General features: G+C 34.4%; 18 protein-coding genes and 1 long non-coding RNA gene across 56 annotated transcripts; 10 read left to right on the top strand and 9 right to left on the bottom strand.

Annotated features, from left to right (window-relative positions):
• Positions 1-54,748: 54,748 nt before the first annotated feature.
• On the top strand, positions 54,749-58,383 carry LOC117607334 (uncharacterized). The gene is made up of 2 exons (XM_034330911.2): positions 54,749-56,002; positions 57,680-58,383. Exon 1 carries the CDS (start codon positions 55,052-55,054, stop codon positions 55,949-55,951), a length of 900 nt encoding a protein of 299 aa, XP_034186802.1. The 5' UTR covers positions 54,749-55,051; the 3' UTR covers positions 55,952-56,002; positions 57,680-58,383.
• Positions 58,384-98,454: 40,071 nt separating this feature from the next.
• LOC117607522 (uncharacterized) lies at positions 98,455-111,743 on the top strand. Its single transcript, XM_034331309.2, has 3 exons — positions 98,455-100,790; positions 100,885-101,284; positions 108,971-111,743. The coding sequence occupies exons 1-2, from the start codon at positions 100,162-100,164 to the stop codon at positions 101,276-101,278; spliced, it is 1,023 nt and encodes a 340-aa protein (XP_034187200.1). The 5' UTR covers positions 98,455-100,161; the 3' UTR covers positions 101,279-101,284; positions 108,971-111,743.
• Positions 111,744-113,518: 1,775 nt separating this feature from the next.
• LOC117607521 (cytochrome P450 4g15-like) lies at positions 113,519-118,352 on the top strand. The gene is made up of 8 exons (XM_034331308.2): positions 113,519-113,814; positions 114,097-114,307; positions 114,399-114,695; positions 114,827-115,262; positions 116,085-116,153; positions 117,307-117,475; positions 117,719-117,893; positions 118,070-118,352. The coding sequence occupies exons 1-8, from the start codon at positions 113,676-113,678 to the stop codon at positions 118,263-118,265; spliced, it is 1,692 nt and encodes a 563-aa protein (XP_034187199.1). The 5' UTR covers positions 113,519-113,675; the 3' UTR covers positions 118,266-118,352.
• On the bottom strand, positions 115,580-116,140 carry LOC117607526 (uncharacterized). The gene is made up of 3 exons (XR_004582182.1): positions 116,049-116,140; positions 115,779-115,972; positions 115,580-115,691 (listed from the first exon to the last, which is right to left on the bottom strand). It is a non-coding gene; the product is annotated as an uncharacterized LOC117607526 (long non-coding RNA).
• LOC117607523 (cytochrome c, testis-specific) lies at positions 116,160-117,117 on the bottom strand. The gene is made up of 2 exons (XM_034331310.1): positions 116,915-117,117; positions 116,160-116,473 (listed from the first exon to the last, which is right to left on the bottom strand). The coding sequence occupies exons 1-2, from the start codon at positions 117,039-117,041 to the stop codon at positions 116,289-116,291; spliced, it is 312 nt and encodes a 103-aa protein (XP_034187201.1). The 5' UTR covers positions 117,042-117,117; the 3' UTR covers positions 116,160-116,288.
• Positions 118,353-118,462: 110 nt separating the features above from the next.
• On the bottom strand, positions 118,463-129,093 carry LOC117607520 (uncharacterized). Of its 7 annotated transcripts, none has more exons than XM_076692329.1 (12): positions 128,678-129,093; positions 125,430-125,473; positions 124,954-125,168; positions 123,388-123,681; positions 122,532-122,658; positions 121,359-121,573; positions 121,187-121,277; positions 120,834-121,102; positions 120,217-120,473; positions 119,850-120,142; positions 119,403-119,597; positions 118,463-119,169 (listed from the first exon to the last, which is right to left on the bottom strand). In XM_076692329.1, the coding sequence occupies exons 4-12, from the start codon at positions 123,616-123,618 to the stop codon at positions 118,991-118,993; spliced, it is 1,857 nt and encodes a 618-aa protein (XP_076548444.1). In that variant the 5' UTR covers positions 123,619-123,681; positions 124,954-125,168; positions 125,430-125,473; positions 128,678-129,093; the 3' UTR covers positions 118,463-118,990. The 7 variants fall into 7 exon arrangements, with proteins under 7 accessions (XP_076548444.1, XP_034187194.1, XP_034187191.1 ...); XM_034331303.2 differs by lacking the exon at positions 125,430-125,473 and having other exon boundaries at positions 128,678-128,765; positions 128,829-129,093; XM_034331300.2 differs by lacking the exon at positions 125,430-125,473 and having other exon boundaries at positions 124,954-125,186.
• Positions 123,147-145,821, top strand: LOC117607524 (monocarboxylate transporter 12). 12 transcript variants are annotated; one of them, XM_076692337.1, is made up of 12 exons: positions 129,230-129,359; positions 129,431-129,579; positions 133,058-133,184; positions 133,265-133,408; positions 133,516-133,643; positions 133,783-133,917; positions 134,217-134,499; positions 135,696-135,851; positions 136,019-136,210; positions 136,556-137,968; positions 138,749-138,870; positions 140,883-141,087. In XM_076692337.1, exons 2-10 carry the CDS (start codon positions 129,499-129,501, stop codon positions 136,723-136,725), a joined length of 1,416 nt encoding a protein of 471 aa, XP_076548452.1. In that variant the 5' UTR covers positions 129,230-129,359; positions 129,431-129,498; the 3' UTR covers positions 136,726-137,968; positions 138,749-138,870; positions 140,883-141,087. The 12 variants fall into 12 exon arrangements, with proteins under 12 accessions (XP_076548455.1, XP_076548452.1, XP_076548453.1 ...); XM_076692338.1 differs by lacking the exon at positions 129,230-129,359 and adding an exon at positions 132,022-132,135 and having other exon boundaries at positions 129,445-129,579; XM_076692332.1 differs by lacking the exon at positions 129,230-129,359 and adding an exon at positions 132,022-132,396 and having other exon boundaries at positions 129,445-129,579.
• Positions 145,822-149,948: 4,127 nt separating this feature from the next.
• On the top strand, positions 149,949-154,902 carry spz4 (Spaetzle domain-containing protein 4). Its single transcript, XM_034331319.2, has 6 exons — positions 149,949-150,185; positions 150,781-150,959; positions 151,749-151,904; positions 152,010-152,747; positions 153,312-153,434; positions 153,605-154,902. Exons 1-6 carry the CDS (start codon positions 150,156-150,158, stop codon positions 153,849-153,851), a joined length of 1,473 nt encoding a protein of 490 aa, XP_034187210.1. The 5' UTR covers positions 149,949-150,155; the 3' UTR covers positions 153,852-154,902.
• A 7,318-nt stretch (positions 154,903-162,220) lies between these two features.
• Positions 162,221-173,090, bottom strand: Dlg5 (MAGUK family member discs large 5). Of its 6 annotated transcripts, none has more exons than XM_034331313.2 (13): positions 172,945-173,090; positions 172,189-172,294; positions 171,567-171,584; positions 171,042-171,189; positions 170,555-170,903; positions 170,052-170,471; positions 168,579-169,667; positions 166,562-168,500; positions 165,380-166,406; positions 165,066-165,307; positions 164,742-164,971; positions 164,346-164,565; positions 162,221-164,258 (listed from the first exon to the last, which is right to left on the bottom strand). In XM_034331313.2, exons 2-13 carry the CDS (start codon positions 172,229-172,231, stop codon positions 164,152-164,154), a joined length of 5,832 nt encoding a protein of 1,943 aa, XP_034187204.1. In that variant the 5' UTR covers positions 172,232-172,294; positions 172,945-173,090; the 3' UTR covers positions 162,221-164,151. The 6 variants fall into 6 exon arrangements, with proteins under 6 accessions (XP_034187204.1, XP_034187203.1, XP_034187208.1 ...); XM_034331312.2 differs by having other exon boundaries at positions 172,189-172,429; positions 172,945-173,072; XM_034331317.2 differs by having other exon boundaries at positions 166,562-167,668; positions 167,936-168,500; positions 172,189-173,056.
• Positions 173,091-182,604: 9,514 nt separating this feature from the next.
• LOC117607475 (uncharacterized) lies at positions 182,605-332,578 on the bottom strand. 14 transcript variants are annotated; one of them, XM_034331207.2, is made up of 13 exons: positions 305,770-306,010; positions 305,492-305,600; positions 303,903-304,189; positions 301,816-302,511; positions 238,498-238,603; positions 237,608-237,700; positions 195,981-196,289; positions 188,102-188,284; positions 186,312-186,550; positions 185,294-185,572; positions 184,556-184,721; positions 183,365-184,219; positions 182,605-183,077 (listed from the first exon to the last, which is right to left on the bottom strand). In XM_034331207.2, exons 4-13 carry the CDS (start codon positions 301,854-301,856, stop codon positions 182,916-182,918), a joined length of 2,433 nt encoding a protein of 810 aa, XP_034187098.1. In that variant the 5' UTR covers positions 301,857-302,511; positions 303,903-304,189; positions 305,492-305,600; positions 305,770-306,010; the 3' UTR covers positions 182,605-182,915. The 14 variants fall into 14 exon arrangements, with proteins under 14 accessions (XP_034187098.1, XP_034187097.1, XP_034187099.1 ...); XM_034331206.2 differs by having other exon boundaries at positions 303,903-304,185; XM_034331208.2 differs by having other exon boundaries at positions 303,903-304,092.
• A 224-nt stretch (positions 332,579-332,802) lies between these two features.
• Positions 332,803-335,480, bottom strand: CytC (mitochondrial cytochrome C). The gene is made up of 4 exons (XM_034331210.2): positions 335,332-335,480; positions 334,005-334,054; positions 333,549-333,690; positions 332,803-333,469 (listed from the first exon to the last, which is right to left on the bottom strand). Exons 2-4 carry the CDS (start codon positions 334,041-334,043, stop codon positions 333,324-333,326), a joined length of 327 nt encoding a protein of 108 aa, XP_034187101.1. The 5' UTR covers positions 334,044-334,054; positions 335,332-335,480; the 3' UTR covers positions 332,803-333,323.
• A 3,137-nt stretch (positions 335,481-338,617) lies between these two features.
• On the top strand, positions 338,618-340,005 carry Tfb5 (transcription factor B5). Its single transcript, XM_034330839.2, has 2 exons — positions 338,618-338,757; positions 339,672-340,005. The coding sequence occupies exons 1-2, from the start codon at positions 338,723-338,725 to the stop codon at positions 339,856-339,858; spliced, it is 222 nt and encodes a 73-aa protein (XP_034186730.1). The 5' UTR covers positions 338,618-338,722; the 3' UTR covers positions 339,859-340,005.
• On the bottom strand, positions 338,783-339,640 carry LOC117607293 (meiotic nuclear division protein 1 homolog). The gene is made up of 4 exons (XM_034330837.2): positions 339,401-339,640; positions 339,222-339,327; positions 338,999-339,145; positions 338,783-338,938 (listed from the first exon to the last, which is right to left on the bottom strand). The coding sequence occupies exons 1-4, from the start codon at positions 339,625-339,627 to the stop codon at positions 338,801-338,803; spliced, it is 618 nt and encodes a 205-aa protein (XP_034186728.2). The 5' UTR covers positions 339,628-339,640; the 3' UTR covers positions 338,783-338,800.
• LOC117607294 (zinc finger HIT domain-containing protein 1) lies at positions 339,935-340,592 on the top strand. Its single transcript, XM_034330838.2, has 2 exons — positions 339,935-340,082; positions 340,147-340,592. The coding sequence occupies exons 1-2, from the start codon at positions 339,941-339,943 to the stop codon at positions 340,467-340,469; spliced, it is 465 nt and encodes a 154-aa protein (XP_034186729.1). The 5' UTR covers positions 339,935-339,940; the 3' UTR covers positions 340,470-340,592.
• A 602-nt stretch (positions 340,593-341,194) lies between these two features.
• Ipk2 (Inositol phosphate kinase 2) lies at positions 341,195-346,349 on the top strand. 3 transcript variants are annotated; one of them, XM_076691986.1, is made up of 6 exons: positions 341,195-341,482; positions 341,679-341,948; positions 342,847-343,166; positions 344,161-344,337; positions 344,543-344,803; positions 345,068-346,349. In XM_076691986.1, exons 3-6 carry the CDS (start codon positions 343,001-343,003, stop codon positions 345,754-345,756), a joined length of 1,293 nt encoding a protein of 430 aa, XP_076548101.1. In that variant the 5' UTR covers positions 341,195-341,482; positions 341,679-341,948; positions 342,847-343,000; the 3' UTR covers positions 345,757-346,349. The 3 variants fall into 3 exon arrangements, with proteins under 3 accessions (XP_076548101.1, XP_034186726.2, XP_034186725.2); XM_034330835.2 differs by lacking the exon at positions 341,679-341,948; XM_034330834.2 differs by lacking the exon at positions 341,195-341,482 and having other exon boundaries at positions 341,583-341,948.
• Positions 346,350-359,054: 12,705 nt separating this feature from the next.
• dally (division abnormally delayed protein) lies at positions 359,055-465,138 on the bottom strand. The gene is made up of 8 exons (XM_034331177.2): positions 464,326-465,138; positions 458,532-458,672; positions 432,426-432,996; positions 430,171-430,372; positions 387,653-387,933; positions 363,568-363,712; positions 360,361-360,571; positions 359,055-359,538 (listed from the first exon to the last, which is right to left on the bottom strand). Exons 1-8 carry the CDS (start codon positions 464,555-464,557, stop codon positions 359,429-359,431), a joined length of 1,893 nt encoding a protein of 630 aa, XP_034187068.1. The 5' UTR covers positions 464,558-465,138; the 3' UTR covers positions 359,055-359,428.
• Positions 465,139-486,258: 21,120 nt separating this feature from the next.
• On the bottom strand, positions 486,259-489,470 carry Mcm7 (minichromosome maintenance 7). Its single transcript, XM_034331176.2, has 10 exons — positions 489,262-489,470; positions 488,952-489,160; positions 488,684-488,847; positions 488,414-488,594; positions 488,213-488,350; positions 487,966-488,151; positions 487,665-487,878; positions 487,118-487,595; positions 486,895-487,046; positions 486,259-486,806 (listed from the first exon to the last, which is right to left on the bottom strand). Exons 1-10 carry the CDS (start codon positions 489,299-489,301, stop codon positions 486,391-486,393), a joined length of 2,178 nt encoding a protein of 725 aa, XP_034187067.1. The 5' UTR covers positions 489,302-489,470; the 3' UTR covers positions 486,259-486,390.
• Positions 489,471-489,714: 244 nt separating this feature from the next.
• bys (Bystin) lies at positions 489,715-491,408 on the top strand. Its single transcript, XM_034331185.2, has 3 exons — positions 489,715-489,957; positions 490,047-490,972; positions 491,049-491,408. Exons 1-3 carry the CDS (start codon positions 489,814-489,816, stop codon positions 491,275-491,277), a joined length of 1,299 nt encoding a protein of 432 aa, XP_034187076.2. The 5' UTR covers positions 489,715-489,813; the 3' UTR covers positions 491,278-491,408.
• Positions 491,409-492,613: 1,205 nt separating this feature from the next.
• On the top strand, positions 492,614-495,298 carry LOC117607417 (uncharacterized). Its single transcript, XM_034331087.2, has 8 exons — positions 492,614-492,757; positions 493,232-493,357; positions 493,426-493,546; positions 494,029-494,290; positions 494,481-494,603; positions 494,680-494,770; positions 494,847-494,983; positions 495,115-495,298. Exons 1-8 carry the CDS (start codon positions 492,614-492,616, stop codon positions 495,296-495,298), a joined length of 1,188 nt encoding a protein of 395 aa, XP_034186978.1.
• Positions 495,299-497,449: the final 2,151 nt, after the last annotated feature.

The raw sequence follows: 497,449 nt of genomic DNA, 5'->3' as shown, positions 1-497,449 counted from the left end.
TTGTAGACTACTACTACTACTTTACTCGTTGCTCGGCCTCGGGGTTGAATTTAGAGATCACGATACCTTGGAAAGCCGCTATTACCGGTGGATCCTCAAAATTCAAGCATTGCCGGCTCCTACGGGGAGATTTTAGAAGATTCCATACTTCAGATATACATACTTAGCCCCCCCCCATCCGGCGAACGACAATCGGTAATTGCGATCTGGAATCTACTACTTTGGATAATGACTTCACTGGGCTCTCTAGTACGGCATCACTTTTGAAAGATATATATGCTGATTTATAATGAGGCTCTTAGTCTGAAAAAATATTTTTTGAAATTGAAGGAACAATTTAATTTGACTATGAACATCTATTAGGTATACAAATTAATTCTATGCCTACTATTTTTTTTTTTTAAATTAAAGATTTATCTTTAAAAGTCATGGTAACTTCAATTATTGAAGTATTTCTATTGTTATCATATTCTCATACTACTTTTCAAATACACAGAAGCCCAGGAAAATTACACAAAAGTGTTAAATTTTTAAACAAAAATTTAAAACAATTGAAACTTTGATACTCGTTTCTTGTAAATTAAAATTATTTCTCACACTCGCTGTTAATTCGCGTAACGAAATTTATAAACGTCAAAAATTGTCGACCAGTTGAAGAAAACTGGTCGAACCTCTGGCGTACAACTTTTTTAACACTTTTCGTCGGAGAAAAAGTGTCCCTTCGGCTGACAAAGCACCCTCTAGGCTGCGTCCCAAATTTAGGGCTCGATCATTTAAGCCTGGATGATAGACGATAGGACTGGAGACTTACGCCCCGAGAAGTGTCCCATAAACCATCAAACGAATCAGTGACGGTGAGTTGGTTGGCACGACGGTAACGGTTTTACCTGCGCACCAGTTTCCAGGGGCCTGACCTAGCCCGCTCGTCGATCACGGATATTTGGGCCAGGACTCCTTTTCGACGCGATATCATTCAACGACTTTCCTACCTGCATCCCTGCTACTCCTGTTTTCTTTTTCCTTAAGTGGGGATGAGAAAAACTCGATCTAGATATAACGGGTGCCGCAGAATTTTGTGCTATCAATCTGAGTATTTCAAAATGATTCTTGAACCACATTTATGAAATCCATAAAAATTGAATCAAATTGAATTTTTTTAAAAATTCTCTCAAAATAGACTGCAAATGACATATATTTATACAAATAATATATGTCAAAATATGCAAAAAGTGTACAGGAAATAATTGTAATAAATTGTTGTATTTAGTTGGAAAGTTATCAACTATAAATTGATAATAAAAAAATTTCAGCAATGTTTGATATAATATTAAAATTTGGATTTCTGTATAAAACTGTTTGAAACTCTGTTGAAGTCTTTCTTACATAATTATTAATTTTATTGATTGGATCTACTGCATCAATTATTATAGTAGTAACCATACTGGTTCCGTAAGTAACATTATCACTATACTTATGAATGTTACTTTTTGTTGAAGAGTTTTTTTAGAAAATAGATTATATTCAGTACAAAATGAAAAACCTGAAATATTTTGTACAATGCTCCACTGGTTTTTAGATAATTAATTTTTATTGATGAAATATTTATTAATTATATAGGACGTTAGAGAAAATCACCCCTTATATGAAGCTCTAGATGGGCGCGTCTAACCCACGTTTCAAAGATCTTTTTAAGTTGGTCTTCCACTGGTTTTCCTATGCTAACAGCGAAACGAAACGTGGAGAAGGAAAAAAAAGAGGTCGGTCTCTCTTGTCGTCCCAAAATTATTTCGAAGTTAGAATCAAGGCTTAATGCCATTTCGGCTGAGGCTACCGCGTACCGCGAACAATACATCACACAATGATCCCCCTTTTTCGACCTGAATTTCATCCCTTGACGAGTTTCCGCCACCAAGTGTCTACCTGTGAACTTGAAATTCGGAGTTCTGCCTCGTTGAAACGAAAAGGATAGCAAGAAGGTAGAAAAGAAAAAATCATGACCCTGTTTTCGATCACGGAATACGTAATTAGAGCGCCCGATAAGATATTTATTTATTTAAATTAACGGGAGGTTGTTTGATGCATACAAGGAACGCGTTGGTAAACCGACGTAAAAGGAGAAGAAATTTTCGTTTCATGATGTTTAATAGTGTGAAAATTTGGTTTACGTTTATAACACAATTTATATGTAAATTGGTCTTGGCAGAAATTATGAATATTTAAAAAGAATTAAGCAATAATATTTTAAAAGAATTAATTTTGTACATAATTTTAGAACAGTATTTTTATGGTAATTAAATTTGAATGGGATACATTTTACACGTGTATTTTTAAACAAAAGGGTATTAACTTTCGCACGTATACTACAGTACAAAAAGGAGATTTTTTTTCAAAAGCATCTCGATAAATCGCTGTCTGCTTATTTCGCGTTTCATTCCACAACTCGTTCCCGATATAATACATACACGCAATGGTCCACAAAAAACCCGTGCGAGATGGAATAAGCAACTCTGTTTGAATCGAAAAATCTCACAGTGCTATTATTCAACGAGGCCGCGAAGAGTGTTCGGTGAAATTAATGATGAACAAATTACACGGCGAATTTCGAAGCATCGAAACTCGGCTCGAAGACACGCTTCTTCTTCAGGATCCTCTTTGGGAACCCTCCAGTATGCAAATGCCTGCAACGTAGTTCCGCTTGGCTTTCGTGGAAATAAATGATGAATAAAAAAACTGATTACCGTATAATTATGCGTCGTGCCGTCGGAACCATCCCTCTAAGAATTTTTTCTTTCGTCGTTGACGTCCTTTTTAAAAGAGGGGTGAACAAATAATCGTTGAAGGGGAAATTCGGATCAAACTGGAGAACCGTTATGGAAAACATTACGGCGTTATCTCTATGGTTTCTCATTTAAAAATAAATAATACTAAAATTAAGGATTCAGTACGTGTTTCATTTGTAGTATCTTTAAAGATACTTAAATGTCAAAAGCAGGAAACCAGAAATCACCAAACTTATCTATCATCATTCCAAGAAAAACGCCTTTCCGGCGATTAGGGGATCAAAAAGTGTCAGGAAGAAAGTCGAGGAAAGTTTCATTTTCCCGTCAAGATTTTCAACGTAATTACCACCGAGTTATACGAGATGCGCTCGTATTTTAGGCTGCGTAAAAATTCGAGAAAAAGAAAAAACGGAGCTTCAAAGTGGTCGGTAGGCTTTGAGGTTTCCTCCAGAGACTCGAAATTCTTCACTTGTCCTACATCCGGAATTTTAAGATTACCAAAGATTTATTTAAGTGCATCGATACGATTTCGCCGTTCAATTATGGGAACAGCATGACCGATGCTCTAAAGAATTGTTGATAAAATTTTTAAGAGTTTTAATGTTTTCCATTCTGTCGATGTTTCTACCGTCTGAAAGACGCCATTCGATCGCGTTTTGGGAACGAAAGTCGACCTCGATTTTGTGCGATCCTCGAAGAAACCACTGTGCAAACCGAAGTGGACGTCGAGGACCGGGCACGCCTTCCAGAAACTTGCAAAAAGAAAAATAAAAGAAGAAACGGACGCGACAGATCGAAAAAGAAAGGTAGTACGGTTTGGTCAATTGATAATTAGCCAGTATAAGGGGAATTCGGTAATTAATCTTTCGTGATTTTGTATTCGAGGCGCGTGGCTCGACGCTAACGGCCACCTTCTTGATTTATCGTTCTTTCTTTCCTCTCTGCCGAATATTAACGTATGCTAGATGGTTCCATTACCAATGCAGGCGTTTTGTTACTTCATTTTGGGCATGAACTCGTTTAGTGACACGTAATTACAGGATTTATTCAATGATATGCTCGGTAACACTGATACCTATAAATTCCCATGCTTCTGAATTATAATAAGAGAGAGTTGCCTATATTTTACCGGTCTCCTAAATCATCCTTAAAACTTTCTTAGCCATTAATGAATATAACCGATAGGTGTAAAAAATTTTTACAGATAAATCTTGATATTTTTTAATCATTTCATTTTTGATCATTATTCATTCATTAAACCTAGTTCTAAAGGGTCACTGTTTAGTTGAATAGTACAAATAGCTGAAAAATTTGTTATCTGAATTATCTTTTTTATGATTAAAAACATGAGTTATCTGATAGATGGCCAGGGAATTTTGATTATGTAACACTAAATATATTTCTGTGAAAAGAACCATAAAATCTTTCCCTAATAAAACAGGACATAATGTAACTGTTGTAAGTTTTATTACCTTACGATACGGTCTTTATTACAATTGTGTGCTAATTTCGTACTCCTTCCTAATTAGTTATCGGGACTGTCTCATTATAAAATATTATGTAACAAGAAGTATAAAAGTGGAATTATTTGAGTACAGTTACTGTCGAGTTATCGTCTTATTTATTATACTGTCAAAAAGTAAATTATTGAGAAAGTTATGATTCGAAGCTTTTATAATATTTACCATGAAATTAACAGTTTTCAAATTGAAATGGAAATAAATTAAAGGATTCTAATGAAAAATTTATATAATAAAGTTACAAATATGTACAGTACCAAGTATGGTAGGCTTTTCAACTTCTTTTTCCCTTGTCTATACTATTATTCATATTTCTTAATGATATAAATTTTGATATTTAATAATTAAAAATTATATTCCATTTTTCTAAATCGATTTTATTATTAATATCATCGAAATTCAGATTTTAAGAATTCATGCTTCTCCTATAGGTAATCCAAGAAAGCCTACTGTGCTCGATACTGTACATGACACCTGCCATCATTTTCTTTTAATTACTCGATTATATTAAATTTGTTATGTCGGTCACTGATGACCTTCGGGACATTTAATGTCTAAAGGGTGAATCCAAGTAGTCTCAATCAAGAGACGTGAAAAAGAATACAGTTAACTTTATATTCTGTGTGTAATCAAGTTTAATGAAACCGTATCAAAGAAAGAGAAGGAGCAGTAATTCGTATAATTTCTTCTCGCGTGTCTATCAGGTTAATAAGAACGTTACGTGGGCTCATGGTTATTGGTGGTGTTACGTGTGTATACACTTATATTATACATCGTTCTCCTCCAATTTTGGTGCTCGACGGGTACTCTGTTCCTTTCGAAGGATACAAAATTTTGGAAGGGGGAAAACCAGAAGAACGACACCTTTCATTATCTCATGCAAGGCACGTGGCTGGGTGCACGACAACTTTCTCGTAGCTGCGTTTTTCATCTTGATAATTATCTCGGTCCCCCGAGGGTGCCCCATGTAGATTAAGTTCGGCAAAAACCTGCAGGCAAGAACCGACGCGATTACGGTTTTCGATATATTTATTGGGAATGGGAGAAATTTAACTCTGCCCGACGCGACGTGTTAATTAACTACAGAGAATCGAACAGGATATTTTTCAAGAAAAGTTGATCTATTTTCTGAATCGAAGGTTTTCTTGAAATTTTTGAAGCTTTCTCAATAATACGTCTCGGGCTCAATATGAAAATTATAAAAATAATTTAAATCTAAAGAAGGAAGGAATTTTTCCTTAAGCCTATGGTTTTAAGAAATCTTAACAATTCGCATAGAGGTTCATTAAACTTTTAAGATTTTTAATTTAAAGTTTTAATCACCGTTTCATGATTGATTGAAATAAAGAAATTATTTATTTATTTCTTCTGCGGATTTATTTTCAATTTAAAGCTAACAATTCCAAGAATGTCTTCAACTTCAAAAAAGTAAAAGAAGACGATGATTGGTTGAAAGTTAACTATGCAGTTACAAATACCTTAAGTATAATAAGAGAAAGTTTGTTTAATTGAATTTTAATTCAGAATCGGGATGTAAAAGTGAAAGCAGTTTTAAACCTTTTCATCTGCTTTTTCCGAACTTCCTGTGTTCTTTTAATTATTGAATTAATTAATCAGCCCGTCGTCGAATAAAGGAACGAAAGTTATTTGATTGCTGGGTATGTACAGTATTTTATAAAATGATCAAATAATACTACACTGACATTTTAAATGCTTATTTAATCATGAAATATTTATCGTGTACACGAATTACTTCCAAATTTATGTCCAAATTGATTTTATAATTCTTGTAAGTAAAAAAATCACGTAGAAAACATTTACTGGGCAATTATCAATATTTTCTACAATTTAATAGAAATATCAACTTCTAATTAACAACTCTAATTATATTAGAAAATGACAATTAAAATCTATTTAAAGTTTTACTAAATTCAGTGTTTGTAATGTTCTTCTTCTTAAAATTTCTTATTTACTTCCTTCTGAAAGAAAGTTCTGAAAACGGAAATTTTATGAGGTGTTAATTAAAATAATAACAGAATTTTGGTCGTAACAATATGAAATAAAAAGAACTTCCTTCAGAATTATTGCAAGTATTTCTTACATGTAACAATGTACACGTATAATGATTCGAAAATGGTGCACCCATACAAAGTAGCCTGGCAAATGTAAATATAACGCACGTTTGCCACCATTTCGTGATTAAAGTGTCATTTTCGAGTATTTTGGCATGATTACAGCTCTCGTGTGAAGGATCGCAGCCGAAATACGTTGAAGAAAGAAAGAATGAGAGGAAAAAGCAAACCTTCATGCAACAATGTTCTTTGTGGTACGCCGCAAAATCGTGTGTGAAAATAATGACCGTGCTGTAACTGCTGGAAAAGAAATATCTTAAACGTTTCAAATAATAAAAAAATGTTCCATCGAACCTGGGAGTATAACATGAGATGACATGTTTTCTTCCTAACAGCTAATTTTTTCTCGAGAAAGGTAAATCATTTATTTCTTTTCCTTTTGTCAAGTCATGGGATGAAAATGATGTAGCGATATTACGTTTAACCCTTCCTTAAATTTTACACAAAGGTTTCGGCACGAGAAACAGACAGAAAGGACTATCAATAAAATTCCTTTTAGAAAGAATTGTTAACCTTAAAGAATCAGAGCTTCTTGTCATTTCTTTCTGTAAATTACTTCAATTAGAAAAAAAAACCAACTGAACTTTCATTAAAATTATAATAATATTTCTGGAAATTTGTAGCTTTTAATAAAATACTTGATAAACAATTTTCCAAATAATTTAAAAATATTTTTAGAAATTGAAACAATAGAAGTTTAACAAACCCAACAATTTAATACCCTACAAAAGAAAATTTGAAGGGGCGAAAGATTTCAAAGAGGGAAAGTTTCCAACACTATTATCGTGTTATTTTTACGAATCATAATTTTTACGATGCAGATTTCATGGTTCAAAATATCGCCAGAAATTGAGATCGATCGTTATTTTGATACCCTGGTCATTTCATGAAGATCAAAGTGTTCTCGATAAATACATGTAGTAAACTTACACGATCGTCGTGAATTCGACAAATTAATGGGCGCATTTATTGGTTGACATAAAAATACCTTAACGACATTACAATTTATTGAACAACCATAGATGGCCCGGAAACAGGAATGAGCGGAGAAATAAGGACTCTTTTACATGAGAATATATAAATAATATTTAACACGTTGATGGCTATAAGAATTATTAACAATTGGCATCACACATTTTATATACTCAAATGATAAAGCTAAAAGTAATTTTAAATTTCATTAATATTATTCTGGCAATGTGAGAGATTGAATAAAAAATTTAAATTAAAGATAATAATGTGCAGTATCATAATTTCCCTGGCACAATTAATGAAAAATATGTTTTAAATAGGTACGTATAAAGACGTTAAATGGAACACCCCGTATATAGGCTGCCAACAGCAATTGTAAGAGCCCTTAAAAGGTTTCTGGACGCATTTTGCACATGCATAAGCATGTTCCAATATAAACGCTGTTGTTCGCTTCAGTAACCTTAACTTTACTTAGAACATAAGCATAGACCCACTTACAGTCTTAACATTTTGATCAAGCTGCCGGAAAAGGAAAAGGATGGAGGGGTGTAGGAATGAAAGGAAAAGAACAAAGTGCGAAAGAAGTGTACTTGGCAAAGTGTCTTTAACGCTTGGCCACGATTTCGTCGGGAAAATAATTAAAGGTGGCCGTATTCTTGTCGTGTCGTTTTTCGTTCGATTGCTCTCTTTTCCAGAGGGTTCAGGCGCTGCGTGCACGCGTTGCGCGCAAGCGAATGTCCACGCGCTAGTGCGCATGCGCACGCGCGCCAGCGTATTTAGCTGCGCGCGAAGAAGGCGCGGTGGCACTCGTGGCAAGTCGCCCGGATAATTTGAAAGCGATCCGATCTTCCCGGGCAGCTGCCTGCCTTACGCGTAAAATATTCAAGAACTGGTCCCCCTACTTGCTTACATTAGTCGGTTTGTTAAGCAAGACGTTGATGAACGCCTGTGTTACTTTCCTTAACCATAATGCTCGTATATCTGATCATATTCTTTGTTTAGAATTCTTAAGGGAAGCGGAAGGTAAAAGGCATAATTGAAAGTGCTAAGTTAAATGAATGGTACAATATACTGAAATGCAAATACATTTTCTTTTTTGATTCGTCCTGTATAATAGGAGATGAGAAATTATCTAGTGTTTGTAATAATGCACATATTTTTTCAAATATTCAAAAATAAATATTATAGGCATTTGAAACATTTATATACCTATTCTTTTTTCATAATCCCTTAGAGTAAATTACATCGGAGAAGGTAAAAGTGTACACGCGATGAGGTAAAGCAACCATTGATAAATTCTACTTTATGACATCCCATTTCCTTAAGCAGACTGTTCCATAAAATTTTTTTTCTGTATTCCTTAGTTATTCTCTTTCTTTTTTTTTCGTTCAAGAAGCAATAAAGACTCTTTACGTATCCTTTGTACGCTCTGCTTTCACCAAATCTACGGTTTGTCGAAACACCGCCAAAAAATTTGCAGGCTTTTTTTTGTTTCACAGGGTATCGAATTACTTAAAAGTTGCAGATGGCGAGGTATCCAGGATATTCTTGGTCCTGGGCACCTCAGGACCGTTAAAACAAAAAGTAGAGTGACGAAACTGAATAATATGACGTAAGTGAAGGAATAATAACAATTATGAAAATTTTTAATGAACACAGAGTACTCTATCTTGATTCACAAAAGATTAACAGCTTAATTTCTTCCGTAAATACGTGTTTTCAAATAGTTTCGTGGTTCGTGCTCGAATACAAAGAGGTATCGCATTACTGAAACCGAAACTAGCCGCTGCTCAATCTATGCCGCATTTGACGGATTAAGGAAATTCGGCAGCCTAAACGAAAGATTTTCCGATCTGTGGACTTTAAAAGACCAAACAAGCAACTTCTGTGGATGCGAAAAATAACTGAGCGTAAAACCACCAGGATAAATAACGTTGTAGTCTATTGTAGTTTTGGAAATCGATACCCGGAAAAGGTGCAATGTCGGTTCCTTTTGAAAATTAGAAACCTATTTTACAGGCCTGGACACGTGCAAGCTTTTTACATGATTTACGTATCGAAGAGGGTCTTTTTGAAAATCTTAAACTATAACGCAAACTGAAGATTGTTCGAAAGGGATTTCTTTATTAATATTATATTTCTTTTTTAATTCTCTTTATGAAGAATACTTTTCTCACATTCCTGAACTTTTATTAATGAACACCATTTACAAAAAAAAAAATCAAAGATCTTCCATTTTTCGTATTCAAACAGCGGAAATCCTATACACATCTCTGCAAATTTGCATGCATCAGAATCTCCAGCGATTCACCCCTTTGGCTTCTAAGAAACGTACCATTTTTCCGATACAAAGCGACGACAATTTCCAAACGTGACCACGGTACTTTCTCGTCACTGGAAATTGAAAAAGTAACTCATGAAGCGTGGAATCGAAATTCATCAGTATTCGATGGGTTTCACGCGGTTTTCCTTCGTTCTCTCGATTTCTTGCGGCCATCCCATTGATCCGTTCTCGAGTCTCCAACCCTTACAATTTCATCTTGAGTCCAGAAGAAAGGGTTGGTCCAGGTGCACACCCACGTCGTTGCCACAAATGGACTCGTTCGACGAATTGACGTTTCTCGAGTTCCCAACCTTTCGTCGGTCCCTGTCTACTTCGATCAAAAATGACGGAGCCATTTTCTTGGCCCAGGATGCAGTCCATGAAACAGCACAATTCATTCCTGCTCTGAGATTTTACATTTATGTAAGGTCCTTACGCAACGCTGCACGAGAGGAAAAGAACACTTGCTATCTTGTACTGAACGATGTATTATCATACTTGAAGCAATATGCACTCTGCAGAGAGCAATTAAATTTCTCACATAGTTTCGTGTGTTTCTTTAAACGATAATCATCAGATTTTTTTAATAATTCAGAAGTTTTTTTCTTGATATATGTGGCAATTAGTCAAAGAACAGCAGTAAAACTGACGAACATTTGAATAACATTTTTCTTCACTGTATTTTTGTACCTTGAGCAATTTTACGATTTGCATAAAAATGTAGCTTAATTTGAAATCCTATTTCTTCTGAATAACAATTCAAGTGGAATGTGTATTTCAGATTAACTCATGTTCACTTTCCTTGCAAATATTATATTTTCTTATATTGTATATATAGAAATTTAATAATTATATTTTGATAACAAGCAATTCCGTGCTCTACTGATGTAAGTAAATCCATCTTTAAAAAAGAAATTGCTGTTCCAAGTTTCCAAATATGCAACGCGGTTAATAGAATTCTAAAGTGTTATTTGAAGTTTTCTAGTATTTAAAAAATGCATAAAATAGAAAAAATATTTTTAAGATCTTCTAATGAAGAAATAAATTTCTGTCATAGTTTTACTTATTTAATCCCTCCTCATAAAAAATATGCGTATCCATAAACTTTCGAGGTCTAATAATGACCGAAGTCGAAGAAACAGGAATTAAAACATCTGTCCCTGGAATAATTTTAATCCATACTTTATTCATTTTCCTCGAGGTGTGTATAGAGACGTACCGCCTTCCAATTACCACACAATTAACGATGAAAGCATGCACGCTTCGAGCATAAATAAAGGCGACCTTGATCCCCAGTTGAGATAATTATTAAGGGATAAAAATCAATTGATCCGTCGACGGAGCTCGTTCACCTGCATTCGAATCGTAAAGATTCATTCAACGGCAATTATTAGAAGTCTGGCGCCTGCGGTGAACGAAGCTAATTATTCATCGTTCGCTCCTTTCCCGCTGGAAAGTGGATTACGAGGTCCTCCCCGGTGAGACAAGGTGAGGAACGAAGAGAAAAAGAACGAAGCCACGTTCCAAGGTATCCGTTACACGCATCCTGTCCACTTTGTATACATATTGCCGTGACCGTAGGCTAACGAGCTGTATTAATTATTTTCACTCGCCGACCACCGACCTCCTGCTGAGACTTTTCTTCCTTTGCGGTCTCTTTGGATCCTGCAGCTCGCTTCTTCACCATTTTCGTCCTGTCGAAAGGCGCACACGCGAACGCGTTGCCTACGATCTTCGCTTAAGCCGAAAAATTTTGTGACAGAAGTGCTATAAATACTGACAAAGTCGCTAATAATCCGCGAGGTGCATGCAACGCTTGTTAAATAAATTTCAGAAACGCTTATTAACTCTTCAACACGTGGCACACGTGTACGTCGGTATAAAATTATTAACGAGAAACTTTTTGAAAAATATAAAGGTGGAGTAGTTGGAACGATGAGATTAATTTTCACAGCTTGGGAACAAAATAACTAGTGTTTTAATTTTTATAATGACAATGATATAAATTTCTTTACCTCCTGTTGTATCTAGCGAAAAGGATCTACAAATCGGATTTTATCAAGTTACAAAAAGCTTCTGTAAAAAGCTATCCTACGAATGAAAAAAAAAAAGAAAACGAGTAACGGAAAAAGGGGGAGACAGGGAGGGAACAATATAAGATTTCAGAAAGGGATGAACCGCGATTAAAAAACGCCAGCAGCGTTTTACGTTTTCCCTTTTTTTTTTCTACATACATCCTGATCGAAATCTCTTGAGATCAGGTAAGAAAGATCGAGTTTTGACAGGGCTGTGACGTAACAATTTACCGGTGAAATAGAGCGAGCGAGAGGAAAAGAGCACTTGAGTCGAGGGGTAAGGGAAGAAGAAAAGAAGGGGCGTAAAAGAAAATTTGATACGTTTCCGTTAGAGGCAGATGAATCTGCCCGACGAACAGACAGATCGAGCCTTGTTTTTCCGTAAATCCGTCGAATCCGTTAGAAAGTTTCGAGCTTTCGACTGCTCCTTCTGCGGCCATTGTTTGCATTAGGGTAAGAATAATATTTTCCTTGTAATTCGATTGTTCGCTGTGTTATTTCTGTATCGTGTATACTTTCTTCTAATAGAATAATTGAATGTAAAAGAATATTAAGCAATTTGACAGCTATACATTTTGAGGAATCTATGACGTTTTTCATTATTTAATTAAGACAATTAATTTTATCTGTAACAGTAATTTAATTCAAAACGGTCATTATTTTATTGAAAGAAAGTTGCAAAATGTTTTCACTCATGGCAATTGATTTATAACGTCTATTTTTAATAAAATAGGAAATTATTTAATTAAAGCAATTAACGTAAAATTTAATGTGTATTAATGTATATTCAATAATAATTTATTTTAATTCACATCACAAACTAAAGTCATCGTTAGTAAAAAATAAAGCAAAAAAATTACATATTTTTTTACAATAGTTTTCAAATCAGCATTGCAATTGAAGTTACAGGGAATGAAAACACATTCAATTAACAATTCTATTTTAAATATGAAAACCTTCATGATTCTTTAAGAATGCATCCATCATACTAAATTTCAATATTCCTCATCTTTGGACAGACTCTTCCCGTCTTGATCGTGGGAAAACGTAGAAATTCACCGCAAAGCATACAGAAAGGCCAGAATTTTGGAGTGTATGCGTGTTCACCTATATACTTCAGGCTCAAGTACTAAGAGTGCCGCAGAATTTTCATATTTTCCCACGCGATGGGAAGCTTTTGCTTCGCTGAAGGTGAAATGTACCTGCTAAGTATCACTGACTCAGATCTGCATATAGGATGAGTAAAAATACTGCTGCCCTGAATTATTCTATTATTTGCACAGATCAAAAAAGACTTCGGAAGGAAATTTAGTCTACGGGGGTGAAAATTACCTCTTTCTACGTGGAAGATGAGGACTAAGTTTTCCCAGGAAATTCGACAATACTCTCCCATTAAATTTGATCTCAATAAAAATAGAATATTTTAGTCGACACAGAAGATGAAATTAAGCAACATTAGACACTTGAGATTTTTAATGAACCTAAGGTACCTGACCCCCTCCCCGAGACCAAAATAATAATTACACCACTGGGGACTTGATTTTAAAATATTCTGTACAATTCCACCTAATTCGTGGTAAACAACGCACAGCAGGTTCCTTTGTCCAACTAAATATTCCGTTTCCCTTAACTTCCCCATCTGCTTTACCAGAAACCCTCAGACCAGCATGTTAATTCGCACGGTGCCATTCGCACGTAACCAGAATCTCCCCCAAATGAATCAGTGGTCGTCGAATTATCGCGCAGAAATCTGCAGCTCGGGTAGGAAAGAAAAGAGAATCTCTTGGTGAAATTTCCATAATTCTCACGAAAGGAAAGGGGAGCCTTTCCTCGGCGAAGTAGAAAAAAAAGAAGTATCTACATATAATGAGCGGCGATGGAATGGGAAAGAAAAAAAAAAAAAAAGGTATTTTAGTATTCCCGTCGCGATAGCTTCAAGGGAAGCCGTATTCTTCTTCACATCGAAGGAACTTTGCATATCTCGTCGGCTGTCGACAGGGGCTGGACGTTAATCGTCTAATCTCGCTCCTTCGCTCGCTCGAGAGAGGGAGGCACGCGCAAGAAATTATTTATTTGCGTCTGGCTTTACGAGGGCCCCGAAGGCGACCAACCATTGAGCAACTACCTCGACAACTTACGTCGAATAACGAAGCGACTTCATTTTAGCTGCTGCACGGTGGTCGATTCGCGCGATTTAGCTGACCAAAATTATTTTCATTATTTAATAGATACAAAATAGATTTGAATTCTACTAAAAAGAATTTAAAGGATTTCCATTCCATGCTTAGATTTTCCTTGGAAATAAATTTTTTTTTCACGATTAATGTGATGAAATTAACGCACTGTCATTAGCGCTGTAGTTAATGAGCTGATAATGATGTTTTTGTGAGTCTTTATCGAGGGACCGAAATTATAATTAATAAATAAAAAATTGATATATCAACAAAAATTAGTTTCTAATAAAATTTTCTTTTAATAGTAAAAAATAGTGTATTATGTTGCTTAACACTTTGCAAATGTATAATTTCTGCAATCACTCGTGACACTGAAATAATTAATACAAAATTATTGGTTATCAGTAACATATTTAATGTGAAGTTTTTGTCTCATTTCCGCTGGAATTTCAATCAGAAATTTCGTGAAGATGACTGCCAATAATTTAACTTTTTCATTGCTAATGACGACTGTACTCCTTATCTACCATATGCATATGTAAATGACTTGTTAATATTAATATCGATCACAACCTCCTTTTAATTATAAACTTTACGTTTTTGTAAGTAATATCATTTACTGTACATTTTAAATAATCATTACCAAGGTTTGTCTTCATTTGGCGGCTTCTGCCATTCTTGTTTCCAAATAATCCAACTCCATTATTAAATAATATTTTAATGAGTGTAATTTATTTTTATTAAAAAATGTTATTCACTCTACATACAAATACACCATTAATTCTCGTGTGTATTGGAAAGTGGATTTCAATATATACCATAAATATGTTTGTATACGTGCGTGAAGAGTACGCGGTTTCGTGATCAGCGATCGAAATCGCCGATAAATTGATAAATATCGATGCACTGTTCGCGAAAGCTCCTTTCAAAAGTACCGGCGAAATCGACTGCTAACAGGATCCAGTTTTTTCATCCTTTCGCCTCTCATTTCTGGCCCAATAAAAAAATTGTGTTTAAAGAAAGTCCTACGAACTTCGTATAATCTTTGATGATAATAAAAAATTGTACTTGTTTAAATAAAAATTATATTGCGAAATTATATTTTCGCAAAAGAGACCACTCAATCACCATTCAACTTATTGCTCCAAATTTTATGAAATTACTAAAAATCCACCAGCTCTTTATAATTCCTGGGACACAAGAATGTTTATTGAACATATTCTGCTCGTTTTTAGAAAATTTGGATAAAAATACAAATTATGATAAATAAAATGCATAGGTAATAAAATTACTGAAATATGCATATAGAAATAATGTTTAATTCAAATCATCGTGAGTTTGGAATTTGCTTGAAATTCGCAAAGAAACATTGGGTCAAATCTATCACTAGGTACTAGTCACCGCCCTTCTCTTCTCTTATCTTCGTTTCTCCCCTTCCTGATGCCAAGGTGGTGACACCTTGCCACGCGCCATCTAAACGAACGGCGGACTTTTTCCTCTTATCATTCTGCGCAAACGTTTCTCTTTCACGCTTCTTACACTGACTATCCTTATCTCCGCTGTAAATTTTCCCGCTTCTTCCCCGTTTGTCCTGCATACACACATTTTTGCTGAAATTTAACACAAGTTTTCTGACTTCGAGGATCTGAAAATAACACTTAAAAACATCCGACTATAAAATTTAGTAGGTAATATTATTTGTTTGTTAATTTATTTTTATCTAATCCATGTATTTTAAAAATATCCTAATATTGTTACATTTGACATCAATTTTATTAGAAAAACCTCAACAACTTGGTCAAAATATTTTCATAGCTACAAGTAAAATTTATTAATTTAGTTCTTTTATTTCAATAACTCATTGATACTTGAAACATCATCAATTTGGACACTCTTCGTGGAAGCGGTTCCAATTGGTAAGGATGATTCCGCGAATAATATCCAGATTGAAAATATGAAGACCTCCTATACACAGATATTTATTTATTATTAAAAGGAAGAAAAATCTTCTATATATTCACTTTGTAACAATCTTCTTTCATAAATAACGAATTCCCTTCTCAAAAAATCATGTATTCTCCAAAAGCATCAAAACATATTGACACGATAATAATGCAGGTAAAAAGGTGAAAGCAAGATTTTCAACATTGTCGACTCCGACAAATAACGTAATTTAATATATGAACGTGCAGATATCTATTCGTGTCTGTTCGAAGCTATATTTAAATATAATCCAACGATCTCCAATGAGCCACGACAAATACCTTGAAGCTGTATCGGCGGTGAACGTTAACAGGTTAGTATTTACAGATAATATTTGCAAAGAATCGATAGTTTCTCTCGAGATACGGATAAATGCGCGCGTGGACGTACTACGAAACACGTGTTTCTTATTCCCGATGCATCCCTCAGGAAGGACAGCTCGACGGAGAAGCGCCAGTTGCGCAGGCTGGCCGCCACTGCGTGTGGGATTTACTAATTTCTGGAAAGGACTGGAATGGCACGAGACCTCTATCGGGGATCCTGTCACGAATGTCCGATGGCATCTCTCGTGTACGGTAGCTGTTGTTTGTGCACGCGACACGGGTAATGTTGTACCCATGAACAGGACTCGGGACTGAAATTTCAATTTCAGCCTCGCCTGCGTTCCAGCCCTAGAATAATGCAGATTTTTCAAACGCGACCGACCACGCGTTCGGATCTCGGAATATCGAGAAGGCTCGTGCTTTCGAAAGCTGCTGTCGTCGCGGTGATTTGTTTAAAATTTTATAAAAGTATCCCCTCGAGGCTCCTCCTGTCGGCTGTTTCAGAATATTCCAAGGATTCGAGAGACTTTATTCTATTGTCTCTCTGCGCAGGAAGAAAGGAAGTGACGAAATCGTTTAGCGGCTTCCAGCTAGCTTTTCCACTGAAAAGTCTCTTCCGATTCGACGACGACGACCGTGTGTGTACTCTACTTTACGAGATAGCTCCGACAGATATAGCAGGATCTCCTATGACCGCGAGAAATAGAAAGAGACACCCTTACGGCTGTTCAAACGACGGGAAAGAGAGGTCCGAGGTAAACTCTGGAAACAGGGAAAGAAGAGAGGAGGAGCAGATAAAAGGAGGAAAGGACAAGAGGTGGGAAGGTAACAACGAGCCGATTCAACGATGAAGCCCTAGCTCTTACACCTTCTTCCCTGTCCCTTCCCAGGTTCTCGCACTTTTTTTTCTTTTCCTTCCTTCCTTTCGTGAACAAACATCGCTCGGTATCTACACCCGCGCCACTAGAGCGGCAAGTTGCGTGGAACGAATGTGATAGCACGTGCCTCTGCGCTTATGTTACGCACCGGTGTTACACCGCTCGGGATGCGACTTTTATTAGGTGCTAAAGAGAAAGTTTGTGTAACTTTAACGTTAGACGATATTCACTTCTCTTCTAATCCAATCAATGACCATTCTTTGAATTTTAGGGGAAAAATAAAATGGAGGCAAGTTTGTTCTTAGAAAAATACACCTGAACGTTAGAAAATCAGATATTTTTCTTCTAATCCAATCAATGATCATTCTTTGAATTTTAGAGAAAGAATGAAATTTAGAGAAAAATACAATTAAACGTTAGAAAATCAGATATTTTAAAATAGCACTTTTATTATAGTAATTTTCAAATTTAAAATCTGTAAAAGATGTATCTTCTTTTCAAGATATTAAAAGCATGTTATTTTCTGTTAAACCGTTAAACGTGTCAAAGCACGGTGTTGAATCGTTAGGCACGCGTTTAAGTCTCGGCTTACGGCGTGTTCCATCTTTCACGTTACAACTTGTAATAACGTTTCACTTATTCGCAATAAACCGCCCGGCAAGATAATAAAGTGAATACAAAGAGGGCAGGAAGGTAACGGGACTGTTTTACGCTATGTGCAATTACTCATTCAAAGGATGGTTGAAAACAGGCTACTCAAATGTGCAAACGAGCTAATGTGTCAAGGTCGTTGAAAAGGAAGTCCAATTTCTGAGGCTGCAGAAACGGGGAACGATCCTTAACGTTTGGTCGAGAAATCGTTAACAGGTCTGACCCGTGCAAAAGTCTGCCTCACGACACCCTTCAATTACTTCTCACGTACCAAAGCGAAACCACGCTGGACAGATTATGGTTCGAGCTCACGCACTCAACACCGTAATGTACAAGCGCCGACACCACGAGGGCTCCATAAATATCAGTTTGCACGTGAAACCGATCGAAGATTAACCTGGTCTCATTCGGTGAATCTACCGTTTGAACTCATCCTATATGGACTCCGTAAATCTGCTGGGTGACAGTAAAATAGATGATCTTAATTTGGTAGCACATTCTACTTCTCTTAATCTCTTTCCTGAAATCTTCGAGTTTTCTAATTTTCAGTTCCTCTTTATTAACATGTAGAATTAATTGAAAGATTTCATTTTAAGCGCGTTGTAAAATTACTAACTGAGGATTAATTAATAATAATTCTTAGAAATTTTGTAACAATTATAAACACGTTCTTCCTTTTCAAATATTATCTACACCATAAAGTAGAAAAAAATAAAATCCTAGTAATTCAAATTAAATTGTACGTGAAAGAGTTGAGACTCGAAATAAGAGTGATTTCAATGCAAGGTGAAGACAGCAGTTTAGAGCTTTCAATTCATGTGTAATTTTGTGTCAATCATATTTGAGGAAAGATAGCATTATATTTGATTTTGAACAAAGGTTTCTGCGTTTCAGATCAATAATTTTCGTTTATAGGTATACCTTTTTCTTTGACGCACTTTTTGCTGTAGAACAACGTTCGCCACGTTTGAATAATTTTAACAGCGATGCCAGATTCCAAATATACGGGGGATGGATCCAGAACCCCTGCAGACGATGATTTCATGGTCTAATGATTGTAGGATACCAGCTACGGTGCTGATTCGACCTTTACCGAAACCAGAATAAATCAAATTGCTTCAGGAAGTTGTCTTCGCTACTACCGTTTTTTATTTATTTTTTCTTGTGAAAAATAAGTAATTCTAAATTTCAAAAATTAAAATTGAATTATATTTAATAATTTTTAATTACTAGGTATTTTTTTTTATATTTTACAAAATAATTCTGTATCTACCGGAATGACTATGTTAATTTTGCATGCACTTTAATTTTGAATGTGTCTGTTCTCATCATTAATCACTATTTTAAATATTGAAAAAAAAAAAGTGATTAAGAATTAGATAATCAAGATAGTTTTCTATAAAGTGAACCACCAATTACCGTGCAAACTCAGTAGCAAACTGTTAAAGCAAAATTCTATAGAATTTAATTTTAATTTGCTGTAATTTTCAAGATTAACATTATTCCCTCGTTATTCATCCAACTGTAATTTTCTTGCAGGAGAAAGTTCAGATCGCAGCAGAAAACGACGCGTCGTATGTTTCCTACGTGTCCATAATCGCGACGTATGGATTTTCGTCGATCGAAATTGCTGAAGAGTGTCAGTAATTTTAATCGATACGTTATTAACTACCGTCCCGCTTCTCGTGGGTCCCCATCTCATTTCCATAATACACATTCAGGGCACAGTCCGATCGATGCGTCGGACGGATACCGAAATTATTATTATTATTATTATTAACGGTGGCACGCGTTTCCTGGTGAAGCTGTGCCCGTGTTCGTGACTCGTGCAACCGCTTAAGTAGCGTTCGACCGGCACGGTCACCTGCCTTCACGCTGGAGTGACTTGTAAATCACTCCAGCAAAACTGGGGTACGTGCCGCCACGGCAGACAAAGAAGAAGCACGAAGAAAGAAGGGAAAAACTGATGCTTAATCGGGACAAAACAATGCTATACCCCTTGTCACTGATTTATCACCCCTTTCGAACGACTTAGAATTGATATCCAGTTTGCAGGCGAATTTATACTGACCGTGATTGTTTTGGGTAAATAACACTATAGTTGAAAACAAAACTTGCATTTTATGGAATTCGAATAATACTCGTAAAAATAATTATACAGAATAGTTTAGCACTCTAGGATGAATGCTTGCAGGATTTGTAAGTCTGAAGAATCGAATCTTGTAAAATTGATAGTAGAATGCAATTTCACTCGAAATGCATTTTGAGTTAAAAGAAACAAAAGGGTAGAGTTTTTTAATCTGAAACTGAAAATAGTGAAAAGAGAATTTCAATATTTGCTTTCGATTTTGAGTGTCTTTTAAGAATTTCAAATTTGTGTTTTCTGTTTTGCATAATTTGCATAATTCACACCATAAATAATTTCATTGTAGGTGCGTAAAAGATTAATGACCGTTTTGATTACTGCTTGTAAATGTCTTTTGCAAAAGAATCAATAACAATTGTAAGCTTGAAACAACCATAAATTTATCCCACAGGTGATACTCACAAAAGTATAGGTGTATGATATTCAGAAAAAGGTTTGTTAAGCAAAATTAGTTTCACACCTCATTCATCCTGTGCAACCCTTCCTTCCCTACCATCTTCATCCTTTATTCAGCAAGACAGATAATTACGTGTCCTGGACCCGCATCGTTCACACATCCACGACTAACATCTTTAATTAATTAAAATAGTCGTATATGTTTGCGAAGACGTATCGTTCAAAGGAGAAAAACAATCATTCACCGATCGTTCTTGACACTCCAAGGCAGATTTATACAGGGTTATTCAAAATGAATATAAGTATTTTAAAATCCATACGTCTTGACTAGGTAATTGGTCAATGATTTTTGAATAGAGGTCTTTTAATATTAATTTTAATTTAGAAAATACTAATTCTAATTTTCACTATATTAATATTAGAAATGATTTAGAAATAAAATAATATAATTTTTAGCTATTAAATATTATAAGATTTAGCACATAAATGAAAAGCACGAATAACAAAATTAATATTATAAATAAATATTATTGCATTTGTACGCAAGTGGAAGGGGGACCGCTCCTTTCTCTACATTCGAGAACCACCGTAATGATAATGCTAATCAATTTTTAAAATCTTTTTCTCTAATCACTCGACCACCTTACATTTGAGGCATCGTGGCGCAACCATCATCGATGGCCAGCGTACCAGTGTTAAGAAAGTGATATTCCTTTTGAATAATCCTGTAGTTTCATAGGTGTACCAGGTTTATTGCAGAGGTTGGTTACGCGTATACACATGATTCTTTTGTCGGTGCACGAAGTCGAAGCACGCGTGCTGCACGTGCCCTCTCGCAAACGTGACTCGTTCAGCTTTTCGTCTTATATTTAGTGAACCGTCTTATTTTGCCCCGTTGCACCCTGAAAAACAAAGCCGCCGTGCTCTTTTGCTACCTCACGGCTGTCCAGGCTTGAAATTGCACCGCGCGAGTGTGACCTAAATATCTCGTTTAATATTCCTCGTGATCGTTCCTCGCGTTTTTCGTTACTGCTTATGCCTTGTTTCCCTCTGACAATTGAGCTCGGAACCTTTTAAATACATCTTTAAAAGCCGTAATAATTTTACGGGTAGAAAAAGGGATACCGCGGTGGTTTTCTTCATTAACACCTTCGCATTAAATGGAACGACTTGCCATAGCTTCAATAAGATTGGAAAAGCTACTTGACGAGTTTTAACTTGCACAAATTTGTTCTGTTTATCGCGATAAGGAACAGGATTACCTGTAATTATAACGCATAAATGGGGTGGATGTGATATTTGTAGACCCTTTAACGATATATTTGATTTTTAATTAGTTTATTTTTAAATTACGCTTAAAGTAAGAAAATTATATAGTATTCCTAATATTAACCCTCAGACTGCGGACGATGGAGAGAACCCTAATTTTAATTTAATTTTGTATTTCATATTTTTATTTTCTACAATTTTCACTCATCTTTTAAAAATTACTCTTCCAATATATGAAACTTTTTCGTTTAAAAAATTTAATTTTCTATTAAATAAAAATGTTATTAATCCTTTTGGATTTTAAAATCGAAATTAAATATAAGAAAATATCACATTAGAAATTATATTTGTTGGCGTTTATATATTATTTTATATAATAGAAGCAGCAAAAGACAATAAATACTTTTCATTTCTGATTTATATTAGCCAATACAAGTTTTACTTGGTTCAATACAAAGTAACATACATAATTCACACACTTTTCATTCCTTTACTCTCATAAACAATTACTTTCGTATGCAATAAACGTTTACCAACGTGTTATTAGTTAGCTACAAAGACAGAATCAGATGAAGATAATAATCAGATAAAGATAAGGCCGGCGAATATGGAGAACAAATTAAAATTTTCCAGCAGATTTCATTAACTTTTTGCAGATTTTATTTTGCAGTGTGTAGCCTTCAAGGTCTGTTGCGTTGAAAGGACAAAAGACCTGTACGATTTATTACATCTGGTTATTCTGTTAAAAACTTTTCAAGTACTCTTTGAATTATATCGAGTTTCTAATAATAATTCTTAATTTCTAATAATAATACCATTCGCATAATCGTCTTTTCCTGTAGATTATCTTAAGAAAATTTAACAGTAATTAAAAACTTTTGAAATTGTTTTTGCATGGTTCATACTTTCTTCCACGTTACATTTACTCGATTAACGTTCACCAAATGCTTCGAATGCCAGATTGCGAGGAAGAATAAAATAACTGAAGTTCATTCCCACATTGGAATTTCCGCCATTGGTCAATGATCAATCAACCGAACCGAATTCTCGTTGCCGTTCACCCCAAGAAAAGAAAGAGAAGATTCATTCGACGAGTGTATTTCCTCTTCGGTCAACATAATCGTAGGTTAGATAAAAGAAGACGGGACTCGTTTCGTACTTGCAGAATTTATTTCGCTACCAATTCGATGCCTGAAGAAACAATGCGAAAGTTCGGCATCAGATGGCAGAGCCACTGAACCAGACGATTCGTGGACCATCTGGTGGTCCACCATAGCATACGGCAAGCATCCGATGTATAAGCGCAGGAAAAAAGTCCAAAACCCGATACTCTGGATATAAGCCTATAGCAGTTTTAAGATAACTAACAGCCCGCGAAGGAGGAAGACAGCTGTACAGGATAATCCGGGTTAAAACGAAGGAAAGCAGTGTAGACAGGTTGATAAACAATACTAAAACACTTGTATAATTTGGAGTCAGAATTCATTAGAAGCTTCTTTTCCTCGCTTTAAATCGATTTATGCAAATTAATCTGAGATTACTTAATTAGCTCTGGAAAGGGACCAACTGTGAGCCAAATATTTTTTATACACTGAAAAATAATATTTAAAAGAATATTGAAAAATTTGAGATACGATAATAATATGGAATACAAATTTAATTTTTAATTATCTTCATCTCAGTGGTTCATCACTGAAGGGTTAATCAGGGTACACCGAAAGTCGAGTACTCAGATTTTAATTACTTCCAACTGAAAAATGAAGCTGCAGATTGCAAAGTGATACAGGACGTTTCGATTTACATTTGCATAGAGAATCGTATGATTTTCTTTGAACACCCTGTACTAGAAGAATAGAACAGCAAGAAAGAGAAGACTGTAAACAGCCCGACCGCCAGCCACATGTCATCGAGCAGCCTACACGCAATGAAGAAACGCGAAATGCTTTGGCTATTGGTCCTTAGAAGCAGAGAATAATGGGTGGCGTTGTTTTCAGCAGCGAAGGTGATGTTCGTGAAAGGTGGTTCGAGGCGAGGACTGGCAAAAATAAAAATAAAAAGAAGTCCAGCGAAGTAAGTACCTATTGGGTAATATTTATGCCGTTTACGAGCTTTCTGGACGCGAAGACGAGACGAAGAGAAAAGAACGGCGACGAAAAAGGTTGCCTGTGCCGGAGAGTAAAATCGTTGCGGTTCACGGCGAATTTTACGGTGTAACCCCGTAGTCTACGCGCTATTATTATCTATCCTGATGGATTGAAATTGGCTGCCTTTTAATAAATAGCCGACGCTCATTCTTCACGGCTTTTAATGATAGACAATTGATGATTGTGGTAATAGAACCGAAGAAATAGGTCAAAAAAGATATCATGCTATTTTTAGTTACGAAAGGTAAAGAAATTCTTATGATTGTTAAAGAAAAACTAGGGGGGAAGGCGACCTTGAATTTCAAATAACGATTTCAAATAAACTTTCAACAACAATAAAAGATTCTAAAACTAATAATTTTGTAAGAAATTCTGGTTTAAAGTTTTTGCAGAAACTTTGAAATTTCTAAATAGATATTACAATTGTAAAATGAATATTAATATTGTACAATATGATGTAAATTTTTTTATTATTTGTAGCAAAAATAGCATAATTTATAGTGATATTTTCATATCATATTTCAAAGTATGAAAGTATAATTACGTTGATGAATTCTTACAATTTCTGGTTAGTTCGTGGGAGCCAATTGTGTCACGTGGTGCAACCGTTGAGTTCCTTTACGAGAAAGCACCATATGGTGTAGGTGATGTTGTTATTGCCAGGTTCTTTTCGAGTCGGTAATTACGCGACAGGGTCTCATGCAAACGCGAATTAAGGGAGCTTTCTTTCTCATTGAAAGGGTGCGCTGGCCGACGACCGAGGGTGGGCTTTCATTGCGTGCCAGGCTGTGCCACGCAAACCTAAAATGCGTGGGAATAAAATGCCTCATTACAATATCATTACATCAGTTTCTCTGATAGGTTGTGAAAAAAAAATAATAATAATATAAACAGGGGGCGAATTCCATACGTGAATCACCAAATGCGCGATGGCTAACGGTAGGGAAACATGACAACACTTTGTTAATATACAGTGGGTTGAAATAGTATCGACACGTCTTGTTTTTTTACCATCATTTCACTTAAATTTTAATTTTTAAAAATATTTAATTTACAAATTTCAAATTTCAAGCTTCGAATTTATTACTTTATATTATTATAACAATTAATGTAATTCAAAGTAATACTTTTCTATTACTGTTTCTAATTATTCAGGTACATACATATAATTTGTATTGCCTCCACAAAAAATAAAAAATTACTTTTATTAAAATGCAAGGTACAGAAAATAAAAATGTGAAGCATGTATCATATTCGACCCAACCTGTTTTTAAACATTCTGCATTTGAAAGAATTTTCTTTCAAGTATAGCAATGCAGAGCAAACATTATTTAATTTCGCATTTGAACTGCGAAGGTATCGAATTCGTGACGAAAAAATCCATCGACAAAGGAGGATTATCCTGTTTTGACACGTACACAGTTGGTGGCAGCGCGTTTTCCCTGCACAATCAGGGAAATCCAGCATCTGTTACCTCGCATCTCCTTTTTCCTTCAACCAGAGACCCTTCTCTTCCGGACATTCGAGATCCTCATAACTCACGGTGGACAGTTTTCGAAAGGGTTTTTCTGCGGGTACGTAGGAAGAAGGGAAAGGGTGGTCGCGTGCCCGCATCACCTGCACCATGCAAAAATCTCTGGAAAAGCCCGGAAAAAAAGAGCTTCGAACGCTCGCAGCTGTCCGATCGTCTAGATGTCTTATTCAAATAACCACCGAGGAAGAGATTCATGAAAGAGGAAAGGGATGATTCCGCGTTTCCAGAAGGCTGTTTTCCCAATGTTCGAACGCATCGGGAAAGGGTTGAAGGCTCGAATAGAAGCATCATTCACGATTATGCGTTATCCGTGTTCGAGAAAAGGTTCGTAGGTGTAGAAAGCAAAGTTCACGTATGGGTGCTCGCATCTGCCACCATCGTTACTTCGAATTTTTCGCTTTGGAAGTAGCGATTGTGGTGGCTTATGTTTCTTCTCTTTCGTATACCAGCCTGCGTGCACGCAGACGCGTATCGAGGCGCCGCGATGCCCCGCGGTTGGTTTGCGGCTTAACTATAATGCCGCTTTCGTTGTTATTCTTGAACTCCTTTCAAAAAGTCAGAAACAAATTGTTTTTCAATGTATAACGTTGCGTTTTTAAAAACTGTAAAAAATTATTGCCATTAAGGGTGGATGGAAATAAAGCTGGGCCAATAAGGAAATATTCATCAATTACGTAAAACGGTGGAATAAATAAATTAATTAGAATCAGCAGTTTAACCAAAGAAAAATTACTTCTCTTCTTAAGATGAACCTTGATTTTTCTCCTTTCCATTAAACCAGAACGAATTGAATGCAGGTATCGTTTAAGTAGTCAGCACTGCACGATTGTAACATTGAAGTGGAGAGCATTGTGTTACTCAGATTCGTTACCTTCGTTTATGTATTCCTTCGAAGTAAAATAATTGCATTTGACGCGTTGATACATCCCTTCGAACTTCTGATGCCTTAGTAAAGTCCTTTCATAAGACTGGCTACTGAATTGTATGGATAAAGGAATGAAATCGAAGGGTATCGTAATTCGTTTTAATCCTATTCTTCAGATTGATTTTCAATTCACTTATTATTTATTTTATTATTCAATTGATAGTTGCAGTATTTACTACAGAATAATGAATATTCATTTATATTTCTGATAGATATATAAAAGTGAAAATATATATCAGGATAGTAACGTAAAGTTAAATCGATAAATTTTAAACGAAAGGGTTAAAATTAAAATTGGAGCTCTCTCCGTGATTCGCTGTCCGAGGGTTATCGAAGACAAAAGATGAAAGTACGTTACTGGATTACTTGATAGACAAATTTTTGAAAAAGTGGAGGATATCGTAAAAATAAAGTTGAAATTGGTTACGATACTGAGCACGTGTACAAGTATGCATAGAGCCAGGTAAGGTGGTCAAAGGTATGAGAGCGCGTGCGGGGGTGGCCAGGTGTGAACTCCCGCATAAGTGATTGTCGGGAAAACGAGGGTGCGTGGAAAAAAAAATATGTTCCGGCATACGGTTGGACGTTGGCATAACAGTGGTCAGTGATAAAAGCAGATCAAACAAGCTGAAATGATACTAGCCTTCCGATAATCGAGAATTTACTGAACGCATATTTGGACCGACGTCTTAACTGTTTCAGCCCTAAACGTTTCTACCTATACTTCAAGCTATAAATGAACAAAGAATACGTTTGAAGAGAATTTCCATAAATTTGCATAAAGTATAATGGAACTAATTCCTACATTGCCCTAGTGTGAAGGTGGTATTATTTCAAGTCTGTTAGTCAGAATTAGGGTAAACAGTATCTCATAAGAAGCTTAGGATGTGATTTAAATCAGTATTTAAATATTAGAAAGCTTAAATACTAAAATGTTGTCAACTATAAATTACAGAAACTAATGAATAATTAGGGGATGAAATGTATCAGTACTTATATATTAAAAAATTTATTTCAAATGTAACTAATAAATAAAACTTAGAAAAATGAATACAGTATAATGATTTTTAAGAGTTTCTTAAAGAAAAGTACCCTTTTTTTAAGGGTAAGCCATCTTTAAACTAATAGGTAACTTTAAGGGTGACGAATTCTGTCATTTTATCTCTTGCATTGCCAATTTGTTCACATGCTAATATTTGAAATTATTGTGAAAATTTCACTTCATAAATACTTGTAAAAAGAGTTAACAATGTCTGGTAGTTCCGTTTCGAGGGCGGAAACCAGAGGTATCGTCTATGAAATCGTATTAGGAACGATTACGGGGGTGTACATACGTATTGACGTTATCTTGGACAGGGTTGTTGAGCGGCTGCTCGGTGGTTGGTTATCGATCGAGCACAAGGATAAATACTCGCATATCGTGGGACAGGGAACCACCTGCAGGGGGGCAGGTGATAGACGCAATCAGTGTTGGGCGCCAATCCGCGTCACCCTCTTTTCGTCCTCGACATTTGTTTCCCCGCTGTGTGTCGCAATGTGTTTCTCCTCTGACTCATTGAATTTGAAAACACGTGTACGAGATTCCGTCCACGATAACGAAGGAAAAACGAGTTATTTTGCGAGGGAAAAATTTGCACGCATTCCGGTATACCACGCCCCTAAAACTTCGGGATCTTGCAACTCAAGGTCCAAGCATGCTTGACATCATTTCTAGCGGACTCGATTTTACGCGAATGCAATCGACGTAAATAAAAGATTTTTATTGATCACCGTTCCTGTAATTGGAAACATTCTAGGGGATGCGTACGTATCGATGGAAATAAACCCCTGTCGAAGAATTGTAGCTACTTAAACTGAAAATTGCCTTCAACACTTTGTTCTGGTCGTGATACTTTATATATGATACCTTTGTTAAATGTATTTCAAGTTTTAGAACCTTCATTTCAAAAGCTTTCTCTGCCCTTGTTATACAGGGTTTTTCAATAAAATAAAAATCTTACTAAAAAATTTCTTTTCTTTTAATTAGACCCATCATTTCTATTATAAAATGAGATTACATTATTCTACATAGAGAAATTATTTTTCCGAAATCGATAAATTAAAATAATTGTAGAAATCGAGGCCAAAAATTTGATAATTTAGTAACTCACGAGTCGTATGTTTATTCAGATGCTTTTAGGTCCTCAGAACAGGGAGTTTGTGATAACTTCCTGTTATCACAAACAGGATAGTCTGTGATCATTAAACTGACGTGTTTTGTTGCGTCACTAAAATGATCATCAAAGTCCCAAGTATTTAATTATTGCATAATAAATGATGAATTTCGAATGTCTGGTATAATTATGTAAAATCATAAATAAACATTGTTAGTGTCAAGCAAGATTAAACACATGATATTTCTAATAAAAGGAGGTGTACTAGGTTCACCCCAAAACAAAAATCCTAATTACCCCAATATTTCTAACCAGTTTGAATGTTCCTGAAATTCGGAATCAACACTTCTGAACACCCTGTATAAAGATTTTACCTTGAAGTTATCATTAAATTCTGCTACAACTGTTCGAACGATCCAGTACTACAAGAAAGGTGGGGAATCCACGAGGACAGTAGACTAACGCTAGACGCCGCTAGACCGGTCCCCGATAAAAAGGCAACCGTTCACTTGTACAGCACTGACTGGTGTACGCTTCAGCAGTTGTTGGTTGTATCGTTCACGAGGTTAGTACTGTCGATCGATGTAGCCAAGTCTCTTTAGCATTGTTCCCTTTTCCTTCTTCCTCTCATGCTATTTCTTCATTTTGATCATGCGGGTCTGGTGTCTACGTGCCGCAGCGTGCCGGAGCCAACCTATACCCACTGGCCTATAGCAGCATGCTAGCCTGGCAACCTGCTTCAACGGTTCTCTCCTCTTTTCCTTCCTTTCTTCTTCTTTCTCTTCTTGGCCGGCTATAAACGTTGCTTTACGTGTATCCGCAGTGACGGGGTATCTTTCGATCCACCCAGGATCATTGTCCTTTAATCCTTTGATCCTTCGATCTCCCGGCTCCGAGCGGGTCACTCGAGGACGCGTTTGATGTGACGCGGGACACCATCGACGTAAGAACGTTCTGGCACGTGCCTCGCCGTTTACCTATTTCGGACGGAACGTTTCTTTTAAGGGAAGAGACAATGGAGGGATCGACGTCTAGTCAACTTTGATTTAACTTGGAAATGAGAGTTCAGGGAGAGTACGAAGCTTTGTGTAGATTTCGTTTTCTTGAACAGAAGCAGTTAATATTCCTTTGAGAAAGGACGTTAATACTTTTCTTCTATTTCAAAAGTTTATTTCTGAGATTCTTTAGCTTTGATATCTTTCTTCAGTTTTATGAAATATTAGATTGATCCATAGGTATAGTATCAAGCATGGATTTTCCTAGATAAAATGGCTGTGTAGAGATAGAAGACCCCTGTTAGGACCTCGTGTATTATACTTCATTGTAATTCTTTATAAAAATTACAATTCATCTCATTTTCAAATTTAAATGTTTCACTTGGTACCTTAAGAAATTATTATAATATTAATACTACTTAACGGTCGATGGTCATCGGTGCTCCCCGAGGCACTTGATTTGTGAACAATCTCGAATATCGTTTGCAGATAATGTATAAATTTATCATTAAATCGTACGCTCTACCTAATAATCAGGGGAAATCGAGACACGATATCTGTTAATATTCCAACTGGAATGATAATTTACTCAAATTCTCGCGACGCAGCAAAATGGAATGGTAGGAAGAAAACGATCGCTTACACCTGTTATCTCTGAACGGATCTCTTTCGTCTCCGCGAATCCTGGTTTCGACCGTTATCGCGGTATAAGAGAAGTCAAGTCGGCAGGACGAGACAGAGGGAGAGACTAGTTAATGATGCGGCTATGTTATGCGACGGGTACTGGTGAATTCTGTTTCTTGGTCCGATGATTTTTCGTGGTAGGTAGATGTGGGCATAGGGGCAGTCAAGCTATCGAAAGAAGCCAAGCCAGCCAGTCAAGTTAGGTGCTACGGACTATCGTGTTCGAGGAGCCGAGTGACCCGACACCGTGCGCCTACGGCAGGTGTTTGCCTCTTACCAGCCTTTCTCGCTGGTGTCGGCTCCTCTCGTACCTTTAATGCCGTCTCAGACCCGAAAGAAGTACCCCTGGCATCTGCCTCTCTCTCTAGAGACGGGCGCGTGAGTTCGAGATCGTTCGGACGAGTGGGGAAAAAGAGGATCGCAGCCACGCGCCAACCATCCCCACTACTCCTACCTCTTCCTCTTTCCACGATCTTTCTTCGACATTCTCTATGTATGCTCTCTGTGTACTAGATGGGTAAGGTATACACACCGCTACGATCTCTCAAGGTACTTCCGATTAACTGAACCTTGAGCCATTCATGCTGATAAGGACGCTGAACTAGGTTCTAACAATGTGGAATCGTTCAGAATTGATAGCTTTATTTAAGGGACACGGTGTAATATATGGAAATTAAATGTTTATTAATTACTGTTTTCGTGAAATTATAGGATTTGAATTTCCAGCTTTGAATTACTTGTATACCTCATGGATTGTAGTTACGAAAGACAATTTGATAGATTTATATTCTTAACAGGCCTTCTTAAGCAAAATTACGATTTTGCATAATATTCCATATTTACAAATTATATATTTTTCTATAATGAGCAAACTATGTATAATGCCCGAGCACTTTGGTTGCACGTAATGATATAGCAAAACGCTGCATTATACTTCTTTAATGGACTGATATATCGCTGTAGTACAAAGCTTGGCAAACTCACGCTCAAGGATTAATACGTATAAAAGAGGCTGTACCATTTCCGTTTCCACAAATGAAATCATTTCTGACGGCATGTATTTCGGTTCCCCCCCCCCCCCCCCAACCTCCTTTTCCAGCGTTTCCTTCATCCGGTTTCAGGGCTAGGTTTCGCGACGAAAAGGACGTGCGGTGGCTGGCCACATCAAAATCGAGAAACGGTACCGACAAAAAGCTCGAGCACCGAGGCACAATGCACGCCCACTCCGGCATTATTTTCAATTCCATGCATTCAACCATTGAGCCGCCTCCGGAATCGCTATTCCTCCGCTCGGAATCGGCTTTCATTATTAAAACCACAAGCCATCCTGCAAATACTCGTACGCTGTTGATCACTCGTGCGAGTACTCGCATAAAGTCTTATATTATTCACATTGATAAATGATCGCCGCCGCGTCACGGCGAACAATGCTGCAGAAAATGCTCGCCGCCGACGCTACAATCAGCCGGATACGAGCGACGCCACTCGCCCGTCCACTTCTGCAGGCCCTTTTGACCCGGGAGCTGTCGTGCAGGGTTCTTCGCTCACCCCGGGCGAACTCAATAGCGAAAATGAATAATTTCATATTCTTATTTAAGCTCCTTTCTATTTATTTTGTGAATTACGAATGGATAAACTCGGAACTTAGTGTCAATGTAGGGGATGTTTAAATCTTACAGGGGAGGATTATGAATGGTTCAGCTTCGACTTCGATGCGAACGAAGTTTGTAAATAAACTTTGAATAAAACAACAATTTTACAGAATAATAAATAATTTTCTTGTCGAAATTCGAATTAAGCTCTTTGGGTTATATCATTATTGCCGAGACAGATACGTGACTCGTAATTATTCTGTAAAATATTTTCAAATAAAGATGCCACAAATATCTTATGAATATAATATAAATATCAATTCAGAAAAATGAGGTTTCATTAATTCATAAATTTTTGATAAAATATTAACAAGCTCTACTGCACTAAATTATATCAGAAAGCGTGGCACACTTGTCTATAATTCACATAAACTGCCATAAAGGCGACTTTTGCCCCTTGTTCACGTTCTTGCACGATTTTACGAACATCTTGCTCTCGAAACATCTGGCAACACGAACATGCACGTAAACGTGTAAATCAAGGATTAAACTGTTCCCAACGATGATTGCAAATAAATGTTAAAGTTTGCTCTTAATCCTCTTGTTATTAGATCGTGCTAAGAAATCATGAGATGCATGCTTTATCGTGGAAATAAGAGACAGAAGAACAGAGAACATTGGTTGATAATAAAGTAATAATATGCACTTGCACGAGACATCACAGCTGCGATATGACGCTGGATGTCCTTGAAAATCAAGGTGCTGTTGAACCAACAACAAATTCTTGGTCTTGGTACTTTCAAGATCCCTACATGGATTCTTCCTACTAACCTATTAATTCTTTCACATTGAATTAAAATAGACACAGTTGTTAATAAAGTCTATTAGGTCTTTGCACTTTGATGTTTAACTTCTTGCACTATTATTCTTCGCTTTACCTTTATCTATTCTATTAAATGCTAATTACAATTTGAAAATTAATAATATTACAGCAATTCTAATAATTCTCTATAAAATATGAAAAGGAGTGTAAATTGCAAGAGTTATAAATTCTATGAAATATAGGTCGTCAAAATGTTAAGTGTAAGATCTACTTTATAATAGAGGTTTCCTTTCTATTTTGGGTCTTCATCAAATCTTACTATTCTATATTTGATTTAGGTAATTATCTTAATGTGAATAATATTTTCTATAATATTACCTGGATATTAATAATTATTAATAATATTGATATCATCTCCAGATCAAAAATCTCTCCTAATTAACTATGAAAGGACAGTGCAATGTATGCACTGTTCACACGATAATTTTAGTCATAATTATACGTTTTAATTAAGAGAAAATGAATTATGTTCCTGCTGAAGGGTGAACAGGTAAGTTGAAGTTACTGTTGTATAGTGTCATCTGTTCTTTCCAACGAACCAGTTTATAGAATAATTTGTTCGAGGGAAGATTGATCATCCTGCATACAAAAACAGATTATACACTTATTTCTTGTAAATTAACCATTAGTTAGCACTAATTGACGAAGCTTGTGAATAATGATACAACTTTAGATAGATATAATATTTCGAATTATGCATCAATTTGTCAAACTTGAAATCTTCGATACTTTCAATAATATAAATTACAATTATTAAAAGATAAGAAAATTATCAAGTATTAATTTAGATGCAGTCAAAATATCTTATTCTCGTTACAAAATTTTAATTTTAGGATATTTTAGTTTTGTTTATTATCTTTTTTATATTAATATATAGAAAATTCTATAATTCATAAATAATGTTAATAATTATTTGAAAAAAATCAAAACAAAATCTCAGAAAACCATATTTCATCATTTTGAATAGAAAAATTTAAAAATATAAAAGTTACAATCATTTTAATTCTTTTCATGACTTTTGAACCACCCTGTACGTAAGTAGAATGTAAAACAATAACAAAAGACGTTAGATAATCAAATTGAATAATAAAATTCCTGAAAATATTATTGTCTCAACGATGTAGTTTCATCAGCGAGTGTTAATTAAGAACGAAGTAATGCCGATAACGAATGTCTTAATATTTGTATTTAAAAATTACGTTCATGATGTGTTTACGTCCAACGAAACAGACTTTAAATATTTTCTTAAGATTATTTATTGCAATCGTGAAGACTGTGTTCACTCATAATCGTGTAATGAAACGGTCCCCTGCTGCTTTACGTAGATTTTCAAGAAGTTATTAAGGAGTTTTTAATTTCATAAATGAATTGCTACTTGTATTCCTTCATTTATGTACTGTTTATACTTATCAGGCAATTTCTATGATATTATGTTTCAATAAATGATAATTAAAAATTTTAAAAAGCCTTCTGTCTGATTTGACAGTAAAACAATAAATAAATGAATTTACTTGAAATGCAAATTTTTCTGTGCAATAAAATATTTTTTTCCTTTGAAATAATGGTATTTAAAATATTTTATTACAATCTTCCTGACGAATGTAATAAAACAATGCTATAATTCACAGAAAATCAGGTAGATATAAAAACAAGTAATATCAAAACATTTAATTCCAATAAAATATAAAGTAAAAAAATTTCATTAAAAAATTTCATTCATGCACAATAAAAGGGTCGTAAATGTAGCACATTAAGAAAATTCTAACTATAATCAGCTTGAAAATCACGAATAAAGGTATTCCCATTTCCATTTTACAACTCATCTGAAACCTAATATTACTGGAATTTCTGACGAAAACTATCCCGTTTTATTCAATTTCGTCAATCACTGTAAATATCAATTTTAGCGTAGCTGATGATAAACTCTTTTCTTTACACTTACCTTCCCGCTTCAATGTTGTCAAGAAAACAAGGAATTCTCGTGACGTCCAGCTGCGTTCAGACACCATTCAATTTGGAGATTATGGGTGGGTTAGGAGTTTTAGCTAATTGAATTAATGAGAGTTTACGACATGCTGAGCTTCGTGTAATTATCGTTTTCACGTTTGCCTTTGAAATGTCGTCGAAATTTCAAGAGATCAGCCACTTTCTATTAAGAATATGTAGTGATACCTTATAAATATCATTTTAAGATACTTTCAAGTCATTAAATCGTGTCAGACTTTGTATTATTTTCCGGGGTCATTTTTACCCATTTTCCTTTCATTGTTAATATTTACGAATATTATAATATTAACAATGGTCACTCATTAAGAATAAGTATTTTCATGTTATTTTATATTTCAATCGTTTATTTCCTGCACAGCAGTTTAATAAATACTTCATAATTTTAATGAAAGCTGCACGAGTGATGCACTTCCGCATAACCGGATGACTCTCAAATTTTTCTTCACTCCCATATTTCATAATTTATAGTCATTTCAAGTTTCTTATATCCTGATTGTTTTACTGCCCTTTTGCCGCTAAATAACGAAACGCAATTGGTTTTTTGATACCTTAGAATCTTTGGCATTAGCAAGATGTCCAGAAGAAGGTAAACTGTCGGTGACTTCAAAATGAAATAACAAAACACGAGAAGCTTCACCTGGTATCGTTATTACCAAATTTTTACAGGATATTACAAAACACATCAGGTTGTACGTCAGATGGCCCGTGTTAATTAAGCCACCGTTGTGAAAAACGGTCTCGGGGAATGGCGGTTCGTCGCTCCCGGCGAAACATCGCCTCGAAACATGGGGTGGAACGATAAAATACCATGATTTAGTTCGCCGCTATACACCATGGAACGTAATTTTCTACCTGCATGGAAGTGCATGTTTAATCTCCGTTAACGAGAAATGTTTTGCTCGATCTTCAAACTATTTTGTCTCTTATGTGATACAATATTATGTCGTGCAAAAAAAAATTAACCCTCTATGTAACTTTGAGGTAACATTTCCACACTTCCATAGTAAATTTAAACCTTTCTCCTTTACCTTCTTCACTATGTACCATTATAACTTATATACACCTATCCTACCGCGTATTGTAATAAATAAATTATAGCTCATTATTATTTAAAAATATAAGTAACTATAAAGTTAATTTATTATTTATTTCGACAGGTGTAGGAAATTCGGGTTGCGAAGGATCAACCCCCACAACCACCCACCACCCCTAGTGATTTCTAGTCTCACAGATGAAGTATATTAAAAATATATATAATTGCTAATATTTCTGAAATTATTTACTTTAGTGATTCCTAACGATACCCTAGAATTCCCTTGGTTCAGAAGACCGAAGTCACCACCGAAGGGGTGAACGTCAGTTATCGACAGAAAAGGAGAAATTTTTCAATCGACCGAATATTTCGAGTCCCCTTTTTCCAGCGATTTATCGAAATTCCAACAGATCGGTGAAGATATCGTCGGAGGTGAAACGGCCGCGGCGCCTCGAAACGCGGGAAAGTACGATGACGGAGTTTCGCGTTAATGAGTGTTGGCGCGCGCCACTGTATCAGAGGGGGACGTTAGCGGGCCCGGTAAGCAAGCGCACACGCGTCAAAAGAGGACAAGAGGGACGAAGAGGTTAACGTAGCGAGAAGAAAGAATCGGACTCTCTCGTACGCGCATATACGAAACGGCAGCTGCAGCTGCGAGCTGCCACGCGCCCTCCGCTCGCTTCTTCTTCTCTTCGGGATACCATTTTACAGGTCCGCTCCGCGGACGTTGCTTCTCTCCTCTTCGCCTCTCTTCACCGGTCCCTCTTTTTTCCCCTACTTTGTCCACCCTGTGGCTTTCCTCCTCGTCTCGCGAGCGCCACCCGTCTTTCGGCATCCTTGTTCACCCAGCCGCGGTGACACGCACGCACGCATACTTTCGCAGGGTCGTGCGTCCAAGAGGACCACCGGACTCGTCACCTGCACCTCGGCAGACTCCCAACGGTCCTACGGCCACCGTCGACACCTTGCCTAACTTCTTTCGGCCCCGAGGTGGGGGCCTGCCAGCGAAATTCGGAGATTGAAATCGATTCGACGATAGCAGACGGCTGATAATGATTCGAGAACAGGGCCTGGCCTCTTCTCGTACCCGCATATACATCCTTCATAGATGATACACCGTATCAGTAACCACTGATACTGTTAGCTGATTTCGAACCTGAAACGCGAACAAGACTGACCAAACTGGAGCTTTAAACGGGAATCATGAACATCGACAGAGTGCACAGAAGGCAAACGTGTAAATGCTAATCAAGCTACCGGAGATATTTACAAAGTGTACGGTCCAGATGTAGAGAAAGTGAGAAACTCTTAGTATCGGTTCTCCAAATTTCGTAATGGGAATTTTTATCTTGAAGATGGAGAACGTTCAGGGTGTCCATCGATCGTTGGAAGGGATAATTAAGAGCTGTGCTGAGTCTGACCTGAACCAAACGTGCGAACTGATAAATTCAGTTTATCAGCTGCTATTACACGTGGCCTGTTTCAACTGTAATGGAGTTATACCACTTCTTGAAGTAAAGGGTTCATTTGGTGGATAACTTTTACAGAATATAATTCCCTGTTAAGAAGTAGCGATTAAACCTTGAAGACACAAAGCCTAGGGAAGATTATGTTCTACATATTATGAAATGAAAGAGGGATGACCTTTCGTGCGAACAATTTTAGCAGCACAGTAGTAATATAAACAGCACTTATCGTGTCCCTAAATTCAAAGTAAACTGTATTTCTGAATCGGACACCGTATAATTAAGTATCAGATGCTCGAAATTTTTCAACATTCATTCATATCTGCCCTTATATCTCTCATAAAAGCATCTTAAACCTATCAAGAGAGCTGGCATACGTGTACGCCTTCGTACAGGTGCTGGTCAGGGCCAAGTGGTGTACTCATAGCGGCCTGTTGACGGGCACATACATCAACCATATATCGCCTATTTTTAGTACCACTGTTTGTTCAATCTCGTTTTTTTCGTTTATATTTTTAACGCTTGTACGGACAAGACGCTAGTGTCTGACGTATTCTCGGTATCAACGTGTTTATAATCATTCCTCTGTATTTACTGGATTCAAACTCATTTTGTTTCTCGATTAAATAATAATAATACGTTAGTCGTAAATGCTTAATTTGTTCACCGCGTTCAGACAGCTTTCGTACATTTTTCGAGTCAAAAGAAGAACTCTGACGTAACATGCGACAGTAAACGAGCTCCCGAGCCAAAGACAGGTGCAGGTGCATCGGTCAAAGATATGAATTCTGACGCACGATATTTCTTTCGCGCGTGCGTGCCCGATCATCCTCGAGCACGCCCCCCTGTGCCTTCTTCTCGATGAAAATTCTAGCCTTCCGGGAAACATTTCTGAATCATAAACGTCACAAGGGTCGGAGTTTCTTGACAACTACCCTTCCGGCTGTGTTGCTCGAAATTTGCCGAAGAATTGCTCGATTTCTTGGAACACGAGGCTACATCACGAATCCAATATCCATATTGATATTTTTGATAAATTGTTTGATAAGAAGCCTGTCAATAATTTCTTCGATACCATCAATTGTAGACTGAAAATTAGTTAACAAGCGTTTGGTTGCTTGCTATATGATTTTTGTATTTGCATTGTACGATTACCATCTGAAATTGTTTATTAGAAAACAATAATTCAGCAATAAACGCCAAGTCGCAGAGATACCAAACGGATATTTTAACAATAAAAACCGAGTCATTTTGTGGGGAGGAAGCAACGAAATTGCCAGATTGATGGGAGAAGATTGCTGGTAATAATACTCATCGTTCGATAATAAATAATAGGAGTATCGTTTGAAAAAATTCACTCGTTTCCCTTCGAAAGTCAAATATTTTCAGTACATTCAAATCGAAGTTTATTCGAGAATATAACGTTTCAACGTGGCAGCTGCCCATCGTAATTGGTACCCTCTGAAGCCCGCATCTACGAAGTGTCGACATGCATTCTGCATCGAATATAAGAAAGCAATCAAAGGAAGAGAAAAAAGAAAATGGGCACGCGCATTGCGTTGTCCCATCCAATTAATGCTAATAAAAAATCCTCGGATATGAGACGTTGCTTTTCTCTCTTAAGAGGGTATGAACATCCATTTCTAGCACGATTTGTGCGAATTTATTTAGCAAGAACTGTAAGTTCTTGTATTTATATTCATGTATATTTCTTGTACCGATTGCAACTACCGATTGCAAGGGGTTATAGCCACTTACCAATGTAAAATGATAATTTTATATTTTTTAGTCTTTTATATATGGGTAATAAGTAATTCTGTTATTTGCCATAATTGTTAATATTCTGTCATTCGCCTCCATTCAAGCTATTGTGGGAAACACTTCAGGGCCTCGCGCAATGTTTACTCAGTGATGATTTAATTCGATGACTTATTATTTAAAAAAGGAAATATGAAAAATGCTAAAAATATACTAATGATTCTAACTCGATGGCTAGGAGGCTGTAATTAACAGATTTCCTTTGTTTTTCACACGAATGAAAAAGTGATTCGTCTTTTCTCCTAGATCCCATTATGAAGTAACCAGTGCTTTGAAGGTTTATTTGGATCATAAATGTTAAAAGAATAATTGGAGCGACTGAATACACTTAAGAACCGTTTTATTGCATTAAATTGCGCCAGCGGTTAATTTTTTTCCTCGTTTGAAAGGATTTTGCGATTACAAGACTGGAACACCGAGTTACTGGTCTCATTGAAAGGGAATGAAAAGAGAAAGCAATGTAACTGGTGTTCTTGAATTTTACCTGTCGTTCAATCTGTACGACAGCTCTTTAAATACACAGGATGATTCGCAACACGTATCAACAAAAAAAGGAAAAACATGCACCATATTTAATTTTATCAATTTCTAATTTTGCCTTTATTTAATTTTTCCATTAAAAAAAGAAAGGGGTGGATTTGCATTTTTGCTTAATATAGCTTGTCCCTGTCGTGTGAAACACCCTGTACATTGTTTTGTATCATTTTCAAACAGAAAGAGAACAACAGAAATTCTTGAAATAGCTTTCTCAACCCAGTCCGCATCATACATTACACATGGTCGCAACTATGTATCTGCTACACGTGGATTTCACATTCACACTTGAAGGATAAACGAGCTGTAGCAGATGTTATTTCCTATTTTAAATAATTAACGGTTTCCATCCCAATAGTTGTGAATTTATTTCACCTTTACATGATTTTCTGTAAAGTTAAACGATCCTATTTATTTTGTCCATACACCTGCACCTCTAAATATGGTCAGCTTCTAAACTGTCCATACTCTTTGTTACCAAATTTATATTTCTTCCCACTTCGTCGAACTGTTTTATATTGATATTGAATGGCAGATTTTTTTCTTTGGAAACAAAATAATGGTCCGCCGTTCGAGGGTTGAACGCAATGGAACATTCGTAACTCGAAATTGGTAAGTGGTGGAAGATTTATGCCCTTACACCATCGTCCAGATTAAGTAACTGGCAAGGGGGGGATAGTCTGCTAATTGATTTTAAATAAATTCAATTAGCATTTCTGAAGGGCATCGTTTCTTTTTTCTTGATAGTTTTCAGGAATTATGTAAAATACAGGAAGCATTTTAAGTCTGAATAAAGTAATTTGATAAGAACGTGAAATAAAATGATAAAAACTTTGAAATATCTGGTAATAAGTTTAACTTGAATGTATCTATCATTCACGTATTACTTGACATCACTTTCACAACCTTGAAAACCCTTTTTCTGCTTCGTGAGTAAATTTCGAGCGAAGTCCACCTGTCGTTTTGTATCCAACCGGGTTTCTTGTGTCCCCGTACTTACTGGCCCGTCTCTTTCTTATCCGAATCACGAATTACTCCCTTACTTGTTACATTTTCAATCGTTGTGTTCAAAGTTTTTTATGTTTATAATGAGTACACGTACGAGGTACAATACAATTTATATTCTTTTTCGTTGTATAGAGTAAACTATAGTAATTTTGGCAGTGCCCAAATGCACATTTCCAACTTTAACAAAAATTCGTGAAAAAAATCAATAGTTATAGTTAATAGCAGTTATTTGTATATTATAAATTTTAATTTTACAAAATTAAAATTTCTAAATTATAATTAATTAAAATCTGAAAAAGATAATCACCTATAAGATCATACGTAAGTATATCTGTAATTAGGCGATCTTCTGTAAGAAACGACATATTGTGATTATATTGTAATTAAAAAAGGACAATATTTTATGGAGGAGGCGAAATTCATTCTCCTTCATTTCATCAAAGTACAACGTCTTAAATATTCGTATAAAAATAACAAATTACAACGTCGGAAAGGTATCACTTTGTAAGATTACTACCCTACAGAAATTCGCCTTCAAAGTACCCGAAAAAACATCTCTCATCACTTCTGTAATAGATTCGCAGGTACTGCTATCGCTAAAGAAATTACATTTTTATTTGTATCCTCGTTAAATGAAACATTCTACATGTCCATATTCATAACAGAGGGCAATTACAGGTAATTTCGAGGCAATTTATAAATCCTGATTAAAAAGCAGCTATTACGATCCAGCCAACTTCGTCATCCTCCTTTTCGTATTTTAATAAAGAGAGATAAGAAGGTTGTGGTGTTGAGAGTACGAGAGAACGGGAAAAAATATGGAGGTGCTAAAAACATCGATAATCTTGGTAAGTAATAACGAAGAACAAACCCCAAAAAGGAACCCTCGAAAAAAGGTGGTCGTGCCAAAAAAGGGACCAAGGGAGGAGGCTAAGGGGGAGAGAGAGACAAGTGCGAATCGAGTTAAGTGAAAGGGAGCAAGGAAAGTAGGAAAGGAACGAGAAGAGGAAGACGAGATTTCCAAGATAACGCCGGTATAGTGCATCTCAGCCGTGGTTCTTAGCGCCGGTACCTTGTTAATTACACCTCGACCGATCGTAATTATCCCTTGGTGGATAATGAGTCGATTACCAAAGATGGGGTCGCACGGAAAGAGAAAAGGTAAAAAGGACGGTTTAAGCATCGCCGCTACTACTTCGTCATCCTTGGTCAACCTAAAAAGGTATAGCTACTTTTGTTTTAGATTTTAGACCATCATTTTAATAATATTGTATTTACACACAACGCTTATATGGGAATATCGTTTAACACCTTTGCTATCAGCACTCATTGCCAATTTGAAATTTATCCATTATAGGCCACATTTTTCTTTTATAAAATAAGAAAATAAGGTAAAGCCTTATTTACATTGTAAGTGAATGGTACTTTTTTAAAATTGTATGTCACAATTTATTAAAATTTATTTCAAAATACCCTCTTTCTAATGTTAGGGTCCTATAGGGGAAATTGAAGAAAAGCGAATACGTAAAGGGTTGATACGAAGTTCTTTAACTTTACTCTTCTCTTAGGGTATAAGGTGCATATGACACGAAACGAAAACTATGTATGCATTCATCAGTATTGTATTCTAAACATTTCTCCTATTTAAATTTTGAGTATTCCTTTAGTAAACATTTCACATTTTTATGGGATAAGACCACTTTGACTAATTTAAAAAATACCGAATGATTGAAATTTATTTCTAAGTGACAGAAGTTCTGTTTCTTTGTAATTGTATATAATTTTTGTTTAGTATCAGAATTTATCTTAGTCCTACAGATGATTATTTTTAAATACAAGTTATCAGTATAACTTCATCTACAAAAGGATGTAATTTATTTCAAAATTATTTTCTTCAGAAATGAAACCCTGAATTATTCTGAAGTACAATTTTATCGTAATTTTGCAGAAAGTTCATAAGTTCATTCCACAAATTTTGCCACACCCAGTATTTTTCATTAATGCCAACCACACATGATGATCAAGTCACGGGAGAGACGTCAAGGAGGAGAAGAATTATTTAAACATTTTATTACCCTTGACCAAAGGGTTCAAGGGTCAGTATGAGACTGGCGAGGTGAAGTCATAGGGCATCGGTAAAGCAAAACGACCTTGTTCAGGAGACCTTGACATTCGGTAACCTTTTAAGGTAGACCATCCTTTCATGAAGTCAAGATAATCTTATGTGTTCGAATTTATTCAAAGACGAGTTAATTAACAATAATTTGTATTTGATTACTTTGAAAATAATTCTATTTTTCTGCATAAGAGAAATTATGCAGAATTTTAAACTACAAAATTAATTAAGCTCGAAATGCCGTTTATGTTTCACTATTTATTTATTTTTCTACTTTATTTCCCATTTAAACGTATGCGTGAATCGTACACCAATGATACGAGTGTTAAGACATTACAGATGCAATTAAATGCAGGTTATAATTCACAAAATTCTTCCAATATCATCATTTGACTCAGCAGCATGTCTTCAAGTTTGTTTTCCTGTTCTCGAAAGTGGTCGTTAAAGAAGAAACACTGGTGAGCCACCAAAGTAGCCAGAGTCTTGCTGTAATCTCCGTACTTGTAATTAAAGTTATCTAAAAGCTATCCGGAATATCTGACATTTTTCGGTGAGTCTGTCAAAGGCCCCACAGCCGTTGACAATTTAGATAACACCATCAAAAAAAAAAAAAAAAAAAAAAAAAAAATAAAGAAAGAAAGAAAACGTAAAAAGACCATATACATTCTCTTGCTCGATGGACACAAGCGAGATTTTTCTTAGAGGATCTCTCTTCGGGCTGTGGACGCCCGAAATCCGGGAAGTCGTAAAGCAACCAAATAGCCTTCGCACCGAAACCCAACAAATCTTACCGCGGTAAAATTCAGCGCGATTGATTGAGGGAAAAGGGAAACAAGGAAAAGGGAATTCACGTGGAGAGCTTATCTGATTGTGAACTTTACGTTGACCATTCGTTCATGTGACAGATTAAATATTTATTATTTACTATTGTTGTTTATGGTGCAATTTTGGCAATGCTACAACATAATTAATGGAACATAATTTTGCAGTAAATGTAATTGCCAATTAGCTGAAATAAAGGAAGATTGATTTGAATGATTCAGTTCGATATTGAATGTTCAAATGATTGGGTAATAAATATACAAGAAATCTCATATCTTATTAACGCCTTGTGCTTGAAATTGATTGACAAATGGGCATGATCAATGTATCATTATGAAGATTTATGAAGAATTTATACTTGACATTTATGATTGAAAAATTTCTGACTGAACCAAAAAAGAGTACGATTTTATAGCAATTCGACATATGTCAATAACAAACATATATGATACCAAATTTGAAAAAACACCCATCTATAAAAAAAAGATTTCCATCAAATTATGTGATAATGGATGCTATCAGTTTACACAAATTTCGAAGCAAATAAAGAGAGACTATATTAAAAAATTAAATTAATTTCTACCGCCAAAAATATTTTCGGTTACATTGAAAATCCTTCGAACGACCCTTATGGAAAATGCAAAGAACACCCCACAGTTTCTCAAACCTACCCAACTGTTCAATTTAATAAGCAGTCTTCCGAAAATGTAAACCTGTTCACGTATCTGCTAATCACACCATTGTTAAAAACAAAGGTCAGCTAATAATAGTAACAATCGTGGCTTGTTACCAGCGGAATCGTTGAAAAGAGTCACAGCTGCCCAGCGGCGGATCGAAGAGGTCGTAACGAAATTGTCTTAATTCAATTTCGCGTCGTTACATTGCTACAGAGGGGTGTAAAAAGCATTCTTATCTTTCGGTCTGACGTGTAAAAACACCCATAGCTTCTTGTCACGAAGAAACGATCGATCGACGGTTGGCTTGCACACACGCTTACCGGGCACCAAGATTTATCGTACAACTCGTCGACTCTTCTCTGTCCTTCACGTAATTCTGAGACTCTTTTTCTCCCCCTGGTGGCAGATCATTCGGCCAGTCATTTTTCACGTGAACGAACAAAGGCACTGCCACGAAGGACGGCACACGCTCTTCCAGGACTATCCGGCAGGATCTGTCCAATGCGCTTTGGTATTCGTCGAGGAATGCCTCCATGCAATTTCGCCCCGAAACTTCGAATTGTGATCCTCGATTCTTCTCGTTGAATCGTTTGTTCGACGTTATTGAACCTATTTTACGACGTTACGGGGATTCGAAACGATCGCCATTGACGATGGGATCGATAACACGTGAGGCTTGCCAATGGGATTCATTGTACGTGACAACAATCGAAACGGGAAGAATTTAATATTAGGTTGTTCAATAACAAACGGCAAATTTTCAAACGGAACAAATTGCACAGAAGAAACTTGAGAAAATGGATTATACCTTTTGGAACAATCTAAGGATTCGAGTATTTCGAAAGAAGAAATATAAATTAGGTGCACTACTCCAAAGGGTTGTGTAATTTTACCGAATATTCAGTTAGTGAGATTTTCCAATTTCTTTGGAATAAATTAATACCTAAAAGAATAATTTTTAAATAGTTCAGAAGAAAAATAACGAAAACATACAACTTGCTGTACACAGTCTGAGCAATTTCCCCATAGTGTACCTAGTGAACTTGAAAAAATTTAACTTAATGTAAATTTTAATAGTTAGGAAAGGAAATTTTTTAAAAAGGATTAATTTATGGAAATTCAACCTACTCTACGCTATCTTTCATATTTCACCTAAAGCACTTTCATTTATTTGGATTTGAGTTGCTATTAAATTTCTATAGCTCTTGTAAATTGATCATCGCCATTAATAAATTGTTACAAAATCCCTACAGCTTTCAAATCATTTACAAGATGAATTAACGAGAACGTGTTTCTTCTAAGTTACCCGTCGATTTTTCTCTTCATTCGGCATCATGACAGGCATTATTGTTGAAATGATGCTCCGCTTACCAACAAGGGAAATCCGAGTGAGTCATCCGATAAATCGTTCACTGGGATCTCGGTCAACCGCCATTGATCATAAGTACCTTTGAAGATGGTCAAAGATTGAAGATAAATCGTTACTACTCGCTACTATTACACAGGTATCTGATAATGATAATCGAACAGTTTAACGGATAAACGAAGAGAAAATCTTTTATGTAACAAGTGTTGTGAAAAAAGAATTAAATATTGATGATAATCATCCTTTCACAGATTATTTCTGTTAATTCGTTCGTTTCATTATTTAACGCGTTGAATACGATATGAGTCACTGATCATTCTTATTAATTTTGAAGCGCTAAATAATTGTTAGCTCCTTGTACAGCATCGAGCAAAGTAACCTTCCCTACGGGAAAATGGCGATAGAGGGGAAGCAGAAATTCCAAAAATCTTAATTGCAACGAAATTAATATTAGAACTGATTTTCAATTAATAAGTATTATAGAATGCAGTATATAATTGAGAAATATGAATAATAAAATAAATATCAAATTTTCGAGAGGTGGGAGGTCACTGACCTATATAAATAGGGCCCCCTCCCCTAGATCGTTATTTTTCTCGTGGGGGGGGGGCTTGGAGAAGGGAAAAGCCAAAAACTCGGGACATCTCCATTTTCTCTAGGGAAGCCTACCATGCTCGGTACTGTACATTAATTTTCATAAATAATTATGTACACATATTAATGGGTTACATAACGATATCATTAGCGCAGGAGCATAATACTCTGATTAATAACTGTCATTAAAATTACGCAAAGCAATTTTAAATAAGACATTAATTAACCAGATAAAGTAATCTGGATACCGTAGACAGGATTTAATGAAGTATTCTTGATTGAAAGACAGAAGCGTACTAATTTATTATACGTTCAGGAAAATTGTATCATAATAACGCCATATATGTCGATATGGACGTGTGGGTTCGAAATTACGCGGTTACGTAAGGAAATTACATACTATATTTAAAATCTTTATGTTCCAAGAAAAATATTGCGGTACACTTCTTCTTGATTGCATCATGTTCGTATAATTGTTACTTATATGGCTAAGTAAACTCAGCTTCCAATGAAAATATAGCAAGTGTGCATCAATCTCTTAACATATCTCACATTTGCGAAAATTATTATTTAATCTCAAATTGCAGTATTGTCAAAGAGTTAAAAAAATGTAGAAAATTTAAAACGTTAAAAATTATGCGATAAATTCCTTTGTCAACAAAGAAAATGTAAACACATAGCCACGAAATTCTGGTCTCGCGTGATTCCTGGAAAAGTCAGTGTCAATGATAATGTCGGCAAGGACCCTCAAGAGGTGAAAGTGACAATCCCGTGACTACGCGACGTGTCCAGGATCATTAATCAATACTGTACTCAGCTGGTAGCCGATGAATCTGGAAAATTGGAGGTAATTATCTTGTACTTTACCCTTAAGTCTTGAACTGTGTCAGATTAACATCATTCTATTTTCCTTAATATCTTAGGAAATTAATATATTATGCTACTTAGAGTTTTCCTTATATCTTTTTTTAAATTAATTTTTATCAATTATTGGATTACACAGTTCGATAGGTTTGAGAAATTGTGGGGTGTTGTTTATGTCTTCCATAAGGGTCATTTTACCCATAAGGGTAGAAATTAATTTCATTTTTTAATATAGTCTTTTTCAGGTCAGTACACCTGCTCCAATGTTTCTCCAGATCTTTATGTCTTTGGTGGAATGAAATGTAAATCGTAAAAATAGTCACTTACAGGATCCATTACCACAAAATTTGATAGAAATCTACCTTTTTTATAGATGAGCATTTCTTTAAATTTGGTACCAGGAGAATATTTGATGGACCAAATTTAAAGAGCACGATGAAATGTCGAATCGAACACGTTTTTGACTCGCGATCATCAAATACAATAGATATCCATCGCATGCTCAACTTTCTCATTCCGAAATGTTTACGTAAAATGATGTGAAATATTTGGAAAATTTAGTAATAGACGTTTGTTATTGATACACGGTTAATTTCATGGTTCCGATCGTCAGTGATCCTCGCGTCAATTGCAATTATTCATCCACGACTCGAATAAATAAATAAAAATAATACGTATAAATCAGACTGTCGTATTTACATCGACGCGTTTAATTAGTGTAGCGGTACAAGTGGTCGCGGCCGCGTTTACTCAGCGGGCGTAATTGCGGCATAAACGTTCAGAAGGAATTCCTAGTTACGCGTCAATATAACGCGTGACGCGACAAGTGGCCACCTACTGTATATTTATTCCTCAATATGCATAATTTCACCTTTCAAGTGGCAGGCTTCTATGTAATATGATCCGACCGTAATATCGGTGTGACTAATACTAATTGAACGATAAAACTTTTTTATTTTCAACTTTTTCTTAATGAAACTTTTACTAACGCATTTGTGAGATTTCTCTGATTAAAATGACACCAAACACGATATAGTTTGAATTATATTTATAAACAATAGTAATAGAATAAACAACATAGAATTGACACCACGACTGAATATAAATGATGTCGGCTGAATACAAAAGATGTGTACGGACTCAGAATCGGCATGTCGGCTGAATAGAAAACATGTGTACGGATTCAGAATCGACACCTCGCTTGGATAAATGAAACATTAAATGCCCAGAATCGACACCTCGCTTGGATAAATGAAACATTAAATGCCCAGAATCGACACCTCGCTTGAATAAATGAAACATTAAATGCCCAGAATCGACACCTCGCTTAGGTAAAGGCAACCACTGGGTCCCAATCTTGGTTGAATTTATCCAGGTTTTACTGTAATCTGTGGAAGCGACTACGGTGCATAATAACACGGTTGCACGCGCGTCGCGAGATTACAAACGACTTACCCCGTCTGACACGCAAATAAATTATCAAACTGTTGCCACCATAATAGCCCGTCGTATGCGTGAATCGCTGTGTCAAATGATAAATGATATTCCATGGAAGGACACGCACGCAAACCAGATTCACACCTTGTCCATTATTCAGCGAAAGAAAAATCCCGTAGAATCTATTAAACGGCGGAACACAGGCATGCTTTACGGGCTAATTAAAGTCTTCTTGACGATTCGATGCGTGCGTATTTACAGCTGGCGATGCGCGATTCTTTTTTTCTTTGCTTTATTTTCATGTAAAATCCGAAGAAAAATCCCTCGGATCGTGGCACGCGAATACCAAGAATTTTATCTCCCCCGATTTATTCACGACGAAGGTAAACCTGTTTCGGAACAATATGATGTCACGTACGAGCGCTAATTCTGAACCGACCTGTATTCTCGTGCGTTTTAAGAGCCGATAAATTTCACCCGTGGGACAAGGTGTTTCTATTTAATCGAATGAATTCATCGTCGGCGAAATTACGAATCCTTTTCGCGATACACCTGTGAACAAAAGGTAACCAACGGGTTGTATCGAACATCTGAAAAATATTTTACACGATATCACGATGTCGAACTTGCTGCTCGTCGAATTTGTAACTTTATACCGTTTGCAGTTACATGAAATACTGAAAATACGTGAGTTAATTTAATCAATAAAGTCGCGGTTCTCAGGTAGCGATACCTGGTAATGCATGGATACTTTGTATATTTACCGTTCAAAGGTGACAGGTACACTCGGGATCAAATCAGGCTTTTCAAGGAAAACGGTGATATCGCGAGTTTCCACGGGTAATTTTTACGGATAAATTATTTTATTCCCTTAGGTTTGATATAAATAATCTGAAGCATCGCTAAAGCGTTGTATAATAGCAATGTAAGGTTTTAGTTTTTCTAGGGAAACCTGATTTCGACACTTGATACGAACAACATTGTAACTAGTTTATGCTAGATTTGCAAGAAAACGATTTAGAATTTTCTGACTCTATTTTTTACATCTACCGTTTGTCTCCATTGATGTAACAAGGACTTAAGTATAGCTTCTTGTTTTATCTATTTGAGTAGCTTTGAATAGTTCAAATTTCATTTCTGATCAATAAAAATAGTTCTAATTGTAATAATTAATTATTTTATAATAAATTAATAAAACAAAAGTAATAAACTTTTGTAACGTAATGCAAATATCTATATTGTGTAATTTTTTTACTAGTTGTACACCTTGCTTCAAAAATTGCATTAAATTAACTATTTTTATTTATTTTTCATCAAACTTTAATTAACCATCAATTGTATAATTTATTCTTTTCGTCCTGTCTTTTTTGGACTTGCTTAATTTAAATCGATTTTCTTTTAAAAATAATACCATTTCCATCCACATTGAACGAAACATAAAATTTTCTGTTAACCACCATATTCACCAGCGAAACAATCTGTAACGTAAACATTTCGTTTCGTTGGTTAATTAATTCACCAGCTGTGCACTTAAATTCCTCGAACGGTTTCGATACGAATCGGCTGAATTTAACAGAAATCAGTTGCTGGTTCCCCTAACGAGACTAAACGGGAAAGAAAAGTTAAAACGGTGTCAGGAATTCGCTGGTATCGAATGGAATTCAGTGAACCTGCAACAACATATGCGAGGTACGTTGGTACCATACCGATACCCTTGTACCTGCTAACGTTCAGTGAACGCATTCACGAAAGCGCCATATGTGTCGTCGATTATGTTATGGATAGCAACCCCACATGGTCCTCCACGAAGAAGGTGTATACACGCATAAATTCTCTCCCTCGACCCCCCAGTCGAGTGGTACCTGTGCATTATATTGTACGACATATGCCAGCCGATAGTGGAATGCCGACACGTGGAAATCGATATTTTCAAGATAAATCAACAGCAAAATACAAACGACCAAATAAAATTTTGTAAATTTCCTTAAAAACCAAGCTTTCCATAAAAAAAAATTTAATTCCACATTTTTATCCTATTTTTCCATATAAAATCGACCTCTTCCTAATTATACCAATAATTACCTGGTACCTTGTACAAATATGGAAAGGTGTTCATCGTGTTCTATATCGAGCAGTCCATATCAAGAAATTTCACTTCCACGGAACTTATACTCTATTTTCATTAAACAGACTCGTTTACTCTTTCAATTAATCCATGACATTCTCATTACAGGGTACACTGGAAAGGTGATTCTTATCCATCTCGAAAAACCTTGTTCAGTGACGAAGAAAGAGCAGAGTCATAATAACGTCTTCGATAATAACGATATTCAATATTGATATTCAGTTATTAAAATTCAATTTTATTGTTATTGAGATACAGTTATTGTTATTGTTATTGTGATATCATGAATAATTCATCTCGTATTAAGTTCTGAAATGAAACTTCACTTCAAAAATTTATGAAATCACTTTTTGAACTAACTTTATTGCAAATGTGTTGTAATTCGTTTACATAGCGCATTATTTAAACGATGTTTAATTTTTAATTCTGTATAATTTGCACTCGTTGAGTTAATTCTATTTTAAATTTATATTTATGCAATTTACAAATAAATAAGGGTCGAAAAATGAAAGACACAAGCCAGAGTACTTGTATCGTGAAGCTCATACTTCATCTAAGAAACTAGAAAGATTCTAATATCTATGATCAACGGTAACAATAATCCTAGGTTCTAGGGTAGTAACCCGAGGCAAAAAATCAAAATCATATCCGATACGAAGACGGAGAAGTAACGTAATGCAAGGTTTAAAGTAGAAAATTCAAGTCGGCTGGCCCGTGGCATCGCTCATCCCGCCACTCAGAGCGGTAATTAATTTCACGATAATTAGCGGCGATGTGGCCAGCTAGCCTGGCCATCCTGATCCAAGAATATAATTATGGAATAAATTCTTCGAGTCAAAGGTTCAAGGTAATAAGGCTATTACCGACGTTCTGGAAAATATACTTTTTCCTTTCCCTCATTCATTACCGATCCTTTCTTCTTTTACATTTCTATTTCTTCCCTTTACATCATCATTTAAGACATCAAGAATTTTAAGAACGTGTACCGTTGAGATTTTTTTCAGAAAAATTAAATCACTTTTTCAATAATTCTTTCCGTTCATTATATTTCAAAAAGTACATCTTCCAATACTCTTAATAATTTCTTAATGTAAAACTTGTGAAAAATATGGAAGACATTGGTGCTTGAATATCCACAAGAATCCATCACCAATGCTACTAAGAAATCTTTTAATTACCTAATTAGAAATTAGAAAACTTCTTCAAAATAAAATTTTCAATACCTTCAACGTGTTAAATATTTGAAAAATTCCAATCGTTCATTTCGTCTTATTGTAAAATTTGTACAAAGCATCCCGTAACTTTTGACGGGGGTTGTACTTACTATGTTATGCGAACAGTTTAAAACCGCAAGTATAATGTCATTCGAATATTTTCGTCATCGTGTGTATAAACGAATAAGCAAACGATATTGCAGGAATGAACGTTTCAAAGGAACAAGTTTTAACATCTTCATACAAGAAGCAATGCGTGAGCGAGATAACAACGTCGGCTATCATTTTCGTGGAAATGAAATCACCTTGCGAGAAATGGGGTACAGTAATGACGGCTCCTTAAAATTCAACGCAACAAAGTGGCAGCCGTACGCCGCGTGTTGATGCCTTTGTACCGTCACCAGCGAAAATTAGTAGCTGGTGTAACGGGACCGCGAGTGGTTAACGCTCACAGGGGCGTTACGTACCCTGGAAACAGGTTGCCGTGCCGAGAGAAGCTCTACGAACGATATAATAATGGCGGTACCTGTAACTTTGTGGTCGAAAATTTGTCGCGCAGCGAGAATTCGCATCGTCGAAGAATGCTCGACGGACTCGTAAATCTTCATCCTACGTTCTTCCGTTACGGTCCTTCAGCAACGAGCCGAACTTCCAAGGAGAAAGGACTCCTCGTCAGAGTACAGGGTAAACTACCTGCGGGGTAATTGACCCCGACTGAGATCTATACTATGAAACAGGGCTGTTCTACTTTTCATATTTTCGGGAGATTTGGTTGGGGATAGTTGAAGAAAATGATAAGACATAATATCTTGTAGTCATTGGAAAACTATTTAAAGGGTTGCCAAAGAAAGTGTATCTACGTGGTCATTTTATGTTGAATAATAATTCACTTTACCACCCTTCTACTATATTTCACAAAGTTTTAGGAGATACCTAAAATGTTGCTCTGATTAAAAAAATACAAAGGGGTGACTAATTTCTATTTGATCTTAGGTTTTCTTCAACCACCCTTAGGACTGGAATGTGAAATAAAATTCTTTCCAATGAACCAATTTCACTATCTACCTATAAAGTGCTGAACCTTGCTTTCCACACCCTGTATATATTTAATATTGTAATGAAATTAGTATTTTACTGTAGTGTAAATTTGTGAAACATTTCCTTTTTCACAGAATTTTCTCATATTTCTCAAAGAATTTCTATAAATGTTCTCTTCATCGAAGGTAGAACAGTATACTTTACTTTCACCTACCATTAATTTTAAAAGATGCGTTATACAATCAGCAAAATTAAATATTTTAATGAATTTTATTCAAGACGACCTGAATTATAATAAAGTATTTCACAACCCATGTCAACTTGAATGCATCCTGAAACTCGTGCGACATATCTCCCTTATCACATATTATCACTTATATATGCATAACTCGGTACAACTTAGTTCGGAGTGTCAAAGCGTTTTTTATCTGTCGAAATCCAACATCAGACGACATTCGGGCGTCGGATATTTATCACAAAGTCCATCCGCGCGAGCGCGAGCGCACGTATGCACGCACTCACATAGAAGGAACGTCCAGTGGCCCTCGAGTGCCCCTTACGCGCCACTTTTTCAACAGAGAAAAAGATAGGCACGCATAGACGGAAAGAGAAAGATAAGGTGAAAGAGATAGAAAAAAAAAAGGAGAAGGAGACAGAGCGCCGGTAAAAGAAAAAAAGGGAACGGAACAGGGCATATACCTGTTCCACGCGTGAGCACACGCACGCACGTACACAGATATTCGAGTCCACGCGCGGCTGTGCGCGCGCACATCCTCCCCATACATACTCCCCTTAAGCGCACGAGGCCTGGCAAGCACGCGTGCGCCCTGGTACACGCATGCACGCATGCACGCACGCACGCACGCACGCGCACGCTTCATACAGACCGAATAAAACCAGTCGATTGGTGGGGAGAGAGTGGATGGATGGGGGTCGGCGCGCGCCACGACGCGAGGGTGGGGAGAACGGCTCACGTCTTGCACCCCCTGCCCTCTTCGCCGCTATCGATGTGCCCGTAACGCTGCTGCCCCCAACTTCCCTACCACCACTTGGGCCCACATATCCTCCTGTATACCCCCTTTACTCCACTGACACGGCCCCTGCCGTCATTCCTGCGTAGCTTCTTTTCAGCCGCCACCCCCTCCTACTCGCGTTTCTTCTTCTTCGTCTTCTTCTTCATCGGCACGCATCTCCATCTTTCTTCCTTCTTTCTCTTTGTCTTCTCTCCGTTCAACGTGATCGCGGTACGTGCGCGTGTCTTTCTCGGCCAGCTCGTTCGCTCTCTGGACCAGCTTTTCTTTCTCCCGGTAACTGTTCAAATTTCAATCCCTGAGACACCGGCCACTCGGTGGGGATGTGGACCCTTCTTACGTGCACGCCAGTGTCTCTCACGCGTATACACGAATTTTCGGGGATCTTTGCAAGGTGATTTCCGATCTGGTGACACGTGCAATATACACGGACCGTGTTTTGGTACAGGTGATACGGAATTTCGGGATTCGAGGAATCATTTAAATGACTACCCCTTCGAACCTGTAATTTGCATTACCTACTCAAGTTGTTGTAGTACTTCAGCCAATGAATGAATTCACCGTTGTGAACATTGCTGACTAAATCCTTCCTCTTAAATTATACCCAGAACATTTTTGTTTCGCTCAAATTAGCTTACCAAAATTATTATAAACATTATTTTTCAATATAACACTCGTCAACGTAAGATTAGTATAGGTTGCGTATAATATGCTACAACTTCCAAGAAACGAAAACCACAAGTTTTGTTATCGGACCGATAACGTCGAAGGGTATCATCTTTAAATATCCAAATCAGCAAATAGATTGAAAGGAGCATGCAAAAACGTGAGGGCGATTCACGAAGAGATGAGAAACTCGGGCGTTGTAGGGCCTTTGGATCGGTAGTAGTGGGGACGTACAGGGGTATGAGGCACAGCAAGCCGATAGGGTGGGAGGGAGGGGGAGAAGATGGGGGTTTAGGGCCCGAGATCGAGTATGAGGCCCAGTGGTGGGGATAGGCGCGTGCCCGCCCTGGCTATATAAGGCCTCGAACCCTTCTTGCCAAGGCATTTCGGGAGCCAGGTCCGTGCCGTCAGCATCGAGGGTGCGGTTCAGTTTTCAACTGTCTTAGCTCGCGTAACAACTCGTCCCGTCTTATTTCGAAGGTTTCTATATTGCTTTTTTTTCACATCGGTTCGACGTATAACGCGTACTTAACCAAGGTGTCGCTGAAGGAAGGGGGTTAGTTAGAGAGGGTTCAGCTGTCGTAGTAAACGGTCGGCAGCCTCGTACTTCGAGTACATCGAGGATCCTATTTCTCAAGGTCATCTGGCACGCGCTGCCGCGCACTCCTGCTCTTGTAGTGGGGGGGGAAATCGGATCAGTGATATGACCTTAGTGGGTACGACGGAGGGGAACGTATTACCCATCATGTTGAGCGTACAGCAACAGCATCATCACCATAATCTTCATGGTTCTACGACCAGTGCTCAAACTCATCGCGGCAATGTGATTGTTTCAACGAGCAGTATGCCGACAAATGACATCAAGATCCAGCAGCACGGTTGCAAACGATCGAAGATCTACAGCCAAGCGACCGGACCTTACGGCACGGTTCCTCATCAACCAGCCTCGGTGGCCAGGCGAAACGCGAGGGAACGGAATCGTGTGAAGCAGGTGAACAACGGATTCGCCACGTTGAGGCAACACATACCCCAGAGTGTGGCGCAAGCCCTCGGAGGAAGTACAGCTGGTACACACGGTGGATCTAGGGCTGGCAGTAAAAAGCTGTCGAAGGTTGAGACGCTCAGGATGGCAGTCGAGTACATCAGGAGTCTACAGCGACTTCTCGAGGAACACGACAGTGGTTCGGATTTGGCCAGCGTATCCTCGCCGACCTCGTCACCACCATCTTCCACGTCCTCGGCTTCGTCCACGTGTAGTTCCAACACCGGCCTCGGAGTCGACGCCAATCACCATTCGGCCGAGTTAAGACTCCGTGGCAATGTCAACAATGATATTCGACATCACAACAACTCCGACTTGCATCGGCATCAACATATCAGACAAAACCCTAGCCCAACGTTCGTACCAGCACCCTGTTCCGAGGCGTCTAGTTCCCCAACGCCGAGCTTTGTCTCTGAAGCATCATCGGCTGGCAGTCAAGGATACGGAACATCGGGAACCCTTTATACCACGCATTCCGATGGTTACGATAATTACGAGCCAATGAGCCCAGAAGACGAAGAACTGTTGGACGTCATCTCTTGGTGGCAACAAAGTCAATGAGAGGACCGGTGTCTACGTCGCCTCCTCGTTGGTCCTTTCTTGTCTTCAAAGGTTAGCATCGTGATTATCATGATTTCTAACATTTCTAACATTTCTAACATACCTCGTACTCGAATCTTTTAAATTAATTAAATTTCTTAGATTCTTCTATGAGGCGACTTTCAGAATTTGTTAATTTTCTTTTTAAATACAGTTTTTATTCATTTTCCTTGAAGCTAATCGTGAAACCGGTTCGAAGGAAACGTTGCATCACATTGAGGAGTGGTTTTTTTTTTTCTCTCAAAAACTTTCTCACCTCCCTCGCTTTAGAAGGACCGTAAATTTTGCCTATGAGGTAACATCCGCGTTACCGAGGAAGTTCAAAGAAATTTCCGACCAGATTTGTGACCTTGCCCCGTGACAATGGCGCGCGCGACCCCTCGCTGAAACTCCAGCCATTCAAATCGCAGACTCCATTCAAAGGGGCAGCGAGTCTACATTCGAGAAGCGACGCTTTTGTGCTGGATTTCTTTCACTGTGAACCAACACATCATCTCGTTCCATGTGTGTGTACCGGTCCTTCTACCGTTTTTTTCATCCCTCCTCACCCTTCAACCTTCCGAGTCGTCTAATTCGTCTCCTCTGGAAATTTTGCCACCTTCTGCGAGCGCTTTACAATGTGCTCCTCTCAAAAGTTCAACATTCCATCTCATTTCCCTTCAGCATTTCATCATTATTACTTTTTTTTTCGAGGAAGTCACCGATGCTTGATTAATTTCTACAAAATATTTTTTTTTACATTTTCACGTTTCCATCAATTTTAAAGACACTTTATGCAACAATGAATCCGATCGAATGGAAAAGCATCGATAAATTTATATTTGAATTCGGCTACTAATCTTGATGGACGTAACTTTCCTCGACCTCCCTTTGAAACTTCTAACGTTCCCGCGGATTTTTCTCCGTCTTACTTTATTTTTCGATTCGTTCATCCCTCTCCGTCTCTCTTTTCCTCTTTGACAAGAGACGATTTCGTCTGCTGCGTTTAACCTGAATGCATCTTTCAGGATATTTCAGTCCCCCTTTTGTGGGTTTTTGAACCGGTACGCTATTCTTCTGTCTCTCTCTCTGAAACCTTCCCCCGTTCCCCGTTCCGTCACCGACGATTTCTTCTTTTTCGTTTTACCCGTGAACGGCGCGTCCCTTCCAGTAAAACTGCCCTTACCTGAAATCATCCCCTGCTTCATGCACTTATATACCTGTAGCGTCTCCTTACCGACCTTCGACAGTCCTGATTTTCAGACGGGAATAAAATTATAAACTGGTATCGTGTCTAAAAATATTCAACGACAAAGGTGTCCGAGATAATGTTTAAGCGGAATCAAATTTAAAACATGTTTCAGATTATTGTAAAAATAGATCTGGCTAATAGTGAAAGATTCATTCATCTTCAGCTAAATTTGGATAAAAATAATTTTGTTTACTGTTTATGAAAAAGAAATTGAAAGTTTTCCAGAAATTATGCAATTTTTAATCCATAAATTAAATTATTGCCAGATTGTAATTTAATAAATAATTCCTCTATCATTTACGAAAAAATTAAAAATTGAATATGACAATGCTACATAAACTTCCCATTATTATAATTAATTTTCATCGTCTCAAAGAGTTAATAAAATTAAAGTAACTTAAATTGTATTATAAAATAATATTTAGTGTTAACGTAATTTCTTCTTTTTTCTGTTTTAGAAGTGGCTGGCAAAAACCCACGAAATGTATTAGAATAAAGGACCGAAGGGAGACGGCAAACAGCGGCTGTTCCACTAACTGTGATCTAGTCATATCAACATTGTACACATGTAACTTTACGAATCGACAAAGTCGCGTTTTGTTTTTGTCGGTAGCCTCGATGATAGTTGTGCTGGAGACACTTTGATATGTTACTTGTCCAAGAAATTGTTCTATTATTGTTCTGAATGGATGTCGTATCGACATTCGGGCATCCTCGAAGGATGCAGCATTCCAGAGTGCCTTACAAGGATTGTTGGTGTATTATTGAGATAAATATACAATTTTCATCGACATAAAAATCCTTGATTAATCTTAAAGGAACATTACGTTCTGGTATCGTACGAAGATTATTTGAAAGAACTGATTTGTTGTAAATTTTATAAATGTTATTATCATTGAAAATATTAAGAATTCGCTTGATACTCCCAATAGGAAGGTTTCAAATATTTATACCGATCCGCGCAATTAATTGAACGAATTTTTACAGACCGTTAGCTTTGGGTCTTGTTGTAATATAATGATTTGTAATGTTATTGTAAATGATTATATATGTATATTGAATACGAAATCAAAGCAGATCAATTTCTCATTCGTTGATGCTCGAAATTGAAATGAAACTGAACGAAATTTTATCGTGTCGATGCTTTTTGTAAATAAATATTAAAAGTAATAGTTCCTTAAATATATTGGAAAACGTTATAAACAATATTGTGAAAATCTTATTATTTTCTCCTGTTCTTTATTGTCCTAGAAATTGCATTTCTATTTTCTTAAATTTTTATTTGTAATAAATGTTAGTATCCCATTATTTAATTTTAATACAACTTAAAATTTTACCTCTGCAATATCATATTCCTGATTTACAAATTTTTATCTATATTAAATCTTAGCCATTTAAGATTATTTCTACTGTCTCTATTTTAGAATTTTTTTTTTATTTCCTTGGAATTGCAATATTTCATTACCATTATAAAACAAAGGTTGACTTTTATAGGGATGTTAGAGAGTGATTTATATCAGTGGCAAAATTTTCAGTAAAGTTTTGTTACACCTGACATCACAGTAGAGTCAGGTATAACCATGATTACTCGAAGAAACCTAGGAAAGATCCTCGAGAAGGAATATTCATTGTTGGAGGGTAACGGTACGTTTCACCGGCAATACGTCTCGATCGTGGAATCGATCCTCTTCCTGTTCAATAAACGAATCGCAACGACTGGTGTCATTTCGGGTTCAGGTAGACTCGATTTACTAACCTTCTCCTAACGGACCCGATAGTCTTAGGGTAGAAATACCTTCGGCAGGTATCGATTCCTTCGATCGTAAAATTTTATTTTGCTATAGGCAATGCATAGAAGAATATTAAAAACCTTAGAGTTATTAAGTAGGCATTTTAACATTTTACCCTTGTTCTATAAAATGTATTCACTTCAAAGTCTAATATTTTTGTGCTTTTGGGTGGATTTAAAATATAGTTCCCATATATTATTTTTTCTGTGAAGAGAAGGTGTGAAGGGGTTGTACACTATGCATAATAGTTATTTAATTAAGATTATTCATCTGCAACTTTGTGTAATAAATATTCTATGTATGAAATTATAGAAGTTACATCTAAAAGGGAAAAGAGCAGTAGATTATTAATATGTATTATCACCGATCGTTTTTAAGAACAGGATACGATATCATTGTGAGTTCTTCACATTTTTATCAGTTTGTTCACTGACATATTGTTACTTTTGATAAGCAAAGTAAATCCATAGTATAAAACGAGCATTGTGATTCAACATAAAGAAGTCTCTTTAGAAATGATTTATTTTAATACATGAATTTATGATTAAAATATCGAATCATCTCTAAAGATATAATATTATTTAAATAAATCTTCTTGAATTAAAAATAAATTTACTTTATCAAATATTATTGTTCCTTGCATTGTAATATCTACCATCACTTTTCTCTATTTATTTTCATTATAAGAAAATTTAAATACTTTGAATTATTATAAAATAAAAGTACTATTTAAAATATTATTTTATCTCAGCCGTACAACATTTATTATTTTAAATACTTTATCCCCAAATTTCACGCAACCGAGTTTAACACTAATAAATCACAATTTGCTAACGATTTCATCGAACACAAATCATTCTTTCAGCTAGTGCACCATAATCGGCCATTGATGACTCGTAATCATAGTTAGTTAACAGATCAGTCCCAAAAAACGAAATCCCCTGAACGATTTTCCAAGATGCAGGTCACCAATCATAGACCCAAAAATATATAATGCATCCCTGAAACGTTTCCTTTCGCGAGAGTACGTCTTAAAAGTGCAGCAAAGAAGGCGGAGCTCTCCCCCATTATCCCTGTCGATGTCTTTGCGGTTTTTGAGTAAATAGCCAACCGGAATCACAGTAATCTTTCTGTCAAAAGTTTCGTTCCCTAGTTTTCGAAACCGCAAAACATGCAAATTGAGAACTCCACGTAATCTATGGACGAGAGTAACCTATAAATCGGTTCGAAGATTTTCGTTTGTACCAAACGAATGATTTAAGGAATACTTTTTAAATCGTTTGAAGAAATAGAATCCGCGTATTTTTGTAATACATCATTCAGAACATGTGACATATCCATAACCTCACAATAGTATTATTACGTATTTCGTTTGTACATTTACATATAATTATATCCTGAATTATTAAAAAAATAATAAGTTACAATATTAAATGACTCACCATCAGAAGATTGTGAAATATTTAAGTAGAGGACCAAGTTCATCAGTGTTTATAACTCACAATAAACGACACAAGACACGATAGGACGCGCACTAATACATACTGTGAACATTACCGTGCCTGCCTCTCCACCCCCCGCGAGCAAGTTGTTTCGTTGGGCGGATCAGACGGGCAGTGGCTTTAACTAGTAAGTATAAATATATAAAATTGATTATAAGAAAATTTTCTCCGATCCCTTTCAGAAGATGGTGGTCCCAGAAATCCTTCAAAAGATCAACGACTCTGGCGTGTTCGGACAAAATGACAAAAATTCATTAGGTTCGTGATCGTCATTATCGCATCAGGAGATTAGCCGCGGGCGTAATGTTGTAGGCACGCGTTACTTGGAAATCACTCGAGGTGGAGCGTTCCGGCCAAGTAAATCCTCTTATCCGCATCGATGACGCCGAACCAGACGAGGAACACGAAGAGGAAGGCGAGTCAAGAAGAAGAAGAGTCCACGAAGACGTACGCAGAACGATCGAATCGCGGGACTCGCCTTACCGGTGCAACGAGTTAAAAGGACGAGGTTCTTCCTTGAGGGTACATTAACCATACGAATACAGATCCGTCTAGCCAGTAAGGATCCCTCGTGAAAGAACAACCGACGACACACGTTGTGCCTTGTTACTACCTCGTCGTCCCCTCTTAAGGCCACGTTAAATTGGATTTAAATTTCGAGATTTATAACACGGCCGTGAATCCTCTTCGAGGAACTCTGCCAGTGATTCTTTTAATCCTTTCGACGCGGTCAAGCAGTTTCTCCACCGTTCAATCCGAAAAGGAAATGTCATTTTTCACGCTTCTGATGATACAGTCTAAGAATTTGATTGTTTAATTTGGTGATTAAAATGGATGGAAGAAATACTTCAAATTTAATGAGGTACGAAACGACAAAATCAACAGGAACAATTAAATTTTTTATTATCCAAAACCTGTAATATAAAAATTCTAGCGATTTTGAAATTTCATAAAATATATATGTTTAAATAATCTTTTACTTTTTTAAGTTAAAATGAAATGAAAAGTATATTTTAAAAAATCAAAAAAAAAATGTTTGAAATTTTTATTCAAAGTATCTGATTTCTGGATTTAAAATCTTTTATAACATTATTAGGACTTTCTGAATTCTTTTTCCAGTATTATTACATGGGTCATAAGTGCCTTGGCTACAAGGATACAGAGATTAAACCAAATCACTTTGAAATGTGTAGACATTTGGTCCATTCGTGCTTCAAAGCCACTGCTGCACACCTGATGCATCGTCAGGGTTAATAAAATCGTCATCTCGACGACCGGAAGCGACGATGAAAAGCATCCCCTGGTGGTGCACAAAGCGAATCGTAACACTGGACCGCTGTATAAGCGATCATCGCGGGCGGTCGTCGTTCCATTCCACTTCGATTCCATTTACCAGCCGCAACAACGAGTTTTCCAAAGAATCGAAAGGCCATGGGTGGAAAAAAAAAAGAAGAGAGACGGAACGAGTGGGAAAGGGGAAGAGATACAGCTCGTGCCCCTACGTTTTACAAATTCGCCACGAGTATCGTGGGTGGTCGTGGAAGGGCAGTTTCCTCGGGGAACGCGACGGGATTCCTATCCTTTCGGGAGAAATTTGACGTGCGACCGCGAAATATGCCGGCACGAGATACAATCGAGATGCTGACGATCACAGAGATCGCCGTTGGCGAACTTCACCGGTCGTTTCGTTGCCGCGAAGACATTTACGATCTCGCGTCGACGTGCTCTACCGTCTATGGAGATACAAGGTGTCTACCAGCATTCAGACAAAATTTATACAATGTATAAATATAATAAGTTATAACTTTTAAAATATTCATTTTCATTAAATATAACTTCTACTTCCCGGGATATAGGAGCTACCCATTTTGCCAAATCGATTAACTTCAAAAAAAAGTAAGGAAATTGATAAAATATAAAAAGTTAAGCATCAACTGAATGTTGTGACTCTAAAATTTTAACAGATTCAAAAACTGGAGTTAATCACTTTGGCCTGTGTATGATTCATATTTTACTATTTTGCTCATATTTGCTAATATTAACATGTCACTTTTCAGCAATATTTCAAATAATCGAGAAATACAAAACTTAAACTTATCAAAACTGTCATCAATATTTTGTAAGCAATAAACGTTTAAAATAGTAGCTGTCCATAATAAGGTGGCAGGGTACCATTTATCCCACATCAGTTACAACGAGTACAAGTAAGACATCACACCATGACACCTTTCCACCGAAGATAAACCTCCATGAAGCGGTTACGATACAGGGCGATAGATAACAAGATCCGATACGCGTATACTCTAGTTTCTATCGTAGATACAGCTAGAGCCTAGTTAGACGAGAAATCTCCCGCAGTGAGCAGTATTCTCATAAAAGCCACACGGATGAGTTCCAGAGGATCCGAGCATTCTCTCCCAAACAGAAGACAAAGGTGAGTCTTTTGTAAACAACGACCGACTGCGGACGATCGAATTTCAGGAGATGACCGATGACCCTCCCGCTTGACATTAGGCCACGATGGCTTCAGAGATTCCCAAGAATCATGGCAGCATCCGGATAAAATCTTCGAAACGACGTCCCTCTAAGCTTGCCTCGTTACCAACGAAGCTTCTGCTGTTTAGATCGGAGCGCCGGTGATTTAAGTGACGAAGATGAAGATTATGGCGAGCACATTTGTCCTGGACGACAATAAATGTCGTGTTCGCGAGGTTATAGTCTCTTACCAGTGTTTAGGGATGCATCTGATAAGCTACGTTTGATGTTTCACTCTGAATAGAACGTTTTCTAATAAGACCTTCACGGTATTTCTTTTCTAATTAAATTCATTTTAATTTCAGAGTTTTATATATTGACCGAATAATTTTTAAGAAACGGTGTCAATTTTAGAAGATGAAGATAATATAAAATACGAAATTAAATTAAAATTACAGCCTCCCTCCATGGTCCGCCATTCGAGTAGTGCAACGCAGTGAATATTGCTACAAGGTTTTACTATAAATATTCATTAGAATTAAAAAACATAATTTCCAACAGCTGGAAATGATTTATTGTTATACCTAAACAAAAATTTGTTAGTTAACCGTTAATCAAATTAATTGCATTTCTGGTGTAAAATTAAATGGTCGATCCTACGGTATTCTTAAACTGGTTTTGAATACAACTTTGAGTTTACGTAAAAGTTAGGAGGAATTCATTTCTTCACCCAACGCAAACAGATGTAACAAGAGGGGAAGACCCAGTGTGTAGGAAGGAAGTGAAAGAGAATGAGTGGATGAACGGCGAACGATTTTGTGAACGGGAGGAAGTTCGTGCAGAGTTTGTGTCTTCCTAGTACAGAAAACTACCAAGATGACCACGGCGTTACAGCATAACTCCTCGACACGGTATAAACTCCAGCAGAGCCATTGTCTGTCGCCCGAGGCGACCGTTCAACGAAGAGCGAGCTTCATTGTCAGGATCCCGTAACCCATGAATGGCTGGCTATCTCGTTTAACTTCAATTACCGTGCCTTCCCTTTCATTTCGTTCCTAGCACCGTCAAAAAGTGGGGATACGACGCGAATATTCCGTCTTTCTTCTCTTTTCCCTCCTTTTTTTTCCACCCCTCGTGTACAACCTAGCCCTTTGTTGTGGAAAAGCCATCTTACGCTTTGGATTACCTGGTCTCGTTAAACTCTCCTTTAGGCGAGAGATCCACTGGTTTACTTCAACAGCATCCCTTTACCATGCAACGTTGTTGATACTTTGACGACTGCTGTCATGTAATCACAAATTGAAAGAAAATCCTCGATAGCAGTAATATTATATTAATGGGGCTCTCTCCCTGGTCCGCTGTCCAAGGATTAATTTTTTAAGATAGAAAGCTTAAATTCAAAAACTGAGTAGAGGTTACAAAGAAAATTCTACATGGGGTCAATAATATAATAATTTTCCAAGGTAATTTTACTACAAGTAAAAAACAAAAAAATTAAATCTCTATATTCTAAAAAACAAACGAAACATCCCTTCTATGAACTGTGTCGAATTTTCAAAAGATTTCTTTAAACAGCTTCTCTAATCGACTCTGCATGTACCCGCCATCCAAACATGTCAGAATTATTAACGATGAGAAAGCGTTTGAAGGAAAACAATAGATCCACTGTTGGATCATTGAGTATCCGGTGGAAGATGAGTAGCAACCGCGGGGGGTGAAATTTAACGATGTTCAAACTATCGAGGCGTTAATTACTTTCTAATCGCTGTTTCAGAACCGTGGCTTAAAAAACGAGCAGAAGAAGGATACTAACTTCGTTTTTCATCGTACCTTTTCATCTTCTATCGATCGCTCGATCTTGATTATCATTTTTGCTGATACGAAATCGGCGTATCACTGTACCGGATGGAACAGAGTCAACCTTGACACACGGACCACCTGGTTCTCTTCCTGGGAGGTCGCAAAAACTGGATACATCAAACAACCGTAAAGAAAAGGTATACTCACAACAGTTAATTATATCACAATATCCTCTTTTAAAGAATTCTAAACCGTTCATAATCACAAAATGGTTGCAATTGGAATCAATCCAGCGACGTCTAATAAATTTTTCCCAATCAATGATTAATTAGGTATTGACTCCACATGGTATTGAAGATTTAATTTTTATAAATGGCATTTCTGACAGATAATATTGAAATATTTTAATCATTTTTCAGCAAATTTTAGTAATGATTATCATTTTTAATAGAACAATGATCCAAAGTGAAAATCTATAAATCTTTAAACAATTTCATTTTTTGTTTCACAAGAATATTTTGTTTAACGAAGTTCGATAGAATAATGTCGATCAGATTACAGTTTTTTTTTCGTGGATCTCCTAGGGCAAAAACGAATCACTGTGAACTGATCTTCCTAGATCATTTTCCTACGTCCGCAAGCGGCTGTGAGAAAGTTCTATGGCAGGAAGTGACTACAAATATTTGCCTAGCTAGCCGTCTTTTACGATTACACCGGGATTCACCTTGACTGGAGCTCGATTGTGCTCGTGTGACGCAATAGTTCGTTTTATTCTGAATGAATACGTTTACGATTCGAATGAGGGCGATTTTGAGTTCTTGGAATAGGAAAGAACAAGTTTTATGGTCAATGATCAATATTTCCCTAGTTGTCGCAGGTAGATATACCTTGTACATGAACGTTAAGTTTATTTACAAATTACAATATTATTATATACAATATTATAATTAATATTTAAGTCAAGCTTTATTATTCTTTTATTTTTTTTTAACGTTAAAAATTTTAACTACAGATGGTATAAAAGAATTTTATACCATTTTTTATTTTAAATTAATTAATAGTTTATTCATTTTTACTTGATTGTCCATTTAACATGCAATGATCTAACACATCTAATTTATTAAGTATTAAATTGGAGCTTTATAATTAAATGTTATTGTGTTATTTATGGAATGTGAATTTAATTTTTGATACGATGTGATTTCGTGGTTCATTAAAAAGTCCATGAAAAGTAATCAATATTAACATGTTGAGATATAATTACTTCATCAATGGAGTATGATACGAAGAAATAAGTTGTGCTTCCGAAATCATTAAGGGCAACAGGTAAAAAAGAAGATGAAGAAGCATGGTAAACGCAGAGGCTCGTGTTGTTGCAAAGGTTGCATTACGAAGGCAATATGCCAGAACAGAGCTAATAAGTAACCGCATAGAAGTTGGCAGGGCCTAATACCAGCCAGAGGTTGCCTTAAAAAGTCCACGTGGATTAAAAAAAAGCATCGAAGCCCAGTGATCTGCCTACGAGAATTAAGAAGATACTCGTATCGCAACAAAGCCAAGACCGCCCATCCTTTTTATCGTTTTCCACTTTTTCCCTTCGTTTTGCGGCCAACTTTCGTTCATCGTTCGTAAACACGCGTTGGAACACCAGCAAACTTTTACGTGATCGAAGGATCAAAAGAATAATCAAAATTTTTATTCTTTAGATTCGTATGTTTCATTTTCTATATTTTCCCCTCTAACAGTACAATCTTTAAAAGTGGCATACGTAGATATATTGGGACGAGTTATTTCCAGATTTAAACAGATATATCTAAAATTTTCATTTCATTCAAATTTCAAAAATTTCTCATAGAGTCTCAGGGTAGTTTCAGTACGATTTTAAAAAATTAAGAATAAACATTTCAGAGCTTATACAAAAATCACAAGAAGATGATAAAATTATTAATGAAGAATAATTTTCTCAAACTATATTTCCAAAATACTATCGAAAATTGTTGGTTTCTACCCCCTCTTGATTTCATCCCCTCACATCTTCAACCATCAAAGGAACCTCAAGTGATGCTTCGCTTCAACAGCACTAACGGAATTAGCTCCTGAAAATATTTATCTTAGCAGAATTACCCCGAAGGAAACTTTCGGTATTCGATTCGTCGTCGAAAGGAAGAGTAAAGAGAATAGGATCGAAGCTCGCCAGGGTTGAACGAGCAGCAGTTAATCCATCAATGAAAGAATCCGAAAGTGAAAAACGAGATCGCAGGATCGAATCCTAAGGATCCAAACGACCGTATCGAGTTTTCGTAGGCTCTTAGGAAAATATTATCGCAGTTGAAGCTAGAAGAACGAAGCTCGATGCGATTTCCAGGGGTTAGAAAAGTTTTTACGACGACCTCATACCCCTCGTTCCCTCGTACAGGTAGCCATAGGTCGACTAACTTTGCCTCGTTTGGAGACCATTCTTCCCCATTCAGCTCTTCTGTCGTTTTCTCTCGAGGACAATCCACGGTGTCCCGGGGTCTCACGCCTCGGCATTGACCGCTACCATTCACTGCTTCATTCTCTTCCTTCGACAGCGACTCTTTGTCACCCCCCTCAGAGATACGGAGCGCGATGTTCGTGTAATAGTAGGGGAGAAACCGTGAAAAATAAAGAAAACCAAAGTTTTGCGGTGGAAAAATGAGAGAGAGAGAAATGGCTCGAGCCGCGGAATTATGGACCGTGGAGCTCGGCTTCTGCGGTGTCCCATTGAATTCCCGTAGAATGAGATTCGAGGTATTCTTGGTGTCGATGCTACAGCCACTTTGCTAAAATCACGCCCTCTTTCCAACAATGACATCAAGATTTATTGAAAAGTTCCATGTGGTTTCTGCGCTCGTGTTTCCCTCCATAATTCTTCGACCATTCGAATATGAAACGTTTGCTATATTTTATAGAATACAGCCTTTTTATGTTTTTTTTTTCTAAATGTGCTTACTGAAGGGTCGCAGTCTTATACAGTGAAAGTCACTTCATATGTAAAGAAGTTGGGGTTGTTAATTAATAATTATAGCCTTCAACCCTTTCATTACTAGGGGAGACTATAATTATCCAATGCAAAGCATTCATATTTTAAAATTGTGAGTATGTAATAAAAATTTTTATATGGCAATTAGAATTATAGGGTGCTAAAATTACTATTATAGGGAGCCTTTATGTTATCAAATTCTATCAATATTTTTCTATTATAAAACTAACTGTTTGATAATACTGCAAGGTATATCATTACGCTAGAAAATGATGAAAATTTTATACGGCATGCAACGTTATGCAAACACATTATCACAGTGTGAAAGACAGGAATGAAACGTCGGTTCAGTATTTACGATCAGTATGATAGGATTAATCGAGAATCGATATCTGTATTGTTGAAAATATACCAGTCATGCTATCAGTAATATAGAACTCATCAGAGATGCAATTAAATCTGAATGCAGATTGTTGATTTCAGATACTGTTCGAACCAATTGCGAAAATACATACGAGATAAGTACCGACTGATTAAACTATCAAATAAATTAGTATACCGTAGGAAGTTTATAAGAAAGTAGTAAATATTCGTGGCTATAATTTCAAACGATAAATTAAAGTATAAAACACTTTGATGGTTATCATAAATCACTCAGAACATAGTTCATCTTACAAAGAGCTTTCAGTGAATGTCTAACAGATGTTTCAAACTAGTTAATGCCTTTCAGATTTGTCTTATTGTCGTATTAAAGGACTATAAATCGAATTTATGCTCGTCTCGACGCATATATTTAAATAAGTGCCATTAGTTTTTAGAAAACAGCTCAAATCTTGTGTGAAACATTTCAGTCCTACGCTGCTGAGAGCGTAGAAACCACGTGCTCGATTTTCGGTTGAAACGAGCGAGAGAAGCAAATTCCCGTGGGCAGAGGCACGATGTATTTGTGTGGTATTCAGCGAGTGGATCGAAAGAAGAGGCTCCGACAATTACGAGTACCTGGGCGAGCAGCAATGAGCAGCCTGCTCCATGCTCCTCCCGGCGTACTCTGCGCGAGTATAAACCGGACAGGTTTCGGCGGCGCAATTATTAATATAAGAGAGAGAGAGGATGCTCAAGGTGGTCCCGCTGCTGGAAGGGCACAGGGCAGTTTTTCTTTTTCTTTAATCGAGTTCTCGCGTGTTTGAATCGTCTGCGCCTATGTACACACGTACACCAGCGCGCGAATGTATCATAATTATGGGAGAACCGATTAATGGGTGACTCGGTACTTTCAACAGGAAACGATTTGTCAATTACTTATCTAATCCCTCTGTTTTTCGACTCCTCGCTTCTGCTACTTTGCCCTGTTAGTTAATTGTGATTTAATAGGTACAGTTCGTGTGCGATGCTAATTGGCTTGAAAATTGATGGAGTTTTAGATATTTAGTGACAAGTTACTGATACTTCTGCAAAGTAAAACATAAATTATATATAGAGTTATTAAAACAGAATCGAGCAAAGTGGGAAAATGAGAGTTCTTAAAATTTTAATTTTCATGACATTAGCATTAAAAGTGATTTAGAAAAAAAATAATATAGTTTTTAGTTATTACATATTATAAAATTTAGTATATAATTAAAAGATATGAATAATAGAATAAACATCAATTCAAATTCTCCCGCGTAAATGTTTATGCGTAAGTGGTAGGGGGTCACAAACCTATATTATAAAAGCCTCCTCCCTCCACATCGTCACTTTCTTCGACGACGCTTAAAGGGAAGGACGGGAGTCCGGTGCTTCGTCATTTTCCCTGAGGAAGCATTTTTTGCTCGATACTGTACATCAGCTGATAAACTAAAGTCTCGTATATTTAAACAAAATATAAATTTCCCTGAAATTGATTGTATTTAAATGAAATTGAATTATAAAAAATGTTTTAAAATCGGTGCTTATATCCCATAGCATTTTAAAATATAGCAATTTTATTAAAATTGTATATTTTATTAAAATAATCAAGAAAACTCTGATATAAAATTACTTTTTGCAAACTTTAACTTCAAATTAATATACATTATTTTTCACTGCCTTTACGCTACCAATTTACGTCAGACTTTTGGTATTTCAAAATTGCCCAATTAGGATGCAACAACTTAGTAATAGTGACAATTACTCCCAATCACAGCTACGAAAATAATATCGAGAACGAGGTTTCAAGTATCCATTATCGAGGAAAAAGTTCCAACTCAAATTACCAGCTAACTGGTGTGAGCAATTTATAACCCATGAAAGGATGAATAGAAAGAGGAGAACGATTTGGTCGGTAGCATTCTTGGGAAGGACAAGGTGGATCTGCCAAATACGGATCAGATGAAATTACAAACGAAACGGCATGGCTGGATGGTCGTGTAAGTGGACATGAGTGGCCGCGGGTATGCGTGAGCGCACACTTTCCACGTAAGAGAACCTACTGGCCCCGTGGCACACGAACCTACAAACCGAAGCCACCACTCTCGATCGTTTTGGGGCCTGACCAGAACAAACCATCGAAAACCTGTACTTCCCTTTTTCGTCGTTCTTTGTAAGCGCGTGCACGCGCACCCGTGTACCATTCGCGAGAATAAACAATACCTCTGCTTCTGCTACCCGGTGATTCCGTAACGAGGCTGCCAAAACTGTTCCAATCCATCCCGAGGTATCGGATGAAAATTAAAAGTCGGTTTCATCCCGATCGTGCGCGAACTTACGAAAGCAACGTGGTTCATGCTCAAACGATCCTTTATCTTCTCTCATTCCTTTTTCCTTTTTGCTAATTGTTAAGAGACGACCGGATACCATTATACCCGTTTCGAAGTAATTTCCGTACTTTGGCCGGTTTTCGTGAAAGTCGGTAATCTTTCACGGCAAGAAGGGAATTCTTGTGAAATTGTGTCCGTTCTTCGGACACTTCTTCTGATTAATTTCTCGAGGTGAATCGGAGACACGCGTTCGTAATGGACAAAAAAATATATACTTTGAAGATAGTTAATTATATGAGTTTTTTGGTAAAGAAATTAATTATGTGTAGTTTAATGAGAACTGATTGTAAGTAGTAGTATGTTTAAAATTATTAAAATTTTTAAAATTATTAAAATTATTAAAATGTCGTAAGACTTTTGAAGAATTATGTACATGTGCATATTAAGTTGATCGCGTTTTTCATTCGATTGTTCGAGTTTCATGAGTTGACACAAATGCGCATGCACTTTCGAACGCACATAGGCATGCACGCGTGACGAGTTGTTGATGCAGCGTGGTAACAGTTACCGAACATGGTATACACCGGTTCTTCTTCGTTTTCACCGCGTTCCTGTGGCTTCAATGTAGCCACCGGACGATGTACAGGAGTTGTAGTACTCTTGGTACCGTTGTAATCGTTGCAAGTACGAGCAAACGAGTCGTTTCGGTCATGCCGCCAAGTACGGTAGCGTTTCCTCGATGATACTTTTTTGCCATCCCCGCTAAGAGAATGCCGCGACGCGCGTGCCATCCTCCCTCTTCAACGTCTACACTTTTGGGTCGACCGGGCCCTTTCGTTTCACTCGTCCTTTCTTGCGAATAGCCTCCCGACCAGACGTTTCTTCGATAGACCTTATTATTCGGGGACGTTTACCCTACTCGCGGCACTTTTTTCCTCCGTGGAAAAGATCCATAAAGGTGGACCAGTTTTTTGCACAAGTGTTACGAAAGTGTTTCCTACATCGTTACCTCCTGCTCCAGTTTTTAAATAATTAAAAGTATCACGAATCAATTACTATAAATAATTTGGTAATAACAGAGGAAAGACGTCAAGTGGAAGGGAACCCCCAATTTCTTTCTTTCTGCTATACAAGGTTCTTAACGTTGAAATTGAAAATTAATTTCTCAGTGCCAATCAACTCTTTTATTAATTATCTAAAAGCTAGTTTTATCAGAATTCATTCTAATTTAGTAAAAAGTGTTAGATATAGCTATTCTGAAAAATTTCTTCAAAGAAGGCATCTTGTACGTTTCTGAATTATTATTATTATTTTCTATAATTTTTCTCCTTGTTTTAGCTTGAAAATATGGATCCAGTAGATCTAGTCACGGCCCTGTAAGGATTAATAAAGAAATGTAATTTTGATTAAGCCGAATGGCGGGAAGAATTTGAAATCTTGCACGAGATCAAAAGACGCGCATGCGCATTTGCTTGTTCGCCACGCGACCGCCACGCTTGCTATCTTGAAATTTTATCTCCCTTCCTCCTACGTTCTCACCAATTTTCTCCCTCTCCTTTCTCCTCGCTATCATGAAATACCGATTAGTATCTCGCTTCATCTGCATCCTCTCTTGAAAAGAGCATCTCCTCTTCCTTTCGTTCGCTTCCCTTTTCCACTTTCTCGATCCCTCCTTCTTCCTTTTTTCTTCTCCTCTTCCTCCTTCCTCTTCTCTTTCTGTTCTCCGGGGCGCCGTCAGATTTACTCGCCTTCTCGAGCTGTTTCTTTCAGTCTCGGACGCTTGTAGTACTTACTCCGGGCAACGTACATACTCACGCTGCGTGGCTCCATTCTATTCACCTTCTTCCTCGCGTTGTTCTCCGCCAATGACGGGATACGTATGTTCTAGAAGGATTTACATAGTTTAAATTGTACCCACTGGCGAACGGGAAAAATTTACATATACGTTCCACCGCGAATCGATGTTATCAGGTTGCCTTTAAATTTCGCGGTTTTAAGGCTGCAATTTTTCGCGGGTTATTCGAATAGCATTCGAACAGAAAGAAAAATATTCAGTTAAACATTTTAACACTATACTGAAACATTAAAAATATTTCAGAGAATAATTTATAATTAAATAAGATTGTTTCCAAATTATTTAAATAGAATCACTTCGACTTGTACAGAAAATTTTCAGTCGTTTATATTCCAAAAACGGAATTAAAGGAAAATTAAATGTACTACTATCAAGAGGTCGATGATTGGAGGAAGAAACAACAGTGAAGCGTGCTCGAAAGGTTTTGAAATGTTTCGAAGGCGATCAGTGGCCATCGCTAGAATGACGACGGCAACGGGAGCGGCAGCAACTTCTCGGGTTCCCACCGAACCCGGGTTCTTCGTCTCTGTCTGACCCGGTCCGCGTGGCCGATCCTTTTCTCCGAGCGATGAGCCGGTGTATCGTGAAACGCGCTCCCGAGGCGGCTGCCTTTTATTTTCTCGACGTGCGTGCACCCTCCGTTCAGCGACTGAAACACTGTTGCCTCGTGAAAATAAACGAGCCGGAGGTGGAATCGGCAGGAAGAGAAGCTACCACGGAAAGAAAATAGACGAAGACAGACGCGTAACTCATTTCACGCAACGCCTACCTCGCGGATACTACGCAAAACCTAGCTGCAAACAGAAATGATTTAGTGACAATTTAATCAGCTACACGGATGATGATAGATCGTACAATTCATCGCTCTTCATAGAATTATATTAAACCTGCTTTTATAATCGTAGCTTTGAAGTTGTGTAAATATAAGGAGGAGTTAGGAATGGGATCAAACTCAATATGTACTCACGAGTTTGAGTTAATTCTGAAATAAAAGTTTCATTTCATCGAATATTTTTCTGAAACGGTCATTTTCCATTTTATATATTTGCAAATTGTATGTTAGAATTTTACAAGTTTTCTTCAAATTCTAGGAGTAGGCATCTTTAGAGTTCAAGAATATACTTAGATTTTGTGTTTCATTAACCCTCAGATGGCGGACCATGGAGAGAACCCCGAAACATTGCAAAAATAAATTATTTTTCTAATATTAATGTTATTGATATAAAATAATTTTTTTCAAATTGCACGTGATGTAACTGAACGAAAAGCAAATATCTCCTTCATCATCATAAATAATATTTACAGTTTTCAACGAGATCTGATATTTCATCTTAAGTAAATATGCACGTTTCGATCGGACGGCTATCATTTTAAAACAAATTTTGGTGTACCAAAGTATGCTCTGTATTATATAATTTGGTAAAACGATTTTACCGGAGCTGGCGAATGATTCCGAGAAGAGAATTCAATGCTTTTTGAAGGCTCCTCAACCTGTCTTCGAAAAGAGCTGCTGCACCAACCTTTTATTTTCAGAGTGTCCACGCATACCTCACGGTGTACGATTCAATTATTATAGCGTGATGAAAATAAGTTACTGCTAAAGTAAAGTGGAAAGTATGGAGGTACTGCTTATGCTGGAGGAAAGTGAAGTTAACTTCGTCTTTCGTGAAGCTCGTCGCAACGAAATATTTGCATACGCTGTGTAATTGAGAAATGTCATACGCACAGTGGCTGCAATCAACTGTTGCTCTGCTTTTTCGTAATAGCTTCATACCAAACAAAGAGACATTATTGGTTGAAAAATAGCTGAACTTATGCGTTCACTCAATTTGTACAAATTGACTTTTGCAATCAAGTTTGTAGAAGTAGAACGTTAAGATTAAATAGAAATTTTGTTGCAAGAAAGAATTACTTGATACGTTAACTGCTATACTGGAACTGTTGAAATTTTCATTACATGGGTAGAATTATTTATATTTAACAAATCTTATCTTTTATTTTTAATCAGACAGATCAAAGAGTTTTTAATAATATAACTGGATTCCAACAAAATTGTGTTTCTACATATGGGGTGGCTAAAAGTATTGTGATCTAATAAATGATTAATTAATTAAATAGTAATGAGTGAAAATAGAAGTGTTCAAAATATGCTGTGGCAAATATTTACAAACTAACATTATTAATAGTTTTAAGTTTTAATATTGGTAAGAAGAGTGATCGAGCGCAGCACCTCCAGTGAAGAGAAACTCTTAATTAGGACAGAACAAGTAGTATTGGCCACTCCGATATGACACACTTACACTTGTTGACAAGCTGTACCAACCAATTTATGATGAGTATAATACCCGTCACGATCGATCATCTCCCTTTAATTAATTGCCAAAAGTACAAAGTAGTATTTCGTGAGCATCTCGATTCAAATCCCACATCGAAGAGCAGCCTCGATCCTCATAAGATTCATCAATTACATAAACGTAAGGAACGGAGATATTTAAATGGTCCACCCTGTATATCGATCACCTGAAAATCTCCTGGAGGTTTTGGCCAACAGATTGCTTCGTTCATAACTTTTAATAAAATGAAATGATCAGAAATAATATTAAAAATATTTGCCTGAAAAAATCCACTTTATAAAATAATTATCTTTCAACTGATATATCCCCGAAAGGGCTGTAACCAGGAATGAATTAAGATTTCTGCGGCCCTGGGGCTACCGAACCTTCGAGGGCCCCATGCTTAATAAACTTAGCTAAAAAATATTAAATACTTTTGAATCAACGGTAAAAATATTTCGTTTAATATTTGTTAACATAGTAAATGGGAGGTTTATAATGGAGCTGTAGCCAGCTTTAGACCTCCCCTTATTCCGCCGCTGACTGTAACTTAAATATTACAAAACTATCTAAAAATGATGCACAAATAACTGATAAAAAAATGAATTAAAAAAATCTTTTGTTTTGTCTACGATTTGGAGAAAATGCGTCCGGTGGTAAGTAGTACAGTGGAAAAAGTTTTCGTCGGCAAAGGGTTAATAATCTGGCTGGGAGTCGAGGTCGGTGCAATTCCACGCGAGAATGTCCACTCACTTTTACCATCGGGACCAGGCCCTCAATATCTGGCCCTGTTCGTTCGACGGTGTATCATTATGAATTCGCGTGCGCTGCCCCCGGTCATTCTCGTCTCATCTCGAGCAGGTTCTCATCTTCTTCTATCTCATCCTCTACCTCCCCGTCACTTTGCTGCGCGCGCGTGTTGGTGCGCACGCGCACGCGTACACAACCGGGCCATATCTTGTCTTTTTTTCGCCACTCGCGGAGAATTGACCCGACGCGACGTCCAGAAAGAATCCGGACAGGTATCAAACGCCTTCGGTCCGATCGCGCGGCAGCTTCACCAGCCGTTCAACAATTATCGAGCACGCTTCAATACGGGGTTAATAAGCGAGTAACAGGCAATTATCGAAAGTACGTATACTGTTTCTTTCATGCAATTGTAAGCGAGAAAAGCGTGATACCTGCTTGTCTCTGAAATGATCAGTTATAAAATGAAACTGCTGAATTTGCCAAAATTGATGGAATCTGAAATGTTTCTCTTGAAAATGTGTAATTACTCGAACAATGTTATAAATGAAATTTGGTATTCGTTTATAATACGGTACAGTTCGCTGTAAAAGTATCTGGTGATCATTTTTTATTTCCCGATAATCAATCTGCTTGGAATTCAATCTAATTTAAAAATATTCAAAATATTTCACTGTGAATATCATAAAATAATTCATTTTTATCCTGTACAGGATACGTTATTGAATTATTCAATGTGGTAGTTCTTTCTAAATTCAAAGGGCATTTCGCCAAATAGAATAAACGCTTGCTTAGAAATTGCAATTCAAGAAGGAACAGAAATCCGCAACTCGATTTATTATGAAAAAAAAAAAGAGGCGATTTTATCTGAATCCGCGAATAATAGGTTCCTTCCGACAGGAGTGTATCGAGGATACAGCGGACATGGGATAGCAGATTCAAAAGAGCCGTTTGGATAGAAAATAATGGGAGCCTGTTCCATTCTTTTGTATACCTTATTTGTTAAATTCACCGTTCTGTTCTTCTCTGGTTAGTCGAGAACCACGACGATAGGTTGATCTTTTTCTAACCGGAGATCCTCAGCTGGAGATAAATCCTGGATGATCTAAGGAGTCGTCGATCTTCCTTTAAGGGCTAGTTTCTGTTTCTGTCATTGAATTCAAGGCTTAATCTTCCTGATAGTTCTCGGATTGATCGTACAAATGATCGATAACTCAATTGTGATTGTTGAGTGTTCTTACTTTTAAATTAAATAATTTATTTTGGTTCAAAAAATTGGATACTTTATATTAATTATTAATACACATAGATTATGATCCATTGGTTACTACAACTAAATACCTTTTATTTACTATTAAGAATATTGATTGAAGTATACTATATAATTTTTATACAAATTTAATGTTATTTTCTACGATTTAATGATTTTGAAACTGGCGAGGAATCTGGAAGAACCTAGAACGTTAATTAATTGATACATCGTTGAAAACAAGTATAAAGTGTTCGTAGGAGTGTCTCGTTTCAGGTTAAACGGTGTAAATTAATCATAGCGAACAATAGAAGAACAACGTGGAAGAGAAATTTTCCTTTTCATTCGTTGGCAACCCTCAAATAGCCCCTCGCTCGGGTAGGAAGCGTATGAACATAGCGAAGATCCTTTCCAGCGATAAATCGAACACACTTTTAGTATGTACGCCGAGGAAAGATGAGTGTAGACCCAGCCAATAAGGTTCTACCAACACCATCTTGATAATAATACCCCGCTGTTAGACAATTTGACAACGAATTCGTCTTCGGGAGTCAGCCAACCACTACTTTTCAGTTGTTGGCTGAACTCACTGTTTTAACAGCAGCACATGTTCTCCTAGTTAGTCTTAGATAATACTTAACGTAATTAATGATTAATGATTAAAACTGGAATATTTTAATATTAATTCATTAGTCATTCGAAATTTTATTTTTATGAAATTATTTTATAGATGATTTTATTTAACATTCAATTTATATTTAAATTTAAATTTATATTCATTTTAATATTAATGATGAAATGTATAATTATTCTAAATCCTCATCTGCCACAGAACTTTCAAAACTGCATTCTGAAGAAACATAAAACATAAATGCAATATAAAATTATTTAGAGATTGTTGATTAAAACAACGAAGCTACCCTTGTCAGAATTAATATTTAACAATTATTAATGCCCTATAATTGCAGGGGTGCAGTTTGCTGAGAAAAAGGTTACTCGTACCGCCTGTAAGATAGGAATATCAGCTTCTCAGATGCACTTCCGTGCTGTCTTCATTCAGGCGCTGTAACTTTCTACAAGTTCACCATAAATGTTGCCCGAACCAGTTTTTACATGACACAAAATTTATTATGATCGCGTGAAATTACTGCGAAGTATATTATCATTCGTTCAATTATTGTGCGACGGTTTCATGATCTATGATCGTATGAATTACCAGTGACACCTGAATGCATTGAGAATTGATTGCTATCATAAAATCGTATAATAGCATGTGAAATTTCAATCTTTTGTAACTATATTTGTAATCGAAGGATTATTGGACTTGCGATATTCGATTATTGTAACGCATCCATATCTATTAAACATGTTTTACTACACTGTACTGAATTCTCGTATTAGCGAGCAAAGCAATCTTTAAAAGAAAATCATATTTCAGAGGCAATACTTCAGAGTATTTATACTTAATTATTTGTAATTAATTCTTACGGTTGCCGCTGTTAATCTATACTGTCGATGCAATTATTAAACTCTTACATAAAATCAAAGAATTATTAAAGATAATGAACTAGTATTACTCTGAAATTTCTTATTCAATGCCGTGTTATCACTCATGTAACTATAATAATTATAATGCAAAGATAATTATATAGTTCTTTGATACAATGACACCAATACAGCCATAATAAAATATTTTTAATGCTATAAAAGTAAACTAAAAGACTTTTTGACCAGTAAATTTGAAATTTTTTATGTATATTAATTTATTATTTTCCTTTTTCTATTTCATAGAGATATACTTTTCCTCGATTTTATTGAATTCAATGACGATTCTTACTTTTAATTGTTTACCACGATGACAATGCTACTCATCACAGAATGACAGGTGAAAAATTACACGATATAAGTAAAATCGATCAAACAAAATGTAATTCTCTCGATTCACGCGTTCACCATTATTTTACTTTCAGTTAACGGGTAGAATGACGCGTTAACAATAACACGGTAGAAGGGAAATTGAGTGAGCAAGGTAATTTCAACGATTTCTCGGGATCGCCGTAGTTCCCCGAGGCATCTGCATATCGTGCAGGTCGCAAAAGCAATTCAAACGATTATTTCGGTGCCACGTGCCTCGGACCTCTCCCTCGTTCGTGCGTCCCTCTTGGTCCCCCCCCCTTCTCGTTTTCCTTATCGGCCGAATGGACAAGGATGCTTGGCATCCACGCGTGACACGCGAGACAAGGACAAAATTACAAGACGCACCTGTCTATCGGCGAAGGCAAGGTGCCAGGCCGAAGGCAACACTCGCTCGCGCCAACCGCGATACCGAGCTAATGAGCCACGGCGAAACCGCTATACGTTTTCTCTGCCAGCGTTCACTTGTGTACGCGCGTGCGTGTATGTACGCGGCGTACTTTAGGCTACGCGATGGATTGGCACACCATCGAGATAAAGACGGAAACCGCGAAAGTAATCCTCCAATTTTATCTTTTTTAATTACTTTGGACCAGCCAGCCTGCGTTGCGTTCCTTTTTCTCCTCGCTTTTACCCGTAATGTTCAGAGAGGCGGTCGATTAACCGAGTTCACATTGCACGATATTGCACCTCAATTGTCTTTCTGAATGTTACATTTAATATGCGCGCGATGGAATTCCAGTTGTTGAGCTTTTTTGTTGATTTTTGTAATATTTTTATATTTTATCCGATTGTGGATTCGACCTTCAATAATTCCAATCGTCAATAATTGCCTCGATCTTCCATAACTTTTAGAGTAGTGAGTTTCAACTCATGAAATATTTTTATATCCTGCAAGGAAAAGGATCGATTTTTTCACTTAAGAAACAGGAATACCTTCGTCAAATCTTTATAGTCCAAAATTCTTACGAAAGATACCGATACTTCATTTTATCGATCTAAGATCGAAAGATTCTCATAAAGGCTCTCATTCCTGCCATGAAAATTCGTCACGCGTTTGATCTCTCATTATTTCAAAAATATAACAGCATTACGATATTATACGGTGCGAAACGATGGAATTAAGTCATCGATATTAAGATCTCGACGAAATCCCAGGCATTCGTGCACGCCACGAAAACATGAACTTACCTCTGCCTTAATAACAATCATTGAACCTTAAGGAGCCGGTAAGTACAAAATATAGCCTGATATTCCTGTAATTCACAGACACGTTGAACAACGACCCATTATTTAACGACTCGACGCCCACTTAAATACCATGGGTATTTAAAAAACCGTAGGATTTCGTGAATTTGGCGTGAAACGCTCAAACGATTCAGTAAAAATATTATGGAGCCATAGCAGCAACTTTTACTTTCTTGGAAACGATGCAGGAAATACTGTAAGGTGTTCAATTGATGAAAGATTTGACCATTGAACATTATAAATAAAGATAATATTAATAATATTCAATTTTATGCAACAACTGTAAAATTTTTAGAGGGAAATGGTATGGTGTGAGAATGCATTAACAATCGAAAAAGAAATTTTTTATTTTCTATTACTTTGAAAGTCTGCAGAGCAAAAATTTCTTGAACAAGACGAAGATCCATTAAGGTTCTCGACTGGCAAAGCAATCTTAAGTATGATAATTTTTATCAAAATGTTATGAAAGATTTCGTACGACACAATTTTTAGTGAAGTTTATAAAAGTCTTAAATTGAGACACCCTGTATAAGGAAATTCGCAATTTCGTGGAAATCTAAGAACATAAAAGATTTCATAAAAATTGAATTTCACCAGTTAACAAGTCCTTCTTGTTAGATCATGTTCACCTATTCTTGAAACACCGTGTATACACCTCATTAACACCTAAATAGTTAACATCAGGGTTAAATTAAGAGGCTGTCCTTTGGAAGCCCGAGAAACGATATAAACAAGTAACGACGAACTAATGATTCGAGGAGTCAATTAAGGTGAATTAAACATCACCGAAAGAAGTGGAAGTTGAAGCCGAGTATACGACATGAAAGCGTTTCTATGCCGCGTGTCGTTCCACCAGTTTATTGTCCTAAACGACGCGACATCGTAGATTAATCGGGATCCCCGGCTCGTCCATCGGTTTTTCTCGTGCACAGGTAAGAAAAGGATGGAGGAAAGTGGCCACGGTAGCACGTGCACTGGGCCAAGAGCGGTGGAAGATGAAGGGTAAGACAAGGGAGAAGGAGGGATGAAGAACGACGGACATGGTGGCGTGCGAACAGCAGGTGCACGACCTCTTCATGAAAACCGTCGGGCTCCTCAAACCTTCTCTCTCCTCTTTCCCTCTCGTTCCACTGTCCATTTCTTTCTTCGTCGATGATCGTTCTCGTTGGTCCATCGTCCCCGTGCCAACCACTTCCGAATCTTCTCGTAATTAATGGCACCCGAAAGAAGCAATCTCCGATGACACTGCCACGAATGATTACAACAAGCCTCAGCTGAAAATTGTCCTCTGTACATGGACCGATGATTGGAATTTAATAAACGAGTTATTCATTATTTATTCATGAAATTGGCTCTAATTGTAAGTATCCGGATGTTGTTCGATAAGTTCGATAATGGGAATTTTGAAAAAGCGAAGTAATTCTTTTTTAGTGACATTCATCTTAATGAGATAGGTTTGATACATTTCTCGAGGGACAGGTGATGAAAGGGGTGAAGCTATGCTTGCATATAGGGAGGTTCAGTGAACTACCAGCACTATAAAATAAATTTATCATTCTATTCAAAATTTAATCAAATTAGAATCAGGATATCTATACAATCATTAAATAGTACTTCGCATGGGTTTCACATGGGTTTTAGCTAGACACCCTGGTAATAGTATTAAAATTTCAAAATCTCGAGAAAAAATAGGGCCGAAGTTTAAAAAGTAGAAATTTCATTATTCTGAAACGTTAATTAGAGCTAACTCTCCTTGGTAATTGCACCAATCTATGGAGCTAGAAATGAAAAATCTAAAGTGGAAAATATTATTCCTTGAAAAAACAGAAAACATTAAAGTGGATTAATTGCAGAAGGTATAGCCGTGTCAGAGGAAGAAGCAAGCGAGAAAGAAAGTGGAATATCCGAAAGTGGGGAGTGGAACGGTTAAGAGAAGGGAAAGAGAAGCAGGGCGCGTGCCATTGCTTATTAACTTTTTTTTCTTTCTGACGTATATATTGGATCTTTTTACTCGTTCGTCTTCTTTTTATCAACGCTTTCGCAACGCTTTTTCGAACGGCGAACAGGGGACGGAGAGTAACCTGGGTAAATTCGATTTCTTGCCGGTCTTCGGCTGCTCAAATTCACGTTACAAGGACACCGTTTTAATGAAAATTTATATCATCAGACGAGAGGCACGCTTAACGGTCGAAACGATTACGGGTTTTGCTAGCGGCGCAAGTGAATTTGCCAAAGTATGTACATTAATAATTTCCTTCATTTATTCTTGCTACGTTTCTCTTTATGGCTCGTCGGCACGATCATGCTACAAGTGCTCGACGTTCTTATGCAAACTTTCTACTTTGTGCTGTTTCACGGGGAGAAATTTACTTATATCCGATACAAAAATTTCACCTCCTTGTATTTCGTCACTATTACCTCCCCTTCATTTTAATTTCACGCTTTATATCTCACACTTTATATTCTGTACTTCATACTTTCTGCTACTTGCTTCATCTGCTAACCAAACAACTGAATCATTTCGTTGATCAAACTTAATGCGCCTCCGTACTTTTTTGTTAAATCTCTGCTCGTGTATCGAGATGTACAGGGTGATTCAAAATTGATAATACAAACATAAAGGGGGTAATTCTTTTTGAAAATCATTTTATAGAAAAGCTGATAACTACCAAGAAATATTAATAACCTTCTAATTCAATTCTAATTTAATTTTGTATTTCATATCATCTTCATTTTCTAAATTTTATACTGTTCCCTTAAAAATTATTCTTCCAATATGTGAAACTCCTACGTGTGTTGTATGTTTGGGTCATGGTTGACCCAGACTCCGCCTTTCAAGGGTTAATAGAGTTAAAAATAAATGCACTCCCTAAATTTTTGTTATTTCATAAAAACAGTAGAAAAATAATATTTCTATATGGAATTAATAAAAAAAAATATTTGTATGCAAATATGAATTCTATATGATTTTAAATGAAGTGGACCTAAATTAGTTCATTCGTTCCATGTTAGTCTCAATCTATAGTTTTAAGCGTTTTATTGTATTTCTGAGACTAAAAATTGGGGAGTATATTTATCGCACAAAAACCGAATCAAGCGTACTTATTTTTCTTCATTTAATTCACTTCTTTCGGCGTCTTTCGTTTTCCCACTCTCGCTCGCTCGTGCGCGCGCGCGAACTTTTTTTCATGTTTTTATGCACTGCTCGTTTTTCCCTTCCGAAATATAATTGGCGGTGCGATGCACCTGTCTTCCCCTCTCTCACAACCCCACCGCCCTCTTCCCTCTGCCTTCTGACCGCTTCTTGTACTGCAACTTCTCTCCAGCTTATCCCACGATACCACGACTTCCACGTATTCCGGCGCGTGCCACGTTTACTCGAAATACGCTTAAACCAGCCGTGGAGGTAGGCTAACAGAAAATTAGCACGATAGAAAAACTCTGAAACAGTTATCAAACTTCGATGCTCGGCTACCAGAAGTACCAGTGGTACAAGAATCTCTAACCTGCTTCGATTTCATAGATGAAAAGCTTAATTGGCTAATCAGAGGGTAAAAAATAATTTGTTGGTATAAAGATAGTAATGCTACTGGTTCAATTCGAAAAATAAACAAAGTTGTCAAAAAAGCCTACATATATAGATTGACAGAAGGTATTGGATAACAAATCTTAAAATTATTTATTTTTTACTCCAATTTTATATGAATAACATTGATATTCATAAATATAACGTTACACTTTTTAAGTCAGGTTTCAGCCAACATAATAATCCCCTTAGGCTTCATTGATATTACATACTTTCACACGAATTAACCATGGGTTATAATTATAAACATATAAACTATAAACGTCACACGTTTTATTATACAAAGATTTTATCTAAATATTATCATTAAATTTTGGTGCAAACTTTTTGAACAACCCTATACTTTATCCGATATTTATTAAGGAAACGTATTATAATTATAAAAGTAGGTTTTTGTTCATAAATTGTTACAATGAAAATGTGTATTATTTTTAACGTATGTAATGATATTTCGCATAAATGATTTAAGGTGTTGAATATTAATATCAGCCATGAATGTGATACAATGTACCTATAGTCGAAGACGCCGCAGTCTAGATGTATGTGATTATGATTGAATTAATGTTAATATTAAATAATTATATGCAAGCGGCCGTTTGTGCGTGCGTACGCATACATAATTCACGGTCTGGTTCGTGGATATGGGGAAAAGGGTCGGTGGTCCGCTGGAATCGAACACCGTGTCGATGGTATCACCGAAATACTAATAACGACAACGCGACTTATTTATTACGTCTATCCTTCATTCAATATTTTACTTCTTTTGTACGTTTCGAGGTACATACAACCTACATTCGGGAGAAAGAAGAATTAATTACAGAGGAACGTTATTCTTCTTGGAACTCTTGAGAATTTTGCAAATTCTTAAGCAACGATGAAAAGTAGGTACGTTAAAATAAATTATAACTTTAACAAAGAAAATTTTTAATGAAATATAACGTCTAATGATAAAAAATTTAATGTGTATTACAAAAAAAGAAAATTAAATTTTAACCCTCTGATGGCGGACCAGGGAGAGAGCTACAATTGACCTAGTCTCCACTGTTCAAGGATTATTAATGAATTACACGAAGTTTTATATTTTACTGAAACTAAAATTAATTTATAGTGTCTTAATAAATAATTCCGCAGGGAAAAATATGAACGCCACGAATATTATGTTCTTCTTTTTTTTTTAAATGAATTTTTTCCATAAATATACATAATAGCTTTTGAAATATATCAGTCTGTATTTATTTTAATTTTCACGACGATTGATTTTAATGCATTTTTACCCTAAATTTTGAAGTAGCTATGCATTACAATCTGAAACCAATGCAAATGCCAATATCAAAGACAAGTAATCTTCGACTGGTTTCTTTATCGAAAGTGATCAAAGAAAGATTCGAACCGTTCAGCGCGAAAGAAAAAGGAAAGTTCGCTGTCAAAATTCGACGAAAGGTGGTAGATCCTCCGTAAGAAATGGGTATCGCCATGACACGATCGAATCTGGACAATAAAAGATCGAAGGTTCGCAGAGGCCAATCGTGGAAATAAATCTCCATATCTGACACGAGGCGGAATAGATCGACGCTTTTCTATGAAAACTCCATGGAAGAATACTCCTTGGCGGGGTACGGAGAGGGTGGGGTGACAGGAGAACGATAGAAAACGAAGAGGGAGGGGTAAGCAGAGTTTGGAGGAGAATGGAACCTGATGATTTCTACTTCGCTATGAAAGAAACCCTGCACGAGCCGTTGAGGGTAGAGAATGAAACGCCGTGAGTTGAAGAGAAATGACAGGGTGGCAGAAAAGGAGGAGAAAGCTACTGGAAGAAGCGGTTCATCGTTCGTAGCACGGGGACCGTCTCGAATCCATCTCTTCAAAGAGATTCCTTCGATGGAAAAGAAGAGGAACCCTCGTCGAGGCTGTTGCCCGTTTCTAACTCCCTTTCCCGCTCTTTTCGCTGTTTCCGAAGAAAAGTATCGTTCGATTCGTTCAATTGATACCTTAAGAACGTAGAATGAATCCCATTTCTGATTTCAAAGATGTTTTTTCTAGTATACAAAATGGACCAGTAAGTATGTACTATTATCTCAATTGTTTTCTGAACTATTCATTGCTAGTTAATTAACCCTCGTCCAGAGGATACTCAATCACTTTGAACCAGTTGGGGATCGTGGCTTGAAATCGTGGGAAGCTGCAATTTTTGTACTACAATTTTGTAAAATTATGGTAAAAATTGAAAAAAAATTAAATCTGAAAAAATATCGTTTATCATCGATAAAATTAAGAAATATATTTATATATCGAGAAAAATTAGGGGTGCTGCGGTTCTAGAGATCCTATGTAAAATATATAGAACGAGTCACCTCACTTAATTATCTCCATTACTAATTAAACTATGAGCAGTAGTAATGATTTAAAAATATTTTTTAAATGAAGAAATTTTGAAAATGCTTCAACAATTTGATTGAAATTTTGAAATCATTTTATTATGTTTTAATTTTTTGGAAATTATCAGAATACATCACGTTGCAAATGAACAAACTAATGCAAACAGAATGCATATGTTACAGGTAATGATTAATTATAATTCGTTATTTACCAAATATGCTTCGAAACACGTGTTTGATCTTAAGATTAAACGGAACGAGGGGATCAGAGGAATTCAGTCAGGTCGAGATACCTCCGTTTCGTTGTGATTTAATCCGCAAGGACGATGCTTGCGTAGCTGAATCAACTTCCGCCGTTGCCTTCGCGATATTCTTCGAGCGCGATTTGTCAAGTTCGACCGGGCTACCGAGCTTACGAGAAACGAATGTTGGAAAACGAGATTACAGGTATCAATTTTGCTTTCCTTATTTGAGTCTGGCCCACAGTCTTCAACGGCCAGCTGCCCGTTCCCCGTAAAAAAAAGTTCAATCATCTCAGCTCGATAAATGCAAAATCGCTTGCAACAGAGATGTTACTGTAACATAAAATAATAATTTACAATCGTACACCCGATGTTTCTCCTGATTCTCATTTGAAAGTAAGACATTCAACAGTATTATTACATAAAATATATGTTTATTAAGAAAGTTATATAAATGTTACAGAAACGTGTTATCTTCTTGCTGGGATGAATACATTAAACCAAAATATTCGTTATTCGGATCCAGAAGCTTTCTTAATTTTTCTTCCTTTAGAAATTTTAGTATCATAAATATTACAGATTTTTATAAAGTCACTTTTATACTTACCTTTTGTATAAGAGGGAATTGTTCCTTCCTTAAATTCAAGAATCATCATGGAAATTAAAAAAAAAAGATATTTGATGCATTCTTGCTGTAATTAAATTTTAAAGCAAAAATATATAATTAATCTTAGTTTTTAAATATTTATCGAATTCAAGAATTATTTATCGATTGACTGAAAAATTATTTATCCACTAAAATCTAATAACATAATTAATATTTAATTAATTTTTTTTATTTTCTATTTCTTTTCTTTTATTAAGCTATTGCATTGAAATGGTTATTTAACTTACCAAATTTCTATTGGTTACCAATTTTGTTAAAGATAATATTAATATAACTAGAATAAAAATAATAACTTGAATAGGTTTTCACAAAAAACGACAGACAACGAAATGTACGTTACTCTTTAAAATAAGAATGCCTTATCTTAACAAAAGTATATCAGCTACGTCATTTTGTATGTACCTTATTTATACCAGTATGCATTTTATAATACGGTATGTACTTACATATATGCATATACATATGTACAGTTGGTCTATTGAACAAAACGATCGAGTCCGGACGAAAATAAGAGGAGAAACGAGAAACCCTTTTGAGTTGTATCGGCGCATAAAATGATAAATTAGGTATGCATACGCGACTAATGCATACGCACGCAGTACGGAGGCATATCAGGGCGAACCGGCAAGGGCTAATCCCAATTTGCATCCCCGAATTTCGACTTGATCCAGAAACCTGACTGCTCCCCTGATTTTCGGCATTCAGGTGGCATATGTCGCCCCTACCGAAACTTACGCTCGAAACGTATGCCGATACGAAAACCGTGATCCGGCATAACTGCACTGATCTCGCGCGGTGACACAGTGATCCTCAATCTAGCCAAATTCATTTTGATTTTAAATCATGCATTAAGAAACGAAATTTTGACAACCCTTAAGCAACCTCTACGTATACTACGAGATGATATCTGATAATTGCAGAAAAAGTTTTGGTAAATATGGACTGAAATATTATAATAATATTTTCTATATTATAAACAATTTGTCGATAAACATTTGTAACACTGTTAGAAACTTCCGACATAGTAAAATTTTTTTTAAAATAAATTTCTGAATTGAAAATATTATTCTTGAAAGTTAAAAAAAGAATTATGCAAAGAAGGGTTAATACTGGTATAACTTGCTGAAACACGTACTGGACAGATAACTCAACACCGGTGAACAAATCACCCTATTTCAAGGTACCTTGTACCTGATATTTCCACACTTAACAACCCTTACATATTGTCCGTCGTATTTCAGAAAATTTCGATTCGCTCATCCTTAATTTTATCGTCCGTTTTGTATACGTATCGTAATCGTGAAAGGGATGTTCCACGTTAGCTAGGTAACTTTCTGCAGCTCGCGTCCGAAACGATGGAAGAGTAACGTGGACTCAATCAAAAAGTTCCCCGCTGCATAAAGGAACTGTTACATTCGATTTACATAAAGAGGCGGTTCTCAGCTGGATCCATCATATGACGGGGTGCATTTCAGAAACCATGATGAATCAATGGTGAATAGAATCTGCATTATTAACCAAAGGGTAACCGTAGTAACGATATAAATTTCTTCGCACGGTATCATCGTTAAATAATCGCGTATTGGCGGAATCGTAAAAATCACAGTGGCGGTTAATTGCTTGATAACCACTGGCCTCGTGCGAACACGCATGTGCAGGCACTCGCCCAGATAAATGGAGGGTTGCGTGGCACCCCTCGCGCACGAGCGTGTTGAACAGAAGAGGACGGACGCGGGGAAAGAAAGAAATATGAAGTGGAACGGGGAAGGTGAGAGAAGGATGGAATAATAGGAGAGAGAGAGGAGAGGAGCGCTGGTGCGAACGCACGGGGTCGAAGACACAAAAGAATAACGTCGCATGCCACGGGGCTGAATCCACCCCTAAAATTCACCCTCCTGCGCTTCTCTCACGTGTGCAAGGTTGCCTTAACATTGCAATGCACGATTTCAACGACAGACTGCAAGTATACGTGCACCGTAAAGGAAAGAATGGAACTCGTTTACCGACAGTTTATCGATTTTCGACATTCGACGAATTTGTTGGTCCGCTAGGAAAATGAAATTTTTGCGAGATGTTAACTATTTTTGAATTTCGGGGAATTTTTGCGAGGTGTATCAGTTAATATTGGTTTTGGTACCCTATTCCTTTTAAGAAATTCTAATTTTATCTTAAAGGAAGCAGCTATCCATTATGTAATTTTAACATGATCTAGCAAATTTTATTTCCGAAAAAGGAAATGCTACGAAATTATATTGCAACTCAATAAATTATTTTTAAACAATTAAAATTAAGTGCATCTTCGCGAATCCAAACACGAACAGAGGTTCATCGGTATCCAATGGTATCTATTGAAAATAAGATTCCACAAGTGGTTGTCAGCGAATGAGAGAACCACTGTGCACGTGGCTGATGGGTGCACAGGGTGGTTGGATGAGTCTGAGGATATTTTTGGGGTGGGCAACAGGCGAGAGCACTCTACGTAGAGGGTGCCTCGGGCTTTTTTGGATCGGGTCGCTGAGCGTACGATTGAAAGAGGAGAAGCAAAAGCGAGCGAGAGAGGTAGAGAAGGAAGGAAGGAAGGACTAAAATCGAACGTGGCCAAGTCTGCTGGATGGAGGGGAGTTGGAAGGGAACAGAAACCATCTGCCCGCATATGTTATGCTCCATGGATATTGGACGCAAGCCATAAGAGAGAACCGCTCACTGGAAACCAGGAACTGACTATCTGTCCGGCTAGCGAAAGGAAGTCGGAAGCCACGAACCCCCTGGGACACTAGGAAACGAGTATTTTCGTAATTAAGAAACGTGGTTCGAAGAAAAATTAGGGAATTTTACAGCCGTCCAGGGGTGATTCGGTTCCGTTCCCTGTTCGTGATTTCTGTTTCACGTAACCTGAGAACAGGATTATGTTATTAAGTTAACGAGATTATTATAATTATGTAAAGTAAGAGATAGAAGAATGGTAGGGGTCATCAAAGATAATTTTTTTTTTTATTTATGTAAAAATGTAATTGCAATAATTGCTTTGCAAATGACACTTAGAAATTAAAAGTTATCAATATATTAGCAATATTGACTAACAATCACCACAATTATTTAATTAGTTATTTAATGAAAGCAATTGTATTTTCGATGAAGCGTCGATTCGATTGTCGTTGGAGTACCGGTTAATTTCAGCGAATCCAGGTGCAAGCCACTCTCACCTGCGTTACGTCGAGGTACCTGCAAGTCACCACGTACGAAAGTGCATTTCACTATCGACGTCGTTGATGAGTAAACAGCCTTCAAATCAGTGCAAACGGCAGGAACCCGTTAATGACTGTTACATAAAACGCGATCTTTTTATTATTTTCCTTGATATTTTGTTTACATGTTCTCTGAACTTACGTAGAGTTACAATTCTAGAGAACGATTTCTAATTAATATGCATACAATAATTGAATTCGTTAATTTGCAGTATTACTGCGTTTTATAATAATAATGTCGTGTCCAACAGAAGGGTTGTTATTTTGCATCGTCGTACCTGCCCTTGTGTGCCCTTCGTATTTCCATATTTATGATATATATTTAGAATAGAAGGGTGAAAGTCAAAGTAGAACGCAATTTCTTCGCCCTTTGTTGAACGATTGAATCTTAATGAAGTGTAGAAAAACAAGCAAGCAACAATTACATGAGCAGCTTGCAATAATATAGTATAAATTCACTTTGAATTTATTAATACCATATGTTGTGGTTTTATGCATAATATCTTAAGATATTGACAACTTCCCCTAATCTATTTCTTTTTATTTTTTTAAATAAAATATAACTTAAGACGCTTTCAATTCTTACGCGCTCGATATCACCAGCAGCAAAATGTCGAATCACGCAATATCGCGTGCTCGATCGTCAACGCTGTAAGATATTGACAACTTCCCCTAATCTATTTCTTTTTATTTTTTTAAATAAAATAATATAACTTAAGACGCTTTCGTCCTTTCAATTCTTACGCGCTCGATATCACCAGCAGCAAAATGTCGAATCACGCAATATCGCGTGCTCGATCGTCAACGCTGTAACTTTCGCTGACACTTGAAAAACTATTATTCATGAAGAAATCTATTTTAATTTCTATTTCGATAGCCTTTGCGTATGCTAGGAATTCCAGCTATTCGGTTCACCATCTGATCCTAGAAACCTAAATTCTAAAACAAAGTCATACCTATTACCAATAATACCTTCGGTTACAGATCAGTTAGGGCATCTCTTTAACAGGAGCACGCGTACCTCTGTTAACCCGTAACCGCAGGTTTAATTGAAGTAACCGGAGCGTACGCTACCCAAGTATGTTCTCGAACATTCCAAAATTTAAATATCTGAAAGGATCCAGCATGCATCGTCGATCATATGTTTCACGAATGACCAACAGGAGCAACCCTTATCCCAGCGTCTGGGTTCCCTTTAAACTCTCCGAAAGGAAGGACGATCATCGCATTGTCGTGAACGAAACGAGATTCTGTTTGGTGGAAACGGCACGCCAAAGGGCAGCTGGTCTCGCGTCAGACATTTCAGGCACACGAACGAAGCGTGTCTGAAAGGTTCGTCTCTCCCTTTCTCTCATTCACCCCTCAGTCTTTTTCCAACGACGTCTGATACGACATCTTTCTTCAGCACATGTGACAACGATACTCGTTCCTCGTCCTGCTTTCTTATTCCAACCGCAGGAAAGTGGGCTCGGTTGAAAGAAGACGGACGATACGGCGGCCACGCTTCGGCCACGCGACTCCAATCGATACGGGAGTCTCTCTTTCTTGTACCGTGCGGTTGTAACTCGTAAGTGGACCCTGCGGCACTAGGTGATCCTCGATAACAGTTGACTCGGGACTTCTTCTTGGTAAACCGGATGAAATACCGTTTCTTTAATATACGTTAAAGTAGGAACGCGCGTGAGCCGCGGACATTTCGGTCCCGCGGTACTAGCAGCTGACCCGGCCATGTCTACTGTCCAGAATGGTGACAAATTTCTCGCGAACACCCTTTTCAAGAGTGTTACCTGAAGAGTAGGCTACCTTTTTAAATTTATGCCATGGATTGCTATTAATTCGGTGAATATAATTAGGAGACATAATCCCAGTGATGGATTTAGCACGCATAATCTGAAGGGTGTGATATTTCTGATATCGGTAGATCTATCCAAATGGGTTTGGAAGTTTTAAAAGCAATATGAAGCCTCCACTTCCGCAATGTCTTTGCAAATTTAATGTTGTAACACCTTTAATGTTGTTGTCGCGTAATTAACACCACCAAGTGTAAAGTTAGTAATAAGCTTGTTTAATTATTGCCTAATTTATACTCAATATTTATTCTTCGTCAGATTTGAAGATTTACAGAGGTATAGTAATGAAAATGATCCGAGTTAAAAGTATCTGGACTGACTTTCAGCAGCAGAACCACGAGGTCTGGGTTCTCTTGATTATTATCATTAGTCACGTACCCTTGCAGAATTTTGTCGCACATGCGTCATGCTTCTTCGTAGAAGGCTGGCTTTTGCTTCGCGGTGGTATTTTCGCTGGAGGTGTAAAAAACTCGCGTTAGATCCGTTGGTGCGGATTAAACCGTATAGTTCCGACTGCACCGAGCAAAAAATCATGCCTCTTCTGTTCCTTTTGCGGTCGGACAAATCCTGGGAGAGGAAACACTTCAGATTTTTAGCTTCTTCGTGTTCCAGTTGTTCCGACCAATTATTTCGACGAAATAAAATATCACGTGCCTCCGCCAAACTCGTAAATAGTTCATCAATTTTTCTGACCTTATTTGAAGACATTAGAGATATTTTAATATAATGAAATACAAAAAAATGTGACGCATATAATTATTAATTATTATAACATTTGGTAAGTTGATAGAATAGTTCTTTTCATACAGCACATAATACGTTGTTTGAAAAATAAATGGTTCACTTTTCCAAAAGTTCAATCCGGTTTCCATCAATTCACCCTTGATTCGCAACGCACTTACACACAATCCCCTGCACTTCGCCCTACATACCTACGTAGGTGCGTTCTATTCAACTAGGAAAATGTGATTCTATTCCTCCCCTTTTCCCTTTCGTACTATGAACTCTGAATGCCATTTACATTGTGCAAAATTATACGATCACCCTGTTCAATTTACCTCCCCATGTGTATGGAACTAAACCATACCGTTTGGTTCACAGATTTTTCATTGTAAACGATATCCTTCTATATTTCTTCTACAGAAATGTGACGGAAAGATTGCTGTAATATTGTAATAAACAAATGTGGCATATTCATTTATGTAATTAATTTTTTAAATTTTAGTACAATTGTTTTATTTAGTGTAAAACATATGTAGAATAATAAGTTCATTTATTTGGTAAGATATTTAATTTGTTAATTATGAACAGCCACTGTATGGGTATTCAGGAACCATGGGTCCTAAACAATATAGTTAATTTCGAATATTGACAAAAGGGTTAAGGAAATTCCCATCGCTTTCAGCAGTTTATTCTTCAATCTTTTCTTTTTTTTTCTTTTAAATTGGTTGTAATTATTAAGGATGAACTCACCGGTTAGCATAATCTGTTGCATCTTTACCGTGAAAATGGTCGCGATGGAAAGCACTGCGGGAGCTTGAACGGTGAAAAAGCGCTAATGGCATGACGAGTTGTTTCGACTAGGCCGTGTCAAGGGACTATGAGAGTAGTCGACGGGGTCCTAGGCATATACAGTATAAGAGGGAAAAGGGACGGATAAAGCGAGGCGGAAAGGGGGTGGGCCGGTGCGGGCCCTTTGTTAGGGCGCGTGCCCTTGCACGTGTGCAGGACCAATGCCTACGCACTTCTGTTACGCACTATGCGACCGAGCAGGGGCGGATTTCGAAGCTATAAATTTTTTTTTCTAAATCGCTGCTGCCACCTCTGCCAAACGTTGCTTCTGTAGGTACCTTGTTAGAGCAACAAGTAAAATCTGTGCCTGAAATTTTCTATATTCTGAAACTTATAATATTTTAAAAGAATTTCAGGTAATAATTATTGATATTTATAGTTGGCAACTTGAAGAAGCGCAAAAATTATTAGTATAAAAATATACCTTTATTATTAGATAAATCGTAAATTATCTTGCAGAAAATTAAGAGTTTCTTCAATTATTATTTCTCGGTAAAGAAGAGGTTTAATATTTCCGAGAGATATTATTTCCGTGGGTGCGAAATGGTTTACACGTGGCATTAGTTAACCGAATGCTTTGGTCGTACAAATAGTGATTTATGAATGAACAGTGTGGACAGTAATCTTCCTACTTCCGCGTAACTTTCCTATGCGTGGGAAAGAGATTTGGTTAAAGCGGAAGGTTTTAGAATTCTCAAATTTGGTTCAATCCTGTAAACCATTATTTAAAAAATTGTTTAATATTGTAAAATAAAATTCCTCTTGTAATAAAATTTCTCACCAATAACCCCCCAAAAAATTAAATAAATCCAAATACACGCGTCGAAGCTCGAATAATAATGTCAATAAAACTGCATAATATGTTGATCTTGCGTTGCCGATCCGCCAGCAAATAAAGAAAATTCAACAATTTCTAAAGAAGAGACCGACTAATTCCTGCCATCGTGAACGTCGAACGTCTTGAAGCTGAAAAAGGGAAAAGAAAACGGAATGGAAAAGAATTTTCAAAGGTAACAAGCAGTCGAGTAAAGAAGGGTCTTTCAATAAATTATTATCATCCGGATTTACGTATCCAGACAAACGAACTCGAGAATTCGATCGGCGTTTCGCAGCCTAAGGCCTCGTTCACACCACGTGTATATTACGGAATCTCGGTATTAAACGGAAAGTATCGGTACGATTATTTAACTGTTCGGTGCTTCTGATAACTTTATACGTTTCTGCCGTTTCAGTTTATCCAGCACGAACGAGAACGCGTTCGATTCCTTTCCCCGATACTGTTGCAGTACGGTTGACAATACCAGCGAAGGATTTCAAAAGTTCGTCGGTGTGCATAATCCTCAGAAAGTGCAGCATCGTTCCTCGTGCGCTCGTTTTTTCCCCCATTGCATTCGCTACGAAGCAGAGAGATTAAAGATTCTTCCGCGAGGAGGGTCCATTGGATCCGACTCTCTATATATATTTTGTATTATATATTCGTCGGGGACCCCACTTTCGTCCTAGGGTCTACTTAGCCTCCCTGCTTTTCGCTCCGTACAGGACGTGAACTAGATCTAGATCGAATCTGTGTCTTCGTCTCGGGGCATGACAAAAAATAACTGGCTGGCTATTGCACGAAATTTACGGTACACAGGGTGAGACAGTAACTTTGTTCACGAGAAATACTTTTGCTATTTTTAGAGGCATCAAAATGGAGGGATGATCTCTTCTAGGTTTGATCCACTAATGAAACCATATTCGTTTCTTTTACACAGGTTGATCCTTTAGAACACTTTATTTAAAGAAGTGTTGAAATATAATGCAAAAGGAAATTATTAGTTTTAATAATTTTAAAGTAAAATCATACAAGGGCAGGGTTTCTATAAATTTTAAATTTTTTATGTTTCGGTAAATTTTTGCAATTTAATGACCCTCTTTATTAGGGATTTTACCTTTTGAGCACCAACCTAAATGCAATCAAACAAAAGGGTTAAAAAGTAGAAGATTTAAGCTTTAATTTATTTTTAGTTTGAATGAATTTTAATAAATACTAACAAAGTTATTAAAGTTTTAATTTCACCAGTGCACAAGTGTTGCATAAAACCGTTGTTTTTTTAAGAAAAATTTATTTTCAAATACACGAACCGAATTCGCATAAATTGTACTGTTGGACCCAATCGCAAATTATTATTATAATGAGGGAACCGTAAGGGATTGCAAGTTGTCCGTATATTTCACACTATAAATTGAATCGTGCCCCGTCCCCCCACCTCATTATACAGGGTTGGGTTGTGCTTTCAGGCTTAGGTATACAGAATATAAACTGGATCTAGGCCAAATCCCAATGAACCTTTCGTTCCTGTTATACAATCGCGAACCCTTCGATGAATTGTGAGAAAATTTATTTGATGCTCTTCTCTTTTTTTTTCTTCTTCTTTTAAATCGCAATTTACCAGTAGAAGCTACCGTTACGCTGTAATTTACAGTTTTTGGGTTCTATAATTTCCGTTTGGAACACCCGGTATATGCAGGAAAAGTATGATTTATTATACCTTGTAAATCGGTTGATATATTAGTTCTTCCAGGAAAGAACCAGTAATTTTATGTCGAGAATATTGATGAAGCGTTCATGTAGTTAATTTCTTTAAATTTTAAGCTTTAAATTTATATGCCATAAGTGACATTTTAAGGTACTTTTATGTCATCAAATCATGTTAGACTTTCCATGTTTCATAATGTGAGAAATTTCATTTGTTCATATCGATTGTTAGATTATTAGTATACTACTTAATACAAACAAAGGTTCGGTGTGTTTCTCTTAAAAATGTGTGAAAATTTCCGAATACGGTTAAACATTTATACATCGTAGTAGAAATTCTATTTTAAGCGTGGAACAGTACCGGCCTTCGCGAGTGCACCGCCCCGAAACACGAAACTTCCGTGGCGAACCGAATGTCACACTTCCTGTTCTACTCTATGAAACATTGAACGCAGAAAAAAAGATTTAATGAATTCGCTGCACCTTAGATTTCATTAACACATGGCATGTTTAATTCATTTCAAACTCACGTTTCATTAGATAATCAAACATTCAATCTACAAACTCGAATATACAGGATCTTCCAAAAGTGGTGGTTCGGATCTAATGAGGGTGAGTTTGGTTAAAGAAATAGATAAAAATTATAGTATACATTTTTTTGCAAATAGCTTTATGTTTGAAAGAAATCATTTTTAAAACTAATTAACCACATGCTTAAACTTATAAGCATTACTATGTAAGAAAAATGTATTTAAAAAAACATGTAATTTTTATAAACTGTTGTTGATTTTGTGAATATCAATAACTGCATAGTTTATAAAAATTAATGTTGTTCACCCTAAATGTTTAAAAGAACCTGATAGGTGCTCATCTTCGATTCGATCTGATTTTCGAGCACTGACAGATGCTTTAGAAAACTATTTCCGTTCCGTTCTACGCAACCACCATTGTTGCACAAAGGGATGCACGAAATCGGATCAGCGAAATAATCCTTTCTGTCTGAAATCTTTTTGGCGAGGGAATCGTGAAATGTAAACTCGGGTAAGTGTGCAACCGGCTCTGGAACTCGAAAATGGAGATCACAAAACGCATTTCTTCAGCTTAAATATCTACACGCAGGATTTACATAATCCGCGATTGACAGAAAAACCAGATTATGCATGCTGGAAGAGATTTTTCAATACGATCGATCCAACTACCTTTATGACTGTTATTTACTCAATGAATAATATCCTCCTTAATCTGATTTTACTGACAATTATGCGTGCAAGAGGCAAAATAGGAGAAGAAAATCCCGAGGAATTTCCTTCTATATAAGAATATTACATAACAATAATGCTATAGTGCCATTCATACATTTTTTATTTGTTTACTCTAACTCTTTTGATAATATTTCATTATACATGTTTGTCATCATAATTTTAAGAATCTGATATTTGTGATTGGGTAAATTGAAAAATTCCTAATAACATAGTTGATGAATTTCTATGGAAATCTACGCGTCGCCCACATATGGCTGACGTGGCGCTTAATCTATTAACAGAGGAAAGGCTGGTGCATTCTAATTTATTGTACTATCTGTTATAGGCACTGGTTTGGAATATATTAAACGTAAGGTCAGCTTTATCTGCAAGGATGTACCACCAACAGTCATTTATACTTCCGTTTATTTAAAATGCCTCGACAAAGGCAAAAAGTTGAAGTGAAACAATTTCAACTTGTTTGATTCTTTCAAGAAGTTTATGGAAAAACTCTTTTTATAACTTAGCCTTTAAAAAAACCTCAAGTCATTTAGTTTAATTTAAAAAAATTTACAAGGGATGCTTTTTAGATCTGCTACTCTACTTCTACTTGAAGATTACTATCGTTCCAGTTGCTTTACGACATGCTCTCGAGTTTGGTTCTTCCATTATCTGAAAAACCATTTAGGAAAAGGGGTACGTTTCCCTATTAATTTGTATAATCGACGTTTCACGGTCTCGTCGATCGAGGACGCGTGCATAAACGAGGTACTCATCCATCAGGCCACCCTCGCAAATTTCCGGAACATTTCTATTACGCTACGTGCCCTGGGATTCACTTTCGCGGAGCTGTTGAAATAACAGGGCCCGGGTAGTCAAGGATCAACGAGCACGAATGTAGAACTCGGTGGCTGGCGCGCGCGTTCTCATCGTTCGTCCAATAGGTTCACCGAGATGGCTGGTTCGCGTACGCGCAGCCGCATAAAAGCATAGACGTATACGTGTTGAGGGAACACGCAACTGGCACACGCGCTCCCCCGGCATATGGCGCGCACGGTCCCCCTTTTCAATTCAGGGGGAGCAGAAACGAGGGGGCTGCGGCGCGTGCTCAAAATCCCCACCACATCTTCCCTCTTCGCACAACACGCGTTTCCCCCCCGCTCTGCTCTTTCGTCTCTCTCTCTCTCTCGCCCTTATGCTTCATCGGCGTACGAAGCAGCCCTTCGGTCTCGCTCTACGGTGCGGCAAAATGTTGAAACCTAACCCATCTATCGGATGTCCGCGCTCATTCTGAACGCGGACGCCATGCGGTGCGTAGCACGGAGGTCTGATCAGGAACGGGAGCTGCGTTAAAAAGTGAGACCGATGTCGGGTGCCGAGAAACTATCGGCTACGGTGTCGAAGAAACCCCGGTAGCTCGAAGGAATTCGGCTAGTTCGACCAGTTCATTAGCGGTGTGAGTTCAAATGTGAGAATTTCGCGTCCCGTGGGAGTACATTCCGGTGAAGCTGATCGTTTCATCGTCACGGTTGATACTGTGACCTGTAGATCCTGGAAAATCGTGATGTAATCGAAGTCTCAGACTGGTTCGGTTGCTTTCTTTGTCTGCTGGGACGAGCACTGTGAACGGCGCGTGCTTAAAATCCCCACCGTCTGTGCTCTCTACCCCTTTTTCACTGTGGTCGCTGCTAGCGTTTGTCCGTGTCACTTCGTGGCGTGGTAAAATAACGAACGGAAGGGTTTCGCTGCAAGTTCTGGAAACTGACCGCCATGCGGAAGGTGACACGGTGGCTTCAGCCGGAACGATGCCACTCCGATCGGTAGCGAATGTCGGGTGTCCAGAGTTTTAATGGAGCTACGTAGGTGATACTCGTGACACTCGCTTCGAACGTACTCCAAACGTTGAAGTTTTAAGAAATATCGAACTGTACACACGATCAGTGCCTTGTAATATTGAGGAATCTGTGACCTTAGTCGAACGACGAAAGTTGCTTACCAGTGCCTTACACAATATCGAATACAGATGAATCGATATGTAACAAGTGTTAAAACGTGAACGATGGTTATTCGTATCGTTATAGTTCGTTAAGGTCGTTTAGACTTCGCTGTTCGAAGTCGTTCAAGTGCTTTCCTTGTAAATAGAAGCATTCAACTGGTGCTATACGATTCCTTATGAAATATTGTGATAACACGACTCAGAGATCTCGATTCGGAACGTTGAAGAGGTGGATGAAGAATAGTCGATTCGATTTTTCTTGCTTCAATTCTGTCCGAAATCGACGACAGTCCGGAGATATCCCGACGAATAATTTCCAAGGAGTCGACGACCGTCGCGGAGAAGAATAGACGGTGACCTCATGCTTTACTTAAGCCGTTGTGACCGACAACGAGACAATTGGATCTTGGTTCGGGTCATCAGCTTCGTCGTTTGGTAGAGAAAGAGCCCATGGTCTATCGAAACCTTCCGAGAGATCGTAACAATCAAAAACTTATCATTAATAAAAAAGAAAAACAATTCATCAGTCATTGAACACACGCTGTTGTACCTGCTAAACTGTAAGAATCCCTAAAGTATTTAAGCGACCCCAGTGAAGGTACAAAACTTCGTTACAAATCTGTGCATAAACCGTTCCATTTAAGTTTACCATCCAAGTGATATTACAAAAGAATACAAGTATCATTGACAATCAACTTTGATGATCACCAGCAAGATATTCCGACCCAGATCTAAACGTCAAATCGAACAGCCTGACCATCTGTGTCGATGATCATCCTTGTCATCGAGGGGAGACCGCGTTTTATTTATAAGTCCACCAATTAGATTTGTCCTCGAAAGGCATTAGAGTCGATAAACAACTGGTCGACTTTGCTATTCTCACGACACAAATTAACTTTGGCGATCGCTACGATAGATCGCTCGTTTCATATCGCGAGTTAAATATTTCATCTCGACGTATATCGGTAGTTTGTTATTTTATTGAATGACAGAATCTAGCCCGGCGCGATCAACATGACTACCATGGGTGTCACTGTGTTCTGCAACAGGGTGCAGATCAACAGCAACGATCAGGAGCAACTGATGTTGCTTAGGACGTTGCAGGACAACGAGAGCAACATAATCGGCAATCAGCCTCACCTGATAGTAGCAAAGAATAATAACAACAGTAACCCCAGCCCGTCGATCGTTCTACCACCTTACGACCCATCCAGACTGAAGAAACACGGGAAGAACGGTCAACCGCCGCCGGTCGCCGTTGCCCGTAGGAACGCCCGCGAGAGGAATCGCGTTAAACAGGTGAACAATGGTTTCGCAACTTTGAGACAGCATATTCCCAGTCACATCGCTGCCGGTTACGGGGACCGTGGCAAGAAACTGTCGAAAGTGGAAACCCTGAGAATGGCCGTGGAGTACATTAGGGGACTTCAAAGGTTGCTCGCCGAAGCTGACGGGGTTGAATACGATTCGAATGCCGGTGCCGCACAGTGTATCCCTTCTCCCACCAGCAGCGTAGTTTCGTCGAGTCACAACGGATCCGGCGAGCGACTTATCCTTGAGGACGATGTTCTTGCCGTCGAGGAGGAGGACGGCGAGCAATTGGAGGAGGAGGATGATAATGGGAAGCAGAAAGCTACGTCTAGGTAAGTTTTTCTTTCGCTTTTCTTGCGACTTTCGTTGAATTAACGCGAGACACTCTTCGGATGGTTTAAGATGACGCTTTTAACGATGTTGCAGATTGTCACCTAATCGAACAGCTGTTACGTCCCCGCGTGATTATTACGCATCCTCGGTGGGCGACGAAGAGAACCTCGAACCGAGGACCGTACCGAACCCACAGAATTTCTCGAGGCTATCCCCGAACTCGGCGGCATCGCCACCCTCGGAGTATTACGGGCAAAACGAGGAGAACCTGGAACCTCAGATCCTGTCCCCGTACAGTGGCGCCGGGGACAGTGAAGAGGGTGCAGCCACTGTTTACGCGGCGAGTCCGGAAACCTTTTCCGGGGCTCTTTATTATAAGCAGGAGATCACCGAATCCGGTGAATTCATGGACGTCGTCAGCTGGTGGGAACAGGAGCAGGGCAGGCTGGTTCATCAGCAACACGCCCAACGCCTCACGCACGTCTAACAAAAGGTTGGTGTCTTATGCTTTACTACTGTCCTTCTGTGGTTTCCTTCTTTTTTATGGGCAACGGTTGGTAATATGGAATTGAACAACATGATTAATTTCACCCATTTGTTGGTTATATTATTGAAAGAAATTGTTGAATCATTTAAATTAAAGCTAAATTTTACCATTTTAGCAGATTTGAACCCTTAAACAACGAAGTTTGGGTCAATCCAGCCCTAAACTTACAAATTATATGTAAGGATATGAAAAAGTTTCATGTATTAGAAATTTAGAAAATGATACGAAACACAAAATTAAATTAAAATTGGGGCGCTCTTCATGGTCCGTCGTTGCACTTGGAGTATTTTTTTACATAATGGAATCTGGCTTTCTTTCATAGAGGTCTATTTATACAAAAATTATCAGAAATATTTTTTAGACCTTAAAATCACCTCAAAATGGTATATTTTTTAAATAAATTGCAAAATGTATTTTTCTGCTTTACATTTGTGTATAGTACAGTTTTAATGTTGCATTTCGACCCAAATATTTATTTCTATTGAAACAAGATTTTGTTAGAGGACCAAACAGTATTTTGGGAAGGGTCCACCCTGGCCCCTACTCTGTTACGTCAACGAGTTAAGCACGCATTACGATCGAGTAAACCGGATGAACAACAATAGAGTTCTCTCGTAACGTTGTTTCGCGTTCGTAAAACTCGCACGGTCCTCGTGGAAGAGTTCTCGTTCGAGTACTTAAAGTGGCTTGAAAGCGACGATGCTGTCGATTGGAGCGACGCACGTGACAGCTACTCCGGGGAAGCGTCGCCAAGTGGAAACCCGTGTTCGCTGTTTCCTCTCGAACACGTGCTCCCGAAAATAAACTTTACGCGCTGTAACCACTTTGCAAAGTGCGTGCCGACGTGACACTTGGACGCATCCTACGCTTGCCAGTTGAACACCCCAGGAAACATGTATCCAGCGATCACCCTGATCAATAGAAATTGAAAATGGTATACCAGCCCTTACAAAAAATTTTTTCAATTTTATATTATTCCATCGAAGTGTTGTTTTCTCGATATGTGAAAGCTTTTCATTTGATCGAGGCACCGTAGTGTACTTAATAATTTTGTAAATGTAGGTCGCGATTAACCCATCTCCACCGTTCAGGGGTTGGAAAAATGGGAAACGTTCCGGTTTCCTCCGATCTTTACTTTATTCGATCGGTCGTCGCGTGTTAAAGAGAGCAGTCTAGTGCAGACTGGCATTTATCTAGTGATAAGATTACACGAAAGTGTACTTACGCCAAAGAAGAAGCTGTTTTCTTGAAACGAACACGTGTCAGGGAAATTTCAAGTTCACGCTACCTTCGTGCCGTTTCGAAACGCTGCCACTGGAGGCAGAAACATCAAAAGCGGGCACCCACAAACGGAAGTGGTTCACGGTTTTGCCATATGTTAGGTATCCTCTTCGAAATATCTCTCGTCCAGACCTTTCCCAATCTTCGTCGCTTCCAATTGCTCGTTATTGATCCGTTTCCTTTTGACTGGATCAGGCATATGCTCTTATTTTTTGGATAAACTATCCTCTATTTTCCCAAGGTTTCCCCTTATGAACGTTATTATCTCCGACAGAATATAATTTTGTAATAAATCGTTTGTATTAAATTCAGTGCGTCTTTCAAACGTTTATATCTTCCATAATTCGATTTTTTTATATTTTTGAAAAACAATATATTTTTTTTCATATGATTAGATAATAAAATTATAAACTAAATTAATTCCAATTAATTAATGATCAATCGATATAAAATTAACAAATTAACATGATTCTTACATTCAACATTTTGTTCTTTTTTCGATAAATTTCAGAAGAATTGTTACATGTAATAAATTAAATTTGAGAAACGTCAAATAATTGTCACAGAATTTCAATTCTTCTGCTAAAATCGTTTAAATTGGTTGTAGTTAGCGACACAGACGCTGACGGAGTTACAGGGCAGAAATCGAAAAAAGTATCGGCAGAGCGTGCAGTCGTGGAGCCACAAATAGAAATCATGATTTCCTTAGAAACGTGCGTAACCCACGTGCCATGCAACCAGTCAGATATAATATTTGATGCATGTGCACATATCGGCACTCGAAACGACCATAAGGCGACAGAAGCTTTCGTATTCTTAACATATGGGTGGCGAAGCAAGCGGCCTCGCGTCGTTAAAAAAACCAACACGAAAACAGTTCAAAAACTGCTGTTCCTTTAAGTCCAGCTTATTTCGATTTCATTATAACATCATATAATATCAACGTGTTAAATTGTTGCAAAATAAAAATTATGGTAATTTCTAAATTACCCACGCCAAATTAAAAAAAAACAAAAAAAAACGTGAATAACAAATGTAAGAAATTTTAATCTTATACTAACTTTTTTCTAGTTTCTGATTTGTATTATTTCTTTTGGAACACTGTGTATAGCTACGGTTTTCAAAGACATTCAAAGCCTTCAGTTTTGTTGCCATATGGACAGTAGCACTGTGATTAAGAAACTTTAGCATAACGGCTACCATATGTCAAACATTTCGTTTTCGAGACACTAACGAAATGCGCTCGAACATTTATAATTATTATACTGCTCGACACTTTGTCCGTCAGATCACCCGTGTCTAGATGACGCATGAATTTCAGAGAACGATCTTAACCAATTATAGACAATTCTTCTAATACCAGGTCATTTTAAAACACTTGGCATATTTTTCTATAATTTTCACTTAAGTAAACAGATTAAATCATTAATGTAATTTTCTTCTATCTGAATATATTCTTTTAATTGTTTTATTAAATTTTCTGTGTATCATTTGAAAAATTTAATTGGAGCATATCTTTTATAATTTTTCGAAGTAAATAATAGTTTGATAAATATACAACGTGCGGGAGAATTTTTAATAATAAATATTTCAATTTGTCAAAGTTCTATTGGTATTGTTATACTTCAAAATGATGCCTTTGCTATTTATTATTTAACATCTCCGATTCCATTAGTAAAATTTTATCAATATTCTCCTGCTAGATATAAAAATAAACGGAAAATTGCAAGAGTCATAGATTCTACCGAATGTGTGGTCATCAAAGTATTAATAAAATCACGTTAAACACCATGCAGGTTGAACGCGCGTTAAATTCTTCCATCAACGTAAACTTTCACATTACTTGTAATTTAATTTCCATTCAGGTCGAAGTTTTATGAAACCGTTAACATGATTTCGTTCCTCTTGCGCTAACCCTTTAAACGAACCTCCCTGAACGGCACAAATTAAAATGACGTACCGGCTTTGCTCGATTCAACGACGCTCGATGGTTTCTTTAACAGTCTTTTTATATTTCGTGAGAAAATTTCGAAATACACCGAAGCCGTAGGTTCTCGATGAAAGTAGTAATAAGATGTGTTTATCTTAGGAAATAAGAAGGCTGGTACGACGGTCCGACCGGGTAATTCTCGACAATTATAAAGTGAGGTCATCTACAAAATTTACGAGACGCGTCGCCGCGGCAAATTAATTTAATAAATTCCTTCCTTGGCTCCCGGTCACGTTGATATCGTCCCGTTGCTCGCGAGCCCATCGGCCTTCTTTTGACTTTTCTCTTTCCATCTTCGTTTCTTCTCTCTTCCTCTGTTCTTAAGCGACCGTGTAACGAGCGCAGAGAAACTTTAACCCTTGCTTTAATCGCGATTATTCCTCTCGAATGACCGCGCCAGAAGCCGGAAGCTGGTTCGATGAAATTTCTTCTTGAAATGATGATTACGTGTGGATCTTAAAGGTATTTCTTACGCCAGATAAAAGCGGTTTAACGCGTTAAATGCCGCGCGAATCGATGGCATTACAAATGAATGAGAATTAATTTTTTTTTAATTCTAGGTGGCATTAATATCATACATTTTATAAGGTAGTCGTCGGAGAGATTAAATTTGAAAAGGAAATGATTGCATTCTGAATAATTATAATTACGTGCGGCGTGGAGTGTTATATAAAACAAAATATTTAATTTTCATGGCTATATAAATATTTTATTTGTAGCATTAAAATATTATTATTGGTATTATTATTATTATTGTATTTTCATTGTCAAGAAGTACTTGAAATAGATGCCATAAAATTAAGATAAAATATTATTTTAAATAGTAAATGAAATTTCGAAAAATGAAATTATTTTATTTATATGGAAATCACTTTAAAAACAATTGTAATTTTTTCATATCTCATTTTTAGTATTTTGAAAAATATGTTCGATCCAATTTTCGAAATGAGTACAAATAGTGAGTGACTTTCAATTTGTATTTAAAACACGAAATTGCACGTCTCTATAATACTGGTACTTTTTTCTGAGAAATGCTGTATTATTACTTCGAACCTTACCAGTTAATCGACCAAATTTTTCTTAGAGGACACATGATATACAGTTTTATGATCACGTCTGCTTGTAAACGTTAGTTACAAATGCTGCCTTTTATCAAGGGTAAATGATACTATTAGCTGGAATTGTAATGAAATGGTGACAGATTGTTAATCTTTCGCATCGGAAGAAACAAGGCCCATTAAATTTTACCGTTCAACAATAATCGTGCTAATTTGTTTAACGAGGCCTTTTTTGTGTTATTCGATGTTGAAACCCTCTTAAAAATTCTTAATTAAGGGATGACGTAATTAATGAGCAAGGTATTGGGGAAGGGGATTAACTCTGTTGTTAAATTGACACTTTCAACTGTTCATTAATTAATGTATCAACTAATTATTAATTATGAGGTAAATTAGATAGTCTGGATATACACATCATGATTTTAAGGAACTGGGAATTCGAAATTAGACAAGAAAGGAAATTTGAATAACACGTACGGTAACTTTCGAATATCAATATTTATTTCATTATTATTCTAAGACATTAGACTATGTAGTGACTGTACACTGTACGTTGTTCCTTTCCTTCGACTTGTTCACGAGAAACAAAAGAATTTAAAGGTTTGTCATGCTGGTAACCCGCATGTCGGCTATCTTATCAATAAACATTACCAGCATGGCAATGTACGCTCACATTGGCGCCGAGGATTAAACCTTTTTCGCGAACAATATCTAATAATAAATTGTTTACGAATTCCCATCATTCATTTTGTTTTTAAAATATCATTAGAAAAATTTTCACTTATTCTTTGCAAATATCATTTTATTTATGGTGCATTGAAAAGAAAAATTTTTCCAGTTACAATTCGTTAATATAAATAAGAATCAGAATTTATTCTAATTTAATTTTAATTTATAGGTGTAGTAATTCAAATCAGAATTAAACAAAATTCAATTCTTCATAAAAATCTTTAAATCGTCTTCAGATTTGAAGTTGAAAAGGCTTAAGTAAATTATAATGAATTCTAATGCTTCTTCTTGTTCTTTGAAAGCACCGTTTCTCAAAAATATCGGTATCGTTGATTAGTGACTTTCTGGTACGATAAAATACAGCGAGTGTGAAGTAAAATAAAATTCCAAACGCTTTCCCGCCAAAGACTGCTCTTCGTTGGCGGTTCTTCTGCGTTCCAAAGTGTCCCTCTTCAAAATAATTTCCAGTCACGCCCCACCGCTGATAAACCAACGTCCTTACAGAGTGCTTTTCTCATTTCTTCTCGTTTTATCTAGAAACGATACGCCTCAAGGACTACTTCTTAATGCATAATTAAAATACGTTCTGACTGGCTGTAACAAATTAGCAATTGAGAGGATTAGCAATTGTTTATGAATCAGACTGTTTGCTTTTGTGCACCTGTTAATTGCCGTGTATTTAATTATGTGGGCTCGCTAATGGTTTAAAATAAAAGCACAATACATAAATTTTACGTAGACTATATATTTCATTTGTTGTAAAACAAAAGATATTGAAACAAAGAAAATCTAATATGATTTGACGACATAAAATTATTATAGAATGGCACTTATGGTACTTGTAAACTTCATAAACATCAACTAATTAGTAAGGTATCATATTTCAACTTAATTAATAATTGTGAAAGTTTAAAAATATTAGAAATAATTATTAATTGAATAATTGTTTAAAAAATAATTTCATTAATGCAATCTACTGATAGAATCTTTATAATAGTAAAGATAGAGATTTTTACCAACACTTTTGTCACCATACGATGGGAAATTCTATGAATTTTTCTATGCGCGTCTGCAAGATTCGCTTGTCCGTTTCCGCACTTAATTCTTGCTGAACCAGGTAAATAAGAATGTTCACAATAGCCAGGTGGGACAATGTCCTAAGATCATTCAAAATCTATCTTCCCTTCCACTCAGAAGAATCTCGAAATCATTTGGATAGAACATGAAAACATATTTTTTCCGATAAATCATGAAGGGGAAGTTTTAGGGGTTCGGTTAAAATAACAATTCTTTGCTAAGAAACAGAATACTTACTGCTTGCAAGTTATAACTAATTAACCTCTTGTTACTTACTTTAAAAAATAATAGAATAAGGAAATATAATGAAAAAAAATACTGTGTTCCATAATTAATGCCATGAAATAGACTTACAATTAATATTAAAATAAGGAAACCTAATGAATACAAAATAGTTTATGTATTTTTCCCACGATTTTCGGGGTCATGACAGCGCGTCTGCAAGATTCGCTTGTCCGTTTCCGCACTTAATTCTTGCTGAACCAGGTAAATAAGAATGTTCATAATAGCCAGGTGGGACAATGTCCTAAGATCATTCAAAATCTATCTTCCCTTCCACTCAGAAGCATCTCGAAATCATTTGCATAGAACATGAAAACATATTTTTTCCGATAAATCATGAAGGGGAAGTTTTAGGGGTTCGGTTAAAATAATAATTCTTTGCTAAGAAACAGAATACTTACTGCTTACAAGTTACTACTAATTAACCTCTTGTTACTTACTTTAAAAAATAATAGAATAAGGAAATATAATGAAAAAAAATACTGTGTTCCATAATTAATGCCATGAAATAGACTTACAATTAATATTAAAATAAGGAAACCTAATGAATACAAAATAGTTTATGTATTTTTCCCACGATTTTCGGGGTCATGACAGCGCGTCTGCAAGATTCGCTTGTCCGTTTCCGCACTTAATTCTTGCTGAACCAGGTAAATAAGAATGTTCATAATAGCCAGGTGGGACAATGTCCTAAGATCATTCAAAATCTATCTTCCCTTCCACTCAGAAGCATCTCGAAATCATTTGCATAGAACATGAAAACATATTTTTTCCGATAAATCATGAAGGGGAAGTTTTAGGGGTTCGGTTAAAATAATAATTCTTTGCTAAGAAACAGAATACTTACTGCTTACAAGTTACTACTAATTAACCTCTTGTTACTTATTTAAAAAAATAATAGAATAAGTAAATATAATGAAAAAATTGACTGTGAAATGAAAAAAAAAAATACTGTGTTCCATAATTAATGCCATGAAATAGACTTAATATTAAAATAAGGAAACCTAATGAATACAAAATAGTTTATGTATTATTTTAATTCAAAGATGTGACACCGAATTTGAATAATCTTATACCTTTGAAATATTGTAACATAACATTACAATTTATATTTTATAATTTACCCTAATTAGAATGGGTGTCATTTTCGCCATTAAGGAAAGCAATATTGATTATTGGGCACTAATTTATTAATTTATATGTTTACTGTTACAGAGTCCACACAGAACCTTGAACGCAAAACTCACCGGAGTGATCTCACAAAACAGGAACGAATAGTTGCTTCCAAATAAAATTTCCATCGATTTCAAGTAACGATATCGTTCGTTAAAGCAGCAGGATATCGAAACCTGTACTTACGCACAAAGTACTTCGTTATATGTAGACAGCACTGCCTACAACGTCTTTCTTCTTCAACTTCGTCTACCAACTGATGTACACATGTCGATCCAAGAAATTATTGACAAAATATTTTTATTTCAAAATTATTTCTAAAGTAACTGCACTAAGCCCTTTTGCTGCGAATTACATACCTACCTTACGAATCTTGAGAATTGTACTTATAACTGATACTATTAAACGTAACCTGTTATTCAGGAAAATTGTATTTATAGATCTGTCTATTAAAAAGCAGAATTAACGTCGAATTATAATAGAATAAGATAAATAATTTACTGATCAAATTCTGAAGACTACTTTATAATTAACAATAAGAAACAGCTAATGTCGCAGCTAAAGGGTTAAATTATCTTGCACCAACTTCTCTTGTCAGTAAATGCATTAGGTTCCTCGTGTCTTTCACTTGAATAACGAGTTAATTCGTTTTCTCCAATTAACATACTAAGATACTCGTTATATGATACCTGTAATTGAATCGCGAGAAAATTATAAGTGTTAAATGGATTAAATTAAATCTAGAGTAACTAGATTTGTAAAAATATTATTGGAAGATATAAAGGAACTGGAACTTCAAAACTGTTAAAAATATATCAACAGAAAAATGCATAAGTTTGCTTATCTTTTAAAATAATTATTATAACAAATCGTAACAATTCTTCCTTGTGATTCAATGTCAGTAAACATTTAATACTTGTTAAGATTTTGATACCAAAAGTAACGCACAGCTTAATAATTATAAAAAGTAAAAGTAACAAAAAGAAAAAATAGTATTTCTTTTAATAAAATTTTAAGGTATCTACGAACAAGAGATTTTGTAAATATCTTAAAATCAAAAAGATAATTAGTTTCGAAAATAAACATTACACATTTGAAACATAGTTTAAAGACAAGAGGCAGTGTCTTCTCGTTGACGTTTAACAAATTTTTAAAAATAAGCAATAAATTTATACGTGGAAGTGATACAATCTCACTTATCCAAAATTATAAATTCTTTATCTTCCTTGTATTAACGTTATTCGAATAAATATCAAAAGGCAATATAAGATATTAAAATGTAAAATGAACAAAATCAAAGTGTTTGTACATAAGTACATACGTAAGTGCCTTAAGTAACGTTAAGATCAATCTAATTAAACTGATATAAACCTATTTTTTCTACTTGATAACTTTTTTGTAATGAATATTTAAGGAACATTTTTCGCTATTTATACGTACAATGTCGTCCATTAAACAATTAGGAAATAATGCAAAAGCAATACGCTTCGAGGAATGTAATTTCGCGTGCCAACGAGAAAGAAAATGTTATCCGTATTAATTGTATTATTATTTAATCAATTAACGACTAAGATGTCGGTCAGTACATGTTAAGTTAAGGGATACGCAAATCTAGACGAAAAATTGTACAGCATCGAGCATAGTAGACTTCCCCTTCCCGCAACTCACACTTCTTCCCATAGGTGGCTAAGGGGAAACTGACGAAACTAAGGGTGGGCATCCTTTGAGAGGGTGGTAGCAGGGTTAATTTTGAACAACTTTTTCCTTTACCAAAATGCTTGTTAAGGCTTAGTTTTTGAATTAGTGATGAAAAATACTAGAACGCTCATGATGCGCAGGCGCAGCTGCGGGAGTGTCGGCTACAAACCGACGCGGTGTCGAGTAGTTGGTTCGCAGCTACGCTCGAGCGCGGTTCTCTCCAACACTCCCGCCGCTCTAGTTGGTTAGTGCTTTTCATTAATAATTCAAAAACTAAGCATTAACCAGCATTTTGGTAAAGGAAAAAGTTGTTCAGAATTACCCCAGCTACCACCCTCCTAATGGGGGTGGCCATCCACCACTTGCGTACAAACGTTTATGCTGATGAACTTGATTTGATATTTATTTTATTAATCATATTTTTTAATTATATATTAAATTTTATATTTAATAATTAAAAATTATATTATTGTGTTTCTAAATCACTTTTAATATCAATATCGTCAAAATTAGGATTTTGAGGATTCTTGCTTCCCCTATATCGTCATTTTCCCTATAGAAATCTACTTTGCTCGGTACTGTACAAATCTATGGTTCTCAATCGTTCAGTATTAGGAGTACGTAATCAGAAACGAATTACTTAAATCAAAACTGTATGATCTTGTTAAAAATTCTACATCGACTTTTTCAATTAACTGTGTCTTAATTATAGAGATGGTGGTAGTAATATGGAATACTCATTTTGGTTCATGTTCTACAAAATCTCAGAATAATTGAAAATATTTCAGTAAAGTTTCCATAGCTGTAATTATTGTATATAGCTGAAAATTGTGACGACCCATATTACTACCACCCCTCTTTCATTAGCCTAATGTACTTGATTATTTCTATTAATTTAATCAAACGCGAATTTAGTAAGTTAACGATGTAATTATGTTCTCTCGGAATTTAATTGTTTAAAAAATTTTAATATAGAAACGTTTATGCGATCATGAAGGGGAGAAAATTACATACGAGTCGTAAATTATTCGCCAACTCGTTCGAAATATTGAATAAAACTTTGTAAATACAAGTGCCTTGATTATATCTATAATGAACGTTTTTTTATTACTTGTATCTTCTGTAACAATTTTTACGAAATATTTAAAATACATTTTATTATTTATACGATTCCATTCCTATTGTTTCATCACGTTCCTAGCAATTATAAACGAAGAATTATAAATTTTAATGAACAAAGTTTTAAAGATTTTAGGAACACTGCATATAAAAAGCATTGGAAATATGAAAAACAAATTTTACTAATTAGTTTTTGTTAAATTGTTCTCAATATAAAGATTTGTATTTGGATTTTCTTTAATGCATTCATCTCGTCCGTTGAACTTAAAATCTTGTTGACGTAGGGAGTAAATATAGAATACTTGGATGCCCATTGTTATTTCAGCAAGACATAAATGCATTTCTAATTAGCATTTTGCACCGTACAAAATATTTAACATTCATTTCCGTGACAAACAATAATCAGGAATTTAAAATACATGAAACATAAACATACGTTGCTCTTCAGCGAAACGTATAATATAATTTGCATAAATATTACAAATAAACAGATATTATCCCTCTATTAGAATTCCTTCATGTAAAATTTTATTTTTTCACTCCATTCTGATCCATAATACATATAATTTATGTTATGATGGCTAATGATAAATACGATCACGTTTAGTCTATACTTTTACGTAAAAAACCATCGTACCATGTTTAGTATACTATTAAATTGCATTTTTACAATGCGTGCCTGTTGCTAGTGAACAATCGAGTTTGCCGGAAGTCTACGTAGCGCCGGTAGCGGTAATAAAGGTAAAATAAGGTGGTTGATTTGGCGTCCATCGATAACTTCGTAATTTCGTGAAATTGGTCCCGCTCAGCCAACCTCGACAAGGGGAAGTTCGTTCTCTTCATCTCTCTTTAACCATCGAACCCTCCTTGTATTTCTTTTTTTTTTTTATCATTATCCTCGAGGGTCAATTTCCGGACACGTTCCACGCAGGGGGTGAAGCAGGTTGCTACGTCATTTCCGGAAGTACTCCTTTCCACCTCGCTGACCGAACGGCGATCGTTATAACCGTCCTTTTGCCCGTTTACCTTTTATAGTATATTTTAGTAGCGTTTATTAACGATCGTAACATTCAGGTGTTATTGTAACTGACTTTTCACCAAATAAAAATAATAATAGTATAATTTTGTATAATTTTCATACATTACTTTATATTACTACTTTACTGTAGATGATAAAAGTATTGAAATACTCTGTTTATGTAAAAATAGAATTTACCGTACCTCATTAAGATTTGAGGTTTTTAAATTTTAAGATTTTAAGTTTAGTGTCAAACACATATTGAAATTTTAATTATTAAATACAAAGTAGTTCATTTTCAAATTTCAAATTTCAAGCTCCTAATTTACTGTGTTATGTTATTAACACAGGTATCTTATAATGCTATGCGAAGTAATCTTTTTTTAATTATTTTCTTCTAGCCATTGAAGCATATCTAATTTGCGGTAATGATCCCTCAGTGAACATTCAGTGCATTAATTTTATGTTTCAAATTTTAATTTCCTTTTAGGTTTTATTATACATATAATTAATGAATAACGTAAAATTATTCGAATGCAATATTAATTGGACCAGCCGCATACCATCAACCGGTAATGCAACTTTTATTTCCATATCATAAATGCATATTTCATATGATTATGATCAACTTACATTTGACCATACTGAAGATTTGTGAAGCAAATATTGCACGAGGTCGTCGTATAATTAATTTAAACCCGCGGAATGTTTTTCATACGTGCGAATTGGCCATATATAATCGAGAACATAAAAGGAGATCTTGCTTTAGTTCGTGAATTTTCACGACCGTAGTTTGACGTGTACAGATTTTCTTCAGAAGAATTTAACATCTGTTGTGATTAAAATGGAATAAATACTGATTGCTTCGATACATGAAAATTACTGGAATTTGAAAATCTGTACACGATAAAAATGGAGGCAGTGACAATGGCCACGGCGTATTGGCAAACAGCTGTGTTTTATTCGCTAATTGCCATAATTACAACCTTGTTGGTAGTGTATTTATATATAGAAAATCTCCGAGTAGTTAGACTTGGAAATAAAATTCCAGGTACGTGCACCATAAAACAATATGGTTTTTAAGATTTTCATATGTTAATCAGTGTAGATGCAATATAATACATTTAATTTTTTATATGGAATATAATTATTTTATGGAAAAATGTCATTTATCAATTGCCCACGCTTATTTTATAAATAAATTACTAGTATATTATAGTTTCCAACAAATGCAATTAAAAAAATTGTAGAATATTTATATACAGATGAAAAATGATTTTTCACTCAATTAATATACATATAAAGGTTAATATTTAATATTTTAACATTTCAGGACCAAAAACAGTGCCAATTTTAGGAAATGCTTTATTAACAGTAGGTTTGCACCCAAATCAGATGTTAGACTTTTTGATTCAACATGATATATATGGACCTGTAGTACGTGCTTTCCTTGGAACGAAATTAATTGTCTTCATGTATCATCCTCGTGATTGTGAAATTATTCTTAACAGTTCTGTTCATATAGATAAAGCTCCAGAATACAGGTAATATATATTTTTATATTTAACCCTTTCGACCCTGGTGAGACAAATACGATTCAATAAATGTAAATAACCTTTTTATTTCTTTTTATAGATATTTCAAACAATGGCTGGGAGACGGTCTGCTCATTAGCACAGGTGAAAAATGGAGAACACACAGAAAAATCATAGCACCGACGTTTCATTTAAATGTTTTAAAGACATTCGTTCCATTGTTTTATCAGAATAGCAGAGATCTAGTTATACGTCTACGAGATCAAGTGGGAAAAGAGTTTGATTGCCACGATTATTTATCTGCAGTCACTGTTGATATTTTATTAGATACTGCCATGGGTTTAAGGGATACTGAAAAGCATAAAACTGGCTACGATTATGCGATGGCTGTAATGAAGTAAGTGTTACTTTTAATACTAACAATAAGAGCCTTCTGACTTTCTTTTTTTTTTATTCTAATCTTGTGCAAACGGTGTAAGTGACATTTATAAATTTATATTCTAATTTTAATTCCTTTTTATCTGACAGAATGTGCGACATAATTCATCGTCGACAATTCAATATACCTTTCCGATTCGATTTCCTTTTTAACGTTTCAAATATGTCGAAAGAGCAAGAGAAGTTGCTTGGTACCATTCATGGTCTAACCTCCAAAGTTATTCAAAGAAAGAAAGAAGAAGCTTACAAAAGTATTTGCTCAAATATCGGGCAAAGTCAAAATAAACCTAACGAAACCGAATCGGGTCAAGAAAATAAAGAAAAAAGTGAATCAAATACAAACAGAAAGAATGAAGATCCTACAAGAATGCACTATGTCAGAGATGATCTTGATTACAACGATGACAATGATGTGGGCGAGAAAAAAAGACTTGCTTTCTTGGATCTTATGCTTGAATTATCGAAAAATGGCGCAGGACTGACCGACGAAGAAATCAAAGAGGAAGTTGATACCATAATGTTTGAGGTAATGAAATCATTAATATTTCATTCAAAATTAATATGTCGTTTTACAAAGTCTACCTGTACGTTCGCGATCAAATCAAGTTTCCCTAAAAAAAGAAACAGAGGTACAAGGAAAGCAGAAATTTTTTAAATCATAATTTTAACGATATTAATATTAAAAATGATTTAGAAAAAGGAATAAAAATAAAATTTAGTATATTATTGAGAAATATTTATAATAAATAAATATCAATTCACATTTTCCCTCGTAAACGTTTATACGCAAAGGGTCAGGGGGGTAGGGGGGGACTACAGACCTATATATATGAAGCTCCTTTCGGTACATCGTCATTTTCTCCGGGGATGCCTATGGGAAAAGTTCAAGAATCCAGGGCATCGCCATCTTTCCTGGGGAAGCTTGATTTAATCGCAAGTGTACTTATTTTCTTTTCTGTCATTTTCAAACAGTTTCAAATTAAATATACCTTTCAACATATTTTACATTATTAATATAATATATTACAAAATTTTTGGATACCTCATTTAAATACTATATGTTTTAAAATTTAATTTCCTGTGCTCAAAAGGATCATATATTTTTATTTAAAACTGAATACTCTTCAATTTTACACTATTTTCAATGCAATAATTTATAAACGTTCGTCACAAATATACAGATTTGAACATTTGCTGCTCATGTTAGTGTACAATTTTTAGTAAAAATAGTACCACCTTAAACGTAACAAAAATATGTATTTAACTTTAAACAAAAGCAAATTTTTTTCGGAGTAAAATGTAAGGTACTTACGAAAATATTTGTAATAATACTGTATGTATTCTCCAGGGGCACGACACTACGGCTGCAGGTTCCAGCTTCGTTCTCTGTCTACTTGGAATTCATCAAGACATTCAAGTGAGTATGAAAAGAGGAAACACTTTTACAATTTCTTCTATTTTTTAACTATACAGATTTATTAATTTAAATCTACTGATAATGCATACTTTGAATACTGTACGAGATGACCGTGCGAGAAATATACATAATTAATTATTTCAACGTTGCTAAGTAAGCTATTAAATCACTGCGGTCCTTCGCTTTCTTAATTCCATTGAATACCATTCTTGTGCCTGGAATGAATTGCCTAGGGAACTCTAAATATTCATTTAAATTCTTCTCGTCCCATACAATGCCTTTGGTTCTCATCGACTCGGTGTAGTTGAATCCAGTAGCAGCTAAATTTATAATCTTTCATAAATAAATCATTCATTGAATGTAAGAGAAAGTACAGAGTAGAACATTAATTCTATCGATTTATGGAAGGAATAGAAAAAAAAATAGAAAAAATATTAGTTCGGCAAACTAGACGATATCAAGATGAATGTTTGATTAATTTCAAATATTATCTAAGATAATAAAAAGTACGTTTAAATTAACAAGGATAATTAAGAAAAATGGATAAGGAAGGTATCTTTTTGAAAAATAAACTGTATAAGTGCCATTTAAACAATTGTAAAAATATTGCTATAATAAAAATTCCTTTGAAAAACATTTGCATAACCTGTATAGCTCTACATAAAATGAAGATTAAAAGAAAAACTTGCATAAATGATGTATACCATTTTTTGTAATGGAACTATTTAAAAATTAATGTTTGAAGAATATAGTGTACATACTGCCAGAGGTTCTGCCCATTATTCCCTGAAGATTCGGACCTACTTTGTGCTTTCCATCTTTACTAATAGGATGACAGACAGCACACATTTTCACAAATAACTGCCTTCCATTCTCTGCATCTCCCATTCTAATAAAAAGTGCCTATAGTGTGTTAAACTTATACAAATTTGTATACAAATTACTCGTTTAATAATCGAATGTTAATAATCTATTCCTCCTGAAATTAGATATTAATCAATTGCTTGAAGTTTCTTTAATAAGGAGTTCTCGTTCGATCCGATTTCTCGCCAGACATTACTATTTTCTATTTTCATTTGTTTCATTTCGAATTATTACGTGTCAACACTTTGGAATACTTATTTTAATACAAAATTTAATATTTGTGTTTCAGGATCGTGTTTACGAAGAATTAGAAGAAATTTTCAAGGGTTCAGATAGACCCTGCACATTTCAGGATACTATAGAGATGAAATATTTAGAAAGAGTTATTTTAGAAACTTTGAGACTCTTCCCACCGGTACCAGCAATTGCGAGGTTGCTCAATGAAGATGTTAAAATAGGTACATTTTGTATAATAAATAATGTAATGATTAGATTGCAAATGTTGCAACATTCTTTCTTCTAACAATAAAAATGATTAAAATATTTTTTATTTTGTTAGGTATATTTTAGACATTTTTCATTTTTTAAACATTTTATTTTACATCAAATGTCAATTTTCAAAATAATATCTTTTTTAATTAATAGCTTATATTCTTTGGTAAAGAGTAATTAACCAAATGAAATTGTGCATTTTCTTTCAGTTACTGGAAATTACGTGTTACCAAAGGGTTGTACGGTTTTAATTGCACCATACAGGGTTCATCGATTAAAGGAATTTTATCCTAACCCCAACGAATTTAACCCTGACAATTTCTTACCAGAACGAATGCAAACTAGGCATTATTATGCATTCATTCCTTTCAGTGCGGGGCCTAGGTGAGTAACGAAGATGAGAAAAGTTTTCATTAAAAAAAGTAATTTTTCTCACTTAAAAATAAATTTCTGAAGATGTGGTATGTTTATAACAAGTCAAGTTGGTCCAACTTCATAAACGATAGTGGATTAATTAAAAAAATGGATGGAAAAAATCATTTGAATTACGTTTTCTACAGGTCATGCGTGGGAAGGAAGTATGCAATGTTGAAGTTGAAGGTTTTATTGTCGACGATCCTGCGGAACTACAAGATCCTGTCGGATCTTCCAGAAAAGGACTTCCGGTTGAAGGTTGATATTATTCTTAAAAGAACGGATGGCTTTCGGGTAAAAATCGAGCCACGAAACAAAAGCAGTCTAGAGGTCCACGTTTAAAATCAAGTTCTCATTTATTATTTAAGTTGTATATCCTGATTGTAATAAACAATGAAATAGTTCATAGTTATAAACAGAAATACCAAACAGTGAAACAGATGTCTGTTATTCCGAAAGGAGATTATGCTATTTAATTACAATAATAAATTTTTAGAAGGTAATAATGATAACAATTCGAGTACAAAACGTTTATTTAAAATTTCGAACACGTTATTAAATTATTCGTCTATATACATTCAATACAATATATCACCTACAGTGCATAAGTTTCTCCAATCAATACTATTAAATTATTTTACAGTAAATCCGTAAAAAACAAATTATGCGTGTATAAATTTCAATTGGTTATGTGCTAAAATTTGTACGTTTCTGTTCTTGTATTAACCCTCGAATATCGAAGCCGGGTTTAAAAATTTGAATTTGATTTTACATATATTTTCATTATTATTTTCTAATTTCATACTATTTTTTAGAAATATGGAAAAAAATTTGGTTTAAACACTTGAGTCACAATTGATCCAACTCCCACTATTCGAAGGGTTAATTAACATTACATCAGCAATTGCCAATTAACAGTAGCTTTCATTCGAAGAACATTCACACTTTGGTAAAAGCATCGTCAAACAATTATTTTGATCAGCCATTCGTACAAAAGGATTCCTACTGTTAAATAATTGAAAGGTGCTGAAAGCACAAGGTCTTTTCTCCTTCTCTCTCCGTTAGCGTCAATCTGCAGAAAGGGAACCGGAAGTTTGGGCGGCAATTTTATCCGCTCGTTCCTTCCTCCTCTTTGGTAAATCTACTGAAAGGAACTGTATTGCCCATGGAATAACGAACAGGACGTTCATTAATATAAGAGCGAGCTGACAGACCACAAAGCTGTTGGTCCAGTCCTTCAACAGCCCTGAAAACGATCGCTTACATTTTAAACTCCGATTCAGGGAGTATTCATTACTTGTACAAAGAAGAAAATGAATTTTAGTTTTAGTACATAATGATTATATTTTTTACAGATTTTTTTTTTCTAAAGGGATGATGTCTCTTTTATATATTTTGAACTTTCTCAGATATATTTTGTATATTTTTTAAATTCATCATTATTGCACTTGAAACAATATTATAATGCATTTTACTCACCAACGATTGGACCGCAGAGGATAGAAGTCACACCGCTAATACCACCATAAATTCCATATGCTGAAGCAAATTTATCAATACTGATGTCTTCTATGATGACCAATGGTTGAGGAACTAGTAACCACGATCTAACCATTCCTATAACGGCTATCATCACTAAGGTACCTAATAAAGTTTCACTGTACAACAAGTAGCCTGTGAAAATGAAACACAATTAAAATGTCTTAATTAAAAATATCCGTTTCTTCATTTTTGAAAGTGTCTTGAAATATTTGGAATTCAATATATTTTCTAAATTTTTCGAAAAGCTACAAGTTAATTAAAGGTATTACTAATAAGTTGACAGTGTAATTATAGAATTAATTTATTTTAAAAATTGAAATTTTTCAATTATTGAAAGATAAACTATTCTACTTTATTAATTATCTTTATATTTAAATTACTAACCAGCTTTTGCAAACGCCATGCAGATCATAGCGACGAAGAATAAGTATTTCGCTTTAACCTTGATCACCAAAGTGAAGATCGCAAGTAAAACTTTGGATACCAACTCCGCAGCTGCACAGATAGTAATCGCTAAGGCTGCCTGACTTTTCGTATAACCGCTGTTAATTATCATCAGTGGTAAGAGACACGAAAATGTAAAGTCACTGGTCAAGACGAAACTGATGCCCAGGCAAATATTCATGAAGCCGCAATTCTTCAGTAATGATATTTCCAAAAGATCGCCAAAGATTTCTCTGTTAATTAACACGTTTAATTAATACGTTTAATATCGTAGTAAAAATTGACATAATGTGGTATATTTACATACTGTAGCTGACTTTTTTCCGTTTCCTCTTCCTTCATAGATACTTGAACTCCTTTCTCTATTCGCTTTTCTTTGCTTTTCTCTGAATGATGTTGCCTTATATCTCCCACAGCTCCAATACCTGTCACCACATTCACCAAGCTCGATGACGAAAGTGTTGACAACCGTCTGGTTAACAATTCACGCATCGATCCAGACTTCCTTCGGTTGCAAATTCTGCCCTCTAATTCAGAAATCGATGCTACTCTTTTTGCAGGTGACTGTGGCAAACAATGGAGATGTACAATTTTAATAAAATACAGTGATATGAATTAATGCTTAATTGGTATCTTCGGGTCTCTGATGACCTGTAACTGCTTAGTTGTTGGTTCTGTGATTGCTAAAATTTCTATTTTCATCATTTTCATCATTATTCATATTATGTTATACCTATAATTAAAGAATATAATAGATTTTTTGCAAAAATTCATTATCATTCCATGTGCTTCTTCTTTTACCAAAATGTCACCATAACAACTAAGGGTTAATATTATAGTACAACGATGTTCAACTAAATTTTTCGATCGCACCGTTTACTTCTTGTCTAAAAATGTTGAATTTTATATCGTGTGAAAACTTACTTTTAACGTTTCGATTAAGAGCGGTAGATGTTTGCCACCTTCATCCTTGAGACTAGTTAAGCTGCTCCACCTAGTTTTGGCAGGGACATGAAGAAAGTCACTGAAACGGCGATCTAACACCACCATTCCTTGCAATTTCCGTTCTTCCCTTTGATGCGCTCTCTCTGCACGTACTTCTTCCGGTTTCTTTGCATGCCACTCGACAGGATGCATCATTGTCATACCAGCGATGCAGTTTAGGCTCATAGCTCCTGTCATTAATGCGGTCCCTGTAAAATCGGAAAAAATTGTGTAATTAATTTAATAAAAAATAAGATTCTTCAGGGGTTGAAGTAAAATCAGCAGAAACTCACCCCTGAAACCATACGTTTTCATCATCTTTTCTATGCATATGGGATATGCGATTCCACCTAAGCCCACCATGACTTGTGCCACGCTCATTACCTGAAAAGTAAAAATTTTCCTAAAAAATTAAGAATACAACAATGTCGGTAATTGTCGGCCATCGGCCTCGCATTTACGTACTGGTGCTCTTTTCTTCACGAAGTAAGCGTTGAAATTCGTGTTGCAGATTGTAACGATCAGACCGAGACCCATGCCTTGGAGAAAATTTATGAAAGCCATTTCGTAGACGTTTGTGACGAAGGCTAGACCTACGTTTGGTACCGCGAAAAGCACCGCACCAACAACACCCACTGGTCTCATCGAATATCTCTTCAGTAACGTGTTGGTCATTAAGCCTGGTAAGAAACGTAAAATTATTTTTTATACTTCTCTGTATAATATTTCTTTTCTTTCATATATAAATTTTTCACTAAATTTTTTCATTTTGCTAAATTAATAATTTTAAAAATTTCCACAAGAATTGTTTCTTTTACACCAATTTTACACCATTTCTTAAAATATTATTTCTTCAATACGTGAAATTCGAGTTGTTGGGTACCATTGTACACGTTTCGTATGCTTGGGTCATGATTAAGCCTAGCCACCGTCATTCAGGGGTTAACAACATAAGTATTATTTTTCCAGTAGCTCCGTCAACCGTTTTATTTACAATTATTATCACAGAAGAATGTTATCAGCAGTTATGTACTGGTAAAATTTTGCGATAATGGAACGCAGCTTCCACTGGTGCAATTTGAAATTATTCAATGACGCTTTATCATTATTATGCTCCTGGATGTAGATATGCATCGAGAAACAAATATAGTCATATTTGCTAAGTAGGATATAAATACATCGAGGATACATTACTATTTTTAAACTGCACAATCAATTCCTGCATTTAGAGTGCTTTAAATGGAACAGCATCAAGAGAGTAATTTAATTACTTAACAATTTCTAAACATAATAAAAGTATAATTTTTCGCACAATTACAGTATTTCCTAGCTAATAATAATTTTGCACGTGGCGTCATTAATCGAAAACTAAATTTAACGAGACAATTAATATCGTAGAAAATCCGTGACTAACGTGATAATGAACTTGTTAATTTCAAGACTAGAGATTACAGCATGTCACGATATTTGCATTTGCACACGCAAATTTTCGCTTCCTGGGGCTTAGATATTTTCATAGCAAATTAACGTAAAGTATATTTGTTCAATGTTAACTCATGAAAGCGTTGCAAATATTGGAGCATTTATAATCATCTGATTTTGATTTATAATTTGTATTTATATCATTATTTAACTTACCAGCAATGGAAAATGTTACCATGAAAATGGAATTAAAAAGTGTCATCGCTGTTCCAGCCTGACCAGTTGCTTCAAGAAAATCGCCGAATATTATAGCAAACGATGTTGTTGGTCCAAATGTTGTAATCTGTCGGAAAAATAAATAAAAATCGAAAGCTTATAAAATATTAAATTAAAAAACAAGTTCAATGATTATTTATAATTGTTTTTGACTTTTCTTTCGAATAATATATTTTATTATTTATCTTCTATTTTATCATTAATGTTTATAATTGTAGTTTTAAACATAGTTTTTGTTTCTCGACGTAGACAACATATTTAACTTAAAATTATAATTTCTGGTGAAAATATTTTCAGGTACAATGCGAGTTTTTCTTAGTTAAGGGGAAGTATAGGGAAAGGTCTCCCAAGTCATGCCCTAGGCTCCTTCTATAATCTGTCCAACAAGACGAATCAGGATATGTTTACAATTTCACGCGTTCATGGCAGGGCCGCAGCTCAGTTGTTTCCAGTTCTTCAAACGTTTCGGTCGAGGTTTGTATACTGTGAGTCTGCCCTGCTTCGAGCACGTGAATTTCTACGCATTTACTGTCTCGTCTCGTTGGATGGAGAATAGATTTCCCTAAAACCAAAGGTAAGTGATGAGAGACTTCTTCCCCTAAATTTACCCTTAACTCAAAAAACCCTTCGTTGCGCCCTTAGCAACTGCTTCAAATTCTTACGTATTTCAAAGAAAATATAATCATGGGAATTTCAAGTATATGTACTATTTCTTGTTATATTGAAGAATAGTAATAATAAAGTGCTGTAATAGAGTACTGTAAAGTAATATAAGTGTTACAAAATGAATACTAACAAATACTACTATCATGGCAAAAGCAACGACCCATCCCCAACCGCCATCAGGAGCTAGATCCTCTAACGTTATCTCATTGTCGTCGTCATCCTCTTCTTCTTCCTTGTACGGTAACAATGCGTTGTTTTGAAACTTCTTTTCATCCTCGACAAATATATTCGTCGTCGTTCCCATTGTTGTTGTTCCATTAGGTTTAGCTACCGTCATATTTTTTGTTGTGTCTGCATACATTGCAGAAAATATCTCAAAATTATCTTAACTCATTCAATGAATCATTTAACATCTTATCTACCCCTAGAACGACCAAACTTATTAAAAATGATGAATTTTCAGTTTCTTATTTTAAAACTTTGATAGCTACTGATTTAGACATTTAACTTATCTACCTTGTTATTATTTATTTTATAGAATACCATTCACAATTAAAGAATTAATAATTTTGCTCGTAAATAGAAACTTTCAAACATTAGATTGGTAAATAAATTCGTGACTTTTATTTTATTCATTGACATTTTAGTTGATTGAGTTATAAACAGATCATTAACGACCAAAAATTTATTTATGAAACTATAATTAATAATTTACTAATAGGCTAACGATTGGTAATTTATTAGTTTATGGTAGCAATGAATTTTAATTCTCACTGTTTAACTTACTTACAATACAAAAGTGCAAATTCACTGAACAAGTGTATCAAGAATGTTTTATTACAATCTTTCACGTGCAAACATAATAAACATAATCACTTTAGTGTTTAAAAATGACTGAAATACAATGTTTGTTATTTTTATAGGAATGTAATAATTTCCTATTACGATGTATTAATTATTTTAATGTTTAAAGTAAAATCGGTTTCTTATCAATTCACATTAAAATTATTCATTTTCATGTATGAATTTATCCATATTCGAAAAATATGGTCTTGATGGATCTTATTTAATGTCCTACGAAAAAAAAAATTCATTTCTGTCAACCATTTTTGTAAATAAAAACAATGACTCGCAACATTTTCAAACTTAGTTGGTAAACTTGGAGCTCAAATCCGATCATAAATCTGTAGTAATTATTTATGTGATTAGAAATAGTAAAAGTAATAAAGATAAATTATCTTTGCCAAAATGAAAGTAATAAAAGACATTAAACTGTTATCAAACTTTAACCATAATCGTAATAATTTTTCAAGAAGTTTCTTTATATAATACGTAAATTGACAAATTAGAAAGATTAACTATTTATATTCCATTAATTTATCAAAAATGAAAATAAATTACCAAGGTATCGTCACAAAGCAATTTGCAATATTTTCCAAATTGCAAAAAATTATTTTATTAATTACCTTATAGAACTCTTAAATTTTAAATAATGTTCTTACGTTTTAATAACTGCAGTAAAAATCCAAATCTGCCAAAGTGGTTCAAAAGTAGTTCATAATAAACAGTTGACACTCAATCACACGTTCCATGTAAAAATTTATACATTAAAAGTGAATTTGCACTTCCGTATTAATGAAAAAAATTTACGATTGTTCACTCTCGTGTAAATTTAATGTGTAAATAAGAATCTTACCACAAGAAAGTTTATACAGTTTCTTCTTGGGCGATGAAGAGAAGTCACAATTGCAATTAATTTAACTTTACACTGTACGTGACAGACGACTGGATGGTTTTTGACTGAACGAAACGGAGTACAAATGATTTCGAAGGTTCTCTTATCTGTGTACACAATGTCAGTGTACTAAGTACCTATCCTTAATGGAGAATGAAATATTGCTACCGCAGCATCTGGAATTAGGAAATCAGCTGGGAAAAAAACTCTTCAGATTGTAAACGATATTTTGCAACACTATGTATAGAACTGATTAAATCACGAGTTAGTGGCAAAGGAATAACAATGTGGTAACTCGTAATACACGTTCATCGAGTTACGTCTTTGTTACATTTTATTTAATGTTTATCACTCTTACTAACAGGAAGAATTTCTTTTCAATAGATGGAAATTAATGTGTTATGATAATATTCCTTTTAAAAAATTGGCACACTCACGATCAAATCAGGCTTCCTTAGGGAAAATGATTCTATTGGAGAAACTGAAATTAATGTTAAAATTAATTTAGAAAAAAAGAATAATGTGATGTTTAATAATTAAATATTGTAAAATTTAGTATTTAACCGAAGAGTACGATAACAAAGTAAATATTAATTCAAATTTTCCCGCGTAGACAATTACGCGCAAGTGGTGGGGGGTCACAGATCTATATATATGAGACGATATGTTGATATTGCAACAAATATCAACTGATAACTCAAAATTTATTGATTACAAAACTGTATTAATTGTTTAGGTATGAAATCATTATAAACTCAAGATTCTGCGTAGATAGAATACTTAATACATTGAATTAAATGATAATTCTACTTTTATAAACATGTATCTTAAATTTACATTGATAATTTATGGTTTATGCTTATTCTGGGAACAGCTTTCTGTGAGGCTACTGAGAATTATACATAATACTCTTACTCTGCATTGTACTTACAATCCTTACAATCTCAAACTTTCGTTCTCAAATTTTACTTCATATGCAAGCAGAGACATTTTTTACATGTGGTAAAAATTAATTTAGAAATCTGGTGTGGAATTATTAGAAATAGATACAGCTGTATTGATGAAAAGTGGGTTATCTGCGTTCAGGCGTACTTCCTCCACATTTATTTTTACACCTATTTTCATATATCTTTTAGCAATATTTCATACAAAGTTTACTTATAATAGACGTATATAAAAATTAATCAAAACTTTCATTTATTGCTTTAATACCACGAATTACACTTTTTCATCTGCTTGTAGTAAATTAACAATTTCATTTTTATTCGAAGATTCAATTATAAAATATTCGCAGAACAATAGTGTTCAATTACCAAGTCAAATATAATTGACACTAATTTTTGTATACTGACCCTGAGGAATAACTACAATTTTCACTGAATATATGTTGGTTGCAGCTTGTAAGGCGTCATAAAAAATAGCAAACTTCTCATACTTAATAAGATTTATATAGTTTCAAGAAAAGTGAACGATCTTCACTAAAAATCCTCTTCAGCTTTTAATATTTAAAATGCAATAAAGATATATAAATTTTTATATATACTATTTTAATGATTCCCTAAGAAAGCCTACCATGCTCGATACTGTACGTAATAGTTAAATGATGGAAATGGAAAATGAAGTTTCAAGTCAATAATCTGGTGTACTTCATACACCACTAATAAAACTGCACTTGCCGACGCTTTGAGCAATGTAATTAACGCGTTCCGAATAAGATTATCACGTTTCAACGTGATAAAATACAATACACATAGACTCTCGAACACGTGATAAATCTCCTTCACGGGAAACATTAATTGCTCATTGACATCGTTTAACAACGTATACATTTACACATTTTTCTCTCTTAGCTTCAATAAAAAATATGACAATTTTTATTTCTCAGAAATATTTCGGTAAAATTTAAAAGAATTTATTCGACATGTTTTCTAAGTCTTCTGATGATTTAAGGACGAATTAATTAATTTAAAAAATTTGCAATTAAATGTTTGAAATTATTGTATTTTATATTATTTCAAAATGTTGATATTTTTATGAAGTGAATTTCCTTCAACAATAATATAATCATTAATGAATTACCATTTAATCACGTCGCAATTATGAATAATTAATTAACTGAACTTCAAGATAAAAGTTTGTAAAAGTATTCGAATGCTGATGGCGATCCGAGTATATTTACGAGGCAAAAATAAATTTGCTTCGAAACCACAACCAGTTGATACCACAAGTAATTTAAACCATTGGTAAAAAATATTCTTAGCGGTCGTGTTAATTAATCCATGTGATATTCGTTTACTATCGGTGATACATAGTAATAAACACTTTAGCTGCTTTAAATAAAACTTTTAAGACGCTGTTACTCAGGTGACGATAGATAGTTTTCAGATCACAATATTTGCCATTGAAATCTTTTTTGTTCAGACTAATTTTAATCAGCTTTCAGTGTACAAGATGTCTCGAACTGAAATGGTCCAATTTTCAAAATTTATATACACCTTAGCCAAATATTCCTTTGTTAAACGTATAAACATAGACATGTATATTTTGAAGAGAAAAGATACTGTTCGATTCAGTTTGAATAAAAAAATGATCCATGTATAATATCAAGCTTAAAAGTGTTTCGTCATCAAAGTGTTAATAATATACGAATTTAAGTCGAGTTAAGAAAAATTAAATGAATTTGATCTTTTTAGCCCTCTGACGTCAAGCCTCAGATGGCGAACAATCGCTAATTGAATTGTTAAAATAACAAATATATCATAACGAAAATAAGATAATTATAAAATTATTTCTCTCGAAATAAGAATATCATTTTTATTTGATTATAAATAGGACATTGTCTACCTATGTTATCGACGTCAAAGTATATGGTGTTTCGCGAGACATAGTACGATAAGAATAATAAATAATAAAAAGATAATGGAGAAATATTTGAAATAAGGTTAACGACAGTTAATTTTCTCAATACCATACAATAATACATGCTTTTATATTGTTTGTACTAATATTGTGAATTCGGACAATTTTAGTGCACATAATTTATTCAGCTCTTATCAAAGACAGATTTAATTATTATTTAAATTCATTGAAATCAAAATTTGAACACATTTATTTGTATTTATTCAAATGAAATTGCAATATTATGTACTTTTGAATTTTATAAGAAAATTAAAATTAATGTGATAATAGCATAGAGAAACTAGAGTAATATTAGTGATAACAATAATAAGGACAGAGTCAATAGCGTAGGTGATAAAAAATGATCATTTTAAACAATTTTAGTCTTCATTAAATACACTAATCATTATTACTTGTAAAACAAAGTTACATTGAAACAAAAGGTTCAATTCATATATCGAAATTCATGTATCATATATTATTTTGAAATAATATAAACGTGATGAAATTAGTGTGTATCAATGATGATATCATGAGTGATAATTCAGTTTACTTTTAAACTGAAGAAATACTAATGATCTTTATGAATGCGAATTGTAATGACAAAAAGCTTAACATTTTATATTATTTTAGCTTAAAAAACAATTTTGAATCACTAATCTCTAATTAAAAATACACTCTTCAAACTCCTAAAAAAATGTCCTCAACATTTTTAAATTAAATTTCAAATCTCATGCAAAAATATCAAATTGCCTAAGATGTATAGCACTTGTCAATCTGAACCCACCTTCGATGAAAATGAACGATACAAACTATTTTCTCCTCATCAGCCCTTGAAGCCAGCAAAGAAAACAAGGTAGACCGTTCAAAATCCCCTGGAAACGATGGACAGGAATTCGTTATCAAGCAACATGCCAGTATCGATCTTTTCCTTCAACCTTAATCGATTCAGTTCTTGATCTAAATTCCCGAACTCGCAGCACACCCGTCAGAAATTGTCTTCCCATCAATTCTACACCGTAGTAACGCTCTGACATTGGCACGATCCTTGTCAACCTTTGTCAACCTTGTTGACGAACGGATGCATATCCTCAGGATCGTTCATTCACTGTCGCGCACCAGGTGACGATACTTTTCACTGATCGATCGAAATAAATTCGGCGAAACGAACAGGAAATCACGATCGGAATTGAACGTCGATGTCCACTTGCGGCGCGGGTAGCCGACGGAAATCAGCTTTGAATTGTGGTTGAACGAGAGTGTTGAGATATCGGTAATCTCTGCTGTCTTTGGTTCGAGCTTTCTTTACTCCTCGATCCTCCTCCAGTTTCTTGCCGATAAATCGTGCCGAGGAAAAGAACTCGTGCAATGATACCGCGTCATTTTCACCCGTGACGTTCGCCGATCCTCATCTTGGATCACTTTCCTGTCCGAATGATTTTGAGAAGAAGAAGGAGGAAAAAGGGAAGGTAACGGAGACGCAGATTCGATGGACGTCGACCTGCGATTTCATGAATTGTTTGTTACGGTTTCTGGGTAGGATTTTGAAACATCGAGGCCGATAACCGTCATATTGATAGTGAAACATCGACAGCTGTGGATGCGCGTATGCATCTTCAAAGTCGAGTGCAACTTATCGGCTCACGGTGTACGCGTACATACGCTCGCTGGCTAGCCATTGTTCGCACTGTAAGTAATACCTTTTTTTATTGCAACAATTGGGTCTGCTGCTCTAGATTTATTATTATACACTAATCTGTAGCAACTCACCCTCGAGAGCTTCGAAGACTACAAGAATTTGGTCGTGGAACTTTGGATTGGAAAAATTCTACTCCTTCACATATTTTAAATCCTAATAAAGTAGATACTTGCTTTTTGAAATTACCTGAAAAGGATAAAATTGTAATTGAAAAGTTGCAGGAGTGCAGAAAGGGTTGAAAATAAAGTAAGGTATCTTAAAGTAGAAAATTAACCCTTTCGAGCCGAGTATCTTTTATCGGAATTTTATTCTTCTTTCTTTAAGTGCCTAAGTAAAAATTATCTTGCACATTGCTATGTTGTTTATTGTCGATAGTTTCCAATCAAAAATAGTAACATATAACTTGTGGCCTGTCAGGATCGAAAGAGTTAAATGATCTTCTGGATTATTGAATATACTTGCAAAGTAGAATTATTTAATTTTGGAACACCTTGTATATTATTAATTGTTTTTCAAACTCTGCAAACTTTATCCAATGATTAGCTTTTCGATAATTATAACTTGTTCAAAGCTTAACTAAGTACATTATGTGCTTTGAAAATTCTTTTTCTACGAATTGAACAATAGTTCTCCGCTTGAAATTTTCCCCTGGATAGCCGTTTTATCTTTCGAGATCGGTTTCATGCGGTTAGGTGTCATTGGAGAAATATTCTTTCCCTCTCAAAACACCTCATGGTTGTTTTTAGATAAAAGAATTCAATTCTACTTATTTTACGTTTATCGGATCTCAAATCAGCAAACTTATGTTCCGTTTTTTCCACACTAAATGCTCAAACAGTACTTATTATTAATTTGCACCATTATAATTGTGCTCTTTACTGGAAATACTTACAAAATAAAAAAAAAGTTAGTATCATTACTTTTGTGACAGACCGCAAGTTCCTTGAATCATAGAATTCCATTTAACACAATAACTGTCATAATAGAAATATCCAATGATCCACACTGTAATATTAATTATTAGGAATTCTAAGAATTTATTATTATTATTTTTTATTAATCGATAATCCGAGATTATTATTTTTCAATAATGGACCTACTATTACAATTTTTACAATATTTAAAATATTATCCTTTTCCTATCGTTTAAATTTGGTTTTCAAGTTCACATGCACCAGTATTGATTATTATTGGCGTCACTGCATTATCAGTGTGTAATTATCGTATGATACAACACGATAAGTTATTTTGATTGGACGACACTGCATGGAACATGTTAGCACAAAATGATATGTTATATTAAATTATATAGTCTAATATCTTTCAGAAAGGACAGCATTTTTTTACACAATTTTTCTAAAAAACTTGTCTTTTTTCTACAATTTGGAATTATTTAATTGAAAGTCAATTGAAATCACCTGACAGGCACATTAAGATCAATCTAGTACGTGGAAAATTGTACTGAGTTGTTCCTTCTCACGTGGTGATTTTCCATGAAAGGAAAAGATTACACATATACAATTATGCTTACACGTGACTCGGAATTGCTGCGATTACAGTTGGCAATCAAATACGAGTTTGTTCGTTTCATTTTATTTTCGAATTTTATATTGATTCATTAGGTAACGAAACAACGAACAGTTTACATGCATTTACATAAATTAAAATAAAGAATGGACAAAAGTAACAATGAAAGCAAGAACGAAAAGCACTTTTTTTATTAACACGTTGACAGTTGTATATTTTATAAAATTAGCAATTCTTGTAATATTATCATAATATTTAAATCATCAAATACTTAAATGTCATGCAGACTCCAATGCAGCAGAATCCTCAGATACGAAAAAAATTGTTTTCTACATAGCTACATTTATATTCCTCCTTAAAATTTCATCTATTTTTGTAGCTTCCATCAGTTACCTGACATTTTGGAGACTAATTAGAAACAAGAAACAAGAAACAAGAAAGGCTATTAAACGAACAAATTGTTGGCTGTGTACGAATATACACATTTATTAACCGACTTCGAAAAAGGAGGAAGTTATTCAATTCGATCAGTATATATATATTTTTTTTTTTTTTTAATTAATCATCGTGTAATTTTCGTTGACAGAAATAACAAGTTTTTAATTGAAACAACAATTTTCTGACAAGTATGAAAAATATTTATTTTAAATAATATTGCAATTCATTAATCACTCATTTCGTTTTTCCATACCTAACGCATTCATATCTTTTCATATATTTACATGTTACACACGTATACTGTTTTTACTAGTGCAAAAAATTACTTCATAGTATACAGTGATCTATTGGAAAATCGAACGTTAAGGTCTATTCTATTCTAATTAATGTAATAGCAATTTTAATATTGTCCCAATATTGAATATCCCGGAAGAGGTAGAACGTAACACGTATTTTTCCATGGACAGGCAGAACAAAGCGAAGCTAACGAGGACCGAATCGGTCGGACGTAGAATGACAGTAGTTCGCCAGTCATAATCGAACCGAGAAGTGAGGGAAATCGCGGAGCCGGTCTACCGCGAGTACGTATCGAATGATTAAGCAGTGAATGAAGAGGCGGTGATCAATCTATACCGCGCGATATGTGATAATCAGCCACGATCGCGAGATTCTGGCCTTTCAACCGCGACACTTAACGAATTCTTAAACAGAGCATTCGTTGAACTCGTTCATATGCAGGTGAACAGTGTGAATAAAAGATAATGAATTCAGGTGAAATTAAAAAAAAAGCACCCGATGGTGGATGGGGATGGTTCGTTTGCCTTGGTAGCAGCTTGATCACGGCAAGTTTCTTTCTTTCATGGATTTTTCTTTTTATACGATTGTAATATCTTGCACTTTCCGGTTTTCGATAACTCCTTTCACGATTCCGGTTAGCTGTTTTGCGTCCTAATATTTGGACGCAATATTGCTGTCATATAAATATTTGCTGTGCTCGTATTTATAAAAAAATGTATTGACATTATAGGGTAGTACTTGAAGGTTTATTTTATTTTATAGATACATATGAGTATATTGAAAATGTACTTGTTTAAAAATAAATATTTTAAATAATATTTTCAACTTTTGAATTTCCACTGAATTTCAAATATTATTTTCTATGTCTATAAATTAATTTGTACAATTTTTTAAATATAAAATACAAGATCACTAAATACATCTAACCCTTTGCTCTAATTTAATAATTTAAAAATTCCTTAAATATTTTATTGCAAATTTTCAGTATTGATTTATAATTGCCCAATATGAAATCCTCGCATTTTTATTATGCATTACACTATAATCAATCTTTTATAAATAATCTTTCAAGATTGTCTTAACATGATCAGTTAGCACTCTGTTTTATACTTTTCTTAGAAGATTGTTAAAATTACAAAATTTGTAGAACTGAATCATTTGTTAATTTTATAATACATTTTTCTTTCCGTGAATTCTTTTTTTCAGCTCTCTTTAAGATCGCTGGATCCTTCTTTCGGTCTTCTTTTCCACGATCCTTTGGAAGAACTTGAAATAGACTCGACAGGAACATCATTAATAATGAGCATTCTCGATGCTATCGTTAATTTCTCAGGTATTGTAGTTTGATGCTTGAAATTGTTTTATTGAAACAAAATCACTAATATATGTGTTTCATATTCCTTTTTAATTTAGGCCTTTTGATAGGACCATTGTTGAAGAAATATTCTTACAGAAAGGTGGCCTTTTTTGGATCTCTGTTAAGTTCCACTGGACTGATACTTACGTCAAATGCTAACAGTATGATTCATATCATATGCACTTACAGTGTTATAGGAGGTATGTATTTCAAAGAAATTCTTATAATTTTACGTTTCAGTTGAAACAGTTTGTTACCAACTAATACCTTTAATTATAACAAAAATATGATTTTATATATATAATAGGTTTAGGAACTGGATTAGCAATCGCGTCAGCTTTCGTTGCATTAAATACATTTTTTGATAAAAAGAGGGGACAAGCCGTTGGTTTTTCTATGGCAGGTACAACTCTGGCCATGATGTTAATACCACAGGTATGTAGCACATAACTTTCCATTACTTTATAGCTTTGCATTACTTTATGAAGCTAAAATACGTATGCAGAAAATAAATATATTAATTGAATCAATAAATTAAGAACATCTACTAAATCAATTTTTTTCTGTTATATAGATGATACACGTCCTTTTGGCTTCTTATGGATTTCGTGGAGCAATGTTGATCGTTGGAGGATGGACATTACATGCCGCTGTTGGTGCTTGTTTGCTTCGTCCCCTTGAAATCAGAGATACCAAAGAGATTAAAAAGGTGATAAACGAGCTAATTCCAAATTAAACATACAGATTCTAAAAAAGTCGTTATACAATTGGCTACAATTTATTTAGCACTATATAATTTAGAGGAAAGGATTTATTTTTATCGCATTTTATGATCTATTAGCGTAGTTGGTATTACTGATTCTTTACTATCTTAATTATACTTAAAATTTTCCTTCGTTATTTAATATTCTTAAAAAATGATTGCTGAAATACTAAATTTCAGATGTTACTCCTCTAAAATATAAAAAAAAAACACTAAAATTAATAAATTTCAATTTACTTGTCCAGGAAATAGATCCCCCGGAAAGTGAAACATTATTAAAGAACAATGGAGACGTTACAGCGAAAAAAGTCAAAAATGGTGCAGAAGTTCCAAGATACGACGTTGTAAAGAATGAAACAAACAAGGAGAGGGATGATAAAGGGAATTATTTTAAAAAGATAAAGGAGAACTTTGACCTGGATTTACTTAAAGACGGTGTTTATCTCAATGTTGTTATTGGTTTGAGTTTGTATTATGTAGCTGAATCAAATTTCAAATTGATGACTCCATTTTTTCTAGCCAGCATAGGTAAGTAGCATTTAAAAAGATAAAAGTTAAAAATTGTACCGTAGCAAGGGATGTTATTAAAAAATACAAAAATTCTTGTGATAACATATCGAATAACTTTCAGTTCTTTGTCAAAGTCTTTTTCTTATTTTTTAAACAATTGATTAGACAACTCTTCTGTTACAATAAATCATCTAAAAGTACTATACTTATATGAAGTAGAACAACTTTTGTTTATAAAGTTTTTCAATACCTCTAATCGTTTCGAAGGTAAAAGAGAAATGAGAAGAGTTGAAAATTTTAAGGGCAGTTTTTCATTTCCTTAGATTCTAAATAGACAGTTAAAAAATTACCTTATAATCAGAAGGATGTTTATTTACTTGCAAATTTCATAATTTCATTTAATTTCTGAGTTCGAGTTCATCCCTTATAAGAATTTGTATTTAATTGTTTAGCATCCTAGCTACGGCACACAGTGGAACGAAACCCGGGAAAACGCGATAAATGATCAAAGAATCGATCAGAAAGTTTCCATTGCAGGAACTATACAGGTTTCTTCAAAACTGATTTGCATCGTCAGAGCTGCAAATGCTTAATAACAAGAGAAATCTAAAAGTACTAAGAAAACTGAAAATTAATATTCTTTATTAAAAATGCTAAGAATACTATGACTATTAAAAATATTAAAAATACTGAAAACGTTAAAAGGCATCATCAGCAAATGGTGACAACCAGTAAGAGGTCACTCACACTTGATCCTACTTCGCCACAAGAAAAGCTAGTGTAAATAATTTTTTATTATTATAATCTGTACAAACGTGTTTATTATAAGCACTTTCACGTATCTACACGTGCTCTTTTGCGTGAGTGATATTATCTCGAGAACACGTGAACAGGATTCGCAATGCGGCTTAAACTTCGAGATCGAACACGCAATCTATAATCACTTAGAGATCAAAGAACAATACTTTAGATTGCAAACTGGCATAAGACTTTTAAATTTCTTTTTTATCTAGAATATGTAATTTTTATGGTACTTTTTTTTTATATACTTTGTATAATTCACAATACTCTTAATCAGATGTTAATTAAAATTACTGTAATCAATGGTGAGATCGATTTTTCGATTGTTCATCGCGTTTTTTCGGGTTTCGTTCCACTGTGAGACATTTTTTAGGATTTCAGTAGACACCTCGAAGGAACATGATGGTCGACAGGAATGACCAATGGAGAAATAGCTTCCTGCTTATCGATAACTGCATTCACTGATATTCTTGCCAGACTTCTGCTACCGACAATTTTCGAGAAATTAGGTTTCAAGAACAGGACAGTGTTCTGGGTGTTTTGTGTTCTCGTTGGAATCGGACGATCTAGTACGTACATACTCCTTCATTTTAAAATTCCACTATTAATATTAAAAACAAATGTTATGCAAAGAAAAGTGATTCGAGGCTTCGTTACAAAATTTCTCCAATTTCTTTAATGCAAAACATTTTGAAACTATTTAAGTAATTTTTTGCCATTTTAATTTATGTTTCAGTTATGGCAGAGCAATCCAAAGGAATAACCTTGATAATAATGTTTGTGGTAATAGGATTCTTACGAGGAGCCACTTTGGTAAATTTAAATCTCAGCGTCTCCGAATGTTGTTCCTTGAAGAAGTTACCTAGTGCTTTTGGAATGTTTATGGTGTTAAAAGGTTTATTCGTCGTAATAATGAGTCCTATAATTGGTACGTCTAATAGCTAAATATAACAAAAGTTCAAGGATAAGAATGTTAACACTTGAACAGCGGAATCCAGATCGATATAGATCCAAACTTACACAAATTAAATCTATAATTTTTTAATGAAAATTTCATATACTGAACGAATAGTTTTTAAAGGAATAGTGTAAAATTTAGAAAATGAAAATAATATGAAATACAAAAATTAAATTATTGTAAAATCCGAGCTGTCTCCATGATTCGCGGTTCGAGGGTTACATAATGTAACTAAATCTATATTTGCCAAAATGATAGATAAAATAGACTATGTATTTTGAGATTTTCTAATATATGTTTGCTTTTATTTCGCAGGTTACATTAGAGACGTAAGCGATAGTTATACAGTTTGTATACACGTTATGACGTTAATAATAATGATTACATTTGTCACGTGGAGTTTCGAATTTACGTATAGAGCTCTGAAAACCAGAAGATCGAATTTACGCGAAAGAGCACAAGGCGAGGCGATAGAAGCTCATTAATCTTCATCAAATTCTGTACAAAAAATAGACAGAAAATGTTTTTTAAAATTGAGTGAGTAAATAAACAATCATCAATTCATAATTGATGATGTACTGATGTAAACTACTTACATTAACATTTTTATTAAAATGTAAGTTTCTTTCGTGTAATTTTTTATGCATAAGAGCAACAAATATTTTGAGTGCTAAGCTTCATATTGATGTGCCATAAGTGGATTTTGCGATACTTTTATGTCATCATATCATATCAGATAATCATATACCATGGAAGATAAAATTGGTTTTGTTAAGTGATTTAACATAAGGAAAAAATAAAAATTATGAATACCATTAATACTATTAACATGTATCCATTATTTTACAGCAAGTACTTTCGTTATTTTATTTAACATAATTGATTAATTATCGATATATTTCGTTTAGTCTCATTACTACAGGTATAGTACTCATTACTACTATATTTACCGGTATTATACAGTAAACTGGCCCGAAATAAGTGCATTAAAATTAATGTGGCTTTGGCCTCGATACGAGACAGTTGCATCTTGAGGTCAATAAAAATTGCGCAAACTTTTAAACCTGTGAGTCGATATTTTCTCTTTTGTCAAGACTGACAAATTTCGAGTTTTGTGAAAATAGGTGAATTTATTTTAAAGCCTTCTTTTTCACCCTTTTCCTCTGTACACCATTTCGATTTACATGTATTGCAATAATTGCACTTCAAAATAATAAAATAAAACATTCTATTCTAATCGCTTCTGATTGAAAAAATGGAAATAATGTTTCTAAGATTGAAAATCTTGATAAGGAGGCTATAGCATTTTGACTTTCTGTCACTTTTGTACAGGCCAAACGATAAGAATTATCTTCCGGTCTGACCGGAAATGGCCGAAAAAGGGTTGGCTCTAGAGCAAATCTCGCTCTAATACACTTTAGCTTGTTAGTTTTGAAGATAAGCGTAGAAAATTCAAGTTTCTAGAAGGCTAAACGCGAGTGTTTGAACGCTTCTGCGAGCCGCTATAAGTGAAACAGCCACGAGCCGAAGACCAGACATACTTGGACTGGAGCCACGAAGCCGGTTTTTATCGGTCGACTTCCCTTCAATCCAGCCAGTCACGAATAATCCACAGCTCCGATCGGAGCACACATGTTGCTCGTTTTTAAAGCGTAAAAAACACACGTGAAACGTACGAAAATGTGTTCGATAAGAAAACACAGTGTTTTCAAGTGACTGGAACCAAAAGTGTGTCGCACGTGATATCTTTTAAATCGTCTAATTAACGAAATTTATTAATAAAAATTAGGTGAAATATAATAATGATGACTTGAAACGATGAAACGTTTGTTCAAAGGAAAATTCGATAAATTTTCATAAAAATTTTTAATTTTTATTATTAGTCTCGTTTCGACGATGATAATATTTAACAAGTTTCGTTTAGAAAGATAAACAGCGAGTAAATTTTATCTTGTCGCGTAAATTGGGTTTATTAATAGCGATATTTTATTCGCACGTGAGAGTAAAACGTTTTATATTTCAACGACTGAAATGAATCGTGGTGACACTTTTCTTTTAATCAATTTTAATCGGGCTCGCATTCCTTCATGACTCTGTTTATTTCACTCACTGCGTCATTCACTGTGTTCAATTATTATTTTTCATCAGACCCTGATAATACAATTTTGATAAGAATAATGTATTTATAAATTTAGAATTCTTTTTTATGTTTACTCAACGTTGTATGTAGTAACTTATCAGTTTAAAATAAATGTTGTCAATCACAGGAATATTATCGATACCTTTGATTGAACTATGTCATTCTTGTTTATTTCATTACTGCATTTATATAAAATTAAATTCTACAATAAATTTAGAAGTAACTTAGTATTTGATTATATTTTAATCTTTACAATATTTATAATACTAAATTTATTATTCTTACATTTTATTATTACGTTCTACATTCCTTTAATTTTCTTTTTTTATACTTAAACTACATTATTTTATTTTATTTTCGTGTTTAAGAAAATTAAGAAAAATTAATGGATAGTTGAAGACCGAACTAATTGAAAATGACAAGAAGAAAACATAGAGAAGATAAACCAGAATGAGTTATGGGAAAATATACCTAATTTTCTTAACAACTGGTAAGTGAAAGAATTTTTTTGTTTTGCGAAGAATTTCATTGTTCACCGATAAGTTTATCGTTTCGATTGGTTACAAGGTTATCAATATTGGAATATGTAAATTTATGCATAGGTAGTCATCGTAATGCTAAAGTAACTTTGACTTATATAAGACTACTGACGTTTGTCGCATAAATATTCAATTATTAAATTAAAATTATAATATTTTATATAGTATGTAATTAGAATTGATATTATTTGCGATAGCTATTAAATTTAGAGCATAATAATTAAAGTTATACTTTTGTTATTATTGAAGTAAATAAATTATTATCAGACAAATTAAAATACTTGCATTTTATATCTAACATATAGAATATTTAAAATAAATTGATTATACAACATTGTTTATGTGTTATTCAAATGGCTGAATAAATTTTCATGACAGCAGACTTCATCTTTCTAACGATAAGTCTATTAAAAAATTATTAATGACATTTAAAATGGCAGTAAAAATAATCAAATTTATAAGTGTAATGGAAACATTTACTTTACAAACCTATAATCTGTTTTACGTATTTGATGTCTCTTCATGAATTATAAGGTCGTGAAAGAATAATGATTACATCAAGAATAGCCAATTGAATACTAACAATAAGTGATCATTTACACTGTGTCGGACGCTTACTTACTTGAATAGACCTTCTCTGGGGTCATTAAACCATTATTAAACGATCGGCTAAAATAGAGTACATACACAGAAGTGAATCTTATTCGTAGCAATTTGGAGCACGTGCAGCATGGTTAATTTAATACGTTGTCTGACCTGATAATCATTTGATAATCGACACCATGAACCAAATTCAATCAAGCAATTACAAAAAAAAAAGGATTTCGGATATCAGTAATATTATATTCATAACAGGAAGTAATACATTGAATAATTAAACTGAAATACGTACAAATGTAATTGATGTAAATGATGTACATTTACTAATATCAATACTATGTTCGTTTTAGTGTAAAATTGTACTTTTCTATTTGTAAAACATGGTTTATTTAATATTATTTCATAATAATTAAAATTGTTACAAATATTAAGATAATATTATTTACTTATTGGAAGAACGTTATTTTATAAAGAGTGAGGTGTGCTTTGTAAATGAACATTGTTACTTTTATCTTATCAGGTAGTTCCTTACATCTATCTAATTTTAAAAAATAAACCTATTTATCATTGTATTGATAATTTGATTCAAAAATTTTCTTCAGTTTTCATTGATGGAAGCCAATAATGTAATATCAGAAAACACATGTTTTGCAACTTTATTATTGTTTAGTTACAAATTTCGCGTAGATTAGATCATTGAAATCTTTTCCATTACAATACCAAAATTAAAAACAAGAAATTAGATTTCTACTTTATCCACCGAATATAGCAAATAATTTCAAAAGAAGCGGGTACAACAGTTTTAAGCATCTGGATCAAATGGTGTGTACTTCAAAAACTTTTATCAGTAGCAAGTTATCTATCATTTGCACGTGATTGAAACCAGTGAAGTCAAATTATTCCATTTGTACTTAAAAGAACGATACTATCTATTTACACTTCCCGCAGAGTGACAATTTAAAATTTAAAAGTAAATGTGCAAATAAGAGATAAGCAAAGAGGGTTTGTAAAATAAACGTTCATTGTTTAAACACAGTCTTAAAAAAAAAACAATAGGTAACTAATATTAATAGGAAAATAATCAATCATTTTAGTGAAGGTAAGATTTTCCTATCCTTTTTGCAGCTTGATATTTCATTATTAATTATTAAAAATAATTTAAAAAATTAGGAATAATCTTTCTTCCTGAAGATTATTCTTCCAATACATGAAACTCTCTCATTTAAAAATATCCTTGTATATGTTTTGTATATTCGGGTCTCGATTGACCCAGGCTCCGCTTTTCAAGGGTTAATAATGTATCCACTGCTTAGAAAAGGTGAAATGATTCGGTAGCTACAGTACTGTAAACAATTCGTTGCAGATATCTGCGTGGGTGTACGTGTCTAACACTAATATATATCCACGCTGTCTCGTATCTTATCATTTGCCCAATCCCGGCTTCTGCTTAGTCGACACATTAAGTTTGCAGTCTGCTATCGGCTCCAAGACGAGTCGAAGGAGAAAAAGAAGTAGCACGGTGCCCTTTTGTCGGTCGCCAAGTGAATCCTGAGGATCAATATAATGTTACCTAGTAAAGCGGACAGAGGTTGGGCATGGATGATCGTCGTTGCTGTGACAATCATTAACGTGAGTTTCATACACCATCATAGATAATAATGTTTCGTAACTGAGTGCCATTTGCGGGCTATCCATTTATCTGCTCAGATGTGATAGTTCGAGACACATGTGTCCTTCTCTTTATTTTCAGAAAGAAAGTACATCTATCATTCATAAATAATAAATAATGTTTTAGATTCGAATAATTATTAAATAAGAAGAAATTATGTGAGAATAATAAATAAATTTTTATTCAGAGATTGTTTGAATCGAATATTATTTATTGTTTGAAAATAACTTCGTTTTACATGCAATTTTTATTCAAAGTTTAATCTAACAATTTCCAACTCTGTGAGACTATAATCTCCAACTTCTATAAGACTATAGAATTTGTTATTTCGTTTCGCTTCGTTATAACATCTTCTGTAAATTTACTTTAACTTGAATTATTTGTCAGGTGAACACTCTTCTATTTTAATTTTCTAAATTTTAAACTACCTCTTTAAGTATTTTTTGTCCATTTAATTATGTTTTGAAGGTCTGAATGACGATTACCCCTGCTCCAGGTGAATCACGACCTACACATACTCATTGAAAAAAAAATCTGTTCCAGTTGGCGATACTTCCGATCCAGCAATGCTTCGGTCTCATCTTCAGTGAACGCTTCTATTCCCTCGGTATCACCGCCACACAAACATCCGTAATCTTTCATTTAAATGGAACGATTACATGTAGCCTGGGCCTGATAAGTGGTCCTATGATGAAGAAATTTTCGTTTCGGAAAGTAGCATTATTCGGGGGCTTAACTGTTGCCGTTGGTATCGGTATAACTGCGTTTGCTGTCTCTGTTCCTGCCATTATCATCTCTTATTGTATTATCGTCGGTGAGTAATTCGTATTTTGTCTCTCTGTCTTTTCTTCTTTTCTCTTTATGAAAGAAGAAAAATTTTATTATCATGACGTAATTGGATTTATATGTTACTTGATGTTATTTAGAGTCAAACTTCCATGAAGTAAAATAGTTGAATAGCTTGACCCAGGAATTTATATTAAATTTTCTTTGATAGTTTGATCATCTTAATAGTAACGAGCAGACAAAAATGATTGTTGATCTTAATAGACAAAACGTTAATACGTTTTAAAAAGTCATCGTAATGAATTTATGGTATAATTAATGATAACAGAGTAAACAAAAGATAAGGAGAATAGTAGAGCAATAAAACTTCAGAAAAGCTTCTAATCATAAGCTTTGAAATAATCGAATAAAAATTAATTAGTGTTCTCACTGAGTTTCAATCCTTTACGATTATAAAATTAAATTATCGAATTTTGTTATTATATTCAATAAGTAAAAATGGTAATAAACCAAAAATCATCTTAATATTTAAAAACTTATGGTAAAAATATTTTCTATATTTTTAAGTTTATTGATATATTATTTGAATTTAAATTATGTCTGTTAACAGTGTTTTAAATGAAAAATTGATCTAATTTAGATAAGACTATTTTTTTAATTTTTATTCATAGTATACTTACGTAGCTTGTTTTATTTTTTAATTTTGAAATACTATATTATTAATGATAACAAATTATGATTTACAGGTGTGGGTCATGGAATCATGTTTCCAGCTACCAGTTTAGCTATGAACACGTATTTTCGAAAGAAACGTAACATGGCTATGGGATTTTCAGTAACGTTAACTGGTCTGGGGCCTATTCTAATGCCTCTTCTAATAGCAAAATTATTAGAACATTACGCAACTTCTGGAACTCTGTTGATCCTTGCTGGAATAGCGACACACTCGTTCATTGGAGCATCGTTATTGAAGCCATTCCATGAGAAAGAAGTGAGTTAAAACTGTATTAAAAGGTAATTATTTTTAAGAGGACACTGAACAATTAACACCACATTTTAGATCAATACTAATCATTAATTACTGTTCAATTAGTTCGTCGAATAATCGTATTTTAGACAAAAGTGAAGGCAAAAGAAATGTTGACTTCCTGAATAATTTCTCAAAACTGTCAAACATAAATTCTGTGTTTGTTGGTGTAATTAATCTATTATTTCAACTAATTAAGAGATAAAAGGATTTTTGGGTATTAATATCAGAGATAAGAAACCAAGCTAATATTAAAGTCATTAACAAGTGACTTTAGTAGGTATTGAAATGTGCGTGGTCAATGTTTTTGAACAGATTATATCTTCTTTGGTTATTGAAACAAAAAATAATCAATTAAATTCGATAGTTAGACTTAAACTTATAATCACGATCACAGAGCCAAATAATTTCGATAAACAACCTTAACCTGTCTTAATATTAAAAGATATATAACTTTAGCTTATTAATTATAATCACTTTTATTGTTGAAGTAGAAAAATGTGTTTGTTGTAGTTCGGTGTCTTCTGAACTCTTTAGCTGCGGAAATCAATTTTTCGCCAAAAGCACCTTAACACTTTTTTATAAGAAATAAAAATACGCTTCGATTAACATGTAGAAAAGTATATAGCTCCATTTAAAAAAGATAGGATGACCTTGAAATCGTTGAAATATCTCCACTTATTTCACCTGGTCCCATTCGAAACCATTTAATTTTCCCTAATGAAGTTTTTCTCTATGCACTAGCATTTTAGAGATATAAGTTGACCCAGTTGTATGCCACACTCTGTGTAGTCTATAACAATGAAACACTCCAAGAATACGATCGCTTCTTCCTCAATAAAATTCATATCTACAGATATTGCACGTGCCACTTGCGTAGCGTGACAGACATGATAAGTACTCCTTAATACATTGTATACGAGGGCTATCACATTAAGAAAACAGACTATGTAACGTATTTTTTATATCACCTGAGAGTGGTTTAAAACATGATTAGGTATCAGTAAATTAAAATTAGAAAACGTCCTCTAAGTTTCATTCATGAATTTTATTATAATTTTTTAATATTTGACAATTAATTTATAAAAAAAACAGAAGTTTATCCGCATTTCGTAGTCGATTTGAATAATTCTCATCCGCAGCTAAGGGGTTGACATTGTAGGCAGAAGGGAATTGTTAACGTTCACCGTCAGATGTGATTTCTAATAGATTAGAAGTATAACAAAGGGCAATGACATCACGGCATCTTCCGCAGAATGCAACGGCAGCAGTGCGGCTAAAGGATCCGAAGATTTGAAACCTGAAACTGAAACAGACAGCAAAAATGGAAATGTTAATTGTCGTTTGTTGAACGAAGATCCAGAAGAGGAAACGCAAAAGTGTAAAGAACGTTCGTTGAAAACTTTAAACAACGATAGTGGGAAAAAAGAAAGGAGGTCGATTCTGTCTAAAATTTCTGAACATTTGGATCTCGATCTTCTGAAAGATAGCCGTTATGTCGCTGTGATATTAGGTAATTTTAAATAAAAAATTGTTTATTTATAATGTAAATTTAATATATTTAGAGCTATTAATTATTTAAGACGCAGAAGTTATTTGGATTTGTTTCGTTTGAAATAGGTATGGGAATATCTTTAGTTGCGGAAACCAACTTCAACGCCATGATTCCATTTGTCCTTATGGAACTTTCCGGGCTGGATAGGACCTCTGTCGCGACCGTGATGTCAATTCAAGCGATTTCCGATATTACCGGACGACTTTGCGTTCCGCTTTTGGCACAGAAAATCGGCTGGACGTCCAGGAACCTTTACGTAGTATCATTGATAGGATCTACCCTTGGAAGGACCAGTACGTACAGCAACGTAAAATATTCGAAATGAGAAATCGACCCCTTCACGGCAACGAATTTATGATCTGCTGGGTGGGTTGATTTCAGCTTTATGGTAACTTATGTAAATCCAATGATAATGACGATCATTGGATCTACTGAATCGTTTATTGGATAACCTAGTCCACTAGTATCATTTAATCATAATTGCCTTAAACCTTTAATAGTTTGCAATAATTTATAATAATCTATTACAATATTTATACTTTTCTAACAAAGTATTATTTGTTTATTTTAGTACTATCAACCTGGGGCGATAACTACATCGTGGTAGTAGGAGTTGCTCTAATTATTGGAGTTGCAAAAGGAACGAAAGCTGTCTTCCAAGCTTTGATCATTCCTGATTACGTGCCGCTAGAAAGATTGCCATCTGCATCTGGAATGCAAATGGTTTGCAACGGTATCCTATCTATCGCCGTAGGTCCAATCATAGGTAAGTAAATCTATTTATTTATACACAAGTTGTTATCTGTACTATAAATTCTTATTTACATTTTAGGATTGGTACATGACTCAATGATGAGTTACGTAGGTGCTCTCCACTTCACTTCGGTTTTAAGTCTTTCCTGCGTTATCTTGTGGTACATAGGAGGACTTTGGAGGTTTAATAAGAGCTCAAGGAATCTTAATGGAAAAAATGAAACGGTGCAGGTGCAAGAAGAAGATGAGATTAATGTATAAATAATTAATTATAAGATTTGACTGAATGTAAGTAGAATTTTCGTTTAAAATAAGAATGTTGAACTTTCAAAAGAGTATCGATTATATACAACATAAAACCAAATAAGGAATGTTTCTTAAGAATTTTGTAATTCTTTTTATTATTCGCAAAGTATTGCATTGTAATATAACATTGCATTAACTATTAGCTATCAATAAGATATTACATATAGGAATTTGTAATATCTTGAAATTTAAAATAAAACAAACAAATCATGAAGGTTAAAAGTTTATATATCTAAAAATTGTTATTTTTTATTATTTAATAACATAATAACATACTACTTTTCGATGTTTAACCAAGATTCTATTTTCTTTTTTGTTATGAATTATCCTACTTACTATGTATTATAGTATATTCTATTGCAACTATACTTTGATATTGTAAGAATAATTAATAAAATTGTTTATTTAAAATATCTTAGATCGTATTATTCCTTCCACTGACAACTTCCCAAGTATTACGCCCACTTATTAATGAAGATTTGCCACCTTATAATGCTCGTCCAAAGGTTCGAATTCCAGTGTTTATTTCTTTTTTTAGCCCTCCGGCGGCAAAAATGTGAACTAAATCTTCGACGTCGAATCAGCGCCCTCTGGCGGCAAAAAACGGAACTAAATCGTGCAGAAATTTTGGCCCTCTAACGGCAAAAATGTAAACTAAAATTTCGATCTCGGATCAGCGCCCTCTGGTTTTGAAAAAAAGAACTAAAGCATGCAGGAATTTTGGCCCTCTGGCGGCAAAAATGTGAACTAAATTTTTGATGTCGAATCAGCGCCCTCTGGTTTTGAAACAAGGAACTAAATCATGCAGAAATTTTGGCCCTCTGGCGGCAAAAATGTGAACTAAATTTTCGATGTCGAATCAGCGCCATCTGGTTTTGAAAAAAGGAACTAAATCATGCAGAAATTTTGGCCCTCTAGCGGGAAAAATGTGAACTAAAATTTCGATCTCGAATCAGTGCCCTCTGGTGGCGAAAAAAGGAACTAAATCATGCGGAAATTTTGGCCCTCTATCGGCAAAAATGTGAACTAAATTTTCAACGTCGAATCAGCGCCCTCTGCGGTTAATAATGAAAACTAAATTCGGCACGATATTCTGCTCTCTGGTGCAGAGATATCAAGGATGCAAGAATTTAAAGGAAACAGAGATGTAAAGGATGCAAGAATGTAAGGGAGACAGAGATGTAAAGGATGCAAGGATGTTAGGGATACAGTGATATAACGGATGCAGGAATACAAAGAATTCAGGGATGTAACGGGATACAGAGATGTAAGGGATGCAGAGATGTAAGGAATGCATAGATTTAAGGGATGCAGAAATGTAAGGAATGGTGAGGTATAAGGGTTGCAGGGGTATAAGAGATGCGGGGATATAAGAGATACGACGGTGCAGTGATTTAGGGGTAATTTCTAAGTAAAGAAATTAAGTGCATTTAATAAATAACTTCGAACGGAAATTGTGTAAATTAAATAAATAACTCAGAAAGGAAATTGGGTAAATTAAATAATAGCTCTATGCTTTTCTAAAATGATTTATTTACCAAGGTGCATGAAGTGAATACAAGTTTGTCTTACAATTATTTTAACAATGTTTCGCTCTTATACTAGGTTTAATTAATTTATAAAAAATAGACTCAGAGATCTCAAATTCCCAAAATTTAACATAAAATTACAAATCAAATTTGTTGGTTTTCAACGTATTAAATGATTAGCTATAAAAATTCTAATTCATACGTTCCAGAAACATAAAAAATTCTTAGACGTTCTCCAACAAGACAATGATTTAAACATGTTTTCTTACGGAATTCGTGTTTATCAGAAATCGGAAATGATGCACGCATCGCGTTCGTGTGCGTGCTTGATGAACAGCTTTCTTTTCTACTTCTAGGCGAAGATGCAAGAACCAGTATTTGTTCTGTTCACCAGCTACGATGGCAAACTGGTATTTCGCTAACTAGTCATCAGGCAAAACGATGCTCCAATAATTTAATGCTATTCACCTAACGGAATGGAGAGACTATAATACTACTACTTGTACGCTGCCTACACTATTAATGGTGCATTTTTGATAAAGAGAAAGCAACGTAGAACGTGGAATCGTGTAAACGCTATTACTCTTCAATCGCACGGTACTCTCCTGGAACTTGTTCAGAGAACCAGATGTTATATAAACAAGTTGCTGTAAAAATTGTTAGAAATTATTTAGGTGCTTAGCATTAATTGTAATCTTAATTATTTTGTTGTTGCCATTTTTGCCAGGAACTAATGGAAAAATAGTTTTCTTTTTTCTTTTTTGTTCAACATTTTTCCTCAATATCAGTGGATCAATCCTGATTAATTTTGGTGATTAGGGGAAGGATTAAATCGTCTCTTTTTTAAAAAATAAAATTATGAATTCTATTAATAAACTAAGAAATGAAATTTAAATAGAATTATACATTTTCAATTTGCTAATAATAATTCCCAAAGATGAGCGTCCCTTTGGCATCCCTGAGTAGACATACCTCCTTAACGAAAGCGTTGCATCTTTTATATAATAGCATCTAGTTTTTGTGTAGAACGTTTGTGTCACAAAACCAAGAAAATTCAGTGAAAGAGACTCCAGTGACAGTAGTTTCGAGGTTAGTGGAACACGCGGAAAGTTTCGTTGGAAACATTAAACAGCATTTATGGTCATGCTCTTACGGCTTTTTTCTTTGGTAAACAAACAGCGAAAAGACAGCGCAAAAAGGTCTTTATATCTTAACAAGGAATTTAATATATAATTTGCGCGTTGACTTACTTTCGATTAATTCATGTTTTTATTTTATTTAAAACACTTTCTGTGGAATAATTAATTTTTTTTACTATGCAAATTATTTTACAGTTTAATAAAATTTCTCAAAATGGAATTTTGTACCATATTACACATCGCTTGATACGTTGTTTAATTTTCTAAAAAAAATAATAAGGCATTTTAGTCTAAAATTGAATAATTCCAAAGACATCTTAGGAAGAGACAGTGAGAACCCAGTGGTCTCTCCTTAGGATATCTTTTGAACCAATCAATTTTCGACTATATACCTCAATAGATTTTTGTATAAAATTAAGGAAAGTTCCTATTAATGTATCGCAAAATACAAAATTCCATCCTGACAAACAATTTTATAAATTACACAACTTTTGGATCACACTGTATATTCGACGTAATTTTCCACAAGGAATTATCCATTTCACAGGTTGTACTACAATCGTAGCCAGACCTCGTATTTCAGATCACGTAAACAGAACCGTACTGCAAAAACGAGTTGCGAGTAACGTCACACAAGAAACGATATCGGAACAGCAAGTCCAGAATTAGAAACTCGATCAAAAGGACAAACGACGTGCGAACTGTGCTTTCCTTAACATCTAAACTACTACTCATGAATCGAGTTCGATATACACGTATATAAACAATGCAACTGTTTAGAGTACTTAGCTAATAAATTTTAATTTGGGTACTCTATCTTTGAAACTGAGGCAAAGCTTTCCATTCACACCCCGACGATAACAATCAACACGTCGAAGGTCCACACGCAATGTGTTTAACGATTTCATTGATGGCACAATCTCCTGAATAAAAGAGAGATACTATTCAACGACCTATAGAACATACCTCTTACACTTTCATAGGAATACCACATCCACGTGAACATCTCCAGTTAGGATGGTTGAAAGGTCACGACTAGAAACTCAAGGTGCAATCATCTTTATCTTCAGGCCCATCTATGGTTAGGATCAGGCTATCCCAACCTAGAGTTAGGCTCAGGCTAACCCAACCTACACATAGACTTTATAACTTTCAAAACTCGCTACTTACGGAGAGTCTTCAAGAAATTGCAGATTAGGTTTTGAAGAAAATTGAATTTGAAAGTTCTTTGGGTAGATACATATGGTTTTGTAAAGCATGAAAAGGAAATAACTGATCCATTCATATGAAAGGTGGCTGGTATTATGAATTCTGTTCGGTCACGATTCAGTTGGATTGGTAAAAATTGATTCCTCTATCATGAAAGGTGACCGAGCCGCCTTTCTCCTAATTGATCAGCGAAGAGAAGAGCTCGGTTGCGCCAGCAGCACCGAGAGCCCTCGCTACGTCACCGTGGGGCCCCGTGACACACATCAATGGGCCCAAATGTAACGGTACCCTTCGCGATGACCTACTCTCAGCTCTATGAGCTCTCTCTTCACCGTTTCTTCCTCGTTTCTTCTCTTGCTCTCTCTTACTTCTCGGTCAAGCGAACGTCGAACGCGAGCTGACCAAGGGGACTGGCTGTACTTTTACCAGGCGAATCCCTGGCGTCGCGTGCGACGCCGGCTGATTACACCCAGTAATGAAAGCGTCCTCCTCGCGCGCGGAGGTGCTGTCATGTAGCCGCGAACGTACACACCTGTCCTCATCCTTTCTTACCCTGGCAATACGGCCGTCAGTGAAAACGATACGCGTGTACCGTATAGCAGGCTGATCGACGTACTGTTGGACCTTAGGTCCAAAACTACCAACTAACGTCAAACGCGAGTTATGAATGTAATCGTGCATCTCGTCCTCCAGGTGAGTGATGCTCTGAATCGTGGACAGCTTCCATCTGAGTATCTGTAGAGGTTCGATATGAAAAGCTGGTTGAGGATTAGGAAAGCTTGTGGGTTTTAGTTTTTTTTTTTTTGTGAGCGCTCATATTAGGAAATATATGTGGGCGAATCTAGGATCTCTCTGGATTCTTCTAACAATAAGAAGATAAATGAAAACAGGCTTTACTCTTGCAAGAGGAACGCACAAGCGTCGATTTGCCGATTTTGGTTCAACTTTGTACAGGGCACTTCAAAATTGATAATTTTGCAAAATCATAACGTATTCATTATTTTTAGTAGGTGCATATTATAACTTACAATTTTCGTAGATACACAAAATTATTCGTGAGTTTATGTGATGACATGTTGACATAATCGAATGTAACGTAATCGAATAATTGAAAAGTAAAAGAAAATGATAAAATTTAGTACAACAGCATTACTGCTATACTAATGATATAAAGTAGAAAGCTGAAAACGTGAATTTAAAAATTAACTATTTTTATCGTTCTTAATTTGAGCTGATGTTTCAGTGATACCTCGTGCACTTGGGTAATTAATTTTTTTTCATTTTGTAGGTGATCACATATCAGCTTGTACAATGTCAAGGAAGTGGTGGACCCAGTACATTCGGATACGACGCATCTTCTGCGTGCAGTAAACCGTATTCGCGTTCAGGTCGCGCGCGACTCGCAAATCTACCTTGTGATTTTCGACGTCAAAACTGGTGCACGGTAGCTGGCACCTCTTATCCTTGGTGAGTGAAGAAAAATCTTTGACTAGGTACAGCCCTTAATGGCAACCAACCTTTAAAATATTCTGATATTTATGGAGTAAAATATTAAAACTTCATTTCCTCGATAAAGCTGCTTTGTGACATCCCTCGCATTCTGGATCACTTAATTTTATTAATTAAAAGGGTTGTTGCTAGCTTAGTGCCAATAGATACAATTTATTTTCGAGCACTATGCAGTTAAAGGGTTGAGAAAGTATGTCATAGTCGCCGACAGCACAAAACTAATTGACAAAACGTTCGAGGAAACGGTCTGGAAGTTTCACTGTTCAATCAGTGATGACATGAATTTTAAATAAGGAGCCGAATGTCTTCATTTATTAAAATCGCGCGTGATCGAACTGCAAAAGTATCAGGGAAACGACGTACTTTTACTCTCGGTAATACCTATGAAGTTCAATTGCTTTTTCACTTGCACTTAAATTTATTTATTTGCCATTTAGAGAGAAAGGTTATTATTTATAACTTTCGCTATAATTAACAATATTGTCAGCTGACTGAAATATAATATTTTCTTTTTTATGTTGATCAAAAGTACCAATTTAATTTCAATATTTCAAATATATTATAGTGATTTTTTATATGTAATCTCCCCTTCTCTTCTTAAATGAGAGCTTAAAATCTTGGAAAATATTCTACATCTATAACCCCCCCCCATGACAATATAACTAGAGTCTACTGTCACAAAAGCATAAATAACTGCATTTTAATTAATATTTGATTGCTATAAAACTGGTGATTAATTAATTTCAGGCATGCAGTTCGTCGTTTCGTACACGAAAACCAAGGTTTAATGAGACGCATGTACGGAGACGAAAGGCACATCAATGTATTAAAAGCAGAACTTGAGAAAAACGATATCGAACTAAGATACGATGAATATTATCACAATTTCGCGGATGAACATAGGTAAACTTATTAATTACATTTCAGATTAAACAATTAACTTTGATCACCACCGACGATACGTCGTCTTGAATTATTTTCAAATGCAATATTTTTTTAATCGTTCAGAAAATACCAGTACTCTCACGATTACGAGTACTTCGAGGGAGACAGCGAATACGAAGGTCGAGGTTTCACGAGCAGAGCGTTCAACGACAATTCCGCGAAACGACTGAACAAGTTCCCAAAATTAAGCGAATACACCAGGCCCCATTTCCGACCCACCGAGAAGTCTACCACGTCGACCGCAGCGACGCCCGCGCCTTCCACATCCACCACTTCCTCCACAACGGAAACAACAACCCCGGCTACTTCGATCACTCGTGAATCAACAACGAAACCAACATCTTCAACAACGATTACAACGAACAGTACAAACGATGACACAAGGGAGAACACGACGGAAGAAGCGATAGCCTTAACAGTGACCACGTCTCACATGATGAAGGAACAGAACTTCAGCATTAACGAGATACCGGAACAGATAGACAGGATCGACGAGGAACTGGATGAAGATGACGAAGTTGCAGAAGTGTCGGAGATCAGTTTAGACGAAACATCGACTGCAAGTTCGCCAGGCATCACTGAACTACCGTCTGACCCCGACGTCAGTGAGGATCTACTCGTCACACCGAAAGAAACAACCGTTCAGGAAGAGATTTCCGGTTCGAATGAACAAGAGTTCAGGCCACGGCCGGAATACCGACCCGCTGGTAAACCGGAAACTTCGAATATGGAGGGACAACTGTATCAAGACGTCGCTGCGAAGGATCAACAGGAACAACCGGTTCTAAAGCTTCGAGGAGTGTAAGTGACATTTTATTTGCGTTAATTATGAATATTTTGAGGGCGTTTCACTCTTGTCTGATTACACGTGTTCATTTTCACTTTATATATAGTCAGATGTAAGTATTAACCTTTGAAGCGGAACCTGGGTCCATTATAACCCAAACTTATAAAATGTATGCAAGAGTATTAATCTAAAATTAAATGTTTATAATTTTTAAAGGAACAGTGTGCAAAAAAAATGAAAGTAATATGAAATATGATATTAAATTAAAATTGGGGCTCTCTCCATGGTCCGCCGTTCGAGAGTTAAAATATAAATCATTAGGCACACGATGGTTTAATTTTCAAAAGTAAAATTTCAATTTCGTATTTTATATTATTAGTTTCATAATAATGATATTCAAGCTTTGGTATTTTATCTACTTTTGTAGTAATTGATTGCATTAAAATTTGGGATACCAGTCACTATAGCAGTGAACTAGAAAGGAATACACAACGCTATTTTCAAAGCACTGTAAATTATTATAAAAATAATCTAATTTATAGAAATTATAAAAATAATTTTTTGTTTTATTTCTTTAGGAATGCTTGCCCTGTGAAAGAAGAAGTAGTAGCGCCATTTTGGGCAAATAACACAAGAGGTGAAGTATTGGCACTTTTGAACCTCTACCCTTTTGAACAGTACGTCCATTGGGAAAAATGCACGTGAGTATTACAAGCGGATATAATTAATTAAAATAAAATATCTTAACAATATAATCTTGTTCACTTATATAAATATAATATTAAAATTTTCTTAAACTCCTTCATTTTCATGCCTACCATATAAAAATTTTGTTATTGCCTATCTTGACTGTCATTTTGTTTGCCAAAAGACATGAAAACAAGCAGATGTACTGTCGTGATGGATGCAGATGCGAGCAACAGTACAGACTTCACAGATTATTGGCCTATGACCCAAACAACGAATGTCGTGGCATCTTCAGCGATTGGTTCAAGTTTCCAAGTTGCTGCGTTTGTCGTTGCTACGATTTACCCCTGGAATTTCGTGTAACATCGCGCTCTCCTCGCAGTCAGAAGCAACGAATCAAAGTAAGATCGCCTCGAAGTCGATATACGTAAATAACTTATCAAACATGAATACTTTTTGAATCAATGCAATGATTTTGCATCACATTTTATATGTATACAAAGTGCAAATACGTCTGTCCGGCAGAAAGCGCCACCGATGCATCGGGGTCCCTGACACCCCGGATGCCATAATGTCGATATGTAGAACATTGCCGGTGCTTCGGGGTCCCTAGTACCCCAAAGCCATCAGCCATTGTGCCATCTATACAAAATTGACGCAAACTAATCGTTAACTTACCGACTGCCGAAGGATCGATTACCGACTGTCGAAAGTTCAGTCGATAAGTCGGTAATTTATTGAGCAGTTTCCGCCACTTTTGTATAGATGGCGTAGTGGTCAAATTTAAAAAATTCTAGGCGGTCTACTCAAAATACAAGTTTGTCAAATAATTATTCTAATAATTTTTCGGTCTTGTGATTTTATAATTGACTAAATAACGAATTTGAGATTTTATATGCAGGAGGTGATCATAATATTAGAGCCAACTAAGTACATGATTGACTTTATTGCTACTTTTCATAATTACGTATGCTAAATTTAATTTTTTCATGCATTTTTAGAGGAAAATTGTTAATTAGAAATTATTCAGTATAAAAACCTTCATATTATAATTGTTATTTCTCCACAGAAATAATAATCTAATCACCCATTGTAATATATGTCAATTCGTCTGATTTGAACCTTGACATTTTTGCAAATAATTTTGTTAATACAAAATACTTACATAAACGTAAGATTTCTGAAACAGAAGTTTTCTAAGTTCTCAAAAATCGAACCTTTTTCATTTCAACATGTAAAATACAATGTAATGTTATAAAATAAAGTTATAGTGAAGATCTAATGGCTCCAGCCTAGTCAACAATTTTAGTCCTTATTGTTATTCATAAAAAGAAAGACATTCTTTCGTATGAAATCCATTTGCCATAGCTGTTTCAAATATAATCTGTAAATATGTACGGTCATTATCAAACATACTTTGCTAAAATTATTACAAAAGAAAATATATTGTAACGCTATAATCAACTTATAGCTGACATTAAGTCGAAAAATAAATATATGTAATAATTAGAATATACTTATTAGAAACAATTTTACATTTGTATTTCATATTTGTTAAGATTGAAATATTAAATCTTAATATAATTTTGTATGAAAATAATTGTTATATTTATTTAAGACATTTGTTAATCATACATGAATAAGGCTCGTGAATAAAATTGTATAAGCCATGTTTTTGTTATATTTATCACTAATTAATTACTTTTTAATGAGACCTATATAATCTTAGATTATTTATACTCACAACATGTAATAAACATCGGTAAAGGAACAACTTTTGTTATTTTTATACTAACTTATTTTATACTATTGCTTGCAATTTTAACGTTTGTAAAAATACAATTATTTATTTATAAAAAAATATTTCTGTAACATCGACATTCATGCATTTCATACTAAAAATCTCATTTCAAAATGTATTCCATTCCTCGGTTTTATTATTAATTTAGTATGAAAAAAAAAATGTACTTATACGACCACATATGTATTGACATTGACATATAATATACCTTTGTGTTATAAATGTATAAGTTTCATTAATTTAAAATTTGCAAAATTACAATTTTCCACCATATCCTTTTATTGCATTATGTTCCAAATCAACTACATGAAATATTAATTCCTATTGAAAAAAATTTTTTCCTTACAGTGTTTAATTTTGCAATTAATTATTAACTGAATTATTATTGTATCTACTATGAAACATTAATTTCACGTTTACTTTGTTTAAAATAAATATAAATACAAAATTCTTATTAAAAACTGGTTACCTGAAATCTTTCTTAGAAGACGAAAGAGGTGTCTTTATTAGCACTTTTGTTTTCGTTATTTACAACTAAACATTGTCTTTAAAAAATCTTGGGTAGAAGAAAATATCAAGCGTAATTGGGATGAGGTAGTTTTTATGGATAACATTTTCTTTCTCGTACAAATCCTAGAATTTTTAGACTCTAGGATTCTAGAAGACAAGAAAACAACGTATTTTGCGAATAAACAGTAGAGTTTATTGCTGATTATGTATGATTTAAACTATAAATAATAAATAATCTAAGGAATAATAACTTAATTTTTTTACTTTCACGATTCCTCCATGTTCATCTCTGGAAGCATATGGAGAAACCGTGTCACCGATTCGAAATGAAAAATAATCTTTTAAGATTCACTTAAAATAATACGAAACCTTCTCTTTTTTATACAATACAATAATACATTACGCGCAATTATCATATATATATGTACAATTACATTTATAAAACGCAATATTATATTATTACAACATTATGAAACGATATTGTGCTCGATATCGTTGAAATAACATTATATTAATACAAAAATTATTTAACAAAAAAATCACTTATAATCGAGTTTCGTCTCTCAACTAAAAGGATCCTTTAACGAATGACAAATTTTTACAAAATCATTTTTACCACCACAATGCAGTTTAACATTTATGATTCTCTTGCGATACCAAAATCAAAAATATCATCATACCTGCCATTTTTTTTATGTATGCTAATTTATTTATCTTTCCAATTTATTTTTGGAATCTTTTCAACGTCGGTTATTCTAGTGTTAATACATCCTCATTATTTAATTTTGACTTTTTAAAATTATCCAAACCATCAGGAGATTCTATCAAAGTGCCATTCACAAACTTGTATCACGTTGAGAAAGGATTATTGAACGTGAGTGTACATAAAGGTGCAAAGTAGTATATAAAATATGTTTAAACTTCTTGGGATACCTGATAAGTGTTTCTCAAAATGTAATATGTCGTCATTTTCTGTTGGATTTATGTGACATTCAACAAATAACCTATTGCTTTTCAACGGTAGGGTACATTACGGATATTTAACACCCTGATGACTGACAATCTTTTATAAAAAGAAAAAAACAAAATTTATTTTTAGAATTATATGTGGAAGCCTTTGCAATGTTCGTTGCAAGATACTGGACAAAAGATAATGACATAAAAATTAATTCATCAAATTCATAAGTCTATCTACCATCAAAGTGTTAATTTTTCTCAATTAAATCAATTGTTTTTAATAAAAAAATTAAATAAATGCCTGGCAGTGAAGGTGTTTACAAATGAATCGTACGTAGCAAGGTTCAAGTTTCCAACTTAACCTAACCTGACCTAACCTTTACTAATAGAGTTAATTCAAAGCTTTTGTTATATGAAATTCAATTACTTTGACGTAACAAATAACTATTTTGACTATCATAAAAAAGCATAGTACCAAATTGCAAGTATTTTAGAAAACAAAGTAATTTTGTCACGGTAGAAACTTATACCTTGCTACTTACAATAGTATCTTCCAAATTAAACATTATCCATCGCGTTTCTTTGCTAGTTAACAAAAGTCCCTCAACAACCTATGGAGTACAACGATACCCTTTCAGTATTAAACATTTCGAAATTCTATTGCTGATGAAGTAAACGAACGATTGATCATCGATCATCCCATAAATCAGTCTAGCTTTATACGTTCTTAGCAGAGTTGGGCATGATTTCAATAATTCTCTAATAAAACGAAGTTATTAAAATAACTTGGTTTTATTTCACATTTTTATTCGAGAATCATTTCAATAAAAAAAATGATGCGAAAATTATTCAAGTAATACCCAACCCTGGTTCTTAGCAACTATGTATGCAATACTATTTCAACAATACAGTCTGTAATGCGTAAAAATGTAGAAATTTGATTGTCAACAGGTTTAGAAATTGTCCTTTTGTAATCTATCTGTTACAGAACCGGAGTTTCTTTTTTGTTATTTCATTATTGATCTATCATTTTAAAGAAAAGCAACCAAAAATAGCACTTCTTTGAAATGGACATTTTCCATGTAACGCCGAAGAAGCCTCCCCACTCTCACTGACTCTTGCCCAGGGCAAGAATACATAGAGCTCAAACGAATACAGCCAAACTTCCCTTGATTAGTGGTCGATTCCACGCAGTTTGGACAATGTGTTTGCCATTCGTTTGAGTCCTAAATTATAGTTCACGAAATTATAGAAATATTCGCGAAAAAAATTGGAAACCCTGTAAAGTTGACCACTAATCAAAGGGAGCTATAGTCGTTTGAGTCCGGTATACTTCGAGCCCGTAACAGTGCCCGCGAGCACGCCCAGCTTACTACTCGAGCGTCCCTGGTCTAAGTAATTATCTAAGTCATTTCAAAACTCATTTACTGAAGATTTTTAAACGAACGCATTAATTCTAATTATAATGAGGAGAGACGAATAAGACACCCTGCATGCCCAATCGATTAAATTCCATGGTGTTCGGCGACGAAAAGTTAAATAAGGAATCGCAGTGTTTCTTGTTAACAATTTAAATACAAATGTAAAATTATCGAGCTAACCGATATCAAAGTTCCATGATATCATCGCGACAACGTATTGGCTGATAAGAGAGTATTCTTAATACTTATGGATTAATATATCGATAAATATTGCATTATTAGATAAAATAAGATTCTTGTACTTTTTAAGATTCTCATTCGTTTCGATGAGTGAAATATTATCCAAATTGTAAATAGATGGAAGACGATTGGGACGTTTAGAAATACTTTATGGACGTATAAAACTTGCAGGAATAAACGTGAATAGAAATTCACGAATTGTGAATAACGTAAGTAGTTTATCCTTTATTTTTATGAAATATACAGTTACTCGTATCATTATTTATTGCTTGATATTGATTGTCATGATTGAAATACGAAAGTCAGAAGAATTATTAATCGAGGATAAACATTACTTGCGTTATTTAAAACACGAAAATTACAAATATGAAATCTAAAAAATTCTGAATTGAAATTCTGGAATTCAGTACTCTTTTTCAATTATATTCTCAATACAATTGAAAATATCATAATTATATTAATTATGTGATGCTAGTAACATAATCTAATAAGACAAAGTTTCACTAAAAATACAATTTCGTTCTGTACATACCAATAATAGTTATTCATATAAAAATTTGAACACGTTAAATTACATTTTTCTATGATACAATAATAGTAACTTATCAAAGTACCGAGTTAGGAAGAATTTGTTCACAATACGTTTCATGTTCCATGAGACACGAAACCTGTTGAATATAGAATTAAATGTAGATACAAGTAACATTTGAAAAATTAGAATAAACTCTTTTCAGCCAATAGGAACGCGCAGTTATGTACGTAAGTTGTACACGAAGAATGAGATACAAATACAATAGGATACGCATGGAAAGATAGCGGATATAATGGCATTCTTAAAATGATTGAATTTCGATGGTAGCCACACAATGGGAATATTGCGAGGAGAAATTCGTTATAGAAAATATAGAGAATACTATTGAAGACTAGTCGCGAATATTGTTTGAACAAATTGTCATCAGAATCATTAACCTGAATTATATAGAAAAGGGGGTAGTAATATCGACCACCATAATTCTGAGATTTACAACAGGGTGTTTTTAGTAATTGGGACGAATTATATGTTTAAAAAAGAAATAGAAAAAAAAATTAAATAGTATAAGCAACTATACTCCATCCAACGAGACGAGACAGTAAATGAGTTCAAACATATCCTGACTCGTCTCGGACGGATTAATACTTTTCTACAATTGCAACTTTTCTTTACAAGTGCAATAATGCATGTATAAAAATGCAGTTTCATTAAAAGAAAAATTCTATATACTCTTAATTAGTGTGATGTAATGCAATACGATATCTATTTTTTTTAAATATAGGCATATCAATACCTTTTAAGCCCATTGTATATATGATTATTATGAAAATAACTAAATAAATTAACTTTCACAACTTACTTTGTTCTAAAATAATACTGGCCCATATTACTCTCCGATTTCAAGATTGTTAATCCTTGACTTTTCTAAAATAAAAGAAAAAATAGAAAATTCGTCATTTCTATGAAATTGATATACGTCAAAAAATGAAACTAATATACCGTATTACTACCACCTTCTCTATTGTTCAAACTTGATCACCGATCTCTGCTACTACGTAATATATCACCATAAACGCTTCAATGATCATTAATAATTAATGCTTGATCTGTTATCGTGCACCACTAGGCGTGCTAGTTTAAAAATATTTCTGCGGCTGTTTCGAGTGAACAGAATTTGCGAACTTTCATAGCTAAAAATAATTTTTCCAAACTAAAATTGCAAGTTTGAAAATAACATTCGTGAATTTAAATAATCATAATTAACTTTTATTTTTATCTTCAATTCCTTTTGTAAAGAATTTTTTATTCTTAACGATTGCATTTAAAATCAAGAAATTATTCTAAACTTGGAAAATAATGGAGAGAAAGAAAGTAGTAAAATTATTTTCTTTAAAAATGGAATCAAATTAGTTTAAATTATCAAATTTTTTTTCATTCGAATTCCATTCACTCGAAGTAAAGGACGAATATTGCACACCTTTTGCTTTTTTGTGTATTTGCACGCACCAGTGTTATGTATATACAATCCATCAGAAAAGTCTCTGCATTTGGTTAAAAAATATTTAACATTATATCATTTCTGCACAAATTAATATTTACATAATACTTAAATTAAAAGGGAGGAAAAGTCACTTATTACAGTCATATAATAATCTTATCAAAAAATCTATCTCCTGTTTTAAATATCATCATGATAAAAAATTTTGATGATAATTCTAAATCGATAACACTAATGTAAAATACCGAGCATGGTAGGTTTCTCTAGGGAAAATGACAATTACCCCTCTCCTCGTACGTCTCTCCAGGTTTACGGGTTCCGGGGTTTCCGATCCACCTCAAAGGCTACACTCTCCCCGGACACCCATCTTTCCCCGGAGGCGATCCCGAGGAGACTGACGATGTATGGAAGGAGGCCTCGTATATATAGGTCTGTAGAGGCCCACCAGTTGCGTACGAACGTTGACGCGGTAAAATTTGAATTAATATTTTCTTTGTAATTCGTACTTATCAGTTGTATATGTTTAATAAATAAAAATTACACTTTTAATATTGTCAAAATTAAGATTTTGAAAAATTCTACTTCCCCTCTAACGACATTTTTCGTTAAAATTTTGTCAAACCATACAGAGACTTTTTCGATGGATTGTAATTATTGAATGGTTTGGAACCACGTGCTTATGAAAAATATTTAAAAAGTGCGTGGTTAATTATATATATATATATAACATTTATGTATGTATATAAGTATTGCCGAAAATATGAGTTTCATACTATATATGTATATGTATAATTAATAATGTAGAAGGATTGTGAAATTGATATGTTATCGAAGCAGTAATATTATACGTATCACAGTGCTGTGATTGAGAATAATTATAATAAATATTATTCTGTTCTCTCTCCATCTCTGATACTGTTTTTTTTTTACAGTTTCGCTTCGCCCTCGACCTATCTTAATTTCTGTTGAATTTTGATATCAGCTATTCATTTCTTATTTACCTGACAAAAGTTTTCACAAACGCGTTGAAACTGAGAGAGAAGACGTAAAGAATTCGCTTTTCAACTCTTCATGTATGAATCTTACGCGTTATACATCGTTTTTTTTTTAAATGTAAGGTGAATTATAAAGTAGTGATCAAATGAAACTTTTATTCATTTCGTCAAACGTAGATTCCTAATCATTTATGTACATTAATTTTCAATTAAAAAAAAATAATACATGTCACTCTTATGACACTGCACTTTGTGCAATGATACTTTTAAATTACCCTAATCTTTCGCTATTTTTTATGTACAGTAGTTGACACTAAAGAAGAAGATCAAGAAAATTGTTGTTTCACTGAAATAATTTCATTTTTTAACAAATTAATACATCGCTTTTTGTTTTAAATTTTTGTAATAGTACGAAATGTACAGGAAATGCTTCTTATAAAATTTTTAACGCGTATCAAAATATATTTAAAGCTATAAATAACAATTTTACACACTTCACCCTACACGTGTATAACGTCCAAGATTCACATATGTATGTTATACATATGTATATAGATATAATATATAATATATTATCCGTATCTTTCCTATTTCTTAAAAGAATAAGAATTAAATATCCATTCCCGAAAAATATTTCGTTCTATTAATTCATTAGTAAATTCCTAATTATAATTTCTAGATTGTCCACAGTTGCTTTTTAAAATCTATCTATATACCCTGGGTACGAAACACAATAAATTCCTTGTTGATCAGCTGCCAAGAGTGCTTGGCACATTTTGACTCGTCTACGTTTCTTTTCTCTTTTTTCATTATTTTTTGCGAAATTCGTACCGATGATTTCGCAGCGTATCAAAAAATGTATACATCTACACATACCCTCCCGTACGAATAAATTTAATCGTAATCCTTATGAATTAGCATAGTATCCCTTTAATTTTTGGTCTCACTTTGAATAACTTACGCCTAAATATTGTCTCGTTAGAAAACTAAATTTTCTGTTTCACAAAAGAAGTAACATTTCACTTTCCTTTCCTTTGTCCTTCGCTCTCTCATCTCACGCTTTAAAATACGGACAAGTATATTTTTTAACCCGCGACGTTTATAGGAGTTTTGCGTAAGCAACGACAATTCCTTGAAATACATTAGAAGAAATGATACGTTTTAAGTATCTTAAGATTTCTCACGAAATTTGTATCTACATTCAAACACTGTGAACGATAGGAAAATAAAATTTAACTTTTTAGACTACACGAGCAAGAGACATGAAAAATAAATGTTCTGAATGTAGATACACAGCGGTACGGTATTCGCGTTTTAAATACATTTCCTCGAGAACTGCACTTGCAAAGCGCCATTGAAAAACACGATCATAAAAATAATTCAAACCTTAAGAAGTAAAAAAAGCAGTAACGCGCATCGTTACATGTTATTCTGTTACAAGCGTTTAATATCAGGTTAGTCTGTGTCGCTGTTATCTACTCCTATCATCGTTCTTAAATATTTACAAAATTCTGCGATGGCGACAACACGAGCCATCCGTTTATCAATTCCGTATTTCACAATTTGTTTCAATCTAAAGATAATTAAGAGGAAAAAAAAAAACGTTAACCCTTCAAACCGACTATCGTGCAACATTAACGAACGGATTATAAACAATTTTACAAATCAATGTGACTAAAATATTCCTTAAATCTAAAGGATCCGTCTAAGAAAGCTAGAAATTAATAATCAACTAATTCGTAAGTTCCTTCCGTTCCTTTTAAGTAAATTATATACAAATAAGTAACCTTCTTTTTTCATTTATAATATTACATTCTCTGTACACTAATCCTAATCACGCAAAAATTATTCTGTACAACGAAATGATCTGAGGGATTAATAATAGCAGCCAGTTAATACTTGGCTGAAACTTATTCGCTAATTAACTAATCAACTTTACAAATTCATCCACCAATATGTTTTGCGGGCCACGGTACGACGAATATTTTTCTTTGCTACACCAATTCATTTATGGTCTCGCACCAATTACTATTCATTTTCGTAACGTTTCATTGATTTATTGAAAAATTACGATTGATCGAGGTTCGAAGCAAAATAACAAGTTGACAAAGCTATTTCGTTCGCTGGTAGTACGAGTGACGATTTGCGCAGGAAGTTCATCGATTAAAAGGAAAAGACGTGTGCGAAATGTACAAACCATCATATGGCTTCTTTTTTTGAAAAATAAAATTAAAATCTCTAATCTCTGTAAAGAAAGCAAATGCAAAATTTGAAATGTAACATGAAATTGATGCGAAATCGACTAGATTTCATATTGTAATGATACTTATTAATTATTATAAAACTGTGATATTTAAATAGTAAGGTATTTCAACATGGAAGTCTTGTATGTTTTGCAATATTTTGTAAAAAATGAGATATAGCAGTTGAACGTAACATAGTCAAATATTTAAAGCGTTTATAAAATAATATACCAAAATAAAACGTAAAATTTGTATCAAGTTGAAAGTGGTAAAATCCATTGTAAAAAAACAAAGGAAAGAAAGACTGCAATATTTGTATAATTGCATCACAACCGAAATGAGCGAAAACGATTGAAACAACCATTGTAATAAAGCATAAAAAGAAGAATCGAAATCTTTGTCTAATTTCGAGACAACTAAGAGACCATAAATAAACAAATTTGTAACAATTTTGTACAATCGTACAGCGTAAGGGCCCCCTGGTGGAATTTAGATTGATTTCCACTGCGGTTTGTGGGGACCCCCCCTTAAACGTCAGGGAAGTCCTCTAGGAACCCACAGGGCTTTGCTTTGCTCTTCGTCTACTGCTGCTTTAACTTGCGTGCATATGTAAGCAACATTTACTCCCGCCGGTATTACAGCTAAAATAAATAACAACAAAAACTATACACATGCAACATACCATATTTACACTAAATATAAAATTTCTATATAAAATATATTCTCACCAGAAATATAATGCCTATACTCGGCTTCCAATTTCAATGCCTGTTCATACATTTCCTTGGCAGCCTTGGCACTTACTTTATCACTTGGATATCTCGAATCTTTCACTTCTTTTATTTGCTTCGTACTCTTAAATTTAATCAACAAAACAATAGGATAGATCTGGTGTCGATGAAGCCGCTCGATCGACGCGATGGATACATCCAAGATACAATGAGTATTCTATAAATAAACATATTTATATAAAATTTTTGCTAATCGAAGGTAATAAAAATAATTCAAAGAATTATATATGTTTTATACGATCTACTTTTAGATAGTTAACCTTGCGGGTCTAGGTGTTTATTATAAATAACTGTATCAATATTGTGCACGCATTGAATAAAAAAATATCCTACCTTCTCGCAAATGTCCTTGACAGCTTGTACCGTAGTGCACTCGAAATAGCTTCCTTTTTTTCTGTAGTCTACATAAAGAGAGTCACGTAAACCTTGCTCGAGGGTCGCCTGGGAACAATGCATAGCTTCTGCAAGACACCTAGTAAACTGTCCAGGGAATTCTTGCAATAATTTTGTTACTACACATTCGCTCAGTGGTCCAATAATTAGTACTGGTCTTAAAGCTGGATCTGTATAAAAATACAAGCACACGATGAGATCAAAAATTGAAATATGTTAAATGTCAATCAATAAATATATTTCTTTATGGTTATAAATACTTACAATCTAATCTTTCAACACGTTGATAACTTGCTGGTAAAGTTTCCTCGTTCAATGTCCCGCTATCACTGTACCAACCTAAATTCACCCCAGTGAGATGTGACAATTCTTTACTGTCCCTACTAGAAGAACGCTGATGTTTCTTTCGACGGAAGAAACTCCTTCTTGCACTGGTACTACCTCTTCTAGTTGTATCCGTTTCCAAATCACCCAGTGACCGTCGTAAAAGCAATTCTTCTTCAACCCTGACAATATAACCTTCATTAAATACACAAAAATATTATGAGATCTTTGTACCATTGTTTCTTTTAGCTTACTTGAATTTACTTGGAATTATACCACACGTCTGTCGCCTCCCGGTCTGATCAACCAACCAGGCTCTCCAATGACCCGGAGTACCATTGAACATTGTATTATCGACATACAAAATATCGTCTTTATTAAACCTAAGCTGTAGGCTGTCCCCAACTTCACCTACCCGATCGAACATAGCTTTCACATAGAAACTATCTCCAGGCTTATCTTTTACTTCGTTATACCTTTCAGGTACATATTGAGCGATCAGCGTTACTTTGTCCGCCGGCCTAGCCAGTTCCAGGGCCGCTTGCTCGGCGGTTGCTTGCCTGAGATCCACCCCATTGTATTCCAGAATTCTATCGCCGGTACGTAGACCGGCTTCTTCGGCGAGGCAACCCGGTTGCACGGAGTGTACGAATATTCCAACACCGTTTCCACCCACCAACGAAATGCCCAGATTAGAACATTTTCTGGTTTCAATAAACAGGTATCTCGGTTCGCTCGGCGGTGGACTTTTACGACTCTGATCTTCCTGAGTTGGACTTCTCACGGTGGCGTTTTGTCTTTGCAACGTGGTCGCTGCTTGATTCAGTTGCGCGCGCGTTAGTGTGTTCCCGGTACCACGTAACGAGTCAAGAGTCACGGAATTACGCATATTTTCCAAGGTGGCCGAATTACGGAGCTCTGGTTTCCTGATATTGATGTCCAACGACGCTGACGCTCTAATCTCTCGTTCCCTTTCTTGCGTGCCTCTAACTTCCAAGGAGGCTGAATTTCTGATGTCTCTTTCTCGGATGGTGCGAGGTGGTTCCAAGGTATTCGACGTTTCACGCATGATAGTCAGGGTGTTGGTAGTGTCGCGCGTTGTACTTAAACTACTAGAGGCGTCACGCTCGGGTTCCGAGCTTTCCAATGGCTCTATAGTTGTTTTTCTGGGAGCCTCGGGACTATTGCACGGTGTAGGCGACCCGCTACGGCTACCTCCTTCGGCACCACCGGCTTCCGATGAACTGGAGGAAGCGGAGCCTTCCTCTAATTCGTTGTATTCTGGTAAAGGAAAAATGAAACGTAAGCCATTGGGTTCGGTCGAAATACGAACCATGCAATGATCACATTTAACAAGACTAGTGCGAGAAGATTTATATAAAGTGCAGCTTGCGACAGGGACACTCTACGTATTCTAATAAAAACACTGTACTTACTGTCCGGACTATACTGCACCAGCATCGTTATGGAATTACCGCACTGACGCAACACGTTGGCAGCAAGCTGATAAGTAGCACTCCTCATATTGATGCCACAGACCTCGAGCAACTGATCGCCGATCTGTAGACCGACCTGGGAAGCTAGACTGTGCTCGCTAACAGTGGAGACGAATACACCACCGCTCTCTAAGCAAGAAATTTGAATACCTAACGGCTCGACCGATTTGTCTATGTGAACTCTACGAAGTTCCCCAGGTGCCGGCCTTGGCTGAGAGTAACAATAGTCAGGCATGCTGGACCGTTTGTTGCTGCTACTTCCACGGACCGTTCCTCCGGTACCGCCACCGCCACCGGTACCCGGGCTAAGTACTTCCACGTGGAATGTTGGCATCGGGCTTCCTCTTTCCGAGGTTCTCTCTATACTGCCGGTCGACAATTTACCCACGCTGCTTTTCGACGTAACACTAGGATTTGACGGTATTCGAAATCGTTGATTCTCTTTTTTTCTCGGAAATGTTCCACCTTCGTAGCCATGCGTGTACGGTGGCACATCGTACGTAGTGCCGATCGGTGGACCGCGAGATTTGTGATAATGCAAATCTACTGAGGGTGTGTGCAAATGGCCGAATCCTGTTTGCGGGCCAGGGCTATACGATGGTTCGAAGTATGATCGTGCATCGGGAAGTCCTATCGACTCCCCGGACTGTGCGGACGGTAAAGACGGCGGGGAAGGGTATCTCGATGGTAAAGAATTCTGTTGATGGGGGTGTGGATGCGAATGCGTATACGGGGGAAATGAAAAGTTACCGGTCAATTGCTGTCTTGGCCCGCTGGTCGACGACGTCGAGGAACCGGCCCCTGAATAGAGCTGCGACTGGGCCCTGTTATGCTGCAACGTGTCTATTTGGCTGTCGTTGCTAGGGGTATACTTTTGGGCTCTCTTCTTCGAGAAATATTCTACATCCTTTCCCGTGTTACCGGACTTCACGGAAAAGTCGATACTCGTTTCGGACGGTGTCAGGGTTGAACTGAGTCTATTTTCCGTGTTCTCGAATTCGCTCGCCGCCGGTTTCTTATCTATCGGTATATCTTTGAACTGCACCACTGGAGTAAAGGATTTTTGACTAAATAACGGCCCAGCCTTAATGAAATTTGGTATTGGTTTTTCAACAGACTTATACACAGTATGCCGATTGTTAACATTCGGGAAATTGGTCAAGGGAATCGGGTTGGATATAAGGTTATAACTTTCATACTTTGGAGGATTAAGGAGTACACTTAAAGGTAGCCTTTCTTTCGTTTTACGTGGATGCAAAATCGTACCAGTACCATTTTGTATCAGAGGCCCACCTCTAGCTTTCGGCCACGTACCTCCATTTTTCTCAACTTTCTCTGTTCCGCGTCGCTTACTTCGTTTCAATACACCGTTGTTCGCTTTCTTGTGATAGCTCTCTATTACAGAATCCAGTTCCGCGATCGCATCCTGTTCCTGCTCGAAGGTGTTTGTACTGGAGTTACGATGTCGCTTCTTCTTCTCCTCACGGTCCTTACTATGCTTACGTCCTCGTACGATATCAATTTTCTCTCGTATGTTGTCCCAAGCATTGCTAATCCCGCTTGGCTTTTCACTGCTAACCGACTTTGAAACTTTATACACACTTCTATCACCGAAATTCGTTGCAAGGTATCGCCTGTCGTAATCGTCCGACGCGGTTTTTAACATCATTCTTTCTTGTTCCGTTTGCGAACAACTGTTTACCATTTTCTGTTTCTCCGTTCCGAAACTACCGTCTATGGTCATAGTTTCAGAACTGGTCGCCGAAGGCAATGGTATTCCTTTCAAGGTTGTAATAGTTAGTACATCTGTACTAGTATCGTTTAAAATTGTCATTGCTTCGTGACTGGAATTAATACCTTCCATTGCTTTACTATTAATCTGAAAAGAAAAGAAACGCGTTAAATTATTATTAAAAAGGAAAAAAAGGAATCGGATCGATAAAAATAATTTACGTACATTTAAAACTCTATCCCCTACAGCAAGATTGCCGTCTTTAGCAGCTAGACTACCAGGAGAAATTTTCGAAATATACACTCCGAGTTCCAAAGAAATCCCATGAGGAACAGAACCAACAGGTAATTGCGTTGTCCTTAACGATCGTCTGGTTAAACGCCGTCTTCTTACCGTTAATGTAGCTGATCCCACCGAACAGGTACGTAAAGTTTCCATTATTACACGCGTGGACACCGATGTGCAATCCACGTTGTTCACTCGCATAATACAATCATTCACTCTAAGTTTGCCATCGACGGCACTTCCTGACGTTATTTGAGCAACATAAATTCCAGTATCGTTCGGATAATACGGATTGTCGCGTCCTCCAACCAACGTTAACCCTAAATCGCGATCCGAATCCAAGCAAAGTCTACTAAGATCCAAGTGAATAGTAAGAATTTCCCAATCGCTAACATCGGTGTCGATCGTCGAATCGTGAGCATGCGTTAAACCTTGGGAAAATTGACTCGCCCTTAGCGCATGATCACCGGATTCTATTTTCTCCTTGAGATCCTTCAATTCCTTTGAAGCTTCGTTTCGTTGCTTTTTAATATCATCAGAATCGCGTAAAGCACCGGCTAATTCCGATACCGCACGATCACGTTCCTTCCTTAATCTATCGCACAGAGTTCTAATACTTTCTCTCTCTAAAACTATTTTATCTCTTTCACTGAAAGCCCAATCTCTTCTTCGTTTCGATACCTCTGCTTCTTGGAGGGCTTCCTCGAGTTCCGCTTGCAATTTATCTACCGACTTTCTCAGTTTGTCCAATTCCAAGTTTGCCTGATCCAAGTTATCCATACGTTCTTTGTCACGTTTAGTGTAATCAACCGTGTTATTCTCCCTTTCGGCTTCTTTGTTCGAGTTATCTCGCTCGCGGTTATACGAGTGTAATTCCATGTGATTTTTATAATCTCTTTTCGAACCTTCAGAATAATCACCGAACTTCTGACGTAACTCGTTACATTGTTTTAACGCTTCATCGCGATCTTGCAGAGCGGATGAAATTTCTCTTCGCAGCGTTTCAATTTGATAAGATAAAGCTTTTTTCTGAAAACAAAAACGATAATCGCATGTTAATACAATATGTAAATACTTGAAAATCAATAGAAAAATTGTAGGAAAAAACTGATTACGAATTATTTAATTCAATTATTTAAAAAAATATTGTGATCGAACTTTTATAATACATATATTAACATTTTACCGGCAGGTGACGTCACAATGGCGTCATTTGTGTGTCACTGACGTCACATTTATCGGGAAAACTCGGTATTTTTATTTATTTATCAGTTGGTTCTACCTTCTTAAGTTTCAAGTATTCAGTAATTATTCGACCAGTACGGTATTAAATTGAAAATAAAGGAAACAAACGAAATTTTGTAGTTTAAAATTAAATAAAACTATTAATAAAATTAATCAGTTTAACTTTACCTCTTCTATAAGTTGTTTATTCTGATTTTCTAAATGTGTGATTTTTGTGTATGCTTGCGTGAGATCGTCACCAAGTTTTTCCATTTCCTTATGTACTGTATCACGTTCACCCATAATTAAACTGTACTCTTGTAACGCAGCATTTCTTTCCTCTGTCAATCGTTTCATATCTTTACTAGCTTTCATGCGTAGCACCATCGCATGGTTAATTTCTTTAACAGCTTCTTCATGCTGTTGTTGTACTTTAGCTAAGGCTTCACGATATTCATTCCTTTCCCTCAATGCTATATCCCATTGCCTAATTGCAGCAGTACATTGTTGTTTCAAGCCATTTCGCTCACGTACTGCGCTGTTACGTTCCTGAACAATCTCTTCATACTGTTTCTTTAATCTGACAGCTTCTTCTTGTGATAGTTCCAACTATATTTAATTATATATACAAGGTTTTATCAATTGCGTGTTAAATAATATATATCAAAATATAACCATTATTTTACACTTGCCTTATTAACGGCCGACGAATGCGACGATATTAAATCATCGTACCGTTTCCTAAGAGCATCATATTCGTCTTTAACGGCTTCATATTTTCGAAGCGCAGATAAGTAGTGCTGATTCATTGTGTCACTATTACTAGCATCAGAAACAAGAACTTCTTGATTCTGACATCTTAAATCTGACACTTCCTTTTGCAACGCCTGGACCTCCCGGTCAAGACGTTGCTTATCATTCACTAGATCTCCATATTTGCCCCGCAACGCGGAACTTTCCTGTGACGTTGCCTCCAACTGATTCATGACTGCTATATGTTGTCCTCGATAGTATTCCAATTCCTTCATAGTATGTTCACACCTACACGATAAATTATTTTATATATAGATATACAACTGTCACACTTGTGTTTGCATTAAACAAAAAAAAAAAAAAGAAATTTGTAATAGTAGCACAATCAAGAAAGCAATACAACTTTAAACAAAAACCAGGACAAACCGTCTTATAGTATCAGAGTGTTTATGTCTAAGCAGTTGAAGCTGATGCATGGCTTGATCACACTGAGCTTGCAAACCGTCATAATCACTACAACATTCAGGACCACCGACAGGACTTCCAACACTGCCATAGCTTCCACTATCTCTTTCTGCATGCCGCACACATAAGTTTTATCCAACAACGCAAATTGCAAAATAATGAACATAATGCAAATATTGCGAATATAAATAATGTGCTTTCACAACTTTCATATAGAAAAAAAAACATATTAGTGCAATACAGTTGTGCATTAAAATGAAAATAATAACACTTAATATCTATGTATCGAAAATAGATTGCACCTTTTATTAAAAATAGAAATACAAATTTTATTGGCAAAGATAAAAAAATATTAACAAAATTTGATATCAATGAATTGCTATAAATAACTAAACTCTTTAATTTTAAATACAACAAGAAAATATATAATTACACAATGTTCTTTAACTGACATAAATATCCGTATACTTTATGTATTATTCTTACCCATGTTGAGTGCTCCATCTGCAAAAAGACAATGGACAAAAATGTAATCAATTATAACTACAGTAAGCGTTTCATTGCAAATGTAAAAGTGAAATGGTTATATTTATACAGTATACACTGTGTTGTTACAATTGGTAGAACAATATAATCAGAAGTTTTGCTAGCTTTCACCAGGAAAGAAACTCTATGTCACGCATGTAAGCATCATGATTCATTGTTGTTTCCAAAGTGAAATTATAAACACTACTTGTATACGACCTATAATAATCTAAAACATAAATGTACAACAATATTTATTTATCAGATTATAATTATTTATAGAATAAATCAATTACTTTGGAATTTTTATGGACACAAATAATGTATTACGTAATAGTCTTTGTTAGGCATAATACTAATGTTTATATAAATGTATCTCTCTTTTTAAGTTTAATAATAAGCAAAATATTATTCTTTGTACTGTCAAGCTTCTGCTTTCAAGGATTAAAACAAAAATAAACCTTTTTTAATAACAGTTAGTTTATTGGGTCAAACTTTCTCATTTACTTTATACCTACAATAGAAAACAACTGATACAAACACATCTCAACGCGTAACATAGAAAACTTAAGATTACACTCACCACTACTTCCAGCACTATCCAAGGAAGACGCGCCAGAAGCCATGCTCTTGATTCACCGAGGATCTACCACAAATATTTCTCTAGCAAGGTACGTGCTAGGTATTGCCTGGAAAGTATCCATGCGCTGTACTTTACGGAAGAGTGAACCCTTTGTGAATTACTAAGAAGTAGCCTTCGGGATGACATTACGGCTATGGTTTAAACGGTGCATGGCGCTCATCAGAGGGATGCAACAGTGCACCTGGCACACATACACACAAAGTAGCTCTTACTCCAATACAAACACGTGCCTTGTAATATCGAGACTTTTCATGCATCACTTTTTTCCGCGCGGTTACTGATACGGGAGAAACAACGGGTGGACGTATGTTTTCTGAATGGACGTAATAAATTAATCTAGGTTTTGCTGATGTGTCTCAATCTCGAAAACCGCGTCGCATCCGTTCCTTTTATCCCTGTCAATCGCGATGTTATTGATCCTCCTTTAAGAACAACCAGAAACGAGTAAAGATCGCCGTCGGGCTCGTTTCTAACAAACTGAAAACTTCTTATCACTGTAGAAAAAAAAAAAGAGCCAACAAGCCTTTCAGCGGTGATCTCGATCGCGCACCTCTTTAAATAATCCATTAAACTTGCTAGACAACACTAAAATCGCCACAATTTTCACTGATTTCGCTCGTACGAATCGTCGCGAACTGCGCACCGTTCATCCCGAAGCGGCTAATGTCCCGATATTAACGATAATTGATCGCTCACCTGCTGCACCAACGAACCTGACAATTAGCCATTTTCATTCCGCCACTACAGTCTGTTTCGTATTGTCGATAATAAACATACTTTGTGGAGGAGCTTGTTACCGAGGCTCGTGGCGCTAGTATCACAGATGAGATCGTCTCTGATCATCACCAAGGGGGAGAGGATTCGCTTTATAACTCATTAATTTGTATATCAATTATCAATGTTATCATACTGCTAAGGTCGAATGAATCTAATAAAGCTGAAGATAAGATGAGGTGCAAACATAACTTTTATATAGTTTTTAATTTTATATTACAGCGCGCTTTAAAAATATCGCCTTAAGAGCCATCTACCATTAAATGAAGAAACTAACGTTAGAGTAAACTGTTTATCTTTGAAAAAGAAAAGCAAGTTTTAGGTGATAATAATATCATAATTGATTTTAAATCCTACAATTATGCGTTTAACACTAAGATATGATTGGTTAAGTTTATTAAAAACTTTAGCTGGGCCACCCAAGACTTGAGAATCGCTCTAATTTTTAAAAAGACCGCTACAAGACACGGTAAAGTCCTCGTTATCTAATGGGGAAGTACCGAATTATGATAAAGATAAGTATTTACAACAGGGAATCCCGGTAGATAAGCGCAGATCTATTACCACTGATAAGAAAAATGTGATTTATGAGGATGCCCTGTATTAACACACACAAGGTACATATATGATAGACCTAGATATCGCCGGGTATTACAAGTGACAGATGTCGCTGACATTTACTTTCACTTGGTGGATGTAATCAACTGTCATTTATGACATCATATCTTACCGGCAAATACGCAACAACATTTTGGGGGCAAATGGGGAGCAATTTTTTAAGATACAAATTGTTAAGGTGATGCGAGCGTCGAGGCCGAACTTCGAATTACGCGTTGGTAAAACAGTCAACGTTTCATCGAAAATTAGGCCGAAAAGAAACTGATTTAAGCGCCACCTCAATTATCGCATGCTATCAACCCTATCAACTAACGGCATGCTATACTACGTCACCTTTCGCATACACCTAAATGACACGTGTATGCTACGATAGCTATATGTATAAGTATAGTGCACCGATGACAAGATGTCCCATGAGACAAATTTAAATGCGTGCTTCTCATGGGACATCTTGTCATCGGTGCACAGTACATAATTAAACAATACTGACCATGCATTTATTATTATTAATTTTCGTTCCGTAAAATTGTAATTGCAATGTGATACACTTTAGAATTTGAAAGGCATAGTTCTTGAAAAATATATAACAGAGATTAAATAGAAAAAAAGCATAAATTTTGCAGCCAATTCGCTCGTATTATTTGCTGTATAATTAATAAATGTACCATAGAAATAATGATACAGTTATTAATTAACCATCAAATAATAACGATTGCCCAGTTCTCACCACGAGGAGGTTGCTGTGATTTGGAGACCCGCCCTACCTCATCCCATCCACCCACCATTTATGCAAATTTTTACTTTCATTCAATAATGAATTCCTCTCGAAAATTGTTATAAGAAAAATATTTGTGAAAAATATTTGCGAATTTCTATCAAATGAAAAGCAGAAATTATGTGTTCTGTGGATAAGAGCGAGATCTGGCGCCTGACCAGAGTCATGGATAAAGTCATGGCCTTTCCAATGTACAACGTCTCTGCTTGAAATATCTTCGCTAGGGTTGATTTCTTTCTACCATTGCGTATCAAACAACTTCGTTCTTTCTAAATTCCATATTTTGTGATTTTCTATTTATTTTATTTTTAACCGACTTTGATAAGAAGGAGGTAATTAGTCATTTGTAATTAGTCAGAAATCATACAAGTTCCTTTGTTAGGAACTATAAAATTACTGTAGTTGAACTTTCTATATGGTAATATTGCAATCCCGAAAATACTCTCTGAATTTAAACTATTGTTTCCCAATTAAAAAATATATAAATCTTTTTATTGTAGCTCTTAGCTTGATATCGCTTTCTAAACGTTGTCTTTAGAAAACGATATCAATTACCAGGTCACACCACGTGGAGGTGGCTACATTAGTGACCCACCTAAAACAATAAAATTCTCAAAAAGAGATAATATTAAATACCAATTTAAACGATAAAATGTTGAAACAGAAAATATAATTAACATCATAATTTCAGCAATAATTGAGAAAATAACAATTGAACAACAAAATGCTGTAATAGAAAAGATGATTATTATATACATGAGGAGAATAATTTCCTGAAATAAAATAGTGACCTCCCTAAAATCATAAAACCCCCCAAAACAAATAACATAAAACTTTCAACAATAAAATGCTGAAATAGAAAATATAATTAACATCATAATTTCAGCAATAATTAAGAAAATAACAAGTGAACAACAAAATGCTGTAATAGAAAAGATGATTATTATATACATGAGGAGAATAATTTCCTGAAATAAAATAGTGACCTCCCTAAAATCATAAAACCCCCCAAAACAAACAACATAAAACTTTCAACAATAAAATGCTGAAATAGAAAATATAATTACCATTACAATCTCAGAGATATTTAATAAAATGAGAACTCACCCAGACTATGTTTTAAATAAATTGAACCTATTTAAAATGAGAACATGAAATATAATTGATGTGCAAATCAATAAGAAAAAAATAATTTATTTCAATAAAGTAATAAAGAAAAAGGAAATAGGGGAAATAAAAACGCGAGTTGACCATTCAACGAGCTGGCTGTTGAACTCGTAAAATTTCGAATTTAATATGTTCTCGACGATATGTGCAAAAGGATCATACAAAAAAAAAAATAAAAAATGAAAAAACAAATTAACGAGCATAGTGACAGAATGACTGTCCATCCGAAGATGGAGAGCCATTAGTAGTTCCCCTCTTCTGGGCAAATTTTGCCGGGGCTCTTCAGCATATAGCCTCTTCTTTCTTCGGCAATAACCTCACAAAAATCACTCGCGAAAATTTTACGTTTGCTCAGACATTTGTAAAAACGTAACACGTAAACGAGCAACGATCCCTTGAATCGCTACTCGCATACCTGCACAATTTTTGCAAATGTCCAAGCACAAAACACTTTTTAATTTCACTTCACTTCACTTCACTTTACTTCACGGCACTTTCACTTTAATACTTCATTTTTGTAATCGGGTCTAGTACCACGACTACGACTTACAAACTAATAAGGCTTGGCCTTGAAAAAATCAAGAGTGAATGCTAAATTAATTAATTGATAAATTAATTAAATTGTATTTTCATCTTTTCTCTTGATTTTTGGTTTCCCAACCCCAGATACAAGCTTCTCACGTATTAGAGGAGAATACGAAGAGAAACATGAAAGCTTGCTCTGGCCCTGCCTACTTATAAACTAAACTCAATCACACCAGAAGTAAACTACCTGCCTGCCTATCGCTATATTTAAAAAAGGGCAAAAATCATTCTCACAAAAATTCACTCCACGGTTCTCATACAACCACCCGGGTGCAAAAATGCCTACACCTAGGGAGAACGTCCCGGGACGCCTCCGACACCCGAGTTCAATTCAACTTTCACACTCTAATAAAATCATACCTTTTTGCTGAAATCGACTGACAAATAATAGTGAACATTATGCTAAAGTAATACATTTCATTTTCGTATTATATTGAATTATCTAATGTAAAAATTTTTCAATTTATTCTTGATAAGTATTTTGTAATGTTATAGTAAGTTAAGATTGTTAATAAACGATACAAATCCCACATCCTAACCACACACACACATGTGGAACTTCTACTGTGGTTCACTATTGGTTCACTACTTTTGTCAGTCGCCAAAATGTATTACACTTAAAACTAAACCTTGTCCACCGCCCTCCACCCACGCGAGTACATCTAAGTACCCGAATGAGCTTTGGGCATAAAAATGAACAAGGCCAAAGGTATTTTCACCTACCAGTTTTCTTCATGTGTGCTGAAATGCCTAAGCTAAAACGTATGATTAGCAAAAACTAAAGATGATATTCTCACTTTATTAAAAGTAAGAATATCGGCGAAATTTCACGGCTCCGATTTAGTATATGGGCTGGCCCCCCCAGGGGGTTTTATTTTTAATAAAAGTGACTCGACTTTGCAAATATAAAGCTTGAAGAGCAAATACAGAAAAGCAAAATTGAGCAACTATGACATAAAACATGGTGCACTGCTAATATCAATTGGCAACGGAGGTTCTTAGGCCCCCTGGACTTGCGCCCGACGCTACATACCACCCACCCCGCCTGGACGTCGTAACGCCAGGACAGGATGCACCCCTTCGCTAAGAGCGCTACCCGCCCGTCCAACTCGTTGCATCCAACGGTGTCAGATTGACGGACGCCCATAGTATAGACAAAAGGACTACAGTTTAGAATATGGTAACATATTTTCATATGTTCCGTATTCTAAAGCTGCGCCTGCAAAGGCCTAGTAATGCATGGGTTTATCTCCCATGAGATGGTGTTTCACGGTCTTATGCCGCGGAATCCTTGTAACTAATTTGATTAAATAAATAAAATATTGGATTGAGTTTAAAAACCAAAAGGATTCCCACCAAATACTAGTCAGTGCATTGTCATATTTACTCTCGCGTTGGAAATTTTTCGCAACACTAATTAACATAGAAAACCCTGATCTAAAAACATGACTAGTACATAAACATCTAACGGGCTAATATTTCACTATACTGGGTGGATAAATGATTATGTGATAGAGTTCGTGAGGCTGAAGTGTGAATGATGAGTGTTTAGGGTTGAAAACGTGACAGAATAAATTTCAAGTACGAAAGGGGAACTTTATACAATGCTTGAAGAGCAAATACCGACCCCCCTGGGGGCCAGCCCATATACTAAATTGATGCTAATTTCACGAGTAAAATCGGAAAAATGTTTCAATTTCAAGAGCGATTTCGTTATCAAAGTAAGTAGTTATAATAATTAGGGTATTCATGCTTATTACTTTGATATTGAAATCCGCTCATCGCGAAATAAATTCTTGTACATATAAAAAGGAAAGTGTATTGTGAAGTCGGAGGGTCATCCGACTTCTCTACATTTTTAAACTCGAAATCTATATATGTAAATATGTACAAGAAAACCCTATCCTGAGCTAAGGCATAAAATACACAAAAAAGCAATTTGCACGATTATCATTGTATAAAATGATACAGTGATATCCGTGGGTCACTATGCTCGCTCAAAAAATAAAAATTACAACCAATTCCCGTGTCGCTACGGACCATTCGTCCTACGACATGATGGGAACCGGAGGAACTTTAAAGCATGCGACTCACCGATCGTTGACTTGCATCACTGCACTTGCCACGCATCTTATTGTTAGATTGACCCATAGCTCGTCTGTTGGCTTGTCAAAGAAACGGTATCCCCACTGGCCAAAGCACTCATCTGAAAGCATAAAAATCACGATTCTTGAACGATATATGTTTTCTCTCAATTTGTTGTAGTTAATATGCTAATACATAGGATAATTCAAAAATATGCATGCAAAACTATATGGGAATAACTACACCATAAAACACGGTAAAACACATGCAAATACATCCCAAAACACTCGAAGATCAAAACCATAGAACACTATAAAATATTTGCAAAATTATAGTAAAACACATAGGGTACCAATCCATAAAACCTACTAATAAATCCGTATAAATATGCCAAAACACATAGGGTACTACTCCATAAAACCCACTAATAAATCCGTGTAAATATGCCAAAACACATAGGGTACCAATCCATAAAACCCACTAATAAATCCGTAAATATATGCCAAAGCACATAGGAAACCACACCATAAAACACAATAAAGCACATGCAGGTAAATGGGATATCACACCACACAGCACACTAATGCACTTGTATAAAAATGTCAAAACACATGGGTGACCACACCATAAAACGTGCTAATATATCCGTACAAATATTTCAAAACACTATGGGAAACACTATAGGAAACACCATAGGCACACACAGTAACACTTGTGGTAACACACTGATAAATCCATGCACGAATATCCATAGTGTCAACCCGTACCGGTATATGTTTGACAGCTCGATCCGTATCCTTCGGCGGTCGCGATAAGACTGATTAGATTTGACCTCTCTCCAGGTCGCGCATGTACCGGCGCGCGGCGCGCGCAATCAAGCATGACGTTCCGCTTTACCGGTTCCGCAGATTTAACTATTTCTATCTGATATTTGTTAATATTTGTTTAATTATTATTTTATATTTTACAATTATTTATTAATCAAATTATTGTTATATCTATTTAAATTGTTTATTTCTTTACATTTCCGTGTGGGTATATTGCAAAATTTTGTTTAATTATTCTATTCAAAATTATTTAATTATTATTTTTAATTTTACAATTGTTTATTAATCAAACGAACGAACTGCGCCCTACAGAATGAACGAGAAACTAAATTTCTGGTCTGTTTTACCTTGTTGACGCCTTTCGCGTGTGAACAGTCATCGAAATCGTAGTTTTCAAATTACTTCTACCTGGAGACTTGTACATCATCCCTTGGGTGCTCGTTTTATTCTATCCGACCCAAAGAATATCAGTCTGGTCCCTATTTGGACGTACGATTAACAGAAATGTTTATATTACGAATAAATCAATACAGGTGAGTCCGATCCGCCATTTTCTTGACCGTTGACAGATAGTAAGGACCAGACAAATATTCTTTAGAACCTTCTGAACACGTCCCTCAAATTTTTTACATTCTGTTTAGAAATGAGGACGTAATTTGAAAACTCGCGTCTAGGGATTTTTCTAGGGTCTGTCGGTAAAGTTTTCGACGCTCTTACTTCAGTCTAGATATTATCATCTCGTCGGTGATATCATGTCACATCCTACTATACCAACTATACACTTGGTATTCCACCACAGCGCTGTTAGGGGTTGCAAATTAAAATTAGAAACTGGTTCATTACACATTGCAAAAGACAAAATTTCGACTCCTATACAATGTTTTGAGGACAACAACTTCTTATTTTGAGAATTTGGGGCGAGAAGGTTGATTCCAAATGAGAGGCTGTCTGTTCTATTTTGGAAAAACCAGAGAAGCTCAGAATTGAAGAACTTTAGATGCCGGAAGAGGAAGAGCCTTTTAATATTTAGGAGGACCGAAGCGATAAGACGGAATTTATATAATCAATGTTTCGAAAATGATAATTTATAACAACCTAATAATAACAATATACGGTTGGTTTAAATCGTTTTATTTATTGGCGAACATCATTACCACTGATTTTCAAGTTGACAGTCGTGCATAGAAAAGAAAAAATAGAATGCGAATACTTACACCAGTCATAAGAAATATATACTTTCGTGTCATAGTATCAGAGAATAATAATAGTATTCGCAGTTCTGTTAAATTTGGGCGATTAATATTAAATACAAAATATATATATATATGTGTGTATATATATATATTTATAGCATTAATATTTTTTCTCTCTCACACTCACTCACTCACTCTCCCTCTCATAATATAATAACACATATTTCTTTGTAATATAGATAATCTTTCTTTGATTTTGCAAGGCCAGCATAGAAATCACACTAGAGAATGGTAAACTTAGTCTTTTATTTTTTTTCTAAATTTTTAGACAAAGAGACGCTCTTTTTTTAAATCGATTTTACGTTATATACATGAAGTTTAATTAGCAATAGTAGAGAGATGTTTAAGATACTAATGATAATGTAACACATTTTCTAAAAATATTCAAACTTTCTTACATTTTATGTATTCTGCATCGTCAGTTTTATTATTTCGTGTGCGTGTGTATACTCGTTTAAAAGTGACTGTATTATAACGTTCAGCAAGATGTTAAACATTTCAACATTTTTTACAATTGAAATGAATGCTTTACGTACAACATATCTTGTTTTATAAATTCCAAGAAATTAAGCGTTCGAGTGTGCTATCTTTTACACCCAGTCTGAAACAGTTTGTAAAAATACATTGATCGTAAAACGTATAAAATATATATATATTGCATGCTTGCTTTTTTTATGACCGTTAAAAATAGTATTACTGGAGAGTGTTCATAATAATTACTGATTCTTGTGTGTACTTTTTAGAAGCATTTACAAACGTTATTGTTTGAAACAACTCGAAGGGTAAATCGTCGAAAAAGAGTAATTTTGAATTATCTTTTACTTGCAGTTGAAAATTCATAAATAATGAGTCATTCGACATTAATTAAATAGAATTAATGCAAAATATTACGTCGTATCTTATGAACAACACATCAGAAGTATCATGTAAACGTGGTACACTCCAAAACGACACAGTATAGGCAGTGATAATCGTAATGTATCTGCAAAGTAGCTGTAAAGGCATACAAAGATTTTCTCGAAATTCAATGGTAGAAGAAAAAGTATTGTACTTGTAGAAAAAATGTTCGTTCGAGAAAGAAGTATATATACGCAGATTACAGAGGCAAATATTGTACGAAAAGGAATGTAGAAAACTAAGAGAAGAGATTTAACTACGATAAACTTTGGTATTACATATGAGTGAACTTTTCATGTCCCTCTGTCCTTTCTTTCCCTTACATTTTCAATCTTTCTTCGCAGAAAGATAGCCGATTATTTACAAAAAAAAAAGAAAAACGAAACTGTATAAAGTACAACGGTGATTAATATAATAATGATAATAATAGTAGCAATTAGCAATAGTAATAATGATGATCATAAATCATACTAATACCATCGGTGAAAAATAATGAAAATAAAGTGCGTTAACCGAAGCAAATAATAAAGTACACTTAAGTCTATTTTGCGTATTGGTGAACAATCAACGATAATACGTGTTCTATTCGTACGTTACTGACACATGGATACGTAGCGTGCCGTTAAACAATTTGGTGCAGCTAAATCATTACAACCGTGTGAACGGCTAGAAAGAAAAATGTCTACTCTTATTCTAAATTGGCTAACACGATATAACCGGAAGAGATTAACTAACGAGGTTTTTCTCATATCTCCTACAATTCTTTCGGACTAATACTAAAAAACTAGTAATGGTTTTTTTTTCGGTAATTAATTACCGTGACAAATACTGTAACTAACGATACATATCCTTGTTTCAATGTGAGACGTCAGAGATATATCGGTAAAACGCATATTTCTAAAGCCCATAAGCGTGTCAACATTTATACCAATCGCTTTATACTGTTTTATGGGACAATTTACAGTTACCTCGTTCTAAAACAATACGAGCACCGTAACTGTGTTATATATATACGTATATATTTATATACGATCTCAATTTTTTAAACATTTATTACAGATAAAATATGTTATATTAATTTCTGTTTATTTACTCTCAAGTTCGGAAACTCTAAGTCTAAAGGCCATTTTACTTTGTAATTCTAAAGATATCTACCTACCATAATGACAAGATGCACCTACTTGTTTAAATGATTTTATCATTTCATATTTTCATCATGTATCTTCGTATCATTTGTGTGTTTCTGAATCGTTTAATAATTATATTGACTATTAGAGATTAACTTACATCTATTAATAAATTAATAGATAAATAATAATGGTTAAAGGTGAAACAAATACTACTACAAAGTAACAATTAGCGTCTACGCTGTGAATATATTGAAAGACGCGTCGCTATTTATTATATCGCAGAATCATCTCTTCTTTTCTTTTCTTTTTTTTTTTTTTAAATATCCTTCACTGACCCTTTCTCTTATAATATACAGCATTTGTACCCAATATTTCTATCTAAAGAACTTCAATCGTACAGTTTAAAAACAAAACGTAAAGCATATTTCGATTGCGCGTTCAAACTCTTTGCAAGATACCTCTTCGGATAGTTTTCTTTGAAAGAAGCAACTCCGAATTAGTACGTTATACAGAGTGTTCAACTAATTATTACAATCTAATAATTGCATCTTTATCTTTATACGGTAGACGTTTGCTGATTATTATTATCCAATGGAATACTAGTCGAACATTCTTTCAACATAGCTCGCAATCGAAGAATCTCCTTGGAAGCGGCTGCTAAATCGGACTGCAATTGCAACTCCTTTTCTCGTAGACGTTTTATATCGCGTTGGCAAGTCTGAAAAATAAAACTGTTTATTAAACAACTGCCTAAATACCTTAATACCGAGGCAAATGAACAACAAAGTTCTTAATGAAGTATTATGATGAGGACAAAAAATATTTGGACATATTATTTGGAACGTATCCACTTAAATGAAGAAACTGTCTGAGTGTACATTATTAATAAGACCAAGTAACAATAAATTTCTTAACAAAAACAAGACTTGGATTAATGCTTAAGACAAGTAACTTGGAACGTCTCCATGTAGATCAAGAAACAGTCATGTATTCTCCAACACTCACCACATTCTGCCTGAGCAGATCTAGTTTGTCGCATTTCAACCTGGTGACCTCCATCCTCAAGTTCTCGTTCTCTAAAACCCCATCCTTGGTAGTACATCGTACAGTGTCATGGGTTTCCGCGGAACTCATCGATTCGAGTCCGGTATCACTGTCCGGATAGACAGCTTGGTCCAGTTCTAGCTCGCTGTTCAACGAGCTGTCATCGCTTTCGGAAATGACACGCTGGGTCGTCTCTGTCTTCTCCGTCCTCTCCTGTTTCCGTAAGTTCTCATGAGTCAATCTCTGAACAGACGACACGGAAGTTTTGTTCTCTTGCGTCGTTTCACTGTTGGAGCAAACTGCTGTTGTTGTCGTTGTTGAGAATTCTCTACGATCAACCTCGTCTTGCTGCAAAGTGGCCAGACTACTATCTTGATTGTCGGTGTTGGATAAACTGCTGTCTTGGCTACCTAAGCTAGGACTTCCGCGTTCCGAATCCCTTCGAAGCGTTAAATCTGGAGAGCCTAAAGGACTCGATGGTTCCACTGATCGTTTGCTACTGATCTTTGTCGTTGATTGTCGATTACTCGGCGGACTTGGCTCCGACTGGCCTTTCTTCGATAACTGCTGGGGCACACTCTCGGTGGACGCATTTCGAACACGCGATATCAGCGCTTTTCGTACAGTATCGATAAATCTGGAGCCACTTCCGCCACTGCCGGATCCTGAGGCGTCGCTCGCAGTCGGACTTACTGGACAGTTACCTCCAAATCCCAGGCCGCTACCTCCGAAACCAATCGCTCCACCAAGGAACTCGGCAGTCTTCCCTTGCAATTCTTCCGTCAATGACTCCAAGAGGGCTGACCTCGTTCTTAGCTGTTCGTTTCGAAATGATTTTATTAGAATTCAGAATTTATTAATACAGTTTCTTTGGTACAGAAATGTTCAGCTTATTTGGTATTTTAAAAATTGTTTTAATATTAGCAGAATTACATAGCATTTTTTTGAGTATTTCAGGTATAAAATATTTGAGGATATTAAAAAAAATCAATTCATGTTAATAGTGGATGGTAACAAAATTAAAAATGTGATTTATCAAAATTCTGATGTCATAAATATAAATTAGAAAATATAAACAGGATCAATTAAGTGAACAATGAGACTTCTTCCTCAACCAATAGAAACCTGTTTTATACATGAATTTATAATTACCTCGAGTTTTGAAAACTTCTCAGCTTTGTACGCAGCATTTTCAGCATTCACCAATTTCGTCAAAAGGAATTCTTTGAATTCTACACCCCGGGAAAACACAGCTGGCGTTGGCAATGCTGGACCAAACCAGGGAACATCATTTCGTGCTGTGATACTGACTTTGTACCTGTATTTCAAAATTGAATAGTCAAATATTTATTAATATCCACAATATGATACATAGAAAATTTAATTTAATTATAGACAAAGGAAATTTTATTCGATATTAGAAAATATTTAAGCAAATGTACTCACGACTTGTTTTCAGAAATAAGATAAATGATAGAATATTAAATCAAGTATACTTTCAATTAATAATCAGTCAAATCAGTACCAAATTATTTAATAAACCATAGATCAAAATGATAACGTCAGCTGATCCATTCTATTTTGAAAAATAATACTTTTTCGAATTTCTTTTCAAGAGAAGGTGAATGTATAAATATTCTGAATTCTAGGTGAACGAGTTCGCCTAGTTACTGGTTCGCTATCCTCTGTGAATCGTAATTAAATGGAATCGAGCAATAAATTTAAAGCAAAGTTTATATTTCACGTCAGCCAAGTGGAAACGTTCCATGGACTATTTTAACCGGATGTTTTGCTTAAACTTCGAAATAGCGATTTCGTAACTAACGTACCCGAATTTTACGCGACCTTACTACACGGACACGGTGCGTATGTACGAATCTAAGAATATACCTGGTATAAGGAGTGCAGGGGTCGACGACTTGTACCACGATGAATGCATGCAAGAAGTGGCTGGCGATCATATCTGGACTGAAAGGAGTTGGCTCCTCTTGGAATATTATCGCGACGATGTCATTGCCGATGTGTCTTTTACGTTGTAATTGCTGCGAGTCCCCAGGACTGTATGGAAGAAGAGAGGCGACATGGAAGAGCACTTCTCGACCTCTAAATACCTCGTACACCGCAGAATCTCCTGTCTGTCCATGACGAGTATCTAAGCCTCCACGATATCTATGAACAGTCAATATTTAAATATAAATATATGATTAGATAGAAAACTAATCGTGTCATTAACCCTTGAACAATGGAGTCAAGTCTCATTTCCTTAAATAATTAAAAAAAGAAATGTACAGAATAATGTGTTCCTTTTCTTCAATTTATTACAATATAAAAATATATTATTTTTGTATTATTTTGTATTATAAATGTAATAGTAAAAAAGTTGCTGCTGACTTGGATAAATGGCTAGTTCCCAGAGATTACATCCTTATGCATAATGGAGCACTGTACCATAAGATCAAGGGTGTCATTAAGCTTTTAACCAATCAACATATGCTTTACATGAAGTCCATTGAAAACTTGTAGGCTATAGTGAAGAAAAGGATCAAACAATGCTCCATAATTATGAAGCAAAGACTGGCAGAAAATCCTGTTGAAGATGACTATTATAAAATTGATAGTGACAGAACTGAAAAATTTCAAATTTGCTTTTATAATATACAAGGTCTGCATTATATTTTTATGTTTATCACGTAAAATGGGATATTTATAATTCCATCAGTTCTTTTAATAATTAATAATAATAATAATTAATAAGGCCTGTATTTAGTATTTTCAAAAATAGAAATTTTAGAAAGCCTCATCTCTAAAGTTTACATTTTTTTTTAGTTATGCCATTATCATTTCCAAGCAAGGAATTCTTTAATATAATTTATTTTTGTACTAGAGTCTTGATGGATTTGTTACCAACCCTTTGTGATCCTTCAAATCGATTTTTTGACCCAGCAAATCGAGGAACTCCTGGAAGGCTGGTGTAATCTGTCGGTTCCCAAAAAGTTGCTCCTCGGTGACTTGGCCGGCACGTTGATGAAGAACACCAAATTTAAACCTCGACACCAAAGCATGCTCATCGTACCGTGCTATTAGCGTGCCAGCACCGGAACAGACAACAGGCATCAGGGTGCTCACGTTCAAGGATTCGTTAATCGCCTGTAAAAAGGGTTACGTTAAGCCGCGACCAACATTAACTTCGTACATTATAGGACTTATTTGAAGTCTCAGAATATTGCAGACGAACGCAAATTAAATTTAAAAAATTCTAAATATTGTTTACACATTTTTTGAAATTATGTAATAATTAAAAAACAAACAATTTATCCATCATAAAATAATATTTACAACCGGAACATCTCGTGAAAGTTTGTGAATCCTGTTTATTCAATGCCTACAAACATTTATGAAACATAATTATGGAAGCAGTAGGAAGTTCTATACAACCTGTGTTAAATAAACTATCTCTTATTGTATAAAGTTCTCATGAATTATTTGTAAATCACCTGCCAATGGATGTATACTATCGTTCATCAAATTACTCATTTGGTTGTAAATAATAATAATGTAACAATTTTTTCTAATAGCTTTCCTTCATTTTTCAAAGCCATTTCACAAGACCAGATTAAGATTTCTGGGGCCTGGGGCTGTCAATCCTTTGAGGACCACCTTGGTTGATAATGTTGGTTTCAAAATGAAAATTTATTCTAAGTAGAATTGAATAACATTTAATCGTAAAGAAAAAGGGGTTGTAGCCTCTCTTAGACCTCCCTTTGATTCGACGCTGATTCTACAGCTTTAGTCGTCGCTCATTAAAATCATTTTTAATTAAAATTAAAATTTTTATAAGTTTCAATTTTAGCTTCAGAAACTTTTGAAATTATCCACCAAAAATGATTTATAATTAACATTAAAACTTGCCAGTTTTATAATTTTCAATCTGAATTTCAGAAACTTTCGAAATATAAAAAAAAAACTTTGAATTTTACATGGGACAAAAACATACAACAGAAATTTTCCACGATCCATTAACCATCTAACTTTAAAGTATTCTTAAAATCCAACGTCAGTCTTATTTTCCTCGGAGCTGTTGGCACAAACCCAACCGAATGTTCACCATGACAAAGGAAAAGGTATTCATTTTATAAATTGATGTCTGGTCGTCGTAACAAGAGCAACATTTTTCTTTACTGCTATCTTTAAAATACAATGCTTCAAGATGAAAGGACCATCAAAAACTACCTCTTAATCTCTCCATTTATTTCAAATTTCTGTCGCATAAAAACAAAATTTAAGTTATAGATGCTCACAGTTTGATTTTTAAAAAAATTTTTTATTGTATTTCACTGAAAATAATAACAACGATTGGCACTTTGCCCCGTTGTTTTTTCTATAAATAACAGCGAAGTATAATTACCATTTTGTTATGTCATCTACGTTATTAACAAAGATAGATATGCATAAATATTCATATTTTTTATCTACAACGTTAACTTCATTTCCATGTAAAACTATCCTTACTTAAAAATTATAAAGCTATAGTAGATATTTTAGAAAAAAAATATTTTAAATAAAAATAGTAGATAAAGTGAATTATGCTAAGATCGGTGATGCCTCGTTCGTAAAGGGTTAAACGTTACCAAAAAGAGTTACGGTCGTATAACTTTTGAACGGCACTGTATATTCTCATCAAAGAAAGAGATACTTCACCTTGACCATTTTCGCGGGTGATGGATTCGGGCCGAGGTTCGCGGCTGGTACCAATTCGTGGGTCGAGCCAGCTCGCAATCGCAATAAGACCCTCCAGTGCTCCTGTCCACCAACCGTCTCGGCCTTCACCGAGACCAGGACCGGCCCGTTCTCTCCGTCTCTACCCACCAGGTTCACGTGCTCCTGCAAAAGAAAAAGTTAAAGCAAGATGAAACGGAGCGGACCTTTTTTACGATCAGCAGCGACCAACGGAGTCGTGAAATGCACTGGCTGTCGGCTAACTTTGATGCTTCGGATACAGCAAAATGGTGCAATATTTTTCTTTCAATATTATTTATAATTTGTACAGTTTGCTAACAATAGGGTATTTGATATGTAACGTGATGTCTTTGTTGACAATGGATTAGTACAGGTGTTAAAAAAAAAGGACAATATCTCTTTTTCCTTTCTTTTTTACATTAACTTTTATCGCAGGTGTATAATTTGCCAACACAAGAGCATTTTATACCATACAGGGTATGTTTGAATAGTACGATATTTCACCCTTGGATGGCGGACCATGAAGAGAGACCGTACATTCTTCCATTAAAAATTATTCTTCCAATGTATGAAACTCTTTCGTTAAAAAATTATACAAAATTAGCACCTTTGACCTGCAGTTTTCTTTGGAGCAGAGAAAAGGACACAAGAAAGAAAGCAGAAGGAATAAAAAGTTAATCTGAATGAAACTCTTGAAGCACAAAATCATAATTACGAGATACGCAATTTTATTTCGTATTTGTATTTACACAATGCTGTTAAAGAGAAAATAATTTATTTCGTCTTATAATTGGAGGGCAATTTATGAATTTTTATAAAGTTAAAATCTGTTAGTTAGAGTTGAAACACCATCACCCCTATGATAGTGTATATGTGAATAATATATAATTATAAATGGCAATAATGAATAATGTCCTTAAAAATAATTATCTAGACTAGAATACATCTTTAACATAAATAATAAACGTTATCAATTTAATTTAAAATTAATTATTAATTCTGAATCCTGCCGAGATCACAATAATTTAAAATAGTAATAGAAAATAGAAACTACCATCTATTGCAACGTTTAACGGGTTAAAATGACGACTGTCCTAAACATGTACGTCTGTTTAAATTGGCTATTCACTGAACATCATTTTGTTCAGTATTATTAATGTCACTTTGTTACGATTCCAACTGATAGAGAAATATAAGCCTGAATTAAATCTATGATCGACAATACGTATACGTGTCACGTTAAACGTGACCCACGAAAATAGAGTCGTTTGGACAAATAATTGTTTTCTTTGCAGGAAACTTGAAAACACGTGAAAATGGATACAAAACTGGTCCAATTCATTCTAGAAATTTATAGTTCACCTACTCCTACCTTTCTTCTAATAATTAAGATTATAACGTGTACCTCACACGTCGAATTAACTTTGTAGAGGAATTTATAACGGGGCTTGATGAGAACTTTACTGAACGATATTTAGTAGCAAATTGAATTCTGCATGGGACACCATTGGCCCACGGTGTTCAGTAAAGGAATATTTTTAAAACTTTGACATCTGCTGTTACAATTGATGACGTAAAAGTATTATAAAATAACACTTACATCAATTTGAAACTATTTTATATTTTTTTAAACTACTTTACTATTTTTGTATTAGTTGTTTCATTTTTACATTTTGATTACTTTATTTAATTAAATTCCAAGCATTATTGTTGGTTACACTATTTTTCTTTTTTGTGTGTTCTAGACTACCCATTCGTGGCTTAGGAAAGCGTTGCACCTCAAACGCATTGTGTACCCTTGCAATGAGAACAGGATGCATGCACGCATGCACGCACAATGAGCCCACAAATCTACGCAGTGACGTAACCATCAGAGAACTCCCATTACAATGCAGAAAAGCAGAAAAAATAGTTGCAAGTCATGAGATTCTCGTATAAATCGTTCAATCGATTCAAGATTCCTATTCGTTTTAGTTAATGAGGAATGTCGTGATTAACCGGTGAGATAAACCGGTATTTTGTAACAATAGCACTCAATAAAATTACAGATTTATAGTCTAGATAACTAGCATCAGTATCGTATCATCTTTCTAAATTATGTAAATTGTAATTAAATCCTAACTTGCAAAATTAATATGTTATACTTAGAATTCTTTTTTAATTTCTTAGTTAAGAAATTTTTTCTTAATTATTGAGATATATTAAATTTGTGATGTCTTAAAATGGATATACTTTTCATATATAAAAAGAAAAAGATAAATTTCATTTGCATACATTAAAAGAAACACATCAAACATATTTAACCCAGAAGCATTGAATCGTTGATAACGTTATTTTTAACCATGATAATATCGTCATAATACTGTATTTCCTTATTCTGATAATTAGCTATATTTCATCAAATACTGTTTACATCAGACCATACGTAAGTACTCTTGCATGTTATTTTTAGAAAGAATATTGCGCAGGTCGTGCATGAATTCAATATCAGACTGCGAAATAAATAAGCGTATTAATGACTTTCTGGCAAAAACATTTTTACTAAACATTGACAAAATTAAGATTTTGAGAATTTCTCCTTATGCTGTAACGTCATTTTCCCTAGAGAAGCCTACTATGCTCGATACTATACGAAGATTTTCATGACTGTCTTTATTTATAAAATAATACCGCGATAAACATAAATACTGAACGATATTAACTTTTAGAATGACCCAATATTTTGAAAAATTATTCATTATTTTATCTATGAACACACAATATCTATTCCATTCGAGCATTTTTATATATGCATATGAGTTTACAAAATTAGATTTCGAAAGCTTAATTAGAAGCTGTTAATCAAAGTACAGACGAAGGACACTCTCGTACGATCATCAAAGTTATCTTTTCATTGTTTCACTGGTAGCCGATAGATATGTGTCACTCATTACTGATAAAAGGTTTTTTGTCAAGAGACATAAAAAAGGAGCTTCTTCTTTTCCATGCTTTCTCTCTTATATGCTGCTCTTTGATTTGGTTAATAGTAGTCCGAAGCTTTTGTTTATCGTCCACCATTGACATATTTATGAGGGTTCCTCCGTGTTTCACTAATTAAGATGGATAAAAAAGCCTTAATAACATCTTGCATACAAGGGATGTAACATTCTTTGATATTACTGTATTTTATCGAACCTTTACTTCTTTTCTCATTATCCAGTATTCAATTTGTTTCACTTACACCACTTTTACATTAAACGTCTCAATTGCACTTAAAGAAAAGAAAGAAAGGATAGGAAATAGATGATTGGATAAAACGGAACGGCAAGAAAGGGATGATTATTTTCTAGAAAAGCTCGGTAAAACCGGAAGGGATGGACCGTTTCGTATGCTAATTACAAAAGAAGATTGATTTAACCATTCCCGTAACAATGTTTTATCCATCACAATTCCGTTGCAATTTCCGTGTTGTTTTCAGCGAACTAAGAAGTAGACAATGGAAACACAAAATATAAAAATGATAAATGAATAATTTTAACGGAAAAGATATTTATATCCATAGTATATTATTATAGGCCTCCACAAAATGTTAAAAACTGTATGGTATATATATACAAGAATAAAATATGATTAACAAATTTTGTGAACTGAAATGAGGCTCTAATTAATTAAACATACGTTAAATTAATACACTGGTTATTCCATTAAAAATGAAATAAGATGGAATAAGTAGCTTAATAGCACTGCCTAAAAGCACGAAGTTGTTTGTAGATAAATCGTTGCTTCGCAACTTTATGAAATTTTTAATAGCAAGAAATTTCTTCATCTTCTTCTTCGTTAAATTTACGCGAACTCTGTCAAACTTATTTTTAAAGAACGAGCAAACCAGGGAATATGGTATCACGTTGAAGTTTGATATTAATTGAATTTGAAATTAAACCTTCTGCTTTCAATCTGTTATGTATTATTTTCAAATGCAGTTTGTAATTACTTGAATGAATTTTCTTTCTTATTATTATTTGAATTTGAACGAAATTTACTTTCAGTAATTGGAATCAATTAAATTAAATAATAATATTTTTTAAACAGTAACTCCGGCAATTTTTTGAAGATTTCAAAAGCCTGATAACTGCAATACAAAAGCTGATTTCTTTGAACCTTCTAGACTAAAATATTTTCTTAACCCTTTCACAATCAATTGATGTTTCCGGCACGTCACGCGTTTATCATACCGAGGTATACAATGACATACCACAGACGTCATGCGATTCAAACAGCCGTCTGTCAAGTTTTAGTTTGCACAAATTTGCTCTCTTTATAGCGATAAGAAACGGTGTTAGTGGCAAGAGAAACACGCAAGTTGTTGCAGTATTTCGATTTTCTACTTGAATACACTCTGATCCTTTATAAATAAAACTGATGACGTAGAAAATATGCATTTCGCAAAACGTGAGAAAGTAATTTAAAGTGAACAAAACTGAACTTCGAAGTCATAAAGTTGTGATAATTATTAAAAATCACCCATGGTATTAGGTGTCGTAAAAATTTATCACCTGCAATTAAAAGGAAGCTATGCATTTTTATAATAGACCCTGCAGTTTTATTAAAACCTCGAAAAACGAATATTCTGAGTTACGGTCATTTTGACTCTTAATTAAGACATCATTGTATCTTCGTCTGAAGACGGAATTACATGGAAAATTTGAAAAATATTTTCACATGAGAATATTATATTTTTACCATAAGCTAAGAAATAAGATTTGCATATTTCGCATATTGAATTTTTTTACTTGGGTAGAAATGACCCTATAATTGTCGTGTAATTAACTGTGTCCAAACGTTTGATCGATACTGTAATTGCATCTATTGATCACAAATGAACGTTCACCGCAATTCATAAGCAAAGTTCACGTTCATTCGCGATCGCCGATGTTCTCACGTCGTGCAACCTGATCGTAACGCAAGAAAGTACAGTTGAAAGGGAGAGAAAGCGGTTATATTCTTCGTCGGTATAATTCACTGAAAACCACGCAAACCGAGGAAATAGAAACGAGAAAAATCCCGGAAGAAACGGGTAAAAACGAGGCGATTGAAAGATTTAAAACAGGAACCTGACCGTGGCGAGCAGAGAGTTACCGTCTATACAAATAATCCTGAAGAGGTGAGAGGATACGGGCTGATGAGGAAGAGGGGCAGGTGGAAGAAAAGCAGAGGAGGCTTCGTAAAAGCGGTTAAGGATGAAAATCAGGGATGTCGAAGAGGAGAGGAGAGTTTCTTCTTATATAGGCATTGCTTGTAGACTATGAGAACGTTCCCACTCCCACGCCCGAAGTGCTCTTTCCCTTTTCCTGCGTCTCTTTTTCCTTCTATCTCGTTTCGGTTTCCTTTTCTAACCACCTTCGCCGTTTCTACCTGTGCACACTACCGTGCTTGCGAATTTATATACCAGGTGATCATGAAATAAGCAAATTGGATGGCGTACTGTGGAGAACTTGGGCTATTTTTGACTAAAATATTAGCAGAATTGAATAAAAATTAAAAAAAAAAAAATTAATCTCAAATATTATTAATATTTTTGTGATATTCTAAAACTATAAAATGAGATAAATCTACCCCATCAAGACCTACTTATTTGAACTGTCGATCCTCCATTACCATTTTAGAATAGAAGCTTAAATATGAAATATTAAATTTTTACGTAAATGGGGATAAAAATAGCGAACGTTCAATAGAAGGTATTATTTACACTGTTTAAGCCTTCCGGGTATATTATTAACGTACAAGGATGGATCTAAAGGTCAGAACTATTTAAAAAACTTTTACAGCGAAAAATCAAAGCCACGGTATGCTCGTAAAGGTCTCTCTCGTGAGTTCATTGTTACCATTAATCGGTGCTGAACAGGTCATTATAACCTTACTGCATCGTTTGCTCGTATAGAGGTTATCAATGATTCGAAATGCGAATATAATGACGATATTTCAGATATGTATTAATCATACTATATTAATTAGCAGTTATCATTAAGTATAGAAATATTAATTATTCTATACATATAGAATATTAATTATTCAAAATAATTAGGTGCTTTTAATATACATATGTATTATGTAATGTATTATATCTTTTTAAAGAGTTCTGATTACTTGAATCTTGTATTATATAAATCCATTTTCCAGCACCTAATACGACGACTTTTCTTATTTCTTCATCGTGATACTTTAAGGAGCTTTTCTATCAGTTCCTCCTTTATGGTCATAATGCATCGGCTTATCTTTTTCTTCGCTATAACCCATAAAGTTATCAATGGGCTTTATATCAGAGCTATTACCTGTCCAGGGCAAGGTTCATACATGCTGATCAGCCGAAACCTTGATTACACTCTTGAGTTTATGGCATGGTGCTTCGTCATGCATAAAGATGCAATTCCTATCTAGGAACCATTCATTTGGAGCAATAGCAATATTTCAAAACATTTAAAACATTTCAATACGATTACTTCATTGTTCCCATCGCAATTTAATAATCTTTAAAATAAAGAAAGATTCTTTTCTGCTCCTTGATCTAATAATTTAACAAATTAATTAGGTGCCTTAAACGCTACACCACTATTTATTTTTGAATTTTAATTAGTATTTAAAAATAATTAATGAATAATAAGTGTAAAAAATTAAACCACGAATAAGCAACATCGGCCATCAAAGTATTAAAGTGTAGTTTTCTATTTCTGGAGCACTCTATGTATTAACTTTTCCCATGTTTTTCATTAAACGATAATAACGGCGTATAATAAAGCAATTAAACAAGGGGATACAGAGAACGAAGTTGGCAAAGGTTCAACGATGTTTACGACTGCGTGTTGTTTCAAGGGTAAGCTGACTAATCTTGTAATTCCCTCCTAACTCTACTTAATTAATATGGATTTGTAGTTTTACTAGTGATCGAAAGCAATTTACCAGCGACGTGTTACTGGTAAACGGTATGCAATTGCAACACAATGGGTTTCTACTCGAATTTCGTGTTACGTATACCGGCCTCACCGTGAAATTGAACGTTTATCGAATGACGAATAATACTGATTAATGAGAATTGTTTGATACAAGGCTTCCAAGTTGTGTAGTTCAGACCGAATAGAACTTACAGAAAATCAATGGGTTTCAGTGTATTCGTGTAGACGAGTTTCTAATCAATACTAATAGTAAACTCACGTTGGTACGGTGTTATTTATGGAAACTCCAAACATGTTGTTACAGGGTACTAATCCTGTACCACGTGAAATTGTACATGATTAATTTTCAACCCTTTCAAGGTTGCGATTGGGGTTGGTTATGGGGTGAATTAAATTTAGGCAAACATGACATAGAGATTAGGGTAATGCTTAAGATTTACATTATTTTTATCTGGGATGAAATTTTTATTCTTAATTCCATGAAAAATAAATATGCTTCAAATAGAGCATTGAAATTAATTAATAATGATATTTATTTAAAACATTTCTCACAAAAAGTTTCATTTAATTCCGTATTTAAAATGAATAAAGAACATTAACCCTTGAACAACGGAGTTTGAGTTTATCGAAATTGGGGATCTCTCCATGGTCCGCCGCCTGAGGGTTAAAAAAAGGGAAGTGGATTCTCAGTACTTAAAAAAACACGTAATTGACTGCACATCCAATACACCTACAATATGTTTCAGTAACGACGGTAGAACCGGATATCACCTTATTATGTTCATTAGTTATCAAATTAATAAAGAAAAAAAAATGATTAAAATTCTGATTTTCTATATGAAAGGTGAAAGTGTCACCCTTAAGCGAGGCTGTCGAGTATCGAATAAAAGCGTTAGAAATGATTATTTACGTACCCTTCCGACAAAGAATCGCCTGTAGCATTTAGCCGTATCATCTTGATCTATCCTGGGTTGCCAGGCAGGCTGTGCCGGAAGTAACGCCCTGCCGACCGAGTCCAGGGCGTGTCGATGATCGGTACCGTCGACCCAGTATCCAGACGGTGTCACCACCAGAGGTGGCTGAGTTCCGGAAGTGGCTTGCTGAAGCGCAGCCTCCATAAGGGCTCTGCCAACGGGGGCATCTCCGACCGGTGACGGCGATGGTGTGGGTGTGTGATTATTCTGATTACCAGGACTTGACGCTGCCCTGTCCTCCCTTGGGGTCTATAATCACAACAGGTCACTTTGATATTAGCTTTTCCTTCTCTCTACATCATTTCGTATTTTAACGGCTTAAATAGTGATCACAGATAAAATAGATAAGAGTTTTCTGCTTTTTTTTGTTTTGTTTTTTATTACAATCTAAATACCTTAAATAATATGAATCATTGAAAACCTTGATGAGATTTCTCAAAAAAAAAAAAAATTCATATTCAGTTAAATTTTAATAATGTATGTTTGTGACGCAAGCACTCGGAGTTTATCTCTGGTTGAAAATGGATAAGTAAGATTGCTTAACATAAAACGGGTAATAGATCTCCATGGAAATTCATGATGAGATTCATGACCCAGATATGAGTGACACGGTAGTCTGAGTGTTAAAAGAGCTTTACGGAATTTAAAATCGAACACCTTTCAAAGATATGGGAGTTTGCTCGAGTTTCTGGAGTGCCATCATAATTTTAACGTACCACTGTAGAGGACTGCGCTAAAAGCAAAGGTAAATGGAAAAGATGTTGAAAACTTTAATACGCTTTACTGGTAAAATCGTGCTTCGAAATAGTAGCTACCATATAAAATAGAAGGCTTATAATGTAAGAGTCTAATTAACCAAGTTTTTTATCTGCTCTTTTCATCGATTACGTTAAAAGGATGATGTAAAGATTAATTTTTGCATAAGTGACTATTTATAAATTTAGTTTGTTTCATATTCTTTTACTCGATCGAAGCAAATTAAGAGAATAACGGTGTCTTATGTATTTCATGAACTTAAAGCTACATATACCACAATTTAAAATTGTAATGTTCATTTACGTTAATTACAGATTTAAAATTAAGGTCAATATTAAATATAAATGTAATATTTTTGAATTATGTCTGTGAAATGAATTTATAATTTAATAAATAATAATAGAGCAAGTATTTAGAGAGGAATAAATAGCAGGACAAACTCAAATAATCAGAAACAAGCTCTTATCTCTTCTCTTCCTAATGCAGAACTCAATTAATGAAAATTATTAATCTTACGTATAATGTTCTCGTATTATTGCAAATATATATACTTATTACAAAATCCAACACGACTATATTCGTGATTTGCATCTGCAGCACTGCTAATACCAATTAATTTCCTTGCCAAGTAGAAACTATAACGCGACGGAGAACGAGCATACATTTCTGCCGAGCAAATTAGAGCTTGACCATTTACGAAAATACCGCTGAAGACATTTCCAACGGGTAATAGAACTTAACAGGTGCACTCCTTAAAAGGCTAAACCCATTCTACCATTCTTGGCTGACAATCACCTTATTGCTGGAATTTTCAAGTCGTGAAGGCTGATATAACTGTTTGATTCATGAAAATACTTCTTTTTTTGTTAAATAAAACAATTACTTAGGTATTTATAAAATATTGCTATATGTATAAAGAACAGGATATCTGATCACTCAAATAATTAATATTATGATAGGTCTAATTAAGTAGAAAAAATGTATTTCATCTAAAAAATAAAATGTATCATTAGAAAATTGCAAAATACCTCTAATACTTATATATTAAATATGTATTAGGAAAATTAATAATTTATTTCTCTTCAATATAAGATTATAACGATACTAGTGCTATAAAGATTCCATAATATTTTTATCAATATTATTTCACACTAAATTAAGTAAAGCAATAACAATAATGACAATACAGAAAATGTTCAGAATAAGAAAACTCTTTGAAAAATGAATAAGATATTGGATTCCATTATCACGCCTACGATGCGATAAATCATACGATGAAAAAAATAAACAAAAATTTATCAAAGTTAGGCAATACATCATTTACAGTTATGGTTTGAAATATGCTGAGTACGTTACAGGTGATACACGATATCAGTGAATCATAATGTTCTGGGCAGGTGCAAAGTGGGGCACAATAATAAAATACGAACCACTGTATCTTATTGTAATTGCTGATTCGATTGATTTAAATTTCAAAACAACTCTATTTTCTTCGTTCAATTTAAAAGCAGATCGATATCTATTCCAGGATATCGCAAGGTTTCATGCACGCAACATTTCCTTGAAAAATTTTCCAAATTCTAGTTCTGAAAGTAACGAACGATGAATAGATAAGTTTCGGAAACAGCTTATTAACAAATGGGGTATTTGATAATAAATAATATTAAGAAATATTTCTATTTCGATGAAGCAATTTTTAAACGTTCGAAATGAAATTTCATAATTCTGATTTCCTGATATTTTAAATAATTAAATGTTGGGTTAACGATTATTAATTTCACGGTAAAATGAAAGCTAAAATTGCTTTCATTTCAGGAGGTGCAAATTTAAATAGCGCGTCCTTGTTATTGGATAATTTAAACTTTGATTTCGACTTCCCTGAGGAAAATGGCATTATAAAAGAAGCAGAAATCGTTAAAACCTTAATTTTGACAATATTAATAATCAAAAAGATTTAGAACAAAAAATTTTTAATTACAAAATATTAGAAAATTTAGTATATAACTGGGAAGTACGAATAACAAAGTAAATATTAATTCAAATTTTCCTCTGAAAACGTTTGCACACAAGTGGGGGCGGAGGACAGACCTACATATGTATGCACATGTATTTAGGGCCTTCTCCCCTACATTGCCATTTTCCCTGGGACCACTTTCGAGGAGGGGCGAAGTCCGAGGAAGGGGAAACCTGAGGGAAGGGTGAGAAATCCGGAAACCGGGGAACCCATAAAAGTTTACGAGGAAGGCCGGAAACCTGGGGAAAGGAGGTCTACGACGAGAACCCTGGAACCCCGAAACCTGGTAAAATTATATTCTTTAAAAAATTATATTTTTATTTACTTCATTGAAACCTGCTATCTGATGTTTTAGAAGTTAAATTTGAAAAAAAAGACAAGACAAATACCTCTAATAATTTTATGCTATTAACGTAACAATTGTTAAAAATATAACCCTGTACCTACGTTAATTATTGCACATGTAAGTAGGCATGCAACAAGTCTCCGGTCACGTTTTCCATAAAAATTAAGCTATTTTTTATGAAATATCAAGAATTCTATATATCCAGAAACGATAGATAATTTTGTTCGACGAAACCGAATTTTAATCTACGTGTCGAAAGCAGAACAAGAACATGTTCGACGTGGTCGCAATGAAAATGACGTACACCGTGTATACAGGGCGGTGAACGGTAATAATGGGAGCATATGGTGTTGCGGCAGGTGGTACTATAATATGAACGACTGCTCGTGAATATCGCCACTGGTGAGATATCGAACAGGCAATCAGTTATTTCAGTTTCCAGCTGGTTCCTCGCAACGATGCCAGCCTTTTCTCGTCAAAGACATTTCGTAAGCGAAAGGAACGACGACATCGTGTATTCCTGGATATTTAGAATGCTGTTTCCTATCTGTGTGTCTCAATGTCTACATACAGTTGGTTACAATAATATTCTAGCACACTTTTGAATATCATGCTTTATTTTTTTTTTTTAAATAAATAAATAAATATACAATAAATGATTTTCAGTCAATAAAAAGCGACAAGAATTATTTAGTAGATATACTTGATGGAGGTCACTAGTTAGAAAATATTAAAAATTGCAAAAAATTATTTATTTTTACTTATATCTACGAAATTAATACTGAGAGAAGATCTTGGTTTAGTAAAGATATTATTTTTTTAAAAAGTATTAGGGATGAATGGATTCCGACTTCCTAGGATTAACAATTTTTTCAAATATTCAATTCCTACATCTGATAATTATCGATTAAAATGTTCAATCGACGTAGTTTCAATCTGAATGGTCAAATCATTCAGACGTGCATTAACGGGAATGTAATTTCGTTACGCATAATTGGAAACGGAACAAATGACAGCAGATTCAAAGTGTTCAGCTTGTTAAAGTGTCGCACAGGAACAGGCGTCGACTGTTTAATTAACAGGAGCAAATGTGCTTCCGGCACGTTCTTGAATAATCGTTTAATTATTTATTCCGTACGTACACCTTGTTCCGTAGCAGTTGCGTTTGAAAGGGAAATAATGAAGTGTTTACGACAGTTACCTGATCGTACGTTACTATAGTACCTAAGTATTTCTTTTAATGTTACAATTCTAATTAACACGTTGAATGTCACAATGAAAATTCTTTATGATAATAGTTATTAAACGTACAATAATTTAATTTTCAATTTATTGCTTTATATTATTAGTGTAATAATATTAATGTTATTCAAAATTATACTCATTTATCCATTTCTTAATTATTTGATTATTTCTTAATTTCTAGTGCTGGTCAACAATGTTCATCAACGTGTTAACTATTCAGCGCCATTCGCTGCTTTGAAATTATTAATTTTGGATAATATTTTAAACATTGTACCCATTTTCACTTTAAAATGATATTTCACTGGCACACTAAATCAGAAAGCGAAGAATGAATGATAACCACCTTATCAGTATCTGGGTAACACATGAATTTATGGGGAATCGTCTTTCTTATTTAGATGGGGTATTTAGTATAATATCAGATTTATTAAAAATAATCAGACATTTTGTTGGAAATTTAGATGAATTTGTGAATTTGATAATGGTAACAGAAATAAATTTATTGCTGACAAACAGATTTGAATGGAAAATTATTCATTGATATCACAAACTGGAAAAGCGTGCAATTGGAAATGTTTCAATGTTTATTTTACACGTCGAATGCCACGTGGATTGCCAATGACACATATTGTTTACCAGAAATCGAACTTTTATTGAATGAACGAACCTATTTTCTTAACTAATCTAGCCCGAAACTAAAAAAAAAAACATTAATTATATTTATTTCAAAAAAGTATTTATGTCAAAATAATTAATTTAGATTAGAGGTAGATATTAATAAAATATACTTCTACAGCTTTGAAACATACTAAAATCGTATAAAATAAAACAGAACAGGATATGGGACTAGTTATCCAGTTACCCATTCGGTGTTATGTATTCTGATAAGATAAATTGAGCGAAATGGCTGGCTTATCGAACGTTTGCAAATAAAGAAATTGAATGATCAAATTGTGAAAAATTCTCACAGGGTGTTATTTGTTAACGATCTGCGAGAACATGTGAATAGGAAGATAAAAAAGACCTATATAAATATGATTGAATAAATGATAAAAAATGAAAAAGCGTTGTTATTAATTTCTGTAAGCATACAAAAAAAAAAAAAAATGAATTAAAATTATCAGTATTAATAACTAAAAACTGCAAATTTTGAATTTAGTACGTGGGAATATTTGATTGCATCTTTTTTTTCTTAAATATGTTTGTTTTTATTTAAATTTAATAACCCTTCTCCTTTAATTCTTTAACTATAACTTTGACTTTAAGTTTAACCTTTCAACTTTTTAAGTTAAAAATAATTTACTTTAACCTTAACTCTAACTTTAATTCCAGATTTTTAACTCTGACTTTATCTATCATTTTCTAACTCTGGTTAAAAGATAGAATTACATGCACTTGAAACAGTGATATTTTTCTTTTAAGTAATTCTGTGGTTATCAACAGGTACGCTATCGAGTAACCTAATTCGAATTTTGCGAGTGCTACAATTATTCGAGGAAATGGAATTTCCCATAAAATCGAGCAATCTAAAGATAGCGTGATGGAGTTACAGCCACTCCTCGATTTTTTGTTCTGCTTCCACGATCCTCTACCCGACATCATTTCTTCCCCAAAGCTTCGACTCGAGTTTATATTTGGCGGTGAAGAAAAGGGAGAGAAGACGAAGAACCGAAAGATCATCGTCTTTTTTTTCCCGTTTCGACTAGACTATTTTCTCTTTTTCTTTTTCTTTTTTTTTTTTTACATCGTTCCCTGTCGTACACGAATTTAGAGCCACTTTTCAACGACCTAAAACCTCTACAAGTCTTTCAAAATAAGAGGCTCATTTTAGAAATTAAAAATACTATGCGAAGAAACATACGTAACTATGATGAAAGAATATTTATTTTATTTATTTGTAGTTGTCACTTCTTAGCACACACAAGAACATTATGCACGAAAAAGAATAATAAACTGATATATCCTGTAAATATTATATAATTTAAAAATTTGATTTTTAAAAAATAAATAAAATAAGAGAAATAAATCAACACACTCTGTACACAGATTGACTTTAGTACAGTAAATATTTTGTACAAATAATTAATCTTATACAAGGAAGTATAGAAAAATATGTCTTTTTATATAATTACTGTATTTATAAATAATCTGTTTTCTAAGTAAAACATCGTTAAAAGAGACACCAACTCGGTGAGTGGAAGACGGAAAGCAAGGCAAAGTTCCATAAGGAGGGATCAGAAATTGCAGGAAGTTAAAGCCAGACGTTGACGAAGAAGACTTTGAAACGTAATCCGAGCGGTCACATCCGCATTACTTTTAAACTCTACACTAGGAAGCAACACTTCACTTTCTTCCGCCCTTTTTAATATTTCCTCCTCATCCTCATCCTTCTTCTTCTTCTTAATTCTTTAACATTGGATCTTGTTATTAATAACAGTGCATTTTGTTTTACCATAAGTGCCATTTTGTGATATTTTTATGTCATCAAATCATTTCTATAAATCGAACATAATTTCAAAAATCATTCAATGATATTTTCATAATTATCAACAAGTTATCAACATGTTGGTTACTTTTCTGTACATTTAGTTTTACATAAATGTACCAATTATTCATATTTTGTAAAAGAAAATTTATAAGTAAGATGATCGATAAAATTAATAAGCAATTACATCCTTCCTTAACTTTTGTCAGTAACTGTATGTGAAGCTCTTTTGATCGCTTTGTCCGTTGTTTCGTTTCCTTCAATATTTCCCTTTTCTTCCATGCCCTTCGTTTGTTTGGCCCTCTTTTCAGCCACGTTCCACCACTCGCAGCCTTCTTGTTAAAATCCCATTCATTCTTGAAATCCGTTCAGACGAAACCGCATAAAACGAGAAAATTGTACGTCTACTTGCCCGCGTACTGCCAGTCAAGTTTTTAAAACGGTAACTTTTTACGAATTAAGCGAAAAGAATAAATTTCCAAATGCATAAATTTTTATTCTTGTAGAACATAATGCTGCCTCGTTCAAAGAAAAGAATCCGTTTAAACGATCTCATGAATATCTGAATATTTCTCTCAAATAACGTTACATTTATTTTAAACGCTTTTCTCTGTTTAACGTGAACAATAAAAATACAGAATAAGAACATAACGCCACTTTTAAATCAGCCACTTCAAGGACTTTTTCATTTATAATGGGAATTTTAATATAATAATCGAATTTGCAAATAAAATTTTCTTTGCAGAATTATTTTATTTACGTTTGGATATCGAGTTAGATAACTGTGTACAGTTCCGGGCAGAGCAGAAGAGTTAAATCTTAGAGCGAACAGCTGATCGAGTATTCATAACATGATTTATATTTGAGGCATTAAAAATCAAAGAGATTTGATTTGATTTCTAATATTATATTTAACGAATTACCTTTAATTATTTCTGTTATTAATTTAAAAATTGTTAAAAAAGTCGCATGCTTTTAATCTAAGTGGCTCATTTATATTCTATGAAAGATACGTGCAGATACATGCACACACAGATAGCAAAGACTATCCAAAAATAAGAGGTCATTCACACTTGGTCCTTCTAAGGCAACAAACGTTAGTGTACATAATTTTGTAGGCTGTGTGCGTATTCGTGTAACTACACGTGTTCTATTGTGAGAATCTAATCATCTTGGGGTCATTCGATTAGCTGTTTGCTATAAGGCTTAAAAATGGCGCCCTGAAAGTCAATCACCCAATCTTAATCGTTTCTATCTCAAAAACAATGTCACAGATTAACCGTAGAAAGCTAGGTCAATCATGATTCAGACTTATAAAAAAAATTTGTTTAACAAATACACTAGTTCTTCTATTACAATTAGGCACTCAAATTTTTAATTAAGAAACTAGTATTTAAAGGAATAATAAAAAATTTAGAAAATGTAAAAAGTTCAAAGGTGAAAAGTCTTCTGATTTTTTTTACCATAGAAAATTTCCATAGTATCTCAAGAAAAAAGATAGTTATTTTATGACTTTCGATAATGTTTAAGAGTTTATGGTTTTGTCGCAGTTTGTAGAAGTGGGAGGTCATAGTGAGACACTTTTGAGCGAAAGAGCTTTCTTTCTCGTGGAAACTACGCCGTGAGAAGAAAAAATATAATAAATCGTCGCGTGGAGGGCTCTGAAACGATGAAAAACAATCGCTTGGCGCCCATTGTGCCTGTTTTTCCATGGTACTTTCATGAGAGCGGGGGAGGCGAAACGCGATGACCTTAATCGCAACTCAAATATTTAAACGCGACGTGTATACGAAAAGTACGATTCCACGGTGATACGAATAGAGAATTACCACTTTGTATGCACAATGCGCGATGCTTTATTAATGACAGGTAAAATTAGCGGCGAAAGTCAACCTTTACGCAAGGCTCAATGAAATTCAGATTGTTTCATAACAAGTGGTGTTTTATACAGCACTTCAAAAATCAATAATTTTTCTTTTTATACCGAAAAGATTTATTTATCTCCTTTGGTATGATAATAGTATAATATAATCAAGAGTTGGTAATGGCAATCATCAATGCCTCTATTGATTGAATGAGATAACAAATTTAATTTCATCTAATAATAAGTAATTAATGAAACTAATCAAGATTAAATTTTTAAACAAGCATCACAGTACCTATGATATTAATGATTAAGATATAATCACTGTAAAAATACCCTTCACATGCTATTTACAATATTCAATATTCAATACAATAATTCACTAAACGTCAATTTGTAAAAATTAAAAAAACTTCGTACGGTTAATAAGAAAGAAATTTTCCAGTGCAATTAATAATGCAACACACCGTCATCACAGCTGATCGTTGTCAATGAACAGACTGGTTTATGCAATTTCACGTTATATTCAAGGATTCATTTCGTTGCGTAATATTCGCCAATGCATTTAAACATTACAATTAGATCCATTTTTTTTTTTTTTTTATGAAGACGTAACTTTACGTAACAGAGTAATTCTTGGTAGAGAAATGTGAAAATTTCCATCGATTTTCAGGCGATTTTTTTAATAGTATTATACAAAGTGAAAATAATTTGTTATTTTTCGATCATTTCAATGACTTTGATGGCAAAATACATTAAAAATAACACTAAAATACCAAATTCGTTCTTCATATGTGATTTATGGGAACATTTGCATATCAATAATATTTGCAAAAATAAAACAAGATTGCTCGGAGAAAAATCATAAATCATGTCTTTTCTAAAGTAAATCAATTGATTCCATTGAATCGAATACGAAAAGCTTTTGATCCCCTTAAGTTAAACGTAAAAGTCACCGCACGTCGATCGAGCAACTTTTTTAAAGCGATAACTGTAGTTCCTGTTCCTGATAATGAGCACGTAATTAACTGACTTACTGCGAAGTAAATCGTTGACCGTGTACACGAGTTAGCCGCAATGATCACACCTACATACATTCCAACTCGAAAGTTTAAAGACACTTCGTTAGCATTAGAAAATATAGCAAATGTTCTTTTTTTATTTCATCAGCCTTCAAGGAATACCATATTTGCCAATTAATACAATTAGCAAAATTAGCAATTTTTTACTTAATTTTTAATTAATTATTTACTTAACTAATGAAATATCAAACATTATTCGTAAATATATATTTTCAACTTTGCTAAACAATTCTAAAAGCGTTTTAAAACTTTTGAGCGGTGGTGTATGTTAATTAACTTCGCCGATATTAGAGCGACCGCAAATTTTTTATGCGTTAATCACCGTTCTGGTGGCGCGAGATTATTCTCGGTATCCTGATCAAGCACAGTTGTGTATGTACATACATATATATGCATATACGATTGAAAGATATGTGTATTTGATTACAGTAACCGTTTACATTTATAATGATCATCATTCATAAGTACACTGTCTTGGAAAAATCTTAGAAGAAACCATGAAATCGTTAAGAGATACAATTTCATATAACAGTGTAACAATGTATAATTAAGTAATTTTCTGTAACAGGTTTGTAATTATATGCCTGCTTGTAACAGCGGAAGCATATGGCCACTGATACACCATAAATCGTGTCAAGATAATGGAATATTTAAATGGTTTTTTTTTTTTTTTTATCAGTATAAGTATATTCGCGGTCAAATCAGGCTTCCCTAGGGAAACTGGTGAAGTCCCGGGTTACCGTTCTTCCCCTTAGACATCCCAAGCGAAAATAACAATGTAGGAGAAGGATAATGTTTATGCGGGGAAATTGGAATTAATATTTACTTTGGTATTCGTAGTTTCCAATTATGTACTAAATTATATAATATGTAATAATTAAACCTATTATTTTTTTTCTAAATTACTTTTAGAGATTTTGAGAATTCCTACTTTCCCTATATCAATATTTCCCCTGGGGAAGCCTAAATTGATCATATATGTATCTATCATGTTCTTTAATTACTAACGATATTAATTTATGCATGCAAAAAATTCCCATTCTTCAAATAAAAATGCTCACAAATATCTTTTATACTTTTACACCTTTTTCCACATTTTATTTATATAGTGTTATAGTTCGCAATTTTTCTGTATAACATTAATTGCATTACTGTTATTTCAAAGGAATTTTACATACTTTTGTCGCGTACGTGGAAAGTCACAACCACGTACAAAAATAAAATTTTCACTCGAATTTCATCATGTACCTAAAACTCCTGAGCTGTCTTAAATTTTATAACACTCACTATTTTATTCAAAAATTTGTAAACGAGAGTGTACATATCACAGACTACGAGGTAATCCTTTTTGCAGTCAATGACTATTCTGTATATGCATTTTGAAAATGTTGGCAAGCTTTGAAAAGATTGATGTTGGCTGCCGAGAAACGCGAGATGGATTATAAACAACTTTCAACTTTTTCCGTTCTTACGTAATCTTTTGTAAAAATATCAGGTGAGATATGTAGGTATATTTTTAAAAAAATCGTGCCTTTAGTTTGAATTATGCAACGAGTAAAAATGATATACGACAGAAAAATATACAGAAGCATTAAAATACAAATAAAAGTCTCACGCATCTTTAATTTCCATGAAACAGTGATATATTTTTCGTTCTAATTTCGTTAAATACGGTCACGAATATAAACAAGAGCTGTTAACAATTTCTGAACCATTCAGAGTCATGTATGTAGGCCAAGCTAGCCAGGTTTTAAAGTCTTTAAAGATTAAATTGTGAAGAGGAGACGTCTCTCGAGGCAACGGCCATCTTCTCTAAGTGTACAGAATGGTCCAAGAATTGGCCACTATGACTTTTCTTTGAAAAATTATTTTAAATAAAAACAGATGTATCGTGAAAGTTGGTTTGCAATAATAGAAATTTCAGAAATACTTATTTAGATTCAATAATTTCAGTTTAGAATCAATAATTATTTAGATTCAAAAAATAAAACCTTTTCCCTATCACAGAATTTGAACGATTTTAAAAATAAAAATTATAATTTTAGTTACCAAGGGTTATGAAATATTAAAAAATAATAAGATCCATGTAGTTTGTGATATATGCTGGAAAATTAAAACTAAATAAATTATAAAAGAAAGAAATTCTTAGGCCCCCTTGTAGAGAATTAGGGAAACCCCCATAAACATAGTATTCTTACAACACAGTTTCACTTTAACAGGATTTGAGATTTGGAGAAATCCCTGAAGAACATCATAAATGCTTAGCTCCATGCAGGGAAATTTATAAGGATCTCTCGAGCAAACAGAAACAGATAAAAATAACAAATCTTTTAGAAAAAGTAGAGCATAGAAATCAAGATGCTGCAGAAGAAAGCTCAGAAGATGGAATATTCTGCCAATTCATAACAGCCAGTTACTGAAAACTGAATCATTGAAAAAATTATTGAAGTCATCGTCTTTCTTATAAAAAAGAAATTCTTTTACATACACAACCTAATTTTCTGGGAAACGAAACTATAAGCAAAAAAACTAATACTATATATTTTTAATTTATTTTTTAATAAGGAATCCACCATACTCCATTGTATACTCTGTATCTTATTGCTAGTAAAATTTTACCCTTAGATTAAAAAATAATGGAAAAATATGGATACCAGTTTATGAATCCCCCTGTATAGGCATGCGAACGTATGCACGTTCTGCGAAGAAAGTGCAGGTAAAACCACGGGAAATACGTAGCTCTCCTGAAGGTAAAGGATAGAATCGAAACGTGCTCGTCATTCGAGCAGGTCGTAAAGGCGGAACTATAATAGCATACAGGTATCTAGTTGTTACCGACAAGTATTTTCAATGGGAACAATGCTGTTCAATGCACTTTGATGGTACACTACGGACTGATTCACGTTATTTTCAGGCTGTGGATGTTTACGCGAGAAACGTGTGGTTATTCGTTTGAAATATGCAAATATAGCATATAACTTCTGATCCAAGTTGAAACATAACAATTCTAAATGAATAAGAAATAAAGAATGTGAAACAGGTATATGTATTTTCTTTGTGCTGTGCCTCTTTTTCAAGAAAAACAAGTTTTAAAACTTCCAGTGGTACTCATCAATAATGTCTAATACAATTCAAATACCACATCTTATAAAGGTTAAAAGTACAGCTTGAACTAATAACAGTAGGTACAAAGAGATGCTGAAAAGTACAGGGGTATTTTTAAAATGGCACAGATACCTCCTGACATTTTTGTCTCTACAACATTTAATTTTATTGTTTATCTATGATTTTTATACGTTCATTAAAATATCGAAAACTTTGATATTTTTGCACTTCAATGAACCCTTTGGATAATTCTTCTTCCTTCATCCTTTCCCTCTTAAAAATTACATATTTTCAATAAATATGTCATTTTTAAAAATAATAGTTAGACTATGATTAATTATGAAATTATTATTAAAATACACGAAAACCCTTTAGTACAAGCAACGTGTGAAAGGGTAGAATATAGAAAATTTGTACATATTTGCATAAACTTCCAGAGTGATGACTGTTTGACCCTGAAAGCCAGTATCATTTTTTGGTGGCCATTTTCGCGATCACAAAATGTTTCTGAAACAGATGGCCAAACATTAAAACAGGGCCATCATCAGGACAATCTTTCGCAGCAACATGGTGCATTGTAACCCAAACAAACGAAGATAGTATGTTATTAAAGATGCTTAAGCAAGTGGCATGATATGCCACTTCAAGCTAAGAACACAATGTGACAAAAGCCAAATGTCCCACACTCGCTGTCCAACCCTGAAGACCACCCTGAAGATCTCCAAATGCTAAGTAACTTTAACAAGTTGATTCCTATGGGGGTTACCAGTGACCAACATCGTAAATTAAAAGAAAGCAACAGAAAATATATTAGTACTACGCATGTAGAAATGGAATAACGAATGACGAAGACAAAGCTATGCGTCAAAGTCATTGGCCATCGAAGCGTTAAAAGCTTTGTCAATTTGTTTTTGAAATACACTGTACAACGAAAATACAAGCACCTCTCTGATCCGAACAATGGCTAATCGTGGGCCGTTGGCACGTGAGCATGGAAATTATTCGATAAGGATAATGGGTAGTCGAAGATGGAGAAAAGGTGGGAGGTTGATTACGATAGATACGATGTGCTTACTTAGCTCTTGATGAGAAACATTGGAAGAGCAAGAATTCGTGAGTCACTGACTAGGTGTGTACTTAGCAAGAGGAGATAGCGAATCTATGAGACATGCTTGTGATTCTTTCACTCGTACAACGAACAAAAAAGGTGTGAAATTTTAGAAATCTTAGAGAGAAAAAAATATTTCATAGTGTATATTCTATTCAGAGTTATCTCGTTTAGCCTTCTGATGACTAAGACTGTATTATACTGAAACAGAGACATTCTGATGTAATTTGATGACATAAAAGTATTATGATATGGTATTTATAACACATGAATTTAAAGCTCAAAGCTTCATGAAAATGACTCCATAATTACAGCATTGATATTTTTAATACAAAATGGCTGGCTGTCGGTTGCAGCAAACTATAACTAATGCTGAAGTATATAGACTCTGACATGATTTGATGACATAAAAGTATCACAAAATAGTACTTATAGCACATCAATCAAAAGTTTAAAACTTAATAAAAGTGCTTGCATAAACGTCTTATCAAAAAGTCTTAATACTTCATAAATAATCTAGGTTGTTGACAGTGTAAGCAAATCTTCAAATCTTGGTTAAATAACTGTAGTACTATAGACTTATTCTAAGAATAAATGGTTAATTGTACAAAGTTAACTGAAAAAAATGGTAGAAAAAAATGATACAAAAAAGGGGACACGATAAACTACAGGAGATACAAGCTGCAGGCAAATCAGAGATGCGGAATACCGATACACAGAGATAAAAATGAAACAGAGACGATATATAGGAATGCATAGAGAGACCTCGATAAAGATAAAAACCGAACGCAAAGATAAAAGCTGTACAGATACAAATACAAAGGAGTATCATTATTCCAACTCGATAACTGTAGCTTTTGTGCAAAACGCTAGGGAATTTCTCGTCAAATACAACTGTGAATAGGAAACAGCAGTTTGAATTTAAAACAAAAAGCACTATTCATTTTCGTTGATACGTGTTTCAGGAGTTGTACCGTTTACGGGACGAGAGTACTTTATAGAATCTGTTGAAGCATTGTTATTCACAATTGATCCTATCGTCGTAAACCGCACAGTTATTGACAATAAGTGCATTATTTCCCTGTTTACATTCAGGAAGCATGATACGAGAAGTACGTGTCATACTGAATACACGCTACCCTGTAAAACGATGAGAAGGCATTTCATTTGAGTTATGATGTTTGTTTTAAGAATAGCGAATGAACGAATGTATTTAAGCATTTTAAAAAATAATTTACCAAAAAATGCAACAAACGTGTATATATTCCAACCAAACTGTTAATCGTGTATTTTAAATAAATATAACTCGATGTAATAATTTTTTCTTTAATTAATTATAAATGGTATGGGAATTGTTATGATGATTTTTTATATCACTCTGTATATGCAGGAAATTTGTTGTTGATTTCAACGAAGGACTGTCCAACTTGTATTAAGAATATTAATGAAATTAGTAATAATTTTTATGTAATTTTACTGTAAGTGTCATTCTCCCAAAATCCACCAGCTGATCTGTAAAAAATCTCTATCAATTTATTTCAAATTCTTTTCTGTTTCACTGTCACACATTCCATAAATTCGTTCGCGACTTTTTAAGCAATCTGTATAAGCAACACGTAACTAATGACGTGAAATCACGAGTTTCGTTCGCTTCGTCAGGCAGCGTTCTAAAAAATCTCAGCTACTCGGATAAATCTGCTACGAGAAACGTCGTTAATTTCTCCGGCAATGGGAAAAAGAAAACGGTGAGACACTCTGTTACGGGCGTAATGTCAGAGCTGGAAAATTGAAAGAAATATGGGGGGACGCGAAGAGGAGGTTAGAAGGGGTAAGAAACGAGACGAACATATAAATCGAAACTGAAAGGAGAGAAGGACGGAAACGAGGGAATAAGACTTCGGGTAAGAGGCATAACCGTGCTGTACGACGTGACTCATCGAGTGGCAACCGTAGAAAAGCCTCGATTGGATCGACCAGAAGAAAGGGAATACGAGAAAGCTATAACTCGCCGGAGGAAACTGCGCAAACTTGCTCACCGGATGGCCAGACCAGGAAGCGGGATCGAGAGCAAACCTAAGAGTATTTGTATTGAACACTTCTTGAGATTTCCAACTTTATTAGCCTTATAAATAAGTTCTTCCTCTTTTTTTTTTGAGCATTTGTCTTTTGAATCTACCACTAGGGGATATTATTCAGGGTGCATACAGGTGCCAGGTTCCTCATTTTCTGAAGTCTCATTTTCGAATGTCATTTTCATTCCAAAAATAAATATTTCATGATCCCAAATTTTAATGATATTTCCTGGTAATTAGATGACCTAATATGGGAGAATTTTACATTGGATAGGACAGAATTTCTCATTTAGAATCAAAAAATGCATGACTGGAGAAGATACAAAGTTTCTCGTTATTATGAAGCAGAATGCTTTTAGGTCGTTTCGTTGCAGAAATTGAAAATTTCTCTCCAAGTATCTTCTTCAAATAATATTATTGCTGTTTGAAAGTCCGATGGAAGGAACGAGTAACGAAGTACCACCTTCTCATCCCACCGGACGCGGAAGAGTAACTTAAGACCATGGATATTGCGTTTTGTTGTCGATGTAAACAATTTCTTGTACTCAGAATGAATGCAATAGGACCATGTTTTGTCTTCTGCTTCGATTCGCAAGAAAAAATTCGAAGAATGCGAAATAATGGTTCAATCACGATGGCTGTCCATCATGATCCTCAGTCAACTGACGCGGAACCCATCTTCCTTCCTTTAGCATTTTTATCGTCGTGTACAACCGACTGGAAACAGTGATTTGAGTTATTTTGCGTTGTACGACAAGCTGTTGCGATTGCGATGGGATTTTATCCAGCAGTGCTTGTGCATCGTTGTTAACGTGATTTAAACCTGGCCATGGGGACTTATTTATACACTTAATATTCCACGGATGGTTTATCTTATTATTATTGCTAAAAATTCTCGGTAAAATGACTTTTTATTTATTTTGAAAAATTATTTGCCTTGATCAATTGGTAGAACCGTGTAGAGTTCATTTGTCGCGACGTCTCCATTGATGGGCATAAAATTCTCCGAATAAATCGTTGAAACAATCGAAAGTAATAGTAGAGAATTACGAAACGGGGTTATTAATAATAAAAGATTGAATAGAATTTTTTTGGTGAAGCACACTTTTTCAAGTGACAGGGAAAGGTTAAGCGTTCAAGATTGAACACGCGACATTGCGTGATCGGATATTTAGCATTGACGATATCGAGTGAATGGTAGTGAAGGGGTTACATAAGAGAATAAATATGGATAATATTTGACAACGCTTGTATTTCAAGATAGTATCGAAACACGAGAGAAGACTATCAATTCCTGAGTAATAGAATTTATTACGGTAATTATTCCTGCGATTGGGTCCATTTAGATTCCGAGTTCCTCAACAAAATAAATAGAAAAAATTTAACTAAAAACTATTTTAATAAGAATTTATGGTAATTGACAAATCTCGTATAGTATTCAACATATTGTAATTGCAATTATTTAAAAAATTCTCTGATACCGATGTCACTCAACATTTTTCAATTTCTTACTAAAACTTCAAACTCTACTTTCTCGCCTTCGAAAGTCTCTCGCCTTTCCTTCATAACCGAAACCATTCGCGAACGATCAAAGATCGTGTGTCAACATACCGAGCGCAACTTTCTTCCGTGGTAGACTAAAAATATCCCCACCCATGAACATCTATCCCGGTGCCCCTACAAAGTATTTAGGATGAAAGTATCAAGGTATATACGAACGGGTCATTAGTGTCGAGTAGAAGATAGAAAAGGGAGAGACACCCTTCGGCCGTATCTTGGCTAGTATCTCTCTGTTCCGAGAATTTTAGGGGAGAATGCAAACGACCGTAAGGGGAAGAAGGGAAAAAAAAAGAAGAAAAGTTTCCTAGGCGAGGAACAGTAATAGACGACACCACCCACCCCATCGGCGCGCTTCTTATATGCCGAAGTAACGGATGAAGAGAGCATCAGAGGCTCCACGAATCGATTGAACCCGCGGGTAGTCACGATAAGAGGCCAATTTCGTGTCTGACTCATGCAACGACTGCTATACCGATGTCGAATTTTATTGAGCCAACGGTAATACTTGATAAAGCCTGATCAGGGAAATGTGCTCCACGCGAAAACTCCACTGAACAAACGTATCCCTACCGCACACTTTATTTAACTTGTTAGGGTACCGGATGGATTCTTATCTACTCGACAACTATTTTCTTACGGTATACAAAGATCAGTCAGATATACGGGCTGATTCTGACAACTGGGTTAGGTTACAGCAGTGTTTCAAACGAGGGCAGCTAAGAAATTTTAGAGGAAGATTTTATAGGTGTTTTATACATACATCAATTGCTAAGTTAAGCTGTTCAAAATTTTATTAAGTAGCTTGTTTTTATTTGCAAGAAATTTTAGTTGTTATTTTCTTGTTTAATTGCAAAACAAGACTTCTAATGTGACAAAGTATTATTAACTCCAGTCTCTATTCTCATCTGACATACTTTGCAATTACGATTGGATGCGTCATGTTTCCTACTTAAGTGCTTCTAGACGCTAACTTACAATTAAGAAGGATGTAACTAATAAGCTCGAAACATTATTATCTCGTTGTTGCAATCTTCCATTTCTTTAAAAATCTTTCAACGAAGGAAACCTTGCTTTTGCTTCATTTAACCTAGATAAACGATAGCTTCGACTGAAATAAGATATTTCAGTTACACTTGATATTTAGTAAAAGCAAATTGAACAATGAAACTTAATTAAGGCTGACGTTTATTGATAATACGAAACTCGCTTGCACTGTATTTCTTTTCAAAATGTTTGATCTAAATGACGTCGAATATCTTATTACAAAAATACCGTTCAAAAAGAAACAAAAGACATCAAAGTTCTTTTACTTATTGAAGTACTTTTACTTACTGATACTAGTTATACCAGAATATAAATTTTCATTTAACTTAAGTAAATTTTACTGTAATATTAATATTAGATGTGATTTTGGTAAATGTAAAAAATGCAAAATTTCTGGTAAATTATTAATTCTAAATATTTGCTTTGTCTCTCGAACGGACACTTGACTTCTCGGATGATCTCTCCCTTCGAAAACAAGAGTACAAAGACTGTTTGTCGTGACAATAATGAACATGCTCGAATATTAATACGAGCCAGTATATCATTGACTGGATAATGAACTACAAACGGTCGAGTTAACGAGAAAACGTTTCTCAAGAGTATAAAACCGTCGTCTATTTCTCCCAACGTTAGCATATTCGAGGTCGACGAATCGGTGGGTCTTGATGAGTTTCGAGCGAGGAGTTTAGCTAACCGAAGAACGACGAGTGCAAACAGCAGGGAAAAAGAAAGAAAGGAAAAAAAAGGATGCAGGGAGGTGGAAAGGAAAAGACTGAACGCAACTCGCGTATTAATAACGCAAGCAGCGAAGGCGAGACGGAAAATCGGCAGAAAAGAAGGGCCTTTTTAACCCCTGACAAACCGGGGGAGTTTGCTGCATTATCCCTCGACCCTAAGCAAACTGCGTGAGTGCAGATTCATCGTTCTTCCTTCGTTTTCTCTTTCTTCCTGCTTCTCTTCATCGTGTGTGAGCGCTATGACTATATGCGACTACATACACGTATGTACCATCTTTCTATGTGTGATTGGGTATTTACGTACCTTTGTGCAGATACCTTTGTAAACACAAAAGTCTGCGATCCAAAAGATAAATCGTATCCATAAAAGATTAATCACGTCTGAATCAATAGGGTAACTAAAGTGATTGATTTTGAAATACAGAAAGCCCGATGTGCAACCATAATTTTTCATTTCGAATGCTTCAGAAACAGCTCAAGATTATTTTAACTGTTTTATAATATATATTATTAATTTTATTCCAAAATTATTTATGAATTTTTTTTATTACTCTGCCACAGAATTTAGATAATTTTAAAGTAGGGTAGATATAGTAATCAGCCGAATATATTTTGTTTTATTTGCCAAAATAAATGTAACATCCCGAAACCGTGGAATCCTTCAGAAACAGTGGAAAAGATCAAGGGTAAGTTTCTTTTCACGGTAAGTAAAATACCAAGCAAGTTCATGTAAGAAGAAATCTAATTAGATACTGCACGGCTTTGCTTTCCTTTCTCGCAAGAAATCTTTATGGTGCCAGCGATGCTGCTCGTGACTACACTAATAAATGGTACGTTCATGTTGCATGCTTGCTCGAACGTTCGTTTTTTGTCATTAAAAATTTATTGAATTAACGGACACCTTTTTCCACCATGGGGCAAGAACGCTTGCGGTTGGCAGGGTTTATCGAATCATCGTCATGGTATTTTCGTTGGTTTTGTAACTATAAAATCGAGCCCCATAAATACCTTGATAATTGGATAAATAGTATTATATTTAATTATTTATTTTATCAGACTTTGATGCGTATAGAAAGTTTCCCATTTATAAAATTTCCAATAAATTATATTTTCTCACTTCTTTTTTTCAAAGTAAGTACCGAAGAAGTAAACTTTGTTTAATAAAGATATTATTTCAGAAATAAAAGCATTGGGAAGAAATGTTCGGTAACATAAAAGTTTAACAATCTTTTTGAAACGCAAGGATAAAACGACCTTTCGCTTTTATCGAAAATCAAGAAACTATTTCTGAAGTATTTTGAAGGAAAAATCCTCCCTACAATGGTACTCGAATAAAACTCGCTTTCCTGAATCGAAGAAACTCAGAAGAGCGAGGTTCTCCGAGAATGTCCCGACAGCACGATCGCAAAAGAAAGGAAAAGAGTTTCAACAAATAGAAATTCTAGCCAAGAAATTCTTCTCGCGGATAAAGCTTGCAAGAAATGGTAAAAATAGTATTTAGAGTCATAATTGCTCACGATTGCCCCAGTTAAAAATCTAGCAAAATTTAAAACAAATTATGAATATCATTATTAATATCATATAAAAAGTATTGCTATTATGCAAATTATAAAATCATCAATATTATTAATGATTTAAACAATCCAACAAAAAATGTAATCACACATGTTTCGTTTCAACGACAGAGATCTATTTTCTACCTCGGCTAAACGATGCAAAACAGTTTCTACAAATAGAAATTCTTCCAGCTGGTCCGTGAAAGAAATCAAAAGGGTGAATTCCGCTCCAAGAGTTTCCAGAAATATTTCGCAAACCAAAGGTCGTGGATTTCCTCCCGACTGGATTGTACATTCGAAAAAAAAAAAAAAAAAAAAAAGAGGGGGAAGGAGAATAACCGAAGAGAAAAGGAGTTCTCTCACTGTAGAAGGAGAAAGAAGAAACAAAGAGAGAGACGCTGTCTCCTACGGGGATGAATAATTCAGTAGGGGCGCGCATAGTTGGACGCGCCCATGTACACTCTCGTATACACGTGAAGCAGAAGGTGTGCCAAGAATGAAATTGTTGCCGCGAACCGCGGTCATCTTCTAATAATCACACCCAATCTATACCCTCCGATATGTCTGAATTCTGACAGCTTCAACGTGTTCTTTAACACTTATAAGGATACTCTCAGATGTGGTCCTTGCTGATTTCAATTAAAATTTAATTGAATAATAAATTTATAATAATCATAACTGTAATTTTAGAAACTGATGCTCGGACAATTTTGAGAAAAATTTATTTTAAATTTGGAAAAACCCAGCCAGGTATATTCGAATGCTAGGGCGCTCTATTTAATAATGGTTAGCATAGTGATAAGGATAGATTTGTCACGGGTTCGAATCCCATTGTGAGAACTTTTTTTTTTACCTTTTTTTTCACCATTATTGAAATATAGATTAATATATGTAGTAAAGCAAAAAAATTGAGATTTATAATCCTATATTTGTCACCAGCCTAGTATGGATAGATCTACCTAACGTGAGTCTGGACGTGTTAGAAAAACCTATTATTCTTCGTACCGTACGTAATATATTTCCTATGGAATAGAATAAATTCTATTTTGAATATTTTACGAAAAAAGAATATTTTATAAAATATTCGCGTTAACAAATTATGAAACCAAACATATTGGATAGAAAATGGATAAGCAAATTTGTCTGGTCTGAAATTGAAATATCGTGTTTATCGCGTGATGTTTCAGCAGTTTATGCAGAAGCGTATACTCGCTTGTAAAATTAGGTTAAGGTCGAAAACGTGAAATTAACAGGTACGCAAACAATGGTAGGCGAAGTGTTGGAATATCAAGTTGTTTTCGTGGCTCGATACGAGAATGCAAGCGTACACGTGCTCCTTAAGCTAATTCGAACGTGTTATCTGCCGATCCGGCCGTGGATAACCTTTTGCAAAGCTGTTGACGTTCATTTGAATTCCACGATAAGATCGATAATTACAGCGATGCCATGCATTATCGCGTTGCTGAGAAAAAGAAAGGCACGAAAGGAGGAATAACCAGGTCGCTTAGGCGATTCCCTGTCGAAAGGGAAATATTCTTATCGAGAGAGAAAACGTTTTACAGCTTCTTGGCCGCTTATTGACTATTATGGGATAATAAATGTATACTTTTATCGTTTCCCGTCATTGACCTTCTGTTCCAATCCACAGACGGCCAAAGAAAGTATCCTTTAATGTATTTATTACAAAAAAAAACACTTTCTATAAAGTTATTTTCATAATAAAAGTCTTATAGAATACATAAATTTCCTTTCCCTTTATTAAAACTTCTATTAAGTTGTTGCATACTAATAAAACCTCTGACATGATTTGATTACATAAAAGTATTATAAAACAGCACTTATTAGATATCAATTTGAAGATTAAGATTTCATGAAAATAATCATAAAATTTTAATACAAATTAGCTCGTTATCAAAAAACTGATTTATAAATTTACTAAAAAGTTTACTACAAATGTCTATATAAGGGTTTCATCGATAATCTTAATACAAAGTGGACGACTGATAATTATAATGATCAATAATCAAATTTGAATTATGTAAAAGCTGGCACCAATTATTGACGACATAAAAGTATCCTAAGATAATATTTATTCTATACGAATTTAAAACTTAAGGTCTGCTAAAAATGACCTTATTAATATCTTCAAAATTAACATTCTGAGAATTCCCTGTTTTCCCTAGAGAGGACTTCTATGCTCGGTGCTGTACACACGCATCAGAAGAGAAGCTGAGTGTGGGTATAGGTGCGAAATGGGTTAAAGGGTAATATAGCGTATCGATTTTCTCGTGGTGCGATAGGTCGCACACGATAGCGAGAACTCGATTCCGGTCTAGGATGGATCGATTTTTCGTCGTTTAGTCGGATAGGAAAGCAGACAGTCTGGCAGCTGCGGTACCTTTGCACCTGGCTGTCTATACGGCGAGCGGACGTGTCGTTACCACGCAAAACTTACGAAAAATCTCTCATCTGGAGCAGCAACGCGCGCCTCCACCTTGGCTTCGGGCCTTATACGTTAAAATAGAAAAATAAAAAAAACGGGAAATGCAGCCGTACGAACAGCTGTGCGGCCCCTTTTGCGAGCTGCCTTTTAAAACGAAGTCGAGGCAACCATACGTGCGACCGGCTTTTACGGATATACCGAGCACTTCTCTTCCATACTAGTGTTCCGTACTTTGAGGAACTTAACGTTAAACGCTTTGTCCCCACGAACTTCGTAACAGATCTATGTTCTATGTTTCTATACTCCTTATATCTAAAAAGATGCTGACGATGAGTATCTTAACCCTCGGACGGCGGACCATGGAGACAGACCCAATTTTAATATAATTTTGTATTTTCCTCTTTTGCATTCTTCTTTCAAAAGAAAACCAAAAATAATTAAAATAATAAATTTATGAAAAACATTTGTGTCTTTTGAAAAGAATCAGCGTTTTAACGTATCAGTAAACATTTTCACAATACTTGATTTCGTCGTGATTCGGAACAATGCAATCTTTAATATCTAAACACTGATAAATTATTATATCAGTATCACACCATTTAAAAAATTCTCATATCTGATTAATTGACGACTGATTTGAAAAATTCATTTAATTCAGAGATTCTAAATTGAAAATTGGAAAATAAATAATTTAAAATTTAATGTCAGGATAGAAGAAGAATTACTAATGTCAACTCTGCCAAAAGTAGATATCCATACATCTAATGGTTCGCTAATGATGAATATATTGATCATTCCTGTGCACTCCAAGAAGTTTTCTCTGAAAAATAAACGAGCATTGTTTTCAAAAGAAAAAGTTTCAATTTCATTCAACTCTGTTGTTTAATTACTTTAAATCGGTGTAAATAAAGGTTGAATAATGCAATACACAGAGACCCTAGAGAAGTTTAAAGAGTTAAACAAAGTTTATTCTTTTCAAACGTACAACACTTTTATTCTGACCTACAGAAGTGGCAACTTCATATGAAATAATCTAATACAAAGAACGAGACAATCAAACGGGATGTAAAAAACGTACCAACATGTAAAGCAACGATGCAACCTTTAGAGTACCCTTCAACCTTTAACAATTGTAATAATTTGAACTCTGTGTATACAGTTTATAGAACTGCTTTTTCATATTTTCCACAAATTGTATTATGAACTTTTTGTATTCAATTAATTTATAAAATTTCATTTGCATTATTCTTGGTCCCAATGTGTAATTCTACGTGTCCTGCATTTAATTTTGAAATTCTCTGAAAATAGCTCAGATTGGGCTTCTATTGTTCTTCAACCCAGGCATACAATTCTAAGGTGAATTCCTTTCTAATAATAGTAATCAAGTACCCAGGTTCCGATCAAATTCGAAACGATTACAGCAGCCAAGTTTCCACAACGAAACCAGCAGTTTTGCAATCTAAATTACGACAATTTTTTAATGAATCGTTGAGAAATAGGAAAGTATGAATAGCGCTTTCGCAGCCACGGAGCCGGCTGCAAGGCGAACGGTGCGGGCTTCGAATCTTTTTCCATGCGCATGCAAATGAAGAAATTTCAACGGCCGAATCCAGTTGTAGCTATTTACGAGTCACAACTGTTTTCTCGAGGCATTGAAGGCTATCCCGGCATACGAAAGTATGTTCTATCCAGCGTTTTCATGAAAAGCAAATTTGAAAGTGAATAGAACGCCAACGGAAAATGCATTCGTGTAATGCAGACAGCACGAAAAACAAACTGAAGGACTTTATAGAAAATCGAATGAACAGACCAGAGGTGCACAAATTGTACGTGGAATCTCATTCATTCATTTCTTAACGAAGAAAACATCCAATTTAAGAAGAATCAACAAAATATCACTTAACGCTTTGAAATGGAGGATTTTGTAACAAATGTTTAAAAACTGGTAGAAAAATTAAATTTTAATACTTAATTATAGAAAATTGCATTCGTGTTATATTTATTATACTTTCATTTCAGGATCTGTCTTTGGAGAACACTACAGATCACCAGTAATCTCTATGACACTCAGTGTCTTAATTATTAAAAATTTTAAATAATCTTCTATTACCTTATTAAATTTTAAAAAATTGCAAAATAAATTCCTTTACATCTACCAGTTAGATAAAATGGTACTTAAATAAAATAATGATCCCCAGGAAATATCTATTCAAATAAGGGTTAAAGGTACGAAAATATGCGTTAATTATCTGAAAGAAATTAAACAAACAGCGCGGATGTCGTTCGAACAAATGAAATGGAATTAAAAACGGAAATTTCTTTACACAAGAAATTGGTCGTAAACTGCTAACGAACGAGCTAACGGAGGATCGTTCTTGTGGACGGACCAGAAAGGAAACCAGAACTTAAAGTGGTATACGCACACGAGTACTCATATTGCGACAAAGCTATAACGCAGCGTCTGCGAAGGAAGATTGTTAGCTAAATTACAGACAAGCTATTATGTAAATTATTATCGATCTCAATGTTATGGTAATGCGAAGTGGGCAGAACCAATGAATCATGCAATCGGGGAATTGACTATTTCGAGGACATGACGAGTTTTCTGTCACGAAGTTTCAATTGTAGAGAGACGCAATTTTTTATGCAAAATTCTGTAATGTTTTTTGAAAAAATGACAAATTTCAAGATACTGAATATTCAAAAAATTTAAGAATCTAGCTATCAAAAATATTTATGTTGGTCGCATTTATTTTTTATTAAATATTATAAGTGGATTTGCTGCTGTTTTTTATTACACAAGCCACTCGTTGCAGCCCTTGAGCTTCGAATCACTCTACATTATCGTCGATGACACTAAACGGAGATATCAGACCCTAATCATCGATAAAGTGATTATCGATGTAGCACGTGCAGTATAAATTAGCAAACGCTCTGTATCGAGTGTTGTTTATCACTGAACGGAATAATGCGTTTAACACTACACACCGAAAGCCTGCATATTAATAGGCTATTAATTATTCACTAAAAACTAATTAATACACCTTTGATTAGTATCGATTCATCTATAATTTATTGACGAGTTGAAATAATCGAAGTTAGTTATGGGAGTTATAATTAAGGGAAAATTGGAAACAAGTGAAAGTGAAAGAAATTTAATGATAGAGTAATTATAGATGGCTTAAAACAGTGATTCTCAATCTTTTTTTTTAAACGAAAATGGTGGATCCCGTCCTTCTCTTTAGGCATTCTTGAAGAAAGTGACGATGGGGGGGAGGAGACATATATAGGTCAGAGGTTCCCCCACCACTTGCGTATAAACATTTATGCGGAAAAATTTAAATGAATATTTATACTATTATTCATACTAAAGTTTATAATATTTAATAATTGAAAATCATATTATTTTGTTTCCAATACTGTACATGCTGCTCTTCCTCAGGTTAGTTCTGTAAGTTCTACGCCTTCGATTCACTTTTTGCATAAAGAAATCATGTTCTATTCGAATGTACTCGCTTCCTATCTCTTGGTACTCTGCATGTAGATCGTTCAAAGTTTGTCACATTTTATGTCTTCGAAACCGATTTCTCAACAATTCCTGTGTTACGACAGCTCACGTTGCTTTCAAGGTATAACAAGTTTACGTAAACTGCAAACCCGTTCAATGTAAAGACATAAGGATACTTGAGAAATGGATGGAATATCGTAAAATGGAAGAAAACTACTGTTATAAATGAGTTATCCATTTCAAACAAATTTTATAATAAATAATATTTCACTCTTTGAGATCTAAGTATACCTACTGGGGACAAATTCAATATTCATCTTTTTTATATTAAAAATAATTTGGAAAAATAAGTAAACTTTACGCCAATAACATAAATTAAAAAAATTCAACTTTTTTCCCACAAATCTATTCCAATGCTTCACGTCAAAAATAAATAAAAAATTGTAAAGAAAAGTTTTGATATGTCACAGGTCTCTCTAGAACGTGAAAGATTAAAATTTAAATTGCTCTACTGTAATAGAGCAAAAAATATCAATGTTAAAGAACAAAAGCCTGTAGATCATTGGAGAAACATTAACGTCGATGAAGTCATCGAAGAGAACAGCCTGATAATCAATGGCATTGTTTGTAATTAACCAAACGGATTACATCGCTTCATTAACAGAATGAAATATGTGTACGTTCGAAAACCTCAATTATTAATACGACTTGTAATTACATGGTTCATTATCAGTGTTTCAATAAATCGATTTAAATCAAATTACAGAAAAAAATTCTTTTAATTTTGCCTATTAGAATTCGAATTTTAGAAAATATTTTTATTTCATATGCAAGTGTTTTTATTGCTTAACAGTTTCCTGTGTTACACAACCACCTCCACAGAATTTAATCGAAACACAATAAAAAATATTTGATCAAAAAATATGAGAGAGTAAAATATTGTTTTAAAAATGTATACCGTTAGAAGGAAATAAAACAACTTTACGTTTCAACGTATGGACTCGTTTGTGAATAAAGAACTGACATTTGAAAACCGAATTTATTACTTCACGAGTTATCGGCTTTGCAATGTTAATTCTTTCTGTCTGCTGCGTAGATTATATCTCGTACCGTACGTGTCAAATGTAAAGGTTAATTATTAAATACCGTACTTTTATCATTAATCATATTTGCTTTTAACTAAAATATTCTATAGAACGTTTTAAACAATACTTTTCTGCGCTTTGTTCAGAAAAAAAATCAAGATTCGATACTGTACATCCGAACGTTCCCAATTATCCGAAGTAACGTAAACATCGGGTCAATTTGAACGCGACTAAAAGGCGAAACAAGTGGAACTGGTGCAAGTGGCCGCTATACAATACGATTATCGGTAGGATCAAGCACGACGAGGCAGCATCGGCACCGTACACTCTGCTAATAAGTCGTCGTTTCGAAGACCTTTAAACGGGCATTCATTCGACGACAAGTGTAATTCTTGCCAATCAGACCCAGTTCGTCTTCGGCAAGAATTAAACTGCCTGTCGTCGAACACGTGCTGGTGAATCGTTAAGAGAGAGCCTTTAACTCGCCGGTCAGCGAAGACACCCCTCGGGTAATTATACCGGGTGTTTAAAAAGAAGAAGGAAGTTCTGAAGAACTTTAACCACGAATAAAATGCTAATAACCAAATCTATCATAAATTCTATGGAATAAAATTTAACCCAAATATTGGGTACCTTACCGAAGAGATAATTTCCATTTCTTTTTTAATTATTAATTAAAATTAGCACTGGAACTAACAAAGAGATCAAAATAACTAATAAGGAATAAAATAACAATAACAAATGTTTTGAAAGATGGAATTATTACTTCTTTTAATTTAAATTAATAATACTCTGTGCAAGCTTAAGAACGCTCCATTCCCCAAAGGGTTAAAGAAAAGGAAAGCTTATTTACTACAGTGGCACCCTGTAACTTTTCGCAGCAATTCGTCCAGTGAAAGGGTAAAAATTTAAGTCGTTTCTTTTTTTCTTTGTAACGACCTGTATACGCGTATAGATTTCCACGGACCGGGTATATACGAGCATCTCGCGTACACGTAAGCAGCCAGTCGGCCGGTCATGGGAAAATAGAACTTTTTAAAGCGTCTCGCGGCGCAGAACGATGGAGTAACGGGTTGTTAGAGGAAAATTACCACGAAGCCGATCTTTGTGGTTACAGTTACCGCGCGCTCGTTTCTTGGCATTGCTCCTTTCCTTTCCAAGCTTCTTCCACCTTCGTCCCTTTCTTTTGTCTCACCGCTGCATCTCGGTCCCTCGGTTGCAGCTGAAAAGCTCGTCGAGCTTGCGTGCAAAAAGCGTAACAACGCGAGACGTTCCGCTTCTCCGCGACGGCGTTGTACACGCACGAAAACGAAACACGCGGAAGCAATCGACGCGTACAGCTACGGGAATTAAAATCGCAAGCATGCACAACCGTCCCGGTATGTGCGAGCAAGTTGCAAAGTTGTTACGCGTCCTGGTTAACCAATCGCATTGCGTTTACCGGTTTCAATAATGCCAATCGATCGACATACAGCGCAGGTAGTATTTCTGTAATACTGTTTGTACTGTGGGTACGTCTCGTGCAACTGGGCCAACTTATGCTTCGAAAATGATAAAATGTATTAAAAAATTTCATTATGCGAGATTAAATGGCACAGGAAGTGGAGGCGTTCTCAACATTTTGGAGTTCATTTGGATTTTTTTAATGGAAATATATACTTTTCTATACATCGACTGAAGCGTAGTTTTATTCTGTATAAAAAAGTATTAAGGTGCTTAGGTCGAAAATTGATCGGTTCGAAAGATATTTTAGGGAGAACTAGGCTCTCCCTGTATCTCCCTAAGATAACTTTTAAACTAATCAATTTTTGATCCAACTATCTTAATAATTTTTTGTAGAGAATTTAAAAACGCTTCGATTCATGTGTAGCAAAGTACAAAATTCCATTTAAAAAGACAAAAACGAGTAAGAATTCTTGAAGTTTTATTGGAATTTTCTACTTTGTTATACACCAATCGAGGCGTATTTTAATAGTGTAAAGTCACTGGAGCGACTATCTTTCAAATTATCACTGTATAAAGATTTCTAATGTTACGAGAAAGTTTGTTCTGTGAAATCGCCGGTCTAACGTACTTACATCGTTCGTGGACAATTGCACTTCCGATCGAAGGATGTCATATGGAACTAAGAAAGTAAGTACATATGGAATTATGGAAACTTAAGTTTCTGCATTTCGATGACTCATTGTTCCGATTTCTATAGACATCTGATTATGAATAATAAGTTACAGGAAACGGTGGAGATGTAGACGCGACATTGTACAAGAGAAATTGCTACAATTAATTAAAAGTGGCCGCAGGTGTACAGTCGTGGAATTTTCTTGTTTCGTTGAAACTAAGCTATTTCGGTAAGATCGCGTGGAACTCGTGAGCACGTTATGTTTCGACGGTAACTTGTACCTCTGCCAAACGACGAACAATTTCGAGGAGTTTAATTCTGCCAGATGTTCCTCTGCTGTTTTTGTTAGGAATGTTGAAGGTCTCATTGTCAGTGCCGCGATTTGTTCGCGAGAAATGGGTAAACATTGAAGAAGGTAAAATTATAATTACGAAATTTTCCAAATGTAAATAAGTGTGAAACGTTCAAATTTCAACATAACTGAAATATAAAAATGTTACTTAAATACATTACTGTTTACGTTATATTCTCCTTCCGCGCTGATTCTATGCAAACACCTAGTTGGCATTGTATCAATACGATTCGAATTTGATTAAGGAGACGAATCTACGAATTTATCAAATTCGAAATATGTGAAATTTAAACAAATTGGTGCCTTTGGATTTTTCAAAAATTTACATTGAAGTCTATGCTAATAATACTTGAATTTGAGTAAATTCTTATTTATTTTATCCAATTTAGTAAACATAGTGTAATTAATTTGGAATAAAATTTACAGTAGATTAAGTGAGAATTTTGCGATAATAATAAATTAACTACACTATATTCATAAAATTGTAACGCATAAAGCATAGAAAATAAATGCAAATACTTTGATCTATGAGTTTGTAAAGTGAAAGCTTCTAAAAAGGAGTAATACTTTCACATATCCCTAGCACATAAGTACCACTTCACGATGATAATTTCAACGAACAATTTTCTCATGGAGCATATGTTCCATTCATAAAACGAAAGGTTACTGGTAAGCTATACAATATTTTCCTTTCATGGATCTACATCTGTCTATCACAAAAACTATGTCCGTTTAAATCTGATTGAACGACGATAACTGATCCCCAATCCCCTTCGAAAAAATCCATTCTAATCCCAACCAATGATGGCATAAGAGGGAAAGTAGAACGAACAATAAGAAAGAGGAATAAACATTTATGCCGGCGTACTTAATATTTTTAGATAACATTCGTGTATAACGATAAAACGATAAAGTATAATTATCGAATGACTGCAGTGTTTTTGAGAGCGCGGGAAAAACTCACCTGTGATATAAGTTCCGGCAATGTGTGCGTGTGCGCATGCGCATGGTTACTGTGTCCTGTCGAAGACCGTTCAGTGTTTGGCCGTTGTTGTTGTTGCTGTTGCCGGAGGTCGGCATCCGATCTGAGCTCCAGCCTCCACCTCAATACACCCATCATAACCGCCTATTGTATCCTTAATTCACTTTCAAACTTAAAAACACGTATCCTCTTATTGTCCGCACTACGGGGAACCAGTTCGATCCCAACGCTCCGACCTAACCTAACGCCAGTGTCCTGTTGCACCCTTTACAGTTACTACGTTAATCCTCGAAACGCTAGTCACCTCAATATCCGCGATAGGTAACCGAATCTCGTATTTGCATGGATGATTGTTTACAAAAATTCAAACCGATCATACAGAAATATTTCCTACACTCGTTTTCCCTTTAAACGAAAAACGCGCGGGAAGAAAGTTCTTCCAATGCACAAGTATATCCCTTTCTCTGCAGGTTTTTCGGTTAACGCGTAACTACCTCCATGTTCGTTGACATTATTAACATATATCCCACTCGATCTTGACTCACTTCGATCGTACGATTATTCGTCTTATCACTGTTCACTGTCATTCTCACAGTACGATTCGATCGGGCAATTGTACCGAGGACAAAACCGTATATCGCGTTTAACGGTGCGGTTACTTTTTCTTCACTGTTCTAGCTTTTCTGTTCGTCGCCCACGTTTCGATCAGCCGAGCGAGGTCAGAATAGAAAGTGTTTACACCGTGGGCGCGTTCGACAGACAGGATCGTGTATACGCGTACACACATACGAATCAAATAGACGTGACAGAACGAACGCGTACAACGACTTCAGCTACGCAGAAGTGCAGGAGCGCGACTGGCATCGGGAGACCGTACGGTTCGAGGCTTGCCTCGTCTGCCGTCTCTCCTTCCCTGCTGCGGACTCCTCCCCCCCGTCACCCTCGCCGCACCCCAGGGCCCCATCACTTGAACGTCCTGCTGTTCTTAAAACTCCCACCATCCTGCTGTCGTGCCGTGAACAAACGTTGCCATGGTCGCCATCGAGCGCGTAAACTCGATTCCACGCGAACTTCGATCATTCTTTTTTGTTCCTTTGCACCAGATTAATGATCAATCGATCCGTTCGAGACATTTTCAAATTAGTTCTCTTTTTCATTGTTTCCCAGGAAAAATTGTTATTTACAGGTTGACCACTATGGTAAAAACAGCTAGATATAGTAAAGCAAGCTGTACGATGATTCCATTTTTTAATTAAAAATTTTCATTTGTGATTTTATGCAATTATCATTTAAAATTCTTTTTAATTTCCTATCCTTCAGTTATTTAGTTATATTTAACTAGTAATGTCGATCATTAGTGATCTTATGGTGGTGAAAATGTTAATCCATGGAAATGAGAGAAAACTATTAAAAATTATGGGATCATGTTTTTCTTTTGTATTTTTAATAAGAATAATATGAATTATTGGAAAATCTGTGTATTAAACTTCATATGCTTTTCTTGAGCAAAATTTTAAAGTTTTAAAAAGGGGTTGATCCACTGCGTTGATCGATATGTGTGTTTCATTGAATGTACTAATGAAACTTAATTAAATGAACAATTTAATCATAATGTCGTGGTTATTACTTCGAAATTGTAGGTTATTATATTAAATTAAATTGCTCGCATACTTTCTCAAAACTGAAATAAAACCGAAGCGTTGTGGTTTATGGATCGTGTCTTAACGGTTTTTTAACGATTTAATCTTTACGCTGAAGCGATTTCTTGAATTTCTCAAATGGCGGGGATTATAATTTTATGCGAACGGCCCGAACAGAAAGTAACGCATTATTAAGTAATCTGTTGTTATTAAGCATAGAAATGAATTCTTTATTACTGATTTCACACAATCGGTGCAGTCGTTTGAAACAAAATATTTTCGCAATCTGTTTGAAGCGCTGATATCAGCATTTACAATATGCTAATACAACATAATTTTAATAAAAATCAATGTATTTACCATTATATTCGATAAACAACATATTCGATGTTGCACATTCCTATCGACTATTTAAACAAACAACATAAAGGTCACAATTTTTCAAATAATTTCAAATCAATCCTAAACAATAATAAAGCACTAAAAAGTCTCGTAAGATTTTTGCAAGATTCAAATCTTATTTTGCAATCAATCGATCTTCTGTTCAGATTCTCGTCAGACATACTAATACATATTTGACATTTAAAAGGAGATTGAGGAGAAACGTTATAAATTAAAAACTAGGGTAAGTACTTTCTTTTGAAATCATCAATCAAGTTCAAAAAGATTGAATATCAAGAGTAAAAAATATCAAATCTTATTAATTAGATATTCCATTAGAGATAATCAAATGTGATTTATGCATGTTAGAACTACAGTACATTTTAGCAGCACTGCCCGGGTTTTTATTAATAATAATGATTATCGATCGGTAGATTGCATGTGCACCCGATTTAAAAGGTTCACTTGAAAACTTTCGTTGCTGCTATGTAAATATATGCTTCGAAATGGTATTTCTATTTTTAATAAATAATATAAAAATCTCTAAATTAATTATATATATAAATAAATAAATAACTGAATAAATTACATATTTGTTATATTATTAAACTATCCACGTCTTCTCCATTTGACATATAATCTAAACACCGAAAGAGTTAATCATTTCTTAACGATATTTATTATCAACGTGTCAAATTATCGATAACGTGATCCAGCATCCTCTAATTCTACAACTTTCGAGGGAGATGTTATGTGCAGAGGTTGATATGCACATAAATTTCACAATATTCTCGATGACTTCATTATGTTCACCGGCTGTTGACATTTCATCAAAACCATTGAACGTTTCAATATTTACGCGGCTGAAATTTTCTCGGTATCGGGAAGCGGTTATAAAACAGCATAACGAAGGAAAACAAAATGCCGAGGCGACATCTGCTGCGTTTCGAAACGTCCGATTATTAATTTTACGTTATAATTGCATTCAAGCACCCTTGTCTGAATCCCTGAAACACTCGAACACGAAATTCCTTCCGCGAGGGAAATAATCCCCCGAGGATGCTTTTGTTCGGCAACCATCGACCGTGTAAGCTCGATCCTTTTTCCCCTTTGATATTTCCCAACGATCGAAAGATTCACCTTGTTTACCCGTTTTTGTTATTCGCGTTATGCGTAAAAGTTTGGCGAATCAGTACAACGATATTTACACGAGCTAATTTGCATCGATCACTGTTTTTGTTCCTGTAATTTGTTCGCATTAAGATTGGGATGCTTTTATTACCGGCACTGACAGAAAAGAAGACTATTTGCTCAATGATAAAACTGAGAAAAATAAGATTCTTAAAGAAGAAAATACTGCATTCCATTTTATAATTATCCTTTATAACTTATTAGGTCACGAGTAATCTAACAAATTCAATAACAATGATACTATAATATAACATTGTGCTAATATATTTAAATGTCATCAAATTTTTCAAGTGAAACATCAGTTTGTTGAAAACACAAATATTGCATTCCATTTTATAATTATTCCTTGCAGCTTATTAAGTCCCGAGTAATTTAAAGAATTAAACAATCTAAAATACTTAATATCGTGCTAATACAATTTTTCAAGTAAACAATTTCTTTATAACATTTCAGATCAAATGACCGAAAGAATATAAAATATTTCACCATATCTCAGTATCAGATGGATATGCCATAAGTGCTATTTTCAATTACTTTTATCTCATCATATTATGCCAGACTTTCAACGCCTTTTAATTTTAATAGCATTCGATTCGCTACAGTCTAATGTATCTCAAATTCACCAACGACTTCGTATCCTTTTATGATCTTGTTTCGAGTTTCATAACTGATGGAGAGCGTGGCACGTAGCCCTTTGGGGGGTTAATCCGAGGCCAGCCTGAATTCTTTCATGTACGGAGAGTAATGACAGGTGGAGGAAGGTGAAACCAAGAGGAAACAGACTGTCGTGGTAGCGAGAGGCTAGCAGAGGAGCGGATGTCATTTCGTGGTCGACTTATTTCGTTGCCAGTAGGTAGGCTTCCCATTCCTTTGTGTCCACCTCTTTCATTATTTTACCCAACTTCCTGCGGCCGAAAACGACCAGGTTCTTCTGCCACGAGCCTCTCGCGATGCGTTCCCACCTCCTCTAACCATTTCCATGGGCCCCCTTTCACCGCCATCTTACATACACACGATTTCATTCGTGGACATTTTGAAAACGTTAACCTTGTTCCATTCTTAACGAATACCCTCCAAGTCAAAGACTTGAGCAACGAACTAAACCCGTGTCTCGATGCGTGGGTCGACACTTTCTTTATTTCCGAGGAACGTCAAAGTTTTTAAGAAAATAATTGATTCCTGATCAATCAACTGAAATTTGCTCGTGATTTATGAAAATAAATGGAGTTTTAATAATGATTTAATAAAATAGATATTGATATACAGGGTGTTCCGTACAAATCAGACAAGCTACAGCATTTAAATGGTAAAAGAAAAGAATGTCACGAGGAAAAATTAAATGGTGTCGATTGGAGCATCGCGTGATGCATATGTTGACACCGGAAGTGGAGGCGTTTCAAAGATTTCAAGGTCACCCTTGATAAAAAGGAATTGGGGCACTTGGGTCGAAAATTATATAATTAAAGAGATATCTTAGGAAAAGACCACTAGGCTCACCTGTGTCTCCCTAAGATAACTTCTGAACTAATCAATTTTCGACCCAAGTATCTTAGCAATTTTTTGTAAAGAATAATAAAATGCAGTGGTCGGTGTCAATGAAAGTACAAAATTTCTCCCAAAAAAATTTTCAAAATTGAAAGCACCTGTCTCACCCTAAGATATTTTTCGAAATATTCAATTTTCGACCCAATTACCTTAATACTTTTTTGTAAAGAATTAAGAAACGCTTCGATTGATGTATAACAAAGTGCTCAATTTCATTTAAAAAAATTGTATTTGAATACCTTTTTCTCGTCTCTTTCTCACGATCTTTCTAAACTACTGAAGTTGATTGTTCTATGTTTTAAGAGTAATTCCTGGACTTCCGGTATTATTCGGACGACGTGACTTTCTATGGAGAACATTAAAGAGCACTTCGCAGTTTACTGTTGACACAGCAATCATGAAATTGAGTAATTTAGATAAGCCGTATGTGAAACAGTACTACTATCTTCATTGTGACAGTACTCATTCACACGTCTCGGCTTTAGTACTAAAAGAGAAACTGAACGACCTCAATTAGAAGAACTATCTTGGACGCATCGCGTTCGTCAGATTTATTTCTGATTTTCTACGGTTTCAACAACAGATCCCAAACAATAGATGCGATAAAATAGAGAAATAATCTTCGAAAACAAAAGATTTTCCGATTTAATGTGCGTAAGGAAACGCGGTAAAGGAAAGAAATAAGAGAACGAACGCACTGTGGTCGCAATTTTTCTGTAATTAAGTATTAGAATGTAATTTTTAGTCCTTTGCACACGACTGCTACTGTTATGGCAACATATGTAATTTATTAAAGAAACTCTGATATTCTAGAAAAATTTGTCAAAGTTTTTCAAATTTTGTTTTAGAAATTATATAAGTAACTTCTTTTATTATAGCTGCATCTGATTGATAAAAATATAGTTTTTTTTATTTTAATTGCTAGCTTTTGCAAGATTTCCAGCTTTGAGTTTACTTCAAAATTAGCAGTCTTTACGAAAATAAAAAAGAAATTGTTGAAGATATTGATTCAGCTATTTGCACTTCCAATTCTCAATTCACGACTTCTCGCTATCGCAACATCGACTTTCAGTTGACCAACTGCTATAATTATAAAGACAAATATCGTGTACCGAGCATTCGTGTACTCAATGAAATTTTAAAGTTCACGCGTTCTTCAGAATGAAAGTTTCAAAGGAAAGTTCAATCTTTAATTCTGATTTATCTCTGTACCAGATACTCTGGATTTATTTCCTCGCGTGGAATATAAATTTTATCAAAATTCAAAAATATTGCCTTTTTGTTTAATGGTACATGTAGCGGTAACGGTACTTCTCTGTACCTGTGAGAAAAAGAATTTTCGTTTTATAGCGATTCAACGTAAAATAGAAATGTTTCTTGTAACTCCGTTGACGTAACAGAGAATGTTCTTAAATTATACATTCGAAAAACGTGTACCCACCCGGCTGCATGTTTAATTTGAAAAGAATGTTTCTCGACTTCTGTCTCATTTTGCTGCAGGTTTTATGTTTATTTTATGACGTGTCTTCGTGTTTCTTTAACAGGACAAACCGAGTATAACTGCTTTTACTACATCTGTCAATTGCAATAATTTTCAAAAATTATTTTCAATTGGTACTTTTCTGTTTAAAATAAAGTTATATAATATAATTTAGTGATTTTCAGATTGCAATTAGTATCTGATAAAATAAATAGAAATTAAGCGAAGAATAACAGTATAAAACGTTAAATATTAAAATCAAGTTGTTGAGTACAATTTGTAAATTATTTATATTTACATAAATAATAATTATTTATTACTTAATTATTTTTACTTATTAATGAAAATGATATTACATCAATATAGTAAGCACTTTACTGTATATTGTGTAAGAATTATTAATAATAAATATAGTAAGTACTTGATTCCATAATAAATGAAGTAACGTAAAGAAAATTCTCGAGTAACTGGTTCGTTTCTTACGTTTTATCGGTAACTATAATAGTGATTTCGTAAAGTGCTCAAAGCGTAACGATGTCAAGTTCGGCTTCTGTTTCGCGCTAGTTTCGGGGTCGTTCCCACGCGAAACAGGCGGATACAATAACCTGTTGTATACCGTGAACGTCGCCAAACACGAATCTCCGATCTTCACGGGTCGCGAGCAGACAGAAATCAGAAAATATCTTCCCGGCCATTCGGTTAAAATCATACCATGACGACCGGTAGTGGCGGTTCAACCGACACTTCCGGTGCGCGTACCTGCACGGCCGGAAGCCCGTTCCTCCCCCTTACATCCTGAGAATCGTTTATGCATCTTGTTTCGCCAATAACAATGACCCGCATTTCCAACTTTATGGCCACACGGTTTCCCGCAAACGATAAAGAAGAAAAATAACTCGACTGTTAATTGCATTTCGGTCACGTTCTAATGCGGAAGCGTTAAATGAACGCGAAATTTTCAGAGCAGAGTAATAGAAAAAGGTGAATAAGAGTGTTATGGCTATTTATTGCGTGAAACGGCTAGTTGTTTATGATTTTGCTTTTCTAATGTCGAACGCCGTTATAATATTATATTTATAAAACAAAATTATAGGATTTATCTGTCTTTCAAAATAATTTTTTTTTATGCCAGAAAAAGTATAGTTGCTAAAGGCAGTTAAAGATATACAGCTAACACATATATATTTAGATGAAACTAAGCAACAGAATAATTTTAGTTCAATTTTAAAAACTATGCTAGATATTTCTGTTATAGAAACATGCATAGCATCAAACTTTAACATTTGTTTTTCAATTCTGTATCAAAGGGCGCTTTAGAAACAGTACTCCTGCCATCTAACGGGGCGCGCAGAAATAAATGAAATAGAAAAACTCATTTTCTTTAAAATTAAATGATTTTTGAGCTTCATTTGTGCAAACAGAAAATTATATGATCATAACAAAACTTAAACAATGGCATCACAACAAGCTTAAAACATTATAGTGAAAATTTAAAAAATTGAGCTCGGTGGAGAAAGAAATGCTACAGCCATCTAGTGGTAGATCCTCCAAACTAACGAAGCCATATTTTATTTCTATTTTGTTTACTTGATTAAGTTCATAGAATCTTCCTGGGCAATAATATGTTTTAAATAAAAACATTAAAATACATTTGACACACTAAAAATAATTAAAGTTGATAAAAATGTATGGTACCGATAATAGAGCTCTGTAATTTCTTAGCGTTTTAAAAATGTGGCGCTGCAGTCGCATCTACTTTATCGACCACGAATTATCTAATCAATTCTTTTCAATTATTCATTTTCTCATATTCAATGATCAGTGATATCGTTAACCGAATTACATTATAGCTATAGACCGTTTTATCAGCATAAATTAAACTCAAAAGTCATTTGTTTTGTGGAAAAATTTTCTGTTCTCTGATTTCAGTGGTTGACCGTCAGATGGCAGGAGAGGTAGTGTTCCCAATGCGTGTTAGCCTCAACTGATATAGTAGAATGTGACATGAAAATGGTAAAGGATTCTAAAACTCCAGTTATCGTATAACAAACAAATTTTAGAGTAAACTATACTGATTTTGACATTTTCAACTTTAGTAAGGATTCATAAGAATTACACCTTAATTTCTTTCTCACCTGGTGACACTTGTAAATTCAAAATTTGATTAAAATCTTTTTAATTGACAATTGAAAAGCTTGCTAATGATCCAGACTTAAACGAATCACTGTACATAGTTATAATAAAAACTGCTAAATAATCGAAACGACTTGATTTTCCCAAGAATAAACCATAGGATCTTCGCGAATTTAAGTTTCTCACGACATCATTGCAGCACGTGTTGTGCACATGAATTCATACATTTGGATGCCACGTGAAGAAATGGCAAAAAACAATCCTACTCCGGATGGTCGCGTTAAAAAAAGATAAAAAATGAAATTCGTATCCTGAGCTGCAGAAAGTAGATTTGTACCACTTTGAAATTCATGGCTTCAATTTTCCTCGACACTTCTATTCACCTTACCGCAAACAATAACTCACCCTATGCTACGTTCTACGTTACAATCCATCAACGACCTCGAAGACCCATTCAAAGACTATTTCCATTTCTACCAAGTCATAAGCCGTCCAATCATCAAATTTCTGCTATCGTTGACAAAGAATATCGTCAATCGTTGGATTCGAATCGATTAGCAGGGAAAAGGTGATCATACGATAAATGAATTCAGCGATCGTTTCCTGTCACGTCGACCCTTGACTTAGAACAGTTTAGCACGTGACTGGCAAGATTCTCCCCCTCGAAACCGGCGAACCGAACATTTTACACACGAAGAAAAGAGCAGCTTACGATACTGATTGAAATTCAAGCAGCGCGTGTCGAAACGATTCGTCCTAAAGGTTTTTGCTACTAGCACCGTGGATGATGATGTCCATTTATCTTCGAGTCATTCAAGGCGGACAGTTTCAGACTTGCCTTGCACGTGGACCGTATCCGGACAAGTGAACGACATGATGTATTTATTAAATGGAAGCATCCCTAATCAATCACGTCGACTATTATTTTGTCTAATTCTTGTAAATCGAAAAATGATATCTCAGTATATTCCACACCCTTTGAATACTCTAGAAGGAAACTATGATATATTTTTAAAATTACAATTTTGCAATTTTTTTATGTAATTGAAATTATTTTCAATGACTATATCGATTTTGGTAAAACAGTAAATTATTAGTGAAAGGCTTAACAATTTTTAATAGCATCTAACGTGTTTCCATTATTTTATCCAACTGTATATCCGCTTTCAGTACTCTAAATTAAAAATAATAAAATTATAAAACTCTCAGTCTGGGAAAACATGAAAACCTTAAAATTTAGCTAGAAATTATAACACATTTAGTAGACAGCAGCAGAAGGTAATTTTCGACTATTCGAACCTTCTCTGAAATTTCTAATCAGACACGATGGCTTAATGAGATTACTGTTTCGCTGCGAGGCGCATTCTGAAAAAGCTTTTAACCTACGTTAAAATTTTCTCCTTTGAATAAAAGGTTTCTATAAAAAATATGGCTTTCCTTTTTGCTAAAATTTTTACCGAGTAGTTTTATATTCTAGTTGATTCGAAGCAAGTATAAAGACATGATACTAAAATAAATTGGTAGGTTTGATAACGATTTTACGAGCTTGTAAACTGGTCATCACAATAAATGTCAACGTTCAAGGGGGTGAAAGAAAGAGGTCTGAGATGTATACGGGTGCCGGTATCCCGTCAATTCTTTTACTCGTGCCCTTTAAAATTTCTCGGGAACACGAATTCGATCCAACAAAATAGAAGATAGAACGGCTTGTACTGCGATATACATATTTCTTACCTGAGAAAAATACGGTGGTAGAACGCATCGTTGATCATCGAGACGTGAACTCTGCACCCTTTCCAGCAATTCGAATAAATCTTGCGTAGTACTCTGCAACAAAGAGGCGGATTATTTAGTAATAATTCTTCAACCGTAGTTTCTGCGATAGAAATTACGGTATTATGTGTTACTTCACAAGGACGTTGCAATATCTTTAAAATTGATAGAGATATAAATGATAGGATTATTGATGCAAAAAAATGAAATAAAATAAAAATGGAATCTCATGCAGGGAGATTCGCAAAAGTTAAATTAACACTTTATCCTTCGCCAATTTGTACACGCTATTATAATTCTAATTAAATCTCGAGAAAAGGGACTGCTCGTTTAACTTTTATTACTTTTCCTTCAGCTTTATTTTATTTTCATTGAACGTTATTGAGAGAAAAATTAATTTTAATTTATCACAATTAATACATGAAATATATCTTGACCTACGGATAAGGTATGAAATTTTGGAACAACTTAAAGTTCATACAAGTTAGTGTCAGGAATTGTTCATTTTTAGTTATTAACCTTTCGAGAGGCGCAGGTAAAATGTCAAGTGACGTTATCCCTCGATAAGTGGCCATTGATTATACTTCCCGTTATAATTGTGAAATGCAGGTGCAACGTGATGTGCATGAATGAATCTACCGATTACAAAAATATGTAACAATGGGTGTAAAATAACACAAGAACACAGTAATAAAATTCATTTTGAATAGAAGATTCAATAATACAAATGAATATAATATTATAGTATCTAACAATGATTCAAAGTGTACTATACATTTTCATTAAAACTTTTTTGTTTTAAAATATTCAACCTTCTTTTTAACACTCTGTATACATTTAAAATTTCTTACCTTTATTTTCTCTTGGTTGGTACCTTGAACATCTTGTCTCTCATCCTCCAGCGCGGCACGCCGGGATTCAGCCTCACAATACACGGATTGTTCCAGTTGCTGTCTCCTGAAAATAAGAAAAATACTAATTAGAATATAATTCTAAATATCAGAATAATCAAAATTTATCTATATGAATAGAATCATGAAGATACCTAGAATTCCATAAATTTCATATCATAATAATAATTATAGTACAGTAGACTCTTGTTATATTGCCACGTGAGCAATTTGACGTTCACATGGATTTTAAAGAATACCAATGCCATCCTCTCTCCATCATAGTCTATGAAAATGATACATTTTTATTTCTCCCATCCTCTTCAAACGAGAATTTGGAAACTTGACAAATTTTTCATTCCTACATTCTCGTCGGCGACAATATAACGAGAGTCTACTGTATTTTAAATTGCAGTAATTAAATTCCACATGGTTTATAATATAAAAATGTATCCCTAAATTTAATGACAAGAATTAGTAATTTCTCAACAAATGTTAAATGAAATTTTCAGATATAATTCCATCAATAATTTTTATTAGGTATATCAAAGAATATAAAATTGAATTTAATTTTATGAAAATCGATACTCTACGATTTAGAATTTAGAGCACACCGCCATTCAACTTTCTTTATCTAAATGCTACTCTATTTTTGACGCTCTTCATCTGCTATCGCAACGTATTGAACGGTTCAAATTGAAAACAAGCTGAAGCGAAGTCTCAAGGAGCAGATGGGTCGATACAGACTTTTCTTAGCGTTCTCGAGAAAGTCGTGAAGATCACCTAATTCGATGCTCCCCCATGAAGGTTCGATCGTCTGAAACAAACGCACATCTGGCGGCAGCTGCTAACTTTTCGACCAATGATCACGATCGCATCTTGACGTCTAACTTTTCGTCTAGTTGAGGTCAGCAATCTATACAATATTGATCACCTGGACTCTATAGTATATTAACTCTTTCTAAAACGTCCATTGGTAGTCGTATAATATTACAAGCTATATATTCCAAAATTTGAGACCAAATTATTATTTTTAATTTTGAAGTAAATCATTAAGATACAGTAACATGGCTATAAAAAGATAACAGAGTAATTTTTCACGCATTAATTACAATTTATTAATTATTATTTTTGCAGCGTTGATTATCAAATTCTATGAATAATTTATTATTTGGTATAAATAAAAATATAAAATTGCGAAAATCAGAGATTTCGTGAAATATAAAATTATTAACATAATAAAAAAAGAAATGCAAGATTCATCAAAATAATGAATATGAATTTTGCAATACGTATTGCAAATAAAATGGCATATCATTCTTGAATAATACGTTTCATAAAAACTGCTATACATAATATAAAATTGATTAATTCCTATATTGTACCGTCATTGTAGTGATACAATTCTGTTCGACTCTCTTCATAAAGAACTTCACATTATACAACAGCGGAGAATCAAACGAATGTTTCGATTTTATCATTCGAAGTGGTTGTTCGCCACCTCATCTCGACAAAAAGACGGGAAGAAAGAATAATCAGGGTGGTGCACGATGAATTCATGCAACTCATCCGACCGTTCAAATACAATCGATGGATTCACGTTCTGTCAATCCATCGATCGATCCTTCGTGTCCTCGTTGTTTCATAATACCATCGTGAGAGATAAAGGAAGAACCGTCCTTTCAATCGCAGAGAAAGGAGAGCTGTGTGACAGTAATTTAAATAATCTGACTCCGTAGGAGATTCGTACCGGCGTGTCTCGTAATTGCTTTTCATTTCCTTGTCAATTCGATTACGACATAAACTTGGGTCGAATTAGGACCCTAGTAATTCCATCTACTTATTTTCTGATCTGTTGCCTATCATCCCGTCTTACCTACTTTGTATCAATTTCACTGGATTATAGGACTTATAAGTATTTTTCAAAAATACTAGTCCCTCATTTGTCATATCTACTTATTTTTCGTATACTATTTCAGCATACTGAAAATGTCACTTCACTCTTTATTGATTACGTTAGAAGTTACGGGTTAGAAATAAAAATTATTACTATAATAATAATAATTCTTGCAGTTAAAAATATTGAAATTCTAAGCTTGGATTTGCCACAAAAAATTATTTAAGAGTGAAAGACAAGGGTCCGAAATGACCATTGGTTAACCCATAACTAATCTATAAACCATAAGTGCAATATTGCTCTGATTCTTCCCTTCTCATATTTAAAATTTTCTGTAATTATTTTCCTAATTAGAATTACAAATAATGAGCAATGAAATAACTTTTATTTAAATAATTTATTATTTCACTAAAATAAATCATAAGAAAAGTTAAAAGTAGAAATTAATTTGTTATTTTTTTGCTAGTAAATTTAAAGTTCAAAATACTGAAAATTTTGTTAAAGAAGAGAACAAGATGGTCGGTAGAGATTAGGTTGGATATCCACAGGGGATTTAGAGATTCAATAACAACGGGAACACGATGTAGCCAGCGGTTGGACATTGCGAAAGAAGGTCGAACGAGCGAGAAAGCGGACAACCAAGCCAGTCTACCTCGACAAGGCAAATCGGCGAGCTTCTAAAACGAACCGCAATCTTTCTGCGACTGGCATTTATCGTCGTATCTGTCGATAATCGCGCATTCCGCTTCGTCGAACGCCATAAAGGATCGACGGTGTTGTTCGAATCGCGGGTTATCCTTCGACGGATCCTGAAAGGACTAGGTTACAAGCAAAAATTCAATTTCTCTAAGTGCAACGTTATTTTACAAATGACAAATTAGGCTTTACTAATTAATTAATTAATTACTATCTGCCTTGTTAATATTTCAATTTTTTCAATTAACCCTTGGATGGCGGACCATGAAGAAAGCACCGATTTTAATTTAATTTTATATTTCATATTAATTTTATTTTCCAAATCTTACATTGTTCTTTGAAAAATTATCTATTTAATTTTAGATTAATATCCTTGTATACGTTTCATTAGTTAAGATCATAATTGACCTAGGCTCCGATGTTAAATTCACTTGTAATTCATAATTAAATTAAAATGAAGATAATTTGAAAATATCTCAAGAATTAACAGAAAACTTGTTAAATACGCTTAATAACATCAAATTAATTTATTTCTCCAATATCAAACAAATAAAATTTCATGTTTATTCATTAATGCCTGCAATGATTACAACCATAAAAGCTTTTGTCGTATACTTCCAACAGCCAGAGTTTACAGAATGTTAGGAGCACTCAAGGAAATTGCTCTGAAATTAACCGGAGTGGTATCAAGTTTGCATCACTAAAGCAAACCGCGATACCTACTTGCGAAATATCGGAAACGATTAGCTATCCTCAATGAAAATTCCAGGTACTGTTATCATTAAATCGTTATCGTAACCTTCCGCTGTCGCATGAATACGAAATCAGACCTCGACAGGGTGAAACGTGCAAAACGAAGACTTTACACGCTCGATTTAAAAAAAAAACTACTCGCTCGGTACTTGGTAATGAGAAACACTCGCTCGTCGATTCGTAAAAATGTCAAAGCTTCTTATGATCTGTAAAACGAAGGAAAAATAGAGGGAACGTTTCATTGTTGTGAACGTTGATGACTTAATTTCTGGAATTATCCAGCTCGTAACGAGCGCACGATATGCATCGGTGCATAATGCTCGCATCCCGTCGATGTAGAAAAGCTGTCGGCAATTAGTTTGGAATCACGATGTACCAGTTAAGCGAGACGGATGAACAGCGACCAACATGTTCCCGATGCAGCACGTCGGACTCGTCGAGAGCGACATCGATCAGAAACGAGCATCGGTAATAACAGTCGTTAGACGGATAGTGAAACTAATCAAAACGCGACAAGGGATACAGTTACGATACCGATCGTTGATCGATTCAACCGATACTTTCGTATCGTCGATGCATCGGACATGATTATTCGTTGCATTGTGTACCTAGACTCTGAGCAATTTCTGTTTTCGGTGCAATATCGCCTTTGCAACCAGCCACGCTAATCCTATGCGATTTAAATCTTTTATTTTTATGAGAAAGAGTTATAGAGATCGATTTGATGGAAATATGTATTGATGTATTGAATTTCAAAACAAACGAAATAAATTATACCCAAAAGGTGCTCCAAACTTCATTAATATTCAGATTTTGGTCCTAAGCATTTTAATTAGCCATGCTGTCATTTAGAAAGTTAAAATTGATCACCAATATTAATGATCTTTGTTTAAGAACTGATAAATTACAATAAGTATTTCTTTCTATTTCCTACTTGTCAGTTTGAAATTAATGTTTGTAGTTTCATTGACATGCTGAAAATGACAGCGTTACGCAACACCGTTTAAAAGTATAGTAGTTATTTAAATTTAAAATGAGAAAGAAACCAGTAGTTTCTCAGTGAGAAGGCAAGTTACATTGGACTCGTAAAGGAAACACCAACTGTGTGCGCCATGATTCCCTGGGGTCAGTCTTTTCATTTATTGATTCGCAAGTGAATTCAATTTCAAACCACAATTGGAATGCAACACGTGTTTTACATGTATATGAAATGCAGATAACTGCACCAATTGCAATATTGATTTTAACGAAACGAGTAGGTATGTTCATCCGAATCATATTTCAATTATAAATTTTAATTTGAACAAATAAAATCGTGCATTTTGCAAAATTACGAATTTTACATTTTGAAAAATGAATTTTATTTTGATAAATATTTCATTCGTGAAATAAGAATATTCCTTTGTTTATTAACATGTTCACTGGCATGATATATCATCCATATGAGTGACATTTTAATTTCCATAAAAATGTAATTTATGTAATTATTTTTATTAAACTTTAAAATAACATATCACAAGTGTCATTTTCTGACACTTTTCTGTCATGAAACCGTGTTAGACTTCGTATATGTATTTTAAAATCATTCATGGTTTCCTGTAATTGGCAATTACCCACTTTATATAAAAATTATTAATGAAACATTTGTGTAATTATTTTTGTAAAATCTTAATCTTTAAATTAATACTACATACATAAGTGTTAATGAAATATTTTCATGTTATGAAATCATGTGAATTTTTCAATGTATGATTTACAACAACCTGATACAATGTTGTGACGTCTAGATGCAAGTCGCATAAATAATTAATACGTCTACTTGAGCGGAAGGCAATTTGTTAATTTCCAAATGGGTTACAACCTCAAGGAACTTGGTCTTTATCGTGCTGTCTATCGATAATCGCGCATTCCTTTTCGTCGGCTACCGTAAAAAGAGCGGCGTGCCTAGGTGCCACGGTATTTCGTGGCACGTTAGTGTTATGCGGTTGTAAATTGAATTACCCTGGACTAAATTTTGCATCTTATCTCGAGTAAATTCTCTCCTCAATTAAGGTGTGCCGTTTGTGCCTCTGATATACACTGGTGCGTGAAATTTCAAAATTCTTTCGCTTTTTGTTACCTCGTTCAGAGGATACTTTATACTTGTTGACCTAATTGTTCAAACGGAAGCTGATTTTTATTCATACAATATTTTCTGCAGGTTTCTTAAATTGCATTAGTAAACATTGAACTGAAAATATGAAATTTTCATCCACCAAGCTTAATTCAATTCCTCTGTGAGTTTAGTGAATTATAATTGGCTCTGCATTCAACAGGAGTGATTTTGTATAAAGATACATTTTTTGAAAATTTTAATTAATTTATAGTAAATTAATGCAAGGGCTATTGAAGTAAATTTCCAGCAATTTATTACTCTCATTAATATTAAATATTACTAAATATTGATATCATTTGATATTTTGCATAAATAATGCAATATTAATGTTACTTGAAATTAAATAAAAAAATTTCTTTTTTTTAAATTCCTATGAAAGATCCCATTTTGCATTTTCACTCAAAAGTAACCCGTCATTTTTGACGATCCAACCCCATAAACCAAAGTATATAAATGATTTTTCAAACAGATACGGTGCACACATCCGGAAGCTGCAAACATTTTCAACCACATCCGAATGGAAAAAGAAGGAGAGCATCTACAACGAGGCTACGAGAGGACACTGGTTCTCATAGGAATCGGGTTTCTACGGGAGCTGCACGTGCGGTCGCATGGTGAAATAAAAGGACGGCTCCAATTAAACGAGTTAATTTAATAAGCACCAGAGACAAAGCGGATGAGCATGCGAACGAACAGAAAGAACATTAACGCACGCAACGCTGAGCTTCCTAATAGATTTCTCATTTTCGAGCCTGCTTTTCTGGGGACAATTGGAGCGGCACGAAACCGTGTATGTTCTTTACACGCCGGTTCGTTACGATTCTATAAATCGATCGGAGAAGAATTTTATCTGGTGAAAGTTATCGCACGGTCCGTTTAGATTTACTGGACGCGACGAGTTTATCAGTTTCGTGAAAAGTCCCTGGCGTGCTACTGTCAAAGGTGTATCGGAAAGGAAGGTTTCGGGTTTCCATTGAAAAATGACCACTTGCTACTGTCCCCCCTCTGTGTTTCACGTGAATTGAAATACAATTCCATAGTCAGTTCTGTGATAAAAGATCCGTATTACGAAATAACGTTCATAGGTAAAACATTTCACGTATCGGGAGCAAAATGGACAATGATTGACCCTTTAACTCGTGGACGGCAGACCATATAGGAGCTTCAATTTTATTTTAATTTTATTTCTGTATTTTCATTTTCTAAATTTGACTAAAAAAATTATTTTTTCCAATATATGAAACTCTTTTATTTCAATCTTTAGATTAATAGCCTTGTACATGTTTTGTAAGTTTGGGTCACAATTGACCCAGATTTGTTCAAGGGTTAAGAAAAGGTTAAAAAAATGTCCACAAAATTCGAAATATTATTTTTCTTTCTACATTTATGTAGAAAGTCAATAGACTAATTTTGTGTCAGGAAATTTTATTTATTTTTTAATAAAAATATTATAAATAGAATAATTCGAGATAAACAAAAGACTGTGTAAATTAATTGTATACAAAATTGATGATTTTCTTCTTTTAAAAAATCTATATTACTTTTATTATAATCTACTTTATTCAATAACAAGCAGTTTATTTGCTTGATTCATTATCTATTTGCAATTATAAAGATTCTTTTTTGTATAGGTACTAAAAAACATTGCTAAATACTGTTTGAAAGAATGATCAAAGTTGAAGAATTTATACTTTACTTTTTATAAATCCGTCAGTCAAATAAGGCTATGAGGCCATTTAAATCCTTTTAATATGCAAATTTCTCAGGCGCGCGGACTGGTCGTCAGCAGCGGCTTCCTGTTCAAAATCATCAATGGTGTTAGTGACCCTTTCATCCTAAGAGTGATAAATTGCAATGCCAATCTGTACCTCTCTTCACGGTACTATACCAATTCGTGCTCGTCAGTTTGAAACTAATCTTAAGTCGTACAATTCATTTCTTATTGCACTTTTGTCAATGTCTATGCTCTCATCATATCATATCATACTAATTTATAATCAGTAAAAATCATCCTACAGGTAAACCATTTTTTTAAAAGAAACATCTGAGACTTAAAAATAAAAAATTTCTAATTAATATAGATCCTGGAATCACTCATTAATTTAAAAAGAAAAAGAAAGAGAAAAATTGAAATATTTCTAGAAAAAAAAAATGTACAAGGCTATGCATTAGAATAATAAAATATTATTAACTTTCCACCTTTTAAAAAAAGAAGATAACTCAACTGAATTTCAAAAGTTATCTAAAAAAAAGAGAAAAACAGTCCTAATGTATTTAATGTCCCGTTACGTTTACAATGAGACACTTTTCATCGAACCCACGCAAGAGTGAAAGGGAAAGAAAAAGAAGGGGTCAACGATGAGATTGACGAACAAACAGATGCGTCCAGAGAACACGCAACTTCGCGATGTCACGCATGAATATGTTAATGCATATCAGCCGTTACTACTCCGTCGACGAGTTTGCTCGATGATGAATTACAGAGCTTCCTAGCCACGTATGCTTCCTCTTTCGTCGTTCCTCTCATTTTTCATAATTCTTTCCCAACCCTTTTCCTGTTCCCCTCTTTCCCGCCAGAATATGCCCGTCCTATATGGTTCCAATCGATCGCATGATTTTACGCGATCGATTGATCCATGCCTCGTTTCGAACGTTGTAATATAAAGTCTCTTATAACCGGTAGTGCAATTTAAAACGGGTCAATAATATACTGTTCCATGCAAATGCTTCGTAAACGATCATCGTGTTAAATTGTTTCATATCGAATGACCGATTGTGAAATATGGGGTGACTGACATGATTCGGTGACATAAAAGTACCGCAAAATGATACTTGTGATACGTTAGTTTGGAGTTTAAGATTTCATGAGAATAATTATTTAAATGTTTTACCAATATTCGTAATATAAATTGATCATCTCTTCGTTGAAATAAATTATATAGTTTACAAGGAATACATCCAAAAGTGGAGATTTCTATTTTCACAGTAGGATAAATAATCTAAAATAATTGATTTCAGATTTTTTATTTCGAAGGTAGAAAAATTATTAATGATTTTATACGTTAGCTTATTAGACTTATAATTCAATAATTACGGTTACCATAAAATTTTAAAAATAAATCTTTAATTAAAAAAAAAGAAAGGGAACAGAATTAATTTGTATTGCCTAATTAATTAATTAATTTGCCTAATATTCATTTTTATTTTTTATTTTAACGAATTTATTACTCGATGTAACACACTGTGGATATTCAGTAGTTTGGAACGCTGCGTACAATCAATTGGATCATTGATGATTTTATTATGACTCCGGAGCTCGTACGAGCACACAGGTTGATATTTAATGTCAACGGACGCTTTGATGTTAGGCGAGAGCATCGATTCCCAGGCAGACATTTCGGGCCACCGTGAAATTATTAGCGAATTTGGACTTTGTGCAACAGGAGTGGATCGAAAGTGCAAAGTTTCGATGCACAAAGCGAAACCACAGGTGCGCACATACCATTCTACCACCTTTTCAATTTCCACCCTTTCTCTAACAACTTCCGTGACTTTGGCACCGTATTAATTAGTGCTCTTCTCTCTTTAGTATTATCTAATTTTCCTTTATCGGAATTGCTTCAAAGATTTCAGATCAAAGTAATAGACTCTATTAAAAGGTGAAGTAATAAAAAAAAGATTCAGGATTTGAAAAGATAAAAAGATAGGTTTTATTACTTTTCCTTTTTATACCTTTTAGGATCCAATACTAATTAGAACTTCTACTAATTAGAACACGGTTGGTTTCTTTTCTCATCAAATTTTATAGTTACAATGAAATAATTGATGTACAAGTAAAGATCTGTAAATTACAATGAACTTAATTATTACAAATTGCATTGAAACTGCAAGTAGAAACAATTAAGTTCTAATCTTTTTCTAATTTCTAATAAGGTACTGTTGCAATTTAATTGGCTTTTGGTATGAAATTGCTACTCGATGCAACACAGGGGGTTTTGAATATTTTAAAAACATAAGCTTTTTATCTTTTTTTGAAAAAAGACAAAAGATTCTTATTTCCTTAAAATAACACAACTGATGAAACTAAAACACTTTTTATGAAATATTAATAAAAAGAATAACTAATAATATACTCGTAAAAACAATAATATCGTTTTATAAGGATAGAAAGAGAGGCGACACACGTAGGGAAAAATTTAAAGAGAGGAAGTCGCATCAGAACTTGGACAAACTGTGCATCGTGGGATCAACAGTTCGATTCAACGGGCAAATATTTGCTTCCTACGAATGGTATCGGCGTTGATCAATCATCGAAACAGGCTGCACCTTCGTAAACTATGTACAACGATCGGTCCCCGCTTCCCCCCTACAATTGCAACAACTTCATTACGATGCATGGAAAATCGAGGAATCGATAGGGCGATGCATCAACGCCAACGGGCGTTACCCATTGTGATTTATGGGATGTGAGTGTGCCGATATTAACGGAACTGTTTTTACGGATCGGGGGTCCCTTCGATGGGCCCTCTGATTCGATCATATTCTTTTCTGTGACAGTCCTTCTGTTAGTAGGTGGTTAACTATAGCGTTCATTCGAACGGCAATTTTTATTTATCTATTATTTTTCTAATGTATTATTCTATTTTTATTTGAACAAAAAATAGATTTGATGATCTGCTATTGTATTATCTATAGATGACCTAACATATTCACAAATAATGTAAATTGTTTCATGAATTTTTGTGTGAAGAGTTCAAGGGAAAACGAGTGGAAAAAATAGATAAATTGTTAGATAAATAACAGTTGTTTGTCTCTTTAATTGTTAAATGACCCCCGTACTTGTCTTCCTGTGGAAAATCATCAGTATCAATCATCCAAAGTATACAACTGAAAAATAGTGAAGGTCTTGTCTGTATCATAAGGTCTGTTCAATAACCCAACTACGCCCACGTGACCAACATCAAGAAGGATCATGAAAACACGCCCAGCACATAGGCTAATATTCGCTTTTGCATTTGTTGGTACGAGCGAGGACTTCGAATAAACACGCAAGTATATTGGAACATCCTGCCGGCTCGTGAGATGCGTCCTTTGCTCCTCGATCTTTCCTTGAATTTAGATGTACAGATATACAGGGTGTATCAAAAACCATGTTACAAAACGAGAGGAAAATTATTTTTCTTTGGTCTATGGTGAAACGATAACATTGAATAAAATTAGTTTTCGAAAAAAGAAACATTAGACGTAAAGAAATATTATGAAAATTGTTTTAATTATTGGTAATCTATACGGAGTTAGAAGAATTTTTTCAAGATATAAACTGAATAATAATAAGTAATTAACAGCTTACTGAGAATTATTAAGGTTTATTTCCTTGAAAACGAAGCTATACCCAAGAAACCATCAATTCACATTTTTCACTTGCTTTTGCATTAGGAATTTTCGCGTGAATCACGGTTCACGATGCACCCTGTATTTCTAATGTATAGGAATCCCGTTGAACGACACGCGAAACGAGAAGGGTTGAACGAACCGAGGACGAGTTTATTCTACAGAAAATTCTTGGAAATTCTTTGTTAAGTTCGATGGAAAGTGCAATAATCTTGGATCTATTGTTGGATTTTATTATTCTGATAAATCGGATCTGTTAAAAATGTAATTATTTAATAATTAACAATAAATGTGACATTTATCTATTTCTAAAAATAAAATCATTTTTACTATCAGGAAGGACAGGAAATATTCGAAACAAGAAACACGTAAAATGTTATTTTTTCAAAAAAGTAAACCTAATACGCTCATTAATGTTAATTATGTTAATTCATTGACGATTTAATCATTTATGATTTATGTATTTACCTGCTATTAAAATTCAGTCTAAACTCTTTAATTGAACGTTAAATGAAACCAAGTGTTAATTCGTCATATTTTAACGACAGACTCGTGGATCAGATGTAATATCCCCAGTATTTATTCAAAGTACAAGAAACATCACACCGGTAAGGCAATTAAATCTCTCGAGCGGATGCACGTGACACGGTTTTAAAAAAAGGCGTTACCTCGTCTTGACGCGGGTAGATTTGTTTATCTTGTAACGATTAAACAAGAATTAACAGGGAGCCGTGAAAACACGGTGTACAACGGCAGATCGGCGTCGTGCGCCGTATGTTTGGACAGAGGGTACCACGAAGAAGGAGAAAGAAATAATAAACAGTGGCCCTCGTAATTTCGGAGGGTACGACCGCTCGAGGGGTTGACAACGACGGTGATATATGCGCAACCCTGAACGAAGCATATGTCGCATGCGAGCATAGCCTCGTGCCTTTAATCTACACACCAAGAGAGAAAGAGAGAAAAAAAAGAAATAATATGAATTCGATATCTCTTTTCCTCCCGAACGTTTTACATCCACCCGTGTCCTGTCTCTCGAGTCTCGTCCTCCCATTTGCATAACCCATATTTCTTCCTTCATTACCATTATTATGAGTATTTCGGCATTGTGCATCGAACATAATGCAACAAGCCGGTGTGCCCCGTTGACATTTGCATCTTGACAAAGAGAGCATTCACGCCTCTCGATGGCACCCTCGAAATTCTACGCTCGAGAGGCTATCGAATCTTCGATATAGGTCTTTGTCGGAGACACTTCATCGAACACGTTTACGCGATGCTCGTTTGCGCGACTTAAAGGCGATCTCATATTATTGCTCGAGTATTGTACTACTCTGTTTAGTTTAATTGTTCCATCTAATATTTTGAAAGATTTGAGCAGAACGATAGGATTATTTAAAAAATAGATAGATACTTGAGAATCAGACGAACCCAGAGCCCAGTTTTTAAAATTAATATTATTTTTTTTTTAATGTATCAGAGTTTCATTTATTTCTTCCTTTTATTTATCTACCTCCTTTCTTGTATTTCTGTTCTACATATGATTTTACTAACTTACTATCTTAAATTATTTCTTTTAGTTGCATCTAATTCTAATTCAAACAATTGCTTTTATCTTTGTTAGCTTAATTTTGAATTCAATATTGTTTAAAGTAAGAAAAGAAAAGTAGTTTCATTCTTATTTTCTTTGTTTTTTTAGTGAGGCTATGTGAGTTACTTTCGTGTTTTAAATAAATATGACAATTTTTTTTCTATTATTTAAGTTTTAAATTTGTACAAATAAATTGCTCGTGTTAAAACGTTAATCGAAATCTATGTATATCAACGTATCATATGTGACTCCAAATGTTTGCAGTTAAACGGCTATCTGATATATGCGTTATGTTGAGCCATAAAATGAAAGTTTGTACATATATCACGTAATATTCTCAACTTTTGAAATATCTGTTCAGAAACTAGTTTTATATGTGTTATGATGGTACAATAAATGCTGTTGCGAAATGTTTGCTCCTTGGGTTCCCAGATTCCATAAAAGTTTAAAACTATGTAACATCCATATTGTTTCAAACCATGGTTTAGATAATGCCACATATTATTCGTATGAAATTGATTACATATTGTCATCGTGATAAATTTTAAACCATTAAAAACGACTAACATTGAGTTAGAAAATGTTTAGGTAAGGATTTAATAAGAAGAATTATATATGAAATAAGACAGATATCATTTTCAACCATTTTTAAATTGAAATGTTCTTGAAGGTAGATATCTTGTTTCGACATTCAATCTATCAGTAATACATACAAACGTAAATAGAAATAAATATAAACATCGATATGTAAATGATATTCAAAGCAGATTTTCTCAAAAATCAAATCAAGTACACTCGATCAGGCATCCTCCGGAAAATCGATGATGTCCCGCGTTCCCACCCTCCCCTGTAGACATCTCCGGAGGAAATGACAATGAAGCGACAGAAGCCTCGTATATATAGATCTGTGGTCCCCCCACCACTTACGTATAAACGTTTACGCGGGAAGATTTGAATTAATATTTACTTGCATGCTAAATTTTATAATATTTAATAACTCAAAGTTATATTACTTGTTTTATAAGATATCGTCAAAATCAAGAATTTTCAAATTCCTACTTTTCCTATGGAAGCCTGATTTCATCACGAGTGGTTCGTCCAGTATTAATTGCAGCTATCTTAATTCCACATCTGTCTACCAAGACACAAACTTGGCTCAGAAAAAAATACCCTAAAGATAAGAATTCAAATCACCACGAGAGCACGTGAGGTGAGCCTAATTAAAAACGTACAGGGGAGAACGAAATGATTCCAGGTGACAAGGAGGCGCGAGTGCATAATCTCGCCTCATTATGACAGTCGTCGTAAACACGAGAGATCGCGTTGCATCTGTATGCATCTTGCTGCAGGGGAATACTACAGGTAAAAGCCTTATTGGGCGAGTTTCCAAAGTAGATGACAGTCATGGTACATGGTGTGCATTAGGTACACTACCTTTCAAAATTGTAGAAAATGTAAAACTCCCTAAAAATTGTGTAGTTATTAAGACATACAAAATGAGCTTTTAGCCATTCAAAAATTGTTGCATTTGTGATTTTATTTTGTACAAAATGTTTAAAAATAAAATAATTATTCTACATTAAATTATCTGATTCAAGTCTCTATGTATATCGCCATAACAAAATCTAATTCTTTGCTTCTCACGATACAGCAGAAGTATGCAACTTTTATCTTTTATCTTCTAATACGTTTCTTAATCTTGATAATGTCATATATGTACTTACATGACAAATGTCAAAGGAAGACTAAGGGTAGCTTCGCAGCATCGCACCACTATATTAACGATGGAATATTTTCAAAAAATAAGAAACTATCCAGAAATTGATGAGCAGTAATATATATCCAATGGACAATCAAGATAAAATCGTACCCGTGCCGAGTGCACGGGTCGTCGATGGCACACAGGGACACGTGCTATCTAGGGCTTTCAGTTCGTGCAACCACGACACATGCGATTCCTACGATCGCTATACTATTCTCCTCGATCGCGGGACACGCAACGAGCACTATACCGGAACGTCCATATGTCGAGAGTCTATGATTCAACCTAGAATACATTATTGCACACGATGGAATTTCTTGTAACGACAGTGCGTCGAGTATCGTTTTACCTCGTGTTCCGTTGGTAATTACCTGGATGGCTGGAAAGGCCGATGGGTGATCAACACGGCCTTGAAGAGATCGAACGATGAATCAGGACCATTTAACGTTCTTACATTACTATTAGGTCAGCTAATAGCTAACTTATTCAGCTTTGCTCCGGGCCCTGCGTTAAAATGTATAATAAATAAATTGAATTTAAACAAATATAAAATATTCGTGATGTGTTATAATTTTATTAGAATAGATTTCAAGATTATCTGTTACTAATTAAATATTTTCAATAATCTCGACTTTTGCCCCGGGCCCCGCAATCTCTGAATACAGCCCTGGGTTGTTGCATCAATATCAAGTTTAAGGTTTAATGGAAATTAGCAAGGTGTGTGTTGGGAATAACAATGAATCATCTAATTTGCAATTTACAAGAGTATTGTCAGTAGATGTAGCATATGGATCTATGTTCAAGATCTTTTTAATAAAATTCTATCTATTTCTTTAAATACATTCCTTGATATATACTTTTAAAAATTACACTTGAAGCGAATCAATAAAATAGCAACAATTAAAAAATTTTCAATTCGTTTTCTTTTCCATTTTCTAAACTTTGTCATTCTTTAAATCTTCCATTTAAAGATTTAAGTGCTTAATTTTAATCGAAATACCATCGTCTGGGTCATAATTAACCCTCTTCTGCCTTTTCGAGAGTTGATTCAAATAAGCAAAACCAGAATGTAATCCAGGATATCTATACAAGATACCATATTCCACTAATTTTATGCAATGGAATGTTTCGATGTGTAATAATTCAGCATGCAATTCATTACTTAACTCGGTTTACGTTAGTGGTTGCCACGATGCTAATTCGCCTTATTACCCGAGGACGTTTCACAGGGCGTGTCCGATTGACACGTTAAAATTCTCTGTCGCTTTGAACACGACAGAGCGAGTCGTTGCCGTTATTAACAGCCGCTACGTGTGTAATCCGCAGTTATTTGCACCTCGTTATCCCCATATGCTAGATTATAATATCAGTTTACCGAATGCTGTTTAATAAATACACCTCCGACACGCACGCGACAGTTTGGACAACGTGGTAGCCAGACGACTAAATTTAGGATGCTAATGCACACCGGTGTTAATTAACGAACATCTTCGTTCCAGATGCATCCTCCGCGTGAATTTACTGCCGCCGTTTATTAGCGTGTGTCTACTCGGAGATAATTGATATTGCCCCGTCTATTATCACGTCCAAAATGCATAATCTTCCAGGAAATTGAATCTCAAACTGTGCAAAATTGTTAACCGTTAGAAAAGAAATATAGGATCTTTTTGATCAATGACTAAAACGCCATTATATGCGATTTTAAAGGTTCAATTGTAAAATATTATATTGGCAATTAAATTCAGGATTTTTTGTTTACTGCTTCAATCATAAAAAAAATTAGCATTTAAAGAGAAAAATTATCGTGTCGGTGCTTAAATTAAAAAAAGTTAACCCCCGGATCGCAGACCATGGAGAGAGCCCCAATTTTAATTCAACTTTGTATTTCATATTATTTTAATTTTTTAAATTTTACACTGTTTATTAAAAATTATTCTTTCCTGTTTTGTAAGTTTGAGTTTATATTGACCCAGACTTCGCTGCTCAGGGGTTGGAAATTCTTATTCCTTCAATTTTAATAAATAATTCTGCAAAAAATATGAAGATTGCGAATTTACTTGACAATCTAATATTTTTACAAAGCAATTTTCTCTGTTGTACCAGCCAGATAAATAAATTTGTTATTCCGGAGTGAAAATGTCTTTACATCCATTCTGCAGCTCTTAAAGATTTATCGACTGAGTTTTTTGATAAACTGACAATGAATATATTATATTGAACCTCTGTACTGGTTTCCTGCATCGGCAGAACTGTTCATTTTTCATTTCATCCCATTCCGTGATCGGATAAAGTATATTATTACTTAGCACACAGCTGGCATCGATTTCATTTTCACGTCACCTCTTTTCAATTTCACGTGAAATTCATTCTCGGTGTCGAATGCTTTGATCTATTATATAGACTGCTCGAAACTCTTTCAATAACTCCGCTAATTAATCACGGTTTAATTACTAGTTCGTTTCAGGGTATGATAAAGTTGGTTAAAAATGTGTTAATAAAGGTGATCATTTAAATCAAGGACAATCTTAATTGTTAATGCTAACAAATAAGAAAGATAGTCACAGTATATGTTTAAATAATTATATATGCACATACAATGTATTAACCCTTCGAGCTGATATGATAATTACACGCTGAGAAAATTTATGGCATAGGCGGTAATTAATTTGGATGAATTCATTAACTTTTGTTACGATTAATTAAAAATTTCATAAAATGCAAATTTTAACTTTAAAGACAAATAAAAAACTGGTAAGTTGCCTTGAAAATTAATATTTTAATTATAATTTAATACTGCAATGTTAGTTCCTACATTTAAGTTATTTTTCATCTAGAAACCTTAGGTGATTTGAAAATTACAAGAGGGTTGAAAGCTTCTGAAAATAAAATGAATTTTTTTCAGATCTATTTTATCATAATTAACATTTTACTAACAACTATTTACATGTAATTAATGCGACGTTAAATGAGAATTCCAAGCTTTGGATAAAATTTCGAGTACCTAATTAGTATTTTAATTATTATTGAAACTCGTAATAAAATTTCTAATGTAAGTAATGGATTCCTATGGAAATTCAAACGTCACCCCCATATAGATAACATGACAGTCCACGTGTAAATGAAAAAAAAAAAAAAAAAAAAAAAACAGAGAAAAAGAAATTACATGTTGAAAAGGTTAAATAACGCGTGTGCAACGTCAAACATCTGTTACGCATCGGTGCGTAACCACGGACGAACGTATCGTGGGTTCTTTACGACTGCCATAGGAAGATTAATTCCGCGCGTGGCTTTCGATATTATCAAGCGAAAGCATCGGTAATGCACCGCTGCCTCGTCGTAACCCTTGCTCACAATAAACAGCGGGTATCAATATCCCCCCGTACTCTGTTATTTCCATGTAACGTACACCAACAATTTAATATCGGCAATAATTTTCGACTCGAACCTCTCGTTTGCAGACAAAGTTTCTTTTGCGGTGCACTCGACGCTTGTATCTTGTTTTTCGTTTAACGAATCGAAAGCTTCGTGAAATATGAACAGATACTTTACTATTAATCATGGAAGTTGAAGACAGCCGAACGGAATGAAGGTATACGTGTGGCCGACATAAAATTGGAAGTATAATTACAGTTTCGGGATACTTTCAGAAGGTCGAAACATCATCGGGTCTTTAATTATGTCGTGGTAAAGTTTGACAGGATAAGCCCAATTAGAAAGTGGCCGAGTTACCATAAACACAGCCTCGTCACAGTTTCGTTCGTGGGAGAATTTTTTAAGAGACATTTGACACTTCTTTGTTGGGTGAACGACTTGTAATTGAACCGAATATCAGTTGTACTCGTGTTATTGAGAGTAACTTTTGTGAAAAAAAAATTATGGGAATAGTGATAATATTTAATATTAAGATATTAGAAATCTGAATATTCTTAATCATTATTCAAAATTTGAATACTTTCCCACACTTTGTAATTAATACTCAATTTTTTATACTTTTCAAAGTATATTTTATGACTAAGGAATTTTAATTAAAATAATTGCTTTATTTAATTTCTCTGTCTCTACAATTTCATTTCTATGTAAGTTCCAAAATTTAATTTTCATTATTCTTTAATTTGAAATAGAAATCATTATTTTCATTAAAAATCACTATATGAAATAAAAATAGTGATTTAGTATCTCCATTTATCCTGAAATTATTCGCTGTATTCAAATTTTCCACTTTAATGACTTCCTCAAAAGGGAAGGTTTATAATTAATTGAGCTTCTAATAGAGTTATTGGTCAATCGATTACGAATGCAAGCAACGAAATGTGAGGATAAGAAACACGTAAAAAATTGAATCGCATAGAGTGAATCGTCTACTATGATGATCCTTGGGGGTTGTTGCAGCGGATGATGATGCATGACTCACAAAGTGCCCACCGTGCTGTACACCCCGTCGATTATCATTACCCATGCGACTACAATGGGTCCAGTGACCAGTTTCTACTGTTCGCTGGGCAAATGGAATTCATATTTCACGTATGAAAACGCAATAACGTAAATAAATCAGAAACGCTTTGCATAATATAGATGTTCTCGTATGGCGTGTTGCACAAGTATTGTCGAATGAGAATTAAATTGGGCATCGGTTGGACAATTATATTTTCTTTTCCTTTTTCCATTCAAAAAAAAGTATTTTTATAATACTACTTCTTACAGTATCAAAAATAATTATTTTCATAATAAAAATACTTTTATAATATTTTTATTAATACTTTTAATAATTACTTTTATTATAGACTGATTAGTATCTTGATACTAAACGTCAATAAAAATTAAAAAGTTGAAAATCTAATTACCATAAACTTTGATCATTTATACAGGAATAAAAATGATAAAATTTTTGTTATAAAATAATTGTACAACTATGTATAATTCGAAATAAAACAATTAAAATATTCACCACTTGGAATAATATTCTATCCAACATTGCTATTTGAATACTTTTATGAGTCAGCGCGTGTTTACAGTATGTACCATCTGTTTTCACGACACTGCTCGATACAAATGTATTAAAGCATCAGTTTTAATCACGCGTGTCCCTCTAAAAAAAAAATGATACGCAAACGAGATAAAAACGAGAAGAAAATCGAACCATCATGAGACACAAACGAATAGCATCCCGCAGTGACTCGAATTTGAATAACAATCGATAGCTTTCGAGCGTACGAAAAATTGGACGTTCGAAAGAGTAGAAAAAAAGGAATCGTTGATAGCCATCGAGATAGAGGCTAGGTTAATAAAGGGAAAAGTAGCGAAGGCTCGCCGTAGGGGTCGTTGATGATGATCTCGAGAGGGGTGGGTCAGTGGTGGATGACGCGTGACTCACAAAGTGCCCACTGTCCCGCACACCCTCCCGATTACACTATTGTGGAAGCGTCTGCGGCGAGGAAAGGGAGGACAAGGGATGATCGTCCGTCGTCCCCTTGTCGGCATTATACCCGCGCTTCCGCGTGTGACGGAATTGTGGTTACGCTCTACGGCTCTATTCAGCGAGATTACGTGCTCGATAACGTCTGTTTTGTGCAAACATGACTCCCCAGACTGCTATAATCGGATTGATTTAATAAAGCATGCGCGAAGCGTTTGGCACGTTAGCATGATTACGTTCGCTACTTCGAGGTGTATATCGGTCCCGAGAATGAGATTGATTAATTAGAGGAAGAAACAAATTAATTTTCTTCCCTTATCCTTCATTTTGGGTTTGGAAGCATACATGTACAGCTTATAATAAACTTCTGCTAAAAAGTCTTAGAACTTCTTGGTATTAAAATTTGATAAATGTTTTAAAAAAAATTGTTAAATATTTCAAGGACGTCATATCTCAGGTTAAAATTTTACAGCAATTAACTATATATAATAATTGATTCAAAATTCCAATAAGATCATTAACAATAATTAAAGCTTAACCATTGCTTCTATTTACTAATTTTGACATACTAGCAGCTTGACTTTTTATAATTTCTTATAAAATGAATAAAAATTTATTAAAAATATAGTATAACGTCTATGATATTAAATAAAATAAAGAAAAGAAATAACTCAAAATAAACTAATTATTATTTAATATCATAAAATATTAGTAAATAGTGAAAATATGCTCAGAAAGTAAAATTAGAAGGAAAAGCGCTTTTATGTTAACTGTAGGTAAACGTTTATCGCGTAATGCGATTATTCTAAAGATTAATTCTATTCAATTTATTCAGGGTTTCTTCAAACCGTTAACATCAAATGTGACCGATCCGCATAATCCAATTTGTTTATCTTGGTTCTGATTACACATACACGGCAATCTCATGCAATACATTTCCTTGTAATTCCATAGGATTAGCTGGTTTTATCGACCAGCTGTTGGTTATTAGTTCTGCCTCGCTTACCAAATTTCGCATGATTTTCCTGCATTGACAAACGCAACCGTTTAAACGATGATAAAATTACATGCCTTCGTTAATGAGGCGTTTGACACCGTATGTTAACACTGAAACCTCATTTAATTCCTACAATTTCATGGTTAATTTTATTGAAACGGTTCTTCTAATAACGAGTAACCATCAAATATTAAGTGACTCTTGGAATATAACTAATTCTTGATAATTAAGTGTTAATGAAAATTAAAGTGCTCGCGTTAAAATTTGATTTCTTTCTCAAATAACACCTTCTTATAATTTCAATTATACATATTTTAAGAGAATAAGTTGTGTTTGAAGCATTTCTCTGGAATTTTAAATCAAAAAGAAGATAGAGATCCATACTGTGCAATTGAATTAAGCCTCTAATTTATAAGATACCCGGGTACCCGAGTTACCTTTGAAACACCCAGGTTGGCGAAAATTCACCTGGATATGCAAGAGCCGAAATAAAAGAAGAGTTTCAAGTTTCAATAGACTGGGAAGATCACAAAAATTTAAATTTAACATTTTGTCAGCAAGAATTGATATACAATCTATTTTTATTGAAACAAAAATTTCCAATAAAATAATTTTAATTTATCATCAAATCATCAGCCATTGCATTGCACGCACATAGTATGAAATTCAACCATGCAACAGTTGCTGACACAGAACACGTTGCGAACGCGAGCTGTTAGACTGGACAGATTTATCACGATCAACGAAAGAAAAGAGAATAGAAATAAGTAGAGTGAAAATTCTGGCGACACGTACAATAAACAATCCAGCCTGAGAAATTCAAAACCGTGACAAGAAAATCTGTTATCTCGTCTAGCGAATCTGCATGGTAAATCAATTTTACACGTCCCCGATTATCCGATCTCTCCCGGCACACGGTTCGAGCTAAATCACCGATTTTATTGCGGTGTGGCCCCGGTCTATAGGGATAGGCCCTCATGGCATTCCAATCACGATCGTTTTACACAGCGTACAACGTGGTCTCGTGCCGATTCGTGGACGAGTTTACGACCTTCTTTCTCAACTTGTCTCTTTCTTTCCCTCTGTTCTCGACCGTTTCTGTCTCTCTTTATCGGCTACCCTCTGACAGCATCAGACCCCAAGCTGCCTCGCATGCTCCTCTCGCGCGAGATAAGCTCGCTCTGGCCGCTTAATTGCTCGTTTCCTGTCCAGAAGCGAAGCCAACTAAACGCCTTTCCTCTACCACACTCGGAACTACGTGTCTCCATATACAGTGAGTCGCAAAAGTATTCCTACTATTTCAATTAATCATTCAGTATGAACGATACTTCCATAAGATATTGGAGAATTGATTTTAAGGGTTGAAGCGCTGTATTTTGAATACTTCGAGCAATTCTTGATCATTAAATGCTGCCAAATTGCATTCAAACAGTAATTATCGATAGAATAATCATTTGAAACCTATAAGGCTTAGGGAGTAAAGCAATAATTATTATTAAAATTTTGAGAACTCAAAGCTTGGGGTGGGCTTTATATTTGAATTTTTTAAACTTGAGGTATCTTCAAATATTATGGTTATAATATAATCAGTTGCAAAATATCTGAATATATTTACAAGCTTTTAAAATTTTCACACGCACCCCCCGAACGGCGGACCAGGAAGAGAGGCCCAATTTTAATTTAATTTTAATTACTTTCATTTTCGAAATTTTACACAGTCCCTTTGGAAATTATTCTTCTAGTTCAAATTATAGGTTTAAAATGGTAGGAAATAGACAAAAATTAATTGGCATTGAATGGACCATGTGTGCGAAAGTGACATTTCAAAAATTGAACTTAAAATGAATTTATTAATCGAGAGAATATTTACTTTTGAGACCTACTGTATTTCTTCGACCAGTTTCGCGATACACGTCCCAATTAACCAGGGAGAATCAACCCTGATGTTCCTATGATTGTAAGGAGATTACGAACGCATCGAGCTGCTCTAAACCTTTGTATACACGGGCTTCAAGTGATTTCTGAGACGGATCAAATGGACGATAATTATTGAAATTGATATGATGTTGAACTCCGAAGACTTATTTCTTTTCTGTTTAATGTCTTGTAGGTACTAGAATCTCTGTGATTATATGTCTGACAAGCCTACCTACCTTGAAGACTCGCAGAAATTGAATATTTATTTTCTATATTATGTGAAATAATAATAGATTATCTCATAAGTTAACACCAATTTAATAAGAATATTATATTGCTACTACTTTTAAAATCTGTTTTGTTTTTCATCAAAATATTTTTCATTTTGAAAATAAAATAATTTAAAATAAGAATAGAAAAAAATTATTTATTTACACTTTTCTGTTGCAAGTTATTATGAACAAGAATTTATTCTCTTGTCTTCGTACATCAATTATTAACTCTTTTCTTTTTCAGTGAATGTTTCCCTAGTATTTTTCCTTATTTTTCTTACTTTCTTATTGGAGAAGTATAATGTTGCAATCTTCCAGTAGGCAAAAAAACCTGAAACATGGTGGATGCTCGAAAATACGTGTTCCAACAAAAGCTAGCCATGTTTTATGCGAAGTCTCAAGATGAATAGCGCTTGAATAACATGCATATTAATTATACTGCACCTTCATACGCATAATTAATTTCGCTACTTAATTCCAGTTAGTCTACCATGAATCTTGTATACGTTGACCCTGTACGTGCATTTACAACAGAAACATTGAAAATAAAATCGCACAAAGGTTGCAGCAGTCGTAAGATTTGTTAACTCATTTCTAGCATCGTATTTCACTTTTAAGAAGCAAAATAAAAAGTATGGTTCTCGAGATAAGACAACTTCTTTTTAGAACACCCCGAGGAAAAGTATGATATATTATATCGCGTACTTTTTCATCTACAGAGTAATTAAGAAAGGGATTAAATGATCCGAAAACTGTACGTTCTTTGTGTTAAAATAAATGAAAAAATTTCAAAATATAAATGATAACAAAAAAGCAATTTTTTTTTTTATTGAAGAAATACGTGGTCTGTTTTAAAAGTAAAAAAAACCATATTAATAAAGGTCTTTCTATCCAACATTTGTAAGAATATAAAGTAGCTTTCTTTAGAAGCAATGCACCGATGGAAATGTATTTCCCTCTCCTTGTACCAGTGATGGATGGTCTCTATCTTTACAGCATTCACTTTGTTGGTCATGGCCGTTTGGAAATAACAGTCTTCGAGATAATTTTTAATCTTAGAGAATAGAAAAGTCACAAGGATTGAGAAATGGGGAATAATATGAATTCTTTGCAACTAAGATGCTATGACAGTGGGTGCATTCGTGACGCATTCATTCGAGATAATCTTACTTATCTGATAATTACTCTAGATCAACTGAAGTGATTAAGGTGTATTTACAATTATTCATATAATTCAATAATACGTAAGTACACCTACGTAGAACGCGAAAATTATCAGGAAAATAAATACAATATAAGCAATGAAGCAATATAAAATAAGTACAAAAATTTTACAGCGTTGCAGTTCTTCAACTTTTTTAAATTTCAAAATCAAAATGCTTCTTTAATTTGTGGTAACTAATTTATTATTGGTGAGGACTATCAATTTGAAAATCTTATACAAAAAGTATTTTAAAAAAAAGGAATGCTTCATTGCTTTTATATAAGAAAATTTTTGGAGGTTTCTAAGAATATAATATTTAAAATGAAAAAACATTTAGTCAAAAAAATTTGCAAAGATGCAACTTCTTTTACCACCCTTTTAAATGGAGGCAGTCGATTAAAACAAATTATATATATTAACACAAAGTAATTTGCCCTGATGGGTTTTAAATAAAACTAATTTATCATCATTCAGACATGCAACACGTTTCTGCGAATTGAAATGGGGTTACGATACAAAAAAATGGCATTACTAACACTTTTTAGAAGAGCTAAAAATTTCCCTTCTGCTTCGTCGCGTCACCATTCATAAGATACTTAGACCGGAAGAAGTGACACGATGCAACAGGAATGTGGGACGCGTTTGAAAATTGAGCGGAATTAAGCCAGGTCAAAGATCCAAAGGTTTACCCGTTGATCGTAAGAAAAAGAACGTTTTTCAAAGTATTGAGTCACCACTTGCTGGATCAGACGAAACGTATCTTGCCATTAACAGCGGCAAGGAATTAATTAAGCATCTGCTTCCTCTCTCGTTACGTTGACGTTCTTTCACTTACATACGTTGAAGTTCATTCAAAATCTGCCGACTTCAAGAGATTTGCATATAAAAAATAGCAGAAGGATTAAGAAAATGTAAAATACTAAAAACTCAAATGGAAAATTTGGAATATCAGGGTTAATAATTACCATTATTTTTTATACAAATTTAAGTAAGAATCGTTTCTGACAAAAGCAACCATAGCGAAAGGGTTAAAAAATATGTGAAATACTACAGAAGCAAATGGCAAATTTGGAATATCAAAGTTAATAATTACCATATTACCATTATTTTTTATTCAAATTTAAGTAAGCACCGTTTCTGACAAAAGTAACCATAGCGAAAGGGTTAAAAAATATGTGAAATACTACAGAAGCAAATGGCAAATTTTGAATATCGACGTAATTACCAAATTACTATTAATTTTTATAAAAATTTAACGCTACGATTACGATTCACCCCCTTCCACCGTTCAAGACCCAACAAAGGACCATCTTTGTTTAGAAGCACCCTGTACATGCCAGCAGCTAAATGTACGAGCACGTAATTCGAGCATCCCGACTTGCAAGTTCTACGAGCTTGAAGAGTGAAGTGCATATATTGGAATACGCCGTGGTGAATTGAACGTTGCGCAGCCGGCTTCATAAAAGTGACACGTCTGCTCGTAATGCCAGGGCTTCGTCACCCTAGACTCTAGACGGCCAACTTAAGCCCGTGGTAATCCTCCCTTGTGATCCGGATTTTCGAATAGAGGGTCGATCGGCACACGGACACGTTTGGCCGAAGGATGATTTAGTGGTGAGCCGCATTTAAAGGGACAAGGATGATTTCGAGCCACGTGGGCGGAACGAGCGGAATTTAATGCCTCCTCTGCACGTGGTCTCTCCTGATCCCTGCCACCTTAAGCTTTAAGTACTTATATATGTACTTCTTAAATGTCTTTTTTTTTCATCCTCTGTTATTTGTATCGGTCAAATATTATTATTGCCACGAAATTAAGTGACGAAATTGACACTCAATTATGTGAAATTATAATATAATGGAAAATTAGGTCAGAGGGGTTGGAGTGGTAAAAACATCTAAAGAGGTCAAATGAATAATATTGTGCTTCATAATTAAAGAGCTAAAATGGGGTTTATATTAAAATAAAGGAACTTGATGAATTTTATTTAAATTTAAAGATGCAACATCTTATTTAGATAATTCTATAACAAGATCGAGTATCAGCAGAATAAATTTTTAATTAAATAAAATTTTTATTTCGCGTTACAATAAATGAAAGTTAGAATCAATGGACGGTGTATTTCTCCATAACAGAGGACAATAAAAAACAAGCTTGAATGTTTACGACTGTTGTGGAAGTTTCAAAAGAATTTACAGGAAAAGATAAGAATGTTGAAAAGAACGTCCAGTATGAAAGCGTTTATCTGGTATCTTTGAAATGGTGCATTGTGGAAAAATGTTGCAAATAAATATTCTTCATATTTGAAGAGGCTATCTCGGAGTATAAAGGCTTGTACAGGGTCAATCAAGTAATTTTTTTTTATTGAAGGTGGAGAGATATTGAAAAAGAGATTGTAGCTTCATTTCCTTAAATGAATTCTATGGTTTTTTCTTTGCATACAAAGAAAAATAATAATAAATATAAAACATCCTTATGCATTGAAAAACAATATTTAAAGGAATACTGTTTAATTTAAAAATTAAAAGTAGAAATAATTTTTTCATTTTTTAAATTAAACACTATTTCTTTAAATATTATATTGTGTTTTAGTGCATACGAATTTTTCATATTTATTATTAAATGAAATTAAATCCAAACATAATCATCCAAAACATAATTAAAAGAAATAACTTTCAATTTGATATGCTAATTATACTCAAAAATATTAATTGACAACATTTTTGTAAGCAATAACATTTTATGTGGTGAGTTTTTGATTTTATTTATAGGTTGTATTATTTGGTATCACAACACAATAACGGAGTGGAAATCGCGTACTCTTCGATGGTTTTACAGTTCTGCGAATCACATGAGAGACGAATCACTGCTGCTATTACACAATGGACCATTCTATTCCATTATTCCGCGTTTCCGCGAAAACCTCCAAGTGATAAGGATATCGTTGCGATGCAATAAAGTTAAGAACGAGGCGCCTTGCACGCACGCCTTTGAATTAATGAATACAAAATAGGCCAGTGATTCGAACCTCTTCCGGTTTTTATGCAAAATTTCACCTTGCCGAAACGTGAATTTTATTTTGATCAGTCTTAACCTTCTTACTCTCCTAAGCTATTTTATTGTTTTAATACACAATAAATACACTAAAGGTATTCAACTTGGCACTATTGGAAAATCGTGCAGAAAATAGTACTTTATATCTATAAATTATTTCAAATATTCACACATTTTCTCTGATATTTTTTAACACATCGTGCAAAAATTCTTAATACCTACTAAAATAAATTATAGATTTTTTCTATCATAGACAAAAATATTTCTATTAAAAAAAAATGCCAAAATATATTTTCCGATTTTACAATGCAATGGTGTAATTTTCAAAATTCGAATACCATGTTTCAAAAATGCCAAATGCATTTTTTGTTATTCCTTTTATTATTCACTAAAAATATTTGAAAACACCAAACATTGTTTATTTATATAAGTAAATAATATGAAATAAAAATGACATTACATTTAAAATTCAATATTTAAGAGTATATGATTGTTGCACGATACGCTCTGATTTTGTTATAGTGCAAAGACTGACATAAGCTGTGTCTGGGGGATAAAGATTTTGAATTTCAAATGTTTGCGGAATGGGCTTAAACGACAAGAAAGGAAGGCTAACGTTGATACGAATTCAACATAGATAAGAAGCGGCCGCGTTTGAGACTAGTTTCTTATCACTGCTTGCAACGAGCATGAAAACGTGGTGTTTAAGCACTCAACGGGATTTTAAAAGGAACATCACTAATTGTCAGAACACTATAGTAACTGTTATGTTATTATATATCAAATTTGTTCATAAAACTGTCAACAACTAGTCAGTCATAAAAGCTTTTGTACATTTCATAAAATTTAATTAAATACTCTAGAACAAAATGTATTATTCCATAATAATATTTGAAAAATAGTAATTGTTAAGTACCTATAGAAATTTAGAAAAAGTCGAATAAAAAAAATTACTTTTGTAACGTGAAATTAATTGTAAGTCAACCACCTGTAAATTGTACGTTTGTCTGTTTGTTATTGACAATATTATTTGTAAAATTAATGAAAGGTTTGCATAGGCATAGTAAAAAAAAGGTCTTCTATTTTCAAAAGGAAAGAAATGGCAAAAGACAGCAGAGGTATGCAATTTGTTTTCAGCGCAGGTCTTAGAGTCACATATTACATTCAACAAGAAATAAGTAATTTATAAAGTAACGGAGAGGTATAGAAAAAGCTGGTGTATCGCATCTGTTATCCAGGTTTATGGCTATCTGAGAAAAGTTTCAGTTTCAAGCTCCACGATGCCCTGGGAATTCATACAACCCGTGGAACGTCGATCTTGGTAATAAATCATTTAGTTCATTGCTGACAAGGCCGCCGGATTGAAATAAATAAACGTGATAATGGACAAGGAATTCAATTATATCCCTATCCTCGCTTACTTTCGACCGTTCAGAAACATTAAAGGAAACTCTATCTATTAATCGTCATTACTTCTTTTCAATATTTCACAAAAAATAACAATTGATACCTTTCGACATTGAAAACTTGCATATAAGTGCTTATAAATTTAAGAACTGATACTTTTATACTATTGATTGCATTTTGTGATTCTAGGTCACAATTGACCCTTTGAGAATTAATATAGCGATTAATTCCTTTTTAAATTTTCTAAAAGTAATTTTCATTCCAATAATAATAATTATTATTAAATTATTTACCAAAGAATGTATGTCAATGTTATAAATTTTCTATTTAAAATATTAAATGTGTTTTGTGTGAAATTCTCCTGCACTAAAGGGGTCGATATTCCAAAAATAATTTTAAAAAAACTAAATTTGTTGCTTCCGGCCTTCACAGAGTGCGTATGAGGTCTTTAGTTCACGGGAAACGTTCAGAATCCATGCAAGGGTTAATGACACAGTTTCCTTTCCGCGATCTTTCTACCGATCGAAAATCCACTGAATGGAGTACGATTCACAGAGGTTCGATTCATCCTTGGGGATCGAGGAGCGGAATGGCCGGATGAACGACACAGACTTCGCGTGAGATGGAAAAAAGGAAGGACAAGCTCAGAGACGGAACTCTGCCAGCTGCGGCTGGCCATGAAGGAAAGCGGAACCATCGGGGAAGCTGAAGATATCGTGAACATACGGTCACTTGTTCTAGATTTACATGTTAATTTACACAGAATGTGTCGAGGATGACGTATACTATAAGATTCCCTTGATTAGGTGTAAATGAAAAAGGAGAAACTACTATTGGTTGTTAGATTTAGATAAAGAATATAGATAAATGGGGCAAGTGATAAGATTTTACTTCAATTTTTTACTCAAATTTTCAAAGGATTTTTCAATTTCTTTTAATGCAAAGAATTTAAGGTTTTCGTGGTGAACTTCAGTTTTGAGCCACCCTGTATATTTGTCTCATAATTAAATGTAAATCCAGTCCTTCTTCATGGACGAGAAAGGATATTAATTAAGCTTTCTCTAATTATTCTCTAATTATTATCCTAGTAATAATAAATTTTCTTTTTAACTAATATTGAACAGATATCTGAACACAACAATGAAACTACATATTCTGACAATTGATAATTTATATTATACATATAATTAATGATTATCAAAAGGGGTAAATAAGTAAGCCATGGCTTTTGAATGATGATGTATATATAGCAGATATATTGATCTCACATATGCAAAAATGAAGAAGATATTCTTCTGAACGAAGAAGATATAAATCATCCATTGTCGTTCATGGAATATCTTGGAAACTATCCCTTATCTGATATCAGAAGCATACCCATTGATCTTTATCGAGTTCTTCGACCCAGAATACGAGTTTTCATAGCATATGCAACTTTCTAAGCCTTTACCTGTTTTTCTCCGATGATTTGTATATTATGCAGCACTTGTCAGAGAAAAACGTCTGAAAAGTCTACTAACAGGTTCAGATCCTATATTCAGAATCAGGAAAATGTACTTGATAAAGCTTTGTAACTAGTTATCGAGAATATATATATAATATATGCAGTAGAAAATAAAAAATAAGTCAACGATTCCATGTAATTTTAGTGATAACGAAACAGTAAATTTTATCAATATCACTTTGATGACTGCATATTTTGTAAAATTTATGATTCTTGCTATTTTACATTCTCTTTTCATATCTAGGAGAGATTGTTTATAAAATTAGGTTTGAAAGCATCATTTAGTGTACTTTAAAAAATTATCAATCTTCAAATTATAATTAATATGTGATAGCATTAGATGAAAATAAGATAAATATTTAAATATGAAAATCACAAATATATATTATATAATTAAATAAATATTTTATCAAGTATTCCATGAAGTATGTATTGAAAGTATAGAATTTGAAATCTCAAATCATATAATATCTAGCACAAGTAAAGAAGTTCTTGAAGCTGTAATAATGGAAGCACAGAAAAATATTCCTGTCCAGAAAAGAATTTAATTTAGACCACGATAAAACGATGGGTAAGGTCAAAGGTTAACCGATAAAACACCGAAAAAATACATCCACGGATATTTACTTTCGGTGGACAATTTCATCACTGTTTGATTCATCAGTATACTTATTCATTTTACTTAAAATATTTACATTAGAAGAATAAAAAAAATTTGAATTTTAAAATCAATTTATACATAGTACACAATATATGCAAGGAAAAGAAGTTTTAGCTAAAGAGCATTACGCTTAGCATAAATAAATTTTCATAATTTCTCATTATCATGAGCTACGTTCAACCTTCTGCAGCTCCTCTAAGCTTGAAATTATATACGCTGGACATATTTTTCATTTAAGCTAAATTGAATAATATTTTTCTCCATAAGAGATTTATGTGTTAAGATGATGACAGTTTTATCGCCTCACCGAATTAATTTCAATGTTATGAGAAAATTTTAATATCATAGAAATTTTACTATATCAAAGTTTTAAAATTCAAATTGAATCAACTTAATGAAAAATTAATATATCTCTTCAAATCTAACATTCAACTATTGAGAATTAATTTTGAAATCATTACCAACTGATACTTTTATTAAGTATATTTTTTACAACTTCTATAGGCAACCTGGGTCATTTATGCCCACGATTAATTTTTTTCAAAAAAATCTGAAGAAGTTCTGGGATACTTATTAGGTGCTCTACTTGAACATTTTCCAAGGAATTTTTTCCATATATAAATAAATGAATAAATAATTCCTTCAAAAGTGACAAAATAAATTTACTCAAAAAAATAATTTTTATTTAAATAAAATGAACCATATAAAAGCATCAAAGAAACCGAACAAGCTGTTCCATTTCACAGAACGACAGGTCGATACAACTAACTCACAGTAATAAATAATTTCTAAAAATCAAGCATAAAATATCCCTGTAATATGATTGTAACAGTATGCACATATGTACCGATCGGGAATCTCGTGTTAAATGGAACTTCAAAGGATATTCGCGGTACCAAAGCGGGTTTGCAAGGAAAGGGTTGAGAATTTATAGGTTCACCATCGACTTAACGCCATTCGGCTTAACTATACTTTTCAATGAGTAGATACACGCGCGTTACAGAAGAAACGCGTGTAACAGATACCGACAGGGGAATGAATGTTTGCCTTTATACCTGCGCACACCCCTTTCCCTATTCCTTTCAACTAAATCATTATTAATGGCGATAATTCTTTGGGTTCTGCACGCGATCCACGATGTCATAATTTTCGTGACGTTGCAAACGTGTCGGTTAATTTGCGTCGTTGGATATGTTTTCCTTCTGCATCGATCAAAAGAAAGTCCGAGTCATCCAGCTAGTTATCGTGGATCAATGAATCGAATGGAATACTTTGTATGACGAAGGGTTACTTTTAGCCTTCTGGCTGAAGTATACTGTGTGTCATACATAAAGCAAATTTGCTATATTTTATTTTTTAACGCATTGAATGCGAGTTCATTTTATATAAACTGCTCTAGTAATCATGGTGCAATGAAAGGTTGATTACTTTTGAAAAAATAAACAAGAAATGAAGAATCCAAGTTTTTTCATATGTGATGTAAAAGTAACTTCTTTCCTTCAAGAAGGTTATAAAATGTTTAAAATAAAATTTGCTTGCACGAAAGAAGACAATTGCAATAATTTATACAAATTAGTAAATAAATTGCTTGCAGTAAAAATGAAATAAACATGTATAAATTCGTGTCATCGTACGTTTGCTTGCTTACGTCCAAATGTGCAATTAATTTCTGAATATTGATGAAACAAACGACCAGTTAATTAATGCTTGATTAACAAGTTAATCTATCACTTTATTAATCTCACTTTCATCAATTGAACTGATATTTAAAACATCGCTTATACATTCAGAAACAAGTTACGGAAACCTTTAAACATTTTGACGGATGAAAATATCCGTACAAAATATTTACATACCGTGACACTGGTAATTAATTGCACGACAATTTCTGGCGTCGTTTGTTTCGTACCGCGTCGATTCATTTGCGGTAGGTGCAATATTTTTACCCGTCGCATTGCCGTGAAAAGGATCTCCGAGTCATCAAGGTGGTTATCGTATTCACTCGTAATCGGATACGAAAAAATGTTCACCGAGGGTCCCCTGGAATTCTCAATTCTCTCGCCTCTGCATCTATGTAAATAGTTTAAGCTCCGTACGAATGAATATTTACAACAACGGTAGACGAAATACCTCCCGCCACGAATTACCATAATTTCGCTCCCAATTGCTGTTGCAATATTTCATGTCTCTGTGGTTTGGTTGGAATGTCTCATTAAAAACGAAACAATCCGTGGTGGAATGACTGGTCCGATGCAAAAGTCAAAATGGTATTGTTTCAGATGACGTATGATCAAGAATACTAATTGGATATTCTGATCAAAGACCTGCCCTAACCCTTTTAAACGAAAGATTTTCATATATTGGAAGAATAATTTTTAAAGGAACAATGTAAAATTTTAAAAATAAAAATATAAAATAAGAAATTAAATTAAAATTCAGCCTCGTCCGAGGGTAATATGCCAACAATATTCGAAACAAAATAATTTTTTTTAATTCGATGGAACAACTTGAGCTTTTTTCGAAATTTAAGCTATTTTACTAGATAACATTTAAAAAGAAAAAAATGGAGATTCGTTATTTGCAATTTTTTTATACAAGCCTTTAATTAAAATTTAAATAACACACTTGGTAAATGTAAAAGTCAATTATATTTATGCTGAAAATTGTATTGACTAATTAACTAATTTTAAATAAATTATTCCGTTCGAAATGGTGTTCAAATATTAATGAAAACAACTATACGTACATTAATGATTTTACCTGAAAGTGTTAAAAGCATTGTACAATTTGAATCGCGAATATACACGTGATTCGACTGAATTTTAACTTACAAAATTCCATGGACACGTTCGCGATCATTTGAATATCAACGAACGCATATCCAGCTACCTAATTTTCATATTATCGGAATAAAGCCATGAAGAATTCTGCTGCAAAATCCCGGCAAAGTGAAAATGAGATTTCTTGGCCGATTCATTTAAATGGAAATGAGCCATACATCACCGCGATGGTGTTTTAAATATCAATTGGAGCAAAACAGCGGATACCATGATTGTCTGGCTTAAGCAATTAGGGAACCTTGAAAGGATCTTCGATTACATGATTTTTGTAAAATTACGTCGAAATTCAAGGATAATTGACAGAGAAAGTATTCTTTATACCGTAGTGTTTTACACTTTAGTGAATCTTCTCCAATATTAAAATATCACTATTATTTACATTTAATTAAACTTGAAAGCAATTTTATAATAGAATAAATTCACAATAAAACCACAAACGTATTTAATCATCAATATTGCCTCCAACGAAACGAAATATGAATTTCGTCGAGCAAACAAAGGAACGATTACAATTATCCTTATAATATCCGGAATAAAAGATCATTCGAATGAGAAAACAAGTACATTTCTGGTGCATCCGCGTGTATCACATTACACGTTGCATTCCGATTTTCTGAATCGCCGTTAATACTGCTCGTTTGGAATTCAGCGAACCCGCGTATAATATAAAACTCGTGATTACAGCGAGGGAAGGAAGGTACTCGAGCGTCAAGATAAAGAAACGACCCAGTCGATCGAACCCGTAATCATAATTTACCAACGAAATATTTATGGACTGTCATTTCGTAAATTACCGAGGGATTATGGCTCGTTACACGATTCTGAACAAAGTTGACGACGTTGCCCTGGTATATGCTAACCGTCTAAGATGAAACGTGGTCACGTCTAAACTCCTTTAATGATATGCATCCTACAGGAAGAATACTTGCACGATGTTCTGAACTTTCCTTACCAACTTCGAGTAGGTAAACTAAAACCGTACCCCGGAGGACAACGTCGCGACCTTTTATAAGGATAATATTCAATAGAAACATAGTTTCGACGGTAATTCTGTATGTAAACTACCGTTCAAAAGTTTTAAGACACTTGTCGGGTATTGTATTTGACCCTCATACGATGGAGTCGAATTTCTGCCGACCCAAAAGGTAATTTAGAATTTAAATTTTATTTGAAATTTATTTTCAGTCTATTTTCCAATGTATCAAGGTTTCTTGTTTGAAATTTAAGTATTGTTAATTTTGGTCAAAATACTGGACAAATAGAATTTTAGATTTCTTATTTTATATTATAGAAATTATTAGGGAATTTTTATTATTTAGTGTAATAATAAATGTAGAAATTTTAAATGAATAGTTAATTCGAGTTTGGAAGCTTGAAAAATGTTTACCCTCATCGCGGCAATATAACGAGAGACTACTGTAATATTAATATTAGCTATGATTTTGGAGAGAGCATACGACTTCCAGGGTAATGGTAAATGTAAAAATTGTAAATGATTAGTTAATTCGAGTTTGGAAGCTTGAAAAATGTTTACCCTCACCGCGGTAATATAACGAGAGTAATTATAGCAAGCGCTGAAAATATTGTAAGTACATAATAGATGGTTTGCAAAAAATGAAACGAATTACCGTTTTTTGGAGAGCAGAGTGTAGGACTCTTTGGAACCGGTGCAGAGTCTCATCCGCATCTTGCGAGCAGCCCTGTCGACGCTTCGCTTTTTAGCTATGCCGCCTTCCAAAACTGGCATCCAGGCGAATTCGAGGCGGGTCGATAGACGACAAAATCAACGGACAACGCAACGATCATTGAACACCGCCCACGGTACACGAGCACAGCACACCTACGCGCTTTCCCCTCGAAAATCACCACCAGCACCGCGTAGCTGGGAATAATCGAAAGCACGATTAATCGTCTTCCACCCTTTCTGCACGGTAATTATTTCGTCGACGATTTTTCTCTAGTAATTCTTGCCAGTCTTATCGAGGAGAAAACAACCTCAGCTTCGTCTCCACCCACGATTCGCCTCGATATGTATGTATATACACCTCCTCCTCCTCCTTCTCTGTCTTTTTCTCCCCAAGTATCACCGCGATAAGCAACCGCGGTCGTCGACCAAAAGTCTTCTCATCAATGGATACCGATGACACGTTTCCACTTTGAGATTCGATTTCTAGATCCCGGCTAATGGTACCCGGCTAAATGGCCTCGTAGAGGAAAAAGTCACTCTCATACGTAGCCTTTTTGCTTCGACATCAAAGCTGAATCGCTCCAGTTAGATAAGCGTGAGTGGTAGGAAGTCGCAGGATCAAAAGCTGCGTCGCTAGAAATTCTTCAGCTATGAAATAGTTCAGTGTCTTCGCAATTCTCTATTTTTTATTCTCAGATCCACGTGTTCGATTGTCGTTCCTCGGGAGACGAATCGCGACACTGATAGCTTCTTCGTCGATGACGCGTACTCTGGCTGCTTATCGCGAACAGAATGCTCCGATCGCGTTCTAATTTATGAATGAAATCGTCAACACTCGGCGAACCTTGAAACGGAGTACACTTGAAGCTGAAGAACCTTTTGAAACACTCTCGAAATCCCAGACTCTTGATAAAGCGATATAAACGCAGATCACCATGGAACTTGTTCGGTCGACACAAATATACACTGTTCTTTCGATCGGATAAATTAATATAAAAATGATGAATTTGACGTTGGACGATTAAAACGCGTTCCCACACGAATATAGTCAACGCGAAACGAAACAGCAGCGAAACGATCGTGAAGCTTGCGCCGCTTCGTATGAGAGTCGATTGTCGACGATCGTGTGGTAGAACGAGCCTGCCGGATAGGGGGGATGTCCAATGGCAAAAGTCAACGAGAACTCTCGAAAGACGCTTCAAGATACCGCGAAGTTGGTACTTGTGTAAACACTAGGCGAATATCAGCGGAATATGACGTCACTGTAATTACCAGATTCACGAGCGTTCGATGTAACGTTTATTTCAATCACTTATGTATTTCACCGAAGAAAGAAACACATAGATAGCAAAATGTTCATAAAATACATTAGATCACTTCTGATAAGGATGAAAAGGATCACTAGATTTCAAAATTCTTCAATTATAAACACAACTCGCGAACTGTATTTATCTTCGACAGAGGATGAAGAATCACTGGAAGAGGTGAAGAAAATGTTGAAAAATTGAGTTCTCTTGAAACACGTAGGCGAGGGTGAAGGATTCCCGCACGTAGACTTGAATGGGCTTTGCCGAGGAACGCACGTGCGTACGCGTAGCCTGTCGAAGCGAGTATGAAACGAGCAGGCATGCGTCACGCGCTCGTAAGGCCCCGATCCTAGTGGCACAGGCACAACTGCTCCGGAGGGGGCAAGCCATCGGGTAGGGGGAACAAGGGGCGAAGAAAATCGACGAGTGGGCCCCCAGGGAGGAAATATCTTTCCCCTTCTCTATTTCTCTCTTTCTCTTTCGCTATCTACTTCCCTACTGTATTTCATATTTCTGCTCCTTTCTATTCGGTCTCTGTCATTCCATTTCCGCCCTCATCTTCCATCATTCGTATTTCTTCATTTTTCTTCGTTATTTATCGTAATTACCTTTTACTACTCTGTAATGTCGTTACAGCTATCGACGATCCCATCTATGGTTCTGTGTTAATTATTATTGACGATTTAATTGGCAGCAATTGTTTATATACACGACTGGTTAATATTATTGGATAATTCGGTGCCTTTCCTTTTTAATTGGGGATTTATTTTATAACAGTAGCCTTATGATAGTAATTACAGAATTCCAATTATTAAAATCGTTATTGGTATCCTTATGTTGCATTTATGGATAGCATTTTAAGTCCATAAAAAGGATGGTGAAATATTCAGATCTAACATAGTAATTAGAAAGATCTAATGTTAAAGGGATCTAATTAATTTATTATATGTTTCCTTTGTTTCTGGCTAATTTATTGCCATGTTACAAAATAGACAAAAAAATTGTTCAAAACAATAAAATTTTAGATACGTAATGAATTATCATTTCTAAGAAAATTGCTGTTTGCTCAGTGGAAATCATTTTTATAAAATTGATTTTTTGGTAATAATAGTACTATATTTTTCTTGTATTTTTATCTTTTTTCCTATTATTATAATAATACCATAAAATGTTTGAAAAAGATTGATGAAACGTTCAAATAATTTTCCTCAAACATTAGGCTTTAAATTAAAATCCCATAAATATCATTTTGTGCCATTATTGTATTAGAACTCCTATATTTTGAAACACACCATTTGATGCACAATAACTTGATAAATCTTATCTTCGCGTTTATACTTCTTCAGCTTTCTCACCACCATTTAGAATCACCTACCTTTCCACGTTTCTCAGCATTTGATGGTTTCTATAGGTCAACCCCGTGTCACGGGCACACAGTTGTTCCGTTATGTGTTAAATATGTCCGCCCATAAGTTTCCGCGGCTGTTGGCATCAAGCTTTAGTACCGTAGGTGGTAATCGACGATTATGTAAATCAAGGAGACTTTTGACCACCCACGACTAGTTCTCAATCTCTCGCTATCCTAATGACATGTTCAGCTAATTTTAACCATAATTTCTTCATGCCAATTTTCTTATCGCGAACACTTTTTAGTTTCTGACAAGGAAAGCACTGGAGCTTTGGGATCACGAAACGTTAACCTTTTACACTCCCTTAACACTTGGAATATTTATTTATAGTAAAATAAATAATACTTCCATTTTTCAATATTTTCCGAATGTATATATACGAAATTATAAATTATTATGACGGTTTTGATTAAATATATTAAATATATTTATGCGCCGATTGTCTGCAAAGAATTCAAATAAATGGATAATTGAATATTCAGTACAATATTAATTGTCTCTGCTTGATTAATATTGATTCAAATCTACGCGGGTGTCCAATCTAATTCATTTAAATGCTATTTCAATGGTAATTTATTCTATCGATTAGATCTGCCCCATTTGTTGCATTTTTTTTCATTAGATTAATTTCCATTTCAGAAACTGTGAAGTCACTTTTGTGCAGTATGTCAGTGTTGAAAAATTATCTATAAAAAGCTATGACATGGCATTGAGGTGACAACAAATAGGCAGGTGGTTGTGATAAATTATTAAGAAAATGATAATAAATGCGTGTGCTGAGTTATTAATTAATCGTACAAATATACATATGTATGCTTGAAAATATTTTAAGTTATTATAAATTCGAAATTCGTATATTTATATTCGTATTCGAAATTCATATAAATATAGTCTCTGCTATTCATTTCCTAAATTTTACTATTTCATAGAATATTATTTTATATACAATAATAACCGAGCTCTATAATAACCGAACCAATTCCGTCATTTGAGATTTTAAATCGCAAACGTTACCTGTCATTTCTTGCAAATTATACATAAAGCAAAATTATGTATATCAAGAATACTGATATTCTTTTTGAATAATCTTGTATATGATAAGAAGCTCGACCAAGATGGAAAACAGGGTCACATTAATTATACGATCCGAACGGAAGCAAATCAAAGGAAAGCACGCGTCTCGTTCGATTACCCGAGCAGATTTCCATTTATGTAAATGAACACCGAGAATGGCGTTAGCGTAAACGCTGACGGATCTTGCAGGTACGGGCTCGATGCGTTTCGACGCATGCACAACAGCAATAAAATCCTCGAGATGGTCACGGAAGAATGCCTTTGCGGGTAGATGCATTTTTCCGGTAGCTCGAAATTCAATGACCACGAAGGTACGCCCCATTACTCGTGGCCCATAAACTTCCACGTAAGCGGAAAAACGTACTCGTGAACCCCTTTCAACAAAGGTGACAATTTTCGAGGGTTCCATTTCATGGCACGCGACATATGTACTGTGATACGCGATCCCGATATAATTTCTGATCCATTGGTGCACAAATCGTGCATTGCGAAATATTTAATCCATTTAAGAAAAAATATATAGTGACCCTAGTTAATTCTTTTCTTGTCAAGGCAAGGATAAGAGACTCGCATCTAGATTTTCTAAAATATTTTAAACAATATCCAAAAAATTCAGTGTATTTTTAAAAATTTATCTTAATAATTTATATCTTTTATTAAAATATACTCTAATGTCCTTTGAAATTAAGCACCATAAATAAACCATCACTCAGATTTAAAAAGAAACATTTCTATAATGTTAAAGCTAGCAAAAATGGAACAGTAGAATAAAATGGCAAGTCTTCCATTTACTTTACCAGTGTAAACTAGGCTCCAGGTATAGACAGTACCTTTGAATGACGTGCGTAGAAAATTCCAAGTGTCCCTTACAATAGCTCCAGCGGATAATGTACTTTGAAAACGCTTTGACTTTGACAAGCATGCAATAAATAAAGGATTTCGTAGCTAAAAATACTAGCCTTCTGTCAAACAGATGTGGACAGTTGCTACGAAAAATGCTAATTTTCTCAACGAAAAGTAATGATATTCATTAGATGCATAGAGTTAGTCCAGGAACTAACGCCACTGGTCAAATTATTATTACAAAAGGGACGAGATATTTTTATCTTTTTATTCGAAAAAAGCTCCTTACAGTGATCATGAAATTTTTCAAAGCTAATTCAGCAAATGCTCAAATTCACAAATTCCAAAATTCTAAGATTCTCAAATCCTAAAATTCTGACATTCAAAAATTCTGAAATTCCCAAAATCTGAGGTTCCAAAATTCTAAAATTGAAATATTCCCAAATTGTCAAATTTTTAAATTCTAAAATTTTCAAATGCCCAGATTTTTAAATTTCCGTGTTTCAAAATTAATAAATATTGCATTCGTCATCAAATACAGAAACTATAAAAAATTTCAAAACGATAGTCGCATAGAAAACTGGACAGACTGCATACGAACTTACTGTTGCCACGAAACAGTTAACGCTTCACTGTTCTACCAGAACCGCAGGAAAATCAGAGCAACGGAAAAATGAAATCGATCTTCATCATTGGTAATCAGCGATTCGTGAGTGATTCCGATTCGAACCCACCGGACATTTCGGTCAGAAATCATCAACAGACAATAGGACTAATTCGCCGCCAAATGGAATCATTTCCGCGCCCAATTGTTCGAATGCGTTTTATCTGCGACTCTCTCCCTAATTCGAGCTTTTATGCTGTTCATTTTCAAGATTGCGATTCGTGTAATTTTCAATTTGATTATTATTGATTTATTTATAACTTAGTGGAAATAATCAAAATTAGATGTGACATTGAAAAGAAACTAAAAGTAGGAATTACCACTTATCCCATAAAATGGAAAATAATTCACATCCTTTGCACAATGAAACCACAATAAATTTATGTTAAAATTATTTTATAAATAATTAGATCTTTCGAACTCGTGGAAACTTACTAACAATAAGAAGAGGCTAAGTTAGACAATGGAGAAAAGGAAAGATATAAAGTGAAATCGATCCGTATAAATAGCGGAAGAAAAACGGATTCCAGAAGTCGGAACCAATGGGACGGCTGTGATTTACAGGTTCTTTCATTACTGACGTCAAATGGCATCCGAACGTGGAAAACATCGACAATAACATACCGGGTGACGCCGTAGCATATGTGCGGCACTCATAAACTACACGAGTACAATGCTGCCTCTTCGGCCCGATTGCTATTGTTCCAAACGTGCACGCGGAGAATGAAAGTCAGCGATCCTACAACACTTGACAGTTACACCACCAGAATATTGTTTATACAGGGCAGGCATCGTCGAGTAGGCTTTTGTAAGTTTCTTGCTGGTCGATTGACTTGTTCAAGTGTTTAACCCTTTTGCTCAGGTACGACGTCTATATGCGGCGTTGAAAGTTGAAAATTAATAGCGAAAAATATGTCTGTACGGTAAATTGATTTAGAAAAAGATATCGTTTTTGGATACTCAAATTCATTTTTAAAGAAATTCTGAAGGAATGTAAACTTTACATTCAGTTTGCAATTAAACATTAATAATTGCTTTGAAATATAATATATGAATGTTATAGTCATACGAAATTTCTTTCTAATTAATTTTTGCTTTTAATAATGTAAATTTTCAAAGGTGTCAAAATTTTATTGAAAAAGTAAAATATATTTAACTGCCTCAAGTATCTTCAACGTTGATTGTTTGAATAATTTATTCAATCGAAAATTCAACATCACTAATTTCATAGAAATGCAATATGCATATGTGATCAATACTAAACCGAATTCGTGCATAAAAGTATAACTAAAAATACACTATGCCTGGTGATAACTATAATGATAAAAATTAACATAAAATCATTTCAGATTTTAGAAGACACCCTTAGTGTCATCTCTTACACGTACGTGTTCAGACGTAACATTTCAGAACCCAGCATTGCGGTAAAGAGTTACGCCCAAAATTCATATACCTCGCTGTATACATGCAATATTATTCAAATTGGTAGTTGCATCCTGTGCACATTTAAAATCACCGCTCTAACACGTGTACATCGAACCGTGTATTCTCCCGACCTACACAAACACAGTGGCCTGCCCCAGCTATCTATCTACCTACCTACCTACTCACCTACTCGTACATATCCATTCACCTAACCTGTCCCGTTTCTACGGACCGCTTTGCTCTCGCTTAATGCGAGCAAACTATGCGAACGTAAGTACGCGTCAAACGGGCGAAAGCCTTAAAGGTGGCACACACAACGATGCGAGTCTCAATCGCGTAATCCTTGCCATAGGAAAATTAATATTTATGAAAGGGTTTTGCAAACAAGTTCCAAAACTATACATAACTATGCTTCAGTCTAGAAATACTGAGAGGAGAACTTGAGTCCATTAGTTAAAAAATATATTAAATTTTGGTGAAAATTTCTGGAAGTCTATTTTTAGGCTCGATTGTGCTGGTAACGTTACCTCGATGGATCACCCGTATCTACCCCTTTAAGTGATCCAAAAAATGGTGATCACTAGATGAGAAGAATAGTTTGTCCCCCTCTCTCATTAGGGGAGGATTCCATAGACCATAAAGTGATCTGGTGGCGTTGAGCCAAGTATTCCTTACACGAGATGGGGAGATATCCTCCATCGAAAGATCCTCTTATACCTCATTTGAGATCAACTGGTTGGCCTTCTCAATTTCTTAAAACTCTGAGAAGAATCTGAAGTGAATAAGTTTCAACAATGGTTCAATGAAATTTCTCTTACGTTTGTAGTACTATAACAATGGTACGTGGTCTACATAACTACACTAGATACTTCTTGGTCATTCATCACAAATTGCCACTAAACACATTATTAGTCAATGCGTTTGAACAATTACTCTGACCACTTTAAACAATTCTGTTGTAAAAAAAAATTTGTAGACTTTCTAAACCCATGTAGAAATGTACTCTAGTGAGATAGGTCAATTTTTTAAAAATTATTCTATTTTTAAAATTGTGCCAATATTTCTTGAACCTATTTGAAATGTGTAAGTATAACTTTTTTTATTAAAGTAAAAAAAAGACTTACATAGGTCCATTTTTAAAAACTGATATCTAGCATGAAACAATCTTACATGTCACTCTTTTTTGTTTTTTGTTTTTTTTTTTTCTCTTCTTTGTAGACGCCTGTATACGTACATGTCACAATGCATACACCAGATTACGTAACATTTCTTATTGTTCTTCTCTTGAACGGGACTAGCGCGTTTTCCGTGCACAGGTTGTTCGAGTGGGTGCATTGTCCTTTTCTTACGAGTCCCTCGTGCTCACGAGATAAGGGAATCGCGAAGAAATAACGAATATCATTTTCATATTAATGAGCATTGTGATTCATAATACAGGTTATCGCCTACGGCATCTACGTTATCGCGGTAACAGCATGCGTACCTCTGTTCACGCCTCTTCGTTTATCATTGCACAGCGTCAGTTACTAATCTCGTTGTTTACGAAATCTGCCCCGTGTTCGTACAATGCAATCTTTATCTTTTTTTCTTTTGGAAATAATAACTCACCACACGCCCTCTTCGAAGGAGACGCGATCAGAATATTACGATATTTTATTGTTGCGCTATAGGACCGATCAAAAGTATTGGACATTTGTAATTATTGATAGGGGAAATATTTTCTTTATTTCTTTCTCGTTACTTCCAAGAATTTGAATTTATAAACTTTTGATGCGGTGGTCAATTTGAAAACATTGATGTAATTTTTTGGAAATTAATTCTTCACATTTTTGAATATTTTATTTCTAAGCTAGTCAAATTCGATCGCACAAAAATATAGCAAATCTGACCTAAATATGAGAAAATTATTAATTTCTAATTTATGGAATTTATGAAATTTTAATAAATAATTCTATGGCAGAAAATGAGAACTCCGCGTGTCGTATTTCCTTTCCCAGTTATTATTCAGATATTATGTGTAGTTTCACAGAAACCATTCAACGGAAGCCGAGTTAGCCAGAGACCGGAAGGAAAACAAATAGCGACAACGTTTCATCGATGCGGACGTTTCGAGTTCTCTCCCTCCGTAGATTCGATGCAGGAAAAAGACTAGAATAATGGAGAAAATAGAAAGGAAAAAAGTGGAACGACGCTCGAGATACGTGAAAACAAAAGGGTGGCTGGAAGGGGTAGCGGTCCCCTTCCAACGAGTGTCGTCGTTTTGACAGGCCTTGACGAATTTTGACAACAGCCACCGTACCGGTGTTCGAATTCGAAAAGCTTCACCGATGGAATCTGAAGGAGAAAAAGAGGGAGGCACATACCATGACGAACTGACAATTGAAATAATAATGTTTCGTATACTCGATCATTTTCCCTTCAACGTTGAATCCTTACACGGGGTGTTTCAAAAATGGATCATACAGTCCAAAGGTTATTGATTTTACGTGAAAAGATATAAGGCAGGTGTGCACAATTTGGTTGTATAATTTTTAAAAATGTATATTTGATGGAATTATTAAATGAATTATATAGTTTGAATTATTATCTAACGTCTAATATAAATTAATATTTAAGAAAATAATGATATAAGTTTGAATAATAATTGCTAAATTAATACCAAAATACCAAATTGCTTAATTAATAACCCAAAACTTAACAAAAATTAGAAAGTTGATTATTAACAAAATTGAAAACAATGAGCTGTGCAAATCACCATTATATTACTTAAAATACTTTTTTTGAATCTTATAATTATTTGCTTTCTTTGATAAATGTTGTCACGAATTTAGTTTGTCGATCAAATAAAGCAATTATAATTTCATAGGTAGATTCGTTTCCAAGAGAAATGGTTTTGAAAAGCTGCCAGCTGAGTATGAGACAATTACAATACATCTTCAACAATTTCTAGGGTAAAAGATGAAATTATGTAGAAATATTACACATAGGAACTCTATTTACCTAAATCCTATTTATCCAAGCAGAATTTCAGTGAATACCTGATTAACTAAAATCACTGCTGAACTATTGTGAAACTTTATTCCAGCTATATGAGCCTTCGTGTACAATGTAGAACTAAATAATGAAATTTCGTGCTCGAATCGGTTTATCCGAAAACGAGCTTCCATTATTCGAACAAGAAATTATTTATATGTAGAAAAGAGGATCAGTGAGTTCCTATTGTACGAATGTCCTCATTATCTCACCCTTATTGCGTGCAGTATGTTCATATAAATTGAAGTTTTAATGTATTAAACATTAAAATATAAATGAGACTGACTAAATATTCCATTTCCTAGAAATTTTAATTTCTATTTTTCACATTTTTAAAATTATGTAACCCTTTTATGGAACAGTACTAAAAAATCTAATAAACTTAAAGTACCAGCAAAAATAATTTTACTTTACAATATAAATTAATTTCCTTAATCTTTGAACAGCAGAGTCTGAAAATTAAATAAAAATTGTGGCTCTCTCCATGGTCCGTTGTCCGAGTGTTAAGATTCCATAATTCCCGAAGGATGATTGTCCCAATTATAAATTACCCTCTCAATTCCCAACCCCCTGAATAATTTCCTCCCAGGTACAAAAGAAGATCAGAAAATTACAAGATTCACAGATTCCATGAAATCTGCTAATATTTGTACGTCGATAGACGGGTCTCTAAATGGGCGCATTTTCGTGCGGTATAAATGACACACGCGGTGCGCATCCGAAAAAGGGAAGCCGGAACGATTGGGACGCGTGCTTTGAAAATAGGGTCAGACCAGGGGGGAAGACCGGCTGAAGGAAGACGAAGGGTGCCCCATAGAAACCTGCTACGACCAACGTATGTACCTAATTCTGGCCTTTCATCCGATCTACACGCGCGTGCTACGTACCGTACAAGTAACAAGAGCAAGGCTGATCGTCAAAGTGATGCGCGTGCGACAGATAGACAGAGAAACGTATCGCGTTATTAATGACGACGAAGCGAAAAAAAAAAATTTTTTCAAATCCATCTCTCCGCGTTCGCGCCCCATGCTGTGTGTCAGAGTTCATTTTTTCGTGAAATTACCGACACGCTAGGCATTTTCGAAGCAGGGCGTTCCTTTGCCAACTCGAATCGCAGCAATTTATTTTCCTATTCCGATTCGAGAATAGTCACGCGAATTTTCAACCTAACGATGCTTCAATCAATGCTACGATTGTGATAAATGGTGATTTATTTCGTTCGTCATTAGGAGAATGGCAGTTACTATGGATGTGACAAAGTGTTCGTATGGTGATTCATTTTAATGTTAGATTGAGTGTATTATAAAAAAATCAGAATGGACACGAAATATAAATTAAGTGTAGTAAGAATAATGCGATATGATAATAATGATAATCATAATAAAAAGAAATAGAAAGTATTGAAATTATAAAATACTGCTACGAAACTTGTTTAATTTAATGAGAAAGGCTTAATGAAATATCTCGATTATTATTTGCAATATTTTTAATTTCAGCTCTAAATGTTTTTGTGATAATATATCAGCATGAAGCAATAAATTAATTAATATGTTGACTTCTATGGGGGTCATCGATTATTGGTATCATAAATTTAATATATTTATACAATTGAAACAATAAATAATAATTATGAATGTCGTTAATATTATATTAATAAATAATGTGCAGTGTGACATTGAGAAGTTAATTAATTATACCTTTTAATAAACGATAATGTGCTGTTGATGCAATAAAATATGTTTAATTGATGCGTTAAATTAAATTAAATTTAGATAAAAGGATTCTCTCGGAATCGAATATACACTGTGTTATAAGTAAACCTTATTAATTAAAACCATAATTAATGAGTAGCACAGGGTCAACCGGAGTTGAACACTGCGACACTATCATTCCAATCACACTTCACGATCAGACATTTCGCTTGCCCTCCATCCGGCATGCGATTTCCGGTCTACGGCAAATTAAATCTGTGCTAGACTGCGCATCAAGATCTTCGGACACCTTAAAACGATTTTTAAGGCGGAAACGGAAAAGGAAACAATTTCGTGTATTAGATGTCAGGTACTTTAGGTACAATTTATCTATCACAGTTGCGACATATCATTTTCTTCAATCTAACTTAAAAAATTATTTCTAATTTTCTATAAGGCTTTTCTAAATGCCTAATTAGACATTTTATTTGCATTTCTAAATTAAAAAATTATATTATATTTAAGAACATTGATAAATATACTGCAGATCTTTATAAAAGGGTCAAATTTGTCTCTAATTGTAAATTATGGTAGTTAAAGTTTGAGTACCTTTTTTATACCATTGTCCGAAGTTTCGAAAAACACAGAAAAATATCAGAAAAGGCAATTCAACTGTCTAAAACAATAATAATGTTTGATTCTATAATGGTAATGTAAGATAGAATAAGACGTGATTAGAAGAACCATACGAACAGCACATTATTTTACGCCTTCGCTCACAGCCGCGGATAAAACGAATGAGTATACTTGATCCAGGATGGAAATCCTTCTTCCTGTCGGCGAATCGTAAATCGACCTAACGTCCGTTTTCACTGAGACAGTGACTAACGAGGTGTAAAGACACTTGGCGGAGGCTCGAGAAAGTGGGATATGATGGAAAGGAACGTGAATCAGGATTGTAGAATAACGTTGACGTCAACCACTTTTGTCCTGTACTAATTGTAAGGCACAAAGTAGTAATTACAATTCACGATTAACACTAGAACTACCGACGTTTGATCTACACTTATTTTTAAGTTAAAAATAATATAAAAAATGAAACATAATCTAATATATCTATCTTTTATCTCGACAATAGCCAACATAAATTTTAACAAAAAACCTTGATAAAATTTGTAATTTAAAATAAAGAACTTGAAACCAGTCATTTTGATTCGTTTGGTAGTTTTAGTGTTAATTAGAAATAACATTTATTCTTTTCATGGAATACTCTTTATGTCAAGCATTTAATAACGTGAACGAAAAAACGCGGGTATAAATTATATTCTAAAAGGATTTTTTACCTAAAATAGAGAAATACTTTTTTAATATGCAACAAGCTAATACGCCGCGCAGAAACACCTGTTGCACGGGCACTGACGGTAAATCAATCAGTTTGACAGTAACCTAGCTCGCGGAAAAGCTGTAAAAGCTTTGGTCACACCTTAGATTTTCATCCGATTGATCTCATTTCGCGTATTGATCTCGTTACGCACAACAATTGTCACTGTCATGCGATATCGCGTGCGACACCTTATCGTCTGATCTCGCGTCTTTTGTACCGGTTTATAGCAGGCAAATCGCTTTCACTTCTAAACTAGAGGGTGATTTTTCTTCTGTACGATAGAAATGTGGATTACGAGCTTAATAACACTTGATAATTAAGAATCATTATATTTTCCTAAATCACTGTTAATAAATAATATCGTGAAAAATAAGAGCTTAAAAATTTCTCATTTCTCTGTAACATCATTTTCTCTTGAGAAGCCTAATATTAGGTGAATATTACATTTATTTCTTTTGCATTTCAGTATCTTTGCTCAATTTTTAATTCAGTGAAATATGTTTGAAATCAGAACATATCTCTTTTTATATGAATTTAATTTTGCTTGTACTTTGACAGATAATACATATAGGTAAATAATTTACATTAATGATTATATTATATTTCATTAGCTGCTATTCTATATGTGATAATTTTGTATATTATATAGTAACGATTTTACAACACGAAACTTGACAAATAGCTTTGTTAGAATCTTGATAGAGAACCAACAAACTTCCGAACATCAATAAACGTCTTGTTATGAAACTCTATTGAAATGGACAAGATAAAATATACTCTCATATGTTCAAGAATTCTTTTCTTTCACCTGCAATCAGTGCGTTGAATGTTTCGTTTGATTTGTTACGTTAGTTTCACCTTTCATACCCGGTGTGATTCTGTTGAATGTGTATTTTGTCGAATACACTGTATCAGTATCGCAATCTTCACTCACAAATCATACAAATCTCTTAAACACCATTCAATTCAATCACGAAAACATAAATGTAACTCTATTAATTTTCTTTGAAATAACACTCTATGTAATAAATTCTATTTTTATTTTTATTTAATATAATAATATTAAAGTAAATTTTTAGATCGATATGAATTGAATTTAAAAGAAAATCATTAATAAAGACAAAATTATTTTCATTCAATTTTTAAAAATAAAAAATTCCACACTTCCCTTTAAATTATATTAATTTTTATTTTTAATTATAATCAAGAGTGTAAGGTAAGATAGCAACAGCAAATAAGGAACACGAAATTCGGTTCAATGAATAAATTAACATTTGTACGGAATTGAAACCGGCTTTTGAAAAAGGAGAAACACTATGAAAGTGATCAATGACTCGTAAAAATGTCATGACGAAATCACAGGGACGAATTATCTAATTCTATCTAATCTGGTCTTTACTTTCAGTCACAACTGGTTTCACGACTTTCCCGGACACTGAATACGACTGTAACCGCGTCAAACTCGGTAATTATTGTGACACAGTTCAAGCGTATTCTCGTCTATGGCTTTTCCGCTTGCGATTGTGTGTTCACGCTCGAACACGGCTGCAAATTGCTACCTTTTACCTGCTGTGCCTGTGAAAAGGCACACGATGGAAATCTAGTACAGTACTGTTTCGTTTAACCGAGATTTTCATAATCAGAAATCAGTATCATAAATCAGAAAATTTTAATAACATAGTTGCTTTAAAAAGATTTTCAATAATATCTTTATTTTCCGACGATTTACTGTTGGTACGACCCCGTTAATAATCAATTTCTTAAATCATTCATATTTTTATTATTATTTTCCTTTCAGAAGAAGTAGCATTTAGGAAACCGGTTGCTTAAATCATACCAATTAATTTATTTCCTTGGGAAAAGGTTAATTATGTAACAGTAGGTGGCTTAAATATCAAACCACTTACTTCAATATTACTTTATAAACAAGTTAGTGCTAAACAGGAACGATACAATTAAAGTAACTTTCTAAAATCTGGACCATTTTTTGTTCAAACGAAAAAGTTATCAATTTCATCAACCCCTTTATAACTGCAGGAAACTATTTTTTAAAAATTCCAGAAAATCTCCCTCAACTAACATAATTATCTATATTCAATAACAACTAACAATTTATCTATCCAGTTTCAAAGGAGTGAAGCTAAAGGGATGAATCATCCCCCGAGCAGCGAAATGATCAAAGTGGTAACCTAACCGTCCTGTACAAGAGGAGGCTTTCGCAAAGGTGTTTCCCCTGGTGTACGAAACTGGTTACCGGATGTAGTACGCCCCCTTCTTCGTAGCAACTTCCTTTGAAACGTGCACGAATCGCGCGAACAAAGAGTGGCAGGTACTGCAGGTAGAAGACCAGCTTATTCCCGGTTTCCTCGCTTGTCTACGATCCGGTATATAGATGTGTATTAGATTAAAGCGAGTAGCCGACGTATACAGACATTGGTGTACGTACGTACACCACTCGGTATGGCCCGTTTCAACGAGTGGCCTCTTTTCACAAGCATGTAAGACGAGAAGAGCGTAAAAATGAAGTGGGCGTGCATGAAAATATCGTTGGGGACCCGCTTTTGCGCGACAGGAGCATGCCTCCTCGTGCTCTTTAATATTCCAGAAGGAGGAGAACCTTTTATGGCCGGCTGAGTGACGGTTGAACAGATCTTGCGTCTCCTCGCGTCGTTACGAATACTATGTTCACGATTGCATGAGAAAAAATTTGCAACAAGGCTATTTAAGTGTGATAATATCGCCGGCGCGACGATGTTCAATCTTGTTCTCAGCGCGAAACTTCTTTCAGAGGGTGAACGGGGTTGGGGTGTTTCACGAGTTACGTACACGTGTAACCAATCGCAGATATTTGCATATTAACGTTTCAATAATTGGGTGATAATCTACCGAGGAAAGGGGATTTTTATAAGTTGATTGTTATCGTATCAATTGACGAATTTTCAAACATAGGTCTTACGTGATTTCGACACCCGATATGAACAATATTGTAATTTTTCTTACGCTTTATTGTAGCGCTTTTTTTCTGTCTAGGACATAATTTAGTGATATAAAATTACTACAAATTAACAGTTTTATCAACATTCCTAATAAATGTTATAATTAATTAAATTGGAGACCAGTAAAAGTAATAATAGGTTCCCTAAAAAATTTCTCGTTTGTGTCAATAGGTCACTTTTGATTTTCTTTTGTTTCAATAAACGCATATAAAACTCAGAAATCCACATTTCAACGCATTTTATTTAAAAAAATATATTGAGGTTAGTGGAGTTTGTCATCTGTTACAAAGGATTAAAAGTAGAAAATACAGAAACTCATTTTTATCAATAAATGCAGTTGGAGGAATTTTTTGGAAAATGAAAGTAGAGCAGTTTTTCTTTTACAAAAAGAAAAAGAATGTTTAATCAAATTTTAATAAAATACGAATACCTTCTTTTAATAAAAATTCCGAGATTTGATATAAAAAAATTTCCATCGTACATAAAATTAAAATTCTTTTCATTCTCAAGTAAAATGTCAGAGTTTTTAGAAGTATAGTAGATCTACTGAGACTTCTGAGAGAAATTGCTACAAGTGCTATTTGTGCTTTCAATTAAAACATCTTTCTGCAGGATGTAAAATTGAAACAATCATTACATTATGTGAAATATTAACGAAATAACTGGTTGCGTGAGCGAGCTTATAACGTGGCTCGATATAATTAAATCGATGCCGGATATAAATTACATCGAGATATAAAGTTTAATAACGTTTGCATTGATAATGGTATAACTTTATATCCCATGTTTCGAAACAAAATTTATTATTTAGTCCTTCGCTATTGATTAATATGGTCGATAAAGTGAAATGTTGTAGGAAATATAATTAAGCTATTAAATCGGATAGATTTGCAGAGTTTTAGTTCATTCAATTATAATTCTGTGGATATCTCCTGTTTTATTACATCCCAAACTAATTATAATAATAATTATAATTAAATTTCAATAACGATGATTATTTTTTTAACATATTTTTTAGTATTTTATTAATAAATCCATAAATATTTGATATTGTAAGCTATTCATTTTGTTTTTAATAGTTTAATAACCGTTCTTTTGACTTTCTTTATAGAATCGTAATTTTTTATTTTATATAGTTTTAAATAGACGCCGATGAAACTCTGTCTAGTATGTTATTTTCTAAAAAACAGCAGTGGTCTATGATCGACAAGTTTCCAACTTGCAATAATACCTCTGTAATCATCATACTCATGCAGTTATTACCTTTTTATCCGTACTACATAGTTGACGTTAAGTATTACCTTCTTTAATAATTATTGGCTCTTTGCGATCATGTGAGACAAAAATAATGATCAAGATTGCATTGCAAAATTTTTTTTGAAATACATGTACATTTCATACTTTCTCTAGTAAAGCAAACAGAAAATATCTATAAACGAATTTCATCAGAAATTTTTAAATCCAAATTCTAGGATTTCATAATTTCAGAATTCCAAAATTTCAGACATTTTATATATCAGAATTCTAAAATTCTAGATCCTGAAAATTCCAGATTTCCAAGATTCTAAAATTAAAAAATTTCTAAGGAATTTAGCTCATCCCTGGATTAATTCTATTATTGAATGTCTTTGTTATCATAGAAAAATATCAAATAACATACAGTAAATATTCTAAGATTTTTAATTATCAATCTACATAATTACATCGTGTATAGGGATCATGCTGAGAAAATTGCATCGATGTTATTAATAAGCAGAATATTAAGCGCATATAACCGTAGATTTTTACCCTGTCGCCGAGATGCATTTCCGTGCAGCTGGTATCACGGTTAATAAATTCTACGAAACACACGTCGAAGTTGTAAATAATCTACAAAGGTGTTGAGTTACGCGTTAATTTCATCGATGAATAACAAAAAAAAAAGAAGATTTCGTGCTGTGTGTTATTGCTAAGGGGAAGCTCACATTGGCTTACCTGTACGAAGCTGCTAAATCATTGGATCGTCGTGTACGATCGATTATAAATTGCTGTAATAGGCTGATAATTGCTCGCACGATAGATTTATTAAACGCTTAAGCAACTATAACTCAAACATTCATGAACCCGACTCATATTTTAAAGGAAAGTTTGCACACAAAAATCAGCTACCAGTTAATTTCTAGATAAAATTTCCTTCATTGTTAGATATACTTTAATAAATTTTATATTTTTAGCGAATTAAATTTTAATTATTTATACAGTGAAACATGTGTCTATCATTTTTAAAGAGAATTATTGGATTAGATGGCTAATACTAGACTGGATTATTCGAGAGTGGATAAAATAAATTATTCAATTATTCAAGACGATATTCATTGGAAAAATAGAGGATTTTTCAATTTCCTTTTTTCACGTCGAATGCACTTTAAATATAAATGATACAGGTATGTATTTCTATAATAGCTACTCTTTGACATTTTCCTATTAACACTTTGACATTTTTTATTTCTATTAGTTCACTAATAGAATTAAATTTGAAAATCTCAGTCGATATCGATTTCAAAATGACTACTACTTTTATGTTATTGTTAAGCCGATATTTATTTTCAAATACCAGTTCATGCTCCATAATGATTCTCGATACTGACCGCCACTAGATATTTGTTAGGAAAAAAAAGTTTCAAGTGAGTTGGCAAAGTTCGTACGTGAATCGCAATCTATCCCTCATCATACGAGATTGCGTATTTGAGAAGCGTTCGAAGAGCTTATTAAAAAGTATAACATCGAAGGTATAGGGGTAGGGTGAAGAATAACCCTTCCATCTTTTTGAAATCAATTAAAATGAAGATAAATAGATATGAAAAATCAAAAGGTATAAAAACAAAGCATAAAAATCTGAATTTTAATGCAGACGATTGACTGAACATGCAAAATGACATTTTGAAAAATGTTGCTGAGATGAAATTTAAATTAACCTTAAAGAATCTGAAATTAAATTTAAAATTTGAAATCTCCTTGAATCAGTAAAACCCCAATTTCGTCATTTTATAAGAATATGACAATAAGTAAAAAAATAATCAATTTACAAAATTGCAATTATCAAACTGCGATTGCTATCCGTATAATAGTCCATTATTAAACTTCTCGCATCAAAGTTGCAGTACATTTATCTGGCAATTAGATTAATCATTGCTCTTATCCGGTTGCTGAATCAGACAGAGAAGATAGGTGTACGTATAATTTTTGTTTATAATGTATGTACCTACATTATACGAGGAACACTGTAAAATGATACCAGAAGAGCTGTCAAACGAGCGCTTCATTATGCAAATATATTGTATTTAGTGTATTCTTTTGATGAAAAACTGATAGATGCAACTTTTGAAGATTGATTGACCTGAGCCGTGTATCGCATACAATTTTTCTGCCTCTCGAACAAGATACTTTTATCCTTCTTTTTAAGAAACGTCAAGCAGAGGAAGAGACATGTACGTGATTAAGGAAGTAATGGTTAGAAGGATGTTGCATCTTCTTTACATTGTAACGCGCGCGGTTGCATATAAACTGGAATTATCGCCAAGTATAAAAGTTAATATTATACGGCCGAAGGGTAGAAATTTATTTCGTGTTCGAAACGATCGTTGAAATTGCCTCGTAAAACGCTTCAAATTTCTACATAATGATACACAGTTACAAAATGTTCAAAATTTATGATAACCCCATATTAAGCGATTTTCGTGTGAAAAAAGAAAGAAACGCGCTCCTGTATCCATTGGTTATTAACTTCATGAGTTATTGCACCTGCGAATACGTGTAAAAAATGATCTTAAATACTTTTTACATGACACATATTTCTTTGTAAGCAGTTATTTTAATGTAATACTACTCCTTTTTGATTTATTTTTGAATATCAATGTAATTTAACTCGACTTTTTATTTTTTTTTTAAATAATCATCATTTTTTTCATTTCATTGATTATTTAGTTAATTAGAATAATTATATACTATGAATATTATTATATTAAAAGAATAATTATAAATATTAAGACTTGTGAATATTAAAAATTAAAATTAAATTAACTTATTACTTTTTCGTAACCACTGAAGCCACTCGAAATAAAGAACTTTTTAAAAGAAAAGCCACAAAAGAGGCGCAGACTGAAATATGTACTCAAAATGAAACACTCCAGCAACTACGTTCCTAAATTAAAAACACTGAATTTCCTCTTTTCAAGCAAGGAACGCAAAGGCAATGAATTAAAGAAAGAACATCGCAAGAACCGGAACGATACATTTGAAATTTCCTCCGAGCAGAGTATATGCTTCTCTACCGTTGAATTTCTTCAGCAAGGACAGGCATAATTAATCAAGAAATTACACGCCAATTAACGTTCCATTGAAATACATGGAAAAATGAAAAAGGAGGCCATATGTGACCTTGATGAAACAAAAGTTCGGGTAGCTACATTTCGAGTGTCATTAATATTGACAGATTCATCGGTTCAATTAAAATCGAATTGTACCGATGCACTTTAGACAATTACGCGTTCGTTCGTCATAACGAGCAGAGCTGATGGAAATGGTAATACGAATAGATTGTCTCATTATCCATCGATCCTACATATTTCGATAAAAACAAAACTGGTTTGCGAATTATCCAAGTTTAATCGATCAAGGAAAAAGCTTTTAGCGATGGAAATTATCCAGATACTGATTATTTAATTTAATCAAGGAAGTTTCTTCAGATATACAAATATTTCATTATTTGGGTGTTCCACCCAGGGGCGGATTGACACTCACATTTTTACAGTGAAATTAGTGACATGACGGATTCTAATTTTAATTATTAGATGTACAAATTAATTCAGTACCTCTAGCATCACGGTAAGTTCACTAAAAAAATTAAGAGAGTGCCTTTCATTAATGATTAGTCGCCTCTGAATAGCGTATACATATATGTTCATAGCGAAAGGGTTAAAGCAACGCATCGACATCAAAGCTTCATGCGTTCACATGCCCATCAGCTTTGAAACTTTCTGTACACCTACGTACAGAGAAACGTAGGTAGTATCTAAAGTACTTATACGAACCGGACAACCTTGCCCGCGAAGTGTCATTTCCACAAATACCACCGTGCCCGTATGCTTACCAGGCTACGGATTGGTGCACAAAATAAAAGCAGGAAGGAACAAGCATCCAGGATTCGCATGATATTTTACATGAATTCATACGCTATCAGCCATTGGGATAACCAATCCAGAGGTTCTGGATAATTTTCTTTTCAGTCTTTGCCACTACGCTGTAGGATTTCTACAGAGTGTTCAGTAATTTGGAGGTCCAGTAAAAATAATAAGAAAAGATTCATATAAACATACATTACTCCTTGAAAGTATTTGTTCTGATCCTTCTCTCGAAAATTTGAAATCCAAATTTTTAATAGAATTTAGGAGACTCCAAACTTATCTCGTTAATTTATTCTAATTAATTTTATCTGGGAATGGATGACACTTATTACTACCCCTACGTACCAAAGAGACCTTGAAAGTTTTTCTTTCTTTGAAGAAAGTCTTATCATTCTATCCTTTTAATTTAAATAGCAAATTCGCGATAAAATCAGGCTTTCCCAGGAAAAATGATGATGTCCTGGGTTCTCGACCTTCCCCGTAGGCATCGCCGAGGAAAATGGCAATGTAGAAGAGGAGGCCACATATGTACAACAAGTACTTGCACATAAATGTTTACGTGGGAAAATTTGAATTGTGGTTTCTAAGACTCTAGTATGGCATGCATGGGTAGAATTTCATAAAAACCAGTGAACTAATAATATTAGGTACCTTGTCAAATCACAAAAGATCTTAGTAATTTAAATTATTAGTTAAATGAAAAAAAAAAACATTGGAACAGCCCCGTTCACAACAATTTTAATATATGTTCTATATAGCAGCAGAAAATAGAAATAATTCCTTTGCGATTAAAAAACGATCCGTTTGACAAATCAAAGCGAATATGCTATTTTGTAGAAAGCTAATCACGAAGCTGAGAAGCATTGATCTCGTAACAATTAAAAGACAATGACGAATTGAAATGTACAGCAGACAGTATCATTCAATTCTATTCGTTATGATAAAACTGACAAGCTTTTAATCTAGAACGAAAGCTATTAGTTGTTAACACGTAAAGTATTAGAGATAACAGATATGGTTTTGTTTTAATAGCGAGACTATGTTCTCGATGCGTAGGTTGATCTCTTACTATATTCGTCGTTGTACATGTCGAATGAGTCACTTTTCAAATATAATTAACGTGTGTCCGTGATTATTAATTCATTCGTTACATATTCAGTCTGTCAGTCATTACGTATTACATAAAAGTATCCTCTCAATTAATCACTGTGCATACGATTGCACAAGGTGTTGAAGATTTAGTACTTATAAATGGTATCATGGACAAAATGCAATACTTGAATGTTACTCATAATCATTTGTTAGCAAGTGCTATTCGGTGTAGAAATAAATTCTTTCCGATTCCCTTTATACAATCAATATAATCATATAAATATTAGTTTTGAAAATTATTTTTGTTTGAATTCAAAATTGATCAAATTTTGATTATAATCATACAAATGATTTGCATTGTCTATAATTATAAATTTGGTGCCGACGATTTAATTATAAGAAGGGTAATTTCAATAATTATCGTAATATGCACTTAATTTTCATTGGTCCAATTAAATATTCATTATATGAAATTTCAATAATTGTTTATTTAATTAATGTTCATAAATGAGTGGATAGTTTTAATAAAGATTACCACCATTCATTATTTGGGTCCTTTTCAGGCTTATTAACTTTTTATTACTGTATCAACACAGTGTCAGAACAGATGATACACAAGATTCGACGTAATAAGACAGTTTCAGTAATAAGCCGAGTCTGCTAACCGTATTAGGCTCCGAAGCATGCTAAATTGCTTTCTCCAGGAATCACGAATACAAATTCCGCGGTCTCGTATTCCATTTTCCAACTTCCTACAGGATGCCCTGGCGTCTGCCGCATATCCGTGATGACACAAGACCACTGGGACGTGCGAGCCTTAGCTTGTAAAACTCAAATACCCACAAAACTGTACTTTAACAGCGTGTAACTATTTTTATTTCTTATTTCCATAGAAAATACCACACAACAAAGTGCTCGGCGAAGTGTAAAATTTTCACGAGCTTCCAGTTTGTAACTTTTAACGTTGGTTACACGTTAACTACTTACACTAATTGTTGCTGGAAGTTCAATTTAATCAAATCATTAAAAAGTGAAGAATGAAAATCCTGAATGCCACTTAAAATTGCAGCAAAAATTTGAATTAATAAATTGAAGAGTTAGGTTTAAAAAATTAACCCTCAGGTAGTGGATTATTCAAGACTCAGTCTTCAATCTATTTTATATTAAATTGAGACTGTAAAATCGATTATTATACAATAATTTAAAAGGAAACTACATCTATAAAGGAATAATCAATTATGCAAAAGAAATATTTTGAAATTATTTGAAATTTGAATCATTTTACAGAATTTTTTCTAAGCTTCCATAAATTTGAAAATTAACGAGTTCTTTTCTGAAACAATGAAACTCTTTTCTGAAACATTGCAATGCTTGCTGATATAATTTATAATAATTTATAATCAAAAATTTTTATTGTATGTTTTGTATGTTAATGAGTATCTATATATGCTTTTATATTGAATTCACGTATTATTTATGTCATTAGAAACAAGAAGTCCTTCAACTTCATACTATTCTATTATACGTAGGTGAAAGTTCGGAATACATATTATGAACTGTACATTGTCTTCCTACAATCATAAGAATAACTGAGATCGTTAAGACAAAAGAGCGGACGTAGCGTTTAGGAACACTTTCTGAACATAATTTTCATCAAAGAAACTAGCCTATTATTCGAATGCACTCACGACCACTTATGCACTATACATATATACGGTGCATTTAGAAGGAAGACTAAGCATGTCGAAAGAAATTTTGCATAATTTATTTTCGAGAAGAAAATTGAGGAAGCATTATCAAAATTAGATTACTTTCTCTCACAAGAATAATTAATAATATACTTCCAGAAATGAGGAAAATGTAATATAAAGATCAAAAATATGAAATATCAATAAATAGAAATATTAGATTGTTGCACATTCACATTATTAAAAAATTACGACAACCGTTTTTAGAAATCAATCTATATTTTATTCTATTATTGCAAGAAACGGATATTGAATTTATTTACCAAGAATTGTTCGAATTCAACTGATTCTGACAATGAGACGACTTTATCATCGACAGATGAAAGCAACACGGAATGAGAACGAGTGAAAGAACAGATATCCCGGTTGCTTGCACACGTGCTGATAAATAATAAATCAGCATCTCGATGTAAAAGAAAACGAATTAGCATAATTTTCATTCCTACCTGCAAGATAAATTTTTATGAATTTTATTCTCGTACACTTGCCGGAAGCCTATTAATAGGCTTATCAGTTAATGACTTATAATCAATTAATAAACCTTTGATTATTATTAATTCATCTATAATTCAATTGATATACTAAAACTTGGGTGTACTATAAATGTTAAAAAATTAATTGCAAAGAAGAGTTATACATTTTAATCATTAACTGCTATTAAATTATAAAGCGATGCATTTTGTAAAATTTTGACCATTTTATAATTTTCACTATCTCCAGAAAGATTTGATAGAAAGTAAAAATAGAAATTTTGTTATAAGATTTCTATTTTCATTAAAGTAGGAAAATATTTGATTTTAATACAAACAAACGAATGTGGAATAGTTGTCTGGCAAATGTTTACTATTCTTGTCACTCTATCTTTGCACCTGGGCAAATATTTATTTTGTAAACACTTGTATGTTCTTTTGGTGTGTATTAATTATTGATTATTCCACCCCATTTTAATTAATACTCCATAGGTGTACATTTACTTAATTGAAAATTTATTTCCAAAAGATCTCAGTAACTCGAATTATTAAAATAGTGGTATTCTATCACTACTGATCGGTAGATACACTTTATATTCATAAAAAGGGTAATTAATTTATACACCTAATAATTTCATCACTGAAATGCAAACATAGAAATCGACACTTTCCAAGAATAATTTAATTTCCCTAATTGCTTCAATTACTTTTGCCTCTCGCTTTGTACAACATAGTACAGTTTAAAATGAAGAAGAAAAAAAAGAATTCTTCGCTGGAACCGAGTGCTCTCGTTCTTTCTGTGCAGAAAAGTTTCACCAAGTGAAACCTTGTGACGCCTCTCTGCCTTCCTGTCCGAGCATCGGCGACCTCGTTAGATCAATTTGCTAACGTTTTGCACCCACGAACCGGCCGTTATTCCATCGCGGATAAATTGACGGCGTGAATCGCGTTGAATAAACAGGAAATTAGAAACGTAATTCCCGTCCCGCGGCTTCACGCGTCGACCGTTCCATTGGGTTCCATTGAAAAATTACGCCTCCAAATTAGCTCAATAAAAAGGGCCAACTATTGATTTCAAAATCTCTACGGAGAACTCGCTATTTAACACTTCAATTGATACACCAATATTTTATTTTCACTAAATTTCGTCTAACTTCGTTTGTTTCGAATTTCTTTAACCCTTTAACTACGGTCGCCTCTATCGAAAATTCCTTTAAATAAAATAATTTTAAGTTTTATTAATCTGCCTAAGCGTTGTTTATGCAAAGTCAGGACAGATTATTAATTAAACAAATGATGTGCCAAAGAATAATGTATTTGCAATAGCGAACCTTTACACGCAGCAACGCGATGTTCCCAGGACGAAGCTCGATACGTGACTGAAGATCTGGTGACGTAAAGTCTGCTGACTGTTGATGTAAACAGAGAAAGGAACAGGACGATACGCATGTGTGTATTCGTCTATAACGATTCTAATTTTGCTGTTACACGTATTTCCTATAGGGGTGCGCGGATACTTGAATTTTCCGGCACCCAAGCCTCGAATCGACTCGGGTCAACTCGGGTCGGGTAATAATCGCGTCGACTCGGGAGGGATCCCAAAAATTCGTCCAGCACATTTTATTCGAGTACCCGTAATTTCGGGATCCGAAGCGGACTCGAATTTTCGGGTACCCGCCTACCCCGAATCTCTTACAATTAAAAATTTTATAGCGCAAGTGTTTTTGTTTTTCTATTGTATACTTGCTTTTTTGATAAAAGTAAATTATACTTGGCATTGGAAGATTAATAGCGAAAGGGTTGAATAAATGTATTTATATGCTGCTTTGCAATTACATTATTTTCTCTAATTAATTTTTCTACAATTATTTATTTGAACGTCATAAATCATTTCTCAATAATTATGCAAGCGTAACCTCCAGTTTCTATTTTTTTTTTTTTTCTAAAAATCACAGCAAATTTCACCGGTTTCGAAAACAAAATTTATCTATACAAAAAATATACGCGATACACGGTTATTAACTCGGCGAGTATGATTTAAAAGCAGTTAACGAACACGTGAACGGTAATGAGGCAATTATGCGTTAAGTGGAGTATTGGTATCGTAAATTTTGTTAGATTTAAGGCTACCTGCAAGAAGAGACCGTTGATGAAACGGGGTCTCGGCTCGTTCTAATTCTGCCTTAAATTTTATCTACGTTAAGTGCGTTGGAGAGACGTCGTTATAACCCGAAGTGGAAAAAGAATATCGGTCTTGTTCTTCAGCGTGTTCATTAGTATTCCGGGCGATGCATTTCTAGTGGTCGACTGGGAGACAAGTAAAATGGGTCCCCCAATCATAATTTCATTCCGGATGCAAATACCTGGTCCGTTCTTAAAAGCACGTCACTCCGTGAAGAAAAAGGAAAAAAGAAAAACAGTAGCACTCCGGGAATCGAGGCGACAAAGTGTACAATCTTTTCTGCTCGTCTGCCTAATTGGCGGAAAGTTAAGCAAGTACCGAATACGAAATGCGAATCGCCACCGATTTTGCATAAATGGAACAATAGAAAGTAACGAGACATTTTGCAAGTGTGATTTTATCCCGTTACGAGGAAAGTTTGTTTCGAAAAATTATGCACTCTTTACGAGTTACATTGGTCCTATACTGGGGTACCGTTACGAAGTACCGAATATTAATTTATCCTTCGGAAAAAGCCGAGTTTATTACATGAAACTTAAAATCGGACTCTATTGTACAAAAAGGTAAATGGCTATTTGTCAGAAATGCTAAAATGCCTTAAATCAAAAATAGCCTTTCGTCGAGGAACTGTCATAAACTCCCTTTAGAAATTCTCGCGCATCTGTTTCGATGAATGGTTGGAACAGTCCTTGATATACTTAAGTATGTTAACCCTCAGAGGGCGGATCAGGGAGAGAGCCGCAAAACGGCAGGCCATGAACAGAGCCCTAATTTTATTTTCTAAATTTTACACTGACCCAGGCTCTGCTGTTCAAGGGCGAAAATTTGTTAAATTAAAGAATAATAAACATTATTAACTTTTAAGTAGAGCGTTGCGAGCCGGACCGACCTAACTTACCTTAGGTCAGTGGTCCGATAGGTTAGGTAGATTAAGTGTAGGTTTGGTAGAGTTAGATAGGTTAGGTCAGTTAAATTGGCCTCTGGCTAATAACAAACCTAACCCAATTCAGTCTGAATATCAATCATGTTGATTAACAGAAAATAATTGCTTGCACGTGCAAGCGAACGTAATTGCGTATGCTGACCGACCTAAAGTGAGGAATCTACGCTTCAACTTGCTATTTCGCGACTAGACTTGGAATGAGTTTCCTCGCTGGCTTGCGAACCTACACGAAGATAAAAATGCATATGCTAGTTGACGGTACCGTAAAGGAAACCTGAACAGTAACGTATCTATATTTCTTTCGCTAAGTGTTTCTTTCGAATTGTCTCAGATCCCATTAAATTTTAAACATTACACATTGTTGATATTTTATTTTTTATCCGTTGAATTCAATAGCTAGGGATTCAACAATCCCTAAATATTGAAATAATATTACTTATAAATCTAGAAATTAAAATAAACCTATTTTCAACATTACGCCTTGAAGAGTTCATAATTATAAATGCCACTTAAAATGTTAATTGTAATATCGGTCACTAGGGACCTCCGTAACATTCAATATACCAATAAAAACATTGCGATTAACACTGAAAGGGGTAAATGCAGTTATGCTAGAAATCATGAAACAATGATAACGTGCGGTATCGTAACACTCACCCAGTGTCCCCGATGTAATCCAGCATACGTATCTTCAGCATCTCCGCGGCTTTACTTGCACAGTCACATACGAAGAAACTCGAAAGACAATCGAACTTATTATCGTGCGAATCGCGAGATTCCCAAGTTGATGCGAAGAAAACAACAGAAGAAGAGGAAGGTGGCCGATATACCAGCGGTCTCTAATGCGACGAATCAAACGGTACCACGTCCTCGATGCCTCGAATCGAAAATGCGTCTACGTGACTCACGTTCGAAAGTGTGTATACACCTGGATGATACTTCAATTGCGTTATCGGTGACGTTTAACAGCGGCCAACGAATCGGACAGTCCGTAGCGGAGAATCCTTTGCGATTCGTCAGTTCGATTTTCATTCAGTTCCACGAAATTATTTATCGTTGCGGAACTTCTGCTGTGTATATTCAGCCTGTTTGTTGCGATTAATTTCGAATTTTGATTCCTGACGAATGGAAAGCGCGCACTCGCGATTTTTAATTATCCGGATGATGCAGCGTTTTTTTTTTTCTTTTTTTTTAAATGTACCGTACGAGTTTCATATTTTGCTAGTTCGAAGGAATCCTCTTGCTTAATTCTTGTTCGATTTTCGATTCCCCCGAGTGCTTAATCAGACTCCTGTTGGATGGCAGAAAAGAGGAAACCGAGTCAGCCTTACACTTCCGCCAACGCGTGATATCCTGTGACGTGAAACTTTGATAAATAACAGTCGAATGCAAGGTTCTTTCTTTCGTTTCAGTCTTACGATATTTAACACGGTCAGTGTTGTATGGAAATTTAAGGTTTACGATAAATATTGTAAAATTATTAAATTGCCAACTTTTCCTATATTTTACCCCAAAATAGATTGAATTTTACCACAGGGTAGCCCAAAAATTATCATAAATATACAAAACTTATTGACTCGAGCAGAACTTATTTTGATTAAAAATTATTATTCGTTGTATTTTAATGAATAATTCTGCAGGGGAAAATATGGAAAAAATAGCCACAAGTTTTGCTTTATAGGTTTCAAAATCGATTATTGTTAGCCAAATGTTAGCTTTAAATTGATATAGCACAAGTGTTATTTTGTGATACTTTTATGTCACCCAATCAAGTTCGACTTTCTACGTTTCAAAATCTATCATTCGATATACAACGACCTGATACAATTAAGATCCATGAGTCTATCGCGAGGCCAAGTTTCAATTTAATGTTCATTCTGATTTAGCTGTCTCTATTCTAGATATCTGTCGTGAATATAAATTTCTTCAAACTATAAGTAGTACAGTTGATGAGTGTTCCGATTGAGCTTTGAATATTGATGCACGAGGTGTAGAATTGAAAGTGAGTTATTAAATACCAGCCTGAATCGCGTTTCAATTCCCAAAAGAATTAACGAATTTATGGTACGATGCATTCGAATCGATATAAATCCTTTTTTATCGATAAAAATATTTGCCCACTGTTCTACCTTTCAAAGTTTCACGTAGATTTTTAACGAGGTTTCGACTTTAAATGAAACAGCTATGAGTAGTTCGATTTTATTTTAACAGTTATTGTTCTTCTCCACTTAAAATACCTAAACATTTATTTTATAGTTTAAATACAGAACTGGGTAAAATTTGAAAAAAAAAGAAGAATATTTAAAAATTAAGTTTTAGATGCTACAAGATTGAAATATTAGATCCAAAGCATAAAATAAATTATTTTAATTCAAATCTAATAAACTACTTACTATTTTACTATTATAAATAATTTTAACTTGGACCTCCTTCTGGAATAGGTTCTTTAGAAATTAAGAAATTCTGCAATTTTGCAATTTGCAAGGTCTGAAATTTTGTAATCTGCAAATTCTGGAGTTTTGGAATTCTAAATTCTGGAATTCCGAAGTTTAGAAATTTAGAAATTTTCGAATCATTAAATTTTGAAATGACGAAGGTCTCTAATATTTCTGGAGAGATACCAATACAGATTTTTAGCCTCTATCTAGTTATGCCAATGAATGAAGAACTCAGAAATTAACCACTCACAGCTGTCGCACATTTTAATTTCTCAAATTTGATTAACGACGTTTCAAATTAATTACCTGTCTTATAAATATATATTACTCTTAGAAACTGTCCAGCTACACTATTCACTTAACACTGAACACTTATAACACTCGACAAAATAACACTTTTTAAATATCACTGCTTCTTCCTGCGATGACATAATACTGTCAGCAATCTCTTTCAACTTTTTATTTCTAAAGTTTCCTCGAAATGAAGCTTGAACTTCTTTATGAAATAATTAATAAAAATTCAGCTAATTCATCATGAATCCCAAAGTTTTAACAACAAACAAGTGCAACGTTTCCGTGGAGTTTAATTCTGTCTTAAAAGAAGTAATGTATGTCAATATATGCAGGCCTCATTTTCCTTCCTTCCATCTTAGGTAGTTCGAAACTCGCTTAACCATCGAATACCCTCGATCCTTCTTCCGGAATAACTTTTCCGAACTTCAACAGAATTATCCTCGAGAAGAATACAGTTTAATTGCACCGTCGATACTGCGTACGACCATAGAATTTAAATAACAATCCCTCATCAGGCAGCAAACAAACTGACGTAAAGAAGATTCATCATTATTTTTGTCCGCTATTCACTTCAATTAGTCTTTTGATTTACAATATCCTATTAAAAACTGAAGTTCCCTCATGCTCGATCGCGATAAATGTAATTCTCTCCCTCTTCTCTCATCCTATCCCCGCGGTAGAATCGAAACTGCTGTGCATCGCGTCTATTAAAAACGATCTGCTTCAATTACTCGACAGACGTTTCTTCGTCGTACCGTTAACAGAAGTTCTCGTCAACAGTGGAAGGCTGAGAGCTGTCACGGGATCGTCTTAGAATCGCGTTAGAACAGTTTTTTTCCTGAGCCGAAGAAGAAGGTCGCCTTTGGATGCTCGTTAACCGAATAGAATCGAAAGGGGTAGGTTTACCGTTCAGCTCGTTACGCGTTTCGTCGAATCACGATTACGCGTATACAGCCAGGATACACGTGGATACCGTTATCGTTCGCGATCGATTAACTCCCTTGATGCGTTTCTTCGGTGGACGCGGCGGAGCAAGAGATCGCGGACACGGAAGGAACTTTCTTACCCGCGCCTTCCTTTTTCTGCCAGTCTACCTGTGCCCGTCCGCTGGAACCGCCCGTCCCGGCAGATAGTCCGACGAGGGAAACACGCGATAACCTTACCACGCGATCTACTATCTCTACTTTTCACGATCTCTCCTATTTTCCATAATAAATTACTGAAAAGTATAATAGAATTTCAAGGCTGGCCGCGTAATTGAATGGTACCGCTAAGTTTATCTCGGTTTTATCATAAGTCAACATCCCTAGTCGTCTGTACGCGCTCTAAAACAACGTTTTTCTCTGTTTCTTTCTCCGGTTTTGTGCAACCGAGATTTCGAGGAAACGATTTCCGTTCACCGAACCTCCGGAGATAGCCTTGCCTGATAACGTTCGAAGGAAGGTTGATAAAAAACGGCGATAAAGGAAATAGAAGGAATTAATAAAGCACAGATACAGAGCGTTGCGTTCAGTCATTGGAAAGCGTACACCCGGACGATTCGAGGTGCAAGTTACTTTACACCTTGGAAATTAAACGGCGGACAGACGTAGAGTAATTACCGTTAGCGATGCGGTAATTACCGGCGAGGCAAGTGACTCGTTATGGTCGCGCGAGACGCGATTTTTCCACTTCGCGCCTGCCTTACGGATCCATTCGTTCGGCTATCGCCTCGTTGGAAGGAAGAAAAACAAAAAAAGAATTATTCAAAATCAGCCGACGGTACATCGGCGACCGCTAATTGCTTGTCGTTCAAGCAATTAACGAGCGACCGCGCGATAACATTGTTCGACGCTTCGGTTAAACTGTTTCGATGCAATTGTTCCGACGCTTCAATTACTGTTTTTCATTCGATTCGAATCCATTTATCTTGGCGCGAACGTTTCACGAATCGCGGTGGCACCGTTCGCTCGATTTACTTTGCACCACGTTCACCGCCGGGACCGAAACTTTCTCGCGGGCAAATAGCACCGAGGCTTCTATCGATCCGTCGATCGATCGATCGATCGATAAAAAAGAAGCGGTATAGGCACGCGCTACGAGAACTGACAACGGATCCAAGTGCCGCAGGACTGTTTTAGTGGCTGCTCAATGCATCGCCACTGGCAGTCACTCCCTTCTCTCGATCTCCGACAACCGTCTCTCCTCTCTTTCCCACTGACGATCGTACACGCCACCTCCACCTCCGCAAACCACCTCCAGTCGTGGAGCTGCAGGCTTTACGAGAGGCCTGTGGAGGGAACGCAGCGCCGCGTGAAACACGCGTAGACTTAGCCGATTGTGAAGACCCTGCCGACCGACGCTGACGATCGACAAAACTATCGGTACGGTATAGGTAATCGGCGATTTGTAAAAGTGGATGTTAAGTTAGTGAAAAATATTTTAACCTTCGATTAGAGCTACTTGTTGATACTTAGTTCTTGGAATCTTTTGTGTTTTTAATTTTTTTTTTTTTTTTTTTTTTTTTAGGTTTTTTCAACCTCTAATTGCAATAATATTATTAGTTTGATATTTTGATAGGATTAATTTTGGATAGCTGAAATTTAGTACTTCAGGTCGCGTTGCTTTATTTATGCTGGTAGGGAACGTGTTAACACGTTTAATATGCAGTGTCATGTAGACTTCTGTGCATAAGTCATGGGACGCCTTAGGGCTTAGGGACACTATACGTAAGATGATCATGTTTTATATGTGACGTTTTTGGTTTCCTATATGAAATTATAATTTTTCGTTTGTATGCTTTAATGCAGATGAAGATCAAACTCTATCATCCATAGCTTGAAATTGTACTGTTTTATGTTGTTTTGTAAAAGTCGAAGAGATCTGTGATAGACTAATTTCTATTATAATTACTTAAGTGCTGGTAACACATATATGAATTAATTTGAAAAAAAAAATTAGTAGATATTTGTGAAATTTTGAAAGTTGATTATTTCCTAGTTTTCACTATAAATTATACAATTAACGAGCGTGTGTCATACTTTCTGTGCCTATTTATTCACACGAAAGCTGGAAATTTCTAGCAAATCACTGTGTAATACTTTCTTTTAAATCAAAAGTAAACGATATTGATAATGATAGATAAGAAATTTGTGCAAAAATTGAATTGTAATAATTACTGGTAGTTATTATTTATAAAAAACCACGCCAATCTTTTGTAGATAATAATAATTTTGATAATGAATTTTTAGCACTTTCTCAACAAATAATATTAATAAAAACTTTAAAAAAATTTTGTTATTACATAACAAATTACTACATTAAATCTGTTTTATTATTTGAAAAATAGAAAATAGAAAAATCTTTCTAACACATTAAAAATTTATCAAATTTAAAAAATATTTCAAAACATGTTGAAATTCTTAAATTATTTAAAGTAGAAGAAATACCTTTTTTTCTGAAAGCTGATTAAGAAAAATGAACTACATAAAAACAAGAAAAATTTCCTGTTATATTCAACGCATGATTAGTTTTTGCCACCAACTTCCGACAACCCTCATCGTTGTTCCTCTTCATCCGTTATCCTCCCTCGCAAATTCGCATCGTCTCTGCTTTCACTTTCATTCGGTAGAGAAGCTTTCATGCAACACCCAGAAGGACTAACGTGCGCACGTATAAAATGGAACTCGATTCAACGATCGAAGAGAATTTATTCATCTGTTTTTGTAAAGAAAAGAAAGTTGTATTTTCCGTAAGGATTGTGTAAACCCTGGTGAAATCTTTGTTTCTTACTCTTCTCTACGTAACACGATTATTCTTACATGATTCTCCTGACGTTTAAAAGAAGCACTCTGATCATGCAGTGTAATTAATAGAAAAGAAAGGAGTACTTTTCAAGAATAAAAGTGTGAAGAATTAGAATATGTTATTGCAAATTTCCAGTTTTGAAAGACAGAAAGACTAATACAATTTGATAGAATAAAAGTGCTGCAAAATGACACTTAATTTAAAACTTAAAAAATTTTAAAGTGTCCAGAATTAATTCCATTAGTGTATATTGCATCAGACTTCATTATTTGCCTTAACTAATTAACTTTGCGGTAAGAATATTAATGAAAAACATGTAGTCGTGTTCAAAAATTCCTAAGCTTAAAATTAATGTAACACGTGTACCATTTTACGGTACTTTTATGTCATCAAATCATGTTTGACATGCAATAACATAAAATTTAATTTATCTTCACACTTCTTATGATATTTATTATATACCATCACGTGTACCGTTTTCATTTGATAAAATATTATCTGGTAGAAGTTAATTGATGTTATGAAATTAAATTGAATAACAGGAAACGAAGAAGAACTCGTTCCAGAAACGCATCGTGTACGCACGAGTATCACTCGTACGAACGTTTGGAAAAATCTTCAGTCGATCAACCTACAAAATTACGGTGAACGGTTTCGTACGCCTTTTTTTCACATGAAAAATAGTGCACAACTTGTGTAACGTTTGGATTATACATTATTCGTATGGCAATCAACTGCTTAGGCAATCTTGTCAATTGTACGTTATTCGCACGCGAAAGAAATCATTCGACGGATAAAGAACGAGTTTTACAGTTTTATTGCATGCATACTGTGCTTCTGTTCAAACTGCAATAGCGTGAAACAAATTTTTCTATTTTGCTTTCAAGCTATGATTTTAAATGCATTTGTATCTTGAATTGTTGAAATTCAAGCCTGAAGGACGCCTTTGTACCAGAATGGATCGCACTTCCACTATTAATTAGATCTGGTTCTAATTGGAATTATAATTTAGTCAAGTTTTATTATATAGGAGCTTTTCATATTTCCACTGTCTTTAGTTTCCTCTCGTAAATTCAGTTTTGAAAATTGAGAACGTCTTTCAACTATGAGAGATTCATTTGCAAAACCCATTCTAAAGTAAAACCACCGAGTACAAACTTTCATTGGAACTTTGAAAGTGAGTGAAAAAAATATTTATTTTATAATAATAGCCACACCTACTCTCTATATTTCGCAAAAACTTACATCACTTCTTACAGAGTCCCTTAATTTACAGATATGTAGAATTCGAAATAAAACAAAGAACAGGTGAAAATTAAAGGAAAGACAAACAGAATGAAAGAGAATCACGTAGGTAACGGAAGATTAACAGTTAATATACTCCATTATTAAAGTTCGCTCAAACCTTTCAGTTTCACTAGAAATAAAAAGAAGGTGGAAATATCGAGTGATCCTAATTCGATAGCCAGGAGCTGTGGAATCATGTCCTAGAATTCGAGACTGCTCACGGAATCTCTATGCAAGGAGAGGACACGAAGATCGAGACTGAAGAGGAACGCATTCCTCGCCAAAGGCAATAAAGATTCACCATCTGGAGAAATTGTTAACCCTTCACACGTTCGCGGACACGCACTAGCCGGAGGTTTTCGGTTCTCGTTGAATTCATCGCCACTGGCAATCACTCTCTCCTTTCAGTCCTCCAGCTGCCTCTTCTCCTTGGTCTTTCCCTTTTTTTCTCCATGATTCCTCCCGTCTCGTTCCTGGAGGAGCTCGTGAGACCAAACGAAGGGGACGGTAGCGTGTACTTACACAGATTCAGGAAAGTATTCGAACAACGTAATTCTTAGTTCAGATACATATAAAGAATTCAGGGTATTAACATGTTCAATGCTGTGGAGGTCGAAAGAAAATTATTGATACTATATTCATTTTACAAGGCAGTAAGTGAATTTTAGAATATTAAAACATTAGAACATTAGTATTAGAACATTAGAAGATTAGAAGATTAGAAGATTAGAACATTAGAACATTAGAATATTAGAATATTACAATACTAGAATACTCGAATTTGAGAAATTGAGAATTTAGAGTCTTAAAGCCTTAAAATTTTTAAAATTTTAGAATTTTAGAACGTTAGAATCTTAGAATCTCAGAATGGTTAAAGAATTAGTCCACATTTTTTATTTAGGAGAAAGCTCACCCTGACCTCTACCCAGTTACATAGAAGGGAGTAACTAATATTGCTATTTAACACTCCTCATATAAAAACGCACATCGGATGTTTTCTTTTATTACCTAATGTGTCTATCCGGAGGTGTAATGAGATGCAATCATAATTATGAACATTAAACCCCATTGATTTCCGAGAACTAACCGAGAAAAACAGAGAAATTTATGTTGTACTTTTTCAATCATTTTTTAGTGTTTAAGACATAACGGGAATCATGCGATCGACGCATATTCAAGATGTGCAACTACATGTAAAAAAATATGAAATACGAAGTGTAATAAGATTCTTAAAATACGTTGAACATCTAATGAAGAAACAATTATATTATTCTGAGAATTCAAGAGACGGATCAAATAAGACATTCAGATCGTTGCAACAAAAATCAGAAATAGGACTGCTTTCCTGTAACACCGATAAATTTTTTAATTCATTTATCTTGCAAATGAATTGTGTTCCATATTTTTAACTTATGTTTCCCTGTAGAATCACCCTATATAAGTATATACTCTATGTAAACAGTATATTGCATAATTTATATACATTTAAATTTCAAGCGTAACGTCGTTCGAATACTTTCGTTATGCTCTGTATGCACATACGTACATAAATGCACTGAGTGCACTCGGGGACCGGAGGTATCACATATTTATGGTGAACATAAGCCCACACGAGTAACAGGGGGATCTGTACTAACCACGTCAACGTTCATTGAATATAAGTGGCCTGCTCTGAACGATTAACCATGATACATACACTATATGGTCCGGTTGATTTCGTGGCAAGCGATCGAAGGCATTTTAGGAATTTATCCACCGTTCAGCCCTGACATCGATTCTCTGACTTGGCATTACACGAAGGTTTCGATAAAAATTTCATGATAATTTAACCCTTTCGCTACTACCTATGGTAGTTCTCCATCAAACGATCACTGTCATATCAAATAGCTAACTTTGAAACATGGAACTTGCGATATGACCTAATAACATAAAAATACTGCAAAATGGCATTTATGGTATGTCAATTTTTAAGGCTTCAAGTTTGATGAAAATCACTACATAAAGTTTTCATTAATATTTTTAATGCAAATTGATTAATACTTTTGTGGAATAAATAATTGTTATTGGTATTCATTAGACAATATTTTTATTTCACTTTTCATTTCATTGTAACTTTATTAGAATTGCAATTTTTTTAACTGTTAAAATGAAACATACATTTCCTGATTTTTTAAAAACATTATATTTTGAATTGCAGAAAATATGAATCATTTAAAAGTATTGAAAAAAAAAAATAAGAAAAATAGCCTCGTAAGTTCTTGTTACACTAACGGAGACAAATAACAGATGTAAGAAATGGAGTCCAAAAATTGTAAATCACAATGTTGTAGTTTATGTATCGAAACAGTAAAGACATTTTTTTTATTTATTCTGCCACGAGTATTTTGAGGATACAAGAGGTATGTTACTATTCAAGGATATAAGCGATCGAAAATTGAATATCCGCTAATGGAGGATACTAAACTCTGAATTAATTAAATTCGTTGTTTGCTCCAACGAAGAAGCAGCCATTTTCCACTATGAATATTGATGAAACTTTTATGTGGTCATTTCCATTAAACCTTAAGCTTGAAATTGACATAGCGTAATTGGCATCAGATTAAATTCTGTCAGACTTCATATGCTTTAAAATCGATCATTATGTTGTTATATAAGCAGACCATTTAAGCCACAATTCTATAGTTAGACACAAAAATGGTCAAATAATCTAAGCCTATTATTTTATCGATACAATTGGCTGTCAATTACTCGTCACTTGTTCCTATTGAAATACTTTAATGAAATGCAATGGAAAATTTATTTGCAGTCATCTTCTATTTTTTCTTAATTTTCATAGATATAAACATTATCAATATTCTATATTATTTTAATATTAATCCTGGAACAGCGGAGGCCAGGTCAATTGTAACCCAAAATTATAAAATGCATAGAAGAATATTAACCCAAAATTGAATGTATCATTTTTAAACGAAAGAGTTTCATACATTGGAAGAATCATTTTTAAAGGAACAGAGCAAAATTTCGAAAATGAGAATGAGAGAAGGCGATTAAATTAAAATTAGAGCTCTCTCCATGGTCCGCCGTCCCAGAGTTAAGAGTATTATTTTTTATACTAAAAATATTGTTAAATTAACTGCATTCTTCGTACTGTTATTAATTTTTATTGGTTCCGCATTACTTGCGAAATGATAGCCCGAAAGATGTCATTTCGTTTTAAAATGCATACCAGAACAATTAATATGAACGAAATGTTTATGGCTTTATGATTATGGCTTTTGGCATCTTCCAGTACTGGGCAATTGCATTCTTCTTCGAATTCGTCGACGAAGGGGCCACATGTTAACTGGTTATAGTAATAAAACGTTCCCGGAAAGACTTTCATGAAATATATCGGGTTGGAATTAAAAAGGATATAATCAGACCTAAATATATTTCAAGCAAAAATTATTAGAAATAATTATTTAAATAATTTCGACTAAATACGATAGTAAAATAAAATAAAGATTTATTTCACTTGAAATACAGTAACTAGAAATAATTATTTTTCCATTTAGTATTAGAAATAATTATTTGTAATAACATTTTATGCTTTTATATCAATTCCATAATTCTTCGTTTTTATTTATTTCTGAAACGTTACCTGAAATTTTTATAAATGCTTCAAAGAAGGTTTTTAATTTCTTAAGGGGAAATCAACCGATCTTTCTGACACCCTAGTTATGCTACTGGTTGTTTATCACCTTTTAATTTCAATATCTCCCGAAGCAATAATCTACATTCAAAGACCTATAGCGTGTTATTGCTCGCGTTCGATTTGTTGTTTCCATGAATAATACCCTCGTCTATCCCACCGTGTTATTATGTTACTAGAAAATGATCAGTTTGGCCGACATAATCACATGATCACGGAAATCACGAAAAAGTGTATGGTCCTTCCAGCGATGGAAACCTCCGGCCTATCCGACAGGGTGTCGTAACGATGTTACACACGTGCGTTACACGAGATTCAATTATCCTACATCTGATTTGCATTCGCTATGAGAGAGCACACGCTCCGGATTCCAGTAATTAGAATACGGGACGGAAAACGCGATGAGAAATGAGCTCGCATAAACGGAGGATCGATACTGGACGACATCAATTTTTATGGTACAGTTTGAACAAGTAGAGGAACAGACGAATAAACATGTTATTCAATCGAACAAAAATAAGAGCAAAATCGAAATATATATTTTTTAGAAAAAATATTCAGATATATTGAAGATTCAAAAACACCCTAATAGCATCAATACTGCCCTCCTTGAAATATTGTAAAAAGATGATAGAATCATCTGAAAAACAGTATGGAAATGGTAAGAAATTTGAAAAGATATTTTAACATTTTGATGAATAAAATAATAATTTATTCCTTGATACCTACAATACCGTCTATCCTAACAAATTAATATCAGTTAATTTCTCTTAATTTTCAATACTTGTTTCATCATCCTGTTTCTTACAACAGGAAGTGATCGGTTTTAAATGCAGAGGTTTCAATAAAATGTTATCATTGAACATAGAACATCTCTCCCAATCGGTGCCCAAAGGGTTAAGGAACGAGCAACGAATGTAATCAGAGTTTACACGATGAAAAAGAGGGAATCGGAAAAAAACAAACTAACGGTCTTTCGTAACATACGCGCCACGTTTTACCAATCTTCGTGTCGACGCAAACGAAGATACGAGTATTTGTTTGCGGTAGATTCCCTCGGGAAGCCACCCAGAGATAACGGCTTCAGGAAGTTCTACTAGTCGTGTGCAGGCGACATTTCTTCTATCTTCTCCGCGGCAAATGAAACAACCGTATTGCAGAATTTCCGGAAAATTACAAAGCTTCTTTTTTTTCTCGAAATCTTGTATATTATTAATAGCCACAGGCGTACACTACCCCTCGATGTTCTTCGTCAGAGAATAAAGAAATTCAGACACGCTGCTCAGATAGCTTTTATAAACATAGCAATCTGTTTAAACGTATTTTTATAATACAGGGTGTTCCCAGTGACTGGGATGGGCTGTATCTTTAAAATATTTGTAGAGAAAAAAATTGAATGCTATAAGACGGTCTAAGTCTTTCAGATTGCAATTTTTTTTATCGGTGCAACGATGCACATGCACCTTAATTGCAATTGCACCGTAGTTCTTAAATGGAACTGCATATTACTCTAAAATAAGATAATTCATAAAAAAATTTGAAAAATTTCATGAATTATTAATTTATTTAATAAATATGTTTCTATTTCACATTACTTTCATTTTATATCAAACTATTACGTCTCAAAATCAGTTATTTCATATGCAATGGTCTAATAATTTTGCTAATCTAGTAATGATTTTTTAATTAATGTACTTCACTTTTCATCAATTTCAATTATATAATATTTCAAACCTTTGTCAAGTATGATAAAAATTTCAACAATTTTGAACGGTGGTGTAGCTATTGGTATCTTGTTAGCTGTTCTTCCACGAAATAAGGTGTTTTATTCACAGCAGGTAGCTAGATTGTGAGTTTAAGTAAATTGAGATTAAATTCCCGTTCCTTTCTGTCCTTTCTCTCGATTACACGGACGCACGCGAGTATGAAAGGGATGAGCACCCTCCGTTGTAACTACATACATACCACAAGAAACCTTTCAAAATATTAGCTTTTGAAATATTTTTCTTTCTTTACCTCGTAATCTCGAGCTCCTTGTTATGAAACAAAAGCAGTCTGTAGTTTCATGAAATTGAGCTTATTTATAATTCTTGTATATATTGTTTTGATTTTTGTGTTGAAGAATTTCTAAAAATATACATGTTCTTGGATTCTTAGAACTTCAATAAAATGTCTTATTCTGTTCACAGAAGTAAAAAGAATTAAATTCTTTAATTTGAATACTTAAGGTTGAACCATTAAAATTTTTCAATAATCATAATAAAATAAATAATTTTTTATTACATAGAAAAATTTATTAAAATTTGATTAAATATAAAAGCTGTCAAACAATTTCTCTAGCAATCTTCATTTCAGAATAAATTACATAATCCATTGATTCCAAGAAATATTTATTTTCTTAAGCTTCGAGTTCTCATACCAAAGGGGCTACTTTGTAATATTTTTATATCATCAAATTATATCAGATCGTTTAATGCGGAATAACTCCATCATTTCAGAAAATACTATAAAAAGAATTCACGAACTAACCACGCGTTGGTTTCATGAAAAATAAAAGAAGCAATCAAGTCAATCGACCAGGATAATCGTGGAAGTTCTTCTGGGTAACTCACTGTTTCTTATCTGATGAGCACCTAGGGGTCTTCGCGCCTTCGCCAGACCCCTGCCCAAGGGTATTATCGAGGGAAGCCATAAACGGTTACCTCCCACCTCGTACAAATCTGTACATTTAACCCTCTTTCTGGTTTGCGCAACCTGGTGAGCATGGTTTTTTCCAACGTTCACGAGGCTCGGTCGTGCGTTCGAATCACGTCCCAATGGGGGATCACTATCTTGATTCGTGGATCGAAAAAATCATCTGTGCTTCACTGCAGTGACACACGGCATACGGTACTTCAGTGTAACCGTCTGCAAGTCAATGGTATTTTCCACCATCAAACGTATATATTTATAAACAAAGAACAAAGAGGTAAAATATAGTCGTCTTCGATGACATGGTCATCTTCAATTGAATCGATGAGTTGAAGAATGGCACAAGTTCAAACTTGGCCACTTTCGAAAAATCTCAAAATTAAATGTAACATTTATAAAACTGCATATTGGGACTAAGAAGAATTAAAGGATTGGGTGCCAGAACCAGACAACTCCATTTTTACTAATTTTACAAGTACAAGTAACTATTTAAAAAATTTTTATCTTAAATATATAATAAAATCTCAATTTCTACCAACAATTTTTGGATCTTGCATCCAACCCTTCACTTTAAAAAGATATTTAAAAAGTTATGATTTCATTTATGAAGTCATTAATATCCTGTCAAGAAATTTATTTTTGGAAGACTATCACTGACCCAAGAAATGATGATTAATTATCTTCTACTTAGCAAGTTAATAAATTAATTAAAATTTCCTATATATTGTATTATACATAAAATACCTTGAATTGAAAAATAATAAAAATCAAATGTTTTTATTAAAAGTAAAATTACAAAAACTATAAGCCTACAAATTTGAAAATTTACTAATACTATTAATTACAAGAAATGCATAAATTTCCATACTCTGCTAACAGCATAAGGCAGTAAATTTAAAAGTTAAATGATCACGTCCCTGATAATTCTTATTAAAACATGTTCTACATATGTTCACCATCAGTATGGTAGGGAACGTGTTAAATTCACCCGCAGTTTATCTGTAACACATTTCCGTCGCAGTTTCAACCCCCGTTTCAAACAGGGACACCGATACCACGGGTCAAAAGGGGTATCATGATCTAAATCGAAGCCCAGCAACCCTTTCGTCTGCCGAAAGAATAGAATCCTTTCGGACGATTCAATTACAGGGTTGGTAGTAGGGGTTGTAACGTTTTTTTTCGAGGGGAGTAGGGTGGAACGTGGATTTCAGGGTGTACTTCGACTAGAATAGTCAATTACGGTGGCGTGTCTCGTGCGCTTTTTTTGCGACCAATCTCCGTCCATTGTGAAGGCCAAATTTAGTGGAATTATCTTTCTGCTATACCTCCTCGTTGCCACAACCATTAATCTTCGTCGAAAGTTGAGAACGTCCTTGAACCTTATGCCCCGTCGCATTCATCAATTCACGAGCGAAAAATCGACGGATTTGCAGGACAAATGATATCTTGAGGATTTTCTGGTATTATCCGTTCACTGTTCTTCGGCAAGAATTTATGGTAGAAATAGGATAGAATTATTCTGTTAGATTTAAATATGCATTAGGTTGCATATCAAATGGTAGATTTTAAAACATAAAAAAGATGACACGATTTGATGATGTATGGTTGAAAGAAAATGGCATCTATAACCATAATCCATAAGGTATACGACCTTAATCCATTCCTGATGTTTGGACTTATACTGAATGGAACGTACACCAAACCAACCTTTCCCATAAGAAGTAATGTAAAAATAATTAATCCGTTCTCATGTAAAAAAAAAAATTCTGGGGAAGTCTCATATGATATTGTAATAATTTAACAAATTTACTTATTGTCATTTTACGACAGATTGTAAATTAATACAGTAAAAAAAAATAAATAAATAAAATTCCTTTGAGAGGCAAAATTCACACAAAAAATGTATGTCGTATACCGAGCAAAATTTGTCACCTCCAAACATTAATTAGTAGTACCACTGTAATTACTAGAGGAACCCGAAAATTCGTGTCGTCCTTGGGTTCAGAATTTCTTTCCGGGTTCGGACGGGAGCTTGCAAATTTTTCCAACGCATAAATTTATTCGGGTACCCGTAATAAATTTACATACTGGACAAAATATCGTGGTCTCAGCCGATCCAACCCAACCCGAGTCGGGTACTCGCACACCCCTAGTAATTCCTGATCCAAGTTCGTTAATTTCGTAAATGATGCATATACCCATTAAAATTATTATTTCTTTTGCAGAGTTTCCGGCACATGCTGTTTTACAAAAATTAATTAACAAAATTGTAATTCTAGAAAGTATTATCTAAATTTCATCGGAGCACGAATATTTCATCCCGCTAACAGTCTACACAAATTTTCCGACCAACCCAGTATACGTGTTCAGTAAACAATCATTTTAATTTGTAAATGAATCCGAACTCCGCGGCGTACACACGAGGAATATCAGTAAACGGAACATTCTCTAAAAGCATTAAAGATCCCGATCACTGTGCCAACGCGAGCCATCGAACGTTAATTGGTACCGACCTAATTTTTTTTTTTTTCTTGAATTAACATTTTATTCGCGTTACCTTGATATCGTAATAGAAGGCGTCAGGGTCACGTCTCGAGCGTCGCATTACTCCGAACGAGCTTTCCCCCGATGAAAGGTTTAATTAAAATTCCTAATAGAACCGACGACAATGGATTGGATTCCATTGATGAGCGAACGAGTATGCAGGGAAACGTTACTAATAATGTTAATTCAATTATAACAAATCTGTCCGCGTAACTGTATCGCAATATTTTTCCGGGTTCGAAACGAAATTCCGGTGAAACTACTTCCTGATTTGGCTGGCTACGATCTAGGAAGCGAAATCTTATGGTTTCAAGTTGGAAACGATCCACCACGGAATTCTCGCGCATGCAATTCCAGAAAGAGAGAAAACGAGATCTGCCCTCTGGTATCTGGTGGAAAGAGTGATCTAAAAAGAGAGAAAGAGAGAGTGGCAGGAAACGGTAAACGGACGAGCCTATTTACCTATGTAGAAGATCAAAGGTGTCGCGGTATACAGGTGCAACTTGCCTCACCTGATGCTACTCCCTATGGAATCGTCGTCCGTTTGTTTAGAAACACAACATCAGACGAATTTCATTTTATATTCATGGAAATATTAGGTTTTATTTAGGATGGACCATGTAAGTACAAAGTGACCAAACAGCAAAATTTAAACAACAAAATTTCAAGTAAATGGGTTTCGTGATGTAATACTTATATTAAAAATTTCTAAAATTTTTATTACAAAACCCAACGAGCTATAAATCTAATTATCTGAATGATATCATCAATTTGAAATGACATTAAAACTTTTACTTTCGTTATTTTTGCTTCGACTCTCTCTCGAAAAAAAAACATGTTTGCTTTGTCGAATTCCATTTTGGTGAACCATAAACGTGTTAATTGCAATTTGTTCCCACGCCGTATTTAAACTTTAACTCGAAGAAGATTGAAAGTGACGCTATTAAATTTATTATACAATTTTAAATTCAGATTTTATCGTTTCAAATTTCAGCAAAACAGATGAATATTCATAAGTAGCCTCTACCCAAATTAATCTGAAACTTAGATGAAGTGAAACTTTTATCCTCTTGTTTTCGCAACACTCGTGTTCCTTTTTATACAAAGAAATTTCTGCGAAGTGATTTGTGGAAACAAAATATTTATTCAAAAATTAGTTTAAAGGTAATAGGTATATTTTTATCCACGCAATGTTGAGTGATTTTAAGATTTTATGATTTAATTGAATAATGAAATAATTTAAAAAATTTTTAAATAGCATAGTTAAATATTTAGAATATTTTAGAAATTAGTACTTTAATGTGGAACTGATTTTAAGATGAATTCAGGGGAGGGGAGCTGGTCATTGGGAGTTGGAGAAAATTTTTGATAGGGATTTGAGGCCTAAATAATTAAAAATTAATGCCCTTATTCCACAAAATGGCCCGTCATTTCACTAATCTCCCGATACAAATTTAAGTTCCAGTCCGCCCCTGCTGGGGTCCTTTGATTAAAGAAAAATGTGAAAGAAAGAATCTACTTTCTTTATTCTCCCTTATTCTTTACACGCGAAGGTCTACCTTGGGTTTTCCAAGGTTTTCCCAAAATTGAAGGCAAACGGTGGAAAGCTCCCGTTTCTATTCTCATCCTTAGCTAAAGGATGCTAATTCGACTGTGTATATTTCAGTAACAATATCCCAAGTTCTACAGAACATTCCAAATGGGAAGCTCGTACAAATGCTATGAGACAACGTGTTCCATGAATTTCCATGTTCTACCCTGAATGTAGAACGAAATGTTACAGAGGAAGTTCGATCGCAAGTATCAAGGTTCTACCGGGCTGCGAACAACAGATCCATAAACTCCATAACTCATTGTACTTCAAAACATGGAGAGGAAGGTTGTTTACAATCGTCGCCTCTCAGAAATCAAATAAGACGGCGACATTCGAATGGAATCGTCCGATGAAAAAACGATTTAATAGAAAACGAAAAAGAGTCGTCCTTTTCCAGTTTCCGTTTCCGACAGTTTCCGGACCTCGCTCAAGGTCATCTCCGTTCTTCCATCAGATTGCCCTACTTGTTAGCACCGATTGCATAATAATCTCTCCCGTTACCTCCTGGCAAAACTAATCTATCACTCAACGATCATCTCCGCTCGTCCGATCGACTATCCCCGCTGGAATGAGGATGTCCTCTATACCCAGGCCCTGGTATTTCGCAATAAACGACCCTCTTTTATTACATAAAAAAAAGGTTCGTAGATATCACGCTAGATAGTATGTACAGTGGGTGGCAAAAGTGTTCACACCTTATTATTAACTCTAGAAATACCAAAGAGGGGGCTCATTAAGCCCATTAATTAAAAAATATTGAAAACATATTAATTTTTTCATCTACAAAATTTCAAAATATTATTTACTCGATATTAGTATTGAAGGAATGATTTTAAGTGGAAAATGTATTTTTTATACTTAGGTTTAAAGAGTATAGCAGGATGAAATTGTCAAAAATGCCCTTGAGCCTTTCAACCCTGGTTTCAAACAATGGTTTCTGCCATATTTTTCCTATTTAATGGTATTCAAAAAATCTGAAAAAATTCTACAATGTTCTAGATATGTTTGTTTATGATCGTGGATTTTTTCAGATTTTTAATTCATACTTGAACTTATCTAATGCGATTTCTATTATATTATATCATAATTTTGAGTAAAGCAGTTCGATACTTTTGATCGACATTGTACTGGTAGAGTGATCATCATTCCCCCCTTGAAGATCCTTGCGTGGGTATGGGTTGATTTCAAAACTACTTTACTGAAGCTCAATTCCTAATTCGTCATCGAATCAGGTCAAGTTATTTCACGGTATGGTATTTACAGTTAAAAATTGTAGGTCGGATATGAATGACAAGGCTCTAATTCTATATTAACTTTTGACACGTAAAATGATGAATTCAGAGACATAAGGAATCTGACATAACTTCATGACATAAAAGTATCACCAAATAATACTTAGACGATATCAATTTGAAGTTTAAGATTTAATGAAGATGATGACATAAAAGCCTCCTCAATATTCTTGATATAAAATGACTGGTTCTTCATTGTATAAAGGATTTAAATATTCAATGATCAACAATATGCTAAATAAATAAATAAAAAAATATTTTCTATCGTTTATTGGAGCCTACGTTAATTTTGTTCAAAATTTATTTCCTTTTCTTTCCCTATTTTATTCTGAGATAGTCCAAAGAAGATTTATTTTTAATCAAATTTAAACACATCGTAGAGAAAAGTGTGTATTTTAACGAAGTAATGGAGAACACTTAAGTTCACATAGTTATAACAACAATAGCGCCTAGTAGCATAATATAGTAAAGCAATTAACTAGATTTTAACAGCTTAATGAGAAATTACAAAGGTCAAGCTATAGCGCACTCCTGTGAACCAAGCGCTATTGTTTAGAAGGATATTATCATTTCAGAACACTTTAATATCGATAATGATCGAAATTCAATTTCAAAGTTTAATTACCCGCAATGTTTCCATCTAATAGATTGCCATCACTTCCTTTTCATTTCCTATCTGACATTTAAGTGAATTATTTAAACAGAATTAGATGAAGAAAGTCAATGAATTTATGAAAATTATCCAAACTTTTGTTTGCGTCATTTCAACCAAACATTTATAAAATTCCTTTAGAAAATTAAGGAATTTAATAACAAAGTGTACTTGTGAATACAATCGTCTCAAATGATAAGAAGTATTAAGACCCCTAACACCGAGATCTTCAAGCTGGTACATCCATAACGTCAAAGAGGATTATTTTCATCGTAGATTTGTCTGTGACCTATTTCCCCGAAAATTGTTTACCGTTCCGGTCCACTACGAACGCAAACAAGTAGCAAACTTTTTCGATCATACACGCTCTGCTGGAAACGTGAACTGCGAGGAGACGTTATTTCCCAGAAACAATTCCGATCGTGATCGCGACAATTTGTCGACGTGATAAACATTTCCGTAATACGTTCGTCTCTTTGTAAGTGTACGTCGAGTGGTGATAGTCATTTGCGAAATGCACCTTTCCACTGATATGACCCTAGAGGATTTAGGTCAGGAAATATAGGACGGAGCTTAATACGTGCACAAAAATACACGTCCAAGATAATTTCACCCTCGTTTTTTATATTTACATCTCCGAATCGATGTTCGTCAGTGGATCCTTCGTATGTTGGAAATTAAGATAGGATTAGCTGTGTCAAGTTTGGCTCTATACTAATCATTCTACTTTGAATTTCGATCAGGATTCCGAACGATTACGTGGTAAATAGTGTTGTTTGGAATACTTATATAAGATAAGTTGTTAATTTTAATACTGACGTGAGATAATTATTCTGCTTTATATTAAATTTGCCATTGTACTAATTTCAACTTGAAATTTCAGTAAAAATTTATAAAAATTGCATTTTACATAGGTATTATCTTTTTATAATAATTTGGTCACTGCATTAATCTTCTCTCTGCGTATAAATATTTTAACGTTGAACGTGCATGCAGGTGTAATTACACCCCATGCATTTTCAATGAAAGATGTTAACACATTGTTAATCGGCCACGAGTTAACTCGTGTTTGCACTTGCATTAGCTATTTAATTTTTCAAACTCAGGGTAATGTAAGATACTGTAAAATTTTTCAATCATGTTTACTTTATTATAAAAAAATAAAGTAAATCCCATTTTTAGTATTAGAAAAATTTCAACCATGACGAATCGTGACAGTGAAGAACTTTTCAATTAATTATATGCAGATATAAAAATTTTCTAATTGTCCGAGTGTAAAAATTATTGGCCCACACAGTTTTAATCACCGTGTCAAATATAACAATGAATAATCTTTTCTTCTATTTTTGTTCTAATCACAATATATTTTATAATTACAAATCGCTAATTAAAATGAATGTCTTAGTTTGTTCATTTCAACATTTTTGTATGTCTACTTAGAGGTGAACATATATTGCGCAGAAAGCGTCTTAATAGCATGAAGGTTTCGAACTTCCTGGAATCTGTGACCCTTGTAATGTTATTTGACTTTCTGTATACAAACAGAGCCTATCGATGGAATCGTACCCGAGAAATACGCTGCACGCTATTCAATTTACCTCAAGGAGTAAAGGCCTATCGTAAAGTGGAATCATACCGATAGACTAATTTCTAAATTGCATTTGATTGATGCTCCATTGCATAGGAAGTGAAATGAAGAAAGATAAGAAAGGAAGCTATATATTAAAATCACGAATATATGATACCGACCGTGAAATTATAACATCTTTATAACTGGTGCTTAAAAGAAAATTAAAATGATGTAAATGATATTACTTATGCAAAGTAGCAAGTGGCAAGGTTAATTTAATCTTGGATTAATTACAAATTTAACCTGTCTGACTACGCATGGCCTTTTCCACTACGCTAATCAACGTGTTAATTTCCGTAGCAGAAAGTTAACAAATTTGAAATTTGTCTCAATCCTAATGTAATATTATAGAAACGTACTGAAGCGAAACACAGCGCAAGGGTTGCAAATATAAGAAATAAAAGAAATTTGATAAACGAATTCTTTTTCGAAACAAGTTACTCGGCCATAGCGCGGTTCGATGCATTGCGCGAGCGCGGTTACCCAGAAAGAGCCCCCGAAGGATCCACTGACCCGGACAATTTCGTAGCTAGCTTCTCCTACCACGTCGTACACGGCTACTACAGATCGAAATCGACCTACCTGTGGAGCGTAATTCGTGGTTCCGGCGACGTGGTTTGCCCGCGACAGCTGAGAGCCGTGGGGACCTTGAGAAGGTCGCAGGACGACAGGTGATGACCATATTCGCGACAATTCCAGGTGTAACTACCACGTTCGTCCTCCTTCATGGATTGCTGCCTCCTGGTACCGGCATTGTCACTTGCACCGCCACCACCCTCGGAGAGATGGCGAATCAAAGGACGTCGCATCGCATATAAAGAGATTGTTTCACCGGCACATTCGTAACAACCGACACGCGAGTTTCGACGATCTCTTCGTTACTGAGATAGATCGGTACGTATCACGGCACCAGAACAAATCGACGGATGAATCGGGAAGTAAACAGTTCGCGGGAATCGAATGGATTGTTGACGTTTCACGGGTACGACACTAAAGTCGTTTCAGTTGATCACTGAACGTCGATCATGCTCGGATACCCAGAACGACGTAATCGCGGCACGAGTCCTCGCGAGACTATGTACGTACTTCTTGCGCGAGTGTTTACCACCGTACACCTCCCACCCTTCAGCCCTCCTTGCCAGAGTTTGTCCTACCTGCCACCCACAGTTCCAAACTGGACCAAACAGCGAAAGTGGTTGGCCGATAAAGTGGCGGACTTCAGAGGGTTGTTTGTAAGCTTCTGTTTTATCGGCTGATTGCATAGATGTCGCTATGCATCCTGTCCCTTTCTTCCAAATCAATTAAAATTAGCAGAATTATTCTGCGTTGCTTGGGTATCCTTAAATGTTTAAAAAGGTTCAAAGTCTTGTTCTTTCAATCTTTTCTCCTTTTTCTTTTAATTATCAACTATTGCGACTCCCCGATTGTTTAGTTCCTAAAATCACCGTTCCAAAACATAGAGTGCGCAATAGAACAGGTGACGAAAATGAAGATTTTAGAAACATCGGTATTTCAGGCCGTGAGATTATAGAAAAAGTAAGTAAATTAATTGTTACTTTTAACTCTACTTCTCCTTATTTTAGCAAAACTTAAAAATAAAATGTTAAAAGTTTTTTAGCTTACGAACAACTTTCGGCGTCGTTATTTTTAAGGTTCACTGTCAGATGGCACTGAGAGTGTTGCTATCGACGCGCGAATTCATGTCAAATTAAAGAGCATGAAACGCTTATTAAATTAATTACTCTGCAATAATATGATAATTACTTTATTAATTAAGAATATAGTTTATAAGGGGGAAATAGGTGTAATTCATAGAGCAAATAATACCAATTTTTAAAAGCAAGTTGAATAATAATGAATGCAATTTATCAGCATATATAATTTGAATATAATAATTCTTTGGCGTATTATAACCCAAGGAAACAGAATAACAAGGCCGTACGTCGCTTTAAGCACTTGTCACAACATGGTATTCAATCACCTTGATTCTTCTATGAATATTTAAGTGTATAAGTAGTGTGTAATTTTGGTACGTAACGTTGCCAACTATTGATGTTATTTTTAATCTCATTCATTACTTCCGATTATTATATAATTATTATTTTTGATACTATGAGAGAAATATCCATTTTTGGCACCTCTATATTAGGCTTACTGTTTTTAATTTTCAATTTTAGACATCAGATTTCGAGTCAGTGGTCTTAAAAATAAGTAATCCCATGATACTCTGGGGAAATATTAAATTTTAAACCACTCTACCGGCTTCCCAGCTCGCAATAGCAAAATCTAAGACGGTTAGTTGAAAAGCTCAGTTGTTAGATTTGCGACGCACTTGCTCAAAAGCTATTTTTGAAAAACTTTGATAGTTTGTGTATTTTCAAATGCAAACATTTAAGATATTAGCCAGACGTATAAAAGGAACTCTACATATACAAGGTGTCCCATTCAATTCGTCTGTAGTTCCAAAATGGTATAAGATAGAAAATAATGTTATTAGGTAAAAATTAAATGGTGTCAAATGAAGCATTGTATGACGTATATATTGGCTCTGAAAGTGAAGGTGTTTCAATGAATTCAAGGTCATCTTCATTTTTTTAAATAGAACTGTATACTTTGCTATACGTCAATCAATTCGTATTTTTACTCCTTACAAAAATGTATTGGTCTTTGGATCGAAAATTGATTATATTGAAAGATATCTTAGGGAGAGACAAGACGGGCTTAGTGGTCTCTCCCTATGATATCTTTTGAACTAATTAGTTTTCGTTCCACCACCTTAATACTCTCTTATAGAGAATAAAAAAACGCATATATTGACGTCATAAGAAGTATACAGTTTCAATAAAATTTTTTTCAAATAAAATTAATCGTTTGAAACATTTTATCTAAAAAAGTATTAAAGTACTGTATACAAAAATTAAAAATTCATAAAATGTTTTAAACCTAGTCGTGTCTTTTCTTATGGCATAATGAAGTATAGAAGAATGGAGTTTGATACCTAAACCCACATCCGGTATACCAGAATTCACGACCTGTTTTACAAGCAGCTGATAATACCAGCAGGTACTGGTGATAAGAAACCGGTGGAATTAATTCTACATCAGAGGAAAATGAATATTATTTATGACGTTATTGGTTAAAGTGCACCTGCATTTACGTCATAGATATAAATGAAGGAATTCAGGATGCAGTTAATACAAGATTACACAAGCGTTCCTTTGACGCTGAATAACAGATGATTCTTGGATGATATATATATTCAAACTGTGAATTTCTCACTCAGCATTATAAAAACTCCATTGGGCCATTTTCAAGTTAAATGAGGTAGTATTGTTCGATGACAATAAATGGAATAAATGAAGTAAATGAAATAAATGTCACGATATCTTCTGACGATAATTATATACGGATATTTCTATTGTTTGGGAACATCGATTATATTAATACGAGAAAATTACAGATGCGTCTTTTGTTCAAATAACAGACATAAAACCGTTGTAAATAAATTGCAAGGATATCTTTAAATAGCTAACAAAATTATTACATAAGCTGTTACATGTTTATTTACAAATACGTTTAATGCGACGAACAGTTGCATAATCGAAGTTTTATTAAGGTTTGAGGTTTGTTTTTGTTTTTCTGATAAAAGATCACGTGTGTTAACTGGCTAAAAAAAAGCGATAATTCTGTTATCTGTAATTCTATTGTAATCTATACTCAAACATTTTTTTACCTTTAAATTAATTACTCGTTATATATTTAAGTTGCAATTAATATAATTGCTTTTATTTCAAATAAATTGAAATTTTCTCCATTTTCAAATCACAGAGCCAAATCTGTATTATTTTCGATAGTTACTTCTTATTTTAATTTTAAATAAAATATACCCAGGTTAGATTTAAACAGGGAGTTAGGATGAGTAATTTTATTTGAATGTGTTTCGTGAAGAAATTGATCCTTGAAAATAAAGCTGACAATGTGAGATCATTGAAGTATATAAACATACGTGCTTTGATCTGTCGTCGTACATGTATGAGCTGGTGACTCCAATGACCCATATTTAGAGAAACTACACGTTTGAATTATAATTTTAAATTAAAGCTGCTCGACAATTCACTCGCAGAGCTCCTAAAAAGTGAGAGTAACCATTTTTGCAAAATATTCCGTTCAATTCAATACATATAGAGCTTACCTTGTAAAGGAACATATCTATTCTTAACCCACAACTGTGACTCACTTTCGTTTATTATTTCTCTGCCTCCGTATGTTCTACAAATGGCTCATAGTTGTTACTCAATTACACCTTCTTTCAGCAATTTAACACGTTATTTATGTCAGAATAAAGAAACAGAAGAAAAAAACTGGATCTAAATGTCACACTTTTAATTCATGACCGAGTTCTATTCTTTATTGATCGCTCTTTATATCGACCATTAAACATTATTTTCCGTCAGAACTTGTTATTATTCAAAAATGAATGTATATTTTAAGAAGAAAAAAAGCAGGTCATAATTTTGCTATAACTTTATGATAACAGAATAATTCAGGGATGTTTTTGGGATTGGCAGATAAAACAGTAGATCTCGCGTTAAAGCAAATATCGAATTTATTTGTCGATTTGCGTAGTCATAAAATATATCGATCGATATCAATAACACTGACAAATCTCCGTAGTGATCGCAGAATAATAACTGGGATGTGAAATCGGATGTAAATTCGTAATTCGTAGATACCTGAAGCGCGCGCAATATTGTATGCCTCGGTTGGAAAATAATTTTCCAAGAGAAAATAAATGCAAAACAGTTGTATACATTCTCGAATGAAATTGAAAAAAAAAAAGAAAACGAAAAACCGTATACGATTATTTAACGTTCGTACAAAAAAATAGTCGATATTCACCGTTACATGGCTATCGTCATCCACCGAATCGAATCAATACCACAAGAAAAATAGAATGAAGAAGAAAGATAGGGGAGAGACGAGTGAAAGTATAGCAACGAAAGGGGGTTGAATAAATCGAGGAATGTTCTGAACATAGCACCACGTTAGATCCTTATTACTATTCACGTACAAGCTAAGAAACCGTATTCACTATGGCAGGTAATTGTACACACGCGTAACCCGTTCGTAAGGTGTCAACTGAAAGAGAATATAAACGTACCGAGGGTTTAGACGGTGATGTACATGTATCACCACCGTCGCGAACGAATTACCTCCGATTTCAATGCTTACGTACTAATTAAACGGTTCCGAAATGACCAATCGATTAACTGGAACCGGATACTGCGCTCTATGTAACGATGCACACGCGTGTATACGCGTTTACGGAAACGTCCTGCCGGTTGATCCGTAATGGCGCGTACACGCAAACTCGTCGTCTCTACATGGTAGGCGTAACGTAGCAAGTACGACGCCCGTTTGGCTGTTAACACATAATTGCGTAACGCACTATGGTTGAGCTACTGTCGGTCGTCCCTACGTTACGGAACCGACCACCCTAATGTGTGTAGGTGAATCGCGACCTAGAGAAAAAGGGTCGTCGGATACACCTGTATGTACACGTGTGTCGATGCACGCGGTCCGCGCTGGTTGCATAAGTGCAGGCGCAGGCCGGTTGCGCGCGCACGCGTGCACCAAACACGTGTACTGAGTACTGTTATTTTCTTTTTAATTCGAATTCGTTAAATACATCTATGAAGTTGCGGCACGAGGTGCTGCGTAAGCTCGGCTCTAGCAGCCGACCTGGTGTAGCATCGACGCGAGTCGGAACACCCGCATCCAGGCGAACATCCCCGTGGACGGTGAACGACAGACCGAGCTCCTCGTCGTCGAAACCGAGGAATTCTTGCAGTCCGTCGACGTCGAACGGCGACGCGTCGGTGTCGCGTCGATCGAGCATACGTCGCTCTCCGACTTCCTTTCCTTTTGTTGTTGCTGCTGCGGCGAGTACTTCATCACTGAATCATCGGAACAATTAATCAAGCTAGCTTTCCCTCGTTACTTTACCTCCTAATTTGATGCTACGATGACATAACGATGGGAATCCGCCGCGTTTTCATGCTGACGTTCTATATACGTACGCGGAAGCATCGTCGATGATAGCGTTTCACTGTGTCGTGAAGGAAGAAAAAAATAATTGCGGATAGTAATTAACTTAATGTACCGTAGTTACTTTCCTTGCGCGCTTTATTACCTTTTTCGAGCTAATTGACTTATACTGTTTGTTTAATGCGGAAAAATTCTTTTTTTTTTTTTAGGAGAAAAGATAAATTAATATTGATATTGGCAGAAAATTCAGTTTGCGACTCGCTCGACTGAGAAGGGTTGATATCAGTATTTTTATTTTAAAAAATGAACTAGTTCATAACGATTTTACGATTACAGAAGGCAAGCTGGTGTAGTATGGTTAAGTAATGAGATTTTCCCGTATGTCACTGCACTACTTTTTTTCTCACGACTAACAACGAAACGCCTTTCACCGACAAATCCTCTTTTGTTTAAGAAAGCCGTTTTACGCAATGGAGAGAGTATCGTTGTAGTACGAACGACTATACACGCGTATGCGAAGACAAAAGCATCGCGAACTATCTGTTTCAAAGTAAAAGAAAATATTTCGCAGCCACTGAAAACTGACAATTTCAAAATCAAACTGCTCTTTACGTAAATGTCATATCAATCTTGACTATGTTTGTCCACGCTAAACGCTCACTCGGTCATGGTCAAAGATTCGTTACGTGTGCATTGCAAAGTGCGCTGATATAACGGTTAAGCAACAGATGGGGCAAAATTAAATTTTAAAATCTTTCCTCGACAGATATGTTCAACTAACTAAAAAAAACTTTTAAATAAAATTGATTAAGTCATTAAATTTGAAAACAAAGTGTTATAATCATTCCTCATACGATTGCCTCAATTTTCAAATTAAGCTTTAAATAATATAATTTTTAAACGATAGAGTTTCGTATGTTGGAAGTATCATTTTTAAAGGAACAAAATAATATTTGGAAAATGAAAATAATAAGAAATACAAAATTGAATTAAAATTTGGACTCTCTTCATGGTCCGCCATCCGAGTATCAGTTACCAGTGACTGGCGTAGCAGTAAACGTGTTTTAAAAAAAGGAGTAAATAATACTTTGATAGTTATTTTTTAAATATATAAAGTGTCATATCAATCCGATACGCGTGGCCTACATTCCTAAATATAATACGTGTCCGCGCACGTGTGCGTAGGTGTAATCAGTGATCACTTAAGCGCGAAGTCTTTTTTTGTAGCCTTATCAATATCCGCGGTTCCGAGGACTCCCTTTTTCCGGAATTCGGCGAGTAGGTGTGTATAGTGGGCGTTTCAAATGTCTTCTGCTTTCAGCGAAGCGCACGCGCCCCTTTCGGTCAGCTGATTCCCTAGACCTACTTTTTACCCGATGATGCAGGCTACAAATAGGTATAGATACGAACACGCGTGTACATATACACGTATATGTCATGTAAGTACTTCTCGTGCTACCGTATACGCGTGTATACCTACATACTTTGGAAACACTCTGCGTCCTAAATCATGCTCTTTGCCCGAGGCCATCCTTACGCACTTGAGAGACTCGAGTGTAAAATGTAATGTTGCTCTAGTATCGCAAATTTTCTCGACAAAAGTCACCACTGTCATTCAAAAAGTAAACCCCTAAGTGGTGTATAGAAAACAGGATCGATGAAAGAAACAAAATCTTCCTAATTCCATTCTCTAAATAAAAAAAACTTTTAATCACAGTTTTATTCAAAATTTAAAAACAATAGTCGTGAGAAAAATAAGCTATACGCGCACAAGGCGATTACGTTATAAAACACTCTAGGTTTTTATCGTGATACGAAAGCTTTATCAGAGATCTATAAAAATATGTATCATGATTTTTCTGTAATGCTGTATACATGCTTGGAAGAGTCCAAGCGAAGACCCATATTCGAACAAGTTTCATTTTAGGCGCGCGTAATTATTTTGCACAATTTTTATTTTAAACTGACTCTATGACTCTTGCTAAAAAGCGCGGCACTTTGGACTGTCACTGTCATCAATGCTTGCCCTAACGATATACCGCGTTAAAGTGTTCCATGTAACCCGTGATGTATTTAAATGAAACAATGAACATTGTTCAATGAATGATCTGTTGACGTCTACGGTACGTACCTGTGTCAATTTTATTCAATTCCTAATTCCTCGCGAGGAGGCAATTACGAGACAACTTTACTTTGCTGCAAACCGATGTACACTGGTTCGAAGCGCTTCGTACAGTGTTCTGCGGAGCACGACGACGAGGTGCATTCGTGCGATAAGTGACAGACTAGAAGCGAGGCAGAAAGAGAACAAGGGATAGAGAAGTAGAGGAGGCTCTTTTCTTCTCGCTCTGTTTTGAACGCTGGATGGAGAAGTGGCTACACGTCGACGCGATCGTTTCGACGATGAAGAGAAAATGGTGGGGATGCTCGTCTTCGTGGTTCCGTCCTGTAGCGCCGGCGCTGCATCGACCCATTCGCGCTTCTCTACCGATGTGCGTTCGCTTGAATGTATCTTCAAAGTAGCTATTTATTTATCCGTTTTTACGCCTGATGTTCATATAGATTGCTTCATCTGATAACTCATCCAAGCTTGCTTGATTTTTATCCACCTTTCCAATACTAACCTTCTATGGAGACTATGCGCGTATATGAAACGGTATGTTCAGCTAGTAAGGCGCTTTTGACATGTGATTCTACTTTGAATATTTCTACTTTGCAAATTTTGTTTCGTTAATAGAAAATTACGTTTCAAAAGATATTACTAAAAAGGAGGTCCTTAATTAACCTTAATTAATCAAGTCTTATTGTAATAATATACATATCAAATATACTTTTGGATATTATCAAGAATTATACTATAAAATATAATATTTTAAATAATTAGTAGTTTTAATTGTACAATTAAATTTTTTTAAAACTCACTTTTCGCTGACGTACCATGTTGAAGAACAAGGACTTTGAGGGTTGAACGCGCTGCTTGGAGAATTCGTGGTACCTGTCATTGATTTTGAAGATGAAAATGAAACACCACTATCCGTTGAAGACGGTGTATGACACTCTTTATTAGATAAAGGTATCTGCCACGAATATCTAGACTTGGCACACGGACTATTGCCACCAGGACTTGTACTCTGGGAACTCGAAACGCTTAGCGGACTTTTCGGACTTTTCAAAGCTCCAGAACTAAAAACTCGGACTAATCGAAGTCTTAAAGAGTTCTCTTTATTTTTTATTGTGTTATTAGTATCACTTGATATTTCACGTTCTTCGGAAGGATCGGAGAAATTTTCCATGGTAATTTGAAATTTAAAATGATTAAACGAACGTAATACCGCGAACTACTGCATTCGACTGTAGGAACTTATTTCAGAAAAGTGTATAAAACTTAGAAAAAGGCGTTACTTCCTGGCAGTTCTTTAACCACATCCTTCCTTATTCTTATCACAATAATGTAAATACTAATCTGAACGTATACGGTTCTAAGAATGGATTAAAAAATTCAAATATCACAACCATATAATTTTCATTATTTAATTTATTTTACTTCCATCCATTATTCGAATAGAATTCATTTAAAGTTCTCAAAACTTTAACTATTGACACTATCTCCTCCTTTGTACATACAATTAATATGAACTAAATTGTTTAAGCATTTCAGTGTTTCAATGTTACCCAAATTTAAATTTAATTTTCAGTGGGATGTATCGCATTATTGCTTTTTGTACTTTGTTGCTTAATTTTTTACATGCTTGTCTTTTTTTTTAACATAGAAGAAAATGAGTATTACAAATTCCTCGCCGAATCTGTATTTTTTTTTTTTTACATTCTTGCATTACAATTTAAATAGTTTGTAGTACAAGTTGAACAGCATATAATCACAAATAAATAATAGTGCATGGTCTACTTGTGGCGCAGCCACTGCGAGAGAGCACCGCAATATCTTTAATAATGAAGTAGGGTCAGTTTCTAGCCGGTTCTAGTCTGACTCTTGTCACTGTACATAGTTACACGATATACCTACTTATAATTAACAACAACAATTTTCCACTATTCAGACTTTGCAAACACTTGAGTACCAAATGGGGGAGAATTAATGAATGAGTCGAATGAGATTTAACCGGATGTTCATGAGGTTTGAAATGATAATAGTACTAGTTTCCTCTACAACATCCGCCCAACACGTCTAGCGTGTCTGATCATCTTCGACGAGTGTTAAGTTTACTTTGAAGCTTGCTCAATATACGCAATAAGATCAGCTCGTTCTTGTGGTTTCTTCAGACCGGCAAACACCATTTTTGTACCAGGAATGTACTTCTTTGGGTTTTCAAGATATTCGAATAACGTGTCCTTGTTCCAAGTGATGCCTAAAATGGTAAATATATAGTATTAATTTTGAAAATAAATGTTAATACAGCTGTTTTATTAGAAAAAGAAAGAAAGTACCTTTTGCTTTGTTGGCATCCGTGTAAGAGTAACCGGGAGCCTGCCCAGTTTTCCTACCCACTATTCCATGTAAATTGGGTCCTACCTTGTGTTTACCACCAGCTTCAATGGTATGACATTGTGAGCATCTTTGTACAAAAAGCTAACAAAAAAAATTACATTTAAGATACAAATATTTAATAGAAGTTTAAAACAAGCTTTGTGTAATTTTTATTTTTGTTATCTAATCTAAAATTCATTACTTTAAACCAATAATTGAAATCAAACGATAAATTGACACTATCTCAACGATATGAATCATGTCGGCTTATCGCGTATAGACGTAATCTATACGTCATTGAATAAAAATTTCGCGCGCATTTACAGATACCAATTTTAAATATCGAACATTTTCAACTTAATTAAAACTTGATGAAAAAATAATATATTAAAATATTATATTTTTAATTTACATACCTTCTTTCCCTTCTCCGGATCACCAGCGGGAACTCCCATTATTCCTTATTCTATAAAAACATTGTTTAAAACATAAATTTGTATTCCATAAAAAATACATGTTCAAAAATATCTACTAACTATTATTTGTAGAAGGAAATTAACAATTCTAGCTTATACATCATTCGTTACGTAAGTACGAAGCACGTGAACAAAAGTCTTACGTTTCGTAATTTCATTGCACAAGAAATTTGCTTATATGCACGTGTGACAAATACATTTGTCAAATTAAAAAAAAAATAAAATTTTATATATTGAAAAAAGGATGCGTCAATAATTGTGATACTTTGGATTTTACACTCTGCACGTGTCAAATTATGAATAACGTACGAAGCGATAAAACGGTCAAATAATTAATAATTGGTATTTGATCAATGAAAGAATATAATTAATGATTGTGGAAGGATCTAATCATATTTTCATTTCTATTTTTACATAAAACACAAAAGCATTTAGTTTCAAAAGTGTCACTGTGACATTGAAGCAACAATTATTTGTTCATTGCTCTAATAAATTAACATAACGAAAATTAGTAATGCAATATTAATTTCAGTTTAACCTAATCCGGAAAAATGGTAAATTTATAAATCGATGTTTCCGTTTAGAATTCCTTTTTCGCGGTGCTGATACATGCATATTTTCAGTGCAAGCAAAAAATGGTTACTGAATCTAAATTTCATAGAGGAATATATGAGATAAAAAAAGGTGATTTTCTTTCATTAAACTTTATTGAATTGCACAGAGTTGTGCAATATGTTGCAATAAATTAAAAAATAAAAAAAATGGCAAAGGACCATAAGGAAAGATAATACCATAAGAAAGTGACCTTTGCATTTAACTGTATATATAAGTAATTTCTCGTAGAATTAATTAACACCACTTTTTCACACGCGTGCTAAGATAATTTGAATTTGAAATAAATAAGAAAGCGAATTTTAGACAAAAATTTAGATATTTTTATTAATGAAAATGTAATAATAGAGCACTAGCTCAAGGATAGTTGCATTATGTAACACTGAACATCTTATAATAGTATTTTATTAAGCAACTAAAAGATTTAATGGAAGTAAGATCAAAAAAGATTTATCCCGTTAGCTATGGGTTCCCAATGTTCGTCACTCAATTGCACGTGCTATAAACGCCATGCACACTAAATTGCTAAATTACAGTTTTAAATGCTTATATAGTGCTTAAAATTTTCATAAAAAATATATTGATTCAATAAAAAACACGAACACATTAATCAATAATTCAAACAATTAAAAAAAAAGAAGAAAATCAAACTTACTTTAACTTAACTCGCGCGAGTAAGAATATTACAGACGACGGTAGCCTGACCGTGAATACAAGTCTCGATCGATGAGTAACTACTGACTTCCTCTGAGGTTGATTTCAGGGTATTTTAATGGCTGACGCAACAATTCATAAAACTAGGAAACGTACGTCCAGAGGGCGTACTAGTAGATCTACTATTAAAATTCTTTTTCATGATTGGTAAAATAGTTCCCGCGAAATTCAAGTTTAACTAAAAATCAACTATTTACTTTGTAATTTAATAAGTTATAATGAGTAATTAATTCTGAACAGGTAGTCTGAATTTAATATACGTAACATGGAATCGAAACCAACTTATGTTAAGTATATACAATTATAACTTCATTCCGTAATGCAAATTGATTCGAATAGAATTTTATTTTTGCCTACTTATAATTTACTTTAATTCCCTTTATTTTTTTCCATGTTTAAATAATGTTAAAATTCATTATTATAAATAATAATTGAAGTCAAAATTACGCTCCTAGCGTCCCTGTCGTCAAGTACTGTATATTATGCTGAATTGGCAGAGAAGTAAATTCTAGTGACTTTCGTATCTAGAAATTTGAAGGACAAATAGAGTTCATGATATTGTGTGTATGTATATAGCAAATTAAGCAGCCATTCTAAAACATTCTGGCCTGTTCTGAATGTAAAAGCAGTGACTACAGATGTAGAAGACTGGACATGCCTTTGTTTGGTAATTTAAAGTGTCCTAGACACCACCTGATGAGATTTTGTCGGTGAGCAGAGAAAGTCACAGGGGTCTCTGACACCCCATGATGATATTTTGTTGTTGCGCAGAGAGGCACCGGGGTTCCTGACACCCCTGCACCTATGTATGTATGTACATAAAGCTAGCCGGAAGGAATAATAAAATATGATTATTTTTAATTTTTCTTAATGTACTTCGTTTGTAAATCGTTTGTGATTGATTGTGAGTCTATTTTTAACGTTTATGACAAATTAGTTCTTTTGTAATTAGCAATTTTATTTCAATCATGATGTGAGCTGAAACTTTTTAGTAATTTTTTATAATAAACAGATTTTGTGATAACTGATAACTGTAATTGATTGGAAATCGTTTGTGATTTACAAATATATCATTTTCATTGTTTGTGAGTGAATATTTGCTTAATTATTTACAAGTTTGTCTTATAATAAATAATTGTTGTGTGCATGTGCTACAGATCTGGTCGTACCCATCACTACCTCGAACAAGTGAGATTCACGATTTGTTCGTTTTTAGGTCTTATATTTCGCTAGGTCCGGTCGTACCCATCACTATCCCGAACAAGTGAGTTTCACGATATGTTCGTTTTTAGGTCTTATATTTCGCTAGATCCGGTCGTTCCCATCACTATCCCGAACAAGTGAGTTACACGATTTGTTCGTTTTTAGGTCTTATATTTCGCTATTTGCTTCGGGGTCCCTGATACCCCGGTGGCATAATATTGGTATGCAGCGTACTGGTACCACGGGGTCTTAGATACCCCGAATGCCGTAGTGTCGGTAAGCAAAGCGTGTCATCGGTGCTTCGGGGTCCCTGACACTCCGCATGCCAAAATGTCGGTATGCAGCGTACTGTTACCACGGGGTCTCAGATATCCCGAATGCCATAGTGTCGGTAAGCAAAGCGTGTCATCGGTGCTTCGGGGTCCCTGACACCCCGCATGCCAAAATATCGGTATGCAAACGGTGTCACCTGCGATGCGGGGTCCTTAATACCCCAATATGATATCAGGTCGGTACGCAGAGAGTGTCATTGGCGCAGGGGGGTTCCTAACACCCCTGGATATTACCAGGTCCGTATGAAGAGGGCACAACCAGTATAATTTTTTTCCATAGTTTATTTAATTTACTTCATTTTTTTTTTTTGCTTGTTAAATAAGCTCATCGAAGGGGAATAACATTTATGATTATATCCCTCTTCTGGGTCTCAGCCAAGGACCTCATTTATTTTACTTTTTTCAGTTATTTATATAATTTTATCGGCCAAGACCAAGACTTACATCCCTTGTTCCGTTACATCTCTGCATCCCTTACATCCCTGCATTCTTTTCATCACAACATTCCTTTCATCCCTATATTCTTTCTATATTCTTACATCTCTTCATCCCTTAAATCCCTACATTCTTATCATCCCTTAAATCCCTACATTATTACCATCCCTACATTCCTTACATCTCTTCATCCCTTACATCCTTACATTCTTTTCATCACTACATTCCTTACATCGCTTCATCCCTTACATCCCTACGACCCTTACATCTCTTCATCCCTTAAATGCCTACATTCTTATCATCCCTACATTCTTTTCATCCCTACACTCTTTTCATCCCTACATTCCTTTCATCCCCACAATGTTTCCATCCCTACATTCCTTACATCGCGCCATCCCTTACATCCCTTATAATAAATATATTATAAAGGCTGCTTCGAGTAAAGGTACGTAAAGGTAAGTTAGTTCCTTTTTTCGAAAATTTCGAAAAAAACAGCGACCCTAGCGACAAAAATTTGAACTAAAATTTCGATGTCGAATCAGCGTCCTCTGGCGGCGAAAAAGGGAACTAAATCTGGCTCGATTTCTGGCCCTCTGGCGGCAAAAATGTGAAGTAAAATTTCGATGCCGAACCAGCGCCCTCTGGTGGCGGAAAAAGGAACTAAATTTGCATCAAATCTCAGGTCTTATAGCCGCAAAAATTTCTACTCAATTTCAGGGAGGTACTGGGATGTATGGAATGCAGGAATATAAGTGATACAAGGATGTAAAGGATACAGGCATGTAAGGGATGTTGGTATATAAAGAAGGCAGGAATGTGAGGAATGCAGAGATATAGGGGATATAGAGATGTGAGGAATGCTGGGATGTAAGGGAAGCAGAGATATAAGGGATGAAGAGATGTAAGGAATGTAGGGATGAAAAGAATGCAGAGATGTTAGGAATACTGAGATGTAAGGGTTGCTGGGATGTAAGGAATGCAGTGATATAAGGGTGCAGAGATATAGTGGAATCAGAAATATAAAGGGTGCAGACGGAAGTAATAAAATCAACACGTTCGTCCTCCTAAGGAGTTTATTCAATAAGCTAAGAAGATAATTACAGCAAATTAAATGAACGCAGAAATTAAAATAAGGGTATATGTATTCCGCCGCTTTTGTATAGATGGTGCAGCGGTCGAACTTTAACTAGGATAAAGCAGATGGCGCTTGTTCTCAAGGCACAAATTCACGACCCTTTGAGAACAAAGACATATCCAGTCTGATCCAGTCTTTTATGGTCTTCTACTATCTGTAGTCACTGATAAAAGTGCGTATGAAGAGTTAATTGACTTTATTTCACTGAAAGTGAAAATAATAAAGTCATGGTAAATGTTACAAAAGGAATTTTGGTTGAATGGTTTGTATATTTAATGTCAATTAAAATAAGTTACAACCATTCTCTATTCTTTGTAATCTAAATCGTTCGGAATATTGAATTGTTTATTAAGAAGTTCTTCAGATATATCAAACTTTCTTTTACACCAACTTTGTATAGCAAAAATATTATCCGTCCATACATTAGCCGCATCCTTATATTCCTAAAAAAATAATATTTGTAAATAATAAACTTAAATTACGAGTTTTTACTAACCTCATACCTGTGCTTTTTCTACAAGTTTAGCTATAGCTTCTGGATCAGCATCACTGAATTTGGCAATTTGCTTCTTTAATTGAACTTCCTTGGCCTTTAATTCTTCTAGTTCGTGCAATAAAATTTGCCTCTCCTCTGTGTCCTCTTTTCCTATCTGTGTGTTTTGAAAAGATTATAACCTTCAAATAAAATTCTTTGTTAATTAACTGCATACTATTGTTTTTTATTACCTGTTCTTTGACACAAGCTTCTTTTAATTTTTGGAGCTTAAATTCTGCTTCTACTATTTTTTTGGAAGCCTCAGATATTCTTTGTTCTATCGCGGTAATATTTTCTCTATATAATTATTTATTTATTAGTTTTGGTATATCATATGTACAACTATATATTTTTGACTAAAAATTTTTACCCTGGAAAGGTCCAGAAGTATACTGAAGTACCAATTTTTTCTGATCTAACTAATCCATCATCAACTAATGTTTGAAGTACATCTTTCACAGATTGTACTATAATCCCTTTTTCTTTTGGAGCAATTTTTTCTAATTCTTTTAAAGTATAAAATTCTTTTTTCTCATAAAATATTTGAAGCATTCTTGCACGTTTTTCATCCAAAGAAATTCCTTTTCTTTTTGACATTTTAAGAAAACTGCTGTAACAAAATAATAAATTTATGATTACAGTGATGCAGCTATGAAGCAGTTCCTTCTACACCTGGATGAGACTTTTGCCTTAGGACGAAAATTTATTATTCAAGACCTAGATGAAAGACATTTGTTCATCTCTGTTGATATTTTAGATACATTACAAGCAAAAGTAGATGATCTTATGGATCAAATATCATTCCCTCTAGCAGATAAAGGAATATAAATAATTGTTAAGAAGAGATTTGTATTTCTATTTCATTGTGGAAACATTTTAAAAAGTCTAATTTATTAAAAGATAAGTAAAAATGGCTGCCCGAGAATCTGGTAGAATAAAAGATGCATATCAGAAAAGGATGCTCGATGAAGCTGCTCGTAAACGTAGACAAAAGAAAGCATTGGAAGCTCTGGAACAGGATAATTTTCATGATGACCCCCATGCAGATTTAGGTATGTATAATATGAAGATTTGAAATGTATTAAAAGTGTTTGTATAATAACATAATTGTTTCAGTAATGAGTAAAAAGGTTCCAAAGTTTCAAGAAACCTTAGATAACAGAGGTGGCAGAAGGAAAAAGACTAGATCAGCAGAATATTACAAACAACGTTTTCGTAAAACATTTGCTCAGTTAGTAGAAGAAGATCTAAATATTAATCCAAATCCTCCTAATTATGCATCTGCACAAGCACCCCCATCTCGTTTTCCTGAAAGACAGTTTTGTGCAGTTTGTGGTTTCCCTAGTAATTATACATGCATTCCATGTGGTGCTAGATATTGCAGCATGAAATGTTTAGGTACTCATCTTGACACAAGATGTTTAAAATGGACAGCTTAATTAATAATTGTTATCATAGTTATAAGCTTAATTATATTACACAAAGAAAATATTCAAAATTTGATTTTTCATGTGAACAGTTGTAAAAAATACATCATCTTCATTGTAAATAAATACATTACTATCAGTATATAGAGAAATAAATAAACTTACTTACTTTTATACTATCATATGGTATTTCTTTTCTTTGTATTCAATCTTCTAATAACCTTTACTAAATCAATAGAAGCACCCTATAATATCTCGTTTCTCTAAATTCATTAATACTTATTGCAAAGTGTAAGTATGAGAAAATAAAGAAAAATTTTTTGTGTTAAAAAATGTAGTTGTCAAATGTTTTAAAACGTACCTGTTATATCGTAAATCCTAATTATAAAAAAATGATATATATTTCAAATAACATCAATCAACAGTAAATAATTCGTATTATTTTATTCGTCGCGTTAAGTTAACAGTTTACAGTATGACGTATATTTGCGATCACAAAATTATTGTGATTACTCCAATATCATTGAGGAAACATTGACTTCCGGTCAAGATATTTAGGTTACGATATGTTATAAGCAATAATGAAACAAAAAAAACTTAAAGAAACTTTCTGTCAAACCGTGCAATTTTTGGATAATGAACCAAAGAATGCCGAATCGTAGAACAAGGCGAGAATGATTTTCATCTCTCAAAACAATAGCCCTCTAGTGGTGCATAGAAGAATCATTACACACTGTGACGAAAAAGACAGCGATAGAAAAAGGTAGAAAGACGTCTAATAGAGATATAAGTACATTTGTAATAATGTGAAATTTAAAATCGTGAATCTAATCCTTTTCCGCCTAATCTAAGGACGGATTTGAACGAAATTATTCACGTGAAAGTGATACATTTTTGAGCATACTGTATTGTGTTGTTGTGGATTTGGTTACCGTTTAGGTTATAATAATATAGGCATGTCATAGATGTAACAATTGTAAAAGAAGAGTGGCTAATAAATTATTCTTCTGTTATTTCCAATAAATGTACGTATACCTCGTATGAGTTGTATTTTATGATTCTTTCGTTTGTTCAAAATGTAGATTCCTGAAAAAAACGATTATTCTCGTATTAATTAACGTTGTATACGCTTTATTATTTTGTAAATGAAATTAATTAGAATAGAAAATTGTTTGAGCTTTAATCATTCAAATACTGTTGTTACCATTGCATATTTAAAAGAGCAACAAATATCACGATTTGTTGGTAAATGCGCGAATTTGGCACATCTTTCGCAAACCTGTTCTGCTCTCTAGCGGGATAAACGAGTATCTCGATAGGATGTTTCAAAAGTGCCGCGGGAAATGTTTGATTTATTTTACTTTTCGATCATTTCAAAGTGCAGCGATAGATTTTTAGCAATATCATTCATTGTGATGTGAGTTTACCTGTGGTACGATCAGTACAAAAGTTAACGATCGCTGATCTACGAGTGAAAAGGAATAATCAAAGGTAACGCTCATTTTAAAATTGAAACAATCCAAATAGTAATAATAAATTTTTAACGAAGATCCGGAAGTGCAGATCTTCCAAAGATTTCAAGGTCAATTTTCTTTTTTTAAATGAAACTAAAAAAATATTAAGACATTTCCAATTTGAAAAATTGTTTTTCTGAATTTTGTGCTTCTTTTGACGTCAATCACTGCATCTTGGTATTTTCTATTAAAAATTATCCAAGTAAATTGATTAGGTCGAAAAATATCGTAGAGAAAGATAAGGAGAACCTGGTGGTCTCTCCTTAAGATATCTTTCGAATTAATGATTTTTCGACTCGAGTACCTTAATACTTTTTTGCGAGGAATAAAAATACGCTTCGATTGACATATAGAAAAGAATATAGTTCCATTTAAAAAAGTGACGATGACATTAGAATCCTTGGAACGCCTGCACTTCCGGAAGCGACGAATACATCAAGCTCCTTCACGCCATTTAATTTTGCATGATATCTTTCACCATCTTCTAGCATTTTAGACCTATAGCTTAGTCCACTTTCATAGGACACCCCGTATAATTGCATTTAAAAAAGCGAACTTGACTTCTGTATGTTCTAATGTAATAATATTAAATAAAAAAAAAAAAAAGAACATTTATTTCTATTAATAAATTTCCCTCTTCGTATCGTACAATTTGCGTATGAACAATAGTTTTCTATTCTCAGAGTTTAAAAAATGATGGTAAAAAATTAACCTGGACACCTTGAACGTACAATTTGCATATGAACAATATTTTTCTATTCTCAGTGTTTAAAAAATTATGGTAAAAAATTAACCTGGACACCCTGAACGTACAAGTAGGCAATAAGATGTCCAATTCATTGAGTTTCCTCATTAACTGAATTTTGTCTTTACAGGCAGAACAAAACGGCCGAAAATAAATCAAATAATCTTCCATGTTTAATCGGTGGTGGGAAAGGTGGATTTTATAGCGAAGATAAGATCTTTGCGAATCGTGCAACGCTCATTAATTACTGAAGTAATTAACGCGTACCGCTCAGTACAGCAACAATGACGACCGTAGAATCTCAGACTGATAAAACTTTAAGTCATCTCGATAAGCCTTCGAATACGGAGGTAGCTGAAATTCCGTCCGATCGTGGACTTCCTGTTGGAATAAGTCCATTGGAATCCCGGGTGTCCGGACATCCGTTCGACGATGAACGACAGATGATTGGTAAGCGTCCAATGAAATCAAGTATTGAAATAGTTACAGAAAAACATCACCGTAGTCAATAATTTCATCGAAAATATAGATATACGATTTTTTTTTTATATGTATAATAAAATTCGATTAACACCTATTGTTAACCCTTTCAAATCAGATGATTTTTTAAATCATTATTTAGTTACAATTAGAAACTAAAATCGAATTTACTTTCGTTGTGCACACGTGAGTACAACACAGGAACTGATTTATGAATAGTAAACGTAGTTCAAACATACAAATTAGTTAAACATTGTCGGTTATAGTAGTATATTTTGCTATAAATTTTCGATAAAGCATTGTTGCATTTATGTTTACGTAACAGTTTCCTGTAACTATTGGTCAAAGGTCAAATTAGCTTAATTCATTTATTAGATTGTTGCATATTAATTTCAGGATTTCGAAACATAGAAAGTCGAGAATGACGTGATGACGTATAAAAGTGTTGCACAATAGTATTTATGGCATATCAATTTAAAGTTTCAAATGTTATAAAATTTACTATGTATTTAAATATTTTATTAATATTCTTAATTTAGAATAGCTGGTTCTATGTTGAAACAAACGATGGATCAATCAATTTACAGCTTAGCAGTGTCGATTAATGAATATCTAATTGATAAAGAAATTATTGATTTGTTTTACCCTGAAAAATCTACAAATCGTTTTTCATAATATTCTCACACATCTCGAAATTGAATATTTGCTAATGGATTATAATAACGATAAGCTATGAATTGATTGATCCATTGTTTGTTTCAACAAAGAACCATCCATTTTATATTAAAATTATTGACAAAACCTTTATCCGATCATTTTTACGAAACATTAAGCTTTAAATTGATAAATTATAGGTACAGTTTTGTGATACTTTTATATCTCATCAAATCGAGTGCGTATGTTTCTAAATTCATTATTTAAAATATTCAATATTGTAAAAAATTGATTGTTTAAAATATTGCAGGTATGTTACGAAGGTCGGATGGCCGTGTATTTAAACCCGTCGTGAAGCCGATGCTTGGTAAAAGAGAAATTGCATTCTATGAAAATTTACAAGTGTCCCAAGATCCTATGCTGCTACAATTAAGAAACTACGTTCCAAGATATTACGGCACGACAGATTTCCAAGTTTTTGGCAGACGTAAGAACATTAAAGTTTTACCACGTTTCTAATAAAAACTGTATCTGAATTCGAGAGTCAGAATGTATAAAGTCCATTTGATTGAAAAATGATTTTTTCGAAAATACATTCCGGTGCTGGGGTCCAGATATATCTTATTTTGAAATTATTGCCTTTGTTAGTCATTCATAAATACCTAATGATTAATTTTTCTTTTCAATTTTAGGAATAACATTCCTTACCCTGAAAGACATTACCGATGGTATGGCAGAACCGTGCGTGATGGACATAAAGATAGGGAAACGAACGTGGGATCCTTTAGCCAGTTCCGAGAAGAAGGCAAAGGAAGAATTGAAGTACGCCGAGTCAAAACGCACTTACGGTTTCTGTATAACTGGCTTTCAAGTATACTGCACCTCTTCCGGCCAGTTAAGAAAGTTTGGCAAACATTATGGCAAGACACTCGATGCGAAAGGTGTCGTGGAAGGTATATTATCAACTTCATTCATTTTCTAAATCACATTATCGCACAAAGCAGACACACTATCGTTCATGAATACATTTTTGATGTTCCGTTGACCGTATATGTAATTGTTATAATTAAAAATGTCACAGTTGGATCGTACGTAACGCTGGAAGAACTTCCAAGAACACATTAAAAATATATATATATATATGTATATCTGTATTTCTTCTCTTTTCTTGATTTCTCTTCAAATACTGCAAACAGTGCCTTTTCTTTCCTGCGCAGCGCTGAAAATCTTCCTGAATATAAGTCCAGAAAGACCGCCCTGTCGTCAATTGATTGTGAAGCTTCTCTCTTTCTTGTGGAAGATCTTACTGTTCTTTCGTACGCAGCGGTTGTTCCGCTTTTATTCTAGTTCCCTGTTGGTGGCATACGACGCGAAAAGGCTGCGCCATTATCACCGTCTGGGTAACAAGGATACCGGGTGCCTACCGAAAACGTTCACTTCGTCGAACAGTCACGCGTCCAAATCGAGCGTGTTCAACACGGCCGGCAAATCGATCGCGAACAGCGTCGAAACGAGCAGAAATCGAACGATGGAGAGGGTGCATTTTATTAAAAGAAGCATCAGCTTGAGCAGCGAGTACGACAAGATTGAAAAGGAGAGAACGTTGAACAGAAGCGGATCCTGTAGTCCGGACTTCAGGGTAAGCCGACTATGTCGCACCCATTCTTACGTGAACAACTTCGACGATGACATCGTTAAAATAAAAGAGGATTACGATGACCTGTTAAACGAACTGACCAGCTCTTCGGAAGAGAAACAGAATTGGGTACGGATAAATATGATCGATTTCACGCACGTCTTCCCAGCGGAGGATCCAACTGCTTTGGATATGAATTATTTGGAGGGGATCGAGAATTTGATCAAACTCGTGGAGATGTTCCTGGTGTCAAAGGATCAAGCTGCATGAACCGTGTCGATAACGTAGAACGCCTTTATTATACGTTTCGATGCAATCGTACTTTTATATTCTTTAAACGATGTTAGAATATGTTTTCGACATTAGGGCCAGCGAGAACTTGCAAGCTGGAGAATCGTACTTTTGTGATTCAATGCACGATAGAAACGTTTCGTGAAAGCTTTCTACACGTAGCATGTAATGCGAACAATGAAGTACTTATCGTTGTCTCAGAGCCTTCACGAAATGTTTCTGATATTTGTAGTTGGCACAATAAATCAGAAGCACTGAAAAATCAAACGTTTAATTGTATCGCACCAGATGTAATCATTTGTAACGATCATTTTTATTTTTTTTTATTTTCGTTGCACCTACTTTGTCGCTTTCCATAGTGACGAAAAATCTTACTCGTTTGTTTTATTATACATATGTACATTTACAAACACCGACAACGTATGTATTCGTTTCTCGCACGATTGTAGTAGTCATCTGTTACTCCTGTCATTTACTTTCTTACGCTGTTCCTGTGCAGAGGAGATTCTATAATTATACCTACTAATTACGGAAATTGTTATGTTGATATGGTACAAAAAAAAAAAATAAAACAGTTAACGCAAAGGTGGACGAGTTTATTGTTATTGCTTTAAATTAATTATGGACACATGCATTAGGGTAACTGAGTCTGTCCCCGCCCCATGATAAGGCACCCCCTTATTATTTTAAGAAAGATTCTAAAATTTAAAAATTCTAAATTTCTAAAATTCTGAAATTTTGTAGACTTGGACCACCCCAGAAAAATTAACACTTTTAGTAAAGCTGGAGGACATAATTATATCAGTGACTCATCACTAAAAATTTAAAGAATTTCTTCTAATTTTAATATGGTACCCGACTACAATTTTTTTTTTATATTTGATTTACTTAAAATGCCAAAAAGCGAAACTGCCTTCTTAGTCCTGCAACCCCTTTTATTGGGGAATATAAAGAAACATAGCAAAGTCATTTTCGATGTGACATTCTTTATGGTACGCTGTTTCCATGGTCTTCTGACCCTGCAAATTACGACTGTAACAAAACGCTCAGAGAATTGTAGAGCCGATAAATTCGTGATGATTATTAGCGGCCGAACAGAGAAAGCCTTCGAGGGTATATCGGTACCTAACGCAATTACCACGTAGCACGATTAATGGCGAGCGGTTCTGCTAATCAACCCGCAAACGCGATTACCAGGGCTCAAATTGAATTACGCGTTCTGAATAGCGCGAAAGTCTCTGATATCGAATGCGTGACAGAAACGATCACAGGGTAGAGACATTCGTTTCGGTCACGTCAAATCGTGTGACACTGGGCGAGGGGGAAATTGACTTTGATATAACAATAGTCAGAATACTAACAGTAGCGATGGTAGATAATAATAGTAGATATCTTATTTGATAAATTAAATGTTTTTCATATTTTTGGTGAGTGAATGAAGCAACGTGAAGTCTTGTAATTAAATTTTTACAGGAATAAAATTAAATATCTACAGTAATATTTTATAAATTTTGCACCGCCTGGTTAATAAATTTGAATTCACTGGATAGCCGGTAAAACATTCGACGTGTTAATAACGAATAATTTGATACGGGTACCATTTCACTCACTTCGCGTTTCGTTCGATATTTTCATTAAATGAAAATAGAGGTAGAGGAAGTACGAAGCTGTCGTTTGATTTTGTTTTCGTGAAAATTTCGGGCGATAGCAATCGCGTGTATGCACCGTGATAAAGATTAGTCTGGTAACGAGTTTTACCCGGTTCGCCGCGATGGAGTCGGTGCGATAAATTTAGTACTCCGATTGCGGAAATAGAAGAATAGAGAACGCGTGGCTGCTATTTAAATTCCGCGGTTGTTAACCGCACGAGAACGCGAACTCCTTTCCTCTCGGGTTCATTCCATCGGGATAACCCGGCTAAAAAGTTTTCAACTTGCCGTCTCGAAATCGAGCCTCGTTACGTGCCACACGTTTTGCATTTTTCATGGAAAACTTTCGATCCGCAAGGCTTTTTGTCTTTCAACTTTGATTGCGAATAAATAAGTTTTATTGTTCTTCTTCAATTAACACATTCGTTATCATCTTGGTTACTAGTGATTAAGACTAACCATTTTTTTTAGCAAGTAATTAGGAAATAAAGATATTAAGATAATTCTAAAAATTATTAAAATTTTACATTGATAATGTTAAATAGAAAACTCATCCATTGTATTACAAAATTAATTTTTAATCACTTTATCAATCTAATTTATTGTGTAAATTGAATTAAATAATTAGAAGTACATACCTATATCTCTACTATACTATATGAGTTTTATTATTTTTTAATGTTTTATAATGTCTCTGGATAAATCACATTTTGATTTTGCTAATAACTTAATTTCTTTTTAAATATTTGCAAATATTTCACAGCAATAATTATTATTTAAATAATGTAATGTCCAAATATTAATTTCTTCTAAAACTTTTCTTCTTCCATTTAAATTAATTTTAATAAACATAACGAATTTAATTATACAATTTTTAATATTATTTATACGAACAGAATCTCCCTCTGATTCGTTTCATTATTTACTGTGTCCTATAGTGGTAAATTGAAAACGGATGCGGGTAAAGGATTAGGTGGCAATCAATAATTTCAAACCATTTCACACATTACGCTTCTCCTATGAATGACAATTTGTATATACATACTATACATGTATACATACATATATTGAACATAGCCTGATCATACCAATGCCATGGAAGCGCATAATGTTTGCGGTTGGTTAACACGATCGCTATTGCAAGTTGCATTGCTGGTTGTTGCGGTTGTGATCACATAACGGCGTGTCGATGCTCGTCAATCAGTGTTATCGAACGTGGAAAATTGTCCAACAAAAGGACCAGATTTTTATTTGCATCGGTGAAACTGAACGATGGAAACTGTTCACATATGTCAGATTTTTATTCGAATTTTTCAATGACCCATCAAAAATTTGAAATTTTATTGTTTAGAAAAATTAACGATATATTTACAATTTCTTGGAGAAATATTATTCGAATTTATAATGGTGCCTGTTTGAAAAATTTTCTGTGAATTTTATTTCATTCGAATTACAATTTCAAACGCGATTCTCCTCTTTCGAATTTCATTCCCTTTTTCGCCATTTAGATCAGAATTGTACCGATTCGACGTACAGTCCAATAATCCTGGTGTGCTTCGCTGTCGCGAAAGAAGGGATGTAAATCGTTCAAAGGGTGGGCGGGAGACGTTTCTGTCGCGTGAAGGATTAACGCGGACCAGCTTCTCGTTTCAGCTAAAAAGCAAAAGTCTGAACGAATTTGAGTAGGAAAGAAGTATCGGAGAGGACAGTCGGATGTCGCGCGTTGGGAAATCACGCGATTACGAAGGGAGTTTTCCAGTTTCGTTTGAGAACAATTGGCACAACCGTTGAACATTAATCAAACGACATAATGAATACATAACATTATATTTTTATTACTGAAATAATAAATGATATAACATTTATTTTATACCTTAACGAATTTACAATTTTCCTCGGCTTTATGAGGAATTTAACGAGTGCCCCAAAGCCATTTAGCGGGGAGTATGCGCGTGAACAAATTAGCGTGATTAATTATATTACGGTTAATCATTGACAATGATACTTTCTCCGCTGTTTCATTTGTTGCGTTTGCTTTAATTCGACGTTGTTAATATACGTACATATGTACCGTGTATAGTGTATGTAACATATAAATACAACACTCATTCACTATATACAGGCAGCCCAGCTTCATTCTCATTCTTACGCTTTCATTTACACCGCCTCTTTATCCTTTACTTTCTTCTTCATAGAGAATGTTCAGACTGTACAAAATGTTCATTACGTTGTTTATGTGTATATTCAAGTAATACTTCCATCAATTACAAAAATTGATTAATGAATAGCAATGTTTCAGTTCAATTTTGAAGAAACAATTCGATAGGTACAGTGTCGAGCACCGTAGGTTTCCCGAGGAGAACTGGCGATGGAGGGGACAAGCTCTTGTATATATAGGTCCGTGACCCCCCACCATCACTTGCGCGCGATGGATTTACGCGGGTAAATTTGAATTGATATTTATGTTATTACTGATGCTTCTTATTTCTATACAAAATTTTATCATATATATTAACTAAAAATTATACTATTTCTTATTCTACATTATTTTTAATATTAATTTCGAAATTAAAGTTTTGAGAATTTCTGCTTCTCCTGTATCACTATTTTTCCTTAAAGGAACCTCTATGCTCGATACTGTACATTTTCAATTAGTGACAGTCTATTACTTGCAGTTATTATAATTTAAATATTTACAGTACTGCAAAATGGTGTAATTTTTGTTTATAATACTTCATATTATTGTTTACTTTCGTTCCTTGCTTCAAGTTTAATTGCTGATGTTTTCATAAAAATAATAATAATAAAAAAAAATCAAAATTTATTTCATTACTCGTTTTGTAACAGAGAACAAGAATGCTTATTTTACAAAAAATTCTATTATTTACGTGTACAGCATGTAGTTACTTGTTAAATCAATTGTTCAAGATGACTGAAAGCGAGCCAACATCATTCAGGACAAACGTTATTTACAAAGTAAATAAATGCGTTCGAGCAAATATGGTACGGCAAACCTTTTCAGAGACATAACTGCTTTTGCGAATCGTATTTACCAAGACTCGTTTCCTTACTTTTACGAGCACCGTTTGCCCTCAAAATGTTTCGATTCGTTTTATACGCGTTGTAATTTTTCTCTTATTTTCTTTGCCAATCGTAGCTACCCGTAAATCACGATTTTATAGAAAGAATACAAACAAATTTTATTTAATTTGAACGATAATAGTAAAAATTTATCCTGTTGTAAACTCTGCGATTGAAAGGAATTAAAGTTCCTCACGTTTATTAAATTTTTATGCAATCAAACGAGGTGGCAGATTTTGCAACTTCCTCGAAATAATACATTGAATCGCTGTATGAATATTTTAATTCTTCGATGATATAAAGTACATACCTTCAACACGTGTAATTACAGCGTTCAAGGGGTACAATAATTTTCATTTCAACACTGTAATTTGCAATATTTTTAACGCACAATTTGCCACGGAATGTTGAACGTTAATTATCCATACAGTCTCAAAGAGAAAATGTTAATAAATCTTTGTTGATGTTGTAAAAGTTGTTACACAGAGTGTTTCAAGTTAAACTTTTACATAACATTATATGCACTATTGTTTATTTTTTAAATAATGGTGGTTAAATTTTTAATTCATAAATCAAATATTGAATTCAAAATAATAATTGATATTTGCATAACGAGAGCTCGTTAATAAGTAGTAATAAATAATATGGAATTTTCAGGAGAATAAATATTTTAATTTTTCTTGCAACTATAACTTTTTAATTAAAAATTTATGACACTTCCGTCTTATTTTGAGCTGCAGAATATATTAACAAAATGTATAAAGAAACCAGTATAATAAAAAGTAACAAGACTAAAAGCTGTTCCGGTCCCAATTTAAAGTAACTTAAAAGTATAAAATTATTCTTTAAGTATAATCATCTGATAAAGAAGCAATTATAGAAGTTATTTGGCGTAGATTGGAAAAAAAAAAGTAGAAAGTTGTTTCATCTTATAGCAGTGACCCAAACTACTTATTACAACCAGTTATTAAAACACAAAGGGTTAAATGGTAACGTCGAGTCAATTGACCGGTGTCCGTTAAAACGAGGATGTAACCTCATCTCGGGTCTAAGCTGGAATGTTTCTCAAGTAATAAATTGCCGGTCACGCGTATTTATTGCGATTAATTAAATTCTATATCCGAAGAGACTCGTCTCTTATTTATTCTTATAAGAACAAACGTGTCTGCATAACTGTATATTACTATATTAACTGTGTTTTATATCTTAGAATAATAATTTTATTTAACCGATGCAAAATATTTGTCATATTTGTATAATTTATTTGAAAAGAAAAAAAAAAAAGAAAAATGCACTTGCATTTTGTAAGGCATGCAGTGTGATAATATCTGTGCCCCTTATTTTTTATAATTAAAAATCTATTTTTAAGAAATCTAATTATTATATCATATTTTCCCGCCACTTCTTAAATACAGAAACGTGCATGAAAATTTTAAATTTAAATTTTTGATTAAGAAGGCGTAATGCTAAAGACACTGAAATAATTTGTACAGCCAATATTAAAAAAAGAAAAAAGAAAAAGAGAGATTTGTAATGTTATGTATTGAAAAATAAATTTTTGTATTTTGAGAAATGCTAAATCATAAAATTCCCTCTTTTCCCTTAAAACTTGCACTTGTTAAATATTGTAAATTTTCTTTTTCTATAATTCCTCCTAATTTCTTAGAAGTATAATCAGACCTAATTACCAGTATCACCCTGCATAGAATCGTTTCGAATTAAACTAACACGTACCGTTCTTGCACCGTGATTAACGTAATACGAGAAATATTGAATTAGGCTTGAAATTTGTGCGATTTACGCGGTTTTGCTTATTCCGTGCCGCTAGGTTGTCGAGCGGCGGCACGTTACTTAATAAAGAGGGCAGTAGCAACGACGCGTAATTAGAGGATGACAAATTGTACATTAAGCGTGCATTCTGTGCGTTTCTTGGTCCGTTTCGTTCTCTATCTTATACTTTACATTTCAACAGGGTGCAGCTGTCGGGCGTGGAAGCTTACAGTAGACGGCAATGTGTATCGCTTTAATTAAATTCGCCATCGGAGCCATTCAACGTTCAACGAGCCAATTTAAGCGGGTACAATAAGTTCATTCAACGACCCGTCGTTTCTTTAATTGCACGTGTACTATTCGCCCCAAAGACGAACTTTTATCAAATACTTTTTCTAATAAACTTTTCTTGCTACAACAAGATATTTTAACAAAAATCGATCCACCATTTTAAATGTCGATGAAATGGTTGGTTCGGTCATAGAATTTTCAACAGCTATGACTTATTAAAATATCTCAGTGTCATTGTTGTATCGACAAAAAAATTAATTCAATTTAATAGCAGACGATAGAGAAATTAAAAATGTAATTTATGCAAATTTATCAATTGCTGACCGTCCCCTTTAGCAAGGACTAAATTTGAAAATCAGTAATACTTTTAATTTTAATAATTGCTAATTTAAATTGTCCAGCTTTGGATTAGAAGGGGATCTAAGGGGGGCTCTAGTCACGGGCCTTATTTTGCAGGGCGGTCCTGTTATAACCCTTCTATTTATAATTTTAGAGGTTTATCAATTAAGAGGACCCTTGAGAACCCAAAATTTTAATCCTGTCCTGAAACTGACAAATACATTAGCCTATGGAATATCATGTATTCTGATTCCTAATTTAATAATAATAAAAAAAGTAAAGTAGATTATTTCATATAATTTACAAAAAACAAAATTTTTTGCAGATTAACTTTCTTAACTTAAAACAACAAACATAATTTTCTTCCTTTATTTCGAAAATATCAACACACTTTTGTTTTAAATATATCACTTTTATTGATCGACATTTTATTGAGTGTAGCACCACAAAACATGTATAACAAAGAGCACTATAAATAATTAGAGTTCGTAGAGTCTCAACGATGCTTTTTCTGAGAATGAAGCGAAGCAACACGAATCGAAGGAATCGAATGTAAGGCCACTTCCTTTTCACCGTATACCGTATTCAACGATAACTCCATAAACTATACGGGAGGGTGTGTGCCATTAAAAGGGACCGTAAATTAAATATCAAACAGGTCCACGGTGGTGTGTGTTCTATCTTAGAACAGCGCGTAAAGAAATTCGAATGACATTCCGAATGGTGGGTAACCGACATCACAATGCTCTCGCAGCCGAAATTTTTCGAACCGTGAATTGGAAGAATTACACTACTAAATTTCGGGCAATTGTGCTCGAGTCACGCTAAATTAGTCTTCCTCGTCGCGGTATCCATTTATTATAATTCACGCTCGGACCTTAAAAGCGTTCGTATCGATCTCACGAACTCAAGAGGCGCTGTCTTTCGTTCGTAGACTGATTGCCTTGCAAGATTTCGGCGATTTCGCTTAGGGGATACATTCTCAATTGCTGCCTGAATACCTTCTTAATTAAACTTCCTCGCAGGATTTTACACGGGCGTCAAACTTTTATATTAGGCTGTTCCATAATAAACGTCGGTTCTGGAAGCTATTCTTTGTAAACTAATTAATCTTATAAGGGTGTCGTAAGGAAACGTTATTCATTTTAGAATATTTTTCAAATTGTATGTTTCAGGCACAGGGCTATTGGAAACGTTGATTTTGGTGCAGATTTATTGACATTTAATAAATAAACAAATATGACTGGTTTTTGGGTATGAGTGACTTATATTATGGGTAGGGGGTGGCTAGTCCATATTTTGGGAGGTGAAACTGTCTTGACCCTTTTTTAGTTTTGATAATTTTCCTCGGCCTACTGTTGGACTAATTAACCCTTGGTCGACGGACCATGGAGAGAGCCCCAATTTTAACGTGATTATTTATTTTAAAATAATTCCTCGATTTAAAAAATGATGGTTTTTTGAAAATCTGGAAATATGATTGACAAAATTTATTTGTAAATAAAGTTATCGTCATTCCTAATTCAAGATGAAAAATCGACATTGATTATGGAACAGCTTAATAGAATTTTTAGAACAACGGAGGCTCGTCGAATAAGAAGTAGCTTAAATGTCAGTCCGATTTATTGCTTGTTCCTGCTTTAAATTCGATTACAAATGTCCGGAACAAGACGGATTTGGCAGTCAGTTGGTTACATTAATGATTATTCTCATCACGAGCTTCTCTCTTTCCGGCCGTCTTCTCCCTTGAAATGAACAACGGAAAAAGAGAAGTCGCTCAATAAGCCATGTTATTAATCTTAAAAAGAATATACAGGGTATGTTAAAATGAATAATGCAATTAGATAGATGGTAATTCCAAACGAAAAACCAAATTGAAAATGTAAAATAAAAATTCGTTTACTGGAAACTTCCTTTTTTTTTTAAATTATATTTCTTAGAATTATTATTAAGAGTCTCGCTTAATCCTAAAACTCGAATATTCGACGTATTCAGTCGAATATTAGAATAACAACGGAATTTGAATTTTACTTTTGAATAATTGAATTATTCGAATAATTCGGATAACTTGAATACTTGAAGTATCTAACTTTCAAATGAAATACTGGAATATTAAAATATCTGTATAATTTGGGGAAGGCATATCGTTATTAATTATTAGATACTAATTACGATCAATGTCTGAATCCTCGGATGGCGGACCATGGAGAGAGGCCAAATTTTAATTTAATTTTTTATTTTATCCACTTTGGGACTTTGAAACAAAGACCACACATTGAAATTTGAAATTTAATTTTCTCAAAAACGAAGCTTTCAATTGCAAAATTTTATTCCACATTTTCGATTTGTTCTTTTATTTATAATCATTTAGTATCGATACATACCCTGTATACAAAGCGATCGATCGGCAAATCACTTTATTGAAATCGGTGCGCCAAAGTTTCGTTGAACGCGGCAAATAAATTAATCTTATCTGCACTGGTCGATGGACTAGTTTCTCCCGCGTATCGTTTATTGTTCGATACAATTAACCTTAGGAATAAACCATGCGCTCGACGATAGAAAGAAAAAACACCTTTCGGTTCAAAAGTCGTTACAAAGTTCTCGTTGAGATTTAGTAAGCGTTCGAACAGTCTGGACCCAATCCAAGACGACGATTAGCGAATGTGTCCGAGTTTCGGTGGAAATTAGATTTCTACCAGAGAACTCGAACCGAGCGCGATTCAAGAAGCATTAATCGAGTTAGCAGTTACGATCGTCTAGGATTAAGGCGAGTTTCAGTAAGAAGGAGAAATTACAAAAGGAGGAAAAGAAGGTCGGACGCGCATACATCTTTTCTTAACACGAATTGGAAATGTACAGACGAGGGCAACGGAAGCTTGCATTGGTTAAATGTATCTACAATATACATAAAACATCATTTATAATTTTATGGTATAAGACATTTTTATAACTTGTTAAAAAATTAAAAATTTAATTGCATCTATCAAAGTGCAGTATAACTAAAAGTAATTATAGGAAAGAAATAATGTATTTTTCCACCTGTCTACGTGCAAGGTAGGGGTCTCTACCCCCAGATTCTCTTTAGTACCTCTTTTAATCAAAGAAAGCTTTCGTTGCACCAAAATGTACAGTTGTGTATTAACACAGAGTGTACATAAAAGCTGAAAATGTATGAAATCAAGCTACCAATCGTTTGTAATAGTATTTATCTAATTGTAAGACACTAATGCCCTGTAATTAAAATTATTTTGCATTGATTATAATTAATTAAAATCATTTTTGATAAAAAGAAATAATTATTTACTTTTATATTTAAAATCAGTCATTTCATAACTGAAAGTGTTGACTCTGAATAATAAATACAATGTGGTAATTAATAGTAGATATACGATCATAAAGGGTTAAAGTTCGCTGAAGGGCTTAAGTAGGTAAGTATACAAAATGTTCGTACTAACCTGTGTCAGCAAATGGTCGATTACAATTATAATAATTATAATAATTATACAGTTATAATATAATTATAACTATAAAGTTATAAGCGTTCAAAGATTATCACTTATGGATCTTTGAAACATATTCTGACTCACGTTATTTTTTTACAGTAGCCTAAATTTGTAAAATAATTTTTTCATAAAAAGGTTTGTACAAACATTTTTCAGCCACCTAATCCCGTCAAAATATTCTACAAATTTGCGTTCAACTTTTATGGACACCCTGCAAATGATTTTCTCCTCACTTTTGTTGGATATTCAACAAGGCACTAAACGTCGAAAATCCGAATGAATTAAATGTATTATACAAAATCAGTTGGCCTGTCGAGGCGACACTTTCCTTAGGTCACTCAACATTTTCTTACGTCTAAAACGCTTTTCTTGGTTGGTAAGCAAACCGCCAAAATCGAGGTCCGCTTCGAAGTTTAGACGTCTCGCTTAGGCTTAGGACATTTTCATGGGTACCATTCTTTTTTTTGGCACTTGAAACGTTTCAACGTATGTTAGGTATAACGCAATTTAAAATCTGTTGCCAGTCAATCAATTTGCCAATTAACCGATTAGATACTACCTTTTAGACTATGTAATGTTAGATGGTTAATTTAAACAAACTTTATATACCGATTAATTATTTATGTTTATATTACCAACAAAATTAATTCAAGCCATGCTAAGATTGGCAAAATGATGTTAAAATGGTAATATGAATTATGGCACTTTATACTCGATCACTGATTAATGCGTTAAAATTATAATTTAATATTGTCAAATAATTAAGAGAAAAAAGAAGATATTACTATAGTAAATAGTGGCGATTTGAAAATTTAAATGAAAAGTTCGTTAATAATTGTTAATGCGTATGGCTACTTTCATTATGGTCAGTCAACCTGTTAAATTTTCTTAAATTACCTACCAGAAATTGCTTATTTCTTTTATAGAATTATATGTACAAAATAAAATTACCGAAATCTCGTTAAATTTAAACATTTCATTTATTCAATTATGATGTTTACACATGCATCAACTTAATGCAATTATTAAAATACAAAATTGTATAACTCGTCATTATAGTATTGTTCATTGCATTTCCGATAGTGTTTTCTGGTACCAAATTTCCTATAAATAAATTGATCGATAGCATTGTATCTCGTTAATAAATTAAATTATAAATATATTTTTATTCAATTATGAAAATAGCCAATGAAACGCGTTAGTTTTTGCACGAAACAGAAGAACAACAGCGTTGTATTAAGAATAACACATCGGTCTCGTTCCCGCCACTTCTAATATAAAACATTGCCCCGAAGCGATTGCCCAGATGCTCATACCAAACCTATGGGCATCGAATTGCCCACGTCTGCTCTGGAAGCTTGCCTCCAGTATAAAAGTCTCTAAAATCGAGCCTCGCTCAATCGGCGTTTTGGCAGTTAGCTTTTGCGGTATGGCATGCGTGACGAAGGAGGACGCTTTGCGTCGCCAGTATAGTCAGATCGGAGATATAGCGCGGTCGTCAGATTTAACCCTTCCGCTATTATCGTGAGCTGCCAAAAACGCTATACGTAGTTCTTATTTAAATACTTTCAACAACTGAACGTGCCAATTACTAAATTGATGCGTTCATGAGCCCACGATACCTAAAGGGTTAAAATTAAGTGCCGTATAGCACTTAGAAAACGATCCAAGACGCGCACCACCGCAGCTCGAATCGATGCTATAATTCACGACCGCCCTATACCTTCGCGTCAAACTATACATCGTAACGCGTCGACGAAGAATAGCGTTGAACGCGAGGCACAGTAGTCGGAGTCCCTTTGAATTATTAAAAAGCCACCGAAACGGAAACCGGAGGGAAACTTCTCTCCATCGGAAAAATAAAAAACACTTTGACTTCGATGCCGATTCTCTCATCCTCTCGGTAATGTTCACAGCGAAACGAGTGTGCGTATCAACGATGCACGATTATTGCTCGAGGTTCGGATGGTCGTTTCTCCCTCCCCAATCATCCAACGATCGAACGAGTGTATCCAAACTCTTTCTTTCTGTACGCGATTTAATAAATACGGACCGCGCGGTTCGGTCAAACGCGCGGGTTACAATTCGCGTCTGGCCAATAATCCCTTTGTATCTCTATTTCGTTAATATGGCAACGTATCATCAGTCACTGCTAATAACATAGACAAACGGTGTGAAGTTAATTTTATCTCCAGCAGGTAATACCATTCGATCATCCAACGAGACGGTACACAACATTCCAGCTCTCTACGAGGATCATCCTCTGAAAATTTTGTCTAATTACTTTCAATTTCGTAGAACGCATGTCCCCCTCTTGTTCCTCGAATTCCACCAGTATTCTTCGATAAACAGGACTTTCTTCCTTTTCAGGAATCTATATCGTTCTTCGACGATTCTTACCCTATCGTTCTTTCTTCGTGGAGCAGGGGTTCAGACGATTTTTCTAGAGTTTTTTTATACATAAATTTCTCTCCATCCTCGTTCACGAGCAACAAAATGTACAACAAGAGCCCGGTCTCTCCCCCGTTGTTCCTCGAAGCTTCCACTCGTCGACGATAAACGCGTCGTTAGGCCGTTAGAAGCTAGGCACGACTGGCCGCTAAGAAACGATCCAACGATCTTTTATCCTCGCACGTACTGATTTTCATTTTTTTTTTCTTTCTTTCTTTCTTTTTTTTTTTTTTTCTTTATAGCCTAGGAATCAATTGTCCGTTCGCGTAAAACGATTCTATTACGAAAAACAGTCTTTCCGTTCGATCGATCGGCACAACGGCGTTCACGATTCTCAGCGACGAGCGACGAAAACAGATCTCCAGCTGTTTCTATGGGAAGTCGCGGCGACACGGTAAAATACCTATCAAGCAGATTTCGTACGATCCGGATGAGGATCGGTTCCCTCGTGTCGAGCAGGATCATCCTGTTCGCCGACGCGGGCTCCAAACTCGTTTGTCTACGTCTAGGTCGCGGCTCGTCGAAACGTCGTTTCCCTTCTTTCACGCTCGATTTTCATGAAGCTTAAGCGATCACGGGTACCGCGAACGCGATCGCAAACACGATCGACGACGCGAGAACGTTCGATGAACCGGCTGCGATTGGCTTGTCGCGATTCGTGTTCAGCATCGGATCTGAAACAAAACGCGTCGTTCGCTTTCAATTCTGTCGAGGTCATTTCTGCTTCGATAAAAGAGATGATAATGCATTGTTTCCTTGAATAGACTTGATTGCAAATGTTAGGAACGAGGGTGTCCAACAGAAATTGAGGATAGTTGCTGTGGGCTCTCGTTATATTGCCGCGGAACGGGAGTAAAGGCGGGAAATTTGTAAAGCTTCTGAACTTTCAGATGGAGGGGAAAAAGAGATGGAAGTGTATTATTTTAGTAGAGTGGCACTGGTATGTTTGAAAATTTGTGTGTAGGCCAAATCGTTTATGTGGAAATATAATAAGAATCTACTGTGAAAAGGGTTACGTATACGGTTATCGATTCCTATGGAATGATTGATCCTTTTCTTAAAAAGTAGGAAATAAAATATAATGCATTTCTTGCACGATAAACTACAATTCTATCCGGTACAAAAAGTATTTGGGCTACGAAAAATCATTATATTTTATTATTTAACACTTGGACAGCGGAGCCTGGGTCAATTTTGATCCAAACGTATAAAACATATATAAGAACATTAATTTAAAGACAAATGTATCATTTTTAAACGAAAGGGTTTGATATATTGGAACAGTGTAAAATTTAGAAAATCAAATTGGGGTTCTCTCCATGGTCCGTCATCCGAGGATTAAGAAACGCGTTATATTGTATTCCTTACTTTTTTAGGCAAAGGGTCATTGTATACGTTACTTTACACAGAAGATAGACAAAATAATGGAAATAGAAAATTTTCACAATTTTAGCAGGAAAAATTCAATGATAGAAAGAAAGACTTCCAAAGCATACCTGGTGTAACTCCTGGTGGGCCCATTCCTGATCCAGAGGCCTCTTCGTCGTCGCGATCGTAACCATGCACGTCCTCGTCATCGTTATCGATGCCGTCTCCTTTGTTATTCTTCCTCCAAATTGGCCTGTCACCACTTCCTGAACCATCCAAGGCTTCGTCGGCGAGCAGGATTCCACTGTCAGGCGCTGCCGCCAATTGAGACTGCAAAATCTGGAAAAAAAAGTGAAAAAAGACTTTATAATTCTTGTTCCAATAGCTTTGGGCGATTCGATTGTTTATATAACATAATTTTTTGTTGAATGTAAAATATACAATTTCTAAGAAGAAGAGCAATTAATTCATTGTTCATTGTTATTGACTCATCATACAGCAATTATTCATCCTCATTAAAAGGAGCATTGGGTTTCTTTAGAATGGTTATATAAAATAAAAATTTTTTTACTAAATTTCTGTTTACCTTCCACTCGTTTAAACCTTTCGATCGACAATTATTCGAATCCTTTTTGTCGAATAAAGTAAATTTCGATACGATAACAATTTGAATCCGCGTATATTCGGAATCCAACGATTATCGTAACGTTAACCGCGCTATTGAAAGTGTCAGGGTAATTAAATCGTTTAATTGCGCTCTCCGCAATGTGCAATCTCAACGTACCAGTTCATTTGCGTCAGATAGCTGTCCAATATAAACAAAGTAAAAAAGAGACACGAGTTATATGTGCAATTATTCACAAAAAGTACATATCACTGTGCATATCACTATGTTTGCCAAATACATACGCGTTATTAATCTAAAAATAAATATTTCATGTGGAAGTTGTTAAATAGGACACATCATTTTTTTTTAATTAATTATAGATACATGAATATGAATGTAATTTTTTTTTTAAATCCAATTATACATTTTTATTTGTGCCAATATGTCATGAACTTTAAGACAGATTTAATTATATATTTGGAGAATAATTCATTAGTTATTTGTATGAATATTGATGAGAAATGTCAAATTTGATTAGTGTCTTATACATATATTAATGAAGTTTGATAATTTATTTTTGAGGAAATTCTGTCTGTACATTTTGTTTGACTTTGATGTGACTTTTTCTTTTATTTAGAAGAATTTTTTAAGAGTTTTTAAAATACATTATATATGTACACTTGCGTGCAATGTAGACTTCTTTTGGTTAAAAATAAATATAGGGGTAGGAGTTTCTCACCATTTACCTTTGATTTTGATAGAACCTAGGAAGAACCTATGGAGAACCCATGTAAAGCCTTGGTGGGAGAACTTAGGAGCTAAGAAGACCTTTGAACCTAGGAAGAGTCTAGGTCCTAGGGAGAGCCTAAGATAGGCTTAACTTGGACTTTAGGGATTCTCTATGGGTTCTACTTAGGTTCTCTCAAAACGAAAGGCAAATGGTGGAAGGCTCCCCCATACAAGTTAATCGCGTTTTGCAATTACAATACAAACATATAATAAAAAATAAAACAATGTAATTCTACATTTCTTGACGTTTGGTTTGAAATACCTTAAATACCTAAGTCTAGCATAAATTAGTTACAATATTGTTCATGTGTTAATATATTATATACATATATTGCATTATTGCTTACGAATAACATGTATTTTCATACTTTTCTTTTCACATTTTCTACATTCCACGTAAGTATAATATATGCTCAATTCCACGAATAACTCTGGATCATAAAAAGAAACGAACATTTATTTTAAAAAGCAAAATGAAAAAAAAAATGGAGACAGAATAACGATGTTTGAGTATGCAACGTTATCTCATTCATAAATCATTCATGAGTTCGCACATTGTCACGCGTATCGTTTCTTCTTTTGATTCTGTACGACTTTAAATTGGATTACACAGGTGCGATATGTCTGCAGTTGACAGGTGTGCAGGTGTTGCACACGCAACAACCAGAAGTGGCCAGGCTGATTTCTTGACACGCGAATTAACGCGCTGGTACGTGTTAGAAGGTATCCGAACAAATGATATTAAACTTATATCTAATAATTGTAATCAATAATTTAATGATTATAGATTCTTGTAAATCAAGTGATCGATTTTGAAATACTGAAATTCTGACATAATTTGATGATATAAAGGTACTGAAAAATAACGCTTATTCTGTATCAATTTAAAGCTTGAAGTTTCATGAAAAAAAAACTAAATAAATCATTTAATTTTATTTTTTTTTATTTTATCAATTTATTTATTTAACGGGCTGGTATCCTTTAATAATATTTTTAATATAAAATGGCTGGTTGAGATCAGATCCAGGATTTATGTAATAGGTATTTAATCATCGAAATGTCAAGTAGCGAGTACCAATAGTTTCTCCATTTGTTGAAACGGTATCTGTTTCAGACTTCAGTGATATATTACGTTTACCAAATCGGATCGAGACAAGTTTCCGCTTCGCGAAATCGGTAATTAATGAAATCCTTATTACGTGCATACGTATTACGCACGGCTACGCGGATTAATTTAACTTCGAAACTAATTGCTACCCATTCGCACTTGAAAATCTCCTGGAATATCTGTTTCTATTAGCATACGATAAATGTCTTATTAACCCTTTGCTGTCGCCAGGCTTCAGACAATGAACTGTCAGTTCCGACTTACCGTGTTATGCAGCAAGTTGGGGTTGACAGTAAGAATTTGCATTTGGAATAGAAATTCCTAATAACTGTTACAACTTATTATTATACATTATTTATGTATTTAAATTATTAAATTATGTACGTTTACCTTGCACTGATAATGAATTGTATATTTATTTATAACGTTCTTCAAATTTTACTAATTAGTAGTGACCATATCTTTATTTATAATTATAAGAAGGCTGAATCTTGAAGTCATTTTAATTTAAATAATTATGTAAAATAATTTCATTAAAATTCATTACAGTACAGATAAGAATTTTTTTAACTTATTTGAATTTTGTATTTAAACTCATTATAAGCCCTTGTCAGAATAATATTATCTATTAATTAATCCATTTGTTAAATCTACCAAATAGAATTCAAGATACATGAAGAAAATTGTTTAAATAAATTTCAGGAATTGTTCATCTCAGTAGGTTTGAAATGCAAGTTAAAAACAGGATGTGAACGAGAGACACAATTCAATCAGAAACAAGGCTAGCCAAGGCTGAGTTGAGGAACAAATTACAATTGGACGTGGACTCACCTGATTAATGTGCCTCAATTGGTCAATGAGCACGCTAGTGTTCGCATTGCCGTAGGAAGTTGTCGTCGGTGACATTGTCGTTATCGTAAACTCAGGGTTGTACCGTTGCGCCATTAAACTAGAGTCCACCACCGTCTTTGTATACCTGAAATAAGAATTAAATACGTGAGGATGTTAATTAAGAATAGATAGTTTAATATAAATATACTATTACATTAAGTAATCAAATAATTAGAACCACATTAAATGAGAAATATATTTTTTGTTTCTGTGTTGAAATAGAAATTACAATATGAAGACTTTTACATTGGACAATTTCTAATTAACAATTATCTACTAAAAATATACAAAAGAATACAAATACTTATTATCCACTGTTGCAACTAGCAATCAGTCATTTTACGATATAATCACCAATGATTCGTTTATATAATTATCATCATTAAATTTTAAGTTTCAAATTGATATACCATAAATGCCATTTTACGATGCTTTTGTGTCATCAAATTATGTCACACTTTCCTTGCTACATAATTGGCCATTCTTTATCGCACAATTTAATAAAATACGCGTGCACATTCAGAGAACAAGACCAACCGAAGGATTTATCGGTCGAAAGGGAGGAGACAGAGAAATGGCGCTAGATATCAGGCGGTTTGGCATTCGATATTTAACCAATTACCATTGCGTTCAACGGAAATTGGATTTGCGTTTCCGTAGAACGTTGCTCGCCGCCACCGTAGTTCATTCGCTTGAAATGCAAAATCCTGAGATATTATCGGCATTCGTTTCAAACGGTTCTGATCGAACGAATGCGAACGGTACTTGATATTTATCTAATTATATCGCGATGAATTTAACCCTTTCGTTACTAAGGGCGACTGTAGTCGCTTGCCACGAAACGACCACTACTTCCTCGAATAAAAGAAAGAAAATAATAGAAAAATATTATTAATAACGTAAGGTGGTAAATTGAAAGTTTCAAATTTGAAATTTCCTATTTTTGTTCCAATATTTCTTACAACAAATATCCAGTTTCATTGTAACATTCAAAATTATCTTCCGGTGTATGAGAACGATAGAAAATTGTGTTACGTTCAACGCGATAGCTCTCAGAGGATACGGGAAAGAAAGCTCCGGTATTTTTCGCAATAAGGCAGCTTATGTGTACCTTATATGTTACGAAGTAACAGCTTTCGAAGTTTCCTTAAGGCGATCGTTCCTCGAACGTGTGCTTATATACTTACGCATGCAAATAGGGGTTTTAATAACGCAGCAAGAGCACGAATAACAAGACGGTAATAATTGCGCCGACTTAAGACAAGCGTTTAACGTGTCAAGGAAATATTATTTGAAATCTAAGAAACTTGTTATGGGAAATCGATGCTAAAACGCGTGCGCCATTCGGTTGTATATTAAAAGTTTTGTCTGAAAAAATGGTTCATCGAAACTGTTTCTAGAGACATTTAAATAAATGTTTAAAGTATTTTTTATTTTCTAAAGAAATATTTGTTTTCAATAAATAAAAACAATTAGGAAATAAAGGGTTAAATTCACTGACAACTGAATGAGTAATGCATCGACTATGGCAAGTTTTATTATTAATTTCATATAATTGAAAATTACAGTTTGCTTATCTGTAATATTGTTTCTTTATTGATTTTGGTATTGGCGATTTCACATAAAAGCGTGTCGTATTTATTCATTTCATAGCTTTGTGTATCAAAATTTACAACGTTCATTGTACTACACATATTTATTTGAAATTTAATAAACTTCTCACAATAACTACACAATAAAATGATTTTATGCTTTTAAATATATATTTCAATTTTTTAATTATTTATTAATGTTGATTTATATTTCCATAAAGCTGCATGCAATATAAACTGCTATTTTATGGTAGCCTTTGAAATTAAAAAAATATTTGTTTTCATCGAAAAGTTGCCACATATTCGATAGAAAATTCAATTTAAAAACATATTCGAAGGAAAATAAATGAAAATGTGTATGCAATAATTTAGCAAAAAATATGAACGTGTTGTAATTAAAATTTTCGACTTTGTGTTAAAATTCGAATTTTTTAATTGCACAAGTTCTTTGATAAAGAACTTGTATTTGATCGTTAAAATAGTTTCCCCTTTGCAATTAACGTCAAAGCTTTGACAGGAAAAGTTGTTTGAAGCTTTTGCAAAACATATTATATGCAAATATACGATTTTCCCATGTAAATTAGTACTTCACCTTCGTAGTTTCTAAATAAATTAGTAGAAAGCTCTATAAGAAAATAGTAAATAGCGTCTTAAATATTCTCAATCTCAACGAAGTGCATGTAACATTTAAATTTTGAACGAGAAAGAAGTCCGCTGTTCATTTATTCAGCAATTTATCACCATTACTTTATTCTCATTTAGTGCTGTAAAGCTTTTAAACAGAAATCTGCAGTTCCATTAATTTCTCCCTTTAGTCATGGCTATCTACGAGGAAAGTAATAAAATATTGTGATTTCTCTTTTAAATAAATTTTTTTAAATTATTCGTCAAACAACAAAACTTATGGTAATTTAAAATTTAACTTTTCTTAAAACTATAAGTAGACTTTTTGATGTGTTTAGTTTAATCCTTTTAATGTGACATTGTATATTTTATAGAAGTGACTAACAATAAATTTTATTTTTTGAAAAATTGTTAAAGGAACAGTGGAAAATTTAGAAAATGAAAATGATATAAAACACATTGGGACTTTCTTTCTCCCTGGTCCGCCGTTTAAGGGTTAAAGAAATAACGGGATCAGTCGCAAGTTAATCCGAGCACCCTGTATTTACATGTACTTAGTGACTTTCTCAGTATGCGATGGTGTGATTGGTCGCGTGCTTGGTGTTCGCGAGGAAAGAAGAGCACAGGGGAAGAATTATCTGCGAACGAGATAGGGAGGAGAGGCAGCCATTCTATTTGCGTTAGCTATTCTCGGATCATCACTTTTGAAAGCGCACGCTCCCATAGAATACATCGCGTGCCATTCATTAGTCCGCCACCGTACGGACGGTGTTTCTTCGTTCATCGCCGATTAATCACGACGATTCGACTACTTCTTACGATCCTCTTCTTCTTCTTTCGCATTCCTGTCTACTTTGTATCCTTTAGTCCCCCTGATGATCGTTACTCTCTTTCGTTCTTTCCCATGATTTTTCTTTTCCCCGCATTTCTCCTTTTCTTCCCCTACTCATCCGCGAAATGAAAAAACCTTCTGGCGACGCGTTGATCGATCGTTCGCGGGTCCAACTCGTTTCTACCCGTGCAAATTAATATTAAATTGAAGAATGATCGATCGAACGCTCTTTCGTACCCGCCACTGATAAATGTGCGATGGAATTTCATTGGAATTTCATTCGTCTCATTAGCGTCCCTGTTTATGCCTACTATTTGTTCGTGATTGATTCAACGTTATGTAAATGATAGATTACGCTGAATTAGATGAGTTCGTTATTGATATTGAAGAGAAGGAGCAAGATATTTAGAGTTACTAGAAAAAGATTATTAAAAAGTATTATATTCATTGAGGATAATATTAGATGGTACCAGTATTTGTTAATTTTTTGAATTGAATAGAAAAAAATAAAAAAATATTTAATTGAGAAAATGTAAGGTTTATAATTGTAAAAAATTCAGATTTTTGTATTTCATTTTAATTAATGGATAATATATATTTTTAATGCAATTATAACTGATTCAATCGGCAATAAGCGAATAATTTTTTTCAATTTAACGCTTAGTTTCTCACTGGAAGCAGATAATTCTGAAAAATGCATAAAGAATCAACAGGGAAACATTTTATACAAGCGTCTCGTTGCAGCTGCACTTCTTGATGCTGCTCAATGCCAACCATTCACAGAGGCAACCTTCTATCCTATATGTATTTCTTTTCCCTTTTGCTCGCATCCGTCTTACTTTGCTCGCCTCTTCCTGCTCATACTTCATTTCGTATTTTACTCTTCACTTTGTAAGGCATTTTTCCGTGTACTTCACCTTCGCCATTTCCTCTTCAACGTTGTTCCTCCTATAAGATCCCGCTTCTTAATTTACTTTCTTACACTCCTTTTGCTTCTGCTTTTCCACTATAATATATACATTATGAACCTGACCTTCGTGTTCCCTTTGTCTCATTTATTCGTTTGAAAGTGTATAAATCATTTTATTGCTAGCTTTCATTTGACTAATAAGTTCAGTTGCATTATATTTTCTTTAATATTCTTTTCTTGCCTTTAAGGGATCATTCTCATAATTAGACTACTAAAAATTAATTTCTATTTTCTTTCCTCTCTTTGGACAAGAAATTCTAAATATAAATTATGCTTTTTTAAATAAAAAATTTAATTATGTAAATGGATATTTGGAAAATTCATTTCTTCAAGAAATATAATGACAATAATTATTAGTACACAAAAGGCTGGGAAAATATTTAAGTTTAAAATTACTAAAGGAAACTATAAACTTTTATATTTCAGACAATTGAATTACTGTATGAATTAATATTATTCTTTCAAACCTAACTTTAAAGGCCTTTTACCAAAAAGACATATTCTTACAAAAAATATGTTAAATTCACAGAATATTAAAAAAAAAAAAAAGAAATAAATGAAACTTTCTGCTAAACCAACTCTGATCTCGAATCTATACTTGAACAGAATTTCAAACCGAAATACAGTTTCAAAACGTTTCCTTTCATCTCATAATTCATTCATACGGTCCGCGCTATCATTCTGCTCGCTAATTAAGTCAATTTTCTCGTATGTCGAGGATTCTCGGGAATCCTGTCCCGTTAAACACGACCCGTACACGTCTCTCGGCTTGTCATTTCCGCTCTGTGAACGTTCCGGGTTCAGCGAGCATTCGCTTACCCTTTGACCCCGTGCTATTCTATATTTTCTTTTCCCCCTTCGTGTCAATCGCAGGCCATCCCTCCAATTTTGTTCTTCAGTTCTTCGATTGAATTCCCTTGTACGTTCGATCTCTCGATCGTTAACAAGCATAATTCGTCGACGATGCGAAATCACTTGCATCCTGCTACGAGGACGAAGTGAATTAACCCGATAAAAAACTGGTTCGCCGCGATGGAAGCGAACCTTGGCTTTCTTTTCATTCGAATTTCAACGATGGATTAATATGCAAACGTATAGCCACCGTGTTCCCCGTTTTTCCTCTGTTGTTAGCACATATGTACAATTCTTTGTACCTAAGGAAGTAAGTTCAGAGTAGGTTTCCCTGGGAAAAATGGCACTGCAGGGGAATCTTAAGGTTCAAACGATGTGCCATAAGTGTCATTTTGCAATACTTCTATGTTAGACTTTCCACGTTTCAAAATCTGCTATTTCTGGTACCATAAATTGGAGAAACTTTAACAGTACTGACATTGAGTAATATTGGCATACGTCAAAGTTATATTGCTTTCATATCATAATATTAGTGTAGAAAAATTTTTAGATTCTATATTAATAATTTTTATAAGAACAGTGGAAAATTTAGAAGATGAAAATAATATAAATTACAAAATTAAATTAAAATTGGGGCTCTCTCCTCAAATCAAATAAATGATAAAGTGTTTCGAAAACCTGCCAATGTCCTGAAATAATCTAATATTTCGGGCTGGTTTGAAAACAGTGTAAAATATCATTGGCAACACTTACGGGATTAGCAATTAACCAGAATAGCAACCACAACGTCATCCCGGTGTATAAGGTAATTCCATTGGCATTAATTCACGAATTTCCCAGCAGAGAGATGCTCGGATCTGTGATTCGTAACCAATGGAGAGACCTTTTGAATTATACACGAAGGCGGAGATCCAGGGTTTTCAAAGTGGCTCGAATAACGTGTCTGAGCCTCGCCACCGACGGTATTGAAATATTAATCCAACGTAAAGCATGTGCTATCTCGACTTCATGGAAATCGATCGACATGTATGTGTTTCTGCAAAGTTGCATAATGCAACCTACTTTTAGTTAACGATACATTATAAAATTCATACATTGATTAATGAAAACACTGCAATTAATTTTAGGAACACGCGACATTAATAAAAGAAAAAAAAATTAATTAATTTTTGTATAAATTTTATACAATTTTAGGCTTTTATAAATTTAAAAACTAATACCTATAGCAAATGAAAATGAAGACAAACGTAAAATTAAAATTAAATTTGGAATGGTATTCAAAAATTTTCCATTATTTTTCATTTGCTAATAATTTGATGAAATTGAATTTGTAGCATCAATCATCGGCGATTCCCATGACAGTTCATATTGTTTTGAATACATCTTATGGCTGAACTCGACTTCTATAGCTTCTCGAGGGGTCACGTAAGAAACATTAATCTCGTTCAAGCGTAATACCCGAATAATCCCCGACGTATTGTGACAGCTTCCCCAATATTGTGGGAGAAATGTCAGCATGATTTTAGCGAATGATAAAGTCACTGTAGGACAACCGAATCCTCGTAATAGAGATTTCGTGTACCTATAATTGAACATCATAATTTACTATCAAGTACCATCGTTTCTAATTCATTATTAATTATCAGCAACAGTAACAATAGAACTATTCTGAGGTGATAACGACGACGACAAGAACTTCTCTTCATTGAATAATTAAATCAGGTCCAAGATTATCCTCCATTATTTCCGGAAAGTAATTGCCTGCTGCTCGCATGACCTGGAAATGTTGTTTGCCCTGCCCAAATTTGCGTTCGAATCTTCCTGCTAAAAGCAGGAAGCAGGTATTACCTGAATCGGAACAGTTGCAGGAAGCTGGTTCTTTCTTCAACCTGGCCAACCTTCAATCACCGAGATGAAAGGTATCACCGTTGCATTTGCAGCCATTGCGAAAGGCTCGTTGGTGAAGTTTCGATACACGATGAAAGACTAAATTTTGCTAATAGTTTGCCAAGCAAACTATACACACGATGTCAGACACGATGTGCAAAATCCCAAAATTTCTAACGGGAAAGAAATGAATTGTACTAACTCATAATCTGATTGAAATCGACTATTCAAAATTGACCTATGATATTTAATTACAAATTATAGTCTTCTCATTTAAGGCCTGTTAGAAAAATAATGAGACTGATCGAAGAACCAAGCGGCTACATTTTTTTTAGAAATTGAAATTTTATTATATGTTTAAGAAAAAATGTTTTGACCAGCTTTTTTCAGTTCCTTAAAATTAATTATATTGTTTATTTATTAATTTATTCTATATTAATTCAAAAAGTATATAATATCTTTCAAGTATCATATTTGATGAATTGACTAAAATATCTGCAAATATACTTCTTATTGTTGGTATATGATAAAATAAAATTTTTGTATCTTTAATTTAAATTATACTTTATTGTTTGCTTTTTTCTGCTTGAAATAATGTTTTATCTGGAAACTAAACTGCTATAATTAAGAAAAGAATTATACTATTATAATGATAATACGTGGTATTTATATTAAAATTTATTCTTGACTGTGAGTAATTATTTCCATTTCAAAGTTAAAGTTTCAACTTCTACCCATCTGTTACAGGAATGGTTAGTTAATTGGAGTTTAAATCGCATATTTTAAGTCGCAGCTTAGCGAAAATTTGTTTCTGTTTTAACACACATCCTGTGTGTATGCTTTTTAGCTCATTAAAATTGTACGTTTATTATCAAATGGCAACATTTTAGGTTCGATAATTACATTTAACAGAAGTTGCACGAATAATTTAAGATCATTATTTCACAGGAAATAATAGTTATTAAGATGCCTGAATTAAAAACTTGATCCATATTTTATGATTATCTAAAAAAATGTAATATAAAATTACTGAAATTAAAAAATGCAGTTAAGAAATATGAGAACAACATAATTTATTTTCGAGATTTTTAAAATATCATCATTGTTTAATCAAATCAAAAAATATCATCATTGTTTAGTCAAATTATTCTTCAGAAAATGTTGCTGAGTTTTGCATATTTCATGCAATTTAAGTAGAGAACTGTTGTACAAGCGCGTACAATGCTTGCTTTCTACTTTAGTAGAGTTAAAATTTATGAAACATATATCACGAAACATAGTTACGGTTTGCTACTTCTGAATAGCGTGCGCAAGTAGCATTTATCACAGACGAAGATTAATCTCCGAAATATATAACTTCATTTTTGCACCAATTATAATGAAACGTGTTTACTTTCTGTTTGCGTTCAAACGACAGTCTTCACGGTAAGGATTGAGCAATCACCGAATACAATTTATACAGTCACTTACAAAAGTATCCAAACGATTGTATTCGAAACAATTATCAAATAATTAAGGAATCTTATCAAAGATTTAAGGAATCTTTTTTACATTCAACATAAAAATTGATAAATTTCTATCAGTGTTTTTTATTTCACAATTTCAATTTATTAGGTTGGTAATTAAATACCCAATCATCGCATTTTCTTCCTACAGAATTGTCTATTAAAATTTATCAAATAGCAATTTTCAATCGAATGAAATACCATTTGGGTCAATAATATTTCGTCATATTTCTATTAATCTTTCAATTTCGTTATTATTAAATTCGAGTGATTTGGAAGGAAAATATCTCTCAATTTAATATTTTCTCATATAGAATCATCGTCCCTCCCCACTGCACCTCGATTATTGAGACACCCTGCATTCGTTCCAATTGCGTGACTCTCACGGTGGATCACCGTTCAAGTGTTTCCAGCTCATTTACGAATAGTTCTCGTCGTTTCGCCTGGTATATTAAGACTAGAGAGACTTTCGATGCCACCCAAGCGCGAAGACGGCACCCCTTGCTACAAAGGCACCAGTAAGAACCCGAATTCCTTTCCGTCATAATTAACGACACTCCACGTAATTAACTGCTCATCTTCGATCCCGATGACCCCGCTTCACGACGACCGACCTCCACGAGAAAATCTTGGTATAGCAAAGGGGCACGTACAGGAAGGTTCGGGGAAGGGAGGTTCTGAAAGAGCTGCGAAAGAAAAAAAAAGATCGAAAGGGATGAACGACGTAGGAGAAGAGAATGGAAGAGGATAAGTTTCGTAAGGGTGAAATAAGGTGAGAGAAGGATGAAAGAAGGACAGGGTGTGCGAAGGCAAGTTGCGCCCACGGGATTATTAATCAACGAGCAGGCGGCGGCTCTTTAAGCTAAACGTCACACCGAAACCAACCAACCCGGACGATGATTACTCTTTCTAGCTCTCACGATCTCCTTTTTTTTTCGCCTTTCTTCTACAGCCAATCATCCGGTGACTTGCACGAATATTAGCCTTGCAACGCGATCGATTAAAGGATTTGTTTACTTTTTGCTGGAATATATTGATAGTACTAGGTATTGTACAGGGTGCTCCAGGTTTCTTGGACAAAGCGATTTATTTTTCAAGCGATATTAAGAAATAAGTGTCGATTTTTTATAGCAGCACAATTTTTTCATTTTTCCATTTTTCAATCAAAAATTTCGTGATGTTACAGGGTTTTTAAAAGATTTTAAAATACTTTATTTCAAAGTTTCAAAAAAATTATTGAACGTATGAATTTACACAAAGATTTTAGGTATCTATTAATTTAATGGTAAGTAGCTAATAGTTTTAGACAAATGAAGATAAGTAAAATGAATTAATTCACTATGAATTTATGAGCTGATTATGAATTTCGAAGTGAATTTATTATTCTATGATCATTATTATTCTTTCGACCGTAAATTATCTAAGAGATGACTGAAAAAACTACCTCAGTTAACTTATATTCATACAACAATGTGTGTCAAAAAAGAATTCCAATATACAATTCAAAATGATCAATTAGATATTGATATCTCATATGTTATTTCTGCCTCAAGAATGGTGTGGAATTAAGAATTCCAGGTTCATGAATTAAAAATGATTAAATTTACAATTTTATTCCTACTGTTCATGCATTCGTAAATAATTTCATAATTAGAGAGTTTAGTAATTGATTAGTACCATTAGAAACTCCACATATAGCATTTCTATCTACGAATAATGTAACATTCTGATCGTTATCTCCACCATCAATTCTGTTATTATTAAGTAATTCAATAAATCAATGTCTTGGAACCGGATGAATATTTCATTTACCATTATCATCATCTATCCTTAATTGATAATGATTCAAATGCTCGAATAAAAAATACCATGAATATGTTATAAAATCAAATTAAAACTAACAAAAAATCAATCACCACATTGTTGCATGGAGCAAAATAAAGATAAGTGTTCGTAGAATTACGAGGGGAGATTTGTCTCACAGTTTTACTCTTTTTTATTCATTCTATTTGCTGTGACCCGCGATTATTCAGCGTCGTGTATTTCTTTCAACAGACGACAACGTATTTGATGCTTTTTCACAAAAGATTGTATCGCGCGATTGATACTATCGAATCCTGCAAACACCTCTTTATTTAGAACATTTTTCGACCCATGATAAATGTATAATTCGACAGCAATCGAACGGAAAGGGACAATTTATCTACGTTCTCCATTATTTGAAATTTCGCTTTCAATGTACACATAACAGCAGGTTGTATCGTCGTTGAAAGCATTTTTGGTGAAAAGCTTTAACGCGAAAAAGTGCAAAAATACTACGAATTTAAAGGAAAATTTTTCATTTCAAATAATATTTGGCATTTAGCGAATCACAAACATATTGTTACTCAGTGATTTTGAATTTTAAGCAAGTGATATTTCTTTAAGGAAAATATTTTGATACCTGAACTAAAAATTATTAAAAATTATTCAGTTTAATTTTTAATTGATTGCAGTTGCTAATTTCATTTTTAAAGTTCTCATTTTTAAAGTTCTGATCAAAATTTATCAAACACTAAATTGGACGTTCATTAGCTGTGCTGTATCTGCATGTTGTATTATATTACCAATTACTATTGCTGCAGAACATTCTAATTGAACTCGGTGAAGGAATAATAGGTACACGAATTTAGCTCTAATCCATTGCGCGTTACAACTAATACTCAATCATTTTGTATCGAACATATTAATCAGAGCTTTACGTAGGAATTTTCGTTAAATTCTGAACTTCAAATTAATGTAGCATAAGTACTATTTTTCGATACCTTTATGTTGATAATCAAATCGTGTTGGATTTTCGATATTTCAAAATCGACCATTGAATGCCATATCCATTCAAATCACCAGCTGTTTAATTAATTTCTAGAATTTCGAAAGACCAAAACACCTCTGAATATAAACAAAATACGTAGTTATATAACAATACGAAGAAATTAATATTTTTAAGAATTAAGAAATTCAAAAAGAAAAAAGTAACATAGTGAAAAGGTAATTAAACAAGAAACTAATTAAGAATCTGAAAAAGTGATTAGATCATCACTAAACATAATCAAAATCAAATAATCAATAATGCAGAGAAAATATTTCTGAAAATTACAAGAATAAAAGAGTACAAGTCCAAAGTTCGCATGCAAAGACTCTAATGATATTAATGGCTCGCGTTTAAACGAACAAGAAACCGACCGACAATCTCCAAGATGGAGAGATAGAGAGGGTTACGACAGAACGAGGTACGTCTAGAATCTATAAAAAGGGCCACCTGTTCCGTGTAAGTATTAGCTGGAAGCGAGAAACTAGTCTGGCAGACTCGAAAAGCTGAACTGGACAGTGTCGTATAAATCGCGGACGATTACCGCGCAGACAGGAATGCTGTTCGCGTGCCACAAAGCTCGGAGCAGACATCTAACATCTCGCATTGGAAATCTAAATGAAATTCGATCGGACGAGGAAGCCCGAAGCTTTCCACGATTCAATCCTCGTAGCCAATCGAGGGAAAAGTGAAACCGCCTTTCTCGGCCCTCCACGTAATTCGATTCGATCTTCCTTCAGGGCTGTCTTTCCCTCCCTCCTACGCCCCAACGTTTTACCCTGCTCCCTTCGCGCGAAATAATCCGAGAAATATAATTCCCCGCGAGCAAAACCGCCCGCCAAGTTTCATCGAACAAAGTGGGAAACACGGACGATGCATTCTTTGAATCGAACCGAGGGCCGTTGCGAATCGAACGATTCCTGAAGAGGAGCGGCAAATTGAACGACCTCAGGTCATAGAAAGAGGGGATCTTTTTCGTAAATTGCTCCTTCTATGGCAGTTGGTGAAAGAAGATTTCATGAAAATACGTGAGCTGATTTATTCATATGCATTCGAATATTAGAGAACTTTTCTGGGAGATGTGCTAAGTAACCTTAGCTTTACTAACTGTAGAAGATATTTTATTTATTTTAACAATTTCTATGCAGCCATAGGAATTATTTTGCATAAATATTATTATAAAAATAATTTCCATTGTGTATTAGATTTCTATAATTCCTCATAGTAATGAAAGGGTTAAATAGTTTTTTTAATAATAATAATATCACTTTCCAAAAAATTCTAACTTTTTCAAAAATATTTGTAACCATTTCTATTAAAAAAGAAAATAACCTACCCTTTCACTGTTATACAAAAACGTAAACTCATTACGTGTACAACCCCATAATACAATTCCAACCCATTCCTGAATGGTCTAACCAGTATTTCTGCAACGTAATTTACACATTTGCATTTGTACAGGTAATTCAATAGAGGATCGTTTGTTATCGACGACAAACAATTATTATAGCCATTACCAACGAAATGAATTGTCGCTAAATGAAACAAATGATATTATGCGGGATAATGTGGTAATCGATTGGATTAATTTTGTCCATAGAAATCCATGGGTTGCCATTATACAATAGTTAACGTGACGATAGGCCATCTTTCTTTTCGTTTAACCGATTCCACTTTCTGTTGGCGTCGACAGTTTCTTTTTATATATTGAACGATCTGTGAATAATCTTGGAACGAGCGGGGCTGTCCGCAAGATTTATTGAACGAATTCGAAGGCGTTACAGGGAGAAAGATATCACGAAAAGGGGATGAACAGTGAATTCTGCGCAGACGAAGCAACACGAAACTGGCATCTGCTATGAATTATATTTCAAGAATATCGCTTTATTCATTTTATTAATAGATTCAGAGTTTTCACGGAAATATGTAATCGAAGGAGTTTTTCTTTATTCAATAGTGAAATTAAAAGGTGTAAAAGATTTTAATTATAAAATTTATTAACTACTGAGATAATATACTGAATATAAAAAACAAAGCTATTGTTCTCGATATTAAGTTTTTATTAATTTTCACAGTAAAATATTCAAATACCAAGAGAAAATTATATTTCATTTATTGGTACAGTTTCAATCACTGTGTCAAGTGATCTAATGATCGATTTTCTGTTTCTTTTTTTTATAATACATCTTACAATAAAAAATTTATAATTAAAATAATTGTTTTATCTTATTCCTTTAATTAGAAATTAATTTTCTTTTATTAATATTCCAAGTATGTAATACAGTAGATTTTCGTTATATTGCTGCTGACGGGGTGTAGGGGCAAAAAATTTGTCAAGCTTCCAAATTTTCAATTCGAGGTAAAAATGGGAGATAAAAGTGTAACATGTTCATAGGGCATGATGGTGAAAGAGTGGCACAAGAAAATTTGTGCGAAGGTCAAATCGCTCACGTGGCAATATAAACGAGAGTCTACTGTGTAACGCTATTACCAGTAAAACATCGTTTAGAAGATTTACGATTACACGTGACAATTACCATACTATTAACAAGATTGAGAATCATCTCTGCCATTCGCGTACCTTTATCACCCCCTATCTCTCTTTTCTCACCGAAAGGTTAGAATATAATCTCAGAACGAAAGAGGTTACAAGATTTATGGAACCAATCGAACGGTGGAACATCTCTTGTATCCTCGCGTAAGGTATTGCAGAATCAGATCGAAACACGATAAAAGAAGATTGTGGAATTCGAAAAGATAACAAAGAACAAAAATAGAAAGAATAGAAAAGAGTTCTTTGCAAACGTTTGTACATTTATTCAAAAAAAAAAAAATGAAAGAAATCTATTTTATGCATCTTGTTAAAATTGTTGAAATTATTTATTGTAACAGAAGATAATTAAAATATAAAATTTAAAATTAATCACTCCTAATTTCTTTTGGGTTAATAATTTGTTACATGTTCGATATTTCTTAATTTTTAATTAGCTGCAAATTGATCATGTGTCAAATTATAAATTAATAAAACCGCTTATTTATACAGGCAGCTTTGAACTTTACAGCATACGGATTAAAAATGAAGGGAGATATTTTTTAACACGATGTTACGCTAGTTGTAGACATAAAAATGTACGAGAAAAGTAAGCCATAAATTTTCGGAGATAAATGAACGGAATGTTGACGTACCATTCATCACTTTTTGCTGCTCTTCACTATGATGCATAAAAATGTTTCAGCATTCCTTTCGCATTTCTATTCACGAACATTTTATTGAATTTAAATCGTTCTTTAATTTATCAAATACATTTGCTTTTCTACTTAGAGAACAATTCGTGTATTATTAAAATTGGTAATTAAATTCGATTTGATTAATAAAATCGTGTTTTCGTTTTTACTTATTTATTTTACAAATAAAAAACATTGAATTCAAAATCACATGTTATTTTTTAATTTTGAAAAAGAAAATATAATTTGAAACAATAAAAAGTATATTTCTTATTTAACACCTATCATCAATTTTTCTATCAAATAGTTTCCAATAATTTATATCAATATTTTTGTGTTAAGACTGATAGCAAAGTTTTTAACGAATCTTTTTCGTTAAATACTATTTTTCTTTTGTTTATTGTGAAAACCATGTATGTTAGAATTTATTACTTAACTGTAAAACAGGACTGACACGAATTAACGTGGACATCCTGTACAAACTAACCAGTCTACTGTGTTGTTTACTTCTCACTAACAACTTTTTGTTGTGCCACTTCATGGATTTCTTCACACAATTACAGGTCGGACAGCGTAAATTTTTAATTGAAGCTGCTACAGGCGATTTAATAAGATAACACCGATTAATGGTAGAAAATAATAGCTATCGAAGGAACCTGTCACTTGTAACTTTTTATATAACTCAGCCTTGCCAACAGTACATCTGTTATTTATAATAATTGTCGATGTCGTAGAATAATCTGTTCGATCATCCTTATCTAAGTGATTTGCATTAACCGAACGCTTGCTACTTGCTTCATTTCTGAATTAATGACATCCTGAACAACTAACCGAGCAATTTTATCACGTTCGTGGGCTGATTTCTAATTTCCAGTTTTTTTTTTTCTGCATAATCAACGAAATAAAACTAGTTATGATTACCATATTCTTATGGGTTTCAATTAATTTGAAATTGATTGCATATATTATTGGGGAAAGTTTTATGTACATATTAAGTGCAATTATGATATTATTTTATTACTTTCATGCATTTATTAAATAATGCAATTATTGAATTTCATTTTAACCCTAAAAAGCTATCATGAAATGTTTTTAGGGTTAATATTTGATTTTTAATTTAAACATTTAAATACACCGTGACAAATAATATCATATAAATATTAATTCTTGCAAGGAAATTTCAAGCAGAAAACTCGTGTTACAATCGTTTACATAGTGTGAAAGATGTTCTAGGTCGAAGGGAGAAATAAGCGAAGTACGTAATTGAAAGTATATAGATCTTTCTCTTCAGGTAGTTCAGGTACTTCAATTCTCTTCGATAGCTTCACTCACTAAACATTTAAACAATCAGCCAATGCAAACGAATTGATTATTAGTAAAAATTAGATGTTTCGATTTGAATTTGATCTATCTGACCCGATACTTCACATCGTTAATTGAAATTTCTTGAAGATACTTATAATGTGGTCTGTGAAATATGTAACTATTTCGATTATATACTTTAATAGCAAATACTTGAATTCTGAATAATCAACTCTAACGCAATCTTATAAGTCAAAGTTTGTGTAGCGTATGAAAATTTGTACGTAAGTACACTTCGCGATCAATTCAGGCTTCCCGAAGGAAACGATGATGCTCCGGATTCCCATCCTTCCCTCTAGACATCCCGAGGGAGAATGACGATATAGAGGAGAATGCCCCATATATATAGGTCTGTGGCACCCCCCACTACTTGCACATAAACGTTTAAGCGGGGAAAGAATTATTATTTACTTTGGTACTCTTACCTTTCAGTTATACACTATACTAAATTTTATAATATTTAATAATTAACAATTATATTATTTTGTTTCTAAGCCCTAATATTAATATTGTGAAAATTAAAATCTCTAAATTAAAAAACTAAATCACTAAATAATACTAGCATAGAATTTATAGGGAAGAGAAAATTAAACAATAGCATGTCGAAATGGTGCACACCTACCTAATAATTATTTTCAAAGAAACTAGGCTTTGTAGTTTCATTTTTATTCTAATTTTTTTCATCATTACTCTGTATGGCACTTTGAATGGCGATTACGGTTAAAAACAGGTTAATAAGTGGAATCATAATTTCAAGTAATAATGAAAAATCGTGTAATAAATATTTATAAGTAAAATTGCACGAGCTTGGAGAACGATAAAAGACCGCAATGCGGAGGTACTGATTTGACGCAATGGAAACAAGAAGGGAAAAAAAAAAGGCCACCAATAAATAGAGTACATATGTAGGACGGTGGGCCAGCGAAAAGTTTGACAACGAGGTCAACGAAAGTGAAAAATGGAGCAATAAGATGCACAAAATAGCTGCGTAGTAAAATACGAAAATAGGAAGCTTTAAGGCCGTATTGCGCATGCCAAATGATATATTACGTTCGCATCAGTATGTATTTTCGAACAACTAACGTCTGTCTTAAAGTGGCATCTACAAACTCATTCTTCGTACGTAATAAACACCGAGTCATTCTATAAATTAATATGGTCATTCATTTCGAACGAAGACAAAGGATCATTCATTTCAAACCTTTAAACAAAAAAATTAGCAAATAATTGCTCATACTAAATATTAATAACACCTAACTAGAAAATACTAATAATAAAATATTTCCAAATAAATGTACTAATGTTAATGACAGGGTCTCCTTTCCCTATGATGTAATTTTCCCTAGGGAACCCTATGCTCGATGCTGTACTCGGTCAAGGTACGATAATCATCACCTTCCCAAGAAACCTACCCAATGATGAACCAATCTCTGATTCGTATCGCCGTGACAAATGATAGTACGTATGAAAGGAAAGACGAAGAAGCAACCGGAGCTTCTGCAATGGTCATTCGAGGCGGTAACGCGTGGGTGGAAGAACAAATAGAGTGTCGAAACGCAGCTTTGCAGTCTGACACGATAGAAATAAGACGGTGGATGGTGCAGAGGGAAGGCATCGCGAGAAACTATCAGATGGGTCAGGGGATGCGAGGGAGGAGAAGAGAATCGGGGCAGCCTGTGGTACGCCGAGCCGCCAAAGAGTCTGGCAACGAGAGCAAACGGGCGCCGCGACGTCGCCTACTTTCCTCTCCGTCCTATATATGCATACGTTGAATACGTATAATCACTTGTGCATACGCGTGCAAGCGGTAGAGAGGAAGTGAAACCGGGGCAAAGGAATCGAGAGAGATGTAAGGTGGACCGATGCGTTCGCCGCGAACGTGGCCAAACGCTTCAGCTACGAGGTCACGATGTCGCAAGATTTCCTATGCTATTTTTCGCTCGTTTTCCATCCTCGTCGCTCTTTCTCTTCTATAGCATCGTCTGTTTCTTTCTCTCTTACCGCTCAACCCTTTGCTTTGCAACACGGAGTCGTACCACTGGTACAGCTTATGACTCGGACGTGACAAACGCAGGTCGCATTTGTAACACAATTCAATGGTAATTTAAGTTGTCGCTATTTTTCAGGGCTTGTTAACTCTTCCCCTATTAATGGAGTATGTTATGGCTCTTAAAAATGTACTCTTAATTAGACGATTTTAACACGTTAAATGCCATGGAGACCACTGGCATGCTTGATAAATAATGTAAAATAGCATATAAAAGATTGAAATTAAAAATTTGGAAATTATTCCTATTGTTACTAATTAGAACTTCAATACGTCCCCCAAAGCAATGCCCATTTTTATTGTGTCAGTCAAAGTGTTAATGATTTTCATATTGTAGACAGTTTGCTTGTATTATTTATGTTGAAAATATTAAGTTAAGTATATTTATTGGTGATGTTATTTTCCATTGTCATAAGGTAAATGAACAATCTCACAAATTTTTTTCTTTTTTTCTTCATTCGTCTTGTTATTGTCACTTGAGTACGAAAATATAAATATATTAAGATAAATTGTTGTATCTCATTATAAATAATATACATTAAGTAAATTAAAATAATATCCAATTAAATTTTGAGATTCAATACCGCAATCGTAATTTATAACTCAAGTGTTTTTCCAACGTTTATGCAAATTAGAGTTAACAAAAATAAACGTTTTGTAACTGTCGTACCATTGCCAAGTTTGCATCGAACGTTCCTTTCAATTTATCATACTTGTACAGATACTTCAAGGTGTTCGACACGTGATTCATTATAATTTTTATTGCAACTTGCATCAATTTGTTACGTATAACAAAATTTTTAGATTTATTAAAATTGATTTTAAAATTAAATTTAAAGAAAATTTAAAGACTTTTAAACGTTTTGAATATATTATTGTGTATACATTTATTTTACACGTAGTTAATTGCATAATTAATTAATTTCTTTTCAGTTTTTATGAAATTTTAATAAATATTCTAAGATCTTAGACTAACGGGGGATGCCGAGTTAACTTGTCATTGGGACATACAATTTTCCTACTTCATATAACGAGTTAATTCGTCATCGGGAAATGCATTCCCAGTGCACATAACATGTTAAATCCTCGTTGGAACATCGTGTAAACTTAAACTCGATACACTTTTAAGTTTTTAACTGGTGACGACGAGTTAACTCGTCATTGGAAAATCCTTCCCCAGTGAACATGACGAGTAACCTAGTCATGGAACTTTGAACCTAACCCACATAAATTCAATTTAACTTGATATAATTTTAGCCTTTTCGACTGGACGTGACGAATTAACTCGTTATAATTCATTTGGCGAGACGCGTGAAAAAGCTTTTGGTACATTGGTTCTCCAGTTAAAGGGTTATTACTGTTTCATAAAAAAAAGAAAAAATGAGGGAAACTACTTTCGTGTTGATAGAGGTCTTAAATAGCGTACGAAATATGTCTCTGTTTATAAGTTGCATGAACTTTCTACAGCACCTAATAGATAAACGTCACGTCTCGGTATAAATGAAGCTCTTTGATCTCGCTTGTTTCCATTCATCGGGCATGTTTAAAACCAAGTACAACAGTGTCATTTTATTTGCGATAATTACAATGTTTGCATTGAAAGTCCTCTTAGATACGATACGAAATCGTACGCGATACACGTTCCTCCCCTTTTATTTATCCATCTTCGCGATTTAGCTATTCTTTCTTCGACGGTGACGTGTGCAGAATATCGTCTTCTTCGAACACTTCACATTGTGCAACATGTGGCGATTTTTCTTGCCTCTCTTTCTTCACTTTCATTTTTCTCCTGCGGTTTCGAAGTCAAACACGTAACAAAGAACAGAATCAAACGTGCCGATGCCTGCAACCGACAGCAGGTACGTGTCTGTTTTCCCTCGACAAAATGGGAATACTGTTTTGTCTCTACAGTGTTTTATATTTTATTTTGCGCACACGACAATGAACGTTGCACTTCGTCATGTTTTGAATAACAACATTGGCAATTGTTCATTCAGCAACAAGAAAACAAAGCCGAGTCTCTGGTTTTGTATCGGCAACAAACAATCGTAAATTTTAACCCTTCGACAAGATTTTGAAATATTTCAATTCCGTTGGAAAATATTGGCCGTGTGTATATAAATTTGAATACTGCGGTGACCACCGTCACTATAAATTTAGTATTAATATTTAAAAGAAAAAAATTATAGAAAAATTCAAAGTATTATATTAATTTCATAAAGTAACAAGTGGAAAGCCTAATTTCCCAATTTTCAACCCCTTCGCTACGGTTGTCCTTGCCGGAAACAATTTTGTTTATCAAATTTTAGTTGTAGCGAGAAATATTTTGGCGTAGGTATTATATGAATATTTTTGTTGCATGTTTGCTATTGAAAAAATATTCCAAAATAAAAGAGAAATTTGTGCATGAAAAACTATGAAAAATTTCACCATTCCTTTTTCATCGTCAATCTGTAGAGAAATAAATTGAACTTCTGTCAAAGGACAGAGAGTATAAAAGAGTTCACACACAAAATTCGATTTTTTGTTTTACCAAAATCAAAAATTCTGCAATCGTATACACCGTTCATTCAAAAGGCACCTTTTTCGAGAATACATGTGTTTTATTCAAGTATTGATTTGAAAGAAAAGTAAAAATATATGTTCTAATAAAATATCAAATTGTACTGAATTGTAATTTTAATTAAAAAAATATTTAATTCCAACTTGATAATCACTTGACGTTTTAACTTGACTTCACACGTTCGTTCTAATTAGCAAATAATAAGTTTCGTTTTAATACCATTTACACGAGAACGTTGCATTAATGGTGCAAGTAAAACTGTTGTCCAGAATGATTTACATTAATCACAGTAGAATTTGCATGCAGTCGCCCATTCTCTCTCGACGCGTTGTTTCGAATGGGAACGATTCACGTTCTAATTACGCTGTTACGAGATGCAACCGAATTCAAGAATTTTTACACATCGGTTCTCTCTGTTATTATTCCGCTCGCGATTCCTTTGCTGCATGATTCAAACCGCCTGCATATTAATTGAAATGTCACGTTCAAACGATTTTACGCGAATTTTCTTTTTAGAATACTTTACAATTTATTTTAACCCCCTATGGACCAGTGTAACTTTGAGGTAATATATCAAATTCAAAACTTTTTTTGCTTATGTAACATTGTAATCTACAAATATTGTTCAGAGGAATGGTATCAAAGTTCATTTTCCTTTTTGCCTAATTTTGTTAATATTAATGTTAAAATTGATCCTTTAATGTAAAAAAATTCTTATTAATTTTATTTGAATTGATATAAAAAATTACAATAAATAGCATTTGCAAATCTTACTGAAACAGGCATAATTTCAATTTAATTTTATATTTTATATTATTTGCATTTTCTAAATTTTAAACTATTACTTGAATAGTATCTTTCAGTGTATGAAACATTTTCGTTTAAAAAGTGATACGCCTAGTTTTAAGTAAAAATTTCGTTGGACACATTTTGTAGGTGTAGATCACGATTGACTCTGCACTCGGTTGACAGCCTTCCCGTTTCAAATTTGCACGCGTTTAAATAACTTTGTCACTATGCGTCAAAATGTCTTTGTTCTGTTTTTGGAGCACGTTTTTCCTTCTGCATATGAAACATTTTGACGGACACTTGATACTCTATAGTATCAAATATAAACCAGGTCACATTTGAATTTGAAAAAAATCATTTTGATATTACAATTCTGTATTGTGTTATAGAATTATTTATTTTATTCCATACGATTAATAAATATTTTTTTGTTTAAATCTCAGAAATCCTAATTTTAATATCATAATTAAGTGGCGTGGTATAAAATATATTATTTATTTTATTTCTTGCAATTAGTGAACATTTTTTTATAAATCTTAAAAATCCTATAAATTTTTTGAAACACCCTCTATAATTCTGTCCAAAAAATCTTTGCAATTAATATGCTAATTTGTGTCTGAGAAGCTCACACGATGCACGTAACGCCCTTAATTGTACAGACGCAATACACATCCATAAAGGTAAAAAATAAAACGGTGAAACATGAGTCGAACATTACAAATTCCCGCCTTGAGTCGGCGTAACTTTGTTCGAAATCCAAAGTCCAGTCACGGGATGCAAATGTCTTTGCTCCTCCTCTTTGCACTTCTGATGCAGCTCATTTTTGCCCGATGCGTCTACCACGGCGATTCTATCGCGAGCTAAAGCTGTTCGCCACTCGCCTTTGATAGGGAGAGACAGATCGACAGAGAAACCGAGAAAAGAATCAACCGGCAACGAGGAGAACCGTGTACGTGCTTGGAAATCGTTCCGGAACGATGACTCGATCATTGACGAACATGTTTCAAGCATACTGTGAACCAACACGTTTCTCTTACGAACCCTTTCCAATGGCGAACCATTTATCGATACGCGATGCACCTGTTCTCCGGCGACGAAAGAAGAATGAAACGAATTATTCATAGACGGAATTGTCTTCAGAAGTTTTCTTCTTTTGCATTTTTCATGAAACTAGGTTTCTTGACTTAACTAAATATTCAATTTCTTGTGAAAATATTTTACTTATTCTACTATATTTTAATTATTTTAATTATATTTTAATTATTCTACTTTTCAAAAATTTACTATCAGGAAGAATGAAGAATTTGATACAAGATACATGTAAAATGTCATTTTTTCAAAAAAGTGACATCTGAGGTCCAGATATATGTTTCCAAAAAATCAAAATTTTTAAATTTTGCCTATTTTTAGATATTTCAGAACGGCGTATTTGAAATTTCAAAAATTATGAAAACCCATACTTATCAGAGCAACATTGGACAATTTTGTTGTAAAATTAGTGGCTTTAAAATTTAAATTGTAAATCATTGATTAAATCAACAAAGACTCATCTCCGTTATTCGAGGGTTGAATAGTGAAATCTCCTAACGCGTTAGTAAATCCCGTATTTACAGCCAAGTGTAAAAGAGGTTCAAAGCATCATGTATTGTCGTTCGGCGACGTTTTGTCGTTCCAAGAAGGATCGACGACGTTAAAAGTGCCGTGGCTCGTAAAAGTCCACGTACGAATTCGAATACGACTTTAATGCTTCCGTCGCCGAAGACATAAACTGGGAATACACTCGAAGCAGAAGCGGCTGTTTATCACGACACTTCACAAGATACCGGTCCTACTTTTATGAATTACCCTCTTCGATAAAAAGTAAGTTTCACTTGAAACACTTTTCGAATAACAAATAATTTGGAACATAATTGGGTGAAAGGATTAAAATGAGTCATTCTGTATGTACCGGTTCTGTTAAACGAATGCAGTCATATGCAAATTTGCTAAAATTTAAATGAAGTACCCTAAAGTTCAAAATTCTCAACTATTAATGATTTATATTTTGAAAATAAATATTTTTTTAACTTTCTGACTGCTAAATATGAGGGTGAGTACCTTCCTCGTAGACTTCCCTGGGGAAAATGAAATGTAACGAATATTTTCCTATATTTGTATCTATTTTCCAGTTTACCACTAAATTTTATAATATTTAATAATTACAAATTATATCATTTCTCCTAATTAATTTCCTATTTTTTAAAAATTAACATCATCATAGATTTATTCGAATAATAAAGTTTTTCGAATTTGATTAATATTTTTACTTGCACGTTAAAAAAACCGTGATATATAGTTACTCTTAAGTGATCAGAAACTGGGTCCTTGACTATATGCAATTAGTAACAAACACTGATAATTTCTAGGTAATCATATGTACCAGATAGAAACAATCGCCAAATATACATATCGACACCTGATATGAACAACACTAACTTTTACTACATTGCTTTTTAACTATAATACAAACGTATTTGAGAAAATTTTCTTTCTGTCCAGGAATTATTTAAAAATGAAACATTATAACTCTACATTTCTTAACTTTTGTCTTAAAAAAGATTATATATTGAATTATAAAAAATATTTTGTTTAAAATTTAAAAATACTCAAAAGAAAAGAAAAAAGCTATACTCAAAAGCTTGTTACACTAGCAGATGTAAAAAAATAGAGTCAATAAATTTGTAAATCGCTCTTCTATAAACCTAGCATAAACTAGTTACAATGCTGATCATATCAGGTGACGATATGAGTGCAGTCTACACTGACAGCCTTTACTGGAGGCACATGTGCATCCGCAGCAGTCAAAGGGTTAACCACGGTGCATATTTTTCTGAGGATCTCAAATGAACGTGCAGACAAATATGAAAGATAAAACAACAAGTGTACTCACTCTCCGACGCGTTCGCCATTCCAGCATCGTTTGTCAGGATACTCTTCGCAGATCGTGTCGGCCAAAGTGCCGTAGAAGGTCCTTGATCTGACGACACTGGCCAAGAAATTACCCAGCTGCACGTACAACTGAGTTGGTACTGTTCTATGCGTGCCAGCCGATGCAGCTGCGTGCATCTCCAAGTTGTTCGACGTCGATTTCCCCGTTGCAGCTGCATCCGAACCCGTAACGGACCCTTCGTTCGATGGCTGCAGCTCCGAACGACCGCACACTTTTCTCACCTGAAACACGTCAACATATCTTTCTTTACCCTTCTGCAATTCAAGGTTCAACGGGCTATGATTCTTGTGTTAAAAATAACCCTTTGATTGTTCTTTCGCTACGGCGTCTTTTCTTGCTTTATTGCACGTTCAATGGACAGAAATTTTTTTCGTAAATTGATTGGCTCGTTGAGAAATACGAGATGCTTTAAGCTTGGAAATTTTGTTATGGGTTGTTGATGGAAAAGAAAGGGCGTTACGGTCTGGGATAGTGTTGATGGGTTAAATAATTTAGTCGTTTGTCTAGTGAATCTCTTTCTTAGTGAATCTCGATACTGGCTCGAGGAAAGCTCAAGTTTATCTAATATTTTGAAAATACTTTTATTTTCTATTATTTATAGCTTCAAGTAAATAATACGAATATTTCTAATTAGATAAATAGAATAATTATCACTAAATGTAGATACCTGCATATTTTAGAGGAAGAAATCGAATATCAGCAATAAAAGACTTATTCAAACTAATTTAAATATAATGAATAAAACGTGTATACTACCAAACACAATAAAAATGAATAAACTGAAAATTGTATACAATCAAGCATACGGAATTTAAACTGAAATATGTTTCATTTAATAACAATATATTAAAAGAACAAAATTATAAAACAATATAACAATTTATCAATTGCACACTTCACTGAATAATATTAATAGCCTTATAAATAATCATTATTTAATAAAAAAGAATTTTATGAATAAAACGTGTAGTGTCAACCAGACTCAATATGAAGTACAATATAAATGAATAAATTGAAAATTGTATACAATAAAACGTATGGAATTCAGTTTAATAACAGTATATTAAAAAAAGAACATTTTTTTCAAAACATGATATTTCCAGAAAGGTTTCAAATAAATACTTCAATGAAGAAAAATAATGGCCGTATAAATAAACATTATTAAGAGAGAAAAAGAAGTTCTTTTACATTTTGATGTTCTTGTAACTACACTTCAATTCTGGTTTCCAACGAAACGTGTAAAGCAGTAGGTCGATACAAAATTACCATGTGCTCAGCTAGATTGAACCCTTTCACTCGTTGAAATATGAATGCATTTATCATCGTACAGCTCGTCAGCGGGTACTTCAATTTTCTCAATAGCGACATCGGTGAAAAAAGAATTCGCGGTCGATGACTTGCCGCAGATGGCGAATGCAATTAACTTTTCGCCATCTGCAAAAAATTATGTCGAATTTTCACCGACTTAACATTTCTCATTCCCTGAAACGGTTCGCGTTTCACGGCTCTGTTTTCCGGAAATTAAACGAGTCCCGCTCGCGTTCACTGTAAAATCGTCCATTCGTCACGTAACCGACACTAATGTATTCGTTCGCAAGAAGCACGAAGAATTATCATCACCACGGTATAGAGCTTATAATTTACGAGTGTCAAGCGATATTATTATCTTCAATCGTGTTTTCCTTTTTTCTGGAAAATCTAGTCATGGTAATTTCATATCAATATTTATAATGGTAAAAATGTTGATGACGAAGTAGATTATGTTAAGTCGAAACGAGTATATAAGTGCTAGTTATTACTTAAGGTTTTATTTTAATGAATTTAGAGTAGACATTCATTTAGCGAAGTAATTAATTTCTCTAAAGAAGTGAAAAGTGCTCTTTGTAGTTGGGCTTCCAAAAAGTATACGGGTTACTTGTGAGATATCCGGGTAGACAAAAATTACCCGGGTACCCGAATTACTCGTTAGATACCTGAGTACTAAATGTCAAGTACCAAATTTTCCACTTAAATTTTAGTTGATTTCTGCAATAAACAACCCCAATTTTGCCGAATAAGCTAGAGTCTACTCAAGGATTAATAGTTAGCTTATTTCATGGCTGATCGTATTGCAGGCATGTTCATAGAAACGTTTGCATACGCGATTGTCATTAAGGTTATCGTTCGTGCTTCCACGACCGTTTTCGTCCCAATTACTTTTTAACGCCAGCCATAAAAGGAAATAAGCCGACGGTCGAGCTTCTCGAAACGGTATAATCGTAAAACCGGCCCTGTCGTAATTAAGACGGCACGCGTGGGCGTGCAAACATCGCTCTCCTCATCTTCGTCGATTTCCTTTTTATCTTGCTGCGTTATCCTCCCCTTCTACAGTAAGATTCTATGCTTTCGACGGGATTCCTCGTCGTTTTTCCTTTGTTCTTTCTTAATGTCTGCTCTCATTCGTCTAGTGATTTCATTAGCATAGATCCTTCGACTCGTTTCACTTTATAGGGAACAGGTATCAAATTATTTTATAAGATGCTTCTGATACTTCTTGAAATTAGAGGATAATCGTTGGAAGAAGTGTCTTTCAAGAGCACTCTTATCCTTTGCTAGTAAGATGAAGTTTCAGAGGCACCTATTTTGAAATAATTTTTTATCTTGTGCATAATTAAGTATTTTTATCTTCAGAAGTTTTGAGATTTTGTATACAGGTGCTTATTATCCAATCATTTGAACGTTTTGGGTAATGTAATTAAGTTGTATAAATTAATTAAATTAACAAATCAGTCAATGTCAAATTAGGCACCGGAGGATATAGAATATTTTTTAAAATTATATTCTCCAAATTTTAGCCAAGTAATGCAACTTATTATGAAAATAAGGATATAAGGACGCGATTGCAATGAAACAGAGTCAATAATTGGCAATAGTTATTTTCTAATATTAAACGTGTAAAACAAGGATTTCCTAACGACCGAGATAACTGGATAGATAAAACGATCGTTCGACGAACGTAAGATCCGGGTTCAACAATTCTTTTTCACTTTACGATGCATTAGTTTCAGTTAAGTCGAAGTAGAACGAAGAACACGCCAATTACAGCAGCAAAACGCTTCATAATAGCTCGACGACGATAAACGGTGACCTCTTTTCTTTTCTCCGATGAAGGTTTATAATCTGCCCCGACAACCTGTCCAAGTTTTGACATCCATTTCCTGTTCGATACCCTTGATTTTGCTAATTTATCGATCATTATTCACACGAATGTGAATAACCTGTATTGTATCTCAAAATTAAGAGAGATTTCTTTTGAAAAATGTAAAAAAACTCTAAAGGTACTTTTACAGGTGATTATTAAGAAAATTATAGTCTACAACTTCAAACCAAGAACCCTTTCTTGGACGCTGGTTTCAAAAGTGCAAGACAGAATAATTACAATTACAATCTAAAATACAGAAGGTTAAAATTTTTTATTATCTACATTAAATTTGTTTGGGAAATACACACGGATTTGGAAAAAGATTAATAAATATGGTAATCAAAGTGGTATCACACGATGTTTTAGTACGCATATTTGCAAGTTACTCTTTCCTTGGCCTCCCACGCCATTGTACCGAGGAAGGAGGATCTTCCGCCTCCTCCGCATGAGTACTCGGCGTTTCACCTTCGTGAAATGAAAGGAGGCGGCCGATAACTCTACTCGAGTAGACGCGTCACCCTTGACCCGAAATATAAACTATAATAATGTATTCTCTTTCTACGCCGCGATTCAAATGAAGAAGATTAGAAGATTGAGGGATTATCTCGTGATAAGCGCACGCATACCGAACCTCCCGCGACCTCTTCGTGCCGACGTTAATGTATGATAATGGACCGCGTGGTCGGGGACTTGAAACGATTTTGTATCTCGATAGAACGATGTCTCGTAACACGAAACTGCGTGGGAGAAGAATTGTTGGACATACTTCTTCTCTGTCGTCCACGTGTTTTTTTTTTTTTACTCCTTTGTGTGATGTTTGTACTTCTTCTTATTCAATAACGTCATTTTTATTAACGCTTTGACTGTCATATTATTCATATGTGAGTGACATTCATTATTTTTATGGTACTTATACATGTATTCAGCAAAGAAACGTTTAAGATCCTTTTGATGCTCATTATTGCTAGAAACAAGCAATTTATTATAATTTATGGGGTCAATTTATCATCACTAACAAGTGTATTCATGTTGAGGAATGTACTCGTTTTATTTCAGTTATAGAGACAATATTTTGTTTTTGTAATTTTTACAAAACGAGAGCCCCAATTTTAATTTAACTCTATATTTCATATTATTTCTATTTTCTAAATTTTATGGTTCCATTTTTTAAGATTGAACTTGAATTATTATTACGATAATTTTATGTTTTTTTAATGTCAATATCCTAAATATTATTCTCATTTACAAAGTGATTCTATCTAATTTTCTATCGTTAATTAAAATATCTAATGAAGCTTGAAAAGGAGAAAAATTTTGATGCTCCAAAACGTTGCTAAAAAAGTAGGTACCTATAGTATTATTTTTAAGTTTCCTTTACGTTTTATCGATTCTCGTAATTATTTTCCACGGTCGTAGAAACGGCAGTTCGTTTACAAGGATCAGCAGCTCTGCGAAATCAGAACTTGCTCGTTATTTGATCGCCCGGGCAAATAGAAAGGAAAAGAAGAAAAAAGAAAAAAAAAATAGGAGCGAACTACTACGGGAAATCCTGCGACTGCGATATCCCCTTCGTTTGCATACTGCCGCCAGGGTGGTCCGTGAACAATCGATATGCGGTTCGATGTTACCACGAAATCGGACGGTGAGGGTGGCAGTGGTATCGATGTCGGCGATAACGCGATATCGATGGCAAGACAGTAGGGTGAATGAACGTCGAGACCGCTATTCTAGCGCAATAGAACAACCAGAGCGTCGTTAACAGGGACAATGACGTGAAATCTTACTGTTCACCGGTAACGCGATATCTCTTATGTACAGTGTTGGTTTGGTGGTTCGTTTAGACTCGCTTCCTTCCGGTCTTCTCGCTCTTTTCTCTTTTTCACTCCGATGCCACATACACCGAATAATCCCCCTCGCGCAGATGAGTCATGGGTAAATGATAAGCAAAGGTGTAAATTCGACCCCCCTGAGAGAGACAATATTTCCAAGAAATATTCTTTGGTTTTATTTAGAGGATGACATACACATAGATAGTTGTAAATAAAGAATTATTATCCATGGTGCATTATTTGGGTTGAATTAATTCGGAATAAAAATCTAATTTTCAATCATTTTTTTTAACCCTTTGATAGCCATACACTTTGTGGAACCTTTTTCCTCCCCCTCCATAATATACTTTTATCCATTGATGGAATTATATTTAAGTTTTATTTTTAAATTATAAATTTTTAAATTTGCAAATATCAAAAAGTTTCATTGCTAAAGTCATATGGTATCAAGGAAGCCATAATATCGCAATGACCAATTTATTTTATAATAGTCTAATTGCATACTGTAAGTGGAAGATTAATAACCTTCTGTAATAATATTATTAATAATTTTGCAATAATATTATTCACATTTGTACCAATAAAGGCTTTGAAATAATTACTCTTTGAAAAGGAATAATATTATTCACATTTGTACCAATAAAGACTTTGAAATAATTACTCTTTGAAAAGGAATAATATTATTTAAATATCTCAACGTATAAAATGGATTCTACGAATTTAATACGTTTAATCTTACTGATACTCATCTGAATGATAAAAACGAACGAAGATGTAAACGGTACTAAGAACTTGAAAGGATGAGCAGAGGATATCCAATATTGGATGAATGCTCTATGGCTTACATAGCACAGAAGGATGAATACACCAACAGATGTAGAAATACTCGACGTTGAATGAAATGGAACTATTTAGATATTTGTTCAACGAAGAATCGGATACACTCTGCTAAATAGTAAAAATAAATATACTGATCGAATTGAGTAATCTCCTCCTTTTTCGAAGTCGGATAAAAAATACTGTTTGCAAAAATATTTCTTCCACAAAAGCAAATTAACTGTCCGTATCCTTAATAATTACTTTCAATCTGTCAGACCACACACGTCCGTTTCCACTGTGGTAGACAACGTGTGAATAAACGGCTGGAATGCTAGAATGGGAATCCTTCAAATTCCATATTTAACCCTCAGACAGTGGGTAGCACGATATGTAATCATACGCACAATGGATACTGGGTCGATCTTGACCCAACAATAAAAATATTTTTCCACATGTTTTTAAGCAGCTCTTTAATTTTATATAATAATCCAATGAAAAATATTGATTTATTATATAATTAAATAATCATTCTTCTTCTATATAATAATATGTATTATCATATTTTCTTTTTTTCACAATATTTTGATAAAACATCTATTTTGTTACATGACATTGTGATTCCATTGTTAGCTGTAGAATACACTGGTATAGTTTGTATGGAAAGTGGCGGAACACCCTGTATATTGATTTTGCACCGTGGTTCTGGTATTCATACATACCAAAATTTCCTTGGGCTCCATTCGTGTCGAAATTTGCATAGATACACACAATCTGTACAATCGAAAGTGCTGAAGCAATATGCAAACAGTGACATCGAACTGTACATATATTCGTATAGTTCATCGAATCCGTAAATAGAATTTTCGTTCATCTATTTTTCATCATACGCTACATTCAAATCGAATATACATATTCATCCCTGTATGTGCAATTTAAGTAACCAGATTTATTGTTTATCATTAATATGCATATTGCAGTATTCAAAATTCCAAGTTACATATTCAATTTTTGTGCTCCGAAAATTAAAATGATTTTAAAAATCAACTGCTTTATTAAATTTCATTGTCTTTCAAGCTATTTTCATTCTACTTAAAAATTTTCAAAAAAGCAATATCATAGTAGTTATGTCGTAATTTAAACTTTTCTAATTTATTTCTTGAAGAATAAAGAATTTTAAATAACAAGCAAATTTTCATTACAATATTGAATTTTCAATTAAAATTTTTTATTTTAATTTGAGATAATACAACATGAAAATTCTAAAATATTATTAATCTTGATAATCAAACAAAAAAGGAGTGTAAATGATTTAAAACATACAGAAACCACCTGTATTAACGGTATAGGGAAACGTTTTGTTCAAGAATCGTATTTCAATTCCTTCCGTCAACAAGTGGAACTCGGAATTTCAAAGATTCATACCGCTATGACAGGCATTCAGAAAAGTTGTGCAGAGTGCAAGGCCTGTCCTCAAACACTGATGAATAACACATCCTGCCCTACCTACGAGACAATACCATTCCGAGGGTCCTCGACTATCCATACACATGCTCGTATGTCCTGTCCAGACGACACGAGTCATGGCGAAGAATATAAAATACCATATCTATTGGAACTTTACCTTCTACTATACCGAAAGCGACAAACGACTGACTTTTCCTCCTCTTATGCATATGTATCTAAGTATATGTATTCACACTATATATACCTGGAAAATTTTATGTAAACCCAAAGAAAGCATATGGGGTATACATTTTTGTGTATTTGAATTCTAAGTGTTGGAATACTTGGAACTTCGATATAATTAGAATATTTAGCTTCCTAAGTTTAAAAATACTTGAATTTTCATGTATTCAAATATTCGGATTACCAATCCTAGAATATTTGAATTTCCAATACCAGAATTATTAAAATTTTTAAATATTCAAGTATCTGAATCTTCAATACTAAATTATAAAAATTTCCAAGTATTCAAATATTAGAATCTCCAGTATACTAGCATATTAAAATTTTTGAGTATTAAAACATTTGAATATCCAACACTACTGTATTAAATTTTTAAAGTACTAAAATATTTAATTTTTTTTTTCACTCTTCTTGACTGCGCAATTTTACTCACTTTACATTTCATTTTGAGATTATTTAAAAATAGCTAATTTTCCACTTAACGCTTCAATTAGAGTTTCAATATGCCTTGCTACACATGTCCATTTTTACTGTGGCAACGAAAGCATTAAGACCACACTGTGTACACATTCTACTGACCAACGACATTAATGTATCATACACTGTGACTTCTTGAAGCGTCTGAAAAGGTATCGTTGCGTGTACGTAAGTAGAGACAAGTTTATTTCATGACAGACTTCCATTAGCTCGGTCGCTTCGAAAGCAGACTTGGGAGAGCTCAGACAGGGTGGAACGGAGAATCTCGTAACACTCTGCTGTACCTTCATTCTCTGCATTATAACGTACTCGCAACGCTGTCGGCTGTAACCATCGTCTTTTGCATGGATCACGTTCCAAGATAACGAAGGAAACCGACGATGGAGCTAATTCGATTACACTGTTCAACACATATTTGAACTTGTAACATTCAATGGGAGTTGTATCGTGATATCGCTTCTGAATGAATCAGTTCACTCGTAAATCTAAGTTCGTAGACGATTGTGATGGTAATTGAAAGATATGCTGGATTCCGAACTAATTAGATCCAGCTGTCTTTATTAAGATGTCAACACTTGGCGTGTTGGTTGGATAATAACACATTGTGGTATTTAACAGAGGCATATTTTTAATTATTATTTTTATTATTAGTGAAACAGAAAAATTCTAAATATTTTAAATTATCACAAGTGAAAAGAGATTTTAGGCCAAAATTATTTTGCCTTTTGATAATGCTATAATTAATAAGTATCTTGAATAATTTTAATAGATATTATTGAAATAATTTGCACAATTTAGTGATCGGAATGTTTATAAATGCTTTTGAGAAAAATATACGACAAACTATTCTTTTACTGCATAGAATATTTTTAATTCGTGGTCTATGTAATTTTCGTCTCTATGGATGATAATTAAACAGTGTAGAATAAATTTATTAAAACAATGAAGGATAATAGGATATTGTCAGACAATGCTTTTCAGTACGTGATTAATCTCCCAGGAAAGAGCTTTGCGTTGGAAAGGGGTAGACCATAAACGAGTTAATCTAAAACAAAATTTATCTAAAATCCAATTTCAAAACTTCTTTGTATAACAATAAAACTGAAATTTAGGAACTTAAACCATTTTAATCAGTTCATGGAATATGTATCACATTTTTGGTAATTTATTTCTGAGTGATAACACTTTTTTTTATAAATATAAATGGCATTATATTTGCAACATTTTTTGAAATATAAACTATTTGTAACAAACTAAATCTCTTAAATACCATCCGAAGCATTCGATCAGTTGATCCATAGCAAGCCGGTACCATAAAACTTTTACGTTCCAATTATTGAGCGGTAGCAATGAAATAAAATCACCATTAACCGCGAGTAACAACTAAAATGAAAAGAATAGTAGTGATAATAAATATCGATTACCGTGGGAAATAAAATCGTTCGAGATTCCATTCGCGAGTCATTAAGCTCGTTCGTCGATAAACGTAGCGACGGGATAGAGCTAATATTAAATCGTTGCGAATGCGACGTTGAAATTCGATAAGGAGCGGAGCCGATTCCACCGTGAAATTAATTCGTCTGTTTTAGCCAGGCTGGCCATAGTCAAAACCCTCGTTTATCAACGTGACGTTGTTTAAACCCATTTGATTTGTGCAGGTACAAACGAGGCTGGCCCCCTTGGACGAGGGGGATTTCAATGCGAAACGCCCGCACAAAAGCATCGCCTAAGCAGGAACTACAGATTATCCCCATTTGCACAGCTCTGTCTCTATGTGTGCACAGTGATCCAGTTAAGATTTCCCATACGTTTTATGTCATTTGTAACCTGTATACAGGTTGTGTCATAAAAGGATCACCGTCATAAAAACAGTGAATTATTTATGGCAAAAGAGATTGAGAAGTCCTGTATCATTTTTCATTCTGGGGCTTTATTTTCAATATAAGGTCATGGACCGTATAACAATGTTGTAGTAAACTATGGCAAGAGCTCTATACGGATAAAGATTATAATAGGAGCATAAATACGAAATAGTTTATTGAATAGAAACGATAATTAAAAACTTGTTAAGCTCAATGAATTTTTATTTTAAATGTTCTTACAATCCTCGTTTGTCAGATTCCTTGCAAAAAACCTAATTCAGAAATGACAAAATTATGCAAATTAGGAACTTCCAAACTTCTCTGTAGAATGTGTGTGCTTAAAGTAGTTGAAAATCAAGTTCTCAGCATTAATAATCCTACTACGACTAAATGCTGAAGTTCATGGAGCGAAAGGTTTAACGAAAAGTCAGTTGAGTAAAGAGTAAACTCAGCGTCAGTTAAACATATGTAAATTTCACGCTGGAGATACAACACTGGTTTACTTTTTCAACAAAATTTTAGCTTCACTTCAAGTTTCTCCGGTGCGTGTATCTTTAAACGGGGAAATCTAACTTCTGAAGAAGCGAAATTCAAGATAAAAGAGGAAGTTCCATCGCGGTAACCTTTTATCTTAAAATTCTTATATGCTTCTTAAAATTGTACGTACTTTTCAGAAAGTAAATCCTTTATTTCACGAGTTTCTGAATTTTAGTCCTTCGAGGTACCAGAGGGACATCATTTTTGCCCAATAATTAAAATTTTGTATCAGATTTATTGGAAACGTAATGATATTATAATATTTTAATAACTTAATATTAAAGTTGATATTATTAAGTTATAGGTACATGAAAAATTTAAATTGTAACAACAATGTTAGCGACAGTCTTAAATAAAAAAAAAAAAGATATTGCATAAAAGATGTAATAGAAGTAGCAGATTGTAATTGAAGTTGAGTAAGAAATTTTCTTCCATTTCCAATCTTAACTGGCACTGAACTCGATCAAACTTGACCCAGCCAATACGGAAATAAATTTCAACATGGTCACTTGAAGGACGCATACCAACACCGACAATCGGAACTTTCCTTCCGAGTTTCCCGGCGATATGTTTTGCAATTTCGCAAGAGAAACTCGAGTAGCAGGGAACTGTGTCCCGAAGTCACGTCATTGGTTGACAAGACTCGAGAGAGACGAAGTTCTTTTGCAGGCTGTCTCTCGACTTCGACCAACTTGATGAAGAATGAAACGCGAGAAACGCCGGCAGGCCGATTACTCACGAGTTCAAAGTTCAGCCAATTTAACCGAGTTGACGTCAGAGACACTCGTCCACTAGTTGGCACACGTTTCTAAACGCGAATCGTTAGGAAAGGTATCGATGAGTTGGATACCATTTCCAATCACCTATTACCCGTTATTAACGATTCCATTCAGAGTCAATCGATGGTGTCTATTAATCAATCGAACGGTGGATGCTGGATCAATCGTGATCCAAACCTACAAAGATGTTTCGATGTTTCTTCATTCTTAACTGTAGATTTATTTGTAAAAAATTGTAGTAAATTCAATTGTTATAATAATTGTTATCCTTATGAGTATTCTTGCACCATCTATTGGTATCATTTCAAATCCATAAAAGGGGTGGAATTAAGAAATTGTGTAAAGTGTAAAAAAATTATAATTTATAGAAATCTAGAATTAAATTTAAATTGTTTAGTAATTGCCAGAATTGCTCGTTAGAATACTGAATCTTCTAAAGTGATAATATTATAATTTATAAGTTAATTTATTACTTTAAAAACTGCTGAAGTATAGACTGCACAGATATGATAAAATAAATGAATATATAATAATGTCTCCTTTTGGAAAGTTATTTTATAGTTCCATATATCATGCCAAAAGTTTTTCACTTTAGCTGATTGGTGTACTTATGTAGGTCACACAAACAGTTTGCCTGGTCGGTCGCTCATAACTGACCTAAATCACTGACCCGAAGTTTCCGAAATATTTCCTTGGAGTACGAATTTTTCACCCCAAATTTTAAGAATTATTCCCACCCTTCACATACGAAATTTCGTCATTAAAAAAAATATATGTGGAATATTTTTTTGAATATATTCTTCGAAGACCTTTAATAAAAGATGATAAAATTCTCATAAACAGAGGGATTAATTTGTTCAAAACAAGGGTTAAAGTTTCATCGAAATTGTAGGTGGACACTTTGTTAATATTCTTTGCAACAGGAGAGAAACACATTTATTTTCGTTTTGAACAAATATGAAATATTTATTTCGCGTAGAAATAAATAAGGATAGAAGGGAGAATCGTCTTTAACATTTTGCGAAGACGTTGAGAGTGAAGTTTTCAACTTATATTATGTTGGTTACAAGAAAACTTCTAGTCGTTCCTCTTGACAGAGACAGAACTTCGTTTTCGGTTTTTCTGGAGACTTTCTGAGTTATGTAACATGAAATTCTCTGACAATTTTTCTTTACGACAGTTTATGGTCTTATACTGTTTAAAGATACGTATTTCTCTAAATTATTCTCTAATTGTTTTGTTTCAACTTTGAGAACTGTAAGGTTCTTTGATAAATTTAACCCGTTATTTTATTTTTGAACATCAATCTCATCAAACAATTACTAAATCTGTTTGGCAAGGAAATCTCAAATAAAATGCGATATACGTTTCATCCAATTCAAACAGCTTTTATTCAATTTTATTCAAGCTTTGAAATCGGATGTAATAAAATAAATGGGAAAAATAAATTTAAATTACTTAAATAATCGTAAAATATGCATCACGTATACCCGAAAATAAATTTTTATTTTTCAAAAAAACAGTATTTCTTCAAAGATTTCCTCAACCATAACATTACTTCGCTTATTTGTTTTCACAATGTATGGTCTGCATCAAAGAAGAAAAAGATTTGAAAAGTTTCATAATGTTCCACTTTAAAGAGAGAACTTTTAAAGCAAAGTTCCTTGCTTTTTCTTCTCTGTTTTAATAACAGAACTCTACAGTAGCTAACTTATGTATAGATCCTCGGTAAAATTTAAATTTAAATTTCCTTCAATACCTATTACAAAGCAAGTAATTACTAGCATAACATTTTAAAATTCAATTTGTAGTTGTGTTTCGTATTTTAATAAAAAAGCTGGTTTCTATTTTTACAAAAATAACAAAATTATCACCTACTCTTTTTCCATTAAAGTTGGTAATTGAACAAAAATTAAATATACGTTTGAACTTACAATTAGGTACGAGCGTACTGTGTTAAAAAGTAAATAACTACATACTTAGAAAAATAATATTTTATTTCTTCGATTCTTATGAATTTTTATTAAAATTAAGTGTCAATGATTAGTGAGAGGCAAAATTAGCATAGTTTCCTTTATATAATAATATCTTGAATTTTTGATATGAATTTCACGATACAACCACCTTAATCCGTTCCCTTGACACGAATGGAGAAAACCGGAAGTAAGAAGAGAACGCGTTATTCTTGCCGAAAATTTCGCTTCTGTTCCCTCCTGTTCTCCCTCTTGGAGAAGAGGTGTATTTATTACTCTCTGGGGACAATCCTTTATAAACAAACGAGTCGAGCGTAACGAGACAAATACCATAAACGTGTAGGTTCGTGATAACAGAGCTGGTATGAAACACGAGGTGGAAAGAGGACAAAACGTGGTGAAATGAGAATGATAACAGTAATGAAAGCGTAAGTTGCTGGTGCGTTGCATGATGTTGTATTTACAAGGCAATTACAGTTGCATGCAACATGCACGAGTGCATTGAACTATTTAGCAAGTGTTATTGGTGTTTCTAATACGTTCGTTATTACACCACCCATATCTGCGTGACTCAAGGGTGTACATGCCATAAAAAGAAGCTTGTTAACACGTTCGCTGCGCCACTCAATCATGGACTATAGAATCTAATTATAAATAAAACTATCATATTTTAATCAATTTAGAGAAGATAAATTGATCAAAATTGTAATTTTTATATTAATTACAAAATAATTTTTACGATATTTGAATAGATTTTAATTTATGTCCTACAAAGATTTGGAAAAATTTTAAAACCACTTTTCTCGTAAACCAGGAATGTGTATTAAAATATATTCTACATTTTCTATTTATCTTATCGTACAAAATCACCTGCTTTCCGGTTGCACTAACATATCGCGTAACGTTCTACATTATTATAAATTTATGCTGTTGTTTTTGATTTTCTTCAACTGCTCAGAGACAGAAATTGTCCCAGTCGGCCAGTAAATTTCAATGTACGCGAATTATCCTAGCAGAACGAGAGCCTTTTTGTCGATCGCGTCTCGCCAAGGCTTGCCTTTTTTAGCACTGCTACGCGAAACACGTAAAGAAAATAAGTGAAACCGTTCTCGTCGTTTAGTCAAGCCGTCCTCGGCTACCAGTTCGGCCGGTTTCCGTTTTCCATCGCCACAAATAAATGGATTTTAATTCACGAAAGCTCGAATGGCGTCGCGGTAATATTCGAGTAACTAGCCCATCTTATACCGACGAGACAGGAGGAAATAACGATGCTGGAATTGAACTTGTAATTTTATCAGATCAATAAAAAATCTTATTTTAGTATTTTTCTGCTAAACCATAAAATACCTTCCCAATACACAATTTCATTTTCAATTATTATTTAAATAATATTTTCTTGATTCGCATTTATTTTCATTTTAATATCTTTTATTTCGTCGAGTAGAACTTTCCGTTGGAGAACTTTTCAATTATTTCACAAAATTATTACTAATTAGCTAATAAGGGAGAAGGCACCAACTTTAGATCATTAATTTCAATAAAACTTCTTGCTAAGGAAATTTATGAATAGGAAGACTTACAAATTTTGCAAAGCCTTATAAAATTCTTCGAAGTTTTGCAAGTTTTGAAAACTTTAAAAAATTTTTAATTTTGATAATGTAAAAAGATCTTTGAGATGACAACAATAGTAATAATCTAAGGACGTTTCAGTTTTCAAGAATTTTATATTTTTCAAAATCTGCATGTTCTTGACTTGTTCGAAAATTTGCAAGCAAAGTCCCATCGCTAGCCAGGATCATCTCTGTAGACCATGGCCATTACTTGTTTAGCATCCTGTACAATGCGGCGAGACACTGTGCGAGAAAGAAAGCTGTAGGGACAGAAAGGATGGGAGCGAGAGGGAGATGGTAGAAGAAAGGAAGGAAGAAGCAGCAGAAGAGAAAAGAAGAGAAGGTGAAGGGAGAGCAAAGGGTGGAGGAGAACAGCACTCCGCGGCGCGCCCATTGCATTCCACGCATCCTTCGCCGGTGCAAGTCGCTTTGACTCGCCGACCATGGTCCAGGATCGAACTCCAATGCTATCGATTGTAGGTATGTATTTTGCGGGGCCGACAATGCTTCCACTCCGGTCTGGCTTTAATCCGACGAGCGTCAGGTTAGCTATGTTATACCCCAACGAATTTTGAGTTCGTCGATTTTGAAAACTAAACGATGTAGAGTAAGCTATACAATGATTGGCACTTCAAGTTAAAGCTCTATTTTATAAACGATCAGATTGAATTTTGATGTGAAAATTGATTTTTAGGAATAAAGGAAAAAAATAGAAAAATTAAGATTGGATGGATTTGAAGTGTCACCAATAAATGACACAGTTATATAACAATTATTTAATTAATCAGAGTTACTATAATTTTCTAAAAATATTCGTCAAAAGCACCTTCGTCAAAATATTAAGGTTTATTTATAATAAATCGAATTGAAATCTTTACAAAAATTGATGGTCCTTCAAATATTTTCCCATTTATCGAACATTTGTAATGGAGCTTGGATTAGAGTTAGCAAAAGTTTGACGTCTCCGTTTCGCAAACATATCAAGAAAGACATACGATATCGTGATATGACAGGGTTGTTTTATAATATCTTATCAATGGGAAGAATGTGCTATGCGTGGTTTAAAATAAAGCATCCTTGAAGGTATTATCATCAGGTATTAAAATATTCATTTTAATACTACTACCATTATATCTAATATCAGTTTTTTAACTTACTAATTTTTTAGTAATTATTAATTTTTATATAGTCACAGAACATCTATTAAAATTTCATAAAAATTTAAAATAAATGATCGCAATTGTTAATATATTTTTTTTGTGTTCTACGCAGATATCAGTTGACAATCCACTAAAATTATTAAGAATAATTAAAGTCTCCTTTCCTTTGCATATTAAAATCATCGTTTCTTCTAATCTTAGCGGTCTAGCAAGTAAATTTATTATAATTTATTCAAAACTTTGTCATAATTATTATTAATAATTACCAGCTATTAAGAGTCTAATCTCTTCTTATCCTCCAAGAATCATGTACAACATAAATGAGTATTTATCGATAGATTATGAATATTCAATGAATTTAATCTACCCTATACTCATTATTTCACTACTTTAAGATATCCTCTAATAGTAGAGTTCAATTTTTTCAAGAATTTTATCTCGAGTCATGATCATTTAAATTAAAGTACAAAAATTCTCATGTAAAATAATTAGACAATTAAAGTGTTAAATGTAAATGAAAGGTACAAGGTACAGGGAAGCAGGTTGCATCGAAGCAAAATTATTACTAGAATCGGTGTAACTTAATTAAACAGGCTGTTCGTCGTTCTCGTGTACGTAAATTAAGTACAAGGTAATTACATTAAGTACACGCTTATGCAATTGCATACCGCCGATACGACAGAAAGATAATAACTCTGTACATTATTAGCTGCTATAAATAGTATTCAAGATGTATACTATTTGTGCAGTTGTTGATACATATGCTGAACCGATGAAACCATTTGCTAAAAAATTATCATTTATTCATGATTATTATTGTTTCATATTAACGCTTGAACAGCGAAGTCTGAGTCAATCGTGACCCAAACTCATAAAATATAAAATGAAAATAATATGAAATACAAAATTAAATTAAATTCGGAGCTCTCTCTCTGTAGTCTACCGTTCCAGGGTTAAGAGGCAATTAATATTTTAACTTCAATGCATTTAATTTCTTACTGATAATATTTGATTTCAATGCTAGCTCTTTTAATTAAATTTTTACAGTATTATTACTTCCTAATTAATATTTTACATTTGAATATTTTTCCACCCCTTTTATAAATGGTACAAGAATACTCATAACGATAACAATTATTTTAATAATCAGGAATGCTATAATTTTCTAAAATAAATCTTCAATTAAAAAATAGACCCAGAATTAATTTGTACACTTAATAGCAACAATTCTTCATGAGTGCCACAGTAATGAATCAAAATGCCACAATAATGAATCAAGAAGTTCAATTTCTTCTTCCATTTTCCAAAAGTTTATAGTTTACATAGCAGAACGTTTACGACGTTGCTGAGTATGGAACTTGAGTAAGCCAGCTAATATTTTAAGCGAATGTAACACCATCCCATTAAGTCCGACAACCCTAATTACACAAAATGGTCTACCAGAAACTAGACACCTAATTATACCGTAGAAAGGATGAAACAGTATTTACAACAGAGGTTAAATGCTTTCAACTGAAACAAAATCAATTCAAAGTTGATGGAGATAGATGTGTCCATTTCTACAGATACTTTTTTCTTGAAAAATGAAATAATGCTACCATGAAGACCATGGAAAGTATCAATTGTCCAAGTACTACCAATGTAATGGGTGTAATGGTAAAAAAAGAAATATGAAAATTATACTATCTACTTTTTCATATGAGCATTTATTTAGAACCAAAGAAATACAAATGGTATTGTTGATATTTACAACATTATATCTAATGATTTAACTAATTATTTCTATGCTTCATTAAAATATTCAAACAAATGCCATTTGCACCCCTTTAGTTCTAAATGTTTCATATGTGACTACTAATTTATAAGAAAATATAAATATTATAATAAAGTGTGTATCTTTTTTTTTAATTCTATATAAAATGTACTATATGTTACGACTTTCTAACACTTTTATCAAGCTCTGAGAGCTCTCTAAAGGCAATGCTATACTTCAGTCTCGATTATACTCTTTACCTTCCCCTACACGATGATGAAAGTGACCCGTATCGATTGAAAATCCACTCTCGAGGATATTTCGAGACAAGTACATCAAAGTGGCTGGAAATCGATTCTTTCTGCTCGTCGAATGTTAACTCTCTTTTCCAAAGGACAGTGCAACATATTTGACCTTTTCGTGTAAACCATTGACTCGATTGAGACTGCGACTCCTTTTACCTAAATGGAACGATTCGATTCCAGTTGGCCAGGTGAAAAAAGAGCCATTTATTCGATTACCACTCCGAATGATCCAATATGATTGCAATCTGTTGTTACACAGGATGTACCATAAGAGGTGGGCATTACTTCAATGGCGAATTCAATAGAGAAGAATAAACTGAATCAATAATACTGTTTTCTCAGAAAATTATCATTAATATAAAATAAAAATTTCAATAATTGTTATTTAATTTAATTACCTTTAGTTCATTAATTACAATATTTTATTTCGCAACTATTTTTGACAGTTGGCCGAATTGTCTTTATTTTAAAATACCAACAATACCATTCTCAGTAAAAGAATTATGGGTTAAAGGAAATCAGTATCTTGACAGTACTGTAAAAATTTAATAAAAGGGTCTGAATCAGAAATGAAATATTATTAGTAAGAAACTAAATATATTACAATTAAAATATTAATTGTTCGTAAACTGAAATATACCAATGAATATATAAATAAATATTAATTTTCTGGAAAAATAATTTAATTAGTTCAGTTTTGCTCCATCAAAATCTGAGCAATAAATTCTGATCAAATTAATATCTATTAATATTGTTGCTACCTAAAACTGTCTTTAATTTCTTACTGCTGCTGAATTATGGTTAATTTGTAGTTGTATTAACAATGGATACTATTGTTACATTATAAAACATGACTATTCATTCACTGCTACAGTGTTGTTCACTACTGATGGTAATTGAATATGTGTATGTACATGGATCATAAATATGTGGAAGGACGGTTTATCGATGCTTTTATTGGGCGCATCCAGTTCTTCCGTCTTTCATCGCGGCTAATTAAATTACTGCGTGTTACTGGGTATTACCGTTGACGTTAATTCCTCGGTTCAATTAATTACCCGCGTATTAATTACGTTGTTAATGTGAAGCTGTTATCGAACTTCGATGACGGATATCAGCGTCTCCTGTGACAACACAGAATTCTAATGAACAATTGAACAGAAATTGGAAAATTAAAAAATGATCTAGTAATTAAACCAGCTGACTGAGAAATTTATCAATGCTTATCCCTGACTAAATCACTGAATTATTAGGATTAGGAAATGTTCATGAGATAAATCGAAATCAAATAAATTACAGAATGATCAACTTTCTTTTGACAAAAGTATATAAAACTCTATCTGAAACGATCAAGAAGAAAAAGAAAATAGCAAAAGGTAGTTTTCTGTGATTTCTGGAAATCACGCTCCCAATTGGAAATCCTGACAGATAAAACGGTTAACTTTACGAACTCGCAAGGAACGAGAACGTGCAAAAAATGGACGAAAGTAAAAAGAAAAGAAGTGCAAGTGCATCGATCGAGTGGAAAAATCGTGTATTCGCAGTTACATGGCAACAGCAATCTCTCGGTCGCTGAATTCTTCCACCTTTTGCCAACCCTCTTCATTCAGGTATTCCATATTCTATCCTGGTTTCTCCCAACCGTCTGCTCGCTCGTCTAACGAGACGAACGAAGAGAGAACACATGGTCGTCGACGAGAAGAAGAAGGAGGATGACGAAAAGAGAGTCTTCTCTAACAGGGGGAAAGAGATGAGCGTGGAAAAAAAAAAGGAAACTTTCATGAGACAAGGTAAAGGGGCACGATGGAGAGAGGGAGGACCATGGGATGGTGAAGCGAGAGAAGAGAGAATGACAGAGAGAGAACAGTTAGATACGCGCCAGGTTCCTTCGGGTATAACAGGTTCCCTGAGGCTCCCTTTTTAACCCTTTGCGGCCCTATGTCCAGTGTGACTGGACATCGGTTTTATTCCAGTATGTCCTCTGTCTTGTACGACTCTTCATTGGATTTATATTGGGTGTCAATGAAACAATTTCATTACTTCAATTCTAAAATTCTAAGACTCCAAGGTTTTGAAATTTTAATATTTTACAATTCAAAGGCTCAAAAATTTTGAGATTCTAAAATTCTAAGATTCTAAAATTCTAAGATTCTAAAATTCTAAGATTCTAAAATTCTAAGATTCTAAAATTCTAAGATTCTAAAATTCTAAGATTCTAAAATTCTAAGATTCTAAGATTCTAAAATATTAAAATTGCAAAATTTGGAAATTCTAAAATTTTGCGAACCTGGCCCACCCTAGAAGAATGTCCTATTTACGCCAATGTTCTTTCCTCTTTTTCAGAGTTTCGCGTGCCAACGACCAACACGGAGGACCCGGTCTCCGACTGATCGAGACTGAATACGTGTCTTTCGGGAATTCCGACCGCGAAAGCCGAGAATTTGTGTTCTTTCGCGGAACACCCGTAACACCGGGAGTTATCGAACCAAGACGATTTCTTATACCCGTGGAATTATCAGGCCTCGCATACCGCGCCAATTAAAAAGATTGCAAGGTGGTCTCTCGACTATTTATCCGGCCGGCCGTTCTGAAAACTTTGTCGGCGACCGATCGAATCCTGACCATATCCGATTAAGCGGTTTCATCCTTTAAGATTGGATTCCTGGTGTTTCATACGTATTTAAGATAGCTAGATCATAACCGAATAATGGCGTGTAACCATGGGTTCTGAACGATCCTCATAGAGAAAGAGGATAGTACTGTTTCATTTTGTTTATAAGTAGCAACCTCGTGTGGTCATTACGATCATGCCAGTTATTACTCGTACACATTATATCACGGTATAACGCGAAATTATATTATTAAGGAATAACCTGTATAACATTCTTCGATCTTCTGCATCGTGATAATACCGTGATGAGGATATCTTAATTTGAAAAGGTAATAATTTGTATAACAACGTGGATGCATGTTACGTAATCGCGGTAACAATTTGTTTTAATAGCCGTTGCGTCGTTGAAATTCTCTGTGTTTATCGAGGTTTCATAGAAAACGAGTTAGTTCTGTATGTAGAGTTGTTGAATTATTCGAATAATTCAAATAATATAATAAAATAATAGTCCATGGGGCTAATTGTATCTAATACCGGGGGCTGTTGAGTCACTGATGAGGAGGACTTCCGCTACACCTATCATAGAGAACCTGCAGTACTTACTATGCATTGAGAGTTGGGTCGCGGGTCGCGGGAACTCGTCCGAATCTGTCCGATTGTACCTAACCGAACCCGAAATAGTCGGGCTACCCGACTGCACGCATGTATCGGACGTCCGGCCGATTTTTTCCGAGACCGCCCGAACACGTAATATCGGGTACCCGCACATCCCTAGTATACACCTCTTTTGAGACAACCTGTATGAGATGAACGTTCCAATTCCTAGATGCATTCTCGTGAAAGATCAAAAAGAGAGATCATGCGGGATGATACGGAGAATCCCAGCTGTTCGGAACAGTTAATAACAAGATATTCATGACTAACATCGCGAAAGAGCGAAGAGACTGGGAATTTGTAGGGTATTCGTAGTAGTTGCTCGCAATTATTCGAAGTAGGCACCGAAAATACCGATGGAGGAATGGGTCATTGATTCCTCGGCCGGCATCGTGCCAATACTACTTCTTCTTCTTCTTCTTCTTCTTCTTCTTCTTCCTCCACATCGTTCGTCTCTCCACGTCTCCTCTTTCTCTTTTTTCGGCGGTCTCCACGCGTCGTTCTTCGTGGGTCGTGGATGCCGGATGATTATATCGACCGCGTAGGAGGCTGGAGCAGAGCCAGCAAAGTCGCGGCTAACTTTGGTATATACTCCCTCACCAAACGGACCAACACGCACAGAGAGTGAAAAAAGAGAGAGAGAGAGAGAAGGAAAAAATATTTATTACTTGCTCGGGAATCGGTTCCCCTGATAGCGTTTCGCCGAAGCTGCAACAAATTTTCCATCGCGTGTATCAGCCTGAGTGATAAATTCATCCGGATTTTCGAACGATCTAACGTTTCAGAATTAAACGCTGCTATGTAGTAAACTTTGGAAAATGTTATGGTAATTTAACTGTGCTTTCTTAATATTACGTGGAATTTCATTTTCTTCCTATTTAATCAGTAGAACGTTTATATTAAATTCTGGGGAGAATTCTCTTAAATAAATTCCTCTGAATTTTTAAAATTTAAACACCTTCTTATACAGAATGAAAATCTATTAAAATTTTATTCTAATAATAAATTAATCTTTATAGGTATAGACAAAATTCATTTTTTTTAACTTTGAATTCCTCCTGGATATTAGTTAATTCATAACACTTAAATTGTAATTCAAAATTAACATATGACGATATGTTAAATTGTTATAATTTAGAATTTTAGAAAATATCAATTTCCTACACTTCAAGTGCTGAATTAAAAAGTATTGTTTTTGCAGCTAACGTTGTTCTTTTAATTAATTTTTCTACATTGTTGTCGTTAATTTGGTTTAGTTCCCTTCACGGTTTTGAAAAGTTCATTTTTGTTATGAAACTATTAATTCGTACGTGACACGTCTGATATGTACCATGTATGTAAGAACATAGGTGTTTACAAGGAAGTCGTGGTCACGATGTATGTACGTCATCGGTGCACTAAAACCAAGAACCAAAGCCGAGTCTGGACAATTTGCCAGAAGCATAGATTATGTATGGCGTCGATAAATTGTTTGCCCGGATGATTTAGATATCCACGTACAGCGAAAATTCTTCTCAACGAAAACTATTTTCGGGTATATTCCCCCGATGCCATGCGATTTACGTTAAAATCTTTATAAAAGTCCTTTCTTACAAAATATCACTTGTAAAAAATATGCGGTGTTTATAACGACGATAAGTTTTTAAAATATTTATAATTATCTAACTTTAGATGAAACTGTCTCTAATATATAAATAAAGTGAATAATATAAAGCTTCAAAATGATTTATTCTTTTCTTAAAAATAATATTACTTCACCTTTTAATAATGGAATCAGATTATTCTGTTAATTATTTCTTTGACAGTAACTGTCATGTATTTTCAAGTTTAATATTTAATTTCTTATGCCAACGTTCTTTATTTCATTTTATTATATGTATATTAATTAAAGTTTGGAATCTGGCAAGTTGATAATGAAATTATCCAAATTGCCTAACATAACTAGCTCTATAATTAGAAAAAAATATAAAACTATAAAAGCCGTGAATTTGATACAAAATGAGGCTATCAAAGTATTAAATAAAAAATTGAAAGTTAGTTTGATATATTATCAACAAAATCGAGGTGAAGTATGTATTTACGTCGATTTACTTTAACATATCAACAGAGGCTACATCACGCATTATCGTTCAATTTATCTTTCTTTTTTTTATAATACTATCACGTTGACTGTAATAGAGATTGTTTTATAGCACAAATTAAATTTAACACGTTGAGTGCTGCATGGTCCACGGCTTCAATAAAGGAACATTTTTAATTAAACGAAAAAGAGGTATTCTATGTTAAAACCTTTAAATAACACGGAGAAAGATGAAATAAAATTGTAACCGCGATTTTATATCGTTAAATTAAATATTAGAAATTAATTTTTGAACTCTCGTAGATAATAAAAAAAGAAATAAAGAAATTTATGAATACCTGCAATATAACGCAAAAAATATTAAAAAACAGACCTAAAATTTAATTGACAAACTGCTTCCTTAATATCTCTAAAACGGTAAACACGCTGGAAATAAAAAGGAAGAAATTGACGTAGTTCCGTCTTGAAAAGTTTAAAACGATCTGTGCTCTATTAAATCACGATATTTGGTGCAACTGAGTTAAATATATTTTAGCACAAAGAAAATTCTCTGAAACAGACTTCACTCATAAATATTCAAGGAAAACTATTTTCTTATGATTTTGATCATGCTGAAAGAGCGTCCCGAAACGGATTTCTCAGAAAACTCGATAAAATTAATGACAAAGAAACTTGCTTCTTTAACTTTTGTTCCAGTTCATTTTGCAAAAACATTTTTCAAGAGAGCAAATAATTTTCAATTTAATGTTTTTTCCATACTTCTGGTCATAAAAATATGAAAACTCATCATTTTTTTGAAGGGGGTATTTTCACCCTTAGCACACTTTTCTTGCCAAAATAAAAAAAAAGATAGCTTCGTTACTATTGCCACTAGAACTACAGTTTTGCAAAGATTCAATTCTTTTTTTTTTATTTTCTAGTTACTAAACTTCCCTTGTGAATGAGGTATTGAATTCAGGGGTTAAAAACCCTCGAACAACTGGTGACCAATGAGGCATTTAACGTGTCGATAAAAAAATGACCACACATATGATGAAAACTCTTGCATGCCTTTAATGATTGATTCTTGATTTCTCTTTTTATTCTGAACATGGTATTAGAGATAATTATCGAGATTGAATATCCTAAGGGTATTAAACTATCCATTTGGATATAGGTTCATAATTATGTTATTGCTATGTCTATGAGCTGCATAGTGAAATGAATCAACAACTGCTAAAGGAATCAAGTGTTTATCTGTGCATCTACTAGACAACTAAATTGCACTACACAAGCCATGATTACCTATCTGAGAATATACAGGACAGATGTATTGCGTTTCACGTTTAATTAACCGATTGACTCGACGCCATGTAAATACAGATATGCAAATTAAGCAACAATCTCCAGACTATCGAGATTCAATTAATTAATGAACGGTATAGTGAGAATTTCACTGATTTTATAGATTTTAATTATTTTGAGATTATTCTATTTTGCAAGTGAAAGTAGTTCAATTGTATACAGAGGTAATATTAAATACCAGAAATAAATATTAATTTATTTTCTAGAAGTTCCTTTCCACGTGATCAAATTATCAGTATAGATATTTATTATGAAAAATGAATTAAGTTTATTTTTAACTTGAGAAAATTTAACTGGTGTTTCTAATAATCTTTTTTTCTAATAGGTCGTTGGTTGTAATTCCATCAAAATATATAGCTGGCTTAATGTAACTGAAGTGCACACATAATTAAGTTAAGGATACACATTGCAGGCAAATATTATAAAGTCAATTTTCATCAAAATATACAACACATTTATGTCACTTAAGTGCACAGTTAATTGAGTAAAGGGTAACCTACCAGGTAAATATTATTGAAAACGAGGCCACGTATGAAAAAATTTTATTCTATATTTTAGATTTAATATTTTATGTAAAATCATTGCCTTCATAGTTATATCACCGGCTATTGTTATTAAGGCAGTAAAAATAAATTTAACAATTTCATTTGCTTTATAATAATATTGGTATGTATTATAAATAAATTTATTAACTTTCCTTAAAAAAACAAAAATTGTAGCTTCTGTGAAATTCATAACATTTTCAAACACCAAAATAAATATTTCTTCCTCTATTCACAGATATATTTTAATTCTTTGAAATTATTTACTTAGCTTTTTATTTATAATTTTTATAGAGACTTAAAAAAGGTATTGTAGCTATTTAAAATAAATATTGAATTTTGAAACAGACCTCTAAATTAATCGGCTATTTTTAATTTCAACATTTATACGTGTATACTATTTGTCACACGAAAATTGTGATAGTTTATCTAGTTTAACCAGTTAGAAAATATGGTTGTTCTACATTCCTGACATATGGGTGTAGGTATTAGAAGCGTCGCTTCTGCGGGTATATTCCTGATATAATCGATCGTAGAACCGTATTTGCACGATTTATATCGAACAAACTGACCGACCGTGGAACCAACTGCTATCGCACGCGATTGATTGTTTATACTTCGAACGGTACGACGTAGATACGACAGAAAATAACTTGGAAACGTGAAATGGGAAACATCCAGCAGATCTACAATATCGCTTTGTGATCGACGATGAAGGGGAATTATAATTTTGAGCTTTCTTAAAGCGCGCGTTAAAAATGTTAAAAATACATATCAACCTAATAAAAAAGGAATTCATCTTTTTAAAAATGTTAAATTTATGAATATTCATAAATTTTCCATTTACGTTTGAAATGGTACTAGAATAGCAAGAAGGTTTATTAAAAATGAATCATGAACTTTAATTGACCTCGTTTCCCACTCTTAAGAAATTAATAAATTTGAATATTAAATTAAAATCCATTACACCAAGTATCGTCATATGTTTCGGAATATTATTAGCGATTTTGAAAACATTTATTCAGAAAAATCTGCTAATTACATTATGGAGTTTAATTAATGACAGGTCTCTAATAGATACATCGATCATTAAATATTGTATATCTTCTTCCTACACGAATATCTGATATTTCATCTCCGTTAAATTCCAACGAAAAGAGGGCAGGAGGGCACAAAATTACTCATCACCCACGTATAGCTCACACCATCGCTCAGTCAGACGATTACCAACCGCCTGGAAACAGAGCTCTTTCTGGATATCGAACCAACCATGAGACGATGCATAATTCCACCACTTGAACGCGACCTAACCCGGCTCAGTTTAAAATAAACAAAAATACTAAAACTTTGCATTAAAATTTTGCTTTCTAGAATATTTTCAGGAAAAAAGAAAGAAACATTTACTCTATGGCTCACTGTAACTAATTGCAAATTTACAACAGCATTTAAGTTTTCATTTACAGCAGTGTTTCATAATGGGTACTAAAAAATTTGTTTATGGCGCAACAAATATTAAGTGTAATTGGAATCAGGTCAGTTTACCCATGAAGGTTGTTTATGGGTTACAATTCTCATATTTGCAGCCAAGGATACTACCACTAACAGATTTTTTCAAAATACCTATTTAACCCTTCTTGGGATTTTGAGGGTCGTAAAGTCCCCAACAGCATAAAAAATAAAAAATATTTAAATAAATAATAAATAGCCCAATCGTAGATAATAAAATGCGATCAAGAACGAAAGGGATGAAAGTAAAAAGAATATATTTAAAATATGCAAAATATTAATTAGTCATATCTTTTGTAATAAACGTGAATGAAATGATGAAATATAATTAAAATTTGAATAATACATAAGGATTAAATTGAACCTTTTCTCTAGAACGTTATGAAATTTTTCGGCTTTACTGTGATTTTAATCATAATTAAGTAAACCTTATTAAAATAATAGCGTTTACGCTCATTTTAAACCGACTGTATTTTCCCGCTGGCAAATTAGCGGGGATGAAAGGATTCCAAGTGGCTTTGAACTAATGAAATTACATCGAAATTCGATCGAATAGCACTCGATGAGCGTTCTTCATCCGGCGCTTCTAATTCAACCAGAATTCCTGTTCTCGTTATCGTTCGATTGAACGACACCCCAGAGAGATTACTGACGAATACTGTAACCCTGAGACACATACAATCAGTGGAAACAGCAAATAACATGCTTCCAATTTACAAATCCAACGTGTACAATCACGATCAAGTCATGCTTACCTAGGGAAAATTTTGCCAATATTGATATCTATTGAAAGTGATTTAGAAGACAATAATATAATTTGTAATTGTTAGTAACTAAAAACTACCGACTACAAAGTAAACATCGATTCAAATTTTCCCGCATAAACGTTTATGCGCAAGTGATGATGGGTCACCACAAACCTCTATATGGAACTCTTTCCCCTAAATCGTCATTCACCCCCTGGCCACTTATAGGATAGGATGGGAGCCCGGAAAAGCCTACCATGCTCGATACTGTACATGACAGGATATCCGATATAATTTGAATATTTTCCCGCGCTTCCATGAATTTGAAAAGTGGCGCGAAAATATGATAACAATAACAATTATTTGAATAATTGAAATTACTATAATCTTTTTATTAAAATAAATCTTCAATTGAAATAAAGAAAAAGTACCGAATTAATTTCTACCCTTACTACATTCATTTTTATCATTTTAATTTCAATTCTCTGGTAAAGATTGAAACACTTTATTTACAGAACAAATAACAGAAGAATCAGAAAAAGATCTATGATGCTTTCTAGAAAGGAAAGGTAACGCGTATTTACTTTGTAGGGGAACACGAGCGGAGATTTTTCAAGAAAGTTCAAAAACTTTTTCTGGCTCCAATCCGTCAAGCAACGATATGATAAAAATAAGTTAAATTCAATGCATTCAACGTGATAGAAGCTCGCGTTTCGACCTTTCTGTATACGTGTTCGCGCTTTCATCGCGATACTAACGGCGTAACAGCAAACCACCTATCTCTTTGATGTAACTAAACTTGAGAAACGGTTGTTCGTGCACGCTATGAATATTCCTGCACGTCCAGAACTCTCCGCTGGGAAATACAAACGTTTGCGTACGTTCAAAACCATTTCCCGTACCTCGCTGTTCCCGTATATGCGACTCCCGCTTCGAGGATTTGTAACTTACACAAAGAAATCGCAACGGTTGCAACTGCAATCATCAACTAGCTATCCTCTCTACGCATCTCTTCTATTATCTCTTCCTCGTTTATGAAAATGATAAAAAGTATCGAGTAATGTAAATTGCATGAGAAATGTTCTGATTCTTAATCCTTTCATTTATTTCATTTGATTAAAAATTGAAATAAAGATAAATGTATTTTATTTATCATCCATAAATTGTTGTATCGAAATCTTCATTAACAAGAGGTCCCGATAAAGACTAGATAATTTAATATATTATTTTTATCAATTCCCAAAATTTTTGGGATATATAAGAGGTATAAAAATTAATTCTAATTCTTGCCTTTTTTTTATATTGAAGATTTATTTTTAAAAAATCATGGTAATTCCATAACTCCAAAGCGCGGGAAATAGTCCCCCAAAAAGAGCCAGTCTAACATCTACTAATATCTTCTACATATTTCATTATTTTTGTATAGAAAAAATGCTAAAAATATCTGAAAATGTACTTTTTAAAATGAAACAACATTCTTTGAAAATGAATAACATGTTTTCCTTAAAAAAAATTCCTAAAGGTTCTGATTTTCTTGGCTCCCTCGAGGAGGCATTCACAGATTAACCATTCGTCGAAATATGAATCATCCAATCGGAAAAGCAAATCACGGTTATTACGAAACAATTGTACGTCCTTTTATTCTTCTCGATTGGTCACGCGCGTGACGTTCGAAAATTGCTGAGCTGACCCAGAAAAGGAAGCGAAACGTCAGGATTTAGGAGGCAGTACCCGGACGTATATGTAAATAGGGCGAAAATTGAAACGACATGTACGGCACGACACTAAACATTCAAAAGCCCGCTAAGAGGACAACGAGCGTGTATCCTGCCAAAGTCCTCGTAGATCCTGATATTCTTTTCCTGGCACGTATGACGACGACACGACGCCGGTGCAGCAAATTCAATTCGACCGTGAATTCCTTGCCGGTTCACAGGACGGCCCGGCCGGTTCCTCGACAAGCGAAATGTCAACGACATCGTGCTAAAACCTTTCGAAACGAGTCCTCTGTTTTGACTGTGTTCGACATGCCTCGGGCTTTGTTTAATCTACAGATGACGAATACCGGGTCATATGAAACTCGTTTTAGTAAGGGGTCGAATATACGGTAGCTTATCAAATTAGAGTCACGTGCGTAAATTAATAATTACATATTGAGACAGTTAATTCTTAAATAAAAGCCTAATTATACTGGATTTTTATTATAATTCCTATGAATTATCAATGTATGAAAATTGCAACCCCTCATAATTTAAAAACCCTCAAATTCTAAGATTCTACCTGACCCACCCCTCCTTTATATAATTTATATAATTTTGAATAGAACTCAATAAATACATTTTCAAAGTGTTCTAAGTGTTTTCGAAAATCTACCCCACAAATGGACTATCGAACGATTGAATAAAAATGAATTTGCCCGAACGTTCATCCCCTAAATATCAGTTTTAATTGCCGAGCTGTGCTTACATTCGTAAATCTGGAAGCATGCCAACGTTTTGCGAGCACTCTGTTCCGTCCTTTTTTTAATTTTTATTTTTTCACGCATGCTCGCACTTTTCAACAGGTTATCTTATTCTCCCGGTGTCCTGTTTCGCTCCTCGTATGAAACACTTTGCGCCATAATTTTTGTACGCGGTGTTCGGGAAAGAGCCTGGTACTTTTTTTCATTTGCGTACACGTCTCGCAAACAATGCCGAAAGCAATTATTTCAGATCATTATAGGGAAACTGCATGTCCCTCGAAACGGACACAAAGCGAGTAGATATACGGGCAGCGGAACTGAAGTATCTCGACCGTTGTAAAAACATAAAATAGAAATATAGTCCGTAATGAAAACGTACAATTTAAAGTATCCTGTTGAAAGTAACATAAATGTTCATATTTTTAACAAAAGTGGTAATATTTCATTTTGATATTTTGCGCCCTTTCTACAAGTACGTTTCATTTAGAAATAAATAATGTCACAAAACTAATGAGTTTTATATGCAGATTTAAGTACATTTACAGCAAAAAGTATTAAAAGAATTATTTTAATTATAATTATAGGTACATATAAGTACTTACATTAAAAATATTTGAAATTGATCATTATTAATTAAACTAGTAATCTTTTTTGTATGTAAACTGACTCATCCCCCATAGCACTAAAAGTTCCATAGCAATGGAACTAAAAGTAAACTGAAAAATGAATTTTAGTAAAATTAGGATAGCTGATTCATCCCCGAAAAATCCCCGTTACTCCACTGTGCATACACAACGATAATGTTAATCTCCAAGGATATCAGTTAACGATAAACCACAAATTCCTTCTCTGGAAGGCAGAGAAAGCGAACCGCAGGATCTGAAGAATTTCTCGAATTGACACGGCCCAGATTCGCTATTGTCCTCGTCGATAAATCCAACGGTTCGCTGATAGAGAAGTTCGAAACGAAGAAGAAGAAGAAGAGGAGGAGTAGCAAGTAAAGATTTCGAGGTACAAAGAGAGGCATAAGAGAACAAGGTAACAGCGAGAAGCTTCGTATTGTATGGAGATAAGAGAAGAAGAAGGAAGAGGCACCGCGTGGAATGGAAAAGAAGGAACACTAAGAATAATAATGAGGGATTATGATTCCTTTGCTGGAACCGTGGATGAAGAAAGACAATAGCTCCTTTTTCGCTCGTCCAATTACCGGAACGCTTGAGAAAAGCGCCTATAGAAGTCACTGGGCGCGATCAAGAGCACAGGAAATGAGGTCTATAGGCGATGCCGTTCGTATACGTAACAATCCTTTGTATGCCATTCGAAGCAGTAATCGATCGTTGAATAACTGTTGTTGTAATCAAAGATAATTCCGCGATGGATGCAACGAATGAAAAGAGATTAAAAGCCATTCATAGGGCTGATTCCAGGCTCCAAGTTCAACGAAACGTTGTTGAAAATACGATTTAACCCTTATGCAGCTACCCTACATCTTTCACGTTGTGTGACGTTTGAAGTACACTTGAAGAAAGAATAATATCCTATTAACACTTTCATAGCCATTGTTACATTTCTGTAATTTTAAAGCTTCACTTTTTGTATTTATTATTCTTTAGATAACAGAAAAAATTTAGAAATTATTAATTTTGCAGTATATAAAGTTTTTGCTTATTAAATGGTGAATTTTTAAATTTTGAAACCCTATACTGTTTGATATCATGTCAATTTGAAGCTTTAGGTTTAAGGGGGTAGGTATGTACAGTATCGAGGAAAATAGGAAAATAGAGAAAATGGCGATATAGGAGAAGCAGGAATTCTCAAACTCTTTATTTTAAGGATATTAATATCAAGAGTAATTTAGAAACAGACTAATGGAATTTTTAATTATTAAATATTGTAAAATTTAGTATAGAAGTACAAGGTAAAGAGAAAGAATTTCTTTCCAACAGAAATAAATAAATACGATGCAGTTCTACATTTTTCCAATTACCACAACCAACCCAATAACCCAGCTCTATCAATCGGTCGGCCACAAAAATGTTCACGGTCCTTTATCAAATTACTTTGAAATACCATTCAATGGCACTTCAATTCTATTCATCAATTTTATTAGCTTACGTAACCTGATTACATTCACATTGATAGAGAGGGTGAATGAAAATGTTCCCGCGGTGATATCAACGATCTTAACAATAGAATCATCCAATATAAAATCTAATAGTCGTTTGAAATTATTAAAAAAAAGAATGCTTCACAGCTGGCGATCAATTTTAATCACTTCCGACCTTCGTGGACTACCTTGAAACAACACGACACTGGAAATCGTTTCAAAGATGATTCTCTAATTTGAACACAATACCGTGCGAAGTACATAAATACTGGAAAACAATTACACGAGTGACGTTAGAAACGTTTCCCTACTCTGATTTAATTGAAACGAGACAAGGACGAAAATAGAGAGTAGACAAGTTCTCAGGCAAGTGTGCAATTATGGAGAATATTTTCAGAAATTATTTCCATACAACTATTTTGCAAGCATAAATATACAATCTTCTAGCGGTATTCTGATTTAAAATTAGACTGTACGTATTATTATTTCTCGTCGAATTACACATTGTAAGTAAAAGTGTCTTTTGAAAAGGCACTAATCAAATTTCAAATTTCCCACAAGTATTTATACAAATAACCCATACATTATTTTTCAAACATATGGATAATAAAATAACATTATTAAAAATACATAATTCCAATTTAAAAAGTGATACTGATATATTCAGATATTCTGTTACATCCAAGCGAGAACTAACCTTCGAACGGCGGACCATTGAGAGAGCCAGAATTTTAATTTAATTCTGTATTTGTCATTTTATTCTTCCGATATATGAACCTTACTTACTTTACAGAAAATTAAATACTTACTTTGATCGTTAACCCAATTAATGGCTAAATATATACTTTAACGATAAATTTAATTGTACTTTAATTGACAAGAGAATATAATTTGTGTTAATTAATAATTAAATATTTCAATCATAATTGTCGACAATAATTGAATATTGATAGCAATTCCAATAATGATTAAATATGAATAATAATTTCAATAATGATGAAATATGAAGAGTATTTTCAATACTAATTAAATATTATTTCAATAATTGAATATTGCCTATCACTACCAAATATGATATAAAAATGAATGAAAAAATTTGCAAAGAAGACTAACACTTTTACAGGCACATAATATGAATGAATAATGATTTTCTGGAAAAATGACTTGACTGGTTCAGTTTTGTTCTTCACTGTACCTAGGCAAGGAGACCCGGTCGGAAGACGCAGGGTGAATAATAATGAGGGACAGGGGGCCGCGAGAACACCACCTTGGGCGTCTTTTCGTAAAAGGGCCGTTAAGGTGCTACCTTAACGATCCCTGAGGCCCTTCATCGGGGTGGGGCCAAAGGCCACGTGGAATGCAGACACGTAATGCAAGCAGAATGCGCCCACGGACCGCCGGCCGGCGGAATTATTATTGGATTCGAGGGGACCCATGGGACCCCCTAGGCGTGGGTTTCGAACAGGTACAACTATGTAAGAACAGACCGCCCTGCAAATCGTAGCCGATCACCATTTTCTGATACGTGAATTGCTGGGCAAATGATTCCTGGCATTTATCTCTTTTAGCATGATTGCATTTAATTGTAATTGATTAAAATGAATAAATTGAATTTTTAATTTTATCCTTGCACTCATTAACACTTTTACATAATATTCTAAAGCAAATTTGTAAAAATTTAACTATGAATGGCGTACTTCTTTTACAATCCACAGTATCTTGCTAAAAAAAATAAAAAATAATATATGGAAAATTTGCTCACATTTTCTTTATAATATAGACCTACTCTCCTTGTGATTATCACTTCTTTACCTACGAAAATCTTTTTTGCAAATGAGTAATACTTTAAATAAAATGTTGAGGTCAAAATAAGAATAAATTCATTTTTTGCAAAAACTTTTTTCATATTTTCAAAGTTTGTAATTGTTACAATTACACGTAAAAAGATATCTATTAAAATTCAATTTGAATCCAAGCTAAAAAAGAGACGCAAAATTTGCAAATAAAAAGAGATAATATCTAAGCTTGCAAAAAATTAAATTACACGTACACTACCATGCTTCACGTTCGAAAACGAGATTTCAAATTTTGCCAATTAATCTTCTCGACTGAAGCCGAACGAAACGAATGGCCAGAAGGTCGCAGAAAATTTTAACGAAGCTCCTATGTCGTATCACGTGAATTTCCATGTGTGCGTTCTCGTGTACACGAGGGACGTTCGTACTGGTATAAACTCGCATGAACACGAGAATGAGTCTCCAGGTATGAACAGGTACCGCGGGCTGCCGGTTCTACGTCGTCCTGGACCGAGCAAAAAGTAGCACTTTTATTCCCGTGTTCCTTCACCGGTGCACACATGCACACACCCACGTGGTGATTCGGCTGCGCCTTTGTCCTCGATTCCAAGCCAACATATTGATTCGTATCGATTACATTTCCAATCGTTATTCTGCTACATCGTGAAACGAATGAAATTCCGAATCGACGAAATTGTCTTATTTCATTGTGAAAACATTGATTAATAAGAGACTTATTAGTAGAAACAAATTATTGAACAAATTTACAGAACATGTACGTAATACGAAATTAAATTGAAATTAGGACTCTCTCTATGGTCCGCCGTCTCAACGTTAATGATGTATAGTTCATAAGGTTCAGAAGGTAGAGTATTGCTTAACCGATTACAAAACAACATGAATATTACAAAAAACGAGACGCGGCATAAGGAAAATAATTTAATATTCATTAGATCATGAATGAATGCATGTACGTAATTTCAGCAAAAAAAATAACTTAAGGCATTCGGTTCAATAGATCACAATTGCAAAGGGAACTTTCAATGGGTGTCTCGGTAAAACGCTTGGAAATGTAATCTCGTGTTAACGAGGGGGGAAATTGAAATCACAGAAATTGATTCAGACTTAAATCGATCCGGCATTGTGTGGCACGAACCTTTGAAGAACTTGGACGTGGAAACGGGAACCAACACTGCCCTTATCATTCGCAGCAGACGTTACTTTGACTAATTCGCATTCATCCTGATTCACTGCATAGAATCGCCACCAACTTTTTTTTTTTATATAAAAAGCACCGCCCCCTAACTTTTATCGTTCGATCGAATGATGTGCAGCGAAAGCTACTAAAGCTCTTTTTATTGCCCCGTCGACAAAAGCAGCAATGGTATCTTTCATGGTTGAAAGTGCATTAAACGAATAATTCCCTCTCTACAACTCACGCGACACTTTAATATGAAACTCGTTTTATACCAACATAGAGGCTTTGTTCCATTAATGCATATTTAGTTAACAAGAAAAATTGAATTGAACTTGAATCTTCAAACATTTATTAATAAAATACTTCAAAATAATTGTGTAGAATATAATTGAATATTAAGTTATATCAGTGATGTTGATTTTGACATATTTTTATTAAAATAAAATTTGCATCATGTGTAATATATATGGTAAAATGTACTAATTTTATAAAAATAAAATTTATATATTAAAAGAAAAAATTTTAAGCGAACAGTGTCGAGTTTAGAAAAGGAAAAATTAAATTAAAATTGGGGCTCTCTCCATGGTTCGCCGACCGACGCGACGGTTGAAACGAAAAACCCTAACTTAACCCTTATTTTCAACTCTTAATTTTAAAATTTAATATTAATTAGTTAATTAAATTTAATTAACCCTTAATTTTAGCACACCTAATTTCTATTATTTTAAATATTGATATCAAATTAATAATCATCACAAGTTTATTAATTGCTTTCCAATCAACCACCAATACCAAAAACCCTCCCAGTAAATAAGCCCAGTAAACAGCCTCCCAATGCAACTTTATTCAGATTTTTACCCTCTACCCTACGAAATAAAATTTTGAAAAGAACCGAACGAAGTAACTGCATGATTCATACAGGAGACGCGTTCGATAAAGCAAAAAACTGAAACCACGAAAGGCTGTCTGGAATAATGCACGTATCCCACCGCTAAAAGCCATTCCGTATAACCGTCGCAATTAAAAATGCATTGGCCGCGTAATCCCCTTTTAAACGAACGGTGGAAGATATAGCTGGAACACAGTTGATCCACTTGTAAATCGATCCAGCATTGTGCCCATGGGATAGGAAGGGAATCTATTTCGACCGAGGATCGATCCTGTCGTCATTTCTGCACCGTCTCCCTCCTTCTCTCTCTCTCTATCTTTCTGTGAGAAACTTTTAATTGCGTTCCACGAGCTGCCGCCTCTTTCGACGACGGAAAGGGAGCAAGTCGAAGAAAGGAACGTAATAGAAGAAAACGAGAATAGGGAGGCAAGTTGGTCGACGGAAAAGAGAAAACGAGAAGGTTAGCCAGCCTCGATACTTACATTGCACTCTCGCGATCGTCAAACAGTATTGTCTCGGCAAATAAGATCGTTACTCGCGGAAACGAGGTGCCTGTTCAATCGAGGGAAGCTGAGATACAGAGAAATGGGACAAGTGTTTGAAATCGTGAAACTGCTCTCGATGCATGCGCTAAGAAATCGCTCCTCGAACATGTGTACCTGATTCACGTTTCCAGTTATTGATTATATTTAGAAATAACCAAAATTATCAATTGTATCGGATCGTTGAGTCGGTTTGCGATTCATTTTAAGATGGAAATCAAATTTTAGAGCTAAAATTACATTTTTAATATTTGAGTTCATAAATAAAAAAAAACCAAGGTTCAACAAATTTAAAATGAAGTTTATGCCATAATTAAGTATTGTAGTAATTTTAATTTTGTACAGTAGTAAAACAAGATGAGAAATATCCACTTTATTTTCATATAATTATTAACCCTCGGATGGCGGACCATAAAGAGGGCCCCAATTTTAATATCTTTATATATGTTTTGTAGGTTTAAGTCACGATTGACCCAGATACCGTTGTACAAGGGTTAAAAAGAAGAAAAGCATCGTATTTTATTTATATTCACCTACTTCGTAAAAAAAATACTGTACATATCTACAAACAACAAAAGCTGCAATTATTATTTCAACTCGTTATTATAAGAACAATGTATAATACAAATTGGATTTACAAACTTGAATGCAATACTCGTATAACATTCTTTTTATAAATAACAGAACAAAGGTTAAAAATTATCTTCCATACAAGCCCAGACTGCGAATGTTATAATTAAGAAAACAATAATAACGCAAAATGTTTCACGAGGGATTAAAATCCCACAGGAAGGAAGAATGGAACGGAGCAAAGAAACGAGAAGAAATTCAATCTAAACGGCTCAACAAAAGAGGGTTGCTACAAGCATACGTGAAAGAAGAAAAAAAAAAATGTAAAATTGTATACTCCTGATATCTACTCGAGAAACGCGCGGCTAGGTATTTCAATTTAATCAACCACCGAAAAACTTCTAATATCAGGGAAATGCTTTTGCCTGCCGGTTATACGAGCGCTCCAAGTAAGTACGAAAAATATGGAGGTGAACAAGGTATACCGGTACTACAGGTAAATAGCATCGAAGTTCGTGCATAACGGAAGAGAGGTGAAGCAATAGAAGGAAGAAGCACGCGAGACTATGGTCACGCTCCAACTGATAAGTTTCGAAGTGTTAGACATCGATGAAAATGCTAATTCGGTCGTTAGTTTTGCTCAACAGAGCGTGTAAATAGTTCTAAAAGATATGTATCCTCCAAAGAAATATTGAGAACCTTTTTATTTTGTACTTATATAAACGATTAGGTGAATGCTGTCTAGACATCTCATTCTAAAATCTGTTAGATGTATCTGCTTACAAATTAATTCGGTGCCCTTCTTTTTAATGGCAGATTTATTTTTAAAAAATTGTAGTAGATAATTTTAATTAAGAAAATAATCATTGTTATCAAGAATCGTGTACCATTTATCAGTAGCATTTTTAATTTTTTGGAGCAGGAAAAATATTATAAATTAATATAGTAATTGAGGAACAGTAACTAAGGATATTCGTAATTAAGAGAGCAAATAAAAAGGTGTAATTAAAAATATTTAAAATTGAAACAGTAACTAAGAAGTATTCAAAGTTAAAATAGTAATTATAAAACAGTAATTAACTCTAGAACTACCGACGTTGTACACTTATTTTTAAGTTGCAAATAATGCAAAAAGTAAATACATAAAGGATGAACTTCAAAAGAGTAATATTAAGAACACCTGATTAATATCATAACAAAACGAATAATGTTTCTATCATAACCACAAATACACCTTAGTAACTGAGATAATAAAAACATTCCCCATAAATTATGAACAAAAAGCATAATTAATTACTTCTTTATGGTGTCTATACTGGATAATATCTGCGTAAAGTCTCATTGTCAGTAGTATTATACTTTAACGAATCATAAAGAACGGATAATTTAATAACAGTTATCACTCATTTACATTTATGGTGGTAAGAAAAATAGTTTTTTAATGCCCAGTCGTTAAAATAAATAGCTGTGCCCTTAAAAGTCTACATGTACACCTGCTGTAAGCAATTAACCTCGGATAACTTTTTTGAGACCTCAGTAACGTAAAACAAGTATTTATATATTAAAATTAATGACTATTTTGAATTAAGAGGAAGAAATCATTCTTTTAATACTGCTAGATCCTTAAGGGTTAACGTGTTTAATTAATAGTATTTTTAATTTTTAATAAAGTATTAATAAAATTATATTGTAATCTGAATAGAAAATATTTGTTTTTCCAAAATACTAATTAATTTGTAAAACTAAAATGAATGGGTTTTTTTCTGATTGCAGCTAACAAATGGAAAACTAGTGTCACCTAACAGGTCTAAATTCTATGCAAATCTCATTGGCAACAATTGGCCTGCCATATTCATTAAATGCATCTGGCACGATGAACAACAGAACCTTCTTCCAAAGCACGGTATCGCATGTTCGAAACCGATACTCTACACGCTTATTATATATTACACATTCTTTCTTTCGTCTTTTGAACCGCGTCTTCTTGCCACCAACGTGATACCAGTCGTTCAAAGTGCATTGTTACGACGCCCTTGGTGTCATTCGCCTATCGCTCGGTGCAATACGCGAATCGCTATGGCACGCAAAGCTGGACGATTGCAGCCAACAGAAATTTATAGCTTGCATCACAATTTATAGCATCTATTCATTCTGTTTCTAGCCGTTGCTTCTCGCTGTTCGGCTGCTTTCAGAGCCGTACGCGTTTTCCATTTCGATGCTGGTGCGTCGATCATCTGGCAAAAAAGCAGCCGATGCACCGAACGCGATGCAATCGATCGACGCCGTCTAACTAGCGATACTATGCGCCCGGTCTATTGCAGGAATAATGAAACCCCCAGCTTTCAAATTGAAATTGATGCTGTTTTTAATTTCTACTTCAAAGGAATAATGATGCAAGAAATAACAAAGATTGGAAACACATCCATAGTTGATTGTATTATATAAAAGCAAATGTATTTTTCTAACGGAAGCGATTCAACGTCCGATCAGTTAATCATTCTAGCACTCAATTTATTTTTAACGCCTTCTATCTACACTTGCAATAATCGTTTTATTTCTGTAACTATCTGTCTCTCTGCTCGCTGATTAGTAATCCTAGATATATTTAAATATCCATAATGATTCAATAGGAATATTCCTCGATTCTTCGCAAGTTTTGTTCGAAATAATAATTACAGAAATATAACTTTCTAAAGTGATACATTTAATTCTTAGTGACATATTTCGAGTAATTATCCAGACGAGAGCAGGGGGACTGTAATTAGTGGGGTGAGTAGGTAGGGGACAAGGAAGGCTTGGCCCTCCCAAAAATGTGAGCTGGACTTCTCCCCATCCGAAAATTGCAGAATTCCAAAATTCCAAAATTCCAGACTTTTAGAATTCCATAATTTCTAAATCTCGGAATTAAAAAAAATACCGAAGTTCTAAGATTCTAAAATTCCAGAAGTCAAAAATTTTCGAATTCCAAAATTTTCGAATTTGCACATCCTAGAAAAAATCCTAGTTATACCAATCGCTCGGTATCAAACCATATTAATATTTGTATTTCTTTTCTTTCAGCAATTATATTATTCTAGACTATCGAGGATATGGAGAACATGGAAGTTATATTAAAACAACCTGTAGAGAAGTTTAACGTGTTGGATTTGAACCGCATATCATGCGCAAACTAGCATTGCATGTCGCACATTGCACCCTCATTGAATACGTCTAAACTTCCATTTACCAGAAACTAGTGTGGCTTACGTGATACCCTGTAAACTAGGGCATTCTAATTAACTTTTTCTTACATTTTTTATGAAATCATAGTTACTTCTTACTAGAACGTTGCTCTTTTACATTCTATTCTATTTCATAAGAAGAACCTTTGACCAAATCTATTGAGTAAGAGTATCAATAAACATTCTTCCAATGAAAGATTAATTTATTTCTATAAGTAGAACTATTTATATGTTTATGATCTCATTTTCCAATAATAATAATGGGATCAATAAAACTAATTAATCCAATTAGTTTTCATATAGAACAGAAATAATTTTGCATAATTCAAACACAAAAATTAGTAATAAATTGAAAACAATTATTAATTAATATTTTCAAAAATATAAGAAAAACTTCTAAAAAAAATCTATAAAAGAATGGCATGATGTTAATTCCAAAATTTGTATAAATTGTATCATATTGCATATAAGTCGAGAATGATGTGCATCCAAAGTGCATCATTCAGGAAATTAACCCCGCAAGGGTAAAAATGAAATTAAAAACTTCTCAGGAAACATCCATCTTTAAAATCGAAAAGACTATAATGTTTCTTTAAAAATATGGCACGATATTACTTCAAAAATTCGTATAAATTATATGCCGCTCCGAACGGTGCATTCGAAGTGCATCGTTCGGAAAGTTCACGCCTACACGGGGGCCATTCCTAAATTCAAGATTAACCGAGGCAGTAGTTTCCACAAACTTCTCGCGATCATTTATATTAACAGCCCCTAATCCGCGACGGGCAAACATATCGTTCCCGCAAATTGGTTCCCTCCTAAATAAAAAGCAAATTTATGGAAATAGGTACAATGCACCGTGGTGCATAATGCCCGGTCCATGAAATTCCACGCGTTCTTCGCTGCCGGCGCTAATATCAATGGCAATGAAAGGGGAAAATATAACGTGCAAGTCCTCAGGTAGAGGATTCGAGATACGAATCGAGTCCTCTCGAAGAAAAGGACCGAAAAAAAAGAGATCGAAGGAATTCAGCGCCGGTGCTCGAGAAATCGTGCGGAATGGTCGCCCATAAACGACGCCATTTATTTTGCCAAAGAACGCCGAAAAATTTTTTAGGCTTGTCGTTTTCTTATTTTCGTATACCGGGTGTTCGATCATCGGAATGAAAACTAAATGATCATATAACGTTCGTATAAATTTTAATCTGTTATATTACCCGTTTTAAGATATCGCCTATTTATTTTAATGAATAAATAATGCTAGACTTAAATGAGATATAAAAATTGCAATAAAAATTCTTTTTATACACACTAAACATCCTTTGCATAAAATAGCAATTACTGGATATTAAATTATCTACCTCTGATATTAATTATCTGCAACGACGTTCGTTCTTTGTAAAACAAAACTAGAAACTAATTATAAGTTACTCCTCCTTACATTTCCTCTTATACTATTTGTCATATTAAAAGAAGCTATATCACCGTAATTAACCACTTAATTCTAATTGCAAAATGATAAATAAAAAAAAAAAAAATGTGAGAACGAATAAGGTATTTGTGTAACCGTACTCGGACGCGAAATGGTTTACAAAAGGTGAATGCTCTATCGATCGCTGTGATTGTTATAATGGTTACCAACTATACATGATCGCACACGGAACATTCCCGTAATTATAGAGTATCAAGAACCACCGATTGTTATCTTTAAAATAATAGTTTGTCAAGACGACTAGGTAAACATTTTAAAATTTACATCCTGACGAAAATGCACTGTTAACCCTTTCGCTACGGTTATTTCTGTCAGAAAATGCTTTAGTATTGTGTATATGCATTTTTTATAATTACATTAATCCTTGAACAGCGGAGTTTGGTTCAATCGAGACCCAAACTTAGTTAAAAGAAAGTTAAATCCTGTCATATAATTTAAAGAATAATATAACGTACAAATGACGTGTATGGTTTAAAGTTAAAAAAGAAGCGGACTTTTTAACGAATTTCCATTTGAGTGTTAATAGCGAATGTATCCATTGAAACGTGGCTTTTTTAATCAGAACCGTATTCTCTATTTAATACCAAGTTAGTGTTTATTCTGCTCAGAGACACCCTATAGAAACGCGAAACGGCAAGAATGGATGAATAAACGGCAGGAGAGGAGATTCAGCCTACGTAGCTGATGAAGATTACACGTGTGTTAGAATTCTTTTGGCGGGTACTCACCTTCTCCTCGAGCGCCGGCCCGTTTTCCATCGCGTGCATAATGGCGTCCGAAATGCGGGTGTCCAACTGTCTGACAGCCCTCTCGGCATTCAGGCCCGACTGATCGTTACGACCGTCGACCGCCACAACCAGCCTCTCGACCGTTTCCACGTAGCCGGACCATGCCAGATCTAGTTCGGATGCTGGTTCTGTCAAGCATCCTCTGCAACAAGATTATTTTCACTTTCGCCTTTGATTCCCTCTGCTACAACCTATCGGGTCATTTCAAAACTCCATTTTGCTGAGTCACTTTGTGACTCATTTCAGACGTGTTTTGACTTGCCTACCGCCCATTTTGTTTTTGCTTTTATGGATTCTTGACCCGATGAAGTTGTGGTAAAATATATGACACACCTACTTGAATTTTTATAAGACAGTAATAGAGACGGGTTACACTATCGTTAAAAAATTTTTTGATTATAAAAAATATTGTAAGCAAACTACGACACCACGTGGCCGACAGATGCGCAATAAAATAATTAGGCTCGTGCGTTCCTTTGCAGCGAGATTTTATTCACACAATAAAAGAAACCAAATAATATAATGCAATAATACAAATAGAAAAGTAAATCAAAGAATATATAAACCAAAGTAAGCTGAGAAACAAAAGCAAAACTAACCTAGATGGATCGGTCCTTCGCCCGTTTTTACACACATACCGTAAGACAGTCCTTCGCTAACTGTCAATTTTCGCGATAGGCATTCGTCACGCTGACTCATTTATTGTCCGCTAGATGGGTATTCGGTCATGGCGCTTACGAAATTGTATGTGAAACGGAAAATGTAAATTAATTTCTTAATTATTCAAAATTATTGTTAACACATTAACGAGCTGACTGCCAAGTAAAAATTAACTTGTATTTCATTTATATTTATAATTACTGAGTAGTAACTAAAAGGAAAAAAATTGAAGAAAATGTGTCTGACTATTCATGACTATTTCTACTGTGGCAGTTTATGTGTTAAAGTCTAGGTTCTAGACTCTAGAAGTATCTTGGATTCTTTCAAGAATTCATTCAAGATAAACTATTCCATGAATCGATCTAATTTTTTCTTCATTAAAAAACATGAACATTATAAATAATTTTTAAAAAAAAGTCAATGTTGAATATAAACGAACAGAGCTAACAAATTAGTGTAACGTACATCATTATAAAAATGTGAATATGCACAGTATTTTTTTATAGAAATAAAATTACGTACATTTAAACCTTGTTCTAAATTTCATTTTTAATTACAGAAATGATATCAAAAGGCAGAAAAAATAAAATTTGTACTAATAAATTATGAATTATAATATTACAATCACTACAAATTAGGGAAGAAATTTTTTAAAAATATTCGAAAGGAAATTACGAGAATGTCGTATAGAGAATTTGTGGAATCGGAATGCTGCACACCGAAATCATCCCTAACACGAGGTGGTTACAAAACGCATTTTGGTTCACACCCACGTGCTCTCTCTATATTTAGATTTCAAGTGAGCGATTTCAGTGGTTTCATCGGCCGTGTGCACGTACCGGATAAATTAACCGCAAAAGAATCGCAGTAACCCCTGGAATCCGGAAACCAATCGATCAAACCGCTTGCGGTTATTTGCAATTTGCATCTTATGAATTTAAACATGGATCACAGTGATACCAAATCGTTCTCTATTCTCATTAAACAAATGTAAAAAAAATACAAACACTTTATTGTTACCGTTTAAAATAAATTAGGACTGCTATTATCAAGGCAGGTATGAATCCTTGCAAGACTGATATAATTTACACTTTACAAATATTTAAAATATTTCAAAAATATATAACAAATTTATGCAAGTGAAACAATTGAAAAGCTGGATAATTTTCTTTCAAAAAATTCTCAAAATTCACCTTTCTCAAGTATTGTCATCCCAGAGAGACCCTTTAAACTGCTAATCATCGTAACGAAACACGACATTATATTTCCACAAAAATAAACCCGAAGAAACAAAAATAAAAAAACAAAAACCTACTGCCAACTGTTCTATTGTTCGAAAGTCTGGCAACACGAGGAGGAAACCCCGCGGACCATGGTATCTTGAATTTTTCACACGGCACACGGTCTGAAACGATCCCCAGAGAACCGAGGGACGTCAGAATGACTAATGCGATTGAAAATTAACAAAAGGCCGCGGTGAATAGGTTCGCCCGTAAGGCTATAGTAATTACGAGACTCGGCTACATCGTGCTCACCTCATGACATTAGTGCAGAATCCGCTGCAGGGCCTGACTGAGGGACCGATGCCCTTGCACCTCGGACAATAGGTCATCCTGAGCAACGCACCGTAGCAGGCTTCCTGCTGGGGGCTGGTACCGGAAAACAGCACGCTGTCCGTTCTATCCAGAACCGTTTTGCCAAGAGTCAAGGCTTGCACCAGTACCCTGGTAGCTTCGAGGCTCTTGCTGACCGACTTCGACACCTGTTTAGGTATGTCACCGAACGGTTGTATTTCCTCCATAGTTTCGTACAAGCAGTTCTTAAACTTCTCCGTGAAATCTTGCTCGTACTGACGCGGATTCACCGCATTGTGATACGCGATCGGGAACAACTTGGTGAAGAACTCGATGAAACGTTCCTGAAGCATATCGCGTGTAAGAGGTTGTTGCAAGGTGTCCGGCGTGTTACTAGGTGACACGTAATCAACCATAGCTTGGTACAACGCCTTTATCGAAGGTCTGCTCAACACTGCCATTGTACGGTACACTTGATCGAACAGGGTTAAGGTTTTGTTCTCCGACTGCCTCGCGAGCATCGTTACCGTTTCTGAAAAAAATAAAAACACATCGTCGCAATTAATTAATGCGCTGTTACAGCTGGAAGGAAGGTGAAATTAATTGAATTTTTGTAGGGTGAGCCAAATACCCTAGAAATTTTGAAATTTTGAAAATCTAGAATTACAAAACTACTGAAATTTTTTAGTTTTGGAAATTTGAAATTTCGAAGTTCTGGAATTTAAAAATTTTTGAATTCTACAATTCTGGGATCCGAATTTTTGAAAGGAACCAGGCCCACCCTGACCCCTCCCTAGTTGCTCCAACGCTTATAAAGTACAACTACGAATTAAGTGAAAGATTAATACCCGTGCTCTGTTTACGTTACCACATTATAACCATAATTTGTAATAGGAGTAAGACCCGTTACAAAGTAAAAAATAAATGAAGTTTTCACAGGGATATATTCTGTCATTAGCACTGAAATATTATACAAAGTTGGAAAGTCTTTCGCTGGCATCGTCGCGTGAAAGAAAATTTCGTAGCCATCGTCGTGGTACATCGATCGTAAAAGTATCGCAATAACAGTAACAAGTTCCTCGAAGTAGCTGGGAATTACAAGGGTGAGAAGATTTTATAGTTAGCGCAACAGCGTGTGGATCGTAAAGACGAGGTAGTAACGCTAACGAGAACATTTACTAAAAGTAACAGAAATTTATAAGATGGAATATCTTATAGTTAGTGCAATTTAATGCAATGTTAATGAAGTTAGGGAATCTTACCCACATCAAATAAAAATTCTAGTTACGTCAATGATAGAAAGTATGATCAATCTCCAAACAGTTAACATTCAACCCTATTAAAAATCGCTAAAATTTCAGTGTAGTCGAACAAAATAAAATGAAATAACAGAAAAATTCCACTGTATTTTCCTATCACAAAATACTACCCAATCTTGGAAACAATTAAACGTTCCAAGAGTACGCTGTGTTTAATGGGTCCATAGGTGGTTGGATCTCTGGGAAACAAATATCAGCCTATTAAGCCAGCCGTCGAAGAATAATGGACTTGGTTGGTACAGTGTAAACCAGGTAGGACCATCTCCCAGGCTTGGTATATACGATGACTAAGAACAAATTGCCGGCACATACAAGGGAACCTAGTAACATTCTCTTCGTCTCCTGTTGGCTGGATCGAGTCGCCGTGGCTCGGAATACCGGGCGAAGGAGGAAATCGACGGTAAAAGGAGAATAATAGAACGGGCGTAGGAACGCAAAAGAAGAAACACAACCGAACGGGGAAAGGATGAGAGGGAAAGCAAAGGAAAGGAACGAAAGGGTAGAGGTCCGAAAGAGGAAAAAAGGATAGGAAGGCAAGGGGGTTAGAAGCATCTCGTCGCGGTGTTTGCCATCTTGGTCCAACTGGACCAGAGGATGGTCCACCCATCGGTGTCTCCCTTCGTCTTTCCTCCTCTTCGCCAAAGGCTTCTTTTACCTACGTATATACGATTTCAACGCCTTCGCCGTCTTGCTCGCTCTATCGAGCTTCTCAAGTCCCAAAGGCACTTGAGGCCATTCCGCGGCACAGAGGAGAGAGCTTCGGCATTCCTTTCGCCAGTCATTTTATTTTAGCGCCACCGTGTGGGAGAGAGTCTTTTCGTCTCTGTTGCTGAACCTTTCCCACCGTAGCCACGGGATCGTGGCTTCCTCGTCCCACAGTCTGCACTTCGGGATCCTGCGTCTACGCCAGGCCTCTCCCACCGCCTTCGCGGGCTCGTCCGTGCGAGGCCGATGGACGACGATGCTGGTGTGCTCGCACGGTATCTGATGCTGGTGGCCACGTCCTGGAGGACGAAGGGGGTGCAAAAGGTACGTGGGAACTGTACCACGCAACCTGGTCGCTGGACCGGCCATCGGAACGAACGAAATTTTAACCGCCTCTACCTTCGACACCGAAGAAAATTATCTTTCGATTCGAACGTGCTCTGATCGATCGTTAACCCCTCTTAATACGGACCTTCTGAGTGTGCAGCGTGGCAATTTAATTGTAGATAAAGGTGTTCAAAGTGTGAATAACAATTACAGAATATTTGAAAATAATTTTTTCCATACAAATGGAGGAATAACATGTCAATGGTGTGAATTGTTAGATTATAATTAAAAAATAAGTAGATAGTTTTAGAGATATTTCAATTTTTTAACCCTTATTTTAATAGATGATTCCTAGTGCCATTATTTCGTACAAGTGCCATTTTAATACATTGAATTTCTTTTGTAACATTTAAAAATTTGATGAAATAATACAGGATTATAACAGATTATGTTTCCCTCGAAACCGATTAAGATCTTATACGTAACTTTTTCTTTTGTTGTCGTCAAAAAAGTTACAATCTTTGCAATGAACCATGTTTCTCTTCCAGTTCTTCGACCATTGCCATCTTTTTTGTGACTGACCAAGACTAGACACATACAGGGTTAATCCATGTCTAGATGTCCTGTTTGTATTTAACCATCTCATGGTTTTTGTCTTTGGGATCGCTAATGCGTGAAAGGTAATTTTAATCCGAGATAATGAACACTCGCAAAGTGCACACAAGGCAGTGTATGCTTTACGGGTATAACAAAGGTGTGAAGGATAGTCAAGCGATTGACACCATTGATAAAACGTACGAGACGGATATAACGAAAGTGAGAAATTTCCAATATTGGGAATTTTAATCCCGAAGATATAAAAACGTTTAACCGATTGAGGATTATACGAATGAATTGGACTTTATGTTATATATCCCTCCCATTATCTTGATATTTTAAACAACTGCTATTTTTTCAGAACAATATTTAAAATTATGATAAGATTGCAAATATAAATTTTATACCATTAGGCTTTCTGAAATGTTACTTATAACATGAAATAAATTACATATTCTTTATAAATAAATTGCTCCTAAAGTACATCCCATTGAAAACTTATGGTTCATTCTAAGAGCCTAATTTTTCAAAGATCAAATTTCACAAAATTAAAAAAAAAAGTATTTTTTATATCTATAAAGTATTCCCTTTTACCACTAACATGTTAAAAGAAAAAAAAAACACGAAATTAAATTGCACGTCCAATAATTGAAGGACCTATAAATTGATTGGACAAAAATTGTGTGAAGCGAGTAAAAGGTAAAAAGGCCATTGTGCACCTTCCAAACTCCATTCAAGTGAAATAGATGAAGATAGAGCAGGTGCAGGATCCAACTGTGCAAGCGTAGACACGACCTTCGGATTCTGTCATCTGTTCACCGTAGCGTTTTTCTTTTTCTTCTTCCAACTAAGGAGCACGAGTGCAATGGGCGAGCTTAATTATGTGCGGATGCGCGAAGTAAAAAAAGAGAGAGAAAAAAAAAGGACCGCTTTAAGCGTTCACTGAGGAGGTTCTTATCCGTTTCAAGTGGCGCCAAAGAGCGATGAACACGTCCACTTGACGACGAGAGAATATTATCGAAATAATCTGCGGCCTCTTAACACCAGACACGATCATGATCATTATTAGTGTAATTAATTATCCATTATCGCAGCCCGACGAAAATCGAATTTCCGTCGCCATTATGGATCACACTGTCGCTGCCACCCGATAAGATTAAATTTAATCGCTCGCGAATTATTTAGAGAATTTTCACTTTGAAGCATTCTTCGTTATCTCGGAAATTAAATTGAGCAAGAAAAATTTTACTTTTAGATTATTATGAAGATAAATTAATCGGTTAGCAATCAATAACAAATTGTAATATTAAAATTTGCCAAAATACTTCTTTTGCAATTCAAATAGTATAATGTAATTTTTCCTATTTTATATTATAAGTGACATCTAGACAAAAGCGTTATTAGATAATCATAAATTTTTAAATTGTTTATTTGAAAAATCATTTCAATAAAGGACTCTGTTATATTTGAGAATTACTTTCTGAGAAAGCTATATTGAGAAAAGCAACTTTATTTGATATGTCACAGCCATATCCCTTGCCATTTAACCCTTTGACTGCAAATGGCATACATATATACAAAAAGCGTATATGTCTAATAAATTTTTCTCAGACACATTTACGACTTACTAAACCAGCATAGGCAGATTGTTGAAAATGTCACCTGCATACCTGTGACATTTTCTATGCTCACGAAACAAATGGCTATACAGGTACCTGTTAAGACAGTATGGCAATTATAATGTGTGGGTCTAAAGAAATTCACTGGTGACCATTCGTATAACTATTTTGATAATTATTGGGCGAATGCTGATAAGATTTTGTATTTTCAATGCAAAAAATGGCACACTGAATTTTTCCCTATTTCTTGGAATTCTGGCCTGGTGCGCGTCGCAAAGGGAACCGAGCACACGTGACCCATGCTACGATAAATATCTCGACCTCGTGGTGGAAATGCGTTTTCCGTGGCTATCGAAAATAGAACGGACCAGACTGAAACCCAGAGACTAGGTTGCCTCGGCAACGACACGCGCGAACACCACTTTCGTCTCCCTTCCTCCTGTTTCTTCCACGTTTCTTCTCTCATTTTAACGCTCTAGGTCTTCGTCCTTACATCGGAGACCCGCTTTACCCTATCCACCGTGTGAAATTACTATACTCCGCGGTGAATATAGTCAACGCAGGCTATACATCCGAGTCTGTAAAGTCATATGCCACGAAAATCGCGGAGATACCTGATATAACCATGCTTACGTGTGTGTTGCGGTTCTTCGACTATTTTCTCCTTTTACCTACGACGTACATTTTCATGCGGAGAATATTTCAAAAATAGAGAATGTTTGATAAAAGTGAAAAATTCTTTGCGAGAAAAGGAGTTAACAAGTCCTTTGACCATTTTATAATCCGGAATTTGGTTACTGAGATACAATGACCGGTATTAACCCTTTGATGGTTGGATGTTTTATGAAATCTTTCATTCTTGCAATTTTTCATTTTTAAAGGAATTACCGGTAGAATTTTATTTGAATTTTATTGAGAGTTTTATTTGAACTTGGATAAAGCCCACTCTAACTTCGTTTTCTTTAATGGATTTGTATATTCGTTTTGTGCAATTTTTTTTTAAATTTCCAATAGATAAATATAATGAGATCGTCACAGATTAACGTGAACCCCTTACGTTTCGTCTGGCAGACTAACTTTATCGGTCGACCAACCCATCCGCTCTTTGGCCATGCAAATCCGAAAATCCAGGGTTAGTATTTTTACTTCCACACTGATTCCTGAACGAACGGCACCGCAAATGCGAACGGAAAAATCTAAGGGGTACATTCGAAACGCGGATTTGCGTTTAACTGCATTATCATACGTTTAAATAAATTCCGACGAACATGCAAAAGGCCGCGGATGTAACGTTAAACGACTCAGACACCAGAATAGAATGCTATTCCCTTGAAAATTCGTTTTCCAACTGCTAGAACATTTTCACCATCGCTTCAAATCCCCTAAAGCTCGAAAGTATTCATTTCCTGTATTTTAATTCCAAATGAAATTAATGTTAATTTCGATTTCATATATTAATATGTGTGAGGTGTTTCAGTGAAATTTTTTCACTTTACATATCCCATATAAAAAATTTTTAACTAATGACTTTCTCAATATCTTTTTTTTTAAATAATACACTAATATTTTTTTATTCTTATTGCATTTCGTTTAAAACTTTTTCCTTTACCTTTCAATACACAATTTTTCATACTTCTTTCTTTAATCCCATCTATGTAATGATTTACTTCCTAGCGTACTTTCATTTCCAATTATTTTCTAATTTATATCAACAATATCACAAAAATTCACAAAAATTTTCTTATATTGTGACATTAACAAAGAATAGTCTTTTTTCATTCATCCCTTTTCCTCATAAAGTATGTACATTTATAGGGGTGCCTTATAATTTCGTCCACCGCTATAAACAGTGACCGGCGGAGTACGAATGAAGATGTAAGGCCGGGTATAAAATCGAGGGTGCGAATTTCAACGGGAAATGTGATACAACAAGGTTAGCTTCATCCCGAATCTCCCTTTCGGTTGCTTTCGGTTAGAGTCCGGACCGTGTTGTCGGCTATGTGTTTGCGTACGCGGCGAACCCCAAGGGTCTCGATCATGCAAATACGGAAATCCGATACTATTCTTCTTCTTCCTTCGTGCGCGAAATTTCCTACGTGCATCGAGCGAAAATTGACGAAAGAGTGAACTCGTTTCGCGAAAGTCTTTCAACGGGAAGTTTTTAGAATACTTGATGCGGTCAATTCGAATATTCTCACGAAAGGATTTAAGATACATCGATTTAGGATCAGGTCTTGGTGTTCTATTACGGAATTAAATTTAGGAATAACATTATCAAAATTTTGGCCAGGGTGTTAAATACCCAAATCTCATCAGAGATGATAAATGCAAGAAAGTCGCGTAACGATTTCACGAGACGATTATAATTCCGTAGGTCTGGTAGGAAGGAGCGTGAATCGGGCAAAGAAACGGTACGCGATACGGCGAAACGGCAATAAAGATAGAAAAAGTAACGCCTTGCATTGTGAGAACGAAGAAATAAGAGAAAGATGGCCCCGTAAGCTACCGACGACACGGGTCATCTTTCTTATCTCGAGCTTAACCAGCCGTTTAGTGCCGTTCCACACGTACGTTACACAGATAATACCTCCGAGCTCACACCAACGTATCAGCATCCTTGTACGCGTTACCTGATCACCAGGTCGCCCTACCACCCACGCGAACTGCTTAGGGCCTTATAGAATTGCACCGGTATCGAGGATTATCCTTGGCAGACGGGCAATTGAAAAGGAGCCATGCTTCTCTAGAAACGTATTAAACCTTATGAAACGTAATTGCCTACTCTGAATTTTCCATTCAACTTCTTATGCATCCCACGTATTACTATTTCCATAAACAGTATCGACTATTTTTTCCTTTTGTCTTTGTTCTTTTCTTTAATCCTGAGGATACGAATATTTAATCCTCTTTCGTCTTCTCTGGGATGAGATATAGGTTTGATGGTAAATATACAGGGGAGAACAAAAGAAAAGTTCTAATCCTATGTCTTTGTAAAAGTAAAACTAAAAAGTTATAATAAAGAGAAAAAAAGGAAAAAGAAAATTGACATGATTTGTAAACATTGTATGTCTGCATTTTGAAATATCATCCACCTTTATCAATTGAAGTTTTATTGCAACTTTGTTAACTTTTAGATAATTTCGATAATTTTTAAACTAGACAAAGAGAAAAAATATTACAGTATTATTTATAGACTTATAATTTACGACATTTTAATCTCACTTTTATCTATAAAATACTGTGAAGCAGTTTGCAGAAGAAATTTAGGACACCCTTTAACAACATTTAATATTTGCTAATATAATCCTTCTATTGTAAAAGATACTTCTAGAATTCTTAGAAAGATTAATCCGAGAAAGACCATATCTCTTACAGAAATATATATATTTAACAAGATAATTACGTATCTCCCCAGTGAACGTTGGTAACAACGAAGGTCTTATAAATTAGTTATAATATGCTTTTGAAATTCTGGAATTTTAGAATGACGTGGGAGGTCTAATTTCCCTAATGATTCATTGTGATTTATAAATTCCTGCGAAATTCCTGCTTGATCATTTATTTTTGCAAACATAGAATTATAGAATAATGGAGACATTTCATAAATGATTCTAAAATTTTACTGGTAATTTCAATTTACGCGATTATAATTTTGAATCCACTTAAAGTCCGCCTATGTTTTATTCAAAGTATCGTTAAAACGGCTCTTAAGTTCATTTACTTCCATCAACGATAGGTTCATTTCCCAGGAACCGATAAGTTTAAACGAAAGCCGGAAACTCGTACATTTTCCATGCTTTTAATAGCTCATTGCTTTCAATCCGTCTGCATTAATGGAATGGCGTTCATCTGCCAGATAAAACATAATCATTGTTTCCTCGACAGCAACTCGGTTTCTCTGCTCGTTACATTAATTACGCAAATGTCTTGATTAGTGTACGGTCAATAACGTCAATATTGGTTCAACCAGACGCGTGCACAAACGTACGCGCATTAATGTCTGCTTTTAGAGAGGTATTCCGAGACGAAAACTCATTGGTCCGTCAGTTATCAGTTATCTGGATTTATCGTTTTTCAGTGAGATCAATTAACACGTTGATTATCAAGCGAAATTAATAAACGATTTTTTTTTAGTCAGTGAAAATTACTATATTGTCCTAAATATGGAGATTTTCCCTGGTTCAGGATCTTCGTCCTAAGCTTCCCCTGTCCTGGATTCCCTTCTTTCCCCTTCAGCTGCCCCGAGGAGAGTGACGAAGCTGGGGAGAAGGCCCCATTATATAGGCCTCTGGCAGAGCACCCTTTGCGTATACACGTTTTCGCGGGCAAATTTGAATTAGGTAGAATTTATTTTGTTATCCATACTTTCCAGTTATGTACTAAATTTTATAATATTTAATAATTAAAAATTATATTATTTAGTTTCTTTATATTTTCCTTAAGGAAACCAACTCTACTCGATACTGTACCTCTTAATTATTAAGAAAAATTAGAAACTTAATTAGAAACCCTTTTATCGTATAATGATTTTAATTAAATTTCTAAAAATAAATAATAACGAAATTACAAAATTGAAATTTTAGAGCTTCAAATTGGAATTCAAACTTCCCCTTCTGTAATGTAGCAAGGAATCTTCGTTTCCTGAAAATGTGTCATCGAGCTGAATATTTGCAATCAAGCTTATACCGTCCGATGTTCTTTTCAGAGGCGTTGAAAATTACGAATCCTCTTTGGAAACGGGATTCATCGAAGAGGCGCGCGAAGCTCAGAGCTATCCGGAGATACTTATCCGTGCCTTTCTCGCGCCGCGGATCGTTTCAATACCCCTTTTTTTTTTTCTCTCTTTCGCGCGGAGGAACACAGATCCGCGGGGATCATTAGAGATAAGAGCGGACCATTGTCCGCTTACGAACGTGACTCGCGCGAGATAGCAGAATAGGCAGAAGCCCGGACAAAAGCTGAGAAAGAGGGTAGGCAGCCGGAAAAGAAGGCAGGAGGCTCGATTCTTTCTTCCATCCCCTTCCGTCGCGGCAATTAATGGCCAGCCAACGTTAATTGTCACCTGCGGTTTAAAGCCATGAGTTACGAACACGGTATTTTGCACGTTTTCTACGGCCATCTTTCCATTTTTTTTTTTCTCTCAGAGATAATTCCCCATAGCTAACAGCCTCAATACTTTTAGCCAATGTAATGATTCTTACTAAAAATATGTTCGAAGAAACTTTAATTATTAATATAAAATCATATGTTTGCAAATAAGAAAATAAATGTAACAGTAATATTCAAAGAAATATTACTATGTTAAATTCCGGCAACAAGGAAAGTACGTCACTCGTATTTAACAAGTTCTGAAACAAGTTCAGCCAGATGTTAGTACTTCAAGCATGAATATTGCGGAAAGTTTTATAAATGATATAATCAAAGGAACTGTTACTGGGGCAACTTATTTGGGACATTACAATAAACGAACTACTGTCACTTCAGAATGGGTGCAAACAGCCATGAAAGTTTAATTACTTAGAGAACTTGCTAAGTGTACAATCGCGCGAAGATAAATAAAAGAGGTTAAAAATATTTCAAGCATAAAATATACTGAAAACATCGTCTACATTTAATCTTGTATGAAAAGTATTCTGTTGATGAATTAACTCTTCGAAGCTTGAAATCTTGGAGTGAAAAATGTAAGAGGGATAAAATGTAGATTCTGTGCTTCAAGTAATTTTAAATTTTTGAAATGATATGAAAAATATCCTATTAAAGAAAATGGGACATTTGTAAATTTATTATTAATACAAAGGATTAATAATCAAATTAGTAATTATTACATTAACTTTAGTTTTGAAAAATGACTCCAATCCCCTGTAACATTGATTTATGCAAGTTCTATTTTAGATCGAAAAAAGAATTTTTCAGGTGATTGGCAAACAAGGATATCACGAATTAATTGTGCGCAATAATCAACAGATGACCCACAACGTTTAAAAGTCACACCACGATTTCTTACAAATGCAACGAGCGTTTGTCATGTTCGTCCAATTGCGATAAAGGTGTTGCAAGATTCCACGTGCTTTGAAAAATTCTAAAGACATCCCGTTTTTCACAAGTTTGCTATGCAAAAATCATTCTAACTCAAACATCTATACAATAGAATTACACTGGTAAAAAGATAAAAATGATGTAACAATTATTACAAATGTTATAATACGAAGAATCAGTTTAATAATCCTTGAACAGCGGAGCCTGTTACTGAATACGAAATTAGATTAAAATTAGGGCTCTCTCCATGGTCCGCCGTTCGAGGATGAACCAATCATTTTCATAGCAATCAACATGGAAATGGTGATAGTAATATGAACCAAAATATTGTACTATATTTTGACTGCAATTATAATTACGAAAAAATTACAGAAATCCAATTGAAATGAAAATACATAAATAATAATTAGATAGTAATGCCTCATATATCGCACAGTTACTAAATTGTTAAAAATTATTTTCTTCGTAAATTATTCATCATAGATCGAATTTTTCATAATTCAATTTTGAAACTCATGAGACATTAAATAAAAAAGAAATACCAGTGATAATTTTGTTCAGAACTGAAATAAGAATGAAACAACACGAAATCGTATTATCAGTGCGATCATCAATTACGAATTCGACTAGCGACTGGATTAAATCGTTATGCGGAGCATGCATTCCTATCGGCGTGATACGCATCAAATTATTCCGTTGCAGTGATGTGCATTGAATCTCTGCATACTTGATACATGATCGATACTTTAATCTTTACCGAGCATATAACAAGCGACAATTAGTCTCGCTTATCCCTTTGAGTATCGATACCTAGATAGTAGAAGGGGAGATACATACGAATAATACGTTAATCATGATAAGTAAATAATTTTAATAATCAGCGAATTTATATTAAAATCAACAATACGCAAGTTTCTTCACTTCTATCTAATAGGAAACGGTAAGCGAAACTCTACGTAACAACACATTTTCACTTGCGAATAGTTTAACCAGTTCCAAAGCGGAAAAATAGTTTTACAACTTGCTGCTCCACGTTTTCTTTCCGACTTGTCCCCGATGCTGACACTTTTTCCCTGCTGTAAAATGTATTCTGTCGCGTGCGTATAGAATTCATAGAAAGTTCCGAGGGTCGACAGTCTATATTATATGAGAAAGTAACTTTCTGATAGTAAATTTTCTATTGGACGCGAAGGACATTTATGTTTGGTCGATGCAGCACCCCAACGAAAAATACGATACAGTAGCTCTACAAATATCTACAGGTGAGCTTCTTAAGATATTTAATCTAAATTCACACGAAAAATTTTCCAGAGAAAATTTAACATAAATTTAACATTTTTATACCATAATAAAAATAATCAGATTTCTCTTCTTCAAAATAGTCGAAAATTACAGACTGTGCCTTTTCGTCGATCTGAATCTCTTTCTTCGTAAATCCAGTTTTAATTTTGAAGACACAAATAATAGTTATTTGAGGCCAGGTCAAGGCTGTCGGATGATTGATTCAATTCCTTGAAGTCATATTCCTTAATAGCAACCTTCGTAATAACTGATGTGTGAACAAGCATGTTATGTGGCAATATCACACCTCGAGACAGCTTGTCTCGTCGCTTTTCTTCAATGATATATCTCGATTTATGCATTATTATTATTAGATAATATTCTCCAGTAACAATAGAATTATATGTTCTTTGACCCATTAAGATCCAAGTAGTAAAATAATATATGTAATTTTTATAAAGTCCTCATAAGATTCTTTAAATTTTACAATGTTATGTAAAAACTAACAATGCTCAGTATAATATTTTATTAAAATATCATTATTTATCTGTTATATATTTCCTATATTTGTTTTGAAGTGACTCAAATTATATTCTTCTATAATTTTTTAATTTCTTAAGAAAATTAAGATTATCCTTATTAAAATTTCACAGGTGTTTTAAATACAATTATGATTTTTATCAAACAGTTTCCTAATAAAGTGCATGTGTGATAGAAGAACGTTAACTATGCATTATCGAGGCTGCTTTTCATGCCAGAAAAATGTCGACAAACCCGTAGAAAGGTGCATGATATCCAGATAAGAGGTTCAAGATTCCTTGCACGAGATCCTCCCTCGTGTAGGCGGTTCGTTCCGGATTCCTTGTCCACCTCCTCTTCAACGGAGCGTTGTTTCAGTCGGTCTTTTTTGTCCTCCGCCTCCGCCGTCCTCTTTCTCGTTCGCAATGTAGTAGGTGCGTGCCTTTGTGAAATCTTCACTGCACCGACCCTGAGACGTCGTCCAGGGTGGACGATTACATCGACTTCTCGGCTTTTCAGACTATAGGCATCGCCATTACGCATTACGACCGCTAATGTGCCATGTTCTTTTGTGTCCTCTAGATTGCTCCGCTGAAATATACGGCGCGAAACAATGCCTCAACCTGTATAGACTTCTCTTGCTCCAGGCATTTTATTTTCGTACCTCTGATATCGATTGTATTGTAAAATATATAGCTATTCATTGCAATGGGGTATCAAATAATGTTATAAAACATAAAATTAATTTGAACGCGTGTATTAAGCTGTCGCATAATTTGTAAAAATGAATAATGCCTGATTTCAAGATATCTAAATTCTGGTAAAATTTGAATAAAAGTATCATAAAATACCGCTATTATAATATGAATTTGAAACTTAAGATTTGATTAAAATTACCATGAAAAACGTTCTTTAATTTTCTTAACATAAAATTGTTAATCGTTATTGAAATCATTGACTTATTTCCTTGCTAACATGAACTGTAACATCGTCCCGTTAGAAAGGAAATTTCAATGGAAATGGATAAAATCAGATTTGAAACCTTTTTCAAGAACTTCAACGTAATTAGTACTTTTCATTTTAGATGATAGAAATTCAAGTTCCAACTTTTCAATCCCATTGAACGCTCCCCAAACCATCACAAAAGAAGAGAAAACTTCATTTTACGTTTGAGCAATTCTATAGTACAGCTGAATTCTTTTAAATTCTTTCACTTCCATCTAGAAAAGAAATTTTATTCAGAAATTATTTGCAAAAGCTACGCAGTTTGTCAGGAATTTAATTAAGAACCTTTGCTTCGAAGAGAACATTTTTAACACATTTGTAAATAAATTTTTGGATTCTAAAATAGTATTCTAGTAAAAGGTATTTTTGGATTTAAAAAATAATAAAAGTTTAATACGATTTGCTACGTTCAGGCAACATATTTCTTAAAATTAAACTCTGTGTAATTAGTGTCTGTAAGATTTCACTAGGTAGAATAATTTAATTATTCAGCTTCTACGGTTAATGTAAAATTTTGCTTTGTATGCGGTTCATTTAATTTTCTAGCCACTAATGTAGGTGCATTAAGATCAGATTACAGGCAATTTAAATTGTAAGCCACGCCTTTGTTCAATTTGTCTTTCTTCTACTCCATTTGTGAGGATTGCACTTCCCGTCGCTATTGCATTGTTAGATTAACCATCCTGTACTTTGCAGTTACAAAACCCTTGCTCAACAGATAATTGAGACACTCAGATGAGCTGAGATTAAATGATATAGAAACGTTACATGAATGTTTCATAAAATGAATCTTTCATGAAATATGAAACGTGTAAATGTGAAACATACAAATGAAGGAAAAATGTTACTGTTGAAATAATTAAAAATTAGAATTATTAAAACTGTTCGCCGTTTATTCTGTAGTTTATATTCTAAAAAGCGACAGGTTTCCGTATTTAATTTTTAATTTTAATTTTTAATTAAAATAAACAAATTAATAAGACTTTAATAATTGATACAATTTAGTTTTTATTCATTTATGTATTATTGAGATAATTATTTACCCAAATTGCATTACTAACTAGTTAATTATCCCATTATATCAGATATTTATTTCAATCATCAAAATAATTAACAATACAATCATAAAACTAAAGTAAATTAAAATTTTTCAAATTAATAGTATCTTAATTCTTGATATACTTTCATGTATTCCAACAGTCTCAGAAAACTTTATAGATAAGAAAATTCCTGGTTTTCGGTATAATTTTAATCTTGTTCAATTAAATCGTACGACCTGCTTCCTACAGGGTGACTTTACACAGTAAACTTAGATAGAAATCTCGTCCTCTTTAAAATGTGTATCTATACTCCTCCCAGTTTCGCTAATGTAAATTTATCTATAAATACTTGATAAGCTCGATCCTAAGGTAAAGAATATTTCTCCAACATTTGTTTACAGTCTCAGAAAATTTTTTTTATGTCCTGTTTCTTCATCGTTTTATGGTTTCTCTTATACACACCAGATAATATCTTACCCATTTCTTAGTTTCTAGTGTGACTTGGGTTGTTTAATTAAAATCTTTCAAATTTTTGTCGTGTTTCCATTATTTTTCTACCCTCCGGGTATTATTACCCTCAGATAGCGGACCATGAAGAGAGCCCTAATTTTAATTTAATATCGTACTTCATATTATTTTCATTTTCTAAATTTTACACTGTTCCTTTACTATATTTCCAACACACAAAACCATTTCGTTTGAAAATGATACAAGGGTTAAATTTGCCTTGGTACCTTGACCTCTAAGATATTCAACGCGTCAATGAGCTTCATTCATACTTTTGCACACTTCATTGCCTATGTACGTCTTCCATGACGAAAGGGTTAAAACTACATTCAAATTGTCGAGGGAAGAAAATGGAAAGACGTCTTTCCTACAGTGGTAATAAATCGGTAACAACGCATGCTTACTATCTTGGCAACTCTCAAGTCGTAACCTTAAAACGTCTTCTCCAGTTTGAAGCACCGCCCTGTCCGACATCAAGGATCTCAGAAGATGGACAAAGTGGCTATTTCGTCACGGCACACGAGATGCTTCCACGTACGTCACAGAAATAGTCGTAATAAAGTGAGTACACGTAAGTACAAACTTTTATTAAAATGTCTCATTAAAAAATGGAAACGCATTATCACAACTACCGTATTACTACTATTGTATTATACAATTAATTACAAAAATATTTGACCATTTTAGATATTTAACGAATCTGGTAGACAATTATATCAATTTGTAATAAACATTTGTTAGATTATTTTAAATACTGAAGTTCCAAAATTTTTAAATTTTAGTATTTTAATATTCTAACATCCTATCGTTCTAACATTCTAATATTGTAATATTCGAAAATTCTAAGATTTTAAAATTTTGTCCTAATTACGTTAATATGGATATTCCTTAAATTCTACTATAAAGGGATTACATTTTGAAAAATTAAACTGATGGGCTTTGAAAAGTGATACATCAATTGAAGACCTTTTTTTACCCCTCAAAGCAATACCGAATGCCTTCATTCATTATTACATTCATTTGATCTGTTTGACTTTCTAAATGTTAATAAAAAGAAGTCAGAGTGCGAACCATAGAATAAAGGGGCTGGCTCAGTGCTATAATGTTCTTTGCAGTTATAAATTCATTGTGAGATATGTAGGTACTGCAATGTGAACGGATGCGTTCCATATCTGTGACTCACTCATCCAAGATAATGTTTTTATCTGATAATTACTCTATATCAATTAAGCTGATTAAGATGCATACAGGGTGTTCTAGTAATTATGATAGGAAGAAGTTTTCTATACGCAATGTTATTTTTAAGATAATTGAATTTGAAAAAATTTCATATAAAATAGAAATTCAAAATTTAATTAAAATCAAAGCAAGGAGAAACACAAACACTTTCCAAAAATAATCAAATAAATAATAAATAATTTGTTTAACGAAGATTAATAATAATTCCATAATTTTTAGTTGCAATGAAAGGATTCGATTAAATTCAACTGAATTAACAATTTATAAAAAAGACACGTATCAAATTTATCATCCTCGATAAATCATGAATTTCTTTTCATCAATCCGTTTCATTTTAATCCGTTCGTTAAAATTTTCCGCTTACTTTTATCATTATTCGTCAATTTATCAACCATTTAAATAGCAATTTTCTTATCAATACTCTGTGCCGATTTGGATACGTATAATTCACGTATCTGCAAAAAATTATTCGGTGACTAATTTTAATTTGAAACGAGTCGCAATTTACTGAGCGTCATGATAAATTATGAAAGGATCCGTATTTTATTCGGAATATGATTTACGCTTGTAACTGTACGTATATCGTTCTGGAAACACGTAGCTTCTGTCAATTTACTGGGGAGTGATTTATTATCGGCACAAATGTTAACATTTCGCTTCTTTGACATACCAGGATGCAACTTTGAAGTATTTCAACGTGAATCGTGTATTTAGCAATCTTATAAGGCAAGAAATGTGGAGTTTCGAGATGGAAAATGATTAATTGATTTCTTCGTTTTTTCTATCTGTATACTTTTTAGAATTGCTAAGATTAGGATTAATGTAATTGATAATTAATTACCACCATTAATTACCATAACGTTGCATACAATGTACAATATGAATTTAATTTTTATTTATTTAATATTCAACGTGGCTTTCGAAATGTCAAATGGCTACTCAAAAGAATTAATTAATTTATTCATTTCTTTCTCTCTGTTTCCTTTGAAGAATTATTACTGCGGTTATGCTAAAAATGACTGATAATTAATTAACACAAAATTGCAATAAAAACCTATCATAATCACACTATGTTTTTTTATTTTTTTAAATCTATTATAAAGTGATTGCTATTTAGAACTATCTAACATAGTTGCGAAAGATAATCATTTTATCAGTAATATTTTTTGTAATTTGTTTAAAAATTCAAAATCTCACCTAAACCACCCTCCCATGTACCTTTCAAAAATACAATAACAAATCTTTAATATTATACTTTTTATTATACATAGTAAAGTAGAGAAATAAATTGAGGTCAGTAGAATAGCATCTAATAAAGCCTGCAACAGCACATTTTCTACGTGTCCCGAGTTTCTTTCGTCAGGAACATTAAAGGGGACAGCTGGAAACGCGCGTAATGTGGGAAAATCAAGGGACGAACGGATGCAAAGCGCAAACCTTAACGTTCTTCGTCCATTATTCAATCTACTTTCGGATATTCAGAAAATATGATTTACGTCGACAGCCTCAGGAATCCACGTCGTTGAGAAAGCGCGCACGGTTTCCGTGTTATAGGTGGCACGATTTATCGCTCTCCTAGCAAAGACGTATTTTCATGTCCTTTCTTTCGCGCGAAATGTGCTTCGAAAGTAGAACGCGACCGTGTGCAACCTATGTATGTACATCATGATACGTACCTTCTGTTCTGTTTATTCAATTTATGACTGAAAATGTCGCGCTCAATTCGCTACATTTTCCTCGACACTCGTGTTGACGTTTCTCTATCCCAAGAATTTCTTGCTTTGTTTGATTAACACGAGCAGTTAAAGAGGCTGCTCTAGAGTTTCTTAGACAAATTTATAATGGTGTATTTATTAAAATTTTTTATGATTCACACCTCAAAGAAATACCTTAAATGTCACAAGTTCCATGATTATAAGGACCATTGTATAAAAATAATATTTGTGCTTTTCAAGGCTTATATTATGTTACACTCTTTAAAATTTTGTATCGATTATTTATATTTGTGTTAATTTATTGATCATTTGCATTTTTATTTCCAAGGATAGGCAGGGCCCAATGTATTCTTTTGCCAAGGGCCTACAGTGCTGTTAAGACAACACTGTTCAAATGTATATCTAAAAAGTGCTTTGTATATGTATACACGGTTACGTTAGGTTAGTTTATTAGACACCATTTTGATGCTCATCTATGGGGACCAATCAGATTATAGATAAAAGTCAATATGGCGTCAAACTAACCTCAAAAGTATTTACACTACAAACCTTCAGTTTTACATATGTATAACTTTACAATAGATGGATTCCTAAAGTTAAAACTGATATTTTTCAGCCTTTTTTGACAAATATTTTAAAAATATTTTTTAAAAAATGAATAATTTTGTGTGCCCCAAAGTAAAGTTGAACCAATAAAATATTTTAATATACTGTCTGCAGTCTATTAATTGCACTAATTCTAATCTAAATTTTTATTTCCACTTTGCATACTCTATTATCACATTTTTCCTAACTTCACTATCCTAACCACCTGTCTAATCGTTTACACGGGTGTAATAAACAAGATTCTTTTCTACTGTCCTTATTTAATCCACCAATGTAAACTGTGCTTTAAAGATCGTTGACTAAAGCGTGTTCTTACGATACTTTTGGCTCCGCGTGTGGCGAGTCGCTGGAGGGAGAGAAAGATTTTTGCACGTGCTGGGCGGGCCAGGTCATCGTCCTGCATCGTGGTAATTTATTTTAAACTCATGACAGAAGATCCGACAAAATTTCTCTCGGCATTGCGCAATTCCATCAGTTTCGTTTCTCGCGACCAATTAATGAAATCAAGATCGGTATAAAGATGTTACCCTTTAATTGACAGTCGCGTTTGCGGATCGACACGAACCATCTTGCGTTATTATGTACGGATTAACTAGTATTAAATTTGTTATGAAATGTGTCCGAGAAGAAAACTACTTAACACTTGCCAAGACTGATCAGATAGATATTAATACCGGTTTTCATCCTTTATTCATTGGGTAGGTTTAATAGAAGCCTTCTGATTCTTCAATTAAATAAATTGATTCGTTTTGTCTGCATTTTTAATTAAAACCACTCAATATTAATTCATCAAATAAATGTAAATGATTTTAAAAAAAAAATTTCTAAATTATACCCTGTTTATATAAATTATTATATAAATATTTTAAAAAATCAGATTTGTAATTCTTCCTTTTTAAGTAATATCATTGTAAAATGATTTTCATCACAACTTTCCCATGGGTCCTATAATATACATCCTGTATACATATAACTACAACATGGTTCCTGATTCCTCAGAACATATAGATTTGTTCAAAACTGAAGGTATACTCGTTTAGGGCCCTGCCTAAACGTTGTTTCAAGTTTTCGAGATAACTTTATCTCCGTCAATTCAGGCTACGATAACGAGATCGTAAAATTCAAAACATTACACGGTTCGTAACCCTTCAACTTTTAACTGCATCACTGATATTTCGGCATCGACCGTTGAAAACTTTTAATAACGCGTCCAACATTCGTCGATTTTAATATGCACGCGTAAATAATTTTCACGTAATGCCCGCTCGGTATTTAATACTAAAATTTTAAATAAATACCCACCCCAATGTGCCGTAATAATATGTTCTGATGAAACAACCGTGAATTTTCTGTGAGAAAGAAGCAAAAGTACAGGAAGAACCTTCAAATAAAACAAGATGTACTTTCTATAATTATGATGATTTTTGAGGGTGAATAATTATATAATAATTATGCCAATGACTAAAACCCCCGTAATCCCAAAGAAAATCAATATTTTCAAATATATTCGAAAGAAAACACCATTTCATTTCTCCACCTTAATAGATTCATCCATCAAGAAGTTAAAATGTCTTAATCCTTGATACACGTTAAAATCCCATTGGAAACGGAACGGTCTCGTAAACAGTACGGAATGGAAACATTAATGTAATTTGATCCTGAGATAATTTTCCGTATAGCCAGGTAAGGCTCCATTGTTCGGCATTGTCCATATAAAACGTGTCTCACGCGTGTCGAGCCTCATGAATGCATCCAGCAACAATAATAGCAACGCTCTCCCGCTGGGTGGGACAGCGAGTGCACTTAGAATCGCAGCGGTCGTACTTGTTGATGTTTTAACAACCCCACGTGCGAAAACGGAATGTAGAGAGGAACACTTTTAACCCCACCGATACCATCGACGTTCTGCCTTTTAAAGGAATACCCTTCGAGTTACCTAAAGCAGCCATACTCGTTCCACCTTTTCGCTCAATTGCATACATCCCGGAACTAATAGCACGTGTAACGGAGGTACTGTTTAGAGTAAATATATCAGAGTTAAACGAGAAGAGATAGAAGAATCTTTTGAAACGTTCCGATGTATTTTTGACCAAGAATGTTTTAAATATATCGAAGAAGCATGGTCGCTGCTGAATTACACACACTCGTGCTTATTTTGTGATTCATCAGATCTGCTGGCTAATAACGAAAGGAACTTGGTATTTCCACGTTAAATCGATATATGTGTCGTCAAGTTGGTTCATTTTTAATCCTTTCACATTTTGTGACGGAATTTCATTTATGCGACAGATTGGATGGGTTTCTTATTTTTCTTTTTTCAACAAGGTTCTTTAAGATTTTTTTTACGGTATCATACCTAGCAATATATGATTATTATGAAATAAAATTTAGAAAATTAAAGTAATATGAAATACAGAATCAAATTAACATTGGGATTCTCTTCATGGTCCGCTATCCGAGGGTTAAACTATAGCCTATAATATAAGCTTGCATACAAATTCATCTGAAATAGATTTAATAAGCTAAACTATTCGAAGTGATAGAACTTTGACAATTCTCCTCCAACAACTCGTGCATAACAACGTTAACCAGTTGATAACATTTCAATGCTGGCAAGAAGTAAATCTTCCGAAACGGCAAACACGTTAGCGGAGTTTCCACGTTCATCAAAGTTAACGAACAGTACGACAAAAGACATCCTTGCAAGTACGAGACTCATTGAATGCTATACAATCGAAAATTTTGCAGAACATTACTATTACATTAATAGGATGAAACAGTTAACTTACATTTGAAAAATTATTAAAATTCCTAATTAAGTCAATGGTCTATGAATTTTTTGTAGATCACTGCACTGAAATATTCTAAATATTGTAAATTAAATATAAATATTTCTCTATAATCCACATTTTGCATTAGAATCCCCCAAAGAGCAAAAGTTAATGCAATACCTCGATACCACAGAGGACACCGATAAATTAACAGAGCAACCACGTATATCAAAATTAAAGCACAGTTCGACAAAGCATGTTCACGTGGAAACGGCAAAGTTCTATAGTTGCATTAATTTAATAGCACCTAACAAGGTATCATCGAATCGACGATGCATCCAGGTTGCAACGACGAAACACACCGGTGGTGCAGGTTGAAAATAACCTTCTTCACGTGATAATTACCGCTAGCACATTTCGTGGCTCGAATGGGCTGGCCAGTTTCGAATTCGTGGCCCGGAGGTTTCGTGCGGGCTGCACTTTCCAGAGTGAGAGAGCATCGGCGTCGAGCTGCATTGCGACTCGCAATGCACGCACAGCCTTATACGGACGCGAGAAAGCGAGCTCTCTCGGCCTCCTCTCTTCCCCTTTCCTCCTTCGCCGTTAACCCGACCGATCCGGACCGTGGAACCTGGTCCTGGACATCAAACAGGACCAGATATGCTACGTTGCACCGCCAAACTGGTGTACGTGCGACCACGTTCCGTTGTCTGGACCAGGTGCAATCGACAGGTCGCTGCCGTTCCGACCACAGGATGCGTTCATTTATCGATTCCACGGACCGATCGAATATACACCAATCCGTCCAGAAATATTAGGACGTTTATACAATTTCATTTGCACCTCAACATTTCAGACTTGGTCTACCGTCCGAGGGTAAAAAAATGCATTATGTATATTATATTTCTTGCGTTTTTAGAAAAAGAATTAATCATTGTATCGACGTAACCCTGTCTATTATTAAATAAAAAATAAAATAGAAAAATCAATAAATAATCCCTTATCTTGTATTTTACTCATTTTAATCATTTTTTAAAGATGTTCTTTAAATCAAAGAAATTAAAATGTATAATTAGATGGATGAAATACTGATGTTAAAATATACAATTTATTAACGAACGAATCTAAATAGATCGTCTTTGGTGTCCAAAGCTTTTCTATTCTTACGACGGAACGACAAGAGAGAGACCTACGGAAGAACTTTGCCAGGATTAGATACCGACTATTTTCAGGTTATTCCCTATACCTCGTTTTTCACTGTTTTAATTTTTTCTCTGTTTTAATGAAGTGTTTCTTAATTTCATTGTATAATTCATTAAAGTATCACTTCATTTTTTGTGTTAATTAGTAACTCTTGAATCAAAGAAAGATAATCATGATCATTTAATCTGTACTTAATTGTTTTTAATTGGTTATATAATAAATGTTAAAAATTATTTTTCTTTCAACTTCGTGGTAGCAAATAAAATTATGATAAAATGAATAGTAACGATAAACTTAATTTTATACTGTTAAGTCTCTACAAAATATATGAAAAATGTAGGAAAGAAAAAATAATTCTCAATATTTACAAAAACTGATATTAATGTATTAATTGCTGAAATTATAAATCTTTCTGAATGATCTCTTAATACCTAGAAAATTCCAGGAAATTATCTTTGTAGTATCATGAATAACTCACGAATCAAATAAGATACCTAATGTAAAAGATTTGTATTCGAGTTTCTCTCAATATCGCTCAGTATTCAATAGATGGTCGATATTTCTGTTATATTCCAGGGAAAAAATTCGCAACTATTATTTCTATCCAATTTCGGAACTTTATTGAAAGCGAAGCATACACGCAACTCTCAACTAGCTTCGTGCCGACATTTCTTATTCCACCGTGGTTTTCTCTTCGATTCGTACTTACGAATTTAACTTTACTTCAGCAACGGGCGCGTTTACTGGAGATCGTTCGATGAAATTCAAGCAGAAGAGACTTCTGCCATTTTTACGTCATATAAGAGAACGAATCGAACATCAGCGGAGAAAAGATAGCAAATAAGGATAAAAAGCGAGAGAAGGGTAAAAACCGACGAGAGGGATGGAGAAAGTAAAAACTTGGAAAGCTGCAAAGCGAGCTGAACGTGTCCGGAAAGAAGACAAAATAGAAGAGTGGAACTAGGGAGCCCCGGGCAGAAAGAGAAATAGGAAGAAAGGGGCGGAAAAACCACCACCGATGTTACCTTACAATGTCTAGAGGGTGTTGCCTTTCTAACGGAAATTGTCTACAAGGTTTCACGGATTTTTCCTGACAAAGTACGGGATTTTCTACGGTTCGTGAAAATAAGAAAAAAAAAAAAAAATGTTACACGAAAATTGGCTATAAACGTATCGTTATAAAATTATAAGTTAATATTAAAATTAATCGAAAGGGTTAATCATTTCCTAATTTTTATACGTGAAGAACTATATAGAAATTATTCCATTTCAAAAACTAGTGCAAAGAATTAATGATAAATTATTACATATTAAATAACAAATTCTGAAATACAGCACCTATGACAAATCAATTTGAAGCTTAAAATTTTGAAGAAAATAAAAATTAATCGATTTACTAGTTACAGAAAAATCCTTCCACCCCTGAACTTCCGACATTAATGAGATTTTATGAGATTATAGAATGCATCGAATTATCCATAGAACGATTTCTTTATCGCCTGCAATTTACCCAGAGGGAACAAAGTAATCCCTTAAACTTCATCGAATCTATTATATGATTTCATTTTTCGAAGAAATTAAATAAATCAAAACACATTTCCTAAATGATATCAAAAGTACAATCGCCATCAAATCAGGTTTCCCCAGGGCAAATGGTGATATCCCTAGTTCCCAACCTTCCCCTTAGGCATTCTCGAGGAGAATGACCATGCAAGGGAGGAGGTCCCCTATATATAGGTCTGTAACCCCCACCACTTGCGTATAAACTTTTACGCGGGTGAATTTGAATTAATATTAATTTTGTTATTCATACTTTTCAGTTATGTACTAAACCCTATAAGTAATATAAATGCTGAAAAATTACATTATTTAGTTTCTAATTTCTTTTAATATTAATATCATCAAAATTTCCCTATATTGCTATTTTCTTTATGCTTCTTTTTCTACAACTGTCATATGTTCAAATATAATTTATTATAAATAAACTAAACATTTTGCTAATAAATTCGATATTGCCTATAAGAATAAAAATAATCCCTTGGTAATGAAGGACTTTTTATAAAAGAAATTAGACTGTTTCTTGTTCCCATTGTATTTTCCACAATTGAAATCCTCCTAGAGCGTAAGTATGGTTGGAATGGTAAAGAAAGAGAAAAATTCTTGGTGAATAGCTTTAAAGGAGAAAAGCTCCAGAGGGAACAAGTTCGGTATAATTCACGAACCATAGTACTTATCGAAAGTCGTGATCAAATGCTGTGTCCCCATGGAAAACAAAAAGCAAGCAACGAGAGAAGATAAAATGAAGGGAACTGCTGAGGGAAATAGAGAGTGAGAGGGAAGGCACGTTCCAGTTGGCACGTAAAAATAGTAACCTCGGCTTGGTTTTGCCAATTTAAGAAACTGTTTCGCTCAATCCCATTTCTGGAGCTCTCGACGAGGCTACGAAATGCCCTATTCAGACGATCTGTCGTTACTCCGCTCTTTCCTTTACTCCTAATCAAAAGGAACAAGTCGTTTAGGCCAACTTCCTGATTATGACTCTCCTTCTTAACTGATATATGAGTCATTATTTTTGAAAGTAATATAAATTCATTTTATTAAAAAAAAGAGAACAAGAATAAATGAATAAATTAAAGCTAATTTAAATGCCTCTTTTTCATATTTACATATTTGAGATATTTGATATAATTTTTATTACCGATTGCATATTCTTTGTTCAATATTGGAAAATTTTCCATTTATCATCAAAGGAATTTTATTTATCATGTAAACAGTAATTTTCTGTGTTTAAAGGAAAATTATATAATATTGACAATTTGCACCATTATATAAAATGAAATTTATAATTAAAAAAGAAGAATTTCATAACAAAATTTGTACAAAACACAATAAACGGTTAAGAACGTATATGACTGCACCCTTTAATAAGGATCAAAAACGAAATGACTAAAATCGTTAAAATATTTAAACAAAAGCTGTCTTTTCCATATGAGAATTAAGTAGACGATTCTCTTTGGTTTGATCAAAATGATATGTATATTTAAATCTATGACAATTATGGTAATAAATCTTGAGATATAATTGATAACTTTTCGATAAAAAAGTAGAAGAAGAAATGTTACGGCTGATGTAATAAGCCAATTAAATCAAACTCAAGATAATAACCATTACTCCATAATAGTTTCAAATAATAAATCATTGAATAATACAAGAGCATTACGATGCTTCACTGCAATACGCGTGTACAGAATTTTTTCCTTTCAATAAATCAATAATGAATGAATCAAGATTCATAGTGTAAATACATGATCTGTTTGACTTGAAATAATCTATCAAACATGCTGAAAATGCTAATGTTTGGTGCCCCAGAAAGTTGATATAACTTTTGAACGCTATAAATACATAATGTACGCCATTTCGTACATTTACCCTCGTAAATAGCTACCCTTTTTCTCAATAACTTTTTCCTAACACAGGCTTGTAAGTATCATTTTTAAAATAATATTACATAATATTTAAAAATACTGCAGTTTCCACTGGTTTGAAAATTGCAAATGATTAAGAAATATATCACATACCTCTTAATGCGTCCGCCGTTGTTGCCAGAAGACCTTGCAGACTTCTACTATGATGATGGATCAAATCGTGAAAATCTGCTCTGGCCTGATGTCTTAATTGCTCTTCGGTCTCCCGATTGCAGCACAAACCAGAACAAGTTGCTGGAACAAAATTAACATTTTACGTCAGCTACGAAATTATGCAGAAAAATAACTAAAAAGATTTTTGGAGAATTTCGGCGACCCTCGTACGCTATTACTTCAAAATGTATAAAAGTAAACTTCTATTATTGCAAAATGAAATAATATTTTTTTCTATCTAAATTGCCAAGTGACCTTCACAGAATTAAACCTGTTAACTTTCTATTTGTCAAACTAGAAAACAGATTATACTTCCAATCGAAAATTAAAAAAAGAGAATCGTAAAATTATTCATCTGCAAAATAGCATGAGATCTCAGATCAACTATCAGGTCGTTTCGTGGAGGCAAATGAAATTCCTTAATTTCAAGGAAGGCGCAAGTAGATAGCTGGTAATAAAACGTGAATCGACGAATTCCTGTTGAAAAATCATTTCAATAATGGCTCGACGTTCTCTTGAACGGGCCAATTTAGCGTGACACGAAAACACGAAAAGGAGATTCCGCGTCTTCTTCGCCTCGTACAATTACGGTAGAATGACGATTGCTCGATAAAGTACGATAGACTGGCTCGTATCTATGTCGCAAGGGTCATGGACGGACAAATAGAACGAGGCTAACGGGATCCTCAAGAGGTCCTGGCTCGTTTCAGTAGGTCCTTTTAGCCTCATTCCACTTTGCATCTACTTCTTTCCATTCGCCACCCATCGTCCTTACTGCAAACGTACGTGCACCCTTACCATTCGACGACTGTTGTTTACTAAAGGACAGATTTTCGCCACGCTGATTGGCCTAAGATTTTTTTTTTTGGGATGAACCAAATACCTTAGTATTATTAACCATGTCAAGTGTTTAATTTGCATCTTAGATTCTTAGAATTTAAGAATTTGGAAATTTGGAAATTTGAGACTTTGAGAATTTGGGAATTTCAGAATCGTGGAATTTGAAAATTGGAGACTGAGAATTCGGGAATTTCAGAATCTTGGAATTTGAGAATTTCAGAATTTAAGACTTAGAAACTTTAAAAATTTGGAAATTTTGTAATTTGAAAAACCGAGAATCTTAAAATTCTAGAATTTTGGAATTTCAAAATTTTAGAATAGACCTCCCCCTAAATCTGGCCTGTCCATGCTGACGAATCATTCGCATATAAACCAAAAACGACAAACACGTAAGCGAATGTTGCAAAAGCATCCTTTTGGTCCTTGAAGGAATCGAACAACTAACCGTGGACGATGAATCATGAAGAATCGTGACAGGGAAACAGCAGGTTTTTCTTGGCTATACCTGGACACTTTCTGTGTGGCGTTACCTAGGTCGGTCAAGGCACTCCTAATAGCGAATACAAAAGGAGCCGAGAAAGAAAGAAATGGAAAAAGGAGAGGACAGCCTGATGGCGTGTCTCTCCTGACAGGAAACTTTACGATTCTTTACCGGTTTTATGGAACGTTTCACAGCCTCGAGAAAAGAAGAAGACTTCTCGATAGCATGTGAACTTTTTTCAAAATAACACGATTAGAGAAAAACGAACAAGCAATAACGCGACAAATTGCATTCCGTGGGGGGGATACAAATTTATCAGTGATAAGCAAATTTTCGTAATTATTTTGATAACACCGTCCAAACATTACTTCATCATTATAATTAAACGACAGCACCGTGTTACAAACTGGTACGCTGTTGTACAATATAAACTGTTTCTAAGTACTTTAATGAGTTATTCAATTGTTGCAAATAATGGATTTTAAAATGGAAGACTTATAACGATGCCCAGGGATGTAGCCCTCCTTAGACCACCCCTTAATCCATTTAATACCATTTAAGACCATTTCTTCCAAAAAATTTCTTTAATTCGTAAAAAAATTCTCATTACAATTTATCTACTACTCCATTACCTCGCACTCCTTATTTATCTCGAAAGAATAATTTATCCCAGGTAACATAAACGTTACAGTTACCAAGAAACTAATCTCTGTCGGTGTTTTAATTAAACGATTCCCAAAGAAAAAAACGACTAATCGAACCCATTTGCAAGTAGCTGTTTTCGCTGACCACTGTCCGATAAATATACGTATACGTCTCTTAATGTCGCGAGGAACAAGAATCCCTGTATACCTGTGCGACGAGTTTCAATCCTGAATCATTCGAAACAGCGGAGGCGCCAGGAATAAAGATAGAAAAAGAAAAGGAAGGAGGATGAATAAAAGGAACCGACAGTGAGAATGTCCCGAACAGTTTACGATGCGCCCAAGGGTGGTGTGGCTCATGGCGAGACTATGAAACAGCTACGTTCTCACGGCAAATGCCATACGTACTTTTTTTTCTCTGTTCCTTCTATAATGTATCTATAAACGCGACAGACAAAATTGTATTCTAAATATATTGTTCTCTGGGACGTTCCCATTTTGCTGTTGATTCAATTTAAGAAAATGGTACAGTAAATCAAGAAAATATTAGGGGCACCTTATTTTTTTTTTGACAATCACTTTTAACCCTTGGAAGAAATAATTCTATCTTATTTTTATTTTCTAAATTTTAGATTTCATTGCATGTTTCATAGGTCTGGGTCACAATTGACCCAGGAGTCATTGCTGATATTAATTTTTTTCTAAATAAATACTACGAATAGCTTCAAAATTGAATTTTTGAGTGGTAGAATCTTATTCTGTCCCTATTTTCCCTAAGGCCTAGGAAAACCTACCATCCTCGGTACTGTACATTACCTTCTTCTATTTGCAAAAAAATTATAAAGTCAACCTACTTTTTACGCTTCATGGATTTGACGTGTGCCTACTTGAAAAATGCAGAAAACGAAGCAACCCTTGCCAAATTGCTCGGTACTGCATCTAGGTTTATTATTCCCTTCGCTGAAGTGTGAAGAACGCGCATCAATTTCGTGTCAATAAGCAGCAGAGGGTCGAGTTTCCCCATTTTCATACCTGAGTAACTTGGTTAATCTTAAACATAGTTTACTCGAATAGAACGTAATGAACTCATAAGTGGTAATTAATAAAGAAAGGAACAGAAACTTTATGATTAAAGTCTTGCTACTAAATATAAAAAAAAAATTTCTAAAAGAAAAGAAAAGAAAAAATAATAGATATTTCCTCCAATTTTAACTAATAAAGTATCAGATGTATAAATTTTTAACTATACTCGTTTTCTCCAATCTCTCCATATTCCGTTGTATTATATAACAGACAATTATTCTTCACGTTGAAATGCGATCCTATCGTCTGGAAAAATTGATTGTTCGAACAGGACATGATTATCCAATTAAATCGAATAATCGGAGTTTCATTGTATTCATCTTTTTATCCGCCAAACCATGTGGGCTATTTGCAGATACTTTTTCTGCTATTTCCCGATAACGAACGCCACTCGACTGCAGTTTTTCGAATAAAAGCAGCATAGATATCCGTCGATCGATATTGCAATTAATAATCAACCTTCCATTTTTCTGTTACGCTAATATTTACAATGTTAGCAATATAATTAATAGTATTTATCGAATTATTCCTTCATTATAAAAAAAGAATTAAAACCTCTTTTTTTTTAAACAACTCCGACCGAAAAATATTATTAAATTTCCATTAAAAATGCTCAAAATATTGAACCAGAATAACTAAATTTTATTACCCCTTTTTAGTTACTATTTTATATTTGAATATTTTCCCGCGCTTCAATGACAATTATTTTAATAATTGAAGTTACCATAATTTCTTTAAAATAAATCTCCAATCAAAACAAAGAATATGCACCAAATTAATTTCTACGCCTAATAATAAGTCGACTGTAAAAAAAATAATGAAAATCATGAAGTGGATTTTATAAATTGATTTATCCGTTTAAATAAAGAACATTAACGTCACGGTACTCGAATCGGATACTCAACCCTACCGATTATCTCTCTCCATTTTCGCAGTTAGGTGTGACGTACGACACTTGACGCGGGGAAGCGCATAAAACCGGAAGCTACATCAGCGACCCTTCGCCCTCGATTCGACGAGTAGTTGCAACCGTGTAAAGTGGGTTAGAACACGATCGTTCAGGGAGAGAGGTATTCGTTCATTCAGCCTCTCGCGACCGGTAATAGCCCGTATCAGAAATCGTCACGCGATCGGTTTAGTAAATAATTCTATTTACGAGACAACTTTAACAACCTCAACGACGCAGGAACCAGCTCGCGATAAGAAAACTTTCTCCCGCGATCGAAACCGCCCCTTATTACGCCGAAAACAATTAACAGCCGACCTCTGATAAGCTTAGATAATTCAAAGTTCGATGGGAATGAACAAGATTACGCGAGGTGTGCGGAAATCAAAACGAGATTAAACGCTTGTCTTGAAAACTGATAACATTATAGCCACGTACTCTACATTAGCGTTATGATACATTAATGCCTGCAAATAAAATAAATACTTGCTTTCGATTTCCTAAGAAAACATATACAAGAATATTAAACTAAAGTTTAATGTATCATTTTTAGACGAAAGAGTTTCATATATATTGGCAGAATAATTTTTAAAGGAACAGTGTAAATGGAAACGGAAGCAGCATAAGAATGAGCACCTTAATTACGAGGCTGATTTATATTCGTTCGTATCGATCAACTAGAAACTGAAATTAATTAAAATAAATGTCACATATCAATACCAACAAGCACCGCCAGGATAGTACAGAAAATAATATTATCTATAACTAATTTCCTTAAAACAATAGAAATTATTCATACTAATGCGTTCATCGGCATTGTTAATTAAGAAAATTAATTAATCCCTAGAACGTAACTTTATACACGTAATTAACCAATTGGTTCTCGTCATGGTGCAGAATTCTCAATACACGGTAAACTCCGACTAACAAAGCTACCGGGGAAAATTTCGCTGGAATTTCGAACGAATTTTAAACTGTTCCGTACGTGTTCGTTACGTAGTTTCGTCCAGAGAAGAATTAAATGAACGTCTAATTTATTGTACATGGTATTGTATAATGAAAAAATTCGATATACTATAGTAATAACAAGAAATATAATAATAAAAAATATGATATAATATTATATTTTTAATAAAAATAAGAAATACAATAATATTATTTACAAAATTTTATAAAATACACGATTCTCAACGTGACTCGACGTTTATTTAAACATACCATAAATTCGTCTTTAAAGGAAACTGTATAAAATACGCAACAAAATGGTGGTCTATAAATGGTATCGGTTTGGTATCGGCGGAAAGTATACCATAAAAGATACCTATGATATAAAATTGATCGCTCTCACGGCAATTGAGAAGAAATTTTTACAAGAAGCACTTAAATGCTATTTGATGCAATAGAATCAAGTGTCGTTTAATGTAACGACGACTCTCGAGGACTACCAAATGAAACTTCGTAATTAGTGTGAAACGGTTATAATCAAGATTTCCAATTCGTTCCCTGCATCAAACTCTCTCGACGTCAGACGTTTATTCTTTCCGAAATTCTGCATCAAGGGTATCATCGCTCATAAGCGCGGGCGATTTAAATCGTAAACTGTTTATTCGATTCGAGCGGATTTACTTTGATAAGATTTTAGCACAAACACGAAGCAAAGTTATGGAACGGTAAAGAGCGATTTGATGTTCGAAAATTGTCGATAAAGTTTCAATAATAGCAAAGCAAACGGTCACTTACTTTTAGCCACATCCTCCGGTGTGTTTTGCTTCGCAGCTGCAATCGAGATATTCTTGCTGTCGAAGAAAGGCTTCACACGTTCACAGTCAGCGAACACCGATGCGGTATCGTTTTTTGGATGTTCGGCGAAACGCGGCGATCGAGAGGACACGAGATCGGTGCAACCGCATAATAATATCACGATCGACACAGGTGCCAGAATTGCACGACGATACCTCTGTGTTATTTTCATGTTGGTAAAATGTTCGGTCGGTAAATTGAACCGATAACAAAGAAAGAAACCGTGAAGAAACGAGCTTAAAGGGCCGGTAAGTTCGGTAAATCGTCTCGAAAGTGAGGAGAAAATGGGACGAGAAAATAAAACGGAGCACGGGCTAGACGACACGAGACGATTCAATTTCTCTTCCTCCTCCTTCGTCGCGTATTCGGCACGATCGTTCGAAGAGTCATCAACCGCGGGACGAGACGCGACTTCCCCTTTCCTTCTCGTTCTTCGAATCGGCCGCGCTGTCAAACGACACAGCAATGACGAGCAAGGGTGTTGTTACTGTGAGATCTCGAGAAGCGCGACTCGTGCATTTGGTGTGATCACGATGGACGGAGAGGCGAGACGATGACTATAGTAATCACGACATGCACTATCGAGACCGCGCGACACCGTGTTATGGCCCGCACACATGCACACTCGACCACTTTGGGTACACCACAATAATAAGCACACACATGCACGCACGTTTAACCGCACGCAAGCATGCATGCATGCACAACGCGACGCGCCTTCCACGAGTAGCTCGATGCGACTGAAGAAGTGCTCAGAGTGGCACCAGTGATGCCAGAACCGTGGGACGTGGGACAAATCTTTACCCTCTCCACGACGTCCCACGACGTCCCAGTGACTCCCCTACCGCAGTTGTTTCATCTAACACAAGCGCGTTGTCCCACGTGTCCGTGTGAGCTCTCTGCGGGTTTGGCAGAGTTCGGCTGCTCTCGTCATTTCTACGTTATCGGCTCGATGCTCAAGCCGCTAAAGCACGTGGCAGCAGCATCGACGAATCGACAAAATAATATAATTTCGTGCATGGCAATATGGCTGAATTAAGAAATCAGGAGAATCAGTTCGAATCCTGATTTTACGGTTTCAGTTCTGATTCTTAATGCATTAACGTTTTTGAAATACATAAAAATACATTTTTAATACATTAATACTATGAAATACATTAACTTGGGAAGCAGTTAAAAAAAGGAGTTGAACTGCATCTTTCTTTGATATTTCTGTAATTAATATTTAAGTGTTATATATATACATATGTATGTACGTACATATGATAAAAGTACGTGATACAGAAGTGATGTCTTGAATTAGATATTACTGTTATTCTAACTATTGCAATACGTAAATCCGAATACATACGAGGAAAATTGGTTAGGTTAAATTGTAAGGATATAAAGAAATTTCAATCTTTAACGGTTTGTCACTTTTATTTCTTATTTCTTACAACTATTATAATTTTATTCTCAGAATGGTCATTACAATGAAAGATGGATTAAATACAATTTCATTCCTCATTTAATTTGTTATATGTATACATATCAGGTTTCTTGCAACTATTGCACCTGGTCCACGCTTATACGATATTGCATATTTTACTTTCCTATAATACAACAAGGAAACAAAACTATAATATACTGATTACCATAATACAATAGAAAATGTTAAGCTTGGTATAAACCGTATGTTTTTTTTGTGTACCTATGATGCACTTTCGCTTCGTTGCTTTATAATTACTAATGACTGATTTTTCTTTTGAATGAAACTTCCACTAGCGTATTGATGAAATTTTTCGATTAAAACAAGATCAAATACGACATAATTAGAATTATTCTTACTTTATATATTTGCATTAGGTTTTAAATAAATAAGTAAATGTAATGCAAATTATGTCGTGTTTGGTTTTATTTTCATCAGAAGAACGTTCCAATTACATTGGTAAAAGTTTCATTTAGCAAAAATGAAAATTAAAAAAGTTATGGTTCAATGAATATTGTCTCACTCAAATGTTTTTTTTCGGGCTCTTTAATTCTCGGACCTCTTTCTCTTTCGCTATTTGTGCTTTTCTACGTTCGCCAGCATTCAAGAACTCGCTCGAGCTATGTCGTTCTGCCACCGTCACATTTTCGTTACCTATTCATCGAATATTTGGGCGTAACGCAAAATCAAGAGAGTCCAGTAAAAGAATACATTCTATGCTGAAAGAATATACTGAGTTATCTGTCTAAGAAAATAGTAAGAAATCTGACAACATATTTTTTTCTGGCTGCTTTTCTTAAGTAATGAGCATTTTACCAGTCTCCTGTATAGAATCGTGTGTATTAGTTTGGAGCAGAATAACTGAACATTTCGCATAATAGAAATAATTAGATGGTATAAATAAAATATGAACCAAATTTCAACCACATGGGTTATGCCGATATCCGACAGATCAGCAAGGTTAATCCTTACTTGACTGCGGTTCACAGAAAGATGGGTGAACGCCCGCCGCGCTGCTTTGCTTCTGTGGTTTCTTGTTTGAAATTTAGCAAAGCAGCAAGCCGGAAGAAAAAAAAGAAAGGGGGAGAGAGAGAGGAGAAAATTGTGGATAATGATTAAATCTTCGAGGAAGATTGAAGTATGGTGGGGTGAGTGAGGGGAAATGTGATTGAAATTTGGTCGCTAAGAAATCGGACTAAAATACTTCTCTCTCAGATTTACGAAGAGAGAAGGAGACAAAATGTTAAATTAAAAATATAATGTATCAGTTCAGGAGGTCCGATTTTTTATAAAACAAAATTTTTTTTTTATGTATCCTATACATTTATGAATGAATGTATGTACATATGTGATACGTACAGAAGTTATATTTCCAATTAAATGTTACTTCAACTATTACAATACTTAAAGGCGAGTATAATGCGTAGGGAATTGGGTTAGGTTGGGGTTAGGTTAGGTTATAAATAAATCTATAATCTTTTCAGGTTTGTTTTTTTTATTTATTTTTTATTTTTGAAAGATACAAAGATACTACAATTGTATTGTTCAAATAATATTCTGTATACATCATGTGATGTTTGACAACCTCTGCAGCTGACCAACGCACGGACGATGTTTGATGGTCTTCTTCCATCCTATACATAAAAAAAATAAAATTTAAATCGCGAATATAATGATATATAATACAAATATATAGATTCCTATTAACTTATCTTTTTTCGTGTGTAATTGTTCTGCATCTACGTTTCCTCCCTTCTCGGTTGAAAGTTCGTGTTGTCCGAATCCATGCCGCTCATTCACGGTCTTCTTCCGTCCTATGCATAAGAAAGAAAAATACAATTTAAGTCTTGAATGTAATGATACATGTTAAAAATATGTAAGTTGCTATAAACTTATCTTTTTTTCGTGATGTTACAATGCATCTACGTTTCTTTACTTCTCACGAGGAACGTTTCCACGTGTTATGTTCAGTTGTTAATGCAACTGTGCCACCTTACTATGGTTCATCCAGCTGAACACGTTTGCACCCCATTATGGGGGAAAGCAGGTAATTGTTAAGAGGTATTGACAATTCAAGTTAGTTACTCGTTACATTCGAAAGTAAAATGCACTCATACATACAAACGGTTAACTCCGTGGTCAGACACATGATTGGAAATCCGAAGATCCTCGGTTCCATATGCCGGCTCCCCTCGAATTCGTTGTTGATAGGTACTTTAACACGTTGAGCGCGGTGTCGATCCCTGGGGACCGACTATGAACTTTCCGTTTGGCCGGCGTCGGGAAACATGAATTCACCATTACTTTAGCGCCGACTATAGTCGTCACTCGGAGGAAAGGAGATAAATTCTTATCTTACAAATATTCATCTTTCTTGATATCCATATACTGAATATCACGTTCGCTTTCGTCGATTGACGAATTTGCAGATAGTGCAGTTGCATCGTTTGTACAATGCGATTCATATGTCAATAGTAATGTGTCTCACATTAGACACATTAACTCTTTAACTGCGGGTACTTTTAGTACAGCCGATTACATTCATTCAGAAATTCTAATAATTCGGTAATTCAGTGATTGTGAAACTTGTTGAGCCTATCCGTCCCTTTTTAAGATGAGGCTAGTGCCCATAAGTGGGCGGTATCTTTCCCTTGGGGACATTTATTTACTCCGTTTATCCGAATCAGTTAATGATCAGCTTCAAATATAGAAACTTATAGCTGAGCTCCTATTATTCGATTACAGACAATCGTATCCACTTATAACAAATACTTGTATCGTAACAACGTTGCGTGCCATGTTATGTCATGTATACTGAGTAACAGCCAAAATTGTACACCACACATCATTTTTTATTTTGGCTAAAAAATACAGTGTATTAACGCGACACTTCTGTAACAATATTCCGTGTGTACAGTAAAAGCTAAATAAATGCAAGGGGACTATCCCCTCCACGTGGAGGGATCCGCTTTGACGAAGCTCGACGCTTGACAAGGAATCGGTGTAATATAATTCGAATATCGGTGTGACTAATATTAATTCAACGATGAAACTTTTTTATTTTTGACTGTTTCTTAATGAAACTTTTACTAACGCATTTTTTCTGATTACAATGAAACCAAATACGATATACAGTAATGCTTCGAAATAAGCAAGTGACTCGGGACCGAACAGTTGCTTATTTCGAAGCAGGTTGCTATTCGGCTTGATTTTGTTCTCGAAACGGGACGATAGAGAACGCGAGAAACGAGTGAGAGATCCGAGGTAGCGGCAAATCATAAAGTGATCGGCCGAGCAGCGATGTTATTTTTTGAACAAGGATAGAATATAGCATGCCCTCTCATTCTCGCACTATGCTTTATTTCGAAGCAAATATACCCGACTGAGAAAGCATTATATATATTCCATCCTTCTTCTACTAACCGATGTCAATGCTCAGTCGAGCGTGAAATTTATTATCCTAAACATCGGCTTCGCGCTTTCATAGACCTCTTACTCATTTCTCGTACCTCTCACTTTGCGGGCGACTTCAAACAAAGAAGAGGGGATAGCGAGTTGCTTATTTCGAAGCATTACTGTATATCGTGTTTGGTCTCATTTTAATTAGAAAAATCTCACAAATACGTTAGTACAATTTTCATTAACAAAAAGTAAAAAATAAAAAAGTTTCATCGTTGAATTAGTGTTAGTCACACCGATACGTTTCGGCCCCGTCCTTTGTTTCCTTCGACCTCTTTCTCTCTTCCACTATCTGTCCCTTTCTACTTTCACGCTCAGCTGGAGCCGCATGTAAATATAGCCTCGGCTGGATATGTATAATACAATCTTTAGGTCCCAATCTCTCTTGCATTTATTCAGCTTTTACTGTATTATTATTGCTTGTATGTGAAAAAAGTCAAATTTGGGCAAATGTTCAATACAAATTGAATATATATATAATGACATATACAAAATGTTCTCACGGCCAAAATCGTACATTATCAAGCACAGTAAGAGAATTACGGTGTACAATTTTGGCTGTGGCTCACTGTACGTTTCCATAACAACAATACATAGTTCCCGGCTGTAGTGACACGCAACATTGCTATGATAATATTCCATATAATGGAACATTAAAAACGGATATTTTTCCGTTTCATTCTAAACCTAATATAAACTGATGGGTTTCTAATACAGGTAAGTCTCGATGAACCCTTTCGCGACGGGTACCGTCTATATACGGCAGTCACTTGGTGCATTACAGCGGCTGACGCCAACTATATACGGCACACATTGTGTTAATGAATATTTTAGGTTTTGCACGAACAGTGCGTGCAATGGTACATTCGCCGTCGCGAAAGGGTTAATGCTAGTTCACATAGTGCGATATTCGATTTAGTGCGATTTTTAAAATGATACCAGGTCGCATATAATGCAAACAAAAATTCAGTTCATGCGAGGCTTGCGAGACTTCTTTCGATCCAGACATGGATCGAAGCATGCAAGTTACTCGCACTCATCGAGACCTACCTGTATTAGAACAATTCAACTGATCCGGATAAACGGAGTTTTAAGAGGGTCGTCCGGTGTGTCGGTTCGACTGAACTTCCGCATAGTTCCCACACCCGATGTTCTTCACCTTCATATACAGGGGGTTCGCGCTAAACAATGACAGGTGCTTTATTGCGTAACTATTCATGACAGGAAAATTTGTTTATATGAAAATGGCACTGTACAATGGGGCCTAAGTTTTTGCGTGAATGAAAATTTATTTACATTATTAGTTTCAAAGATCTTATGGTCAAGTTTCGTTTTTTAAATGGAAGTATATATTTTTTTTCAGATCATGTAATAATGCTTTTCAAGACGAATTTATTAAGCTTTAATGTATACACCCGATTTTAATTAATTTTCAAGATATACGTTTACAAATTTCCCGATTTTCAGTGGATACGTCACGGTGTGAGTAGCAAGTCGCAGAAGCGACTGTATTGTTGCGGTTTCTTATTCTTTGGGTTTGCCGTTCCTAGCGTAGACCCACGCTGTGGCACTTACCGCAACAATAGGGCCGCCTTTACGACTTCCCGCTCAAACCGATTTTCTACTGAAAATCGGGAAATTTGTAAACGTCTATCTTGAAAACTAATTAAAATCGGGTGTATACATTAAAGCTTAATAAATTCGTCTTGAAAAGCATTATTACATGATCTGAAAAAATATATATACTTCCATTTAAAAAACGAAACTTGACCATCAGATCTTTGAAACTAATAATGTAAATAAATTTTCGTTCACGCAAAAACTTAGGCCCCATTGTACCGTGCCATTTTCATATAAACAAATTTTCCTGTCATGAATAGTTACGCAATAAAACACCTGTAACACTTTAGCGCGGACATCCTGTATGTATATTTTCAGACATCCTCCTGAGTAACATTCAATAGGTTTAAGTCGGCGATTATTGTTTATTAAAAAATTATTAACAAAGAAAGATCGATATACGCGCCGCAATTTTCCCGGAAATCTGAACATTTCTATGGATATAACGTTTCTGTCCATGATTTGTTTCCTGCACCCCCATCCCAAAAATACCGTAACTTAACCTAACTTTCAATCCGGTTTTCTATTTCATAATTGAAATGATTGAAAGTTAGGTTAGGTTAGGGTATTTTTGGGGTGGGGGTGCACGAAAACTGTCTTCACGAAACAAATCATCGAAACAAACATTATACCCATAGAAATATTTTTGGGAAAATTGCGGCGCATATATCAATCTTTCTTTGTTAATAACTTTTGAATAAACAATAATCGCCGACTTAAACCTATTGAATGTTACTCAGGAGGGTGTCCTTCATAACATATCAAGGTCAAGAAAATCGGGTGTGGGAGCTATTCGGAAGTTTCTTGGTAGGATATGTGCTTTTGTAGTTTCAAAAAATTACAATGTTGAAATCGTGAAAAAAAATAGTGAAGGGGAATTTTTCAACTTTCTTGTGTGAGCCTATAATGACAATTTCAAATATGTCTTTCATAGATTCAAATAAGTTATGTGTATGCTGAAAATTTCATCGAGATCGATCAATGGTCTTAGAAATTACAAGTAATGCAAATTTCCGAAAATCGCGACTTTTCATCAAACCTAAGAACGTGACTAGTTCTGTTTTTAATAAATTGATTTGTATAGCTTCTCGAGAAACCTGAAGTGTTTCCGTCCAATTTTAAATAACGTATTCGGTTTGAAACGGTGTACGTATACTTTTTATACGTAGTGTATATATTACTAATTGTGAGTCATTTATTTCATTTCACGCTGTTCGGTGAAGAAAACCAATCCGGAAACAAATGCGGATTGAAACGAATATGTGTGACGCTGGCAAAAAACTGCTCGAGCTGTGTCCTTGAATGTTACCGTTTAACACAGAAAAGGACAAACAGCGCAAAAGAAAGAGGTCCGATAATTAAAGGGACCGAGGAAAACAACAGGAGGACAATTTTAATGCCAGAATTACTATATTCCTGAACGGAACTAGGCACGTTCTTAGGTCATACGTCGCGATTTTCGGAAATTTTAATTTTTTCATTGACCGATATGGATAAAATTTTAAAGTTTCATTATAGGCTCACAAAAAAGTTGAAAAATTCCCCTATAAGGGTGCAGTTCTGAAAAGCACAACCCTCCGATTGCGGTGAAATTTGAACCAAAGTTTATCCTTTATTATAAAAGAAAGTTCCTAAAAAGATTTTTGGCGACAAGGCCTCGTTTGCCTTCTACATCTCCTCAAAGTTTGTACAGTTTCTACTGCATATCTCGGAAAATATTCATTTCAGATAAAAAAGTTCTCAAGCGTCTTGTCTGTTTAGCGCGCATTGACGACTACCGTTTGGGTCCGAGTTTCGTCGAGCTAAATAGCACGGGAAGGGGTCAACAGCTTCATTTTTTGTTTCCAACTTTTTTCTGTGAAATCAATATTTTCCGAGATTTTACGAGGCCTCGTCGCCAAAAAACCTTTTAAGGAATTATAAGAATAAACGCTGGTTAAAATTTCACCGCAATCGGAGGGTTGCGTCTTTCGGAACTTTATCCAAGAACCAAGCACACCGGACGACCCCGTAACACCGACGCCGGCTAAACGAAAAGTTCTGTGTCGGTCCCCAGGGACCGACGCCGCGCTCGACGTGTTAAAGCACCTACCAACAAAAAATTCGAGGGGAGCCGACATATGAAACAGAGGATCTTCGGATTTGTAATCACATGCCTAACCACGGAGCGAAACCGTTTGTATGTATTAGTGCATTATGCTTTAGAATGTAAAAAATAACTAACCTTCATTGCCAATACCACCTAAACAATTACCCGTTTGCAACCAAAACAAGGTACAGACCTGTTCAAGTGGGTGACTGTCATAAGATGGCATTTTATTAACTAATGAACGTAACACTAGGAGTTGCAGGTGGTCCACCTGTAAAAAGAGATAATCACAGAAATAAGATTACAATCCGAATGGTAATAGTTTAACATGAAACAAAGATATTGTTATATACTTATCCGTTTTTTTTTTCACAAAAATAGTCCGTCGATGTAAATATGAGATGAAGCCTGAAATGGAAAATGTTGGATATACGCGGCAGAAGTACACGCGGCGGAAATACACGCGGAGAACCTACACGCGGCGGAAATACACGTGGAAAAACTATACGCGACGAAAAAAATACATTTGTAATTGTATACAATTTCAAAACTGACCCGCCAATACTACAAAAAAACCTGCGACATCCTACTCTAAATCATCATTATGTAAACTTAATTGTTGAAAATTAATACTACCACTACGCCGTTTATACAAATTGGAACCTACCATCAATTGTACATGCCCGTCGTCAATAAGCATTGTACGACTGCATTCCTTTCTAGCTTTCAGCGCTGTGCGCACTACACATATCGAATTTAGCAACTCGCTGCCTACCTTATTTCGCTTTTTATTTTTGACGTCAGGCAGGAGGGAAAAAATTCTTTCTGATTCCGCATTAGAATGCGGAAGACATCTAACTACGTTTATCAACGAGGTAATCTGTGGAACGATACCCTTTTTCGCTATATCGATCCACATCTCGTCGAAAGAAGATTGAAACCATTGCTTTCTATCCTCGCGACTTGATGCGAAATATAAAGAATTCCATTCCCTTTCTAAACCTGCAATCTCGAACTGGCCTAACCTACGCGCGACCGCAATAACATTAACTAAACTTTTCTTTCTATCGCTACTCCCGAAAACGTTCGCATATGTAAAAACAGTTACATCCCGTAAAAACACATCGTCGTGAGGAAGACGATTGCGAATTTCATTACTTACGGTAACGTAGAATCGTAAGCAATTTTCGCGGAAGTTAATGATGTCGGTTTCTACTACACCGTTCTGCAATGCCTCTTCCAAGTGCAGTTCACACTCACTTCCAAGTTCCACTTCATTTAGTGGAAGTTGGTTAGATTGGCAGGAGAAATCCATCTGCCTAACTAAATCTAAATGTTTCATGAGAGCAGGTTTCAAAAACCTGCACAAGAAAAATTGAAGCAGCCTCGCTGATGCAGGCTGCAATTCCGCGATCATAGTTTCTCTACCCTGGAAAGAGGCATTATAAATATTTAAAACGTTTAAGGTGTATTCGAGAAAATAAAAATACCCTTTCATAAGAGGGTTCTTGAATAATACTAAATAATTTTCCGCGACATTCGATTTTTCTGAAAATACCTGTTCGGTGAAGAATCTAATCAAATCGTCCCAAATTTCTAAAAATCGCAGAACGCACTGGTGCATCGCCAACCAGCGCGTGTCCGACAGTTTCAGAACTTTCAGCGGACAGTTCTGATAGCTTTCCTGAAACTGCCGGAAAATTGCAGCTCGCTTAGGGCTGCTATTTATAAAAGAAATCACACCCCGAAGCAATTTGAAACATTCCTCTGGAAGTGTAGCGCAAGCAGCACTCGTAGCCAACGCTACCGAATGACATACGCACGGGAGTGTAATTACATTACTGTTTTTTTCCAGTAATTTTGTTTTAAAAGAAGAATTCCTCCCCGTCATTACAGAAGCATTATCGCAACTAAGGGCCGCGATATTTTGCAGCGGAATTTGCATTTTTAGCATCTGATTTTCGAAAGATTTGAAAATCTTTTCCGCTGAACAATCGCTGGCGTCCAGATGAATTAGTTGCAATAATTCTGTACGCACAACAAAACTTCGTGGCTCCACATACCTCACCGCTAAGGTAAGCCATTTATCATTACTTGAGTCGGACGTTTCGTCCTCATGTATAGAAAATTTCGCGTTACGAACAGTCTCTACAATGCGTTCGGTTTCCCGAACGCATAAAACATTATTTATAATGTGGGTACATTTTGTACGACCTACTCTCATTCTTTCTAACACCCCTGCCTCTTTTCCTATATCTTGCATAAGAGCAAGAAAATCTGACGCGATAGACAATGCGACATTGTGTTCCGCGAAGAATGCGGCGTACCTAATTTCCGCGATTTTCACTTTGTCCTCAAGGGACGACGAAGAAATCTCACTATCCTTCACTATCTCTGACGCAGAATTTCCTACACTGAAATCTGTCCTATCCACGCTACTGGAAATATTACTATTATGGAGCATTTGCTCCATATTAGTTACATGCACCTGTCTCGATGAATGCTTTCTTATTTCTGAAAGGCCGCACTCGAAGATTCTGTTGCAAGCCTTACAGAAAAATTTAGATTCATCTGAAGCAACTGGTTCCAACCATACCTTGAAAGAATCATCACTGTCTAACCAGTGATGCTGAAATCTCTTCTTACATTTTTTGGCGGGTCTGCAATCCATTGTTGATACAATTACACCTGTTTTATATTCACTATTCAATAGATATATATATATTAAACGATTTTACGGAACACAAACGCACAACACAACCCGAAAACTCGCAATTAACGGACGGAAATTGATTTCTCTCTTGGAGGCAAAATGGCAGATTGCTGGTATCTTTGCTCGCTTTCGCTCGCTTTCTAAGACATTTCCCGCGAATTGGAGTTGTTTCGCGACTATTGTTTTTCTCCCACCCGTCATGTTAAGCCGATCACGTTGGCAACGATGATCGCGCAATCTCTATTGGTATACACCCCCCCGCGCAGAATTCTTAACGGTCGCTGATCTCTCCGAGATTTGTTTGGGACTTTGCAGATATGCAGAATGCTGGAAAATGTACGACAGATATATTTTTTAGTTGTTTCAAATCCGTATAGATATATATGTATATGTGTGTATTCGTTTCAGAGAATAATTAAAAGTATAAAGATATAATTTAACGTGTTTCTGATATAAAGGTTTGTACATTGACGTGTCGAATACGAGCCGATGGTGCATTAGATCGTATTTTCAACTGTTCTCTGTATTCGTAAAGGCGACGAAAACACATACAAACGAATTGGCTCCAACTCGCCTCGGCGATGTAGAAAATGAGATACATTCGTTTGCAAAAGATGCCGCGAGTAAAAAAAAGTTACCGTTGATATGCAATAGTTCAGTAACTTTCGACTGATCTTTATGAGGTGCCGCATTTCGCGGCATCTTTTTGAAGCGCGGTACCCCGCCGCTGCTGGATGTGAGGCAGCTATCTCACTTCCTCCTGTTGTATCTGTTCTCTCACTTCGTTGAGGTTTCAATTTTTTTGGTTTCAAAACCGGCATTGCTGTAAATTTTAAAATTGTTTGGTTTTAGTTTTCACGTTTAATAATTTTCCAATTTACTATAGTTTTCTGAAGTCTGAACATAAATATGTTATGCAAAGAACATACATATATGTATACACAGTACGTTTAGGCAACTAAACGACAAGTGTCGAATATGTTCCAGTATTCTATATACATATCTGCAAAGTTCCATTAAAGCCTAAGATTGCTGCTCAGTTATCGGTAAAATTCAGCTAGGGGTGCACGTTGATAAATAGAAGTTTGGCGATCATTTTCCTGTGTGCGAAACCTTCGTAATCGCGAGAGAGGGAAAAAGAATATATTTATATAAATTAAAGAACTGTTTTTGTGTCTTTCTTCATTAAATAAAACATGTGCTACATGTGTATTTTGTCACGAGTTTTTATATTTTTCAACGTTCTAATGCGTCAAAAGCAATTAATTGCTTTGTAATTCGCGCGTCGTGCGGCGGATTCGCCTATAATGCGCATTTTGTGTAAATGGCAACGTAGGCCCGCCGTCGACGACTATATAAGACCGCGACGGGAATTTCTCGATCTCTTCTGTTTCGATCGACTGACGGAAGCAACATCGGCGAAGGAACGCGACGCGACGTCGACACGCAGATTATAAGGGAAGATTGAACATTCATCGTCAGCAAAGAAGATAAGTAAACCACATTTTATTATTCCATTATTATCTCGGCATTACTATTATGTAAAATGTATGACTGTGTTCTTTTTTATTTATACTGTAATATAAACTGACGAATCTTCACGTTTCGCCAAAAGTATTCTCATTTATATCACACCGAATCGTAACAGTAATATTATTACCTATAATTTTGAATAAAACGGTTCACTGTTGATATTTATGGAACATAACTCAGTTTATATTACAAGGTTAAGAAGGAAGTCGAAAGAAACATTTTCTAATTTGAATATTGTGATTTTAAGGAAACAACATATTGAAAAGGAAAGGATCCAACTCGGTTTTGGAACAAGCAAACAACGTGTCCTCCTCTCCATCGGAAAAGCAACCGCTGGTGCAACGAACTTCCGCAACGGAAATTGCGCAACTATGAGTAACGTACCAATCATTTTCATTTACATTATAAATACTATAGTGTTCCGATAATGTCACAAATTTGTCACACGTTGAATGCCACGGGGGTCACCGGTGACCGGCGCGCTCAGACTGATAAAAATTTCTATAATTTAAAGAAATGACGATACTTATAATTTTTTATTATTATCATCGTTGATGTAGTGGTGTGAGGAAATGAATGCAGTATAAAACATCTGAAAATAGTTTTATTTATACATGAAATAGATTTTTTTATAATATACTTTTTTTAAACCATCACAGTCTTCACAATATTGTCACGACTTTTTTGCTACAGTTTTTTGCAATTATTGTTCCTAGCTTCTTTGAATTTCTTTGGTAACAAATTTTACAAAATCGTCGCACTGTTCGAGCTTTTCCCGGCATTTCTTTTAATTCATGACGTGGTTTTCTCTGCAAGCTTTCACGCGGAGAAATGGAAACTTCAACTTCATCGTCACGACATTTTGTTAAATAGATTGCAACTTTCATTCTGAAATCGGGAATTTGAATATTTTTGCGTGTGACGTGTTTGAATAATACCATGGCATTTACCATACATGTATTCAATAACAGTTCTATTGCTAATTTTCTATACCACTTTAAAGTTTTACGTACTGCTGAACTATAAGCTATCATTTGGTCTGATAAATGGACTGATGATTTTCCTAGATTATAGTCTACAATCATTTTCGGTTTTTCACATGAATAAAATTTCTTATATACAGTAGCCATTTCTGCCGAATGTTTCGTTGAAAGCATCAATACGTCTCTCTTGTCTTTCCATTTTAAAATTGTTATGCCCGATTTATTTTCGCGAGCAATGAATTTTTTGGATACTACTTCTACTGAATTTCCACGTCGATTTTTCCGTAGGGTACCCACTAAATGTGTATTCTTTCCGATTAATTGTTCTGCCAGATCAACACTCGTGTACCAGTTGTCTGTGCAAACAGTATGTCCTTTACCCAATATATTTTTGCAAAGAGTCATTACAATCTTTGACGATACGGCTCCTGCTGTTTTATCTCTGTTTTTTTCTTTTCCACTGTATCTTTGAAACGAATAAGTGTATCCTGCACCACAGCATAATTTGAAAATTGTAATTCCATATCGATGCCGTTTTTGTTTCAAATATTGTCGAAATATTATGCGGCCTCGGAAGGGCACCAATGATTCGTCTACGCATAATATTTCATCTGGATTGTAGTATTCTTTGAAACTTCTGTTTAATATGTCGATAATGTGAGTAATTTTGGATAATCTATTACTAGGATTGTTTTCTTCATTTTGTATCCAACGGTTAATCCCGTTTAGTAATGAAGAAGTAAACACAGTCGCGGTACGATGATGGTAATATAATAGACTATATTGAAAAACATATATAACAACACACGGACAAAGTCGTCTAAATCAACAACATTCCATGGGACGGTTAGATTATCCGCGACGATACGTAGCGAAACCATTGTCGGATGGACGTTATAAACAAAGCGCTCGAGATCGCTTTTGTCGGCGCTTTGTGCGACCTTCTTCGTCGAACGATGTTTCGTCGTCGCACAGTACAGTCTAATGATGGAGTATATTTCAATTTTTTTACATAAAATAACATTAATACTTTTGTTGTTACTTCAGTTCTATTCTCATTTTTTATCATCGTTCGTTGAAACTATTTTTGAATGTGTTATTCCAATTTATTAAAGTGTTTGCTTATTACTTTGTAATGACTACTCTTTCATTTCTTCAAAGTGAATTTACACTAGGAGTTTCATGTAGTAAAAGTGAAAAAAAAATAATTCTGGGATGAAACTTGTCCCCCTATTGTTTTTCTCGGTCCCTTTAATTCTCGGATCTCTTTCTTTTTCGCTGTTTATCCTTTTCTACGTTCAGCGGTAAGATTCGAGGACTCGGCTCGAGCAGCTTTTGCCACCGTCACACATATTCCTTCCAATATACATTTGTTTCCGGATCGGTTTTTTTCAATGAACAGCATGAAATGAAATAAATGACTAACAACTAAAGAGTCGCGGGGATTAGGGAGAATGTTTGTAGGTCGCATGAAGATGTAGTGGAATTGTTAATAATGTTTCATGTGCCCAGGAAACCGAGTGTATTATTAACAACATTCAACATACTAAATGTTCACCGAAAAAGATTTTCAAATCTTTCGAAAATCAGATGCTAAAAATGCAAATTCCGCTGCAAAATATCGCGGTCCTTAGTTGCGATAATGCTTCTGTAATGGCGGGGCAACGAGTACTGCTTGCGCGACACTTCTAAAGGAATGTTTGGATTTGCTCCGGGGTGTGATTTCTTTTATAAATTTGAGGAAAATTATGAGAACGATTTGTACATTTCTCTTCCGAGATATTCTTCTGCTTGCAAATCTGGAAGTATGTATTTAGTCCGATTTCTTAGCGACCAAATTTCAGTCGCGTTTCCCACCATACTTCAATCTTCGTCGAAGATGAACACAGTAACTTACTGAAAGACGTTCGCTATTGTTGTTTTTTTCCCCGACAGTTCTTTTTCATCGAGATGTGGATTGATATAGCGAAAAAGGATATACTTCCAGAGCTCGCCTTAGTGTTAAATGCCGTTCGATGTCTTCCGTATTCTAATGCCAAATTCGGAAGTAATTTCCAGCAGTTAACTTTATATAGTGACAATTTAGAGTAGGATGTCGTATAGGTTTTTTCCTTGTATTGCCGGGTTAATTTTGAAATTGTATGCAATGCCAATTAAGAATGAAAAACCAAATAAGGTAGAAAGGAATTTATTTAATTCGATATGTGTAGTGCACACAGCGCATCTTTGTATTCAGAAATATTTTTCTGTTCACAAATCTGGAAGTATTTAGTCCGATTTCTTAGCGACCAAATTTCACTCGCGTTTCCCACCATACTTCAATCTTCGTCGAAGATTAACACTATTTTTTAGTGTGCCTTTTCTGTTCATGAGGTCAGGAAAATGACCAAGGGTGTTACAGAAGATGAAAATAGGCTCCACAAAATGTACACAGATCATCAACAATGTTTTATGCGTTCGGGAAACCGCTGATTAACCAGTGCGTTAAGCGATTTTTGGAAATTTGGGACGATTTCAGTACATTCTTCACAGAACAGGTATTTTCCTGTGTATAACCCTATTTTTCAAGGGTACTTTTATTTTCTCGAATATACGTCAAACATTTGAAATGTCTATAATGCCTCTTTCCAAGAGAGAGAAACCACGATTCCGAAATTGCAGCCTGCATCAGCGAGGCTGCTTCAATTTTTCTTGTGCATGTTTTTGAAACCTGCTGTAATGAAATATTTAGATTTAGTTAGGCAGATGGATTTCTCCTGCCAATCTAACCAAGTTCCACTAAATGAAGTGGAAGTGGGAACTGAGTGTGAGCTGCAATTGGAAGAGGCATTGCAGAACGGTGTAACAGAAAGTGACATTATTAACTTCCGCGAAAATTGCTTACAACGATGTATTTTTACGGGATGTAACTGCTTTTACATATATGAACGTTTTCGGGAGTAGCGATATTTTTCTGCTCACAAATCTGGAAGTATTTAGTCCGATTTCTTAGCGACCAAATTTCAGTCGCGTTTCCCACCATACTTCAATCTTCGTCGAAGATTAACACTATTTTTTAGTGTGCCTTTTCTGTTCATGAGGTCAGGAAAATGACCAAGGGTGTTACAGAAAATGAAAATAGGCTCCACAAAATGTACACAGATCATCAACAATGTTTTATGCGTTCGGGAAACCGCTGATTATCCAGTGCGTTAAGCGATTTTTGGAAATTTGGGACGATTTCAGTACATTCTTCACAGAACAGGTATTTTCCTGTGTATAACCCTATTTTTCAAGGGTACTTTTATTTTCTCGAATATACGTCAAACATTTGAAATGTCTATAATGCCTCTTTCCAAGAGAGAGAAACCACGATTCCGAAATTGCAGCCTGCATCAGCGAGGCTGCTTCAATTTTTCTTGTGCATGTTTTTGAAACCTGCTGTAATGAAATATTTAGATTTAGTTAGGCAGATGGATTTCTCCTGCCAATCTAACCAAGTTCCACTAAATGAAGTGGAAGTGGGAACTGAGTGTGAGCTGCAATTGGAAGAGGCATTGCAGAACGGTGTAACAGAAAGTGACATTATTAACTTCCGCGAAAATTGCTTACAACGATGTATTTTTACGGGATGTAACTGCTTTTACATATATGAACGTTTTCGGGAGTAGCGATATTTTTCTGCTCACAAATCTGGAAGTATTTAGTCCGATTTCTTAGCGACCAAATTTCAGTCGTGTTTCCCACTATACTTCAATCTTCGTCGAAGATGAACATAGTAAGTTACTGAAAGACGATCGCTATTGTTGTTTTTCTCCCCGACAATTCTTTTTCGTCGAGATGTGGATTGATATAGCGAAAAAGGCTATACTTCCAGAGCTCGCCTTACTGTTCAATGCCGTTCGATGTCTTCCGCATTCTAATGCCAAATTCGGAAGTAATTTCCAGCAGTTAACTTTATATACTGACAATTTAGAGTAGGATGTCGTATAGGTTTTTTTCGTAGTATTGCCGGGTCAATTTTGAAATTGTTTACAATTACATTTAAAAATGAAAAAGCAAATAAGGGAGGAAGGAATTTCAATTCCACGTGTGTAGTGCGCATAGCGCATCTATGTACTGAGAGATATTATGCTGTTCACAAATCTGGAAGTATTTAGTCCGATTACTTAGCGACCAAATTTCAGTCACGTTTCCCACCATACTTCAATGTTCGTCGAAGATTAACACATTTTTTTAATGTGCCTTTTCTGTTCATGAAGTCGAAACGTCGGACTCAACTAATGATATAAAAACCTAAATGATTATTGAAAGATAGCGGAAACTGCCATTTTTCATACAAATGATTATCAATTTCTGCGCGGGGGATGTATCCCAATAGAGGTTGCGTGATCATCGTTGCTAACGTGATCGGCTTCACATAACAGGTGGGAGAAATACAATGGTCGTTAAAGAACTCCAATTCGCGGGAAATGTCTTAGAAAGCGAGCAAAGATACCACAAATCTGCCATTTTGCCTCCAACAGAGAAATCCATTTCCGTCCGTTCTTGACGAGTTTTCGTGTTGTATAGTGCGCTTGTGTGGCGTAAAATCGTTTAATATATATATCTATTGAATAGTGAATATAAAACAGGTGTAATTGTATCAACAATGGATTGCAGACCCACCAAAAAAAGTAAGAAGAAATTTCAGCATCACTGGTTGGACAGTGATGATTCTTTCAAGGTATGGTTGGAACCACTACCTTCAGATGAATCCAAATTTTTCTGTAAGGCTTGCAACAAAATCTTCGATTGCGGCCTTTCAGAAATAAGAAAGCATTCATCGAGACAGGTGCATGTAATTAATATGGAGTTAAATGCTCCATACAAATAATATTGGGTCAAGATTGCTGAAATGAAATATACGGTTTCTTGTTCTAAAGCAAGTATCACTTTATTACGAAATATTTTTCTGTTCACAAATCTGGAAATATTTGGTCCGATTTCTTAGCGACCAAATTTCAGTCGCGTTTCCCACCATACTTCAATCTTCGTCGAAGATTAACACATTTTCTTAGTGTGCCTTTTCTGTTCTTGGGGTCGAAACGTCGGACTCGGCTAATGACATATGAATCTACATGATTATTAAAAGAACGGAAATGTGAGGAAATGAAGTAAAGTAAGGTTTCTCCGTTATCATTTCAGGACAAAGTCAAGATCGCGTCCGATTTTCTTGCTCTTCTACAAGGTATAGGAAAACAGCCGGGAAACCGGCGATTAACCAGTGCGTTCAGCGATTTTTAGAAATTTGGGACAATTGATCAGATTTTTGACAGAGCAGGCATTTTTCGAAAAATCGAATTTCGTTGAAAATCTCTTCGGAGATTCTCTTGTAGATATGTTATGTAGTATATACATAGATCAACTGTAACAGTTTCGACAAGAAATTGGTACGGAGAAGTAAGGAAACGAAGATGCATTGTAACAACACGAAAAAGTAATGTTTAATAGAAAATACAACCGACTTCGAAATGCACTAAAAAGTATGAAATAATTTCTACTTCATTTATACAAATACCCAACAGCTATTAATAAAACCTATTTACTGATTAAATAGTATACTAAATATATTTCTACCTTTTCGGAGGCGGCGCAAAATTAAAAACTTTCTCCTAATAGGAAGATCCTAGTTCAGGCATCGGCAACCTATCAAATCGTTACTGGCAGCATCGTATATTGGGGTATTTTTAATTTTTAATTTTTGTTATAACAATAGTTATTAACAATAACAAATTGCATAAATTTTTGCAAGTGAGATATCGCGAAAATAGGTTTCATCGCAATCGGTACATGCCTTGCAGAGTATACATATGTATACAGTAGAAACAGTACAGAATCGGCGACTGCATGCTGACTCATCCACCGGTAGAGACATGTAGGCGAATTCAATGTAGTAGTAACAATAGTTTCTCACGAATATCTCGGAAACTAAAGCTTTCCGTTAATTATGCATAATGAAAAAGTTGGTCAGAATCATGCCCCCGACAACATATTAAAAGGTCATTGAAATCGTCCAATCTTAAGATTCAAAACTTTCTGCATTTTGCAATAACAATGAAAAAATGAAAACTTTTTTTGAAATGGGACCAATCGGAAAACATACCCTACAAGATGCCAAAGGTTTCGTTCCGATTGGTCCATTCATCTCGGAGTAATCTCTGAACACACACAGAAAAAAATACATACTGATCGAATTGAGTAACCTCCTCCTTCTCGAAGTTGATTAAAAAAAATAAGTTTGTAGCAGTATATATATATATTTTTAACATGTATCATTAAGATTTAAATTATATTTTTTTCTCTTATGCATACGGCGGAAGAAGACCGTGATACATCGTCCGTGCGTGGATCAGCTGCTTGAGTTCGGGCAAGACGAAATTTCAATCAAGAAGGGAGGAAACGAAGATGCATTGTAACAACACGAAAAAAAGATAAGTTTATAGCAATACGTATATTTTTAACATGTATTATTACATTCCAGGTTTAAATTGTATTTTTTTTCTCTTATGCATAGGACGGAAGAAGACCATGATACATCGTCCGTGCGTGGATCAGCTGCTTGAGTTCGGGCAACACGAAATTTCAACCAAGAAGGGAGGAAAGGAAGATGCATTGTAACAACACGAAAAAAAGATAAGTTTATAGCAATACGTATATTTTTAACATGTATTATTACATTCCAGATTTAAATTGTATTTTTTTTCTCTTATGCATAGGACGGAAGAAGACCGTGATACATTGTCCGTGCGTGGATCAGCTGCTTCAGTTCGGGCAACACGAAATTTCAACCAAGAAGGGAGGAAAGGAAGATGCATTGTAACAACCCAAAAAAAAGATAAGTTTATAGCAATATATATATTTTTAACATGTATCATTAAGATTTAAATTGTATTTTTTTCTCTTATGCATAGGACGGAAGAAGACCTTCATACATCGTCCGTGCCGTGGGTCAGCTGCAACGGATGTCAAAAACCACAAGTTATATATATACTAAATATTAATTGTAAATAGAATCTTTAAATAACAAAAAATAAATGAAAGATACAAACCTGAAAAGATTATAGATTTATTTATAAACTAACCCTAACCTAACCAATTTTCCTCGTATGTATTCGGATTTACGTATTGCAATAGTTAGAATAACAGTAATATCTAATTCAAGACATCACTTCTGTATCACGTACTTTTATCATATGTACGTACATACATATGTATATATATAACACTTAAATATTAATTACAGAAATATCAAAGAAAGATGCAGTTCAACTCCTTTTTTTAACTGCTTCCCAAGTTAATGTATTTCATAGTATTAATGTATTAAAAATGTATTTTTATGTATTTCAAAAACGTTAATGCATTAAGAATCAGAACTGAAACCGTAAAATCAGGATTCGAACTGATTCTCCTGATTTCTTAATTCAGCCATATTGCCATGGACGAAATTATATTATTTTGTCGATTCGTCGATGCTACTGCCACGTGCTTTAGCGGCTTGAGCATCGAGCCGATAACGTAGAAATGACGAGAGCAGCCGAACTCTGCCAAACCCGCAGAGCTCACACGGACACGTGGGACAACGCGCTTGTGTTAGATGAAACAACTGCGGTAGGGGAATCACTGGGACGTCGTGGGACGTCGTGGAGAGGGTAAAAATTTGTCCCACGTCCCACGGTTCTGGCATCACTGGTGGCACCGCGTATTCTCCAATTCGACCGACCGGCACTTTCCCCCACCACCGCTACACGCGCTCCGATTCGTTCGCGACTCTACATCCTCTCCCGCCTAACTTCGAATCTACTTGTTTACCTATCTTCCTTGCCTACTTACCTACCAGAACGACACTCTTTAATGTTCTTTGAAGACGTTGCGTGCCGCCACTGACCACTGTCCTTTTGTATAATTTTATTTTAATTAATTAACTACGACATGAAATAAAATTATTAACAGACAATGCAGTTGATTAAAAAAGTTTGTAGAAGTGCATGAAACAACTTTGTAGCAATCAAATATAAAGTTTATTTCTAACAGTAGATAAAAATGTATAAAAATAGTTTTGAAATTCAAGGTATAAAAAGTACTGTTTTATACATTGTCACGGTAAATACACATACAATGATTAAATAAATGTTATTTGTGTTCTTGTTTGATTCACTTGCCACACGTTCAATGCCTCGTATTCTTCGATGCAATCATTAACTTGATCGGGTTTAAATCCTTTACTGGTACATCGTTCCAATATCTCCGATACTTTAATAGTTTTCTTATCGCCTGCTAGATCTCTGATAAGATAGAAGATACGATTCATTGGATTTTGCTGTACGTTGGATTGTAACGTTTCAGAATAATTAATAGAATGTTTAGACATTTCTATCAATCTATTCGCCTCGATGATGTCGTCTTTTTCAACTACGTCTGCTAATCTTAGACGAGCTAATGCAGTTGATAAACGCAGTAATGCCAATAAATTACGCGCAGAGGTGAAGGTTTTGTCCTCACTATTACGAGCTGCTCTCCTCATTTCTACATAGGATTCTAAAAATAACAGTTGTGTAACATGTACTAATAACATTATACAACAAAATAGACTCTATGTCTAAAAAATTATGATAAAATCCCTTACCAACTAAATACGTTGTTAAGTCTTCTGGAATAACTGGCTGTTTTGTTTTGCACAGAGTAATATATTTCCTAATTAAATTCATATCCAACACATTCGATTCTGTGGGGGGTTGTATACAATGCTGATGAACATAAGTTATATGTTGAGCCAATCTAAAAAGAGTATCCTACATTAGTTGTTATAATCTATGCAAACGTTAATACATATTTGTGTAAATACTAACTTCAAATCATTATTACGATCCGCTCGATCTTGAATTAACCATAATAAGTCAAATCGCGATAATAAAGCAGCAGGTAATTGAATATTTTGTTCGATCGTCCTTTTTGGATTATATCTACCGTACGCAGGATTTGCAGCAGCTAAGATTGAAACTCTTGCATTTAACCGAGTTGTAATGCCTGCTTTGGCAATTGATATAGTCTGCTGTTCCATCACTTCGTGAATAGCTGTTCGATCTGCATCTGCCATTTTATCGAATTCGTCGATGCAGCACACACCTTGATCAGCGAGTACTAAAGCTCCTCCTTCGAGCATCATCTGCCCAGTTAAAGGATCTTTCATAATTGAAGCAGTTAACCCTACACCAGAAGATCCTCTACCAGTTGTATACTGAGAACGAGGAGCCAATCTTGTTATGAATGAAAGTAACTGCGATTTGGCAACTCCTGGATCACCCATCAAGCAAATGTTGATGTTACCTATAAATAATATGTACGAAAAAGTAATGTGCATGTTATATTGTAATCATAGATAAATAGAAGGCATACCTCTGATCTTAATATCATCTTTTTGTTTATCTGTTCCACCAACTAGAAGTAATAACAAAGCTTTTTTAACGTCTTCAAGTCCATATATTTCTGGAGCAATAGATTGAGCTAATTTGCTATAAAAATCATCTTCCATTAATATGGATAATTCTTCGGTAGTCAATAAAGCGCTACTATCATCAACTGTGTCAGAATTAGTAAGGCACGTAATCCTCTGAACCAGAAAAAATATTTATATTTAACTAACACGAATATTAAAATTAATTAATTATAGTATTATTAAAAAACATCAGTTTCGTACATGTGCATCTATATACGTTTCGTTCAAAAGAGCTGCGCCCGCTCGAGTAGAGAAGCCAGATTTGATGATAGGTAAAAAAATGCCTGTAACAAGTATGTGGTCTCCAGGTAAGCACTTTCTTGTTACTTCACCTCTACAATATACTGACAGTGTTCTTGGAATGTGGCCTACAGGAACTTGATCACTCTGAAATAGCGAAGGTAATTGTTACTAATAAATAGAACCAACTAATATTCTGTACACTTACATGTTCTTGTATTTTTAATTCTTGAAATTTTATAAATTTTGATCCTCTTGTTTGCATCTCTAATACTCCACCAGATTTATTTATACGGCAGTCATCACTAGGACATGTTTTTAATGGCATGTATTTAAGAGAGTGTACCTGAAAATAATAATCTTAATAAACTCATATTCCACATTAAAAATAAAAACATTAATATCTTACTGGTTGAAATGTTTCTGCACCACATTGGTCACAGGTGTATGTAGCAACAATGAGTAGTGGCATTACATCACTACATCTTGTTACTATGCCCCGTACTGTAACTAATTTTCCTATTTTATCTGCTTTTATATCTCTCACTGAATAGTCTTTTGCTGCATCAAAATTTTTGAAATATACTTCACTGAAATACATATTCAATTATTTAACATTACAAATGCAGATTTAAACTTATAGAACAATAATATACAAATCAATGTGAAAATAACATACAAACGTCTCATAAGTTCTGGAGCATATTTATTTCTGGGATCATGTTGCTCACCAAGGTGAATATTACGGCTTTCCATTAATAATCTATGCTCAATATATACATCTAAAGCATCTTTCGGGGGTACAGGTCTCTCTTTAAATTCAGGTAGCATCTCTTGAATAAGCTGTGTAATGTGATTTTATTTGTATCATTCTTTATTTCGAAGTTTATATTAAAAATCAGGTGTAAATATCTGCAATTATATATACAGAATAAATATAAACTTACCTCTAAAAGTAAATTGACATATCTTCGTGTATTACTTGCAATAGATATTGCTAATTCGTCATCAAATTCATGAACATCATCTAATTCTATTGTGATATCAACTTGTTCACGATGAGCAATATTAGTGAGTTGCTTTCTATATTTAAATACCTTTTCACCAGAACTGTCATCCATTACCATAAACTCCGTTAAGAACGTTTTCAATTGTTCTAATTTAATGCATATAAAATAAATTAGTCTATATAATAGGTACGGTACATTTGTGTAAAAATTTCAATGGTTAAATTACACTTGGGCTACAAACACTTACCTCTGGCTTTTGTATAATCTCTCAATACCTTGGACGGCATTTTTTATAAATTTATTTTTAAAACTGGGTTTAAATTTAATTTAGATCTCTTCTTTGTCTAAATAAATCAATCTCTTGTAATATGATAACGAACGCAATTATACTTCTCAGAGTATTCTTCCCGCTAAAATTGAGCAGAATGTTTACAGCGCTGTAGTACAGCGAAAGAGTAGGTATAATAAAAGGGGACACTATGGCATAAAAACTACTTGTAGAGAAAGACGGTTTCACTCATCCTTATAAGAATTTCCCTTTGCAATATTTATTAAAATTATTTATTCGATTATGTTTCGGATAACGAGAAATTTTCATAAAATATTTTAAACATTAGATAGATGATAGCTTCTATATTAAAATTTGCAAAGGGAGTGTCGTCTCTTGTTATATCTACTCTTTGGTACAACCGAATGTTAAGTTAGGTCTGATTGAAAAAGTTTGAAGGAAATAGAAGGTTAGGGCTAAATTGATGTCACATGTCCATGTCAAGTTTCTACAGTATTTTAAACTAACAAAATGGGAAAAGCGAAGAAGGTAAAGCCTTCTAAAGGTGAAACAAAACTTCCGAAAGTTGGATTGGCAGATCAAATAGAAGAAGATAAAACAGTAAAATCAAAGAACAGAAATAAGATCAGAATTCGCAATGATGCAGATGAAGAGGTTAAATTTGTATTTTATAATTCTGAATAATTACTCTTAAAATTATTTTCCATTACTGCTTACTTACTATGTTTTTTATTATTATGCAGTTCGTGGAGCCTTCTCTTACAAAAAGGATTTTATCACAAGCCAGACAGCAACAGATAGAAATTGAAGAAGAAAGTGGAATAAGACCAACATCAAAATCTACAAGAAAACCATTAGTAAAACTTGGAACTGAGCTTAGTGATACAGAAGAACAGTCAAGCGAAGATGAACTGGATGATTCACACTATTATGAGGATATTCAAATAAATGAAGAAGATGAGCGAGCTATAGAAATGTTCATGTCTAAAGATCCTACACCAATGAAAACATTAGCTGACATAATACTGGAAAAATTAACAGAGAAGAAAACAGAAATTGAAACTCAGTTTTCAGATGTAGGTTCTATGCAGATGCAAGATTTAGATCCAAGAGTTAAAGCAATGTATGAAGGAGTCAGAGATGTTTTGTCAAAATATCGAAGTGGAAAATTACCCAAAGCATTTAAGATTGTGCCCAGCTTAAAAAATTGGGAACAAATATTATATATTACAGATCCAACAAAATGGTCAGCTGCAGCAATGTACCAAGCTACTCGTATATTTGCTTCTAATCTTAAAGAAAAGATGGCACAAAGATTTTATAATTTAGTATTATTACCTCGAATTAGGGATGACATAGCAGAATATAAAAGACTGAATTTTCATTTGTATCAAGCATTGCGTAAAGCATTATTCAAACCTGCTGGTTTTATGAAAGGAATTTTACTTCCACTTTTAGAGTCTGGAACATGTACATTAAGAGAGGCTGTCATCATTGGATCTGTAATTGCAAAAAATTCGATACCAATTTTACACTCTTCAGCAGCAATGTTGAAAATTGCAGAAATGGATTACACTGGAGCAAATAGTATCTTTCTTAGAATATTTTTTGATAAAAAGTATGCTCTACCATATAGAGTTATAGATGCTGTTGTATTTCATTTTATTAGGTAAAAGTTATATTTCATTTAAATTACATAATATTTTTCGTAAAGATTCTAATCTAATAATAATATTTACTTATAGATTTGAAAGGGACCCTAGAGAACTGCCAGTTTTATGGCATCAATCATTATTAGTTTTCGTACAACGTTACAAAGGTGATATTAGTTCTGAACAAAGAGAAGCTTTGCTGGGACTATTAAGAAAGCAATCTCATCATTCAATTACACCTGAAGTACGAAGAGAATTACAACATGCTAAATGCAGAGATGTAGAACTTACAGAACCTAAACCAGAACCAATGGTTTGTTAAATGTTCATGTTATATCAACATGTATAAATTTGTACTGTAATTATTCAGAACATTTAGTAAATTATTAACTTCCTTCATAGTATAAGATCTTTTATATATTCTAAAAACACTGTTAATATTTTACAAATAAAATGTGACTTGTAAATATATGAATTTATATTAATATAGAAACTTGATTTTTATACATATAATTTAATATATAATTAAAAAGTACAAGGAACAAAGTGAATGTTCATTTAAATTCTTCTGCGTAAACGTTTATACGCAAGTGGTGGGGCGGCACAGGTCTATATGTATGGGATCTCCTCCCATACATTGTCAATTTCCTTAGGATTGCGTTCAGGAAAAGGTGAGAGCCTGAAGAAGGAAAAGTTTGCGGGAGGATTTTTTATGTTGTTGCTTCCTTAGTTTTCTGCTAAATGGCGCCACCTGTGCCGTTTTCGGCGGGGGAAGGTTTTTTACAATTTTTTAAATTGTAGCATGCATAGTACCTTGTATATAGTCAAATAATTATAATATTGTATAGAATACAATTGTGAATTGTTAAGAAATATTTAAAATAACTAGTTTACAAAAATTATCAGAGCCGTAAATTCAACATATATTTAAAATGGCGTAACAATATCGGATTGGACAAGGAAGAGAAGACTTCTGCGCATGCCTACTGCGCATATCTGTTGCGCATGCCTACTGCGCATGTTTAAGTAAAAAGGTAGCGGCCTTTGCGCGTCGCCTTAGTATTCCTTTGACATTTAGGGTGGGAGGAATTTTCGATCCTCAAAAAACAATAATAGAAGAAAATATGTCATTGTACGATTATATGATGAATTAATTATATAATTATAATTAATGTCGACCCAAAAACTGGCTATATTTCAAGTACATGTTTCAAAATGTGCTTTTTGGACTTGTACCTACTGTTCAACTCACTGATTCGTTTTTATAATAAAGTAATTTTGCACAAAATGTCATAATTGCTATTCATTTATCAGATTAACCCTTTTCTTATATCGTCAGTTCAAAGAGAATATCAAATACTTCCCTTTACCTTTGATTTCATATGCATAAATGACAAAATCTCAAAGAGCTTAATTTACAAAATTAAGTTCATCGTTTTAACAGATTATCAACTATATTTTCACCATTTTTATGCAGCAGTCTGTTTAAATAATTAAATAAATCAATTTTCTGTAATTATGTCTATTGCACAATTATACTACTCTCCAAACGGAATATTTAATGATATTATACCATCTGCTTCGAGAACGACATCGATGATTTGTACAAAGAATTGTGAAGCCAGTCTTTCAGAAGGAATCATCGTAAAAATATCAGAATGGATAGTGCTCAATATAAGTATTTACGAAATTGTAAATATTACTTGTGTATTATTGGCCTCTGGCCCTATCAAACTTTCTTGCAAAAGTTTCTTGTTAGAATTATTTATATTCCAATTATTGCTACTCAAGTGATTCTTCAGGTACTGCAACTTTGTGAAACGTATATATATTTACACTTCCATAAACATTCTCTAATAGTTTGTATTTAATTTTTCATTTCTGCTATTAAAATGAATAGTTATATTTTATGTAAGTTAATACTTTAATGGCGTAACTAAGACTTTTTTGTGAGATGGAACAGATCCTCGTAATTCTAGATTTTTTGGAGTCTTGGAGCTTCAAAATTTAAGAATTTGGTGGATTTCAGAATATGAGGATTTGAAGATTTTAGGATTTGAAATTTTTACGCCAATGAAAATTATTAATTTCTCAGAATACCGTAAACAAAGTTCTCAAATATAAATTTCCATCAATAATTTTGTTAAGTATAAAAAAAATATGAAATTGAACAGTCATTGAGGTTTTGAAACTATCAAGATTAAAAAAGAAAGAAATTATTTCTTAATGCTTCTTTGCAAAAGATTTTTTGTAATATTGGTCTGTTGAGTTTTTAGGGCGGCGGTTTGGTGGCTGCCTCTGTCGCCAGTGATACGGAGTCCTTTCTAGAAGGTTTTGCACCTTTTATAATTAGTTTGATGTGTCTTGCTAAGTATATCAATTTTATATACAATTACGATCAGGTACATTAACGTTTTTATCGGCGTACATATCATTGTTTATATTAAATCAAACCAAACGTTCTGTACAGATGAAACGTTTATTGGATATAATGCAAGAAGATTGGAAAATTTATAAAAAATTTGACAAAGAATACGATATTATTCGTCAACAATATGCAGAGGGAAATAGAATTGTTACCAATTTTGGAGGTGAGATTATTTCATGGAAATATTGCATTTAGTAAATAGAATATTCATTTACCTAAAATATTTAATTAGGCATAATAATTTGATAAGAATTGCCATATTTTCCACCTTGTCAATAGTAGTAGTAATAAAAAGGTTTGTAATTGAGATACTTGGAACTAAAGGGATGTAAGTGACATGTTTGGAAATACTGTAATTAAAGAAAAAAAATTATGCCATTTGTACCCCTTTGATTCTAAGAACCATAATTATACGATTTACAGTCTTGACGTACTATGATGTCAACCGCTCTCAGTTCTTATTTTGAAAAAGACGTATTACTACGTCAACCATTCTCACCTTTTATTCTTGAAAAGACGTACTACTACATTATCCGACGGCAAAGTGTTAATATTTTCTAAACTTATCCCAAGTCCTTTTACTTTTCTACATTTAAGTATATTAAAAAAATAAAGCAAAGAATAAGTTGAGATTAATAACCATAGGGCTATTATTCGGTATGATAACACCATTCGCGGGGATGTCGTGTATCCTGAACGCAGCTGACGCTTTAGGACTTTACAACCTTAACGGAGAACGACCGCTAACTTTTCGTATCGAACATTTCGTGGATGTGGACAAATATTATTATATACTTCTGGTGCACTCGTACATTGGTACAATTGCATACGCCGCAATAGTAGTGGCCGTCGACTCGGTAATAATCATCTTTGTGATACACGAGTGCGGACTTTGTGAAATTCTTAGGTAATTTTTCATATTGCAATAAATATATAAATAAATAAATTGGTTAATCCCCTTATGAATCATTGACACGACGGGATTCAAATATTTTTTTATGTTTATAATCATATATAAAAGAGGGCCCCAAAATGATTTTTCCATGGGACCAATAATTCTTTGAGCCGGCCCTGTATTAATATAATTATTATTATAGATATAAACTGGAAAATTGTGTAGAAACTGACAGTATGGACATAGACCTGCATCCAGACAAACAGGAAGACATGTGGTACCAAAATGCAAAGAGCTGTGTGAAGTTACACAAACATATAATCGAGTTAGTATCAACTATTTCAGATCCTTCTCTATTTATATTGTATTATTCCATTAACAATCTTTCCAAATTAACAAAGATTCGCTGACATCATTGAAAACGCCAACACAATGTCTTACTTCTTCCAATTAGGATTCAACATGATTTGTGTAAGCTTCACTCAATTTCAGGTCAGTTTCAATTTTTTCAAATTCATCAATGATTCGTTGTTATTTATTATAAATTTTTATATTTTCTTATAATCAGGCGATTGTACATTTAAGTGCTCCTAACAAGGCACTCCAGTATGTCTCACTTACTATTAGTTTGCTATGCGATCTTTTGTTCGTCAGTTGGCCAGGACAACGATTAATAGATTATACTGAACGAATTTTTGAACATACGTAAGAATTTTTATTTTTATTTAGAATTTTTATTTATTTATTTCATTTCATTTCTTAACACATCTAACGGATAGATAAGTAATTAATAAAATATTTGCTAACGAATTTCTGTTAAGAATTGCAATTTTCAGAACAAATAATAAATGGTATCAGTCATCCATTAACACTAGGACACTTTTAAGGATTATGCTACTGAAAAGTATAACAACTCCTAAATTAACAGCTTGTAAACTTTACACTTTGAATATGGAGAACTTCAGTACGGTAAGATTTATAATCATTAATAAAATATTATTCTTGTATTACAAACATTAGATTACAGGAAGAGAATTATCACTAAATTATTTAATTTTTTGTATACTATTTTAAACATTAGATATGATATCAATATATAATTATGTTATATAATTATAAACAAAAATTATTCATTTCTTAAATATTTTTTTAAGGTACTACGTAGGTCGTTCTCTTATAGTACGGTTTTATGTTCATTTCAATAATTACTGAACAATTAACAAGGGTTAATTTGAAGGTTTCTTGACAAATCGTCAGAACCAAGTAAATACTTGTTAATATGAACAACACAAATTGTAAGTCCGTTTATGTGTGTAAACAGATGAAATAAAAACGGAGTAATTGTTGTCTTGTTAGAATTGTTCTTAATATATTCTAGAGAAATACTGAAAAGTAATATTTCATTGTGCAAATCAAAACTTCATTTATTCATTTCAAATATTCATTTGTGACATACATGTAAACGTATAAATATTTGCAGTCGACCAACAACTGTTGAACGAAAAAGTACATATCGTGTCTTCCTTTGAAATTGTATTTTCGAATCCTGTATTTTACGAAGAAAAGGTACGAATTTGATGTTCCACGTGCACTGACAATGAGTCGGTATCATACGCCTGCTACACCATATGGTTCCCGAGAGACGATTCCTTTTCCAGAGAAATACATTGTCGACACTGAAAACGGTACCACCAATCTATCACACACTCGGCACGTGCCCCACCTGGGCTTAATTGATTTTCGTTCACCAATGTGTCTATCGAACAAGTCATTCGAACCTCGATAAAAACTTGTTAACGACTCGTCACAGTTTACGAGCTTATTCATCGATGACCAATTTTCATCAACGAAATGAACCCTAAGGACCATATGTGACAAATGAAAATTGCAAAGATTTAGAAGTCAATTATGATTCATAACTGAATAATACCTAAAAATATTATATTTATTATATTTGTTTCCTTTGAATTATAGCACCCCTAATTATTATTATTTCATCTGAACAATGGAGAACTTAATGATAAAAAATTTATTAATTGGTTTTTAGTCCAAAACTTATTAACAGACTTTCGTTAATGAATATCCCAAAAAATCTCACAACCTGCAAACAAGGTGTCGAAAGTGTCTCGGGTTGAATAAAGGACACCGCAAGAAAATCGACACCATAAACGTTTTCTGTCATCGATTAGAGTGCCCTGAAAAAATTACCTCCTTATCCTGGGTTAACGGACTTCAATCCTCGGAAGGACGGTGTGCCTTCACGTCTGAGTGCTTCCGAGACAGTTTTTTCCCCCTTGGTCGGCACTCTTTATCCTAAAATCTCCAGCATTCGCCGGGGTAACACCTTGCAGCTCCTTTCGTCATGCGTCCCAGTTGCTCGTTCGCTGAGGGCACGCGCCGTGCCAGTGGCCCCTTCTTAACAGGGGTAGATACCGCTGCGAGATGGATATCTTTAATTGTCTCAAGGCGATTCGCCCCGAGACACAACCGTTGCATTTTGCTAATTTTCCTCCATTTCGACAGCTTTTTTGCTCGTTTCATTAACGATAAATTCGATTAGCATCTTTCATTACGTTGATGTTACAATAACTCAACAATTGAAATTAGGAACATTTAATTAGTATGGAAATATTAAGAGGAAATGATTGATTTTATTAACAGAACAGTAAGTATATTATTAGAATTTGAGTTGTTATAATTTTGTACGAACAATTCATAACATTAATTAGTCATTTTTATATTTCATGTCGGTGAATGGAATATTGCATACACTAAGATTCATTGATCTACATAAAGGATACTGTCTCCTCATTGTTTCCACTTCCTTTGTGTCTTCTTTTTATTACAACCACGAATAAGATACGCATATTATATGCAGTTATTACATTTCCGTAGCTTCTATTATAAAAGCATCTGCTACTTCCCTGAAATGAACTGACAGAACAGCGAAAGTCTGTCCAAGCGTTTCCTTTACAAGAGACAAAGGGCGGAAAATCGGAAATTGGAAGTAAATTTTCAGCATGGAACATATCGTCACCCTTGGATCGTAGTTAAAAATTTTTTATATCTTCGGGGGTCGAGAAATGGTTAGAAAACGTTAGTTTCGATTAAATAGTAAAAATTTTGGAATAATAAAATAGTTGAATAAGTGGTTGAAGTATTGGAATATTG

Source organism: Osmia lignaria, chromosome 14 (assembly GCF_051020975.1).
Source record: "Osmia lignaria lignaria isolate PbOS001 chromosome 14, iyOsmLign1, whole genome shotgun sequence".
Classification (NCBI taxonomy): domain Eukaryota; kingdom Metazoa; phylum Arthropoda; class Insecta; order Hymenoptera; family Megachilidae; genus Osmia; species Osmia lignaria.
The sequence above is the reverse complement of the archived record's forward strand: the minus strand, read 5'-3'. Positions and strand labels throughout refer to the sequence as shown.

Bases quoted from the DNA above. Each gene is read 5' to 3' on its own strand.
- dally (XM_034331177.2), bottom strand. From the start codon at position 464,557: ATGAAAATAACACAGAGGTATCGTCGTGCAATTCTGGCACCTGTGTCG. The intron at 360,572-363,567 runs GTGAGTCCACGT...TTTTTTTTCCAG, and splicing joins AATTGAGGCACATTAATCAG to ATTTTGCAGTCTCAATTGGC. The intron at 359,539-360,360 runs GTATGCTTTGGA...GTTTTGTTTCAG, and splicing joins CCCACCAGGAGTTACACCAG to ATCCGATGCTGAACACGAAT.
- CytC (XM_034331210.2), bottom strand. From the start codon at position 334,043: ATGGGAGTTCCCGCTGGTGATCCGGAGAAGGGAAAGAAG. The intron at 333,691-334,004 runs GTATGTAAATTA...TTTTTTTGTTAG, and splicing joins ATCCGGAGAAGGGAAAGAAG to CTTTTTGTACAAAGATGCTC. The intron at 333,470-333,548 runs GTACTTTCTTTC...TTACCATTTTAG, and splicing joins GGATGCCAACAAAGCAAAAG to GCATCACTTGGAACAAGGAC.
- Ipk2 (XM_034330835.2), top strand. From the start codon at position 343,001: ATGACGACCGTAGAATCTCAGACTGATAAAACTTTAAGTCATCTCGAT. The intron at 343,167-344,160 runs GTAAGCGTCCAA...AAAATATTGCAG, and splicing joins CGATGAACGACAGATGATTG to GTATGTTACGAAGGTCGGAT. The intron at 344,804-345,067 runs GTATATTATCAA...TTTCCTGCGCAG, and splicing joins TGCGAAAGGTGTCGTGGAAG to CGCTGAAAATCTTCCTGAAT.
- LOC117607523 (XM_034331310.1), bottom strand. From the start codon at position 117,041: ATGGGAGATGCAGAGAATGGAAGGCAGTTATTTGTGAAAATGTGTGCT. The intron at 116,474-116,914 runs GTATGTACACTA...TTATAAATTTAG, and splicing joins AATGGGCAGAACCTCTGGCA to CTGCTACTGGATTCAACTAC.
- Tfb5 (XM_034330839.2), top strand. From the start codon at position 338,723: ATGGTAAATGTTACAAAAGGAATTTTGGTTGAATG. The intron at 338,758-339,671 runs GTTTGTATATTT...TTATGATTACAG, and splicing joins AAAGGAATTTTGGTTGAATG to TGATGCAGCTATGAAGCAGT.
- LOC117607475 (XM_034331199.2), bottom strand. From the start codon at position 332,398: ATGGAAAATTTCTCCGATCCTTCCGAAGAACGTGAAATATCAAGTGAT. The intron at 196,290-237,607 runs GTAAGAAATATG...TTGTGATTATAG, and splicing joins TACCACCGTATTTTTCTCAG to ACCCCAAGGGAGGACAGGGC. The intron at 184,220-184,555 runs GTAATTATAAAT...CGAAACGAACAG, and splicing joins AGAAGTTTTCAAAACTCGAG to CTAAGAACGAGGTCAGCCCT.
- Dlg5 (XM_034331313.2), bottom strand. From the start codon at position 172,231: ATGGCTTCTGGCGCGTCTTCCTTGGATAGTGCTGGAAGTAGTG. The intron at 170,904-171,041 runs GTTTGTCCTGGT...TTTATCGTGTAG, and splicing joins CACTCTGATACTATAAGACG to GTGTGAACATACTATGAAGG. The intron at 165,308-165,379 runs GTAAGCTAAAAG...TTATATTGTCAG, and splicing joins ATAATTCCAAGTAAATTCAA to GGTTGAAGAAGAATTGCTTT.
- Mcm7 (XM_034331176.2), bottom strand. From the start codon at position 489,301: ATGCCGTCCAAGGTATTGAGAGATTATACAAAAGCCAGAG. The intron at 488,848-488,951 runs GTAAGTTTATAT...CACATTACACAG, and splicing joins ATGTCAATTTACTTTTAGAG to CTTATTCAAGAGATGCTACC. The intron at 487,879-487,965 runs GTACGAAACTGA...TTTCTGGTTCAG, and splicing joins AAACGTATATAGATGCACAT to AGGATTACGTGCCTTACTAA.
- LOC117607521 (XM_034331308.2), top strand. From the start codon at position 113,676: ATGGAGGCAGTGACAATGGCCACGGCGTATTGGCAAACAGCTGTGTTT. The intron at 114,308-114,398 runs GTAATATATATT...TTCTTTTTATAG, and splicing joins GATAAAGCTCCAGAATACAG to ATATTTCAAACAATGGCTGG. The intron at 116,154-117,306 runs GTGAGTATGAAA...TTTGTGTTTCAG, and splicing joins GAATTCATCAAGACATTCAA to GATCGTGTTTACGAAGAATT.
- LOC117607522 (XM_034331309.2), top strand. From the start codon at position 100,162: ATGACTACCATGGGTGTCACTGTGTTCTGCAACAGGGTGCAGATCAAC. The intron at 100,791-100,884 runs GTAAGTTTTTCT...ACGATGTTGCAG, and splicing joins AAGCAGAAAGCTACGTCTAG to ATTGTCACCTAATCGAACAG.
- LOC117607520 (XM_076692329.1), bottom strand. From the start codon at position 123,618: ATGTATGCAGACACAACAAAAAATATGACGGTAGCTAAACCTAATGGA. The intron at 120,143-120,216 runs GTATGTAAATAT...GTTAATTAACAG, and splicing joins ACGGAAAAAAGTCAGCTACA to AGAAATCTTTGGCGATCTTT. The intron at 119,598-119,849 runs GTTAGTAATTTA...TCATTTTCACAG, and splicing joins CATGGCGTTTGCAAAAGCTG to GCTACTTGTTGTACAGTGAA.
- spz4 (XM_034331319.2), top strand. From the start codon at position 150,156: ATGAATGTAATCGTGCATCTCGTCCTCCAG. The intron at 150,960-151,748 runs GTGAGTGAAGAA...AATTAATTTCAG, and splicing joins GCTGGCACCTCTTATCCTTG to GCATGCAGTTCGTCGTTTCG. The intron at 151,905-152,009 runs GTAAACTTATTA...TTAATCGTTCAG, and splicing joins AATTTCGCGGATGAACATAG to AAAATACCAGTACTCTCACG.
- LOC117607417 (XM_034331087.2), top strand. From the start codon at position 492,614: ATGGATAGTGCTCAATATAAGTATTTACGAAATTGTAAATATTACTTG. The intron at 493,358-493,425 runs GTACATTAACGT...CGTTCTGTACAG, and splicing joins TTATATACAATTACGATCAG to ATGAAACGTTTATTGGATAT. The intron at 494,604-494,679 runs GTTAGTATCAAC...AAATTAACAAAG, and splicing joins TTACACAAACATATAATCGA to ATTCGCTGACATCATTGAAA.
- bys (XM_034331185.2), top strand. From the start codon at position 489,814: ATGGGAAAAGCGAAGAAGGTAAAGCCTTCTAAAGGTGAAACAAAACTT. The intron at 489,958-490,046 runs GTTAAATTTGTA...ATTATTATGCAG, and splicing joins GCAATGATGCAGATGAAGAG to TTCGTGGAGCCTTCTCTTAC. The intron at 490,973-491,048 runs GTAAAAGTTATA...ATTTACTTATAG, and splicing joins GTTGTATTTCATTTTATTAG to ATTTGAAAGGGACCCTAGAG.
- LOC117607334 (XM_034330911.2), top strand. From the start codon at position 55,052: ATGACCTTAGTGGGTACGACGGAGGGGAACGTATTACCCATCATGTTG.
- LOC117607524 (XM_076692330.1), top strand. From the start codon at position 141,083: ATGTTACCTAGTAAAGCGGACAGAGGTTGGGCATGGATGATCGTCGTT. The intron at 141,149-141,731 runs GTGAGTTTCATA...AATCTGTTCCAG, and splicing joins TTGCTGTGACAATCATTAAC to TTGGCGATACTTCCGATCCA. The intron at 145,323-145,388 runs GTAAGTAAATCT...TTTACATTTTAG, and splicing joins CGCCGTAGGTCCAATCATAG to GATTGGTACATGACTCAATG.
- LOC117607294 (XM_034330838.2), top strand. From the start codon at position 339,941: ATGGCTGCCCGAGAATCTGGTAGAATAAAAGATGCATATCAGAAAAGG. The intron at 340,083-340,146 runs GTATGTATAATA...TAATTGTTTCAG, and splicing joins TGACCCCCATGCAGATTTAG to TAATGAGTAAAAAGGTTCCA.
- LOC117607293 (XM_034330837.2), bottom strand. From the start codon at position 339,627: ATGTCAAAAAGAAAAGGAATTTCTTTGGATGAAAAACGTGCAAGAATG. The intron at 339,328-339,400 runs GTAAAAATTTTT...ATAATTATATAG, and splicing joins TACTTCTGGACCTTTCCAGG to AGAAAATATTACCGCGATAG. The intron at 339,146-339,221 runs GTAATAAAAAAC...CAAAACACACAG, and splicing joins AAGCTTGTGTCAAAGAACAG to ATAGGAAAAGAGGACACAGA.